Raw genomic sequence first — 415,013 nt, 5'->3', positions numbered from 1 at the left:
CATTGCCCCAAATCCTAAAAAACGTTCCAATATTTGCCAGCCTGAGATGCATTGTTTGTTTTTTAAGGATAGAAAAACGTTTCTGGCAACTTTTTCTAGTAACGGTTAAAAGAAATATGTAGGTGGATGAATATGCATTTGTAAAGATATTGAAGACGTATGCAAGCACTTTTTTTTGCAAGTAAAGGTTCTTCCCATTTCTTTTGGTCAGGTGATTATAAGTGTGTTTTGTCTAAATGAGTTTCTAAAAGTATTTTGAATGTCAATGCAATGTACCAAAATTTCCTTTTTTTCTTTGTTCTCCTTTAGGATGTAATGATCTATATTATGATTTCACTACAAGAAATGAAATTAGTCACTCTGGGTTTTAGTCTTGACAAATTAGAAGATTTTAAAATTCACTTTAAATATTTATAATCTCTGTTGTGGTTAATCCAATGTTTTGAGCTGAACTTCCTCATGTTTGAAGTTATTTTGGAAAAAGTTAATAAGTAAATCATTAGGTCCTCCTTTAGTTATTCCTCTGTTCTAATTTGTTCTGAGACATCTTACCTAAGAATGACCAACTAATTTATTGATGGTGCAAAAGAAGAGTTAAACAGCGAGGATGCTCTCATTTTGGGACTGTTGAGGATCATGCAGCAAAGCGCTCAAATCCATTGGAAGAATAAAAGATGTCAGGTCTTTGAGGTTTTATGGACTTGGATCATTTGCAGTCCTGCTGCTCTGACGACGCGCCAGGAGCCTCACAGGAAAGCCTTCACGTAAGAATGATGTAAGATTATTCATGATCCTCATCTCTCCAGACCCCGGAGCTGCTCCACTCCCACCGCGCAGACAGTGGGCTCGTCCTCATCATGGGGCACCTGCGGTCCGCCAGCAGAGCCTGTGGCGGCGCGTGATCGCTACACATCTGGAGACAACGCAGGACTTCCAGAGCTGCGGGATTCTGCGTTTCCTCCTTTCCTGGATCCAGTCATGCATCGGCCCGGGTTGATGGGCGGCGGCAGGACAACTCGGACCTTGGTGTCTGCGTGCTTGGTGTCTGCCTGTGAGGCGGCTCGCAGCTGCGGGGACGTCCAGTGCGGCGACAACCAGCAGTGCTGCGCGTCCAACCGCACCGGCTCCAGCGGCGGCTCCGCGGAGTACTGCTGCAAGCTCCCCATCCACGTGTTCTTTGACAACGTCGGCTGGATCACGCGGAAGCTGTCGGGCATCCTGATCCTGTTGCTGCTCTTTGCCATGGGATACTTCATCCAGCGGATCATCTGCCCCCGGCCCCGCCGGGACCAGAACCACGAGCACTGCGAGGAGCCCTCCCTCTCCCACGGCCACGCGTCCGCGTCTCAGGACTCCCTGCTGGAGCGCTACCCCGAATACACCGTCGGGGGGTTCACCTCGCCCAATCTGCCCGCCTATGACGAGGTGAAATACCTGCCCACGTACGAGGAGAGCATGCAGGAGATGCACAGGGACCGCTCGGATGACAACTTGCTGTCGGAGACCGAGAGGCGCAGTGAGGACGCAAGGAGAGCCGCGGGACCGAGGTCCCCAGGGCAGAGACGGGATCTGCTGGGACTGCAACAAAGCCCAAGGACGTGCCGGAACTCCGTTTGATGGAAACCCTATGACACTGACTCTTCCATAGGAGTATAGGCTCCTCATGCAAAGGGATCCATGGGAGGATCAAACTCTCTTTTTGAATGTAAGAAGAAAAGAGGAGGCTGAGAAAATGCCCTCAACAATGGGGCTCTGCTGGCCTTCTGTATGCAAATGACCTAAAAAGGGATTAATGGAAGACATGCGCTCAGGGCTGCATGGTTGCAGCTCATTTGGCTGTGGCGCAATCGCATTAAGTTTTCCTGCAGCATCTCACTTTTAGTGACACCATGAAACATTTCTCCCATCAAACCCCTGCGCTTCTCTTTTCCTTGATGCTCATTTTTCAGCTGGACCTGAAAATTCTCTTTTCCCTCTTCAGTCCTCCCCCCTTATTTGCATCCCAAAGAGACATCATTTCTTCTTGGAAACCATATGAATGTTAGGGATGTAACGATTAATAAATTGAGAAATCGATTTCTATTCCTATGATCCAACCAGATCGATCTGTCCAAAGCAAGTTGTTAATCGAACTGATCTATGCCGTAAGATCAATTCAAAACAAAATAAATTGATTATATTGATATCAGGAAACGACCAATTGCCATCACAGCGGACAATACGCATCCCCACAGTCCATCATTCCAGTCCGATGTGTGGAAACACTTTGAATTTAGCAAAGACATGTGACCACACAGTGTGGTAGAATGTTCTAATGTTCCCTTTGGATTATTTGGATGTGGAAAAACAACAGCGGGCTGAACTTTATGAAACTAAAAGGTGAATTGATTTAACATGTATTCTGGTTTACTTGTTTGTAAACATATTTAATTTACACTTGATTATCTTGCAAGAAATACAAGGAATCTGGAAGACTTCACCTGCAGTGCAGGTTCTGCACTTATCAGTATCCAGGTATTTATCTGAGTCATACTGGTTGTGGCTAAAGATGTCCTGGATCGATTTTTGGTCAGTGAACTAATATTAACTATGAATTGGATCAGCAACCAGAAATTATATATATCAAACCATTGTTAGAATGAATTTTTACACCTCTAATAATTGACACAGGAACAGGATAAAGGGACCTCAACTGTTGTTTTTCCAGAGACACTTTCAGAAATCTCTGGAAAATACTGCATTATAAATGATCCGCATTTACATTAACTACATTTCAAAGATTTTTTATTAAAAACGTTTGCTAAAAGAGCCACAACAGGAGAAAAAAATGCCTAAATTTGAAAGGAAAATGCAAAACCCAGGCCTGATGTCTTTGGGCTGCATCTTGTTCAGGAAAATAGTGACTGATGTGATCCATAGCGCCTATAAAAAAAAAGTGGCATTGCAGTGATAACATGTCAGACAGGATCGCACTGCTGCCCCAAGCAGAACTAATACTTCACAGCTTAGAGGAAACACAGGACAAGAGAAACAGCAGGAAACACAGACAGGAGGCAGCTGCTTCTTTGTTCTGGCAGAGTGACCTGAGGATTTAGACTGAGATGACCTAGAAATCTACTCCAGCATTGATCATAAGAGGTAGCTGCCATTAAACAAGGCTTATTTTTAGAAGTTGTAATCCAACACCCTACCGGCGCATGAATCATTTACATCAAGCTAAATGGCATTTTACTTTGAGCACAATGGGTAAGAGTTGATGCAGGAATCTTGAAAACGGTTCACTCCTTTTGCAGCACTGCTTTTGCTTCGTGTAAATTATGTTAATTTTATAAGCCATAAGAAAAGTAAAATGCAAATGAAATTGTTAAGAGTTGAACATTTTCTCCCCATATCAAAAGAAATGATCAATTAAAAAACACACAGCCAAACAATTGAATTAATCAGATTGACTAAAAGTATATTTTTGTCAAAAGTTTTATGTGAGACAAGGCTACACTGAGACCTTGAGCTCCTCTAATGCCCCTGACACTAAGGGCTGGAGTGTGACTCTTGCGGCTTGTGAAACCCAATACTGCCAGACTGTGACGGCAGAACCGATACCGATCACTGATGGCTTTCTCTCCCAGAGGGAAACTTGTGGGAGGGTGGAGTTTGCCTTTAAAAGCCTTAGATCCATAGTTAAAACCCACTGATGGTCCATATGAGGTTCAGAGAGAGACTGCGAGATGCACAGGGCAACAAAAGAAAGCAATTCAAACTATCAAGGCCTCCCTGCTGTTATTGCTCACTGAGCAGCAGCTTCCATGTTGAGGCAGATTACAGACAGACATCCCATCAGGAGATGCTAAAGATTATATATATATTTTTTGGTCATTTTTCATTTTCATTAAATGCAGCTCTTATTAAAACACCCTCAAACTATATGAAGACAGAGATAGCCAAACTGCAGATAAGATAAAAACACAGGGCCAAGTAGAGTACAAATAAAGAAAATGGATTTTGGCTTCCCATAATCCAGTTATTCTCCAGCCTGGACAAAAGGACAGAAAAAGGTCATGTCTTCAAAACACAATTCTTCTAGAGTCCACAGTAAACTTCTTCTCTGTGCCTGTGTGTGAGCACCAACACTGAATTCAAATGTCTGATTAAATAAAAGAACAGTATTTTCTTATTTGCGTGTTGTTTGTGCTGAAAAACTGTGCTGTACAGTTAGCACTGTCGCCTCACAGCGAGAATGCCCCGGTGTGAATCCCGGTTGGATCTTTTCTGGGTGGAGTTTGCATGTTCTCTCAGGCTTCCTCCCACAGTCCAAAAAGTTATTTCAAAGGTTGACTGATGACTCTAAATAGTAAGTGAGTGTGTGGCCCTGTGATGGACTGGAGAACCGTCCAGGATGGATCCTGCATTCGTCCCGAAGGAGCTGGGATAGTCTCCAGCAACCCTGTGACCCTGAACCGGACAAAGAACAAACTGAAGATACATGAACCGGGGCTTTGTAGCTATGACTTTGCTTTCTGTTAATTATTAGCATAACATTTTTTAAAAGTTAATCATTTTAGGATGTTGAAAAACTAAATTGGCATAAAAGTAGCTAACATAAAAAGTCTTTAACCCTTATTAGTCTTGGGCCTTTTCGACCCTTTTTAAATTATAATTTGCTCTAATAAGTTATCTTTAAAACTGTTTTTTTGTGAAAATATTTGACATCCATGTTTTTAGCATCATCCCAGCTTTACAGACACATTTGATCAAATTACACAACGAACCCCAAACTGTCCAAAAAAAACTAAATTCCATGTGGTAAATGTAGTCATTTTGCTGCAAAAAACACAAAAATTGAGATCAAACATTTTTTATGTTTTATAACAAACAAACAAAAAAATCAACCACATAGAGACAAATTAAAAATGTATAAAAGCAAAGACAAGGTCAAAACAATGTGAAAATTGTCTAAAAAAAACAGGTAAAGCTCTGCTGATATATGAAAAGCTGTTCACCTCTCAACATATCCCTTCAGGGGTTGCCACAGCGAATCAGCTTTCACTGATTCACACAGGTGGTTTGGCTGATAGTTTTTACCCCGGATGCCCTTTCTGACACAAGCCTGTACTTTATCTGGGCTGGGGACCGGCACAGGGGGGACCCAGACTTGGGCCCCTTGTGGCTACAAGCTTATTTAAAGTGTCACAATTGTGTCATAACTCGTTATTTTTGTTTTAAGCCAAAAACTTCAAAGAATTTTTTTTTTAAACCTTCATGTTAAGATTCGAATGAAAACAAAGCTAATGAAGGGGTCGGTTTCATTTCTGCATGTTTGTACACAGGCAAACCCAGCAATGTGTTCAGGAACAACTAAGGGTTAAAGATGACCAGCAAAAGGTGCTGGGTAGAGTCAACAAACACAGAACTTTATTGGTTATAGATGGAAAAGTGGAAGCTCCACTCTGCTCAAGATGATTACTGTCTTAAAACTTTAGCTGATGGAGTGAGTGAAATACAAGAAAAGACCGTCTTAAAAGCCAAAAAATTTTCAGATTTCTGAGTGGAAAAGAAAGCAACTCCAGAACACATTTACTGTTTAACCTATTGTTCCAGATCACAGCCTAGAAGATGTTCTGATGGTCCTGAGAATGAAGTTCTCCCTTTTGGACAAGAAGAAATGGCAGGTAGGCTAGGATGACAGATGGCCTGGTCCTCTGCCAACCAGGGGGTGGAGCTGCAAGGCACAGGTTTCACTTCTCCCCTCAGCATTGAAGGAAATGTGTTGAAGATTTGAAGAAAAATATTGAATTCAAAAAGATTTTTGGGAAAAAAGGTTTGTTAGTACTTTTTTTCCTGGTGTTTCCTTTTAGGTGATCCTGTACATGTATCAATATACTTAAACCTTTACAAATGAGAAAAACACAACATGTAACACAACGGAAAATTCTTGACTGTTTATATCAAGTTTATAGAAAAATCCAGCATAAACATACTTCATATATAACTACTGGAAAACATCAGATTGATACACTTGTTCCAGCCTCCCATTCACAGGTATGTCTGAGTGGAATGTGCCATCATGAGCAGAGCGACACAGCAAAAAGATACTGGGGGGAGGGGGGGTGTTTACAGCAGGCTGTGGCGGACAAATTGGACACAGACATATTTGCAATCATGACGTTTTTTGCCTAGTTAGGTGTAAATTGATCTTGGATTGGGGCAGAGCCGAAACGGAGCATGTGGAAATAAGACTAAAGCAGCACATCGCAGGGTGGTATGACCCAGCAAATGTCATCAGACTGCACACTTAAGGGAGGCGACTGAGTCAGGTGTTTGAGCCAGTATTACTAGAACAAAGCCAAGTTATAACAAGAGCAATTCAGCTAATATGGAAGCTCGTAATCTTACAGACATTTTTCAATAATATAGTAGTTGTATAAAACTCTGAAGGATGGGCCGTATGCCTGAAAAAGTCTTTTAAGAAGGATTTTGAGATACTTTGTGTTAAGTATCAGATGTGTTTTCATCTCTCACTTAAATGGGTTTCAGGACACGGGAGGTCACAAGGATTCGTGTCGGGCAGCAGTCACATGCTCCTCATGGACCTCTTTACATCTCAGCATCTTTTGTTTCAAGAAGTTGTAATTTATGGTGGACGTGGTACTTCAGGAAAATATTTCATATAACTCTTAGGTATGTACATGTAAAGCCACCAAAACTGACAGTCAACGGTATGAGGCTCCATTGCTCCTCACAGAGGCATTTGCAGCCTTCTCCCTCTCTTTAGACAGCTCCATTTCTATCTTCGCCCGGATATTCTCCCAATTCACATCAACCTGGTGAAAAGACGAAATGAAGGTGATATAAAGACTGAGCAAAACACCGGTCAAACTAAGCTCATAGATAAGCCAGAACAGAAACAGTGGAAACACAACAACCAATCATTTCAAAGTAGGTTCCAATAAATGCTAGATTCGCTCCAGTAACCCCAGGTACACAATTAATCGTGAGTCACTAAATTACATTTAAGGTTTTGGAGAGCTGTGAGGACTTGGAGAGGCTAAAAGTAGCTGTTTGTCTGCAAATCTGCTCAGCTCTTAGGCAGCTCAAGCAGAAAAAGTCTTTCAAAGTAAAATGCAAGCAAAAAGTGTTAATAATTAAGAATGAATAGATGACTGGGTCGTTTATTTTCCCATGAGAAATTAGCAATTTTTTGCGGATTTTTTGGTCAAATAACATGGAAGGAAGTGGAACCTCATCCACCCAAATTGGAGTGTATTTTAGGGTGCTTATGGCCTTTTAAAGTCTAAACTCCTCCTCTTACTCAACAGCAAACAGAAAAATGGGCTTTGTTCGAACTGCAGGCAAATCAGATTGTTTTTCAGCTGGGATATTTGGCTAGACGCTTGTCTGTGTTATTCACAAATGGTTGCTGTAGTAACAAGTAACAATGTATGCTTCAGTGACTACATAAGCTGCGTTTCGAATGGTGAATGTTTTTTTCTGGGGGATGGGGTATGGGCTCTTTTCCTGCAGCTTTTCCAAGTTCACTGCAGGAACTGCGGGTCTGTCTGGGTTGACAGACCATACCTTAAAGGATTTCTTATTTTTTTAAATAAAACTTGTTAATGTAGTCAAGTGGAGCTTTAAACCACAGTGAAACGCTAAAAAGACAAGAGAACAGGGTTTTTGAAATTCTTTGGTATAAGTCCCGTGGCAGTTCAGTTCAATTGTCAGATGTTGCAAAAATAACCAAGAAAACCCCAATATCCGGTAGAAGCAGTCCCACATTTTCAGCAAGGGGAGTATAACTAGTAGTATGTTCAATTTATGATAAAGGTCCGTATGTAGATTGATTGAAAAAAAGATTGGCACTTTTAAATTGTTGATATTAAATCACTGGAGTTTTTCCTTAACAGTTTTATGCAGAGAAGAAAAATCACAACATGCTGGATGTAAAGTGTTCCCTTGTTTATCGCAAAATCCACAGAGTAGCATTATAGTAATTTTAAGGCTGTAAAACTCCTCACTACACACTTTATACACTGCGCTCAGACAAACATTTTCACAATTTTCTCTCTTGCTTAAAACTCTCTAAGTTTAAAATGTTACAGTATTTCAGAATGAAAACAAAGATCAAGCATTTATGTAAATTAGAAAGGTGAACGCATTCTTCAAAGGAGACACAACACGATCTGGACGCATTGCACTGTTAAAAAAAAGCATAGAAAATTGTAAACTATCTGTGAAATATAGAGATTGGAAAAGGTGAACTGCGATACAGCTGGGGATCACTGTACACATAAAAATAACTTTTTTTTAATACATCGTCCATGTTTCCTCTTAGCTAGATTCAGATGGTCTGCATGGTTTGAAAGAACAGCAACCTCATTAAGCAGCTGACGCAGCAAATGCAGTTTTGGCCAACACACTTGGCAGCAAAAGTACAAGCCAACTTTGGACTCACAGTTCCAACCTGTTCTGACCTACACTGAATTTACTGCTCAGAGAAACCCCAGTTCATCTGTGCCCACAGTGTAGCTGCAGAGAGTTGCTGCTTTCTATATACAGTGGTTTCCTCAAAATGTCAAGTGGTTTTATTTTGTCTTGTGTTCTCTCATCGATGTATTATTATCCACTTACATGAGTGTGTGAGCTTTACGTCAATCAGCTATTTTTACAATTTTTGCCATAACCAGTTGAAATCCCACCAAAACATACCCCTTCAGAGTAATGCAGGAATCTCTTATTGGTCTCCTTTTTGCCAAATTTCTGTAGGAACTTTTCTCTGTGGGCCAGCACGGTGTCCACATGGGTTTTGTGTTTGACTGCCAGCTCCAGCGCCCTGGACAGAGGAGGACATTTGAACGCAACTTTCTCAAACTAAACTTTAAAACTCCTAAACGTTTACAAGATACAGATGTGTCTTTTACAAAAGCAGCCATTTCCCGGGCACACGCAAACAGAGCCGTACCTCTCCCAGTTGAAAAGGTCGATGTTCACTTGTATGGCCTGGTAGATGAGACCAGCTTGTAGGAGAGCTGACTCAGCTTCCTGGACCTGACCACTGAACAGCAGCATGTGGGCCAAAGCCGATTCCTTAGAAGGCTGCTCTTTGATCATGCTGATGTACTCGACTCTTGGTAACTGGAAATAGAGGGAGGGGAAAGTGTGTAAGAATTCATTTTATTGATAAAAGTTCCACCTTTGCTCAGTTTAACACCATATAAGTAACAAATCATATGAAAACAGCTTTTCATAGCCAAACAGTAATAAGGAAATTGGAAAAATTAACTAAATTACATAAAACAAGTCTGAATTGAAGTGATTTAAGACTTTTGGTTGGTAGTGATTTCCCATCTTTATTTCAGAATCATCTCAATGTTCACTCATTTAGATGTGTGTTGCCTTAAAAATTTGGCACATTCAAAATGTGTGGTTTTTTAAAAACATATTTCCCTGCTTAAACACATCTAAATGGGCCCATGATAAATAACTGCTCCCCTTAAGGGACCCAATTAATCAATGCTGTTCCCTCTTTAATAGATTAAAAGGTCATTTTCATTTAATCAAACATTTTACATTTTTTATTGAAAAATGTTGCTTATCAACTAATTAAAAATGACAAAAGGACACTTCTTCCTGCATCTTTCATCCAGGGGCTTACAAGAAGTTCTGACCTCCACCTATAGGGGGCAATAGCTGCAAAATGACAAGTCTGTTCAAAAGCCATAAAAGAACAAGTCATGTCATAAATGAGTAGATTGCCCAAGATTGTCTAAATAAGTAAAAATGAAAAGAAACAATAAAATGTCAACTTTCTTCGCTAACTTAGTTGCTGCAAACATTTTGAACAGCTCTGATTCTGTCTTTGGTCTCTCTGCTGCTAGAATCTTCACTTTGCTTAAATTAAAAAGGTAGATTTTGAAACACATACATACATATTCCCCCTATACATATTTAGCAAAAAGAGAACAGTAAAATTAGGTTGTTTTAAATACTGTGTTCTTTTTTTTATAAAATAAGAATATTTACTGAAACTTTTAAAGAAGAGCTCATTTTCATTAAAACTTTTTTTCATGAATATGTTGCTAATCTTTATCCAAAAAGTTTTATGCTGCTGAAGAGTTGATGGATTTCAAATAAATGGAATTTGGAAAATGGTTTGAAGTTATAGTCAAAGACAAATCTCTTACCTCTCCAATGGCCCCATAGGCCATTTCTGCTGTGGTCAGTTCCCTGTTTGCCATTGCCATACTAGCAAGACATGCCCATAAAGACTGGTCCTAAAGTAGCAATAAGCAGAATGATAAATAGAAATATACTTTTTTTTTCCTTCTTTCAAATTTAAAACAGCAAAAATAGAAACAATTGTAGGAGAAAAAAAAGGTTTCTGTCTCTTCGTTGCTCCACGACGAAGATTTAAAGTTACCTATGAAAGTCAATTCTCTAAACCTTCATTTTAAGAAAATCAAAAAAAAGTTGTTATTGTGTAAAGTACTTCTGTGCAGTCTTAGCGGTTAGCTTCCTGATCTCATCCAGTGATTCATTTTCCTCCTCTATGTCCTGGACATCCGTCCCAGGATTCCATAGTTACATGTGTGTGGAATGTTTATCAAAAACTCACTTTGCACTTTCGGCTCACAGTCACACCATGGAAAAGCTCTCTGTTTAGTGTGTTTGGACACCACTATTAAATAAAAATGCATTTTCCGTTTTCAGAAAAGCATCAGAACATATCAAGTCGAGGCAGTCAAGTACATTTCAGAACCAAGATTCACATTTCATTGGGTAAATTTGAACATATTGCAGAATAAAGAAAAGCAGATGAATTCATTTGTTATGAAAAAATACAATCATTTAAGGTAGTCATTGTCAATGTTATTTTATTTTGACATGTGTTGCAGACTTTCTTCAAAAAAACCTAAATATTCTCGTAGATTAGGGATTTGTTGTGTGTTTTTGTATAAACAACCTGTGTAAACCAGGTTGTTGTAAATATTTCAACCGAATTTTATTTTGTGTGTAAAAAAACAAAGGGGAAAGCGGACCATGTAGATGCAAAAGTGTCTCAGATATGGATTAATGTATGGCACCATTTTTTTTTTTTACTTCAGTAACTGGTCAACAGCTTTGTGATAGACTGGCGAACTGCCCAGGGTGTGCCCCGCATTCGCCCTTCAGTAGCTCCAGTAACCCAAAAAAAGGAATGAAATGGATTTGGTCAATAAAGGAATGAACTGGTCAAATGAGAGTGCTCAAAGGTCTTCCAACACTGATGACAAACAGCTCTAATCACAACCTGCAGGAAACAGCAACGACAAACCCTGTCTGGGGTCATAAATTTGATACAACTTTGACCACAAAACACATTTTTAAAATAAAAAAAAACGCTGTTTCTGTTCCATTATCTCTGCTAGACAACACGCTTCCCCAGCTGCTAGTTATGTTTGTGGCTGTTGCTTAAAACTCTTCCATGCATCAGCTTCTATATGCTGGGAAGTAGCTGTAAATAACAAGCGGGATTCTGGGAAAAGCCACAGTGTCACCAAGCTTTTACCAGAAGTTGAAAGAGGAGGGGCCAAGGGAAAAAAATACTCAGTGTAAAAAAAAAGAAGAAAAAATCAGTTGAAACAGGTAACTTTTTTTATTTATACTGTTTCTACAACATTGTCAATTTATTCAGAATTGAAGTGCCACCTCTTGTTAAGCAAAGAGCGTTGATCTTTGTCCTCAGTGTGAAGGAGTGCGTACGTTTAGATGGTCTTACAGCAAGGTCACACAGTGAGGTCTGGGGGTGGGGGGTTAATCCGGTAAATGCTGTCACGAGGCTAATTACAGGCTAATTAAAGCCTGCTGTTGTGGTTCTATAAACCTGTCGACTACCTTCTCATGGCTCGGTTAGCCTGTTTCACATACATCCAAGCAGATGTCTGAGACGCACAAAATGCAAGACTTGTTCTATAAAATAGGAGAAATGGGCTACTCACTTTGACTAACCGGCACAAACACAGTGCATCCTCCCAGCGTGCAGAGCTGCAGTATTCATGCAGCAGTGCAATGTATGGCGGCACACTGCTGTACACCAGTGAACCGTCGCCCTGGCGCAATGTCACTTTGGTGCCTGAAAAGTTCAGAATGCGGGGCGCACTGTTGAACTCACTGCACAGAGACACACAGAAAACATACACAGATGTGAAATGTTGAAACATGAAACCTTCACCTCACTTTTGGGTCACAGAAACACAGTTTTCAGGCTGCTTTTTCCTGAATTAGAAGTCAGAAGAGGTCAAATTATATTTGTATACAATCTGCTTCATTGGATTTGAAGGAAAGGAAATTAGTCTTTAGCAATCCCTGATTCTTTAAATCCTTTTAATACTAATAAATATACTAAACTTAGGTAGCTGAACGATCTAAAAACAATCTTACAATTATACGTGTTTAGTATTTTAAACCATAGAAAAAGTCTAGGGTTTAAATCCTAGAGCAGCAGAGGTGCCGAGGTAGAATAGTCAACCTTTGATTGACAGATTGCAGGTTTGATTTCTTCCCTGCCTGCTCATGTGTTGAAGTATCCTTGGGCAAAACACTGAACCCCAGATTGCTCCTAGTGGTTAAACTTTGGCACCAGTGTTGGGCAGCGGAGCCGCCATCAGTGTGTAAATGCGTGAATATTCCTCAATGCTTTATAAGTATACACCAAGTACCTTTACCGAAAAATGAGAAGGACATGGTATTGTAGAATTGTCTAGTAAAACTATGTATCATATTTTAAAGACTTAGTTATTGCAAAAACATAAAGGCACCAACTAAAGTTTTACTAATAACTGGCTAACAAAAGATATAACATCATGTTAAAATATAATATCATGTTTTGAATGTCTTTACTGAAAAAGTAACCAAATTATAGTTATTTAATAAGTAGAGGTATGCAGATAATCAGTATTATATTTGACTTTAAATTTACAATAGCAAGTGATGAAATTATTAAAAGTTTACTTGAAAATTATTTTTTTTTTATATTTGAAAGCTGGTTTAAAAACTAAAGTACTCTCAGATTTTGATCCATCATGCAGTATCACCTGACACACACCTGGTTTCACATGGCTTTATTCCTTTTTCAAAAACAAAAAAATTCTAGCAATGATGGCAGATTCTGACGAATGCAGTACAAACATAATCAAACACAATGGAAACCTGATCATCGAGGCAGTAACAGATCATCCTGGCAAAGAACATCCTGGCATGTCTTCCAGTAAGACTACTTAGAGAAGTTATAAGAGATTTTGGATAAAAAGGATTTAGGCTGTGCAGAGGAATAAAGTCGATTGTATCAAACATTGACCCTCAAGGTTTTTTAAAATTGAACAGCATTTTTTTTTCATCTATCTGTATTTTCTTGTATGTCTTGCAATTAACTCCTGTATCTGGTAAAGATCTCTGGTAGTAAGAAATGAAAACTGGCTGAGGACTTTTGCATTTTACTTCATAACATTCATTACACGTGTTCATACATACAGGAAGAGATTTTTGGCTCCAAAAAAATATAAAATTTGATGAAGGTTTTGTGATTTACTATACATGCAGTGAATATTATTACCATCATTTTTTTTAGCTTCTTAACATGAATAAAATATTATTGGTAATAGTTAAAAATTCATAAGTTAAAACATGTTTTTCAAAAACTATTAAACATGTTTCTAAAAGTAATAACTAACAACCTAATTAGCTCTTTCTAGTGAATAATTGATGCTTTTCAAAGCAGCCTTAAAAATCAAGCAAAGCTTATAACATTTAAAAGTGCTTTAAGTGTCAAGTTGGGAATTTATTAATATACACAAGTATTAGTATTTTACATTTAGAAAAAAAAAGATTAAAACTTTATTAACATAACTAGCAGTGAGCCCTTAAAGAACAATTACAATGTAAGTAAGAAGGAATCATCCATTAACAAAAAAACAGTTACACCACACCCACCTGTTACATTTAATATAGATTTACCTGCTGTCTCGTATGTGCAGCGTTTTAGGTAGAAGTTCCTTATCCGTGAAGACAACACTTGGGTAACACCACACAGTCAGCTGATTGTCTTGAATTCCACAAAGGATGTTCGCAGCATCATTCCATGCTATATTGTCCACCATAGTGCCTATAAAAAAATGTAAAGACATCCGTATTTAAAAACGGAGACTACCACTACAGATTTTTCCAGGTGGAATCCTTTGCCCCCCCCTTATGACTCACCGATTTTGCAGATTTTGGTTTCTCGCCCAAAATGACGCACAGAGGCCAAGTAAAGGTCGCGGTTTTTATCTATCAGTGCAATTTTCCTGTCAGTGGCTGGGCCACACTGATCCAGAGCTATTTCCACCACCTCCAGCTGCACACAAAAAAAAAGAGAGAGACACACACACAAAAGTAACAAGGTAAGAAGGACGTGAGGAGAAAATGATGGAGTGTGGACAAACAGTCAGGAAAAGAAATAAAGGGAGAAACCGTTTGCAGAGTAAGCCGACAACCTGCCAAGTTTTAGTGTGTGTACGAAAAACAGAGAGACAAGGTATGGCAATGTGTGTTAGTGAACCTGTGTGTGTTTTTGACTTGTGCTCGCTGGCTTTGGTACAATACCTTAAAGCTTTTGAGTCTTGGCAGACAAAGATTGCTGACAAACACCAACTTGCTGCTACCTCTACATCTTTTTCGCGCTGCTATAATTCCATGTCACTTGCTTTTTGTACACTGAAAACCTTTTATACATTTTTCTGAATGTGTCTGTTATCTTTCTTCAGCTGTGAACTTCCTGCAAACATGATTTAATATTCCTTTGAATTACAACATTTTACTTTTGACCCTCGTGCTGGGATTTAGTTGCCCCAAGATCGAAAAAAAGTGTATATTACTAAAACAAAAACACAATTATCACTTTCAACTGTTGTTTTTGGAATTTTTACAAATACCTGTAAGAAAAACAAAACAAAGAAAATAAAAATGAGTAAAAATGTTTCACTGACTTTAACATACATACAAACATACATTTTTGATGTACATAAAAATAAATAATATCAAAATTATAATAAAATAAAAAAACAAGAAAAATATCCAACTTTGACTGACCTCCCTATTTTAATCAGCATATAAATGTCAGCAATGAATGCATATTGTACATCCCAGCGATAGTTTCATAACACAAGCTAAATTAAGTTAGCTGTGTCACTTTGTGATATTATCAAATTAATATTTTCCATTACAACTGAAAATGCAGCTGTTTGGGTCTCTATATCATAACTGCAGTAATAATGCTCCTGCAAGGGGATTTGGGTTCAAAATACAGAGCAGCTAATGTAATGAAAAGTATGGAGGGGTGTTGGAACAGAGTACAGAAGGTTTGAAAGTTGTTGAGTAGAATAGAATAGAATAGAACTTTATAGATCCCACAAAGGTGAAATCACCTTCCATAGCCTTATTGAAAATCAGTAGATGGATAATAAATAATAGTAAGAATACACTTAAATGGATGAATTAACAGAGATAAATATTTAAAAAAAACTAAATGTAATCTTTTACTTTATTTGGTTTAAAGGCAAATTTCACAAAATATCATGTTTCTTACAATGAATCGTAAATAATTGACTGGAACTGTAGAGGCAAACCAGATTTGAAACACTTTTAAAAAATGACAGTTGAGCAATACTTTTAAAATATATAGCTTAAAAAAATCGTGATCTAACCTGCATAATATTTCTGCATAATTAAAAACATGAAAAGAAACAGTTTAGAAACTCTTCTTTAGGTAATTCGGAGACAGTTATGGTAAAAAGGAAATAATGACTACTAGCCTTGTGAGTTAAGGGATTCCCATCTCCGACAGCTTTCCCAGTCAGGACATCAAAGAATAGGATGACTGGTACAGAGAAAAATAAGAAAAATTACACAAGTCATGCGTGGTTTTAATGGTGGAAAATATATATTGTGCATTTCACCTTTTTCATCTCTGTTGTCCCGAATGGCGATCGTGTCATCACAAAGTGAGATGACTTGAGCGTTGAGACTGTCAGCTCTCATATCCAGGAACTTAGGCGAGGATATCAGACGACCCTCATAGGAGAATACATACAAGCCTGCTCCATCCACAAGTAAGAAATGTCTGAAAAGTCGAAGAAAGACAACACGACGGACATGAAAATATATATCCATGTGTGAGTGAATCAGCCTGAGGAGGAGTAAAGCAGATTAACAAGGGAGTTGAAACAGACTGGAATAAAAGAAAAAATCAAAAGAAAATAAAGCCAATTAACCAACACATGCAGGTACTTAAAGTATTACATCAACACACTTTAACTTAGTAAGTGAGACCCATCAAAGAGAGCTGCTATAACAAAATAGCCAAAGATCAATTTAGTTCTAATCTGAGTACCAGGAATGGCACCGGAGTATTGCACAAGAGCTACTCCATATTAACCTAATTTCCCCCAGTGGTTTCACTTTCAGCCTTCTTGTATGACAGGGGCTAAGGCAGAGCACGCCCCATATGGGGGGAGTGTGGTGTGTGAGTGTGAGTGTAGTCGATGCTCGATGAGAGGCCGGTGGAGAGAGTAATGAAGCATTAGAGAAACTGACAGATGACCCAACAGCCTGCTTTGTCTCCTGTTGCACTGCTCCTGCAGCTGAAGGACTCACTTCTCTGCCTGCAGGATGAGGCTGACTGTTCCCTCCTTCAGGTCAAAGATGAGAGGAGTATTCCAGTTTCTTGAGCTAGTTCAAATAAACAGTAAAATTACACAGTTGAAAGTCTGTTAATGAAAAGGACATTTATAAGCTGACACGTTACAGATGGAGAACAGGCAGGGGTGAGAATTCTAAAAGATGCAGATCTAAAGACTTAAAGCATCACATTTTTTTAAAGCCAAAAGTTTAACATCAAGTAAACACTGGTGTAAACAGAGACACATTCTCATGTAAAGATTAAGAATTTTTCGGTGTTTAGTCTTGCAGTCAAAAGTGAAATTATTAAGCTAATTAGGAACATTGCTTATGTGAATTTTAGAAAAGTCATCTGACTGTGTTTTTTTCTTCTCTACTGTTGATTCAGTCACTAATTCTGTGGATTTTTAGGGTAGTGCATCACAGGATAAAGCAGCAACCCTTTGAGCTTCCAGAAGGAAGCCAATCTCAAAGCAAAAGTACCAAGAACCAGATGTAGTTTCTGGAGAAACACCTACATAGCATGTTTATTGTACATGAAAAAGTCTGTCCTCATTCATTCCTATTAAGCTAAAATTCTCTAATCCCACAGTTTGTCACCTGGAAGAAAGATATTCAAAATCCTCCTTTCATTTAATGTCTATGATCGATAAAGTGTCCCCCGTGTGCTGGAGTGTGTGGAACAGGTAAGACAGGACCCCCCTGAACGTCTCACGTGGTTTCATCTGTGTTCAGGGAAGTTGGTTGGTGCTACCTATTGCTTCTTTTGTTTCTCATTTTTGTAGGGAAGTTAGGCAGACTTTTGCTTACTTGATCAGTTTTACTGAAAGTCTATATATTTCCATTTCTTTGGCTCAACCATGGTCCTTACCTCTCCTACACCCCTTTTTGTATTTATTCAGTAATAAAAGGCCTAAAACCGAATCCATTGTCAATTTTACGTTAATATACCCTGTAGCCATAGACTACAGGTGTCAGGCCTTGAGGGGCCAGCGTCCTACTTGTTTTCTAACTAAGCCTGATTACACCTAAAGGTTGGGTCTGTAAAAAAACAAGCAGGATGTAGGCCCTCTAGGCCTACAGTCTGACACAGCTGCCCTAAACCAATCATCTTGTGGACATTAACCCCGATTTAAACATTTTAAATATTTTAAAGATGTTGGAAACAAATCAATTTCTCTAAAAGCAAAGTAAATAAGTTAAGCGATTTATTTAAATAATATTGGTAATAGTGTGGACAGGGTTGACTGACCTGTAAACGTAGCACTGCAGAGAAGTAGCAACCACCAGATGAGCAAACGCTAGTGAGGCTTTGATGACGGGATCCCTGAAGTCCAATATGTCGACTGCATCATTCATCACATTTGTCACCTTGGAGAAAAGAACAGGAAATTAAAGCAAAAGCTGGGAGATGTGCAAAATTGGAAAGAAAAAGGAACACGATATTGTACTGACAAAGAAATGGTTTTATTTGAACATTTGTGTCATAAATGAAGCTGATGCCAGCCTCATAAACAAATATCTACATACAGTTAGGAGGAAAAACAGCTGGCATTTTAGAAGCTGTAAGTTTGGTAAACTGCAGTCAGAAAAAGCTGATTTCTCTTCTTTTTCTGGTACTTACTTGTGTTTAATAACTTGCACAGATAAATACTTCATTTTAACTCATGTAAATGAATGAAGAGGCTTTTTCCAGCACCAAATGAAAGGTGAGGCTATTTTTACAGCTTTACAAATCTTCCTCTTCTGCTCCCTCCAGCAGTCCAATTTTACATGCAACACAACCAGGAATAAGGAAAAAAAAAAAACATTGGACCGCAAGGTGGTAAATTTAGCTGGCTGATTCACAAACCACTGGCAGATGTCCTCTTTTTAAACAGACTTTAAGCAGGAAAAGGGGGAGGAGGGAGACAGAAAACCGCCTGCGAGGCTGAAAATAAATGGCTGATGAACCAACTTTGTTTGGTTTACACAAACTACTGTAGGTAGAGAAGTCTGCAGCGCATAAATAGACATGTACACGAGTGCAACTCTGGTTGATGTGTGTGGATCTGAAAGTATACAAGTGAACGTGTATGTATGCTTGGTGTTAACTGCATTAAAAAGCTACCTTGTGGTTGGTGTGAGTTTAAACAGTAGAGAATGATGGAGGAAGGGAGACAGCTGAACAGACTGAGCATTGTCATTGCAGGGCTTGCATTCCACTAAATTGAGAGAGCCCTGCTCAAATAAATGGCTGGAAGCTTTTATTGCTCAGCATAAAAGCAGTTCCTCACCTATGTCAATGGCTCAGGTATGCAAACATAATTACATTAACTCCGGTAATTAGAAGTATTAATTACAGATACGTTTATTGTTAAAATCTGCAGCTTCAGTCGTAGGGAAGCCAAAACCGATTTTGCAGTATTTCTTTTTTAAATGCACCGTTTACTTTCATGAACTTTTTTTTACTTTAAAGGTTATTTTGAGAAAAATGTCAATCTTGAAAAAATGTGTAGATTTATTATTAAAAATTAGATTAAATAAATAGGAGGTTTATTTATATTTTCAAGTTTTTAGGGTTGATTTTTTTTTACCTGCATGCTTCTCCTCTTGGTCAGAGTGATGACAAAGTTCTTCCACTCCCAGCACTGCTCCAGTACATGGGCAAAGATGACATGTCCGTTTCCGCAGGCCCCTGCCAGTTGGGTGCTGTCTGCAGACCAGGCTAAGCTGAACAAACTGCCTGTGTGAGGCTTCTCCACTGCGTAAGACCACTGGGTAGATGGGTGACAGAAAGTCAAAGTCAAAGTCAGCTTTATTGTCAAGTATGCTGCATCCATAAGACATACAGCACGAAAGGTGGGGAACTCTGTAATGAGTCTTGAAATCTTTGTTATCAGTCCACTAATCAAAGTGCAATTTGGAGAGAAAAAAATCTTGAAAAGAACTGTCAAAAGTAGAAGTTTCATAACTGACTTGAGTTAGAATTTATGTAAGCATACATTTAATATGAAGTCGGCAAAAGACGAGCATCTGATCAGGGCGCTCATGAACTGTAAGGAGTCCATTGGTTGAATTAGTATACACACACAGTGCCTTACTCAATTGAAAGATATGTGGAAATCATGGAGAAAAGGAGAACTTCTTTTTTTAAATATCTACCCAAAACAGAAACAGGGCTATTCTAAAAACAGCCAATGCCCAAGAAAAGCTTACAAGGCAAAAAGACACACAAAAATATTCAAAAAGAGTCAGTCAAGTTGCTGAAATTCAGTCAAGACATCTCCACCTCTTTAAGACTTAAAATAAAAAACTGTTTTTTGTGATATTTCTAGATTTTCATCTTTTATTCACTTCTTGAGTGAAAAAAAACTTTTTTCAAAAGTGTATGTTTTGCTCACTCTGAACACATTGAGTCCATCTGAGCTCTTTTTTTTTTTTGCACCGACTTCCGTTGGGCTTGAAATCCTCCCCCCCTGTAATCTTCAACAGAAATGAATGCATTCACACTATAAACTGCTGATGGAGGGAGAAAAGTGCTAATGTTAACGTTAGCCCTGCCTGGCTGGCTTGCTTGCGATGGACAGACAAGTGTGATGCAGCTGGCCAAGTGCTGCGGTGAACCTTGGAGCAAAGGCCTCAGTGTCTTTGGAGCCTCATACACATGCAGCTGCGGGATGTGAGGTGTATCGTTATTTCCTCCTCACTGCCTCCGAGGGTGCTCGAGGTAACAGTCGGCAGGCTGCATGTTACGGGCCCGATGCTTTGATCCCCTGTGCCTGCTTTCCCCGTCTGTGTGCCTCAAACACACGCCACTCAGCTGGTTTTGGTCAGCTCCCTCCCAGCAGTTAATGTCATATCAGGACCCAAAATAGCTGTGAGGAAAAAGACCTCTCCCATTTAGACAAGGAGTAGTTTGTTAAAATTAAAATAATATCTACTTAGCTCCCCCTCTCCTTCTTCTCTCTGACTTCTGCAAATTTAACCTTCTCCATGTATAAATGTCAGCAGGAATTACTTTCTTTATACAAATATATTTATTACAGTAAGGCTTCTTTCTATCGGTCTAAACCTTACGGAGGTGTTATTGAATGAGGTCCACTGCCAAGCAGCTTGGGCTAGCGTTTACAATAACAAAAAAGCTCATTTACTCTTCTGCTAACATCTTGAAATGGTCCGGTCTGTGTTAGAGCACCCCAGGGAAAAAGGAAGAAGAGTGAAGTGAGAGGGATGGATGGATGGAGGGTCAGAGATGGAGCTGGATGTATACAGCAGACGAGAATGAGGAGGACACACGATACCAGGCCGAGGAGCCCTGCTGGATCCGTCCTTACCTAATGCTTTTAACACATTTAGCCTTTTAACTCTTTATAGAACTTTAAAGTAAAAAATAATTGTATGACTGAGCTTGGGGGGGGGGGGTGCTATCTGAACTTGCAGACATCATAACACAAAACTGGAAGAAATGCTTAGTTGCATCGGAAATATGCTTTTCTGTCATCTTGCAGAATTACCTGGAAATACTTTTAATTAGGTATTTTTTAAAATATCGAAAATAAAAAACTCTCGGTCTCCCTTAACTATTAAGAACAGAATTATTGAGAATCCTATAGATGAGCTCTAAGGAGTTATCCTGCTGGAACGTGTTGGAAACAACTCCTCAGGGAGTTCCCTTAAAGCATCATGACAAGATGCTCTAATCATCTCAACCCATTTCTTTGGCTTCCTTTTAGGTGTGTTTACATGTGCTTAAGTAACCTGTTTTTTCTAGGGAAACCTGAGCCCATTTCATGCAGCTGTTCCATTCCACTTCTGAGGCTTCTTTGTTACGCCTTGCTGTGTTGCTTGAAATGGCTTGTTCCGGAACAGGCGCAGTGTTTTGCTGTATCTCTGATTTCCATATAAATTATTTAGAAGTAAAAGGGAAAAAAAAAGCTTTTTAAAAGGAAAAAAAAACACTTAAAGATCCACTGTGAAGAAAAGCAGGTTTTTTCACATGGTCCTGTGTCCTTTTTCGGATGATGGAGGACATAATTAAAGACAATTAAGCGTAAAATTCCATTTCTGAGTATTTCTTTATTTGCATCGTAGTGAAACCAGGTGCAGACGAAAAACTGCAGTTAAAAAAGAGAGCTTATGGGTAGACCACAGGCTCCTCCGCTTCTGTCTGATGCATCCACTTGCAGACAAATAGATCCAGATACGTCTTTATTGTCCTCGTCCTAGCTGGCCTCTGGCTCAAAACTGTACGGCTGGATAGCTTCACTACTGCTCACCGTTTCTGCTGCACCGCTAATGTTAGTTTGGGGGTGTGAGGGGCTTTAAGCTAGTGAGAGAGCAGGTAAACAGAGATCTCTCAGGCAAAGGGAAGGGAAGGGGTGGCAGGGTTGCTTAACACCAATGGTCCCACCCACAACTTAGAGGCGAATTTCTAATGAACTATTGCTGCTCTGCAGAACACATGTCCTAGAAAATGACACAGGTTTCTGGATTTTGGTCAAAACAGCATAATCATAAAAGACCACCGGTAATGCAAATATCTGAAAGATTTTTAAAACAAATTTAAAATTTCCCACCTCTTCATTTTAAAGAGTTTTCTTCACAAATAAGTTTAAAACGTACAACAACCTTTTTTTTAATGTGCAGTACCACATAGGCCTCAAAGATACCTTTGCTTTTGTAATTTTTGTTAACAGCAGTGCAGAGTACGAATGTGTCATTAAACTGGGAACTGTTTTTTTCCTTTCCTTTTTTATGCCGTAAAACCATATTCCAGACAAAGAAGAACAGGAGAGAGAGGAGAGGAGGTGAGAATTGACTGTTACAAGTATAGAAGAGATGGAAGGGACACCGAATAAAAGAGAGGAGTCGAAGGGAGGTGAATCAGCTATTGGCAGTTGAGTTGGCAACCGGTTTTACTGTGGTGTAAAGGGATGGAAATCCATTTGATACTTGAGATCTCAAGTCGACAAGGCTGGAAAGAGATTTAAAGCGAATGCAGACCTAGATTGTGTAAAAAGAAATAAAAAGCATTAAGACGTGCACAATAGGCACATAACCGCAAAAACGAAGCTGCAGAAATGGAATGTGAAGGTTAAGCTTCAGCTTCCATGTAGTTGAAGTCCACTCTGGTCACTAAACATGGTGCATCTATAATAGGTAGCTTTGTTGGCCCAGAGAAGGTGGCAGACATGACGTGTAGTTCTTAGCTGAGGTCTCAATGAGTTTATACCAGTACATTATAATATGATTAAATACATGTAGTGATGCAATTTAAAAGGCAGCTTTACACTTTTAGTTGTTTTTAGGAAAATGCAGGACGGCAACATTTGCATCCTGCAGGTTTCCATATTTACACGTAAATACAAAGACATCATACAGGAACGCAAATCCTTTTAGTGCAAAAGAAATACTGAAAAAAATTTACTCTTGACTGTGTTTAAGGTCAACATCTTCATTTCGACCAACAAATGATCTTTGCAGATATACCAACCACTCTTTGGAATACAGTCCTCACACATTTGCACATGTTCACACTAAAAAAACCTATGCCTACAAATGTATATGCGTTAAGTTTTCAGACTAAACAAAAAAAAAACTAAGAGAATCTATTGATGCACAGCCTCCTGAGGAAGTGGGTTTGCTCTACCCCCTCCCCTCTTCTACCTCCCCGTTCACTTCGTATGTTTCCTGACATATGTTGACCATTAAGACTGACAGGTGTTATGGGCCGACCCCTTCTCTCCCTGCTGCCCAGCAGCCACAGCCATTGCGGGAACTCCTGCCTAAAAGGTTGTGGTGACGAAGAGTTTGCTTCAAGGCATGGATACCCATGCACTGACAGCCTCACAACACTAAAATTGTTACTAAAAAGCATTTTCTTTAAACAGAAGCCTCTTTTGTTCACTGCTGGGTTTCCGCAAACTCTCAACACCGACCCTAGCCCTGTTACTTAAGGCGTTTAAACACGGACCATGCAAAAAGGTGGTCTGATTTCCTTTCTGCACTTATGCTACTGCTGACCTAATTTACCTAACATGGGGTTTCTTTCTCATAGCTGATATTTAAAGGTGCACGACCACCTATTCCCTCTTCAAATGTCAGTTATGTCATGTATGACAGAAATGATCAAGTGTTAACATGTTAACATCCACCCACTCATTCATCCATTCATTCATTTTCTGCACTCACTTATTCCTGTTCAGGGTCACCGGTTTGCTGGAGCTTACTCAACTACCAACAGACGAGGGCGGGGTACACACTCGACAGTTTGCCAGTCCATTTCAGGGTTAAAGAGAGACAAACAACCATACACACTCACACCTCTGGACAAATAAGAACCCCCAATCAAGATGAAGCATCAAACTTTACTTCACTATTTTTAGAATGTTGTTGTTTGCAATCCTTTAAGTGACATCTATAGACATATACTGTAAATTGTGCACAGACAATCTTGGATTGGATTGATTGGATTTTCTTCAATCACCCATTGGACTAAGAACATCTCAAAATGAAGGCTGAAGCAGGATGGGGATATTACCTTGAGTTTGCTCCACCCACATCCAACACCTGACAAGAATGGTTTACTGAGCAAGACAAAGGTAAGGCAATAGTGTTGTTGAGTCCATCCCATAGACGTCCATACATGAGATGGATCATGTCCAAGATCACTCACTAGATTCTTAACAGCAAAAATTAAGCATGAGATGGGAAAGGCACATTGACCAAAGTTTGCTCCAACCATCTAAACAAAGTTCCCAGACTGGCTACTGGGAAGGACAAAGTAACGTTTGAAAGTTTTAAGATGATAAGAGAGTTGCTCCTTTTTGCAAGCTGCCCTCAGTGGTCTAAGGTAGAACAGCAACATTTGATTTTTATGGTATAAATTCTAAAAATGGAAGGTAACAGCTTGATTGACCCATGGGTCCACCCACCTGCCAATCAACAGATAAACAGAATCACAAAAGGTTTCAATCTTAAAGCAGCTCTGAAAAGCATGAGTATGGTTCACATCTAAACAACCTTGATTCCAACACATTTTTTGTATTGCCTATTGTTTGCTCTTAATAGACGGGATAAAAACCAAGACCAATATGTATCCACATGAATTCCATTTACAATTCTATTACAAATATTGATTACAAGAAGACAAGTTTTCTATTTCAACCTAATTTAAAACAAACCTGTATAAAAAAGAAAAAATTCTGCCAAATTTGACATAAAAGGCATTCTTAAGTTCAGAGAAAAGAGCCATTGTACTAAACCTTGTCCCGAACTGCCTGATTTGAAAATGTGCACAGCTCCTATTAGCTGGGCTTTAGTGAAATAGGGTTGGGCAGGGGTGGTGCTTGTTCCAAGGAAAGGGTTAATGACACGTGTATGGACTAATGGCTCCCTGTGGAGCTATCTGCTGATTCAGCCCTGTTACTTCACTAGCATTAAATATGTCTGCCCTGACCTCTGTCTGCTCCCCCTAGCCCTAATGCAAGTCAACAGCCTGCTAATAAGAAGTGGGGCATAAGGTTTCCAGACTTTTAGTCCACTTCCAGCCCTTCATCTTGGACACTTCTGACACAGTCGAGCAAACATCTTGAGAACCTTTAGCAGTCATTAGTGTTAATGGATCGGTGGAGTGGAGGGGATCAGGAATCTTTGATTTTGCTGGAGATCAGTGTTTCTTACTGCCACAACATAATTTGGCCAAGATTTAAATACAACATCTGAATACATGCTAGATATAAATACATGGAATATTATACAGTCGTTTCACGCAACACTGTCATAGAAAATATGTTGTCATACCAGCCACTACTGTCTGCGAATAATGCTCTAAGACATCTTTTAACACTTCTGTGAAAGGTCTCTCATCAAAGAACAGCTACAAAGAAATTTAAATCTATATAACCTTTGTTTCTCTTCAAACAAAATAGACTACAAGTGAAATTAGTCTAACGTTTATGATGATCAAACTTCTGAAAAACATTCAGCTCAACTTAGACTATAACAGAAGTTTTTAATATAGTATTTAAATTCAAATGGAAAATGTAAACATTCAGGTTTTATCTAATTTTTTACAAAACACTTGTTGCTATAAAAGCGCCACATTCTTCAAATCAAGAACTTATCTGTTTCTTTTAACCTTGTGCTAGTGAGCTGGTGGGAGCCGTTCTGTGTCCAGGGTTAACAGTCTTACATAAATCAGAACAGATGGCAGACTTTCTGCAAAGCCAGCTGGCTTCAGTTTGCTTGAGTGTCTGTGTGCAGTGCAGGACCTGGTGGTACAGGTACAGAGAGTAACTCCCTTCAGCTAATAAACTCAACATGTCTAAGCGTAATGGACAATGGACTAAAAGACAAAAGAAACCAACATCTAAAAAAAAAAAATAGTTGAAAATGTTTCACAACGCTCTAATGAACAAAAAAACTTTGCTTTGAATGAGAGATCATCAATCTCTCAGCAGCTTAGGGGTCCTTGTAAACGTCAGCTTGCAGTGACCCCCATCCTTGGGGGGATGGGCTGACTTTTAGGATAAGGACAAGCTGGGCCCCTGTCCAGCGCTAGTGAAACCCATGACTAAAAACTCTGAGAACTGCGCCAATGAAGGCAATCCAAAACGTGTGACAATTACTAGAGTTTATGGGGTTATGGGGAACATGAATAAATGTAGGTGTAATATTGGCATTTGGGTTCAGCAGAATGAGCAGAGATGATGTATGGCATTGCTTTTGAAACTATACATGCTTGATGTAATAATGATGTAAACAACACACAAATAAAAACATATTTTAACAGAGGATACAATTCAAGTACTTCTATTGGTAAACGTAATAAAGCAGTCCATTCAAATTTTTGTTGAATAGATTCAACATTTTCCAAAGAACACATTGGTTTCCAAAACATAGAAAAAATAACATTACCAGTAAATGGTATGCTTTAAAAACAACATTTTTCCGATCAGAGAGAATACTTTTAGGCAATCGTCTTTTTTCTTTTTGGAACACTAAACAAAACAATAATTTTAAATAATCTGATTAATGAATCTCCACAAATGTTATTCTGTTTAACAATGCTGAATATGTTGATATGGTCTTTGAAAGGAGAGCAGTCTACATTACATTGACCAGAAATATCTCTGAGCTCATCTCTGATGGCCAAACAGAACATTGCTCTGTAAGGTTCATTATTTTTTTCACCTACTTTAGGGAAACATTTACAGTCTTTTATGTTTCAAATATGAAAAGGATCATTCAAGCATGTATTATCAAAAGTTGCAAAAGGGTGGTATCAGTACCCAAACCAGAATGTTTGCGCTGCTTTTTTGGAAACTTTGAAATAGATATAGATTTTTTGAAGTTTGAGAAAACATAAAACAGTGAGCCGTTGTCTATCCTTGATTGAAAAGACTTTGAAAATGTTTTTTGATGGATCCTTCTTTTACATTTAATCTTGACACCTTCACCTGTCTGTATTGAAAAGCCACTTGGCTCAGTTGAAAAGATATAGAGACCTGGCTTGAGATGAATACAGAGTGGTAAAAGTTAGAGCTTTGGCAGTGTAAAGGGAAATAGAAAGAGGGGGTTGGTTGGAGGTGTGAGGGGGAAGACAAACTAGAGGATAGCAGGAGTGAGAGAGGGGAAAAAAAAGAGAAAGAGTAATGATCTACACATGGTTCCATGCTACAGCCTCAACATAGTAACCATAGACACATGCTAGGGCGTCCTGGGACTCATCAGCAGGACACAGCTGTGAGCTGGACAGAAGAATTCTATTAGCACCAGTTATGCACTTGCAAACACACACACACACTCACATACACCACGCAGACAGGTAATCTGGGCATTTGAATGTGTTTCAGAAAGCCACAACAAATGAGACCTGTATGACACAGCTGACATGACATGAATGGTAGGTCAAGAGCATATGGAACTGATTTAAAGGCCTGTGCTGTGTAGAAAGCTTCAAAACGTTACTAAAAGGCACATTCACAGAAGGCCTGTTTGGTCTAGACTAGAGATAGGTTTCTTGGTTAGGTGGATTTGCCTGGGAAGATGCCAAAACTCATCTGAAAGGTGGTTACAGATCAATCAAGCACACCCAAAACAAGGGTCTAGATTTTTTTTCCAGGCATAACCCTTGTATTGTTCACCTCACTGTCAATGAAGATGGACTATCCAATGCCACAAAGAACGGAAATACATTGACCGAAAACAGTAAGGGCGCTTTCACTCTAGAATAGTGCAGTAAACTTGGTTTGATTTTGAAAAAAATCACACATTTGGTGCTTATTAAAAGGTCATTAAACAGGTGAACAAAACACATGCAAATTGGTGGTTCTATTGCTTTTTTAAATGTTTTGTTGTATTATTTAGTTATTCATAAATTCTATGTTATTTATCTGAAGTGCTTTGACAGACAGCATTAGACAACAATTTGAGCATTTCATAAAAAATATATGGATGAAAACATGGATTTAGGGTTTTTTCCTTACCTAGTGTATCAATATGCACTTTACCTGGTAGGCCTATGAAGATAAAATGTAGTACTTCCTAACATAAAATAAAGTTTAATTTTATAAAGTTTGTCCAAATAAATTGAGAATTTTAAAGAAAAATAAGCCAGGGAGGTCTAGCAGAACAGAAGCAACAGATGAGTATAAAGATAAGGACAGTAAACAAGTCTCCAGCATGACTAATTTTATCAAGTGTAAAGCATTCTTTAAATTGACTCTAGCTCTTCATCCTTAACAGAGCGAGCAGCCTTTCCCCATCAGCACTGAGTCACCAGATGGTCACCATCGTGTTGTTCCCTATATGATTGGATTTGTATTGAAAAGCATAGAATAAAATGTGGGAAGTGGTCTGCAATCTGACCATAATCATGGCAATATCCATCCCAATTGATACACAGAAATGTCAGATGTTACTTAGATGAAGCTCTCACAACTTCAACCTGTAGGTCAACCCTACAGTTTTGGTAGATAGAGAGTTTTCACTGCCTTAGTCAAATCAAATGGTAAACTAGAGCTTGGTTGACATGCCATCATGTTAAACAGCTAGAAATGTCCCTAAACAACAAGGATCCATCCCTATGTAAATGGTTTAGTAACCTGAAATGTGGAACCACGTGTCTTTATATTAACAAAAGCAATTCAGTTGGACCCATGTTTAACTCTGACATGGATGTATACTAAACAGCTGAAATCAGAAGTCCAATGAACAGTACAGCACTATGTATCAGTACCTGACATTCACACAATCACATTCCACAGCTAAAACTCAAAAAGGCTTAAAAGAATATGGACCGTGGCTGCACCCTGTTGTTGTATTGCAGTTTGCGTTCCTTTTTACCCTAAATTCACCAGGGAATGTAATACTGTATCTTTTCACATTCAATTTCGTGTCTAGGAGGGGAAGTTGTGGGTGAAGAAGACTGATAAAACAAAGTCTGACAACGGAGGATCATCATCGTTGCAGCTCAAAAAATGGAACAAATAAACATGTTCATCAAAGGAACCAAATTTTACTTAGACTTATCTTTTTTTAAATGAGACCAACAGCTATCATCCTGTGCTTTAGATGGCACTTTAACATCGCTGTTTCAATCTTTGGAGTGAGTTATCATTCCAAACTTCAGCCAAACTTCCACTACTCTTAGTTATATTGAAATCCTTAGTTGCCCATAGGGGCCCCCCTTAAAAAAATCCTCATTACTATGATGGACTTTCTAATCCTTTTTTTTTATTTTTTTTTTATTTCAATTAAAATGAAAATAAACACAAAACATTATGCTTGAAAAGGAGTGGGTAGAAGAACCATCCTGTATGATCCCACCCCTTTTTACAACACCTTATGTTGTGCATATTTCTATTTTCAGTCTTCTTTTCTCAAAACCTTCACATTACCTTCTGTACAGCACCTATGCAGAAGTGACATTTGCTTATTTGTTTTTTTGTTGTTATTGATCATTTCTGGCCTTGTAAAGAAGAATCAGCAGCACCTGTACGGGTGCATCTGGCTATACCTTAAGGAAGACTCTGTCATGCAAATCATACTCAAGTACTTTCAGGCAGGAGGTGAATGTTAGCGATTTAGGAAAAGTTGCCTCTCATACAACTGCGAGATAACTCAGTTGACTTGGGTGTGCACTACATGCTTTACAAGTATGATAGGTATGGTGTCTTTTCACACTTGCAGACTTTGACCTTGGGGCACAACTCATTTTTCTGTCTTAGTGAGACTTTTTTGTCTGATCCTAAAAAATATTGTTGTTTTTACTAATTCAAACCTGTAATACAACTAGAGAAGAACTTGAAAACAAATTCATTCACATTATCAACTAAACCGATCACTATTGTACACACTTTTCGCAGTCAGTTTAGCCTGAGACTCTTGTTCAATTCTATCTCTGCACAATCCCTCAAGTTGTGTTCATGCAAAAACCATCACTTCTCGCCTTGTGCTCATGCAGAAGTCAAACAGGAAGTGTCCTCCAAAGAAGAGGTTGGTTTGAAAGGGTTGTTGGTCCTTTGGGCGGTGCCAAAATCAAACGCTTTCAAATCGTTCTCTCTTTGGGCCTTGTTGCCTTATCCTCAACTCAGTCCCAGTTCTCTGGCAGCCTTTTATGAACTTGGGCTTGGCAGTAAAGTTAAAGTTATACCCAAGATATGCACATGCTCAGGTTTCTCTCATTTGTCTCAGCAATGAGAGACCCCTATTTGCTCCCTGCCTTTATCACTAAGTATCACACTTATCCCTGATACTACTTAATCCCCCCTTTTTCTCTTTCTACTTTTTCTCTGCAAATGAGACATGTTTGTCTAACTTGTGGAGGTAGTGATTTAATGCTGCAGAGAATGATGACTCTGCCAGAGAGGCTAAGCAGGGCAGTGCCTCACTGTCATGCTCTTGCTCCAGTGGTGAGGGAAGGAGATGAGCACATTGACAAATTAAAAAACAAACAAAAGTCTGTCAAAGTCCAAAGCAAAGTGAATGAGGGAGGAAGGGAGAGACGGAGAGAGAGTAAGAGAGAGCTGAAGGGAAAGAAACCACCGTCTTTTATTGAGACCAACCCTCCAAGCCTCAATTCTTAGGCCAACTTTAAAGGATATATTGGACAGTTCCACACTACCCCACCCCCATCTCCCCATCAGCTCTCTTTTCTTGGCTCTTTCTGAGCTTTCCTTCTTTTTGGTTTCCAACAAGGAAAGCCTTTGGCCAAACTCTAAAAAGGTGCAAAACTAATACCATGTCAACAAGTGCTTTTGACTCACACCTATTTTTGCAGATGGGCACCCCAGTGATATCTCACAAAGAAAGAGGTTGAACTAAAAAAAATGGGACAATAACTCTGGTGATGGATCTCAAGACACACTATTCAGCTAAAATTAGTTTAGCAACACAAAAAAGTCAAACTTCAGAATATAAAGGAGAAATATTCATCCTTAGGTTCTCGTGGGGAAACCAATTAGCTCTTTAGAATGATAAATTAGGCCAGTATATCAATATTGCATTAACAGTCTTTTGGTATTCACACAATCGAGGCCCTGCTTCATCATCATTGAAAGCTTATTAGAATGTGTCGGTTCAATTATTCCCTTGATAACAAAAGTAAATCGAGGCAGAGGAGAAATCTGATGACTGACCCAAGTTGCTCTTTTCAGAACTGCTTCTACTAGCTCACAATGTACAGTGAGGGCCTTCTGTTCCTACTGCAGCTAAAGAACAGAGTGGAAGAGTGGAGAGAAATAGCAAGCAAAAACACAGATTTGAAAGGGCAGGGAGGGGTAAAGTAAGGAGTTGGAGAAGGGGGGGGGGGGGGGTAAAGAGAGAGAAAGAGAGATGCAGCCCTACCCAGTTGCCTGGGGAGAAAACTGCTCTGCTGCTGACTCAGGACTCTCTTTGTTTGACAATGCACCCTTGCTCTTGCACTCACTCTGACAAATTTGCACTCCCAAAGTTGCTCTTTTCCCTCCCCTTCAAATAATCAGTCACTAACTTTTGTAATGTGCACGTGGTCTTTCTATGTCAGGCCCCCTGCCAGTAATTTTACTCCTTAAATTTTTTTTTCCTTTGTACTTCAGCTGTTTGTTTAACTTTGCGTAACTGGTTGTGCATCTGTGTTGCTGTCTATCCAGCTGTCTTACTGTGATATTGGTTCATGACCAAAATCCCAAATTTCAGGATGATTAATTTATTTTCCAGCAGTTATAATATCCAGGTGGAAGAACAGTGGTCCAGGTAGTTTGTAGGCAACGACAAAAGGAAAGCTTTGGATGATTAGAAGTTCAAGAAATATGGAAATACTATCAGATTCATGAGAGAGAAAGAACCGGCTGGCAGCCAGAAAGATGGCAGACAAAATAGACTAGATTTAAGATCAGATGAGAAATATGAAAAATCTGGTGAATCGGGTTAAACTTGGACCTATTACTAAAGGCGAAATTGCTGAACAAGGTCCTAAAGAGAACCTTGGCTTTATCCAGAAAAGGGAGTTAAAGAATACCCAGGAGAAGCAACAAAGGAAAAGAAATCCAAGAGAGGGAGCTGATAAGCTCGGCAGACATGGCGGGGGAAGCAAAAGAAGGAAGGATGAGGAAGGAATATACACTAATTCCCAGAATGATAGAATTATATATGTAAAAAAGACAATGTCTGTGCATGTTGCAGTGAATTGGAAAATAGTGTGGCTTGACTGCCAGCACAAGCAAAAAAAATGACTTGAAATGAGACTATGCAGCCAGAAAAAAACTTTTATTAAATAACTTTAATGTAAAAAATTCAACATTTGAACTTTAATTACATTGTTTTTTTTCTTTTATCTTAGTTTCAGTGATCAACTTGTTTACCTGCATGGGACATGGTCCTGCAGAGGGCTTTCCCTTTCAGGATCAATAACTTTTTATGTTGTCTGAAGAGTATAAAAGCTAAAAATGATAAGATCTTTAATCAAACATTGAAATAAACCCCTACAAAACCAAGCAAAAACTGCATATGCATATAGGTGTGGGTGTACGGTGAAGAGAGAAAAAAAAAAGAGAGTGCAGAAGAGAAGAGGAGGAGACAAAGAAGCGAGAGGGTGCTTGCCTAGCACAATGAGTCCTACTTGTTAGCCAGTGATAGTGTCAGGAATCGTGACAGAGTCCAGACGCTAGACACCAGCTGCAGCCCCTCATAAATAGACTGCTGTCTCGCTGGCGCATTTGCACGGCAATGGTTGCACACACTTGCAAACGCATACAGGCATGTGGGCACATGCATATACTATGGCAGCCACATAGACAGACACTGACTTATTGTGTCTCCCAAATCTTGTAAAAGGGACAGAGAACCTCTTTGTGTCTCATGTACCGTTCAAACTCTTGTAAAAAGGAAAAGTCTACATCCAAGCTTAACTAATTGGAAAAAAAAATGATTGCGCATCAATATGGCAAACGAAAAGAAATTGTTATTGAAAGAACTCTGTTAAAATCAGTGCGTTGACTTGTTTCTGTCACAAACAAACACTTTTTCTTGGAATTCTGCCTCCGAGTTAGTTTTCATGTGTGTACACATGTTAACCCACCCGCTGGAAGAAATAGTGTGAGGTGGGGGGAGGGGGGTGCCGTTGGGGCAAGCTAACGCCCTACATCTGCCCCAGAGCACGAAGGAGTAAAGTTGAAGTTTAGGGTAGACGAGGGTGAGGAGAGCCGGGCTGGACGCGAGGTGAAAGGGTTAAATGAGCGAGACAGATCCTGCTGAGCCAGCAGCAATGCGTTGAAGTGCAAGGTTTCATTGTAGCAGATACAGAACAAAACTCCTTCCCATTAGTCACGCCAGTGACTGAAAAGACTCTTCACACGGCTTAACCCTTGCTGCACCATTAACAAACCGCAGCACCAACACAGGTAGAACACATGTTAACTGTCAGCAGCCATTATGCTTGTCTCTTTTTGTTGGTGTTTTTTAATTCAAACACTAAAGGTCATGGGAGCAATTATGCTAAAGAGTGCATACAAATGTGAATGGTTCCATTTAAGGAGTGAAATGATTTTTTTAAAAAAAATAGAATTTTGCACAAAGACAAAAAAACCTCTTAGATGGAGTGACCTTTGAAGGGATTTTCTTTTCTCGACGGTTCTGTCTTTCTTTTCTTTCTTCTTTCTTCCCCCTCCTCCGCGCGAACAAGCCTCCCACATGACGCCGCACAACACACTCTGTGAGGGTTTTAGGAGGAAAAGGAGGCTGGCATACCCTCCTCCTGCCAGAGTCGAGCGAAACCACATTCATCGTAATTATTATCATCATCACATCGCCTTAACCAAGACACGCCACAGCAGGGCAAGTGGTGCAATGATGAAACAATGGAACTGGCAAACCACAAAAACAAACTCCAATTATATCAAAGAGGACTAGAACTGTCACAAAAACAGGAGGTAACGGGCTAAATTCATTCCAGGATCTTACCATTAAAAAAAGGGTTTAAATTTCTTCATCTAATGCTACGTACACACTCGACATGTGACCCAAATTCGATAACACAAGTATGTTCACATTGAACAAGGAGGGAGGGGCTTCTTCTTCTTCTACTGTTTACCAGCTTATGTCCGCCACCTACAGCTAGAAGAGGCTTGCTGCAAAATGTCAAAGCCGTAGAAATCTCGCAAATCTTGCTCCAGGTTTTTTTCTTTCACTGCTCTATTCCGATATTTGAAAGACTTGGTGTCGTATAATCCAGTTCGGTCACAAACCGCAATTATTCATTTCTCCTCCGTGATCAATTTTCAAATGGTTGGCTCTTCAATAAATTAGAAGGACACCCTCCACACATCACTGCCAAACCGAGTCACTGATTGATTGAAATTCCACCTGGTTTAACGTTTTGTGACATTTAATGGACGTGCCTTTTCTACATAGAGTCTAAAATCAAATCTAAACACTTGTGTAGTAATGCGTGAAAGCGAGAGTTTTGAAAGCGGAAGCCCAAAACCATTCAATTCAATTCAATTTTATTTGTATAGACCAAAATCACGGCAGTCGTCTCAATGGGCTTCATACCGGTAATTGTAAAGTAAACATAAAATCAGAACAAGCACATACGTGCGTTTGCATCAACTTTTCATTGGAAGTGGTCGCTTGATTGCGCGTTGTTGAGGGCGGTGTGAACGTAGCTTTAGAAGACTGAAATAATTAATGTCTTAAAAAGCTCACAACCCGCCGTATATGACTTGGTTTTGACCTGTTTTAAACCCTTTTCATTTAGTGCACCAGTAAAAAGGAAAAAAAGACATTTGAACCTAATTAAATCAAAAAGGAGCAGGAAACTTCTACTGTTTAGAACACAGAAAGTCAGCCTTTGTTGTATGTTTCCATTACCACAATTTGACGTAGCAACACATGCTGACATGTTAAATCAAGGAGGCACTAAACGTCCCATGAAGGAACAGGTAATATTGTTCCTGGCCAAACATTCAGGAATAATAAAGCCCAATTACCATTCATCATTTCCTCATTTCCCCTCCACGTTACTGGAGTTCCCATCAGCACCACGTATCAAGAATATGTGGCCGGCAGCCTAATGCAATTTACACAGACAAATGATGTATAGAAAGCATAAAACATGTAAATAAAGCAGCACAATGTGTGCTAGAAAAACATACCACGTGCCACTGATGCAGTTTAACTCAGAAAACAAGGCATACCACAAAGCATAAAAGTTACACTCGCGCGCGAGAGAAAACAAACTAAATCTAAAGTACTGAGTGAATGCTGATGAGTGAAGGATGCATGACTTCAATGTCGTCCCGCTGCATGACTTCAAAAAGACCATCCGCAACAGCTGCTTCTATTACCGCAGCATCTAAGAGACGTTCAAATTTCTCAGCAGGGCACAATAATGCTCAATTACAGACACGCAAATCTGTTTATTGTAGCATGAACATGGATGATGCGATCCACATGTTTCATAAATGCTTAAGTTCAGACTCTAAAGAGGATAGTTGTTCATTGGACATCGTAAATCTAGTCGGAATGCTCACAACAAATCGTTGGTGAAGTTTGCAAACACCCACTTTTAATACATTTCCCTGCATATTTCACTTTATTTAACTTTATCCTGGTTTTTGCAGATGTGAAAGATCCAACATCCATGTTTCAGTGCCTGAAACAATACCGCCTTAAGAACTTTCTTTAGAATGAAGTTAACAGTTTAATTTAGTTAGCCAAAAAGAAGACATTTACCAGAAACTGCAACCTCTGCCAATGTGACGGAATGGAAATGCTAACTAATACCTCAAACAAATGTACTAAACAAATAAGTCATTAACATTTATTAGTGTCACACACACACAATGAACAAACATTGTGTTTGTTTCCATGCTAATATTGTTTCTTAAAGCTTATAGGGTTTATAGTCATCCTTCTGAAATGTCCAGTCTTGTATAATTGGTAAAAACAACAAATCCAGACAGGAAGTTGCTCATTCTTTGTCTAAACAACATCAAACCAACCACTGGCTTGCACATTCCCACAGCACTTATTTTGCCACTGTTGCCACTGTGCAAAAGTGAAATAAGAACAACTCTGTCGAAAAATGGGGCACAGAGATGCAACAAACAAACTACGTCAGTGGATAATTACATATTTTAGTACTGAAAATCAAGTTGCTAATATAAGGAATTTGGTCTGTTTTTCTTCTCTAAATTTAAAGCAGCTTTTGTAAAGCAACAATCTTCACTTTGCCTCTTGACAATGCCTTTGTCAAGTGTTATTTCTTGTTTTACGCCGTTTAGGACAAGTTCTATATTAGTTTAAGAAAGACTTTACTCACTCCCGTCTTGTCACAGAGCCGTAGGGTGTTGAAGGAGCCCACAGCAAACATTTCACCATCTGGAGCCCAGGACAAAGAGGTGACGGGGTAGTCATGAGGGCTTGATGAGTGAAGCAGACGCCCAAAGCTGTCCCATACCTTTTCGAGGGAGGGCACAGTTAAAAAAAATGTATCAATAACTCCCTTTAAAACCCTAAGTTCAATTTGCTCATTTTAAAAAAACATCTGACTTGAAAACAAAATACAGCAACATAGATGTCATAAATAAAACTTTAATGTCTTCATAAAACTTGGGGGGAAAAAAATCACATAATGAACTGTAATATAAACTATTTTTTAATGTTTGTTAATGATATTATGAAATAATTATGCGCCTTGTTTTGAACCAAAGTACAGTAAATGGTGTAAAGCACATGTTTTCTAAATCTCTCTGGATATAAGATTTCAGCTGCTTACCAGTTTTCGACCTCTTTTGTTGTATTTTTGACGGTGCTGCCAGCAGTGGAGCAGCTCTACAAAAACATTTGTCCCTGACTGATGAAATTACACCATTGGTCAGGGGGTCAAGTATTGGAGTCTACCCAATGGCTTTATACTCTTCTCAACTGTTTTAGCATGACTTCTGTCAGCACACAAACCCAAACGGGCCCCCAACATTGATAGGAACTACATTTTTTTATTGTTTTATTGCCACATGAAACAGTGGCATTAGATTTGTCCATGCAAAGATTAACACATTTTTTAAACCTTTGATAGAAAATAAAAAAAATCATAAAAAGTTAAATATTTTCGCATTAAACGTCAAACTTTTTACAAAAAATGTTGATTGTTTTATCAACAACTAAACACGCTGCTTCCAAATAGAGTTGTCCACAAACCACTAACCTTATATTTACAATCTTCACCACCAGACAGAATGAGACTGTTGACAGAGTTCCAGTCCACCTTCAGAACAAGTCCGTCATGAGCCTTCCACTACAGAGACATGGAGGGGGAGGCAGAGTTAATGCAGCACATCATAACACAAAACATCGCTTTACCTTCACTTTTGATGGAGAAACTGACTTGAGAAGCATTTTTTTTGGTCCAAGTTCCAATTTTCATGATTTCATAGGTATCAAGCTCACTGAGAAGTCAACTCACCATTCTATGTTGTTTCTGCGACTTCTTTTACACACCAATGTCTTGTTATTATCCAAGTAAACACAATGCACTACAGGTTTTCATCACAGCTTACACGGTACTTTGAAAGAGCTGCAAAAATAAAGGGGATTTTTTTTTCCGTTTCTTTTTGTTTTCCTCCTCCACTGGTGATTTCCATCATTACGTTGGTCTCCCAAGTGGGTCTGAAGGAGAGGTGATGAAGGTGGACATTTGAGAATGAAGGTTGTGTTTGCTTGTAGCGCTACACATTTGTCTAGAAATGGCTAAAAGAAGGTAAAGCACCCATTAAACCCTTCTCTGTTTATCCAAGGTCCCAGGTGAAGTCCAGCTTTGGGAATAAGAATAAATAAATGAATATATGTCGAAGGAAAACACTCACTGGTGTACGATGTCAGATACAGAGTAATACGCCTGCAGTGAGTACGTTCACTGGGGAGGCTGACGTTTTGGAAACGGATTTGGAATGGTTTGGGAAGATTTTCCAGGTGAACTTAAGCTGTGGCAGCTTTGCTTCAGTTCCATCAAAACCTTCGTGGGACAGGGGAACAGCTGAATGTCAGTTATGTCACATAGGACACAATAATAGATGTCTTGAAAGAATTGGAGCTAAATTACGTTATATAATGTACTACCCTTTGGTACAATGTATAATAGAGGGAAAACATCTTCGCTAAACAATTTCTTCTTAAGGTTTTCTTTTTTTTGTGCCTTTTATTGGGTCAATTCTCTTCTCTCTAGTAGTTTCAATGAGATATGGGCAGATTTCTAGATGAATATCAGACAACTCCTGTTGCCAGAGTAGAATTAAATATGATAGCTTGCTGTTCAACTGCTATGTTTTTGAGAAGCATTTAGTCAATGATTTAAGAGGGATTTTCCAAACATTTAACTGTGCCTTTCTTTATACATTTCAACTTCTTTATACATCAGTTTGAATGTTTATTGGGTCAGGATCTTCTGGAATATTCACATGACAGTTTGCCAGTCAATCGCAGGGCCACACAGAACATGACAACCACAACCACTCACAATTACACTTATGGGACAATGTAAAGCCTCCAGTTAACCTATAAAGCATGTCTTTTGCACTGTAGGAGGAAGCAGGAGGCTGGAGAACACGCAAACTCCACATATAAAGATCCTAAGTGCGATTCCAGGGCCTTATCCTTCACACCCATGGCGAGGAGAGTGACTCCCCTTTCCTTAGTTCTTTGATTATAGCTCATGAAATTCCAATTCCACACTTTTGTATTGGTTCAAAATGGATATGGGAGCCAAATATCACAAATTCTGCTAAGTTAACCCCGAACTTGTCTACCAGAGGACGTTTTGCTTGTCTGTGAATTCAGATGACACATTCATTTTGAAGCAGACAGTTCATTTTATGAGAGTTAATCTTTCAATGAATGAAAATGTATAATTAGTTATACCTACACCTCTAGAAGCTTGCAGGACATGGATTGGTATCTGAAAAAAAGGTTAATCTCAGCTAATGGTGACAGTCACGTCTTTTTTAAAATCACCCCCCAAAAAACGTCTTCACCTTTAAATAAACAGTAATTTTTGTGCAGCGTGTGATCCGATGATTTTGGAATCTACACTAATTGAGAAATCGTTCCAAGAGACAACCCTGACTATGAATATGTAATCCTTTTTCCCCACAGCTACTTTGACTTGTGCATTGCAGCGTGTGCTGGTCAATTTAAAAGTGCTGTCAGAAAACCTCTGTTTTGGTTGGCACACAGAAGCTACCGCCATCTGTACCTAATCACGATCAGTAACAGGAAGTCAAGGGGCTTTGGTGAGTTAAAAGACAATCTTTCAGCACTACTGGGTTAATCATCTCTTTGGGTGTAGTGGCCAAACATGTATTGCAAGTGCAAGACCACAGAATTTTTTATTAATTTTTTTTTATTCATTGCATATTTTTAAATACTGTTTTCTTAAGTAAATGTTAAAAAAAACTTGAAATAATTGCAAGTATTCAACAGGTAGATTGCAACAAATAAAAATGTTGCGATTCAGAAATAAATAAATAAAACACATTTGGAAATGGTGTGTTTTCTAATCACATGTGGTTGGGTGAGTTCCTACATAAAGACACAGACTATATATGTTTGCATCCATCATTGGAGCTAAAGGAAAGAATCAACTTTCAAGTTTTAATTGAAACACAATAAACACGTTTCACTTTTTAAAAATATGACTGAAAAGGATGAAACAGCTTTTTTGCCTTGTTCTTTAGAGACTTTTTCAGTTAAAAGTGGCGGATTTTCCGTATTTTTTTTTATATCTTTAATTTAGCACCGACATTTCTAAAAAATTAAAATGAGTGAGGTCTTTTTTTTCTTCTAAAATATGCCATAGAATTTTTGTTTTGAATTAATTTATTCTTTGTATTTTTCTTTATCTGACAGAATGAAACAAGTTTTCTTTTTACTATATTGAACTTAACACCACCAGAACACTGCTTACATGGAGAAGAAGAGCCACTCAGGCTTGCTACTCACAGAAAAGCAAGTGTTGCCATCATTCTGGGAAGGTTTACAACAACTAAAAAAAAAAAAAGGAAATCTTTTGGTCTGCTTATCAGGTGCTTGATGAAACTTGCTTTCCGGTACATGTTCTCCGTCTTCTGGTTGTGGTGTGCTCACCTGTGTGCACTCACGTGTCTGCATAAGTGAGTGTGTGTCTGAGTGTGAAACCTGCTGGGGTGCTGTGGGGAATTGTGTGGTGGTGGGGCCTAGTGCGATTGTTGTGTGACATTCTGCGCACACACAAAGAAGCTGCTTTGAGTCATTTGCTGATGAAAATAGGACTAATCGTTCATCAGTCTACAGTACTTTTATACAGACTCAAGGTAATTTCCAAAATATTTAAGAAAAGATCAAAACAGGTCCTTTTTTTGTGTGAAATTGTGTTTTTTGATAAGTTGTTTACAGACTGACTTCTAGAGATTACTTTGTGTTCCAGATCAGTGTACTGGAGGTAACGCATAAATACACATTTTTTGGGTGTGTTTGGCCACTCTAACTTCTGTTTTCTGATCAAATAAAAATGCGTAACCTTAAGTTTCACTTCTAGAATTAGACCACTGTTATTGCTAACATTGACAGACCAGATATGAGAACAATAGTGTAAGGATGACGTGAGATGTTCTTTGTATTGATATTTATAATATTGCAAAACATGAGTGGTGAAAAATAGTACAATTTTTTACATTGTTAGAATGACTACAAATAGCCTTAAGGATGCTAAAAGGTGCAATTCATATTACTGCATGTACTAGAAGCGCATAAATAATAGTAGAAAAGCAGATTTCTCTACTCTTGACCTGAATTGTAATTGATTACTTGCAGTTTTAAAAATAAAGTTGCTTTGTTTCGTGTTTGACTGCACAGCAGCAATGGACTTTTTGTACCTGCATGACTTTGGCACTTGGCTGGAGAGGCTTGATGGTTAGCTGCACCCCTGAAGTGTAAAGTATTCTGTCTGAGTCTGGACCCCAAGCCACAGAATATACAGGAGACCCTTGAAGATGAACAGAAATACAGACAAACACAACCGTATGTTAATCAAAAACCTAATCTAGATCTAGAATATAAAAGGGGGATTCCAGCTGAAATCTAGAACAAAACCAGTTTAGAGAAAGCAGTTCATGTGGTTTTAGTTATATGTGCAGCTTTGAGACTTTGTGATATGTTTGGAAGAAATCAGGTGTTTTAAGAAAAATACTCTCCTCTTTGTCACAGACGACCTAGAAGTTGGTGTGAACAACTGCAGCAGAACTAATCCCTCCACTCAGAAGATATCACATTCCTTCTGAGACCTGAGATTCAGCCTGGAACAGCACTCAGCTTGAAGTAAAACCAGAGGAGAAAATCATAGTGGAGCATGAGCAGCCATACACGTTTGCCAAAAAGTTTGTGCGAGGGCTTGTTCTTGTTTGGGTGTGCAATTAAAACTACCCTGGGAGAACCAACATGCTGCATCTCACAGAGTTTAGTGCATATAAGAGTTCATTCTTGGTTTTAGGGTCAGGGTTTGGGATCGGGTAAGGCATTCAGCTGCAATAGTCACATTTAGGAGGAGAAGTCAGTCAGGCGCTGCATTATGTCAATTGTGTCGCGGTGAAGACAGTAGTGCAAGGATGTGTGTGTTTGAGTTGATTTGTGGCTACACACGTGTGAAGAGGAGGGAGCCTGACATTTTAACCTCACTCCAGGTGCATGTGGTTTCTCACAAATGCCAACTGGTCACATGCTCTAAATCTGACAAAGGCGATGAGAGGGGTTGACACAAGTTCCTACTTCTCGCTCCTTTCCAACCTCTTCTTGGAGCTCAGACGTGATATGGGTCATATGCTAACCAAAAAGAAACAATGTGCTCATGCAGTTTGCATGTGCCAGTATGTGTGCAGACGCAGGTTTACCTCAACATTTCTTATACATAGCATTTTTTCTAACACAAAATAAGCCAAAATTGGGTGCTGCTTTCGGTTTTTAACAGGATGCAAACAAAACAAAAAAGTACACGTAAAAACTGGATGTAATTTTAAACAGGCTGTTTTTTTTTTCTAAAAGCAGAGAGAATGTCAAAGTTCAAATCAGCAACTGGCACCACTGAGGAGGGGCTTAAAAAATGAAGTCTCTAACAAACGGCAGCACCTGCAGTGATCTGGGCGCCTTGTGCTAGATTTGATGTTTTAATGAAAAGCAATGCTTCTAAATCTAGGTGTTATGCAAATCTGGTATTTTCTGACCATCAAGCAGCTCATTTCTTAAGTATTAACCAAAGGAAAAAAGTCTCTACCGGTACTTGTAGCACTTTTTTCTTTTTGACTGTTTTTTTTTTTTGCTAGGTTATTAAAAAACATCTTATTCTATTTCTTAGTGGTGTTTCACTTCTTTAAAATTCTATCTTTTTTTAATAATATATCTCATAATAATACATTTAATGGGAAGCACCTTATAAGTCACATCAGGGGGCTCTACACATAAAAGCAAGATTACTCAATAGAAGATAGTGTTTTTCAAAGGATCACACATGTTATAATCTTGGTGAAACCGCTTCTGTTAGAAGGTTGGTTTAAACAGATGGGATTTGAGTTGAGATTTAAAACCAGGGAGAGAGTCGATGATCCTGATATTTGGGGGGGAGGGAGTTTTAAAGTTTAGGAGCACATTAGCTGAATGCTCTGCCCCCTCTCCCCATGCTGCAGAGACAGATAAAAGAAACAGTCAGGTGAAGGGAGGACGAAGGTGAGGGTACAACAATGTTGAGGAGATTGAGGTCAAAGATGGTCTTTACAGGTGAACAGCGGGAGTTTGTTGTCAAATCTGAATTTGGAACAGGGTGTAATTATACAAGCGTTTGAGTTCTGGACCGGTAAAAGCTTGTTGAGGGGTTTGTGGGTTAGAGGAGAGAACTTCGGTCGTTGATGCAGCTGGTGATGGAGCTGAGGACCAGGATGAAGGCTACTGATATTACACAGATAAAAATCTGCAGACCAGGTGATATTGTTGATGGGATTACTAAATGAAAGTGTATAGCCCAGAATGACACACACGCACACACAACTTTTACTTGAAAGACGGAGACAACTATGGAGTTATTACAGTATTCTTTAACACATTTCTTTTAATATGGAAATTATATTAAGATTATAGGAGAAAAACAAGAACTGAATTGAACAGAAACACCCAAATGTGTGATGAATTCAAAAATATTACCTGTGTGCAAGTTTAGAAGAGAGGAGGGGCAATTTCAAAAAGTTTTGAAAGAAAAAAAACTACAATTTCATTAGAAATGAGAAAGCAACATTTAATAATAAAAACAATAAAATTGATGAAAAAACATGTTTTGTTCTTTCCTACTAAGCCTTTTCTCCTTAAAGTAAGATCAAAACATGCACACACACCCTTCAAAGTCTTTTTCTTTGACCAATAGTTTCAATCTGCAAACTTCTGTTGTTGATGTAGAGGCATTAATTGGATTTTTTTAATGCTATCATTATATTTTTGGAAAAAAATTAGTAAGAAAGTGCATTTGAGTATTAATGTTAAAGAACAGGGGGTACCAAAATTTCTCTAAAGAAGTAGACATAAAAAGTCACCCCTTATCAGTTCTAATTGTTTGAGATCCAACAGGAATAAAATGAGAAAGTCGGGCTTTGCCCTATTTCTAAAGATACTTTCACACTTTCATGCTGCCGAAATTCTGGAAAATGTGTGGACAATTACGTTTGGACATTGTCCAAAAAAAGGATATTCAAGTGTGTACTCAATAGCATTTTCTGGACGGGCACGTTCACATCTGGAAAGAATATGTAGTGATGGAAATCAATGCATTCATTTGCCAAGAAAAGTAGATAAGGATCAGAGGAAGGCTGTTTGTGTCTGTGATATAACCTCTGGAGTTCTGATGACATGGTTGTCCAGGTAGACTACAGTATGCAGCAGCATATGCTGTGGACAGAATCTCTAAAATATCTACACATCTTTCATCTGCATCCGTAAATTTAAAAAAAAAACTTCCTTTTTTCTTCTTCATATAGTATTTGCATTGAGTTTAGTATTAGCAAAATCCTAAGGAAAATTGCCACTTTGTAAATAGGCTTTTGCAAGGTATTCAGCAAGGTGTTGGTATTTCTGGCACATCAAAAGTCAGGCGTCACATTTTTCTGACACCTTAGTTGACTCTAGAATACTTGGACCTACAAAGCAGGTCATAGAGTAATCAGTAAAGAACTCAGGGCCCTTGGCTGCAAAACAATCCCAAACACGGTTCCTCCAATCCTTCCACCAGTGTGCTGGACAGTTAATTAATGTCTTTCTGTTGCCCTGCTTCATGTGGCGTTCAGCAAATGTGGCAATGAGTATTGCTGTTCCGGAAATCTTCAAATTTGTCTAAATGAGAGTTTTGCAAACTCAAGCTTTGATACAGCGCTCCTTTTACAGAGAAGAAGCTTTCTTCTGGCAACCATTACATATGCGCCATATTGGTTCAGTCTTTTCCAGCTTGTGCTGTAATTAACTTTTTGTACTTGATATTTCTTTTCTTTTTATTTCCACAATAATTAATTGTGAAACATAATGACTCGGCTTTTAAATTTCAGTTAAATGTTTTAAAGTCCAACTCTGATCATCTTTTGATCTATTTTAAAAGTGTTCCCAGTGGTCTTTTAATTGCAGTTTTTAGCCAAAATCACAAAACCACAAATGTTTTCTGGGGCACAGTTTTATCGAAGAGGCAGCGGATCATTAGAAATTCAACTCTAGGCTTTCAGCGGGACCGTTGGTGCAGAGTTCATCCATCTGTTTACACTCTCCCACTATCTTACAGCCCTTGACAACCTTAACCTGACATTATCCGTGTAACAAAAATGGCGAGCAATATGGGAGCTGTCCAGCCGTACAGTTTTGATGCCAGCTCGGATGAGGAAAACAAAGACGTACATGAATCTATCTGTCTGCAAGTGGAGGGATCAAAATGGATCGCCCAGCTTATTTTCTACATCACAAATACGCTCTCTTTGAAACTGCATTTTTTCATCTGCTCTTGATTCACAACTGTTTGAATAAAGAAACACTCTAAAGTACAATTTTAAGCTTAGGTTTCTTTATATGTGGCCTCCATCATGAGAAAAATGCCTAAAGAACATGTTAAAAACACCAAAAACACATATTTCATGGGAGTGGGTCTTTAAACATCCAAAATGTTTTCTACTGTCATTCTAATAAGATATACCTAACTGCGATCTCTTCAGGTGGTATGGTAAAAAAGTTCTCCAAGTTTCTGGGTGACATTTTGCTTTTTATGAACAATCAGCTTTTGCAACTGGTCATCTTCACAAGATTTTAAATGGCTGGGATTTTGCAGACACAACACTTAGTTATGTCTTGAGTTTGTTGTCTTTTCTATTTGATCTTTCATAGGTTGATCAAGCAAAAGGAACAAAAATAAAAAGAAACCTGTATAAAAGGTCAGCTAAAAGAAACGGTCAGATTTCAAGTATGAGGGAAGTCCAAGAAAATGTGGGATAAGAAAGACGAGCTGACTTTTAGGCAGTTCTTCAGCATTTTAGTTGTTTTTACATGATCTAAGAGCTGTATTTCGAGTTTAATTCTGCAAAGTGCATAAAATTAAGTGGATAATAGGCTGTAAAACTAAGACAAAACAATTAGCCTTACCTTGGTTGGCTAAAGTTGAGCGCAGCATCCCAACTTTTGACCAGATCTTGATTAGCCCATCTTCTCCAGCTAAGAACCATAGAAAGCAGCATTACTTTAAAAAATATTAATGTGTATTGAATATGTTTCTTTGTCTAAAATTGACCAAATATTTATTATACTGCAGCTGTGTATGCGTTAGCGACATCCAAACCTGTAACAAGAGCAGTTCCATCGTAGTTCCATCTTCCTGCTAAGACTGCACCTTTGTGAGCGTCAACACTCTTCTCAATGCGCCCCATCTTGGAAACCAGGTGGAACTTTCCTTAAAAACAACCAAAAAAAAGAGTTGACTTTATTGTGACACTATTCTTCAGTCCACGTTTGCCCTGATGCAGACGAGTACGATCTAATGACTCTGTCCAAAACTGATTAATGCAGTGTTGCACCAATACATCTTTAAATGGGAGAACAAAATGAATTAAGTCAACATATTAAACAGATGAGCAACATACATTTGTCAAAACAATGTTTTAAAAGCACACATTTGAAAAAGAAAAAAGGAAAAACTGCAGATCCAAAATAGTTACTTGCAATTAATAGATGAATAAAGAAAATCTTTACTTTAAAAATACTTCAAATGAATTAAATTGAAAATTCCAGATATGTAACCAGGGCTGCAGGACTGTAGCATGAAAACGTTTCTTATAGATATTTGAGAAAATGCTAAAGATCAATAACAGACTGATCCTTTTGCTAAATGTGTCAGGGCTCACAGTAGTTCAAAAAATGATTGTCATGCATTTCCCTTCTCATATTTCATGTAGTATTTATGGCAACAGCTATTTGTCTAGCTTGTGTAAACTATACTAAAGAAAGCAAGAGAAAGAAAGTTGCAAAAGGGAATCGCAACGAGTCTCTGGCATGCCAAAGTAAATTGCTGCATCCGTTTTGCAATTCAACACTGCCATTAGAGTTGTGACCACATATTGCCTACCACAGCAGTCCAATCATGCTCTTATGTGTTCATATCTACCGTAACATGCATGACACACCTTGGCACTGTCTGGATTGTTGCCTTTAGTGACAAACCAAGTCATCCAAAGGCAAATGAAACAGTATGGTATCCTCAAACTAAGGAATACAGAAATTAACCATTGTGTATTTACCCAAAAAGTATGAAAATTACTATCATTTGCTCAAAGTAGGCAACATCAAAACATCTATGTTGCATCATGAATGACACTACACTAATTTTTGCACTAGTTGCGCTGGAAACAATTTATTAAGTAATGAGTGCAACTGCGGATTCTCACATCTTTATAAAAGTTGAAATGTTGAAATAAATGACTTCTATGGGGTTCCTGAGGAAAACTGTTGGTAAGAAGACAACTGACTGCTACTAATTATATAGTTGGTAACATTTTTAGGGACATAATCTAACAAAGCCCTACGACAACCTGTCCAGGATGTCCCCTGTCTTGGCCCACGAGTGGCCAGGATAGGCTCCAGCAGCCACATGACCCAGAAAGGGACAAAGCAGATTTAGAAGATGAATGAGTGAGTGAATGAATGAATGAATGAATGAATGAATGAATGAATGAATGAATGAATGAATGAATGAATGAATGAATGATCTAACAAAAAGAGCATCTAGGAGAGGCAGGGCTCACGAACCAGTAGAACTGGGATTAAAAACAATCTGAATTTCAGAATATCCTTGCAATAAAGTTATTAAGTATTTGAATATCTCATCATCCAGCAAACACAAAATCATTTCTGTAAAAAAGATAAAAATAAGATAATGATTGCTAGATGCCCGGGATCTTTGGGTTCATTGGTCGAATTACAGAACAGGTATGATTCATGAAGGAACAAATGTAAAAACCGATATATAGGAACATATGCTGTCAAAAAATGAAAAGGGAAAACTGTTCACAGCAGTTTGGGTTTCAAAAGCAACATTTTTTCGTGTAGACAAATTATTATTTACACCTGACGAATTCAAATTCAACATCCATAATGATGGAAGCAGCAGAGATTTCTGCAAAAAAAAAAAGTTCACGTCTCTAAAAAAATTATATTTCAGGCAGAGCAACTTTTTCTTCTACCCACAAAACTTCTTTAGCATAAAAAGTCTTGCATCTTTCAGGAACATAATTCTAATCAACATGCAGTTTCGTCATAAAAGCATGGGCACTGAAAAAAAACATTTTTTGGTTTTGGCCAATCATCATTGAAACGCATCTGGCACATTGCGAAACGGCAAATGGAATTTTTATGCAGTGAAGTCCAAGTTTAATATCAGATAAAAATGCATTTTATTTTCATGGATTGAAGTTTAAAAAAAAGAGTCACAGCATGGCTGGTTACTTAAAACTTTTTACTATCCTGCAGTATTTTGTAAAATAAATAAATATATTTAAAAACGGCTGATTGAGTCTTTCACAACTTGATATGGACATACTGTTCATTTGCTTTTTAAGATGCAGAGTGGGTTTTATAAAATACTTGCCATCAGTGCTGGTGAGGACAAAGATTTCAGCTTGGGTTTGTCTCTTCCCACCAACAGTTTTGGGGAACCAGTGCATGTCCAGGGGGTAGATGTCCTCTGACAGCTTGACGACCACATTGGTTTCATTGTTCACCAGGTTCCACTTGAGGATCTGATGATCATCACTGCATGAGTACAGCTCATCGGCTGTGGTCCAACCTAAACAACTTACAAGATCCTTATGTGAGCTGGTGTTAAGAAAAATAATAAAAAAAAGGACAAATATTACAAATTCAGCTGATTGCATGTTTTCTACATAGATACCTAGAATCTGGAGAACCTGCCCCCAACCCCTTTATTTATTTTATTTTTTGTTTGTTTTGTTTTGTCTTCATTTTTTTCAGTAGAAAATGCAAATGACAAGGTTTATCATTGCTGCAGTGGTTCTTATCAGCAGAAATTTATTTTAGTTTGCAGAAATGTAGGACAGAAAATAATTTAAAAACAATCTTAAATTGAAGAACAGCAATAATACTATTAAAACGGGAACGTGAAATGTCACAGTTTTCAAAATATTTTGCCATTCAGCTCAAATCAAAGGCAATAAGTTATAAAACAAGAGGGATCACGATGCAATTAAAGGATATGTTTTGGTTCCTTCTGCAGCGTAGTTTTTAGTCTCATTGTTCTTGTCTCTCTGTTGAATCCTAAACAAACAAAACACACGTATGTCAGTTTTGAATCAACTCTTAAGTCAAGCTTAACATTAGAGGAAAATCCAACAAAGAGAGAAAATGCACCAACACCAAACAAGCGTCTAGTTGCTATGTTACCAGGCAGCCACTGTAGCTAACTAACTAAAATCATTACCTTTTAAAATCGCACGGGGGGCATTCTGATGACCGCACTTCTTTTATGTGCCTCTTATCAATGTGTGAAAGTCATTTGATATAGTTCGAATATTCGATACAAATGAACCAGGTCAAGCAGCGTTGATGAAGAAGCGTTTTGTTTTCATGACGTATGGAAGCTAACTTTTTAGCCATGAAATCTCGGATGAGTGAACGGTTGACAGCCAAGTCATCGCGAGAGTTGTAACAATTTGCAACCTCAGCGTGTACTTATAGAGGGTTTACTTTTTGAGTGACTAATACAAATTCATTCAGAAAATGATCTTTAAAGTAGGCTTGCGTTATTACTGAATAATGTGTTGATGATCTCGGTCACTTCCAAAAAATAATATAAACGTTTCCATGGGGCGGGACTTTATTTTACAGTAACCGAATGATTCGACAGTACTGAAAACACAACTCTTTTCTTAAAAGATATCCTTACTCAAAAAATGAAAATCGTAAGTGATGTCTTTTTATGAAATTGTCATTTATCGCTTTGTTACTGTTGCGCCTTTCTTATCACTGGTGGAGCGAGGCGGAGTTGGCTTCGTCCCCTTTTTTGAATTTTGTGTTTTTTTCACACTACCATTTGAAAGGTCCATGATGCTTTGCGAGAGTTTATAACGAATTTGGTTCGACGGCGCAGTTTAGGCGCCATTTACAAGACAAGTTTTTCGAGAAAGGAAGCGGCTCCGGGTGATACGGCACACGATTTTGTGGACTATTTTAGTGTATTTTTTGCTAGACCTTGGATTAACCTATTCTTCTTGAAAGGTTTGGACTGGATCGAAACAGAAAATCAGCGAAGGACTTTTTTTTCATTTGTGGAAGGTACATGAAGAAAAAATAGAAAAAAAATATTTACTGGGTTCCGTCTATTTGCTGAAATTCATAGCGGTCGTTGAAATTGAGACAAACCTTTAAGTAAGCCACAAATCCAACTATGTTTTAAAATAAAGTAAAAGGAAAAAATATAGCATTGGCAGGACATTGATAGTGTTACTACTACTTATTGACTTTTTTTTAGCGTTTTTTAATAATTGCAACAATAATGGATTCTTAACTTAAGCCCCTATAGCATTACTGTTTATATGTTTATTACAACCTATACCAGTTAAAGGTGGTAATATGTCGGTCTGCTCTGTGATGCTAAGTTTGACATAATGATTAGTTAGCACCCCCCCTCCCCCCTGCTAACCTAACTATTAGCCGAGGGAAAAAAAATCGTAGTAACTTTTAATGCGACATAGTCATCCGGTAACAAAACGATTACGAAAACATTCTTAAATCATGCTGCATGTACTGTAGGTTTGGTTAGTTATTCGAATACATTAACAAATCGCGTTAGATGGCCAACTTCAAATTATCATTCCGCCCTGAACATTAGAATTCAGGGACTGAAAGCTAGTTTGCAAGTTCGACTGTTATCTGTTGAGCTGCGCTTTCAGTAGTGGTCATCATAGAAAACTAGCAATTCAAGGCTCGACACGAATTTCTCTCCCTCTTTTTCTTTCTTTCTTTTTTTTTTTTTCAAATGGGTGACGTAAACTTTATTTTCCTTTTCGTTGTTACCCACCGTTAAACGTTAACGGTTAAGGCCAAAAAGCATTTTTCCAAAGTTTTGTAGTTGGCTAGTTTGTAACATTTTTTTACGGGGATTTGTTTTAAAAGCTAACCTTTTTTTGATCCTAGTAGTGTTAAGATGAATAAAAATCGCTGTAACACACTTTTCCATGTTTTTGTTTTTAGCAACTATTTAAACTTTTGGAAGGAAAAAACAAATAATAAACACAATGGTATATTATTAGGAAGGGCGGCAGTAAGATTTGACTGGTAATGGCAAACTCCTGACACATTAGTTGTGTGTGACTGACCGTAAAGTGGAGTTGAGAGATTGACAGACACAAAAACCACTCATGTGTCCCCCCCCCCCCCCCCCATTTATTTTTTTATTTTTTTACCAATGACCCCTTTAGATTTCAAATCATGCCATCCAAAACCGCAAAGAGCTCAACCGCCTCTACCAAGCCAAGAGGAAAAGGGTCGCAGGATGTGTCTGAGGGTGATCTGGATGTACCCCCTCAAGAAACTAACTCCAATGGCCAAGAGGAGGCACCACCGACAACTGGCAAGTAACAAAGGCTGTTTTGGTGTCTGTGAATCTAAATAAGTTGTTCAGTCAATGGCTCTGCGTGTATTGCAGTATTGCTAGAGGCCAACTGGCACAGCTGTAAAGCTCCTTCCCCTCCTCTATCTTAAATTGAAAAGAGTAGCTGGGATGGCTGAGACGTTTTCTAAAGTGCAACATAGAAATGAAATCACTCCAGGATGATTTTCATATCGTCGAATGCATTTCTTCGCCCGATCTTGACGGCAAACGAGGTAATTTGCTTCGAAATGGTGTGTTTTTGTTGTGACGTAAAAACGGGATTTGTATTCATCATGCCTGCAACTTTTTTTTTTTTTTTTTGAACAGCGCGTGTGCTGCTCTCAAGATGCAATTGTTGAAGTTCATTGGTACATGAATCTGTTTAATAATTTTTTTTCCGCTAAATGTCTAGCTGCTATACTTTATTTTTGAAACACCGTCAATTCTTTTGTATATATGAGAACACAAAAGATTTTGAACCGATTCTTGAAGATCGTTGTAGATCTTCATGCAGAAAAGTTTTTCCTGTCTGTATTTCATTTAGCTGGGTGTAGTAACGACGTCGCTGATATAAACGCACTTCATTTATCCTGGAGGTGTCCGTGGCGCATCAAACCGGAGAGAGACTGCGTTTGTGAGCACTGATGTGTGCTCGTTCATGTCCGATCCGAGGCTTGACTCTTGCTTTCTGAACAAAGGGGGAAAAAAACGACGCCTGTCAACTTTCCCCGGAGTCGCTTGTCTGTCTGTGCGACTTGCCGACTGTGTTTTTGTTTGTTTGTTTTTGTTCTCCCCCCACCCCTCCCCCATGGGCCACTGTCCCGTCCCTATTACCCCCCCCCCCCCCCCCACTCCCCACCTGAAGCGATTCGCACAGAAAAACTGAAAAGTGCCCTTTTCTGTGCCACAGATTCGGCAGAAGGGGAGGCTGCCGAGGCGGTCGATAATCGAAGTTTGGAGGAGATTCTCGGTAGCATCCCTCCACCCCCGCCCCCAGCAATGACCAATGAGCCGGGCGCTCCCCGCCTGATGATAACACATTTAGTGAACCGCAACTTTAAGTCGTACGCAGGCGAGCAGATTCTGGGGCCTTTTCACAAGGTACGACCAAAACTTGATTCTAATCTACCATGTGTCCTGAATATATTTAACTATGTACTTAGATTACATTTAGTGCAGTGACGTGCGGTGAGGTTAATGGCTGGTGAGGCACTGACGTCATCAGTCAGATTTACAAACATATGAACCATACTGATTAATTTATTCTCCATTTGATTGACAACAGTTAAGGTGTTTTGTTTAAAATATCATTTCAACATGTTTTTTTTCATATACAAAACGCAGCATAGAAAAAAGCACAAACATTATTATCGTCTTACCTTTACTTGTAACTAAAGTCCATACGCCGCTCTTTCGGAAGAAAATGACTTGCCGCTTGCTATCACTTATTCTATTATTTTTTTAGCGTCATAATCTCAAGGCTCACCGGCGCCCCCTAACGTGAGGCACGGGAACTTCTGGCCTCACCCAGCGGCTTTTTCGCCGGCGTTTAGCGCTCAGCACAAGAAACACGTCCCTCACATACAGTTATTTATAAAAACAAACACTGTACATCATATACATCTGCTAAATTATGCAAACTCAGCTCATACAGTACAAGTGATTGAACCGACATACAGAGAGACAGCAGTACCGTCTGACTGCATAGGTATTGCGCAATCCAAGGTGAGGCTCAGCGGGCTGGTGCCTCATCGCACGTCACTTCTTAGTATCTGAACGGCAAATGCGGAAATTCAGCGATTTTGAAAAGAAAAAACACCCAAAATTGGTACATTTAAATGGAAAATGACTGCAAAGCACAAATTACTGATTAAATATAATAGTTGAATTTATTTTTTCTCTTTTCTTCCCATGACAGGTGAGGCACAGCCTCACCTGCCTCTCCTGACTGCACGTCACTGATTTAGTGTAACTGTTACTATCCAAGTCTTATTCATTTGATACTATTTTTTTTCTTGTCTGAAATCTTAGGTCACCTTTCTAATAAATGTGTCTTATTGAAATCTATAAAAAAATAAGATTATTAGTAAAAATGTTTAGAGAGAAAAATCCTTAAAAAAAGAGGAAGAAGTCACACTCCTCCATTTTGATTTAGTGTTTCTCTCAGTTTCTGAAAATCTACTGGTGTAATCACATTTAATGAAACTTTTTAAATGTTTTTTTCTTTAAAAAAAATCTTTTTCAGTCGCCTCATGTCCATGCAAGTTTCATATTGCTAAATTTAAGTGTTTAAATCTATATTAGACTTGTGTGTGGTGTCATCGCTGTTACTGACAGCTGTTGTTGAATCTTAATCTCTTGTATGTTTCATATGGATGATGCATTCATTTTTATTTATTTATTTTTGTCTCCTAATTTCTTCCCAGCGCTTTTCCTGCATCATTGGTCCAAATGGAAGCGGCAAGTCTAATGTGATAGACTCCATGCTCTTTGTGTTTGGATACAGAGCTCAAAAGATAAGATCAAAAAAGCTTTCAGTGTTGATTCACAGCTCTGATAAACACAAAGATGTGCAAAGCTGTACTGTGGAGGTGCATTTTCAAAAGATCATTGATAAGGTATACAGATATTTATAAACACTTTTTTTTTTTACACACAAATACAAACTTCACTAAAATGATCAGTTTGTTGTTCAAACAAACAAAAAAAAAATCACCAGAAATATTTTAGTTGGGCAAAAATGAATTTTTAAAATGTATTTGTTCTTTGTCGTTTCTAATGCAGTAATATTGCTGCTCAATTCTTCTTCTAGTGACCAAGTGTAAACTTAAATCAGTTGTGAAAGTTACTGGAACTCCCACACGTGCCACATTTGAGTCATTTTGCCCTAAAATTGATCTGATGGCAATGAAGGGAAAGAGATAAACAAATGCATTTATTGCCTCTGCTTTTTTTCATGGTGGCAAAAAAAAAAAAAAAGCAGTAGTGTTTGCTTTAGGTAGGATGTAATAACAGGCTGCTGTAACCACCAACTGTGAGCTACATTTTCCCCCCAATTAGAAAATTTTTTATAAATTAAATTAGCCATAGGGACTGTGAATTTGATCACACTGCTGAAGCTAAAATGTTGTGTATTTTTTAATAAACATTGATTTGTCTTAAAATTGGCACAAACTGAGAAATCTGTCAGTTTTGTATTTACAATCATTCCTTAAAACTACAGGGTTTTTTCTTTCAGCGATGTGCACACGGCCTTAAATAAATAGCCTTTTTTCTTCTTTCAACTAAACATTTTTACCCAATCCGTTTATCTTTTGTAGTTACAAGTTTAGGAAGCTTACGATGCAATACACTCCAATACACATTTAGTGTTTTATCTTATCCTTTGCCTTTATAGATGTAGTGCATTCTCATAAACAATATTTTATGTGTGTGTTTTTCTATGTAGGCCTTGTTAATAAGTGAATCTGTCAGTGTTGGAACAGTTTGACGTGTTGGGCTGTTTCAGCCTCTCCTGAACTGTTCTGTTCTAAGCTGCTGTGTCTTCTGCCCCTCCCCCCCCCCCGAGCCAGGAAGGAGATGACTACGAAGTCATCCCCAACAGCAAATTCTACGTTTCCAGGACTGCCAACAAAGACGGTTCCTCAGCCTACCATATCAATGGCAAGAAAGCCACATTTAAAGAAGTGGGGGCATTACTACGAAGTCACGGTATTGACCTCGACCACAACAGGTTTCTGATTTTACAGGTAATTATTTAGTGTTTTTCTTGTATTCTTTCCTTTTTTCCTCTTATCCTGCAAGTCCAAAAAACTTTATTTTTTTTTGAATAATCATGCCATTCTGTCATTTATCTTTTTTTATTATTATTTTTTTATTTTTTTTAGTGCAATTCTCAGGTTCTTTTTTGCTTAAATGTTTCTCATGTACCTGTAGGCCATGTCTGGAAATGTCATGGAATATGCTGTGGTGTCATAGAAAAGAACTGGGGAGGGGTTGCCCTCTGCAAGACCTTAGAATGCTGTAGCAGCGCATCATGGTTTGAAACAGTCAGAAAAAAGTGCGAACCATTATTTGCTGCTTTAGAATTTTAAGGAAAAAATGCAAAAAATTGAAATTCTCCCACATAAACCTGAATGTCAGTTGCTAAACTATTTGCTAGCTTAACAGAGTTTTTTTATATTTTTAATATTTTTTTTATTTTAATTTTTTTATTTTTGTGGATCCACTAATGGCGATGAGGTGGACCCTTCCTTTTTCAATATACCTGCTACGCTGTAGCAGCACGTAAATATTGGCGTGTGAAAAAAGCCCCCAACCCCAATATTAGCAGTGCTGCTTCAGTGTGACGGGATCAAACATCCTCTGTTGCCAGGACTTTAACTATCTGTCTTGGTTCACGTTTTGTTCTATTACTGTAATTCATGGTATACTATGGTCCTACATTATTCTTGGTTAAAAAGATTTACGGTAACCAAGTTTAAATCGTCTCACCTGTCATAATTTTCTTCTTAATATTTTAATTTTCTTTTTCATTTAATTGTATTTTTTACCTACCATAAAATAAAAAATAAAATATTGAAAAACTTTTCCAAGAAAAAAATGTAATCTCACTTTATAATCAATTATTTCACATCTTTTTTTTTTTTTTTTAATAAAAAGTGTTGTGTTTTTTCTTTTTTCCTCTAAATCTGCCCGTCTATATTCCTTCTCCTTACACAACCCTGTTTTTGGCATGGCTCCATGACTATGGGAAGAGTCTTGAGCTTGGCTTCAAGGTCACTTTTCCAGACCTTTAGCAAAAGGGGAAGCGGTGTCATTTGTGCTCCAATCAGGACAGAAGGATGTGGGGTTAGATCTCCCTTCTTCCTTGAGCTTATTTGTTTCATCAACATACAGTAATGTCTGATCTACTTTTTACCCTGCATATAAATCAACCCTGGGTTAAGCAAGTGTGTTATATGACAAAAATCAGGTCAGTGATGAGTGTTTGAATTGAACTAGATGTTTTCTCTTGTTGTTTTTGAATTGTTTGCCAGATTACTTAAAGTAGTTTCGTAAAATCTGTGTGAAATCAGAATTGTTCATTTACCATCAAACTTTGACTTTATTAGATTAATTTAAGTAAAAGAAAATACGTTCCACTGTAGTTAAAGGAACTGAAACATGTTTACTGCTACAAAAAATTGTTTCAGAAATATAGCAAAACGGCTTTTTTTTCACAAGAACAATGGCTTTTGAATATGTGTGTGTGTGTGTGATGAGTGCAGGTTTTTGAATACATTTTGGACAGGTAAGCATCATAAGTATATATTTAATTCTTCCAATATTATTTTTCCATCACTCTAAATTTATTTATTTATTTTTCTTCCCTTTCCTGAGTGGAAAAAATGAATTTTGTAGTTTGTTCTGGGGTTTTTTTCTGTGTGGTGTTGCTTTGGGATATCAATGCAACACCAGTTACAATTCAGAATATTTGCCTCATAATTGAGGCAAAGGATAAATATATTTAAAACAAGAAACGACCGAAAGTTAGAATAACTTAGTATTTCTTTTCTCTGTGAGTCAGTTCTGTAGTTCCGCCCTTGCCAATAAGCTTGTCTGGACTGTACACAGGGTGAGGTGGAGCAGATTGCAATGATGAAGCCCAAAGGTCAGACGGAGCACGATGAAGGCATGCTGGAGTATCTAGAGGACATCATCGGTTCTTGTCGTCTCAAGAAGCCCATCCAGGTTCTGGCTCGCCGCATTGAGCTCCTCAATGAACAGAGAGGAGAAAAGGTAACTCAACATCTTTCACAATTGAGAAAACCAATGTTTGTTTTTGTTGTGTCTGAACATGAAGTTATTTAAATCCTTTTTTATGAAAGAATTTGTGTCTCGGGACTGTTTTCATATTTTATTTTGTGCATTTGGGATATTTTTAGGATGACGGTTAAAAGCTGTACAGTGATGGGCTTTTCTAGATTGCGAGCAATTGGCATTTGTCTTGCTAATAAATCTTATATATACAGTTTGTCAATGTTTATAGTCATTTGAATAAATGTTCATGGAATTTTATCAATAAATTCAACCATCTTTTCCTGTTCCCGACCATCTAAAGACACAGTGATGTAGAAATGTTGCTTTTTTTTTTCACTCTCCCAGCTAAACAGAGTAAAGTTAGTGGAAAAGGAGAAAAATGCTTTGGAGGGAGAGAAGAACAAAGCTGTGGAGTTCCTGAAACTGGAGAATGACATCTTCAAACACAAGAGTCAGCTCTACCAGTATTATGTGTAGGTGGACCAGCAGAAGTGTCTCCTGTTATCTGTTTGACCTCTGGAGTTTTGATTTATTTATTTACCTGCTTACTTTCCTTCAAGCCACGACCTGCAGCAGCGTGTGGTGGATAAAGAGCAGGAGAAGCAGAAGATCCTGGAGGAAACTAAAGAGCTCACAGAAAAAAATGCAAAGATATCGCAAGAAATGGAGAAAATGAACGAAGAGCTAAAAAATGTAGAGAAGTAAGTTTTTCTTCCTGTTTATTCTATCATGTTCTTTTTTTTTAGATGCTGTAGTTTAATTATTTATTGACTGAAAGACATTTCTTTAACTGGCAGAGCATGTTTAAAAATAAAACAATCATGTACTCAAATTTGCTTTTTCTAAAAGATAAAGAGAAAATATTTAAATTATTTTTTGTGACACTTTCAGGATTTCATAGTAACTCATTCATAACTCAAGTAATCTCTGTAAACAAAGTGCAGTTCCCCCATGAAAAACGTCTCTCCTCTTCCAGAAAACAAAATAAAATCAACAAGTACATCGAGGCGCAGAAAGAGCAGTTCACCCAGCTGGACCTGCAGGACGTTGAAGTGCGTGAGAAGATCAAACACTCCAAGAACAAGAAGAAGACACTGCAGAAGCAGCTGGAAAAAGAACAGAAGAAGGTGTGTTGGCCTTTATGTTGTATTCCAAAAATACTCTCCAGTTCAATTGCTTCTTTTAACCCAGTGTTGGTCTTTGCTATCCTGCAGTAGATAAATCATGTCATGCTGATGATGTCACATGGGCATAGACATGTGATCTAGAAGGAAAGATTTCTCTCAAGTTTTCCCTCACCTTTATTTCCAGTTTTGCTTTTATAAATACAAAAAACCTCTGGTCCTATACAGTGGTGTTATATCCACATTATTTTGATATTAAAATGGAGGAAAGTGTGTTGGAATTCTATTTTTTTTTTCTTTCTTTCATATTTATAGATCCAAATTTGAACTCTGTTTGACTTTTATTTATCTAAATTTCACAGGATTGCTCCCTCTTCTATATTTTTTTGGTTGGTTGTTTGTTAATTTTCAAAAACATTTAAAGAAAAATCTGCCTGGATCCATCTGAAGGATAAGATTAGTTATAACTTTATTAATCCCAACAACATGAGGAATGTTCTGTTTACAACCACAAACATAGTTGTAAAAGAAAGATAATTTGGCATTTAGAAAAAATGTTTGCTTCTTACGGTAGACGTTTGTAATGTTTCACTGGCTCCAAATATCAATAAAAAAATCTTTCTTATAACAGGAGTGCCATTCTGTTTAATGGTTATAAGTAAATAAAAAATGAAAAAAGGATTTGAATTATGAAATGATTTTTAAGACCCTGTGTCTGAATGGCTAATGGCAGCAGCTCAAGTATTGGCCATCTTAAATATACATGTATTTTCATGTTCCCTTGTTTATGTTGACGACTAGTCTGAAATTGTTCTAAGGATGCCCATATGAGGAAAAACCAAACCTTTTTGTAAGACTGAAACTGATGTCAGGACGGCCTAGTTGTTCTGTTCCAGCCACTAGGGGGCTGTAAAGGAACGCTGCTCAATTACCGGACATGTTTCACTGCATGCATGAAGTGTTTTACTGCTCCTTCATAGATAGAACAAGGACTGATATACTTTCTTTTTTTCTTTTTAAGTTTTGATAAAAAGGCTCTGTTAGTTTAGATTCTGTCAAATGTGCAGATGCTCTGCTGGTGTGTTTAAAGTGTTTAAAGTGTTCTTTCCACACTGGAGTCTGTTCTGAAAAACTATGGAGGACAAAAGGAGAGCAGGGTGCAGGTCTGTGTGGATCTGTGATAGTCAACTATGGCTGTTCTCTGTAAACCTTCCATGTTCACATTTCACCCAAATTTAACCTCACAAATTCAGAGATTATACTATTTGTTTTTCTTTATAAGACAGAACAGTATTAGCCAAAGCTTTACATCTGAAGACTTTAGAGAGCTGGTTTACTTTGGGGTTCTAATCCATTTTTTATTTATTTTTCAGTTTTCAGTTACAGCCAAAATTGTATCTTACATTTTAAGATACTTTATCTTCTGAGTTTTTTTTGTACCACTAGACATTTGTAATTATTTGACCCAACTCCCCTGAAATACGACATTTTCTCTGCAGACTGAAAGAAAGTTCTTCACACATCTAGCATCAATGTTGTGAATGGTTTTGTGTTTTTCAGTTTTAAACTTAAACACATTTTCTGTCTTATATTGTGTAGTTGGAAGAAGTACAAAGTATACCAAGCAGCAGTGAGAAGGCCATCTCTGAGGCAACAGCCCGCAAGGAAGACCTGGAGAAACAGAAAGTAAAAGAAGAAGACAAACTCAAGGAAGTGATGGAAAGCTTGAAGGAGGAAACGAGTGGATTACAGCAGGACAAAGAGGTCTGCACATGCAAGCATCTTCAAGTTATTGTTTTGCATTTCTTTATATAATAGTTCTTTTTTTTTGAACATTTCTTCTCCTTTTTTGCACATCTCAGAAAAAAGAGAAAGAGCTGATGGAACTAAGTAAGGCTGTGAATGAGACCCGTTCTCGCATGGACCTCGCTCAGTCGGAGCTCGATATCTACCTCAGCCGTCACAAGACCGCTCTGGCACAGCTCAACACGGCCAAGCAGACGCTTCAGACCACCTCGGACACGCTCAAGGAGCGCCGCGCTGCCATCAAAGACCTGGAAGTTCAAATTCCAGAGAAGGTGCAGGAGCTCAAAAAGGTCAGAGGAAACATTTGTTTAGTCTCTTTTTATTTTACCTTTGGGGCCTGTTTACCAGCTTACTGCCCCTGATGCTGCGGGTGTGTGAACCTCGGCTACATTTGTACTCCGTAGGATCAAGAAGAGTTGGAGAAGCTGACGAAGATGGATAACGAAACCAGAGAAGTTGTCAAAGAGTTACGGGAGAAGGTGGATGAAGCCAAGACTTCCCTTTCCTCCAACCGTAGTCGAGGAAAAGTCCTGGATGCCCTGATGCAGCTGAAGAAGACCGGCAGAATTCCTGGCATCTATGGGAGATTGGTAAAAGCACCGTTTTAATAATAGTACAGGCAGGAAATCTCTGAAACAGTTGCTTAAGTTCTATACTTGTACCTGTAGGGAGACCTTGGAGCCATAGATGAGAAGTATGATGTGGCAATTTCCTCTTGTTGTGGTGCTCTGGACAATATTGTGGTGGACACCATTGACACGGCTCAGAAATGTGTCACCTTCCTCAAAGAGCAGAACATTGGAGTCGCCACTTTCATCGGTCTGGACAAGGTAAAATGTTGACTTTCTTAAAGTCATAATAAAAAATGAGTTTTTGAATCACTAAACCAAGAATTCTGGAGCTTTTCAAATCCCTCACGGTGTCCTCGCCGCTGTTCCTCACCGCTCAGTACAGATGAAGACGTGGGAGAAAAACATGGCCCCCATCCGCACCCCTGAAGACAGCCCCCGGCTGTTCGACATGGTCCGAGTGAACGACGACAGCGTGCGGCCGGCGTTCTACTTTGCTTTAAGGGACACCCTAGTGGCTCAAGACATGGAGCAGGCCACACGCATGGCTTTCCAAAAAGAGAAGCGGTGGAGAGTGGTCACCCTGAAAGGACAGATCATCGAGATGGCTGGTTAGTGGCTAAACCTTTTTCTGCTTATTCGTCTTTGGTTTTTAGGCATCCTCTCTTGTCAAATGGACCTTTGCTTTTGAATGACAGGAACAATGACAGGAGGAGGAAGGATAATGAAAGGCAGAATGGGCTCCTCTATTAGCACCGACTTCTCCCAAGCAGAGGTACATTTAAAATACTCCATGGGCCTCCTTTAGCATTTATTTGTACATTTTTTTTCAGAAAAGATGACTCAGATTTCAACCTTACCAGAGATATGTGAATCAATTTAAATACAAGTCTGCTGCATCCTTTCTACTATCTAGTTTACTTTTATTTCCATTCCATGACTTCAGCTTGACCGGATGGAGAGCAAACTAAATGAAAAAGTCTCCAAACTGCACGGCTGCCAAGAGAAAAAGCTGCAGGTGGAGGAGAGCGTCCAGCGTCTGCAACCACAGCTCAGAGAGATGAAGAACACCTTTGAAAAATACACCAACAGCATCACTGTACGCCGCTTTTTGTTTAAATAATCTATGCTATCTCAGTCCTTTAGATAAACTGCATCTCTGCTTCCTATATGTATTCACAGAAATCAGACATAACTGATGAAAACATCTTTTTGGTAGAAATATTATTAAGGGGGAAGTTTAAATGATTTGGCTTTGTTTTTGTTTTCAGAGTCTCGCCGACCAGGAGACCCACTTGGTGCTTCAGATTAAAGAGCTCGAAGCCAACGTGCTGGCAGCTGCTCCAGACAAGAACAAACAAAAACAGATGGAAAAGAGCCTGGAAAACTTCAAGAAAGGTAGAAACTTCTCCATGTTTGAACTGCTTATCATATCGTTGTTTATCTGTTGTTAAAAGGAATTGTGGATTCAAATACCTTGAATAATTGCCCGTATCAGATGTTTAATCTTACAGAGGGATGTAGTATCTGCTTGAAAGGTTGCTATTGAATGTCAGATTACTGATGCTCCTAATATTGATGCATTCCTTCACTGCATGTTGATGTCGTTTCTCAGACTACGAGTCAGCATCCAGTAAAGCAGGGAAGGTGGAAAATGAGGTAAAAAGGCTCCACAACCTGATTGTGGACATTAACAGCCACAAGCTAAAAGCTCAGCAGGACAAACTGGACAAGATCAACAAGGAGCTGGATGAATGCTCCTCCATCATAACGAAAGCCAAAGTGGCTATAAAGACCGCTGATCGGTGAGTTCTGGAAGTTGTGGTTTTGATCCGCCTTAAAGCCCAGAGAACGTCGATTCTGAATCCAGAGCTGATGTGTTAAATGAAAAAGAAACAGGCTTGTTTACCTGCTGTAAACAAAAGGTTAACGCATCAACTTGTCACTTAAAGTGAGCTAGAAAGTAGAAAGAATGCACATTATTGTTAAAGAGTCTCTTTGTGTTTCAATTTCTAGTGTGGTACTTTTCTTTTGTCTAACTCGATAAAATGAGTGAAAGTGAAGTGTGGAATACGCTGGTTGTGTGTTAATGCACGCTGAAGCTGAAGCCTACTCTTCACTTTGAAGTTCTTCCTAAAGCGTGCTGAGCCTGAACACATCCCCTGGTTTCCGCTTCCTGAAGTGTTTCTCGTTGTGTTTTCTTCATAGCAACCTGAAAAAGTGTGAGGAGAGTGTGGCTCATTTGCAGAGCGAGCTGGAGGAGAATGAGAAGTTGATGACGGACCTCACTGAGCAACTGAAGAAAGTGGAAGATGAGGCTGGGGAGATCATGAAAGCGTGCCAGGAGGCTGAGGTCAGTGCAGATCATTCCCTTTATCCAGGATTTTTTTATGCTTCTGTCTTCTTGAAGACATTCCCATGTTTTTTATTGAGATATTTGGGATTTCTTGTTAGTTGGGACTAAATCTTTACCTGATGTGGGGGGCAATACAAATGTTTATTCAGTGTTTCTCTTTATTCACACATTATCTAACTGTATCTTTACATAGGCTGCACTACCTGAGGTACAGGAGCAGTATCAGAAGGTGTCAAAGGAAATAAAGATCCTGCAGCAGCAGGAGCACGCACTGCAGGAGGAGTCCCTCAATGTGAGGCTCTCTATCGAGCAGATTGACGCCACCATAACCAAACACAACGGCAAGATCAAGCACTGGCAGGACGAGGTGAGTGACGGGACGCACTTAGAAAGGTACTCATTTGGAATCTAAAGATATAAGCAGCAAGTCCCAAATATTTAGCTTTTTTTGTCTTATGGAAGCACACAGCAATCCGTGTTTATGCACTTTCACTTTTCAGGATAATGACCTTAGTTAGTTTTGATTGTTTTGGCCTGTGAGGCTGTGAGAAAGTCAGACTTTTTTAGAGATTTGGTTTTGCTCCAGAAAAGCTGCCAGCATCACATCTATGGGCTTTCACTGACTTTGAACTGCTTCAAATGAAGCAGCACGCTGGGGTCGGCCATTTCTGCATCCACAGCCTCCAGGAGAGGTTGCTTCAGTGAAACGGCTTTCATTAGTTCTGATTCCAAAGCTGAAAGCTTCATTCTGACGAGTCATTGTCCAAGCGGCCAGCTTTCAGTGATCACAGTGAGCCTCAGTCAGACCTTAAGAGTTCACCCACAGTCACAAACACCTGCTGCTTTGTCTTTACGTGGACCGTTTCCTTCTTGACATGTTCCTAAAACGGGAAATTTGATTTTCCAACAGGCTTCCAAGTTGTCCCTACATGTCATTGAAGGCCAGCCAAATGAGAAACTCCCCGTCCTCGCTGCTGCTGAGCTTAAAGCCATCTCAGATCCCAACGCCATCGTGAACAAGATGAGCACGTTGGAGATCCAGTGCAGTCATCTGAAGCCCAACCTGGGAGCCATCTCAGAGTACAAGAAGAAGGTAAACACAAATGACAGGAAATGTGACAAATACAGGAACGCAGTCATGATTTGTTCTTTTGAAGGTCAAAGGTCACTTCAGCTCAGGCCTATACAGATATTAAATGGTGATGGTTATCAACTGACTGAGGAGGACCCAACTATGTTTCCCTTCAGAAACAGTACCAAGTCCAAAATAAAGATCCGTGTTGTGACGTCTCCTTATTTGTACCATTACTCTAAATGTTTTAAGACTGTAACTCCCTCACTACTGACTTTATACATTTATCTCTTTAAACTTTCAAAGTTATTCAAATGAAGTCCATCATGGTAGAAAAAAACACAGATCTGCTCACGATTAAATATTTGTGGATTTGATAAGATGCACACACTATTCCACAGAGACACGGCACATAGATTGATTGACAGGATCTACAGCCAATCAGGACACAGAAAACAGTGCAGTTTAAAAAAAAAACATGCACAATTGCACTGAAGTCTGCAAGACTGTAAAAGGTGAACCACTATATATTAACTTTAAAGAGAAAAACAAATGATACAGCTGCGAGACATGAATCTTTTTAAGCTTCCTATCATCCATTATAGTAATCATAACTTTCTTCTCCAACAAAATATTGTCGCAAATTAATATTGGGAGATAAAACAATTGGAAACATGGTAGAGGCCATGATTTGTGGAATAGTTGGTTCAAATTGAACAAAGTAGGAAACCGCGTGTCCTTTTTGTTTTGAGTTTGGAAGCGTTAAACGGCGCGCTGTCCCTTCATTTGTTTAGACGCAGGTGTTCAGTGGATTTCTGAAACCAGAATTTCCGGTTCCCCCCGTCTGTAAGCTAAAGTGAAATGCTGGAGGGATGTAAGGATGAGCAGCGTTGGTGTGGTGTTTGCAGGAGGAGCTGTACCTGCAGCGTGTGGCCCAGCTGGACGAGATCACAGCGGAGAGGGACACCTTCAAATGCAGCTACGAGGACCTGCGGAAACGGCGACTCAACGAGTTCATGACCGGCTTCAACATGATCACCAACAAGTTAAAGGAGAACTACCAAATGCTGACACTTGGTGGCGATGCAGAGCTGGAGCTCGTGGACAGCTTAGATCCCTTCTCTGAAGGCATCATGTTCAGGTATGGACTGAAGTTCTCCACTGATCGCCTCTGTAGATGCTTGTTCTGCACATGAGGAAACCTTTGGTGTTCCTGCTTTTCCCCTCCAGTGTTCGTCCTCCAAAGAAAAGCTGGAAAAAGATCTTCAACCTTTCAGGAGGAGAAAAGACCCTCAGCTCTTTGGCTCTCGTGTTCGCTCTTCATCACTATAAGCCGACGCCTCTCTACTTTATGGACGAGATCGATGCTGCTCTGGACTTCAAGAACGTCTCCATCGTGGCTTGTTACATTTATGTAAGTATGGACCTAAAACAAGTCATTTCAAATCTTTTGTATGTTTTAGAGTTAGGATTTTATTAGGTCATGTGACCTGAAGTCCTTTTTCTGTCCTCTAGGAACAAACCAAGAACGCTCAGTTCATCATTATCTCCTTGAGGAACAACATGTTTGAGATTGCCGATCGCCTCATTGGCATCTACAAAACCCACAACACCACCAAGAGCGTGGGCATCAACCCCAAAACCATCGCTTTTAGAGAGCACGACGCCGTCAGTGCTTGAAGCTCAAAGCCAATGAAAATGTTTTATACTGTTCTTTTATTGAAATGCTGCTATTCTTCCTCTGTACTAATAAAGCTTTTGATGACGTGTTTATACCTTTGAGACAATAGCATCTGCTGACTTCATATTGTCGACTGAATAGAAGGATCTGCATGACAATATTTAAGTAAACAAACCAATGATCTGCACCTTTCAAGAGAAACGGATTATCTGATGTTCTAAATGTTTTGTCAGAATTGTGAAATTCATATTTATTTAAAATACAGATACAATTAAAGCTTTTCCTTTACTATAACTAGCCATTTAGTTTGTAATGAATAAAGATTAAAAAAGACTTTTAGAATGGTGTAAAAAAATTTAAATTTTGACTAATCAGAATGCAAGACACGCAAATGTTTCCTGGACAGTCTCGATCAGTCGATCACAGAATGATCAAACTCCACAGGACAAGCAGAGTTAGGAGGCTGATCTACGAGAGGTGCATCCATAACCCTTGTGCTATCCTAGGCACTTTAACATTGGGAGTTGGGTCATCTAGACCCACTAGACAGTGCTCTGAACCTTTTTTCAATGATTTGTGATCTTCACTGGTTTCCATGGATTACATGAAATCTTTCCACCTTTGTCATGGTAGAGAGAACACGTCAATGTAAGGGTGAGGTCATCTAAGACAGCACCAGGGGTTAAACTGCTTTCTGAGAAGAGAAAAATGTCGACAAACTACAATGAAAGAATTATTTAGGGGGAAAACCATTAGAGAATGTAGGGGGTACCATGAGGAATGAATGGACTGCTGCTTCTAGATTCTTCTGTACTTTACATTCTTAACTGGGGGCTTTGACCGATTTTAGTCATCAAATGTCAACAAAAAACTACATGATCACCTATGAATTCCCCTTTGATTTTATTTCTCAAACCTTTATTTAAAAAAAAAGCAGAACACTTCCAAAGACGAGCACAACACCTTTCAGTTACACAAAAACTTGAAGCTACGTGAGCTGTGAATAAAGAACACAGCCCAAAAAGGCTACATGTTTAAATTCTTGTCACTTTTTTCAAATTTCTTCTTGATCAATACGCTTTGGAGTGATAGTTTCCCATAATTCATAGGGTGAAAACACGGTGCCTTGAGTATTTTGAACCATCCCTCAGACCCACAATAACTTTACGTGACCGCTGGTTCTTAAACATCCATCCATCTTCAGAACCCGCTGAATCTCTTTCAGGGTCGCGGGGTTGAGCTACTGTCGGGTGAAGGCGGGGTCCACCCTGGACATGTCGCCCGTCTGTTGCAGGGCCACACACTCTAGGGACACTTTAGAGTCACCAATGAACCTATGAAGCCTGTTTTGGGACATGGGAAGAAGCGGCCAGTAAAAACCCACACGTACAGGGAGAGCCTGCAAACTCCACACAAAAAGGACCCCACCCGGATTTGAACCAGGGCCTTCTCACTGTGAAGCACGAGTGCTAACCACTGCTCCACTGTACCCAGTTAGTTTAGTTACTGTCCCGACTACTGTTGGGCTAAGGCGGGGTACATCCTGGGCAGGTCGCCAGTCCGTCGCAGGGCATGCAATCACTTTAACCGTCTTTAAAACCTTAAAAAGATTCTTTTTTTTCTGCATTCCAACAATAATGGAGAACACGTCTTCATCTTTCAGGAAGAAGGTGTTTCAAAAAAAGCAGCCATGACCTGAAAGACCTGATCCCTCAGTAAAGAAAGCTGTGAGCTCCACCCATGCAGAGTGACCCCCGTGGTCGTCCACGCCCACATTACCCCCTCCTCGACAGATGCGAGGAAATCCCCAGTCTGGCTGTGGACCAACTGACCAAAGTGAGGCCAGCCGGCTCTTCCGAGCGGGTTCAACCACACCGCCGTCAGCAGCAGCGTCACCAGGAACGCAGAAACGGCCAGCAGCTGGTCGGGCCACGACACCCTCGCAGCTGCGGCGCTCCCATCTGCAGCCGCCGCCTCTGCACTGCCGCGTCTGGTGCAGCAGCAGACGGCGGGGACGGGCGCTTCCTCCAGAGCCCCGATGGTCAGCGGGGGCCAGTGCTGCTGCAGGTAGTCGGCCGCGCGCGGCGTGACCGAGAGCTTGATGGCGTGCGGCAGCGGCGCTTTGAGGAACTTGTCCACTCTCTCTCGGAACAAGTGCACCTTCTCCAAGAAGGCCAGCGGGGATTCCTCCTCCTCTTCCACCGACGAACCCAGAGACATGAGCTCCAGCTGCTCCTCCTGCGGGACACAAAGTTGGTGGATTCCGCCGCGTGGCAAAAATTCGGTCACTGAATTCGGGGCAAAGCCACCCACCTGCAGCTCCTTGACCCTCTGGATCAGGGGGTCATACGCCTGGGACACCTCAGCAGCAGCTTTGTCCAGAACCTCCAGGTAAGCCTCTTTCTTTTTGGCCATTACCAACGCCAGGGAGTGAAAAAACTGGGTCACGTCGTCCCGGTCCTGTCTCAGCAAACCCTCGCATCGGGTTTTTTCCTGCTCCAGCTGCTCCCCCAGCTCACAAACCTTAAAATTCACACAACCGCACGTTCAAACTGTCTCTATTCTAGCTTTTGTTATGAAAAAATCCAAAATGCTGATGAATTTCTGACTGACAGGTTCGCGCGGGAGCCTGTCAGTCAGAAATTCATCAGCATTTTGGATTATTTCAAGCTTTTTCCCCAAAATGTTGAATGTTTTGGATACATTTTGCCATAATCTTGCAGATCTAACCACTCCGCCATGAAAGCCCCGCCCACCTCAGCCCATCTGTGCTCGGAGAGCTCGGCCAGCTGCTGGGGAGTGGCCTTCTCCCTGGCGAAAGCGGCCTGCAGGTCGTCTATGGGGTGGCCGTGGTGCTGCCCGACGGTCAGACACAGCCCGCAGATCAGCTGGCGATCCTGGATGCAGTACATGTTGAGGGGCTGTCTGGGGTGCTCCTGGCAGGACGGGGGGCGTGGCTCCTCATCTCGCTGGTACTTATAGCCCCCAAAACAGAAAAAGAACGTTAAAATTGAAACGTCCCACCGAGGCACAAAACTCCTCCACACCTTTTCAATGATGGCCCGCAGGGAGACGTTGCTGGGCAGGGCGTCCACGCCCGCCGGGGGCAGCTCCACCACGCTGCGACAGTTGGGGCATTTGATTGGTAGGCGGAGCGGGCGCCATATGGAATAGTTGGTGGACACCTGCAGCAGGTTCTCCAGGCAAGGTTGGCAGAAGGTGTGCGAGCACGGGAGGACCCGCGGGTCGGAGAACAACTGGTAGCACACCGAGCAGGTCAGGTCCTCCTCCAGGCTGTCCATGACAGAGACGGGAGGCCTGGATTAGGACTGCAGGCCTGGAAGGGAAGTCTGGAAAGTCAGGAGAACGGAAAGAAAACAGCGCATCGCACAACGGAAATAAAGCATCAAAGCAAACATATGATTAATTCTTTTATTTTGAAGCACCATGACACTTTTTATGTCATCGGATTATCTGAAAATAAAATAAAAATAAAGTATTTTAGACCATCAAGAAGGGTAATGCAATAAAGACTTTTTAGTCCCTTTACTTGTAAAAATTGAAACTCATTCAACCAAAAATTTTTAAATAATTCTGGTTGATTTCTTACTGACCACTATCAAGCAGGAGCCACAAGGTCTTACTTCATTCACCCTTTGGAAAAATAAGACACAGGTTTGTATTTATGTTGTCATTATGATAAATAGAAAAGAACACAAAACACAGAGGAAATAGCCGTTTCTTTGAGTTAACTTTAAACAGAGGTTCCCAATACTTTCTTTCAAAATAAAAGCCTCCATGTACTATAAGGATCATCTCAATGCAGCTAATTTAGTCGTAGGTAGTGTCATGTCAGCAGTAAATTATTTATTCCAGTACTGCTTACTGACCTCCAATTGATTTTTTTTTAATATGTGGCGCTCAAAAATCTGTCCATACGTTAGTTTGACTTGTGATACGTACTGTCCTTCAACTGTTTATCAATGAGTTGAACTAGAGGCTCTAGAGCTGCTGGTTCTAAACCACTGATCTAGACTTTCTAAAATGCCTTCAGTCCAATTTCAATAAAACAACATACAAACTACAGGGAATTGTTTTTCATTTTGGGCTGGACAGTTAAAATCTCCAGGAAATTCCTAAAATAAAGGAATATATTTATTTTAATCTAAACAAGCGCAATCTGAGAAATATAAATGATGAAGACCCAAATGAGAAGGTAAAAAGAGCAGCGAGAAAAATATGTATTGAAATGTAAATCTTATCATAACCCATTCGATTAATTTGTCAGCCATTATCAGTCATTACTCAAAGAGAAATAATTAAAAAAAAAAACATTGACTAGATGGAGCTCAATCCTTCAAAAGGGAAATGTGAGAGCTCTACTATTTATTTGCTAAATGAAATTGAATGTCTTGTTTCTAAAGGTTTGGCCTCTGAGCTTTTCTGCTGGCTCTCATCATCGTGTTGTGTGGGGATCAGGAGGACCGTCTCTGCTCCTGTTACAGCCGCCAGAGCAGGAACAATAGCGGCCTCGATGCCAGCTGCCACCCCGTCCCAGCACCTCAGTCCGGACAGTCTGCTCAACATGATCCGTGCGTGGAAACTGGGACAAAGTTGGCGCCGCGGTTCAAATGGACGTGAACACGTCGTGCCTAGCTTTACTTTTAGCTCATTTTAAAAACACTAGTCTAGCATCAGGAATGTTTGTGCTCGCAATTACCAAAACAAGTTCAAATCCTTTTAACTTAGCACTGCTAGCAAAGCTATCATGTTACTTCAGTGTCAGCTCGGAAATGTTTTTTGTCTTGTTCGCCTGTTAGATGTGATGGCGTAAACAATGTTTTCGTAAGGAAATTATTTGTTTCAGACTCACCGTCACTTCAGAAGGAAAGTGTCCGTCTGAGCTTCCCTTTTCCTGTTCCTACCGGTGCTGCCTTCAGGGACACTTAGAATAAATCCCTCCTAAATACAAGCTGCGGATAGAGACACGGAAGCACGCGTAATTTTAGCAGCACAAACCTATGCAAAAATTATTTAAAATACGAAATATACTAAAAATATTTCTGATTTTGGGTACATCTTACTTTTGGAAGTACAAACAACAGAAGATAAACAATTTTTTGACAGTTTCCAAATGCACCACGAAACTGCGCATGCGAACAAACTGTCTCTCTGGCCAATCAGCAGGCGCCGTCACCGATTTGAACCGAACTTCAGACGCAGGCGCCTCTCCACCAACAGAGCACACACACGCAGTCACTCAGGGTTTCACCATTTATTTTCTTGAAGATAACCCATCCTGCAGCCTTTCCCAAAAAACTTGTTCTCAGGCAAAGCCGCATTTTATTTTTTTCCTTCAATAGTTTTAGATTTGAAACCACGTTTGCTAACAAGGAATGCTGCAAAACCAAATGAAAAAAAAGGAAGGAAAAAAAACTATGTTTAAACAGAAGGATCGTGAGCACAATGTGTAATCATCACTACAGTGTATCAAGGTAACAAAAACTGAAAAGGGGGGGGTAAGCTTGTACACCTAGCTGGTAAGAGGAAGAAAGAGGGGGACTGCAGGGTACTCATGTTACAGCAAATTTGTTTGCCAGTTTATATATTATTTAGGGAAACCCACAAAGAACAACTCCAGTCTGCATTTGGGACACCACAAGAAAAAGGACTTTTGAGTCCCTCTTTAATTGATATACATTAGCAGATTAATTCCTGCTGCTCCTGAAATAAAGTTAATGTTCTCTCAAGTATCACGAAAAGGGATCGATGGATCTGTCTAGAAAAATCAAAAGCCGGGGTTGCGCCGCATAATCCGGAGAACGTTTGCAGGTAAACCCCAGAAAGATTTCAGGCCTCACTTTGCAGAATGATGTGCAAAACCATACAGATTATTTTGCAAACTGGACACTAGCATAGACTAAGGGAAGGGTAAACATGTAACATCTAAGCACAGTTTTACTTAAAAATGAAAAATTACACTGTTACCACAGTCTAAGGAAACTAAAATACCCTAAAAAGAACTGTGCTATAGTTTAGTACATGCAAAGGTTATGATTAACAATCCTATGTGACAAGGCTGTTGTTCTATTCTCCCTCGGTGATAATCAAAGCTATGGCAACAATACTGCAAGCTGTGATTTTTGCTGTAAAACTTAAATGATAAAAAGAGGAAGTTACAGGAGGAACAGATCGTTTGGTTGATTAGGGTTTATGGTGTCAGAATTTCAGAGCCCAAAGTCCGGTGCTTCAGGTTCTGGTGGAGAGGTGTAATACAATCGTCATCAAGTCACTGTTACAGAAGCAGTGAAACTAAAAGCTGAAACGGAAAATATAAACATAAAGGAAACACACTGGAGGCAGAAAGAAAAGCCCAAAAGCATCTTAATTCAATGCACTGCTGCTCCACATTGCCTTTAACATTGTCCAGTGTCAGTGAATACTAACTTAAAAGTTCACCAAAAGAAAAAAAAAATAAAGTCCTTAGATGACGATTTTTTTTGTTTTCCATGTCCAAAGTTCTTCCTTTCAGGGACTTGAGGATCAGTCTCACACAAAGGCAGAATTTCTTTCCTGAATCCTTTGCTAAACTTATTGTTGCGTTTTTCAATTGTTTCTCTTCGGATCTTTTTGTATCTTTTCCCGTCTCTGCATGCGTTCTCACCCAGCCTTGCACACTCCCACTCACGCACACACAAGTCAGCCGTCCCACTCTCGCTCTCACATGCGACACGCGCAGCCGGACTCCTGGCCATGCCCACCAGGGGGGAGAGGATGGCGCCCCGTCGGCCGGGGCGTCTTTGTTGGAGGAGATGAACCTGGCTCCTCAGCACTGAGTCCAGACAGTCATACACAATGGGTCCATACACACACATGTCTAATAGCGTGGCCGATTGGGGGAGGGGCACATTGAGGCTGGTGCCGTCTCAAGTCGGAGGACCGCAGAGTTGCGATGGTTTGAGGTTCATCTCAGTCCTTATTGACAGTATTTTCTTTCTGTGTTTTGTCGTTATGTTTCAAGATCTCTTGATAGCTTTTTTGTGAATGTCCATGGTTCTCCCTGGTTAGACATCGACTTTTTTTTGTTGTCATTTGAGGAAGTTTTCCGAAGACGACCGCTCCAATAACACAGAAGTTATGTCGGCATGTCTCTCAACGCATTCGATGTGGATGTTTTGCTTATTTTTTGTTTTCAACATGTAGCCACTCATTCTCACTCGCACCCACTCGCCATCTCAAACTTCATTTGGGCCGGTTCCCCTGGAATGCCAAATGAAATCTGTATATTTTCCTTTCAGATAAGATGCAGCCATGGATCCCACGAGCCAAGCACAATGGATCGAATTTCTCACACTCGCTCTCTCTCGCTCTTTCTCTCCTAATTTATTTATGTTGAACAGAGTGCTGCATCGTGAACAAAACTCCAGAATACCCCAGATGACGTCTAGAACTGGAATCCCTCGGCTGGCACGTTGGCAGAGTTAAAGCCGTAAGTCCCGCCCTGGATGGTCTCTGGGACCAGGCTGGTGTCTTCATCGATCTGAAAGGAGAGTCCAGGGGTTGAAATGTGTCGCATAAGAAGCCAGAGATCAAACCAAGTGGTGCTGTAGGTCTACTATAAACAAAATCATTCACAAATTCACAAATCATTGAAGAAAAAAGGTTCAGTGCACTGTCTAGTGGGTCTAGATGACCCAACTCCCAATGTTAAAGTGCCTAGGATAGCACAAGGGTTATGGACCCACACCAATGAAAATCATATTGCAGGTGGGGTTTTTTAACGCAATCTTGTGGCATTTTTCACGCGATGGAGAATAAATATATATAAAAAATGTGATTTTTGCTGCACCGGTAATGTTAGGTTAGTGGGTGTGAGGGGCTGTGAGCTAGTGGGAGCGCATATAAACAGATACATTTTGGGAAATAGAGGCAGAGGCAAATTTGTGGTGAACTATTGTCGCTCTGCAAAAACTTTGTCCAACAAACAGGTTTTTAGATTTTGGTTAAAAACGTCCAAATCATAATTAGGAGACCACTGGGAACGCTCTAGAAAAAAGATCATAGGATGATCAGAGTGGGAAAACATGCAGTGTGTTGACAGTCAACTCTAAACTAAAAAGTTCCAACATAAAACACATTTACAGCCATTTCTTCAGTTTGGTTCAACTTACATCATCAGATGAGAAGTACTGATCAATAATTTCGTAAGCCAATTTGTAGATATCTTCATTTTCGTGATTTTGAAGTTGCTCCACTTTTTCCAAACCTGTGATTAAAAAAAAAGACAAAAAATATTTGCAGCACACAGAAGCTGTTGAGTGGAAAGGGATGAAACCTCAGTGTTAGACGTTGAAACCCACCTCCACATTCCTCAATGAGGTTAGCAATAGTTTCTGCCTCGTCGTCAGCCATCTTTAGGATATTGCTGAGACCATCAAGGACGACCTGCACCACCTGAGCGTCCTTCACTGTGAGCAGGTTGCAGAAGGGAGGAATCACCTGTTTCTCAATGAGGTGAGCCACCTATGATTGTAGAAAGAGAGCATTAATAATGCATTCAAGTAAAAAATACAAATGACTAGGCAAAAAATCAGAGTACCTGTGCTTTTATTTATGCAAAAACAAAACAAATCACAGTTGGCATTTTCCCAGTAAAAACTGGCATATAGATACCAGATTAAGTAGTCCAAGTAAACTAAAGCTGAGGTTCTCACCTGATCTTTTCTGCCACTTATTGTCAGGTTACTGATGGCCCACGCTGCTTCTTTCTGGGTGCCAAAGTCGCCCTACAAAAAAGAAAAACTATCAGCAACACACTCTGAATTTTTACAATATGTATTTCATTTAGAAATCATGCAAACCTTGTCAAGCAGGTGGATGATCATGGGGACCAGCTTGGCATCTATGACTGCCTGCACCTGCTGCTGGTTCCCTGCTGTAATGTTGGACAGGAACCACACTGCCTCCTACAGGGCAGAACATGCAGCAACCAGAGAGCGTGTTTAGGGATCACACATGTGCCTCCACGTTTTGTTTAAAAAAGCAACACAAGAAAAAACAGTTTTTTTCTGACTACAGCGAGGCAACAGAAACAGTTTGTTCTTAAACTGGATCAGAATCCAGACGTCAGCAGAGCGGCGCCGACATCTGGTCGAGACAAAGGTGTTGTGGGTGGGGCGAGGGTGATTTGAGGCTCTAATCATCGACCAGCCACAGAGCAGGCCTCTTTTTCTGAATGGCTGGTCTCAGATGCACCCCGATATCAACACTTATTCAGCACCCTGCTTTCCACCACCCCCATGATATTACACAGTCACGCAAACAATCGACCCCCCACCATCACCCCTACCACCCCCAACCCAAGTAATCCCCTACAACTCTCCGATGCCTTCTTTAACCATCTTCATCCTCGCGATCATCCACGGTGAGACTTTGTTGTTTTCTATGAAACCCCCCTCCAATCTTTCACCCAGCATTCACACACTAACACCACGTCTCTGATTTCATCACTTCCAGACAGCGTGTGCAGCAGTTTAAGACACTCAGAGCTGCAGCAGACGTTACCTTGTTGATTTTCTCTTTTGGGTGGGTGAGGAGTGCTGGGAAGTGGCTGAGGGCGTCACAGTTGAGCACTACCTGCGTCTGCTCGTCTGTGCCGGTCACTATGTTCCCAACGGCCCTGAGGGCAGCAGTCTGGATGAGGTGGAAATGACACAACCATCAACATGAACTCATCAATTCTAGAAAACTGCACAAGTTTAGATGTGAAAGCAGCAGCAGTGCTCAATAACACAAGTGATCATCCTCAGAAGAAATGTGACAATTTTAAAGACAAAATTACACAAACACCATTATAGTTTGTTTATAAGATAGCAGTTTTAACTACGCAGTGTTTTGTGTTTTTTAATAAAAGTTGGAAAGTTGGTGTTAAGTTTTTTAGTGGTGGTGTAAAAAGCCAGAGTAAAGCCGAGTCTTTGTTTAAAAGCAAAGACACCTTCCCAAATGAATAAGTAATATATGACAGCAGCAACGACAGTCTCTTCTTCCCACCTGAACTTTGACCTCTTGGTGACTCAGTAGAGGTACCAGATGAGGGACAATGCCTGAGTCGATGACCATTTGGATCTGCTCATTTCCAGCATCAGTCAGGTAAGACAAAGCCCACACGGTGTCCACCAAGATCTAGAAGCGGTAAAGAAAAGAAATAAAGGAAACGTTTTTTAAAACCATGTTTAGGCAAATGCTGTCACCTCCAAACCAGTGAGGACAGAACAGCACAGCCTGTTATACTTACACTGACATCAGTGTGATGAATCAGCACACAGAGAGCTGGCAGGATCTGAGAAAATAAAAACACATTACAAAGTGTAGGGATGGATAAAGACAGTGAATAACAGATTATATTTAAAGTCCTCACATCTCCAGAAAAATCTATTCTTATCCTGTACTACGGCCTGCAGTTTCAACACCCTACTCATCCTTTAAACACCATTTTCTCTGCTTTCACTGGTTCAGACGGATGAGACATCAAAGCGTAATCCCTTTGCAACGCTCATTCTCAAATTCAGGACACAATCTAGAAGGGCTGGAATTGAGAGAAAAGAAGACTCCCACCTACAATTACCTTATGGCAAAGGAAGACCAAAAACAGCTGAATGTAGTTATTCATATTTCCTTTCTTCTTTTCAGTGATCAATTATGATTAAATGATGAAGATACAACTGAATTCTCTAATAATCCAGCCGTGAATAGGGAGTTAACATAGATAACGGTGTTCATTACAGAAGTAACCTTGAGGCATGTTCAAATAGGTTTGCAAGTCCAGATGTCTTTGGTCTTTTGCAGTATGATCTGATGATTCTACAGTTGATCATTTTAAAAAGACTTTTCTGCAGATATTCAGCTGCAGACAATCGTCGACAAGCCTGATTCAAACTACAGTGTAAAGGTTTAACCACAAGTTTACCGGAGCTTTTGTGCACTATGACAGCGCGTGTCATCTCTGTGAGGGAGGGGTTTGTTCGTCTACACATTTAATTCAATTCAATTTTATTTATATAGCCCAATATTACAACAATAGTCATCTCAATGGGCCTCATACCAGCAATTGTATAATAAACATGAATCATTAAGAACATAAAGTCATACAATTCAATAGGTAATGGCTAAACTAAACTAAACTGGGCATCCCTACACATAGACCTTCGCAGTAAGTAAAAACTAAACTGATTCCGAAAAAAAGAAAAAACCTCAGGGGAGCCCACATGAAGGAGGGATCCTCCCCCAGGATGTACAGGCGATGTACCAGAATTCCTAGAAAAGAATTAGCTTATCTAACGTTACAACTACATTTTAAGAGGTTTAAGATGCCCTCTGATGAAATTGTTGTGAATCAGAAGTAGCTTAAAAAAAGGCTTTTTGAAAAAGCATATTTGTGACTTAGAAAATATGCTGGACGGACCATTAAATCCCTGCTCTGCTCCATTCTGATGCCTCTGCTCCATTCTGATGCACTCATTTCTAGATGCATGTGTGTCAGTTTTCCTCGTCTGAGCTGACATCTGGCTCAAAACTGTACGGCTGGACGGCTCCAATATTACTCACCATTTTTATTGCAACACTAATATTAGGTTGGGGTTGTGAGGGGCTGTAAGCTAGCAGGAGAGCATGTAAACAAAGAGCTCTCAGCAACGGGTAGGGAAAGGGGGGTGGGGTTGCCCCCCCACAACAGTCCCACCCACAGCTAAGAGCCAAATTTCTAACTGCTGCTCTGGAGAAACTATGTCCTACAAAACAACACTGTGTTGTTGTTTTTTTCTAACAATGGCATCATAATAATTAAAATACCACTGGGAATGCTTTTACAATAGCTCAAACGATGATCGGAGAGGAACTTTACTGTTAGAACTACATTGTAATGGAACAGCTCAACATCTCATCACCTGTGAAGTGATATGGAGAAAAAAGGATGGCTTCTTCAACGCACAAACTGGTACAGCTAAAACCTGTCATTTTAATCTTACTCAACCATCTCCCTTTTTAAAAGAACAGATCTATTTCTAATTGTTGCGGTCTGTATGGGCTGTTAAAAAGAAACATGTTTTCAGCAATAGTTGGATATAAAAATTGCGACTCTAAAATAACACCATGACACACAGATCCCATTACGCTTCATCTCTTTGTGGGTGCTTACCTCCTGGATTGTTTCCATGGGTGGTGGAGGGTCCTTGTGACGGCAAAGGTTGACCATGACCCAGGTGACATTGCGGAGGAAGGTAATGGGGATGGAGGGGCTGATGAATGACAGCAGGGGCTTAACCACACCAAGGCTGATCACATAGTCTCGGCACTGAGGACCATCCCCTGCACAGAACGGGTTAACAAAGCATGGGAAATTTGGATTAAACACTCGTATTAGACACTCGTCAGATCAGATTAGGCGGTTACTCACCGATGATATTACCCAGGGCCCAGACAGCCTGTTCACAGACATTCTGGTGAGGAGAGTGGAGCAGCCTCAAGAACAGCGGAACAGCATCTGAACAAAACACCAGGAACGAAAATGTGAGCAAAGGCTCCAACAAATGTGCAACTCAAGAAGAGGCTCAAACTTTCTTATCAGAGCATCTACATCTCAAAAGAAGTGGTCATTCAACAAAAAACAGCTATTTATACTCAGCCTGTGTATCTACCAAGAAAATTCATTTTAAACAAACAAAAGATCTGACTAAACTAAATAAGTATTGCGTCTTTAAAAACAGTGGCACTTACTGGACTGAACCACAGCCTGGGTCTGCTCTGAGGTGCCAGATGCTATGTTGGTTAAAGCCCAGGCAGCTTCAAACTGGAGAGATGGACTAAAAAACACAAATAAGACACCAGGATTTATCAGAATTGTGACTGCACAAGTGAGTGGGAGAGGGCAGGGGTAAATTACAGTAAGAGCATGGCGATGAGTCACCATTACTGCAAGGTACTGAGGAGAAAAAAAGGCTTCATTTACATAACAGCAATATGATTAAAATGCAGAGTGGGCTAAACCTCACTTATTGGAATAACTTAATGCACCAAGCTAGACCATTAAAACATGTTACTTTGAATCAGCACAAATGCCTAAAAACAGTTATATTCTAATGCAAACAAACAGAACTACAGCTTGCTTACTTGTCATCTCTGTCCAGGCAGTGGACCAGTATAGGCAGGATCCCAGACTTAATGAGGTCATCTATGGGAGGATTACGGTCACTGGACAACAACTTCCTATAAAAAAAATTATAACATGAAATCAGCCTTAAAGGAAATTTGATTGTTCCAGACCAACTAATAATAAACTATGGACACAATGTAATGACACATATGTTAGTCCTAGCATCAGATATTGCCATCTGTCTCCACAGCTAAAACTCAAACCCAAGTATTAACTTTAAAAGTGACTACAAAGGATTCACAAATACACAGAACTGTTGAAGAATAAACATTGCTCATTATTTTTAAGTAGTTTTGCTGCACTACACAATTTCTAGAGGCTAGCATGACGCACTTGCATTAAATATAACGTCCATTAATCAAGAGGGTGACATGCTGTAAGTCAGGAAGAGAAAAATATTCTGCCTTGGAATTTCATCAGCAACATACTTTGGCAAAAGGAAATCAAGTGCAAGCAAAAGGCCCTCTGCATTGGTTTGCTACTGCAGAGGCTTGTAAACACATCTGTGAGCCACATGTAGGTTGTGGAAACAAAATGCCTTTTTCTACAGCAGAAATGCAGCATTAGGTGTATTACAGCATTGATGCAATGAAATATCAAGTCTTTAGGACAATGACGTATATTGCAACTATGGATGTTTTCAAATGAGTCCACCATTTGCTCCACAGAGCAAAAAATACTAAGACTTTTGTTTTGGTTAAAGTACAAACAAAAACTACAAACTAAAGTGTGTTTACCTAGCAGCCTGAACAGCACTCAGCTGGACACCCTGGTTGTCACTAGTGGCATTCTATATATCAAAGGAAACAAGATGATTAGTCAGTGAAACTGAATAAATACGTGCTTTATAAAACTGGTAATAAGGACAACAAAATTCCGTTAGCAAGACCATAAATTCCAAAGGAGAAATTAAATAGTGACTTACTTGTACTATTGCTTCAAGAGAGGTGTTTTGCTGCAAAAGAAAGTTTCCTGGAGTTATTGCATTTGAATTATGTTTCATATTTGGTGCATAAAGCTCTTAAAACACAGAAACCTTGCTCAAATAGTCTTATGATTCAAAAACAAACTAACCAGAGCAGAAAATGAGCTTGGTTACTTAACCCGAAAATGTGTTGAGAATCAGTCAGGAGGTTAAGACACGAGGCCAGTATTTAGCATGGCAATGTGCCTTCTGGCAACTTAACATGATAACTCCATAAGTAGTTCAGACTGTTTCTGAATAGGAACCTAATTGGGAGTTAGCCTGGCTGATGGCAGAGAAAAAGAAAAAAACCCACCAGATTCCTTCGATTTAGTCCAAATTGTCAACACTGAGGACAATTAGCAGTCGATTTGGAGATAAATAACAAAATAAAATAAAATTATTGGGTAAAAAGAAAGTTTATATTTGTGACTCCATTTGATGGTTGTGGGAAATTATTAAACTGCCAGTTGTATCTTTTATATCTATAATAAAACTGTGCTATATACCAGATATCATTATGTAGGTTTGAAAACGAGCACTCAAAATGGCCTGGTTGGAACTGGTGACGACAACAGAAGCTCCTCAGGCAAGAAAACAAATGAAATCCTTTACAGTTGGAATGTGTTTTTTTAAACAGTCAAACTCCGGTCTATTAAGCATTTACACTGAATCTTTTACAAACTGAATGGCCATTACAAATCACCAACACACACATTTGTATTTCACTGTTTGTGAATACTCATAAAAATAAATCGATTTCTTATAAGTATGCACACAAAGAATTGTAGAACTAGTTTAGCTGCCAAGTAACTCCAGATGCCATTCAGAGATCGTCTTGTCATTGCTGATGCACTATGATACAAGTATCACCCTGTGAATTGAGCTTTATACACCTGGCTGTTAAAAGGAACCAGATTTTTTTCTCTAGACTGAACACTTCAATGCATGTTTTATCCAACAGTCTAAATTTTCTGTCATCTGAATCCAGATCAAACACACTTAGTTCAGCTTTAAGACATTTTCTAGATTTTCATCTGTCACCCATCTATTGTCTTTATAGCGCCTCTAAAATATCTAGAAATGCTTCATTCTTTGTGCCTGTAAGTATCTTGAGCAACAACTGAAGCTTTTGTGCACATTGATCAAGAAAAATGAGTACATAGCAAGACAAACTGCACACTTTGAAACAATCTTGCCCCACCTAGTCAGTACAAAATAAAGCAGCATCCTAAATGCAAAAGTCTAAACCTAACCTGCTCAGCATCTGAAGACTTTCCAAAAATGTACAAAATCTCAGTACAAATTCAGTCTATACCATATCTGACAAGCTGTCATCCCTGTTGCTAATAGTAGTATTGCAATTCAAACATGCAATATATGGTTTTTCTGAATAATGGTGTAAAAAAGGAATATTTGAAAGATAAACTCACTGATCTGAAATCTCCATCAAGATCAGAGTCCTCACAGAGGTCCTCGTGGGGAACATTTCTCCTCTTCAGCAGATGCTCGTCCCTTTTGTTCTGTAATGAAAAAGTTAGTGAGCTCACTTCACTAATCATCCATTTATGTTACTGCAAAGTATATATAAAATATAGCTGAATATTCAATTCTGAGAGCATTCTGCAATATTAATTAAATAATGGCTTAAGTAAAGAGTTTATTTACCTTTCGAAGTTCCACGACAACCTCAGTCCTTTGTCTTCTCATCGTCTGCAAGGAAAATATTAAATTTAGTTAAATTAGGAAATTTCAACCTTCCAAACAAATTTAGAGAAATAAATGAGAATATCAGGGTACTGTGTATATTCGGGTATTGATGATGCAGGTCGTCTGGGCATTAAGTCTACAGCATCTATAAAGCAGAGGTCTGCAACTACAAATGAGTATCACAAGTCTGACTAAATGTAACTCAGCTTTAAGAACTACAGTACCTGACCGATACATCATTTTTACATTTTCAGGTTTCATTGTTCTTTTTTGACATATTTGTATCATATGCAAAAAGAAAAAAAAGTAAAATGGCAAAAATGGGAACTGCATTTTTAGGAAATGGTAGTATAGCAAGCTTTTTCAATAAAAAAGAAAAAGCAGGTTAATAGTTACAACAAAACAACATGACTGGAAGAAGACCTTAAGGATCACTTTTAGGGTTTTCCTATACAAGATTATTCATCTACCCATTACTTTATTCGATTTCTAGTCAAGCAAAACCTGTTGCAAATATTAAAACCATAGTTTGTTAGGATCCTCACTATGACCAGTTATGTCTCAATTGTGTCCACACAGTCAGTTGTTTTATTAGTGATAACACTGACCAAAAATAGTAAACATATTAATGTCATATGACAGAGATGACTTAAAATAGAACTATGAATGAGAGAAGTGATCTGGTAACCCACTAAAAACATCTTGAAAATCGCACGCACTTCCTCCCTCAGCTACCAGCTTAGTAATTACATCAAGCCAAATTTATTTCAGAAGCGGATATGTCTACAGGTTGCAGTGCATGATGTGACATTAGATGTGTTTCTATTCACGGTAAAGGTGCAGCTTTACTGTCCCACGTGGCCGCCGCCCTCTGAAACAATTCTACGTCAGATGCACACAGTGGAGGCAAAGTAAATGCAAATTGACAATGTTTGTTGACTCAATTCCTCGTGAACCTTTGCATGCATTAGAAGTTATTTACATTAAGTATTGAACCTTGGTGTTGATGCTTAAAGTTTATCATTGGAGAAACGAATTTCACGCGCGGTTCTCGAGTTGAAAGTCGAATAATTAACGTAACAATCATCGACGCCCCCCTCGCAACATATATGTACCTTCTCAAACAGGATGCGTGGTTTCCTGCGTCTGCAACCCCACCTGAAACCGATATCAATACTAGCTGGAATGCATTAACAGCTACGCGTTGACCTGACTGTAAATCACCTGGTAACTTATTGATCCGACATGATGAACCAACGTCCAGCTTTGATCTATGAATCATGTAGTAAACGTGTTAAGGGGAGACTGCTCTCCTGAGAATACGTCCTATTAACGCATAAAATAGAACTATATTACTATTGGTGTGGACTTGAGCCTAATATAAGTGGTCATGTTAGAAGCTTACTTGTTTCCGCCATTGTTTTTGATTATAAAGACGGGGGATGGGTGGAACTGCAGCCAACAGCACCGCCGCGCTAACCTAGCACGCAGTTGGGCTAACTGCAATGTTAGAAGTACGAACATCTGTCGTTGTTTTAGCTTAACTTAACACCACATTCTCAGAAGATAACGTAAAAGTACTTTGTAAATAATTGTATGCAAGCTGTTAACATTTCTGACCGAGCGAGACCGAACTGGGGGATGATATGCATCAGTGGAGTTAGCATGTTCCCGGAGGCCTTGCTAGCTGGTGGCTAGCAGAGCTGATCCAGCGGAGGCTTTTCTGACATGTTTTACACCCAACACGGTTTCGGGATAAAACGAAACCAGTTCGAAATTGACCCAACGATTCCAGCCTCCAATAAACACTGATTTCTGAAGGCCCTCGCCAGTTTCTGGCAGCAAAGTTGCCCGTGGTGTAAATTAGAAACGACGTCACAACGGAGCCGAGGGGCAAGGCTGAGCGCGGCGGCTGTGCAGACGAAAGCGAGGACACCGATCTTCGCAACTTTTACCTCCAAATCTCGGCCCTTGTTCTTGAAATTCTTTAGTCGCTGGTTGTCCAGTTTCTCGTTGTCGGCCATGTTAGTAGTTCTGATTACGTTAAATATTACTGGACAGAGTTTTAGCCGGTAAGCTATCTGTTTCTGGTTCCCTTTTCGCAGTCTTTCGTTAGTGGACTATTTTTTGCTGCTCGGTCCGCGGTGCATACTGGGAATGCCGGTGGTAGAGGGCAGCCTCGCTCTGGCGTAAGGGAAGGGTGGGGAAATCCCCCTCACTCTCATTGGTTTCACCGCTCACGTCTGTGTGCAGAAGACACCGCATTATACCGACTCACGTCTGCTCATGTTTAGGAAGGCAGACGTTTGATTCGTGATCACCTAAACTTAAATATGTCATTTCACTAAAACCCTATCCATGTCGCATCATTTCTTAAGGAGTTTTCATTAGGGAATTGTAAAATTCTAAATTCTTTTTATTATAATAAAATTATATATATATTAGATATATATATATTATATATTATACTATGTACTATTATACTATATTATATAATATATATATATATATATATATATATATATATATATATATATATATATATATATATATATATATATATATATATATATATATATATATATATATATAATGAATTAGTTTATGCTATTTCTCATAAGGCAGTCAAAATCTGAATAAAAAAAGGGAATAGGATTGCTCAATTTTGGCATAGTATTAAGAAGTAAGGCATTCTAGATCGGAGAACTGTCTTTTTTCTCTACAATACAATGCTAAAAATGTAATTCCCAGTTTCACACCATGTTGCCATTATATTCGATATTACAACTACAAAATTATCAGTAGTATCACGATTTTTATTGAATACCATTTTAAAAATAGAGCATCATGGAAAAGTCTATTCATTTGGATAATTAGATCTAAAAATTGAATATAGTGTACTGTTTAATTGATTTCTAATATTTATTTATTTTTACATAAATTTGGGTTCCACCTCATTAAAACCACGAAAACAAACTTTTAGTAAATCTGAATACTGTGGTGAAATCTGTCCAAATTCTGCGGGGCACGGATGTTTTAAACTATTTTAATCTGGACAATGTTTTCAATGGAATCATGGAAATGACTATACTTTTCCATAATATTTTATGAATATTTATATTTAACACCTTAAACCCAAAATCTTCATAAAAATTACATTTATTTGAAGTTCCAATATTAAAAAAAACATCAACATGAGAGATTTACTTTATTCATTTGGGAACTAATAAATCTGCTGTAACCTTTGTGCTATCTGAGTCACTTTAACATTGGGAGTTGGGTCATCTAGACCCCACAAGACAGTGCGCTGAACATTTTTTCTTCAATGATTTCACTGGTGTCCATGGATTACATGAAATCCTATTCACCTTAATCCACCTTTGTCATGGTAGGAAGAACACGTCAATGTAAGGATCGGGTCATCTGGACCCCACAGGAAAGCACAAGGGTTAAGTTCTCACTGATTTGGTACAAGTCATTAAATCAATATCATTTTGTTTCAGAAGACAAACACATTTTGAATAAAAATATATATATCATATATCTATCTATCTATATATATAGATAGATAGATATATAGATATCTATTTATATATCTATATATAAATGTATATCCTCAAAACCCAAAAGCTTTCCCTTAATGCTCTTGGTTTCTTATTTTCTTATTCCCAGCAGATCTTCTGCTTGTTCCATGATTTCTGGGAAGCCGCCCTTCTCCCTAACCTCTTTGAGCTCATAGATGCATCCGCTTTGCTGTCTGCAAATACGCAGCATAAGAAGACAAAAGTAAATCCAGCATGAACAAAAGAGATATCAGCTGCAACAAAAAAAGACTTTTTTTGCTGATGTGAACTTCAAGCCTTTTGCTTTCATCGTTAACTTGATGTGCTCTTGAGTCTGCCTCAGTGGAGTCTTCATCAAATACACCATTCTCCTGAAACCCTCCTCAAGCCCCATCCCAGTGACGGCTGAGCAGGGCTGAATGAACCACGCCCTTCCAGCACACACCCTTCTCAGGTCCAGTTTCAGGCTGAGGGCTTCTGGACTCCAGCAACCAGGGAGATCCTGTTTGTTGGCCAGAATTACAAGAGGAACTTCTTTAAGACTTTTGTGTCTCAGAACCTAAAAGGTAAAAAGAATAATAATAAAATTATTAAAATCAACAAAATCAAGATTTTTATTTTGTTCCCTTTTTTTGATGAATAGTTTGTAGATTTTTTTTTTTAACTTGTTTCGGAATAATTGTTTTTTAGTATTGCATTCACTGCTTCAGAAACAATAAAAATGCATATATACATAGGAACACTTGTATTTTTTTTCTGATCAAGGTTAGACATGAACTGAAATACCCGATGGAGTTCCTTGCAGGCCTCATCCTGCCTCTTCTCATCCCAGCTGTCCACCACAAACATCAAGCCAGCGGTGTCAGGATAGTAATGCTTCCAGTGGGGCCTCATCTTCCTCTGACCCCCAACATCCCACACTGTCAGTTCTGGACTGCTCCTGTCGGTTTCCAGGGTTTCCACATTAAAACCCACCGTCCGTACAGTTACCACGCTCTCGTTGTATTTCAGTTTGTAGAGCAGTGTTGTCTTCCCTGAGCCGTCCAGACCCAGCATCAAGACCTGCGCTTGTTTCTTGGGTTTGGATCCACGCGTACCCATGTTCCAGTGGAGCACAAGTTCCCTTTCAGAAAAGTTTCTTTATCCTCTTGAGTTTGTATGAAGGCTTGTGTGTCTGTGCTTTGTGAGCTTATATTGAGACTGGTGCCTTAAGAAGACCATGTGACCCCTCCCCTCTGTGACCAAATTCATGCTGTCACGGCTTTCAGGAAAGCTATTTTTACCCACAGTGACAGTGCATACATGCAGCTCACAACCAGAGAACAGAATGTAGAATCACGTCCCACGTGCCCAAAGTCCTCCAACACTGCCGCAAACAGGAAGTTCAGTTGAAACAATGGGAAGATCAAATTCCCTCCTGGCTGAATGTCTATCAGCACTAACCTCACAGCTTTGCTTCGGTGTCCCCAGCTGATGGAGAAAGGTGGTTTGATCCAAGGACTGGCACACTTTTATAGATGATAAATATTGGAAGAAAGTTGCACAATCAGTAAATCAACTATTAACATTCAATACATTATTTTACTTTTAGTTTGTACACGTAATTTGTGATGTGTTCAATTTTTGAAAACAATTCTGTAAGCTGATAAGAAATTTACTAGTGTACGAAGCAGCCTCCAAGAGAGAGGTGGCCACTTTGGTGACATGGTGTAAGGACAACAACCTCACCCTCAACACAGACAAGACATAGGAAATGATAGTGGACATGAGGAAGTAGAGGAACCCTCATCAGCTGCTGCTTATCCGGGGTCTGGAAGTGGAGAGGGTGAGCAGCTTTAAATACCTGGGGGTCCACCCCAGCCAGGACCTCACCTGGACAGTTAACACCACACAGCTGATGAAGAAAGCTCATAAGCGGCTGTACATCCTGAGGAGGCTAAGGAAGTTCGGCATGTCCACAAAGATCCTCAGCAACTTCTACAGTCCATCTTGACCAGCTGCATCACAGTGTGGTACGGCAGCTCTACTGCCATGGACTGCAAATGCCTGCAGAGAGTGGTAAAGACTGCGACTAAGATCACCAGGACGCCTTTGCCCTCGCTTCAGAGCATCTACAAACGCAGGATCCACAGGAGAACTTCCTCCATCATCAAGGACCCCACCCAACTGCAACGAGATCTGTGCACTCTCCTCCCCTCGGGACGGAGGTACACGAGTGTGAAGTGCAGGACTACAGGACTCAGGAACTCGTTCTTTCCCTCTGCCATCAGACTCCTTAACAGCTGACAGGAGTCTGGAACAACAAACAGCCCCTTTGCGCATACTCATTGTTTATTTTTTCAATTCTTACATCTTAATATTTAACAACATCCATGCGTACCACACTGTTTAGCTCATGAAAGTCTCTTTTGAACAGTTATTCTCAGCTGAATGTGCAAAACAGCTGATTTGTACACTGTACTGCATAGTTATATTTTATATCTGGTGTGAATGTTTCAGATATCCTGTAAATATCCTATCCTATCTTTTGTTTAACCTTTAACCTTATGGCATTCAGAGCGAACAGCAAAGAAAGGATCTCATTGTACAGGGAAATTCATTTCCTTACTGTACATATGACAATAAACCCCTTTGAATCCTTTGAATAACCCCCCCCCACACACACACATAACAGTTATTTTGTGGTCTTCAAATTTAAAATGTTCAATTTATTAAACTTTTAGCAGTGTATTAAAGTCATCAAAACAAATAACAAAGGCAAGAAACATTCAGTGAGGTACATCATGACATGATCCTGAAAAAAAAGCACAGACAGTTTCATCTGGAATTCATGTATTTACATCTCTGCAGTTAGCTTAGGATCAGGGACAGCTGTAATAACCTGCATGTTTGGGTGGAGCTGGTAGTCACGTGATGACGGTATTTACATTCATCTTTATGTTTCATACCTCATGAAACAGTCACTCAACACATAATATCTGAATGAAGGTACAAGATATGGGGCGTGCATCCTCCACTGCACTGCCCTGCACGATCAAATGCATTTCACCGAAAACTCACAAAATAGTTTTGGCAGAAAAAAAATTAAAAATAAGGCAACATCATGTAATTTCACCAGAATAAGACAAAATAAAACACAAATGCAGTTTTTAATGTACTGTAAAAATTAAAATGGATTGTTTTTGTCCAAAGAAAAATGTAATCAACCAGAATGGATCATTTCATTTAAGTAAATTAATTAGTAAATTAATTTAAAAAAGTTAGTTTGAAGAACTTCTAATGTTAAAAATATAAAACATATTTTATTTAAAAAATGCATAACAAAATTTTTAAAATGTTGTTCTGGGTGGTCACTTTCCTAGCCTTTAAACAAGTAATCTGTTAAAAAAAAAAGAAAATTATAAATTGTGTATTAAGTTTGTTTTTTAAATGACTACCTTATGACTTTCTTCATATTGGAAAATAATGTAATTTAAGCTTCTACAAACTACATACAGCAGGTTCTCAAACTCAATGTAATTTCATTGAAAGGCCACAACACTGCTTGAGTGATACAAAAACTAAAAAGGGGTGTTTTCTATATCATTTAACATAAAATACATCATTAAGATTTTAAAATGAAATAAATCCCTTTACGATTTAGGAAATGGTGCAAACTGACTCTTTCTTCCTAATGAGACACACGCCAGGACTTCCGCTTTTTTAATTGTAACAAGTTTAAAATACAAACATGTTTATTCAAACTAGTTTTATGCTACAAATCCAAGCAATTCCTTAATATATCTTAACGCTCTGCTCTTAATTACCGGTACGTACCTAGAATCAACCCCTACAAAAAAGGAGCATAACATCAAGGACTCTTAGATTTTGACATTGACATAAATTAGGTGAGTTGACCCAAACAAGAAAACCAGGACACGGAGTTTGAGACCCGTAAGCCTCAGTTATTAGATAAAACAATAAAACGTATAACAGAGGTCTTGAAAGAGTTTCTAGGTGAAGCAGCCTAGCTTTGAAAAACTAAAAAGTTTTAAATAAAGTGAGATTCGAAAGAAGAAATTATTAGCAGTCCTGTAAAAAAGCTCAAATTTAACAAAAAGAGAGAAACACCTGTTCTTACAATTAGATTTTCTTTATGCAAGTATTCTTGTATGAGCTCTCCAGAGAAACAAATCTCATATTTGCCGTTGATCACATAAGGCTAAATAATGACATGATTCACAATGTGGAAACAGAGTCGCCACTGCCTCTGACGAAAATGAATGATGGGATATTATAGTTGAAACCAGAAGTTTACATACACAACATAAAACCACACAACTGAACACACAACATGAAATAAAAGTAAACTTTTCCTGTTTTAGGTCAATTACAATTTGCTAAATGATAGAATAATGAGACTACGGTTTTCAAACTAATTTGTTTTACTTTGATCAAAGTCAAAAGTTGACATACATTCCATTAGTATTTGGTTCTATTGCCTTTAAACTGCAGTACTTTGGTCAAACATCTCAGATATTCTTCCACAAGCTTCTGACAAGATTTGGTAGGAATTGTGGCCCATTCCTCCAGACAGAACTGGTGTAACTGAGCTGAGTTTGTAGGTCACCTTGCATTTACACGCCTTTTCAGCCCTGACCATAAATGTTCAAAAGGGTTTAGATCCGGGCTCTGCGATGGCCACTCCAAAACATTGACTTTGTTATCTTTAAGCCACTTCGGGTCATTGTCCATTTGGAAGATCCATTTGCGCCCAAGCTTCAACTTTCTGGCTGATGTCTTCAGATGTTGCTTTCCACATAATTCTCTTTCCTCATGATGCCATCTATTTCGTGAAGTGCACCAGTCCCTCCAGCAGCAAAACAATCCCACAACATGATGCTACTACCACCCCCATGTTTTACAGTTGGGATGGGGTTGCGAGGCCTGCAGGCTTCCCCCTTTTTCCTTCAAACATAACGATGGTCATTGTGGCCAAACAGTTTCATTTTGGTATGGTCAGCCCACAGGAAATGTCTCCAAAAATTAAAGTCTTTAACCTTGCATATGTGAACTTTTGACTTTAATAAAAGTAATAAAAACTTTTCTAAAAAAAAGATATTCTCATAAATCTGACATTCAGCAAATAGAAATAACTTTTTTGCCCATTGTAATTGACCTTAAACAGGAAAGGTTTCCTTTTATTTAAAAAAAAAGCATGTGTGTTTTTATGCCATGTATGTAAACTTCTGGTTTCAACTGTACATGTACAAATTGACAGAAAAGGATTTAACAATGTAGCTTAAACCTCTCAGTCCCGGTTTGCTTTAGAGTGAAAGAATTGTGTACATTTATTTCTAAGAGAATACTGTCTTTATTTTACCTCCACTCGTTCCAGTGCACACTTACACAGTTAAAAGTGTAGTTGTTTGATGCACTCACAGGTTTGTGACACTTGTAGGGTAAAAGATTAGAAAGAGAAAAAGTGTTTTATGTGAGGTTTCAAGGGCTATCTGCAGTAAATACCTACGATATAAATAGTTCTTGTTCAAAAAGCAGCTTTAAATCTTCCACCGTAAATGAATTCAAACCATCATATATACATGCCGTGGGCGGGAGGAACTACTTTTTTTCACCACTTTTGCCTTTAAACTTCACCACCATTACGGTGATGTTGTCAGGGCAACCTCGATAGAAAGACTGGAGAACAATGCTCTTGGCGCCAAAGTGCGGCTCATCTAGTCTATCCTTGATGAAGCGAACTGCCTCCTCATTGCTGAAAGTATCCCAGAGGCCGTCTGATGCCAGGATCATGAACTGAGGCTGCAGCTTGTCCAGGTCAAAGGACATAACGTCTGGGTCAGAAACGACCACGTTCAGATTCTTCAGCGGGTAATCGCCCAGGGAACGAGACATAGCCAGGATGCCCTGGACGCGCCATGAGCCATTGAAACTGATGAATCCACCTGCAGAGGAAACAGAAAGACGGGATAAGAAACAGAAGGAGAGGAGTGAGTCTAAGATAGAGAGTAAATAATAATTTTCCTTCATTTTGAGACATAATGAAATAAAAATACAACATACGTCACAACAAAAACTATCAAATACAATCAGGCATCAATTAACCGGCTCCTATCTCAACAAGAACAAAAGATACATCTTTATAAAAAATGTCACGTATTATGACGTGTATTGCATATATAAAGTAAGTATTCATGAAAGGAACTTCACTATTTATGCAGAAATATAGCTTTTTTTCTTCTTTATCAAAACTATTTCACAAACATATTTATTTAAGTGATGTTTTACGAATTAAAAAAAAAAAAAATCGATGTTTCTGAAACACCAAACTCATATGAGCCTTTATGAACCAATGTTTTAAATGAAGTGAAAGAGTTGTTATGCGTTTCTGAATAAACTAATGGAATACACAGCAATAAATGGTAAATGGAAGAGGTGTTACTATTAATCATTTAATCGATTGGTTAATTAATTGATTTTTACCACTTTCATAAAAGACTCAAAGTGCTTTACAGTAAGTCCATACATTCTCACACTGGTGGCATCTCCACCGCCTTACACTGGTGCCAACCTATAATCACCAGGAGCAATGTGGGGTTTAGTGTCTTGCCCATGGACACTGACACATGGGTGGGCAGGACAGGAACTGAACCCGCAATCTTTCCGATCAGAGGTCGACCAAATCTACCTCTGCATCAAATACATTTTGGTACAATGTGCTTGACAGTTTTTAACTATAGTGAAAAGGTTTAGGACTGTGAAAAAAAAAATCCTTGTAGTGGGTGGTGGCAGCGTCATGATGGGGATAGTTTCATAATATCAAGTTAGATTTAGCTTAAATATTTCTTTGGTGGATAATGCTTAATAGCAAAGTTGGACAGTGGCTTTGTGTTTCGTTTTATAACATTTTTGATTTCTATGAATTACTTTTGCCGTCCGAAATGTCCTCTTTTCTTTTTTACAGAAGCCGGAAAAGGCGCTATGGGACATCGCTGATTGGATGATGATGTTTGTCCATTAATTCAACCGAAATTTATTTGAGATGAAGCGATATTGCATATCATTATCCAATCAGTGATGTCCCATAGTACCTAGCTCTTCCGGTTTCTCATTGTTTAATTTTTTAAAATTTCATTTTGTTTTCTGGAAATTACTTTTTGTTTTTTCTTAAATATTGTTTTGGTTTTTTATGTTTTAAAAAAAAAACATTTGCTTTGCTTTATAATTGTCGTTAGGATCTCTAACTCATTTTTGCTTCGAATGATTTGTTGATATGATTTGCACTTCAGGGCCACCGTAGAGTTGAGACTTAAAGGTAGTCTAAGGCAAATGTGACAAAAACACATTTATGGTAAAACTTCCAAAATTAAAATGACAATATTAAAGTCCATAACTTCTCGTTCTCTGCTTTTGTGTAGATCTGTCTCATCACAAAATGCTCAGAAAACGTCTATCCATGTAATTGTAAGTGAAAATTTGGAATTAGCATTTGTATTCACACAGCAACATGTTGGAAAAGGGACAAACTAATTTTTCTTTGTTTGTAGGAGAATTTAGGACAGAAGATGAAGGTTTTCACTGCAAAAGCATTGCCAGTACCACATTTGCTCAATAGGTGGTGATGTTGAGCTTCCATTCAAATGAGTAATTTGGCAATCTGCTTTCAACCTCCTCAGCAGAGCAGGTTTGCAGTATGGGCTGGAGTGAAATTTGTGACACAAGCTTCAAAGCATGTGCATTTCCTGGTTCCATTGGATAACTCTGCTGTAGAAGCTGACCGTCAGTGAATTATGAAGACAGCTCAGGAAACACAAAGTAAGAAGAAAGGATAACTATTATGAGCTTTGATCACAAGAAAAAATATTTTTGCCCTTTCATAACATAGGTCTGTTATTCTCTTATGTTTTAGCTTTGTTCTTCAGCTCAGTAAAAGATGAAAAGCATAAAAAAAGGAAACTCAATCAGCATTGTAGGAGCTTTCTCACCGGCTTTCTTGATCCTCTTGCGTTCCTTGAGCTGGTACGGTTTATGGTCATGCGATAGAGGAATGGCTTTCCCATTTTTATCACACAAAACTCCACGAGAGTCTCCGACGTTAGCCACAGTCAGCTCTTTATCAGAGAGCAGAGCCACCAGACATGTAGTGCCTGAAACAGAGAAGATATATGCGAAAACCAGAGAGGGAAACACATGAGAATCATGTGGATTTAAGGACGGTTGAACGATCAAACTGTATTAATAATAATAGGGAAAAAAAATATTTTGAATGTTGTCTTGTGGAACTATAAAAGTTTGCCATATTTTCATCTGTCTATGCTAAATCTTCTTCCTCTTTTGGCTTCTCCCATCAGGGGTCGCCACAACGAACAAGTTGCATGGTAAACTTGGCAACGTTTTACACTGGATGCCCTTCCTGACGCAACCTTCTCAAACCAGGCTTGGGACCGGCACAGAGGTAGAGAAGAGAACAGGGAGCAGCCCAGAGTTGAACCCTGGTTTCATGGATGGAAGGCGCCGCAAACCAGCACGAGCTAAACCGGCTCCCTATGCAGCTATGACAAATAATTATTTATAAGTGAATCATATTAGAGTTTAGACAAAATGTAGTAGTGTGAACCGATTTTTCTAAAAGACTTAAGTTTTTTAAAAATGAAAACACAAGAAACTTTAATAAAAAGTTAAAGTCCCACTCTGATCATCTTTTGATCTTTTTTAAGTTTTCCCAGTGGTCTTTTAATTGTGATCATGCCGTTTTTAGCCACAAAAAACATCACAAAACCTGTGTTGTTTTGTAGGACAGTTTCTAAAGCAGTAGTTCATTAGAAAATCGCCTCTGAGTTGGGGGCGTGACTGTTGGTGCACAGTAAGCCAATCCCTATTTCCTGTTATCGTTCTGTTTACACTCTCTCCCACTAGCTTACAGCCCCTCACAACCTAACATTGCCGATGCAACAGAAATGGCGAGGAATATTGGAGCTATCCAGCTGTACAGTTTAGAGCCAGATACCAGCTCAGATGGAGAAAAAGAAAAAAGGATGGATCTATTTGTCTGCAAGTCGATGCATCAGAATGGAGCAGAGCAGGAAGCTTGTGACTCACCTAGGGTATTTTTTACTTCACAAATGAGCTATTTTGTCAAAGAACATTTTTTATTTGCTCCTGATTCCCAACAATTTAAATGAAGAAATACACAGAAATGCAATTTTAAGCTTAATTATCTTATCTTTATGTCCTCCATCATAAGAAAAATGCTAGAAAAGGATGTTAAAAACACCAGAGACACTAATTTCCTTATGCTTTCTCCTGCACTCGTCTGTAAATGCTGGAGATTGTGACAATGAGGCAGAAATGCAGCAAATCTTATCATTTATATTTCTAAAATACTTTATGAAATACAAGGAAAAATGGGGTAAATCCCAGGAATCTACTGCATATTATACAAGTCCTAGTAAAGTTAAGGAGAAAAAAATCCCAGCTCTGTCCGTAAGGCCATCTGCTCTTACACAGTAAGGAAAATGATGGAGAGTGGGAGGGGGATTTACTGTGGAAAGCAGGGGGACCACCACCACCTGAGGATGGACCACCCATACTGAGAGGGAGGGAGTGCATGCATAAAGATGGAAGCAGAGGCACATCAGACTCACCCAGAATTCATAAACAAAAGAATTCACGGGAGACAGAGGACAGGCGTGAAGCAAATGCTGTAAAAAAACAAACAAACAAATGCTCGCGCACATTTCAAAATGTGCTTTAAAGCTCCACGTCTGGTTATGACGCTGAAGTATTTTGCCGAAAGAGTGAAATCCATCAGCTCAGCTATGTTTTGCTGTACCTAAAAGTCAGCATTTGAGCAGAAAGGGCTGCTGAGGATGCAGATAAAATGAAATGTGAGAGCACAGAAAAAAGAAGAGAGCTGGGGGAGGATCAGAGTTAGAGAAAGTAGAAGAAAAAAGATGTTATGAAAGTTGTATTTTAGCATGTATTTACAGCTTCAAGTAGCAAAAACAACAACAAAAAAATACCACAAATTAAGTAACGGAGTTAGGTAGAAAAGCTGAAAGGGTGACTACCACAACTGTAAGGCACGCCAAAGCAAATGAGTTGTAAATGAGTTACTGAATCCTTTCATAGATCTGTTTCTTTTAGCCTCATAATTGCACGCACCACTAATCCCGATGCCTTCCCAGCCCTGTGCCGCACTGTCCAGCTAATTATCCTTATCTAGTTTCCATGGTGATGGAAATGATGGACTGAGGTGCTTTGAGAGCACATCCTTCCCCAATTAGCTTGACCATGCCAAACATAAATTCAGCATCCTTTTTGAAAAAAGCAGCACAGTTTTAAATTTGCCATGTTTGTGTTAATTATTGGTTTGTCCGAGCCAGGCAAACATCCAATTAGTTTAGGATTTCAGTTTATCAGCCATCTAGTTAGGATCTGTGCACTCACACTCAGGCTTTACTTAAGATTTCCCTGCACTGCAAATTCTGACACCGTGTGGAGTCATGTGTATCACTTTAAAACGCTTGGTAAAATCCCTGCATCCTGAAGGGAGCATGTCACTGGAAAACATTTGGACCACTTATTTACCATTTTGTATGATAAACATAATACTTTAGTAGGGTTTTGTTTTGTACTTGTGCTTCAATTTGATTCTTCATTCCCTTTACTGAAGAAAAACAGACACCTCTGTATCGTCAAAAACTGTATACGCCCAAATTGAAAAAATATATCGAATATGAATTATATCAGAAACCACAAATAATAAATGAATCAAATTGTTGTTAAAATAAAACGTTCCACCCCTAGTTCTTCCTTCTACTCCTCTTCAGTCATCTTGTTGAATTGGTTTATTTAGGTTTATATTCTTCAAAAAGTTTGACCCAAAAAAGTTGTTGCTTCACATTTTTGCTACTTGGGATGCTGCCTACTACGGCAATGAGGATTTAGACACTTTGGCTAGATAATAAAATCAAATACAGTTTCTGCAATTTTCCTTTACAACCTCAACAGAGATGTGCTACTTATTCCCCCTCATGGAGAGAAATATTGTCATGTTTGCATCAAAAATGTTTGTTACTATGCACTGACATGCAGGCACATTAAAGGTAAAAATACTTCTCCTAATTTTATTCTATTTTTCTATTTTTTTTTTTTCTTCATACCTGAATTACCTTATCGACCTACTGGAGAATTCTGTTAAACACAGAGCCTGTTTGGATTCTAAAGCAGACAATAAAAAAGAGAATTTTTAAAATCTGCAATCAGACCATTCTTGTAGCTTTTATTAAGGTATGTAAGTCTCTGTGTTTTTCTTAAATTGATGGGGTTTGTTGATGAACAAGGATGAATAAACAGCACAATAAACCCACTGTTGTCCAGGAAACAGAGCTGAATCAAATGCATCTGTGTATTGTGCTAGAATCTGCTCTACAAGCCAGCTCATTTTAGACTCTTGTTGAAAGATGGGTGCAATGTATAATGTGACAGTTAAATCAAATTCTGGGACGAGGACTCAAAACTGCAGCCGCAGCAGACATCCCCTTAAAAGCTGGTAGGAAAGGAAAAATACCGTCTGAGGCCCAAACTGGACAATTCACTGAAACAGTGGTGGATTTTCACTCCAGATTGTTGTGATGTCCACATGAAGAAGATGAAATACTGAGGGAGTGTTTTTGGAACATGAATGCATTAAGCAGTTTAGAAGATGGATCAGGAGGATGTCCTCTGTTGGAACTTGAAGAACACTTAGGACCAAGAAACCGATGCTTCACCTAAGAGGGCATGAAGGCGGAGGAAGCTGAAGTTAAAAGAGGATGTAAAATATAAGAAAACTAAAGATCTGAAATCAAGGTGTTTGGCTCAAAATGTTCCTATAAGGATGACTATTACACAGTGTATAGATCTCTCTGAATCACTGACTATTTGAGGACTGGACCAAGGGAATGTGACGTCACCTATAGAAAATGACTTGCTACAGGTCCCAACTAAATTAAGTCATTTCAGTTGGTATTTTTTGCGATACAGACGTCGCCATGTTGGAACCAGATGAGGTCAGTAAATGGTAAATACTTAATAAATACTTATATCGTGCTTTACTACCTTCTTAAAAGGCCCAAAGCGGTTTACGGTCACAGTCCCATTCACCCATACACACACACATTCACACAATGATCCGCTGCCGAACACTAGTGCCAACTTGTAACCACTAGGAGCAATGAGGGGTTCAGTGTCTTGCCCAGGGACACTTGGACACACAGGCGGGCAAGGCGGGAACCAAACCTGCAACCTTCTGATCAGAGCTGTTGAGAAATAAACAGCTGTTACTAACGTCAAAACTTTTGATTCTCCAAAGCCCGGTTTCAAGTGTCAGGGCTGTGGACTTCCAACAAGCTCACTTCTGATTGGTGAAAGTGGTTGCCATAGAAATGTTGACTTAGACTGACTAGGACCAATCACTGCTTGCTGATGTCAACTGGTTCCGACATAGCAATGCCTGTATCACAAAAAAATGGCTACTGAATTGACTTCCTTTTGTTGAAGCTGGAAGAAAGTTATTTTCTCTGGGTGACGTCACACTCACTCGGTCCAGGTCTAGTCTACAGTCAATGGTACCGAGTCTGGTCCAACTGGAGATTTTCTTACCTTGGATCTTATAATGGGATTTACAGAAGGTCAATCTGGTTCTAAGACCATTCTTGGTTTATAAACTGGTTTATAACAATGTGAATAGTTGTGCGTCTTGCTTGGTTAGATCTTTTAAGTGCCTTCTTTGTGTGGAACCCTAAAATCCCATTGTAGCTTTATAAACTATCGTAGCTAAATTTTAACTCTGTTTCCTGTAAAGCTGTGAGTGCTGTAGCGTGTAAAAGTAAAACGATTTGCAAATAATTAGGGGGCACAAACCCAACAACTTGCATGTTGAAAGAAGACCTTTCAAATTTTTTCTCCATTCATTTTGACTTTCAAGATGTACATAGATGGAGATCATAAACAATAGTGTATGGAAAAACTCTAAAATTGGTGAAGAATAAACAAACAAATAGATATAGGTTAGTAATTTTAGATGCTTGTCTTTTTCTGCTATAAATACATTTCTCTTGTGTTTCCCACATCCACTGGGACCGTGGCTTTAATGGGGCCACACCAGAAAAGAACGAGCTTTACAAAGGAACTTCAAAGTTCTTGAGGTGAGAGAAAGCATTCACAATCGTACATTGATATGAGATTATAATCTTGTCCTTCCTGTTCAGTAACCAGATAAGGCGGCTGCTGCAAAACAAAAAGGTTTGATGACGAGTTCCCATATGCTCTTGGCCTGACCTTATTTCTTATATGAACAGAAATCTGTTTATGAATGTGCCCTGCTTCTCCCTGCACTGCCCTGAGCTCCTCCCACCCACCACCTCCATACGAAAGGTTTAGATCATTCACAACCAACAGCTCTTTGTGTCCATATTGGGGTTTTGCCTCATTTCCTTTCATTTTAGCAATCCCAGCAGGCTCTACTTCCTCTTCGCTTCAAAACTCCTACTCAAAAAAGAAAGCACAAAGTTCCTTTTACGCACATGTTCCCCCCAGCTGACCCTTCCCTGGACACTCACGATCCATCACTCGCTCATTCCCCACTTCCCATCACAGGTAATTACTACAAGCCTTGTAAAGATCAACGTGTATTTGAACAGCTGAATAAGCAAAGTCTTTGGACTGCTGACACTCACAATTCAATGATTATCAGGCAAGCTAAATGAAGAATCAAATATTGGACTAAATACGAAGTTACAACCATTCAAAAAGTTGCTAATGGATATTAAAACCCATCCAGATGCTTTTCTGCTTTCTAATTTTGTATTCTAAGCTGACATTTCTGCAGATGTGATCTCTTCAAGGTAATCAACCGATGCAGCATCTCAGTAAAGCTCAAGTGTGGGATCATGCAAGCACCAGAACACACCTGCTTCGTTGTAAGTGGCAGAAAGTTTTTCAAGCATTTCTCTGTCCAACGTCAGGATCTGCTGCTCCAGAATGGTGGGATAGGAAAAGCTGGCCTCCTCCTTTTTCTCATCTTTCTCCTTGTCTTTCTCTCGGTCTCGCTCTTTCCCCCGTTCATAGGTCAGTAGCTGCTGGCGCAGAGCTTCAGGCAGGTGAGCTTTCGCAAAGTCAGCAGCAGCCTAATAATGGAGAGAAGAGGGGGAAAAAAAGGAAAAATCAGACAACAGCAGAGAAAAACAAGACTCCTTATCTTTCAGAGGATCTAAGCCATTATCCAAATGATGCTCATCTTTGATAATAATTAAAAAAAAATAGGACTTTCTGTCACTGTTGTTTTAAAACAAGAGTTTTCTATCTGCAATAAGAATTAAAAGAACATATTTCAAAAATAGTTTTTTAAATGAAACTCCTTTCTCAGAAGTAAAACTTCAGTGCTGTCGTATTTCATATTGTCAGCTAAGCTAAGATAAAATATATTTTAAGTGCTCATATTTTTGAAGAACTCATTTCAACTATAGTCCTAATGCAAAGTGTGGATCTAGTGTTTCTGGCATATTTATTTTATACATGTTTGACCTTAACAGAACAATAAAAAGCCCCATGATGATCCCCCGTGTCTAATAAGCCACTGAAAGTATGAGGAGTGTCAGAGAATCATAAGAAACAAAAACAAAAATCTATTTTTCTCTTCGTTTTTTAAAATCTAAATAGACTTGGATGTATGTCTTTGGGTTGAGGTTGCAACCACAGAGATTTGAGCATGTAACAGCCTGATCTCATGATAAAATGCCCAAATAAGTATACATTAGCGCACTGCAAGTGGTAGAAAAAAAGAGCTCCTACAGCAAATGTCCTTTTGTCCTTCCTCCCTCGTTAAAGAGGATAACTCAAAAAGAAACAGATAAGGACAGATAAAGCGCATCCCAAAACACCATGGCAGCTCCGTGGGATTCAGACGATCTATGAAAACTGTAACCTCACCTTTACCCATTTTCTCCAAAAGATATCACCATGCTAATGTTTTCCCGCATGTTATCGGCCTGTTTGGAGCAACTCGTCTGTCAAGGCTGGGCACTCACAGACGACCAGCCAGTAGAAGGTCATGAAGTACAAATGTCTGATAACTTACTGCTGACACACCACTGATCTGTATCCTACAGAGATCACTTTTCTCACATCTAATATTCAAAGAAAAATGAGCAATTCCAGGCCACAGAAGAGAATATGATCATTTCAGGAGCGTCAACAGAGACCCACATATGAACCCAATGTCTCTGGTGTCCTAATCTGCAGTTCCATCTCAAGATCACATTGCACTGGAAAATGGCTGTAAAGAACTCACATCTTGAGTGTCATAAAACGAAGAGAAATTCCTTCAGTTTCTTCAGGGACATGTCCATTTCACCTCACATGACCAAGACAACCAATCAGCAAAACAATTCATCCAGTAGTTTTTAATCATCCTGCCTGCTGCTTACCCTGAATGTTAAAACTAAGACAAGATTAAAGGATTAAAGAAAGGAAGGAGGGTTGGATAACAAGAAGATTTTGGAATGAAGACTCAGATGAGGACACAAATCACGGGATAATATAAAAAAGGTGTAAAAAAATAAATAAAGGAAGATATATAAACCAGAAACGCATGGGGAAAAAAACTGCATATATGATGAGAGGCTCTATTTTATGATTTACTGGAATCAGATAGAACGGGTCATCTATGCAAACTTTATTTGCTGCCAGCATAAAAACAGAAATGTAAAGGCTTACACTGAAACTCCCACTCCGATCCTCTTTTGATCTATTTAGATCTATTCCCAGTAGTCTTTTAATTATGATTATGCCATTTTTAGCTAAAATTTGAAAAACTTGAGTTGTTTTCTAGGACATCTGCAGAACGGTAGAAGTTCATCAGAAATTTGCCTCTGAGTTGTAGGCTGGTCCGCTGGGACTCCTTGCTGTTGAGAGCTCTCTGTTTACATGCTGTCCCACTACCTTATAGTTCCTCACATCCCCGGCCTAATATTACCGGTCCAACAGAAATAGGGAGCAATATTGGCGCTAAATGTAGAGTTTTGAGCCAATTGAAAAATTCCACTAGATTCCCACTAAAGGCATCAAAATTGTGAATTAACACATGTGGAATTATATACATAACAATAAAAGTGTGAAACAACTGAAAATATGTCATATTGTAGGTTCTTCAAAGTAGTCACCTTTTGCTTTTATTACTGTTTTGCACACTTCTGCACAATATCTAAATCGAAAATAAAAATAAATCTCATAAAATCTCAAAAATAAATCTCATATAAATGTAATAAATCTTAAAAATAAATCTCACAAATCAACAGCCTAAACAAAGAAGGCTTTTCTGAGAGTAATGAGAGCGTCTACTGAGCTCAGCGTCATATCAGACCTGACTTGCTCAAACATGCAGGTTCACACACCATTTTCAACATCTTGCACACGCGCGCGCACACACACACACACACACACACACACACTCAATGGGGTCACCTACACTGTTTGTAGTCTCTGCACTGTAACCCAAACACTCCCTCCCCCAGCAAAAGGCACACAGAAACACAGTTCTCTAGAAATAGTCTGCCCTTCTGAATATTCCCATCCATCACAAGTTGAAGCAGGCAGAAAAGAAAAAAACCATTTGAGGATTTGTTTAGATACACCCTAAGGGAGACACAGAACCGAAGTTTATATATATATAAATATAAAAAAATACTTTCTCTTCACTTGACACAGTGCTGTGGGGTAAGATAGGTCATGGGAAAATAGCATATAAACAAAAAAAAAGCAGGCAGATCTGGAGAAGATAAAAAAAAGATGGGGCTTGAGAGGAGTTCCTGCACCATTTCATTAGCATCACTCAAGTGACCGGCCGTGGTGCAGTGGTAGGGCGGTCCACTCATGATCGTAAGATTGCAGGTTCGATTCCCGCCTTGCACGCCCATGTGCCGAAGTGTCCTTGGGCAAGACACTGAACCCCACCTTGCCTCTGGTGGGAGGTTGGCGCCAGTGTTTGGCAGCGGAGCCGCCATCAGTGTGTGAATGTGTGTGTGCATGGGTGAATGGGACTGTGACTGTAAAGCGCTTTGGTCCTTCGTAAGAAGGTAGAAAGCGCTATATAAGTATACGCCATTTACCATTTACCAAGCACATCATTAAAAAAGGAGAGAAAAAACAATTAATGTTGAAGAAACCATCACGACAATAAAACCCAGAAAAAGCAATAATAGTGATGGAAAACATTGAGACAGAAATGCCATTTGTGGTCTTATTATTCCAGACAAGTTTCATATAGATGTAAACAGATACTTTAAACCGGTATATTTTCCACAAATTAACTGGTTGCTGCTTTACTGCTGATACAGTCAAAATATTTACATTACTGACGTGCAAAATCCGGCATAAAAAGTTGCAAAAATTACGCTTTGCCAGGACTGATTAAAACTTCTAAAACTTTTTTTTTAATGTCAGAAATATAAGAAAGCGTTGCTTTACAGCTGATAAATTGTCTCCACAAAAGCATCAGGGATTCTTGTGACATGTTTGCTCGGGTTGCATCTATCGATCTATTTTAAAAGCATTCCGAGTGTTTTTTTTTTTAAAATTAGGATTATGCTGCGTTTGACCAAAGTCAAAAAATGTGTGAGGTTTTCTAGGGTATCATAAAGTGGCTCAGTGGTCTTGTGGTTAGAGCGTCCGCCCTGTAAGGAAGGTTGTGGGTTCAAACCCAGGCTGAGCCTTTAAAAATAGGACCCAATGTCTCCCTGCTTGACACTCAGCTGGGTTGGATTGGGGGGTTAAGCAACCAAATGGTTCCCGAGCGCAGCTGTGTCTGCAGCTCACCGCTCCTCCAGGAGATGGGCCGAATGCGGACAACAAATTTTGCACACCTAGGTGTGTGACAAATAGAGCGGCAGGAGTTCAATAGAAATTCACTTCGGAGAATGAAGCAGAGCTTGTGGCCTGCTGTAGTAACTTGTTTGTCACACTTGTACGCTTTTTCAAACAGCATTTTTGCATCTGTTCCTGATTCAAAATAATTTAAATAAAGAAACGCCCTGGAATGCAATATTAAGCCTAATTTTTTAATATATGTCCACCATCATGAGAAAAGATGTTAAAAACAGCATTTTCATAGGAGTGGGTCTTTCCCTATGAAAAAGATTGGTGAGTTCAGTCAACCACATTGATGCATAAACTGATCAAATTGTAGATATTGTAACGGAAAAAGGCTTAATTTTGCAGGAGAACAAGTCTGTTTTTATATTTTGAAAGATCTGTTGCAAGTTTAAACTTTCTAAACTTAAAAATGGACTTTATGTGAATATCGACAACAGGTTCTAAATGAAGACCATACTCTTTACAGGATCTTAATTATGTTTCCTGTGCTGCTGAACATATCTTGGATTATGCACTGATAGTGGGAAGATGAAGACAAGATGTGGAGCATTCATTACTGACCATAGAGTTTTTTTCGTGCTGGTAGAAGGATGTTATCTTCATGGTGTGTTGCTTTGTAGTTCTACTAATAACAAAGGCTCACCTAATGGCAAGCGGAACCAAGAGTCTTGATACTGAGCCATTTCTGTCCAGATCTCCCAGTAGAGTTTGAATGAAAGCGCAGTAAAAGTTGATAAAAGCCGACTGGAGAGAAAACGTCAACACAATCACAGTATGATCTGATGAAAAAGTGTCGAGACTCCATCCGGGCACACAGTGCCTACATCCCTGCCTCCATCTGTGCAAACCTCTTGGCCTTTATGTCAGTGGAATAATCTTAAAATACCTGAAAGGAGCTGACATGCTAAAATATTCTAAAATGTGATCTCTCACGTCTTATTCTGAGTCTGGCCTAAGGTCATGCAAAAAGCGTTCTTCCCATATAATAATTCAAATAAGGTTTACACAATAGAAGTGAGGGGAAAGGTTTATAAGTGACTCATTCTGCTCTTTAAAGTCCCACTGCAATCATCTTTGAACCCATTGTAAAGGCGTTCCCAGTGGTCTTTTAATTTTGATTATGCCATTTTAGACAAAGTCAAAATATCTAAACCTTTTTTTTTAATATGGTTTCTGCAGAGTGGCAGAAGTTCATTAGAAAAATTTCCTTGAGTTGCTTCTGTTAACATGGAGTAAGCCTTCCCTGACTTCCCAAGATCCTTTTGTTTACTCTCTCTCTTGCTAGCCCCTCACAACCCCACACTAACATCTCCAGTGCAACAAAAATAGCGAGCAATATTGGAACTATCTAGCCATAGAGTTTGGGGTCAGATGCCAGCTCGGACAAAGAACATGAAGATGTACACGGATCTATTTGTCTACACTGGATGCATCAGATTTAAGGGGGGAAGGTAACCTGTAGTCCGCCAAATGCAGCGCAAGCGTCACACCTACAGGCTTTTTTGATCTGCTCCTGAACCACAATGATTTGAATAAACATTCTCAGAAACGCAATTTTACAGAAAAAAACATGTAGTAAAAGTTATAAAATGCCAACATGTGTACAGTGTAATGACAAACCCAAATAAATAACAAAGGAACCTTAAAACAGAAATAAGTGATGCTGCAAATATATTATCGTGTAGATTACAATGAATGTAGAGTTAACCAGAAACGTTGAGGTAAATTGAGATAAATCTTAAAGTCATTTTAATGCTGATCTTCATGACAAAAGAATGGATTAATATGACTTAGACAGAACAGCTAAAAACCAGGCTATTTAAAATACTCTTTGATTTTAAAGGTAAAGTCCCATCAGTCTTCTCTCATCTCTGAGTAGTCTTCTCCGCATTTCCCCTGTGGGAGCGGTGAGCTTCAGTCACAGCCCGGGAACCATTTGATGGTTAACCCCCCACCCCCCCACCCCACCCACTCCAATTCTCATTCTTTATTATAGAAATGTATCAATGCTCCAGAACAGTTCAACCATTTAACACACCTTAAGGTGATTAAAATTGTGCTACTCTTTGACGAGGAATGACAGTCTTCCTCTTCCCTTTGTTTCCATCAATTTAAAAACCCTTTATAATAAACGTACGGTCATAACGGTGTTTTGAGCACTTATTTCTATAAACTGTTATTTTTATATTTTTAAGAAAAAGTCTAATAGAAGAACATTGAACACACTAAAAATCCTCAATGTCAAAGCTGCTTTGATAAGGGGGCAAGACAAAAACGTCTGAAGTATATGGAGACTTCAAATAAAAGATGGAAAACTTCTTTAACAAAAAATATTAAATTGGATAAAGATGGCTCATTTAAAGGACCGGAAATGAAACTGTGGCAAATGCCAGCAAGTCCATTAAGTGTCACTTAACTTTCGCATTTTTCTCGTTGACCATAAATAGAGGCACAGTGCAACACAGGTTTGATAAGAACATCTGGTAACCATGGTTACAGCAGCTGAAAGTACCAGCTGGCTAGACATCTGTCCCCTCAGTGACCGTCTCCTTGCAAGGTTCCCAAAATTTCCAGTAATACAAGTAACTTCACTTGAAAAAATAGAGCACAGATTGCATCTCAAAGTTTTTCTAGAAACAAACTGATGTCACCACAGAGGCAACAACATCCAGGCCATGCTAAATCCACAAAAGACTTGTGAGCAGAGACAGGTTCTGCTCACCAAGTGATGAGAACTCTTTCAGCGGTGATTTGCAATCAGGAATTGATTGCATCAGAGAGTCATTAGCCACCATCTCCATCTGTAACACACACACACACACACGCACATCTCAGGGAAGGATCCCAGTGACAGCCGCGTCCATTAGAGGAGGTGAAAACTCATTAAACCCAAACACTCCACGTTTAGGAAAGCTGCCTGGGTTCTGCAGCTCCTCGTCAGTGTCCATGACCTGGTTGCTGCCTCAATAGAGTGTTTAGGTTCAAGAAAAGGCTCCCAATCATTTCACAGACTCGTTTGTTGCAGAAATTGACACATAACTGAAGCAAGGACCATTTTAACATAGCTCTGTAAAACACATTTGCACTTTAAATGTTACTTTAAGTCTTCATTTCAACCTGTTAGAGGATTATATGTAAGGAAAACATCGAATGAAGGTAAGAAGGATTAAGCATGTCCTTCCAAAGTCAATTGAACTTGTTTGAAAAATTTTAGGACTATTTTAATGGTTTCTAAACGTTTTAATGGTCTTGGGCCTTCTTATCTCAGTGTTCATCTTTTGAGATCAGAGCCCGTTGACTTTTTTAAGAAGAGGCTCACAACCCACCTTTTTAATTTTGCTTTTACCTGCCTATTTATTCATTTCTATTCGTTTTAATATATATTATTTTATTTATTTATTTTATTGCATGTATTTAACTTTTATTTTCCATTTTATGTATTTAATATTAACCTCTATCTTATTACAGTGGATTATCCCAGTGATGATTGATTATTGAAAACGCTTTTCAGACAACCTATTAACTTTTTTTTATATATTCTATGGAACCTATGATCATCTTTTTCCTTTTTTTGATGTTTGTCATATTGTTTTTATATATTTTTTTGTTTATATATTTTTTTCTATTTCTCATACATAATTATTTCGGATTTTTAAGTGTTGGATTTTAGATATTTTCTATAAAATGGGTTCCTTTTTCATAACTTTTTAATCGAATAACTTAACAGTTTTGTACTAGTCCATGTTTTTTCAATGCCTTCATACACTCCTCTGTCTTAGCTCATCTGTATGTTCGACAAAAGTCTATTTCACAAGTATATTACACAAGTAAACAGAGTACAGCACATATAACTCAGTGGCAGGGCTTTAAGACACACAATACTTAAAAACAGAAATGGAATGAGAAAGGGGTCATTTGGTGTTGTGAAATAAATATAGCACGGGCCCAGGATAGGTTCTCATCCTACACCTTTACTGAGCTCGGAAAGCAGCATTGCCCACACAGAATGCCTCAATTTTCCCTCTGCTGCAAGAAATCTAATTATATCTGTGTCTAAATATCACACTCTCTTCATACATTACCAAGCTGGAAGGTCCTCCCAAGTTTTTGTTTTTGTAGAAAACTACTCAGGGATCAAAACAGCTAAAAGAAGACATGTTTGCAAGTTAATGTTTCTTCTGAACAGGCAAAGTGCTTATTTGTTTTACCACAAAAACTGCATCTGGGCATTGTTCATATTAGGTCTTCCTCCTTTTTTTTTTTCTTTTTCGGCTGATTAAACGGGACCAACATTAAAGCTTCTAACTGACTGCAAACTGCTAAAACTCCTCTGAGGCCTCTTGTAAAAGCTAATTAACCCCACAGGAGATCTGTATCAACTGTTCAGCGTTCCAGCAAAACATAAAGTATTAAGAACAAAGTACAAGGACTAACTGCCATGCTTAACATAAACCCTACACATTTACAAAAAAGTGTCGTGCTTTTCAGAGTTAGGACAGAGGCCCGAACAACTGGAAGTTTTCATGAAAAAAGAGACAGAATTACTAAGATAGTATTTCTGGAACCAAAGGGTTAGAATAAGCACTGCTCAGATTTCCAAAAGCTCATGAATTTCCGCGCCCCAGAAAGAGAGGAGAGCAGAAGAGAAAATATGAAGAGAGAATGGTTCAAATCTCAGAAGGCATGTCCTTTGGAACTGCATTTAGACCTAACAGCTACCTGCTCTATTTATACACACCTTTGCACAACTCCTGGTGTCCGGATTTATCTCTAAGATTAACTTGACTTCACCTTCTCCTGCTTTCGAGGATAAAAAAGACCTCAGAGGAGCTCACTCATTTCACACTAATCAGAAGATTTTTTTTTCTTCCTGTCCTTTTTTTAAATATGAAGTGAGAGGAGGACAAGTCATCCAGCCAGTGTATCTTCCTCAGCCTCTGTGCATCCTGTCCTTTTAGGCGTACATTATCCTCAGAATGTGGCTCTTCTACTTCTCTGGTTCACACTGGCCCGGCAACGCGTCTTCAAGCAACCACTTCCAATAAAAAATTTTTGTAAAAACGCATTTCATGGTTCCACATTCAATTTATTATGGGATTCCTAAACAACACAGATTACGCTTACCAGAGATTCAGATAAAGAAGAGTGTTTCATTGATGTGTAGAATTTCAAAAGTCTTTAGTGAGCAAACATATTACTTCATATTTTCCTATTTCATAAAAACCCCAACAAAAACTGTCTTTTCATGTCATAAGATGCATGCAGGTGATGATAATCATCAGGAGGGGAAAAGCAGTCAGTCTGGAGGAGTCATGGACGTGAGCTTGCAAAGAAAGAAAAACCAAAGCTGCGTTCAAATGTAAAGTGAAACTTTATTAAAGCTATTTAAAGAGTAAAGACTTTCAGCGAGTACAAATGTTTGCAGTGGAAAGTGTTTTAGGCCACTCTACCCAGGAGAGGATGTCCTATCAAGTTCACCTCAAGGTCAAACAAAAAAAACGCCCAGATGGTAACAAATACCTCACAAAAGTCTGCAGGGCTCAACAAGCACCGGTAGGCTAAATGTTAACATCCATGACAGGAGGAGGCATGCAGAACTGTATCAGAAAAAAACTTTAATGATCTCCTGCTGAAATGCAAAGTAAACCTTTTAATGTTATCCAACATCAATCAGGTGACAGGAGTATAATATTATGGGTATTTTTGCAGCCACACAACCCTAGCACCTTAAACCCACTGAGGCGGTCATTCATTGTTCAGGATACCAGATAAAATTTTAAGGGAAATTCAAGACCATCTGTCCAGCAGCTAAAGCTTGGTCAAAAGTAGGCCATGCAGGAAAATGATCCAAAAGCAGCACAGCCACATATCTGCACCAAAGAGGCAGAAAAAAAGATTCCTACCATCTATAAAAAAAAAAAGATGGTAGGCCGACGTTCTTCCGCAATAATGTGAGAGATTGATAAAATTATGTGGGAGAGAATTACTTCAAGTTTAGCTTGAAAAATCCATCTGTTCTTGTCCGTCTGTTCGTCCAGCCATCCAAATGAGGTGTTGCAGTTTTTAAAAATATTTTTGAAATAATATTTCTCTGCAGCTCCTGCTTTAAGAAGGGTTTGACAGCGTTATTCATTTGTATTTGTGTGTGTGTGTGTCTCTGAAGCGTTATTGAAATTCAAAAGAAACGACAAGTGATAAGGTGTAAAATGACAGCAGAAAAAAAACTTCTCTTGTGAAAAGTGTTGAGCTTAGTTTCATCAAAATGTTGAAAGCATCTGCGATTTAACTTAAATTTACCCCAGTGCTCTAAACAGAGAAGACTGAAGGGGGATTGAATATAAAGATGGCAAGTAGTTATATTTGTCATCCATGTTTTTTTTCTTTTTGTCAGGCAAATAAAGAAAAGTTTACCATGACATTATTCGACTGCTGGCCTGCAGTTTTTTTTTAAAGAAGGTTTTGCGTCTGTCATGTCATGTAACTATCAGTGTGTCCATCTGTTTTTCTGACAAAAAGAAAAAAAAAACTACATATAGCGGGTAGAAGATTTCCACAATAAGAGTGTTATTCTCCTCTTTTCAAATGTGGGGCACAAAACGCCTAAAGGGAAACGAAAACCAAAGTAAATGTCAGCTACGCCTCTCTTTCCCTTTGACACACACATGCACCTAAATCTCAAACCGTCTCAGGGCTATAATTTTCCACTGTTCCCACACAAAGATTACACACATACACACTTGGCGAGTGTTCTTATTTGTATTCCTGCTATCTGGAGCCTGTGTTTTTTTTTTCAGCAGTCACTGATATATCAGTTGCATAAATATTCATACACTGTCAGGGTGGCAGGCATCATCAGCCCCCTGTTTACTGGTGAATGAAACTGAATAAAAAATAAAACCATGCATATTCAAACATGTATCCATCTTTTGATGTATGGCATCTCCCATATGGATGTGCAGTATATAAACACCAAATTTCTGAAAGACTTTCCTGACATTGTGTTTAGGTCATCAATAATGAAATGTATTTGCACTTTGCAGTCACTTTTTTAAACACCACATGAATAATAAGGAATCCAACTGCAAAATATATTACACACAACACAGATTTCAGGGTTATAACCTTTTTCTGCCTTGTTTCAAGTCACAGCTAGTTCACACTGGAAAATAAAAAGGCTATGCACCAGGGGCGATATAGTTTTCCATCCCTAAGGTGTCTGTCTAATCTCTGTGCTGTTCCAAAAAAAAAGCGACACAGCAGAAAAAAAATAAGAGCAAAACCTGCAACACAGATAAGAAAAACCTTCAGCGTGGGTTGCCAACTTAGCAGGGAGAATAAAATATTTTCACTAAAAACATGGCTGCTTGGTGGTTCAACACAAATGACTGTCATACGCAAGTATGGATGCAAAACAAAGGAGGATTTTACAATCATTGTTTGTGCTGGTATAAAAAAAGGAATAAAAACTAATAATGGACTGATAAAAACACAAGCAAAAGCATTATTTGAATGTCTACCAGAATGACTTTCAAAAACACCATGATAGATGGTCATCCCTCCCTCTATCTCTACCGGGAAGAATAAATTCTGTGAAAATGATTATATTGCCAAAATTTTTGTTCCTTTTCCAAACCATACCAATATTTATCCCTAAATCCTTCTTTAAAGAACTGGATAGATTAACATCAATATTCATCTGGAATAAAAAAATACCACGTATCAGAAAGGAGTTTTTGGAGAGACGAAGGGAGGAGGGCGGTCTAGCTATGCCTAACTACATGTATTTTTATTGGGCAGCTAATCTTTACAAACTTATCTTCTGGGGTATGTCAAAGAAGAATGAGAACATCCCACTCTGGGCAATTATGGAACAGGACTCATACATATCAGGCTCTCTGGCCTCTGTTGTTTCCTCACCACTACCCCTGGACAAAAAACTAATCCCCAATAATCCTGTTATTTTAGGATCACTTAAGATATGGCAACAATTCAGAATTCACTTTAAACACAAACAAGGTTTACTTTCAGCTCCGATAGTTACAAATGTACTTTTCCCTCCCTCCTTCATTGATTCCACATTTCAGGTCTGGGCAAATAAAGGGATTGACACTCTGAAAAAACTTTTTAACGAGGGACATTTTTTGTCCTTTGAACAACTACAGGAAAAATTTAACTTGCCCTCGTCTGACTTCTTTGGATACCTACAGGTGCGTAGTTTTGTTAAAAAACACTTTTCCCCGTCTCTTCAGACTCCTCCAGGTAGCTGGATAGATGAATGTCTGACTCTAGATCCCTCAAAAAAAGGGGTAATTTCTTACTTATATCATATGTTTAACACGGCTGCAGCGCCCTCTTTAGAGATTATGAAAAAACAATGGCAAAAGGAATTGGGATTGGAGATAACTGGAACACAGTGGCAGCAGATAACTAAGTTTATCCACAAATCCTCAATCTGTATAAGACATGGTTTGATACAATTTAAAGTTGTACATAGGCTTCACATATCAAACAGTAAACTGGCACGGATCTTCCCAGGGACAGACGACACGTGTCCAAGATGCAGGTGTGAAACGGGAACCCTCACACACATGTTCTGGGGGTGCAAGAGCCTCCAGGCCTTCTGGGGGGTGATTTTCGACTCCCTAGCAAAAGCATGGAATATAAAGATCCTCCCGAACCCACTTACAGCACTATTTGGAGTCACTCCTCAAAACTGCAAGGTTACTACAATACAAGCTTCAGCTCTGGCATACTCTACGCTTTTGGCTCAACGTCGCATCCTTATATCCTGGAAAAACTCAAGACCCCCTTCACACAAGCAATGGGTGGAGGACATACACTCCTGTCTTAAATTGGAACACCTTCGATATGCTATAAAGGGTTCAACACAGAACTTTTTCAAATCCTGGAAACCTTTCTTGGACCATGTGAAAAAATTTGAATAAGGAAGGCAATTTTATAGCTGACGAGCACTCTTTTTTTTTTTTTTTTTTTTTTTTTTTTTCTGGACAATCGTATATTTTTACAGAAAACTCAGTGATATTTTATTTTTCCCCTTGTTTTGTTAGTTTTTGGGAGGGTTTTTTTTTTTATTTTGGGTGGGAATTGTGATTGTTGTATTTTGATTTGAGAAAATCTAAAAATAAAAGAGTTAAAAACACCATGATGCCGAAAGTATTTGCTCGTCTGCTTTTGCTCGCCTTTGAACTTATGTGACATTCCATGAGCCTACGTAGGGTTTATTATGATATTAGTCCATCTGTTTTTAAAAAAAATTTTATGTAACAGCTTCAAATTCTCTGGGAACACTTCCATGAGGTTTATGAGTGTATTTATTGGACTGTTTGATCAACATCTGTTAGGTCAGGCACTGAAGTTGGAAGGTCCTGTTACCCTAATTTTTCCCAAAGGTTTTTAGTCAGATCAAAGTCAAAATTGTGTGTGGCACCTATGTTCTTTTGGACCTTGCTTTGTGCACTAATGTGCAGCCATGTTGGAAAAGGAACGGGTCATTCCCAAAATGTTCTTTCATACTTGGGAGCATGAATTGCCCAAAACCTCTTGGTATGCTGAAATATTAAGATTTCCTCATGGTGAAAGTACAAGACCAAGCTAGTCTCCTAAAAAAAACAACCCACACCATAATAACTCCTCCAGCAAACCTTACACTTGGTAGAACAAAGTCAGACAAGTTCTGTTATGTCAAAACTGGACTAGTCTGTCGAGTTACCAGATGGAAAACTGTTTTTCCCCGCTTTAGAGTCCAGTGGTTGTTAGCTTTACATGCACCAATATACATAAGCCTTGCATTGCAAGGACACATTGAGTTTAGAAGACGGTGGTGATCAATTCTGCAAAAATGTTGGCGATCTCTGCACACCATGAACCTTAAAATACACTGAATTTCCAGTTTATGTGTCATAACACTTTGTGGATGAGTTGCTGTTGTTGCTGTCCCAGTGACTTCCACAGACCATTGACTGGAATATTGTTGGAATATTGTTTATTGTGAAACAACAAAACTGGAATTTACTAAGCTCCAAAGAGCTACCAATTTTTTCACTTATGTTTATAGATGCTTTGTGCGTGCCTTAGTGCATGAGCATTGATTGCTAACAGAAACCCACATGCCTCCTATCAGTCAACAGCTTTGAAAACTGACAAACTGAAAATTTGCTAAATAACATAATAAGCAGTTTCTGCTTTTTAGTGCTTTTTGTCCTTCTGGTTATTTTTTTACAACTCAACACTAAAAGCAGATTTGCTGTCTGTGAAAAGTGGTCTACAAAAACAAAATGTTTGTAAAGTTAAACTTAAAATCTATTGATCTGCCACAAATTCATGTATCCACATACATCCAAACACAAGGGGTGTCATACACAGTCAGATTAAAAAGGGCTTTGAAAAATCAAATTGTCAACAAACGTGGTGGAAAGACAATTGAAAATCAGTAACTGTGCATTTTCGTGTTGACTTGTTTTCATTCTTGCAGATTTGCAGTTCATTGCAGGCCTACTTTGTCCCGTCTTCTCTAGTGTTGCAGCATTCAGCTTCTCAAAACTGAAACATAACACACACTTAACAACACAGTTCCACACCATTCAGTTCCAGTAAAACTTTGTTCTTTACCATGTCACTCTCTTCAGCTTTGATTGAAGGCGTAATGAATATTAATGAGGCTGTCAAATAGGCTAAACTTAAAAACGCATTTCGGTCTCGTCCTTGTCCTTCATGCTATGCTTTTTCTACTCTTATAAAAGCATACAATCGGAGGATGACAAGTGAAAATAAGAGAGATTGGATACAGCGAGTAGAAGCATAGTTGAATGTAAAGAGAAGAAAGAAACAGAGATGTAAAAGGCAAATGTGACAGACAAGAGTTTGGAGGATTGAGTTGGAGGGAAATCGGAAAAAAAAAAAAAAATCAACCCTTAAATAGTAGTGCAGTGCCTCAGTTTAGTCAGTGTCTCCCCTGTTGGCCAACAGGAAATAGAGATCAAGGAAGGAAGAAAACAGAACACACACACAGCTTTTCTTTTCTCCTATAATGGTTTTGCAACTTGAAAGGATTTCAATGTAAATGTTTTATTGTGAAATGCCATTATTCAGCTTTAAAAACAATCACAGAAACAGATTGATGACAGAAACCTTGCATGGCTGTTTTATTGACTGAGGGTTTTGTTAAAGATTCCTGTTTTTTTAAAGCAATGACTTTGTATTTTTCAGAACTAATGTTACCTATTAAACAGCACCTCAATACCATCAAAATGAACAATGAACAGAGAATTTTATATTATAAAAAACACAACACGTTGCTAATAATACAGTTTGAGTGAAATCAGTTAATGGACACATCACACTATCATGACCAAGCCAAGATAATGGGATGTAGGAAAAATATGATATTACTGATATTGAAAGTAGGTAGCCACAGTGGGAAATGGCTTTCTAAGAGAGTTTATTTAAAAAAGAGAGATATTAAAAAACAAGAGACCCCTAAATCCATAGAGAAGAAGATGCACCTTGTTGATGGCAGCAGAAATTAACTCTAGGCTTTTATTGACATCCCCAACACCATCCAGTGATTTATTTTCTAATAACCAAAACATCCAAAGAGTTCATCTACATCAGTTGAAGAGCTGCAAGTGCCAAATTTCTACTGTCACCTAAAGACATTCATTTAAAAAAACTGTCCAACATAACAAAACTATTAATGCTTTTATTATAAATTAGTCAAAGTAAAATACAATAAAAATAACTAAAGTAAAAGATTAATTATGAAATAATCAAGGTTTTACATATATATTAGCCAACATGTTGTTGATGCACATATAATGCTAAGCAATTGCATAGGGAAGTATTTATTGATGCTTTTCAATGCGTTAAAATAAGGTTGAATTATAAACATTAGTTAACTGCCAATTGATGCATTTAATAATGAACTTAGTAATGCAAGGTAATGCATACAAGTGTACGATAACAACTTATTCAATAGTTAATTAATGCTTAATTATACATTAACTAACATTAATAAATGGACACTTTTTATGAAGTGTTAAGATAGAAAGACTGGGTTATTAGAACAAAGTATAAACATCAAATTTCTTCAGAAATATTATAATGAGTACTTGGTTTTGTAGATTATTTGAAAAGGCTTTTTCCTACTTTTTTCAAATGGTAGCTCATTTACAAGACACATGCAGGGACATTTCACAACACTTGTGGACTAAGAAGCAAAGCAGAGTTCGTGGGTAGTGCCCTTGCCGAATGTTCCCTGACAAGCCCATCAGTTTATTTCACCACAGACTGGGTTTAGTCCGTTGTCCTTTACAGGAAATTTAGCAATATGTTCATTTAACATACAATTGCCTCAGTAGGTTTGTGCAAGAACCAGACAGAACCGCGACAGCCTGGTACCTCTTTCTCCTCATGCTGGTCACTCATGGTATGCTGATAATCAAACAACAACAGCAAACCCAAACTGATCCCATAGGTGTTCAATGGGGTGATAGTTGGGGGCATGCCATTTCACCCACTTCATTTGTAAAGTCTGGACCTATTCTCAGACAAACCCCATTTTGTGGGAGTCTGTGTAATCTGGAAGTAAAGGAGAGGTGCCCACACCATCACACTACCTCCACCGTGCAGCAATCAACACCAAGTCCTCCGTGTCTCTACACTTTGACCTAATAATCACACTGTTGTTTGCAGCATCTGGATTTATCAGTACACATCCCACAACTGCAAGTTATTTACAAATGTAGCACAAATTCAAAAATACATTAAAAAAACAATCCCCAAATGAATAATCTATCAAGAACAAATGTTCTTGTTTTTTCCCCAAAGTTTTAGGTTATGGTAGAATGATGCTGACATCCTCACTAAAGAGAAATGTAAAAAGACTATTTTTGCTGTTTTATTATAGTCCTAACAAAACCTTAGCGTTTCCATGTAATATCATGAAGCAGCAAAACAAACCCCTACCATTACATCAGTAATATTTTCTTTACTGATAAAATTGCTAGTAGACGCTTTTTTATGTACTCCTTACCTATAAATTGTGATTGTACTGCAGTAGTGTCTTCTAAAAGCCTCTTAGCCATAGCTGCAGTGGAGTCTGAATGCCAACGGCTTTGACGTCCTGAGTCCACAGCCTCCTTCCTGTGCCCATTCATTCATGATTGCTCTCATCTCCATACAGCTGCTTCCTTGGCATAATGACTCTTTCAGTTAAATGGGGTTACAGGGATGAGGTATGAACCAACAGCTGGGATACGGTGCACAGTAACTGCTCCATGTTCCACCAGCACATCGTATCTGTGCAGCACCAAAAATCAGCAGTCCTGTATTTGGAGCTCTGAAAATTAAGAAACTGGACTCCTGCTGTTCTTTTTGCATGAAATATGTTTGATGTATGTTTCTTTACTTCTGATTATCCTTCACCTCTCGACTTAACTCAAGCACATACCTGGAATGCATTGTAATAACCACTTTCACATGACTACAGCTTCTTATACGCTTAATCCATGTCTTCTTCTTTCTTCCTCTCAAGATTTATCCACTTTTCAGGTTGAAACTCTGGAGACAGTAGCTGGATTTATCCCATTAGTCACACTTAGTTTTCTTTATCCCAGTTTGACTGGTGACGAGAACAGAAAGAACCAGTGAACACAGCAAATCCTTCTGAGGTCTTTCATGGTTGTGCAGGTTTGTGGTTATCCTATTACTGCAAAAATGACTGTTGATGATTAAATAAGCAGTCCTGGCTAAAACGAGACATTTATTAATCCATTCAGCAGCTTTCTCTTTATTTTTGTCAGTTCAAAGTCTATGCACTGTATGTCTTGTGTGTCACAGGGCTGAACAGAAAAGCACAAGCATGACAAGCCTGCTGGCATTCAAAAAAATCAATACTCACCTACTCTATCTGCTCCTCTCATAAAGCCTGCTGACAGAACTCGAAGACTTTGTGTTCATCCATCTATGCATCACACTGAGGAAGAACTGACCGCTAAAGCAGAACATTGACTACATTCATTGGACTCTCACGGTAAGAACTGATAAGTGCAAACAAGTTCAGACGAGCAGGTTTAGGCTCTACAAGAATTATTGGAATTTGGAAGAAAAAAATTGGGTTATTGCTTTTGTTCTGCTTTGTTTGTATGTTGGTCACACTGAAATCTTCTAGATTTCCAGCCTATAGCTTAAATGACCACCCTTAGCAGCAACAACTGCAACCATGCATTTGCAATAACGACTTTACCAGTGCTGTGAGGGGACTTTGGCCCATTTAAAGTTTTGTAACACGAACCCTCTTTTTAAAGGTCAAGAAACAGCATTTACACCTGGATTAGATCAGGAATTTAATAAAGCTACTCTAAAATTTTCACTTTGCCCTTCCTAAAACATTTACAGGTGGACTTGTGTGCTTTAGCTCTTGAAAATGAACAGATAAAGGCAATTCTCCTTCAGGAGTTTTACATATTTGTAGTTCAATTGACCACAAGTCAAGAAGCAGCTAAACAAACCCCCACCATTACACTACCACCACTGTATGCAACTGTTGGTATGTTCTTTTTCTCAAATCTTTACCATTGTCATATGTTATTTGAGACAAAGCTTCCTAAAATTTTAATTTAGTCTTTTAATCCACATAGTATTTTCCTCCAAAGGTTTTGGGTTCACCAAGATGTTTTTCTGTTAGAACTGAGATTACCCTTTTGGTTCTGGTTTCATCTTGGAGCTCTGCTGTGCAGGTCATTTTAGTTCCACCTCTTTCTCATGGTGGAATCGTTAAAACTGACCTAACGTAGGAACGTGAAGTTCTCTGGGTGTTGTTATGGGGTCTTTTGTGACCTCTTGGATGCGTCACTGCACTTTTAGGGTAACTTTGGTCAACCAGTCAATCCTGGGAAGTTTCCCCACTGTTCCATGTTTTTTCCCATTCATGGAAAATGGCTCTATATTGTGGTGGACTAGAGTTCTAAAGTTTAAGAAATTCAGATTGATAGACTTGAATCAGATTTACCTCCAAATTTAATTTAGATTGCAAGATAATGTCTAGCAATTTAGAGTAACCTTCAACTTAACTTCACTTTGTCAGGCAGCTCCTATTTAGTTTATTACTAGATTGATAAATTAAGTAATAACCTTTATGTAAAAACTCTATTTTGTGCCTATCTGTGGTATCTCTAGGGTTTTTTCATATCTTGATGATCTGTAACATTAAATTTGACAAAAGTGTAAACAAATGAGAAATCAGGAGAATTTTTTTTTACACCACTGCTCATAAAAGAACTAAAAGCCAGAGCACACAAGACAAGATTGTAAGCAAGTCTAACCATAAAATCTCTCAGTTTTGCTCAATACTCTTGCACCCTTTGCTCGTCCATCAAACAGTCTTCCTTAAATGTGTTCAGCAAATGTGTTAGCTAAACATATTCAAAGGGGGGCGTTCGAATGCCAAAGTCCAGAAGCAACACAAGGTGAATAAACTTCTAGTGAAGTTTTGTGCTTTTTTCCTTTAACTTCTGGTTGCTCTTGACATTTAGGGATGACTGTGGGGGGCAGAGCCAGCAGGCCACGGCACGCTAAAATCAGCAGTTTCCAAAGCAGGTGCAAAAGCATCATGGAACAGAACAGCTTCACTGCAGCTTACTCAACATTTCCAGCCTTGAATACCACAGTCCCCCAAAGGGACCGGCTGCTAAGTATAGAAGCCCCCAGGAACCTCCTCTCTCCTCTGTGTGTGTTTGCAGGAAAGTATAAACCATCCAAATCCTGATGGATGATTATGTATTCTGTGGTATAAACAGCACGACGACATGGAAGCTTCGTATGCACTGATTAATCTTAAGTGAGCTCTTGATAATTCAGCACTTGAGAATCGACACATCCATCTCAGCACAATAACATTTATTCTCAACCACAACGTCAAATAAATAGACAGACGTGTTTGCCTATGAAGCGGCAGGAATTCTTTACTACCAAGTCAAAAGCTGTTGTGATTTTCTGACAGGACTTGAAGGGTTGATTGACACGAAAGAGGGAAAAAAAGGGATCTAGTTTATTATGTACATTCATGCTTCAAAAAAATAATCCCTGGGTATTTTTTTATGAAGATATGAAATCTCCCCCCACTGCTATCCTGTCAGAACCCTCAATTTATAATAAAGTATGAACGCAATGTAAAAATTGTACTTCCTAAAAACTCAATGGGCTTTAAAGATGCACTTCAATCATCTTTTCATCCCTTTTCAAAGTGTTCCAAGTAGGTTTTTAAATGTTATTTATCAAAAAACTTGTGTTGTTTTCTCAGACATAGTTTCTGCAGAGCAGCAGTAGTTTTTTCGAAATTTGCCTGAGTTGTGTTCTAACACAAAAACACTTAAAAACATCAAAAACGTGATTTTCTTTGTTTGACTTCCGAGGAAGCACATAAGAAAATGAGGAGGGTGTACAAAGATTTGGTGAGATTACGCCATGAGAAGTCACACAAAAAAAGACTCAAGGTTTTTTTGTTGTTGAAATATTTGAAAAATCTCTAGCATCAATAATGTAGTCCATTTTTTTATTTTTTATTTCCTTAACTCATTCACGTTTTTTCTTTAGTCATATTTTCTCTACTCTCAACATTTTCCTCTAAACTTCTTAACATTTTTTTCCATTTTCCTCTGGACATTTGAAAATGTATTCATGAATCAAACTTTTATCACAGGCCAGCTGCTTGAGCACAAAGGTGAACTGCATTTATCGATAATATCATCTGGAAAGTCCTTACAGGAGTAAATACTCAATCTAAACTCATCCTCCAAAACCCAAAAAAGGGATGCTGAATTAAAAAGTCATAATATTTGCAAGATGTAGCGCTACAGAGCACATGGCACCCCACACTAACTTAACTAAACAACATTGTGCGTGTGCATTTGCACAAAGGTGTTATAAATAAAAGTCATCGACTCTCCTCTGGAGTAAAGGCAGCAGACTCTTTAATATTTCACAGCAGTGATAAATAAGTCAGACTGGAGAGAGATAAGGTGACTGTGTGGGTGAGGTTGAGTGGGGGAGAGGAGAATGAGCAGGAGAAAGACAGAGAGGGAAAAAGGGAAACAAATATAGCAAAGTGGGGTAAGTTGCATGGTGCTTTTGGAGCAAAAGGTCAGAGAAGACATGGAGCACAGAGCAGTAGGCAGACGAGGAAAATTCTGACACTTCGCGCAAATAAAAAGAGAAAATATCTGTTCCAGTTATTCATGTTGATAGGGTAAAGTTAAGAAAAGAAATTATAAAAATGAAAAAGTGAAAATAGTTTTTGAAATGCTGTACAGTTTAGGTCAAGATCAAGATCATGGGCTGCAACCGCTGACACTTGAAGAGCCATTCAGGTTGATTTCTTCCTGACTATAACCCGGTAGGAGCCACAAAGTCTTACTTCACCTTTTAGAAAATTAAGACACTGCTTTGTTTTTATCATGCTGCTATTATTATGAAAAATATAAATAAACTATAGAGATTATTGTATAATTAAAACAAACATAAAGAAATAATAGCCGTTTTCTTTAAGGTAACTTTTGTCAAAGGTTCCCATTACTTCCTTTCAAAATAAAAGTCTCCATGTATTGTATGGGATCATCTCGATGCAGCCAATTTAGTAGAAGGCAGTGTAATGTCAGCAGTGAAAAAAAGATGCACAATTTGTTTTACTATAAAGAAATTCGTAAAACAGAACTAACTAAGTCACCCTTACATTTTTTTCTGACTATAAGGCACTCTTAAAATCCTTGAAATTTTCAGCAATCTGCTTTATAATCCGATGTGCCATATGAATGAAATCGGAATGTCCTTACTGATCTCCAATTAAATTTCTGTGGTACACGGTGCTCCGAAATCTGTCAAATGTTTAAGTACAACTAAACGATGAAACTGGTAAACTAGATTGTTGGAGCAATATGGGAACAATTGTCAAAAGCCTCCTGCTTCAACTGTTTGTCAATGAGTTACATAAAATTTGACTTATTTCACCGTTTTGTTTTCGCGTGATGCACCTTGCAGTTAAAAAAAGGCATTGCTTTTTAAAAATAAGCCTCAGGTTGCCGACCCCTGATCTAGAATCACCCAAAGAAAGAACCTCACTCTTCATACTTCCTCAAATGGAAGACAATCGATGTAAAAAAAAAAAGAAAGTGGAAATTATTTAAAAAAAAAAAGAGTAAGGAAGAGAGAAAGTAAGGGAAGGGATTGGAATAGGAAGGGAAAAAAAGAGAGAGAAACCACATGTAGAGAAAAGTCAAAGACCAACAAGTGAGAAAGAGAGGATAGAAAACAGTTGATTGAAGGTAGAAGAACGTCAGCTTTCCTGGAAGAAGAACAGGCCTGTGGTGATGGAGCTTTCAGTCTGCCAGGCTTGTGTTTAAAAGCTGATAAAGATCCGCTGGCGTTTCATACTGTTATGCTCTCTTTAGCCGGAATTTATTGGCTTTCTTTTAGATGCAGACTAACAGGTCTGGAACATTTAAACTGTCAACAAACTGTTGGTTCTCATTATTTATCCATTTTTAAAAACTGCAAACTCTTAACAGCAACTTTGAATACCTACTTCAATGAAAATGGTCTTTTTAATGTTTCTAACATTTTCTTTTGTCATTTTTCTGATGAAGGATGTATCTAAACAAAATTCAGCTTAAAATTGCATTAAGCTCAATAAAAATTCCTTGAAATTGTTGTAAATCAGGAGCAGACGAAGAAATACCTTTGAAAAAAGCTTGTAGCAGTGCCGTCCGTAGGTGCTACAATCGACAAGCCACAAGCTCCCTGCTCCACTCCATTCCGATGCATCCACTTGCAGACAAATAGATTCGTGTGCATCTTTTCCTCATCTGAGCTGGAATCTGGCTCAAAACTGTACGGATGGATAGCTCAGATAGTGTTTGGCATTTTCGTTACACCACTAGTCTTAGATTGGGGGTGAGGGGCTGTTAGCTAGCGAGAGAGAGAAAAACAAAAGGGATGATGGGAAGTGTGAGAAGGCTTATACCATGCAGAAGGTCCTGCTCACAACTCAGAGCAAATTTCTAATGTAATGCTACCCTGCAGAAACTATGTCCTAGAAAACGACAGACTTTTTTGATTTGGGCTAAAACGACATAATTACGATTAAAAGACGACTGGGAACTCTTTCAAAATAGCTCAGAAAATGTACTTTTAATGTATCTTCACTTTGTGCCAGAAGCATTTCTATTTCTCTGCTGCTTTGCCGGATTTCTCGTCTAAGCACCACTCTCTGCCTGTCCTTTCTCCCTCAGTGACTGAGGGCACTTTTCATCCCCGCAATAATGTTCCTCCCCTCCCACCCTCAATAAAGCTTCTGACCTCTTTTGAGGAGCATTAGTACAGCTGTGAACCCTGCTGTGAAATGAGATGAAATCAAAAGAGGGCCACATTTTATGTATGGGCATAAAATGCAAGTGTCCCTAAAATAAGTTCAACAATCATAAAATAAACACCTACTTTGAATTAAACGCATGCAGAAGACCAAGACAAAGCAGATGGAAAAAGTTAAAAAATAAAAGCCTAAATCTCTCCACTAAGATTAAAGAAAATCGATCTTGCAAGACTTCTTCTCCTCAAATACCCAGAACCGAGCTCCTCTCACAAAAAGGGCTGGCATGTCATATGAACCCTGAGCAGTTTTCATTAACTCACACTCCTGTACAAAAATTCAAACACTTCCCTTAATTATCTGTTTCCGAACTTGTCTTTCAAGCAGAGCCACAGCAGCAGTCCATGCACCGCCATGAGTGGACAGAAGACCTTTCACCCTCGAACAGTGTTCACACAGTACAGCTGATCAAACCTTGTAATAAAAGCAGATCTGATTACTAAAAGCGCTTAAGATGAAAAATAAGGATGTTGTTCTATAGCAAAAGAGGCAGCACCACTTTTTACTGTAGGTTTTCCTCCAAACAGTTTTATCCACTTTCTTTGACAGACTTTTATTGTTAGTTATTAAATGAGTTAAATGATTAGAGTTTCTCCTAAACTGTAGACGTAAAGTCCCACCCCAATTATCTTTGGATCTATTGTAAAAGTGTTCCAGATTTTTATTTTTATTTTTTTGGATTATGCCGTTTTCAGACAAAATTGTAAAAAACCTGTGTCGTTTTTTTTAGGTCAAAGTTTCTGCTGGGCAACTGTAGTTCATCAGAAATCAGAATCATGTTTATTGTCATATGCACAGCTTGCACTGTCAGACAGAGTTCGCCTCTGTTGCTGAAAGCTCTGTTTTTTTACACTCACCCGCTATAGCTTACAGCCCCTCACACCATCAACATAACATCACCACTGCAAAAAAATGACGAGCAATATTGGAGCTATCATGCTGTTCATTATTCACAGTTTTGAGCCAGCTCAGATGATGAAAATGAAGGCATACATGGATCTAGTCAGCTACTAGTGAATGCATCAAAAAGAAATATGTTATTTTAATGGCATTATTTTTCCGTCTGCTCCCGATTTACAATCTGTATAAAGAAATGTTTAGAAATTCCATTTAAAGCTGAATTTTCTTTATTTCTGTCCTCCATTATTAGTAAAAAGCCTCAAGAACATGTTAAAAACACACACACGAAAACATTTTCATCTGAGTGAGTCTTTAAAATAACAATTGTATGACACGGTTCATTTTAAAACACTTCTAAACAGTAATAGTAGTAGTTGTTGAAGTAGTTCAAGTGGTTCCCTTCTGAGGCAAGTTTACCTCAGGAGGCCTTAACATAAAACTCTGGCAGCCTGCAGAAAACCACATTCCCAGAGTTATGCTGTAGGAAGGCTAACACCCAAAACTGCACATCGGGCTTCAAAATTAGATAGAATCGGCTTCAGCTTCAGCCTGGACGTTTTTTCACTGCAGTCACTGAACTTCCTTCTTTATCTTTGAACAATGAGAGTTCCCCCTCTGATAAACTCCATGTCTTCATTCCCTCTCAATCGCCTAAAAACTTTAATCTGCAATTTACAGAAGAGCCAGGTGGTCGACTCTTACTCAGTTAGTCCAACATAATCTTTTTTCGGGAAGAGTCTTGACAAAATGAGGAGTTGAAGACAAGGGTGACTTTTGAAAAAGGCCAAATCTCAAGCTGCTGTCATGGCAGAAGTCCACATTCTGGCATACGACTCGAGAATGCCTACAAAGTCTGCATGCACTCAAACACACACAAGTGATCTGTTTGCCCTCTAATTTAAAGCACAAATTAATAGCATTCTGCAGAACTGGATACTAATTCTTATCCCATGAGCTTTTGTTGCAGGATAACGTGATGCAGGATTGTTTCACAGCACTGGATTTTTTTTTTCTGTTTAAAGTACTTCTTAAGAATAGAAACCATGTGCTAAAACATAAACCTTCATATGAGCTGCATTCTTTGTGTCTAGATGGATCCACGTCTGGAAGGCTGTGGTGCACATATGTGCAGCAGACCTGCTTTGGTCAGCTCCAAACGCACACATGAGAAATGTGTGCAGAAATATTAAAAGAACCTCCATCAAAATAGAAAAGCCGCAGTGAGACTGAAACAACGCCTCTGGAGTTGCATTAAGGGAAGCCTTCGAAATCCCTTCACCGGGCATCTTAAACCCTTTTGGTATCAAATATAAATGATTTATTTTTGCTCTTTCTAACGCACAGGATCATGCGGTTAGAGCTAAGAGAGGAACCACAACGAAAACTTTAGACAAACATTGTTTTTAGTTTTCATACACATAAAACACTCAAGTTGTCAACTGAACAACTGGGACTTGCTGCCTTATTTCAACCAACATTCCTCTCCTGTTCCTCTGTGCCAAGACAACAGGCAAACCCAACCTGACTCATCTATTTTCTCAATCACACACAGTTGAGGGGCTGGCGCTCACACAGGCTTACATCCATGGAGCCAAATTCAAATGATAGACAAGCATTCTCTTATTTAAGCATTTTATGTAACACGCAGCCTACGTGCAGAATGCCCCACTTACCCAACAAAGTGTCGATTAGACAGAGCAGCCTCCTCAACTCCAGTCATGTGATTCGATTTAGAGACCGTTAATCAGCTATAGACTGAAAAGCACTGCACAATCCGAATGGTGGATTTGAAGCTGAGTTTGTAAATTCTGACCATTTCACACTCGATTTTAGGGCCCCATCTTGCTCACACATTTGTGGCCTGTGTAAGGGGAAAAATAAAAATATAATCAAAAGAGCAATTATGTTGCAGAGTGAGTGCAGGAACTTGCAGGCAGTAGGGAGATTGTATGAAGCCAGGCTGAAAATTAATAATTTTGTTGCCTATTCAAACATTGCCAAATTCCTGAAGAATGAAAAAAGAGAGAATGACAAAGAGGGTTCTAAATTATTTAACAGTTAGTTTCAGAAGATGACATTCCAGCTCTGCAAAAAGAAAGGGCTCTAATTTGGTACCAATTGTTTTAGGTGCACACAAGAAACATTATAAATACGAACAAACCTTATGTGTGATTAGTCCTGTTTATTTTCAAAAGGTTCATATTTCATGACAAAAAAGAACCTAAAATTCATAAATGCACTGAAGAAAAAAAAAGCAAACAAGCCTTCATTAAAAAATAGGAGGATAATGGAAAAAAGGGGAATGAAGCTGTTATCTAGTTAACTTTAACGTTTTTCCCACCTTGAATCCCCCAAAGTTAGGGAAAGTTCAATGTTTTTGCACACTGAAAGAAAGACTGTCATTGCACCTGTAAACATTTTTTTAAATCATTAACAATACAAGTAGTTCCCTCTCAGCCGAAGGACTACAAAGTAAAAGCATTAAGCCACACTTCATAAAATGGCCAAAAATTACAGACTTTTACATTTCCTCAACTACAACCCATAATAGTTGCAATTTTAACATTATGCAGTTATATATTTTTATTTGTCAGCATCCCCTCTTTCATTTATATCTAAAATACTATCTTTTTTTCTATAATCTTAGTGAAACTCCTACCTCATGACAGAGACAGGTGGCCTATAATCAGTCTGTGACCGGAGGAGGAAAAACATTCTGCAGCCTTTTATTTATAGGAGCAGATAAAGAAAACAAATATGCCATAAACACAGCGATCCACAGTCAGGATAGCCATCCATTCTCACCACAGACTGGCATTTTAGTGTCTGTAAAGACGGCTAAGGTTAAACCCAAAGAGATCCTACTAAGTTCAACTTTCTTCTCATGGACTTTCTTTTTAAAGGATTTATGAATCCCTCTTGATTTACAGCAAAAATAGGAACCTTTTGGAATCCTAGGCTTTAATACAACACATGCAGCATTACGTTCATGTAATCTAATGAAAAACAGGCTTATACCTGAAAGGTTACTGCTTTAAAAAAACCCAGGAAGAAAAAAAAAGGTTTTGTTTTTAAAACCTTATGTTTGGTCAAACATTCCCTTTCCCTTCCATAAAAATGCAAACATGCCATGTACACAAAATGCAAACTTAACAAACTCAGACCACCTTGAAATAAACATAAAAAGGACAGAGGGGTTGCAGAATCCCTTTAATTTATGCTGTTTTTGATGATGGATATTAATGAGCATTTTCCTAACATGCATTTCCAGGATCTTGGTTACTCAGTGACATCGTGTCTCCTTAAAAGAAAAACTAAACTGCTTTCCTCATCTACTTTTGACTAAAAGGCCGTCATTTAAGGAGAAATGGGTCCTCCTGCAAGCCGGCAACACACCATATAAATATTCAGAGACTCTCAGAAACACATTGGTGTCCTTGGAACTCTCTTTCCAAATTGTGCAACATTACACGATGCAGTCTGTTGCTGGGTCTTCTTATCTTAGAGCACGCTCACAAAGACTGCAAATCCTTTTTTTGTTTTGTTTAGGAATAAACTTTACAATAAATTATATCAATATATCAAACCAGGTGAAGAGGGTGTGCCGGTTGTAGACAGACAGGAGCAGCCCACAGGATTTTAGTCTTGTATGTGCATGTTTTCTTTGAGGTTTGCTGCCCAAAATTACATAAAGCAGTTCATTATGATAAAAAAAGGAGACAGAAAAAAACCCACGCAACGCCAAAGGGGAAGAATAGCCCCGCACATGCAGCTGGTTGAGAGCTTCTTCAATAAATCTCCTAAGGAAATTGAGAAAAAAATCAAATCAAAACGGCAGCACATGAAGCCCCAGTGTGAGAGTGAGATGAGGAAAGGTGAAGTGCAGACCGCTCTATAAACCAGTGGTTCCTTTTGCTGTGACACAGAAGAAGAGCCCAGAGTTGTGATTTACATACAAGTTATGCCAAAAATTATGTCACTTAACTCTATTTACAATTTTACTCAAGCACAATGAAGCCTTTTGAGACTGATGCTCATCCTAAACACAGCCTTTTGAAAAGTACTTCCTGCATGCATGTTTACTGGAGATGGGGTTTTTTTTGCAAATAAAAGGATTTCTTGTCTTTATAGCACTAGATTTGTTCTTTCAGAACATGGTTGGGTCCAGAGAGGAGCTGACAAAAACACAAATGTTTATTATGGTTTTTTTCCCTCTTAATCTGGATAAAACTATTAAATTAATCAAAATGTATTGAGGAAATGAAGATAATTTGCAGTTAGAGTCCAGTTTTTGTTCTCCAGCCACCACAGCTCTGATTAACTGGCACACTCACACCCCATGGATTCTTTCTGTTTCCACATCGGGGTGCAAGGCGACATATACATGTCTACGTGCTGATGCAGCCTTGGAATGTCTTTGTGGCCCAAATGAGCTGATTGTGTGGGTGGAGAGAAAAACAAAAGCATTTGACACACAACTAACAAGCCAGCTGAGGCAGCCAGTATTCCTGGTGTTGCCTCAGGGCCCGACAGCATCCCTCAGCTTTAGTAAACAGCTTCTAGATGAAAGAGGGAAAAATAAATTTAAAAAATAAATCACCAAACATGGCGCTTCCAAAGACTGCTGTATGGCAAACACTTCAAAAGAAGGCGTAGGAATGAAAACAGCCGGAATTTCTGCCTATGGACAAGCAAGGATGAAACAGACTCATTAATACAACTTAAATTGCGCTCCCATTCATTTTCGGCTTTTCCTGTCAGATGCACAGACATACAACTCAACTCCTCTTTTTTTTTAACACTTAGGTCTCACATGAATAAAAGCTTTGGCACAGCTAACAGGTCGGCCAAGTTGGCTAATTTCTAAAAATAAGCTCCGCAGAGGAAGCAAGCATGCAGGGAGGGGGGGGGGGGGGGGGGGGGGGGGCTAACTGAAGACCGCTTTTGGTCAAATGCTGCAGCACTCTCAAATGCCACCTAAACTTTGATTTCCCCAAAATAACAACTGCTTCAATGCATGTGGTTGCCTGTGTTTTTAGAATCGTATTAATCAGCCTTAAACTGCAGCAGATGAACTCTCACTGTCAGGCCACGATGGTCCTCTGAAAAGGAAAACTTTTGTTTGACTTCCAGCTGTAAAAACAACAGTAAAGATTTTATTTTTGAGACAAAATACAACATTGATCCTTATAACCCAAAGATTATACTGATTTGATTAATGTAATCTTAGAAAAACAACACAAAAAAGACTAAAAGCATAAATGCAGGTGAGCCGTTTGCTTAAAAGCACTTTAACAGACAAATCTTTAAGACCCATTCTGATGAAAATGCTGATTTTAACATGTTCTTATGGCCTTTTTCGGATGATGAACGGCATATAATAAGAAATATAGGCCCAAAATTCCATTTCTGATTATTTCTTCAAATCATTCTGAAACGAGCAGAAGAAAAAATGTGACAGAGAAATGTGTCAGAGAGAAACTTCTAAAGAAGTTCTGTTGGCAAAAGCTCTTTCATTTTATATGCACAATATGCACATCCATCTTTGCAAAAGTTCAGATGTTTGTTTTGAAACACAGACACGCTGCCGAGGCCGGCTCTATGCAACTGGCCGGCTGGCCGGCTCTATGCTGATCTCATGAAATGGGCGGCACCCACAAAGAGCGTAAGTTGGAAAAAAAAAATCAGGAAAATAATTAATATTTAATAAAAAAAATTGTTCTTTAGTGTGACAAAAGTTAACATATCATATATACATGAATATAGTTTACTATAAAAGGCTAAGGAATGGGCCCTTTAAGATAATCATTAAGATTCCTTTTAAAAACTGTCTTTATTACCGTAATTGCTCCAGTCTCTGGGTGCTGCCGTCTGAAAGGATGAAGAACCCAATGAGGAGTTTGATATAGAGACTGTGGACAGAATCAGTTTTGCAGAGCGGCTGTTGTACACGGGGGGAAAAAGTGGCTCAAATAAGGAGGAGAAAAAGCAAGGAGTTTTGTAAATTAACAGTATCCAGTGAATTTTTACATTGAGTGAATAAGGAAGTTCCATTTAGTGAAGAGTAGAGGGCACAGTGGGGGGTTTTGAAGGGAGCATTGGTCATGAACCGAATGGCAGAATGGTACATTTCTTCAGCAAATGCTCATTAGCTGATCTATAGAGGACATCGCCTTTGAATATGAATTTCCTGGCAACCTTCCAGTCTTTGTTAAGACCTTGAAATCTTAAACATGCAAGGTGAGACTAGCAGAGGTAGGGATGTGCTTTGTATTAACCTGTGTGTGTTTTAGGCTGTAGCTGCTTAGACATCCTCTACTGGAGTGACTATATTGACTGAATCTTTCTATCTTGCATCCTTTTCACTGTAGACTAATGGATTACCCATTACTTGGAAATTGCATTATTTATACCTTAACACAGAATAATGGACAGCAATCTTTTCCCTTGCCGTCTTTCTCATTTATTATTATTGTTTGCTTCCTACTGTGGTCAGCAGCTCAAACCTTCCTGACCAACAAACTGTTTTTGCAGAGATGCTGCTGAAAATCAAGAGGATCTGCCAGCTACTTGCTTTAAACTATCAGTTTAAATCAAGAGTTATGTCCCAAGTTTTCCGTTATTACACAAAATAAACAAACAAACATGGAAGCTTAAAAAAATGAATCAATATTTAATCTGATCAAGTTGAATCCTAAATCAAATCAAATAATAACCTTGAGAATCTAAATCAAATTGTTTCAGTTGTTGGCAGTGATGTGTAGTCCTTCTTGAAATGCTAAAGAGAGCACTTTGTTTTTCACTTGGCTTTATGCATGGCTCGGTGTATCTGCAGATAGCAAGGCTTAACAGCTGTAATCTTGTTTGTAGGCTATGCCTATTTCTCTAAACTTCCCAAGGATGAGACGAGAAAAAGGCTGTTTTACTTTCCAGACTGTAGACTGATGGAAAAACCATTTTCTTAGCCTTCACTTTATCTTTTATAAATTTCTGTAGAAATGTACTGTAAATGACCTTCATGAAGTGCCTTGTTAATATCATTTCTTCAATAGCATATATTTAAAAAAACAAACTAGAATCATCAATTAAAGAGCTGCTGTGATTCATCAAATACACAATCTTGAGCCTAAGTCTGCATAAAATGTAGTTTCAAGACCTTTCATTAATAAATGCCTATTCTGGGATGTTTATTCCTACATTGCTTCAGATTAAATATTCAACCAGTGTCTCAGATAAACACCTATTGAACAGTGCCGGTGACGTCTTCCAGATTCCTTGTATTTCTTGTAAGATAATCATATGTAAATTAAATATGTGTACAAACAAACAAGTAAACAAGAATTGATGGCAAATCCATTCTCATTTTGTTGTTTTTCCACATCAAAATAATCCAAAGGAAACATTAGAACATTCTACCACACTGTGTGGTCACATGTCTTTGCTAAATTCAAAGTGTTTCCACACATCAGACTGGAATGATGGAGTGATAATCTGTTGCTGTCATCAAGTGTGTGTTGTCCACTGTGATGTCACATGGTCATTTTTACATTATAAGAAACCCACCATGCCTCAATCCAAATGGTATTTCCTAATGTTGATATAACCCATTAATTGCATTTTGAAATGATTTTATGATGGTTTAGGTCGTTTCGATTATCAACTTTAAAGTGGAGAACCTACATCTTTATTATCAAGTTGTAACAGAAAACCCCCAGAGTTGACCTAAAAAGTGAACATTTCTGCAAAAGTCCAACTCAGATCTTTTGTAATTCAGGGTTTTTAGGTGCAGATGACCTTGAAGGATCTCATGCATTTGTGGTTGAGTAACCTTTGACAGATTGCAGGGTCAAACGAAACAAAAGTCATCTTTTCACCAATCTGTTGCATTTTTTTTTTCAAACCTCATGACTCTGTTCAAAGAGGTCAAAAGATGAGAGGACACCAGGAGGAAAATCACAACATAGGACTTAGACACAGCAGGGACACACCAACTTTTGACCTCTCCTGCAGACTCACCTCTCCTCCATGGCCGTCAAAAATCCCAAAGATAGACGGGTGGCTCTTGTTGACGATGTCGGTGAGCACCTCGAACCTGTCTTCCATGTGGTCCCGCCGGCCTTGGATGGAGTACACCGCCACATTGTTACTCTTGAACTCCCACGTTTTGGAGAACTCTGCGTCCGGGACATCCAGCCCGCCGAAGCGCTCGTTCTGCATCATCTCCACCACCTTCCCCTTGACCATTTTGACCGCGTCCCTACTGGACTTGACGATGGTCTTCACTTCATCCGTGTGGAAGAAGTAACTCCACAGAGCCAAGCTGATGCACAGCAGGAACAGGGTCTCCGGTCTGAGCAAAAAATAACGCATGATCCGACCTAACAGCGACAGCAGGGTCATCGTATCTTCTATCATCTATTTGTCTCCGTGCACGAACTCGCGGCAGGTTGACGGTCGATTATCCAGCCGAAGATTTCACTCCATCATTCATTCCACGCAGGGAGACATTCAGATAAAACTGGCCGAATGGCAGGGGACACTTCACCGCATTTTGGAGACGAGACGCACCGAGCAGCCGGGTGTATTTATTTACAGACCGGGGAAACCCAACGCGGAGCTCCGGCTGGTGTGCAGCAGCCCCGCTGCAGGCAGCGAGGCACTGACCTACCAACCAACAGCTGAAGGTCCAAGACTCCAGCGGACGCCCCTCTACATTTACGACTAAACCCGCGTTTCAGCCTTCACTGTAGTAGACCAGTATGGGAAGAAGCTCAACGACCAGTTCAGTCACTTATGCCAACCCTGAAAAATAGCGCCTGAGCTGCGTTCACGCTCCCGGTGGCCAGACTGACTGAGAATATGTGCTGCTGCCTTTCTTTCTAAAGGTTGGTGCTGCCTTCAGGTACACCTCGTTCAAACACATCGCCGACAGAAACACACCAAATTAATGTTTTTGTTTATTTTTGAAAACTCTGCACAATCGGAGAGAAAAGCGTTGCTATTTATCCTCTGTTAAGAATTAAGTGACCACTGTTCAAACTACAAAAAAACAAAACAGAACAAAAACTTCATAAAAACAAACAAATTAGGAAGAGGCGTAAAGAGACAGGATATATATATATATATATATATATATATATATATATATATATATATATATATATATATATATATATATATATATATATATATATATATATATATATATATATATATATATATATATATATATATATATAACTATATATAACCACTTAACAGGACTGACAGAACGTGTAGTTAGTGCTAATGCATTACGGTTAAAAAGATGTTACCCAAAGCACAGTACATTCAACAAACATGACAGATGTCACAAAAAAACAGTGGAAAACATGCATTAAGTTGTTGCAATGGTAAAATGGGACTTATAAATAAAGCAAAATGTGTGTCAAATCAAGCTGTCAAACATATTCAAACAAGAGAGAAAATTAATCAGAAAATTAACAACACGCCATTTGGAAATAAAAACGTGTAATATGATATGTTTGTATTCAAGACAGCATAAACAAATTTCAGCTCGGCCATCAGGTGCAGTAATAATAATTGTAATTATGAAATATATTCAGGCACACCAAGACAGCTACTGGGGTCTTAAAAGTCTGTGTGACGCACGAGCGGTCCCTCGGTCCACGGCTGGCAAAACGTGGACGACGTTTCTTCACGGTTTGAGGTTAACTTTCAATCATTACTCCTTTTCTGCGTCTTGTCGGCATTTTTTGGTCAAATATAACTTTGGGAAAAAGTACAATACGTGCTATTGAATGTTTGTGAGAAACTACGCTAAGTAGTGTGTTTCTAAAACGGTCGGTTTAGCACACGTTGCTAACTCTGTTTTTTTTAGCGTTGCTGTCTGCTGACAGCACGAAAAATACGTTTGTGAAACCTTTCGTCAGAGTAGCCTACTTATAGAACATTGTTAATTATCTAACTTTTATGTCAAACTCTCAGTTATCAGCACTTTAAATGTTATTTTCAGGGAGGAACCTGTGTTGTTCTTGCCCCTAATGGTTCACCAATCTACAGAAATCATTGTTTTAAACTGAGCTGCAAGGCGGATTACCACCATGGAGTACATGCAAGCTCCTGCTAGCAGCAGCCAGGGGAACATGTGAGTCAAAACATCATCTCATTCTTTCAGTTTGGTTTAAAATTGATGCATAAAAAGTTTCTTGGAAATTGAGAAAACATCTGAGGGGATGTAAAATTTCTCATGTATACATGAGAAATTTTACAATTTATACATGATGTATTGCTAGGCGGTCTGGTTAAAAAAGAATTTGGAAATTTATTTTTGGTAGATTAGTAGTCAAGTTACTTTTAAGCTGTCCAAATATTGGACATTTTTGTTGTCACTTGTAAAAGGAAAAAAATGTTTTAGTTCAAAATAAGAGTAGTACCTCATATCTGAAATCTACTCATCTAAAGGTCGGTCATGCATGAGAGCAGTTTAGGTGTGACTTGTTTTTAATCTGTTCATGACACGTTTTGTCATTTGAGTTTACTGTGACCACATTCTTATTGGAAACTGACACTCCTCGAGAACAGCTTAAAGACCCACTCTGATGTAAACTGTGTTTTTAACATGTTCTTGTGGTGTTTTTGTGATTATTTAGGACACGTCAAGAAAAATCCTCTTAAAATTGAATTTCTGAGCATTTCTTTAATCAAATAGTTGCTAATCGGGAGCAGCTCGAAAAAGAGCTTATTTGTGACATTGAAAATATGCCGGGCTAGCCACAAGCTCTCTGCTCTGCGCAATTCGGATGTATCCACATGCAGACAAACAGATCCACGTACGTCTTCTTTTCCTCATCTCAGCTGGCATCTGGCTCAAAACTGTACGTCTGGATAGCTCTAACATTGCTCGCCATTTTTGTTGCACCGGCAATGCTAGGGTGGGGTTGTGGGAGCGTGTATCAGATGGATGATAGAAAGTAGGGGCAGGCTTACCCTGTACCAAAAGCTCCGCCCACAACTGAGAGATGAATTTACTGCCGCTCTGCATAAACATTCCTAGAAAACAAGTTTGTTTTTTTTTGGCTAAAAACAATATGATCCTAGATAAAAGACCACTGGTGCTTTTAGAATAGATCTAAAAATGATCATAGTGGGATTTTATAAAGTGCTTTTGTTCTAGGGCTTTGTTTTAGGACGGTACTTTTTTTTTCTTGCCCTCAGAATTTGCCACTTGAAAGCCATTTTGAATGATTTATCTGATTTAGTATTTCTGTTTTTTTTTTCGCAGCCTCTGTTGTACCTGTGGTGTTCCCATTCCTCCAAACCCAGCCAACATGTGTGTAGCCTGTTTGCGGACTCAGGTGGACATCTCAGAGGGAATCCCCAAGCAGGTCACAGTACACTTCTGCAAGCAGTGTGAACGGTTTGTCAAACATTTGCTTAAAACTTCCCAGTTTTTTGTTTTTCTTTAAAGATGGCCCACGCTCTGAGTTTTCTTCTTTGAAATGTTGAGGTATCTGTTGTTTCATGCAGGTACTTGCAGCCACCAGGTACATGGATGCAGTGCGCCCTGGAGTCCAGGGAGTTACTGGCCCTTTGTCTGAAAAAACTGAAGAGCTCAATGACTAGAGTATGCTTGATATTTGTTTTTTTTATTTTAAACGTACAACATAAGGGTTTTATTTCAAATCTTAAAACTGTTTTGATTTATTAAAGAAAGTGATGTTAGTAGATTGTAATCTTTTCCGGGAACCAGCAAATTCAAACCTGATCCTACGTTCACACCAGGCTCAAAAATGTGGGTTCAAGCAGCCACTTTAAAAAAAAAAAAGTCTATGCAAATGCACATAAATGTGCATTTCAGGCTTCTGCGTACCAATCGCATCGCCATTGAACACATGTTGAACTAGTTGAACTTTGACCATAGAGGGGCTCAGACTTGGTAGTGACACATGGGTAGCGTCCTTTTCAAAACACGGAAGGAGAAATTAATCATTTTGGTTTGTGTCCGGCTGGAATTCTATGACACCAACTCTTTCTAATATCGGAATAGAGCTGTGAAAGAAAAAGCCTGGAGGAAGATTTGCACCGCTTTGACATTTTGCAGCAAGCCTCCTCTGTGAGTAAATGCATTGGGTAGCGACAGTCCAATTCTGAACACCATCCAATAAAAGTGCGTTCAAGATGCCTGTTTTAGCGCCTTCGTGAACCCGCATCACATGCCTGGTGTACGTAGCATTACGCTTCCATGCCAGTGATTTAAGGAAACAACAAACTAATAAATTCTCATCTGAGAATAGTTGAATCTTTATATTAGGGCTGTTGTTTAGATGATCTGTGAGATGGATTATGGCTATTTGTGATGATGTGTAAATTGATGCCATTTTGTGGCTCTTCATCATACTCAGGTGCGTCTCATCGATGCTGGTTTTCTGTGGACAGAGCCTCACTCCAAGAGGATTAAAATGAAGCTGACTGTCCAGAAAGAGGTGAGGAAACTGAATGGAAGCGTGAGAAAGTGACCTTCAAACTGATAAGTAATTCCAGAAAGATCTGCCTCCTTTTGGGTTAAAAGCAACAAACTGTTGAATATAAAAACAAACGGATATTTTTTTGGATTAAAAATTACATTTAGAATATGTTTGATGCATGTATGCTGCACATGTGATTAGAAACTGTCAGAAACGAAGGCAAAATGGAGAAATGGATCTGTTTGTTCTTGAAAGGGTTTTTGAAAACAGCCAGTCTTACAAGTTGCTGTCATCTCATCCCCTTGACCTTTAGTGAGAACCTGAGCCTAGATGCATCTTTGTGCCAACTCTTTTGTTCACCAATGAATCGCACTCTGTAAACCATCAACTACTCTTTTCTTCTAAATCTCTTTTGGTTATTGAGCACTTCTGAACAGTTGTTTTTTTAAATCATTGGCTTGCGGCGTCATATGTTGCCGTCTCCTCTCCAGGTGATGAACGGCGCCATCCTGCAGCAGGTTTTTGTGGTGGAGTTTGTCATCCAGTCCCAGATGTGTGACGACTGCCACCGCGTGGAGGCCAAAGACTTCTGGAAAGCCGTGGTTCAAGTCAGGCAAAAGGCAGGTGTTTGTGGTCCGCTGTGGGTCGTATTTATGTGCAGAGTCCTTTGTTTGGCCAGTGTGTTCGTATTTTAACAGTTAACTAAGGTTTAACTTTTGTCAGATTTGCTATTTGTCCCAGTCAGTAAGACAGCTGGAAAATGTTTGTAGTTTTCTTTGTTTTGTGGCACAATTAATCCATTTGTTTATACTATTTCTTCAGTCATTTAAAAGGCTCCATACCTGCAAAGCACCAACATTTGTCAGGGTTGCTTCAGTGTTGTGATGCACTGAAGTGTAAATAAAAAGCCACGTCTGTACTTCTTTCTTAAAGAGGTTGAGCTATTTTTTCACAAAGGTTTAAAGTGTTTTTTCTTTTCCTTTTAGACTGTTCATAAGAAGACCTTCTACTATTTAGAGCAGTTGATCCTAAAGCATAAACTCCACCTGAATGCCCTCAACATCAAAGAAATTCATGGTATGTAAATGGTAAATATTTGACTTTTCTCATGGAAAAGGCCATTCTTTCCTGATTAGGTTTGCGTCGAACTAGTGAGATTGAGAGCAGAGCAAACATTGTAATTGCTTTTTCCTGTATGTAAGCCATGCTTGCACATCACTGGCCCCAGTTCCTTCATGCAGCTGTCGTCCTGCAGGCCCCATTGGAGAAAATACTGGGAATCTGATCAGAATGTAGTCATCAGAGCGGGCACTCATGTCATATTTGTTTCACACCTTTTTTAAAGTTTGAAGTGCTGCTAACACACGCAACACTATGAAGAATAGCTCTCTGGGTTTGGACAGAAATGTGACTGGAATTTTTGGCTTTGTAACAATTTAAACCATCTTCAAACCTCGGCAGAAGTTAAAAACTTGAAACATGTGGCTGCCATATTTTATTTAACTCCTTTCCTCTGCTTTTGTGTGTGTGTGTGTGTGTTTTGCGTCTTGCATCCATATTTCCTCTGAAAATGGTGTAAAACTGTGAAGATCGTCTGGGTTTAATCGGTTGGTGTGCTCATGTTTTTTTTCATAGAGGGCATCGATTTTTACTACGGGTCCAAGCAGCACGCGCAGAAGATGGTTGACTTCCTGCAGTGCACAGTTCCCTGCAGGTGAGCAGCGCTTCATGCTGGACTTAAGAAAACATTTGACCTCCTTCAGATTTGCAGCTTCACATGCATTTCAGTCCACAAAGCCTTTATTTATACGCACTTGTCAGTATGGGAATTTGGTTTTTCTTTTTTGTAGGCAGATTAAGTAGGATTTTTTGCTGGGTCCCCAATGTTTACACTTAAGTTTTTTAAAGTTGTGATAACTGAGAATATGTAAATGATGTGGACTTAAACCATGAAACTGATGGCTTTGCTTCTTTTTCACTGACATAGAACACTTTTTAGTGCTCCAAAGACGGTGTATTGATCTTAAGTGTTGTCTTTTCACTCTTTAAGGTGTAAAACGTCCCAGCGCCTCATCTCCCACGACATCCACTCAAACACCTACAATTATAAGAGCACCTTCTCTGTAGAAATCGTTCCTGTGTGCAAGGTTGGTGGGGTTTTTTTTGTGGCATTTTCACTTTAGTTTTAATCGTGCTGATATTAACCAGGACTATCGTGGCCTTTAAAGATGGACTGTTAATGACATCTGCTTATACCTAGATGAAATATGTCTGTTTGGCTTTCAGGACAACGTTGTGTGCTTGTCACCACGGCTGGCACAGAGCCTGGGGAACATGGGTCAAGTCTGCGTGTGTGTCCGTGTCACCAGCACCATCCATCTCATTGATCCCAGAACTCTGCAGAGTGAGTATTTCCACCGACAAGATACTGATGAGTCTAGCTGAGAGTACTGCCCACTTCAGCATCAAGTCAGCCGGCTGTGACTGAATGCAGCTTCTGACATCAATTCTTGCTGTGGGAGACTCAGAGTAAAGCTCAAAAGTAATTTGGGTATTTCAGTTCTGCTTTCAAAAATAAGCACCATCTGGAGTGTATTAATTTGCCACATGAGACAAATTCCTGGTATTTCTTTTAGTTTTTACCTACTTTAATTCACTAATTACACCACAGAGCCCACTGGGATCGCCCCACTTAAATAGGAAATATAGCTGTTGCTCATAAAATGAAAGAAAAAAAAATGTACCTGTAGAACTGATGCCTGATTCTGGAGGTGCTTCTAGTCACCACTAGAGGGAGCTGCAACCTCCATTTAGTGTCCGTTATGTGGTTTTGACTTTAGGTCAAATTACTATAACAATATTACGCAGTTTGTTTTTCCTACTGCTATTTCCATTTCTCCCAAGGTTGAATGCAAATTCTAACTGGAGCTACAGCGAGTAATTATTTTAAACCTTAGATAAACTGGACTTCTTTCCAGTTTTTTAGGCTCTTTAAATTCAAATTTATTTTTTAAATAAAAGCTTGTATGATGGTGAATACTGGATTTAACATGACGTACCAGATGTTTGTTTTGTTTAATTTAATGGTCTGCTCCGATGTAGCCCCTGTGAGACCCTCTGCACCATATTCTGATGTCTTTCAGCAGTAAACCTGTTTCCAAGTGTTGGCTCTCCATGTTAAAGAATGTTTTGGATCTGGCTAAGAAGCTAAAACAACTTCCAGCCTGTTCAGTTGATCCCACGCCATTTTAAAATGAGCTCGTTTCCTGTTTTGCATGTGCTTGCAGTTCATCTGCAGTTTACATTTTTCATCTCAGATGAATGTGGTGGCGTGACCGTCAGATGAAAGAAAACACTTTGAACTCAGTCAAGGCGTTGATTCCACCGCGGCTGTTGGAGTGCTCTGCACATCGTGTGTTCATTTTTGGAAAAGTCTTAAAGTCTCACTCTGATCATCTTTTGATCAATGGTAAAAGCTCCCCCAGTGGTCTGTTAATTAGGATTGTTCCGTTTTTAGCCAAAATAAAAAAAAATAAAAAACCTGTGACCATTGGAGCAGGGAGCTTGCGGCCCATACGGCATCACAAATACGCTCTTTTTGTAAAAGTTACTTCTTTTTATCTGCTCCTGATTTACAGCAATTTGAGTAAAGAAATGTGCAAAAATGCAATTTTGAGCTTAATTTTTCTATATATGTCCCCTATCTTCAGAAAAACACAATTTTCATCAGTGGATCTTTAAAAGTTTTTTTGTTTTGTTTTACACAGTTGCTGAGGTGGATGGAAACACTTACTGGAGATACCCCTTCAACAGTCTCTGTAACCCGCGGCAACTTGAAGAGTTCATTGTGATGGACATGGACATTATCAGAGACCAGAAGCTGGGTGCTGGTGCTGGAGTGAGGTCCAACAAGGTAAGTCTGGATGGACAGAACAGCTTTTCTGTTGGATCCAGTGGATAACACACCACTACCTGCAAACACAAGGAACCCATTCGAGATTGTTTGTTTTGACCAATTGAATCTCACACTTGTTTTGATTTACCTGAATAGATAAACCAACCAAAAAAGGTGAAAAGTGTGGTGTGTTGTCTGTAGACATGACCTTTTCTATTCCCTGTGTGTTGTAGCACACCCTGGCTGAGGTGTGGGTCCAGAAGACGTCAGAGATGGACACGAGTCAGCAGTATCACTGCCGTACCTTCCTGGGCCACCTGTTAAACATCGGAGACCTGGTTTTGGGGTGAGTCTTTATTCCTGATGGGAAGATACGTTTGTTTCGAAGCTTAATTGTAATCTTTAATAGTAAATAAGTCAGTTTATTGCTGCTTTATCACTTGGTCAGCAGCTTCTTGTGATCTTATCTGTCTAAGCTTCTTGGTAGAGATTATACCCTTTTACCTTTTTAAAGCAGGGCCAAACCCTGGTAATGGCAGAGCTACTGTTCTGTTTCTTCTCCAGCCATCCTTACCGTTCCGTCTGCTGATTTCCTAAATAAGCGGGCGTTAGGTTATAGGAACCTGGAGTCGCCTGATCCACTCAATCTGTCAGCTGTGAGGAAGGCAGGGATGGGTGAAAACAAGCAGAGGTGGTAGAACCTGAGGACCAGGGTTGGGCTTTCCTGCTCTTTTTATCTATCAATGAAGAATTCTAACTACCTAGAGCATAAAATATATATATATATATATATATATATATATATATATATATATATATATATATATATATATATATATATATATATATATATATATATATATATATATATATATATATATATATATATATATATATATATATATATATATATATATATATATATATATATATTACATATTTTGACGCCTTCCCATTGTTGACCTATCAGATGGAGTCCTTTTATGTTAGATGTTTGTCCCCCGTGTCGACGAGGGTCATTTGTAGGAATAATTTTTAAACTGTTGCAATGAAATGGGAATGATGTTTTTGTTTATTTTTCTATTTGTTTATTTACTGCAAATTATATCGTTATCGCAATATTGATCATTAATATCGCAAGTTTTCCTCATATCGCGCAGCCCTAGTTCATACTAAGTCACGTTTAAGTTGTGGGCCTCTATCTTTTTTCTTTATTGTTCATTTATGTTTTGGCCACAGCTATAGGTCTTAACTTTTTCTCCTTTTTGAAAAAGACTTGGATTTTAAGTTATGTTGACTTATTTAATAACACTTGCAGTAAAATGGAAATGTAGGAGACACCAACCTATTTTATTCCTGGGCATCTATATAAACTTTTTGTAATCATTCATCATAGTTTTGGCAAGTTCTATGGTAAATATATTTTCTTCTTTTTGAATAAAACTTGCACGTTAATTTAAGTTGTGTTGAATTATTTGAATAAAACTCACACTGAAACCAAAATGTATTGGTATTTTTGCTTTTCTATTTTTCCATTTATCGCAAGTCATACCGTCATCGCAGTTTCAAACACTGATATCGCATATCGCAGATTTTTCTAATATCGTGCAGGTTTAATATATATATATATATATACATACACACTGTATTTTATCCCACGAAGGGAAATTCTTTCTCCACATTTGACCCATCCCCTTGGGGAGCGGTGAGCTGCAGCCGAAACCGCGCTCGGGAGGCAGTAGTGTTAAGGGTCTTGCCTAAGGACCCTCACTGGGTGATGTTAACTGCTCGCCATTGATATGGTAATTGCCCCCAGTACCATTGCTCATTCCCCTCCAGGAATCGAACCCTGGTTTCCTGCATGGTAGCTTCCCACCTTACCAACCGAGCTACCCAGCCGCTTTAAGACACCATTTTTAAGGTCCTGTTGCAGCTTTAAGTGTTGAATAGATGGATGTGAGTTCAGAGTAATTTGGTTGACAGCAGAAATCATAGTCCTAAATTCTGAAGTTGTACAACAGCCCCAAACCATCATACTACCACCATTACAGTTGACAGTTTTTATTCTGAAAGGCATTTCTTTTTACACCAGATGTAATGAGACAAACAAAATCTTTAGTCCTCAGTTTTTTCCCTAAATATATTGGGAAACTTTAAAATGTTTTCTAGCAAAACTACTTCAAGACCCTTGATCCAAAAACTTCTGTTGTCTTTGTCCAGTGTTTACATTTGTTTGGTTACAAAGATGCAGATAAATAGAAAACCGCGTTTCCCACCACTGGATCTGTGAATTTAAATTTAAAAGGGTGTGGAGATGCCTTGGATAAGAACTTTTTTCTTTAAATAACTTATAAAAACCACCAGAGAGTTTAGGGAAACCTGTATAACTGTCTGTGCTGTTGTAAATCTAAGTTGCTTTTAATAAGTTGTTTAATTTGTCCTCCTTTCAGATATGATTTTGCCAATTCAAACATCAACGATGAATTCCTGAACAAGATGAACCCTCAGCATGTTCCTGATGTGGTGAGACTGCTGCATCACTCTGAGCATCCTCAACATAAAAACTCTGATTCCAGTTTTCAAATGCTGAAACAAGCGTTCTGTCTGTGGATTTAATAACACTCTTGGAGTAACGTTGCTCTGCCCAGAACTATACATTGTAAATCCCATATTGAGAGAAAAAACTATCTGCCAAATACTTGTCTCAAAGTTTTTGTACCAGAGGGCCAAATTAAGAACTTGACATTAGACTGGGGGCCAATTTTGGTGAAAAAAGAAAGGATAAACAGAAAAGGTTGTTTTTATGACCAAGTGTTATTTGTACAACTAACCAGGCCCTCCAGATGTTTTCCCAGTTGCAGTCGGAGGTTGCTGCCCAGACCTTCTACTCATCTTGTAATTTTATCATTTGACAGACTTCCTTTTGCTCTGGACAAACAATGTCAGCTACTTTCAGCATACATTCTTTTTAAAACTCCCCGTCACTTAAGGGTTTGCTACGCCGGACCATTTCCAAAGTCACAACGTAGCTTCTGTCACAGCTTCACCGGATTTGGCTATTTTTGTAAACATCTGCTGTGCAGCATAGCTTCGTTGTAGCTGTTGGAGCTTATTGTTGCTCCCTGATGGTAAATTTGTCATAGTTTTTATGATTTGTAACATAGTGACGATTTATATTGAATTCTTTAAGCATTGCATTTACCTGCTTGCAAATAAGGCACATGGCGTTATCCAGCCCATGAGGTACGACAAAGTAAGCAGTTGTCCACTAAGCTTGAAAGCGTCTTTTCTTCTCGCCAACACATTTTTCCTCAGAGGAATCTGCTCTGGCTCTCTTTTGAGGGCCACAAAAAATCTTCTGTGGGCCGCCGTTGGCCCCCGGGCCGCACTTTGAGAACCCCTGTTCTAGCGCTTCACTGTATATTAAACCTTCTCTCGTTTCTTTGTGTTTGACTTGTGAAGGTGTTGATTAAGAAGAGCTATGATCGCAGCAGGAGAGTGAGGCGCAGAAACTGGAAACTGCAGGAGATGAGCAGAGACCGGGAAGGCACAGACACAGATGATGAGAGGTGAGATCATCAATTAAAGTTCATCTGAAATGCTAAATCGAATAAAAGACAGCAAATCTTTGAATTGATGCATAATCTCTAGATGGTTTTTCTTTTTTTATATTTCGTAAACACCTGGTAGGACAAAGTAAATGCCTTTTTTTGTTGAAATAGTTTAACGAATTACATAGAAAAACAGTTTTCCGTTGCAATGAGGTTATTTTTCCTCTATTACATCACATCATTTATTGGTTTTTCATTCTATAGGCAATACCAGGACTTCCTGGAAGACTTGGAGGAAGATGAGGCTCTAAGAAGGAATGTTAACATCTACAGAGGTGCGCATCTTCTGCGGAATAATATTGTGCATTTTTGTGCCCTAATAAAAGCAAAGTATACTTTTTTGTGAAAGACTTCATTTGCAGACAGCGTACTGACAGGATTCTAATCTTTCAGATGTAGCAAAAATCCCAGTAGAGAGCGACACTGACGACGACGGAGCGCCACGCATCTCTTTGGTGGAGATGCTGGAAGAGCTCAGCTTGTCGGATGCCACAGGAGGAGAGGGCGACGGCATGATGACAGACTAGCCTCTCTGCAGTCGCAGATTTATCAGCACCTGCTGATGGCATAGTGACAAAATGAAAAAATTAAACTGAATTTAAAGTCTGGATAAGCATTTATCAGAACAAACATGTTTACTAATCCACAGAATATCTGACTGCAGTTTACTAACTTCTAACATTTAAGCTTTGAATCATTGTTTTATGGTTGGAAATGCATAATTACAGAGAAATCTAAGTCTTTTTGATCCGAAAATATATTTCAGCACTTTTACAGAATATATTCATCTTTGTACCAACAAAGTACAGTTTCGGTGGAGCTCATCTGTCAATAAATACTTTATGCCTCAGTATTTGGAATTTGAGTGTTTTGAATATTGTTCCTGCATTTTTTTCTCTGTCCACTAGAGGTCTCTTCTTTATGGAAAATGGAAAGATTACTTTATGCAAATAATCCATATCCAATAATGGTGTCAGTTGACCACTGTAGGTAATGTGTGTATTTCTTTGGGCTGCAGTGGATTATCTGCTGAAGGTCTGTCGGTCTTGATCCAATATTCCTTCTAGGAGAGGCAGTACCATAGTAATTTTTTTTTTTTTTTTTTTTACAGTTGACAAATTCAAGTTACAGTTGAAACCAGAAGTTTACATACACCACATAAACACACGTGCTTTGTTTTCTCACTGTCAGACATGAAATTAAAGTAAAATGTCCCTGTTTTTATGTCAAATACAATTAACATTATTTTTATTAGCTATATGTCAGAATAATGAGACTAGGGTTTTTAGACAAGTTTTTATTTGATCAAAGTCAAAAGTTGACATACATTCCATTAGTATTTGGTTCTATTGCCTTTAAACTGCAGTACTTGGGTCAAAGATCTCAGATATTCTTCCACAAGCTTCTGACAAGATTTGGTAGGAATTGTGGCCCATTCCTCCAGACAGAACTGGTGTAACTGAGCTGAGTTTGTAGGTCACCTTGCATTTACACGCCTTTTCAGCTCTGACCATAAATGTTCAAAAGCGTTTAGATCCGGGCTCTGCGATGGCCACTCCAAAACATTGACTTTGTTATCTTTAAGCCACTTCGGGTCATTGTCCATTTGGAAGATCCATTTGTGCCCAAGCTTCAACTTTCTGGCTGATGTCTTCAGATGTTGCTTTCCACATAATTCTCTTTCCTCATGATGCCATCTATTTCGTGAAGTGCACCAGTCCCTCCAGCAGCAAAACAAGCCCACAACATGATGCTACTACCACCCCCATGTTTTACAGTTGGGATGGGGTTGCGAGGCCTGCAGGCTTCCCCCTTTTGCCTCCAAACATAACGATGCTCATTGTGGGCAAACAGTTCCATTTTGGTTTAGTCTTTATCCTTGTGTGCATTAGCAAATTTTGAACGAGCTTTTCTATGTTTCTTTTGGAGTAATAGCTTCTTCCTGGCATAGTAGCCTTTCAGCCCATGTCTGTATAGTACTTGTTTCCCTGTTGATTATGACGCATTCTTACCATCTTTAGCCAGCATCTTCACAACATATTTTTCCTTCGTGCTTGAGTTGTTCTGGACTTTTTGGACCAAAGTACGTTCATCTCTGGGACACAGAACCCGACTCCTTGCTGAATGATACGAGTCACAATGGCTGGACGTTCCTATGATGTTTATACTTGCGTACAATTGTCTGAACAGATGTACGTGGCAGCTTCAGGCATCTGGAAATTGCACCCAAGGTTGAACCAGACTTATGCAAATCCACACTTGTCTTCCTAACATCTTGAACAATTTTTTTTGACTGTCCCATCATTTTTTACAAACATGCGTGTTTCAAATGTGTACTAATGAGTATCCACAGGTGTGTTTCTAATTAACTCAAATGCTGTCAATAAAGGTATCAGAAGCGTCCAAAGAGATGACATCATCATATGGGGTTTCCCTAAATTTTTAAAGGCATAGTGATCTCAGCTTATGTGGACTTTTCACTTTGGTAAAAACATTGTCTAAAAAAACTAGTCTCATTATTCTGACATTTAGCAAATAGAAATGATTATAATGTAATTGACCTAAAACGAGAAAAGTTTACTTTTATTTCCTGTCTGACGGTGAGAAAAAAAAAGCAAATGTGTGTTTTATGTGGTGTATGTAAACCTCTGGTTTCAACTGTAGGCTGTAAATCGCAATACGTATTCTCTTAGAATTGTAACCACTTGAATTTCTGCTCTACCACATGTGAGAATCTCATTGGAAACAAATTTTAGAATGCATTAAACGGATAAATGATCAGTCTGCAAAAAACAGCGGTATGAAAGCATTTTGTACTGATGATACCCTTGTAATTGTTATTAGCCTTTAATAGCTTTCGCAAAAAAAAAAAAAAAGTTCCTTTTTTTGTCAATGTCCTGTAAATAACTTTTGTGTAAACTAGCCCCCCACTGGAATGTGTGGGTCGCAGGATGTGTAGGTTTTTGTGACACGTCCAGGAGAGCAGTCTCAGTTTCCGCAAACCTGAGCTGGTTCCTTGTAACTGGATCTACCTGGGAAGGTGAATGAAGCGAAACCATGCTGTAACACTGTTTGTGTCCCAGCAGGAGGAGTGTGTGTGTGGAAGTTGTTTTGGTCTTACTCCTTTCATTCTGCAAGTTCAGAATGATTCCTTTCATTCTGAACTCGCAGAGGTTTTTCCAAAAAATTCCAGAAGACGGATGCTGCAACTGCCCCTTTAAGGGCTTTCATTTTTAATCTTTGTCATTCAAGCACAAACGGGAAAAAGAAAAAGACTAAAATCTGTTTGACATTTGAAAGCAGTTGTCACGCTTTGAAAACAGCAGTTCCTTCATGCGTAGCTGCTGCGCCATTCCGACACAGTCTGTGTTTACACATCAATAATGCAGAGCTAGTCAGCAACTCTTATATTAAGGAGATAAGATTTCTTACCGGTTTGTGATTGTTCCATAAACAAAAAAAATGTTAAGGCTGGTAAACCACTGAAGTGCAGGAACCTTTCTAAAGTCCAAGCAGATCAGACAGATAACATATTTTCTAAATTAAAAAGACAGCTCATTTAAATCCATAAAATCATTGAGAAGCAGAAGTAATAGTAATTTATTATCAATAATAGAGTTAATGCATTTTATTTGGTGTGTTTTCTACTAGTAAACCATGAATTAGGGGAGGCGCTGGAATGAATAACTCCATCTGTTGATCACAATTCAGGTTCTTTCTCATTTAATTTATTTCTTAGTGTTTGGCACCCCAATTAAATCAAGTGACAGCATGTGGCAGGAGTTTAAATGTGCAGCAGATGCTCCAAGGGAACACCAAAGCTACAGCCTCCTTTTGCATTAAACCCATTAAAGATATTGCTTTAGGTTTAGATCAGTAAGTACAAAAACACATCTGCTTCTCAGTCATTCCTAAGGGACTGGCTCCATGGCAAATATCACATTCAACCTCCACCTTTAGGGGGTAGAACCTGCAACAACAACAAAAAAAAACTGGGCTAAAGGCCAGAAGTAAAATATGTACAAAGCGTAAAACTATTGGAGATCATGCCACAGGTTAAAAAAGCGGAAAAGATACACTCTGTTAACCTTACTAGTTAAAACGTAGTCGCTATGCATTTTGACTCACTTTTTCTTCCATCTAAATGGTCTCAGTGCTCAGGTCTTAAGTGTACAAGGAAAAAAGGTTATGTTTCTATTTTAAACAAATAAAAAAACAATTTCATATATTAATTCATTATGTTTGTTTTTAAAGTCCCTCTTCAATCATTTATTTTAATCTATTGCAAAAGTATTCCCAGTGGTCTTTTGATTATAATTATGCCATTTTAAGCCCAAATCAAAATGGTTTTCCAGGATATAGTTTCTGCAGAGCGGCAAGAGTTCACCTGAAATTTTCCGCTAAGTTGTGGGTGAGGCGTAAGCCTTCCTTCATTTCCCATGATCCCTTTGTTTACTCTCTCTCCTGCTAACTCACAGCCCCTCACAACCGGTGCAACAAAAATAGCAAACACTATTGGAGCTATCCAGCTGCACAGTTTGGAGCCAGATGCCAGCTTGGATGAGGAAAACAAAGACGTACATGGATCTATTTGTCTGTCAGTGGAAGTATCAGAATAGAGCGGAACATAATGGGAGCTCATAACCCTCCTTTTGATTTTCTTCATATATCTCCATCATGAGGAAAATGCTACGAGAGCATATTAAACAACATGCTTTACATTGGAGTGGGTCTTAAATAGATAGATGACTTTATTAATCCCACAATGGGGAAATTTCATTTCTGTGGCAGCAACACGACATTCAGAAATAATCTATATAATATAACATCAATAAAGGACATCACAAATGACATTTATATTAGATAATTAAAAATATTACTAAAATTATTATGAGAAATTATTATCAAAAATGAGATTCTTATTAAATAAAGAAATAAATATTAAATAAATACAGCTGCAAAAGTGTAAAAAACATGCGGTCTGCAAAACATGTAAACTGTAAAAAAAAAAAAAAAACATTACAAATTTTTTCAAAATACAGAAATAACTAATGAAGTTCACACCAAAAACAAAAACAAACAACTGTTCAGGAACAAAAAAAAACAATTTAAAATTGAAAAACAACAACTACAACAAAAGGAAATGAATCAATGACCAAACACAAAAACACCCCTGGGACCGTGGAGTGACACTTTGACACGGTGTTGTACAGTCTGATGGCTGTGGGGAGGAATGACCTGCGGTAGCGCTCCTTCTTACACTGAGGGTGCAACAGTCTTGTGCTGAAGGAGCTGGTCAGCGCCTCTACAGTTTGGTGCAGGGGGTGGGAGGGGTTATCCATGATGGATGTCAGCTTAGCTAACATCCTCCTGTCCGCCACCTCCTCGATGGAGGAGGCTATTAGTAAAGGAGAGCTATTTTGGGCAAAATATATTTTGTCTTTGTTGTTTCGTTAATTCAATTTCAATTCAGTTTAGTTTTATTTATATAGCCCAATATTACAACAATGGTCGTCTCAATGGGCTTCATACCGGTAATTGTATAAGAAGATTAAATCAGTCATAAAATATAATAAGTTTTGTTAAACTAACATAAACTAAGTTAAACTGTCCATCCCTGCCTTTAGACCCTCCTTCTTGGTAAGAAAAACTTGTAAAAATGGATCCCAGGAAATAAAGGAGAAACCTCAGGGATGTCCACATGAAGGAGGGATCCTCTCCAAGGACGGACAGGCGATGTACCACAACTCCTAGAGATAACTTACTTACATTGTTTTTATATTTACTTTTTTCCTTATGTTTTTTTTTCTTTCTTTTTTTTTTTTACTTCTGACAATTAAATGTGTTTTTTTTCCCTGATAATTCAGTCATAGTGATAGCCCCCCTGTGGACCCCCTTCCGCCGTCCCCAGTGAGAATTTTCTGGAAGCGCCTCTGCAGAGAAGAACCTGTCCGGAGCTGTGCGCTCACCATCCCACATCAGAGGTCCTGCGGCGCTGCTGCTGCGTCACGCGGGATGCGGCAAAGACAGAAGTTTGGAGATGCTGCGCAAATCAGCGGCCCGCGCGTAGCGCCAAACGGCGCCAAGACCCGTCCTGGCTGCTGCGTCCGTGATGATGATGCGCTAAGGTGTTTCCTTGCGGCCTCTGCGTCACACACTAGCGGCGCGGCAGGTGAACGTAAGCCGGTGGGTGTGGTGCCATTCAGTCTTCCAAGTGTATATATATGAGTGAAAAACCAGAGAGGCGACTTTCCGTTTACACCAAGCAGCGGAGCAGCAGAGGGGCGCGGGCTTTGGCTCCTCCTGACACTCTCCCTCCAATAGAAATTGTAGGGATCCCACGTCGTTAGCTGCAGAGGTGAGTCTGTCTGTGGATTGCAGCGATGATCGGAGGGCTCATTCATCCCCTTCAACATTTACGGACGCGCAATTTAACATTTATTGCAGCTAGTTAAAATATTTGATAAAATCTGCTAATTTAGCTATGAAAGAGCAAAAAATTATTTGGACATCTGAACTTGAAAGTTAAGAGTCTAATAATGTCCTAAATCTACTTTTATTTTTAATTGCGTCTCACAAAACCTTTTATGGATGAGTGTGCGTGTGGGTGGGTGTGTGTGTGCGCGTGTGTGTGTGGATGCACCTTAATTTGAATGCACCTGGTAGCTCCGCCCACACACGTTGTCACGTTTGCAGCCACGTTCCTCCAATATAGAATGTAGAAGGAAAAGGGGGGAAATTACTACTTTATGGCAACGTCCACTTTGTTCTTCACATTAGAAGAACTTAGAACTGAAACATTATAATCATTGGTGTAAAAATGTCTTACAGATGTGGAATAATACAACTCATAACAAACAGAATTTGCCCTGTGGGACCCAGGGGTCTAATTTTATTGGTGTTTTTCTTCTTACACACCTGAATAAAACACAATGCTTCTATAACTTGTTACCTTAGGGTAAGGCTCGAAGCTGCTAATGAGCTTCTGAATTCCCCATTCACTCCTTATTAATTCACGCAAGTAAAAGTGCAATGGGTTTCATTAATATTTCAAGAATTATTTAGTTTTTTCATTTATGTAGATTAATAAAGATTCAGAGTAAATAAAATAGGCACTTTAGGGGAAAGTATTGTTATATTTTGTATATTTACTTAAAGTAAAACAACATTTAAAAAAATGAAACAGATTTTTTTGTAATTTTCAAGAACATAAAGTGTTTTCCACAGCAGCACAGCAGATTTTTATAATTTTGGATCTTGCATGTGTGTTTTTTGTTTTTGTTACATCTGCTACTTTTTGCTTTGTGCCTAACAACATCTCTCTTTTACCTCAGCATCCAGGATGTACTTCAAAAACTTCAGAGAATACCTGTCTTGGCTCTACTTCCAATACCTGCTCATTACTGGAATCTACGTCCTGGAACCCTGGGAAAAGTCCATCTTCAACTCCATCCTTTTCTCCGCCATCGCCATGGTGGTCTACACCTCCTACGTCTTCATACCCATCCACTTGCGTCTGGCGCTGGAATTTTTCCACGAGATCTTTGGGGGTCAGCCTGAGAGCACCATGACGCTCATGAACTAGACTGAAAGGAGGAAATGAGGGGAAAAAAGAGACAAAGAATAACGTGAGCCATAAATACTTTCTCCAGCTTCCACTTTACATTGAGCCACTCTACAACTGTTCACAATATCTCATTAGACTAAAAGCAGAAGGAATCTTCTGGAATCAACTAGAGAAACAAGCCTTACTGTCTTCTTTTATACCCCACACCTCCAGGCCTTAACCTACGGTATTAAACACACATTTGTACCTTATTTTAACACTGAATGTCACATTTCTGGTGAAACAAAACTGTGCATTTTTTGTTTTCTTCACCATATGTCCTGTGTGAGTGCATACTAACTACAGATTTTGCATGATGGGGTCATACGTGTGTCGTATTTATGCATGTTTTCCTCCACAAGCATTAGAGGAACATTCCAGCATCTTTCTTTTGTTGAGGGTCTACACAATGCATGAGTGCATGGAGCAGAGCATGATTTCTGGTTAAAAGCCATTTGACATGTTAGAAATGAGTTCAATGTCCCATAAGTACATGGGTAAGTACAGTTTGAATTGTCCTCCCTAGTTTTGGACAGGAAGCACTGCTTTTTCCCCTTTTTTACGTTGCCTTTTTGCACTGTTGTGCTAACTGACAGGGTACAGAGTATGATGTTGAGTGCCTGATCATAAAAGAGAGTTGTTTGAAAGCCCAAGCTATGCAAATGAATCAAACTAAAGCTTTGTTGCACAATTTGTTCCAAACTCACAGATATTTTTTCTACAGGTTAGACTAAGCAATCACACAAATGTGTGCCGAGCTCTGCGTTTTTTTCAAATTTGTTTTACCACTTGATATGTCAGGGAGGTGAGTTCAAAAGTTTGCACGAGCAAATATTGATACAGCAAACTTTTACGGTACAGGCTCAGCTTTATTGATGACGTAACTTCACTCAACTATCGTTTGTTGTATGATGGTAAATGTCAAGCCTGTGTTCTTCCAAATGAAAAGCAAAACCAGACTGAGTTAGTGTCTTCCACAACTGCATTCTGATGTAGAGAGAAAACCAAGAAAAGATGGAGTATCTGGTAACTGTGATGAGCGTTGCACATGTGTTTTGTATGCTTAACTTTTTGGTTAATTATTAGTGTGTTGGATCAAGGATTCACTGATACAATTTCATTTATAAGAACATCTTTTATGTACACTGGCTGGTCAAGTTGTCATTTACCAAACATTTTTATTGTATAAATGTGTGTTTGTTCTCTTAATGCCATACAGGAAGTTGTTTAATATTTATATTGTCCTTTTTCTTTGTTGCACTAGCAGCAGATGTCACCAGCAATAAGAATGAAGAGCTCCTAAATGTTTTTTTTATCATATGCATCAAGTGAATGCTTTGTTCATTCACAATAGTGTCACATTGCAGCAACGATCACAGAATAAAGGCACCTGATGATACAGAGATAACCGCCCTTTGTTTTTATTTTCTTGGCTACCTGGTACTAAAAGGCACTAAAGTATGGTTCCAGGAACGTCTTCAGTAAAGCAAATAAGTGTGTTTGAATGTAAAAGAAATGGGTGCCACATTTCTGGCGGCAGGCACAACCACATAAAGGGACAGTATGTAATAAAAGGTAGACATAAAAGCAGCTATCTCCAGTCAGAGTGAGAATGGATGTCTGGAGGGTTTGCTTTTCTTACTGGACACACCTGCCAGTGCTCACAAAGCTTTAGAGGCCTCCCCTAAGCCTCTTATCCTTTGATCAGGTAAAATTTAACCCAGAAACTTTTACAAAAGGGTGGGGTGCTGGAATTCCAGCCGGCATAATCTGATTCACTTTTCTGCAATATGAAGGTGGATCAGATGTGATGGTGAAACTGTGGTACAGGCGCTGGTAAGGGGGCGAGGTGGCTTGTTTTTTTTTGTAACTGTAACTGAACACCTCCACTTGGTATTTTTCCAGGATGTTGGAGCATACCGGTAATCGCCGCAACACACTGTCAATCCACTTTTTTTGCAAGACCTCCCAGAAAAACCAATTTTTCCTATTTTGCCTTTTCTCTTCATGTGACTTGTCACACATAAGCAGCACCATTCGGTGAGGATCAGGTGTTATTTATGCCTAAAGTTTTGTCTGCTCACACTCGACGTCTCTTAATTGAAGAAGTTTTTTTTTTCTACTAACAAGGTTTAAACAATGTCTTCCTCAAACTGAAATGCTCCAGATACCCAGGCACCCAGACAGGGCAGGTTTTTTGTTTTTGCTCTGTTTACCTGTCTTCTGACTGTTTAAAAAAAAAATAGGGGATGGGAGAAGGGGGAAATCTTATTAGCAGTGGTGTCTGCAGGCTGACACTGAGAAAAACACACTCATGCTAGTACTATAGCCAGCAGCACAAGGAAACCCCTGAAAGTGATCAATTATTAATACTATTAGCAGCACCCACTGTAACTCCTCCAGCAGATTTACAACCTTTGTTTAACTTTAAATAAGTCTCTTATAACTCGTTTAGCTTCTCTCTCTCTACAGGTTTGTGCACTTGTAAGAATACAAACGCTTATTCTCTGTAATAGCCTAAATCCACAAAAGACATAAACACAAATATTTCTGCTTTTCTGTCTTTAGTTTCACGTTTAACATCCCTCACGTCTAACTCACACTCTGACCTTGTAGTCTGACACTCAAAACACTGCTTTGAATATGTCATTAATATATTGTCACATACCACAAACATGGCAACTGCCTCTTATTTGACCTCACAAGAAAAACAAAAGATAATGTTGCTAAAAACATGACTTGTATTGAACTAATCCAGACGCTGATAATTGCTTTTTTGCTACCTGAAGGTCAAAACATCCCAAGATGTGTCTCCATTCATTTTCTCACAAAAAGTGTTTTTTTCTGTACCAACAAGACTTTGTGTTTTTTACACCAAACATATGCCGGGAACAATAAACTATACGTCATCTTTAAAGAAATTTAAACCATGTGCTACTTTTAAAAGATTGCAATGAAGTAGAGCATTATTTAAAATTATTTTTATTTTTTGTAAATCTTTTTTTCTTTACAGCAGGATGTCTCAATATTCATGTAGAACAACTGCTCTAAATCACATATCTCAATTCATTATAAATATAATGAAGTATTTAGAAATGTATAATCTAATCATCGTGAGCATCTGAAATATGTTATGAAACATTTTAACTATTTAAAAAAAAAAAAAAACATTGTCTCTGCCCATGATGGCAGAAAGAACTTCTGTTTAAATTGGCCTTTTTTATTATTTCCAAGGGCACTTTATTCTTGCTACGTACATAGTTCAGGGCAGAATCCATATATTAAAACACCTAATTTCACTAAGCAGTTTTCAATGTGAATAAATAATTGTCTTATGATTCGTTGTGTCTACAGGTTATAGGAAAACAACAAAAACTGTGTGCAACTTCGTAATGTATTTTCTCTCAAAAGATTTGTTTAAGAAGGATCATTGTTTGTACAACAGGGGTGTGTTTGTGTGTCTATTGTCTTTACGTTTCAGGATAGGGGTGGGGGAAACCAAGTATATCATCTGTACATTGACTTGTACGTCCTTCCAACTAGTTTTTGGAAAATTTTCATACATACAAATGTTTTTTTTTTCCAGTCAGCTTGCAACATTGCTGAGGGATGTATTGTCTGGTTAAACATTGTGTATTACACAACAGGTTACACACAAGGGACGGGTAGTTACATTACAGTACATTTACATTAGTTACTCTGATCACGTGTGTTTTCAGGATAGCAAGTTTGCATTTTGGTGGCTGTAACAGGTCAACATGTTGCTTTTTTGAACCGGTCTTGTGCTGATTTGATCCAATTACAGCTCTGTTGGATAGAAAGGTAGAAGAGCTGAAACCACACCTCTAATTTAACAGTATTTGACATATGAATCAGTCAATATTAACATAGGAGTGGTTAAAAAGATATCCTGAGTCCACTTAGACCTCAAACTGAAAACATTAAGCGTATTTGACTTGGGGAAACAATTGTTGAACAACAGTTAAGCTTATTATAAAGCTTCACAGTGCCAAACAGATTTGAGAAATCGATCTGTAATCATCATCACAAACATTTTGAGCTCATTCGAACTGAGGAGTAACACATCATTTTGGACCCACAGCAGGTTTAGGACGTGTGGAAAAACATCCGAATGGTAATTGAAGAAGTCTGCCACCATGTGGCCATGCAGAGTCACTGCAATTCTCCTAATGTGTGAGTCTTGGCACATTTTTTCACACCAGTGGAAGTCAAAAGCTCTGAGAGGAAGAAGCTTTGAACAGAAAAGTTTTAGTTCAGTTAAGACGATCTGTTTCAGTTTCCCGGAATGAGGAGCTCGGTATTCATGGAAATGAGAGAATTCCATCAAACGTGTGCAAGCTGCTGTGAAGGAATGTTTGACTGAGTCCCAAGAATTTTCTGTGTGCAACTCACTACCTACAAAGCAACACAATCTTTCCTGTTTTTGCTCCCAGTGAACAATAAACTGAGCTAATCTTTTATAGTTCACACAGTGCGTTAAGGGATTTCAGCGCAGACACTCCATGGAGAAAATCATTAGCTCAGGAGTACAGATGCAAGAGTATTTTTTAATAATAGATATAGTAGACCAGAGGTTGATCAGGCTGACAAAGATGAGCCACAAACCTACAAAATCAATCCTCATCATCACATATACACAAATAAATCACACAGGGTCCCTTTTAAAATAACTCCAGACAACGATGGATTGAGATTGTGAGAATTCAAACCAGGAGCTGTTCTGCTGCCACAGAACATATAAACTTCCACTCAGTTGCCACGGCGATTCTTATTTGTGTTCAGATTGTCAGACAAATCTAAATCCCTTCAGGACACCCAGTATTAATAACAATTTAATCCTGAGAGAAACAAGCATGAACTTGGGAAAACTATAGCCAAATTTTTATGGATTTTAGTTTTTGCAAATTGCACTGAAACAACACTGAAACAACAGCAGTATAAATTTCATGCTGACAAATCTCTTATACGTTTTTGCCCTTTTATTTGCAAAGCCTTTCCATTTTTTTCCTAACGTGCCTTCATGTTAGTCTATTAGGGTAACTTTAGCTTTTTGAGGAGCAAGTTTTGTTACCTTTGGATAAAAGCAAGTATAAAATTTCACCACATTTTTGGTGTTAGTGGCAATTTTAGCCCCCCACCGGCTCGTCTGGTCTAAAATTTAGCTGAAATTTGGGCTTCCCAGATACATTCATCTTATGCTTTGCGAGCAAATATGTCCCACTGAAGATGAGCTAATAAAGAATCAAATTTTTAATATTGTTCCTCTAAGTTAAAGATTTAACTTGATAAAATGTAATCACAAGTCACTGAGCTCTGAAACACCTCACATCTTTCATAAATGTTTTAGAGGGAGAAACTGTGAGGATTGGTGATTTTATAAATAGTTGCCTTAATTTATAGTCACGCTTTGCATGTTCTGGCAGGATTTGTAACCCCCCACCTCTCAGTCACAGTCACACTAGATTTCATTTGTTCATTTTCCACAGCTGGTTCAGCTTTAGTCAATTAACCCTCATTCTCAGTTCCCCCTTCAGAGTCTGATTTTCTTCTATTTGTTTCTCCCAGCTTCTAGTCAGATCACTGTCTTGGTTTTAGTTTAACTTAAAAAAAAATGTTTAGAGTATCTACTGACAATCGATCCAGCTGTATTGGGTCCTGCGCAAACATTTTTGACCTTCACAGAGTGAAAATGCCTATTTTTCCAGTGATCAAAGTGCACGAGGTACGGTTAAAGCAGAAGGCTTTTTTGAGGAAGTGCAGCAGGGGTTGTTGCATTCGTGCATGTTTCTGAGATCAACAGTAGTTTTGTCTCTCACACGTTCCTGACAGGATCCTTGCTAAATGGTGATTACAGGATTCACACTGATGACCAAAATGTATAGTAATTAGTTGGTTTTCTAGATATAAGTCTCTGTCTCAGCCTCTATAACTTGCTCTTTGCACATTCATGGTGGCTTCAAGAGCTCCTTTAAATGAATAGGGTTAACGTAAGGTAATACACCTCCATCCAGCCAAGTCATCTTTGGTCTTCTCTCCGCTCGACTGCTCCGGCTAAATAAGTTAACTCTTCTCTGTCCTTGAGTCTGGATGGAGACTGATGGTAGTGCCGGTGCCAGTGTTGGATGAATGGACAGGTGAGCAGGGCTTGGGTCCTCTGTGACCAGCTGAGGATTGTAAACTGACCGCTACTGCTGTTGTGTGGTCTGAATGGAGCTAAGAAATGACGCTCAAGTCAGACATGAAGAACCCCAAAGGAACCTCTTTCAAGTTTCTGCTGTGTGTCTCAAAGTCCGTCACTTAATGGAGGAGGAAGTGAGGGACGCTAGAGTGCTGGAAAATGAGCACAAGGGAATGTATAAGAATACACATTAAGAGAAAAGAAAAATTGCTTAAATAAACCCTTGCCTTTCTTCTCATCCTCACCCCTTTTGTTTCCCCATATTTCCTTTCCCGTCCACATGCTCACTCACTGCTGGTCACTGATCTCCCTGTGGACTTGAGGTCTTTAGCAAGTGAGGCATGTCTCCCCCTCAAGCATGCTTTGTCACTGACAAGTCAAGAGTTTCAATAGACAGCTACAAGAAAATCACTTTTCCACAAAACCACGACGCTATCTTGTTACCCCGTAAGAATGATTCATTGTCCAGCCACACTTGTATTTGACAGATGGATCAGCCAGAAACCCAGAGAACTTCAGAGATCCTGCATGCACTGCAGCAGATATAAATGCGATCAGCTGAACTTTCTGATGGCGATCTAAAAAGTTTACCCCTCTTGTCCTCAAAGCACTCACTTCCTGAAATTCAGCTCAGACAGCAGAGCTGTCGTCCAAGAAACTTTTAGGGTTCTACTTGCTGCAGAACAGGACTTGAATTAGGAACACGTTTCAGCTTTTCAGCAGGAAAGGCTTGAAAAAACCCAATGCCCCATGTCACAGACTCCTCTTTGCTTTCCTTTGTCTCCCCATTAAAACCCTGGTAGAAGGAATGCCTCCCATATCGGGTGACCCATTGCCCATCGGCCTTTGCTCCTTGCCTAGCTTACAGCGAGGAGGTGCTGCAGCCGGGTGTTGTATCCCATGTCACAAAAGAACCTTTCTGCACAAAAGGGGTACAGAGAATGGGCCACAGTACAGTGGTTCTCCTTGGGTCAGTTCCAGCCCCCCATCTCCCAGTCGTAGGATTTCAGACCTCCTCCTGTGGGTCCGGCAAACACCCTCATTGGTCCAAATGTTTTTCTAACCAAGTCAGGTAGAGATATCAGGGACACCCGAAGCGCCTGCCGCTGCCTTTTATGACCACGTAAAGAGGATAAATGAACGTACTACCTATGCATATCCCGGTAAGTGAATCAATCACTTATTAACAAATAAAAAGCTATTGCTTGTTGCTCTTGTGTTTAAAAACTGAACTTGACAGTTCTTCATTCAAGCCAGTCAACTGCATATCTAAATTTATATGGAGACACTCGTTAAATCTACGGAGAAACATTTATTTTAATAAGAATGGACACAACAACTTATTGACAAGTATAAGTTAAGTTTAGTGGCCTAGTGGTTGAGTGTCCACCCTGAAACTGAGAGGTCATGGGGTAAAATCTAGACATACCAAAGACTCTGGGGCCAAATGCTTCCCTGCTTGACCGTCAGCATTACAGGGTTGGATTGGGGGGGTTAAAACCTCAAATGTTTCCCGAGGGTGATTGTGAGTGCAGCTTTCTGCTCGACCCAAGGGATGTGTCAAATGCAGAGCAGTCATTTCGCACAACGGATGGAACTTCAAAACCGTTTTGAAAACATAAAAAGCTACTATGTACATAATTATTGGTGGATAGTGAGGCATCACGGAAGGAAGGAGCACTGTCCTTTAAGGATGAGAGGGTGTCCTGCACCTGGGCCCACCAGAGGATTGTTGGCGATGACTCAAAGTCAAGTAGCCTGTCTGCCAATCGCTTTGTTAAGAGTTCAAATTTCTGTTCCAGGATAAACAGTCTCTGTTTCCTTTGGCAGGACACTTAACCCCACACTGCCCCCAATTGAAAAAAATAATCAGTAAATCACTTTGGATAAAAGGATCCACTAAATACTGTGTAATGTAGCCTCTTTGGGTCCTGTGGAGAATTAAGGCTGCAGCCAATCACAGTCTCTGCAGAAAGATAACAGACTGTGGCCTTGTCCCTGGTGTTTCTAACAAGAATTTGAAAGATACAGGGATGATGGATTCATGGAGGCGGTGTGTAAGTTCATCGTCTTCATCAGCTAAAACAGTAAAGGTTGCATCTGCTGCATCTTTGGATGTGGAAGCTGATGCACCCAGAAAAGACAAAGAAGATCCCAGAAGCACCACAGAGAATGGCAGGGATCCTCCACAGCTTCTAGTTTCAAATGTGAAATTTTGACTTTTATTTGATGTTTCTTTTCAGATCCAAGTCAACCATGAGGAGTATTTCCTGCCAGTCAGCTCTTGTAGCTCTAGTTGTGTTTGCTCTCACTGTGATAGGTTCCACTGAGGCCAAAGCAACACAGAAACCAAAGTACCAGTACACAAAGAAGCCCATTCCTCATGTCACAGCGCAAAATCCAGTCACCACAAACATCCCCAAGACCCTCAAGATCATGCCCACTCCCAAGCCTGTGCAGCCACAGCCGCAGCCCATTACGGAGAGGTCCATCTATTCAAGCCACTCCTTCCCACACTCCCACAGCGAGCGCACCGAACCCCCTGGTGTTGGACCAGAGAATTACACGCTGGATTATAATGAGTGCTACTTCAATTTTTGCGAATGCTGTCCCCCTGAAAGGGGCCCCAGGGGTCCAAAGGGAGACAGAGGTTTGGAAGGTATCATGTTTACTGACATTAAGCACCCATTGCAAAAAAAGTTCCTGTATTTGATCAATGCTTCTTTTTTGTCTCTCTAGGGCCACCAGGGGAAAGAGGCCCCGCAGGAGCTCCAGGTTTACCAGGACAGCCAGGTTTCAGTGGTCCTATGGGCTTTAAAGGAGACAAAGGTGAATATTATCTGGTCAATATACAATTAAAAGAAAATACCCCAAATTATTGTATCACAGTAAGGCTGAAAATAAAAAATATCCAATTTTATTTCAAATAAATGTTTGTAGGGGATAAAGGCGACAGAGGCTATGGTGGGACTACCGGATCACCTGGGATTCCAGGGAAACCAGGACAAAAAGGTAAGTTCTGTGTATTCTTTGTTTGGTTTTACTTTTTGAACATTGCTATTTGAAGTCAAGTTTTAACACAGGTATTCTGGTACAGGTGATGTTGGCTACAAAGGTGAAAAGGGTGAAAATGGGTTACAAGGTGTCAAAGGTGAACGCGGTGAGAAAGGAGAACTGGGCCATAATGGGACAGCTGGTGAGAAAGGAGAACCAGGACCAGAGGGGCCAGTTGGACCACCAGGAGGGGCTCTTCAGGAGGGTCCAAAGGGAGAAAAGGGGGATAAAGGGGAGTGTGGAATATTTGGAGAGAGGGGACCAAAAGGAGAGCGCGGGGAACCTGGGGCTCCCGGTGTTCCAGGTGGCATGGGGATTCCAGGTCTGAATGGCAAACATGGGGCTCCTGGCCCTGTAGGCCTGAGAGGAGATCAAGGGCCTCCTGGACCTCCAGGAGAACCAGGGATAAGAGGGCCTTCTGGACCAGAAGGGATAAGAGGGATGCCTGGGCCAAAAGGGGATAGAGGTTACACTGGGATGAGAGGTGAGAGGGGATTTCGTGGATTTAAAGGAGCAAAAGGATGGAGTCTTCCTCAAAAACAATCTGCATTTAGCGTTGGAATCTCGCCAAGAAAATCCTTCCCTCCTTCTGGGTTTCCAATCCGCTTTGACAAAATATTCTACAACGAACAGGAGCACTTCAATGTTTCTTCCAATCGCTTTACATGCATCCACCCTGGAGTCTATGTCTTTTCCTTCCACATCACAGTGCGTAATCAACCACTGCGAGCCTCACTGGTGGTTAACGGGTCACGGAGGGTGAGGACGCGGGACTCGTTGTACGGACAGGACATTGACCAAGCGTCCAGTCTGGTGCTTCTGCGTCTGGCAGCAGGGGATCAAGTGTGGATGGAGACACTCAGAGACTGGAATGGGATGTACGCCAGCAACGAGGACGACAGCATCTTCTCTGGGTTTCTGCTTTACTCTGACAAACCCTGATACCTATACACAGAAAAACTGCTTTCCCACTGAACTGCTCCACAAAACCCCCCAAAACTTGTGAGAGTGCTGAGCCACACAAACTTTGATGTATTTCTTCTTTCTCAATTTGTATCTTTGTATCTTTTAAACAAAAGAAAGACTATTTGAGGACTCCACCACATTGAGATGTCAAGTCCTGGTGGACTTTGGGCCTAAAACAATAAAAATAAATTTCCATTCAATACCTCAAAGTTAACAAAATAGCCTCAAAGGATGCAATGACTTTATGAAAAGTGGTGAAAAAAGACAGTAACAAAAGAATTTGATGTAATCTGCAATAACACAACACTCAAAATATTTTAGGTAATTTGATTTCACACATAAAAAACTCATTTTTGTGGTATTTATGCAATTTTGTGTACAGTATGTGTTTTCTGCTGACCCAAATTTTGGCCTACTTTAATAATAATAGTTTTATTGAAACCTTGTGATGCTTGTAACAAAAGGAAATAAGGTTATATTACAACTTTTATCTTCATTAATCTTTTTTCTTAGTTGTATGTCAGAGAGAACCTTCCTTCCTCAAACAGTGTCTACTCATGAAACTGCGCAACATTTTTTTTTAAAAAGTACAATAGCACACATTAGCCATCCCCAAATCAATAAATTATGCACGAAAAAACTTTGTAAACTTTATTTGAAAATAGGTGACAAAGCAGAATTTAGTCTTTTTAATTAGTTTGGTTAATTGGCTTAATTAGTTAAAGAAAACCTAAGTTTGGGATGATTTACAGTACCGTACAAAAGTTATAAAGACAGAATCCAAAATAAACACATAAATGTAGAAAGAAATTTATGGAATTAACAAAAAAAAAGGCAAAATACAACACAGTGAGAAGTTCTTCCATGTGAATAAAAAGCTTCTTTCATTCTTTAACTTGTTCTTCTGGGTCTTGTTTTCCTTTTTCTTGCTCAAACCTTATCTGGTCACCAGTAAGAGGAAGTGATGCGGCAGTGAAACAACAAATTTGTCGAATTTCCAGAGAATGTCACTGTGAACTATCGCTACTGTTGTAATATTGTTACTGTTGTAAATCTTGTTATAATAAGTGTAGCTTTCGGCAGTGGAGAAATGGTCTATATTATCCTGTGTCATGTTATGGTATTCATGTTTCTAATACATAATGAGTATTCCTGTTCAAAAAAAACTGTGTAAATGAATTGTTGTCACTGACAATAAAGTCCAGTGGTTCATTTAACTGACTCCATGCTTTATTTATCAATACAATAGTGAGAGTTGCTTTCAGGCTTTTTCAGACTTCGTTAGTCCAGACTAGGGTTGTGCCGATGGACGATATCATCGTCCATCGTGATGGGTGACTGACATCCCGATGGAGAGACCACCATCGTGATGCCACGCCCCCGCCACGTTGCGCGTCGACACCATAAGCCGCGGTTACATGTACAAAATATCCTGATGGGATCAATGGTCGGATTAGAATCCAACCGTGTACATGGGCCCAGAAAAATGTTTTCAGAATATAAAAACGTTCACTAAGGTCACAATTTCGGTCGGAATAAATCATTCGCACACGCGCAGTATTCGCACATGCGCAGTTTGAAAACCGGAAGAGGATACAACTTCCGCCGAGCGGCTTTTTTTCCAAACTTTATTGAAGGTAACAATTCAATACAAAACGATAACAGCGGCGAGCAGCTATATACATTGACATGTCAGCTCGGTAAAATACGAGACGATCTTCTAAACGTGCTTTTAATAATGTTACGGTTATTATGAAACACCTGTTCGCTCATCATTTGAATTTTAATCCGTGTGGTCAGTGCTTTTTCTGAACGTAGCCAGGATTAGCAGTATGCTAACACGGGCTAACAACATTAGCTTTGGGTGGCGCTGCACGTAAACGTGTAAGAATAACATCAGCCTTTATTTAGTCGGGACACGACTGGAAACACAAATCCACGTGATTGATTGAATGTTTTCTAAGGACTGAGCGACATTTCTGCTTTGAAGCTCAAACCGCTGTGTGTGCTGACGATCCGAACTGTGCTCAGACACACGTTTAGACCCGGTTCTGAGTTTGATAGCTCGTACCCCTAGAGCTGCGGGACGGATCGCAGTCTTAAATCTCCCACACATACCGCTCATGTACCCCCCCCCCCCCCCTTCCCATCAAACATAAAGCTGTAAATCCGCCCTCCGCCGGTCCACTTCACTAGTTAAGTGCGGGAGCGGACCACTTCTTTTCTATTTTGCTTGTTACTTTTAAAGTCACTTCCCTCAGTTTATACTGGATCATCGCGGATTAACCATTAGTTGGGAAATAAAATGAAAAAAGCAAAATAACGAATAGCTGTTATATAAAAACGAAAAATTTAAAAATACCCCCCCCCCCCCCCCCGACGATGTCATCGTCCATCCCGATGGTTGACAGCAAACATCGTCAACGGCCAAATTAGGGGACATCGCCCAACCCTAGTCCAGACTTGGTAGTAAAACATTCATAAAAGTTGCTAATGTGAGAAAGCCAAGGCGGCAATAATAGCTTAAAATCTTTATGTTGTGGTATAAATTCTCCTTAGATAATTTGATCTGGAGAGACCTTAGCTGTATGACAATCAAACATAAGGCTGCGTTGGAAAACGGACTTGATGGTTTCAAAGGATTCAGAGTAGGCTCTAAAGGTGGATTACACTGTACTGATTTGAGCTGAGAATTGATTGCAGAAGTTCTTGAGAAGTCATTGGGGTCTCAGGTGGCAGCTGGGATCTTGGATGATGATGCCGAAGTCTCATCTCTATTCTTTTAGGGTCAGAGACAGGATGATGTGAGATATTGTACTGCTGGACAACTCTTCTTTCCCAAACCAAGAAAACTTCATATTGACTTTACCTGGCAGGTCTCCAAAACTGCTGGGTTTACTCCGCCTCACCAGATCCAGCTGTGGTACCTTGACTCTGCAGCTGTACTGCCCCAGAGCCTTTGTTACCAGGTCGTAGTTTTTGGATTTGGCCATTCCCAGTTGTTCGTTGTTCTTATAGAAATAGTAATGGACCGGAGGGGCAGGAGCTCGGGCGTTGTACAGAACATGGCAGATGAGCTTCATCTTTTTGGCTCCGTACAATTTGATGTCTGCATGGATCTCCAACAAAGGCTGTGACAGAACCTCTGAGAAAAAAACAGCAAAAGTAAAATGAATAAATTGGAAAGAACTTGCCATCACACTCTGTAGTTGCTTTAGCCAAGAACTGGTTTAAATTTTATTTTAGTGCTAATAGACATTCATGCAGTTGATCGATTGATATCAGTGCCACTTTATGAGCTCACCTAAGATGTGGACTGGTGTGTTAACTGAGGTCACAGAGTATGTGCGTCTTCTCACATCCCAGGAGACCCGGCAAGAGTACATCCCTGAATCCCCAAGGGTCACATTACTTAAGTAAAAGCTTACGTTTTGGCCGATTTGTCTCATCACTTCAATTCCATCTTTGTAAAGGATTGTCTCATGAATGGGAGGGAAACCTCTGAGGCGACACGACAGCTTTAAGGTGTCCCCAACAAGAGTGGAACGAGAGGGGGGTTTGAGGATGGCCCAACCTCCTGAGCAGAGATTGGGAGAAAAGAATCAAACAAATGATATTTTCCAAAAATAAACAACCAGCAAATCTTACCATCCACTTCAATCTCCACAGGTACACTTTGCAAAGTTCTTATGATTCCTATCATGGTCTTTCTTGCACCTTGACAAGAAAATTTTCCACTCGCTTTTATTTTTGCATTCCACAGCTTGAAGTTCTCCCCGGTCTCTGGCAGCTTCTCAGAACCCCTGAACCACTCGACACTCCAGTTGGACCCATGGATATCGGGAATGCTGCATCTGAGGTGCAGACTCTCCCCAGTGAAGATCCTGGAGTTGTCTGAGACTAACTCAACGATAGCTCGAAATGATGTGACCATGGGAACTGAGAAGGAAAAGCAAGAGAGCAATCATCAGGAAGTAAAACAAAAGCAGGTTCTATTCATGACGTAAATGTTAATTTCACTACAAACTGTGGTCTGTGGCGTTTATATAACTGACGCTTCACAGCACACAGAACACACAGAAGTGTGAGAGGATTTGGGACATACCATTACACATCACGAGTTGTGGCAGCAAAGCAAGTACTAAAAAATAATAATAATCAAGCACAGAGTATTAATAATTATATTAATATTACCTAAAAATACATTTAATTTGATTAAAAAATAGGTCAAGTTAGGAAAACTCACCGAGGAGAACAATGCAAGTGTCCATGTTGCTCCTTTTGTGAGGGAAAGAAACTGATTCTTTTAAACTTAAAAAATAGAGAAGTGAAAGCTTCTATTCTGGGTGACAGATGTAAAATCCCCTTTTTTGCAAAAAATGCTGTCTAATCAAATCTAGTTCTTTTATGTAAATGATGTGCAGAAAGACCTGAACATCATTATGTATCTTTATAAAAACTACGCCCCTGTTAGCAAATTCTAGCACTGGACTTTTCTGTACTGAGATTTCTCAGGCTGTATGGAAAGGCTACAATAGACCAGCGGTCCCCAACCTTTATTGCACCACGGACCGGTTTGATGTCTGGCAAAATTCTCACGAACCGGTATGTTATATGTGGCGGACACAGGCTGCAGCAACGCTGCAATAAAGCAGTGTTTTTCAACCAGTGTGCCGCGGCACACTAGTGTGCCGTGGGAGATGGTCAAGTGTGCTGTGGGAAATTGCCCTCATTAATTGATCTAAAAACATTTCCCATCTCCAGGAAATCAGCTCTTTGTTCATCCAAACAGGCCCTGATAAAACACTGAGTAGTTAGGAATATGAACGATCATAAAATACTTTTTTCTTTGTGTTTATTTGATTCTATTAAAGACATTTTTATAAGAATGACGTTAACGCGATTTAGCTGCAGCTATAACTGTTATCTGAAAAGTCCCGCAGCTTTTACTGTCTTCACGACTCCACCAATCATTCTTGAAGGCTTAATCACATGTCATCAGTCTGACCAATCAGAGGTGTTTAAAGTATTCACTTCCTTGTTCCAATTTAGCTCATTACTCACTCAGTTCCAACAAAAACACCAGCTAAAGCTCGTCTTTAGCGGTGTAGCTTTCCACAGAATCCGGTATCAGACCGTGGAACAAGTGAACAAAACCATGAAGCCCAGAGACGCGAGTTTTTCTGCCGAATTCTGGCAGTTTTCACACTACATCTCCCATGATGCATTGGCTTAAAGGGACAGCGCCTCAGCGTACAATGAGTCGTCCTTGTTACATGTCTTGAAACCAAAACGAACATACAGTTTGTATGTAACTTAAGTTTTATTACATCTTTTAGAAAAAACATCTGCAACTTCCTGCTTTTTCTATCTTTTTCTATATCTTATCACAAATTGTGGCGGGGGGGGGGGGGGGGGGGGCTGTAGATCAATACAGACTATGAGTTTCTGCTTTTTTTTTTTTTTGGGATGCTGGTGTGCCGCAGGATTTTTGTCAAGGTTAAAGTGTGCCGTGGCTCAAAAAAGGTTGAAAAACACTGCAATAAAGGAAGAGATACGTAATAAGACGTACTCTGCACTTTCATTTTGACACATTAAACATTGTACATCGCACAGGTGTCATCATCCTCTCCCTTTCCCACACTCATGGTGCTAAAAAGAAGTAAACACAACAGGAAGAAATAACTAAGGGTGAAACACCATAACAGCCAGATGAAAGGACCCGTAGGCAAAAAGAAACACCCGTGCTAAACACTATTTTGACCAAAGCAGGAAAAGGGGATTGATTTAATTCCCTGTGATGCCAGCTCTGACAGTAACCCCTGCAGCCTGCGGAACTCCGACAGCAGACCAAATGAGCAAATCACCGACACTACAGTACAACAATTTCAGAAAAACAAAGACAGGTTGTCTTTTTGAATCTACCAACTTGAAGGGTGGTAGGTTGTCTCAGGCTTTGCAGAAATGCTGCAATAGGCAGGGAGGACCCATTTTCATGAGCATCTTCAATGTTGGGTTCAATCTCAGTGAAAGAGCATTTGACTGCAGGTCAAGCGGTCACCAGTTCAACTCTGGGTGCCCCCTCATTGTGAAACGAGAGCATTTCCAGTATCAAATCACAGTTGACGTATTTTCAGACCACTGAACCAATGCACTACATACTTCAAGGAGTTTTTTGAAAAAGCCTCTGACCAGTTACATGAATAAGACAAAATCAGGTGTACCCGCTTTCCACTGACAACTTATATTCAAAGATTCGCATAATAATTCAGCTCAACCAAAGACCAGAATTCTTTTTAAATCTACTAACTAGAAGTGACATAGCATGCCCCTAATGTGTAGTACTCCGAGATAGGGGGTGAGGTCCCTTTTTAGGCAAAGTCTTTGTTGTGGGGGTATAGCTCAGTGGTAGAGCATTTGACTGCAGATCAAGAGGTCCCCAGTTTAACTCTGGGTGCCCCCTGCTCACTTTAAACCTCAAGATTAAAATGCTAACATCTCCATTAAAATTGTAAAATTTCCCTCAATCAATACACCACTTCAAAGACTTATTAGAACAAGCCACTCCACATTCAGACAAATTCATGTGTACATGTTTGCCATTCAATCTATTAATTCGCAATTTCAAATAAAATTTAAAGAAAACAAAGACTAGATGTCTTTTTGAATTCCCCAATTTGAAGTGTGGTAGGTTGTCTCAGTCTTTGCAGAAATGCTGCAATAGGCAGGGAGGACCCATTTTCATGAGCATCTTCTATGTTGGGTTCAATCTCAGTGAAAGAGCATTTGACTGCAGGTCAAGCAGTCCCCAGTTCAACACTGGATGCCCCCTCATTGTGAAACGTGAGCATTTCCAGTATCAAATCACAGTTGACGTATTTTTAGACCACTGAATCAATGCACTACATACTTCAAGGAGTTTTTTTGAAAGAAAGCCTCTGACCAGTTACATGAATAAGACAAAATCAGGTGTACCCGCTTTCCACTGACAACTTATATTCAAAGATTCGCATAATAATTCAGCTCAACCAAAGACCAGAATTCTTTTTAAATCTACTAACTAGAAGTGACATAGCATGCCCCTAATGTGTAGTACTCCGAGATAGGGGGTGAGGTCCCTTTTTAGGCAAAGTCTTTGTTTTGGGGGTATAGCTCAGTGGTAGAGCATTTGACTGCAGATCAAGAGGTCCCCAGTTCAACTCTGGGTGCCCCCTGCTCACTTTAAACCCCAGGATTAAAATGCTAACATCTCCATTAAAATTGTAAAATTTCCCTCAATCAATACACCACTTCAAAGACTTATTAGAACAAGCCACTCCACATTCAGACAAATAAATCAAACACATGTGTACATGTTAGCCATTCAATCTATAAATTCGCAATTTCAAATAAAATTTAAGGAAAACAAAGACTAGATCTCTTTTTGAATCCCCCAATTTGAAGTGTGGTTGGTTGTCTCAGTCTTTGCAGAAATGCTGCAATAGGCAGGGAGGACCCATTTTCATGAGCATCTTCTATGTTGGGTTCAATCTCAGTGAAAGAGCATTTGACTATAGGTCAAGCGGTTTTTAGTTCGACTCTGGGTGTCCCCTCATTGTGAAACGTGAGCATTTCCAGCATCAAATCACAGTTGACGTATTTTCAGACCACTGAACCAATGCACTACATACTTCAAGGAGTTTTTTGAAAGAAAGCCTCTGACCAGTTACATGAATAAGACAAAATCAGGTGTACCCGCTTTCCACTGACAACTTATATTCAAAGATTCGTATAATAATTCAGCTCAACCAAAGACCAGAATTCTTTTTAAATCTACTAACTCGAAGTGACATAGCATGCCCCTAATGTGTAGTACTCCGAGATAGGGGGTGAGGTCCCTTTTTTGGCATAGCTTCTTTTGTGGGGGTATAGCTCAGTGGTAGAGCATTTGACTGCAGACCAAAAGGTCCCCAGTTCAACTCTGGGTGCCCCCTGCTCACGTTAAACCTCAGGATTAAAATGCTAACATCTCCATTAAAATTGTAAAATTTCCATGAAAGAAAAAACCACTTCAAAGACCTATTATTAGAACAAGCCAGTCCACATTCAGACAAATAAATCAAACACATGTGTACATGTTTGCCATTCAATCTATAAATTCACAATTTCAAATGAAATTTAAAGAAAACAAAGACTACATGTCTTTTTGAATCCCCCAATTTGAAGTGTGGTAGGTTGTCTCAGCCTTTGCAGAAATGCTGCAATAGGCAGGGAGGACCCATTTTCATGAGCATCTTCTATGTTGGGTTCAATCTCAGTGAAAGAGCATTTGACTGCAGGTCAAGCAGTCCCCAGTTCAACACTGGATGCCCCCTCATTGTGAAACGTGAGCATTTCCAGTATCAAATCACAGTTGACGGACTTTCAGACCACTGAACCAATGCACTACATACTTCAAGGAGTTTTTTGAAAGAAAGCCTCTGACCAGTTACATGAATAAGACAAAATCAGGTGTACCCGTTTTCCACTGACAACTTATATTCAAAGATTTGCATAATAATTCAGTTCAACCAAAGACCAGAATTCCTTTTAAATCTACTAACTCGAAGTGACATAGCATGCCCCTAATGTGTAGTACTCCAAGATAGGGGGTGAGGTCCCTTTTTAGGCAAAGGTTTTGTTGTGGTGGTATAGCTCAGTGGTAGAGCATTTGACTGCAGATCAAGAGGTCCCCAGTTCAACTCTGGGTGCCCCCTGCTCACTTTAAACCTCAGGATTAAAATGCTAACATCTCCATTAAAATTGTAAAATTTCCCTCAATCAATATACCACTTCAAAGACTTATTATTAGAACAAGCCACTCCACATTCAGACAAATTCATGTGTACATGTTTGCCACTCAATCTATACATTCGCAATTTCAAATAAAATTTAAAGAAAACAAAGACTACATGTCTTTTTGAATCCCCCAATTTGAAGTGTGGTAGGTTGTCTCAGCCTTTGCAGAAATGCTGCAATAGGCAGGGAGGACCCATTTTCATGAGCATCTTCTATGTTGGGTTCAATCTCAGTGAAAGAGCATTTGACTGCAGGTCAAGCAGTCCCCAGTTCAACACTGGATGCCCCCTCATTGTGAAACGTGAGCATTTCCAGTATCAAATCACAGTTGACGTATTTTCAGACCACTGAACCAATGCACTACATACTTCAAGGAGTTTTTTGAAAGAAAGCCTCTGACCAGTTACATGAATAAGACAAAATCAGGTGTACCCGCTTTCCACTGACAACTTATATTAAAAGATTCGCATAATAATTCAGCTCAACCAAAGACCAGAATTCTTTTTAAATTTACTAACTCGAAGTGACATAGCATGCCCCTAAAGTGTAGTACTCTGAGATAGGGGGTGAGGTCCCTTTTTAGGCAAAGGTTTTTATTGTGGGGGTATAGCTCAGTGGTAGAGCATTTGAGTGCAGATCAAGAGGTCCCCAGTTCAACTCTGGGTGCCCCCTGCTCACTTTGAACCTCAGGATTAAAATGCTAACATCTCCATTAAAACTGTAAAATTTCCCTCAATCAATATACCACTTCAAAGACTTATTATTAGAACAAGCCACTCCACATTCAGACAAATTCATGTGTACATGTTTGCCACTCAATCTATACATTCGCAATTTCAAATAAAATTTAAAGAAAACAAAGACTACATGTCTTTTTGAATCCCCCAATTTGAAGTGTGGTAGGTTGTCTCAGCCTTTGCAGAAATGCTGCAATAGGCAGGGAGGACCCATTTTCATGAGCATCTTCTATGTTGGGTTCAATCTCAGTGAAAGAGCATTTGACTGCAGGTCAAGCAGTCCCCAGTTCAACACTGGATGCCCCCTCATTGTGAAACGTGAGCATTTCCAGTATCAAATCACAGTTGACGGACTTTCAGACCACTGAACCAATGCACTACATACTTCAAGGAGTTTTTTGAAAGAAAGCCTCTGACCAGTTACATGAATAAGACAAAATCAGGTGTACCCGTTTTCCACTGACAACTTATATTCAAAGATTTGCATAATAATTCAGTTCAACCAAAGACCAGAATTCCTTTTAAATCTACTAACTCGAAGTGACATAGCATGCCCCTAATGTGTAGTACTCCAAGATAGGGGGTGAGGTCCCTTTTTTGGCATAGCTTTTATTGTGGGGGTATAGCTCAGTGGTAGAGCATTTGACTGCAGATCAAGAGGTCCCCAGTTCAACTCTGGGTGCCCCCTGCTCACTTTGAACCTCAGGATTAAAATGCTAACATCTCCATTAAAATTGTAAAATTTCCCTCAATCAATATACCACTTCAAAGACTTATTATTAGAACAAGCCACTCCACATTCAGACAAATTCATGTGTACATGTTTGCCACTCAATCTATACATTCGCAATTTCAAATAAAATTTAAAGAAAACAAAGACTACATGTCTTTTTGAATCCCCCAATTTGAAGTGTGGTAGGTTGTCTCAGCCTTTGCAGAAATGCTGCAATAGGCAGGGAGGACCCATTTTCATGAGCATCTTCTATGTTGGGTTCAATCTCAGTGAAAGAGCATTTGACTGCAGGTCAAGCAGTCCCCAGTTCAACACTGGATGCCCCCTCATTGTGAAACGTGAGCATTTCCAGTATCAAATCACAGTTGACGTATTTTCAGACCACTGAACCAATGCACTACATACTTCAAGGAGTTTTTTGAAAGAAAGCCTCTGACCAGTTACATGAATAAGACAAAATCAGGTGTACCCGCTTTCCACTGACAACTTATATTAAAAGATTCGCATAATAATTCAGCTCAACCAAAGACCAGAATTCTTTTTAAATTTACTAACTCGAAGTGACATAGCATGCCCCTAAAGTGTAGTACTCTGAGATAGGGGGTGAGGTCCCTTTTTAGGCAAAGGTTTTTATTGTGGGGGTATAGCTCAGTGGTAGAGCATTTGAGTGCAGATCAAGAGGTCCCCAGTTCAACTCTGGGTGCCCCCTGCTCACTTTGAACCTCAGGATTAAAATGCTAACATCTCCATTAAAATTGTAAAATTTCCCTCAATCAATATACCACTTCAAAGACTTATTATTAGAACAAGCCACTCCACATTCAGACAAATTCATGTGTACATGTTTGCCACTCAATCTATACATTCGCAATTTCAAATAAAATTTAAAGAAAACAAAGACTACATGTCTTTTTGAATCCCCCAATTTGAAGTGTGGTAGGTTGTCTCAGCCTTTGCAGAAATGCTGCAATAGGCAGGGAGGACCCATTTTCATGAGCATCTTCTATGTTGGGTTCAATCTCAGTGAAAGAGCATTTGACTGCAGGTCAAGCAGTCCCCAGTTCAACACTGGATGCCCCCTCATTGTGAAACGTGAGCATTTCCAGTATCAAATCACAGTTGACGGACTTTCAGACCACTGAACCAATGCACTACATACTTCAAGGAGTTTTTTGAAAGAAAGCCTCTGACCAGTTACATGAATAAGACAAAATCAGGTGTACCCGTTTTCCACTGACAACTTATATTCAAAGATTTGCATAATAATTCAGTTCAACCAAAGACCAGAATTCCTTTTAAATCTACTAACTCGAAGTGACATAGCATGCCCCTAATGTGTAGTACTCCAAGATAGGGGGTGAGGTCCCTTTTTTGGCATAGCTTTTATTGTGGGGGTATAGCTCAGTGGTAGAGCATTTGACTGCAGATCAAGAGGTCCCCAGTTCAACTCTGGGTGCCCCCTGCTCACTTTGAACCTCAGGATTAAAATGCTAACATCTCCATTAAAATTGTAAAATTTCCCTCAATCAATATACCACTTCAAAGACTTATTATTAGAACAAGCCACTCCACATTCAGACAAATTCATGTGTACATGTTTGCCACTCAATCTATACATTCGCAATTTCAAATAAAATTTAAAGAAAACAAAGACTACATGTCTTTTTGAATCCCCCAATTTGAAGTGTGGTAGGTTGTCTCAGCCTTTGCAGAAATGCTGCAATAGGCAGGGAGGACCCATTTTCATGAGCATCTTCTATGTTGGGTTCAATCTCAGTGAAAGAGCATTTGACTGCAGGTCAAGCAGTCCCCAGTTCAACACTGGATGCCCCCTCATTGTGAAACGTGAGCATTTCCAGTATCAAATCACAGTTGACGGACTTTCAGACCACTGAACCAATGCACTACATACTTCAAGGAGTTTTTTGAAAGAAAGCCTCTGACCAGTTACATGAATAAGACAAAATCAGGTGTACCCGTTTTCCACTGACAACTTATATTCAAAGATTTGCATAATAATTCAGTTCAACCAAAGACCAGAATTCCTTTTAAATCTACTAACTCGAAGTGACATAGCATGCCCCTAATGTGTAGTACTCCAAGATAGGGGGTGAGGTCCCTTTTTTGGCATAGCTTTTATTGTGGGGGTATAGCTCAGTGGTAGAGCATTTGACTGCAGATCAAGAGGTCCCCAGTTCAACTCTGGGTGCCCCCTGCTCACTTTAAACCTCAGGATTAAAATGCTAACATCTCCATTAAAATTGTAAAATTTCCATGAAAGAAAAAACCACTTCAAAGACCTATTATTAGAACAAGCCACTCCACATTCAGACAAATAAATCAAACACATGTGTACATGTTTGCCATTCAATCTATACATTCGCAATTTCAAATGAAATTTAAAGAAAACAAAGACTACATGTCTTTGTGAATCCCCCAATTTGAAGTGTGTTAGGTTGACTAAGGTTTTGCAGAAATGCTTCAATAGGCAGGGAGGACCCATTTTCAGGAGCATCTTCTATGTTGGGTTCAATCTCAGTGAAAGAGCATTTGACTGCAGGTCAAGCGGTCCCCAGTTCAACACTGGGTGTCCCCTCATTGTGAAACGTGAGCATTTCCAGCATCAAATCACAGTTGACGTAGTTTCAGACCACTGAACCAATGCACTACATACTTTAAGGAGTTTTTTGAAAGAAAGCCTCTGACCAGTTACATGAATAAGACAAAATCAGGTGTACCCGCTTTCCACTGACAACTTATATTCAAAGATTTGCATAATAATTCAGTTCAACCAAAGACCAGAATTCCTTTTAAATCTACTAACTCGAAGTGACATAGCATGCCCCTAATGTGTAGTACAGTGATCCCTTGCTATATCACGGTTTACTTTTCACGGTTTCGCTACTTCACGGATTTGGATTGTGCATTGTGTTCTGCATTCTGATTGGCTAAAAAGTCACTCAGCGAGTAGCTCAAGAATGGGACCCTTTGATGAGCCGTTCATTACAGTTCTCCAACATAATCGATGGGGGCATGTCGGTGTATAAGGATCTTATAGCAAAGAAGAAAAAAGAGCGACAACAACTGCTTATCACTATGTTCCTCTCCCGAACAAACACACCTGCAGCTGCACCGCGGGCTTCAGAAGGAAAAAACGCTGCACAGGATGCAGCGGCTCAGTATGAAGAGCAGTGAAAAAGAAGACCGGTGTCACTATCTGTCCCACTGTACTTTTTTATTTTTTTCATAATCATTTTAAATTTTCCTCCGTTTAATCCACTCGGGTCGCGGTGGGCGGGGCTAATCTCCGAAATTTAAAGCCTTCTGTTCTTATCGATGATTGAAATTATTATTTGACAGCACACTACAGAAGTTATTTGTTGAAAAAACGTTTCTAAAGTACTTTTATTTGTTAAAAAAACAATTGATTTAGCCTGTTAAATGGTTTGTTCTTTCTTTTCAATGTATAATAGTGAATTTCATTGTATAATAATTGTAAAAAAATAAAGGTTTCTACTTCACGGGTTTTGCTTATCACGGGTTCTATTTGGAACGTAACCCCCGCGATAATCAAGGGATCACTGTACTCCAAGATAGGGGGTGAGGTCCCTTTTTTGGCATAGCTTTTTTTGTGGGGGTATAGCTCAGTGGTAGAGCATTTGACTGCAGATCAAGAGGTCCCCAGTTCAACTCTGGGTGCCCCCTGCTCACTTTAAACCTCAGGATGAAAATGCTAACATCTCAATTAAAATTGTAAAATTTCCCTCAATCAATACACCACTTCAAAGACCTATTATTAGAACTAGCCACTCAACAGTCAGACAAATAAATCAAACACATGTGTACATGTTTGCCATTCAATCTATTAATTCGCAATTTCAAATAAAATTTAAAGAAAACAAAGACTACATGTCTTTGTGAATCCCCCAATTTGAAGTGTGGTAGGTTGACTCAGGTTTTGCAGAAATGCTTCAATAGGCAGGGAGGACCCATTTTCAGGAGCATCTTCTATGTTGGGTTCAATCTCAGTGAAAGAGCATTTGACTGCAGGTCAAGCGGTCCCCAGTTCAACACTGGGTGTCCCCTCATTGTGAAACGTGAGCATTTCCAGCATCAAATCACAGTTGACGTAGTTTCAGACCACTGAACCAATGCACTACATACTTCAAGGAGTTTTTTGAAAGAAAGCCTCTGACCAGTTACATGAATAAGACAAAATCAGGTGTACCCGCTTTCCACTGACAACTTATATTAAAAGATTCGCATAATAATTCAGCTCAACCAAAGACCAGAATTCTTTTTAAATCTACTAACTCGAAGTGACATAGCATGCCCCTAGAGTGTAGTACTCTGAGATAGGGGGTGAGGTCCCTTTTTAGGCAAAGGTTTTTATTGTGGGGGTATAGCTCAGTGGTAGAGCATTTGAGTGCAGATCAAGAGGTCCCCAGTTCAACTCTGGGTGCCCCCTGCTCACTTTGAACCTCAGAATTAAAATGCTAACATCTCCATTAAAATTGTAAAATTTCCCTCAATCAATATACCACTTCAAAGACTTATTATTAGAACAAGCCACTCCACATTCAGACAAATTCATGTGTACATGTTTGCCACTCAATCTATACATTCGCAATTTCAAATAAAATTTAAAGAAAACAAAGACTACATGTCTTTTTGAATCCCCCAATTTGAAGTGTGGTAGGTTGTCTCAGCCTTTGCAGAAATGCTGCAATAGGCAGGGAGGACCCATTTTCATGAGCATCTTCTATGTTGGGTTCAATCTCAGTGAAAGAGCATTTGACTGCAGGTCAAGCAGTCCCCAGTTCAACACTGGATGCCCCCTCATTGTGAAACGTGAGCATTTCCAGTATCAAATCACAGTTGACGGACTTTCAGACCACTGAACCAATGCACTACATACTTCAAGGAGTTTTTTGAAAGAAAGCCTCTGACCAGTTACATGAATAAGACAAAATCAGGTGTACCCGTTTTCCACTGACAACTTATATTCAAAGATTTGCATAATAATTCAGTTCAACCAAAGACCAGAATTCCTTTTAAATCTACTAACTCGAAGTGACATAGCATGCCCCTAATGTGTAGTACTCCAAGATAGGGGGTGAGGTCCCTTTTTAGGCAAAGGTTTTGTTGTGGTGGTATAGCTCAGTGGTAGAGCATTTGACTGCAGATCAAGAGGTCCCCAGTTCAACTCTGGGTGCCCCCTGCTCACTTTAAACCTCAGGATTAAAATGCTAACATCTCCATTAAAATTGTAAAATTTCCCTCAATCAATATACCACTTCAAAGACTTATTATTAGAACAAGCCACTCCACATTCAGACAAATTCATGTGTACATGTTTGCCACTCAATCTATACATTCGCAATTTCAAATAAAATTTAAAGAAAACAAAGACTACATGTCTTTTTGAATCCCCCAATTTGAAGTGTGGTAGGTTGTCTCAGCCTTTGCAGAAATGCTGCAATAGGCAGGGAGGACCCATTTTCATGAGCATCTTCTATGTTGGGTTCAATCTCAGTGAAAGAGCATTTGACTGCAGGTCAAGCAGTCCCCAGTTCAACACTGGATGCCCCCTCATTGTGAAACGTGAGCATTTCCAGTATCAAATCACAGTTGACGTATTTTCAGACCACTGAACCAATGCACTACATACTTCAAGGAGTTTTTTGAAAGAAAGCCTCTGACCAGTTACATGAATAAGACAAAATCAGGTGTACCCGCTTTCCACTGACAACTTATATTAAAAGATTCGCATAATAATTCAGCTCAACCAAAGACCAGAATTCTTTTTAAATTTACTAACTCGAAGTGACATAGCATGCCCCTAAAGTGTAGTACTCTGAGATAGGGGGTGAGGTCCCTTTTTAGGCAAAGGTTTTTATTGTGGGGGTATAGCTCAGTGGTAGAGCATTTGAGTGCAGATCAAGAGGTCCCCAGTTCAACTCTGGGTGCCCCCTGCTCACTTTGAACCTCAGGATTAAAATGCTAACATCTCCATTAAAATTGTAAAATTTCCCTCAATCAATATACCACTTCAAAGACTTATTATTAGAACAAGCCACTCCACATTCAGACAAATTCATGTGTACATGTTTGCCACTCAATCTATACATTCGCAATTTCAAATAAAATTTAAAGAAAACAAAGACTACATGTCTTTTTGAATCCCCCAATTTGAAGTGTGGTAGGTTGTCTCAGCCTTTGCAGAAATGCTGCAATAGGCAGGGAGGACCCATTTTCATGAGCATCTTCTATGTTGGGTTCAATCTCAGTGAAAGAGCATTTGACTGCAGGTCAAGCAGTCCCCAGTTCAACACTGGATGCCCCCTCATTGTGAAACGTGAGCATTTCCAGTATCAAATCACAGTTGACGGACTTTCAGACCACTGAACCAATGCACTACATACTTCAAGGAGTTTTTTGAAAGAAAGCCTCTGACCAGTTACATGAATAAGACAAAATCAGGTGTACCCGTTTTCCACTGACAACTTATATTCAAAGATTTGCATAATAATTCAGTTCAACCAAAGACCAGAATTCCTTTTAAATCTACTAACTCGAAGTGACATAGCATGCCCCTAATGTGTAGTACTCCAAGATAGGGGGTGAGGTCCCTTTTTTGGCATAGCTTTTATTGTGGGGGTATAGCTCAGTGGTAGAGCATTTGACTGCAGATCAAGAGGTCCCCAGTTCAACTCTGGGTGCCCCCTGCTCACTTTGAACCTCAGGATTAAAATGCTAACATCTCCATTAAAATTGTAAAATTTCCCTCAATCAATATACCACTTCAAAGACTTATTATTAGAACAAGCCACTCCACATTCAGACAAATTCATGTGTACATGTTTGCCACTCAATCTATACATTCGCAATTTCAAATAAAATTTAAAGAAAACAAAGACTACATGTCTTTTTGAATCCCCCAATTTGAAGTGTGGTAGGTTGTCTCAGCCTTTGCAGAAATGCTGCAATAGGCAGGGAGGACCCATTTTCATGAGCATCTTCTATGTTGGGTTCAATCTCAGTGAAAGAGCATTTGACTGCAGGTCAAGCAGTCCCCAGTTCAACACTGGATGCCCCCTCATTGTGAAACGTGAGCATTTCCAGTATCAAATCACAGTTGACGGACTTTCAGACCACTGAACCAATGCACTACATACTTCAAGGAGTTTTTTGAAAGAAAGCCTCTGACCAGTTACATGAATAAGACAAAATCAGGTGTACCCGTTTTCCACTGACAACTTATATTCAAAGATTTGCATAATAATTCAGTTCAACCAAAGACCAGAATTCCTTTTAAATCTACTAACTCGAAGTGACATAGCATGCCCCTAATGTGTAGTACTCCAAGATAGGGGGTGAGGTCCCTTTTTTGGCATAGCTTTTATTGTGGGGGTATAGCTCAGTGGTAGAGCATTTGACTGCAGATCAAGAGGTCCCCAGTTCAACTCTGGGTGCCCCCTGCTCACTTTAAACCTCAGGATTAAAATGCTAACATCTCCATTAAAATTGTAAAATTTCCATGAAAGAAAAAACCACTTCAAAGACCTATTATTAGAACAAGCCACTCCACATTCAGACAAATAAATCAAACACATGTGTACATGTTTGCCATTCAATCTATACATTCGCAATTTCAAATGAAATTTAAAGAAAACAAAGACTACATGTCTTTGTGAATCCCCCAATTTGAAGTGTGTTAGGTTGACTAAGGTTTTGCAGAAATGCTTCAATAGGCAGGGAGGACCCATTTTCAGGAGCATCTTCTATGTTGGGTTCAATCTCAGTGAAAGAGCATTTGACTGCAGGTCAAGCGGTCCCCAGTTCAACACTGGGTGTCCCCTCATTGTGAAACGTGAGCATTTCCAGCATCAAATCACAGTTGACGTAGTTTCAGACCACTGAACCAATGCACTACATACTTTAAGGAGTTTTTTGAAAGAAAGCCTCTGACCAGTTACATGAATAAGACAAAATCAGGTGTACCCGCTTTCCACTGACAACTTATATTCAAAGATTTGCATAATAATTCAGTTCAACCAAAGACCAGAATTCCTTTTAAATCTACTAACTCGAAGTGACATAGCATGCCCCTAATGTGTAGTACAGTGATCCCTTGCTATATCACGGTTTACTTTTCACGGTTTCGCTACTTCACGGATTTGGATTGTGCATTGTGTTCTGCATTCTGATTGGCTAAAAAGTCACTCAGCGAGTAGCTCAAGAATGGGACCCTTTGATGAGCCGTTCATTACAGTTCTCCAACATAATCGATGGGGGCATGTCGGTGTATAAGGATCTTATAGCAAAGAAGAAAAAAGAGCGACAACAACTGCTTATCACTATGTTCCTCTCCCGAACAAACACACCTGCAGCTGCACCGCGGGCTTCAGAAGGAAAAAACGCTGCACAGGATGCAGCGGCTCAGTATGAAGAGCAGTGAAAAAGAAGACCGGTGTCACTATCTGTCCCACTGTACTTTTTTATTTTTTTCATAATCATTTTAAATTTTCCTCCGTTTAATCCACTCGGGTCGCGGTGGGCGGGGCTAATCTCCGCAATTTAAAGCCTTCTGTTCTTATCGATGATTGAAATTATTATTTGACAGCACACTACAGAAGTTATTTGTTGAAAAAACGTTTCTAAAGTACTTTTATTTGTTAAAAAAACAATTGATTTAGCCTGTTAAATGGTTTGTTCTTTCTTTTCAATGTATAATAGTGAATTTCATTGTATAATAATTGTAAAAAAATAAAGGTTTCTACTTCACGGGTTTTGCTTATCACGGGTTCTATTTGGAACGTAACCCCCGCGATAATCAAGGGATCACTGTACTCCAAGATAGGGGGTGAGGTCCCTTTTTTGGCATAGCTTTTTTTGTGGGGGTATAGCTCAGTGGTAGAGCATTTGACTGCAGATCAAGAGGTCCCCAGTTCAACTCTGGGTGCCCCCTGCTCACTTTAAACCTCAGGATGAAAATGCTAACATCTCAATTAAAATTGTAAAATTTCCCTCAATCAATACACCACTTCAAAGACCTATTATTAGAACTAGCCACTCAACAGTCAGACAAATAAATCAAACACATGTGTACATGTTTGCCATTCAATCTATTAATTCGCAATTTCAAATAAAATTTAAAGAAAACAAAGACTACATGTCTTTGTGAATCCCCCAATTTGAAGTGTGGTAGGTTGACTCAGGTTTTGCAGAAATGCTTCAATAGGCAGGGAGGACCCATTTTCAGGAGCATCTTCTATGTTGGGTTCAATCTCAGTGAAAGAGCATTTGACTGCAGGTCAAGCGGTCCCCAGTTCAACACTGGGTGTCCCCTCATTGTGAAACGTGAGCATTTCCAGCATCAAATCACAGTTGACGTATTTTCAGACCACTGAACCAATGCACTACATACTTTAAGGAGTTTTTTGAAAGAAAGCCTCTGACCAGTTACATGAATAAGACAAAATTAGGTGTACCCGCTTTCCACTGACAACTTATATTCAAAGATTTGCATAATAATTCAGTTCAACCAAAGACCAGAATTCCTTTTAAATCTACTAACTCGAAGTGACATAGCATGCCCCTAATGTGTAGTACTCCAAGATAGGGGGTGAGGTCCCTTTTTTGGCATAGCTTTTTTTGTGGGGGTATAGCTCAGTGGTAGAGCATTTGACTGCAGATCAAGAGGTCCCCAGTTCAACTCTGGGTGCCCCCTGCTCACTTTAAACCTCAGGATGAAAATGCTAACATCTCCATTAAAATTGTAAAATTTCCCTCAATCAATACACCACTTCAAAGACCCATTATTAGAACAAGCCACTCCACATTCAGACAAATAAATCAAACACATGTGTACATGTTTGCCATTCAATCTATACATTTGCAATTTCAAATAAAATTTAAAGAAAACAAAGACTACATGTCTTTTTGAATCCCCCAATTTGAAGTGTGGTAGGTTGTCTCAGCCTTTGCAGAAATGCTGCAATAGGCAGGGAGGACCCATTTTCATGAGCATCTTCTATGTTGGGTTCAATCTCAGTGAAAGACCATTTGACTGCAGGTCAAGCAGTCCCCAGTTCAACACTGGATGCCCCCTCATTGTGAAACGTGAGCATTTCCAGTATCAAATCACAGTTGACGGACTTTCAGACCACTGAACCAATGCACTACATACTTCAAGGAGTTTTTTGAAAGAAAGCCTCTGACCAGTTACATGAATAAGACAAAATCAGGTGTACCCGCTTTCCACTGACAACTTATATTCAAAGATTCGCATAATAATTCAGCTCAACCAAAGACCAGAATTCTTTTTAAATCTACTAACTCGAAGTGACATAGAATGCCCCTAATGTGTAGTACTCCGAGATAGGGGGTGAGGTCCCTTTTTAGGCAAAGTCTTTGTTGTGGGGGTATAGCTCAGTGGTAGAGCATTTGACTGCAGATCAAGAGGTCCCCAGTTCAACTCTGGGTGCCCCCTGCTCACTTTAAACCTCAGGATTAAAATGCTAACATCTCCATTAGAATTTTAAAATTTCCCTGAAAGAAAAAAACACTTCAAAGACCCATTATTAGAACAAGCCACTCCACATTCAGACAAATAAATCAAACACATGTGTACATGTTTGCCATTCAATCTATACATTCGCAATTTCAAATAAAATTTAAAGAAAACAAAGACTACATGTCTTTTTGAATCCCCCAATTTGAAGTGTGGTAGGTTGTCTCAGCCTTTGCAGAAATGCTTCAATAGGCAGGGAGGACCCATTTTCATGAGCATCTTCTATGTTGGGTTCAATCTCAGTGAAAGAGCATTTGACTGCAGGTCAAGCAGTCCCCAGTTCAACACTGGATGCCCCCTCATTGTGAAACGTGAGCATTTCCAGTATCAAATCACAGTTGACGGACTTTCAGACCACTGAACCAATGCACTACATACTTCAAGGAGTTTTTTGAAAGAAAGCCTCTGACCAGTTATATGAATAAGACAAAATCAGGTGTACCCGCTTTCCACTGACAACTTATATTCAAAGATTCGCATAATAATTCAGCTCAACCAAAGACCAGAATTCTTTTTAAATCTACTAACTCGAAGTGACATAGCATGCCCCTAATGCAGGGGTCGGGAACCTATGGCTCGCGAGCCATATATGGCTCTTTTGATGGTCACATGTGGCTCGCAGACAAATCTTTAATTATAGTAATTTTTTTTTCATTAGACCAGTCCTTCTCGGGCGCGATGCGATGCCAGAGGCGAGCAGTAGTAGCAGTGCTTAGAGAGAGAAATCTGCGCCAGCGCTATCAGTTACTATTATCTATTATTTCACAGAGTTTGTACCAGCTGGAAACCTGTGAATTGCCGTGCCTAAAACTACGCGCTCCCGTCTCTGAGAAAGAGCGCGCAGATGCGGGGACGGGATGTGTGAGGAAGAAAGCAGAGGGTGGGGGTGAGGGGTTGTGGGGACAGGCAGCAGGTGAATCGCGCAGGGATTGTAAAAACGTAAAACCCGCTTCCCGTCACTCACTGCAGCGTGTGAGTGTGTTTGGCTCCAGGTCTGCAGGTGAGCAGTCTTTGTCACATCTACAGAACATTCAGACCTACGATGACGTTTAAAGTCTCAACGCCTGAACGAAGCAGAAACTCACCACGTATCAACCAGACTAGACCATCAGCAAAACTACCACGAGAAATACTCATCATTTATTAGCAACAGAATAACAATGTTATTAAAAAGAATCCACAGACTTATTGTACTTTAAAAATGTTGAAATTAAATCAAATGCACACATTCATTTGTATATTTAGTTTTAAACAAATTGTCGCGGACTGAGTTGGGTGGCTGTTGGGCCGCGTTAAAAGTTCTGGAGTTCATTGAACGCGTCAAGCAGAGATCTGATTGGCCCTCAGTTCTGTCGCTCAGCCTGTTGTTAGGTAGTTTGGACCAATGGGGTTCAGCTATGGGCCGAATAAGGGAAATGGGAGGGGCTGGAGCGGGAGCAGGGGAATATAAAGTTGGGAGAAGCGCTCTCGTGTCGGCGGGAGAGATTCAGGAGTTGCTGAATTAATTGTACGGCGTTTGTTGCGGTCTACAGTAATCGGAATAAAGAACTTTAAAAGAGGTTAAGTCTCCGTGCCTTAGTGTGGGGAAGGGACACTACATTATTGTATGGCTCTTTCGAAATTACATTTCAAAATATGTGGCATTTGTGGCTCTCTTGGCCAAAAAGGTTCCCGACCCCTGCCCTAATGTGTAGTACTCCGAGGTAGGGAGTGAGGTCCCTTTTTAGGCAAAGGTTTTGTTGTGGGGGTATAGCTCAGTGGTAGAGCATTTGACTGCAGATCAAGAGGTCCCCAGTTCAACTCTGGGTGCCCCCTGCTCACTTTAAACCTCATGATTAAAATGCTAACATCTCCATTAAAATTGTAAAATTTCCCTCAATCAATATACCACTTCAAAGACTTATTATTAGAACAAGCCACTCCACATTCAGACAAATTCATGTGTACATGTTTGCCACTCAATCTATACATTCGCAATTTCAAATAAAATTTAAAGAAAACAAAGACTACATGTCTTTTTGAATCCCCCAATTTGAAGTGTGGTAGGTTGTCTCAGCCTTTGCAGAAATGCTGCAATAGGCAGGGAGGACCCATTTTCATGAGCATCTTCTATGTTGGGTTCAATCTCAGTGAAAGAGCATTTGACTGCAGGTCAAGCAGTCCCCAGTTCAACACTGGATGCCCCCTCATTGTGAAACGTGAGCATTTCCAGTATCAAATCACAGTTGACGGACTTTCAGACCACTGAACCAATGCACTACATACTTCAAGGAGTTTTTTGAAAGAAAGCCTCTGACCAGTTATATGAATAAGACAAAATCAGGTGTACCCGCTTTCCACTGACAACTTATATTCAAAGATTCGCATAATAATTCAGCTCAACCAAAGACCAGAATTCTTTTTAAATCTACTAACTCGAAGTGACATAGCATGCCCCTAATGTGTAGTACTCCGAGATAGGGGGTGAGGTCCCTTTTTAGGCAAAGGTTTTGTTGTGGGGGTATAGCTCAGTGGTAGAGCATTTGAGTGCAGATCAAGAGGTCCCCAGTTCAACTCTGGGTGCCCCCTGCTCACTTTAAACCTCAGGATGAAAATGCTAACATCTCCATTAAAATTGTAAAATTTCCCTGAAAGAAAAAACCACTTCAAAGACCCAATATTAGAACAAGCCACTCCACATTCAGACAAATAAATCAAGCACATGTGTACATGTTTGCCATTCAATCTATACATTTGCAATTTCAAATGAAATTTAAAGAAAACAAAGACTACATGTCTTTGTGAATCCCCCAATTTGAAGTGTGTTAGGTTGACTAAGGTTTTGCAGAAATGCTTCAATAGGCAGGGAGGACCCATTTTCAGGAGCATCTTCTATGTTGGGTTCAATCTCAGTGAAAGAGCATTTGACTGCAGGTCAAGCGGTCCCCAGTTCAACACTGGGTGTCCCCTCATTGTGAAACGTGAGCATTTCCAGCATCAAATCACAGTTGACGTATTTTCAGACCACTGAACCAATGCACTACATACTTTAAGGAGTTTTTTGAAAGAAAGCCTCTGACCAGTTACATGAATAAGACAAAATCAGGTGTACCCGCTTTCCACTGACAACTTATATTCAAAGATTTGCATAATAATTCAGTTCAACCAAAGACCAGAATTCCTTTTAAATCTACTAACTCGAAGTGACATAGCATGCCCCTAATGTGTAGTACTCCAAGATAGGGGGTGAGGTCCCTTTTTTGGCATAGCTTTTTTTGTGGGGGTATAGCTCAGTGGTAGAGCATTTGACTGCAGATCAAGAGGTCCCCAGTTCAACTCTGGGTGCCCCCTGCTCACTTTAAACCTCAGGATGAAAATGCTAACATCTCAATTAAAATTGTAAAATTTCCCTCAATCAATACACCACTTCAAAGACCTATTATTAGAACTAGCCACTCAACAGTCAGACAAATAAATCAAACACATGTGTAAATGTTTGCCATTCAATCTATTAATTCGCAATTTCAAATAAAATTTAAAGAAAACAAAGACTACATGTCTTTGTGAATCCCCCAATTTGAAGTGTGGTAGGTTGACTCAGGTTTTGCAGAAATGCTTCAATAGGCAGGGAGGACCCATTTTCAGGAGCATCTTCTATGTTGGGTTCAATCTCAGTGAAAGAGCATTTGACTGCAGGTCAAGCGGTCCCCAGTTCAACACTGGGTGCCCCCTCATTGTGAAACGTGAGCATTTCCAGCATCAAATCACAGTTGACGTATTTTCAGACCACTGAACCAATGCACTACATACTTTAAGGAGTTTTTTGAAAGAAAGCCTCTGACCAGTTACATGAATAAGACAAAATCAGGTGTACCCGCTTTCCACTGACAACTTATATTCAAAGATTTGCATAATAATTCAGTTCAACCAAAGACAAGAATTCCTTTTAAATCTACTAACTCGAAGTGACATAGCATGCCCCTAATGTGTAGTACTCCAAGATAGGGGGTGAGGTCCCTTTTTTGGCATAGCTTTTTTTGTGGGGGTATAGCTCAGTGGTAGAGCATTTGACTGCAGATCAAGAGGTCCCCAGTTCAACTCTGGGTGCCCCCTGCTCACTTTAAACCTCAGGATGAAAATGCTAACATCTCCATTAAAATTGTAAAATTTCCCTCAATCAATACACCACTTCAAAGACCCATTATTAGAACAAGCCACTCCACATTCAGACAAATAAATCAAACACATGTGTACATGTTTGCCATTCAATCTATACATTCGCAATTTCAAATAAAATTTAAAGAAAACAAAGACTACATGTCTTTTTGAATCCCCCAATTTGAAGTGTGGTAGGTTGTCTCAGCCTTTGCAGAAATGCTGCAATAGGCAGGGAGGACCCATTTTCATGAGCATCTTCTATGTTGGGTTCAATCTCAGTGAAAGAGCATTTGACTGCAGGTCAAGCAGTCCCCAGTTCAACACTGGATGCCCCCTCATTGTGAAACGTGAGCATTTCCAGTATCAAATCACAGTTGACGGACTTTCAGACCACTGAAGCAATGCACTACATACTTCAAGGAGTTTTTTGAAAGAAAGCCTCTGACCAGTTATATGAATAAGACAAAATCAGGTGTACCCGCTTTCCACTGACAACTTATATTCAAAGATTCGCATAATAATTCAGCTCAACCAAAGACCAGAATTCTTTTTAAATCTACTAACTCGAAGTGACATAGCATGCCCCTAATGCAGGGGTCGGGAACCCATGGCTCGCGAGCCATATATGGCTCTTTTGATGGTCACATGTGGCTCGCAGACAAATCTTTAATTATAGTAATTTTTTTTTCATTAGACCAGTCCTTCTCGGGCGCGATGCGATGCCAGAGGCGAGCAGTAGTAGCAGTGCTTAGAGAGAGAAATCTGCGCCAGCGCTATCAGTTACTATTATCTATTATTTCACAGAGTTTGTACCAGCTGGAAACCTGTGAATTGCCGTGCCTAAAACTACGCGCTCCCGTCTCTGAGAAAGAGCGCGCAGATGCGGGGACGGGATGTGTGAGGAAGAAAGCAGAGGGTGGGGGTGAGGGGTTGTGGGGACAGGCAGCAGGTGAATCGCGCAGGGATTGTAAAAACGTAAAACCCGCTTCCCGTCACTCACTGCAGCGTGTGAGTGTGTTTGGCTCCAGGTCTGCAGGTGAGCAGTCTTTGTCACATCTACAGAACATTCAGACCTACGATGACGTTTAAAGTCTCAACGCCTGAACGAAGCAGAAACTCACCACGTATCAACCAGACTAGACCATCAGCAAAACTACCACGAGAAATACTCATCATTTATTAGCAACAGAATAACAATGTTATTAAAAAGAATCCACAGACTTATTGTACTTTAAAAATGTTGAAATTAAATCAAATGCACACATTCATTTGTATATTTAGTTTTAAACAAATTGTCGCGGACTGAGTTGGGTGGCTGTTGGGCCGCGTTAAAAGTTCTGGAGTTCATTGAACGCGTCAAGCAGAGATCTGATTGGCCCTCAGTTCTGTCGCTCAGCCTGTTGTTAGGTAGTTTGGACCAATGGGGTTCAGCTATGGGCCGAATAAGGGAAATGGGAGGGGCTGGAGCGGGAGCAGGGGAATATAAAGTTGGGAGAAGCGCTCTCGTGTCGGCGGGAGAGATTCAGGAGTTGCTGAATTAATTGTACGGCGTTTGTTGCGGTCTACAGTAATCGGAATAAAGAACTTTAAAAGAGGTTAAGTCTCCGTGCCTTAGTGTGGGGAAGGGACACTACATTATTGTATGGCTCTTTCGAAATTACATTTCAAAATATGTGGCATTTGTGGCTCTCTTGGCCAAAAAGGTTCCCGACCCCTGCCCTAATGTGTAGTACTCCGAGGTAGGGAGTGAGGTCCCTTTTTAGGCAAAGGTTTTGTTGTGGGGGTATAGCTCAGTGGTAGAGCATTTGACTGCAGATCAAGAGGTCCCCAGTTCAACTCTGGGTGCCCCCTGCTCACTTTAAACCTCATGATTAAAATGCTAACATCTCCATTAAAATTGTAAAATTTCCCTCAATCAATATACCACTTCAAAGACTTATTATTAGAACAAGCCACTCCACATTCAGACAAATTCATGTGTACATGTTTGCCACTCAATCTATACATTCGCAATTTCAAATAAAATTTAAAGAAAACAAAGACTACATGTCTTTTTGAATCCCCCAATTTGAAGTGTGGTAGGTTGTCTCAGCCTTTGCAGAAATGCTGCAATAGGCAGGGAGGACCCATTTTCATGAGCATCTTCTATGTTGGGTTCAATCTCAGTGAAAGAGCATTTGACTGCAGGTCAAGCAGTCCCCAGTTCAACACTGGATGCCCCCTCATTGTGAAACGTGAGCATTTCCAGTATCAAATCACAGTTGACGGACTTTCAGACCACTGAACCAATGCACTACATACTTCAAGGAGTTTTTTGAAAGAAAGCCTCTGACCAGTTATATGAATAAGACAAAATCAGGTGTACCCGCTTTCCACTGACAACTTATATTCAAAGATTCGCATAATAATTCAGCTCAACCAAAGACCAGAATTCTTTTTAAATCTACTAACTCGAAGTGACATAGCATGCCCCTAATGTGTAGTACTCCGAGATAGGGGGTGAGGTCCCTTTTTAGGCAAAGGTTTTGTTGTGGGGGTATAGCTCAGTGGTAGAGCATTTGAGTGCAGATCAAGAGGTCCCCAGTTCAACTCTGGGTGCCCCCTGCTCACTTTAAACCTCAGGATGAAAATGCTAACATCTCCATTAAAATTGTAAAATTTCCCTGAAAGAAAAAACCACTTCAAAGACCCAATATTAGAACAAGCCACTCCACATTCAGACAAATAAATCAAGCACATGTGTACATGTTTGCCATTCAATCTATACATTTGCAATTTCAAATGAAATTTAAAGAAAACAAAGACTACATGTCTTTGTGAATCCCCCAATTTGAAGTGTGTTAGGTTGACTAAGGTTTTGCAGAAATGCTTCAATAGGCAGGGAGGACCCATTTTCAGGAGCATCTTCTATGTTGGGTTCAATCTCAGTGAAAGAGCATTTGACTGCAGGTCAAGCGGTCCCCAGTTCAACACTGGGTGTCCCCTCATTGTGAAACGTGAGCATTTCCAGCATCAAATCACAGTTGACGTATTTTCAGACCACTGAACCAATGCACTACATACTTTAAGGAGTTTTTTGAAAGAAAGCCTCTGACCAGTTACATGAATAAGACAAAATCAGGTGTACCCGCTTTCCACTGACAACTTATATTCAAAGATTTGCATAATAATTCAGTTCAACCAAAGACCAGAATTCCTTTTAAATCTACTAACTCGAAGTGACATAGCATGCCCCTAATGTGTAGTACTCCAAGATAGGGGGTGAGGTCCCTTTTTTGGCATAGCTTTTTTTGTGGGGGTATAGCTCAGTGGTAGAGCATTTGACTGCAGATCAAGAGGTCCCCAGTTCAACTCTGGGTGCCCCCTGCTCACTTTAAACCTCAGGATGAAAATGCTAACATCTCAATTAAAATTGTAAAATTTCCCTCAATCAATACACCACTTCAAAGACCTATTATTAGAACTAGCCACTCAACAGTCAGACAAATAAATCAAACACATGTGTAAATGTTTGCCATTCAATCTATTAATTCGCAATTTCAAATAAAATTTAAAGAAAACAAAGACTACATGTCTTTGTGAATCCCCCAATTTGAAGTGTGGTAGGTTGACTCAGGTTTTGCAGAAATGCTTCAATAGGCAGGGAGGACCCATTTTCAGGAGCATCTTCTATGTTGGGTTCAATCTCAGTGAAAGAGCATTTGACTGCAGGTCAAGCGGTCCCCAGTTCAACACTGGGTGCCCCCTCATTGTGAAACGTGAGCATTTCCAGCATCAAATCACAGTTGACGTATTTTCAGACCACTGAACCAATGCACTACATACTTTAAGGAGTTTTTTGAAAGAAAGCCTCTGACCAGTTACATGAATAAGACAAAATCAGGTGTACCCGCTTTCCACTGACAACTTATATTCAAAGATTTGCATAATAATTCAGTTCAACCAAAGACAAGAATTCCTTTTAAATCTACTAACTCGAAGTGACATAGCATGCCCCTAATGTGTAGTACTCCAAGATAGGGGGTGAGGTCCCTTTTTTGGCATAGCTTTTTTTGTGGGGGTATAGCTCAGTGGTAGAGCATTTGACTGCAGATCAAGAGGTCCCCAGTTCAACTCTGGGTGCCCCCTGCTCACTTTAAACCTCAGGATGAAAATGCTAACATCTCCATTAAAATTGTAAAATTTCCCTCAATCAATACACCACTTCAAAGACCCATTATTAGAACAAGCCACTCCACATTCAGACAAATAAATCAAACACATGTGTACATGTTTGCCATTCAATCTATACATTCGCAATTTCAAATAAAATTTAAAGAAAACAAAGACTACATGTCTTTTTGAATCCCCCAATTTGAAGTGTGGTAGGTTGTCTCAGCCTTTGCAGAAATGCTGCAATAGGCAGGGAGGACCCATTTTCATGAGCATCTTCTATGTTGGGTTCAATCTCAGTGAAAGAGCATTTGACTGCAGGTCAAGCAGTCCCCAGTTCAACACTGGATGCCCCCTCATTGTGAAACGTGAGCATTTCCAGTATCAAATCACAGTTGACGGACTTTCAGACCACTGAAGCAATGCACTACATACTTCAAGGAGTTTTTTGAAAGAAAGCCTCTGACCAGTTATATGAATAAGACAAAATCAGGTGTACCCGCTTTCCACTGACAACTTATATTCAAAGATTCGCATAATAATTCAGCTCAACCAAAGACCAGAATTCTTTTTAAATCTACTAACTCGAAGTGACATAGCATGCCCCTAATGCAGGGGTCGGGAACCCATGGCTCGCGAGCCATATATGGCTCTTTTGATGGTCACATGTGGCTCGCAGACAAATCTTTAATTATAGTAATTTTTTTTTCATTAGACCAGTCCTTCTCGGGCGCGATGCGATGCCAGAGGCGAGCAGTAGTAGCAGTGCTTAGAGAGAGAAATCTGCGCCAGCGCTATCAGTTACTATTATCTATTATTTCACAGAGTTTGTACCAGCTGGAAACCTGTGAATTGCCGTGCCTAAAACTACGCGCTCCCGTCTCTGAGAAAGAGCGCGCAGATGCGGGGACGGGATGTGTGAGGAAGAAAGCAGAGGGTGGGGGTGAGGGGTTGTGGGGACAGGCAGCAGGTGAATCGCGCAGGGATTGTAAAAACGTAAAACCCGCTTCCCGTCACTCACTGCAGCGTGTGAGTGTGTTTGGCTCCAGGTCTGCAGGTGAGCAGTCTTTGTCACATCTACAGAACATTCAGACCTACGATGACGTTTAAAGTCTCAACGCCTGAACGAAGCAGAAACTCACCACGTATCAACCAGACTAGACCATCAGCAAAACTACCACGAGAAATACTCATCATTTATTAGCAACAGAATAACAATGTTATTAAAAAGAATCCACAGACTTATTGTACTTTAAAAATGTTGAAATTAAATCAAATGCACACATTCATTTGTATATTTAGTTTTAAACAAATTGTCGCGGACTGAGTTGGGTGGCTGTTGGGCCGCGTTAAAAGTTCTGGAGTTCATTGAACGCGTCAAGCAGAGATCTGATTGGCCCTCAGTTCTGTCGCTCAGCCTGTTGTTAGGTAGTTTGGACCAATGGGGTTCAGCTATGGGCCGAATAAGGGAAATGGGAGGGGCTGGAGCGGGAGCAGGGGAATATAAAGTTGGGAGAAGCGCTCTCGTGTCGGCGGGAGAGATTCAGGAGTTGCTGAATTAATTGTACGGCGTTTGTTGCGGTCTACAGTAATCGGAATAAAGAACTTTAAAAGAGGTTAAGTCTCCGTGCCTTAGTGTGGGGAAGGGACACTACATTATTGTATGGCTCTTTCGAAATTACATTTCAAAATATGTGGCATTTGTGGCTCTCTTGGCCAAAAAGGTTCCCGACCCCTGCCCTAATGTGTAGTACTCCGAGGTAGGGAGTGAGGTCCCTTTTTAGGCAAAGGTTTTGTTGTGGGGGTATAGCTCAGTGGTAGAGCATTTGACTGCAGATCAAGAGGTCCCCAGTTCAACTCTGGGTGCCCCCTGCTCACTTTAAACCTCATGATTAAAATGCTAACATCTCCATTAAAATTGTAAAATTTCCCTCAATCAATATACCACTTCAAAGACTTATTATTAGAACAAGCCACTCCACATTCAGACAAATTCATGTGTACATGTTTGCCACTCAATCTATACATTCGCAATTTCAAATAAAATTTAAAGAAAACAAAGACTACATGTCTTTTTGAATCCCCCAATTTGAAGTGTGGTAGGTTGTCTCAGCCTTTGCAGAAATGCTGCAATAGGCAGGGAGGACCCATTTTCATGAGCATCTTCTATGTTGGGTTCAATCTCAGTGAAAGAGCATTTGACTGCAGGTCAAGCAGTCCCCAGTTCAACACTGGATGCCCCCTCATTGTGAAACGTGAGCATTTCCAGTATCAAATCACAGTTGACGGACTTTCAGACCACTGAACCAATGCACTACATACTTCAAGGAGTTTTTTGAAAGAAAGCCTCTGACCAGTTATATGAATAAGACAAAATCAGGTGTACCCGCTTTCCACTGACAACTTATATTCAAAGATTCGCATAATAATTCAGCTCAACCAAAGACCAGAATTCTTTTTAAATCTACTAACTCGAAGTGACATAGCATGCCCCTAATGTGTAGTACTCCGAGATAGGGGGTGAGGTCCCTTTTTAGGCAAAGGTTTTGTTGTGGGGGTATAGCTCAGTGGTAGAGCATTTGAGTGCAGATCAAGAGGTCCCCAGTTCAACTCTGGGTGCCCCCTGCTCACTTTAAACCTCAGGATTAAAATGCTAACATCTCCATTAAAATTGTAAAATTTCCCTCAATCAATATACCACTTCAAAGACTTATTATTAGAACAAGCCACTCCACATTCAGACAAATTCATGTGTACATGTTTGCCACTCAATCTATACATTCGCAATTTCAAATAAAATTTAAAGAAAACAAAGACTACATGTCTTTTTGAATCCCCCAATTTGAAGTGTGGTAGGTTGTCTCAGCCTTTGCAGAAATGCTGCAATAGGCAGGGAGGACCCATTTTCATGAGCATCTTCTATGTTGGGTTCAATCTCAGTGAAAGAGCATTTGACTGCAGGTCATGCAGTCCCCAGTTCAACACTGGATGCCCCCTCATTGTGAAACGTGAGCATTTCCAGTATCAAATCACAGTTGACGTATTTTCAGACCACTGAACCAATGCACTACATACTTCAAGGAGTTTTTTGAAAGAAAGCCTCTGACCAGTTACATGAATATGACAAAATCAGGTGTACCCGCTTTCCACTGACAATTTATATTAAAAGATTCGCATAATAATTCAGCTCAACCAAAGACCAGAATTCTTTTTAAATCTACTAACTCGAAGTGACATAGCATGCCCCTAAAGTGTAGTACTCCGAGATAGGGGGTGAGGTCCCTTTTTAGGCAAAGGTTTTGTTGTGGGGGTATAGCTCAGTGGTAGAGCATTTGACTGCAGATCAAGAGGTCCCCAGTTCAACTCTGGGTGCCCCCTGCTCACTTTAAACCTCAGGATTAAAATGCTAACATCTCCATTAAAATTGTAAAATTTCCCTCAATCAATATACCACTTCAAAGACTTATTATTAGAACAAGCCACTCCACATTCAGACAAATTCATGTGTACATGTTTGCCACTCAATCTATACATTCGCAATTTCAAATAAAATTTAAAGAAAACAAAGACTACATGTCTTTTTGAATCCCCCAATTTGAAGTGTGGTAGGTTGTCTCAGCCTTTGCAGAAATGCTGCAATAGGCAGGGAGGACCCATTTTCATGAGCATCTTCTATGTTGGGTTCAATCTCAGTGAAAGAGCATTTGACTGCAGGTCAAGCAGTCCCCAGTTCAACACTGGATGCCCCCTCATTGTGAAACGTGAGCATTTCCAGTATCAAATCACAGTTGACGTATTTTCAGACCACTGAACCAATGCACTACATACTTCAAGGAGTTTTTTGAAAGAAAGCCTCTGACCAGTTACATGAATAAGACAAAATCAGGTGTACCCGCTTTCCACTGACAACTTATATTAAAAGATTCGCATAATAATTCAGCTCAACCAAAGACCAGAATTCTTTTTAAATCTACTAACTCGAAGTGACATAGCATGCCCCTAAAGTGTAGTACTCCGAGATAGGGGGTGAGGTCCCTTTTTAGGCAAAGTTTTTTTTGTGGGGGTATAGCTCAGTGGTAGAGCATTTGAGTGCAGATCAAGAGGTCCCCAGTTCAACTCTGGGTGCCCCCTGCTTACTTTAAACCTCAGGATTAAAATGCTAACATCTCCATTTAAATTGTAAAATTTCCCTCAATCAATATACCACTTCAAAGACTTATTATTAGAACAAGCCACTCCACATTCAGACAAATTCATGTGTACATGTTTGCCATTCAATCTATACATTTGCAATTTCAAATAAAATTTAAAGAAAACAAAGACTACATGTCTTTTTGAATCCCCCAATTTGAAGTGTGGTAGGTTGTCTCAGCCTTTGCAGAAATGCTTCAATAGGCAGGGACGACCCATTTTCATGAGCATCTTCTATGTTGGGTTCAATCTCAGTGAAAGAGCATTTGACTGCAGGTCAAGCAGTCCCCAGTTCAACACTGGATGCCCCCTCATTGTGAAACGTGAGCATTTCCAGTATCAAATCACAGTTGACGGACTTTCAGACCACTGAACCAATGCACTACATACTTCAAGGAGTTTTTTGAAAGAAAGCCTCTGACCAGTTATATGAATAAGACAAAATCAGGTGTACCCGCTTTCCACTGACAACTTATATTCAAAGATTCGCATAATAATTCAGCTCAACCAAAGACCAGAATTCTTTTTAAATCTACTAACTCGAAGTGACATAGCATGCCCCTAATGTGTAGTACTCCGAGATAGGGGGTGAGGTCCCTTTTTAGGCAAAGGTTTTGTTGTGGGGGTATAGCTCAGTGGTAGAGCATTTGACTGCAGATCAAGAGGTCCCCAGTTCAACTCTGGGTTCCCCCTGCTCACTTTAAACCTCAGGATTAAAATGCTAACATCTCCATTAAAATTGTAAAATTTCCCTGAAAGAAAAATCCACTTCAGAGACCCATTATTAGAACAAGCCACTCAACATTCAGACAAATAAATCAAATACATGTGTACATGTTTGACATTCAATCTATACATTCGCAATTTAAAGAAAACAAAGACTACATGTCTTTTTGAATCCCCCAATTTGTAGTGTGGTAGGTTGTCTCAGCCTTTGCAGAAATGCTGCAATAGGCAGGGAGGACCCATTTTCATGAGCATCTTCTATGTTGGGTTCAATCTCAGTGAAAGAGCATTTGACTGCAGGTCAAGCAGTCCCCAGTTCAACACTGGATGCCCCCTCATTGTGAAACGTGAGCATTTCCAGTATCAAATCATAGTTGACGGACTTTCAGACCACTGAACCAATGCACTACATACTTCAAGGAGTTTTTTGAAAGAAAGCCTCTGACCAGTTATATGAATAAGACAAAATCAGGTGTACCCGCTTTCCACTGACAACTTATATTCAAAGATTCGCATAATAATTCAGCTCAACCAAAGACCAGAATTCTTTTTAAATCTACTAACTCGAAGTGACATAGCATGCCCCTAATGTGTAGTACTCCGAGATAGGGGGTGAGGTCCCTATTTTGGCATAGCTTTTGTTGTGGGGGTATAGCTCAGTGGTAGAGCATTTGACTGCAGCTCAAGAGGTCCCCAGTTCAACTCTGGGTGCCCCCTGCTCACTTTAAACCTCAGGATTAAAATGCTAACATCTACATTAAAATTGTAAAATTTCCCTGAAAGAAAAAACCCACTTCAAAGACTTATTATTAGAACAAGCCACTCCACAATCAGACAAATAAATCAAACACATGTGTACATGTTTGCCATTCAATCTATACATTCGCAATTTCAAATAAAATTTAAAGAAAACAAAGACTACATGTCTTTTTGAATCCCCCAATTTGAAGTATGGTAGGTTGTCTCAGCCTTTGCAGAAATTCTGCAATAGGCAGGGACGACCCATTTTCATGAGCATCTTCTATGTTGGGTTCAATCTCAGTGAAAGAGCATTTGACTGCAGGTCAAGCAGTCCCCAGTTCAACACTGGATGCCCCCTCATTGTGAAACGTAAGCATTTCCAGTATCAAATCACAGTTGACGGACTTTCAGACCACTGAACCAATGCACTACATACTTCAAGGAGTTTTTTGAAAGAAAGCCTCTGACCAGTTATATGAATAAGACAAAATCAGGTGTACCCGCTTTCCACTGACAACTTATATTCAAAGATTCGCATAATAATTCAGCTCAACCAAAGACCAGAATTCTTTTTAAATCTACTAACTCGAAGTGACATAGCATGCCCCTAATGTGTAGTACTCCGAGATAGGGGGTGAGGTCCCTTTTTAGGCAAAGGTTTTGTTGTGGGGGTATAGCTCAGTGGTAGAGCATTTGAGTGCAGATCAAGAGGTCCCCAGTTCAACTCTGGGTGCCCCCTGCTCACTTTAAACCTCAGGATTAAAATGCTAACATCTCCATTAAAATTGTAAAATTTCCCTCAATCAATATACCACTTCAAAGACTTATTATTAGAACAAGCCACTCCACATTCAGACAAATTCATGTGTACATGTTTGCCACTCAATCTATACATTCGCAATTTCAAATAAAATTTAAAGAAAACAAAGACTACATGTCTTTTTGAATCCCCCAATTTGAAGTGTGGTAGGTTGTCTCAGCCTTTGCAGAAATGCTGCAATAGGCAGGGAGGACCCATTTTCATGAGCATCTTCTATGTTGGGTTCAATCTCAGTGAAAGAGCATTTGACTGCAGGTCAAGCAGTCCCCAGTTCAACACTGGATGCCCCCTCATTGTGAAACGTGAGCATTTTCAGTATCAAATCACAGTTGACGTATTTTCAGACCACTGAACCAATGCACTACATACTTCAAGGAGTTTTTTGAAAGAAAGCCTCTGACCAGTTACATGAATATGACAAAATCAGGTGTACCCGCTTTCCACTGACAATTTATATTAAAAGATTCGCATAATAATTCAGCTCAACCAAAGACCAGAATTCTTTTTAAATCTACTAACTCGAAGTGACATAGCATGCCCCTAAAGTGTAGTACTCCGAGATAGGGGGTGAGGTCCCTTTTTAGGCAAAGGTTTTTTTGTGGGGGTATAGCTCAGTGGTAGAGCATTTGACTGCAGATCAAGAGGTCCCCAGTTCAACTCTGGGTGCCCCCTGCTCACTTTAAACCTCAGGATTAAAATGCTAACATCTCCATTAAAATTGTAAAATTTCCCTGAAAGAAAAAACCACTTCAAAGACCCATTATTAGAACAAGCCACTCCACATTCAGACAAATAAATCAAACACATGTGTACATGTTTGCCATTCAATCTATACATTCAAAATTTCAAATAAAATTTAAAGAAAACAAAGACTACATGTCTTTTTGAATCCCCCAATTTGAAGTGTGGTAGGTTGTCTCAGCCTTTGCAGAAATGCTGCAATAGGCAGGGAGGACCCATTTTCATGAGCATCTTCTATGTTGGGTTCAATCTCAGTGAAAGAGCATTTGACTGCAGGTCAAGCAGTCCCCAGTTCAACACTGGATGCCCCATCATTGTGAAACGTGAGCATTTCCAGTATCAAATCACAGTTGACGTATTTTCAGAGCACTGAACCAATGCACTACATACTTCAAGGAGTTTTTTGAAAGAAAGCCTCTGACCAGTTATATGAATAAGACAAAATCAGGTGTACCCGCTTTCCACTGACAACTTATATTCAAAGATTTGCATAATAATTCAGCTCAACCAAAGACCAGAATTCTTTTTAAATCTACTAACTCGAAGTGACATAGCATGCCCCTAAAGTGTAGTACTCCGAGATAGGGGGTGAGGTCCCTTTTTAGGCAAAGGTTTTGTTGTGGTGGTATAGCTCAGTGGTAGAGCATTTGACTGCAGATCAAGAGGTCCCCAGTTCAACTCTGGGTGCCCCCTGCTCACTTTAAACCTCAGGATTAAAATGCTAACATCTCCATTAAAATTGTAAAATTTCCCTCAATCAATATACCACTTCAAAGACTTATTATTAGAACAAGCCACTCCACATTCAGACAAATTCATGTGTACATGTTTGCCACTCAATCTATACATTCGCAATTTCAAATAAAATTTAAAGAAAACAAAGACTACATGTCTTTTTGAATCCCCCAATTTGAAGTGTGGTAGGTTGTCTCAGCCTTTGCAGAAATGCTGCAATAGGCAGGGAGGACCCATTTTCATGAGCATCTTCTATGTTGGGTTCAATCTCAGTGAAAGAGCATTTGACTGCAGGTCAAGCAGTCCCCAGTTCAACACTGGATGCCCCCTCATTGTGAAACGTGAGCATTTCCAGTATCAAATCACAGTTGACGTATTTTCAGACCACTGAACCAATGCACTACATACTTCAAGGAGTTTTTTGAAAGAAAGCCTCTGACCAGTTACATGAATAAGACAAAATCAGGTGTACCCGCTTTCCACTGACAACTTATATTAAAAGATTCGCATAATAATTCAGCTCAACCAAAGACCAGAATTCTTTTTAAATCTTCTAACTCGAAGTGACATAGCATGCCCCTAAAGTGTAGTACTCCGAGATAGGGGGTGAGGTCCCTTTTTAGGCAAAGTTTTTTTTGTGGGGGTATAGCTCAGTGGTAGAGCATTTGAGTGCAGATCAAGAGGTCCCCAGTTCAACTCTGGGTGCCCCCTGCTCACTTTAAACCTCAGGATTAAAATGCTAACATCTCCATTAAAATTGTAAAATTTCCCTCAATCAATATACCACTTCAAAGACTTATTATTAGAACAAGCCACTCCACATTCAGACAAATTCATGTGTACATGTTTGCCACTCAATCTATACATTCGCAATTTCAAATAAAATTTAAAGAAAACAAAGACTACATGTCTTTTTTAATCCCCCAATTTGAAGTTTGGTAGGTTGTCTCAGCCTTTGCAGAAATGCTGCAATAGGCAGGGAGGACCCATTTTCATGAGCATCTTCTATGTTGGGTTCAATCTCAGTGAAAGAGCATTTGACTGCAGGTCAAGCAGTCCCCAGTTCAACACTGGATGCCCCCTCATTGTGAAACGTAAGCATTTCCAGTATCAAATCACAGTTGACGGACTTTCAGACCACTGAACCAATGCACTACATACTTCAAGGAGTTTTTTGAAAGAAAGCCTCTGACCAGTTATATGAATAAGACAAAATCAGGTGTACCCGCTTTCCACTGACAACTTATATTCAAAGATTCGCATAATAATTCAGCTCAACCAAAGACCAGAATTCTTTTTAAATCTACTAACTCGAAGTGACATAGCATGCCCCTAATGTGTAGTACTCCGAGATAGGGGGTGAGGTCCCTTTTTAGGCAAAGGTTTTGTTGTGGGGGTATAGCTCAGTGGTAGAGCATTTGACTGCAGATCAAGAGGTCCCCAGTTCAACTCTGGGTGCCCCCTGCTCACTTTAAACCTCAGGATTAAAATGCTAACATCTCCATTAAAATTGTAAAATTTCCCTGAAAGAAAAAAACACTTCAAAGACCCATTATTAGAACAAGCCACTCCACATTCAGACAAATAAATCAAACACATGTGTACATGTTTGCCATTCAATCTATACATTCGCAATTTCAAATAAAATTTAAAGAAAACAAAGACTACATGTCTTTTTGAATCCCCCAATTTGAAGTGTGGTAGGTTGTCTCAGCCTTTGCAGAAATGCTGCAATAGGCAGGGAGGACCCATTTTCATGAGCATCTTCTATGTTGGGTTCAATCTCAGTGAAAGAGCATTTGACTGCAGGTCAAGCAGTCCCCAGTTCAACACTGGATGCCCCATCATTGTGAAACGTGAGCATTTCCAGTATCAAATCACAGTTGACGTATTTTCAGAGCACTGAACCAATGCACTACATACTTCAAGGAGTTTTTTGAAAGAAAGCCTCTGACCAGTTATATGAATAAGACAAAATCAGGTGTACCCACTTTCCACTGACAACTTATATTCAAAGATTTGCATAATAATTCAGCTCAACCAAAGACCAGAATTCTTTTTAAATCTACTAACTCGAAGTGACATAGCATGCCCCTAAAGTGTAGTACTCCGAGATAGGGGGTGAGGTCCCTTTTTAGGCAAAGGTTTTGTTGTGGTGGTATAGCTCAGTGGTAGAGCATTTGACTGCAGATCAAGAGGTCCCCAGTTCAACTCTGGGTGCCCCCTGCTCACTTTAAACCTCAGGATTAAAATGCTAACATCTCCATTAAAATTGTAAAATTTCCCTCAATCAATATACCACTTCAAAGACTTATTATTAGAACAAGCCACTCCACATTCAGACAAATTCATGTGTACATGTTTGCCACTCAATCTATACATTCGCAATTTCAAATAAAATTTAAAGAAAACAAAGACTACATGTCTTTTTGAATCCCCCAATTTGAAGTGTGGTAGGTTGTCTCAGCCTTTGCAGAAATGCTGCAATAGGCAGGGAGGACCCATTTTCATGAGCATCCTCTATGTTGGGTTCAATCTCAGTGAAAGAGCATTTGACTGCAGGTTAAGCAGTCCCCAGTTCAACACTGGATGCCCCCTCATTGTGAAACGTGAGCATTTCCAGTATCAAATCACAGTTGACGTATTTTCAGACCACTGAACCAATGCACTACATACTTCAAGGAGTTTTTTGAAAGAAAGCCTCTGACCAGTTACATGAATAAGACAAAATCAGGTGTACCCGCTTTCCACTGACAACTTATATTAAAAGATTCGCATAATAATTCAGCTCAACCAAAGACCAGAATTCTTTTTAAATCTACTAACTCGAAGTGACATAGCATGCCCCTAAAGTGTAGTACTCCGAGATAGGGGGTGAGGTCCCTTTTTAGGCAAAGTTTTTTTTGTGGGGGTATAGCTCAGTGGTAGAGCATTTGAGTGCAGATCAAGAGGTCCCCAGTTCAACTCTGGGTGCCCCCTGCTCACTTTAAACCTCAGGATTAAAATGCTAACATCTCCATTAAAATTGTAAAATTTCCCTCAATCAATATACCACTTCAAAGACTTATTATTAGAACAAGCCACTCCACATTCAGACAAATTCATGTGTACATGTTTGCCACTCAATCTATACATTCGCAATTTCAAATAAAATTTAAAGAAAACAAAGACTACATGTCTTTTTTAATCCCCCAATTTGAAGTTTGGTAGGTTGTCTCAGCCTTTGCAGAAATTCTGCAATAGGCAGGGAGGACCCATTTTCATGAGCATCTTCTATGTTGGGTTCAATCTCAGTGAAAGAGCATTTGACTGCAGGTCAAGCAGTCCCCAGTTCAACACTGGATGCCCCCTCATTGTGAAACGTAAGCATTTCCAGTATCAAATCACAGTTGACGGACTTTCAGACCACTGAACCAATGCACTACATACTTCAAGGAGTTTTTTGAAAGAAAGCCTCTGACCAGTTATATGAATAAGACAAAATCAGGTGTACCCGCTTTCCACTGACAACTTATATTCAAAGATTCGCATAATAATTCAGCTCAACCAAAGACCAGAATTCTTTTTAAATCTACTAACTCGAAGTGACATAGCATGCCCCTAATGTGTAGTACTCCGAGATAGGGGGTGAGGTCACTTTTTAGGCAAAGGTTTTGTTGTGGGGGTATAGCTCAGTGGTAGAGCATTTGACTGCAGATCAAGAGGTCCCCAGTTCAACTCTGGGTGCCCCCTGCTCACTTTAAACCTCAGGATTAAAATGCTAACATCTCCATTAAAATTGTAAAATTTCCCTGAAAGAAAAATCCACTTCAAAGACCCATTATTAGAACAAGCCACTCCACATTCAGACAAATAAATCAAATACATGTGTACATGTTTGCCATTCAATCTATACATTTGCAATTTAAAGAAAACAAAGATTACATGTCTTTTTGAATCCCCCAATTTGAAGTGTGGTAGGTTGTCTCAGCCTTTGCAGAAATGCTGCAATAGGCAGGGAGGACCCATTTTCATGAGCATCTTCTATGTTGGGTTCAATCTCAGTGAAAGAGCATTTGACTGCAGGTCAAGCAGTCCCCAGTTCAACACTGGATGCCCCCTCATTGTGAAACGTGAGCATTTCCAGTATCAAATCATAGTTGACGGACTTTCAGACCACTGAACCAATGCACTACATACTTCAAGGAGTTTTTTGAAAGAAAGCCTCTGACCAGTTATATGAATAAGACAAAATCAGGTGTACCCGCTTTCCACTGACAACTTATATTCAAAGATTCGCATAATAATTCAGCTCAACCAAAGACCAGAATTCTTTTTAAATCTACTAACTCGAAGTGACATAGCATGCCCCTAATGTGTAGTACTCCGAGATAGGGGGTGAGGTCCCTATTTTGGCATAGCCTTTGTTGTGGGGGTATAGCTCAGTGGTAGAGCATTTGACTGCAGCTCAAGAGGTCCCCAGTTCAACTCTGGGTGCCCCCTGCTCACTTTAAACCTCAGGATTAAAATACTAACATCTCCATTAAAATTGTAAAATTTCCCTGAAAGAAAAAACCCACTTCAAAGACCCATTATTAGAACAAGCCACTCCACAATCGAACAAATAAATCAAACACATGTGTACATGTTTGCCATTCAATCTATACATTCGCAATTTCAAATAAAATTTAAAGAAAACAAAGACTACATGTCTTTTTGAATCCCCCAATTTGAAGTGTGGTAGGTTGTCTCAGCCTTTGCAGAAATGCTGCAATAGGCAGGGAGGACCCATTTTCATGAGCATCTTCTATGTTGGGTTCAATCTCAGTGAAAGAGCATTTGACTGCAGGTCAAGCAGTCCCCAGTTCAACACTGGATGCCCCCTCATTGTGAAACGTGAGCATTTCCAGTATCAAATCACAGTTGACGTATTTTCAGACCACTGAACCAATGCACTACATACTTCAAGGAGTTTTTTGAAAGAAAGCCTCTGACCAGTTACATGAATAAGACAAAATCAGGTGTACCCGCTTTCCACTGACAACTTATATTCAAAGATTCGCATAATAATTCAGCTCAACCAAAGACCAGAATTCTTTTTAAATCTACTAACTCGAAGTGACATAGCATGCCCCTAATGTGTAGTACTCCGAGATAGGGGGTGAGGTCTCTTTTTAGGCAAAGGTTTTGTTGTGGGGGTATAGCTCAGTGGTAGAGCATTTGACTGCAGATCAAGAGGTCCCCAGTTCAACTCTGGGTGCCCCCTGCTCACTTTAAACCTCAGGATTAAAATGCTAACATCTCCATTAAAATTGTAAAATTTCCCTGAAAGAAAAAACCACTTCAAAGACCCATTATTAGAACAAGCCACTCCACATTCAGACAAATAAATCAAACACATGTGTACATGTTTGCCATTCAATCTATACATTCGTAATTTAAAGAAAACAAAGACTACATGTCTTTTTGAATCCCCCAATTTGAAGTGTGGTAGGTTGTCTCAGCCTTTGCAGAAATGCTGCAATAGGCAGGGAGGACCCATTTTCATGAGCATCTTCTATGTTGGGTTCAATCTCAGTGAAAGAGCATTTGACTGCAGGTCAAGCAGTCCCCAGTTCAACACTGGATGCCCCCTCATTGTGAAACGTGAGCATTTCCAGTATCAAATCACAGTTGACGGACTTTCAGACCACTGAACCAATGCACTACATACCTCAAGGAGTTTTTTGAAAGAAAGCCTCTGACCAGTTATATGAATAAGACAAAATCAGGTGTACCCGCTTTCCACTGACAACTTATATTCAAAGATTCGCATAATAATTCAGCTCAACCAAAGACCAGAATTCTTTTTAAATCTACTAACTCGAAGTGACATAGCATGCCCCTAATGTGTAGTACTCCGAGATAGGGGGTGAGGTCTCTTTTTAGGCAAAGGTTTTGTTGTGGGGGTATAGCTCAGTGGTAGAGCATTTGACTGCAGATCAAGCAGTCCCCAGTTCAACTCTGGGTGCCCCCTGCTCACTTTAAACCTCAGGATTAAAATGCTAACATCTCCATTAAAATTGTAAAAATTTCCCTGAAAGAAAAAACCACTTCAAAGACCCATTATTAGAACAAGCCACTCCACATTCAGACAAATAAATCAAGCACATGTGTACATGTTTGCCATTCAATCTATACATTCACAATTTCAAATAAAATCTAAAGAAAACAAAGACAACATGTCTTTTTGAATCCCCCAATTTGAAGTGTGGTAGGTTGTCTCAGCCTTTGCAGAAATGCTGCAATAGGCAGGGAGGACCCATATTCATGAGCATCTTCTATGTTGGGTTCAATCTCAGTGAAAGAGCATTTGACTGCAGGTCAAGCAGTCCCCAGTTCAACACTGGATGCCCCCTCATTGTGAAACGTGAGCATTTCCAGTATCAAATCACAGTTGACGGACTTTCAGACCACTGAACCAATGCACTACATACTTCAAGGAGTTTTTTGAAAGAAAGCCTCTGACCAGTTATATGAATAAGACAAAATCAGGTGTACCCGCTTTCCACTGACAACTTATATTCAAAGATTCGCATAATAATTCAGCTCAACCAAAGACCAGAATTCTTTTTAAATCTACTAACTCGAAGTGACATAGCATGCCCCTAATGTGTAGTACTCCGAGATAGGGGGTGAGGTCCCTTTTTAGGCAAAGGTTTTGTTGTGGGGGTATAGCTCAGTGGTAGAGCATTTGACTGCAGATCAAGAGGTCCCCAGTTCAACTCTGGGTGCCCCCTGCTCACTTTAAACCTCAGGATTAAAATACTAACATCTCCATTAATATTGTAAAATATCCCTGAAAGAAAAAAACCACTTCAAAGACCCATTATTAGAACAAGCCACTCCACATTCAGACAAATAAATCAAGCACATGTGTACATGTTTGCCATTCAATCTATACATTCGCAATTTCAAATAAAATTTAAAGAAAACAAAGACTACATGTCTTTTTGAATCCCCCAATTTGAAGTGTGGTAGGTTGTCTCAGCCTTTGCAGAAATGCTGCAATAGGCAGGGAGGACCCATATTCATGAGCATCTTCTATGTTGGGTTCAATCTCAGTGAAAGAGCATTTGACTGCAGGTCAAGCAGTCCCCAGTTCAACACTGGATGCCCCCTCATTGTGAAACGTGAGCATTTCCAGTATCAAATCACAGTTGACGGACTTTCAGACCACTGAACCAATGCACTACATACTTCAAGGAGTTTTTTGAAAGAAAGCCTCTGACCAGTTATATGAATAAGACAAAATCAGGTGTACCCGCTTTCCACTGACAACTTATATTCAAAGATTCGCATAATAATTCAGCTCAACCAAAGACCAGAATTCTTTTTAAATCTACTAACTCGAAGTGACATAGCATGCCCCTAATGTGTAGTACTCCGAGATAGGGGGTGAGGTCCCTTTTTAGGCAAAGGTTTTGTTGTGGGGGTATAGCTCAGTGGTAGAGCATTTGACTGCAGATCAAGAGGTCCCCAGTTCAACTCTGGGTGCCCCCTGCTCACTTTAAACCTCAGGATTAAAATGCTAACATCTCCATTAAAATTGTAAAATTTCCCTCAATCAATATACCACTTCAAAGACTTATTATTAGAACAAACCACTCCACATTCAGACAAATTCATGTGTACATGTTTGCCACTCAATCTATACATTCGCAATTTCAAATAAAATTTAAAGAAAACAAAGACTACATGTCTTTTTGAATCCCCCAATTTGAAGTGTGGTAGGTTGTCTCAGCCTTTGCAGAAATGCTGCAATAGGCAGGGAGGACCCATATTCATGAGCATCTTCTATGTTGGGTTCAATCTCAGTGAAAGAGCATTTGACTGCAGGTCAAGCAGTCCCCAGTTCAACACTGGATGCCCCCTCATTGTGAAACGTGAGCATTTCCAGTAACAAATCACAGTTGACGGACTTTCAGACCACTGAACCAATGCACTACATACTTCAAGGAGTTTTTTGAAAGAAAGCCTCTGACCAGTTATATGAATAAGACAAAATCAGGTGTACCCGCTTTCCACTGACAACTTATATTCAAAGATTCGCATAATAATTCAGCTCAACCAAAGACCAGAATTCTTTTTAAATCTACTAACTCGAAGTGACATAGCATGCCCCTAATGTGTAGTACTCCGAGATAGGGGGTGAGGTCCCTTTTTAGGCAAAGGTTTTTGTTGTGGGGGTATAGCTCAGTGGTAGAGCATTTGACTGCAGATCAAGAGGTCCCCAGTTCAACTCTGGGTGCCCCCTGCTCACTTTAAACCTCAGGATTAAAATGCTAACATCTCCATTAAAATTGTAAAATTTCCCTGAAAGAAAAAACCACTTCAAAGACCCATTATTAGAACAAGCCACTCCACATTCAGGCAAACAAATCAAACACATGTGTACATGTTTGCCATTCAATCTATACATTTGCAATTTCAAATAAAATTTAAAGAAAACAAAAACTACATGTCTTTTTGAATCCCCCAATTTGAAGTGTGGTAGGTTGTCTCAGCCTTTGCAGAAATTCTGCAATAGGCAGGGAGGACCCATTTTCATGAGCATCTTCTATGTTGGGTTCAATCTCAGTGAAAGAGCATTTGACTGCAGGTCAAGCAGTCCCCAGTTCAACACTGGATGCCCCCTCATTGTGAAACGTGAGCATTTCCAGTATCAAATCACAGTTGACGGACTTTCAGACCACTGAACCAATGCACTACATACTTCAAGGAGTTTTTTGAAAGAAAGCCTCTGACCAGTTATATGAATAAGACAAAATCAGGTGTACCCGCTTTCCACTGACAACTTATATTCAAAGATTCGCATAATAATTCAGCTCAACCAAAGACCAGAATTCTTTTTAAATCTACTAACTCGAAGTGACATAGCATGCCCCTAATGTGTAGTACTCCGAGATAGGGGGTGAGGTCCCTTTTTAGGCAAAGGTTTTGTTGTGGGGGTATAGCTCAGTGGTAGAGCATTTGACTGCAGATCAAGAGGTCCCCAGTTCAACTCTGGGTGCCCCCTGCTCACTTTAAACCTCAGCATTAAAATGCTAACATCTCCATTAAAATTGTAAAATTTCCCTGAAAGAAAAAAACACTTCAAAGACCCATTATTAGAACAAGCCACTCCACATTCAGACAAATAAATCAAGCACATGTGTACATGTTTGCCATTCAATCTATACATTCGCAATTTCAAATAAAATTTAAAGAAAACAAAAACTACATGTCTTTTTGAATCCCCCAATTTGAAGTGTGGTAGGTTGTCTCAGCCTTTGCAGAAATTCTGCAATAGGCAGGGAGGACCCATTTTCATGAGCATCTTCTATGTTGGGTTCAATCTCAGTGAAAGAGCATTTGACTGCAGGTCAAGCAGTCCCCAGTTCAACACTGGATGCCCCCTCATTGTGAAACGTGAGCATTTCCAGTATCAAATCACAGTTGACGGACTTTCAGACCACTGAACCAATGCACTACATACTTCAAGGAGTTTTTTGAAAGAAAGCCTCTGACCAGTTATATGAATAAGACAAAATCAGGTGTACCCGCTTTCCACTGACAACTTATATTCAAAGATTCGCATAATAATTCAGCTCAACCAAAGACCAGAATTCTTTTTAAATCTACTAACTCGAAGTGACATAGCATGCCCCTAATGTGTAGTACTCCGAGATAGGGGGTGAGGTCCCTTTTTAGGCAAAGGTTTTGTCGTGGGGGTATAGCTCAGTGGTAGAGCATTTGACTGCAGATCAAGAGGTCCCCAGTTCAACTCTGGGTGCCCCCTGCTCACCTTAAACCTCAGGATTAAAATGCTAACATCTCCATTAAAATTGTAAAATTTCCCTGAAAGAAAAAAACCACTTCAAAGACCCATTATTAGAACAAGCCACTCCACATTCAGACAAATAAAGCAAACACATGTGTACATGTTTGCCATTCAATCTATACATTCGCAATTTAAAGAAAACAAAGACTACATGTCTTTTTGAATCCCCCAATTTGAAGTGTGGTAGGTTGTCTCAGCCTTTGCAGAAATGCTGCAATAGGCAGGGAGGACCCATTTTCATGAGCATCTTCTATGTTGGGTTCAATCTCAGTGAAAGAGCATTTGACTGCAGGTCAAGCAGTCCCCAGTTCAACACTGGATGCCCCCTCATTGTGAAACGTGAGCATTTCCAGTATCAAATCACAGTTGACGGACTTTCAGACCACTGAACCAATGCACTACATACTTCAAGGAGTTTTTTGAAAGAAAGCCTCTGACCAGTTATATGAATAATACAAAATCAGGTGTACCCGCTTTCCACTGACAACTTATATTCAAAGATTCGCATAATAATTCAGCTCAACCAAAGACCAGAATTCTTTTTAAATCTACTAACTCGAAGTGACATAGCATGCCCCTAATGTGTAGTACTCCGAGATAGGGGGTGAGGTCCCTTTTTAGGCAAAGGTTTTGTTGTGGGGGTATAGCTCAGTGGTAGAGCATTTGAGTGCAGATCAAGAGGTCCCCAGTTCAACTCTGGGTGCCCCCTGCTCACTTTAAACCTCAGGATTAAAATGCTAACATCTCCATTAAAATTGTAGAATTTCCCTGAAAGAAAAAAACACTTCAAAGCCCCATTATTAGAACAAGCCACTCCACATTCAGACAAATAAATCAAGCACATGTGTACATGTTTGCCATTCAATCTATACATTCGCAATTTCAAATAAAATTTAAAGAAAACAAAAACTACATGTCTTTTTGAATCCCCCAATTTGAAGTGTGGTAGGTTGTCTCAGCCTTTGCAGAAATGCTGCAATAGGCAGGGAGGACCCATATTCATGAGCATCTTCTATGTTGGGTTCAATCTCAGTGAAAGAGCATTTGACTGCAGGTCAAGCAGTCCCCAGTTCAACACTGGATGCCCCCTCATTGTGAAACGTGAGCATTTCCAGTATCAAATCACAGTTGACGGACTTTCAGACCACTGAACCAATGCACTACATACTTCAAGGAGTTTTTTGAAAGAAAGCCTCTGACCAGTTATATGAATAAGACAAAATCAGGTGTACCCGCTTTCCACTGACAACTTATATTCAAAGATTCGCATAATAATTCAGCTCAACCAAAGACCAGAATTCTTTTTAAATCTACTAACTCGAAGTGACATAGCATGCCCCTAATGTGTAGTACTCCGAGATAGGGGGTGAGGTCCCTTTTTAGGCAAAGGTTTTGTTGTGGGGGTATAGCTCAGTGGTAGAGCATTTGACTGCAGATCAAGAGGTCCCCAGTTCAACTCTGGGTGCCCCCTGCTCACTTTAAACCTCAGGATTAAAATGCTAACATCTCCATTAAAATTGTAAAATTTCCCTGAAAGAAAAATCCACTTCAAAGACCCATTATTAGAACAAGCCACTCCACATTCAGACAAATTCATGTGTACATGTTTGCCACTCAATCTATACATTCGCAATTTCAAATAAAATTTAAAGAAAACAAAGACTACATGTCTTTTTGAATCCCCCAATTTGAAGTGTGGTAGGTTGTCTCAGCCTTTGCAGAAATGCTGCAATAGGCAGGGAGGACCCATTTTCATGAGCATCTTCTATGTTGGGTTCAATCTCAGTGAAAGAGCATTTGACTGCAGGTCAAGCAGTCCCCAGTTCAACACTGGATGCCCCCTCATTGTGAAACGTGAGCATTTCCAGTAACAAATCACAGTTGACGGACTTTCAGACCACTGAACCAATGCACTACATACTTCAAGGAGTTTTTTGAAAGAAAGCCTCTGACCAGTTATATGAATAAGACAAAATCAGGTGTACCCGCTTTCCACTGACAACTTATATTCAAAGATTCGCATAATAATTCAGCTCAACCAAAGACCAGAATTCTTTTTAAATCTACTAACTCGAAGTGACATAGCATGCCCCTAATGTGTAGTACTCCGAGATAGGGGGTGAGGTCCCTTTTTAGGCAAAGGTTTTTGTTGTGGGGGTATAGCTCAGTGGTAGAGCATTTGACTGCAGATCAAGAGGTCCCCAGTTCAACTCTGGGTGCCCCCTGCTCACTTTAAACCCCAGGATTAAAATGCTAACATCTCCATTAAAATTGTAAAATTTCCCTGAAAGAAAAAACCACTTCAAAGACCCATTATTAGAACAAGCCACTCCACATTCAGGCAAATAAATCAAACACATGTGTACATGTTTGCCATTCAATCTATACATTTGCAATTTCAAATAAAATTTAAAGAAAACAAAAACTACATGTCTTTTTGAATCCCCCAATTTGAAGTGTGGTAGGTTGTCTCAGCCTTTGCAGAAATTCTGCAATAGGCAGGGAGGACCCATTTTCATGAGCATCTTCTATGTTGGGTTCAATCTCAGTGAAAGAGCATTTGACTGCAGGTCAAGCAGTCCCCAGTTCAACACTGGATGCCCCCTCATTGTGAAACGTGAGCATTTCCAGTATCAAATCACAGTTGACGGACTTTCAGACCACTGAACCAATGCACTACATACTTCAAGGAGTTTTTTGAAAGAAAGCCTCTGACCAGTTACATGAATAAGACAAAATCAGGTGTACCCGCTTTCCACTGACAACTTATATTCAAAGATTCGCATAATAATTCAGCTCAACCAAAGACCAGAATTCTTTTTAAATCTACTAACTCGAAGTGACATAGCATGCCCCTAATGTGTAGTACTCCGAGATAGGGGGTGAGGTCCCTTTTTAGGCAAAGGTTTTGTCGTGGGGGTATAGCTCAGTGGTAGAGCATTTGACTGCAGATCAAGAGGTCCCCAGTTCAACTCTGGGTGCCCCCTGCTCACCTTAAACCTCAGGATTAAAATGCTAACATCTCCATTAAAATTGTAAAATTTCCCTGAAAGAAAAAAACCACTTCAAAGACCCATTATTAGAACAAGCCACTCCACATTCAGACAAATAAAGCAAACACATGTGTACATGTTTGCCATTCAATCTATACATTCGCAATTTAAAGAAAACAAAGACTACATGTCTTTTTGAATCCCCCAATTTGAAGTGTGGTAGGTTGTCTCAGCCTTTGCAGAAATGCTGCAATAGGCAGGGAGGACCCATTTTCATGAGCATCTTCTATGTTGGGTTCAATCTCAGTGAAAGAGCATTTGACTGCAGGTCAAGCAGTCCCCAGTTCAACACTGGATGCCCCCTCATTGTGAAACGTGAGCATTTCCAGTATCAAATCACAGTTGACGGACTTTCAGACCACTGAACCAATGCACTACATACTTCAAGGAGTTTTTTGAAAGAAAGCCTCTGACCAGTTATATGAATAAGACAAAATCAGGTGTACCCACTTTCCACTGACAACTTATATTCAAAGATTCGCATAATAATTCAGCTCAACCAAAGACCAGAATTCTTTTTAAATCTACTAACTCGAAGTGACATAGCATGCCCCTAATGTGTAGTACTCCGAGATAGGGGGTGAGGTCCCTTTTTAGGCAAAGGTTTTGTTGTGGGGGTATAGCTCAGTGGTAGAGCATTTGACTGCAGATCAAGAGGTCCCCAGTTCAACTCTGGGTGCCCCCTGCTCACTTTAAACCTCAGGATTAAAATGCTAACATCTCCATTAAAATTGTAAAATTTCCCTGAAAGAAAAAAACACTTCAAAGACCCATTATTAGAACAAGCCACTCCACATTCAGACAAATAAATCAAGCACATGTGTACATGTTTGCCATTCAATCTATACATTCGCAATTTCAAATAAAATTTAAAGAAAACAAAAACTACATGTCTTTTTGCATCCCCCAATTTGAAGTGTGGTAGGTTGTCTCAGCCTTTGCAGAAATGCTGCAATAGGCAGGGAGGACCCATATTCATGAGCATCTTCTATGTTGGGTTCAATCTCAGTGAAAGAGCATTTGACTGCAGGTCAAGCAGTCCCCAGTTCAACACTGGATGCCCCCTCATTGTGAAACGTGAGCATTTCCAGTATCAAATCACAGTTGACGGACTTTCAGACCACTGAACCAATGCACTACATACTTCAAGGAGTTTTTTGAAAGAAAGCCTCTGACCAGTTATATGAATAAGACAAAATTAGGTGTACCCGCTTTCCACTGACAACTTATATTCAAAGATTCGCATAATAATTCAGCTCAACCAAAGACCAGAATTCTTTTTAAATCTACTAACTCGAAGTGACATAGCATGCCCCTAATGTGTAGTACTCCGAGATAGGGGGTGAGGTCCCTTTTTAGGCAAAGGTTTTGTCGTGGGGGTATAGCTCAGTGGTAGAGCATTTGAGTGCAGATCAAGAGGTCCCCAGTTCAACTCTGGGTGCCCCCTGCTCACCTTAAACCTCAGGATTAAAATGCTAACATCTCCATTAAAATTGTAAAATTTCCCTGAAAGAAAAAAACCACTTCAAAGACCCATTATTAGAACAAGCCACTCCACATTCAGACAAATAAAGCAAACACATGTGTACATGTTTGCCATTCAATCTATACATTCGCAATTTAAAGAAAACAAAGACTACATGTCTTTTTGAATCCCCCAATTTGAAGTGTGGTAGGTTGTCTCAGCCTTTGCAGAAATGCTGCAATAGGCAGGGAGGACCCATTTTCATGAGCATCTTCTATGTTGGGTTCAATCTCAGTGAAAGAGCATTTGACTGCAGGTCAAGCAGTCCCCAGTTCAACACTGGATGCCCCCTCATTGTGAAACGTGAGCATTTCCAGTATCAAATCACAGTTGACGGACTTTCAGACCACTGAACCAATGCACTACATACCTCAAGGAGTTTTTTGAAAGAAAGCCTCTGACCAGTTATATGAATAAGACAAAATCAGGTGTACCCGCTTTCCACTGACAACTTATATTCAAAGATTCGCATAATAATTCAGCTCAACCAAAGACCAGAATTCTTTTTAAATCTACTAACTCGAAGTGACATAGCATGCCCCTAATGTGTAGTACTCCGAGATAGGGGGTGAGGTCCCTTTTTAGGCAAAGGTTTTGTTGTGGGGGTATAGCTCAGTGGTAGAGCATTTGACTGCAGATCAAGAGGTCCCCAGTTCAACTCTGGGTGCCCCCTGCTCACTTTAAACCTCAGGATTAAAATGCTAACATCTCCATTAATATTGTAAAATATCCCTGAAAGAGAAAAACACTTCAAAGACTTATTATTAGAACAAGCCACTCCACATTCAGACAAATAAATCAAGCACATGTGTACATGTTTGCCATTCAATCTATACATTCGCAATTTCAAATAAAATTTAAAGAAAACAAAGACTACATGTCTTTTTGAATCCCCCAATTTGAAGTGTGGTAGGTTGTCTCAGCCTTTGCAGAAATGCTGCAATAGGCAGGGAGGACCCATTTTCATGAGCATCTTCTATGTTGGGTTCAATCTCAGTGAAAGAGCATTTGACTGCAGGTCAAGCAGTCCCCAGTTCAACACTGGATGCCCCCTCATTGTGAAACGTGAGCATTTCCAGTATCAAATCACAGTTGACGTATTTTCAGACCACTGAACCAATGCACTACATACTTCAAGGAATTTTTGAAAGAAAGCCTCTGACCAGTTACATGAATAAGACAAAATCAGGTGTACCCGCTTTCCACTGACAACTTATGTTAAAAGATTCGCATAATAATTCAGCTCAACCAAAGACCAGAATTCTTTTTAAATCTACTAACTCGAAGTGACATAGCATGCCCCTAAAGTGTAGTACTCCGAGATAGGGGGTGAGGTCCCTTTTTAGGCAAAGTTTTTTTTGTGGGGGTATAGCTCAGTGGTAGAGCATTTGAGTGCAGATCAAGAGGTCCCCAGTTCAACTCTGGGTGCCCCCTGCTCACTTTAAACCTCAGGATTAAAATGCTAACATATCCATTAAAATTGTAAAATTTCCCTCAATCAATATACCACTTCAAAGACTTATTATTAGAACAAGCCACTCCACATTCAGACAAATTCATGTGTACATGTTTGCCATTCAATCTATACATTTGCAATTTCAAATAAAATTTAAAGAAAACAAAGACTACATGTCTTTTTGAATCCCCCAATTTGAAGTGTGGTAGGTTGTCTCAGCCTTTGCAGAAATGCTGCAATAGGCAGGGAGGACCCATATTCATGAGCATCTTCTATGTTGGGTTCAATCTCAGTGAAAGAGCATTTGACTGCAGGTCAAGCAGTCCCCAGTTCAACACTGGATGCCCCCTCATTGTGAAACGTGAGCATTTCCAGTATCAAATCACAGTTGACGGACTTTCAGACCACTGAACCAATGCACTACATACTTCAAGGAGTTTTTTGAAAGAAAGCCTCTGACCAGTTATATGAATAAGACAAAATCAGGTGTACCCGCTTTCCACTGACAACTTATATTCAAAGATTCGCATAATAATTCAGCTCAACCAAAGACCAGAATTCTTTTTAAATCTACTAACTCGAAGTGACATAGCATGCCCCTAATGTGTAGTACTCCGAGATAGGGGGTGAGGTCCCTTTTTAGGCAAAGGTTTTGTTGTGGGGGTATAGCTCAGTGGTAGAGCATTTGACTGCAGATCAAGAGGTCCCCAGTTCAACTCTGGGTGCCCCCTGCTCACTTTAAACCTCAGGATTAAAATGCTAACATCTCCATTAAAATTGTAAAATTTCCCTGAAAGAAAAAAACACTTCAAAGACCCATTATTAGAACAAGCCACTCCACATTCAGACAAATAAATCAAACACATGTGTACATGTTTCCCATTTAATCTATACATTCGCAATTTAAAGAAAACAAAGACTACATGTCTTTTTGAATCCCCCAATTTGAAGTGTGGTAGGTTGTCTCAGCCTTTGCAGAAATGCTGCAATAGGCAGGGAGGACCCATATTCATGAGCATCTTCTATGTTGGGTTCAATCTCAGTGAAAGAGCATTTGACTGCAGGTCAAGCAGTCCCCAGTTCAACACTGGATGCCCCCTCATTGTGAAACGTGAGCATTTCCAGTATCAAATCACAGTTGACGGACTTTCAGACCACTGAACCAATGCACTACATACTTCAAGGAGTTTTTTGAAAGAAAGCCTCTGACCAGTTATATGAATAAGACAAAATCAGGTGTACCCGCTTTCCACTGACAACTTATATTCAAAGATTCGCATAATAATTCAGCTCAACCAAAGACCAGAATTATTTTTAAATCTACTAACTCGAAGTGACATAGCATGCCCCTAATGTGTAGTACTCCGAGATAGGGGGTGAGGTCCCTTTTTAGGCAAAGGTTTTGTTGTGGGGGTATAGCTCAGTGGTAGAGCATTTGAGTGCAGATCAAGAGGTCCCCAGTTCAACTCTGGGTGCCCCCTGCTCACTTTAAACCTCAGGATTAAAATGCTAACATCTCCATTAAAATTGTAAAATTTCCCTCAATCAATATACCACTTCAAAGACTTATTATTAGAACAAGCCACTCCACATTCAGACAAATTCATGTGTACATGTTTGCCACTCAATCTATACATTCGCAATTTCAAATAAAATTTAAAGAAAACAAAGACTACATGTCTTTTTGAATCCCCCAATTTGAAGTGTGGTAGGTTGTCTCAGCCTTTGCAGAAATGCTGCAATAGGCAGGGAGGACCCATTTTCATGAGCATCTTCTATGTTGGGTTCAATCTCAGTGAAAGAGCATTTGACTGCAGGTCAAGCAGTCCCCAGTTCAACACTGGATGCCCCCTCATTGTGAAACGTGAGCATTTCCAGTATCAAATCACAGTTGACGTATTTTCAGACCACTGAACCAATGCACTACATACTTCAAGGAGTTTTTTGAAAGAAAGCCTCTGACCAGTTACATGAATAAGACAAAATCAGGTGTACCCGCTTTCCACTGACAACTTATATTAAAAGATTTGCATAATAATTCAGCTCAACCAAAGACCAGAATTCTTTTTAAATCTACTAACTCGAAGTGACATAGCATGCCCCTAATGTGTAGTACTCTGAGATAGGGCGTGAGGTCCCTTTTTAGGCAAAGGTTTTGTTGTGGGGGTATAGCTCAGTGGTAGAGCATTTGACTGCAGATCAAGAGGTCCCCAGTTCAACTCTGGGTGCCCCCTGCTTACTTTAAACCTCAGGATTAAAATGCTAACATCTCCATTAAAATTGTAAAATTTCCCTGAAAGAAAAAAACACTTCAAAGACCCATTATTAGAACAAGCCACTCCACATTCAGACAAATAAATCAAACACATGTGTACATGTTTGCCATTCAATCTATACATTCGCAATTTAAAGAAAACAAAGACTACATGTCTTTTTGAATCCCCCAATTTGAAGTTTGGTAGGTTGTCTCAGCCTTTGCAGAAATGCTGCAATAGGCAGGGAGGACCCATTTTCATGAGCATCTTCTATGTTGGGTTCAATCTCAGTGAAAGAGCATTTGACTGCAGGTCAAGCAGTCCCCAGTTCAACACTGGATGCCCCCTCATTGTGAAACGTGAGCATTTCCAGTATCAAATCACAGTTGACGTATTTTCAGACCACTGAACCAATGCACTACATACTTCAAGGAGTTTTTTGAAAGAAAGCCTCTGACCAGTTACATGAATAAGACAAAATCAGGTGTACCCGCTTTCCACTGACAACTTATATTCAAAGATTCGCATAATAATTCAGCTCAACCAAAGACCAGAATTCTTTTTAAATCTACTAACTCGAAGTGACATAGCATGCCCCTAATGTGTAGTACTCCGAGATAGGGGGTGAGGTCCCTTTTTAGGCAAAGGTTTTGTCGTGGGGGTAAAGCTCAGTGGTAGAGCATTTGACTGCAGATCAAGAGGTCCCCAGTTCAACTCTGGGTGCCCCCTGCTCACCTTAAACCTCAGGATTAAAATGCTAACATCTCCATTAAAATTGTAAAATTTCCCTGAAAGAAAAAAACCACTTCAAAGACCCATTATTAGAACAAGCCACTCCACATTCAGACAAATAAAGCAAACACATGTGTACCTGTTTGCCATTCAATCTATACATTCGCAATTTAAAGAAAACAAAGACTACATGTCTTTTTGAATCCCCCAATTTGAAGTGTGGTAGGTTGTCTCAGCCTTTGCAGAAATGCTGCAATAGGCAGGGAGGACCCATTTTCATGAGCATCTTCTATGTTGGGTTCAATCTCAGTGAAAGAGCATTTGACTGCAGGTCAAGCAGTCCCCAGTTCAACACTGGATGCCCCCTCATTGTGAAACGTGAGCATTTCCAGTATCAAATCACAGTTGACGGACTTTCAGACCACTGAACCAATGCACTACATACTTCAAGGAGTTTTTTGAAAGAAAGCCTCTGACCAGTTATATGAATAAGACAAAATCAGGTGTACCCGCTTTCCACTGACAACTTATATTCAAAGATTCGCATAATAATTCAGCTCAACCAAAGACCAGAATTCTTTTTAAATCTACTAACTCGAAGTGACATAGCATGCCCCTAAAGTGTAGTACTCCGAGATAGGGGGTGAGGTCCCTTTTTAGGCAAAGTTTTTTTTGTGGGGGTATAGCTCAGTGGTAGAGCATTTGACTGCAGATCAAGAGGTCCCCAGTTCAACTCTGGGTGCCCCCTGCTCACTTTAAACCTCAGGATTAAAATGCTAACATCTCCATTAAAATTGTAAAATTTCCCTGAAAGAAAAAAACACTTCAAAGACCCATTATTAGAACAAGCCACTCCACATTCAGACAAATAAATCAAGCACATGTGTACATGTTTGCCATTCAATCTATACATTCGCAATTTCAAATAAAATTTAAAGAAAACAAAAACTACATGTCTTTTTGAATCCCCCAATTTGAAGTGTGGTAGGTTGTCTCAGCCTTTGCAGAAATGCTGCAATAGGCAGGGAGGACCCATATTCATGAGCATCTTCTATGTTGGGTTCAATCTCAGTGAAAGAGCATTTGACTGCAGGTCAAGCAGTCCCCAGTTCAACACTGGATGCCCCCTCATTGTGAAACGTGAGCATTTCCAGTATCAAATCACAGTTGACGGACTTTCAGACCACTGAACCAATGCACTACATACTTCAAGGAGTTTTTTGAAAGAAAGCCTCTGACCAGTTATATGAATAAGACAAAATCAGGTGTACCCGCTTTCCACTGACAACTTATATTCAAAGATTCGCATAATAATTCAGCTCAACCAAAGACCAGAATTCTTTTTAAATCTACTAACTCGAAGTGACATAGCATGCCCCTAATGTGTAGTACTCCGAGATAGGGGGTGAGGTCCCTTTTTAGGCAAAGGTTTTGTCGTGGGGGTATAGCTCAGTGGTAGAGCATTTGACTGCAGATCAAGAGGTCCCCAGTTCAACTCTGGGTGCCCCCTGCTCACTTTAAACCTCAGGATTAAAATGCTAACATCTCCATTAAAATTGTAAAATTTCCCTGAAAGAAAAAAACCACTTCAAAGACCCATTATTAGAACAAGCCACTCCACATTCAGACAAATAAAGCAAACACATGTGTACATGTTTGCCATTCAATCTATACATTCGCAATTTAAAGAAAACAAAGACTACATGTCTTTTTGAATCCCCCAATTTGAAGTGTGGTAGGTTGTCTCAGCCTTTGCAGAAATGCTGCAATAGGCAGGGAGGACCCATTTTCATGAGCATCTTCTATGTTGGGTTCAATCTCAGTGAAAGAGCATTTGACTGCAGGTCAAGCAGTCCCCAGTTCAACACTGGATGCCCCCTCATTGTGAAACGTGAGCATTTCCAGTATCAAATCACAGTTGACGGACTTTCAGACCACTGAACCAATGCACTACATACTTCAAGGAGTTTTTTGAAAGAAAGCCTCTGACCAGTTATATGAATAAGACAAAATCAGGTGTACCCGCTTTCCACTGACAACTTATATTCAAAGATTCGCATAATAATTCAGCTCAACCAAAGACCAGAATTCTTTTTAAATCTACTAACTCGAAGTGACATAGCATGCCCCTAATGTGTAGTACTCCGAGATAGGTGGTGAGGTCCCTTTTTAGGCAAAGGTTTTGTTGTGGGGGTATAGCTCAGTGGTAGAGCATTTGACTGCAGATCAAGAGGTCCCCAGTTCAACTCTGGGTGCCCCCTGCTCACTTTAAACCTCAGGATTAAAATGCTAACATCTCCATTAAAATTGTAGAATTTCCCTGAAAGAAAAAAACACTTCAAAGACCCATTATTAGAACAAGCCACTCCACATTCAGACAAATAAATCAAGCACATGTGTACATGTTTGCCATTCAATCTATACATTCGCAATTTCAAATAAAATTTAAAGAAAACAAAAACTACATGTCTTTTTGAATCCCCCAATTTGAAGTGTGGTAGGTTGTCTCAGCCTTTGCAGAAATGCTGCAATAGGCAGGGAGGACCCATATTCATGAGCATCTTCTATGTTGGGTTCAATCTCAGTGAAAGAGCATTTGACTGCAGGTCAAGCAGTCCCCAGTTCAACACTGGATGCCCCCTCATTGTGAAACGTGAGCATTTCCAGTATCAAATCACAGTTGACGGACTTTCAGACCACTGAACCAATGCACTACATACTTCAAGGAGTTTTTTGAAAGAAAGCCTCTGACCAGTTATATGAATAAGACAAAATCAGGTGTACCCGCTTTCCACTGACAACTTATATTCAAAGATTCGCATAATAATTCAGCTCAACCAAAGACCAGAATTCTTTTTAAATCTACTAACTCGAAGTGACATAGCATGCCCCTAATGTGTAGTACTCCGAGATAGGGGGTGAGGTCCCTTTTTAGGCAAAGGTTTTGTTGTGGGGGTATAGCTCAGTGGTAGAGCATTTGACTGCAGATCAAGAGGTCCCCAGTTCAACTCTGGGTGCCCCCTGCTCACTTTAAACCTCAGGATTAAAATGCTTCAATCTCAGTGAAAGAGCATTTGACTGCAGGTCAAGCAGTCCCCAGTTCAACACTGGATGCCCCCTCATTGTGAAACGTGAGCATTTCCAGTATCAAATCACAGTTGACGGACTTTCAGACCACTGAACCAATGCACTACATACTTCAAGGAGTTTTTTGAAAGAAAGCCTCTGACCAGTTATATGAATAAGACAAAATCAGGTGTACCCGCTTTCCACTGACAACTTATATTCAAAGATTCGCATAATAATTCAGCTCAACCAAAGACCAGAATTCTTTTTAAATCTACTAACTCGAAGTGACATAGCATGCCCCTAATGTGTAGTACTCCGAGATAGGGGGTGAGGTCCCTTTTTAGGCAAAGGTTTTGTTGTGGGGGTATAGCTCAGTGGTAGAGCATTTGAGTGCAGATCAAGAGGTCCCCAGTTCAACTCTGGGTGCCCCCTGCTCACTTTAAACCTCAGGATTAAAATGCTAACATCTCCATTAAAATTGTAAAATTTCCCTGAAAGAAAAATCCACTTCAAAGACCCATTATTAGAACAAGCCACTCCACATTCAGACAAATAAATCAAACACATGTGTACATGTTTGCCATTCAATCTATACATTCGCAATTTAAAGAAAACAAAGACTACATGTCTTTTTGAATCCCCCAATTTGAAGTGTGGTAGGTTGTCTCAGCCTTTGCAGAAATGCTGCAATAGGCAGGGAGGACCCATTTTCATGAGCATCTTCTATGTTGGGTTCAATCTCAGTGAAAGAGCATTTGACTGCAGGTCAAGCAGTCCCCAGTTCAACACTGGATGCCCCCTCATTGTGAAACGTGAGCATTTCCAGTATCAAATCACAGTTGACGGACTTTCAGACCACTGAACCAATGCACTACATACTTCAAGGAGTTTTTTGAAAGAAAGCCTCTGACCAGTTATATGAATAAGACAAAATCAGGTGTACCCGCTTTCCACTGACAACTTATATTCAAAGATTCGCATAATAATTCAGCTCAACCAAAGACCAGAATTCTTTTTAAATCTACTAACTCGAAGTGACATAGCATGCCCCTAATGTGTAGTACTCCGAGATAGGGGGTGAGGTCTCTTTTTAGGCAAAGGTTTTGTTGTGGGGGTATAGCTCAGTGGTAGAGCATTTGACTGCAGATCAAGAGGTCCCCAGTTCAACTCTGGGTGCCCCCTGCTCACTTTAAACCTCAGGATTAAAATGCTAACATCTCCATTAAAATTGTAAAATTTCCCTGAAAGAAAAATCCACTTCAAAGACCCATTATGGGAACAAGCCACTCCACATTCAGACAAATTCATGTGTACATGTTTGCCACTCAATCTATACATTCGCAATTTCAAATAAAATTTAAAGAAAACAAAGACTACATGTCTTTTTGAATCCCCCAATTTGAAGTGTGGTAGGTTGTCTCAGCCTTTGCAGAAATTCTGCAATAGGCAGGGAGGACCCATTTTCATGAGCATCTTCTATGTTGGGTTCAATCTCAGTGAAAGAGCATTTGACTGCAGGTCAAGCAGTCCCCAGTTCAACACTGGATGCCCCCTCATTGTGAAACGTGAGCATTTCCAGTATCAAATCACAGTTGACGGACTTTCAGACCACTGAACCAATGCACTACATACTTCAAGGAGTTTTTTGAAAGAAAGCCTCTGACCAGTTATATGAATAAGACAAAATCAGGTGTACCCGCTTTCCACTGACAACTTATATTCAAAGATTCGCATAATAATTCAGCTCAACCAAAGACCAGAATTCTTTTTAAATCTACTAACTCGAAGTGACATAGCATGCCCCTAATGTGTAGTACTCCGAGATAGGGGGTGAGGTCCCTTTTTAGGCAAAGGTTTTGTTGTGGGGGTATAGCTCAGTGGTAGAGCATTTGACTGCAGATCAAGAGGTCCCCAGTTCAACTCTGGGTGCCCCCTGCTCACTTTAAACCTCAGGATTAAAATGCTAACATCTCCATTAAAATTGTAAAATTTCCCTGAAAGAAAAAAACACTTCAAAGACCCATTATTAGAACAAGCCACTCCACATTCAGACAAATAAATCAAGCACATGTGTGCATGTTCGCTATTCAATCTATACATTCGCAATTTCAAATAAAATTTAAAGAAAACAAAAACTACATGTCTTTTTGAATCCCCCAATTTGAAGTGTGGTAGGTTGTCTCAGCCTTTGCAGAAATGCTGCAATAGGCAGGGAGGACCCATATTCATGAGCATCTTCTATGTTGGGTTCAATCTCAGTGAAAGAGCATTTGACTGCAGGTCAAGCAGTCCCCAGTTCAACACTGGATGCCCCCTCATTGTGAAACGTGAGCATTTCCAGTATCAAATCACAGTTGACGGACTTTCAGACCACTGAACCAATGCACTACATACTTCAAGGAGTTTTTTGAAAGAAAGCCTCTGACCAGTTATATGAATAAGACAAAATCAGGTGTACCCGCTTTCCACTGACAACTTATATTCAAAGATTCGCATAATAATTCAGCTCAACCAAAGACCAGAATTCTTTTTAAATCTACTAACTCGAAGTGACATAGCATGCCCCTAATGTGTAGTACTCCGAGATAGGGGGTGAGGTCCCTTTTTAGGCAAAGGTTTTGTCGTGGGGGTATAGCTCAGTGGTAGAGCATTTGACTGCAGATCAAGAGGTCCCCAGTTCAACTCTGGGTGCCCCCTGCTCACCTTAAACCTCAGGATTAAAATGCTAACATCTCCATTAAAATTGTAAAATTTCCCTGAAAGAAAAAAACCACTTCAAAGACCCATTATTAGAACAAGCCACTCCACATTCAGACAAATAAAGCAAACACATGTGTACATGTTTGCCATTCAATCTATACATTCGCAATTTAAAGAAAACAAAGACTACATGTCTTTTTGAATCCCCCAATTTGAAGTGTGGTAGGTTGTCTCAGCCTTTGCAGAAATGCTGCAATAGGCAGGGAGGACCCATTTTCATGAGCATCTTCTATGTTGGGTTCAATCTCAGTGAAAGAGCATTTGACTGCAGGTCAAGCAGTCCCCAGTTCAACACTGGATGCCCCCTCATTGTGAAACGTGAGCATTTCCAGTATCAAATCACAGTTGACGGACTTTCAGACCACTGAACCAATGCACTACATACTTCAAGGAGTTTTTTGAAAGAAAGCCTCTGACCAGTTATATGAATAAGACAAAATCAGGTGTACCCGCTTTCCACTGACAACTTATATTCAAAGATTCGCATAATAATTCAGCTCAACCAAAGACCAGAATTCTTTTTAAATCTACTAACTCGAAGTGACATAGCATGCCCCTAATGTGTAGTACTCCGAGATAGGGGGTGAGGTCCCTTTTTAGGCAAAGGTTTTGTTGTGGGGGTATAGCTCAGTGGTAGAGCATTTGAGTGCAGATCAAGAGGTCCCCAGTTCAACTCTGGGTGCCCCCTGCTCACTTTAAACCTCAGGATTAAAATGCTAACATCTCCATTAAAATTGTAAAATTTCCCTGAAAGAAAAATCCACTTCAAAGACCCATTATTAGAACAAGCCACTCCACATTCAGACAAATAAATCAAACACATGTGTACATGTTTGCCATTCAATCTATACATTCGCAATTTAAAGAAAACAAAGACTACATGTCTTTTTGAATCCCCCAATTTGAAGTGTGGTAGGTTGTCTCAGCCTTTGCAGAAATGCTGCAATAGGCAGGGAGGACCCATTTTCATGAGCATCTTCTATGTTGGGTTCAATCTCAGTGAAAGAGCATTTGACTGCAGGTCAAGCAGTCCCCAGTTCAACACTGGATGCCCCCTCATTGTGAAACGTGAGCATTTCCAGTATCAAATCACAGTTGACGGACTTTCAGACCACTGAACCAATGCACTACATACTTCAAGGAGTTTTTTGAAAGAAAGCCTCTGACCAGTTATATGAATAAGACAAAATCAGGTGTACCCGCTTTCCACTGACAACTTATATTCAAAGATTCGCATAATAATTCAGCTCAACCAAAGACCAGAATTCTTTTTAAATCTACTAACTCGAAGTGACATAGCATGCCCCTAATGTGTAGTACTCCGAGATAGGGGGTGAGGTCTCTTTTTAGGCAAAGGTTTTGTTGTGGGGGTATAGCTCAGTGGTAGAGCATTTGACTGCAGATCAAGAGGTCCCCAGTTCAACTCTGGGTGCCCCCTGCTCACTTTAAACCTCAGGATTAAAATGCTAACATCTCCATTAAAATTGTAAAATTTCCCTGAAAGAAAAATCCACTTCAAAGACCCATTATTAGAACAAGCCACTCCACATTCAGACAAATTCATGTGTACATGTTTGCCACTCAATCTATACATTCGCAATTTCAAATAAAATTTAAAGAAAACAAAGACTACATGTCTTTTTGAATCCCCCAATTTGAAGTGTGGTAGGTTGTCTCAGCCTTTGCAGAAATTCTGCAATAGGCAGGGAGGACCCATTTTCATGAGCATCTTCTATGTTGGGTTCAATCTCAGTGAAAGAGCATTTGACTGCAGGTCAAGCAGTCCCCAGTTCAACACTGGATGCCCCCTCATTGTGAAACGTGAGCATTTCCAGTATCAAATCACAGTTGACGGACTTTCAGACCACTGAACCAATGCACTACATACTTCAAGGAGTTTTTTGAAAGAAAGCCTCTGACCAGTTATATGAATAAGACAAAATCAGGTGTACCCGCTTTCCACTGACAACTTATATTCAAAGATTCGCATAATAATTCAGCTCAACCAAAGACCAGAATTCTTTTTAAATCTACTAACTCGAAGTGACATAGCATGCCCCTAATGTGTAGTACTCCGAGATAGGGGGTGAGGTCCCTTTTTAGGCAAAGGTTTTGTCGTGGGGGTATAGCTCAGTGGTAGAGCATTTGACTGCAGATCAAGAGGTCCCCAGTTCAACTCTGGGTGCCCCCTGCTCACCTTAAACCTCAGGATTAAAATGCTAACATCTCCATTAAAATTGTAAAATTTCCCTGAAAGAAAAAAACCACTTCAAAGACCCATTATTAGAACAAGCCACTCCACATTCAGACAAATAAAGCAAACACATGTGTACATGTTTGCCATTCAATCTATACATTCGCAATTTAAAGAAAACAAAGACTACATGTCTTTTTGAATCCCCCAATTTGAAGTGTGGTAGGTTGTCTCAGCCTTTGCAGAAATGCTGCAATAGGCAGGGAGGACCCATTTTCATGAGCATCTTCTATGTTGGGTTCAATCTCAGTGAAAGAGCATTTGACTGCAGGTCAAGCAGTCCCCAGTTCAACACTGGATGCCCCCTCATTGTGAAACGTGAGCATTTCCAGTATCAAATCACAGTTGACGGACTTTCAGACCACTGAACCAATGCACTACATACCTCAAGGAGTTTTTTGAAAGAAAGCCTCTGACCAGTTATATGAATAAGACAAAATCAGGTGTACCCGCTTTCCACTGACAACTTATATTCAAAGATTCGCATAATAATTCAGCTCAACCAAAGACCAGAATTCTTTTTAAATCTACTAACTCGAAGTGACATAGCATGCCCCTAATGTGTAGTACTCCGAGATAGGGGGTGAGGTCCCTTTTTAGGCAAAGGTTTTGTTGTGGGGGTATAGCTCAGTGGTAGAGCATTTGACTGCAGATCAAGAGGTCCCCAGTTCAACTCTGGGTGCCCCCTGCTCACTTTAAACCTCAGGATTAAAATGCTAACATCTCCATTAAAATTGTAAAATTTCCCTGAAAGAAAAATCCACTTCAAAGACCCATTATTAGAACAAGCCACTCCACATTCAGACAAATAAATCAAACACATGTGTACATGTTTGCCATTCAATCTATACATTCGCAATTTCAAATAAAATTTAAAGAAAACAAAGACTACATGTCTTTTTGAATCCCCCAATTTGAAGTGTGGTAGGTTGTCTCAGCCTTTGCAGAAATGCTGCAATAGGCAGGGAGGACCCATTTTCATGAGCATCTTCTATGTTGGGTTCAATCTCAGTGAAAGAGCATTTGACTGCAGGGCAAGCAGTCCCCAGTTCAACACTGGATGCCCCCTCATTGTGAAACGTGAGCATTTCCAGTATCAAATCACAGTTGACGTATTTTCAGACCACTGAACCAATGCACTACATACTTCAAGGAGTTTTTTGAAAGAAAGCCTCTGACCAGTTACATGAATAAGACAAAATCAGGTGTACCCGCTTTCCACTGACAACTTATATTAAAAGATTCGCATAATAATTCAGCTCAACCAAAGACAAGAATTCTTTTTAAATCTACTAACTCGAAGTGACATAGCATGCCCCTAATGTGTAGTACTCTGAGATAGGGCGTGAGGTCCCTTTTTAGGCAAAGGTTTTGTTGTGGGGGTATAGCTCAGTGGTAGAGCATTTGACTGCAGATCAAGAGGTCCCCAGTTCAACTCTGGGTGCCCCCTGCTTACTTTAAACCTCAGGATTAAAATGCTAACATCTCCATTAAAATTGTAAAATTTCCCTGAAAGAAAAAAACACTTCAAAGACCCATTATTAGAACAAGCCACTCCACATTCAGACAAATAAATCAAACACATGTGTACATGTTTGCCATTCAATCTATACATTCGCAATTTAAAGAAAACAAAGACTACATGTCTTTTTGAATCCCCCAATTTGAAGTTTGGTAGGTTGTCTCAGCCTTTGCAGAAATGCTGCAATAGGCAGGGAGGACCCATTTTCATGAGCATCTTCTATGTTGGGTTCAATCTCAGTGAAAGAGCATTTGACTGCAGGTCAAGCAGTCCCCAGTTCAACACTGGATGCCCCCTCATTGTGAAACGTGAGCATTTCCAGTATCAAATCACAGTTGACGTATTTTCAGACCACTGAACCAATGCACTACATACTTCAAGGAGTTTTTTGAAAGAAAGCCTCTGACCAGTTACATGAATAAGACAAAATCAGGTGTACCCGCTTTCCACTGACAACTTATATTCAAAGATTCGCATAATAATTCAGCTCAACCAAAGACCAGAATTCTTTTTAAATCTACTAACTCGAAGTGACATAGCATGCCCCTAATGTGTAGTACTCCGAGATAGGGGGTGAGGTCCCTTTTTAGGCAAAGGTTTTGTCGTGGGGGTATAGCTCAGTGGTAGAGCATTTGACTGCAGATCAAGAGGTCCCCAGTTCAACTCTGGGTGCCCCCTGCTCACCTTAAACCTCAGGATTAAAATGCTAACATCTCCATTAAAATTGTAAAATTTCCCTGAAAGAAAAAAACCACTTCAAAGACCCATTATTAGAACAAGCCACTCCACATTCAGACAAATAAAGCAAACACATGTGTACATGTTTGCCATTCAATCTATACATTCGCAATTTAAAGAAAACAAAGACTACATGTCTTTTTGAATCCCCCAATTTGAAGTGTGGTAGGTTGTCTCAGCCTTTGCAGAAATGCTGCAATAGGCAGGGAGGACCCATTTTCATGAGCATCTTCTATGTTGGGTTCAATCTCAGTGAAAGAGCATTTGACTGCAGGTCAAGCAGTCCCCAGTTCAACACTGGATGCCCCCTCATTGTAAAACGTGAGCATTTCCAGTATCAAATCACAGTTGACGGACTTTCAGACCACTGAACCAATGCACTACATACTTCAAGGAGTTTTTTGAAAGAAAGCCTCTGACCAGTTATATGAATAAGACAAAATCAGGTGTACCCACTTTCCACTGACAACTTATATTCAAAGATTCGCATAATAATTCAGCTCAACCAAAGACCAGAATTCTTTTTAAATCTACTAACTCGAAGTGACATAGCATGCCCCTAATGTGTAGTACTCCGAGATAGGGGGTGAGGTCCCTTTTTAGGCAAAGGTTTTGTTGTGGGGGTATAGCTCAGTGGTAGAGCATTTGACTGCAGATCAAGAGGTCCCCAGTTCAACTCTGGGTGCCCCCTGCTCACTTTAAACCTCAGGATTAAAATGCTAACATCTCCATTAAAATTGTAAAATTTACCTCAATCAATATACCACTTCAAAGACTTATTATTAGAACAAGCCACTCCACATTCAGACAAATAAATCAAACACATGTGTACATGTTTGCCATTCAATCTATACATTCGCAATTTAAAGAAAACAAAAACTACATGTCTTTTTGCATCCCCCAATTTGAAGTGTGGTAGGTTGTCTCAGCCTTTGCAGAAATGCTGCAATAGGCAGGGAGGACCCATTTTCATGAGCATCTTCTATGTTGGGTTCAATCTCAGTGAAAGAGCATTTGACTGCAGGTCAAGCAGTCCCCAGTTCAACACTGGATGCCCCCTCATTGTGAAACGTGAGCATTTCCAGTATCAAATCACAGTTGACAGACTTTCAGACCACTGAACCAATGCACTACATACTTCAAGGAGTTTTTTGAAAGAAAGCCTCTGACCAGTTATATGAATAAGACAAAATCAGGTGTACCCGCTTTCCACTGACAAATTATATTCAAAGATTCGCATAATAATTCAGCTCAACCAAAGACCAGAATTCTTTTTAAATCTACTAACTCGAAGTGACATAGCATGCCCCTAATGTGTAGTACTCCGAGATAGGGGGTGAGGTCCCTTTTTAGGCAAAGGTTTTTGTTGTGGGGGTATAGCTCAGTGGTAGAGCATTTGACTGCAGATCAAGAGGTCCCCAGTTCAACTCTGGGTGCCCCCTGCTCACTTTAAACCTCAGGATTAAAATGCTAACATATCCATTAAAATTTCCCTGAAAGAAAAAACCACTTCAAAGACCCATTATGAGAACAAGCCACTCCACATTCAGACAAATAAATCAAGCACATGTGTACATGTTTGCCATTCAATCTATACATTCGCAATTTCAAATAAAATTTAAAGAAAACAAAAACTACATGTCTTTTTGAATCCCCCAATTTGAAGTGTGGTAGGTTGTCTCAGCCTTTGCAGAAATTCTGCAATAGGCAGGGAGGACCCATTTTCATGAGCATCTTCTATGTTGGGTTCAATCTCAGTGAAAGAGCATTTGACTGCAGGTCAAGCAGTCCCCAGTTCAACACTGGATGCCCCCTCATTGTGAAACGTGAGCATTTCCAGTATCAAATCACAGTTGACGGACTTTCAGACCACTGAACCAATGCACTACATACTTCAAGGAGTTTTTTGAAAGAAAGCCTCTGACCAGTTATATGAATAAGACAAAATCAGGTGTACCCGCTTTCCACTGACAACTTATATTCAAAGATTCGCATAATAATTCAGCTCAACCAAAGACCAGAATTCTTTTTAAATCTACTAACTCGAAGTGACATAGCATGCCCCTAATGTGTAGTACTCCGAGATAGGGGGTGAGGTCCCTTTTTAGGCAAAGGTTTTGTTGTGGGGGTATAGCTCAGTGGTAGAGCATTTGACTGCAGATCAAGAGGTCCCCAGTTCAACTCTGGGTGCCCCCTGCTCACTTTAAACCTCAGGATGAAAATGCTAACATCTCCATTAAAATTGTAAAATTTCCCTGAAAGAAAAAAACCACTTCAAAGACCCATTATTAGAACAAGCCACTCCACATTCAGACAAATAAATCAAACACATGTGTACATGTTTGCCATTCAATCTATACATTTGCAATTTCAAATAAAATTTAAAGAAAACAAAAACTACATGTCTTTTTGAATCCCCCAATTGAAGTGTGGTAGGTTGTCTCAGCCTTTGCAGAAATTCTGCAATAGGCAGGGAGGACCCATTTTCATGAGCATCTTCTATGTTGGGTTCAATCTCAGTGAAAGAGCATTTGACTGCAGGTCAAGCAGTCCCCAGTTCAACACTGGATGCCCCCTCATTGTGAAACGTGAGCATTTCCAGTATCAAATCACAGTTGACGGACTTTCAGACCACTGAACCAATGCACTACATACTTCAAGGAGTTTTTTGAAAGAAAGCCTCTGACCAGTTATATGAATAAGACAAAATCAGGTGTACCCGCTTTCCACTGACAACTTATATTCAAAGATTCGCATAATAATTCAGCTCAACCAAAGACCAGAATTCTTTTTAAATCTACTAACTCGAAGTGACATAGCATGCCCCTAATGTGTAGTACTCCGAGATAGGGGGTGAGGTCCCTTTTTAGGCAAAGGTTTTGTTGTGGGGGTATAGCTCAGTGGTAGAGCATTTGACTGCAGATCAAGAGGTCCCCAGTTCAACTCTGGGTGCCCCCTGCTCACTTTAAACCTCAGGATTAAAATGCTAACATCTCCATTAAAATTGTAAAATTTCCCTGAAAGAAAAAAACCACTTCAAAGACCCATTATTAGAACAAGCCACTCCACATTCAGACAAATAAATCAAGCACATGTGTACATGTTTGCCATTCAATCTATACATTCGCAATATCAAATAAAATTTAAAGAAAACAAAAACTACATGTCTTTTTGAATCCCCCAATTTGAAGTGTGGTAGGTTGTCTCAGCCTTTGCAGAAATGCTGCAATAGGCAGGGAGGACCCATTTTCATGAGCATCTTCTATGTTGGGTTCAATCTCAGTGAAAGAGCATTTGACTCCAGGGCAAGCAGTCCCCAGTTCAACACTGGATGCCCCCTCATTGTGAAACGTGAGCATTTCCAGTATCAAATCACAGTTGACGGACTTTCAGACCACTGAACCAATGCACTACATACTTCAAGGAGTTTTTTGAAAGAAAGCCTCTGACCAGTTATATGAATAAGACAAAATCAGGTGTACCCGCTTTCCACTGACAACTTATATTCAAAGATTCGCATAATAATTCAGCTCAACCAAAGACCAGAATTCTTTTTAAATCTACTAACTCGAAGTGACATAGCATGCCCCTAATGTGTAGTACTCCGAGATAGGGGGTGAGGTCCCTTTTTAGGCAAAGGTTTTGTTGTGGGGGTATAGCTCAGTGGTAGAGCATTTGACTGCAGATCAAGAGGTCCCCAGTTCAACTCTGGGTGCCCCCTGCTCACTTTAAACCTCAGGATTAAAATGCTAACATCTCCATTAAAATTGTAAAATTTCCCTGAAAGAAAAATCCACTTCAAAGACCCATTATTAGAACAAGCCACTCCACATTCAGACAAATAAAACAAACACATGTGTACATGTTTGCCATTCAATCTATACATTCGCAATTTAAAGAAAACAAAGACTACATGTCTTTTTGAATCCCCCAATTTGAAGTGTGGTAGGTTGTCTCAGCCTTTGCAGAAATGCTGCAATAGGCAGGGAGGACCCATTTTCATGAGCATCTTCTATGTTGGGTTCAATCTCAGTGAAAGAGCATTTGACTGCAGGTCAAGCAGTCCCCAGTTCAACACTGGATGCCCCCTCATTGTGAAACGTGAGCATTTCCAGTATCAAATCACAGTTGACGGACTTTCAGACCACTGAACCAATGCACTACATACTTCAAGGAGTTTTTTGAAAGAAAGCCTCTGACCAGTTATATGAATAAGACAAAATCAGGTGTACCCGCTTTCCACTGACAACTTATATTCAAAGATTCGCATAATAATTCAGCTCAACCAAAGACCAGAATTCTTTTTAAATCTACTAACTCGAAGTGACATAGCATGCCCCTAATGTGTAGTACTCCGAGATAGGGGGTGAGGTCCCTTTTTAAGCAAAGGTTTTGTTGTGGGGGTATAGCTCAGTGGTAGAGCATTTGACTGCAGATCAAGAGGTCCCCAGTTCAACTCTGGGTGCCCCCTGCTCTCTTTAAACCTCAGGATTAAAATGCTAACATCTCCATTAAAATTGTAAAATTTCCCTGAAAGAAAAATCCACTTCAAAGACCCATTATTAGAACAAGCCACTCCACATTCAGACAAATAAATCAAACACATGTGTACATGTTTGCCATTCAATCTATACATTCGCAATTTCAAATAAAATTTAAAGAAAACAAAGACTACATGTCTTTTTGAATCCCCCAATTTGAAGTGTGGTAGGTTCTCTCAGCCTTTGCAGAAATGCTGCAATAGGCAGGGAGGACCCATTTTCATGAGCATCTTCTATGTTGGGTTCAATCTCAGTGAAAGAGCATTTGACTGCAGGTCAAGCAGTCCCCAGTTCAACACTGGATGCCCCCTCATTGTGAAACGTGAGCATTTCCAGTATCAAATCACAGTTGACGTATTTTCAGACCACTGAACCAATGCACTACATACTTCAAGGAGTTTTTTGAAAGAAAGCCTCTGACCAGTTACATGAATAAGACAAAATCAGGTGTACCCGCTTTCCACTGACAACTTATATTAAAAGATTTGCATAATAATTCAGCTCAACCAAAGACCAGAATTCTTTTTAAATCTACTAACTCGAAGTGACATAGCATGCCCCTAAAGTGTAGTACTCCGAGATAGGGGGTGAGGTCCCTTTTTAGGCAAAGGTTTTGTTGTGGGGGTATAGCTCAGTGGTAGAGCATTTGACTGCAGATCAAGAGGTCCCCAGTTCAACTCTGGGTGCCCCCTGATCACTTTAAACCTCAGGATTAAAATGCTAACATCTCCATTAAAATTGTAAAATTTCCCTCAATCAATATACCACTTCAAAGACTTATTATTAGAACAAGCCACTCCACATTCAGACAAATTCATGTGTACATGTTTGCCACTCAATCTATACATTCGCAATTTCAAATAAAATTTAAAGAAAACAAAGACTACATGTCTTTTTGAATCCCCCAATTTGAAGTGTGGTAGGTTGTCTCAGCCTTTGCAGAAATGCTGCAATAGGCAGGGAGGACCCATTTTCATGAGCATCTTCTATGTTGGGTTCAATCTCAGTGAAAGAGCATTTGACTGCAGGTCAAGCAGTCCCCAGTTCAACACTGGATGCCCCCTCATTGTGAAACGTGAGCATTTCCAGTATCAAATCACAGTTGACGTATTTTCAGACCACTGAACCAATGCACTACATACTTCAAGGAGTTTTTTGAAAGAAAGCCTCTGACCAGTTACATGAATAAGACAAAATCAGGTGTACCCGCTTTCCACTGACAACTTATATTAAAAGATTTGCATAATAATTCAGCTCAACCAAAGACCAGAATTCTTTTTAAATCTACTAACTCGAAGTGACATAGCATGCCCCTAATGTGTAGTACTCTGAGATAGGGGGTGAGGTCCCTTTTTAGGCAAAGGTTTTGTTGTGGGGGTATAGCTCAGTGGTAGAGCATTTGAGTGCAGATCAAGAGGTCCCCAGTTCAACTCTGGGTGCCCCCTGCTTACTTTAAACCTCAGGATTAAAATGCTAACATCTCCATTAAAATTGTAAAATTTCCCTGAAAGAAAAAACCACTTCAAAGACCCATTATTAGAACAAGCCACTCCACATTCAGACAAATAAATCAAACACATGTGTACATGTTTGCCATTCAATCTATACATTCGCAATTTCAAATAAAATTTAAAGAAAACAAAGACTACATGTCTTTTTGAATCCCCCAATTTGAAGTGTGGTAGGTTGTCTCAGCCTTTGCAGAAATGCTGCAATAGGCAGGGAGGACCCATTTTCATGAGCATCTTCTATGTTGGGTTCAATCTCAGTGAAAGAGCATTTGACTGCAGGTCAAGCAGTCCCCAGTTCAACACTGGATGCCCCCTCATTGTGAAACGTGAGCATTTCCAGTATCAAATCACAGTTGACGTATTTTCAGACCACTGAACCAATGCACTACATACTTCAAGGAGTTTTTTGAAAGAAAGCCTCTGACCAGTTACATGAATAAGACAAAATCAGGTGTACCCGCTTTCCACTGACAACTTATATTAAAAGATTTGCATAATAATTCAGCTCAACCAAAGACCAGAATTCTTTTTAAATCTACTAACTCGAAGTGACATAGCATGCCCCTAATGTGTAGTACTCCGAGATAGGGGGTGAGGTCCCTTTTTAGGCAAAGGTTTTGTCGTGGGGGTATAGCTCAGTGGTAGAGCATTTGACTGCAGATCAAGAGGTCCCCAGTTCAACTCTGGGTGCCCCCTGCTCACCTTAAACCTCAGGATTAAAATGCTAACATCTCCATTAAAATTGTAAAATTTCCCTGAAAGAAAAAAACCACTTCAAAGACCCATTATTAGAACAAGCCACTCCACATTCAGACAAATAAAGCAAACACATGTGTACATGTTTGCCATTCAATCTATACATTCGCAATTTAAAGAAAACAAAGACTACATGTCTTTTTGAATCCACCAATTTGAAGTGTGGTAGGTTGTCTCAGCCTTTGCAGAAATGCTGCAATAGGCAGGGAGGACCCATTTTCATGAGCATCTTCTATGTTGGGTTCAATCTCAGTGAAAGAGCATTTGACTGCAGGTCAAGCAGTCCCCAGTTCAACACTGGATGCCCCCTCATTGTGAAACGTGAGCATTTCCAGTATCAAATCACAGTTGACGGACTTTCAGACCACTGAACCAATGCACTACATACTTCAAGGAGTTTTTTGAAAGAAAGCCTCTGACCAGTTATATGAATAAGACAAAATCAGGTGTACCCGCTTTCCACTGACAACTTATATTCAAAGATTCGCATAATAATTCAGCTCAACCAAAGACCAGAATTCTTTTTAAATCTACTAACTCGAAGTGACATAGCATGCCCCTAATGTGTAGTACTCCGAGATAGGGGGTGAGGTCCCTTTTTAGGCAAAGGTTTTGTTGTGGGGGTATAGCTCAGTGGTAGAGCATTTGACTGCAGATCAAGAGGTCCCCAGTTCAACTCTGGGTGCCCCCTGCTCACTTTAAACCTCAGGATGAAAATGCTAACATCTCCATTAAAATTTTAAAATTTCCCTGAAAGAAAAAAACCACTTCAAAGACCCATTATTAGAACAAGCCACTCCACATTCAGACAAATAAATCAAACACATGTGTACATGTTTGCCATTCAATCTATACATTTGCAATTTCAAATAAAATTTAAAGAAAACAAAAACTACATGTCTTTTTGAATCCCCCAATTGAAGTGTGGTAGGTTGTCTCAGCCTTTGCAGAAATTCTGCAATAGGCAGGGAGGACCCATTTTCATGAGCATCTTCTATGTTGGGTTCAATCTCAGTGAAAGAGCATTTGACTGCAGGTCAAGCAGTCCCCAGTTCAACACTGGATGCCCCCTCATTGTGAAACGTGAGCATTTCCAGTATCAAATCACAGTTGACGGACTTTCAGACCACTGAACCAATGCACTACATACTTCAAGGAGTTTTTTGAAAGAAAGCCTCTGACCAGTTATATGAATAAGACAAAATCAGGTGTACCCGCTTTCCACTGACAACTTATATTCAAAGATTCGCATAATAATTCAGCTCAACCAAAGACCAGAATTCTTTTTAAATCTACTAACTCGAAGTGACATAGCATGCCCCTAATGTGTAGTACTCCGAGATAGGGGGTGAGGTCCCTTTTTAGGCAAAGGTTTTGTTGTGGGGGTATAGCTCAGTGGTAGAGCATTTGACTGCAGATCAAGAGGTCCCCAGTTCAACTCTGGGTGCCCCCTGCTCACTTTAAACCTCAGGATTAAAATGCTAACATCTCCATTAAAATTGTAAAATTTCCCTGAAAGAAAAAAACCACTTCAAAGACCCATTATTAGAACAAGCCACTCCACATTCAGACAAATAAATCAAGCACATGTGTACATGTTTGCCATTCAATCTATACATTCGCAATTTCAAATAAAATTTAAAGAAAACAAAAACTACATGTCTTTTTGAATCCCCCAATTTGAAGTGTGGTAGGTTGTCTCAGCCTTTGCAGAAATGCTGCAATAGGCAGGGAGGACCCATTTTCATGAGCATCTTCTATGTTGGGTTCAATCTCAGTGAAAGAGCATTTGACTCCAGGGCAAGCAGTCCCCAGTTCAACACTGGATGCCCCCTCATTGTGAAACGTGAGCATTTCCAGTATCAAATCACAGTTGACGGACTTTCAGACCACTGAACCAATGCACTACATACTTCAAGGAGTTTTTTGAAAGAAAGCCTCTGACCAGTTATATGAATAAGACAAAATCAGGTGTACCCGCTTTCCACTGACAACTTATATTCAAAGATTCGCATAATAATTCAGCTCAACCAAAGACCAGAATTCTTTTTAAATCTACTAACTCGAAGTGACATAGCATGCCCCTAATGTGTAGTACTCCGAGATAGGGGGTGAGGTCCCTTTTTAGGCAAAGGTTTTGTTGTGGGGGTATAGCTCAGTGGTAGAGCATTTGACTGCAGATCAAGAGGTCCCCAGTTCAACTCTGGGTGCCCCCTGCTCACTTTAAACCTCAGGATTAAAATGCTAACATCTCCATTAAAATTGTAAAATTTCCCTGAAAGAAAAATCCACTTCAAAGACCCATTATTAGAACAAGCCACTCCACATTCAGACAAATAAATCAAACACATGTGTACATGTTTGCCATTCAATCTATACATTCGCAATTTAAAGAAAACAAAGACTACATGTCTTTTTGAATCCCCCAATTTGAAGTGTGGTAGGTTGTCTCAGCCTTTGCAGAAATGCTGCAATAGGCAGGGAGGACCCATTTTCATGAGCATCTTCTATGTTGGGTTCAATCTCAGTGAAAGAGCATTTGACTGCAGGTCAAGCAGTCCCCAGTTCAACACTGGATGCCCCCTCATTGTGAAACGTGAGCATTTCCAGTATCAAATCACAGTTGACGTATTTTCAGACCACTGAACCAATGCACTACATACTTCAAGGAGTTTTTTGAAAGAAAGCCTCTGACCAGTTACATGAATAAGACAAAATCAGGTGTACCCGCTTTCCACTGACAACTTATATTCAAAGATTCGCATAATAATTCAGCTCAACCAAAGACCAGAATTCTTTTTAAATCTACTAACTCGAAGTGACATAGCATGCCCCTAATGTGTAGTACTCCGAGATAGGGGGTGAGGTCCCTTTTTAGGCAAAGGTTTTGTTGTGGGGGTATAGCTCAGTGGTAGAGCATTTGACTGCAGATCAAGAGGTCCCCAGTTCAACTCTGGGTGCCCCCTGCTCACTTTAAACCTCAGGATTAAAATGCTAACATCTCCATTAAAATTGTAAAATTTCCCTGAAAGAAAAATCCACTTCAAAGACCCATTATTAGAACAAGCCACTCCACATTCAGACAAATAAATCAAACACATGTGTACATGTTTGCCATTCAATCTATACATTCGCAATTTCAAATAAAATTTAAAGAAAACAAAGACTACATGTCTTTTTGAATCCCCCAATTTGAAGTGTGGTAGGTTCTCTCAGCCTTTGCAGAAATGCTGCAATAGGCAGGGAGGACCCATTTTCATGAGCATCTTCTATGTTGGGTTCAATCTCAGTGAAAGAGCATTTGACTGCAGGTCAAGCAGTCCCCAGTTCAACACTGGATGCCCCCTCATTGTGAAACGTGAGCATTTCCAGTATCAAATCACAGTTGACGTATTTTCAGACCACTGAACCAATGCACTACATACTTCAAGGAGTTTTTTGAAAGAAAGCCTCTGACCAGTTACATGAATAAGACAAAATCAGGTGTACCCGCTTTCCACTGACAACTTATATTAAAAGATTCGCATAATAATTCAGCTCAACCAAAGACCAGAATTCTTTTTAAATCTACTAACTCGAAGTGACATAGCATGCCCCTAAAGTGTAGTACTCCGAGATAGGGGGTGAGGTCCCTTTTTAGGCAAAGTTTTTTTTGTGGGCGTATAGCTCAGTGGTAGAGCATTTGACTGCAGATCAAGAGGTCCCCAGTTCAACTCTGGGTGCCCCCTGCTCACTTTAAACCTCAGGATTAAAATGCTAACATCTCCATTAAAATTGTAAAATTTCCCTGAAAGAAAAATCCACTTCAAAGACCCATTATTAGAACAAGCCACTCCACATTCAGACAAATAAATCAAACACATGTGTACATGTTTGCCATTCAATCTATACATTCGCAATTTAAAGAAAACAAAGACTACATGTCTTTTTGAATCCCCCAATTTGAAGTGTGGTAGGTTGTCTCAGCCTTTGCAGAAATGCTGCAATAGGCAGGGAGGACCCATTTTCATGAGCATCTTCTATGTTGGGTTCAATCTCAGTGAAAGAGCATTTGACTGCAGGTCAAGCAGTCCCCAGTTCAACACTGGATGCCCCCTCATTGTGAAACGTGAGCATTTCCAGTATCAAATCACAGTTGACGGACTTTCAGACCACTGAACCAATGCACTACATACTTCAAGGAGTTTTTTGAAAGAAAGCCTCTGACCAGTTATATGAATAAGACAAAATCAGGTGTACCCGCTTTCCACTGACAACTTATATTCAAAGATTCGCATAATAATTCAGCTCAACCAAAGACCAGAATTCTTTTTAAATCTACTAACTCGAAGTGACATAGCATGCCCCTAATGTGTAGTACTCCGAGATAGGGGGTGAGGTCCCTTTTTTGGCATAACTTTTGTTGTGGGGGTATAGCTCAGTGGTAGAGCATTTGACTGCAGATCAAGAGGTCCCCAGTTCAACTCTGGGTGCCCCCTGCTCACTTTAAACCTCAGGATTAAAATGCTAACATATCCATTAAAATTTCCCTGAAAGAAAAAAACACTTCAAAGACCCATTATTAGAACAAGCCACTCCACATTCAGACAAATAAATCAAGCACATGTGTACATGTTTGCCATTCAATCTATACATTCGCAATTTCAAATAAAATTTAAAGAAAACAAAAACTACATGTCTTTTTGAATCCCCCAATTTGAAGTGTGGTAGGTTGTCTCAGCCTTTGCAGAAATTCTGCAATAGGCAGGGAGGACCCATTTTCATGAGCATCTTCTATGTTGGGTTCAATCTCAGTGAAAGAGCATTTGACTGCAGGTCAAGCAGTCCCCAGTTCAACACTGGATGCCCCCTCATTGTGAAACGTGAGCATTTCCAGTATCAAATCACAGTTGACGGACTTTCAGACCACTGAACCAATGCACTACATACTTCAAGGAGTTTTTTGAAAGAAAGCCTCTGACCAGTTATATGAATAAGACAAAATCAGGTGTACCCGCTTTCCACTGACAACTTATATTCAAAGATTCGCATAATAATTCAGCTCAACCAAAGACCAGAATTCTTTTTAAATCTACTAACTCGAAGTGACATAGCATGCCCCTAATGTGTAGTACTCCGAGATAGGGGGTGAGGTCCCTTTTTAGGCAAAGGTTTTGTTGTGGGGGTATAGCTCAGTGGTAGAGCATTTGACTGCAGATCAAGAGGTCCCCAGTTCAACTCTGGGTGCCCCCTGCTCACTTTAAACCTCAGGATTAAAATGCTAACATCTCCATTAAAATTGTAAAATTTCCCTGAAAGAAATAAACACTTCAAAGACCCATTATTAGAACAAGCCACTCCACATTCAGACAAATAAATCAAGCACATGTGTACATGTTTGCCATTCAATCTATACATTCGCAATTTCAAATAAAATTTAAAGAAAACAAAAACTACATGTCTTTTTGAATCCCCCAATTTGAAGTGTGGTAGGTTGTCTCAGCCTTTGCAGAAATGCTGCAATAGGCAGGGAGGACCCATTTTCATGAGCATCTTCTATGTTGGGTTCAATCTCAGTGAAAGAGCATTTGACTGCAGGTCAAGCAGTCCCCAGTTCAACACTGGATGCCCCCTCATTGTGAAACGTGAGCATTTCCAGTATCAAATCACAGTTGACGGACTTTCAGACCACTGAACCAATGCACTACATACTTCAAGGAGTTTTTTGAAAGAAAGCCTCTGACCAGTTATATGAATAAGACAAAATCAGGTGTACCCGCTTTCCACTGACAACTTATATTCAAAGATTCGCATAATAATTCAGCTCAACCAAAGACCAGAATTCTTTTTAAATCTACTAACTCGAAGTGACATAGCATGCCCCTAATGTGTAGTACTCCGAGATAGGGGGTGAGGTCCCTTTTTAGGCAAAGGTTTTGTCGTGGGGGTATAGCTCAGTGGTAGAGCATTTGACTGCAGATCAAGAGGTCCCCAGTTCAACTCTGGGTGCCCCCTGCTCACTTTAAACCTCAGGATGAAAATGCTAACATCTCCATTAAAATTGTAAAATTTCCCTGAAAGAAAAAAACCACTTCAAAGACCCATTATTAGAACAAGCCACTCCACATTCAGACAAATAAATCAAACACATGTGTACATGTTTGCCATTCAATCTATACATTTGCAATTTCAAATAAAATTTAAAGAAAACAAAGACTACATGTCTTTTTGAATCCCCCAATTGAAGTGTGGTAGGTTGTCTCAGCCTTTGCAGAAATTCTGCAATAGGCAGGGAGGACCCATTTTCATGAGCATCTTCTATGTTGGGTTCAATCTCAGTGAAAGAGCATTTGACTGCAGGTCAAGCAGTCCCCAGTTCAACACTGGATGCCCCCTCATTGTGAAACGTGAGCATTTCCAGTATCAAATCACAGTTGACGGACTTTCAGACCACTGAACCAATGCACTACATACTTCAAGGAGTTTTTTGAAAGAAAGCCTCTGACCAGTTATATGAATAAGACAAAATCAGGTGTACCCGCTTTCCACTGACAACTTATATTCAAAGATTCGCATAATAATTCAGCTCAACCAAAGACCAGAATTCTTTTTAAATCTACTAACTCGAAGTGACATAGCATGCCCCTAATGTGTAGTACTCCGAGATAGGGGGTGAGGTCCCTTTTTAGGCAAAGGTTTTGTTGTGGGGGTATAGCTCAGTGGTAGAGCATTTGACTGCAGATCAAGAGGTCCCCAGTTCAACTCTGGGTGCCCCCTGCTCACTTTAAACCTCAGGATTAAAATGCTAACATCTCCATTAAAATTGTAAAATTTCCCTGAAAGAAAAAAACCACTTCAAAGACCCATTATTAGAACAAGCCACTCCACATTCAGACAAATAAATCAAACACATGTGTACATGTTTGCCATTCAATCTATACATTCGCAATTTAAAGAAAACAAAGACTACATGTCTTTTTGAATCCCCCAATTTGAAGTGTGGTAGGTTGTCTCAGCCTTTGCAGAAATGCTGCAATAGGCAGGGAGGACCCATTTTCATGAGCATCTTCTATGTTGGGTTCAATCTCAGTGAAAGAGCATTTGACTGCAGGTCAAGCAGTCCCCAGTTCAACACTGGATGCCCCCTCATTGTGAAACGTGAGCATTTCCAGTATCAAATCACAGTTGACGGACTTTCAGACCACTGAACCAATGCACTACATACTTCAAGGAGTTTTTTGAAAGAAAGCCTCTGACCAGTTATATGAATAAGACAAAATCAGGTGTACCCGCTTTCCACTGACAACTTATATTCAAAGATTTGCATAATAATTCAGCTCAACCAAAGACCAGAATTCTTTTTAAATCTACTAACTCGAAGTGACATAGCATGCCCCTAAAGTGTAGTACTCCGAGATAGGGGGTGAGGTCCCTTTTTAGGCAAAGTTTTTTTTGTGGGGGTATAGCTCAGTGGTAGAGCATTTGACTGCAGATCAAGAGGTCCCCAGTTCAACTCTGGGTGCCCCCTGATCACTTTAAACCTCAGGATTAAAATGCTAACATCTCCATTAAAATTGTAAAATTTCCCTCAATCAATATACCACTTCAAAGACTTATTATTAGAACAAGCCACTCCACATTCAGACAAATTCATGTGTACATGTTTGCCACTCAATCTATACATTCGCAATTTCAAATAAAATTTAAAGAAAACAAAGACTACATGTCTTTTTGAATCCCCCAATTTGAAGTGTGGTAGGTTGTCTCAGCCTTTGCAGAAATGCTGCAATAGGCAGGGAGGACCCATTTTCATGAGCATCTTCTATGTTGGGTTGAATCTCAGTGAAAGAGCATTTGACTGCAGGTCAAGCAGTCCCCAGTTCAACACTGGATGCCCCCTCATTGTGAAACGTGAGCATTTCCAGTATCAAATCACAGTTGACGTATTTTCAGACCACTGAACCAATGCACTACATACTTCAAGGAGTTTTTTGAAAGAAAGCCTCTGACCAGTTACATGAATAAGACAAAATCAGGTGTACCCGCTTTCCACTGACAACTTATATTCAAAGATTCGCATAATAATTCAGCTCAACCAAAGACCAGAATTCTTTTTAAATCTACTAACTCGAAGTGACATAGCATGCCCCTAATGTGTAGTACTCCGAGATAGGGGGTGAGGTCCCTTTTTAGGCAAAGGTTTTGTCGTGGGGGTATAGCTCAGTGGTAGAGCATTTGACTGCAGATCAAGAGGTCCCCAGTTCAACTCTGGGTGCCCCCTGCTCACCTTAAACCTCAGGATTAAAATGCTAACATCTCCATTAAAATTGTAAAATTTCCCTGAAAGAAAAAAACCACTTCAAAGACCCATTATTAGAACAAGCCACTCCACATTCAGACAAATAAAGCAAACACATGTGTACATGTTTGCCATTCAATCTATACATTCGCAATTTAAAGAAAACAAAGACTACATGTCTTTTTGAATCCCCCAATTTGAAGTGTGGTAGGTTGTCTCAGCCTTTGCAGAAATGCTGCAATAGGCAGGGAGGACCCATTTTCATGAGCATCTTCTATGTTGGGTTCAATCTCAGTGAAAGAGCATTTGACTGCAGGTCAAGCAGTCCCCAGTTCAACACTGGATGCCCCCTCATTGTGAAACGTGAGCATTTCCAGTATCAAATCACAGTTGACGTATTTTCAGACCACTGAACCAATGCACTACATACTTCAAGGAGTTTTTTGAAAGAAAGCCTCTGACCAGTTATATGAATAAGACAAAATCAGGTGTACCCGCTTTCCACTGACAACTTATATTCAAAGATTCGCATAATAATTCAGCTCAACCAAAGACCAGAATTCTTTTTAAATCTACTAACTCGAAGTGACATAGCATGCCCCTAATGTGTAGTACTCTGAGATAGGGGGTGAGGTCCCTTTTTAGGCAAAGGTTTTGTTGTGGGGGTATAGCTCAGTGGTAGAGCATTTGAGTGCAGATCAAGAGGTCCCCAGTTCAACTCTGGGTGCCCCCTGCTTACTTTAAACCTCAGGATTAAAATGCTAACATCTCCATTAAAATTGTAAAATTTCCCTGAAAGAAAAAACCACTTCAAAGACCCATTATTAGAACAAGCCACTCCACATTCAGACAAATAAATCAAACACATGTGTACATGTTTGCCATTCAATCTATACATTCGCAATTTCAAATAAAATTTAAAGAAAACAAAGACTACATGTCTATTTGAATCCCCCAATTTGAAGTGTGGTAGGTTGTCTCAGCCTTTGCAGAAATGCTGCAATAGGCAGGGAGGACCCATTTTCATGAGCATCTTCTATGTTGGGTTCAATCTCAGTGAAAGAGCATTTGACTGCAGGTCAAGCAGTCCCCAGTTCAACACTGGATGCCCCCTCATTGTGAAACGTGAGCATTTCCAGTATCAAATCACAGTTGACGTATTTTCAGACCACTGAACCAATGCACTACATACTTCAAGGAGTTTTTTGAAAGAAAGCCTCTGACCAGTTACATGAATAAGACAAAATCAGGTGTACCCGCTTTCCACTGACAACTTATATTCAAAAATTCGCATAATAATTCAGCTCAACCAAAGACCAGAATTCTTTTTAAATCTACTAACTCGAAGTGACATAGCATGCCCCTAATGTGTAGTACTCCGAGATAGGGGGTGAGGTCCCTTTTTAGGCAAAGGTTTTGTCGTGGGGGTATAGCTCAGTGGTAGAGCATTTGACTGCAGATCAAGAGGTCCCCAGTTCAACTCTGGGTGCCCCCTGCTCACCTTAAACCTCAGGATTAAAATGCTAACATCTCCATTAAAATTGTAAAATTTCCCTGAAAGAAAAAAACCACTTCAAAGACCCATTATTAGAACAAGCCACTCCACATTCAGACAAATAAAGCAAACACATGTGTACATGTTTGCCATTCAATCTATACATTCGCAATTTAAAGAAAACAAAGACTACATGTCTTTTTGAATCCCCCAATTTGAAGTGTGGTAGGTTGTCTCAGCCTTTGCAGAAATGCTGCAATAGGCAGGGAGGACCCATTTTCATGAGCATCTTCTATGTTGGGTTCAATCTCAGTGAAAGAGCATTTGACTGCAGGTCAAGCAGTCCCCAGTTCAACACTGGATGCCCCCTCATTGTGAAACGTGAGCATTTCCAGTATCAAATCACAGTTGACGTATTTTCAGACCACTGAACCAATGCACTACATACTTCAAGGAGTTTTTTGAAAGAAAGCCTCTGACCAGTTACATGAATAAGACAAAATCAGGTGTACCCGCTTTCCACTGACAACTTATATTAAAAGATTCGCATAATAATTCAGCTCAACCAAAGACCAGAATTCTTTTTAAATCTACTAACTCGAAGTGACATAGCATGCCCCTAAAGTGTAGTACTCCGAGATAGGGGGTGAGGTCCCTTTTTAGGCAAAGTTTTTTTTGTGGGGGTATAGCTCAGTGGTAGAGCATTTGACTGCAGATCAAGAGGTCCCCAGTTCAACTCTGGGTGCCCCCTGCTCACTTTAAACCTCAGGATTAAAATGCTAACATCTCCATTAAAATTGTAAAATTTCCCTCAATCAATATACCACTTCAAAGACTTATTATTAGAACAAGCCACTCCACATTCAGACAAATAAATCAAACACATGTGTACATGTTTGCCATTCAATCTATACATTCGCAATTTAAAGAAAACAAAGACTACATGTCTTTTTGAATCCCCCAATTTGAAGTGTGGTAGGTTGTCTCAGCCTTTGCAGAAATGCTGCAATAGGCAGGGAGGACCCATTTTCATGAGCATCTTCTATGTTGGGTTCAATCTCAGTGAAAGAGCATTTGACTGCAGGTCAAGCAGTCCCCAGTTCAACACTGGATGCCCCCTCATTGTGAAACGTGAGCATTTCCAGTATCAAATCACAGTTGACGGACTTTCAGACCACTGAACCAATGCACTACATACTTCAAGGAGTTTTTTGAAAGAAAGCCTCTGACCAGTTATATGAATAAGACAAAATCAGGTGTACCCGCTTTCCACTGACAACTTATATTCAAAGATTCGCATAATAATTCAGCTCAACCAAAGACCAGAATTCTTTTTAAATCTACTAACTCGAAGTGACATAGCAAGCCCCTAATGTGTAGTACTCCGAGATAGGGGGTGAGGTCCCTTTTTAGGCAAAGGTTTTGTTGTGGGGGTATAGCTCAGTGGTAGAGCATTTGAGTGCAGATCAAGAGGTCCCCAGTTCAACTCTGGGTGCCCCCTGCTCACTTTAAACCTCAGGATGAAAATGCTAACATCTCCATTAAAATTGTAAAATTTCCCTGAAAGAAAAAAACCACTTCAAAGACCCATTATTAGAACAAGCCACTCCACATTCAGACAAATAAATCAAACACATGTGTACATGTTTGCCATTCAATCTATACATTTGCAATTTCAAATAAAATTTAAAGAAAACAAAGACTACATGTCTTTTTGAATCCCCCAATTTGAAGTGTGGTAGGTTGTCTCAGCCTTTGCAGAAATTCTGCAATAGGCAGGGAGGACCCATTTTCATGAGCATCTTCTATGTTGGGTTCAATCTCAGTGAAAGAGCATTTGACTGCAGGTCAAGCAGTCCCCAGTTCAACACTGGATGCCCCCTCATTGTGAAACGTGAGCATTTCCAGTATCAAATCACAGTTGACGGACTTTCAGACCACTGAACCAATGCACTACATACTTCAAGGAGTTTTTTGAAAGAAAGCCTCTGACCAGTTATATGAATAAGACAAAATCAGGTGTACCCGCTTTCCACTGACAACTTATATTCAAAGATTCGCATAATAATTCAGCTCAACCAAAGACCAGAATTCTTTTTAAATCTACTAACTCGAAGTGACATAGCATGCCCCTAATGTGTAGTACTCCGAGATAGGGGGTGAGGTCCCTTTTTAGGCAAAGGTTTTGTTGTGGGGGTATAGCTCAGTGGTAGAGCATTTGACTGCAGATCAAGAGGTCCCCAGTTCAACTCTGGGTGCCCCCTGCTCACTTTAAACCTCAGGATTAAAATGCTAACATCTCCATTAAAATTGTAAAATTTCCCTGAAAGAAAAAAACACTTCAAAGACCCATTATTAGAACAAGCCACTCCACATTCAGACAAATAAATCAAGCACATGTGTACATGTTTGCCATTCAATCTATACATTCGCAATTTCAAATAAAATTTAAAGAAAACAAAAACTACATGTCTTTTTGAATCCCCCAATTGAAGTGTGGTAGGTTGTCTCAGCCTTTGCAGAAATGCTGCAATAGGCAGGGAGGACCCATTTTCATGAGCATCTTCTATGTTGGGTTCAATCTCAGTGAAAGAGCATTTGACTGCAGGTCAAGCAGTCCCCAGTTCAACACTGGATGCCCCCTCATTGTGAAACGTGAGCATTTCCAGTATCAAATCACAGTTGACGGACTTTCAGACCACTGAACCAATGCACTACATACTTCAAGGAGTTTTTTGAAAGAAAGCCTCTGACCAGTTATATGAATAAGACAAAATCAGGTGTACCCGCTTTCCACTGACAACTTATATTCAAAGATTCGCATAATAATTCAGCTCAACCAAAGACCAGAATTCTTTTTAAATCTACTAACTCGAAGTGACATAGCATGCCCCTAATGTGTAGTACTCCGAGATAGGGGGTGAGGTCCCTTTTTAGGCAAAGGTTTTGTTGTGGGGGTATAGCTCAGTGGTAGAGCATTTGAGTGCAGATCAAGAGGTCCCCAGTTCAACTCTGGGTGCCCCCTGCTCACTTTAAACCTCAGGATGAAAATGCTAACATCTCCATTAAAATTGTAAAATTTCCCTGAAAGAAAAAAACCACTTCAAAGACCCATTATTAGAACAAGCCACTCCACATTCAGACAAATAAATCAAACACATGTGTACATGTTTGCCATTCAATCTATACATTTGCAATTTCAAATAAAATTTAAAGAAAACAAAAACTACATGTCTTTTTGAATCCCCCAATTGAAGTGTGGTAGGTTGTCTCAGCCTTTGCAGAAATTCTGCAATAGGCAGGGAGGACCCATTTTCATGAGCATCTTCTATGTTGGGTTCAATCTCAGTGAAAGAGCATTTGACTGCAGGTCAAGCAGTCCCCAGTTCAACACTGGATGCCCCCTCATTGTGAAACGTGAGCATTTCCAGTATCAAATCACAGTTGACGGACTTTCAGACCACTGAACCAATGCACTACATACTTCAAGGAGTTTTTTGAAAGAAAGCCTCTGACCAGTTATATGAATAAGACAAAATCAGGTGTACCCGCTTTCCACTGACAACTTATATTCAAAGATTCGCATAATAATTCAGCTCAACCAAAGACCAGAATTCTTTTTAAATCTACTAACTCGAAGTGACATAGCATGCCCCTAATGTGTAGTACTCCGAGATAGGGGGTGAGGTCCCTTTTTAGGCAAAGGTTTTGTCGTGGGGGTATAGCTCAGTGGTAGAGCATTTGACTGCAGATCAAGAGGTCCCCAGTTCAACTCTGGGTGCCCCCTGCTCACTTTAAACCTCAGGATTAAAATGCTAACATCTCCATTAAAATTGTAAAATTTCCCTGAAAGAAAAAAACACTTCAAAGACCCATTATTAGAACAAGCCACTCCACATTCAGACAAATAAATCAAGCACATGTGTACATGTTTGCCATTCAATCTATACATTCGCAATTTCAAATAAAATTTAAAGAAAACAAAAACTACATGTCTTTTTGAATCCCCCAATTTGAAGTGTGGTAGGTTGTCTCAGCCTTTGCAGAAATGCTGCAATAGGCAGGGAGGACCCATTTTCATGAGCATCTTCTATGTTGGGTTCAATCTCAGTGAAAGAGCATTTGACTCCAGGGCAAGCAGTCCCCAGTTCAACACTGGATGCCCCCTCATTGTGAAACGTGAGCATTTCCAGTATCAAATCACAGTTGACGGACTTTCAGACCACTGAACCAATGCACTACATACTTCAAGGAGTTTTTTGAAAGAAAGCCTCTGACCAGTTATATGAATAAGACAAAATCAGGTGTACCCGCTTTCCACTGACAACTTATATTCAAAGATTCGCATAATAATTCAGCTCAACCAAAGACCAGAATTCTTTTTAAATCTACTAACTCGAAGTGACATAGCATGCCCCTAATGTGTAGTACTCCGAGATAGGGGGTGAGGTCCCTTTTTAGGCAAAGGTTTTGTTGTGGGGGTATAGCTCAGTGGTAGAGCATTTGACTGCAGATCAAGAGGTCCCCAGTTCAACTCTGGGTGCCCCCTGCTCACTTTAAACCTCAGGATTAAAATGCTAACATTTCCATTAAAATTGTAAAATTTCCCTGAAAGAAAAATCCACTTCAAAGACCCATTATTAGAACAAGCCACTCCACATTCAGACAAATAAATCAAACACATGTGTACATGTTTGCCATTCAATCTATACATTCGCAATTTAAAGAAAACAAAGACTACATGTCTTTTTGAATCCCCCAATTTGAAGTGTGGTAGGTTGTCTCAGCCTTTGCAGAAATGCTGCAATAGGCAGGGAGGACCCATTTTCATGAGCATCTTCTATGTTGGGTTCAATCTCAGTGAAAGAGCATTTGACTGCAGGTCAAGCAGTCCCCAGTTCAACACTGGATGCCCCCTCATTGTGAAACGTGAGCATTTCCAGTATCAAATCACAGTTGACGGACTTTCAGACCACTGAACCAATGCACTACATACTTCAAGGAGTTTTTTGAAAGAAAGCCTCTGACCAGTTATATGAATAAGACAAAATCAGGTGTACCCGCTTTCCACTGACAACTTATATTCAAAGATTTGCATAATAATTCAGCTCAACCAAAGACCAGAATTCTTTTTAAATCTACTAACTCGAAGTGACATAGCATGCCCCTAAAGTGTAGTACTCCGAGATAGGGGGTGAGGTCCCTTTTTAGGCAAAGTTTTTTTTGTGGGGGTATAGCTCAGTGGTAGAGCATTTGACTGCAGATCAAGAGGTCCCCAGTTCAACTCTGGGTGCCCCCTGATCACTTTAAACCTCAGGATTAAAATGCTAACATCTCCATTAAAATTGTAAAATTTCCCTCAATCAATATACCACTTCAAAGACTTATTATTAGAACAAGCCACTCCACATTCAGACAAATTCATGTGTACATGTTTGCCATTCAATCTATACATTCGCAATTTAAAGAAAACAAAGACTACATGTCTTTTTGAATCCCCCAATTTGAAGTGTGGTAGCTTGTCTCAGCCTTTGCAGAAATGCTGCAATAGGCAGGGAGGACCCATTTTCATGAGCATCTTCTATGTTGGGTTCAATCTCAGTGAAAGAGCATTTGACTGCAGGTCAAGCAGTCCCCAGTTCAACACTGGATGCCCCCTCATTGTGAAACGTGAGCATTTCCAGTATCAAATCACAGTTGACGTATTTTCAGACCACTGAACCAATGCACTACATACTTCAAGGAGTTTTTTGAAAGAAAGCCTCTGACCAGTTACATGAATAAGACAAAATCAGGTGTACCCGCTTTCCACTGACAACTTATATTAAAAGATTTGCATAATAATTCAGCTCAACCAAAGACCAGAATTCTTTTTAAATCTACTAACTCGAAGTGACATAGCATGCCCCTAATGTGTAGTACTCTGAGATAGGGGGTGAGGTCCCTTTTTAGGCAAAGGTTTTGTTGTGGGAGTATAGCTCAGTGGTAGAGCATTTGACTGCAGATCAAGAGGTCCCCAGTTAAACTCTGGGTGCCCCCTGCTTACTTTAAACCTCAGGATTAAAATGCTAACATCTCCATTAAAATTGTAAAATTTCCCTGAAAGAAAAAACCACTTCAAAGACCCATTATTAGAACAAGCCACTCCACATTCAGACAAATAAATCAAACACATGTGTACATGTTTGCCATTCAATCTATACATTCGCAATTTCAAATAAAATTTAAAGAAAACAAAGACTACATGTCTTTTTGAATCCCCCAATTTGAAGTGTGGTAGGTTGTCTCAGCCTTTGCAGAAATGCTGCAATAGGCAGGGAGGACCCATTTTCATGAGCATCTTCTATGTTGGGTTCAATCTCAGTGAAAGAGCATTTGACTGCAGGTCAAGCAGTCCCCAGTTCAACACTGGATGCCCCCTCATTGTGAAACGTGAGCATTTCCAGTATCAAATCACAGTTGACGTATTTTCAGACCACTGAACCAATGCACTACATATTTCGAGGAGTTTTTTGAAAGAAAGCCTCTGACCAGTTACATGAATAAGACAAAATCAGGTGTACCCGCTTTCCACTGACAACTTATATTAAAAGATTCGCATAATAATTCAGCTCAACCAAAGACCAGAATTCTTTTTAAATCTACTAACTCGAAGTGACATAGCATGCCCCTAATGTGTAGTACTCCGAGATAGGGGGTGAGGTCCCTTTTTAGGCAAAGGTTTTGTCGTGGGGGTATAGCTCAGTGGTAGAGCATTTGACTGCAGATCAAGAGGTCCCCAGTTCAACTCTGGGTGCCCCCTGCTCACCTTAAACCTCAGGATTAAAATGCTAACATCTCCATTAAAATTGTAAAATTTCCCTGAAAGAAAAAAACCACTTCAAAGACCCATTATTAGAACAAGCCACTCCACATTCAGACAAATAAAGCAAACACATGTGTACATGTTTGCCATTCAATCTATACATTCGCAATTTCAAATAAAATTTAAAGAAAACAAAGACTACATGTCTTTTTGAATCCCCCAATTTGAAGTGTGGTAGGTTGTCTCAGCCTTTGCAGAAATGCTGCAATAGGCAGGGAGGACCCATTTTCATGAGCATCTTCTATGTTGGGTTCAATCTCAGTGAAAGAGCATTTGACTGCAGGTCAAGCAGTCCCCAGTTCAACACTGGATGCCCCCTCATTGTGAAACGTGAGCATTTCCAGTATCAAATCACAGTTGACGTATTTTCAGACCACTGAACCAATGCACTACATATTTCGAGGAGTTTTTTGAAAGAAAGCCTCTGACCAGTTACATGAATAAGACAAAATCAGGTGTACCCGCTTTCCACTGACAACTTATATTAAAAGATTCGCATAATAATTCAGCTCAACCAAAGACCAGAATTCTTTTTAAATCTACTAACTCGAAGTGACATAGCATGCCCCTAATGTGTAGTACTCCGAGATAGGGGGTGAGGTCCCTTTTTAGGCAAAGGTTTTGTTGTGGGGGTATAGCTCAGTGGTAGAGCATTTGACTGCAGATCAAGAGGTCCCCAGTTCAACTCTGGGTGCCCCCTGCTCACCTTAAACCTCAGGATTAAAATGCTAACATCTCCATTAAAATTGTAAAATTTCCCTGAAAGAAAAAAACCACTTCAAAGACCCATTATTAGAACAAGCCACTCCACATTCAGACAAATAAAGCAAACACTTGTGTACATGTTTGCCATTCAATCTATACATTCGCAATTTAAAGAAAACAAAGACTACATGTCTTTTTGAATCCCCCAATTTGAAGTGTGGTAGGTTGTCTCAGCCTTTGCAGAAATGCTGCAATAGGCAGGGAGGACCCATTTTCATGAGCATCTTCTATGTTGGGTTCAATCTCAGTGAAAGAGCATTTGACTGCAGGTCAAGCAGTCCCCAGTTCAACACTGGATGCCCCCTCATTGTGAAACGTGAGCATTTCCAGTATCAAATCACAGTTGACGTATTTTCAGACCACTGAACCAATGCACTACATACTTCAAGGAGTTTTTTGAAAGAAAGCCTCTGACCAGTTACATGAATAAGACAAAATCAGGTGTACCCGCTTTCCACTGACAACTTATATTAAAAGATTCGCATAATAATTCAGCTCAACCAAAGACCAGAATTCTTTTTAAATCTACTAACTCGAAGTGACATAGCATGCCCCTAAAGTGTAGTACTCCGAGATAGGGGGTGAGGTCCCTTTTTAGGCAAAGTTTTTTTTGTGGGGGTATAGCTCAGTGGTAGAGCATTTGACTGCAGATCAAGAGGTCCCCAGTTCAACTCTGGGTGCCCCCTGCTCACTTTAAACCTCAGGATTAAAATGCTAACATCTCCATTAAAATTGTAAAATTTCCCTCAATCAATATACCACTTCAAAGACTTATTATTAGAACAAGCCACTCCACATTCAGACAAATAAATCAAACACATGTGTACATGTTTGCCATTCAATCTATACATTCGCAATTTAAAGAAAACAAAGACTACATGTCTTTTTGAATCCCCCAATTTGAAGTGTGGTAGGTTGTCTCAGCCTTTGCAGAAATGCTGCAATAGGCAGGGAGGACCCATTTTCATGAGCATCTTCTATGTTGGGTTCAATCTCAGTGAAAGGGCATTTGACTGCAGGTCAAGCAGTCCCCAGTTCAACACTGGATGCCCCCTCATTGTGAAACGTGAGCATTTCCAGTATCAAATCACAGTTGACGGACTTTCAGACCACTGAACCAATGCACTACATACTTCAAGGAGTTTTTTGAAAGAAAGCCTCTGACCAGTTATATGAATAAGACAAAATCAGGTGTACCCGCTTTCCACTGACAACTTATATTCAAAGATTCGCATAATAATTCAGCTCAACCAAAGACCAGAATTCTTTTTAAATCTACTAACTCGAAGTGACATAGCATGCCCCTAATGTGTAGTACTCCGAGATAGGGGGTGAGGTCCCTTTTTAGGCAAAGGTTTTGTTGTGGGGGTATAGCTCAGTGGTAGAGCATTTGACTGCAGATCAAGAGGTCCCCAGTTCAACTCTGGGTGCCCCCTGCTCACTTTAAACCTCAGGATTAAAATGCTAACATATCCATTAAAATTTCCCTGAAAGAAAAAAACACTTCAAAGACCCATTATTAGAACAAGCCACTCCACATTCAGACAAATAAATCAAGCACATGTGTACATGTTTGCCATTCAATCTATACATTCGCAATTTCAAATAAAATTTAAAGAAAACAAAAACTACATGTCTTTTTGAATCCCCCAATTTGAAGTGTGGTAGGTTGTCTCAGCCTTTGCAGAAATTCTGCAATAGGCAGGGAGGACCCATTTTCATGAGCATCTTCTATGTTGGGTTCAATCTCAGTGAAAGAGCATTTGACTGCAGGTCAAGCAGTCCCCAGTTCAACACTGGATGCCCCCTCATTGTGAAACGTGAGCATTTCCAGTATCAAATCACAGTTGACGGACTTTCAGACCACTGAACCAATGCACTACATACTTCAAGGAGTTTTTTGAAAGAAAGCCTCTGACCAGTTATATGAATAAGACAAAATCAGGTGTACCCGCTTTCCACTGACAACTTATATTCAAAGATTCGCATAATAATTCAGCTCAACCAAAGACCAGAATTCTTTTTAAATCTACTAACTCGAAGTGACATAGCATGCCCCTAATGTGTAGTACTCCGAGATAGGGGGTGAGGTCCCTTTTTAGGCAAAGGTTATGTTGTGGGGGTATAGCTCAGTGGTAGAGCATTTGACTGCAGATCAAGAGGTCCCCAGTTCAACTCTGGGTGCCCCCTGCTCACTTTAAACCTCAGGATGAAAATGCTAACATCTCCATTAAAATTGTAAAATTTCCCTGAAAGAAAAAAACCACTTCAAAGACCCATTATTAGAACAAGCCACTCCACATTCAGACAAATAAGTCAAACACATGTGTACATGTTTGCCATTCAATCTATACATTTGCAATTTAAAGAAAACAAAGACTACATGTCTTTTTGAATCCCCCAATTTGAAGTGTGGTAGGTTGTCTCAGCCTTTGCAGAAATGCTGCAATAGGCAGGGAGGACCCATTTTCATGAGCATCTTCTATGTTGGGTTCAATCTCAGTGAAAGAGCATTTGACTGCAGGTCAAGCAGTCCCCAGTTCAACACTGGATGCCCCCTCATTGTGAAACGTGAGCATTTCCAGTATAAAATCACAGTTGACGTATTTTCAGACCACTGAACCAATGCACTACATATTTCAAGGAGTTTTTTGAAAGAAAGCCTCTGACCAGTTACATGAATAAGACAAAATCAGGTGTACCCGCTTTCCACTGACAACTTATATTAAAAGATTCGCATAATAATTCAGCTCAACCAAAGACCAGAATTCTTTTTAAATCTACTAACTCGAAGTGACATAGCATGCCCCTAATGTGTAGTACTCCGAGATAGGGGGTGAGGTCCCTTTTTAGGCAAAGGTTTTGTTGTGGGGGTATAGTTCAGTGGTAGAGCATTTGACTGCAGATCAAGAGGTCCCCAGTTCAACTCTGGGTGCCCCCTGCTCACTTTAAACCTCAGGATTAAAATGCTAACATCTCCATTAAAATTGAACAAGCCACTCCACATTCAGACAAATTCATGTGTACATGTTTGCCACTCAATCTATACATTCGCAATTTCAAATAAAATGTAAAGAAAACAAAGACTACATGTCTTTTTGAATCCCCCAATTTGAAGTGTGGTAGGTTGTCTCAGCCTTTGCAGAAATGCTGCAATAGGCAGGGAGGACCCATTTTCATGAGCATCTTCTATGTTGGGTTCAATCTCAGTGAAAGAGCATTTGACTGCAGGTCAAGCAGTCCCCAGTTCAACACTGGATGCCCCCTCATTGTGAAACGTGAGCATTTCCAGTATCAAATCACAGTTGACGGACTTTCAGACCACTGAACCAATGCACTACATACTTCAAGGAGTTTTTTGAAAGAAAGCCTCTGACCAGTTATATGAATAAGACAAAATCAGGTGTACCCGCTTTCCACTGACAACTTATATTCAAAGATTCGCATAATAATTCAGCTCAACCAAAGACCAGAATTCTTTTTAAATCTACTAACTCGAAGTGACATAGCATGCCCCTAATGTGTAGTACTCCGAGATAGGGGGTGAGGTCCCTTTTTAGGCAAAGGTTATGTTGTAGGGGTATAGCTCAGTGGTAGAGCATTTGACTGCAGATCAAGAGGTCCCCAGTTCAACTCTGGGTGCCCCCTGCTCACTTTAAACCTCAGGATGAAAATGCTAACATCTCCATTAAAATTGTAAAATTTCCCTGAAAGAAAAAAACCACTTCAAAGACCCATTATTAGAACAAGCCACTCCACATTCAGACAAATAAGTCAAACACATGTGTACATGTTTGCCATTCAATCTATACATTTGCAATTTAAAGAAAACAAAGACTACATGTCTTTTTGAATCCCCCAATTTGAAGTGTGGTAGGTTGTCTCAGCCTTTGCAGAAATGCTGCAATAGGCAGGGAGGACCCATTTTCATGAGCATCTTCTATGTTGGGTTCAATCTCAGTGAAAGAGCATTTGACTGCAGGTCAAGCAGTCCCCAGTTCAACACTGGATGCCCCCTCATTGTGAAACGTGAGCATTTCCAGTATAAAATCACAGTTGACGTATTTTCAGACCACTGAACCAATGCACTACATATTTCAAGGAGTTTTTTGAAAGAAAGCCTCTGACCAGTTACATGAATAAGACAAAATCAGGTGTACCCGCTTTCCACTGACAACTTATATTAAAAGATTCGCATAATAATTCAGCTCAACCAAAGACCAGAATTCTTTTTAAATCTACTAACTCGAAGTGACATAGCATGCCCCTAATGTGTAGTACTCCGAGATAGGGGGTGAGGTCCCTTTTTAGGCAAAGGTTTTGTTGTGGGGGTATAGTTCAGTGGTAGAGCATTTGACTGCAGATCAAGAGGTCCCCAGTTCAACTCTGGGTGCCCCCTGCTCACTTTAAACCTCAGGATTAAAATGCTAACATCTCCATTAAAATTGAACAAGCCACTCCACATTCAGACAAATTCATGTGTACATGTTTGCCACTCAATCTATACATTCGCAATTTCAAATAAAATGTAAAGAAAACAAAGACTACATGTCTTTTTGAATCCCCCAATTTGAAGTGTGGTAGGTTGTCTCAGCCTTTGCAGAAATGCTGCAATAGGCAGGGAGGACCCATTTTCATGAGCATCTTCTATGTTGGGTTCAATCTCAGTGAAAGAGCATTTGACTGCAGGTCAAGCAGTCCCCAGTTCAACTCTGGGTGCCCCCTGCTCACTTTAAACCTCAGGATTAAAATGCTAACATCTCCATTAAAATTGAACAAGCCACTCCACATTCAGACAAATTCATGTGTACATGTTTGCCACTCAATCTATACATTCGCAATTTCAAATAAAATTTAAAGAAAACAAAGACTACATGTCTTTTTGAATCCCCCAATTTGAAGTGTGGTATGTTGTCTCAGCCTTTGCAGAAATGCTGCAATAGGCAGGGAGGACCCATTTTCATGAGCATCTTCTATGTTGGGTTCAATCTCAGTGAAAGAGCATTTGACTGCAGGTCAAGCAGTCCCCAGTTCAACACTGGATGCCCCCTCATTGTGAAACGTGAGCATTTCCAGTATCAAATCACAGTTGACGTATTTTCAGACCACTGAACCAATGCACTACATATTTCAAGGAGTTTTTTGAAAGAAAGCCTCTGACCAGTTACATGAATAAGACAAAATCAGGTGTACCCGCTTTCCACTGACAACTTATATTAAAAGATTCGCATAATAATTCAGCTCAACCAAAGACCAGAATTCTTTTTAAATCTACTAACTCGAAGTGACATAGCATGCCCCTAATGTGTAGTACTCCGAGATAGGGGGTGAGGTCCCTTTTTAGGCAAAGGTTTTGTTGTGGGGGTATAGCTCAGTGGTAGAGCATTTGACTGCAGATCAAGAGGTCCCCAGTTCAACTCTGGGTGCCCCCTGCTCACTTTAAACCTCAGGATTAAAATGCTAACATATCCATTAAAATTGTAAAATTTCCCTCAATCAATATACCACTTCAAAGACTTTTTATTAGAACAAGCCACTCCACATTCAGACAAATTCATGTGTACATGTTTGCCACTCAATCTATACATTCGCAATTTCAAATAAAATTTAAAGAAAACAAAGACTACATGTCTTTTTGAATCCCCCAATTTGAAGTGTGGTAGCTTGTCTCAGCCTTTGCAGAAATGCTGCAATAGGCAGGGAGGACCCATTTTCATGAGCATCTTCTATGTTGGGTTCAATCTCAGTGAAAGAGCATTTGACTGCAGGTCAAGCAGTCCCCAGTTCAACACTGGATGCCCCCTCATTGTGAAACGTGAGCATTTCCAGTATCAAATCACAGTTGACGTATTTTCAGACCACTGAACCAATGCACTACATACTTCAAGGAGTTTTTTGAAAGAAAGCCTCTGACCAGTTATATGAATAAGACAAAATCAGGTGTACCCGCTTTCCACTGACAACTTATATTAAAAGATTCGCATAATAATTCAGCTCAACCAAAGACCAGAATTCTTTTTAAATCTACTAACTCGAAGTGACATAGCATGCCCCTAAAGTGTAGTACTCCGAGATAGGGGGTGAGGTCCCTTTTTAGGCAAAGTTTTTTTTGTGGGGGTATAGCTCAGTGGTAGAGCATTTGACTGCAGGTCAAGAGGTCCCCAGTTCAACTCTGGGTGCCCCCTGCTCACTTTAAACCTCAGGATTAAAATGCTAACATCTCCATTAAAATTGTAAAATTTCCCTCAATCAATATACCACTTCAAAGACTTATTATTAGAACAAGCCACTCCACATTCAGACAAATTCATGTGTACATGTTTGCCACTCAATCTATACATTCGCAATTTCAAATAAAATTTAAAGAAAACAAAGACTACATGTCTTTTTGAATCCCCCAATTTGAAGTGTGGTAGCTTGTCTCAGCCTTTGCAGAAATGCTGCAATAGGCAGGGAGGACCCATTTTCATGAGCATCTTCTATGTTGGGTTCAATCTCAGTGAAAGAGCATTTGACTGCAGGTCAAGCAGTCCCCAGTTCAACACTGGATGCCCCCTCATTGTGAAACGTAAGCATTTCCAGTATCAAATCACAGTTGACGGACTTTCAGACCACTGAACCAATGCACTACATACTTCAAGGAGTTTTTTGAAAGAAAGCCTCTGACCAGTTATATGAATAAGACAAAATCAGGTGTACCCGCTTTCCACTGACAACTTATATTCAAAGATTCGCATAATAATTCAGCTCAACCAAAGACCAGAATTCTTTTTAAATCTACTAACTCGAAGTGACATAGCATGCCCCTAATGTGTAGTACTCCGAGATAGGGGGTGAGGTCCCTTTTTTGGCATAGGTTTTGTTGTGGGGGTATAGCTCAGTGGTAGAGCATTTGACTGCAGATCAAGAGGTCCCCAGTTCAACTCTGGGTGCCCCCTGCTTACTTTAAACCTCAGGATTAAAATGCTAACATCTCCATTAAAATTGTAAAATTTCCCTGAAAGAAAAAACCACTTCAAAGACCAATTATTAGAACAAGCCACTCCACATTCAGACAAATAAATCAAACACATGTGTACATGTTTGCCATTCAATCTATACATTTGCAATTTCAATTAAAATTTAAAGAAAACATAGACTACATGTCTTTTTGAATCCCCCAATTTGAAGTGTGGTAGGTTGTCTCAGCCTTTGCAGAAATGCTGCAATAGGCAGGGAGGACCCATATTCATGAGCATCTTCTATGTTGGGTTCAATCTCAGTGAAAGAGCATTTGACTGCAGGTCAAGCAGTCCCCAGTTCAACACTGGATGCCCCCTCATTGTGAAACGTGAGCATTTCCAGTATCAAATCACAGTTGACGGACTTTCAGACCACTGAACCAATGCACTACATACTTCAAGGAGTTTTTTGAAAGAAAGCCTCTGACCAGTTATATGAATAAGACAAAATCAGGTGTACCCGCTTTCCACTGACAACTTATATTCAAAGATTCGCATAATAATTCAGCTCAACCAAAGACCAGAATTCTTTTTAAATCTACTAACTCGAAGTGACATAGCATGCCCCTAATGTGTAGTACTCCGAGATAGGGGGTGAGGTCCCTTTTTAGGCATAGCTTTTGTTGTGGGGGTATAGCTCAGTGGTAGAGCATTTGACTGCAGATCAAGAGGTCCCCAGTTCAACTCTGGGTGCCCCCTGCTCACTTTAAACCTCAGGATTGAAATGCTAACATCTCCATTAAAATTGTAAAATTTCCCTGAAAGAAAAAACCACTTCAAAGACTTAATATTCGAGCAAGCCACTCCACATTCAGACAAATTCATGTGTACATGTTTGACATTCAATCTATACATTCGCAATTTCAAATAAAATCTAAAGAAAACAAAGACTACATGTCTCTTTGAATCCCCCAATTTGAAGTGTGGTAGGTTGTCTCAGCCTTTGCAGAAATGCTTCAATAGGCAGGGAGGACCCATTTTCATGAGCATCTTCTATGTTGGGTTCAATCTCAGTGAAAGAGCATTTGACTGCAGGTCAAGCAGTGCCCAGGTCAACACTGGATGCCCCCTCATTGTGAAACGTGAGCATTTCCAGTATCGAATCACAGTTGATGTATTTTCAGACCACTGAACCAATGCACTACATACTTCAAGGAGTTTTTTGAAAGAAAGCCTCTGACCAGTTACATGAATAAGACAAAATCAGGTGTACCCGCTTTCCACTGACAACTTATATTCAAAGATTCGCATAATAATTCAGTTCAACCAAAGACCACAATTCCTTTTAAATCTACTAACTCGAAGTGACATAGCATGCCCCTAATGTGTAGTACTCCAAGTTAGGGGGGTGAGGTCCCTTTTTTGGCACAGATTTTGTTGTGGGGGTATAGCTCAGCGGTAGAGCATTTGACTGCAGATCAAGAGGTCCCCAGCTCAACTCTCGGTGCCCCCTGCTCATTTTAAACCTCAGGATTAAAATACTAACATCTCCATTAAAATTGTAAAATTTCCCTCAATCAATACACCACTTCAAAGACTTTATATTAGAGCAAGCCACTCCACATTCAGACAAATTCATGTGTACATGTTTGACATTCAATCTATACATTCGCAATTTCAAATAAAATTTAAAGAAAACAAAGACTACATGTCTCTTTGAATCCCCCAATTTGAAGTGTGGTAGGTTGTCTCAGCCTTTGCAGAAATGCTTCAATAGGCAGGGAGGACCCATTTTCATGAGCATCTTCTATTTTGGGTTCAATCTCAGTGAAAGAGCATTTGACTGCAGGTCAAGCAGTGCCCAGGTCAACACTGGATGCCCCCTCATTGTGAAACGTGAGCATTTCCAGTATCGAATCACAGTTGATGTATTTTCAGACCACTGAACCAATGCACTACATACTTCAAGGAGTTTTTTGAAAGAAAGCCTCTGACCAGTTACATGAATAAGACAAAATCAGGTGTACCCGCTTTCCACCAACAACTTATATTCAAAGATTCGCATAGTAATTCAGCTCAACCAAAGACCAGAATTCTTTTTAAATCTACTAACTCGAAGTGACATAGCATGCCCCTAATGTGTAGTACTCCAAGATAGGGGGTGAGGTCCCTTCTTAGGCACAGCTTTTCTTGTGGGGGTATAGCTCAGTGGTAGAGCATTTGACTGCAGATCAAGAGGTCCCCAGTTCAACTCTGGGTGCCCCCTGCTCACTTTAAACCTCAGGATTAAAATGCTAACACCTCCATTAATATTGTAAAATTTCCCTCAAACAATACACCACTTCAAAGACCAATTATTAGAACTTGCCACTCAACATTCAGACAAATAAAACAAATTCATGTTGTACATGTTTGCTATTCAATCTATGAAGTCGCAATTTCAAATGAAATTTAAAGAAAACAAAGACTAGATGTATTTTTGAATCCACCAATTTGAAGTGTGGTAGGTTTTGTCAGGCTTTGCAGAAATGCTGCAATAGGCAGGGAGGACCCATTTTCATGAACATCTTCTATGTTGGGTTCAATCTCAGTGAAAGGGCATTTGACTGCAGGTCAAGCAGTCCCCAGTTCAACACTGGATGCACCCTCATTGTGAAACGTGAGCATTTCCAGTATCAAATCACAGTTGACGTATTTTCAGACCACTGAACCAATGCACTACATACTTCAAGGAGTTTTTTGAAAGAAAGCCTCTGACCAGTTACATGAATAAGACAAAATCAGGTGTACCCGCTTTCCACTGACAACTTATATTCAAAGATTCGCATAATAATTCAGTTCAACCAAAGACCAGTATTATTTTTAAATCTACTAACTCGAAGTGACATAGCATGCCCCTAATGCAGAGGTGGGCACTGAGGGCCGCATTCCTGCATGTTTTCCAGCATACCCTGCTCTGGCATGTTCTAATTGGCTGGACACACCGGAAGCAGGTAATCAGCCATGAGTAGGGCAAGATTATTGGCTGGACACACCTGAACCAGGTAATCAGCCATGAGTAGGGCAAGACTATCTGGAAATCTTGCAGACACACCGGCCCTCGAGGCCTGGAATTGCCCACCCCTGCCCTAATGTATAGTACTCGAAGATAGGGGGGTGAGGTCCCTTTTTTGGCACAGCTTTTGTTGTGGGGGTATAGCTCAGTGGTAGAGCATTTGACTGCAGATCAAGAGGTCCCTAGTTCAACTCTGGGTGCTCCCTCATTGTGATACATGAGCATTTCCAGTATCAAATCACAGTTGACGTATTTTCAGACCACTGAACCAATGCACTACATACTTCAAGGAGTTTTTTGAAAGAAAGCCTCTGACCAGTTACATGAATAAGACAAAATCAGGTGTACCCGCTTTCCACTGACAACTTCTTTTCAAAGATTCGCATAATAATTCAGTTCAACCAAAGACCACAATTCCTTTTAAATCTACTAACTCGAAGTGACATAGCATGCCCCTAATGTATAGTACTCGAAGATAGGGGGGTGAGGTCCCTTTTTTGGCACAGCTTTTGTTGTGGGGGTATAGCTCAGTGGTAGAGCATTTGACTGCAGATCAAGAGGTCCCTGGTTCAACTCTGGGTGCTTCCTCATTGTGATACTTGAGCACTTCCAGTATCAAATCAGTTTACTTATTTTCAGACCACTGAACCAATGCACTACATACTTCAAGGAGTTTTTTGAAAGAAAGCCTCTGACCAGTTACATGAATAAGACAAAATCAGGTGTACCCGCTTTCCACTGACAACTTATATTCAAAGATTCGCATAATAATTCAGTTCAACCAAAGATCAGTATTATTTTTAAATATACTAACTCGAAGTGACATAGCATGCCCCTAATGCAGAGGTGGGCACTGAGGGCCGCATTCCTGCATGTTTTCCAGCATACCCTGCTCTGGCATGTTCTAATTGGCTGGACACACCGGAAGCAGGTAATCAGCCATGAGTAGGGCAAGATTATTGGCTGGACACACCTGAACCAGGTAATCAGCCATGAGTAGGGCAAGACTATCTGGAAATCATGCAGACACACCGGCCCTCGAGGCCTGGAATTGCCCACCCCTGCCCTAATGTATAGTACTCGAAGATAGGGGGATGAGGTTCCTTTTTTGGCACAGCTTTTGTTGTGGGGGTATAGCTCAGTGGTAGAGCATTTGACTGCAGATCAAGAGGTCCCTAGTTCAACACTGGGTGCTCCCTCATTGTGATACATGAGCATTTCCAGTATCAAATCACAGTTGACATATTTTCAGACCACTGAACCAATGCACTACATACTTCAAGGAGTTTTTTGAAAGAAAGCCTCTGACCAGTTACATGAATAAGACAAAATCAGGTGTACCCGCTTTCCACTGACAACTTCTTTTCAAAGATTCGCATAATAATTCAGTTCAACCAAAGACCACAATTCCTTTTAAATCTACTAACTCGAAGTGACATAGCATGCCCCTAATGTGTAGTACTCCAAGTTAGGGGGGTGAGGTCCCTTTTTTGGCACAGATTTTGTTGTGGGGGTATAGCTCAGCGGTAGAGCATTTGACTGCAGATCAAGAGGTCTCCAGTTCAACTCTGGGTGCCCCCTGCTCACTTTAAACCTTAGGATTAAAATGCTAACATCTCCTTTAAAATTGTAAAATTTCCCTCAATCAATACACCACTTCAAAGACTTATTATTAGAGCAAGCCACTCCACATTCAGACAAATTCATGTGTACATGTTTGACATTCAATCTATACATTCGCAATTTCAAATAAAATTTAAAGAAAACAAAGACTAGATGTCTTTTTGAATCCCCCAATTTGAAGTGTGGTAGGTTGTCTCAGCCTTTGCAGAAATGCTGCAATAGGCAGGGAGGACCCATTTTCATGAGTTTCTTCTATGTTGGGTTCAATCTCAGTAAAAGAGCATTTGACTGCAGGTCAAGCAGTCCCCAGTTCAACACTGGATGCCCCCTCATTGTGAAACGTGAGCATTTCCAGTATCAAATCACAGTTGACGTATTTTCAGACCACTGAACCAATGCACTACATACTTCAAGGAGTTTTTTGAAAGAAAGCATCTGACCAGTTACATGAATAAGACAAAATCAGGTGTACCCGCTTTCCACTGACAACTTATATTCAAAGATTCGCATAATAATTCAGTTCAACCAAAGACCAGAATTCCTTTTAAATCTACTAACTCGAAGTGACATAGCATGCCCCTAATGTGTAGTACTCCAAGATAGGGGGGTGAGGTCCCTTCTTAGGCACAGCTTTTGTTGTGGGGGTATAGCTCAGTGGTAGAGCATTTGACTGCAGATCAAGAGGTCCCCAGTTCAACTCTGGGTGCCCCCTGCTCACTTTAAAACTCAGGATTAAAATGCTAACATCTCCATTAAAATTGTAAAATTTCCCTCAATGAATACACCACTTCAAAGACCTATAATTAGAAGAAGCCACTCCACATTCAGACAAATAAATCAAACACATGTGTACATGTTAGCCATTCAATCTATACATTTGCAATTTCAAATAAAATTTAAAGAAAACAAAGACTAAATGTCTTTTTGAATCCCCCAATTTGAAGTGTGATAGGTTGTTTCAGTCTTTGCAGAAATGCTGCAATAGGCAGGGAGGACCCATTTTCATGAGCATCTTCTATGTTGGGTTCAATCTCAGTGAAAGAGCATTTGACTGCAGGTCAAGCGGTCCCCAGTTCAACACTGGATGCCCCCTCATTGTGAAACGTGAGCATTTCCAGTATCAAATCACAGTTGACGTATTTTCAGACCACTGAACCAATGCACTACATACTTCAAGGAGTTTTTTGAAAGAAAGCCTCTGACCAGTTACATGAATAAGACAAAATCAGGTGTACCCGCTTTCCACTGACAACTTATATTCAAAGATTCGCATAATAATTCAGTTCAACCAAAGACCACAATTCCTTTTAAATCTACTAACTCGAAGTGACGTAGCATGCCCCTAATGTGTAGTACTCCAAGTTAGGGGGGTGAGGTCCCTTTTTTGGCACAGATTTTGTTGTGGGGGTATAGCTCAGCGGTAGAGCATTTGACTGCAGATCAAGAGGTCCCCAGCTCAACTCTGGGTGCCCCCTGCTCATTTTAAACCTCAGGATTAAAATGCTAACATCTCCATTAAAATTGTAAAATTTCCCTCAATCAATACACCACTTCAAAGACTTAATATTAGAGCAAGCCACTCCACATTCAGAAAAATTCATGTGTACATGTTTGACATTCAATCTATACATTCGCAATTTCAAATAAAATTTAAAGAAAACAAAGACTACATGTCTCTTTGAATCCCCCAATTTGAAGTGTGGTAGGTTGTCTCAGCCTTTGCAGAAATGCTTCAATAGGCAGGGAGGACCCATTTTCATGAGCATCTTCTATGTTGGGTTCAATCTCAGTGAAAGAGCATTTGACTGCAGGTCAAGCAGTGCCCAGGTCAACACTGGATGCCCCCTCATTGTGAAACGTGAGCATTTCCAGTATCAAATCACAGTTGACGTATTTTCAGACCACTGAACCAATGCACTACATACTTCAAGGAGTTTTTTGAAAGAAAGCCTCTGACCAGTCACATGAATAAGACAAAATCAGGTGTACCCGCTTTCCACTGACAACTTATATTCAAAGATTCGCATAATAATTCAGTTCAACCAAAGACCAGAATTCCTTTTAAATCTACTAACTCGAAGTGACATAGCATGCCCCTAATGTGTAGTACTCCAAGTTAGGGGGGTGAGGTCCCTTTTTTTGCACAGATTTTGTTGTGGGGGTATAGCTCAGCGGTAGAGCATTTGACTGCAGATCAAGAGGTCCCCAGCTCAACTCTGGGTGCCCCCTGCTCATTTTAAACCTCAGGATTAAAATGCTAACATCTCCATTAAAATTGTAAAATTTCCCTCAATCAATACACCACTTCAAAGACTTAATATTAGAGCAAGCCACTCCACATTCAGAAAAATTCATGTGTACATGTTTGACATTCAATCTATACATTCGCAATTTCAAATAAAATTTAAAGAAAACAAAGACTACATGTCTTTTTGAATCCCCCAATTTGAAGTGTGGTAGGTTGTCTCAGCCTTTGCAGAAATGCTGCAATAGGCAGGGAGGACCCATTTTCATGAGCATCTTCTATGTTGGGTTCAATCTCAGTGAAAGAGCATTTGACTGCAGGTCAAGCAGTCCCCAGTTCAACACTGGATGCCCCCTCATTGTGAAACATGAGCATTTCCAGTATCAAATCACAGTTGACGGATTTTCAGACCACTGAACCAATGCACTACATACTTCAAGGAGTTTTTTGAAAGAAAGCCTCTGACCAGTTACATGAATAAGACAAAATCAGGTGTACCCGCTTTCCACTGACAACTTCTTTTCAAAGATTCGCATAATAATTCAGCTCAACCAAAGACCAGAATTCTTTTTAAATCTACTAACTCGAAGTGACATAGCATGCCCCTAATGTGTAGTACACCGAGATAGGGGGTGAGGTCCCTTTTTAGGCAAAGTTTTTGTTGTGGGGGTATAGCTCAGTGGTAGAGCATTTAACTGCAGATCAAGAGGTCCCCAGTTCAACTCTGGGTGCCCCCTGCTCACTTTAAACCTCAGGATTAAAATGCTAACATGTCCATTAAAATTGTAAAATTTCCCTCAATCAATACACCACTTCAAAGACTTATTATTGGAACAAGCCACTCCACATTCAGACAAATTCATGTGTACATGTTTGCCATTCAATGTATACATTCGCAATTTCAAATAAAATTTAAAGAAAACAAAGACTACATGTCTCTTTGAATCCCCCAATTTGAAGTGTGGTAGGTTGTCTCAGCCTTTGCAGAAATGCTGCAATAGGCAGGGAGGACCCATTTTCATGAGCATCTTCTATGTTGAGTTCAATCTCAGTGAAAGAGCATTTGACTGCAGGTCAAGCAGTCCCCAGTTCAACACTGGATGCCCCCTCATTGTGAAACGTGAGCATTTCCAGTATCAAATCACAGTTGACGGACTTTCAGACCACTGAACCAATGCACTACATACTTCAAGGAGTTTTTTGAAAGAAAGCCTCTGACCAGTTACATGAATAAGACAAAATCAGGTGTACCCGCTTTCCACTGACAACTTATATTCAAAGATTCGCATAATAATTCAGTTCAACCAAAGACCACAATTCCTTTTAAATCTACTAACTCGAAGTGACATAGCATGCCCCTAATGTGTAGTACTCCAAGTTAGGGGGGTGAGGTCCCTTTTTTGGCACAGATTTTGTTGTGGGGGTATAGCTCAGCGGTAGAGCATTTGACTGCAGATCAAGAGGTCCCCAGCTCAACTCTGGGTGCCCCCTGCTCATTTTAAACCTCAGGATTAAAATACTAACATCTCCATTAAAATTGTAAAATTTCCCTCAATCAATACACCACTTCAAAGACTTTATATTAGAGCAAGCCACTCCACATTCAGACAAATTCATGTGTACATGTTTGACATTCAATCTATACATTCGCAATTTCAAATAAAATTTAAAGAAAACAAAGACTACATGTCTCTTTGAATCCCCCAATTTGAAGTGTGGTAGGTTGTCTCAGCCTTTGCAGAAATGCTTCAATAGGCAGGGAGGACCCATTTTCATGAGCATCTTCTATTTTGGGTTCAATCTCAGTGAAAGAGCATTTGACTGCAGGTCAAGCAGTGCCCAGGTCAACACTGGATGCCCCCTCATTGTGAAACGTGAGCATTTCCAGTATCGAATCACAGTTGATGTATTTTCAGACCACTGAACCAATGCACTACATACTTCAAGGAGTTTTTTGAAAGAAAGCCTCTGACCAGTTACATGAATAAGACAAAATCAGGTGTACCCGCTTTCCACCAACAACTTATATTCAAAGATTCGCATAGTAATTCAGCTCAACCAAAGACCAGAATTCTTTTTAAATCTACTAACTCGAAGTGACATAGCATGCCCCTAATGTGTAGTACTCCAAGATAGGGGGTGAGGTCCCTTCTTAGGCACAGCTTTTCTTGTGGGGGTATAGCTCAGTGGTAGAGCATTTGACTGCAGATCAAGAGGTCCCCAGTTCAACTCTGGGTGCCCCCTGCTCACTTTAAACCTCAGGATTAAAATGCTAACACCTCCATTAATATTGTAAAATTTCCCTCAAACAATACACCACTTCAAAGACCAATTATTAGAACTTGCCACTCAACATTCAGACAAATAAAACAAATTCATGTTGTACATGTTTGCTATTCAATCTATGAAGTCGCAATTTCAAATGAAATTTAAAGAAAACAAAGACTAGATGTATTTTTGAATCCACCAATTTGAAGTGTGGTAGGTTTTGTCAGGCTTTGCAGAAATGCTGCAATAGGCAGGGAGGACCCATTTTCATGAACATCTTCTATGTTGGGTTCAATCTCAGTGAAAGGGCATTTGACTGCAGGTCAAGCAGTCCCCAGTTCAACACTGGATGCACCCTCATTGTGAAACGTGAGCATTTCCAGTATCAAATCACAGTTGACGTATTTTCAGACCACTGAACCAATGCACTACATACTTCAAGGAGTTTTTTGAAAGAAAGCCTCTGACCAGTTACATGAATAAGACAAAATCAGGTGTACCCGCTTTCCACTGACAACTTATATTCAAAGATTCGCATAATAATTCAGTTCAACCAAAGACCAGTATTATTTTTAAATCTACTAACTCGAAGTGACATAGCATGCCCCTAATGCAGAGGTGGGCACTGAGGGCCGCATTCCTGCATGTTTTCCAGCATACCCTGCTCTGGCATGTTCTAATTGGCTGGACACACCGGAAGCAGGTAATCAGCCATGAGTAGGGCAAGATTATTGGCTGGACACACCTGAACCAGGTAATCAGCCATGAGTAGGGCAAGACTATCTGGAAATCTTGCAGACACACCGGCCCTCGAGGCCTGGAATTGCCCACCCCTGCCCTAATGTATAGTACTCGAAGATAGGGGGGTGAGGTCCCTTTTTTGGCACAGCTTTTGTTGTGGGGGTATAGCTCAGTGGTAGAGCATTTGACTGCAGATCAAGAGGTCCCTAGTTCAACTCTGGGTGCTCCCTCATTGTGAAACGTGAGCATTTCCAGTATCAAATCACAGTTGACGTATTTTCAGACCACTGAACCAATGCACTACATACTTCAAGGAGTTTTTTGAAAGAAAGCCTCTGACCAGTTACATGAATAAGACAAAATCAGGTGTACCCGCTTTCCACTGACAACTTCTTTTCAAAGATTCGCATAATAATTCAGTTCAACCAAAGACCACAATTCCTTTTAAATCTACTAACTCGAAGTGACATAGCATGCCCCTAATGTATAGTACTCGAAGATAGGGGGGTGAGGTCCCTTTTTTGGCACAGCTTTTGTTGTGGGGGTATAGCTCAGTGGTAGAGCATTTGACTGCAGATCAAGAGGTCCCTAGTTCAACTCTGGGTGCTTCCTCATTGTGATACTTGAGCACTTCCAGTATCAAATCAGTTTACTTATTTTCAGACCACTGAACCAATGCACTACATACTTCAAGGAGTTTTTTGAAAGAAAGCCTCTGACCAGTTACATGAATAAGACAAAATCAGGTGTACCCGCTTTCCACTGACAACTTATATTCAAAGATTCGCATAATAATTCAGTTCAACCAAAGATCAGTATTATTTTTAAATATACTAACTCGAAGTGACATAGCATGCCCCTAATGCAGAGGTGGGCACTGAGGGCCGCATTCCTGCATGTTTTCCAGCATACCCTGCTCTGGCATGTTCTAATTGGCTGGACACACCGGAAGCAGGTAATCAGCCATGAGTAGGGCAAGATTATTGGCTGGACACACCTGAACCAGGTAATCAGCCATGAGTAGGGCAAGACTATCTGGAAATCATGCAGACACACCGGCCCTCGAGGCCTGGAATTGCCCACCCCTGCCCTAATGTATAGTACTCGAAGATAGGGGGATGAGGTTCCTTTTTTGGCACAGCTTTTGTTGTGGGGGTATAGCTCAGTGGTAGAGCATTTGACTGCAGATCAAGAGGTCCCTAGTTCAACACTGGGTGCTCCCTCATTGTGATACATGAGCATTTCCAGTATCAAATCACAGTTGACATATTTTCAGACCACTGAACCAATGCACTACATACTTCAAGGAGTTTTTTGAAAGAAAGCCTCTGACCAGTTACATGAATAAGACAAAATCAGGTGTACCCGCTTTCCACTGACAACTTCTTTTCAAAGATTCGCATAATAATTCAGTTCAACCAAAGACCACAATTCCTTTTAAATCTACTAACTCGAAGTGACATAGCATGCCCCTAATGTGTAGTACTCCAAGTTAGGGGGGTGAGGTCCCTTTTTTGGCACAGATTTTGTTGTGGGGGTATAGCTCAGCGGTAGAGCATTTGACTGCAGATCAAGAGGTCTCCAGTTCAACTCTGGGTGCCCCCTGCTCACTTTAAACCTTAGGATTAAAATGCTAACATCTCCATTAAAATTGTAAAATTTCCCTCAATCAATACACCACTTCAAAGACTTATTATTAGAGCAAGCCACTCCACATTCAGACAAATTCATGTGTACATGTTTGACATTCAATCTATACATTCGCAATTTCAAATAAAATTTAAAGAAAACAAAGACTAGATGTCTTTTTGAATCCCCCAATTTGAAGTGTGGTAGGTTGTCTCAGCCTTTGCAGAAATGCTGCAATAGGCAGGGAGGACCCATTTTCATGAGTTTCTTCTATGTTGGGTTCAATCTCAGTAAAAGAGCATTTGACTGCAGGTCAAGCAGTCCCCAGTTCAACACTGGATGCCCCCTCATTGTGAAACGTGAGCATTTCCAGTATCAAATCACAGTTGACGTATTTTCAGACCACTGAACCAATGCACTACATACTTCAAGGAGTTTTTTGAAAGAAAGCATCTGACCAGTTACATGAATAAGACAAAATCAGGTGTACCCGCTTTCCACTGACAACTTATATTCAAAGATTCGCATAATAATTCAGTTCAACCAAAGACCAGAATTCCTTTTAAATCTACTAACTCGAAGTGACATAGCATGCCCCTAATGTGTAGTACTCCAAGATAGGGGGGTGAGGTCCCTTCTTAGGCACAGCTTTTGTTGTGGGGGTATAGCTCAGTGGTAGAGCATTTGACTGCAGATCAAGAGGTCCCCAGTTCAACTCTGGGTGCCCCCTGCTCACTTTAAAACTCAGGATTAAAATGCTAACATCTCCATTAAAATTGTAAAATTTCCCTCAATGAATACACCACTTCAAAGACCTATAATTAGAAGAAGCCACTCCACATTCAGACAAATAAATCAAACACATGTGTACATGTTAGCCATTCAATCTATACATTTGCAATTTCAAATAAAATTTAAAGAAAACAAAGACTAAATGTCTTTTTGAATCCCCCAATTTGAAGTGTGATAGGTTGTTTCAGTCTTTGCAGAAATGCTGCAATAGGCAGGGAGGACCCATTTTCATGAGCATCTTCTATGTTGGGTTCAATCTCAGTGAAAGAGCATTTGACTGCAGGTCAAGCGGTCCCCAGTTCAACACTGGATGCCCCCTCATTGTGAAACGTGAGCATTTCCAGTATCAAATCACAGTTGACGTATTTTCAGACCACTGAACCAATGCACTACATACTTCAAGGAGTTTTTTGAAAGAAAGCCTCTGACCAGTTACATGAATAAGACAAAATCAGGTGTACCCGCTTTCCACTGACAACTTATATTCAAAGATTTGCATAATAATTCAGCTCAACCAAAGACCAGAATTCTTTTTGAATCTACAAACTCGAAGTGACATAGCATGCCCCTAATGTGTAGAACTCTGAGATAGGGGGTGAGGTCCCTTTTTTGGCACAGCTATGTGCTATCTAAGAAAGCCTCTGAACATTCAGACAAATCACACAAAATTATTCTGTGTTTAATCTATACATTTTAAATATCAAATCAAGAGGTCCCCAGTTCAGCTTTTACATCTTTTCTTGTAGGTCCAGCATTTACACCATGTACACCTCAGAATAATACCTGCATGATTGAAAAACAATACAAAACACATTTAACCCTTCTGCCATCATAGGCTACGTTCACACTGCAGGGCTTAATGCTCAATTCGGATTTTTTGAAAAAATCTGAATTGTTTGCTAGACCGTTCACATTTCCAAGTAAATCCGAACTTTTGTGATCTCCAGTGTGACCGTGACACGACCCAAACGAGACCCGCATGCGCAGAAGCCAGAAGAATACTCAACGGTGAACGACGTCACTTGTTTGCGGAGCGGATGTCAACAACAGTGTTGTCAAAGCGGAGCTCTTTTTGCAATATTAAATTTATTTTCACGAAGGAGCAGCACAATTACAATCTTCTCATTTTAAGAAGGCAATGGAGTCTGGATCGTCTGTACCCACTGTTGTGGAATGGAAATGTGTATGTGTTGGAGCCGCTCGCCCGCGTGTGTGCAAGCGCGTGCCGCGATAGAGAATAGGGGGGGGGGGGGGGAGTGTGTGCGCGCATTCATGTTGTGTGTTACGGAGGACGGTAATAAAAGAAGGTTTCCCCCAAAATAAATGCTATGGACTCTTTATTAACCCGTTCTGGAGAATCTAAGGATCAGAACAGGGAGGAGGATCGCCTCGGGTCCCCCTTGAGCACGGTCAAAGGGGAGAAAGAAAAAAAAGTTATCGCGGTAAAGGTTCAACACCACGCTCTGCCATTTTATCTGGAAATTTTTTCAAAAACCGCCCAGTTGCAATAAGAGCCCTGGAGTTTGGCCTGAAAAGAGCGATCAGCCCAAATATTTATCCAATCGGGGATCTCGCTTCCCTTCCACTGACTGATCTCAGCAGCATCGTCCACCATGGTTGATGTTTACGTTCTCGTTCCCGCCTACTTTAACGCAAAATGATGACGTTTGTTGCGTGTCGATGACGTACAGTTCGGAATCAAGTCGCCTGGCCGGTCAGACGGCGGTCGCAATTCAAAAGAACGGCTACAATTCGGAATCAGGACGGCAAACCCACGGGGCCTGGGTCCCAATTGAAAAGATCGGATCTGTGTCATTCAGACTGTCATGAAAAGGTCGGAATTGGGCCGCTTAGGGGGAAAAAATTCGGAATTGGGTCGTTTCAGCCTGCAGTGTGAACGTAGCCTTAGATTGACGTGTTCTCCATACCATGACAAAGGTGGATAAAGGTGGAAAGATTTCATGTAATCCATGGACACCAGTTTTAGATCACAAATCATTGAAGAAAAAAGGTTCAGAGCACTGTCTGGTGGGTCTAGATGACCCAACTCCCAACATCAAAGTGCCTAGGATAGCACAAGGGTTAAGTATTCTTAAACCTTGAAAGATCAAAACTAAAACATGTATTTCATTTTGTTTTGCTTACAATGACTTTATTTTCTTTATAAGAAAAAGGTTAAAAATTGTTCATCAAATAAAACAGAAAGATTTTTTTAAACACAAGAAAACTTCATATTCCAGATGGAAGTAATTAAAAAAACAGGAAGTAAAACGAAGTGTGGAGTTTCTTTTTTAATTTAATTTTATTAATCAGTGCACACCCAGAGATGCAGACATACCAATACTGCCCCAATAAGTTACAATTAAATAAAAAGCATGGAGTTAACCTCTCAAAGAAATCATGTAACAAAGAATTTCCTGATAAACACCTTCTGTAGTCAGTGCAACAGACATCTTTCAAGCTAGATTACGTTTGCATAAACACTCTCCTTACACAGAAAATAAACAGCGGTCACAGACTGGAAATATGAAGAAAACACTTTAAATCTGAAAACAATAATAAAATTTAGCTTGTGACAAAAGGCAAAAAAAGGGTGCCTTTGTGTTTTTCAAAACTTTTTTTAAAGTATCTCGTACACTACTAGGGTGTCAAAGGAGCTTTAAAATGCTGCGAAAAAGAAAAGTGCATCAAACGGAAATCTCATCTTCATGAGAGGAGTGGTCAGCTTATGTCAGCAGAAAAACATCAGCACTTATATTTTCCTACATTGTTGAATTGTTCTTGGAAAGCAAAGATGCAAGAAACTGCTTCATCAGTGTCCACTTCAAAGAACGTTCTACTGTAAATATTACAGGGTTAATGACATGTTTACTGTCACCGAATAGAAAAATAAAATGACTTCTGTACATCTAACTTGTGACTGGTGGAGAGGTCAGGCGTGACAGCAGCTCCGTCACAGGATTTGTCTAAATAGATTTATTATTTGGAACGAAGCACACATGCCCTCCCTCATGCACTAACACTTCACATCCATACACTCCTTCCACCCAAGAGTATTTTATTTTTTTAAGAGGAAATTTGCTTCACCATAATTTAGATTTTTCAATCATCCTGAAGAATTATTGCCTTCTACTTTACTGAATATTTGGGAGGCAGTTCAATTAAAGATCTGGTTCCGAATGTTGGAGGATTGCTATAAACCATTAAAAAAAAAAGAAAAATGTAACAACAACGCAGTCTGTGAGGTTCTGAAGATGAACTTCCAAAACAGATCTGTTCTGGAGGAGCTTAGAGTTAAAAGAGGATGTGAAGGGGATGCTTTTTTTTCTTTTCTGGATGACATATTGACTTTTCTTTAAAAAAAAAAAATCTTTACCGAGTCTAATGAACTCCAGCTCATGAAGCCATTCATAAGAAAACAAAACATATTCGATTTCTAGCACACATTTTAGATGTGAAACAGCAGAATAGAGATGGTCAGTTAAGTTCATCGTCCTCTTTTAACCCTAAGGAAGCAAGTCAGTGCTCTAAAAGAAAGCTGCCTTCAAGGCATTAAAAGCAACAGACTAAAAGAAGACGTTGGATGATCAGCCATGACTGAATGCCTCCAAGGGGGGGGGGGGTTAAAGAACAGGGGAGTAAAGCTTCCACAGGAGTGGGTTTGGAAGTGGTCATCTTAACCAGCAAACACTTGAGGTTGCAGCGGCGGGGGCAACAGCTCATTCTCAACGTTCTCAGAGTCAATGGCTGAAGGCGCTGCGGGCGCTGGCTCACTTGCCGCGGTTCCAGCGGGGGCTGGCGTGCCCGCTGGAAAGCTCTCCAAAGCGCTCTGCACCTTCTGCTCCACTTCATTAGTCCAGTCGATCAGGTCATTTTCCAGCTGCCGAGCCCCCTTTCTGACGTGCTCCTCCCGTTTGTCCAGCACAGAGAGGTCGGCCTGGTTGTGGACCTGAGTGAGAGCGGTGCTCCCCGAGGAGGAGGAGGAGGCGCCACGGGTCTGCAGCCAGTTGGGGGATGCCTGGCCCGACATGTAGAGTTCGAACTCCTCAGAGCTCAGATTCAGAGACTGGGCATCCAGCTTCTCGATAAATGCTACAGCACAGCACTGGGGAGAGTCATTAGGAGAGTCACTGATGGGAACATTCTAAAAATATTATAAAAGAATAATAATTAAAAATTAGAAATCAAAAACTTTTATTTCTAAAAATAAAGATCCTGGGCTGAAATCCCCTTCAGCAGAAGCAGCTACTTCTTCTTTTCTTAAAACTGTTGCATTTGTGCTTCTATTAAAAACAGTAAATATTTTCACCTATATCTTTGGAAATGTGTTTTTATTGGAACATTTTACCACACACTGTGGTGATCTTTTAACCGGAATTGCGAAAAAAAACCAAACTCAGGTTTGACAAATGTCCTTTAATTTCTAAGCTGCTTCTACTTTTGTGAGGATTTCTCTTATATTTAAGATATATTTAAATAATTTTTAATAATAAGCAGTTGAAATGTAACCACGGTGGCCTTTGGGTCAATGTTCCAGTCTGTTGTGAAGAACTGAAAACTTGTTTTTTCACATCTCACGCGTTGGATTCGCCACTTCCCATTCATCTACTTCCCTTTTTTCAAACCTCCTGTGAGAACTTTTGATTTTCTGTGGTCACTAATCCCATTTTGCTGTGGCACAGAAGTGAGAAACAAAGCTACAAAATGTTTTGCATGTTATAAGCTCACATTTTAGTGTGCTAAAAGTCTCACCTTATAAAATAAAATAAATATTTAAAAAAATATGAGATTGTGAATATGTAAAAGTTTGAATTGCTGTGCAAACTGTCTATCCATTTGTTTTTTTCATTTTACTTTTGTTTGTCTTAGCTCAAACTGCTTTTTGTTCTCTTTAAGTAAAAATGCCAATCAACTATAATGAAGTAAATCAAAAAATCTAGACTCTCATTAATATAAACATGTTTTAGCTGTATGTAGCTATATCCCATGTATTCTTTCAGGCCATGCCTTACAAGCAAGTGAAATTCACATCTAACTTAAAAACTGTTGCTTTACTCACTAGGTTAGTGAAGTAATACCCGTCCTCTCCGCTCATGAGTCTGCTGGGGTTGCAGAAACGGGTGATGTACTGGATGTTGGACTGCAGCCGTGGGGGGTTTGCTTTCAGGACAATGTAAATGAGCGTGGGCAGGAAGTCGTCTGCAGACGCCGCCTCTTTCTTGCTCACTTTGATGGCATTAAAGATGTGCTTACTGCAGCGCGTAATGCAGGCCAGCTTTTCTTTGGGCACCCACTTGGAATCCATTTCAATCACATCTGGAATGAGTGCAATAATTAGTGCAGCTCATTGTTGATGAGGTGAGAATGTTTTTTTCTGTGGTATTTCTACCACAAACTCACCAGTGATGGCTTTTACTACACGGTCAGATACTTCAGGGATGTCCTCATCCACAGGAACACAGAGCATCTCGATGGTGACCCAGTGCAATGATCTGTAACAGCACTCAACCAGTTCAGTCAGACTAATCTGAGCTTCCTATTTTTATCTACAAGATAGGAAATTGTTGTCAAACCTGATTCTCTTCTGAATGGCCAGGTCTTTCTTCTCATCGTCTGTGCTTTCAGGACAGAAGACTGCTTTGTAAAGACGAGTCATCATGTACTTCTCCACTTCGTCCATAACACTCTCTACGTGATCCGAGGAACCTGGCAGAGAAAGGAGGCGGTTAAACTGGGACGCAGCGTCTATTTGGGTGTGATTCTTTCTGAGGCCAAACAGGAGGTAGTGCCTTTGAACTGGGCCTGAAGGCGATCCGAGAGGTTCTGGTAGAAATCCTGAACACATTCTGATAGCTCATCAGCTCCCATATCCTAAAACAAAAAAAGAACATTCGAATTCAGGCAATAATAACAATCATCGTATTATTTGAATTAGCCAAAATAATCGACATATTGTTTCTCAGTATTGATGTTTTAAAGTAATCTGGGTGAAAAAAACTATTCATGTGGCAATAGTAAGGTGTCTTTTTAGTTTTAGAAGTTATATCTAAGGATTTTAAGACCTTTTTAAAAACACTTAAAGTCTCACTTTAGACCATATATACAAATAAAATAGAACACACAGCTAGAGTCTGCAGTTTCTGGCTCTACACATGTGATTCAATCACAATGAGCACCATTGAAGTTTCAATGTGTTTTGGCAAACTGTAGTTTGCTTTATTAAGATTTTCATGCTTTATTAAGATTCTCATGCATGCTGGAAATGTTTTTTTTTTTAGTAACAGGAAGTCACATCACGTTGAGGAGAAATTATTTAATACCCAATCTTTAATTTATGTAATATTTTAAGGCGTCATTTTATTCATATGAATTGAATTTAAGATCTTTTAAGACTTTTTAAGGATCTGAGGCCTTCCCGAATAAATTGTGGTCACTCTGGCTACGTTCACACTGCAGGGCTTAATGCTCAATTTGGATTTTTTGAAAAAATCCGAATTGTTTGCTAGACCGTTCACATTTCCAAGTAAATCCGAACTTTTGTGATCTCCAGTGTGACCGTGACACGACCCAAACGAGACCCGCATGCGCAGAAGCCAGAAGAATACTCAACGGTGAACGACGTCACTTGTTTGCGGAGCAGATGTCAACAGTGTTGTCAAAAGCGGAGCTCTTTTTGTAATATTAAATTTATTTTCACGAAGGAGCAGCACAATTACAATCTTCTCATTTTAAGAAGGCAATGGAGTCTGGATCGTCTGTACCCACTGTTGTGGAATGGAAATGTGTATGTGTTGGAGCCGCTCGCCCGCGTGTGTGCAAGCGCGTGCCGCGATAGAGAATAGGGGGGGGGGGGCAGTGTGTGCGCGCATTCATGTTGTGTGTTACGGAGGACGGTAATAAAAGAAGGTTTCCCCCAAAATAAATGCTATGGACTCTTTATTAACCCGTTCTGGAGAATATAAGGATCAGAACAGGGAGGAGGATCGCCTCGGGTCCCCCGCGCTTGAGCACGGTCAAAGGGGAGAAAGAAAAAAAAGTTATCGCGGTAAAGGTTCAACACCACGCTCTGCCATTTTATCTGGAAATTTTTTCAAAAACCGCCCAGTTGCAATAAGAGCCCTGGAGTTTGGCCTGAAAAGAGCGATCAGCCCAAATATTTATCCAATCGGGGATCTCGCTTCCCTTCCACTGACTGATCTCAGCAGCATCGTCCACCATGGTTGATGTTTACGTTCTCGTTCCCGCCTACTTTAACGCAAAATGATGACGTTTGTTGCGTGTCGATGACGTACAGGCCGGTCCAGGGCTCGACATAGCCATTTGTCCGCTGGCCCGGTCCTGTTTTTCGAGCAGTGCGGACCACAAGACTTTACTTTTCACTTGCCCGCTCGGGCCACTAAAATATCTAACGGTTTATATATTCCTCACCTTTTTCAATAAAGTAAATTTTGCGAAAACGTGTAGATTTACCTCGTCTTCATAATTTAGTTTTTCTGCTAGTCCTGTGTTCAGACTTTAAGGGTTTCTATGGGAAACCTTTGATCACTTCTCCTTCTCTCCCGCCTGCGCGCGCGCAGCTTTCACTGCCGAGCACCACGCGGCACGCGCTCACTACTTTTTTTTTTTCAAACTTTATTGAATGTAACAATTCAATACAAAACAATGTTAAACAGCAACAACGAAGGCACAAGCCAGTGGGTTATTATTACATTTGATTATAAATCCGACACCGTCACTGAAGAGAGACTGAAGCATGTCAGAGATGTGGAAGACATGGCAGGAATAGATAGGAATATGTTGGATGGAGTAGTGGGTATAATTAGTAGTATGGACAGCAAGATATTTAATGAATGCATTGAAGATGAAACTGTATCCACTAAGCTTTAAGCTGAATGTCATAGAATCAAAGGCAACTCCAAATACCTGAATCTCAGACTCAAATGCAGTAGAATGTTAAACTACTTAATTTAGTTTTTCTTTACAACACTGTAAGCAGTAAGTATTTCTAGTTAGCTGAATGATCTCAGTTAGACCTCCACAATATGAGGAAAACTCGCGATATGCAATATCAGAGATTAAAATTGCGATAACGATATAATTTGCGGTATATAAACAAACAGCAAAATAACCAAATAACCATTCCCAGTTTAAAAATTATACTCCAAATGACCCTCGTTGACATAGGTTACAAACATCTAACATAACAGGGCTCCATCTGATTGGTCAACAATGTGAAGGCGTCCATCCGATTGGTCAAATGCATTGAGGGATTTATTTGATTCGTTAAATGGTTCAAGCTGCCATTAGATTGTTTTAACAGATTTAAGGTTTATGATTTATTGCGATATTTGCCGTTAGAAGCACCATGAAAACTTCTGAACTAGTGTTACCTACTACACTGCAGTGCTCTCTTCAAAACATCTGAAACAGACTAGAGCAGATTTAAGTTTGATATGGTCTATTTTCAGTCATTGAAAAGTGTAGAAAAATAAGTGATGTCACCAGAATGCACCAAATTGCACCATATTAAAAGTTTCCGGGGGGGCATGCCCCCGGACCCCCCTAAAGTTGCAAGCACCTGAGGAGCGGCGGGTCCCGCTATGCGCGGTGTCGGGCCAGTAACTTTCAGGCAGGGCCAGTAAGTTTCAGAAACTACTGGCCCTGTGGGCCAGTGCAAATTTCTGGGCTATGTCAACCCCTGCGGTCAGACGGCGGTCGCAATTGAAAAGAACGGCTACAATTCGGAATCAGGACGGCAAACCCACGGGGCCTGGGTCCCAATTGAAAAGATCGGATCTGTGTCATTCAGACTGTCATGAAAAGGTCGGAATTGGGCCGCTTAGGGGGAAAAAATTCGGAATTGGGTCGTTTCAGCCTGCAGTGTGAACGTAGCCTCTGTGCAACACAACTTGGAAATGAAATCTAAATTAAAAAATTCTGAACATATCCCTTACATCCTAAATTGGGATTCCTAACATTATTCCCCAGAATGTTGTTGGTAAATAAGGAAAACTTGGCCAGAAGTGAATAATATTAAGAGAAATAAAGTTGTGATTAACGGTGAAAACAGCAGATTAAAAATAAATAAATAAATAAACTTTGTAGAACTTCTCACACTAGCTTAATGTTTCTCTTTCAAAACCAAAGAGAAAGACTCTTGAGAGTTTAGGAAGACAGGAAGGAGCAGAAAACCCCCCAAAGAAATTAGGCAAATGTGTGAGTTAACAGAAAATATTAGCAATGTCTGCATTTGGAAAATACAAGATTGTTACTAAATAAATGAGGTGAACAGAAGCAGTTATAGTTTTAAAGCAGTCAATACGTCCTCCCTGTTGCTCATTTCACTTCACTATCAACCTTTCAGGCTAAAACGATTGAAAGCTTGGATGTGAGCAGCTTACCTGCTTATACACCATGCCCTCAGTAAAGGCCCGACACTGTTTGAAGATTTCTCGGCCGGACTTTAGGGGCTTGAGAAAATCAATGAACTCTTGTGTTGCGCGCTCATCTTCCAAGCAGGAGTGTCTCCTTGTTGAGGAGCTGGGACTTGGGCCTGAATGAGCATCAAAAGGAGCAGCGTCTGGTGGAAACATTACATATTAATTTTAAGCCACACATGTGCTGCCTTCATATCTGTGCTGCCTTCTAGAATCACTTTTAAAATGAACTCATCAAGCTTTTTTTTTTTTACACAAGATGTACCTTTTTTTGGTGGTGTTTTTGTGGAAGGAGTAAAAAACTTTGTAACTGTGTGGACTTTGCTAGACTTTTCCTTATTTTTTCTTTCTTCAAATTTGTTAAAGGGAGTGACTGCAGCCTGTGGCTGGCTCTTTTGTTGTCTATTTGCATATGCTTCTTCCTCTTCTCTTTGGAGTCTGTAAAAAACAAAAGAAAAAGAATTCAAGCTTTTGTATCAATAGGCTGAAAAACAGATCTGAGCCAACATCATAAAGAAAAAAAGCAAGCACAAAGTTGTAGTTTGTAGTTTAAAATTTGAGCTATTTAGAAAAGTAGACACTGATATTTTAATATATTTTAGTAACAAAAATGTTTTTCGTCAGCTTTAAATGTAGCAATTCAACATTTAAACTACAAACTTTGCATCTTTGTTTAAACATCAAATAACCTTTATTTATAAAGCACTGTTTACATGTCTGTGCTTTACATTGTACACATTTATACTTTAAATCATATGTTCTGTGCAAATAGATTGTTTCTCCTAAAAAAACTTGGAATAAAAATGTAAAACATTTATTAGAATTTCAGTGGAATCATAAGTCAACAAAAATCTAATTTAATAGTACTGTCAAATGTGACAGGAGGCCAACACACCTCTCTGCTAGAGCCCAGTCCTCTTGAATCTGCCTCTGCTTCTCCTCTCGCCAGCACTTGGAGCAAAAGCCTTGCCAGGCTGCGTTGCCATAAAACCCGCATCCTTTTTTGCAGAGCAGCTCCGATTGGTCCAAGTGGATCCCGCGTCTCTGGATTGACATCCTTCAAGTTATAGCACATATGCTGGAAGATCGAGGGACATATATATTTGAATCTGCTGCAACAACAAGGCTTCAAAAACATCTGCTTTACTGAAACCACTAATCAAACGTAATCTAATTATCACTATAACAACACACGACTTCTTAGCTTGCTTCAAGCTTATACCTCGAAAGTATTATTATGATACTTAAATTAAACAACAGTAAATGTGACGCCAGTTTTCCATTTAACAAACATACCATGATGAATGCTAACATGATCATGTACCAATTCTCACGTTACCTTTAAATATGTTGTTTTCTAAACAAAGACGGTCATATCCTACTATCATCGATCGGTTTTTATAAAGTTATAACTTAGAATTTGCGATGTAAAGTACTTGTCATCCATCATAACTCTAATCAACAAGCGAAGCTAATCAACAACTGCGACTCGTCTCGAGCAAATCTAGCAAAGCAAGCTTCAAGCTAAATAATTTGCCATATTGGCGTTCAAATTACTCATGTTGGTAGAATGAAGGTACTGATAGTTATAACTTAACGTGTATTTACATTTAGATCAATCAGCTATGAGGTAATGTTATCCTCCTTTCCTCCTCCGTCACTTGTTGGTTTTGTTTACATTAGCTACGGCAGCTAGCTTCGTCCTAAAGCCATTTTGTCTGTCAGTACTTCCTTCTTCGCTCAACTGTCTGTTCTAACAGACACAGTGCACAGACGCTTCAGTTAGTGTCGCCATCTACTGGAGATTATCTAAAACTGCAGCCTCCATCTTGGATGAGTCACCACCTCCTGGTTTATACTTCACTGCAAAAAACACATTTTTTTTTGCCATAATTAACTAGCATTTAGTATGGCTGAAATTTGTGTTGATTAAAAAAAGGATTAAAAAAAATTCTAATAAACAAAACAAAAGGAATGCAGACATCGCCAGAAGAGCAAGTTACTTGAAAAAGCTGGGGAAAATTCAAGGAACCTGGGTAAAAGACAGTCACATTTATGCCAAACTCTGTGACTCCCCTGAGCAGTCCAAGGAGGAGAAATGAGGAGATGAACTCTACTTTCCATGGCTTCTAAAAAGACAACACTTTTTCTTCAACAGTCACCTGCAACCACAACTCTCAGAGAGATCTGAATGGTGAGCAAACTGACCTTAAAATATTCAGTGATAATGACAACAACCTTCAAGACATCGACCCTGATTTATTCTTTTCCACTGTTAATATGGACTGCAAATATCACAGCATAGATGAGTTCAAAAACTCTTTTAACCAAGAAGAAAAGCTGTCAATTATTCACTTTAACAGCAGAAGCATCTATACCAACCTTTGAATACATCAAGGACTATCTACAGAATATGGGGCATTGCTTTGATATCATAACCATACCTGAAACTTGGTTCAGCCGCGACAAGGACACTGACTTTGAATTGGAAAACTATGAATTTAACTATGTGAACGAAGTAAACAAGAAAGGTGGAGGAGTCGCAATATATGTGAAAAAAACGAAGTTTACAGTAATTGATAAATTGTCTGTTGCAGTGGATGGAGTACTGGAATGTCTTACAATTGAAATATGTAACAAACGATTCAGGGAAAAATGTCATTATAAGCTGTGTTTATAGGTCTCCAGGGTCAAGCCTAGAAGTGTTCAGTGACTGGATGGAAAAGATGTTTACCTCTCTAAATAACAAAATATTATTCATCTGTGGAGACTTCAATATTGATCTGATAAACGCCAGCAAACATAATGCCACCGACGACTTTATCAGCAGAATGTATGCTATGAGTTTATATCCAACCATAACAAGACCCAGCAGAATCACTACTCAAAGTGCTACTCTTGTTTATAACATATTCACAAATAATATAGAATACACTCATATGAGTGGACTAATGATATGTGACATAACTGATAATTTACCAGTTTCTGCACTATTTGCCATCAATGTCAACACAAAGAAAACGCTAAAAGAATCAGTTTACACAAGGTTAAGAAATGAAGAAACCATGAATGCTCTAAAGAATGACTTATCCACACAAAACTTGAAATCTGTGTACACACAGAAAGATGTGGATATCGCTTATAAGTGTTTTTAGAAATATTTAGCTCACTTTACAATAAGAACTGTCCAATTAACAAACTCAAAGAGATAAGTTGTGGTGTCCCACAAGGATCAATCCTGGTCCTGCTGCCATGCAATATTTACATAAATTATATATTTAATGTTTCAAAGCTTTTGAAACTCATATTATTTGCTGATGACACAAACATATTCTATTGTACAAATAGTCACAGGGGACGTATCAATGTGGTAAACACAGAGTTAAAATAAATAAAATTATGGATGGATTACAACAAATTATCTTTGAACCTAGATAAAACCAAAGTGATGTTTTTTGGTAACTACAACGCTAATAAAGAGCTCTCAATTGAAATAAACAATGTCTTAATTGAAAGTATCACAGAAATCAAATTAAAAAATAAAATTCTAAGGAGTTTTTCTCGATGACAAACTAAGTTGGAAGCCACACATCAAACATATACAAACTAAAGTCTCAAAAAGTATTTCAATCATAAATAAATCTAAATATATATATTAAAATACAACAGTAGATATTTATTGTACTGTTCCTTCATACTCCCATATTTCACCTACTCTATAGAAATTTGGGGGAATAATTAGAAGAGCTTACTACATCCTCTCTATTTACTTCAAAAACGAGCCGTCAGAGTTGTACATCAAGCCGGATATCTTGATCATACAAACAATTTATTTGATCAATCTAGACTTTTAAAACTGCATGACCTTGTGGGTTTTTACACTGTGCAACTTTTATACAGAGCCAGTGGGAAATCAATACCATTCAACATCCAAAAACAGTTTTTAGAAAATGAAGGAGGTTACAAACTGAGGGGATGTAGGAACTTCAAGATCAAATTCATAAGAACCACAAAGAAAAGTTTCCTTGTGTCGGTGTGTGGCACTAAACTTTGGAATGGGTTAAGTAATGAACTCAAACAATGTTCAAATATCCAAATATTCAATAATAGGATATAAAGAAACTCTGATTTCAGGATCTGAAGACACGAGGAGTTAAGGATCAACAGGTGTTTGAATAATTCCAAATACATGTGTGAACTTGATTCTGGTGAAATAATCAAAGCTCTTTTAATTACAACCAATGAATATTACATTGTAGTGTGCATTAATGATTACTGAAAGGTTTTAATTACAATAAATAAGCTATCGATTTTGTTTACTTGATTTGCAATGTGTAACAATAATTAATGGTATAATGTGATAATGTGTTCTAATTATAATCAATAATTATTACGTATCAGTACTGTTACTGTTTATGAAATTATGAATGAATGTTTTCTGATGTTAATCAATTATTACAAGGCACTGGATGGTGTTACTTGAAGAGAATCTTATCTGATCAGAACTGGATTTCAAAAACTGTAAAACTATAAAATTAATGAACTCAGTAGGGGTGGAATTATATAAGCTTGCGTTTTCCCACTCCTTTTCAAACATTAAATTAAGCTCTACTTAACTTTAGTGAAGCATTTCATCATATCTGTAATGAGTTTGATAAATATGTGTAAATTCTATATTGCTTTGACTACAATGCTTGAAATAAATCAATAAATCAAATCAAATCAAAACAAGTTTGATGGTTTAGTTATTTCTTACTTTTCGGTCTCTTTCTGAGAAGCCAACCTGGTAAAATAACTTTTATAGTGTTTTAACGGAATCAAACATGGTTGGTATGGTATTTTAATAAAGATAATGCATTTTATATTCAATAAACTAAGCAAATACACTCTCTCAAACTCTTCAAAGAATCTTAAAAACCAAAACGTGTTCCTTCTAAGGGGACCATCACCTCTTGAATCGGTCTTGAATGATGGAGTCCATAAAGGAGTAACACAAGTGTGTTAAGCTGACAAAAAACGCAGTCTAAGTTGACTCTGTCTTTAGCACACACACTTTCACACTGCACTGTGTCTGTATGCTACATTCAGTAGGACCCCGAACAGACATCACCACAAAAAAAGAACAGAGTGGAATCAACGAAATATAGGATGGATCCAAGAAATCTCACCTCTTCAGTCCAGCTGCCAAGGCCTCCTGAGGAAACAGACTGTGGATGACAATGTGACCTCTTTATTGAAAACCTTAAACCTCGACGAGAAAAATCTGGATCATAACTGCTAGAATCTGGTTAAAATTAATGATAGTTTCCATGTTATGACCTTTAAAAAATGAATCTTACTTCTCATCTGATGTTTTTTACATGTCGCTAGTTGTGAATTTCCTTTTTTCATTTCGAGAGCACCTTCCACCTGCATCCAAGGAGGCCCAAAGTGATCTACACAAGGTCAAACCAATACAACAACACAAAGATGAGACATTAAGGAATAAAAACAGTTAAACACAAATTAGAAAAAAAACATTATAAAAGAATATTGGTTTGTAAAGGTGTACTACATTGCACACATGCAGTAATCAGTTTTGTACCAGAAGCTATAAATGAAAAGCACGTTCATGTGCTACAAGCATGGACACATATATGATGTATACTGGCTACGGTCAAAAGAAAAATTTAGTTGTTATATGCTTTTGTAATTTTTAAACAATATTCCATAATCTACTTTAATGCAGCTTAGTTATCAAAAGAAAATTTAAGACAAAACTATTTCATGTAATTATAAAATTAAGCACTTTCATTTTCCAAATATGAATAAATTAAACACATATGATTTCATTTGGAAGGTGCATGAAATACATATGGTCATTTTTTGATATTTATATACATAAAAAGCACCACAGGAACAACCCAGGGCTGGTGTGTTCCCAGAACTCATTTCCTGCTTGCAAAAACGAGAAAAGATGTATCAAACAATCAACTTTACTGTCAGTAAACAAAACGTTCAGAAGGAGACAAGTTTGAGTATATTTGGATCTTTTGTGAAGTACTATCATATCAAGTTTGTCAAATAAGAGTTAAGTTAGTCTGTAGTATTATTACATATAGACAGATGAAGCCAATGGCGGGCTCACACCAGGCGGAGACACGGAAAGATGAGCTGGGAATGCGTGGGGTGTCGGTGCGCATTTTACGCGCCAGCTCAAAGCGGAAATTCTGGCCGCAGCTGGATCTCCTGAGACCTGGGCCATGGCAGGTAGGATGTTTTTCTATACCACTTTAGCTTAAGCAGTCATTAAAAGTTATGAAACTGAACGAAGAGTCGGTGGTTTCTGAGTTCGTCTGTGCGCAAAGCGCTGCATTTTAGTTTCATTTTGGAGACTTCCGGCTTGTTGTAGTTTGTTCATAGTTTTCTTTGATATGTAAAAAGAGGGGTAAAGTAGCGACGAAAGACTTTGTTCAGCCCCTGACACGATGTTATTCAAACCTTTTTTTTCTTCTTGGTCATCATTCAGACTAGAAACCGCTGCTCTCAAAGCGGAAACTGAGCTTGCATAACGTGTATTTCTATAACATACATATACACAAACATACACAAACTTGAAAATGACCATTGTATATGTACATGTACCAACTTTATTTTTTGTCTCAAAGACAACAACTTCGTTTCTTTCTTGGGACAAAAACCTGGAGCTTGAAACATTGATGCCTCAAGATTTGATTTACAGAGTTCAGTTTCTCTGGTTTTATAGCCAATAATCTGGCAGTGAGATGCAAAACGGCGTGAAAGCTTGAAAGCATTTACTTTCGCCTTTAGAGGTAATTATACAAAAGGATATTGGACATCCAGCCAGGGGCGCAACTACCTAATTTCATAGGGGTATGCGGCCAAAATACCCCCCCCCCCCCCCTCACACACACACAGAGACATAAATGCACATAATAAAACGTCCCATCCTCCTCACCTAAAGATATCTAAGCACCCACACAAAACCTTTATTGTTTAAATGCATACATCTCATTACTTCTTTTCTGATTGGAAATGACCCAGCAGAACATTTTTGTGAGCCATTTTCAACAGTGTGTTGCCTCAATGATTCCCCAAATCTGTGTGGTGGAGGCCATTCAGAAGGATCTTCTGAGTAATGCCTTGCCCCAGCCCTCTCCTCTGTACCTCTCTGTTCTTTTACCTCTTCATCATCAGCTGATCGTCTCTCTTGCTCTCTATCATCATCATCATCATCTGAACCTCTCTCCTCATTCTTCTCTGTTGGGACTGACATGTCAGGTATGTCTGCACTTGTTTTCCCAAAATAAGTGAACAGGTGGTCAGCAGAAATTTAAACCAGAATGAGCATCTTGGTTTTTGTGACTTCAATAGTTTAATTTTTCCTACCTTAAGTCATCTCTGCTCTCTTTTCTATCAGATCACCAAACTCATGTCTGTCTCCTTCAGCTCTTGTCTGTGTTCTTCTCCACTAAATCCTATAGCCAAGCAAGAAATATTTCATGTTTTTAATAAATTAAACATCTTGCTAATGCATGTTTTTTTAAATGAATAATACTATTTGAAAATGACTGACTTGATATGAACTGGCTTTGCCCTGAGCATCCACCATAAGACCGACCTGTTTCTTTCCTCCTTCTGTCCTGATTCTTTCTCTATTCTCGTCTTTCTCTCCATCCTCTCATCTGTATGTGTGTTAGGAAGATTTTCAAAGAATACAGTGACTAAACTATATGAAAAAATAAAAACATTTTTAAATTTAAATTATATTTGTGTTGGATATCAGTTAGTGGTGTAGTTACTGGTAGCTTTAACCTGAATGTTTCCAAGCCTGTTTTTATCACGGCTATGACGTACCTGCTGTCTCTCAACCATTTAGAGAAACTTTTCTTCATTCTCACCACATCTTTGTTCCTATTGCGTTTTCTGTTTTGAGCCCCAGATTGTTTTTTCTTTTGCTTTTCCATTTAACCCTGTAATCCGATGATCACTCAATTCAAATAAAAACAATCAACAGAGCGCGCTCCAGCACGTTCTCGCGTGCATGTGCTGGATTGCAAGACCTGAGGGAGGGAGGAGCGCCTGCGGTGGGGGCGCCCAATCAGTTACGATGTGCTTCTGTTACTGATCATATCATGTAAATATATGTGCACAAACAGCTGTGAAATTAAAAAATACGCTCTTTAAATAATTTTCACAATTTCGTGTTGGCGCCCCCTTTGGCTGGCGCCCCTATGCGACACATTCGCTGCATACCCACTTTTTGCGCCCCTGCATCCAGCAGGAACAGTGTTTTTGCAGGAGAACAACAACAAAAAACACAACAATTTGTTATATATTTTTTAAAATTTGTTTTTATTCAAACTTATATGTATTGAATAGCATAAACCTATATATAGCACTTTTCTATCTTGATTTAGAACTCAAAGTGCTCTACACCACCTATGCTCACACATTCACATACTGAAGGTGGCGCTGGCCGCTCTGCTAATAAACACCGGCACCAACCCATAACCACCAGGAGCAATGTGCGGTTCAGTGTCTTCTTGCCCAAGGACACTTTGCAACCACTTTCACACATGGTGAAGGGCTAAATGGAAAGCAAACGTGGGATCATCAGATCAGAGGTTGAACGTTCTGACTCCAGGCCACGGCCCCTGTTTCTCTAGTCACACTGCTACAAAGTTTTGCTGTGGTACAATAAGTTTGTAAAAGTTTTGTATTTTTTCTGTATTTTCTAGAGGAGCTTTTTAAAGTGAGGTTAAAGTTTGTGGACAAAGTGTCCAAGCCCGTCTTGACTCAGCTGCTTGACATGCTTCTTCAAGACAAAGTTTTGAATGATGAGGAGAGAGAGTCAATATGCGAAGAAAAGTCAAGAGCAGACATGGCCCGCAGTCTCATCGACACCGTGAGGAAAAAAGGCTCCACCGCCAGCAAGATGATGATTAATCACTTTGAACAAAAGGATCCAATTCTTTTCTCTGAACTGGGTCTGTCCTGTCCGGAGCCAGCTCAGACAAGTAGGAATTCAAAACATGTTTCTAGCAAAAGAAATCCATCTGAATAATGACATGTAAACATACAAAAAAAGTTTTTTAAGCTTCTTAAAAAGTGAATTTGTGCTTTCAAGATTCACATTCACAGAGAGATGAGCCAGCAACAACTGTCCTTACCGCAGAGGATTTCTGGAAGAAGACACAAAATGATCCAAATGTCAGTGGTGCCTCCTAACAAATTCATTTTTGGCTTTATTTAAAATATAAATAGTTTTTCTAATTTCATTTTCAAACTATTTTAGGTTTATCCTGTGACCAAAGCTTCTTACAAGAGTCGCGTAGCTCTGATGATCACGAACATTAAGTTTTCTAATGAGAAATTGAACCGAGCAGGAGCTGAAAAAGATGAGGAGAATATGGACAGACTGCTTTCAAAGCTCGGCTATGAAGTGGTGAAACACAAAAGCCTCACTGGAAAGGTACTTTAATTAAAGAGTTAAAATGACTTTGCTGTAAAGCGGCCAATGGCAACATTTTTTTTGTTGACAGGCAATTAATGAAGCTTTCATTGAGTTTACCAAACACCCCAAACTAAAGGAGACAGACAGCGTGATCGTGGTTCTCATGTCCCACGGGAAGCTGGGAGCTGTTCTTGGTGTTGAATGGAAACATGACGACGAAAATCCAGACGAGTTTCCTGTCAACAGCATTTATGAACACTTGGGCCCAGAAAAATGCCCAGCATTGTTGGATAAACCCAAAATCATCATCATCCAGGCCTGCAGAGGAGGTGATTTCTGACAGAAAATGGATACAGTATATAAGCAGTTGTGGGTTTTTTCTAATCAATAAAATATGTCAAACCTTTTAGATCAAACGGGATCTGTGTGCATCAGTGATAGTGGAAACCAAGCTGAAGAGTTCCTACATCCAGCTGCTGCAGGAGATTTACTGGAGGACAACTTGAGATTTGTGCACAAAGAGAAAGATTTTATTTCACTTCTTTCCTGCACTCCCGGTCAGTTCAGCTACTGTACATCGGAAACTCCCATTTAAAAAAAAATGTAGGCTGTATAAAAATTTAACACTTGCTTTTTTATTTGCACGTTTTCTCTACAGATACTAAGGCTTTCAGGTGCCGAGCTCGTGGGTCCCACCTTATCCAGTATATTGTTGAAATATTCAACACGGATGCAGATACACTGTACATTCAGGAGCTCTTCAGAAAAGTAAGATATAATGATAAAAACTGCTCTCAACTGGACATTTTATCAGTTATAAAAACTTTCATGTGCACATGAATGAAAATATTATTAATGCATCGACATACCAGCAGCTCTGTGTCTTTAAAGCCAAGCATCTGAGCGGAGAAATTAGGGATTTAAGTCATTTTTAAGGTTTACTCCAGTACTCTTCAAATGATTTTCTATCACTAGAATATTTTTGAATGTAAAACAAAACTCGTTTCTCTTGCGGAGAAAAGAGAAAACTGGGGGGGGGAGGGGGGGTCCGTAAAATGTGATATTTTTATTTTAAAAAAAAAGCTTTTTCATTGTAAGATCACAACTTTTTGAAGCAAAATGTACTTTATTCTCCTAAATTGCCTAGATTTTTACATAATTGTATGACTTTATTGCAAAATCTTGCCTTTTTTTTGGACAAATTTAAATAATTTTCATTATTTTACTACTTTATTATAATATATTTGTTTATTTCTTTATTTTATGGTGGCCCTAACACTCCTTTAAACATTTCCTCTTACTTTCGTTTAGTTTTTGAAACTAAAGCTGGGGGATGTTCTGAATATGTCCAGTATTTAAAACACTCAAACCACATTTTCATTTTCCTCTACTTGCACACATTTCAAGGAACAAAAGCAGACGTTACAACTTTTCCCTCTGTTTTTTCATTGCACAGGTGATGCTCCGCTTTGAAAGCTTTGCATTCAAACACAACAGACAGATGGCGACCATCGAGAGATGCACGCTGCTAAAGCAATTCTACTTCTATCCAGGCCTTGGAGACACAAACCATTCATGATGCAAAGTTTACAACAACACCTCTAATTATGCTTTAAAATTCTTGACCTGCAAAAACTGAATCTTAAGAAATTAAAAAAGCCCTTGTTTCAAGAAGAAATTCTTGTTTTCTGTCTTGCAAATAAAATAATCCCATCAAGAAAGTTTTTTATTCACAAAATAATCTTAGTTTGAGAAAACGTGGTTAGAAGTTTTTCTTAAAAAAGATTTCTTGGTAAGACCAATTTTCTTTACTCCATTAGCAGAAATGTTTTGCAAAAATCTACCAATGAGGTAAGAATTGTTTAGATTTATTTCTAAGGGGCCTGTTTTTGCAGTGTGCCAAAAAACAAAAAGCCTATGAAGATGAAATGAAATGTCTTTGTAATCTTTCATTTTTAAAAATCTTTATTAATAAAATTATAGATATCATTCATGCTCAGAAAGGAAAAACCTTTCCAAATCGCTCTCAAAGTGCTGTGGCTCGACCTTAGAACTGACAGACTGTGTTGCAGGCTACAACTTTACCAAAAACATGCACACATGAGCTGAAAAATAACTGTTTCTTTTAAATAAAATTTATCTTATTATAGGGATCTTGCTTGAGCTCTGTGGTAACGTATTCCTGGAGTTTGTGATCTAGGTTTTGACCAATAAAAAGAAGAAAAAAATAATTCAAGTAGTTTGATTGAGTGGGCTAAGAATCCTGAAGGGGATTTGGATCTTTAAAAAGAGAGATGTTGGTCAGAAAAAAAGAAGCAGATGGTGGTTAACTCCCTGCTGAGAGGGAGAGAAAATCTACCAACAAACTGAAGAAAAAAACAAGAACTCAGCTGTGTAAATGAACTGAGGTTTTTTAGAAATAACTCTGAAATATGAAAAAGTAGGACATGATGTGCTTAAGAATTGCAAACTTGATAAAGTAAAAAAAAAGCATTATGTGCAATGGCCCAAGGGTCTGCAACCTGAGGCTCCGGACTCCTATTGCCCTTTATTGAATAGAGGGCAATAGGAGAAACATAAATCATAAATAAGAGAAACATAAATCCGCATGTTCTCTCTCATTTTTGAGTTTTCTAGGATGGAAACAAAGTAAACTTTCACTACAGTCTTGAATTATTTTTAGCAATTTTTGGATGTTTGAATGCAAATAAAATAATTTGCCTTGTGCTTAAACAAATGAGAACAATTTTTTTATTAGTACAAGAGTTTGTTTTTCTTTTTCTGGTCTCCTTACTGTTCAGAGTCAAAACTGAAATATGGTGATTTAAATTGAGTTTTCTCCACCATCAAATCAGTGATAAATATTATGCAGAACAAGCTTTCTTTTTGACAGCAATGTATTGCAAATATTTGAAATCTGCATCTGCACAGTTATTTGTTTCCTGGAACAGCTTCCTTAGTAACCAGTTCAAAGTTTCACAATGTGTTTAATCACACTCCCGCATTTAATTAATTTTTATGAAAGATTTACAAATAAAACCCCAAACTCTGATTTTTTTTTTTAGACAGACTTTACTTTGAAAAAGAAAACAAAAAGAAAAAAAATCCAATGCAACAGATCTGTTATCACAGTACAACACAAAGGCAACAAGTTGAGTAGGCAACATGGTAACAGGGCTGAAGTGAGTCCACTTCGGATGTGTCCCCCAAAAGCGGATCCACAAGCCTTTACAGGGCTACTCTAACTCACCTTAAGAGACCCCAAATAACTCTAAGAACTGACAAGGAGCAAACTTTATTGAAAAAATGCGTACTTTTTAAAGCTTAGGACTTATCATCAAAACATTAATTTAAAAAAAAACAAAAAAAACAGAAGTGGGTTTTTAGATTAGGATTACTTGTCCAACCAGATTAGACTCTGTTTGACTGGAACACACTGGCAGTGTTAAAGAGCTCGGTGGCAGTTTACAATACAAAGACACAGGTGGTTAAACTAGGACTGATTTCATCCGAAGACTCATCCACAGCATTCAGACACGTGGCCACAGAACACTCTCTTTCACAAACATGCATGTGTGCATGCACTCGTTCGCACTCACTGGGAAAACGGCTGGAAAATGCTGCTCAACTGATAAGGCTTAATGAAAAGTGGTACAGCAGCACAGCTTCCATCATTTTTAGGGGGTAAGCAAAGCAAATTTGGCAAAGAGCATAAAAAAAACACAAAACTACATCAGTACAACTGGGTTCTTTTTGTTGTGTTCCCTTTGCAACATAGTACAAAACGCCATTTTACAGTGAATAAAAACATGCAGGGCTTCGGCAGGGAGGACATCAGAGGGAGTAAAAAGTAAAAAGACTACAAAAGTTCAAATAAATAAATAAATCTGTGGATAAGGTGGTTGTGAAAAACACTTTCGATTAGTGACCTGTCACTTTGCCTGTACAACACACAAAAAAGAAAACACTTGAAAAGCCAATCAGGTGTCATATTTTCACGTTGGAATGTTTCACGGCGGCATTACAGATTATTTTGTAGCTTTTTTCGCTCAAGAAAACATCGTATCTTTGACAACACTCAACACTCAGAGAACAGTTTGCAGCACCACACGTTTACAAAGTAGCAACCCATGCGAGAACAACCCTGGCCCTGTACACTGTGTGTAAAATGCATCATTATGTGATGCGGTTTGTGCTAAACTTGGAATAGATTGCATTTGTTGAAGGAGAAATGTGCTGTGTTGTGTATGTTTGTGTGTGTTTCCACGTGCCTGCGCTTGACCTCTAGGCCAGCGTTCCCCCAACTATGGAAGCAATGACAATTCCAAGAATCACACAGCATATAATGATCATAATTTTCTTCTACAGAGTTGCAGCAGTAAAATGAAAATAAGGGAGAAAAAGATCCTCCAGCGCAGCAAATAAAAGGCAAAAGAGAACATGTTAGACACAGAATTTAACCTTCACTTTTTCACATACGATATACTAAAGTGTTATTTCAGTTATTCAAAATTAGTTTTTCACTCCAAAAAAACTATTATAAAAAAGCGTAATTTTTCAAAGCACAAGTAAGCGTTCCATGTCAGTAAAACACATAAACACGACATTGCAAAAATAAAAAGCTGCAAAACATGCAACTTATGAAAACAGACTGCAGTATCAAAGCAATTTAGTTGATTAAAAAAAATACAAAAAGTATGCTTTTTGCCTAACTGTAGAATAACTTTTACATTTTAATTGCAATAAAACTATTTTTTAAATTTCACAAATTGACTAATGATGTAAAGAATTTAGTGCTTCTTGGGGAAAAAATGAATGAAAATATTGTCAAACTTTACTCCTGTCCATATTTTTTTAATGAAATGTCATTAATGGGCAAGTTTCTTTAGTGGCCATCAGTTTTAAAAGATATTTTTTGGACAACACTTTTTGCTCTCACTGAACTGGAACAGAGTGGGAAGCGAACACGATGCAAGTTAAAAAAGGAGCAGGAAAACTGTGAAGAGAGGCGGCAAAACAAAGAAAACTGAGAACAAATTCAAACAACTGCAACTTTTAAACAGCCACACCTCTGTCAGTCTGCCCCAGGGCAGCTGAGGCTGCACCAGTAGCTACTATTACCAAGTATTAATAAGGAGTGAATGAATAATGGACATTAAAAATGCTTTGAGCATCTGGAAAAGCGCAGAAAATCCAACACATTCTTATTATTAGGTTATAATTTATCTATTTTAGTTTTACTTTTTGACATTTCATTATGAACATATTAAGGAAAAAGAAGGCCAAATTTGCATTTAATACATGTATTTTTGGGGGTATGAGCAGAACCTCAAGAAAAATAAAGCAGATGATTGTGTAGAGATTTTAGGGCATGGTTTAAAACTTAGCAGTCTTGTGAAAACTTTGGTGAAGTGGTCCACAGTAAACCAAATTTGACATCCATTTTACATATGCCAAAGTTTAGCGCTATCTGACATTTACTGTCTATTAAAAAAAATGGATCAGATCCATATGTGATCAAAAAAAACAAAATTCTAGTTTTCAGTTACAGATGTGGCCTGTATGATGGGGTGCACACTTTCAAATGTGCACAATAGAACATGCAAAAGAGAAAAATATACAAGCCATGCCAGAATATATATAAAAAATACACCACTGTCACATATATAATACAATCAGAAGTCTATGTACAACATTTGAGTGCTCATGCAGCATCCTGGTGGAAAAATGTGGAGCCATATCATTTGAACAGTTAATGGTGTGTTTGTTTGGCAATCACTATTCGGAAGCTTCGCTCCCCCTCTTGTATGCTGGGCAAAGATTTGTCAGGATCCTAACTGAGTCCCACTGCGAGGGAAATAATGAGGATGATCAGACACACGGCAACACAGCCTCCTATCAGGAGCACCTTCTGCATGGGGAACAAGGAGAGCTGAGTGTCACAAATAATGAGTCAGGAGATGCAGCAAAGACTGACAGAACAGGAAGAAAAGGGAAGGGGAAAAAAAGACTAAATACGTTTGAAAGAAAGAAAAGAGAAATGCAGACAAAGAGAAAGAAAAGTAAAAGAAGGATATAGGAAGAAAAGACAATTTAGGATGAAAAATAAAATGTAAAGAAAAACAGTGAGATATAAATGTATGAAAGAAAAAAAAACGAAGAAAACAATTGAAAGAAAAAGTATTAAGAAAGTAACTGAAGTGCAATAACAGTCATAATCCAGAGGTGGCACAGTTGTTCCACTAATCAGAATGTGATTTAGGATTCTAAAAATGGAATATATAAAATTTACATTGATAAATTTAGCTCATTCCAAACTGAAGAAGAGTTTTTTTTTTTTTTGTTCATTGGTTTGAATTACTTTGCAGCCAAACCACGGCTCCTTCAGAGTTAAGAGACGCTTCTGCAATGCCGGAGCTGTTCCAAAAGAGTTTAGATGTTTGTGCTTCTGTTGATCCACTTAACGGCTCCTGGCTGCAGCTTCATCTGGAACATTCATACTGTTGTACTGAGAGGTTGGCAGTCGCTAGAAACACAAAGACAAGCCACAACACTCCAAATGCAGAAGACATTACAACTGAGCGTGCACACAGACAAAAACCAGGAATGCACTCAACTTTATCCATGCAGCACATGCACTGCTTTAATCCGCATAAGTGACTCACCCTTCTGGCTTTACTCTGGTATTTAACTGCCTTTTTAGTGTCTGATACTGCTCTCTCCACATAGTCTACTGAGTGCTCCACATTGTACTCTATGCGGTCTATCATTTCCCCCTAGGAGAGGTTTGTTACAGAAGAGGTGTGGGAGACAAGAAGATAGGGAAAAAAAAGAAGAAGAAGGAAGCAAGATGTGTGGGAAGGAAGAGGAGTAGATATAGATAGACATGAGGTGAGGGACAAGAGAGGAGTAAAAAAAAGAGAAGAAGGAGGAGACAAAAGAAGGAAGAAATAATTATGTCACCCGTTTGCTTGTTTTTTGGAATTTTTTGCATTGTGGGATGCGGTCTTTCGCCTCCTCCACATAATCCAGGGCCTCCACAACACACCGCTCAATGCAGTTTACCAGATCGCCCTGCACAAAGAAAAGGAGGAGTCAGAGCTGCACAGCAAAAAGATCACACACTGATTTTAGATGTGTATACAACTGGAACACACATTCATCAAGTAACCTTATGTTTGGCACAATTAGACTCACAATCATTCAGCTATGCAGCTTTCATTGATTCATCAAAGTCAGTTTTAAATCAGAATTAGTGATTGTGGGTAAATTACCTTGCTGAATTAGAAGGGCGGCAGCATTCCGTGTTTCTAGAGCTTAGTCATTGGAGTGCAGATACAGGATTGAGCAATGTTGGAAAATACAAAAGACGGGAAAACACATAGAGGTGGGGACAGAGAGAGCAAAGCTGAGAAGAGCAAAATTACCAATTTCATTCAAGAAAAAACATAAACAAAACCCCACACAAATTGATAAAAAACATTTAAAAAAAATAAGGGAATTAAGTTTAATACTGTTCAATTTTCTCTGCATCGGGTTGGTGGCTGGAGTTCAGGTTCACTCTTTGACACGGACTTTCTTCGGAATTTTTAGGCTCAGGTTTAATTTCCTTTATTTCAGACTAAGTCACGTGTGCTTTCATACCTAAAGCTCTGTTCTGCGGGCCTCCACACAGGAGCACAAGAATATCAGGATCTACATCAGTGGCTCCATTACTTCTAAGCTTAATGGGAAACCAGTAGACATTGACAGTCGAGGAGAAGTTTCTGCACAGATAAACTGACATTCCTTGAATGCCGAAGCCTGTAAAGTTCAAGGTCTGTTTATAATTAAATTAAACTGTACCCCCCAACTCATCATCACAGCCTGACAGTTCTGCATGAAATTGTGTTTAAAGGCAGAGACCTACAGTCCAAGCAAATAAATCAACATTCTAATTAACTTATTTCTGAGCCAAAAAGGGTCTTGCCCTCAGAGTTTGTTCACCAAATGAGATATTTTGCAGAGAAAATACCAGATGGAGATAAAAAACACAACCTCCTTCCAAATCTATTGGCAGATACTGGTCTATAATTATTTGTATACACTTGTCATATATGCCAGTTGAAAAAAAGAGAAGGCAGTCAGCGGCGGTTTAAGGCAAAGTTATTAGTTTTAAAGGGTGTAGAAGATTCCGCTAGCTTAATGAGGCACTGGAAAGATATATTTCTGCATTCCTTCGTTTCGCAACAGATTTCTGTATATAGAAGGTTGTAATTATTATTACGTGTGCATGGCAAGAATCTAAAAACGTTGCAGACTGCTCTCATTTGCATGCATTTGGCCCAGCCCCAGAGGCCACAGCTGTAGGAGGTGAGGCAGAGAGGATCAGTGTTTTCACCTGGCTCTCCACCAGCATGGCCATGTCCATAAACATGTCGTGAAGCTCTCTGATGCTGTTTTCCAGCTTGATAATCTCATTGTGTCGCGTCTCGATCTCATTCATTGCTTGCTGGGTGATGTTGTCCATGATAATCTGAGAAGACGCGACAGAACAAGAAGGATTATTAGATGGTAAAGCAGATTTCCACTTGCTCCATGGCTGCATTCATTGTGAGGCTTACCCCCGAGGTAAAGATAGCTGGGTTGTCGCTCTCCAACATGCTCTCCAGCTCTTCATTTGTTGTATTTCTCCCAGCTAAAAGAAATAAACAGATGTTAGTATTCTTCTGATAAGAAAAACAAAAACACAAATCAACAAAAGTGTCAGTTGGATTATAATCACATCAAGTATAACTGAAAATTGACCATAACCCTAACCCAGTGGTCTTTTAATGAGGATCAATATTTCTTGCGTATTATTCAGGTTTTTTTTAACTTGTCCTGTCCAACAGCTAAGCAAACGGATGAGAGCTGAAGCCCTTTGTGTTGGACATATTTTACTTTTACAACAGGGGTTATGAATCTTATGATACACCAGATGTATGTTTAAATAAACCTCTTTTGTAATTTCAGCTAAACTTTATTCATGTCAATTATATTTGTAAATATTTTTTGTTGGACCAGAGAGAGAGGGGGATGACAGATAAGGGGGGGTAGAGGGGTGATTATAGTAGCGAAGGTAAGATCATGAGGCGTCACAAAGCAATAAGTTGCTGGAGCTTTATAATCACAACTGACAGGTCAAGACACATGAAAAATCTAAAATGGGCAGGGCCTGTCCACACACACACACTCAAACGTTACAAACACACCTGTTGGCTCCAAAAGTGTTCATACACAAACAAGTCTACATGGACATACTACCACTAACATTCACACATGCCTACTTATGTATTCAGACTAACATGTGAAACATTTCATTCAGTCATGCAAACTGTGCAAAGGTGAGATAGCACCTGTGCTCGAGTGAGTGTTTATCTTCTTCTGGGGTGGATGATGGAATGTAAAAAGAAGGAGGGAGAGAACCCAGCCACCCCACCACCAAGGCCCCCACCGGGACCCCCCAACACCCGCACAGTACAGCAGATAGAGAAAGACCGCCTGCTGGGCAACCACACCCGCCACCCTGGGCAGGGCCAGTGGGACCGCCACAGCAGCCCCCAACGCCAGAGAGCAGGGGGGCGCAGGGGGTAGAGAGCGCAAGCTCCAGCCCGACCCGTAGAGCAGCCTCCCCACCACGCCCACGGGGGCACTCCAAGCCCCAGACAGGCGGCCCACCACCACCCAGGAGTCCTGAGCATCCCCCCGCCCCAGCCCCAGGGAAGGACCCCCGCCCCCCAGGCCATGGTTAGTCCAGGAGAGAGCAAGGCAGGGAGCGCCCCCCCCCTGCCCAAGAGGAGCAAAAGTCCTCAAGGGGTGTTATAAATGTGGCCTGACCAGGCTCTCCCGAAGTTGGAAAATATGAAGAAGGCCGGCGCCCAGGGTCCAGGACCAGAACCCACACCACCGGGACACGGACACCCCATGGCTCAGATGTGATATGATCCCTGGCTCCCGGTCTTGCCAGAGAGCTCAGGGATCCCTCTCCCTGCGTCAAGAGAGGGCCGCCGGGCCCAGGAAGCCAGCACCCCGGGGACAGGGCCGCCGTGACAGAGGGCCCCGGTTCCTTCCACCCGGGATGGGGAGGGGGACAGAAGATCAGAAGTCCCTCCCCCTTTTGTGATGTATGTGTGTTAGTGAGCGTGTGTGAGTGCGTGTATGGGTGTGTGTGTTGGAGGGTGTATTTTGTGATGTAAAGGTAAATGGCGTATACTTATTTGGCGCCTTTCTACCTACAAGGCCCAAAGCGCTTTACAGTCACAGACCCATTCACCCAGTCACACACACATTCACACACTGGTGGTGGCTCCGCTGCTAAACACTGGCGCCAACCTACCACCAGAGGCAAGGTGGGGTTTAGAGTCTTGCCCAAGGACACTTCGACACATAGGTGTGCAAGGTGGGAATCGAACCTGCAATCTTACGATCAGGGGGTGTGTGTACTAAAGGGTGTGGTTAAAATTGGCGGGGAGGGCACTGAGAGGACATCTTGTGCTTGCAAACAGTGATGTCCAAGCACCCTCCCCACCAAGGGGCCCTAAAATGTCTAAGGTGCAGTTAAAACTGGGGGGTAGGACATTAAGGACATTTACTGCTGGCTGGCAGTGATGTCCAAGCACCCTCCCCTACCAAGGGTCCTAGATGTCTAAAGTGCAATTAAAACCAAGAGGGGGGGCACGTTCCATGCGGCAACCAAGGGAGGGGGGCCACTGCCAAGTAGCTCCTCCCCCCAAGGTGCATCGCTGGCCGACCCCCACCACCCTCACCCTAATAAATGGTTATAATGGCTATAACAAAAGCCATTACATGGCCTTTGTGTGGAAAAGATGACATTTTTAAAGCTGAATGCAAAAAATTCCTTTTTAGCTGCTTTAATTTATTTTTTCTCCTGATTTGTATGTAAATGTAAGCTGTTATTATCAGCTGTAGTTAAATAATAGGAAGAAAAGAGAACTTTAAAATCTTAATGTATTGTAATACTTGTGTTACTTTACCTCCTCTGTCCCACACTTAACCCAAGTATCATTAACCTTTAATGTTAGAACAAGGATTTATGAATACGATGAAGTTGTTCATATTTGAATGCTTTAAAAAGAAACATTTTGGAACAAATGCAGGTCAAACGCTGCATTTTCCTGAGAAGGGGTTTTGTATGAAAGTCAGACGCCTCATGTGCAGGTTAATTTGTAACTTGAAACATCATCTTTCATTTTCATCGTTAACTGCCAGAAGTGCTGGAACCTGTCAGTAAAGTGGCATGCTGACATGTCTTCCTGCTGATAATGGTGCTCTTTATCCATCTTTATCTACCCCAACTGGGGTGTCCTACTTCCTAAACACTTCCCTCACAATCACTGCTGACCAATAGCAGAGTGGGAGCTTTGCTGCAGCTGTTTCTTTTGGGGTCCATTACTGCTCCACTGCAGGGCGAAGTTATCACCTTCAGTCTTACATGTGCATGTCTTAAACCCTCAGTAGGGACTCATAGTGCTTGCTCTTCCTCCCACATGTGTTAATGGCCTTTAAAGTCATGATAGGTTTTTGATTTATAGTTGTAATTATGCTAAAAAAAAAAAAAAACAACAACAACACATTAACTCCACCATAGCAGTTATGGATGTATGTTCTAATGATTGAAGCACTGATCATAAATTGAAAATTCAAGCTTTTCTTATTATCAAATTGTTTCAATTCTTAGGCATAAATACATCCAAATAGACTTTAGACAGCCATCATTTTGTGGTAGAAAAACTACCAGAATTTTAAACTAAAGAGAAAAGTTATCACATCGCAAGACATAATTAAAAAACAAAACAAAAAACAGAAAAAATCTGCTTTGAATACTCCCCCCTCCTAATTCTGTGTTTAACAGTCTGACAGGGAGAAAAAACACATCAGGACACTTGATGTGAGTTTAAATAAAACGATTTAAAACAGATTTGGATCAAAGAGGAAAAAAAACTGCCACTTTGGTTGAATTAATTTAGCTTTCTATGCTATTCCTGGTGAAACAAATGCAATCACAAAAAAACTGAGTTATTATAAACTAAATTGTTGCTTAATCTACTTTGACAAGCCACAGCTTAAACAAATTCACATGGTTTGTTGTTTGATTCCCATTAACATCACTAAAAGTGAAAGAAAGGTTTCTCTATCAAAAGACTTGTTATTTTTTTCTTAATTTAGATTTTAATTTCAAAGACTTTTGCCACATTTCTGTATTTTTTTAAATATTATTTTGTATGCTTTTAACATTTTTGCTCTCTTATATTTGTAATGCTTAAACATACTTTTTCAGTACTTTACAGCAGTGGAATCTAAAGTCGTTTAAAAAAAAAGCATTGCGGAAAAAGATTGACTTCACTTAAAAAAAAGGGAATATTTTATAAAAAAATAAATAAATACAAATAAAAACAACTTCTTTGGAAATATTGTTTTTCTTGAGTTAGCATGGTGATGAGGTGCAGTAGCGAGCACCCTCAATCTGTCATATTGGATGATTTAAGACCATCCACGACCAGACTCTTGGGGGAAATTGCAATAGTTTGTTTAAAGAAATAAGTTGACATTTTGAGAAATGTGCTTATTAGCAAAGCTGGAAGAAATAAGGGCAAAACAACAAACTTGCTACGCCAAGGCTTTTGCTTCTGCAGTCGGTGTCAGTGTGATGTTCAGAGAGCTTCAGATGTGCTGGTGGACTGATTTGGAAGTTTTATAAAAAGATGAGTTACCTTCCTTACAGCTGAGTCGTAGTCTCACAGCGAACAGTAAGTGTCCCTGCAAAGGCTGTGTCTTTGTCAAATACAGCTCCACTTTCCCACCACTGGACCCCCAACAGCTATGTCTCGAGTGACGGCTGCAAAATCTGCTTTCATGAACCAATTAGAGTGTGAGAATGTGTGTGTGCACGTACAATCCAAAGTATGTGGTTGGTGTGAGCCTCAGTGGACAAGAACGTGAGGTGATGGGTTGAAAAAAAAACACCTGGGAGTCAGACCCAATGATTACCTTCATGACTAGAATAAGGATTAAGCTGCTCTCTAACATTTCCCACTGAGATAGGGTCCTCTTCTTTTTACATATGCGGAGCATGCTGCTGATTATCCAAACTTTATGTCTCTGTCAAAGTGGAGAATTTCATTAAGGTGCGATTAAGGGGTCATCCTTTTTATTACCGTGACTAAAAAGCTACTCAACTTCTATAATGACATTTTGCAATTAGGAAAACTAGACATGAACACACACACACACACACACACATTTGTGTGTGTAGGGATTTTTTTACACCATGACAGGCTCAGAGGGAAGCACTTCTTTGTTACTATGGAGACCCAAACCCTGAAAAGCCTAATAAGAAGTCTCACTACACTTTAAGTGTTTTATGGGCTATAAAATAGCTCAAACGATGTTGCTTCCAGAGTATTATTTTATTTCCACTGTTATGTAAGAGTTGAAGTGAGGTCTTAGTGCACCGGAGTGAAAAGATGTGCAAATCTCCATGCAAAAGGGGCAAAAGCGCACAAACTCCTGCGCATTGCATTTTCACTGCATTTAGAAATGGTTGTGGAGTATGTCATCACCAAATATGAAGTTTGGTAATGATAAACAGTACAGGTGAGACCTCCCTTTTTTTAGGATCTTTCGGCACAGTTCCAAATTTAGCAGAAATGAAAACCATCTTTCTTTATTTTTGAACATGATTACACACACTTGTATAGAGACCAATAGGGTTTGGCTCAGACTAGTTGCCTAACATATATAAATGTAGATTAACCGTGATTTATCTAGGTATTCTTAATGAATTTCCTTATTTGATTATCAGTCTTTCTTGGAATAGAAACCTAAAACCATGATACCTCCACTGGGGATAACACCATTGATGTCTAATTTCCCCTTGGGGATTATTAAAGTAGCTCAAGTTTAAGTCTCTCCAGGCAAGTGTGAACATTTTGGGAAGTTCTAGCAATTTCTATTTGACAGTACTCAAGATCACAGCTTTAGTGATTTGTAGAGAGGATTCACTCAGGCAATTGAGAGGACTCACTTTCCCCTTTGGTGGAGAATTTCCTGTGTGATGGACCCCTCCTCATTTACCTTGCTGCTTCTGGGAGAACCGTTAAAGGCAGTGATGCGTCCAGTGTGACCACATTCCCTTTATAGAAGGACTTACTGTCCTACGACTGCAGCTTATAGTGTCCGGACTAGGGCCGGGCTATATGGCCAAAGAATAAAGTCTCCGATTTCTCATACCAAATTTGATTTCCGATTTTAATTAATTTTTTCTCTCCCTACTTTTACTTTCTTTTAAATAACTATTTTATTTTAACATCTCCTTTGGAAGTAATCCTGAACACAAAGTGTAACTAAATACAAGCTGTAAAACTGTTTGTAAAACAATGGTGTTTTGTGAGCTGCTGGTACCTTGAGCATCTCGTAAAGAGAAACATTTCACGTACTTGACAGATTCTCTGTTTCAGGTGTTGAAACAAAATTTGTCGTGCTACCACTTTTGATAGCAACAACCTTCAAGACGATTTTGCAGCGTGTGGTTTGTTGCTCCAAGTCTGAAGTCACAAAATCGAACCAGGTCCACAGAACTGTTTTGGGAGCAAGCTCCTCTTTGCTAGTTGCCATTTAAATGTCTGTGCATAGCGAGAAATGGGCCGGCTGATCGGACTCTGAACAATGGAAGTTTAAGAAAGTAAAGTATTGGGAAATAAAACTCAAATTTTGAAAAGCACTTTGACAAAATTAAAAATCGAACAAAGTGCAGTACATCAAAAGCTAAACACAATAAAAACTGTTATAGAGAAGCTCAGCATTTTATGATCTATAAATTACTTCCCAGGTTGGAATAATAATAATAATAATAATAATACTAATATTTATCATCATCATCGTCATCATAATAATAATAATGACACTCAAAGCGCTTACAATGTGTGTCCATTATTCATTCACTGCCAGTACGAGCCTTTGGCCATTTTAAAATGGTTGCTGCATTGGCTCCCTGTGCATTTCAGGATTGTTGTTATAGTTCTTTTATTGCTTTATACGTGTTTTTATGGCCTTAGGCATTCATATTTATCTGATAGGATCTTAAAGTATGAACCCTCGCGGACCCTGAGCTGCTCAGATACAGGCCTTCTAGTTATTCCAAAAGTCAGAACTAAAACATCCGGGGAGACGCCATTCAGTTTTACAGACCATGCTTGTGGAAAAGTCTCCCAGAGAGCCTCAGGGCCGCAGAGACTGTTCATGATTTTAAAGGCTAAATACCTACCTTTTTAATCTGGCTTTTAGTTGAAATTTAGGAATTCATTTGATATTTTGTTTATTTTATGTTCTCTTTTTTACTAATTTGATATATTTTTATTTATTCATGTTTAGTGATTTATATTTGTCTAATAAGGTTTGTGTATTTACTTATCTGGTAATTTATCTGTTTTGCCTTTTATTTATTTTATTCCTTTTACATTTTATTTGTAACTCTAGTGTTTTCCACAGATGGACCCTTTACATCAGTGATTGACCCTTCTCAGTGAATGGAGTCGCTACAATGGGACCTCCGAGGTCTGGCTCTTTTTCTTAGACCTGGGTTTTTTTTTGGTAGTGTATTCTGTGAACTTTGTGAAATTTGATTATGTTTTTATGCATAGCACTTTGTGTAACACGAGTTGGAAAAGTGCTATACAAATAAAATTTGATTTGATTTGATTCAATAAATAAAACTAAACTTGTGCAGGAAGATGAAACAATTTTTGGATCAAATTTTGATTTATCTAAGTGGATGAATCAGGATAATCTAGAGTGGCTATGGAGAAACTCTTTCTTTATCCTCTTTTTTTTAAACTTTTTATTAATCAGGTTCAAAAACATAAAGGAAAATGGAAGAAGCAGCATCGAGTATCACTCTGACAGACCACAGGAGGTTTCCCTCTGCATTACACTCTTATTGATTCCCACACCAACCAGACGAAGGTGTTGGAACAGCAGAGACACAGCTGTCTATGCAATGAAGACTTGTAAACATTTCCTTTCAAATCAATATTAGTTCCTTTCTTGCTGGATTCTCATAGTCTTCCCTTTCCTCTTGTGCACTTTTAAAATCTTCTTTACAGAAATCAACAGGGGTCTCCTTTGACTCCACAGGACGATAAATCAAACCCCAAACTAATCTGGATGAGCTGAGAGGAGAAATGAGTCCGTGGGGTTTGTTATAAACTCTGCTCTCCTTATGACAGGGTTGGTTCCAGTGAACATGTGCAGGGCGGAGCTCACACATCCCAAACAGCAGCATGTGTCCACTCTAACTGACAGATGGCCAGAGGAAATTACATCTGTGCCAAGCCCCGTGCAGCATAACTGCCCGAGCTCTTCTCTGCTATTACAACGGAATGAGTCACCGCGTTCATCCCTGCATGCATGTGTTTGCTTTGTATATAAGGTGACTCTATCGCAGTGACTGTTAGGGGCAGCTGGCGCGGCGCGGTCTGCCAGGATGACGTGGCGGGGGCCAAGTCAGAAGTCTGTTCCAGGAGCCTGGAGCTAATACCTGTCAAGTCACATTACACAGACAGTGTGAGGAGCTTTAGATCGGAGCTGTGCTAACCTGGCATGTGCATGCATGTGGCTGTGGGAGTTGAGTTACATGTTGTGGAATATGGTTTGAGTGCAAAAGCCCTTGTTTTGGGGACACAAGACAGAGCAAATTCAGAATAACACATAGATAAAATAAACTGAAACATCTTTTAGAAAACCGGGTGTTTATGACAATGTCGGACATTGTTAAACAAACCCTATGTGTGGGTTTTTGTGGGTTGAACTGGTGCCATTAGACATTGTCTCTGGCGGGAAATTCTGCTGCCAGAGTGAGACTATGCATGGTTGTTATGACTTTGACATGGATGGTGTTTGTCAAAGTATAATTAAATGATGATTTTTTTAAAGTTGTTTTGATGTTCTTTTGTGTGTTTTTTTTTTCTGTGTAATGACAATATTTTTAATGGAAAGAATGAATGTGTAGATGTTGATTTTAGCAGTGAAATAATCATTTGGAGCCTTTCTGGTGCAGCTTTGCTGTCAAGCAGGCGTATTCTACCCTTTAGGCTGCGTGAGACCACTGAGTTTTCAACAAATCTGACAAACCAGAAGCGTTAAGAAAAGAGCACAGAAAGAGAGAGGAGCTTGTTTTGTTTCCTGAGGTGCATCACAGTGACAGATCGCTAATGTTGCTTCTGTGGCACTTTGTTTTTGAACACCAGTTTACAGTTTTTCTTGCCATTTGATCAATTGCTTTGTTTACCAAACAGTTTATTGATATGCATCCATCTTCAAATTTATTAATAAAGTTTACAGAACGAGTTTCCTATAAAGCTATTTGTTTTATTATCTTGAGATAATTCAACTTTTTCTGTTTGTTTTTATTGTAACAGATGATTTTTCATTTGATAATCTAATTTTTTGTGAAGCTTAGGTGACCAGTTATTTGAAAACGGCTTTCATTACGAATCAAAATCAGTTGTTAAATAAGTAATTTGAAAAATCAATCAATTTGTTATTCAGGTTTTATTGTGAATGTGAATTAAATCAATTTGTGGATTTGTGACACCCGTAAGAGAGTCCAAGATTTGTTGATGGTCTTTCAAAAATCTTTAAAGCTAAACAGGAACCAAAAACAACGCCTGATAAGGTGTGTGGCGGGACAGCAGCAGTCCAGTCTCCCACATTTACTCACTGATCTCCAGCTGCCTCTGAATGCGTCCCTTGCAGCGCTCCCTGTAGTCTGACTGGGTGGTATTGTATTCTGACATCACCTCCACAAATTTGCGGGACAGAGTGGAGTGCTACAATGAAAAACAGAAAAAGACTTGACCCCTTGACCTGTGTCCAGCAGCAGCACTTGAGGCTTAATGAAGAGCCACTCTTAGTGCTCAGTAATCAATAAAAAAGGGATTGTGCCTCTGTCTTAAGAATAGATGCATCCTGAATGTATTATAAACAAGAAGGAAATGTATTGAATCTGTTCATTGCAATGAAAAATTAAATCATAAAAAACAAAAACACTTTAATTATCATAAATTATAAAAACATGTAGCATGGAGCTCGAACAAAGCAAGCACATAGATGCCCCCTGCTGCTCAGACTTCACCTGTGTTTTGCGTATCCTCAGGTCAGCTGATGACCTGTTCTGCCCCTCCTCTTGTTCAATGGTTTGCTGGATACCTAAACACAAAAAGAACAAGAGACATATTTTTTCTTAAGAGTGTTAAGTTTAGAAAGAAACACCAGCAATGGAGTCAAATGAAAAACCTTTAGTGTCTTCATCAGACGTTTAAATCCATTTTAAGCCAAGAAGCAAGGTTCTGGACGAGTCCAAACAGAGGCACAGATGGGCTGATGATGAATCTTACATTAATGCTGTCATCTGAGTAAAAACCTGACATTTTAGGCTTTTACTAAAAAGGCTTTGCTGTCACAAACATTCAAACTTTATGTTAATAGTACTTCTGTGTCAAATCAACATTGTTACTTTTATTTAGTGCAACATAAATAGTATAGGTGATGAGTTTTTAAATTTCTAAAATCTTTGTTGCCACAAAATAACACTAGATTCTTCATCTTGCAATGGTTTTGGAAAAATAGTAAGTAACGCATATTTTTTATCTGCAAAAATATGCAGCTGATAATTCTTAGCTCTGAAATTATACCTCAATATCCAGACAAAATAAATCCGGCTCAGCTTGTGCTCATCTCCACTGAAAACATGTCAAAGGTCAGATGAATGAAAACGAAATGACAGTTTTCGAGGGGTCAGAGGGGTCACTAATTTTCCACAGGAAATGGTGTTTGGCTGTGGGATAACTGTGGTCACATAAACCATTTGAAATGCAGGTTTTTCAAAAACTGTCATTGAAAGCATTGAAAAAGAGCACAAAAAGGAAATAAAACAGACATGCCTCTCCTATTGATTTCAATGATGACTTTTTCTAAAGTGCGAGTGCTGATGACATTTCTTACAATGTGCGACAGGATTGGCTAAAGCTCAGGTGTCATTCTCCTTTTCTTAAAGCAGCTTAATCGTAAAAACATCATTGCACAGAAAAAAAACAGAACTGAAAATTGAGAGGCAAAAAAAAACATTTTTAATAGAAACCCTTTTTCTAATTTTTTCTTTTGTCCAAGAACTATTGAAAACTAGACCATAATTAAGAGACCAATGTTAACATTCTTAAATGTTAAAAGCTTCTGTAGATGCTTGTGCTTTAAAAAATAAAGGTGAACATATCAAACAATTATTTTTAAATGAGTAAAAAATTAATTAAAAGAAATGGTTGCGTGCCCTTTAAGGTTTAATTACAGGGAAACTTAAGAATCAATTTAAAAAGAAAGTTTCAAATATCAAACTACAAGAAATTTTAACATTCAAAATAGCTCTTTTTGTTACATTTATGTTGTTTCAAAAGTGTTAAAAAAAGTTAACTAAAGACAAAATTTTCAACAAGGTTAGTCCTTTTTCAGGTGCTTAAGACATCTTTTTGCCTTTTTTTCCTTAGTCTGAGATGAGGAGACGTATAGAGGAAGCAAAGAATTGCGATCCATAAAAACACAGAATAATCTCTCTAAAAAACTGTATAAGAAGGTCAACAAAACGATAAACTTATAGCTGCATAAGAGAGAAATGTAGGGCTCAAAATCCATAGCAATGTAAACACGTCCTTCTCCTATAACAAAAGCTAACATTTTTCCCTCAAATGTCAGTCAACAGGAGTGGAGTGAGGTGTGAGGGATTCATAGCTGTTCAGACCCTGGCTCCTGAAAATATGTTCATGGATCAGTATTTCACAAGGTGGCTTAAGGGCAGCAAAATGTGATATGTTAAAGTTTTTCTTTTTTTCCTCCCTTAGATGTTTAGATTCAAGTCATTGACTTCACATCAGGTTTATCTTAAAGTGAAAGAATTCCAGATTGCATATTGAATAAATAGTCATTGTAAATCTGATTTTTGTTTAAAAATTTTGCCGGTTGGGGTGATGTGTAGCCGTGTACTTGTGTATTTGTATAGATGTGCTTAATATATAAGACTTGCAAACAGTTGTGTGGATGCCATGTGATGGTGTGTATGTGTGTATGTATGGGTATGAGCATCAACACATGTAATGATGTAATTTACATATGATACTCATCTTATCCCATGACCTTGTATCATCAGCTGCCCCCCCCCTTCTCCACACACAACCCCTGTCCTGTCTGAGCGGCTAAAACTCAATAAAGTTCCAACCCCCGATTGTAAAAGCAAAACTTGTCCATTAAGAGGCACTCAGCTGTAATCTGTGTGCTCATTTGCTAGGCAGGACAAAAAAGAGGAGAAAATTTGAAAACAGATTAAAACTCGAAAGTACACATTGTAAACTTGAAGGAAATATAGAAAATTTGAAAATAAAAACAGTAAACTGTGGCGTACAGTGGTGACAATGCTCTTCTAAAGTTTGGTACATCGTAGGGTGGATGACTCGTTGAGGCACCAACAGTAGATTGTTTTGGAGGGGAAATGACGTCACCATCAATTCTATCACCTGATGTCAATCATGTTTTGTTGCGAATGGGCTTAAAGCCCCGTCCCAATATAAAGCTAAAATCAGCAGGGAGAAACGAAAAAACAAAAGTTAAAAATACTAAACAGCAGCTGTTACAAAAAAACATTAGCTTTCATTCAGTAACAATGTTGGTTTTTTTTATTTCTAGTTTTAAATTTACAATACACATTTTTACAATTTTCAATGTTTCTTTCAATTTTTTTACATTTACTTTAGAGTTTAAAACTTTTTTTTAATTTTTATTTTTTATTTTTTCTAAATTTGCAATTTCTGTTTTCAAACGTACAATCACGTTTTTCTTTCCATATGTACTTTCTGACAGTTTTTTTCCCCTGTATTTGTTAGTCTAGCGATTAAGGGCAAGTGTTTGTCATTTATTTTTTATAGTTAAGGAAAGTTTTTTAAATCTTTGGTGCACATTTTTACTTGCATCGGTATTCTCTTGTTCTGACATCTGTACACCAGTGCTACACTGGCCTTGATCAGTGTGTAAATTAGACCTTTTCCCACACCAACTATGCTTGCATGTCGTAGACTCAACAAGCATCCTTCAAATCCAGCTGTGGTTCTCTTCAAGGGAGCCAAAGCGATGAGCCGCAATAACCACTTCTTCACATTTTTACCAACCCCGGCCACCATCCACCTCCATACAACCCAGGCCCTCAGCCTCATTTCCTTTCACTGTGCCCAGAAAAATCACAGTGCCGGGCTTTTCTCCAGCTGATCGGAACACATTCAGCCCAGCTTTTATGTCCAGTTTTGATTTACTTGCCAAGGAAAGTCCTTCACTGCCCAGTGACTTTTGTTTTGGTGATAATCCATCATTCCGCTTAGTCAATTTGCCCAGAGTGAATCTGTTTCTGGAATCACTTTTGCTTTCAAATATGTGAAAATAAAAACAAACTCATATTTAGGTATATCTATATTTTTTTGTAGAAACAGATTGTTCATATAACCAGCCTTAGACGGATGCATCTTTAGTTTAAAATTTGCACTTTAGAAGACATGATATTTATTTAAAGACGCAACCCCATGAAAACTGTGTTTCTAGTGTTTTTAACATGTTCTTGTAACATTTTTTTTCATAATGGAGCACATACATAAAGGACATTAATTTCAACATATGTGTTTTTCTTTATTCAAATCGTTGAATCAGGAGCAGAGAAAAAACGTTGTGGGAAAAAGCTTGCAGTTGTGACGTACAAGTTACTATGGCAAACCACAAGCTCCCTGCTCTGCTCCATTTTGATGCATCCACCTGTAGATAATTAGATCCATGTACTTAACATCTGGCATCCCACAACTCAAAGGTGAATTTCTAATGAACTACTACCGCTCTGCAGAAACTATGTCCTAGAAAAGAACACAGCTTTTTAGATTTTGGCTCAGAACGGCATCATAATTAAGACCACTGGGAACATAGATTAAAAGGTGATCGGAGTATGTCTTTAACTTTAATTCTAGCTAACTAGTTTTTTATTATTATTTTTATAAAGGCTCCTGAATGCTCCTTCATACTTTCCCCTCAGAAAATCCAAACAGAGACCATGCATTTGAACAGTTGAGTAACAAAAATGTGTGGAAAAATCTAAAAAATGATTAAAATCCTTCAGAGACGTAGTTCATCTACATGAACTGTTTTGCAAATTTAGGCAAGATAGCATGTAAGCTGTATCTCCTGCGGGTTGAGGTGCATCATCTCCAGTTTCCTATCTTTATTTGTTTCAAAGAAAACTGCTTTACACGATTTATTCCTAGAGACAAGATTATTAGTTATAATACTCACTGACCTGGTGTAAGGATGAATATTAAATATTTCACTTATAGATCAGTCCTTGATAATAAATTACACAATGATGGCTTGTGACCTCAAGGCAGACAATGTATATTTAGTACTTATGAAAGTCTTCAAATACTCTGACTTATCCTAATGCATTCTGTTGTGTTAATAATTGAAAAATACTGATAACTATGTCACCAAAACCCCAATGACGCAGCAAAGGAATTTCCTGCCTGAACTGGTACTTGCAAAGATTTAAAATCTTGTTTTCAGACAGTAAACATATACATTTTTCTCAGGTTTTAAGATGTTTAAATTTTGATCTAAACCTTTCCAATATTTTCTGAAAATCACCACAGTTGAGAATTATTTGATTCATGAAGAGCTTGGATATATAAAATAGGGAAATTATTATCAAAATGAGTCAAAATCCTTTTGCTCCATAATCTTGGCAATAGAAAACTTTGATTCAAGACTCAAAAAAACCTCAATTTTCACTGTAATTTTTTTATTCATTTTAAGGATGTTATTTTAAAGTTCAGTAAATGTAAATGTAAATTTTAACATGTTAGTCTGACAGTAATTGTCACTAATTTTTAATAAAAACTTGGGTTTGTGTTTCAAGAATAAGAGCTTAGATGTAAATGCGGATTCATTCAGATGGACCAACTTGTACTAATATTGTCTTTTCATTTAGTTCTAAATTGAGTCATTTCCACTTATTACATTAGCTTTTTGTCACTGTAATCAAAATAAATGTCAATTAGATACATAAAAACTGAAAAAAATTACTACTTGCTTAGAAATAGCAAAAAATGTACTTATTATTGGGCTGTATAACATTCCGTTTTAAGGAATTCTATTTAACATTTAATTTTTTGTAGATTATTTTTCCTTTTTTATGCTTTTGTGGAACTCCTTGCTTCTAAATTGTGATATTTCAAGATTACTTTGCAAGTAAAAATGACTTGCTACATGTAGTACCCGGACAGGTTATTTAACTACCTTCTTGATTTTTTTCTCAAGATTAAAGTTATTTTCCTAATTTTAGGCCATCTCTTTTTAGAGTGTAAATAACCGTTTTGCAGAAGCTGGGTGCTGTCTTCCCCACAGTTGTCAGAAACCTTTTTGGGGTTTCACAGTGTTACATTCATTACCCAGGTCAGACAAACCTTTATAGTAAAGTTTCTTCAAAGAAAAAGCACAGAATCAAAAATGTCAAAAACTATTCATTTTTTCTAAATAATACTTAGAAATTAAGGCTAATATCTTCACTAACGTACAGGTATTCAGTAAGAATTTGTTATGTTTTCTATGCATTTAAATAGGGATGCGTTTTAATGCATTTATCTTTGCACCATCTGTTTCCAGCCTTTGAATAACATCTCTAAAGTGAACCATTACTGACCATTTAAACTGTTTATTTTTTATGCTTGTATCTGTGTTTCTGAGTGCAATTTCACAAAGATAACAATTTAAAGCAAGTACTAAATCTGTCTGAGTTTGCCATCATGGTAGCACTGCAAAGCACTGAAACTCATGCATGCTAAATTCATAAAGTAGGGGAGTTAGAAGGAAATGTCAGAATAGGATTACACACTAAATTGAAATGCATGGAGAATGACAAGCAAGGACTCTCCAAACACATGATGAGGGCCTAATCTGGAACTAGTGCTTGTAAACTGTTTGTTGGTGTAACATTAGTGTGACTGTTTTCATTAGCATAAATAAAAATAAGAGGGTGTTCATGAATCAGAGCCATCATCCTCTCTGTGGAGAGTGAAACTTTATATGAGAATAAACTGAGGTGTCTGTCAGCTGCTGAAGGCTATGCGATCTGCTGTCTGAGTCCTGCTTCTCTATTCCTGCAAAAGACACAACCCTGCTGGATGATCATTTTTATGACACCGTTTTGCATGCAGGACAGAAACACATGCTCACATTACTGAACCTTTCTACTTACAGAGGATTGTAGAGGTGAGAACAAACACATGTCATTGAAACCAGCTATAGCTATAGCCTCACATTCATAATGCTGTTTTTTATTTTTATTTTTTAACAATTTTTCATCTTTGCATGACTTATCCCAAATAATGTATCTCCCACGTTTTGAACCAGTCACTGTACATTCAAACAAAATAAATGTTTTTTTTTTTTTTTTTTACAATGATGCCTCTTGTCCATCTTCTGGGAAGTGCCTGTGTCATTTTTAATCAACAAGCCATTGGCTGATCGAATAAAAGTAGATTTAAGTCAAATTTTACTCAAATTATGAATAACATTAGGCAGCACTGTGCACAAATAACAACATTTGTATTACTAGCTGAAAGTACTGTAAGGTAAATTATACTTTAACACTGTTTAAGTTTACCTTCTTGTTGCCTGTTTTTTGCCTTCTGACTTTAATTATAAAGCGATCACAGTTGTTTGTCCTTATCCCTTAGATTTATTCATTGTGTTCTATGTTATGTATTTATGTGCTGCAGTGTGGTCTTAACAATTGATAGAATATAAGTAAAAATTCACTCCAGTCATTCATCACAGTAAATGTATCTGACTGGGAGGTTAAAATGAAATATCAGATTTTGTCTGTGAAGTAAGAAGAACCAGAACCAGAATAGAGTTAATCAAATAAGTTGTTTGCATATTACATCATAGCATTTTATTTCAGTTCACATTAATTAGGGAACAGGTGATTGACGGCTCCACAGGAGAACAAAGGGAATTGTACTCACTCTTTAATTTAGAGCGCACTTTGTTGGCCAGCTTTTTGATTTCTGCCATGAGATCCTCGAGTTCAACCTTGGTTTCTGTAGAAAGAAGAGGAAAGCAGATGAAACACATTCAAACCTACCGTAAGTCTGAAAGAGTTTCACAGGGATGGAATCCACACCAACTCATGTGGATTGGCAGTCTCATTTAGGACCAACAATTCATTCAATCTAGTCCACCCAGAACACTTACCGGTAGTTCTTTTTTTTCAAGGAGTGACAGCTTTTTTCCCTTAAATAACAGCTTAAAAACATACAGATTTTGCTGCATGATGCAAAGATGAAAGTTGGTGAGGAGAAAAGAGGCAGTGAAAGTCCAAAAACTTGTGTTATGCTTACAGTGACATGAAATAAAAAAGACAGAAAACATGATCTAATGGTGGAGTTGGACCGGCTTGCTGCTTCGTCGTCCAACCCGTCTTTTTTTTTTTTTGCTTTCTTACATTTGTCAGATTTGGCTTCTACTTGGACGAGTCTTGTGTTTACTGGACAAGCCTAAAATCTGACAGCCTTTGAGCCACAATCACAGGCTAATCTTTATGTGTTTCCGGGTTCCATCGCAATAGTCAAGGTCCAGACGGATTGTCTAAGAATACCCGCTGTGGTCTCTTCAGCTGCTCAAAAAAATGTAGCAGCCTGCTAGATGCAGTTAAGGAGGAAATAAAAAGACAGCAAAAGCAAAGGATTAGGGAAGGAAAACTCCACTGGTGTGCCCACAGGCTAAAAAGAAACAGAGCCAAGCTGTCATCCATCGTAGATAGCACCTCCCACCCCCTGAATGACACAGTGAGGGTCCTAAGAAGCTCCATAAGCGACAAGTTCTTACACCCACTATGCAGAAAGCAGCATTCCTCCAGGTCTTTTGTGTCATCTACTTTAAGACTGAACATGCATCATCAAGCTGAGGAAAAACGTTGAGTTACATGTGGAAATGTGCAGCAGCAAGTGAAACATCATACAGAAAAAATTGTTTTCCATAATATACATTTTAATTGTTTTAAATGTATACCAATGCAGATGGCTATTCATCAAATGGCATCATCACATACCACAGACTTGTAAAACTGCTGTTTTTGACCTGCGTAATATAGCTAAGATCAGAAAAATATTATTTAAAAGTGATGCTGAAAAACTCATCCGTGTGATTGTCACATCCATGCTGAATTACTGTAACTGTGTTCAAGCAGCAAGCCCTAAACGTTCTTTAAAAACTCTACAGCTTGTTCAAAATGCAGCAGCAAGATTGTTAGCAGGAACTAGCAGAAGAGAACACATTAGCTTCCTGTGTTAGTTTCTCTTCCCTGGCTCCCAGTTGAATCTAGAATTGAGTTCAAAATCCTCCTGCTAATCTATAAAGCCTTACATGGTATGTCCTCACCCTATATTAAAGATCTCATAGTGCCTTACCAACCAAACAGAACACTTTGCTCACAAAATGCAAGACTACTTGTTGTTCCCAGAATTAGTAAAAGTACGGTTGGAGGTAGAGCCTTTAGCCAGCAAGCCCCTGTTTTATGGAATAAGCTCCCAGCTCATGTAAGAGCGGCCGACACAGTTTCCACATTCAAAGTTAGGCTTAAAACATTCCTCCTTATTGCTTTATTGCTATCTTACCTACTGTAATGAAGTTTGGGGGAATAATAACAATTTTCATTGCATCCATTATACATATTTCTCCATGGATCTAAGCAGAGGGAAGATGGTTTCATAAACTGGGCCAGGGCGGCCCATTCCTCTTGCTTAGATTTATATCATATTGTGTTAAAATTGATATGCTAAAAATGTAGATTTTCTATTATTGTCTTTATTATTACCATCTGCTATATGTGCCATAGTGCATGCAACTTACTACTAACATGTTTGAATTAAATTTAGTAACAATAACAATTAGCTGCTAGTATGCTGCTAGAAGTTAGAAGCTGGAGAAACTATGGTACACTGGGGTTCTTTCCTCTGTTCTCATCTGCTTCTCCTCTTGTCTCTTCTTGATCATTTATTTATCATTTAGTTCTCCATGCCTCTGTTTGGTGCAGTGCAATACATGTATTGTCCTTTGAGTGAATCCAGATTCCAGGTAGCTCGTCCGTGCTCCTGTACTTGACTGTGGTCCTTACCTCTGGCTCGTCTGTGCCCCTGTACCTGACCATGTACTTTGTCTCTGACTCATCTCTACTCCTGCTCCTACACTTTGCCGTGGAACCGACTTCTGGTTTATCTCGTGCCCCCAGCCGTCCCCCAACTCCATCTGGATGAAGCCCATCTGCTGGACTATTTAAACATGTAGTTGTAAAGTTAGATAAGCCAATTTTTCTCTAAGAGTTCTGGTACATTGCCTGTCCATCCTGGGAGAGGATTCCTCTTTCATGTAGACATTCCGGAAGTTTTTTCTTTTTTTTCCTGGAATCTGTTTTTTGTGAGTTTTTCCTTACTGAGAAGGAGGGTCTAGGGCAGGGATGCCCAGTTTAGTTTTGTCTGTTTAGTTTTCGTTAGCAATCAGCTATTGTATATTTTAACTGATTTTATGTATTGTACAATTAGTGAAGCCCACTGAGACAACTGTGTTGTAATATTGGGCTTTGTAAAACAAATTGAATTGAATTAAATCTAACACATTCATATTAATTATTTTGGGGTTTTCAAGTCTTCCAAAAGAATAAAACAGCAAGGGTTAAACCAAACTGAAACATTTTGAATAATTCTTGAAATGTCCAGTTATTGAAGAAATCAAATAATGAAGTGTAACATTAATCCGTGAGATACATGATCTTGTTCAGAAAAAAAAAGATTATTTTAAAAACACGTTGTCTTTAAGGGGAAATATATCTAAAAGAATGCTTTTATTTTTCCCCGCCTACACACAACTTAATTTTTTTTTGCTTAAGCTCTAGACCAAACCTTGCAGGAACACGGATGAGTGACCAAATGACAATGATAATAAAAGAAAAGCCACCGCTTAGTGACTAAAATTGAATGAGCCACCATTTTGGGCTTTTCTCGTGTCTCTGTGCAACTTCGTGCACTCTGCTCTTCTCCCTGCCTCCTACACAAACCACCTCTCCGCTCACTCAGGAGTGCTGAGGTGACCACAGGTGACAGGTGAGCTCAGCAGACTCCAGCAGTATTCAGCCAAACTCTGCTGACTTCCCTGCAGGCTACTGAGGTGTTCAAAAACAGACTCTGGAGCTTAAAACATGCAAACACGCTGTGGTGGACAACAGTGGATTAAGATGACCTACATGGGAGCGACAACAAACACATGGCGGAAGTTACAAAAACTGAAAGCCCCGTAAAACCTGAGGGATAAAAAACCCCCAAACATTTAAATGAACCATAAACATACAGATTTCCGTGATCATAAGATTGCTGTAGTGTCAACCTTTAATCAAAAGTTCATTAAGATGTGAATATTGTAATTTTAGCATTGACATTTATCGTTTTTGCACTGTCATACTAGTGAGAAACAACATCTCGTCTCACCTGTGTATTTCTCTGCAAATACTATGTGTGAAATGACAATAAATTAATCTTGAATCTTGTAATAGAAAGAATCCACGTCAGAGAGTTTTAAAGGATTAATAAACAGGTTTTAAAGAAAATGTACCAAATTTGTTTACATTAAATGGGAGTGGTTTTTGAATCAAATTGTGTATGGCTATAAATCAAATGTAGGTTTTTATAAATTGCTATGTTGATTTCCTCTAAATGGTTGAAGAAGAATCAAACAGGCCAAGGTAAAAAACAAAACAAAACAAAAACCTTCATTTTTTGCAGCTTTGTTGTACTGTTATTTTCTGTCTTTGGCACGAAAAATCTTCATGTAATAAAGGAGTTTTGTGGTACAATTTTTGGCCAGGTGCAAACTAAGAGTCAAAATCAAAAATCATTGCAAAGAAAAATCAAACACACTGTTGTCAGGTTAACCTTTTGAGTCAAACCCAACTGCCTGCAGTTCTTCTTTAATTTGTTTGCTTTCGCTTATTTCCTGCCTCTTTAGGCTTGTATGAATCACGAGGATGAATTAGAAGCAGAGGTACGCATTGCATCTGAAGCCAATACAGACAGAGCCTAATGGATAATTTGATAACGCAGTATGACAAGCAACTCAATCACTTTTACATGTTCAGTTATTAAAACATATTACGCACATGTTTTTTTTGTTTTAATGAAAGAAGTTTTGAAATATGAGAACAACATCATGACCTTGTTTAAAGTTGCATGACAAAGCTACATAAAGTTTTCTTCTTCTAGGTAGTTTGAGAAATATTTGCCTGCACACAGCCAGATGGCACACTGACAAACTTTATTACACTTTATAATATTCACAGAGAAATTAAATGCATAACATGAGCTTTATTCAAACGCCTATACCTCTCCAAGCAACATCCCACAATAAACCCCCTGATCAGCTCATTTGATAGTGTAAAAGAGATGGAGAATTATTACATGCTTTGAATCTGCTTAACAGAATTTTCATATCAGTACATGTAAGTCTTTGCTATCTGCATCTCAATATTACAAGGCTTAGCTTATATATAGAGAATAAGCAGCAATCTTCATAATGTTGTTCTTGACTACTGTTTTTGGCCACTTTAGCTATTTGTTTCAGTTAGTTCGTATACAAAAGTACAATAGCAACAAAGCCTTGTACCTTGTCACATTTCAGCTACAGTGTTAGATGTCCTCAGTAAATTATATCCTTGAGATTTAGAAAAAGTTGCAAAAATATTGATAGTTTGATGGTTTTGCCCAATGCTGTGGATCATGTTTAATTCATTACCCATCTTTCTGAAGCTCATCGCATTGCTCTTATTCTTGCCTAAAAGGATTTAATTGTGAAAAAAGTCACCAAACACAGTTTGTCACCCCTTTTTCCCACAATGTACATGAGACGTTACATTCTGTTTTGTTCACACAGACTATTCTCCTTTTAAAATGTAGGTGTTATTTGTAAATAAAGGAAAGGTGCCATTTTATTGTATAATCCGGAAAAAAGGAGGCTGCACACCAATCACAAGCATAAGCTCAGCACTGAGCCTCACTCAGTGTGAAGTATTGTTTGTGCCACTCTGCCTTCTTTACCGAGTGTTATATCCAGTTCTGATCCTCTGCTTTCCTGACCCTGTACTACATTTGACTCCGTTTTCCTGCCCCCTGGCCTGAATCCCGCCTGGATCCTGACTTCTCTTGTTTCTCCTTTGATGCTCCAGTGCTCGTTGTTGATCCCTGCCTGCCTGACCCTGATTTAGCTTTGTGGGCGTTTAGCTGAGCCAATGAACCTGCTGCATTTTTGAACCAGCTGTCTGCCTGTTCTTGTGACACAGACAGGATAAAGTGTAATAAAACAAAAATAAGCATATAAAAACTGCCAAAAAATGTGCAGCATTTGTGCAGTAAAATCATCAGGCAACCAATGACGAACAACAAATAGTCACTAATCACATGTGCAATATACATAACTAACCCAAAGGACCCTAAACACACTCACAAATGAAGAACTAAAAATTCAATAAACTGAGGCAGTGCTGCATGTGAGTAAAGCATTCACTGTATTTCCATATCTTTGTGTGAAAATTATTTTTTCCCTGCAATCTAGCTGCGAGTGATCACATTCATGCTGTGTACTCTGAGAGCAGCAGGGTCACAGACTGATCTGAGGTGGTGGGAAGATGCCTTCTGGACAAAAAAAAAAGCCACTCAGTAAGCAGTGCTTTGTCTCTGTGTATAAAAAATAAAACCTGTTTTACAATACGTTTCCATATGGTCACTACTGGTTCTCACTAATACTACTAGTCACCACAGCAAGTTATGAGAAGGAAAAAGAGAATGGAACAGCACGGCACAGCAGATAAACTCAAGTGTTTCTGTCCTGTTTAGAATAACTTTAAAAAAAAAGTTTAATTGACATGATTAGAAAAAATATGTTGATGATTATAGGAGAGAATACACACTTCAAATTATATCCCTGTCAATTTATGAGTGATTTCTGGTATTGTGATTTTGGAACAAAATCTATAACAAGATGAAACTTCTTTAACCTCTTAAAACCGGCCATCCACATGCGTGAACATCACATTTCGGGTTATATTACCACAGTAGTTCATTCAGCTTAACTGGGGCCCTGTAACTATATGTGTAGAGGGTTAGCTCAACTCAAATAATAGCTCGGGTCTGAAAAGGTTAAAGCTGGCTGGAGTCATTGTTAGTGTTAAATGGCTGCAAATTCAGATATGTTGAGAGGCAGCTGGGTTTTTACAAACTGTAAAACTGAAAATTGCCTGGGTTGTTTGTTTTGAGAAGTTAAATTCATATAGTTCTCAGATTGGTTACTTTAAATAGCTGTCTTAAGAGGACCATCTTCAGATTTGTGTGTACCTGTTGCTATGTTTCTTTAATTGACCTTCAGGTTCTAATTTGTTCTGGTTCATCTGCAAGCACAACTGTGCGCCTGAAGTGCAATGGTTCACAGGGAGAGGCGCGAGATTATTCAAAGGTCAAACCCCCATTTCTGTGAAACCATGGCAACCCTGGCTGACCTGTATCAGAAAGGCAGCTGCAAGCATCAGATAATAGAATAAAACTTAGCAGACAGAGCTTCAGGGACAAAGGTGTGGATTTATGTGGTGGCATGTCTTTTATGGAGCCATGTTAGAATTCATTCTTGCGGAAAAACAGACTAGGGCAACGTGATAGATCAAGGATCTATTCATCTCCATTATTAGATATGTGAAAAGTGGAAGAGTGCCAACAAAGATGAATAAGTAGAGGGGAGAGTGAGAGGGAGGCAAATCAGAGGGCAAAACTGAGGAGTCAATTGAGCTGTGGCTTCACACTCCATCCCTCTCCATCTCAAATGGAATCGTCAGGTCATGCTTGTTGCCATCATTAAGACTGTGTTGCTATGGCGATATGTGTAGTTGATCCTCTCAGCAGCTTGAGAATGTTTCAAAGTGACAGAGACGAGAGCTGGAGAGATGCTACAAAGCAGGGAGAAATGTGGAGGGTAGAGGAGAGACAGTGTGAGAAAGTGACAAATATAAATGTCATTTATTGTAACAAATGCTTTAAGGTTGATCACTGGCTTCTTCACTGACAGTGTTAAACTTGAGAAGCGGAAACTAATTTCAACATTTTGAGTTTGCTACATTCAGATGAGGATTGTTCATCTTTAAATTTCCCGCATATATCTTTAGCTTACTCTAGTAAATTATCATGCATGACTTCACATGGTGAGTCCTGGTGTCACGACTTCTGTAGCGCTGGGCTCATCATCAATCAAAGGTCTATGTTTAATGATACAGATTCTGTTCTTGAAAGTTACAACTTAGTAATATTTTCTTGTGATAAAATGCAGCAGGAATTTGAGCAACTGAAAAGAGAAAAACCTTCAACTGACAGAATTAGGAGCAAACAATGGCAGCAGCAGCAGCAGCAAGAAGAGCAACAAACACCTCCAGGTGGGCAAACAGGTCAGCCTTTTCTGTCTGAAAGCATGGGGGCTTTAAAAGAAGATTTTTAAGCTGCACAAACTCAGGATGGTAGTTATTTGTCAGACGCTGATTCTCCAAGTTGTCCCACTTAAAAAGATGAGAGAGGTCTGTAATGTTCACCATAGATACACTTCAACCGTGAGAGACAGAATGTGAACATTCAATCAAGGAAATCCCTTTGTGTGATTTTTAAAGAATTTCTTTGTATGATTGTTTGTAAACATGGTAGAATCCTGTTCCTCATATACCTGTTGCTTCTTCCTTAAGTTCTTTTGTCCTCCACTCGTTAACTGTGTTAAAAGCACCTGTTTGAACTGGTTATCTGTATACAAAGACATCTGTCCACACCCTTAAACTGTCAGACTGCAACCTCTCCACCAAGACGAAAGAGCTGTCGAAGGACACCAGAGATCAGATTATTCATCCCAACCAGATGGAATGAAAGAATCTACAATAATCATCAAGCAGCTTGATGAGAAGAGATCAACTGTTGGAGCAGTTATTTGAAAATGAAATAATACAAGACAATCTCCCTCAACCTGGAGCAGGAGCTCACCTGGTGGGGTACAAATGATCTTAAGCAGAGTTGGGAAATAGTGCAGAAATACACGGGGGAACTGGTCAATGACCTGAAGAGATCTGGGACCAAAGTAACAAAGGTAACTTTTACTTTACTAATACACTACGTAGCAGCAGAGCTCCAAAGGTCCCCCTGCTTAAACCAGAACATGTCCAGAGCTGTCTAAAGTTTACAGAAACCCTCTGGATGATCCAGAGCTCAGTTACATTCTTTTGGAAATCATGGTTTTAGATTTTGTTTTTTGAAATAAGATATTCTAACAGAAAAAAAAGTATATTACACATCCATCTCCTCAAAAGAAACAAACAAATTGGCACATTTTAAAGAACCAAGCAGAGAAAAAATGTCTCTTCCCCCTTTTATGCAGATTGTATAGTAAGGGAAAAAAACACTGCGCTTCTTGAGGCATATGTAAATAAATACTAAGATCGTTCATTACATATGGAAACCTAGGACAAAAACAATCAGTTGGCCACCATCCCACACTGGTGTTCTTAAACATTACCCCTTAAGCCTAAATGAAACAAAATAGGAAGTAAAGAAAAACAACAATAAAAAGATAGGTATGACATTTAAGAAGGCACAAAACTGGTTTCAAATTTAGGTCCTTATACTTGACTAGGCCATGAGTCCTTTACAATTGGGTTAAAGATTTCCTTCAGGCTTCAAAATAATTGCTGCTGTGCGCTCCAACAGAAAAAAAAAGAACGAAGGAAAAAAAAATTGTACTCATTTTAAAGTAGAGCTGCTGTCTGAAAGACAACTTCCTCCAAATTTTGGTTGACCACCTTTAACCGAAAATAAAGTAAATAACCACTTTGGTTTAGTTGAACGTTCTCTTGTGTCTCAGATTATATACCTTTCTTTAATCTAGATTAAAGGGCCTATATGATATTATTGAGCCTTTTATAGTGAACGATGTGTCTTCATTATTCATTCACTCCTTCGATCATTGGTTGACCTGCTCAATCACCTGAGCCACTGCCGCCCCATGATCACACTATAATATATTAGTTTTTTTCCCAGAGCATTTCTCCAACGTGGAGGTAAGACGACTGGATCTATGAGGCACCGGCTTTTGCCCCTTGTGGGTGCCGCCCAATTCATGACGTCAACTTCAGTCGACCTCGGCAGCGTGTCTGCGTCTTGCCCACAAAAACAAACAACATCCAAACTTTTGCAAAGACGTATGTGCATCTTGTGCATATAAAATGAAAGCCTGTGCTGGCAGAGCAGACTCTTCGTGGCAGGGGCTGTTCATGACTTGTCTACGTCAGTTCATGAGGACACAGTCGTTTTCGGGGAGTGGGAGGGGCTGGTGCTTTTCTGTGTGCTGCCTAATTCTATCCATCGGGGAGTCTGGTTGTCCTCAATCTCCTTGGGTCTACATTTCCCTAAAACTGACATGCATCTTGGCTTACAATGCCATTCTGGACTTTAACTGCTGTTCAAAGGAGGTTTGGTGGTCTCGACTTACCATCAGCGTCAAAGAATGGGCTGCAACTTGTCCAGATTGTGTCCAAACGAAGTCCTTTTCATTTCTGATGGTGAACTTCATTCCTTCTGTAGGTTTTCCAAATCTATTGCTTGGCTCAAGGGTTCAGTCAGCCTTTCTTTCAGGTTCCACCTTTAGTGAGTAGTAAAGAAGTCTTTCCCTTATGTGCTTTAAGGAACCTCATCCTGGTCCTCTTCAGAATACACTGCACACTTCAATAGGTTTGGCACCTTTTCAGATGGTTTATGGTTATCTTCTTCTGTTCTTTGTCTCCTCAGAAGGTGAGGTGATGGTATTCCTGGATCTTGCCTCTGCTTGGCGGCTGTCGTCTGTGGCATGGTGTCCCCTAGAAGTTACTCTGGACTGTATCAGCTTACAAGGCGAACGCAGAAGGTTTCCTTCTCCTTTCTATCAGTTGAGGCACAGGGTTTGGTTGGCAACTCCTGATTTTCTTATTTGTGTTGAAAGGAGAACCTAGGGACCACATTCCATTGACCCTTTTCCCATCTCCAAAGTTGACAGCCTGGTGGCTGTTTGTCCGTGACTTCTCCAGCCGCTGCATCTGTGGGGTAAGCAATACCAGCAGGACTGGGAGGATTAAGGTTCTGAACAGTGGGATATTTTATTTTAAAATCCTCCAACTTTTTTTCCCAACTAAATCAATTTCATTGATGCAAGAGACAGACTTGCATCTTGTTTAATAAATAATAATAATAATGATAATCTATCTATCTATCTATCTATCTATCTATCTATCTATCTATCTATCTATCTATCTATCTATCTATCTATCTATCTATCTATCTATCTATCTATCTATCTATCTATCTATCTATCTATCTATCTATCTATCTATCTATCTATCTATCTATCTATCTATCTATCTATCTATCTATCTATCTATCTATCTATCTATCTATCTATCTATCCATCCATCCATCCATCCATCCATCCATCCATCCATCCATCCATCCATCCATCCATCCATCCATCCATCCATCCATCCATCCATCCATCCATCCATCCATCCATCCATCCATCCATCCATCCATCCATCCATCCATCCATCTATCTATCTATCTATCTATCTATCTATCTATCTATAGTGAACAAAGAGGATATCAAAGGCTAAGTTCACACTGCAGGCTGAAACGACCCAATTCCGATTTTTTTGCCCCTATGCGACCTGTATCTGATCTTTCCATGACAGTCTGAACGACACAGATCCGTTCTTTTCAAATGTGACCCAGGCCACTTGGGTATGTGGTCTTGAATCTGATACGTATCCGATCTTTTAAAATGCTACCTCGGTCTGAACGTCTAGGCCAAATGTTTCCGATCCGTACGTCATTAATACGCTACAAATGTCATCATTCTGCGTTGAAGTAGGCGGGAACGAGAGCATAAACATCAACCATGGTGGACGATGCTGCTGAGACAAGTCAGTGGAAGGGAAGCTCGGTCACCGATTTGATTCATATTTGGGGTGACAGCTCTATTCAGGCCAAACTTCAGGGTTCTTATCACAACCGGGCGGTTTTTGAAAAAATTTCCAGTGAAATGGGCGAGCGTGGTGTTGAATCTTTCCCGTGATTACTCCCCCCCCCTTTCCGACTGTGGATCCTCCTTCGGGGTTCACTTCCTGGTTCTGACCCCTAAGATTCTCCAGAGCGAGTTAATGAAGAGTCAATAGCAGTTCTGCTGGGGGACACCTTCTTTTATTATCGTTCTCATTCCTCCCTAACACACAACATGAATGCGCGCCCCCACTGCCCCTCTCACTGGTTATTTCATGCTTTGTGGGATGTTTCTAATGGAGGATATATATATATATATATATAAAATGAAGCATAAAATCCCATTTCTGAATATGTCTTTATGTACACTGTAGTGAATCAGGAGCAGATGAAAAAAAATGCTGTTTGAAAAAGCTTGTAGCTGTGACATAGAAACTACAATTGGGGGCCACAAACTCCCTGCTGCAGTGCTCTATTCCAATGCATCTAGTTGCAGACAAATAGATCTATGTACGTCTTTGTTTTCCTCATCTGAGCTGACATCTGGCTAAAAACTGTACGACTGGACAGCTCCAATATTGCTCTCCATTTTTGTTTCACCAATATTGTTAGCTTGAGGTTGTGAGGGGCTGTAAGCTAACTGGAGAAAGTTTAAAAGGGATGATGGGAAAGGAGGGCAGGCTTACTCCACTGCCCATAACTCAGAGGGGAATTTCTGATGATTTCCTGCAATTCTGCTGAAATTATGTACTAGAAAACATAAGGTTGTTATTTTGGCTAAAAACGGCATAAACATAATTAAAAGACCACTGAGAACGCTTTAAAGTTGAAAACGATAATTGGAGTTGGAGTTCAAAAAGATAATACCTGTTCTGATAAACTAATTTTGAGAGAAAAAGCTTACAAACAATAATGCAGTAACATGTTACAGACAGATCCAGATTTTCGGTTCAAAAATGTGAACCCAACTCGTAAATACAAAAAGTTGCAGTTTTTCAAACAACCTCCAGAGGGAGCATTACTCCTTTAACTACCATGTGAAAGACAACCACATCTGCAGTAAAATAAACATGTGTACAGCCTTAAAACAAAAAAATGTTTTAATGTTTACAGCTTAATCTGGTGTTGACCACTATTTTTTAATTTTATTTTAGAGCTTAGCCTCTTGCATAATTAGTAGGGTTATTTTTTGGGATCTGGGTGGCTAAAAAGAAATTTTACCATATTTTGGGCAAAGGGTAAAAAAATAAAGCACAATAATGAACTTTCGTTCGGCAGCAGTCATTTATTTTCAACCTCATACTCAATTTAATCTAGTGGAAATAGGTTTGTCAACATAATAGAGAAAGATGACAAAGCATTGGAGCTCTGATTTAACTGGCTTTCAGCTAACAGAGGCAGCTGTGCAAGATAGAACCATGCTGTCTTGCAGAGAGCCCGGTTGGTGGGAACGTGCTCCTCCAATCTATCAGCTCTTTTACAGCATCTGACAGATACTGATATTAACTTGAAGGTGTCATTAGGAAAGGATGACCGGAGCTTCTCACTGCCTCACAGAGCGCTTCTGACTGACACTCACTAAGAACAGTGGAGGTCAGTCAAACTATTCTGGGCTCATTGTTTAAATCTACTGACAGCTCAGCTGTGTGTTAAAAAAAAAAAGGAAACACAATGTGAGTGAGTCAGAGGTCAGGTAAAAGTTATTCTTCATTCTCAGATTTAGGCTAGTGAGTGGCAAGACTGACCTCTCACATACCCCACAAGTCCCCAACAGTTCCAACAGCTTCATTTGAAAAAGACAACTTTACAGAGAATAACTTTTAAAAGAATAACAGAAATGTGTATGTTAGGCGTTCAGACATATGTAAACATAAAAATGCTGACTACAAAAAAAAAATAGTACCCCAACGACATTAAAAATATCATTTGACATCTGACGTCTAAATTAGTTGTGATCCAATGATCTCCATGGATGTTTTGATTAACCATCACATTATTGACGGGAGTTTTGTGAACAGGGCTGAAGAAAAAAAAACATTGGGAGAAAGAACTGTCAGACAGTATAATAAATAAGAACAACTATTAAAATCTGATGAAAATTAGTTTAAAAGACAGGGAAAAAAGCTCAGAGTGGAAAGCCCTGTGTCTGTGTGAAAATGTAAATTGAGCAAAGGTGACAGAAAACAGGTAATTTAAGTATTGGTCAAATTGAGTAAAAATAATAATACTTTTCCAGACCATTATTTCCTTTAATTCTATAAGAATGTTGATTTAAGCACAATTCAGAAAACATAGCCAACAGATTTCAATAGCAAACAAACAATTTACAAACAACGGTTTTCTTTTGCCAAAGTTACTTTTTTAAATTAACTATTTGTGAAAATATTACAAATATTAATCTAGTTTTTATCTGACAAGTTTAGCTAATAGTTTTTTCAGATGTTAATTTCAAATCGATGTTAAATTTGTGGCTTTTTATGCTTCCTTTGATGATGTGGTTTTACCTCACATCAAACAAATATCAATGTTTTCATAAAATGTTATAAGTAAAAATCCAAATTAATTAGATAAAAAGTAGTTTTTGGTCCATTTTCTCGCAATTTAGAACATTAAAATATTTCATCTTGCTTAAATAAAGACACAACATTTCTAACTAAATGCAGAAAGTCAAATAATGGTACTGTTGTGACTGGGGGTCAGTGCAGAAACTGTCCTGTTTGCTAAAAGCATTTGTCATCACAGAAAGAGTGTGGAAATGTAAAGATCGTGACACTATCTTTAATGCCTTTAGAAATAAAGAGATATGTTAAAATTCAAAGTTTGTTGCTCAAAAAACAAACTTCCTGTCTTACAAAAATAAGCAAACAGCTAAAAGAGTGGCATGTAGTGGAATCACTGAAAGTATGGTTTCTCTAATAAATCTGTCTGTCTGTACTAGAATCAACGTAAACATGAATTTTTTTACCTCAGCGTCTTTTGTAAACACTTTCTGATTTGTAAATTTTGTCGAGAAACTGCTGCTATATAGCAGAGGTTAATGTATTTTAGGGAGAAAATCTGTGTTGTGGAACCATTTGGCTTTTATCTTGTTATGTTGCACAGTTGTTGTAAGCTGTCGGGATTCACTTTTTTGATAAGATACCAATGTGAAGAGCTCCCAAGTGGCCAGCCAGGGCTTTTCTGACAGGAAAAAAATGTGTCCATACTCCTTTAGTAGCTTACATGGGTCTCTGTTGGTTGCCAAGCAACTGTTCCTGTCCCATCAGTAATCTAGCACATAGATAATAGTGTTTAGTCTATTTTTCACGTTTTTGCAACATATTTTAGTAACAAAATAAAACAAAATATTAAAAATTTCAGAAAAAAAGGCTTATTTTCTTGTTTTTATTAATCTAACTTATCTGATGTTTCAGCTGCTTCAAGCAAATTAGCAATTATTTTCATTTAACAAAACATTGTCCATAACTGGAAAAGACTGAGAAAATATCAAAACTTTCAGCAGGAGCCAGACCCAATTTTTATGTGGACTTATGTATTTTATTAACATGAAGTCCGTAGAAACATGAAAACCACATCGGTTTATGTTGCCATCACAACTAAATGAAAGCTAATCATGAACACTGGGGTCAACTCTTTCCTTCATTAACCTTTAAGCCTACATTAGTTCTCTTCTAGCAGGATTTATTGTCTGAGGCGGAAACCGCACATCATATTTAGTTTTTCACATTCACCACACAAAAGCTCCCATAATTATAATAACATGACTACATCAGTCTGGGAGCGATAAGCATCTGCTGCTTTGTCCTCGCTAACTTTGGGTCAATTCCTATCATTTCACTTTTCAACTCACATGCATTTGCCCTTATTTTCTTCATCTCTGACTGGCTTTCTGCCTCTCCCTGTAAATGTATTACTGCTCCTTTGTGTGCTCTACTTATTGATTGTCTAGAGTCCAGATGCTGGTTTTTAAAGAGACACAATCTGAGCAGATATTTCAAACATTGATAACAGTCTGGGACACTGTAAGAGGATGGGCAACGACACATAATCAGATTTTATCTCAAGGAAGTTCTCATTCCCCCAACGATTCATTAGGGCTGCAACTAATGAGTCTGAAAGTACCACGTTTTTCCCCCTATCATCTAAACAGTTTTATGATACAGCAAAGAGAATCTCACATGAATAAGAAAAAAAAGCCTGTCTGAACAAAGTTTCACCGTCAAGATAATTGATTATGACGGTAAATTCATGCAGCTTGTGATGGAATTTCAGATTTGTTTGCAGCTTTCATGTGTGTGCAGTTTGGGGAAACTGAGAGTGAGACTGTTAGATGATGAGACCTTTGAAGCTGTTAGGGGGAGTTCATGTTCACGCTGGATTATTTAAATATTTCATGGGGATGGAGATGCAAACTAGTGTTTGTAAGTAAGAGTCTTTTTCGTTTTGTCAAACAAGTGGAGGGAGAGTGATGCTGCTTACCTTCACGTGTTTTGACCGCTGGCCTGCAGTCTTCCTCAGAGGGTTTCATGCCCGTCATGGAGTGTCACCATCAGCTGCTTGTGATGGGCGTGGCCCGTCGGACAAACCTGTCAGGTCTATCTGAGTAACCGCTTCGAGATGCAGAGACTTAGATGCTATCACCCACTTGGGATGCTGCTTTCAGAGGAACACAACTATGGCAGAGGGGGTGTGGCCATTGAACAAAGCTGACAGCTGATAGAGACACGGTAGAGGACGGTTGTGAAAGCTTCTGAGAAAGACTGGAAGCCAGCGATCAAAACATGTAGAATTAAACTACATCTTTATCCTTACATTTGTTAGTAAAAAAAAATAAAAAAATAATGCAGATAAACAGACTAAGGTTTTTCTAAACCAGTGTTTGCTTTAAGTTTGCACCTTTCCACAAGAAAATTGAGGATCTCATTCACAACCAACAAATGGTTTCCCTTTGAATTACATAAGAGTGGTTTGCAATTCTTTCATTTCGTAATGGTGCCACAACTTTGTAACTTCCAATAATCCCTTAATACCAGTCAGTTTTATCTAACGTCATGATACGGATTCTTATATTTACTATCTATGTTCTGTAAACACGACTGGGTCAGAATTTTGATTAGAATGTCAGGAATAACACTGAAGAGCTTCTGTTTTTTATTCATCATATCTATAAATCTGTTTTGTCTCATATGATTGTTGCCTGTGGACCTATTACTTAAAAAAAATAATTGAAGTTTGAGGCAATGTTTTTGTACCTGCTCTCTGCAGAAAGGGAAAAATTTTCTCAACTTGGATGTCACATCAACTGACTGGTAGGTTATTAGCCTCTTCTTCCTCTCTGGGAATGTCCTTTTCCTCATTCAATAGTACGTAAGACAGCCTCAGTCTTAGTTTAAAATAGGAAAATACCGTGACTTTAATGCTTTCTTCTTACAAATAAAATTACAATCTAAATCCAAGTCCAAATGCTGGAGACCATAACTGAGATGCTACTTAAGATTTAGGGAGACGGAAGGTAATTGAGGTGATTTATCTTCAACTGGAAGAGTTATCTTCCTGGCTTTGTCCTCCATTATCTCTCCATGTGTACTTAGCCTTTGGCATGAATGTCACATCACATTGACCTCTCTTTTATACGGATACTATTTTATGCCGTGTAAAAGCCCTATCTTCACAGGTCAGACAGTCCGAACGAGATGTGAGCCACGAGGAAATTAAATGCGATAACAGAGAAAAGCAAAGACAGAGACAGCTGAGAAGTAACAAAGGGAGCTGGGGAGCCTGCACACTTTTAAATTCTGGTAAGGAAGATTTGGCCAACAAAGATCCAACGGTGGAAGAAGATTTAGCCAAAACAAAAAGACTAGAAATAGCAACACTGGCAAGATACAATTAAAGACAGCATCTGCAGGGCTGCTAGTTAAGGATCTGAGGCAGAAGAGATGTAAGAGTAAAAACTCTGAGATAAGATAAATGCTGACAAAACACTTACATTTAATTGTAAAAGAAGCTATGTTTACTGTTTTTTTTTTTATTTCTAACAGGCTCACTCTCTACACCTATGTTCTCGAATCCCCTCCATTGCAGCCAAGCAAGAATAAAGGTGTCAACACAAATAAAAACGTAAAATATTGACCAAATAACCAACACCTTGATTCACAAATAGTTATATGTGTAAAAACTCTACCCACGTAATGTCTATTACAGTGTTAAGATTATTTATACCTCAGAAAACAAACGTTTGCAAATGTTTCTGCAAAGTCAAAGAGGAAGTGCTTCACTCAGAGATGTTGGTTTGTGCAGACCTGTGAAAAGTAAAACAGACAGCTTATCTCCAATGGTTTTAATGGAGAAGAGGAGGTTGCATTAAAAGCACTTGGATCAATCTTTTTTATTATCATAGTGTGCTGTCACTGCTCGGGTTTCCTCTCAGAGTTCAAACACTTAATGGGCCTAAGTACCTTTATTTTCTGCAGTCAGAAGCTTGCCTTCAAAGTGAAACTATGGTGGGTCTCAAACTTGTAAAGCCGTTAAACGGAAAACTTGTTTTCCTTTATGTAGGCTTTAGAGGATCTGAACACCTTCATAAGGACTGCATTAAAGACCCACTCCAATGAAAAGGATGTTTTTAACATGTTCTTGTAGCATTTTTCTCATGAAGGAGAACACATATAGAAATTAATATAAGATTAAAATAGCATTTCTGAGAATTTCTTTATTCAAATCAGCAGAAGGTAAAAAATTTCAGCTCAAAGGGGAATTTCTGATAAACTACACTAAAAAAATAAACTATGGCTGTTAATACTTTTACTAAAGTGCATTTTGTTATTTTCTTAAACTCTTTTGATTTTTTACGCATTTTAAAAATGCTTGCATGAATATTACTGAATACATTTTATATTTTGCATTACTCACTACTAATTTAGGCATGCGATTATGCAACACTCTTGATTAGAATATTTATCCTCGTGGGATTCCGTACCTCATACAATATAAGCATGCTTTACAATTACGGTACTCAATGTGGTTGAAACCAGGCTTTTAAGTATATCTACAGAAAAGTTTTTTAGTGTAATGCCACGTCGCACAAACGTTGTTCTAGAAAAGCACATAGTTTGATTTTTAAATTTTGGCTAAAACAGCACAATCATATTTAAAAGACCGCTGGGAACACTTTTACAACAGATCAAAATATGAATGGAGAGAGACTTTAAAGTCATTTTGAAAAAACTATAATTAACTTATTTTCTCAGTTGAATAATGTATTTTTTCTAATATGACAATTCAATTAATATCAAATCAATTTTATTTATATAGCTCAATATTAGAACACAGTTGTCTCAACTGGCTTCACATCAGTAATTGCACAAAAACAGACTGAGCCATTGCAATTGCCTCTGACTTTAAATGCAAACACTGAAACACAGGTGACCTTCAAAGGTATCCTCCATATCAGATTACAGCCCTCTTTTTGATCAATGGTATTGATTTTTTAAAAATGTGAATAAAGTGGACGGATATCTGATGAAGAAAGCTAAACTAAGAAAACAGTATCTTTCTAATTTCTCTGTATTCACTTTCTTAATGCTTCATTTTGATCATGCAGGGTGGATTACTATCACAGTCTTCTGTTTGTTGGACAGCTGCTGTTGTTCATGGTTCCAAACCTGACTGCAAGTTCAATGGAGATCATTTTGAACTACTGCTGCAAGTTTATAAATCCCTCATTGGTGTGGGGCCTGTGTAGTTTCACAAATAGTACAGAGCTCTGAGATCTACAGGAAGCAATCAGCTGATTAAAATACAGTACCAGCCAAAGATACCAATAAATATGATCAGAAAGATGAAATCTACCACGTATCCTCTGGATCCATTTCCTACAGACCTCCTTAAACTGAACATTTCTGTAATCAGCGGGGCTATCAAGGGGACAGGTCGCCAGCCTGTGGTCGCTCCACCAGATCCCGGCCCAGCAACTCGCTATGCCCGGCGGTGGAACACATTTGCTTGCTATGCCTGCGGCTGGCTGACTGCAGACAGAGTGCCAGCCACCCAGGGCAATTATAAAATAGATACTTAATTTTGATTCTTGTTTTTATTTTCCCCCTCTTGAACTAATGTGGGTCAAAGAGACAGGGAAGTAGCAGGTTTTTGTAGCGGGAGTGGAGCAAATACCGGCAGGGACTGAATGATCTCATGAATGTGATTACCTATGCTTTTGTAGAGCTTTTTAAAATAAACAAATCCGATCTCTAAACATCACAGCAAGAATGATCATTCTGACAAATAAAATGACTGAGTAATAAGTGTCAATTTCTCAACACAAGTCTAGGGGATGTTGGCTTCTTGAAACCATTGGGTACTTCCTTTGGGAACATGAGAGGGGAGGGGTTGAGGTGTCCATTGTATTTACAGTCTATGATCAGACCACAAGACCTTGTTACTTAAGTTAGAGTTATTGTCTCTGTCTTTTATTTTATTTTTTTACATTTCTTTATAAGTAATGGCTTCTTCCCTCCAAGCTACAGATGATAATCAAGTTATTGAACAGTTTGGAATGAATCCTACACTCTCTTGACCTGGCTAAGTGGTTGGAGTGTTAATCTCTAGCCATACCGGTGTTCAGACAAGACAACACCAAACCTAGCAGTAAGTGTACTTCCATTTATTACAGACTTAGCCCAGAGGTCAAGTCAGCTCCCAAATCAGTTAACATCCGAGAAAAGGAACCTTACTGCCCTTACTGTGAAGAAACAGAGGATTACCGAGGAGGCTGTGATACATTTGTCAAGAAAAAACTCATAATAGATGCTGGTGATGTAGACAGAATCAATCTGATGACAATTACGTGTAGAAGAAACCCTGTAACACTTGTGGTGAACAATGTTCATGATAAAGCAATGGAGCAGAACCCCAGATCTGAGGCCTGCTGAGGTGGGGGGATGCTGGCCCTTGCTTTCACCCTATACTGAACTCCCAACACGACCAGCTGGTGGACCACCTAAAGTTCTTTTTGGGGTGCCCCAGTAACACCTCTGGGGGGGATTGGTGAGGGAATTTTCAACACCCTCTTGTTCTTAGTGGGAAGGCTCTTGTGATGGTCTCTGTGGTTTAGTCCGAGTGGTTGGCATCTTAATAGGATCTTCTGAGCACAAGAACATAACTTATCTCTTTTTGCCAACCCTTCACTAAACCTGACTTTACAAGGTGTTTTGCTTAGGCAGTAGCCATTAGTGTAAACATTAGGCACCATTTCATCAGGCTATATACCTTTAGACTGGTTCTTGTTCAACTTATTTGGAGGGATGGAGAATCTGAGCATCCACTTGATGTCTATGAATGCCACATGCCCCCTTTTGGGACTATCTGCTGTCTGTGCTTAGCTATTTACATTTTACAGTGACATGTTTGAGTCCATGAAAATGGTCATGAAGATGTTTAGAATTCTGTTACCTCACCATTTTATGTAGACAATTTCCTCCTATCACATCCTTTTACACAACTGGCAAAGCAACTTATTAACAAAATGAGGAAGCTTTTGGCTGCTGGACGATTTGAGATAAGGCAGTGGGGCTCGGAACATTTCTGAGGTAGTTTTTCATCTGCCAACAATTGCACAATGAGTTCCAGTTGAACTTTGACTAAGCAAACCCAAAAGAGACAACACTTGGTCTATGTTGATATTACACCACGGACACAAAGACCTCCCTGTTTCATACATAGATCTACCTCCACCCAATTTATTTAAAAGGTATAAGTTTTATCAAGCTGATGTGACACAGGGCAGAACAGTGGAACAGTGGTGTGTGCTCATGCCTCACAGCAAAAAGATCCTGGTTCAAATCCTGGATTAGACATTTCGATGTGGATTTTGCATGTTGTCCCTGTGCATGCATGCGTTTTCTCTGGGCACTCTGTCATCCTCCCAAAGTCCAAAAACATGCTTCATATGTTGATTGATGAATCTAAAATTGTCCCTACGCGTGACTGTGTAGGGGTGTGTGATAAGTGTGGCCCTGCGAAAGACTGGAGATGTGTCCAGGGTGTATCCAAAACACATGAGTGGCCAGGTTAAGCTCTGGCAACCCTGCAACCCTGTGAGGGATACTGCGGGTCAAGAAAATGGATGGACTATGACCTATTGGGTTTTATTACACTAAATACCACCTGAGTAAAGATATTTGTGCAAGCTATGCGACAGAGGAAGAGAATATAAGCAAATCCACTGTCTTGTGCTGTTATCATGTGCTAATCATGTATTAATTAATATGTGCCAGCAAGTAGGCAGGAATTAGCAGAAAGATGGTCGGCAGAGAATCAGTAAACACATGAACAAAAGAGGAGAGAAGGTAGTGGGCTCATGAAGTTGTCCATGTAGGTGGTGGCTGAAGAGAAATGATATGATTTTGAAACCAATGAAAAGAGTTGAAAAACAAGAGATTTCAAGCATCGTGATGCCTCATATTGAGTTTTGGAGGACTTAACAAAAACAACAAAATGACAAATCCTATTGGAGGAGAAATTCTCTACTAAGCCTTTATTATCCTGAGAGCACGATGTCTGGAGAGAAAATAAGTGATGCTGTAGCCACCTACACTGTCAGCATCACAAACAAGTCGCAACACCTCTTTTGGCAAAACATGACTCCTTATGTGAAAAAGCAAATAAGAGCAGCATTTAAGATGGAATCTTGCAAGAGAAAGCTTGTGCTAAAAGAGGGAGAAGAAACAAGGGATGGATCACGGAGAGAAGAAGCAGTTGTGAAGCTGCAGAAGAAACAGAGGAGATTTGTGTCACCATTGGGGAGGGTATCACTGAGTTTATCAGAGAAGTCTCTCATAATACACCAAGTAAGACAGGATTTATGTGAGGATAAAACACCCAAACACAAGTTGAGTGGAGCTGTAAATGCAATAGAGTAGTGAGAAAAGCAGAAACCTTAGCCACTTCAGCCACAACCACTTCAGAAATGTTATGATAAAACATCAGCTCTTCAGGTCAGGGCTGGCAGTCGAGTCAGAAATAAAAGATGCTCTTTTGAAGAGAGTCAAGTGGTTGATGACTAATATAAATTATTTTTTTAAAGATGGGAAAGTGAACATCTAAGCAAAAAAAGTCACCACAATAAAATAGTATGGCACAAGTACAAGGTAGCGGCTGAGTAGCTCGGTTGGTAAGGTGAGAGGCTACCATGCAGGAATCCAGGGTTCGGTTCCCGGAGGGGAAGAAACAATGGTGGGGGGAAGAAACAATGGTACTGGGGGCAATTACCGTATCAATAGCGAGCAGTTAACATTACTCAGTGAGGGTCCTTAGGCAAGACCCTTAACGCTACCACCTCCCGAGCGCAGTTCAGCTGCAGCTCACCGCTCCCCCAGGGGATCGGTCAAAATATATATATATATATAAAAATAAAAGTTGGTAAAAATGAAAGCCACAATTGAATCTCTTCTATATGAACTTCCAGCTGAATGTAAGACCTCCTAAGAAGTTTAGTGTCAAAGTCAAGATGTTCATTTCCTCTTAGACTCTTCTGGATCCCCTTTTTAAATCTCACTTCATAAAAGAACACAATTTTCTGAATGGACAGAAAAGTATGCACCTGCTATAACACAACCATATTATCAACCTCAAAATGTAAATAGTCTTTCCAGACCATTTACTTAAAGACCCACTCCAATGAAAATGGTGTTTTTGGTGATTTTAACATGTCGTAGTATTTTCTCAGAATGGAGTAAAAATGTAAAGAAAATGATTATTAAAAATGTGTTTCTGCATATTTCTTTACACAAATTGTGGTAAATCAGAGTAGTTGGAAAAAATGACGTTTAAAAAAGATTATAGTAGTTACATACAAACTATAATCAAAAAGCCACAATCTCCCTGCTGATTTACATTTCAATGCATCCACTTTCAGACAAAAAGATCCAACTATGTCTCAATTTTCCTCATCTGAGCTGGCGTCTGTCTCAAAACTTCCACTGGATAGCTGATATTACTTGCCATTTTTGTTGCAGCGCTAATGTTAGATTGGACTTATAAGGGGCTGTAAGCTAGTAGGAGAGAGAAAGAGATGATGGAAAATTAGTGCAGGCTGCGACAGACTGGCGACCAGTCCAGGGTATCCCTTGCCTACGCCCAAGTGGCCGGGATAGGCTCCAGCAAACCCCGTGACCCCAAAAGGGAATAAACAGTTAAGAAGATGAATGAATGTATCAACGTCAAGTATAACACTTCTTACTCGCTTTTTGATCGGGTGGAATCGTGCTGCAGGGTGGTTACAGACAAGAATACGACTAGAAGGTACGCTGATAAGTGTTTATGACATATAGATTTTCGGGAAAACACTAAGAAGCAATGTGTTTCACGCTAAAAAGTGTTTCGATGAGTCTGAATTCATATATCACATTTTAGTTGTTGCTGTGTCTCATTGTTGTTATGTTATGGCATTGTTTGGATAGAATTCAGTTAAAGAACTACAAGGTAGCTTTTAGGATGATGTCCCAGCAGCACCTGTCAGGCGCGTGCCGCGTAACGAGACACAGAAAAGCATGTAAGAACCATTTTCAGTGGTGTTAAAATACACGTTCTAACAAATAAACAGTTGGACCTTTTTTTCCTCTGATAACACAACAATCTTTGCTTTATATTTGTCCGCGACACTTTTGTTGCTACACTCCTAATCTGTTTAGATCTCATGGTCACTGGCTACGGTGGCCATTTGGTTCAGTTGCTCCATTCCGGGGACGGATTGTAAACAGACTGAGGAATCTCAGAGCGAATCGAAGATCAGTCTGTTTGGAAACGAACCGAGACCGCATCGAAAAATGGGTAAAGAGAGCGGTTCCTGGTCCCGGACCAGGGTCTGCTTGGGTGTATTCAGACTGTTAGAACATTCATCTGAGCTGCAGGCTGGTGTGGAGTCACATGCACAGCAGGCTTGTATCTCAAAGGTGACATCTTGCCTCTTTGCTGCTCTGATCCGAGTGTTACAGCAACGCTCGGGGGAGTTCAAACTGATGTTCTGAGACAGCAAGCAGATCAATGCTTTTTGGGTTAGGTAGGAGGCCTTGGATCAGGTGGAGGAAAAGGGATCAGTGGTGTTTCTGATGTGATTAACAGAAATGTCGTGAAAGTGGAGATCAAAATCAGTGCACGGACATAAATGAGGGTGGAAAAGGTGTCAAAGGATGGCAATGGGAAGACTAGAAAAGTAGATTTCAGAGTATCTAGTCTATAATGAAATAAATCAAAGCGCGAAAAGCCAAAAGAGGCAATTAGAATGTTGAAATTAGAAATATTTCAGAGTGTGGAGAAGGCATGACAAAAGAGAAATGGAGCAAAAAAGGCAGGAGAACAGGAGAAGACAATTTCACAGTGAAAGCTTACATTCCAGAGAAGCAGTGGAGACTGTAAGGATCAGAGGGTTCAAAGAAATCAAACAGTTTTCATTGACATCCACAAGTATATTTAACCATTATTTCTTTTCAACAACTTTTTTTTTTTAATCTTTGCTCAGGAGAATCTACCATGACCATCAAACTTCTTTTATGTCAAACAATAAAAGATCTGACAACGTGTTTTATTTTGTTTCGGATTTTCATGAAGAGTTTTTGTGGCTCATAAAAACAGTTTTGTCCTTCAATAGTGATTGCTGCATAAAAACACATTATGGGATATTATCACCTATATTTTTCAAAGTTTAGCCTCGTTGTCTGTTCTCTTATATTCTAATAAACACCAAACATAGAGGTTCTTAACCATAAACTAGATCTGAATATGTTTATGCCTTATACATGGGACAAAAAATATACCAACACCCTGAATTTTATGCCAGTTCTGCAAAATGACAATTTTTTTTTGGCCAATTTTGAGAAATATATTTGACAAAAAATCAATAACACTCTGTCAGAAACTCCTAACAGGCTTAAATCTTAAATCATTCTACAAAGAAATATGTTTTTACAAAAACATATCAGACCACGCAGTCAAGCAGTAATAATAAATGAATCGGTTTGTTCAAAAGGGGCCCACGTCCAACAGGTTTGTTTTTCCAGGAAATTATTTTAATTGCATATCTTTAAGGGAGGCTACACCAAATGATTAATACTTTACCCAGATTTAGCACCAGTTTACAAATGCGATAATATGAAGCACCTCACTTTTATCATTTCAGAGGACAAGCAAACTAAAGTCTCTGGACTTGGGCCCTTCTTAAATTAAACAGGGGCCCAAGTCCAGGAATTTTGCACTTAATGCATTGAAAATGTCAAGCATAGTCAATACATTACAACGGACTTGGGACTTTTTGGCATATAATCAGGTAGCTTTTCCCTTGAAGACCATGGAACATATAATATCTCTATTTTGAAAAATTGTGGATTTGGGCCACTTTTGAACTAACCCATTCAGTTGTTGGTTATGTAAAGTTTGTACCTACTAAGCACCAATAGCATCAAGCATGGTGTACTTATAATCCCACAGATGGTGACTAAATTATTCAAAATCCTCAATCATTTAAATAGGGTTTCAAAATTTTGTATAAAATGAAAAGGATTCTTTTCATAGTCCACAGCATTGAGGCAATTCTACTGATAACTCAGAGCTAAATTATTCATTTTGTTCAGTTCAATTCTGGTTCAATTTAGTCAATTCTGGGCACTCATTAAAAAGAACAAAATTATTTTTTAAGTTTAAAGCATTGTCACAAAGTACAATATCATCATGATGTATTCAAGATGATTTCATTTAGAATTGGTGGTCAAACTCAAAAATAGACAGTAATGACATCTAAAAAATAAATAGACAAAAAGCCTTACTTTCATCTGGATTTGGTGAGGCGAGGATGGCACTATGCTTCCTCTTCACCTCTTCAACTTTTTCTGCCAGAGACTCGATGAAACTGCGGATCTCTTCCACCTGTTAGAAGAGAAACCCAGAGGTGCTTTAGACGCTTGCAGAACCCCTGCAGGAAACACCTGAGATTAGCCGGACTAATGCAAACATCTGATGAAGAAAGGACATAAAACCTGCTTCGTCTGCTAAAGCGAACGTGTGACTGCTGAAGCAGGTCACAGAAGATGCTGAAGTGTGTTAAAACTAAAGGAAATTTAAAAGCATGAAGTCATTATTATTTCAACCTTTGTATTATAAACAGCTTACATTACAATAAATAACCCAAATAAGATGAACACTGTTAAAAGTCTAAATATTGTCACAAACCCGAGTGTGTGAAATTTGTTCTCACCTAACCCATCACCTGGTTTAACCATCTAATCCAACTTGACGTCAAGCAGTGGAGCAGTGGGTTTCATTTCTAAGGCTTTATTGGTACCAAACCATGGTTTGGAACCAAACATATCCTAGTCTCTGGGTTAACACTATACTATAGGTTATCAAGCAGAAGATAATCAATGCAAACAGCATATATTGACTGCAGAGGCAGTTGACTTCAATGGCAAATGCTAAATAGGCATTTTTAGACTTTTACCTGTTTTTGTGACTTTGCAACACATCTTCTTTTATTGTTTGTGACATCCAAGGAAATAAGAAAATGAGTCATACTCCAGCCTTAGTAAAGATAACAGTTTCCTTTTGAAATGCCTCCTTTTTACCCAAAAGAAGATTGGATGTTAATTTTTTCCTGATGTTTTACTTTGCTACTTAGAAAAAACATGATATAAAAGCAGCATTTTCTTGAACACCTTATAGAAAAACTCAGCTCTTAATGTTACTCACTTCATTTTTACTTTGACCTCTGCATCATCTGCCAAAAAGTTTGGATCTGACATTCTAACCAATCACCTGCCTCATCACCAGCTGTGCCACCTCAGGATCCTGCCAACAGCTGGATGAGCAGCAGGTCACATCTGTCAGCGACTTCATCAATCTGAGCTTTCAGCTCAGGCTGACGTCGTGCTCATCATTTTCTCCTGCTTTTTTGCACCTGCTCAGCACAGACTCTCCATTTACTGTCCACCTCTCCGTTTTAACTCAAATCTGTCATACTCTTGTGCTTTCCTCCCCAAAGCACATCCCATCATTCAAAAATTATCTTCTTAATTAATTTATAAATGAATCTTTGTTTTTTTTAAATAAGATAATTGGCTTTGGAAGATCACTTTGTGGAAAACAAATGTTGGAGGTGAGATTTACGTGAACATTTTTGCGCACAAGTTAATAAGTTAGAAAGGTGATAGAGAAAAATAGAAGAAACAGCAAAAGTAATCACTTATTTTTTAAATTCAATTTTCAATTAGTAGCCAGTTTGAAGATTGTTTTTGCATGAGAGCCTATCAGTGTTTGAGGACAAAGCAACAGACCTAACCCTTTAAATCTAAACTCCTCAGTGAAGCAGTCAAATCCACCAGCTGCTATTGCAGAGCGGAAAGAAATGTTTTCCAGCTTTCATTTGATTTGTGTCATTCCAGGGTGGAAGTCACATTTAGAACTAAATATAGAGAAACTGAGGAGCTTGAGGACACAGTGAGACTTCTTCTTGCTTCTGCCGATTTTATTATTGCGTCACCAAATAAAAAATGCTGGAAGCACAAGGCGAACCCTGTGAGACAATATGAGAGGAACAGGCTGATGTAATGATGCATACCCACACAAATAAGTAAAGATAAGGCCCAGATGCTTCGGTTACAGTTATGAAACTGATTTCCAGCTCAATAAAATGTGGTGGTTGAGTTCATTCAAAGATTATATTTTTCTTAAACATATTTTTTATCAGAAATTTAAGAATAAAACCTTTAAAAAAACAACGAAAACACAAATTTGTAGATAAATATTTTTCATTTTATGTACACATTTGTCATCGTGTTTGTTGTTAATGTAATATCCTACTTTGTGGGACATTGATGTGACAGAAGTGTAAGTGAAGCCCCAAATACAGCAACGAATGCATTTAGTAGCACATTGTAAAACATTTTTTTACAAATAGTAATGTAGTAATGTGTGTAGTAGTAATGTGTATTAGAAAGTAAAAGAAGCTTTAATTTGTGCTGAACACCATTTAACTTTGACAGCAGACTTTTGCTGCAGTTTGTCCCTTTTAGTTTCTATTAGTCTTGCATTTTTATATAACAGTTGGAGCTTTCTCCAAAACATTTTACTAGTCCCAACAGGGTTAAGGCCTGGACTCACTTTTGTGGCACTTTCAATATGAAAAACTCCTGGTGCAGTCATCATCTCTGGATATATCAGTGCAATAGGAGAAGAAAAAACTAATTTCATAGGTAGCTGAGCTCATTTTTAGAAAAAAATCCCATCCTTCAACTATTCTGCTCGTTTATCTGCTTCTTTGAGCTGACCAAATAGTTTTAATTTATAACCATTTCTAATTTATAACCTGAAAGCCTGATTGTGCTTCAGTTGGAGCAAAACAATATGTTCCAAGCATATATTATTCAATTCTAATGAAAAACATTTGGTTTCATTAAATCAAGTCAATCAGTATTTATATTGTAGTTTTTATACAACAAAGCTCCAAATAAATAAAAATAAATAAATAACCAGACCATAACCCCTCTAAACAGACATGAACCCTTTGAACCCATGCAGGCAAACATTGGGGATTAGGCTGAAAAGAAAATGAAGTCATGTGACAGGTTAAATCTAGATCACATTTTATTGGCACAATTATTTTGACAACAACACAGTTCAATGTGGCTTTAATTCTGTGGTCTACAAAAAAGTTTCATGTTGATTTAAAATGACAAGCGATGGTTTCATGGCCACTTCAATATTTTCTGTATTATTGAGCTCATGTGGACCAAAAAAACATGAATGTTGCTAAAAAATAAACTTAAAATCCGAAACTAAAGTGTTCAAGGTTAATGCAACAAGCTGAGATGAGAGCAGCTATTTTCTTGTTGGCTGTTGTTCATCTTTAATCTTGTCTTCCACCTTCCACATATTGCTCTCGTTTCAAAATCTGTCTCTTTCAGCGAGCTTTCAGCTTGTAGCTTTTGTCTTCACTCTCAGGCTTTAAGTGTTTCTACACCTTTTAGGCAAACTCTGCACTATTCCAGCACATTCCTTCGATGAGGCGCACTGAAATCACAAGCATACAGAAACTGGTGTGTGTGAGACTTTGAGGTGTGAAGGATTGTCAGAAAAGAAATGAGAGCAACTCAATGTGAGAAAAGAAGTGCCAGGATGATCCCCAAGAAATGAGAAAAAAAATCTATTTATTGCTTTGTATGCTTTAACCTGAAATACCCCTTTATCCTTAAAAGGTACGATGTAGTTATTTATCAAACATCCTATGCATAGTGCATAGAATTGTGTTATTTATGGTTATATAGAACTGCAGTGATGGCTTAAAATTTTTATATACATAATAAATGTGTAATTCTGATCAAAATAAAAAAACAAATTCATTTTCAGTGTTTGCATGAGAATTGGATTTGTTGTTCCACAAGAAACTATTTGGATGCCAGAACATCCCAAAGCTGACATGGAAACATGAACTGCCAGAACATGTGTTGAAACTTTTATGTTTATGCATAAAGGAACTTCAACTTGTTTTAAATAGTAGAATATCAGAATGTGCTGCTTTTTTAAGATGTTCTGGAAACCACAGGAGGAGAGCACAACCAACAATCCCAGACTACTGGTAACTCTATTCCAAGTAGGTGGATCAGCTTTAAATAGAAAAAAAAAAGTTTTTGTTGCTAAATAAATATCCTGTTTCCTTAAGCTATGTTCACATCGTCATTAATAGTTGTGGTTTGTGTCCGGCCAGAATTCTATGACACCAAGTCTTTCATATATCGGAATAGGGTTGTGAAAGAAAAAGCTTGAGCAAGATTCACGAGAATTACACTGCTTTGAGATTTCACACCAAGCCTCTTCCAAAGGTGGAGGACATGTGCTATTGTGAACTCCATATGCTTAGCACACATTCCAGAATGCACATCTAGCGTGTTCATAAGGCCGGTGTGACCACAGTGATTTGGTTTGAACCAACCCTTTTGGGGAAATGAGTTTACCTTTAGATGATGTCACAGAAAGCCTTTTTAACATTTCACTGGTTCAGACAGAAACTCTGGTTTAGATTGTAGAAACAAATTGAATGTCCACTCCTTTTCCCTTGACATTAGTTTTAATTCAGTGTGCTTGGAAAGACAATTGTGATAGAGTGATTATTATCTTGAATTCAAAGCTGATGGTCAAGCCAGCTAAAAGTGTGACCAATGAAATAGCTTCTACAAGAAAATGATAAATATATTGGTCCCCTGCATTATAAACACTCTACAGAACAAGCCATCCGTATATTGAACAGTTCTGCATACAGTCACGTGTCTTGTCAAACAAACTTGTATTACATGATAAATCATGCAGTTTGTCACAAAAAATGTATTTTCCACAGAAAAGGGAATGGTTTCCCCTCCTTAACAGTGCTTCGTTATTTTCCCCCAATTTTCCTGGATTTTTTTTATTCAAATGGAATTCAACATGGAATGGAGGACAAAATATCCCATTGACTTCTATTGGAAATTGTGTTTAGCATAACAGCAAATGCACAGCTGGACTTCAAAAGCCAGGCAGCCTTTTACTTAATTATCAAAAACCATTTTAAACACTGCTAATCCCAAACACTACATGCCAGCATGTGTTTCCTATGGACATGCGGATTTTAATTGATGCACCTGCAGCTCCATGAGTGATGGTTTAGTCTCTTTGGTGATTTGTTTGTTGTCTTTGAAAATTCTCATATCAAGGTACCGATGGTTAGACCTGCTCCATAACTAAAAAACGGTGCTACGTGGCATTCAACAGCAAAGAATCAGCCTTTGAAGCACCACTTTATGTAGCGTTTCAAAGACATCAAAGATAAAGCTCTTTTTTACAAAACAAAATCATATACAAAGGAATTTTACTGGCAAATGCAAAATAAAGACAGACAAGTGATTGCCGCAGATAGATAACCTCCTTAAAGTCTTATTAAATCTGAATAACTATACATTTTTTGCTTTTTAACTTGCTATAGATTAGCTCCAAAAAAACCTTTCAAACGACACTTCACTTCACACCAAACGATGCCACAAATCTAGCTGGCGTAGGTCCAAATGACTGATTCACAGCAGGCTTCCATCTCTCAGGAGACACCAACTGCAAGTACACTAAAGCGAGGTCTCCCTCTAAAAGCCCTAATGCCGTTTAGTTTGTTTGTTTCTCCGTTTGCACACATAGCTTACAGGAAAATGCACCCTTATAAACAGATGCACTGGCACACAGGCTTTCTGCATGGAATGTATGCAAAGCATCAAATGCATTAATGCGTCTGACTATTCAGAGCTGCACAAGGAGAATGGTGGTGTGTGGTATGCTGAATCAGTAGGCCTTTCCAAATGAAATCAAACACACAGCGATCAATGATGTCACATTCACAAGAACAGCAGGAGTTATAAATCATATCACTGTGCTCTAGAGAGGAGGGTTAGTGTTCCATTTATCACAACCCCCCCCCCAAAGGGAGTCTGATTATTTTAAATATCAGAGCAGAATATCCAATAAGATTATTTTGTTGTGATTGACCAGAGGTGTCATTCATAATGGACACTTCGTTACTAATTAAAATAGAAAAAAATAATAATACATATATAAACATATATGTACCTGCTCAAAGAATTCGTCCATAAAGCCTTTGTCCATGCCCACAGCGACTTCATCCTCCTCCTCTGTCGTCTCCTTCCCCTGAGAAAAGACAAAGGTGCACATGACTTCAGGGCAAATGCAAAAGGTTTAATCATAAATAAGCAAAACCCACGGTGAAATGATTTCTGCATCTGACAACATTGGACTGGATCATGTACAGCTTAAATTAATTCAATCTGAAATGAAACAGGATCAAGACTCAGCCCACCTTTTCAGCCTTCAGCTGATGAGTAACAAGGAGCACCTAATGACACTCCTAATTAGAACCACAGCTTGAGAGATTAGCAAGTTATTATTTAATTACAGCCTGGGGGCAGACAGAGTCTTGAGTTCCCCTTTAACACACAGACAGGTTTGGGTGGGTACTTTATCTCAGGCATCATAGAAATTCATATCAATGCAACGTGTCTATGAAGACTCTCATTCATCCAGGTTGGTTCCATTGTAGTAGGGGCTGTTTTATTTAAAAACCAAGTCCAGATGACAGCCCCTAAACCTACTACAATATCAATGCAACATTTACCAGCCCGACTATTTTTTCTGGGTCACATGGCTCACAACATGTCAACAGAAGGGCCTGTGCCAAAGTCAGCAGACATATTTTGCATGACCCAAAGTAAAAATAATTACCCATGAGGGAAAGTTTCACTGTGGTGTAGGGAATGTTCAAAATTGCCCATGAATGAGTTTACCACAAGGTTATTCTGTTATCTGAATGAACATTCATATGTAAATTGAAAGGTTTTTAATTGAAAAAGCCCCCCAAAAAACAGTTTCCTCAATAAAGATTTTGTTGGGTGCCATGCATTTACAAAGGCACAGAAAATATATCAAACGAACAAATCCAACACGCTCCCTGAAAAACACCAAAGCTGTCTTGTTTAAATCAGCTTGAAGTGTCCTTCAAACTGAAGCTTATTTTGTGTTGAAATTGAATTGAAAAGAAAAAATAAATAAATTGAAAAGTTGAACTGAGTATCTTTGAATGATTTGTAGGCAACAAAAATGATAATTCACATCTGCAAGATCTTAGAGATTTGCAGTAAATAAATCATACATAGATAAAAGCAATAAAAGAAATCAAAATTCATAAGTATCAAGCCAAGGATTCATTTTGAAATAAATAATTTCTAATCGCATATAAGCTATTACACTGCATTAGCAGGGGACTCATGTGGATAAATCTTATTCATCAAGCTGCTGTCAGAATAATTCAGTTTCCCATAAGAGGCTTATGAGATCCATTTGCTTATCAATGTTGTTCTGACAGGGAGCAGTTTTCATCTTCAACAACCCAAAGTGCCTCATCAGGCTTGGAAAGAACATGCAGTGCAGCGGGGACAAAGTCTTGAGCTGCACCTCCAGTTTCTGATCAATTCTTGAGCTCAAAGAAACTCCCAGGCCTTTTATTTTATCAAGTCCTACTTCAAGTCTTGTCTGTCTAATATATAGACTTTTGTGACAGAGTATAGAGAGGTATTAGATTAAAAATGCGCCTATAATGACCCTACGACTCAAAGATTTGCTTCAGAGAGGCAGGCTGCAGAGTCCCTTACACTCAAAAACACTTTAAACCATTAAGTCCAGTCACAGATCCATCTGAGCGCTGCATTTAGAGGCAGTCAGATAAACATCGTTCAGATAAAGATGCTAATGATGACTGCATTATGAGGTAGAGCAGACAGAGGCTTTAGCTTTAACCAAAGAAGAAATATTTAATGGAGAGAGGCCACTGCAGTGTTGGAGGTCTGTTTGGGGTTTACTTAGACAATAATTCACCAAAATAAAGACACACATGTAAACTTGTTCTTCCAACACTTTAATGTGCAAGCTGATTTTTGATTGAGAGTCTCAGACGGTAGAAGATAAGCATTCCAAGTGGTCTTTTATGATTATGATTATGCCATTTTTAGGCAATATTAAAAATATATATTGTGTTGTTTTCAAGGTCATAGTTTCTGCAGAGCGGCAGTAGTTCATCAGAAATTACCTCTCATTTGTGGGCAGGACTGTTAATGTGGAGTGAGCCCGCCCCTATTTCCCTTCATCCCTCCGTTTATACACTCTCCCACTAGCTTACAGCCTCTCACAACCCCAACCTCACATTACCGGTGAAACAAATATGGGGAGTAATATTGGTGCTATTCAGCCACACAGATTTGAGACAGATACTTCTCAGACTAAGAAAATGAAGACGTACATGGATCTAGTCATCTACAAGTGGATGCATCAGCAGGGAGCTTGTGGCTTGCCGTAGCAGCTTCAACATTACACCTACAAGTTTTTCCCAATGCCATTTTTTCATCAGTTCCTGATTCACAATGATTTAAATAAAGAAATACTCAGAAATGCAATTTTAAGCTTAATTTTCTTTATGTCATCCATCATAAGAAAAAGGCCATAAGAGCATGTTAAAAACACCCATAACACAATTTTCATTGGAGTGGGTCTTTGAACAAATGCAAGACATAGACGGTTGAATAAATCTTTCTAAAACAGTTAACTATAACCAAACCCTGGAAAGAAAACTCATGAACAGGTTAGCTAAAAACTCAAATATTTTGGCACAACCAGGTTGACTGAGGTTTAAACCTCACTCAAATTGAAAGGTGTGATCATCGAAATGCAAACCAGAGCTTTTAAAGTCACAATAGTAATAACATAAGTGATTACAGATACCCATAGAGAATGACCTCTTGTTCAGAAGGTAAGCTATTTAAACCTGCAGCTTATAGCACTTTTTTTAAAATCAAAAAGTAACACAAGGACACTTTCCAGAAGATTTTGCTATTTCAAATATGTGGTTTATTTTTAAGACTGTGCAATCATAATAGAGCAAAGTCTACGTGCCATGTCACCATGGAAACAAATACAGATAGTTAATGATGGATACAAATTCATAATTACATTTTAAGGCTTGGTCCTGATTTGCTGGCAAACCACTGATACTTTTAAAGCTCCAGCTTAGAGAGCACAAATGAGAAAATTGGTTCATCTATTAGCAGTTTTCACAGAAAACACTCAGCAAACAACAATCATTTCAGCTGGATAAAACGTGGAGCCAATGTGACTCATTTAAATACGATTACAGGATGGTGTTATGCCTTAATGCGTGTTTGGAGCATTGCGTTCAAAAGTTTTTACTTGCACCTGAAATGTTGCTAATTCAGAAGGGTAAAAAGCATTTATAGTTTACACTTTCATAAAAAAAGAATTTGAGAATTAATCATTTCATCAATTCATTTCTTTCACAGAGAAAGTTTGAAATAAAGCATAAACTGATGCTGCATTGACTTAATCAGTCAGCCATAATAATTCGTATAATATTTGATAAAAGCTGTACCGGATCAGCCTAAAATGACAAAAGAATGAGTGACAATGTTTTTTTCTTTATTTCCACATGATAGTAGTGCCACAATAAATGACTGCAAACGCAGCTGTTGTGTCCTTTAGGTCTGTTCGTGGGTATCCAGAAATGATGACATTGGATTTTTGTCAAAATGTTTAATTTATTTATTTTTTAAACATGCATTGGCCGAGATAGATGCCAGATATTTCAGTTTTAATTTCTATTTTCATTTTTACCACTGAACACCAAGTAAAAACATCTCCTATTTGTATTCGGACTAAACAAATGCCCAAATCAGATGTTCAAGCAAAACAAATCAAATAATTTGATTTCAAAAAACTAAATGTGATATTACTATAAAATTTAGCCCAGTACAGAAATAAACAGAGGAAAATCTGCAGAGAGAAATCAACGTAATAAGATTCTTTATACACTGCACCCCTAGTAACAACTCAAAAAGTGAAAATATAGGGTAGCTTTCCTGAAAAGTCATTTCTTAAATTGTCCCTCGTGAAGTGTAAAAGGTGCTTTGCTGAAAAAGTGGAGCAGGAATAGAGGAAACACAAAGAAATAAAAGATCAACTGAGGAAGAAGAACGAGTGCAAAAAAAAGTAAAGGTAGTAACTTATTTCGATCCTTATTCTGCAACTTTTGTTATGAAAGACGTTTTGTGCACCATGTGTGAATAATTTAGAAACAAAAATGTGTTGATTCATGTCTGTTATCTGGGTTATGTTCATTCTTGAAGCCTAAATAAAGTAACTCGCTCTTCTTATTTTGTTCTTAGACTTCAAGATCTTTATGGTGAGTTTAAAAAATACTCTGGCATTAGAAGCAGGAGCACAGAGAATATGGTAGAAGCGGCAGCAGCAGGAGGCAGAGGAGAGAGCTGAGCAGGGAATCGGAGCAGGCTTTCAGCCACAGCAGTGTGCAGCCATCTCAGAGGGTTGCAGAAGCTCCCGCAGAGCGTGGAGGACTTTGGACTGGTTTCACTTTGAGTGGTCAGGAACTGAGAAAACTACAATGCCATCCTCCACCTCCAACTCAGATCTGGAGCTGAGCTGAGCCAAAAAATAAGAAGCTCCTCTAGGATTTCACCACAAAAACTCTTACTTGACTGTCTGCATGCAACAGATGCTCCAAGAGAAAAACACCAACATATATTAATATCGCTGTTGACTTCCTGGAGATACACAGCAGATGGTAAACAGGCAGAAAAAAAGAGCTCTATGTAAGCACGAGTCTATAATCTGTCAGTGCATTCTGTCTCTGGGTGAAGTATCATAAGTCATGTGCTACAGACCAGTGGCCTGGATTTCCTTTTTTATTAGATTATAGAGTTGCTCTTTTCACAACAACAAAAACCTCATTTGAATAAAAGTGATAAGAGATAAAACAGACATGACACTTTACTAATCCTTTTTTTTTTTTAAAGAAAAGAAAAGTAAAATGTTTTTTTTTTTTTAACTCGGATCCTACATTGAGATATTTTCTTGTATATCCTTAACTGGGAACTTTCTCTAAATGACCTTAGCATAAAAGTGGCAAAAACTTAAAAGCTAGTGACGAAGGGCCACCCAGACAGACATCAGTATCCACCAAGGATGTACTTTACTGTTTGAAGGAAAAGCCCACAGCTTGTAACTGCTAAACTGTATATAATTTCATAGCAATCCTCACCAAAGGGAGACAGATGAAGAGCACAGGAAAATTTCTGAACTAGAAATTACACCAAAAAAGGTTCTCACCTACAGTGTTGTTGATTTGTTTTATAAAAAAAAAAAGGACTAAAAGTCTTTCATGGAGTAAAAATACTAAACTGAGGCAGGTTCATTATTTGGTCAGTATTTAGCCAGGACAAGTATGAACAACTGGCAAACACATGGCAATGGCAGAGGTGAAACATTTTATATGTGGGGGCGCAAGGGGGTTAAAGACTTTGGAAAGGTGGCAAACGAAAAATTTAATTTAAAAGAATTGTTTTTGTTTTATTTTTTGGAATCCTTAATGAAGCGTGTATTGATGATTTCCTCAATTTTCTCAATAATGACACTTATAGTGGCTATGAACGAGTTCCTTCACTACTCACTATTATATTTCTACTCATTAGTATTATTTGTATTTCAACCGGCTAACTAAAATATAATTGTTTAAAGCAGCGAGATTGGAATTAAAATAAGTAAAAATGTTTCAACCACCTTTTTTTCCTGCCTGTAAATCAGTCACTTTTAGCTTTTTTTTTAATTAATAATTTGGGCCAAAAAGCTTAATTTTCTGTGATTTTAAACACTATTATTTAATTTTTTGTTGCTATTAAGCGTGTCTCCTGTTTCTTTCCGCCCATCTGCCCTGTTGTTCTAGGATAACAAGTGTATTAAATTAACTTCCTTTCCTCATTTTAAGATACACAGGCCTTGAAGTCTCCATTTTGTCTGTAGCTTTTTGCATTTTTAAAATAGATTGTCTTATCGATTAAGTTAAACTGAATCAGAATCAGAATTCTTTAATGTCATTGTATACAAGAGGCTTGTTACAACAAAAGTGACATACATATTAGAATAAAAATAGATAATAGAAAATATGTGGAACTATGGATATTTACATTTTTACAACTTACATACAATGAAGGGCACATAACTTTTTTTATTGCACTTCCAGACTGTTAAATATTGCACATAAAAAAGTCCAGATGTTCAATTTTTCTTGCTGTGTTGTCACTTTACCAAAAAAATTAACTTTATTATTAGCAGTTTTTAAATTATATCGACTCTTCTCTAAACGGGAAATGCTCCATTTGCCACTTCAGATATTTTGATCTACTTCCATAGGAGACATGACGCATTAAAATTCTCAAATAGTTATGAAAAAAGTCATCTGTAATATATTAAAATTTGGGGAATAATGTGCAACACTGCAAATTGAGTCTAAATATTTATTCTTGAAAAGATAAGGTTTATTTAAGGTTTCCATTTATTAAAAAATAATTAAATCGGTGGGTGACCATATATATAAATTGTAACCATGTTGGCCACTTACAGGCATGGATACAGTGAAGAAAAAAAACAGATGTAAAGAGCTGATGATGAGCCATTTTCACATAGGAAATCTCACAACAACAACACATCATACGGTCATATGGAACAGTTTTTCTTAGACATGTTGTCTTCCCTTTTGTAAATGATATTTCTACAGGGAAATTCCACACGTTTGCTAATTGATTCCATTTGAAGAACACAGGCGTTTGTGGTTATGCAGGGAGCCGTGCCAAAACTAAACAACTCGAGGCAAGAAAAGCTGTTAATAACAAAACAGCCACAAATGATCAAGTAAATGATCAAGTAAACCAGGTTCATGGTTCATGTAGTATTAGCAATAAGTATGTGAAAAAAGCTCAATGTGTCCACATAAATATTCCCATCCACATGAATGAGACTAAGCATCTTTAGCTCATGTACACTATAGACATCAACTGTTAATAATTTAGACCTAAAAAAAGCAATATGTTAAAATACAAGTATGCTTACACACATGGAATCACTCAGTTAACAAAACTGTTAACATTGTGGTATCCTATGGGGTTCAGATGACCCGATCCTTACATTGACGTGTTATCCCTAATATTGACACAGGTGGATAAAGGTGGAGAGGATATGTAATCCATGGACACCAGTGAAGATCACAAATCATCGGAAAAATAAAGGTTTAGCCCACTGTCTTGTGGGGTCTAGATGACCCCACTCCCAATGTTAAAGTGCCTAGGATAGATAAAGGGTTAGAAAAACAAAAATGTGTTGGAATTTTTCATTAGAGCCCTAATGAAGACTTTCTGGATAAGCTTCAGTCAGTAATGTATTTTCTGAATTTCTCTAGCAGGATGTTATGCTGGAAGTTAGCTGCTGGTATCTGTTTACGATATTTTTAATAACTGATTACTTTTGTCTCAGTTTTGTTATCTTTGCTGTGTTTAGGGTTGCAAAATTGAAAATGAAAAAAAAAAGAGATACTATGATGTTCAGTGAGTCTGTGTTCAGATTGGGAAAACCCTTTGTTTCTAGATCAGGTCTCCTTAATTTGTTCTGGATCGAGGCCTGAACCTTGAGTTTGGTCTGTATTTAGACTGGCATCAAGTGGACCATTCTGTTACGGACCAAAGCTCGTAAACAAAACCACATAACTAAAAATGTCATTAGTCATTGGCCAAGAACTATAAGGGTGGGTCAAAACAACAAGAGAAAGACGGACATGCTGCATTTACAATCCTTATCAGGACAGGTAACTCATTAAACCTTTATTTCGATTCCCAGTTTTAAACGTCAGGAACAATACTAAATACTTCTTACTTTGGTATGGCGGAAGCATGCTGCTAGGTGGTTTCTGGTAAGGCGACGTGCTGTGTGTGAGGATCCTAGCAACTGCAGTGACGAGGAGACGTCGGGTATGAAAGTACGCTGCTATGTGTTTATAGATTGTTAAGTAAAACAGTGTGAGAAGGGTTAAAAGTTGTTTTAATGAGCCTGCATTCATCCGACCACATTTCAATGAGTTGCTGTGTCTCATGGTTGTGGTGTTTCAACATTGTTTTTAGGAGAATTCTGTTAGGGAAACTACAAGGTAGCTTTTAGTGTGACATCACGGGCGCGTGCCGCGTAGAGACAGAAAAGCCTGTAAGAAGCGTTTTCAGCTCTGTAATAAAAACATTCTAACAAGTAATCAGTTGGACCTTTTTTCCTCTTTGATAAAACAACAATCATTGCTTTATGTTTGTCTGCGGCTCATCTGTTCCTACATTCCCACTTTGTTTTCGTCGGCTACAGTGGCAGTTTTGGTTTAGTTGTTCCGCTCCGAGGACGGATTGTATTCAGACGGAGGCGTGTCAGAGCGAACCGAAGATCAGTCCGGTTGGAAACGAACCGAGACCACCTCGAAAGTTGGGTCCCAGAGCCTTTCCTGGTCCCGGACCAGGGTCCGCTTGGGTGTAATCAGACTGAAAATTTGTTCCGGTTTTCGGGGGAAATGAACTTTGGTTCACTTTAAGCTAACCAACTGTGTCCAGTCTTAATACACCCTAAGTGTGGGTTATATAGTTTGCTTTTAAGGCATATTAGCAAATGGTTGATAAACCTTTAGTAAAGGAATCTATGCGCCGAGATGCAGTAATTGTGGGTCGATTTTATGGTCTTGACATGCTTAAGCAAAAAAACAGAAATTCAGTGTCTCCTTGCAGCATCAAGAGTTGGAGATTTAAAATCAAGAATGACTCTTGAGTGCAGCCACCACTGCAGACGAATGTTTCCTCAAGGGATGGGTCAAACCCACAGAACAAATTTCAAACACTTGGGAAAAGTGTGACAGCTATCAACACCAAATTCAGCAGCCAGTTTAAATATAACATCGCTTCAGCCTATCTCGGTTTAAAAAAGAACCAAACATTAATACTTGTTTGTTAATCTTCTGAAACGGAACATTTTGATAAAACTGGACTATGAATCAATTTGACGATTTCATTTGCACCGTTTTAGAAAGGCCATTATTTTTCAGTATCTGTTTGCTGAATGTCCAATTCTGCAGTGCATTAAGACAGCTTCATGAATAGATAAAATAGATTTTAATTTATAATCCGCATTGCTTGTTTGATGCCTTCCTGTTGTGGGTTTAGTATCAACAGACCACAGACAGTGAAAAGCTTAAGAAAGAAAAGAACTAAAAAAGAAAAACATCTGCGTTTCTGTTTCAGCAACAGCTTCATTTTCGTAGGAACCTGGCAACCGCTGCCACATTTTCAAAGAAACCCCATAATTGCATGGCAACAAAGTCTCTTGGTCATTTTAGCTGTTCCAAATGCCTCTTTTTTAAACTTGTGTTACTAAAGATCGCAGAGAAAATAAAAACCTAAGCAATAAATAAAATAAATACATACACTTTTTAAAATAAATATGGACATATAAATGACAAACTAATTAAAATAATTAGTAATATAAAATATTAGTTTTTTTTCAAAAACTGTAACATTTTTGTGATTTCTTTTTTTTGAATATTTAAGACATTAAACATAAATCATGTACATAAATCTAAAAGAAGTGAATTTAACCAAGACTACTCAATAACCTCCCTAGAGGAACCTTCAATCAAAAGCTTTTGAACCTCAACCTACAGCAATTTCAGAAAAAGAGGCCAGACTAGATTTCATGATGCTCCAAAAGACAACTCTCAAACTAGTCCTCCTTTAGATAAATATTAAACAGCACACATCCACACAGCTCCACTGATAAAAATAGTCATGGCCGTGCTTTACTTTGCTTCCATACTCATACATTTGGGACATTCACCCCAAACTGTCAATATGCACACTGTAGCAGCTGCCAGCAATGTCAGCTAAAGAAATGAAAACTGCTCATCAGTTAAGTCTAAAGTTTATTGAAAACAGTACAACAGGGTAACATTTTGTCTGCATTAGAAACATACATATTGCAAGATACTTTTTCTAAATAATAAAAATAGATCAGACTATTGACATAGGATGAGCAATCTATATATGAATTTGATACATTGCTTATCTTTCTTAAACTAAAACATTTTACTTTCCTTGACATCTGTGTGTCACACTGTCACATAAATAAATCTGAAATGTTCTTCCTCTTCCCTGCAGATGTCCTTGACTTCTTTGTCTCTGCAGGAGTTGAGAGTGTGCGTTATAAAGCACTGTCTGGTCTAAAAGTGTCTGCAATAAGTCAAAATAACAACGTGATAGATGAATTAATAATATAGACGAAACATTTTTAAAGTAAATCCTTCATTTTCCTGCTGATTTGGCTAAATGTTATTTCCTATTCCCTTTGAAAGTGGTAGTTTTATTATTATCTTATTATTTTCTTATTGCAAAAGAATCTGCAAAATTGCACATAACTTTTGTCGTGTTTTCAGATAAAGAAAGAAAATAAGTTGCACAAAAATACAGATGCAAACACAGAATCGGCATCTAATGTGACTGATGGGTTAACTGAGAAAGTGACTGACAGTGAATAATAGAGGGACACTATGTGGTGCTACTGAGACAGGATAATTACACAACCAGGGTACACTGGCTGCTCAGGAAGTGATAGACTGAGCCAAGAGAAGACCATCCAACTGTAAAACTCACTCCATTCTCGTCACATCACTGTTTTCTTCAGTATTTCTTACAACGCCATTGATGGAGGATATCAATAAATCCATGTCATACTGAGCTCAGACTAATTAGATAGACAGCATAATAATTATTAGAGTCGAGATTATTAATCATGGTGAACTGTCAAAAGAAATCCTAAATTAATTGACATTAATCACACTTATTTAAGCTTTTCATGCCTCAATTTCTGCATATGATTATGACGGGAACATAATTTTTGTTTGCTTTTTGGACGTCACAATAAGACATTTTAAAACGTCTGCAATGTACTCTCAAAACAATCCCCCCAAAGTAGATTGATAAAAAATTTAATTAAAAAGGAAAAAGAATTAACAGCGGATGACCACTTTCTTTATAAATGTTTCACCCCAACTTTAAAGTAATACCCCCTCAAATGAAAAATATACTGATATACATAGCAGCCAAAGTGATCATTGAGATGCTTGGCTACAAGTTCCATTCCACACAGAAGAAGCAGTACCCTCCATGGAAACAGGGACAGGAGAAAAGATTAGGTGGCAGGTAGAGCTACTGGAACTGCAGAAAGGTGTGATGAAGAAAGGAGTTTGTGAAAAAAACACAACCGTGTCTGATAAAAGAAGAACCTAAGATGTTAGTTATTGATACAGACACTATGAACTTTATTGAACTAATAAAGACACTTTATTGATCCCAAGCTGGTAAATGTAGTTGTTGCAGCGACATTGTGCAGGCTCAGCTAACAAAACAAAACAAACAAACAGTTATAAAAATCAGGAAAACAATTAGTCTGGTCCAAACAGCTTTTAGAAGACAAACATCAAATGAGTTTTATCTATGTCACAAGGATGATGTATTATATATCCAATGGAGTGAGGCAGGAATAATCTGAGGCGGTTGGTGTGACAGCGAAGCTGACTTAGCCTCTTAGAAAAGAGGCTGTCTGTCAAATAGAGGATGGATCTCAGGATTATCCATGATGGATACGAGTTTATTCAAAGTCTTCCTCTCCATCACTGCTTCAGCAGTGTCCATTTTGCACCCAAATATAGAGCCAACCTTCCTGATCAGTTTGTTCAGTCTCTTTGTGTCGTTGGCAGCTATGCCACCACCGAGAAGAACAGAGTGCTGGCCACAACAGACTGGAAGAAAATTTCGAGCATCTTGCTGCACGAATTGAAGGACCTTAGTTTCCTCAGGAAATAGAATCTGCTGCAGACCTTCTTGTACACAGCTGTGCTGTAAGTCTTCCAGGTATTTGTACTCCTTCACCTCTGCCACAATCCTGCCCGAGAGGCTGAGGGGAACCTTGTCGGTTCCTACTGAAGTCAATCACCATCTCTTTGGTCTTGTCCACATTGAGCAGCAGTGGACTTAGTCCAACCCACCTCACAAATTCATACACCAGTTGCCTGTATTCTTCCTCCTGCGCAACATTTATACAGCCAACAACCACAGAGTTATCAGAGAACTGAAGATGACATGACTCTGAGTCGTACTGGAAGTCACTCATGTACAAGGTTAATAGAAAAGCAGCACAGCACTCTGTGGGGGTCACACACCACATCAGACAGGACACTGCCCAACCAGACAAACGTTCAATGAAAATATAACAACATTGTAATAGGAGTGCCAAGGCTGAAAACTGAACAGACACATATGGGAGGAAGAACATCACATTGTCAGGATTTGGCTCCGCCTCCTCCCACAGCTCTTCTTCTCATTTCTTTACATCTTACCATTCATAAATAGGTATTACTTCTGTCTTTGATCTCTGTCTGAATTAATAATATACTACAATATAATATACTACAATATAATGTAAACATAATAATAATAATAATGGATTAGATTTATCTGCGTTTTTCCAGATGCTCAAAGCGCTTACAATGTGTCCATTATTCATTCACTCCTCATGTATACTTGGTGATGGTAGAGAGGTGGCTGCCAGTTCACGCCTACTGTCCCTCTGACCATCACCGGGACGTTCATACCCATTCACACACCATTGGAGCCACACTGGAGGCAAGGAGGGTGAAGTGTCTTGCCCAAGGACACAACAACAGTTGACTGGGGTGAGCGGGGATCGAACCGCCGACCCTTCGATCATTGGACGGTCTGCTCAACCTCCTGAGCCACTGCCGCCCGTCTGGACTTAGACAAAGAAACAAAACACAGATCAGTCTGAGGTTAACAACTGTGTTTCTCCAATACGAACTCCAGTTTCCCCGAGTTAAGCAGATGCACAAAAGAAAATAATCCGGGTGTGAGACAGGGCAAGCCACCACCGCAGCAGTCAAAGTGTGTGCATGTGCAACAATTTCCATTTCCTAACAATCCTCCTCAATTTCCTCCCACTTTAATTATCTTTTTTTTTCTTTCTCATTCTCTCCGTCTGTCATTCTCTCGCCTCCTTCCTCTAAAATTCAGCTTCACTGCAAAATCATTACAGCGACAGGCCCACACAACACGGACTCACTTTGTCTTATTCTCCCTCTGAAGATGTCTTCGCCCGTCCTCTCAACATCGAATTTCTTCCTCATAAACACTTCAGTGTTTTATACAAACATTTCATTCAGCTGCATACATTCCCAGAAATATACTTCTCATATTATCGGCTCTGTCCCTCCCCTTTGCCTTGTCTCCCTCCTCCCTGTGCCTTTTCACATCACTCTGACCTTTAACATTTTAATCATCAAAGCAATGCCATTCAAGAACAAACGAATACAAATTTACGAACTGCCACCAAACGAAAGGTTAAATAATGACTTTTAATGCAATATTTACAATGGCCTTGTGCAAATCAATAATCAATTTCAGGTCAACATTTAAATGTCTGCAGCTACTGCCCATCCACACACATCCCTTTGTGCCACAAATGCTTGCATGAGATAAGTGACCTTTCAAGCCAACTCTTCAAATGCTTGCTCACATTCTGGCTTGATAGCTCATAATTAGGTGATGGGTGTGGATGCAAATATGAAACGTAGAGGTTGCAGGGGTTTAAACACAAACTTGTTTATCAGGGCCGCACTTGTTAGCGGCAGATGTGCTGGGAAAGCTCTGTCAAAACTTTGAATAGCGTTTGAGGGCACATGACGTGAGAATGAAGTAAGGGCCATGTTGAAAACTAATGGGGGGAAAAAAGGAGATTTTCCATTGAAAATTGTTTTTCGGTATTTTGTTACATGCTGTCTTATCTTTACGCTTAAAATTGCATTTTTGAGTTTATCTTTATCCAAATCGTGGTAAATCAGGAGTAGACGCAAAAATACTAGTTGTAAAAATCTGTGACAGTGACGTAGGAGGTACAATCGGCGGGTCACAAGCTCCCTACTCCACTCCATTCCGATGGTTCCAGATGTAGACGACTAGATCTATGTACCGGTACATCTTTGTTTTCCTCGTCTGAGCTGACATATAGAACTATACGTCTGGATATATCCAGCCGTATAGTGGATAGCTCCAATGTTGCTCACCATGTTTGTTTCCCCAGTTATGTTAGCTTGGGTTGTGACAGGCTGGAGTAGGAGAGTGTGTAAACACAGGGATGATGGGGAATGAGGAACGGCTTTCTTCGCACCAACAGTACCGCCCACAACTAAGCGTTTCTGATGAACTCCTGCCACTCTAAAGAAACTATATCCTTGGCTAAAAATAACATAATAATAAAGAAAAGACGACTGGGAACATTTTTTCAATAAATTAAAAAGATGATTGGAGTGGGACTTTAAGTTACAAAACGCTCTCCTGTTCAAAGGTGAGCTGCATGTTGGGCTCTAGTGCCTAAAACAAGTCCCGCCTACTTTAAGTGATGTGTTTAAGCAACACTATTTTCTTCTTTTTTGCAATAGAGTTTTCAAAATTCATAAACAAAGAAATAGATTCAGAGCTATAAAAATAAAGTACAAAGGGCTAATCCCATAATATATATTGATAGTTTTATTTAATAAAAATGTCAGTTTCAAAATATCAAGGTCTCCTCTGGCAACTGGAAGCTCCTCTAAATCAACAATGACGTTTTGTAAGTCATCGATCCGCTGAATTCTCCCCAGCAGAAGCCAGCCTTCACATTTCAACAGACACACTTCAAAAATAAATATCAGCAGTGAGCAGCCACCAGGTCTCATTTCAACTGTCACCTAATTTGCAAAGACAGGCAAGTCCCTGTTGAAATGCCAGCTCAGCCACACTCATTTTACGGCTCATTAATGCAATTATGCAGCATCTACACCATGTGTACAGGAATAATATGTATGAGAGCGAACGTGGGTTTATAATGAGAAGTGATAACAATACAATTTATAGTGCTCACTGATTTACCTCGTGGAAATCCATTTGAGCATCTCAGCCAAAAAAAAACACAATTAATCCAAGAATTTAAGAACCAAGATATAATAAAATAACAGAGAGAAAGAATAAAAGAAAATATATGGATTTTATTTCTTTGAGAGAAAAAACCTCAAGAAATAAAAGGGTAAAAAGAGAGCAGCAAAAAAGAAAATGTGCACTAACATCCAAGAGTCAATCCTTCACATCCATCCCATTAGTTAATATCTCACTATAATGACAAACAAGCAGTGACAATGAGAACCTCAAGCGTGCACACACATACAGACACAAAGGGCCGCTTGAACCAGCATTGCCACTGACTAACAAGGCTGCAAAGAGGACAGGAGGGATAAAGGGAGAGGAGAAATGTAAGGAGGACAGAGAGCCATCAGATCAGCAGCGGTGAAAGATAAACAACAGAGGAATCCCGCAATAAAAGAGGGAACAAAGAAAAGAAATGGTTATTACGGAAGGGAAAGAGATTGTCCGTGAAATGAGCCAACAAGTGTCACAATTTCAGGTTAAATGCACAGCTTAAAGCTGGCTTAAGCAAATGGTCTAGCGCCGCAAAATGATCCCATTAGAAACATAGGAGCCTCTGTGAAGTGTGAAATCTGAAATAATCTCATCAGTTTGATTCCCTTTGGGTTTCAGAGCTTGAGGATGTCTGATGGACACATCATATCTGCGCCATATGCCACTAAGTCAGAGCTGGACCAGCAGGAGAGATGGCACAAAGTAAAGCGCTGGGAGAAATTAAAGCATTAAACCTGGCAGCCATTAACATTTCACAAATAAGCTTTGTTGGAGAGAGGAGCATGAGAAAGGTGTTTGGCTCATAAAGTTCCTTTATTGAACCTGAAGCCTCAAATATTGGGGGGGATTAATATCCTGCCAAAATAACACGGGATTTGAAATTAACAAACAAAAAGACAGATCAGAAGGAGAATAAAGAGAGCTCAGATATCTGACTTTGCTGCTACGTTTCAAAATTGATGATTGATGCCTTCGTCACGTCTTTGATTTGCTCTAAAGCTGTTAGATAAGATAGCTGTTTTTGTCATTAAAAAAACAAAATGATTTCCAGCCAAAGCCATTTACACATTTAGTCTTTTTTCCACTAAGGTTTTACAAATGAAGGGAATTTTGTCAAGGATACATGCGAATCCTGGGATTTGAACCTGAACTACAGCGCAATGCATAAAATATATTACATTTGATTATTTTAATGCATGCACCAGTTTATCAAAAGTAATTAACAACTAGTTATGAATGTCAGTACAATGTCAGAAGTGCAGCTATGATGCAGTAAGTGGGTTTGAACCTGGTATCTTCCAATATGAAGCAGATATTTTAACCACTATGGCAGCATGTTTCATGGTTTCTCACAGAGATGTAAAACAGTGAACTGATCACGTCTGATAACACCCAAAGAATTCCCAATAGAGTCTGAAGTCTGGACTGCAATATTGAATAAAGTTTGCTCCGCCCACCCCAACAGCGTGCTAAAAATGAATGGGTCCACCCGCCTGTCAATCAAAAGAATGCACTAATTATGAACATATTTGAACTCTTGCAAAGTCAACACAGATTATTTACATAAAATCTTCTACCAACGCGCACAACAGAAATGAAAGCAAAAAACATCGACAAGACTTTTGAAACCAGACTAAATAAGTCAATGTTTGGCATAAAATTAGACTTTTCAACGTGGGACTCAATGGGAAATTGCTCCTATTCATTGATTTTTTTTCCTGCAACATCTTAGATATATGATCCACACAGACATTACAATTATTTCTATTAAATTACTGAACAATGCTAACAAATCTTAAAGTTTGAAACGTAAACCAACCAATACTGACGGCATTTAAAATTAGTAGTGAGCTAAAACCCGAGGTCTCTACATTACCCATGAGCTTTCTAAATTCTTTAGAGTTTCTCCTGTTTGACAGAGTTTCTGATACTCTTTCCACTCATCAATCCACAGAGCTCTTACAGCACAAAACCCCAGAGTGGTATGATGTGGTTGCAGAATCATGTCTGCTTAGCGGGAATCCTAAATCAAATTTCCAGGATGAATCCAAGAGGAGATCATGACAGGAACTAGTTAAACTCTCTCTACACCATTAGATAAGGAGGTCAGTGCTTCCTTTAAAATGCCCTTTAATACAGGAAACATGGAGCTGTACTCTTTAATGGAAAGGAACACAAATTCATTGGTGTTTTAACCAGTTCTACTAAACAGGATTCCTAATAATAATAAATATGAGGACGTTAAGATGAATGTGGACAACCTGATTTAAAATATTTTACAGTTATAATTTTATTACCCCTAGTTCAACTAGTTTCATTATTTTATTGCTATTTCCGGTCAGTTAATTGTTCAAAGAATCACTTAACTAAAAAGATCATTTTTTATGCCTATAGATAATTTGGAAAAACAAAGATGATATATAATATACATAATACTTAAAAATGAGAAAATATTGAAGATTTTTTTATTTTTAAAGAGTTGTAGTTAAATACCCACATGCAATTTGTCTCTTTTGAACTCTTACATGTTTCTTCTATAAAATTACAAGCAAAAAACAACTATATTAAAATGCGTTTTGTTGGTTCTCTTACATAACATGTCAGCCTGTCTCATCACCTTCATGCCTCTACATCAAGTGAAACTTTTTTCTAAAGGCGTAGACAAAGGATATTGAGTCTGTCCTTCTTATTAGGAAGGGGATTTGGGCTGATATGAGTAATTCCTGAAGAGACTGTCCACATTCCCATATCTCATTCAATGTTACTTTAACTGCAATGCCAAAATTAAAACAGAAAAAAATAGGAAAAGCAAAAGGCACAAACAGCCCAACAATCTAACCAGCAATCCCTGTGATAAGAAAAGTAAAGGATGCTGTGTTGGATTTCAAACCTTTAAATGTCACTCTGGTCTTAGAGTCGTGGTCAAAAATACAGGCAGTGATGCAATTCTGTCATAACATGCAACAATTCACTCAGAAGTGCAAATGTTTGGTCTTTGTGTGTTTATTGTTTTTTTTTTTTACTGGAACAACATAAAAAAAGTCAAAATTCACACAAAAATCCAAAATGGACTGGTCCAAAATACTGGCATCCTTAAATTGACATTTGATAGCACACCCTTGTAATAAAATAAATGAAACCAATAACATCCTATAACAACAAGTGAGTTTCTTACTCTTCTTATACCAAACTGCTCCAGGACATTCCGATTAGAATTGGATGTCTTCCCTCAACAACTGTTTTGAGATCTTTCCATAGCTGTTCAATGAGGTTGGGATCTGGATCCATTTCAGGACCCCTCAGTGCTTTGTTTTGGAACTAGGCCTGCACGATAAATTGTAAAATTTATTGTTATTACCATAGCAAGCTGTGCAATAAGTATATCGCAAAAGTCTGCAAAAATTTCAATAAATGGTAGTAACCTTAAATATGCTAAAACAATCTTATGACAGCTTGAAGTATTTAACGAATCAAATAAATTCCTTTATGCGTTTGACCAATCGGATGGACTCCTTTACATCATTTACCAATCGGATGGAGCCCTTTACATCATTTACCAATCGGATGGAGCCCTTTTATGTCAGATGCTTGCCTCCTGTGTCGTTTGGTGTATAATTTAAGTAATATTGACTATTATTTCAATTAAACTGTTGCAGTGAAATAGAAATGATCTATTTGGTTGTTTTTCTATTTGTTTATGAATCGCAAGTTATGTCGTGATCGCAATGTTGATCACTAATATCACAAATCACAAGTTTTCCTTATACCGTGCAGGCCTATAAATTGGAACTATTACTGAGAGATTGAGGAATGTTTCAGGTCATTGTCTCAGAAGGAGACTCATAACCTCTGTGGAGAAGCAGCTACTGGACGGTGTCTACCAAGTTATTCCCTATAAAATCTTTGGTAATCATCAGGGTTCAGGAGACTATGTCAGTCATAGTGGGTGAGGTGAGTCAGTGGGTACCAATGAACCTCCACAGTGTTTGACTGTAGGCACTGTGCTTGTTTCTGTAAACAGTGCCTTGATGTTGTCGACTTTTGTCCCCTGTCCACAGAATATCCTCCCAGAAGGTTTGTGGTTTTGTCACACGTTTTGCTCGTCTGTAGTTGTACTTTTCTGTCACTGTGTCAGCAGTGGTGTCCTCCTGGATCTCCTGACACTACTGTACCCTGTGTCTGCAGATGAGCTTGCACTTGGTTGGAAGGTAACTGGGGTTCTTTTTTCACCTTTCAAACAATCTTTTATTGCAATGTTTCAATAATTTTGCCCTTCTTTCCACATTCAGGAGGGTTGGCTACATAAGGGGCTGTAAACCTCTAAATGATATTTCTCACAGTGGACACAGGTGCAACAAGATTTTTTGAGATGGACTTGTAGCTCAAGATGGCCAATTTTTTCCATTTTTTCCGCTCTTAAATCCACCGGACACCTCATTCACTTTCTATCTTTGCTCTATTCTCAGCAGGACACACAACACAAAGGTTGAATTCTCCTTTTCTCCATTTTATTTACCGGTAGTTGCAATTGTGATTTCTGAATTCCCCACACCTGCCACAGGTGTGTCTAAAAACAAACCTCAGAAATTATTCCACACTATTTTAACAAGGTGCCAATCATTTTTATCAAGTTCATTCTATAGTTGTGTGTGTGATTTTTTTCCTGTTTTTCCTGACAAACAAACCCCAAAACATTTGCAATTGGAACTATTGACAGTTAGTCTTATTTTAAAGATTTTTATTCTTGTAACAATAAACATACATTTATCTGTTAACCGTGACACATGTCTGCTCCTTTTCTGTCCTATTTCTTGGGCTGCAACAGATAATCTACTGCATGTAAAAAAAAAAAAAAAAAATCTTACAGAGGGGAGGGAAGGAGGTGCAGGTGAGGTCAACTACACACTTGTTCAGATTTTTTTATAGAATCTCAGAGATCTCCCACTCTTGGATTTAGCCGTCCAGATCCACAGTACCGCCTGCCCCTCTGAGCTCTAAATAGACAACAATATTAATCGAGCGTTGATGGGAAATAACTGCCTGTGACTTGCAATTTGCCTCAATTTCGTTTGGTCCCGACTGCCTGAAATAGGTCTGCCTAGAGTCGCTCCAGCTGTAATATTTCAGACATGAAAGATACGATCAATAATGATGAAAGAAAATGCAATCAGCAGCTGGCATATCTCTGCTGTCGACCCCACACCGCAAGCCTGAAAATAACCTCTCCTGGTGATGCTGCCTGCGAAGATTTGCTCCAATTCTCTGTCTTTCTTAATTTTACAACCACAGCTCATCTTCTTGAGGATAAGCCTGTCTGGAACACACTAGCAAGCACAATTTGCAAGGCTGAGCCACCATTCCCTGAGGCCAATTCCTACTTGATATTCTTTGAAAACGGAGGAGCTGTAAATTGTTTCCTCTCTTTGGCTCAACTGCCAATTATCCAGATTTGGCAATGGTCACTTATGAGGCCACATGCATGGAGGACACATTCAGCTATGGACCTTTTTTAAAACTTCATTCGTAGGGGATTTTTTAAATGAGAAATCAATAATTATTGATCTTGATTAGAATCATTGCAATGGTTATGATCCAAAACCAAATGTGCCATGGAGGTCTACAGCCAGCAGAGGAAAATGTCCACAAAAACACGCTTGATTTTTATGTTCAGAGTGCACAGACGGAAAACTTAAAGCTGCGAATGTGTTCTGTCAGACTGAAGCTGAATAAAGCCAGCACATATGTTAGTAACAGACTAAACAGTGTGCGCACTGTGGGCGGTTAAAGGTCTGTGGACCTCCTGTAAAGGGCGGACATTTAAGCGAAATGGGCGCAATGGGGCCACTTTACCACTCCAATCACACACCCACAGTGGGAAAGATTGAATCAAACACACAAATAAATTCGCTGTGGGTTAAAAGAAAGGAAAAACATTTAGGTTTACTTCTAAATATTTAGAATTATTGGTAAAAAATGATTGGAAACTCTTTTCAAAGATTGCGTAATGTGACAGATTTAACGATATTTTCGATTGGTTCCAAAATGATTCATGATTAAGACTTTAAGGTTTAGTAAAGTATGGAAATTAACTTTTTTAGTGAAATTTGAGTTTTATTGAACGAGGATGAAAACCCGCATCAGACCCCACAACTGTTGCTCCAAAGAAAGCAGCCGAGCAGCCTCCACACCGCATCCATCCGCGGCTCCCACTTACGTGTCGAAGTTCCTGCATGCGATCCTTCATGGTTCCGTGTTTGTCCCGTGGTTCTGAAGGCTGAGGTGATGCTGATGCTGATGCGACCGAGGCGAGACGCGCTGATTTCCACGCTGTGTGTGTGGATGGTGGAGCCACTTTACATATCCGAGTGACGCGCACGGAAAGGTGAGGCGAGGCCTTTCGCCGTTAACCCATTACACGCCCGCAACATTAACGCCCGCGCGGAGTTCTCTCCCGCTTCGGAACCGGCCGAGAGCCCGTCCGCGTCTCAGACTAAAAGCCTCTGGAGCGAGCGGTCCATTTAAACCGGGCTGGTCCCGATTATCGATTGAGCAGGTTTGATAACGCCCAAGTGGTTTACAGTGAGCTCAGGCAAACAGCGACCTCTGCCGACACACACTGGAACTGACCAAAATCTAATGGTTAGAAATGTCAAAAATACAGACTCCCTCTTATTTTAACTTGCAAAAATGAAAATTATTTTTATCATCAAATATTTTCACAAGAAAACACGTAAACCTAATCATAAGAGTCATTGCAGGGTATTGTATATGTTTCCTTAATTCTCAATAGGAGAATGTTGCAAAAGAAAACAATACAGACCCAATAAACTGGTAAGGAGGGTCAGTTATGTCCTGTTAAGGTGTCAGAACGTTATAAGTCGCAGTAAGTGAGCGTATATTTTTAAAACTTCATTTTCCTCATGCAGTGGGACCTCCTGTGTGTGGCTACTGTCTTCGATACCAGTTCCTCACATCAGCATCAATCCAGATTTCCACTTTGGTTCTATTCCCATTTAGTTTTATTCATGTGTCCGTCAGTGTTGGGTAAATTACTTGATTACTTTACTTAAGTGGATGAAATTGTAATTAATTTACTCATTCCTCAATTTAAAATGTCACTACTCGTTACTTTACTTTTTTCCCACTCACATAAAATTATTAAGGAAATAAAGCACGCACAAACAAGATACCCTTGTAAAATCCACTAAATAAAACCCTAAAGGCTACACAAGGGTTTTATTTAGCACCACCTCGTTAACTTCAACACGAGCATGAAAAAATGTACATTGAATAGGAGCCTACATAGTGTATAGATATAGGTTGCTCATTGACACTAGGGCAATGGAAAGCATTTCATCTCCAGGACATAACTTGCAGTTAACTGAAAACATTTTTGCCTTTGTTTTTAACAAATTGGAAATGATTTAAAAATTTGTCGAATGCCTCTACGTCCACGTTCATATTTGTGATCTCTTTGTCTCACTTTTACCAATCGCCAACTCTGCATTAGCGCGCATGTGTGCCTATTTGCACTAGTAACTCTTAAGGGTATCCGTTTTGTTTCATTTACACAAAAGACAATATCTTAGCCAACTGTTTACACAAATTATTTGGTTTTATTAGTCATCCATGGCTTCACTGCACCAAAAAGTAAGTCATGGAGTATTGAGGGTTTCTGTAGTCTAGTAATTGTAATTTGGCTTCTAATTGTTTTAAGCCTATTGTACAAAAAGTGCTTTATAAATAAAGCACTTTTTGTACAAGTGCTTTATAAATAAAGTTTGATTTCATCGATGTCTGTGTGTTGTTTCAAAATCTATCAAACTTTTCTCTGTTCTGAATTGCAGCTGGTGACATTTGAGCTCTGCTTTTTCTTAGTGAAGAAATCAAGTGGGTCTCATCCTCAAGTAAGCAGTCAAAATATCTTCATCTTTTTTGGTTTATCAATTTAAAAGACAAAAATGGTTTGAGTCTATGAAACTAAAAGAAGAATTGAATATTTCATAATTATTATTATAAACCCTTTTGATTTCACAGCTCAGTTTTGACACGTACACCTGTTAAATCCAAACAGAGTTAAATCTCACCCAATTTGGGAGAAACAAATTGCCAATCACTTGAACAAATAAGAAGCTGATTGGCTATAACAGCATCTCATGTTTGCACCTCATCCACTTGACTCAACAGAGTAGAAAAGTGCAATCAGGCTCCAGCGTTGACCGTGCGTGTGCTGGTTCAGACCAGAGATGATGACGGCATGAGCTGCATGAGTCAGAGCTAGAAGTGAGGTCTCCGCTGACGACCGGTGTACTTTGTATCCGCTCGAACCTCCCTGCAGGTCCAACAACACAGAGCAGGCTGTCAGCCACATAAAGGTGGAGCTTTCACATGTTTCTGTTACACAAACATCTACCGTGTAAAGGTTCAAAATGCTCTACTGATCATACCTTCCCTGTCTTCTTCTTCTCTCCTTTTTCTCCAAGATCCAATCTCGTCCCTTCTTCACTGATTTTCCTTTCATATTTTTAAATCGACACCTTCACAAAAACAAAAATAAATAAATAAATTGCAGGCAGTTAGAATCCTTCACCTGTTACCAAACTGAACGCCTGAACCACAGAATGTGAAAGGGAGGAAAATCTGCCTGAGAGTTCTGAACTCAGTCAGAACAACGGCCCTTTTTCTATTCTTTTGGTCTGGCTTCATCAGAAACACGTACGACTGAACGTGCTTCGACTGACGCCCGGACCTGGGGGGTGTTTTTCGGAACGCATGCTTTACATCTGTCAGAAGAACAAAAAAAATCTGCATTCAGCTTCAGTTTTTGTCCAAGTCCAAGTTTAGGAAAAGCTCCTCTTCAACCTACATTTATAGATAGATATGGAAATCAGCCACACAAAAATATGTAGAAAAAACAAAAGTAGTGTTCCCTCATTTACCACGGGAGTTACATTCTAGAACAAACAACCTCGTGATAGGTGAAATCCTCAACATGGTATAGATGTTTTAAGGCTGTAAATCCCCTCAGTACACATATGCACTTTTTTCAGATATTTTCAAACTTTTATCTCTTGTTTAAACTCTAAAAGTTCAAACCTTCAAAGAAATATGAGTCCAGATAAAAATGAGCAAAATTGCACTGAAAAAAAAAAATCAGCAAAACAGTAAGATGGTGAACGGTGAAGCGCAACATTGCTGTACATTCATCTAACATTTGGATAGCTGAAAACTGAGGATTGTTGAGCAAACAACTGTACGATAAAAAGGTCATGAATCTTTTCATTTGAACTCTAGATGACGTCATGCTGCATGTCAGAGTTAAACACACATTCAACAATAAGAATCCTGTAAACAAACCGCATGTGGAGCAGCTTTAAACCATAACATCAGACTGAGAAGAGTAGCTCTACCTCTGTCCTGAATACTGAACTTGGTTTGAAACAGCTCGGTCAGACGTTTCTGAGCCCAGACCCTGAAACCAACAGAAAAAAAACAAATGTTTGTGCTGCACTGCAGCCTTAATGAAGATCAGTATTTGACGGCAAACAAACATCTGTCCTTACTTTAGGAAGAACTCCTGTCATACCGGCAAACAGACACAAGAAGAACCTAAAGGTAAACCACAAGACTGAGTTCAATATCATAAAGAGTATTGAATGATGTTCATTTTACAGATTAATCAAAGAAAATTCAAGGCACCCAGGAGTGGCAGAATGTGTCAAAATAAAAGCCCCAACTTGAGTGGGGTACTAACTTTTTAGCCTTGCTGCTGTTGGGGTAATCCACCACCATGCCGCCACTGAAACCTGCTTTCATGGCCTGCGTTGTAATCAGCTCCAGCTGTGGAGGAGCCAGGAGCAAAGCTAAAGGTGAACAAATAGCCCAATCCTACAAAATATAGAAATGAATCTGAAAAATCAAGCAGGAATGCCTGATTTTTTCTACCTGCTCTGAATTCTCTGGATAAAGCTGAAAAACGGCACGAGAGCCTCTAGCCTGATAAAGAGAGAAGACAGGATTAAGGACATGCAATTTCTGTTTGAGGAAGTCAATAAGACTGAAAAGACCTCACCAAAGAAGAGTATAGTGTGCTGAAGAAAGTGAAGAGCCTCTTGGGTGGACTGTGGGACTTTTTGTCTGCGTTACAGAGCCACTGCAGCGCAGAGATGCTGATGGGGAAAAAGCCTTTGAAACACACTGACAACCTTTGATTCTAGTAAAAACCTTTCACCACGCTCAGTCACCTGATGCAACCGTCAAAGGTGCCTGCTCGAAAAGGCATCCCATGGCCCATGTCCCCCAGCACAAGATCTCCTTCCACTTCTCTGTCCAACGCGACGTCTGCCGTGAGACAGATTGGACTGTGTCAGCAATAACACAAAGACAATAAACATGCCTTTGATAACCTTACTGTACAGAACAAAACAACATCATCAACTCAATAAACATGAAGTTCAGGGCAAAAATATCAGACAAACCTAACATAGCAGTGCTGATGTCGATTCCAACCCAGTAGTGTCCTTCCTCTGACAGATAGTCCCCACTGAGACCAGATCCACACCTGAAAGTCAGTCAGGGCGATTACTTCCTGCCTTAAAGGTGAACGTCGGCACTTTTTACAAAGGTAGGATTAATCCTTCACTCTATTTTATGTCTTCTTTATCAAAGAATACACAGAACCACCCTTTGCTAAAGGACCGTTCATTCAATACCACGATGCTTTGCAATCACAAGATTTAAAATAAAGAAATAACAGATGGTGGATGCAGCCAAGTGTCATGCAAATGTTTCATTTGTTGAGCTGCCTTTTTTTTTCCAGATGTGACATCAGTAAAGTACAACGGAGTTTTAGGGCCACCAAAAAAGTGGAAGTGCAGAGCAGCAGGTGAACGCCGCGCAGCAGCAGAGCAGACCGACTAAACTTAGTTTGACAGGTGAGCTAAATGTTTATTGATAACGTTCCAAATGTTTGGAAGCTCGTTTGTTTGATTTACAATTTATTAAAGTTTTATTTATCGATGGTTGGTTTGCAGCACGATGAAGCCATCATCGGTATCCCTGCAGGCAGCTGTCCACTTGAATCCTTTCTTCCTCCACCAAAGACCAGATCTCTTCGTTTGTGTGGTGCTTCCGCCTGAGGAGGAGCACTTTTTGGCATTTTCAACGTTCTAATGCTAATATTACAGACTATTTTCATTCCTCTTTATTGTTTTTTGTTGAAACTGGAGGCTTCAACTGCAGGAGGGGGCGTATGTAACACTGTTTACTTCCGCATTGGTGCTCGGATGACAGGTTGATGACGTAAGGTGACAAATGAACTTCAGGGTGTGTGAATGAAAAGGAGAATAAAGGCTGCAGCAGTCTTCTATACCCAAACGTGTCTCTGAGCTCCTTATTTTACATATGAAAGTCCCCCTTTACTGACACTGAACCCCGGAAAGCCGCTACACTGACAATAATCTGATTTTGAGGCGCAAAAAGGTTCAGAATCTCTTTGTTTATCTAAACCTATCTGGAAATAAAGCTTCACAAAAGGCTCCACATATTTCATCTTCAAGCTTGGCTCCAATAAATGGAAAACTTTGGCGTTTTCTCCTTGTTAATCTGAGTTTTTTCTCAGAAATTTACGAGTTTTTATCTCCTAAATTTACGAGATAAAATCTCGCAATTTTACTTTTTTTTTTTTTGTGGCCCTAAAACTCAGTCGTAGTAAAGAAAACATTCTCCTGAAGAAAAATAATGAAGGATCCATTCAGGATCAAATAAGAAGCCAGAAAAACATTAATAGTTAGGCGGGGATTTTAATACTTTGTATAAATTGCTCAATGCAGAACAGATGTGGTTAAAAAAAAAAAAAAAAAAACTGAAAAAAACAGAGCTCCTCCCTAACGGTGGAGGCTGCTGTCCCACTGCTATAAATCAATATTCTGATACAATATAAGATCTTTGCAGATAAATGGAGCACAAATGAGTGAATAACTGCTGTTAACTTTTAAAGCTCAACACTGGTCAAGATGCACACCTAAATGGAACAGAATAGAATAGATTAGAATAGAATTTCCTTTCATACCAGTCCTGATAAAAAAAACACTCATTTTTGATAAGTATTTCTGCCAATGGTTTCATATTTCTATTAAAACTCTATTTGAATTCATTTATTTTTTATTACTGGCTTACCCGACATCTAACAAGAAGGACGGCTGTCCCTCTGGCAGGTTCAGAAGCTCCACAGCCCTCTCTGACATCTGGGTCTGAATCTCAATCATGCGGGAGCTGTCGACAAAAAGACAGTAACCTCTCAGAATCTGGCTGTTTCGGTTTTTCACAGCAGAGTTGGCACGCCAAACCCAAAATGTTACATTCAAACACAGATGAGTGTTTTGAGCAGATTTGTGGTGCAGCGTAATCATTATTGTTTTAATTATTATTATTATTATTTACAATTGTTATTTGTATTATTGTTAAAAAAGGTGTTTTTATGAGACATTAAGCATATTAAGGGACAACAATTTAATGAAATTTCAGAAATGCATGTTGAAATACTGAGATATAGATGCATAAAACACAGCATTAAACGTTTATACTCACTTCTGCGAGTATTTCTTTGCTTCCTCCTCATTGTAGAACTACAGGGATGACAACAAACAAACAGCACAGGTAAACGATTCAATACACAGTAGTTTGGCCTTTGTATGTGCCGTTCAAGTGTTGCTTCAATACATAAAATGAGGCTAATCAATTTACAAAGACTGTAAATGATGTCATTTTAGAAAACCTTCAGAAAGATGCTGGTTTTCTGCTCAAGGCCATAAAAAGATCTAAAAACAAAATGTAACAACATTTGGTTTTGGTTCAACTTGTCTTTGTTTCAGCAACAGTCTTGGAGTCGGGCTGTTTCACTTTAAAAATGGTGCTACATTTATAAAGATAATGCATTTGTGAGATGAGCACAAAAAGTTCATCCTAATAAATATTGGTCAGTAACTCCTAAAATACTTAAAGCACCACTCCCATCTTTTGATCTATTCTCAAAGTGTTCCCAGAGCTCTTTTAATTATGATTATGCAAAATAAATGAAAAACTTGTTTTCCTAGATAAGAACATAGTTTCTGCAGAGCAGCAGGAGTTCATCAGAAATTTTCCTCTGAGGGGACTGCTGCGTATCCTGTCTTCCCTTTGTTTTCACACTCTGCTGCTAGCTTACAGCAACCTCACAACCTCAATCTAACAATACCGGAGCAACAAAAATGGCGAGCAGTGTTGGAATTCTCTTGGTGTATAGTTTTTAGCCAGATGCCAGCTCAGACGAGGAAAACAGAAACATACATGGATCTATTTTTCTGTAAGTGAATGCATCAGAATGGAGCAGAACAGGGAGATTGTAGCTTCTTTGTCACAGCTACAAGCTTTTTCCAACGGCATCATTTTGTCTGCTCCTGATTCACAATAATTTGAATAAAGAAACACCCAAAAATGCAATTTGTTTTAACATATATCTTCCATCATTCTGGTTACAAGAACATGTTAAAAACACCAAAAACGTGGTTTTCATCAGAGTGGGTCTTTCAATTGTTGTAGCTTCTGTTTTGAAATTCTGGTACAGTGCTGTGGATGAATGAAATGTTCTGCAATATAAGTCTCATTTTTTGCCTTTTGGATAATTTAGTATAAGTGTGGAGAAGAAATTAGCTGGATAGGTGCACCAAGAACAGTGAGAACTTTTGGTGGAGGCGGTATGATGGTGTGGGCCCGTGTCTCCCGCACTGAAAAAACTAGCTTCAATCTCAACACACAGAGATGTTTACATCATCAATACATTTTTCCACACAAGTACAAGAGCAAACTATTCTTTGAAATGACAGCGCTTGCCTCCACCGAGTGAGGTTTATCACTACATCCAGAATATATTTCGTTTTGCTTCTAAAAACTTGTGCTGCTTATCCCACAAATCCACGTTACTTCCATTTATGGTTACGTCCAAATCGGTTTAAAATGGAAGATACCATCTTATCAAGCTTATACCCAAAACGCAATGTTACATCAAATAGTACCTAATCTATCTAATCTATTACCCTGATTTCTCAGGTTAGATTCACACACACAGACTAGTACAGCTAACTGACCACATCTGGAGGAGCCATGTGCTCGGGTCGTCGACAGCTGGAAGCCATCGTCCTTCAATGAGGAAGAATGCTAGTTAGAAAAAAAACAAAGTAACTAAATAAAACGTCAAAAACAAAAACAGTCTTGGAAGCAAACTATCAGTTCTTCTAAACACACGTGAAGCGAACGGCGGTCACGTGACCATCTTCTTCGTTGATCCTAAAGCCAGAAAAATAGCGCTTATCGCCACCTACCGTTCACTCTGAATATCGTTTTAGTTTTCATTCATTCAGTTAATTACATTTGATCACAACAGAAAAACAAGGAAATGTAGCAAAGATTGTAGAACAACAACTTAAAAACACTAAGAAACACACAAGAAACAATGATGTTATCATTTTTTAAGTATATATGTTATTTTCAGTGTATTTTATATATACATACATATATATATATATATATATATATATATATATATATATATATATATATATATATATATATATATATATATATATATATATATATATATATATATATATATATATATATATATATATATATATATATATATATATATATATATATATATATATATAGATAGATAGATAGATAGATATAGATATATATATATATGTATAGATATAGATAGATAGATAGATAGATAGATATAGATATATAGATAAGATTTAAAATTACAGCATTTTCCTGCGTACTTCAAACTTCTGACGGTCTCAGAGCCAAATGGAAAAATATGTTGGTGTCCCTCTGTTAATGAAATCAAAACCCACAACAGTCACTGAAGAAAAAACCCAAAACTTATTAAATCAAAAGCTTTTCTGAGATTAAATCAAAATTGCTAATAACAAGTGAAAATAATTTAAACTTGGAAACCTTAAAAACACACTTTGATTGTATTTGTTAAAGCTTTACGATCCTGCTCCAAAGTGTTCTCCTGTATTTTGGGAGTTCTAACCGCTCATTCATGGCACATCTTCTAAAAGACATACATTATCCTCAGCAGCCCTTAATGGGGTCTACCTTTTAAAAGTGACAATTCTCAACCACCATGGAGACAGAAATAACTGACAACATTGTGTCACTAGATCCATCCAGGAAGGGCCGTATTTCTAAATTGTATGACATTATGTTGGACCTTAAACATCCTTCAGTTTAAGATGAATTGGGAAGAACATATAGGTCTCCCTATATATATATATATATATATATATATATATATATATATATATATATATATATATATATATATATATATATATATATATATATATATATATATATATATATATATATATATATATATATATATACATATATATATTTGAGTTTCTTCTCTTAAACTGGTAAACCCATCTTCATTTTGTGCTTGATACCAGTTAATCCAGTTTAAGGTGGTACACCGAGTCCATAGTTCTAGGGTTAGGCTCGCTTCTATACCCCACAGTTAGCCCACTGTATTAGATGTAATCTTAAAGAGGCCTCTCTTTACCATATGTTCTTTTCATGTCCTCATTTGAATGTATATAGGATGGCAATTTTTGACAGTGTCGCGTTTATTTAACACCAAATTGAAACCAACTCCATTAATAGCATATTTTGGGATCATGGAGACAGAGCTGTCTTAGGTACTGCTGGAGACAGATACATGAGGAGAACATGTAAACGTCTATACTTTGACATTTTTGTTCCTCTCTTTGGGTTAATGCCAACAAAACTCCTAAAGATTATGAAACAAATGAATTTCAAATAATAAAACCATGACTATATTTTCAAACATAAGTGTTTTTGCTATTGAGTTGAAACTATCACAGATATGACACATTTATTTTACATTTTATCAGGTTTGTCAGAAAAGGTACCAGTGGGAAACACTGATAACTGAAATTTCTTGACTTGTGTGCCTGTTAAAATACTAAAAAATTATAAAAATTAAAGAATATTTAAATTTATATTATTATTTAAATTAATATCAATAATCTTTAATGTAAAAAAAGATCATTTTAATGCTAGTTTTCTTTTCTTTTTTCTCATTAGTTAAGAATTTCAAATGTTTAAAACAATGTTGACTTGTATTCAGAAATGTACTTTATTCTTGAATTGCATTGTTGTAAATTTTATATTTTTGAATTGTACTCTGCAAATGTTTAATAAAAATAAATTAATAAAAAAAGTTATCTTTTCTTTCGTTTTCAAACAAATGCATTTAGAAATCCGAGGCTCATTGAATGCGGTCCAATGGTCCCTCCTTCCTATTCTGTAAATTGATTGGTCAGCCAAGGGAGCACTTCCTGTCAATCTTAAATCCTATTGGCTAGTTTCCCCGGTGACAAACCGGAAATAGTTTTCGTGTTTTTACTGTTTAACAGCCCGGTTTGGATAAAATGGCAGGGGTCAGCTACAGGCTTGGCCGTCTGACAGCTCTCAGAATGCGCAACAGTCGTCCGGTGGGTGCTGGCGGAACTTCCGGCTGTTTTCTAACGAGATGCCACCGCGGTTTCTGTTCACGTTCAGAAGAAGAGAAAAGAAGAACAGATCAGACGCTCTCAAAAAGGAATACAACTCGACAAATTCCTGATGAACTCTGGGGCTGTAGGAAAACCAAATGTCAACAGGAAGATGGAATTATACTGTTTGACACTTCTTTTGATTTGACCTCATTTGATTTAGAGAGATGTGCAGAACACCGACAGAGTCCTGCACCCCTGCACGCCCCTGGGGTGCTTCTCGAGAAGAGATATAAATTCCTCTGGAGCAGCAGAGGATCAATTTCAGCCCCCCCAGAGACCCTCCTGCCCCCTCATCAGCTCAGAGGTTTTTGCACTGTCGTCCTCATTCTGGCAGATCAGGGAACAAACAGGCCGAGACTTCTGAAGCCTCAGCTAGATGCATTTAAAGCATCTCAAACCAGAGGCCACAGCTCCCAGTCAGACGAAGTTCTTCTGCACAGGAGCAGGACGGCTTATTATGACATCCTCAGAGTGTCTCCCTCTGCTACACAGTCTCAGGTCAAGGCGGCATACTACAAGCAGTCCTTCATCTACCACCCTGACAAGAACCCGGGGAACAAGGAGGCGAGCCTGCGGTTCTCTGAAATCAGTGAGGCCTACACAGTTCTGGGCAGCATCAGCCTGAGGAAGAAGTATGACCGGGGCATCTTAAGCCAGTCGGACATCCAAAGTGCAGGAAGACCTTCATCTAAGGAGCCAGCAAGTAAACCCCCAGGCTCCCAGCACCAGCAGGCGCATCAGAGAGCCCGGCGATTTTCCCAAACCAGTGGAAAACCCATGTTTGACTTTGATGCCTTTTACCAAGCTCATTATGGGGAGCAGCTTCAGAGAGAAAGGAATCTAAGGCAATATAAGAAGCACATGGAAGAGATGCAGGAGAAGAGGAGGAGCCACTGGAGGGATCAGAAATTAATGGAAGTGGCTTTTACAATGATTTTGACCATGGCGGGGATAATCTTTATCAGTCTCAGGAAGCCCTGAAGTGGAATCGGCAGACGCGCCAGTCTGCTCCTGCGATCCCTGTTATCGTTTCAAACATGAATGATGAACAGCAGGAAGACTGTTGAAGTGCTGTTTTTTTTTTTTTTTTGTTTCTGCTAAATATATTCACTTTTTCATGAAACATGGGGTCAGTTTCATGAATGTAGAAACATTTTGCCCGTGAGGTTTATTTTGATTTTCTTTTTTTCTGGAATGAATGTCTCCAGACTAAACTTTGAAATTGTGCCTCATCACTCAATCAGAAAGCAACATTTTATAAAATGAAAAAAAAAAAAACAATTACAGACACTACAGGAGAATGCTTGAAAAGTATTGGCCCCCTGACCTGTTCAGCGTGTACTCCGCCTCCGGTGGCCCCATGACCCTGAAAAGGGCATAGCGGGTTTGGAAAATGAATGAATGGATATTGTCCTACACTAGTGAGAACAAGACAGGTGAATTTTGGATGGTTTTGGTTAGTTTTTAAGCAATTTAAATTCTTAAAATCCCTGCTTCTAGTGTCAAAAATTTGCACGTTCCTTGTTTCTTTTATGCTGTACAGTTACATTACTGAAAGGGAATGAGCAAAATGTCACGTTGCTGAAAAATCTACACAACTGTTTAACTCCTACCAGCTATTGAAACTACTACTCATATGTAATGATCCCAAAGGAAATGTCTTTATCACAGCAGCTCCATTAAGACAAAAGGAAATAAAATATTAACAGCAGAATGACTATATGCATAGGTACAAAATAAACAAACAAACTCTGTTCAACTATGTCTTGATTGTTGCTAAAAAGGTTCTACTTTTGTGAGATAGGAAATTTTTGAGGGAAATAAAGTGAAAAACCCAGACATTGGTGTTCTTTGTTTTGTCATGAATCAGTGCAGCTCTTACATCATATTTGATGGGTAGCAGCATTTTTGTTGTCACCATGACGCAACTAAGAATCTATGGAAGCATATGTGTCTCATTTCAAAATAAAAGTCTATACTGGAAATGTTTTTTCATTTTCAAAATAAAGCTGCATTTGTTGACTCACAAATAAAATGAAAAATCAATTCCATAAGAGTCTACATATCAAACTCAAAGTTAGCCTGTTTATTTCATTGCCTAAAGCTTCTCCTAAAAATGCTTTCCATCCAGATTCTGAATTTCTTTGACCCTTCTGGAGCTAAAATGTTGTAGTGTGTGGTTTGCTTCCTCTTGACCTGTTGGGTTGAAAATGTATACCTATATAGTACTCTTGATTTATATCCCAAGTTCAAGCTGTATCTTTTAACTGCCTGGCAAAAAAGACATATAAGCCCTACATTTCTTTCAGGAAAAAAAAAGATTTTTAAATTTTAGCCTTGGCAATAAAATTGTGCTTCAGATCTAAATGTGAAAAATTCAAAATGAAAATAACCATCCAATAACTGCAGACCTGGAGATCAGTCAACAACAAGTTGTGGACCAAAAAACTAATCGTGACAGGAGAACAGATGGTAAAAAAAGGAAGAGAGAAACTCAAAGAAAAGCACCTAAAATGTTCCAAATGTGTATCCTAAGAGTGGAAGTTGTGGCTTGAAATAATGATGTCACACGTACAGAAGATTGGTTTGTGTCAAAATATCACTTGAGGGATTACAAAAGTAGATTAGATGGATAATAACATTGGAAAGGAAGAATTCCCTCATTGATTCACAAAATCAATCTAACATTTTCATTCTGAATGTTCCAGTCTTAGCAGTAACTTTATTTCCCTGTTGTCTAATTTTTTTATTAATAATGAATAGTTGTTTGTTTTCCAACTGAAGAACCTGCCCTGTAGGGGGCATCTGAATATAGAAAAACCCTCCTTAAGTTTCGTAAGGGAGCCTGAAGGGTTCAGAATTCTCACTTTGCATTTAGATGCATTTCCCTGCGGGACTGGATTTGTCCAGACAGAAGCAGGGACAGTTGTTTCTTCACATTTTATTCACAGAAATATAAAGTAGTATGTCAAGTACATCACTTTGTACAAAATTGCACAGACTCTTCAAAACCCAGTCAGACCACAGAAAGTTGAACTGTAAGAGAATTAGGAAAATAAAGGTAGACATGAAAGATCTGTGATATGTAGGGTAAGTTTCCTCGCCACAGACACTGTTCCACTGTGGACATTTTCATCAAGGGGTTTTACATAAATAATATTCAATAGGAAAAATGTCATCTACAGCAGTTAAATTATAGGTTTCAAAAGTAGGGTTCAAATTGGCACATAAACGGCTCCATTCGCTCCTCTGAAGCTACATGGCCATGCTTGAAAAGACAGTGATATGTTTATTTCAACAAAGCAAATAAAAGAGGGGAAAAAGTTAAGTACCATAACCAAAAAAAAAAAAAAAAAACAACCCAGAAAACCTACCATGAAGCTATTGTTTCATTTATTTCCACTTTGGGGTAAAATATCTACATAAGCATTTTTTTTCTTAAATTAAAAAAACAATAATACAAATTTTCCCCTACTAGTCAATTGGTTGCCAAGCAACAATAAAAAAAACAATGCTCAGGCGTAAAACCTTTTGTAGTGTCACAATTAATTTTTACTATCCTAAACATGAATCTGATGAACTGTTTAATTTTAAAGTTGTTAGAAACCAAAATAAAAAGTTATTCACAATTTTTTACAGTTTATTCTCAACTGTGTTTAAAAGCCTTAATTAGTTGAGTAAAAGGTAGTGTTTCTATTAAAAAAAGTGATACATAAAGCTGAACAAACACAAAACCAGGACTCTCTGCTACTGAAAGCCTTTTTGCCACTGAAGTCGATCTTAAACTAGCAGTGTGGATTCTTAAAAAAAAAAAACATCAAAAGAAAAAAATAAACTTTTCATAAAGGAAACCAAGTAAAATCTAAAATCAAAAGAATGACTTTAATTTCTTTCTAAATGAAATTACAACTTTTAATACTTAAAAAATGCAGAAAGAAATTAATATGGATTAAAGATAACATGACATATTTCCATTCAAGCATGGCCATTGTTTGCTTTTTGAACTGTATATGCCCACAAATTCACCTGCAGGCCACACAAGACAGCACACATCACTTTCATAATAAAAAAAAGACATGTTCTGAGTCCCTCTGATAAATGCTGGATTTGGTATAATAATATGTTCAAGGCATTTCTTTAAAGTAATCTATATTATCAGCATCTCTAATCTACAGGTTTTCAATATAATGCAGGTGACTACAGGACCATAACAAGAAGGAGGAACCCAGAAAAACATCTTTTTTTTATTAATGCAGCACACTCTTTATTAAAAAATATCTGAACTCTAAAACACCAGCAAAAAGCTGCGTCAGACACATCTGCAACACATGACCTTGTGTGCATATGTAATGGTATCAATAAAACCTTCCAAAGCATGGATGTGCTGTATGAAGAGATATGCATATTTTGTATATCTTAAGCAAAAAATGACAAGATTTCATTTTTAGCCTTTCTGTGATGATATGAGATGCCAGCGTCGCCATTCTTGTCTGCTACATCCTTGTTTTGCAGCAGCTCGTGTGTCTAAAGTAACTGTCAGGCACTGAGACCCTTTAGGTTAAAAGTGTTTGGGGGAAAATTATCTCCGAGCTGTATTGATGTGGTTGAAGAGAGCCAGAGCGGGACTTTTTAGGGGAAACCCACAGGGACAGTGAGGATATCCGGAACAAACTCAAAGCAGCTTTACAAACATTGAGGAGATGCTCTCAAAAGCTTGTAGGAGCTCACTGGGGAGGGAGCTTCTCTGTTGGGTCAGTTCAAACTCGGCCCTCCCAAAGGGGGGTGACACGGGCTCTGCTTTTGGGGAACTGGGGGTAAGGCTGAGCAGGAAGGGGTCAGAGGAGGGGAATCAAGGCCAGCTGGGTTCACTGGACAACTTCCCTTTTCCTTAGAAGTCGTATATTTCTTCCACTGACTTCCTTTGTGGCTAATTTTCATAAGGAAAACAGAAGCAAACTGAAAAAAGTTTAGTGTAAACACCGCCTAGAATTTTTTCTTCACTTCAACTGGAAATCGCCTGAAAACTAAAACAGAAAATGGTAAGTGATCCGGTGATGTGAACCACTTCCCCTCAAACACAAGATGCCCCATGTCATCTCCCTCAGTCACAGAACAAATGACTCATCCCTGATAGGGGCTGTTTAGTAGAAAGAGTACTGGTTCTCCACGGCCCGGGCCCTCCGAGTCCCATCTGCATCATGGTAGTCCTCAGATGATCCACTAGAGGCATCCAGCAGCCGTTCCGAGCTGTTACTCCGGCTCTGCAGGCCCCCTCCTACTCCTCCTCCGGTACCAGGGTCACTTCGGGAGAGGGAAGGAAGAGCAATTGGTGAGGAAGAGGTGCTTGACGACAGGGGGCCATCAGAGGGAGGCCCTGCAGGCGCTGTCATTCCAGAGGTGTGAAGAGCGGGCTGAGCTGTATCTGCTCTGCAGGCTGCTTCCCTGGGAGGGGTGAGGACTGGTGGCACGGTCACATCTGTAGCAGCTGGTGAGAAGAGGCAAGGAAGCAGCATTAATGCAATCTATTAATCTGTGCTGCTGATCTTATTCAACTTGTTTCCACTGGAGAGTTGAAAATAAAAGGCTCGTTCATGCAGCACTGGTAAACACAGGCCCGGCCGGCCTTCTTTATTATCCTTTCTCTTGGTGGGCAATAACACCAACAACACTGGGGCCAAAGACACGTCTGAGCAGTGTATCAATGAGGCCTTTTCCCCCCAGAATCAAACCTTTGCTCTATCTACAGGCGAGTCAGTGCATGAGTGTGTGTACATTTGGCATCTGGGAAAACAGAGGACCTCTTTGTCCCCATCTGAGCGGGATGGAGCTGGAGGCGCAGACTGCATGCAAAGCAGCCGCGGCATAATCACCTCCCTCACTCCCCTGCACAGGAGGGTATTTATCCTGTGCCAGAGGAGCAGAGGACAGCAGCAGAAGTAACATGGAGGACAGGGAGGGAGGGGGCAGTAAGTTTTAGCTGTGCTTTCTCAGTCTGTAAAGGCAAAGCTTGGCTTTTACAGCACTCATCAGGATTCAAGAAAATATTCCAAAATTTTTACACCTACCTACAATTATTTAGAGCTCAGCAAGTGCAACCTGTTTGAGATTTTTATTTTTAATAACTTCATAAGGAGCATGAGGTGCTCCAGCAACCTCGTGACCCCAAAAGTGAATTAGCAGTTTTACAAAATGGATGAATGGAAGTGTTCATTGTTCTCTTGTGGGACTTTCACTCTATCTGATCTAAATGTTTTTCCTTTTGCAGCACATTTGAACAAATATGAATTTATATGTTGGAATGTAAACAAAACAGGCGACCAGGCGGGTGCTGAGTACCTGCAGTGGAGCTTCGTTGCACCTGCACATAGGAGCGTAACGTAATGTCGGCTGAGCCGCCAGATTCCAGCGGGATGGGGTGGGTGTGGAAGTGTCTCAGCATGTCCGACACAGTGTGGAACCACAGGTGATGCACGTGGCACTGCCCGTTCTCATTAACAGACAAGCGCAAATGCTGGAGGGAGGAGGAAGGAAAACAGGTGATTAACAATATAGATGAAGGGATTTAACCTGAAGAAAGAAAAAAAGACACACAAGAAACCAAAAACAAAAAAAGTGAGAGGTCTGAAACACCCAAGCTAAGACAGAGGTCAGGGCTTTAAACGAGGAGTGACAGAATGCCAAGGCTGACACCAGAGGAAGAAGTGGCAGCTGACACTTAATCAAGACTGCCGGCCGGCCGGACGTGACGTTCAAGGATCATGTTACACTGGAGAAAACAGAGTAATAACATTTCAGCAGCTTTCACTGAAAAAAATACAACTTTCAGACAAAAAAACAACTAATTTCCTTTACATTTTACAATTCACTGATTGTTATGCAGCTGTTAGATTTGATGTCAAAGATACAGATGTTGCAAAAGATACCGTAAACCTTTGGCACCAGTAAAGAAATGATTCTTTCCCACTAATGAAGCCTCACATACTGAAGACGTGTAGTATTAAGACAAGTAAACATTAAATTATCATAAGTCATCTTAATATAAAGTTAACAACTTTTTGCAAAGTATGGGGTTAAATATTGTTGAGAAACAAGCTAATAACCATCACCACAGGTTTCATCAGTGTCTTTAAAAACTATTTTTGGCTGTAACAATAACTTTTAAATCACTGCTTTTTTTAACTACACAGGTTAAATACTTACTTTGGCTTTACCCTGGAAGTTGAAGGTGAGAACGTACTCGCCGGGTCGCGTTTCGCTCTGGCGAATCACAAAGAGCCCGTGGCTTATGGCCCCGCCAGTGAGCACCAGCTGGGCCGCTCGCACGCGAGACAGCGTACCGTGGAACCATGGGTAGCCCACTAAGCTGGCATCCCTCTCAGACTCTTTTGCTCCTTCACCACCTGTGTCATGTAACACACATCGTCACTTTATTTTTCCTTCTTCTCTCTTTTAATTTATTTTTTAATGTCTAAAGTTGCACTCCAATCATCTTTTGATGAGTTTAAAAGCGTTCCCAGTGGTCTTTTAATTATGATTATGCTGTTTTTAGGCAAAATTAAAATAAAATAAAAACAGAACGGCAGTAAGTCATTAGAAATTCGCCTCTGAGTTGTGGGCGGGACTGTTGAAGGGGAGACTATCCCCTTCCCGTCATCTATCTGTTTATGTGCTTTCCTGCTAGCTTACAGCCCTTCATAACCCTAATATAATATTACAGGTGCAAAAAATATGACGAGAAACATTAGTGCTATCCAGCCGTACAATTTTGCCAGATGCCAGCTCAGATGAGGAAAACAAAGACATAGACAGATCTAATTGTCTGCAAGTGGATGCATCAAAATGGGGCAGAGCAGGGAGCTTGTAGCCTGCTGTAGTAACGTGTATGTCACATTTGCAAGTTACAACAACAAATGCAATGCAATAAGATTAACTTTCTTTACATATGTCCTTCTTCACAAGACAAATGGCACAAGAAAATGTTAAAAACAAGATTTAGATTGGAGTGGGTCTTTAAAAAAATAAAAGCTTCTGTTACCTGCAGAGGCATTCTGAGCCTCTGGAGACTGAAGGAAGCGCTCTAACGGCATGTGGGAAGGGTGCTGGGTAAAAGACGGTTCCCTGCAACGGACTGAGGGGGCGCTGTAGTGCTCTGCTGCTGTAGAACAAGGCCTCTCTGGAGCCCGGTACACTCCTACATATGCAGGTATTTATCAACAGGTTTCTCAGGATTGGAGCTTGTAAACAAATGGTAAGATGCTCACCTTCTGACAGCAGCTCACAGCTGCACGAGGCCACCATGGAGCAGTCTTTGGAGACCTGACCGTGGGGACAGGACGCCAGCTCAATGTCGTCACCACTGTCACTGTACACAAGTTGGCCGGTCAGGACAGCCACAAGAGCCATTACACATGTGCAAACAAACATCCCCGCACCCTAACAGACATCTCTACGCCCATCCACATCCTACAAGCAAGCACACAAATATTCTGTCTGTTTATGTGCCGAGCTGCACCCACAAGGGTCCACAAATCCAAAAAAGTGAGGGCTCTCAGGAGCACAATCACCCATGTTTGTGCTCAAGCAGCCTGTCAACAAACCAAACTAATTGGATGATTAATGACTCTGTGTGCTTCCCCTCCTTTCACCCGTCCTATCCCTCTATCCCTCCCTCTCTCCATTCATCCGTCCCATTCCGTCTCCTGCCAGTAGCAAATATTTATCCGGGGGTTTACCTGGGGTCTATGCAGTCCTGGATGTCAGCAACCCATGAGTTCTTCTGTAAGGAGTCGATGGTTTCTAGAATGTATTCTCCCCCATTTTCCACCTGTAGAAGCAGAAAGCACCCCCGTAACACACTGAGCTCTGTTCACCCAGGGAAACTCCAACGTTAATCCTTTTCCAAGATCCTGTTTACAAGCTCTCCTTTCATGTTTTCTTCCATCTTTTCAGCATTTCGCTGTCTGCCTGCCTGTATACATGCGTGATGGTGCGGATCATTACCTTAAGAACAAAAGTGTTGTCCTTGTCGGGCATTTCCAGCGGCATGGTGGTCCTCACCTCCACAATGGCTGACAGAGGGATGCTGACTTTGGGTTTTGAGGACTGAAACCAGCACATAAACAGACTCATGAGAGCACATATACATATACTGCAGTGTTGTCGGTTTAACTTGATCTCGAAAATATCCCGTAAAAAAAGTTTTCTAACAAGACCACAGCCTTTGCAGACCACATTCATTTGAAAACGGTATACAAACCTTATAAGCATGCTGTTTGAGGGCCTGTATACACTGAAAAATGTAAACAGGAACTGCAAATATGTAAACTGGAAAGCTTACTTCTGCAGAAGAAACTGTCGTTGGAGGGAGAATTCCTTTTAGTGGGGTTGGATTTTTGTTTGTATTTGTTTTAATGTGTTAAATGCAATAAAAACATTTAAAAAAATGATAAGATTGCAAACTTATATACAAAAAACATGAACTCTTTTTGAATTAAAATATATGTCTTTTTATTTTCATGGCCAATTATCCTTCAACATGACCCGAGTCACCTCAACTGCATGAACCAGGATTCAAATTTCAGACAGCAATATTTTTAAAACTACACAACAAACAGTACGTCGGCCCCTGGATGGCAGTTCATCTTCATTCCAATCTGTTATCAGCAACATCTAAATAAACAGCTCCTAATGATCCACAGTTGAATTACATCCTGTGTTGCGATGTACAGGAAGCATCTGTAAAACCTAAAACCCAAGGCATTGAAACTTCAGTCAAAAGTCTCTAATGCTTAAATCGCTAGCAAAAATATGTAATTACACACAGCAGAGGCTCTTCATCTTTACACCTGATAGTTAAAGCTATTACTAGTGACGCTTTTGCTGCAATGAACTCTGACAAACAATGGGACCAACTTCAAAAGTAGACTAAACCATCCGGACAAACTCAAAGCTCTGCTGAACCAAGTAATTATTCCTGCTCTGAAACAAACAAGCAAAAACAGGAACGGTTTACAGAAGGTCATCTTCTGAGGCCAACCCGTTCTCCAAAAATGAGTGGGCCTTCTCATCAGTCAAACCCAGACCATAATCTAAAGACATGCAGTGTTTTGAGCTGGACTCATTTCTTTCTGTGCATGTCAGAGGAGGCCGAGGGAAGCTGACTGATGTCTCGCAGAGGCTTATCAGCTGATCTGTCTGGAGTAACACTGTCCTCCTCTTGATCCGCCTGCTGGCTGCCGTCCACGCCCCCAGTTCCTTTCTTTGGATCAGATGTCATAAATCACTTCCTGTATTAAACTATTCCACCACTTCCCATACCTCCATGCTGCACATCCAGTCTGAAAGGAGTCTGAACAAATAGTCGATGCTGCTACAAATACATTAAAGCTTCTGTCTGTAGTTTGTCCCACTTGAACTGCTCTACTAAGCAGACACAAAATATTAATTTTAAGTACAATTCATGGACATCTAATAAAAGAATATTTACTTTCCCTTAAATAATTCCACATATTTATTCAGATTTTAAACATGAGACTTTGTCCTCTCCACAAAGTTCAGCCAAATTAATAAATAAATGATTAAAAACAGGAAACTAAAAAAAGTCTAAAAATGTTGTTTTAGTCAAAGATGTTGTAATAGCATTGAATACCATTAAACAGGTTAAAAAAGGTATTTTGTTCTTTCTTGTAACTTAAATTAATAATTCAAGTTAAAAAAATCATTTTATTTGTAATATCTTATAATGATCTGTAAGATGATCCTATTCACGCTCCATGATTTAATCTGCTTTCGACATCAAAAGTGATTTTTTTTAACCTTTTTGTCAGATCAAAAAATAAAAACCATAAATAACTAAAACTTTAAAAAGATATTTTCACAACTTGATTTATAACCTATAGATTAGAGTCATCTCTGAGGCGCCTGCTGCTGCTCCATAGAGGAAGCAGGAAGTGTTGTGTGATCCCTCAGAACAAACCAGAACCAGGAGCAAGTGTCAGTCAGATTCCATCTTTAGCAAAAAAAGTAGTCTGTTGAACTATAATTAGTCTATACTAAAAGTGAGGCAGTATACTTAAAGTTTACTTTTTACATACTGTATATATTGTAAGCTTAAAATATTTCAATTTAGTCTGAAAGAGTATTCCGTTAGTATACTTCCTACACTACACGTACATGTACTATACTAGTTTATTTACTATTCTTATACTTATACCATACTAGTTATATTAGTTTAAGCAGCAGTCTCAGGCTGGAACAGAAATGTTTTAAAATGCATTAGCAGAAAAATACTTTAAGTTTTAGAATGGTACTTAGACCAATGTAAAACAACAAAACAAAAAAATAAAAAAACCTGTAAAGCCTGGCTGATGTTCAAAAATAAAAAAGTCAAATTGATCGAAAAAATGTAAAAAGTCCTTAAAAAAGTCACTTTTCCTCCCCTTTTAGGCCATTCAGCACAATGTGCAACAGAAATGTTTATTAATCTACTTTTTACTTTGTCTTTACTTTGTTGCTGTTAAGGGAAGAATACAAATGAATGCCAAAATCCAATCATCTCAACAGAAAAATGTCCTAAAAATTTGAAATTCGTGAGAAAAGGAGAAACAGAGGCCAAGTCAAAAACAGGATTTTGCAGCTGCTCCACAATTGCAAACTTGTTTTGTTCATAACCAAGTAAAATCACGACACTCAACTGTCAGATGAATTTGCTTCACATCTGTAACATTTTTTTCAACAAAAAAATAAAAGAGTTTGGTTAACATCTGCATCAGCGGTAAACATACATTGTAGGGGGGGGGGGGGGCAGGGGTCTACATGCTTCAGAGAATGGGAACAGGACAGTGGCGCTTAAGCAGTTCAGTGTGCAGAGCAGGCCTGCGGAGATGTGTGCATTTCATTATCCTGTCATCAAGGCTGCAGTCTCCCCTCTGAAGTTTATACTAATCTGAGCCATGTCTGTGACTGATAATAGTTGTGCTTTGTGCAGATGTTGATGGTACATTAAAGATGAAAGTGCTGAAGCACACTTATCGAGCTTAATTTCTTCATCTTGTTCTCATTGACTTTCCGGTGACTCACAAAACGTTTTGGTTCCTGTTCTCGCTTTGTGTCAGCAGGATTGCACACAAAAAAGGGGAGCTAAATATATCACTTTGGACCACATTTAGCTTTGATTATGCCATAAATCTGAGTGTGGGGGGTGTTTGGCAATAAATGTCACAAAATAAACTTTCCAAAGATCTTGATATTTTTTTTTATCCAAAGAATTTCAATGGAGTGAAGGTCTGGACTCACTAAACGTTTAAGTGGTCTTGGACCACGGTTCATCTATAAAGTGTCCTTCCAGGCTTTGGTAATGTGTTGAAGAGCTCCTAACATATTACAGAGTTAGCAGTATTCCTTTGCTTTTGTGATTTTGTGATGTTTCTGAATGCAGGATCCTTCTTCTAACATGTTTTCAGAATGAGAAGCTCCACAATTATCTGACAAAAATGTCTCCAAGAGCAATTTGTCATCAGCTAAACAAATGATTGACTCCTTGGATCTGAGGCTTTTACCCATTTGTTTTGTTAAGGGATTTGCAATCTATAACATTGAAAGGGCCAAATGGGCCAGTTTCTTAGCTTGTGTTGGAATTTCTTCACTACTCACTACATAGTGAACTGTGTAATGTGTTTGCCATTTAGTAGTGCTGTAGGAATCTACAATTCCAAAATCCAGTGCCTTAGAAAATTCCCAGAAGTCTCTGCAAATAAATCAGTGTGCATTGATGCTCACTAGATTGGCAAACATAGACCACAATGCATTCTGTTTGAACGATTTTTCATGAGAAAAATAGTCCGTGTTCATCATCAGAATGCAGGGGATTCATAAATAGTCTTCATAAAATGCTCATATTTATTAGGCAATTACTTCAGGAAATCTGTGACATCATATTTGCCTTTTAAAAAGAAGTAGTGAGCATGGTGTCCAAATTGCTTTTAACATCCAGGGCTTTAGATAGTCCCACACTACATAGTTTTTAAGTGGGTAGGCAGTAGTCCCAATTTCACTGTTAACAATGAAATACACTTTATGTTTTTGTGGCCAACTACATTTATATAATGTAGTTTTTACATAAAAAAACTGAATTATAGTTTTAAATAAAGTGATAAAGTGATATGTTTTTCTATATATGACAATTTTACCTTATTTTGCTTTTGCAGCACATAAAATTCCTATCTAAAAATAAAATACTCCCCGTGTCAAATAAGATCCTTCCTGCTGCAACAGATTTACTTGAAATAAAAATCCAAGAAAGCAAAGTCAAACATTGGTAAAAAGGATGTGCTTTAAGCCTTTTCTAGTAATAAACCTGCAGATTCAACTTTTTACCATCATTTTGCTCAGTTTTCTGACATGTTAAAAATCTGCCAACCAAATTCTAACTAATTAACTACAACTTACAAACCCATTATCTATGTAAATTGTTAGCATTGAAAGCCAAAGGGCAACAATGGAGCCTCAGGTTGCCGAGCCCTGATTTAGTTTAGTTGTTTTTTTTAACATTAACAGAAAAAAGGGAGTTTAAAGATCAATTTACCCGTTTTTAGAAAATAATAAAAGAATGATTCTCCTTTCTTGGAACACGCTTTTTTTTTTTGGTCTTTTGCCACCTCTGTCTCCTCTCCAACGCCTGTCTCCCACCTGAAATCTCTCCTCTCCCCTCTTTCACAGCCTAATCCACATTTCCCAACAGCCACGACTAAAGGACAGTGGCAGATTTACCCACACTCTGCTGCACAACCTCCCAGCCTACGTAAGGTCAGGTGCAACGATCTGGAAATCCCATATAGACAAATGTGAAAGGTGCATCCATGCATGAGAATGTGCAGGTTGAGCTGTGTTACTCATCAGCACAGGTTCAAGGGAATCAGCTGATACATAATTTCACTACGGATGTTTCTTCTTCTGTACTTAAAGTCATACTTAAAAATACAGTAATTTTCTCAGAAGCAGATGAGACATGGTTGAGTCATGTGAGCACAACTTTTGTTTTAAGTGACTTTGTTTTTACTTTCTAGCAGTTAGCAGTTTCTAATCAAAAGAACCAACCAAACTTTCACATAAGTTAAATTTGTTTTTAGATTAAATCAGGCAAAACAGAAAATAAGAATAATTCTAGGGTTGTTCAGATTAAAATAGGAAAAATCCATCTAAGTCGCTATATCCCTGTCAGGGTCATGGTTGCTGGAGCCCGCCCCAACTGCTGTTGGGTGAAGGTGGGTTCACCCTGGACAGGTCACCAGCCTATCACACAATCACACACACTCAATTTCGAGTAATCAATCCACCTAAGAAGCATGTTTCTGGACTGTGGGAGGAAGCTGGAGTATCTGGAATAAACCAATGCATGCACGAGGACAACATGCAAACTCCACACAGAAAGGTCTGAGCTAGGATTTAAACCAGGGCGTCTCACTGTGAGAAGCGCGAGATCGCTAACCACCAACCATGCAACCCTATGTGAAAAAGTAATTGTCAGAATTCATTGTGTTGTGAGATATTACAAGATTTAACTAATAAATTAAAAGCACAAAAATCTTCTTTCTCTTTCGGCTTTTCCCATCAGGGGTCGCCACAGCGAATCATCCTTTTCCACCTCACTCTATCATGGACATCTTCTACCCTAACATTAGCCAACTTCATGTCCTCTGTTAAGACATCCATGTATCTCCTCTTTGGCCGTCCTCTTGCCCTCCTGCCAGGCAGCTCCATCTCCAACATCCTTCTACCAATATATCCACTATCCCTCCTCTGAACATGTCCAAACCATCTCAGTCTGGCTTCTCTGACTTTGTCGCTAACACAGGCAACATGAGCCGTCCCTCTGATGTACTCGTTCCTTATCCTGTCTAACCTGGTCACTCCTAAGGAGAACCTCAACATCTTCATCTCCGCTACCTCCATCTCAGCCTCTTGTCTCTGTCTCACTGCTACCGTCTCTAACCCATAGAGCAGAGCTGGTCTCACCACTGTCTTGTACACCTTTCCTTTGAGTCTTGCTGGCACTCTTCTGTCACACAACACTCCTGACACTTTCCTCCAACCGCTCCAACCTGCCTGCACTCGCCTCTTCACCTCTTTTCCACACTCCCCATCACACTGAACTGTTGACCCCAAGTACTTAAACTCCTGCACCTTCTTCACCTCAGCCCCCTGTAACCTAACGCTTCTACCTTGATCCCTCTCGTTCAGACACATGTATTCTGTCTTACTACGACTGACCTTCATGCCTCTTCTTTCCAGAGCAAACCTCCACCTCTCTAGCTGTTCCTCCACCTGCTCTCTACTCTCACTGCAAATTACAATGTCATCCGCAAACATCATTGTCCAGGGAGATTCCTGTCTTACCTCATCTGTCAGCCTGTCCATCAGCATAGCAAACAAAAAAGGACTCAAAGCTGATCCTTGGTGTAGTCCCACCTCCACCTTGAACTCCTCTGTCTGACCTACAGCACATCTCACCACCGTCATACTTCTCTCATACATGTCCTGAACTACTCTGACATACTTCTCTGCCACTCCAGACGACCTCATACAGTACCACAGCTCCTCCCTCGGCACCCTGTCATACGCCTTCTCTAAATCTACGAACACACAATGCAGCTCCTTCTGACCTTCTCTGTACTTTTCCATCAACATTCTCAAAGCAAAAATGGCATCAGTGGTGCTCTTACGGGGCATGAAACCATACTGCTGCTCACAGATCTCCACCTTCTTCCTAAGCCTGGCTTCCACTACTCTTTCCCACAGCTTCATTGTGTGGCTCATCAACTTTATTCCTCTATAGTTGCTGCAGTTCTGCGTGTCACCCTTGTTCTTAAAGATCGGAACCAGAACGCTTCTCCTCCATTCCTCAGGCATCTTCTCACTCTCTAAAATCCTATTGAACAACCTTGTTAGAAATTCCACTGCTGTCTCTCCTAGGCACTTCCATACCTCCACAGGAACGTCATCAGGACCAACGGCCTTTCCGCTCTTCATCCTTTTCAGAGCCTTCCTAACCTCATCCTTTCCAATCTCTGCTACTTCCTGCTCCACAACAACCACATCTTCCTCCCTTCTTTCCCTGTCATTTTCCACGTTCATCAGCTCCTCAAAATACTCCTTCCATCTTTTCTGTACACTCTCCTGGGTTGTTAGCACCTTTCCATCTCTGTCCTTAATCACCCTTATCTGTTGCACGTCCTTCCCATCTCTGTCTCTCTGTCTGGCTAGCCTGTACAAGTCCTTCTCTCCTTCCTTTGTGTCTAACCTGTCATATAGGTCATCGTAAGCCTTCTGTTTGGCCTTTGCCACCTCTCTCTTCACTCTACGCTGCGCTTCCTTGTACTCCTGTCTACCTTCCTCAGTCCTTTCTACATCCCACTTCCTTTTAGCCAACCTCTTCCTCTGGACGCATTCCTGTACTTCCTCATTCCACCACCAAGTCTCTTTACCGTCTTTCCTCTTTCCAGATGACACACCTAGCACCTTCCTACCTGTTTCCCTGATAATTTCTGCTGTAGTTTCCCAGTCATCTGGAAGCTCATCCTGACCACCCAGACCCTGTCTCAACTTCTGCCTAAATTCCTCACAAGTTTCTTCATTCTGTAGCTTCCACCACTTGGTCTTCTTTTCTGTTTTCCCTCTCTTCTTCTTCCTGACCTCCAGAGTCATCTTACACACCACCATGCGGTGCTGTCTGGCTACACTCTCTCCTACCACCACTTTGCAGTCAATAACCTCTCTCAAATGACCTCGTCTACATAGGATGTAGTCCACCTGGGTACTCCTACCTCCACTTCTGTATGTCACTCTATGTTCCTCTCTCTTCTGGAAGTAAGTGTTGACTACAGCCATTTCCATCCTCTTCGCAAAGTCCACCACCATCTGTCCCTCCAGATTCCTTTCCTTCACACCAAACCTGCCCATCACCTCCTCATCACCTCTATTGCCCTCACCAACATGCCCATTAAAGTCTGCTCCAATAACAACTCTCTCTCCTCTGGGGATACTCTCGATGACCTCATCCAACTCACTCCAGAATCTCTCCTTCACTTCTAACTCACAGCCAACCTGTGGCGCATACCCACTGACTACATTCACCATCACCCCTTCGATTTCTAACTTTAAGCTCATCATCCTGTCTGAGACTCTTTTCACCTCTAGAACACTGTTTACAAACTCCCCCTTCAGAATCACTCCTACCCCGTTTCTCTTCCTATCAACACCATAATAGAACAGTTTGTATCCTCCTCCAATACTACGTGCCTTGCTGCCCTTCCACCTTGTCTCCTGCACACACAGTACATCTACCTTCCTTCTCTCCATCATGTCTGCCAGCTCTCTGCCTTTCCCTGTCATTGTGCCAACGTTAAGAGTCCCTATTCTCAAACCTATGTTCCTGCCTTTTCCCTTCTCTCTCTGGCCACGGGCCCTTCTGCCTCCCCTCTTTCTTCGACCAACAGTAGTCAAATTTCCACCGACACCCTGTAGGTTAACAGCATCGGTGGCGGTCGTTGTTAACCCGGGCCTCGACCGATCCGGTATGTCTAAAGTGTTGTGGATGATTCGCATGGTTATTTTGGCAATTTTTACGCCGGATGCCCTTCCTGACGCAACCCTCTCTATTTATCCGGGCTTGGGACCGGCACAGAGGCAACTGGCTTGCAACCCCTGTGGCTAGATTAAAAAGCACAAAAGCACAAAAATACCCCCACAAAAACCACAGTTCTTTTTGTTTGGTTTTCAGGGCCTTTAAATACCTTAGGTGGCACGTAAAACTCCAGCATGAACTTGTCACCTCCTTCTTCCCTCTTGGTCTTCCTCAGCAGCAAGCGACATTTCTGCCACTGTGCAGCCCCCATACAGTTTGTGTCATCTGCCACCATGTACCTCAGAACCCCCTCCCTCTGGATTTCCAGGAGCTCTGCCTTGTGGCCCTGGGAGCCTCTGGGAAGCCGCAGCTTTTGGGACCACCTCTCTCCCCCTGCCGCCTCCCCACCTCCCCCATTTGCTTTCCTGGCCCCGGAAGGAGCCTCTGGTTCGGGGGAGGCGCGTCTGTGCCACATCTCCTTCACCCCGTCCACCACACAGAGGCTCATGTTCCTCAGGGAAAAGCCTTTTTTGAAGCGAGCCTTTGGGTGACTAACCGACACATCCTCCGAGCTGCGGGACTGTCCCAGAGCGGACACCTTGTGAGTCGTTTGGCGGCCTCGGGAGGCGGCGGTGCCAATGCCTCCCCCGTCTATCCCTCCCCCTCCACTGTCCATGCTGTCCAAGGATTCAGTTGAAGCCCCAGCGTCTTTACGCTTCTGATAAAGGTCGTGACCGTAGGACAGCGGGCAACCCTGGATTCCCAGAAAAGGAACAATGCTGTACTTGGGGGCTGCGTTGGAGACGTCCTCCCCCGGAGAGGATGCTTTGCTCTCTCTTGCCTGGGTTAGCGCTGCAGAGAAACACTCCAAAAAGTGATGGGCAAAGTGCTGCGAGAAGCTGGTGTCTGCTCCGGGGGAGTCGTAGCAGGGGTTTTCTAACAGAAAGCGCTGGAACTTGTTGGCAAAGTCTGCAGCAGAGGCTCGAGCGTGGAGCTCGCAGAACTCTCGCCAGTCTGGCAGTGGGCACGAGGAGGAGAGCTCCGGGCTACCAGGCTGCACCGCTCCGTTCATCACTGGGCCATCCCAACCCAACGAGGAGAGGCTGCGGGGGAGCAAGAGGAGGAGAGTGTTAGCATGCACAACTGCAGGAGCATACATCACTGCAACTGCTTGGCTTTAGATCACACGACAGCTGTGACACAGTCTGCATGTGTGAGGCTGTAGAGACAGAGAAGATGTGTGAATGAAGCAGACTGTGAACCAGCTTGTGTGTCATTATTTATATATCTCCATATGACAAAATCTGCTTGCTCTTCTGTCACATGTTTATAAATAAAATCCGGAAAAGTATTAAGATGTGTACAGCTTTCTCATGTTAAAGACCCACTCCAATGACGATTGTGTTTTTGGTGTTTCTAACATGTTCAGGTGGCATCTCATGATGAAGGACATACATGTAAATGAAGAAAAGTAGGATTACAACTGCTTTTCGGAGTATTTCTTTATTCAAATGTTTGTGAATCAGGAGTAGGCAAAAAAATGCAGTTTGAAAAAGCTTGCAACAGTGACGTAGAAGCTACAATCAGGAAGCCACAAGCTTCCTGCTCCGCTCCATTCCAATTCATCCGCTTGCAGACAAATAGATCCAAGTACGTCTTTGTTTTCCTTGTCCACTTGGCTCAAAACTGTACAGCTGGATAGGTTCCACCGGTAATGTTAGCTTGGGGTTGTGAGGGGCTGTAAGCTGGCGGGAGAGAATGTAACGCTGGGGTGGGGTTACTCTGCACCAAAAGTCCCGCCCACAACTCAGAGTTAAATTTCTGATGCTGGACTGCAGAAACTAGCATAATTATAATTAAAAACACTTACATTAGATAAAAAGATGATTGAAGTGGGACTTTAACCTCTCCATTCAACAAAAATGGAACTGCAAAGCTTATATTTAGATTAATTTTTTTCCTGATGTTTTAATTTCATTGTGGGGCAATGTTTTTTTGGTGACACAAAACACACAACAAAAACAATAATGCTGAGTACTGATGTCAAATTCTTAAACCGAATTGATTTGATTTACTGAGAAATAATTTGATTTAATTTACAGTTTGATATCGGCTAATTTTTAAATGAAAACTGTCTTTGTATGTATTTAGTTTATTCACAAAAAATGTAAAAAACGTTTTCACACAAGTGTTTTAAACACTATAACTCTTACTTTTTGCATTACAAGCCAAGAAAACAGTTGGGTTTTTGCCTTAAAAAAAATACAAAACAAATGAACTGACGTATCTTACGACTAAAGATCAATTTGAATTAATTATTATCATTTTTTAGTATGTGGATTTTCTTTGAAGGTGAAAAAGGGCTGTTGGCAGCCAGAGGAAGCGCTCCTGAAAGCTCCTGAAGGTTTAGTGAGACATTCAGTGGAGTGAGGCTGCTCAGCAGAAGACTGACGTCAGGTTTTAGCATTGTGTCACTTTGGTTAATACTCCTCTGTGCAAGTTATGGCAAAAAATGCAAAAGGAAATGGCTCAGACAGCTGAGTTTACACAGTTCTAAACACGTGCAGTTGATAACTTTTTGATGTGATATTAGATTATCTTCCTTTTCTGCAAGAGAGTTCACTCAAAACAGGCTTACTAATAAATAATACAACATCACGCTGCTTAATTTTTGTCATTTATTGTCTTGAACACATTAATTCTTCTCACGGACTCATCCCTCCACTGCTCCCAACCATGATTCACGTTCCTCCTTCACAGTCCCCAGCTCTGCCAAACCACATCACATCACTGAGAAAACTTTTCGCTACAGTGAGGACCTAACAAAGACTCACAATGACATTGTGTCAGCAGCAACAGCCAATGACAGTCTCCCCGTCTGCCTCTGCACATCAGTGACTAACGCAGCATTGGTGAACACTGCCAAACAATCAGGCGCATGTTGCTCTGGTTATAGCAGCAAATCGCGCAGATAAGAAGATGCCGCTTAAGCCGGGTAAAACGAGCTTTGGGTCGGCTATGAAAGCTCTGAGAGGCTTTTTTTTCTTTTTGTACCCACTGGGCTTCTAAAGAACTTCAACAAATCAAATCTAACCATTATTGCCCTCCTGAAGCGTGTCATCTATACCTCGGAGCTTGGATTCTCTGGGCCGCTAGAGGTTTTGAAGCAGGTTAATTGTGGTTTTCTGGAGTGTCAGAATAGGGTCAGTAAGAATGAAAGCTGCTTAGTCAAAAGCTGAAAAAAAGTAGAAGACATGCTTTACGAGAATGATCTGTCTGCTTTCTATTTCATCAGTCTGAAACAATATGATCAGAGGAAGTGTGTATTAAAACTGCCTGCTTTTAGTGTAAAAATGCTTAAAACTGCAGAAAATACCCCTCACCTTAAGAAAAATAGAGGAAGAAAGGAAGGGGGCAAGGTTAAAAAATATTAAATTAAAAAGTGACAACAAAGCAAACGTTTTTCTTCTTATCTGCGTCAGTGAATCCTTGGAAACCAGAGTTCCGACTGTCAAAATTCCACTTATTTTTCCTTCCACACTCCAACATCTAAAGGATGCTTGAACCATTTAGCTTTTTATTTCTGTGTAAATGCGACCTTTAGCTTCATTAAATTTGCTTTAGATAGATGAGATGTGAACAAAACTAACAGAAAAATTACAACAACTTAATTCTATACATATTATTCTTGGGAGTAACCCCAAAGAAAAAAAAGTAAATTTTAAACAAACACAGTGGCCACAGCTTTTGGTTAGAAAAAAAAAAAAGACTTATTGGACCATAAATTGCATTACAAGCAAAGGGGCAAGAAAGTATCTATAAACAGTCACCAATTGTGCAACTTTAATTTTCATCACAGGCATACCTCCACTTTGGGAGAGAAAAAAAACAAATGGGGAGAAGATGGAATCTGCAACAGATAAGCAGCTTAGTGTGAAGAAATCCACTGTGGGAGCAATTATTAGAAAATATAAGACCACAGATGAGCTCCCTCAATCTAGGGTTCCACAAAAGATCTCACTCTGTGGGGTCAAAGGGATCACAAGAACAGTGAGCAGAAATCCCAGAACACTTAGTGAATGACCTGCAGAGAGCTGGGACCAAAGTAACAAAGGCTACCATCAGTAACAACCTACGCCGCCAGGGACGCAGATCCTGCAGTGCCAGACGTGTCCCCCTGTACATGTGCAGACCTGTCTAATGTTTGCTAGAGCATTTGGATGATCCAGAGGGGGATTGAAAGAACGTTATAGCGTAATGAAACCAAAGTAGAACTTTGTGGTACAAACTCAACTCGTCATTTTGGAGGGGAAAGAGTTGCATTCAAAGAGCACAATACCTACTGTATACCATGGAGGTGGAATCATCATGCTTTGGGGCTGCTTGTCTACAAAAGGGACCAGGATGACTAATCCTTGTAAAGGAAAGAATAAATGTTGCCATTTATCATGAGATTTTGATGGAAACTTCCTTCCATCAACAAAGGCACTGAAAATAAAACATGGCTGGCTTTAAAACCATTATTTCAAGGTGCCAGAGTGGCCTAGACAGTATTCAGATCTTCACCCCATTGAGAATCAACGGAGGGTGTAGGAGCAAACTCCTCCGCCTCCACACCCAGCACCTCTCCAGCATCTTTGCACGCTTCACGATGAAAACAATTAGCTTCTTTGGTTCTTTCATTCCTTCAATTATTTGTGTTTGCACCACTGATGTACAGTGGGATTTAAAGGGTTACAAATCATACAGGAAAGTCAAAAGACTAACATCTGCATCCAATCACGCCGAACAAACAAACAAACACACCCCGTGTTCACTTGGCTATCAATGAACAAAAGTAATACATCCACTGAGTTCTTCATTAAACGTATGCAAGGCGATATTAACCAGATAAATTCAAAACATTCCCAAGTTGAAGCAACAGTTGGTGGCTGACTGACTTTTTTGCGCCAAAAAAAATCTGGTAATAGAGAAGCAAAACCTAGTGAAAGCTAAGAAGAAGAAGAAAAGATAATTCTATCTGACGGTGTTCAATTAAAAAACAAGCAAGTATTTGGTTTTTGGATTTATTTTTTGCTGTCACTATAATGTGGAAAATTAGTTGTTCAAGGGTGTTCATTTAAAAAAGTTTTCATTCAAGACTCGTATCACTGATTCACTAAAATAAAAAATATATACCTTTTCCACGTTCTCCTATATTGGACTCTGAGGCGGAATTGTAAAGGAAAAATGTTCAAAAATGGAAGCACCTTGAAAACTAGTCCACAGCAGCATCCTACATTCTCACATACCTCTTTCTTTATTCATGAATCCATCACCTTATTCACTCGATCCATTCATTCCCTCAAGGCAAATGAGATTTGTAATCTGAACTTCCAATCACCAAGTGTTTTTGGAATGATTACCTTACGCCTCTTGTCAGTGAGTGGAAGTGATGGTGTTGCTGGCAAAAAAAAAAAAAAGTCAATTCCTTTAAAGCTATTTAAAAACCTGCATTTGTCCAGCTTTCCACCCATTCAGCAGAAAAACAGCCACTTACAATGCGCTGCATTTCTAAAACTCCTGCCCTTCCGCAACAATGAGAACCTGCCCCCCCCCCACCCCCCTAAAGATACTGACCTGCCCACACTCTCCCTCCCGCACACACCGCTGAAAACACACGTGCTCAAACAACGAATCAGCATGAAACTCAAGCCGTCAGGCTGGAGGAAGTGGCCGGCATGATGGTTTTTGTGAGGCTCAGCAGACTGTTGGGAAAAAAAAAATCACACAGGGACTTCAAAAATTACAAAGACGGCAGAAACAAGAAAAACACATGTGATGGAGGAGAACAGAAGGGAGAAGGATGTTGGGTTCCTGCTGAACACCAGGTTTCTGGTGCTCTAAAATCCTTGAGCGTTGGCGTCTGACTCTACCTGCTAATGTGCATCATGTGTTTTCATTTTTGAAAGATCTGGACTGACGATTCACCAATAAAGAACATTCACTTTTTCTATGCAGCCAAATAGGTTATAAGTTGTTTCCATCACAACAAAACCTTAATTCTAAGATTTCACACTGAGGCTGCTCATGTTCCTCAAACTTCAAGAGTCACCAGCCTGAACGGCCATTAACGTTCACATTCATGCGGTCGTAACCTAATTTTAAAAAAAGGGGGGGGGGGGGTTGCCCAGTGATGATGCATGCTTCCCCACTGTGTATTACAGTTTCATTTCTCACTGACAGACACAGCAGAGCATGGAATGAGGGGTCACCACAAGCGACAAGCCCTTTGGTGACAGACAAGGAGATGACACAGCAACTGTTGCTTTTGTCTTTTTAAGGGCAATTGGAAAATTGTTGGGTTAAAACAATCCATCAAAAATTCCCTTTCAAATGGTAAGGGAGGGCTATTTTTCCACTCCTCTTGTAGTTTGGTTTGATTTCACACACTGCTTAGAGTAGGCCAAAGACTGAACACAAACCACAAGGAAAAGTCCAGCAGTTCAAACACCTGCTGGTTTTAGCATATTATAAACAGGGAAAGTAATGGGGGGAAAAAGATGAGATACCCAACAACTTTTTCATATTTTGGTTTTCTCAGCACTTTGGTGTGTAGCCTAATTTATTTGCATGCACGTTATAGCGAAGCACAATGTGGTTGATCTGTAAGATTCCCGGTCATGCTACGTTCACACCGGCTTACGCAACGCAAGTGACCACTTCCAATGGAAAGTCTATGTAAACTTGCAAAGGCGCATTTCGGGCCCAAGCGTTCAAAACTCTGGTATTTACGTGTCGCCACACAGGTTTTTAAGTCTGTTTTTGGGCTCAAAAGAAAAAAGCCTGGCGCGAGATTTGAACCACTTCAACATTTCACACAAAGCCTCTTCCAACTGTGCACTAGTATGGGGTAGCAACAGTCCACTGAGAAAATAGTAAGCTAAAAGTTCAGATGGGCTTTTACAGCTGCCAAACTTAGCCATTTAAACTGTTAATTTAGTCACTTTTGGAGACAAACAAAAGGGGCAACGTTCACCTATTCAGAGCCCAATTATCAGTAACAAGCACATTGATGCCTCACTTATACTTTTTTTTTCTTTCTAAAACAGCACTTTTGATGAGTTTTCTCATTTTGATTGAAAACCTTTTGGAAAAAGTGCTGATGAATGTTAGCAATTCTTCTGAACCTGGAGCTCCTTTTTTTCCATCAGTGGCATGTTTTTGCTCCACAAGCCAGCTGGTAAAACAATCAGTAAGCATGCGGAGGTGGAGGAGACAAGGGAAGCATAAAGAACAGGAGACAGACTTCAGGACACTGGTTTGCAGAGGCACCGTGTAGAGTTCCACAGTTAAAAGCTCCTTTCCAACAGTGATGAATAAAAAACAAGAGGAGAAAAAAGATAAATACAGTAGCAGAAAATCAAAAAATGTTCATCTCCATCTGTCAGGCCTCAGAAACCTTTCCTTTCCTGTGTCTCCTGCCTATCTGTTGTAAAAATCTACCACTCCTGTACCCCTCCTTCTGCTGATTATTCACCCAAGGGGACAAGGCAGATATCTCTGTCAGATGGTTGGAAGTTCTGTCTGTAACAGTAAACTGAAGGGGGGCGGGAGGGACAGTAATCTGCTGGGGGAAGTGATCAGCTTCGCCTGCAAAAACATTGTACGGGATCCTCCCCTTTATCCAAGTTCCTGGGCCCTGATAGGAGTTAATGATTTTTTGAGAAGAAAATGACAGATGAGGGAAGATTATTAGAGTATGGTAGAGTTATGCAGAAAAGATGCCCAAAACGGCACACTTTACGGGATAAACAGTGTTCCTGCAGTCGCAGAAGCACCCATATCATCCATGCTGCGAGTGGTGCCTGCAGCACTGCCTCTGATTGGACCATGAAGATGATTGGTGATGCTGTGCTCCCACCCCAGGGAGTTGGGGCCTTGCTGCGATTTCTAAGATTAGCCCGCTCCACAGCACGAGAGCCAGCTACAGCAGTGCTTGGTACAGTACAGCAATGTGCATAAACAGCATCCTGAAATTCATGTTCACCTTCAGAGCACCTTTAACCAGCCACACCTGAAAAACCTAGGAAAGACATCCAAGCAAGCTCCACATAGCAGGTTCAAGAATTAAACCAGAAACCTCTTACAGTGCTCATCATCACACTACAACTAAGGGTCAAATCCCTTGACTGTATGGACTATGCAAGTGTGACATCACCCATAGAAAATGACTTGCTTTTGGTTCCAGCGAGATGAAGTCAATTCAGCCGCATTAGGGACTCCACCATGCTGGAGCCAGAAATTGTCAGTAAGCAGTGACTGGTCCAAGTTGGTGTGAGTCAATGTTTCTATGGCAACCACTCTCACCATTCAGAAGTGAGTTTGATGGAAGGCCACACCCCTATTCCTTTTAAAAGCGGGATTGGGAAAATTTGTCAATCAAATATTTTGAGTGTGAGCGCACAGACTTTTATTGATGCATCTTGAATAACTTGCGATAAAAAGATGAGGATTAGCAAGAACATGTTAAAAATATGACGAGGAGAAAAAATAGTTATTATGAAGATATAAGACTAAGTATAGCTGTTTATTTTTCAATAGAAATCTATGGGATTTCGGCGTTTTGGGATAAGCAGGTACTTCCTATTTGGAACGTTTGGAACATGGAGGGGGCACTTACTCCAGTTCTCATTTACAGTCAGTGGTCAAATCTGATAACACTAGTTTGTCTAAACCTTCAAGCATTGACCTGATAAAGCTTTAAAGATGGCAGCTTTGACCCATTCTGATGACAGATCTACCTTTTGGCACATCCAGAATTTATCCAACTAAGGGCAAACACAGTGTTTTGTCCTTCCATGTTTATTGTAGCATCAGATTCATCTTTTTTCCGTTGTACATATTGCATCTAAAATGAGTTCCCACTTCATTATCCAAATGTGTCCAGTGAAATAAAGACTCGGATAGGTCCTCAGACTGTAACATGTTAAAGTAGTTTACATAAATGACCTTTTGCATTTAATGAATGCAGCTTTATAAAGTGAACACACTGCGGGCAGTTTTAAGAAACATTTCAATTACTTTAATAATAATAGTGATGAAGATAGTCTCATTTTAATGAACCACTTTTACCTGAATTGTTTTTTTCTTTTCTTAAGATATTATTTAAGCTAAAAATATAAACTTATAGGGTAATAATGGGTGCATGCAACCAACAATCCTGTAACATGTTCTGGCATACTTTTATGCTGCTCTTTTCAATTTTTAGAAATCACATTTAATCCATTTTTGGATTTCTCTACTGTTAAATCTTTATGTCCAGATTCTACAAAGTGTCGGATGTTTCCCTCACAGAGCATAACAACAACATCAGGTCCAGAGCCAAGAACAAAGGACAATAGTCCAGAGATGAATGCCAGAAACAGCTTCCTGCATGTGTTCAGCAGGAATCTTGTGTTCGACCAAATTGGAAAACTGAATCACACTGTAGTTTTTAATTATTGTATAGCCTGGGTCATTATCATAGCAAAAACTCTACTGAATATTTGGTAAAAATGATTTCCAACTTTCTGTGCAATAAAATATTTGCAACAGAAATCTGATTAGTCAAAGGTCGGTTTCATAAAGTTGATTCTCTTCTAAAAATCATGATTGTTTAACCATATTCCTCAACTCTCTGTGCTGTTTAATTCTTTTTATTTATTTTGTATTTATATGATAAAGTTTTAGGGAGTAAATAAATGGTTGAATATTTCTAATTTGACCCTGAAACATCCCACAAACACTTGTTTTTGGGTCAGGGCAGAAGGGTTGAATTCAGTTTAAACAGAAGTAAAGTGAAATTTTCCCACCAATGTAGTCAAAACAGAGATCCAGGTGTAAGTAGGAGTATCAGTGATGGAAGAAAACAAGAACTCACAAAAAAAAAGTGATGGACCCAGAAGAAAAAGCAAAGGGGCAGATAAAGACAAAAAAAATTCCAGCCCTGAAAGATTGGAAAAAGGGGAGAGAATGCAATCAGAAGAGCAAAACGAAGGGTCAGCTGTGACAGACTCCAAATTCCCCTTCTTTAAGATCCAGAGAAGCTGACCTTTAACCTGAGCTCTGATAACCTCACTTCTCCTTGACAAACTTAAATTTTTATCCAGGCGTGTGTGCAGGAGCAAGATGGTGTGCAGTTGTGTTTTTTGCATTCGAGGGTGCCTTGCCATGAGGAACTTAGCGGTTTTGTGTCAAAAAGTGTTCTGTGAGTAGGAATATTGTTTCTGCAAGAGTGGGGTTGTCTGGAGAGGGTTGAATTTGTGTTCAGATGTGTAAGTAGTGGGTTTGTAGACAGGACTGGGTCTGTGAGCAGGAGTGCATCTATGTGCAGGGGTGACTTTATAAGCACAAGAGTGCATTAATGTGAGTTCGTAATGCAAAGAGTTTATGTGTGGAAGAGTGAGTTTGAAAGAAAAAGTGTGTCTTTGTGCAGGTTTTTTATTTGTTCAGAAGTGAAGTGTGTCCACGTGTGTGGGAGTGAGTTTGCGTGTAGAAGTGTGTTTGTGTGCACAAAATGTAGAAACAGACAGATAAAAAAAAGAAACAGAAACAGACAGATACAATTCTGGATAAGAATCCAGACCCAAAGAGGAAATATGAAACTGTTGAGCATCAAATTGCTAAAGTGCACCCCCATGTACTTATGAGGAGGAGTGACCACTCACGTCTGATGATGCAGGTAGCCGATGTTACACACATTTGTTTAGTGGCTTCTCAGCAGGACAGAGTCTTCTCACTCTGTCCTCTGACAATATAAATGTTGAGTGAGCTCGGCATCCGTATGGCAGCCAACGATAAAGGACGGAGCGCGTGGGAGATGAACGCTTCACCACTGACTTCCATTTCCTGTCTCTCACCCACCAAGTCTGACTAATTCCACAGACAAGCATGTGCCTCTCGCAACCACACACGCGCAGGATAAATACTCGACAACCTGAAATCTGTCACCTATTACGATATGTTGACAAAAAAGCCACTTTTTGTTTTTCAGGAAAAGATTCTCCTCCATGTTTTTCCTCAAGCAGAATTCTTCTTAACAAGTCTTCAAGATTTTTTTAACAGACATTCGTATTTTGAACTCATTTATTTAATATATTGATTTTTTTAGATAATATTTACAGTAAAATATAATATTTACTGGAAAACATTTGCAATCAAACTTAATTTTTTTTCTTTCCTTTTTACTTTACAAACCATAGTCAACTATTTACTATGGGAAAAAGTCTGTAGAAAAACCCTGATCTTTTTGTTGTAAAAGTAACTTTTTAATAAAGAAATACATATTTTTATGACATATTTGCATGGAGCAATATGCAATATTTTTTTTGTCAAATTACAAACATTTCTGCCTCTGCATCAAACTAAATCATAAACTGAATGGCAAAGACTGGATCTTTCTGATGCAGTTTTCTTTTTTCTTTTAGCAAAAACTTCCAATTATCAAATCTAAACCCCCAGAAAAGAGATTCTTTGCTGAGTTTTTTCGTTATTTCAACATCGGGCTGTAATCTCCACATGTTGCCTGTGTTGTGTTTAGTTTGAAAATAAAAGCAGCTGTCTGTCAAAAAAACTTACATTCAGAGTCAGATGTTAGTTAATAAATGATCTTAATGTAGAGGTGAAACAGTGTGTATATCACATAAAAGCGTTCCTAGTGGTCTTTTAATTATGATCATGCCGTTTTTAGCCAAAATAAAAAAAAACTGTGCTGTTTTCTAGGACATAGTTTTTGCAGGGCGGTAGTTCATTATAAATTCACCTCTTCGTTGTGGGCGGGACTTTTGCCGTGGAGTAAGCCTGCCCCGACTTCCCATTATCCTATGGTTTTCACTCTCTCGCTAGCTTACAGCCCCTCACAACCCCATCGGTGCAACAACAATTACAAGCAACATTGGGGCTGTCTACAGTTCTGAGCCAGATGCCAGCTCAGACGGGGAAACAAGGATCTATTTGTCTCCAAGTGGATGCATCAGAATGGAGCAGAGCAGGGAGTTTGTTGCCTGCCATTTACAGGTTCTATGTCACACTTGTAAGTTTTTTCATTTGCTCCTGCATTCACAAAAAGAGATACTCAGAAATGCTGTTTTAGGCTTAATTTTCTTAATTCGTGTTCTCCATTATCCAAAAAAAGCACAAGAATATTTTAAAAACACAGTTTTCATCTGAGTGGTTCTTTAAAGATGAATTGTTTTCATAAAAGGGTAATTATGGGGGCGTTTCTTCATGGAGCATGTCTGGACTTTACATTTTAGCCAAAGCTTCACTTTCAATAAAAGTCATCAAACTATTAAATGTCTGATTTTGGAGCACTTACATATGCCAAGAAAGCGTCCATTCTAATTCATCACATTGTCACAGCATGATGTCAGACATGCCAGCATCACAAATCAATGAGTGAAAAGGCGTTTCTGTGCGAGCTTCTGTTCAAATCGGACTTGTTAGGCTTCATGTTACCTGTCTGTTCAAGCAGCTCATAAAAAGATACGTGAGAGAAAGTCAATAGAGGGCCTGTGACAGGCCTGCTGCAGTCCCAGGGAGTCTATTTAAAGGCAGCAGTGGAGCGTGGTGCAGGCTGCGCGCTGGACTTCATGAATGGCCTCCTGCTGAATGGCTGACAGACCCAGAAGGCAGCGATGAATGGGAGCCTGCGCGCGTGAGCTGTCACGGATTCTGGATCATCTTGAGCGCACCTCTGAGGGGGCCGCAGACAGATCCCACCTTTATTGCGTCTATTTAGCGGATTTTATGTCTTAGGGGGAAGAAGAAGAGGAATAAGCCTCCTCCGCATCTCCACCCCTCAAGCAGAGACGCAGACTATCCCTCTCTTCCATCACGGGCTGGATGTGGCCACTGCGTTTCGGTGAGACTTACCGCGCGGACGTGAGAGAGGGGCTTATCCCCCAGAACGCAATGTGTCTGCAGCCAGAGGTTGTTGTTATTGTCCTGCAGCTAAAAGAAAAAAAAAAGAAGAACCGACGCTGCAGCGTTTCTGCTCGCAGCATCAGCGCAGACGCAGGTTCTGCTCACAAACGCCAGGATGATCAGGCGCGTAAAGAAAAGCGCAGCGGCACTCACCTCAACAGAGGACGCGGTCCATTCTGTCCCAGAGGAGAGCAGACTCCGGCTTTCTGCACAGCAGGTCCTCACTTTTCAGCGTCAGCCATGGTTAGATCCTCCACCTGCTCTCATTTGTCTGGTTTATAGAAGCGCGCAGGCAGCCAGCTCTTCCTCCATCTCTGCTGCGGAACACTGGGCACTGCTGCCGCCGCTCCACAGACCTATTTAACCACACTGAGCTGCAGGAAGGCCCATTTCCGTTTGAGTTTTTCAAAATAAAGGTAGGGAATTCCAAAATGTAGACTTCCTTTTCGCTTTTGGTGAGGGGAGGGGAGAAAAACAACAACACCGCCTTGGGGTGGGCACTGCGTGACAGACACGCAGATCAATGTATCTTAATAATAATAATAATAATAATAATAATAATAATAATAATAATAATAATAATAATAATACTCTACAGTGGAAAAGATATATTTGGTTAAACAGGGAAAGTAAAATATCAGGTTAAATGGATGTTGAATATTACATGGAGTTTTTTTTTGGTCATATGCTCATATGAATTAAATTAAATTGTATTCAGATTTTTCAAAGATAATATAAAAAAATAATTTTTAAAGTATCATATACCTGGACTATATGTTACTTTTATAAATTAAGAGCATAATGTTGTTTATCGAAATTTGTCTCCTGTTAAAAATGTTTCTTCTCAACATTGTATGGCTTTTAATTTGAAGGTGAACTGAAAGGCCAGTACTGAAACAGCTTGCTTCACTTGTGAATGTGTGTGTGCGTGCGTGTGTCTGTGTCCAAGTGTGTAACATGTGTGTATGTATGTGTTTGTGTGTATACCTCTGTCCTTAAAGGAGCCACGCCCGTTTGTTGTTATCATCCCACTGGCAAAAATCCTGGATGTATTGTGTTTCAGTGTGTGCAGGCCTGGGCGCTCAACAAATGAATCCATATTCAAAACAAAAGCACGGTCCAGCCTAGCAGCAGATGCACTACACCAGCTGCTCAAGATAAACAACACAACAAAGCAAAACAAAAAAAAAAGGCCAAAAAAACGTAAATCCTGGCTAAAGCAGACAGTCTTCCATCAGTGTTTTGTGAATGGCGGAAACTGACAAAATTAGATTCAAATATTCTCTACATCATGATGGAGAGGTAACCCCCACAAGGTCAGCTTGACAATAATAGCTGCTCTACAAAACGTGTGTGTGTGTGGGTGTGTGTGTGGGTGTGTGTGTGGGTGTGTGTGTGTGTGTGTGTGGGTGTGTGTGTGGGTGTGTGTGTGTGTGTGTGTATGTGTGCACACCTGACATTCTGAAGAAAGAGAGAAAATACATTCCTATCTGATCTAAGAACACCAAAAAAGAGGAAAGAGAATTCAAAAATAAAAGTGAACAACCTGATATACTTATGTTTATATTAATTCATTATCTTAATCCAATGTGTTTACAGTTTGCGAGAGAACTATTTAAATATCTGGTGCATATTTGACTTAGTTCCCCAAAATGCGCAACAACAACAACAAAAAAAAAAGATGAATGACCAAAAATGTTGGTCAAAACTCCTAATTTCATGTTATTACAAAATGGTTTTGTCCCATTTTTGTGCAATAAAGCATTTTTGAGCCACTGTTTATGAAAAAATACTAGCTGTTGGGTCGTTTCCGACTTTTCATATGGTTTGGTGATGCTTCCTTCAGAGTCAGCGGCACAGGGAGCTTAGTATATTATAATCCTCTCTGAGAGGATTGAATCTGTGGGGCTAAGTACTGAAATAATAACAGCAGACAGTAGTAAGAGAGGATGAGCCATGTCAGTGGTTAGTATGTCTCAGAAAATAAAATTAAAGGGTGTGTTTATGCTTTTTTATTTTTATAGAAATAATGTAGCTGCTCATCAGCTGTAAAAATACATTAAAAAATATTTACTAAAGATTTACTGCAGTTAGTGAGAGTTAATCTCCGATTCTTAAACCTGTCAGTGCAAGAAAATTAAACAAGATCTTCAGACCTGCAACCCTGAGTGTAACAGCAGAAAGCAAACAGTGAGATCGATTGTTGCTAAGTCTAATGAATTACTGATAAATCATTTACCACAACTTCTACTTAATGTTCCACGTGCTTCTGTGGTGACTTTCAAAAAACTCTTCATGAGCTGAACAATGAACACATTAGGTTAAGTAAAAGCATTGGCACTTTTGAGATGTGGAAAACCCTTCAAAGAAACAGATAACAATGGGAACAATGGGGGGTGGTGTCATCATGATTTGGGCTTCTTTTTTTGTTGCTACATTTAGACCAGAAAATCAAAACTGAAGAGAATACTTCAAAAGACATTTTTTATCACGTAATCGGTAAAAAGAAAAGAAAAAATGTGGAATGATACCCCACTTCCCCAAGCAGTTCTCTTTGAACACAGAAGTGATATTTCAAAAGGGTTTAGTCATATCTTCAGTTCTGCTGAAACAGTAGAAAAAATTTCCGCCAATTAATAAAAAAAAACATCCATCTAAAGTATGAATTTGTTCTGATTTTAGCAGAAATGGTGATTTTCTTTTTACGGGAAACGTTCTCTTGCACTTTCACGGCAACATCATGTATGAAAGATTGTATGTATTTCATTTAAACCTACTTGCTTGTCTTATTTAGGGACGTTTGTTCAGGGATCCGTGTATATAGTAAAATTCAACAGCAGTCTCACATGTTCAGCTAACTCTCATGTCAGATCTTTTTACAATAAAGCTAAAAGATCACAATCCTCCTGTAAAGAACTATTACCCTTTAATTAATCACATCACTGAAAAAAACACCTTTGTGCCAGTATTCTATATTTAAACCAACACTGAGGCAAAAAGTGGCTTCAGAGAAAACAAAGTGAGTAAGGGGCACTCTCTTTGTCTTCCTCCGGAGGTTTATTGATCCTAAAACACTTCCTGCCGGAAGGACGAATTGACGAGAACCTGAGGGGGCAGTGTCCTCCTCAGCGTCCTCCCCATCTGCAGCTCCCTTTCTTTCTCACATCCCATCTGCTTCAGTCTGTCCTCGTCTTCCTCGGTCCAAGGTGTAGTTTATCGCTCTGCGTCCTGATAAATTCTCCCCTTTTGCTCCAGCTCCTCATTGGGCTCATTGATCAACAGGTCAGAAGGAGCACATTTAAACTCCAGGGAGCACATGAGGAGGCTAAAAGAAGAGGGAGGCTTTTGAGCTGATTCTCGGTGAAAGTGTCCTGAGTGGTTGGGATGGAGATTGGCCTCCTGGGGCTGTTTAGGTTCCATGGGTTTTAATAAGAAACTTCCTCTGCTTTGTTCTATCTGGGAGGGAAAAAAACGTCCTGGGATACGCAGAAAATCTTTTTAAATACGTTTTTTTGGGGGAATGAAGAGAGAAGCACTGGTGCATCCTGCTTTTTAAAACGCAACTGTCATTTACGAAAACTTCCCCTTATAAATCTGCACCTATATCAACATCAGGGAACATCCTTTCACAGCAAGAATCTCAAATTTTGTCCAGCTTATCATGCATTTACATGTGCATAACAAACTGGGCCGGTTTTTGACGTCTTCAACCCAAAAACTATTTCTGTAACCAGAGGAAGGGAGCCAAGGTATACCGACCCTCAGGGCCCTTCCCCCAATCTGTGCGTCAAAAGAGGAACCAGGTGGGAGTCGCTACAGCTCAGACCATGGCTCACGTGGGTCTCAGGGTCTACTCACACCAAAGTCCAGCCCCCAAAGCACAACTCTTCTAGTAGCTGTAATTGCTCTGGAGCTGTCCCTGGGCACTGGCCCTTCGACTCCAGAGTTTGTAGTGTGGGTACGAGTCATGACAAACCTGGCAGCAAATAGAAAAAACAGACTTTCCTTCCAACTGTGTATATGTTAACTGTGTCTGGGCACTGACAGTAAAAAGATTAATGGCCCTCTCAGATCATATTTTGATCTGTTGTAAAAGTGTTCCCAGTGCCATTTTTAGACAAAATAACAAAAAATTGTTTCTGCAGAGCGCCATTAGTTAATTAGAAATTCACTTCTGAGACACTCCACTGTTTGCGCGGAGTAACTCCACCCCCTCTTCCCATCACCCAGCTGTTTAAACTCTCTACCGCTAGCTTACAACCCTCCACAACCATTACGTTACTGGCGCAACAAAAATGGCGAGCAATCTCGGCGTTATCCAGCCGTACAGTTTTGAGCCAGATTTCAGCTTAGACGAGGAGAACAAGAACGTACGTGGATCTGTTTGTCTTCAACTGGATGCATTAGAATGGGGCAGAGCGGGGGGCTTGTGTCCTTCCATCTGTGACTTCAGTTGTTCGCCCGCTCCTGATTCACAATGATTTGAATAAACAACAGTCAGAAACGACATTTTAAGTTTAATTTTCTTTATAAATGTCCTCCATCATAAGAAAAATTCCACAACAACATGTAAAAACTTCAAAAACATAATTTTCGTTGGAGTGGGTCTTTAAATCATTGGAACCTGGAAAGCCTGTGGTGCTGTTAGCATGGCCCAACTGGTTGGCTGTGAGTACACACTTAGTGGGAGCTCCAGCCCCAACTCTATCCCATTAGTAACTCCCTTTGGTAAAAAAAAATAAGACTAGTAGAACAGTGCTTTCACTATATGTACAGACAGACTAAAGACTGGTCTAAGCCCCTGCTGGGTGTAACCACTTTGAGGTAGCCCTTTCACCTGCGCTAACCCTAGTGAGTTGCCAAGAAATTAGCAGTCCTGATCCTCAGACGACCTTTTGCTGGGACGCTGGGGAGCGCATGCGTGCGTTTCTTTTGTGACCTTCTACGTGTGTCTGTGAGTCTCCTGCTGAGCTGGCAGGAGGTGATATACGATGTGATGAAGTCAGCCCGGCCTCGCCAGGGTCCGGCTCAAGATAACTCAGCAGATCATGCCATCGATGGTGCTGTAAACAACAGGAAGAAAGAACATCAAGGAAGGAGAACACACACCATTGTGTGCTGCACAGAGTTAGGGAAACACGCCGTGATCCATCAGCAAACACGAAGCTTTGTCAACGTACACCATCAATATTTAAAATACACTTTTAATATAACTTAAAGTTTTGCAAGGTTCTTTCAAATGTTTACGCGTACACATCAAGAAAAACTCCCAACAATATCAGTGGATGCTATGGAGTAAACCAGCAGAAGAGAATAGTTTACTTCAAATAATACACATTTCCCTCATCTCTCAGACTGTTTTGGATCTGCAGACATTTCATTTATTCTCGCCTTTTGACCAATTTCAAGGAGTTACATGGCAAATTGGCTAACCTCAGTAAAATTTTCAAATCAACACTGATGAAAAAACTCTGGTAAACAAAAGGAAACGTCTTTTTCTACTAAATCCTTTAATAACCCTTGTGCTATCTTAGATGACCCCACCCTTACATTGACGTGTTCTCCCTACCATGACAAAGGTGGATAAAGGTGGAAAGATTTCATGTAATCCATGGACACCAGTGAAGATCACAAATCATTGAAGAAAAAAGGTTCAGCGCATTGTCTAGTGGGTCTAGATGACCCAACTTCCAACATTTAAGTGCCTAGGATAGCACAAGGGTTAAAAGAAGCAGTAAACCTTGATGCCTTCTGTTTCAGATCCAACTGAAAATGCAAATTCCTAATACAACGGATCAATAGATCATAAACTACTTCCAGTATACTGTCCAAAAGAATTTCTTAAGTAATCCCATTGAATTATGTATTGTGTACCATTTTGTCTGGTGGGATCCTGGAAATGCACAGATTTCTATATCACTTCATTTGCTTTTTAGATTCAGTGTAAAATTTAAAACAAAAACTGGGTCTGATTTGTCGAATCATGGATTAACAAAGACAAGATTTGAAAAGTTTAAAAACTTTGCTTCCTTCATCCCAGTCATGCTGTTTCCATGGTAATTTGTCTTAACCAGATTGTTTATAAAGG

At 39.4% G+C, this 415,013-nt stretch overlaps 17 protein-coding genes, 2 long non-coding RNA genes and 134 other non-coding genes across 166 annotated transcripts; 143 read left to right on the top strand and 10 right to left on the bottom strand.

Annotated features, from left to right (window-relative positions):
• Window positions 1-200: 200 nt before the first annotated feature.
• c15h3orf80 (chromosome 15 C3orf80 homolog) lies at window positions 201-4,167 on the top strand. Its single transcript, XM_020708232.3, has one exon. The coding sequence runs from the start codon at window positions 979-981 to the stop codon at window positions 1,615-1,617; it is 639 nt and encodes a 212-aa protein (XP_020563891.1). The 5' UTR covers window positions 201-978; the 3' UTR covers window positions 1,618-4,167.
• A 1,754-nt stretch (window positions 4,168-5,921) lies between these two features.
• Window positions 5,922-49,367, bottom strand: ift80 (intraflagellar transport 80 homolog (Chlamydomonas)). The gene is made up of 20 exons (XM_078929421.1): window positions 49,172-49,367; window positions 48,951-49,008; window positions 48,323-48,546; window positions 46,022-46,132; window positions 45,829-45,897; window positions 41,058-41,167; window positions 37,358-37,447; window positions 36,473-36,610; window positions 19,263-19,442; window positions 17,939-18,057; window positions 16,663-16,737; window positions 15,966-16,129; window positions 15,822-15,886; window positions 14,230-14,365; window positions 13,987-14,134; window positions 11,973-12,144; window positions 10,179-10,268; window positions 8,957-9,129; window positions 8,704-8,827; window positions 5,922-6,818 (listed from the first exon to the last, which is right to left on the bottom strand). The coding sequence occupies exons 2-20, from the start codon at window positions 48,983-48,985 to the stop codon at window positions 6,708-6,710; spliced, it is 2,334 nt and encodes a 777-aa protein (XP_078785547.1). The 5' UTR covers window positions 48,986-49,008; window positions 49,172-49,367; the 3' UTR covers window positions 5,922-6,707.
• An 84-nt stretch (window positions 49,368-49,451) lies between these two features.
• Window positions 49,452-65,861, top strand: smc4 (structural maintenance of chromosomes 4). Of its 3 annotated transcripts, XM_023961331.2 has the most exons (26): window positions 49,452-49,652; window positions 49,791-49,890; window positions 49,969-50,025; window positions 51,171-51,322; window positions 52,254-52,444; window positions 53,770-53,961; window positions 54,916-55,092; window positions 56,960-57,124; window positions 57,491-57,618; window positions 57,706-57,846; window positions 58,122-58,272; window positions 59,869-60,033; window positions 60,132-60,365; window positions 60,480-60,665; window positions 60,744-60,905; window positions 61,030-61,255; window positions 61,343-61,419; window positions 61,591-61,743; window positions 61,916-62,042; window positions 62,260-62,449; window positions 62,853-62,997; window positions 63,194-63,367; window positions 63,911-64,093; window positions 64,981-65,213; window positions 65,303-65,486; window positions 65,588-65,861. In XM_023961331.2, exons 4-26 carry the CDS (start codon window positions 51,181-51,183, stop codon window positions 65,750-65,752), a joined length of 3,891 nt encoding a protein of 1,296 aa, XP_023817099.1. In that variant the 5' UTR covers window positions 49,452-49,652; window positions 49,791-49,890; window positions 49,969-50,025; window positions 51,171-51,180; the 3' UTR covers window positions 65,753-65,861. The 3 variants fall into 3 exon arrangements, with proteins under 3 accessions (XP_023817099.1, XP_078785546.1, XP_023817100.1); XM_078929420.1 differs by lacking the exon at window positions 49,452-49,652 and having other exon boundaries at window positions 49,885-50,025; XM_023961332.2 differs by lacking the exons at window positions 49,452-49,652; window positions 49,791-49,890; window positions 49,969-50,025; window positions 51,171-51,322 and adding an exon at window positions 51,339-51,576.
• Window positions 55,600-55,702, top strand: mir16 (microRNA mir-16). The gene has a single exon (NR_107155.1). It is a non-coding gene; the product is annotated as a microRNA mir-16 (primary transcript).
• Window positions 65,862-66,639: 778 nt separating the features above from the next.
• trim59 (tripartite motif containing 59) lies at window positions 66,640-70,727 on the bottom strand. 2 transcript variants are annotated; one of them, XM_004075631.4, is made up of 5 exons: window positions 70,627-70,727; window positions 68,801-69,090; window positions 68,510-68,728; window positions 68,067-68,276; window positions 66,640-67,991 (listed from the first exon to the last, which is right to left on the bottom strand). In XM_004075631.4, the coding sequence occupies exons 2-5, from the start codon at window positions 69,053-69,055 to the stop codon at window positions 67,413-67,415; spliced, it is 1,263 nt and encodes a 420-aa protein (XP_004075679.1). In that variant the 5' UTR covers window positions 69,056-69,090; window positions 70,627-70,727; the 3' UTR covers window positions 66,640-67,412. The 2 variants fall into 2 exon arrangements, with proteins under 2 accessions (XP_004075679.1, XP_078785548.1); XM_078929422.1 differs by having other exon boundaries at window positions 68,801-69,103; window positions 70,627-70,644.
• Window positions 70,728-71,013: 286 nt separating this feature from the next.
• On the bottom strand, window positions 71,014-83,935 carry kpna4 (karyopherin alpha 4 (importin alpha 3)). Its single transcript, XM_004075368.5, has 17 exons — window positions 83,590-83,935; window positions 81,593-81,637; window positions 81,358-81,447; window positions 79,886-79,915; window positions 79,698-79,750; window positions 78,918-79,013; window positions 78,525-78,610; window positions 78,205-78,291; window positions 77,947-78,116; window positions 76,048-76,092; window positions 75,804-75,935; window positions 75,318-75,446; window positions 74,615-74,719; window positions 74,468-74,539; window positions 74,114-74,276; window positions 73,925-74,019; window positions 71,014-73,293 (listed from the first exon to the last, which is right to left on the bottom strand). Exons 1-17 carry the CDS (start codon window positions 83,656-83,658, stop codon window positions 73,198-73,200), a joined length of 1,563 nt encoding a protein of 520 aa, XP_004075416.1. The 5' UTR covers window positions 83,659-83,935; the 3' UTR covers window positions 71,014-73,197.
• Window positions 83,936-85,310: 1,375 nt separating this feature from the next.
• On the bottom strand, window positions 85,311-86,416 carry LOC101157962 (ADP-ribosylation factor-like protein 14). The gene is made up of 2 exons (XM_011482500.4): window positions 85,984-86,416; window positions 85,311-85,756 (listed from the first exon to the last, which is right to left on the bottom strand). The coding sequence occupies exons 1-2, from the start codon at window positions 86,296-86,298 to the stop codon at window positions 85,448-85,450; spliced, it is 624 nt and encodes a 207-aa protein (XP_011480802.1). The 5' UTR covers window positions 86,299-86,416; the 3' UTR covers window positions 85,311-85,447.
• A 1,455-nt stretch (window positions 86,417-87,871) lies between these two features.
• On the bottom strand, window positions 87,872-132,211 carry ppm1lb (protein phosphatase, Mg2+/Mn2+ dependent, 1Lb). Its single transcript, XM_011482721.4, has 4 exons — window positions 131,465-132,211; window positions 99,152-99,368; window positions 93,183-93,344; window positions 87,872-91,142 (listed from the first exon to the last, which is right to left on the bottom strand). The coding sequence occupies exons 1-4, from the start codon at window positions 131,861-131,863 to the stop codon at window positions 90,799-90,801; spliced, it is 1,122 nt and encodes a 373-aa protein (XP_011481023.2). The 5' UTR covers window positions 131,864-132,211; the 3' UTR covers window positions 87,872-90,798.
• nmd3 (NMD3 ribosome export adaptor) lies at window positions 132,197-144,274 on the top strand. 2 transcript variants are annotated; one of them, XM_011482502.4, is made up of 17 exons: window positions 132,197-132,333; window positions 133,054-133,157; window positions 133,511-133,595; window positions 134,733-134,867; window positions 134,978-135,074; window positions 135,853-135,933; window positions 136,407-136,535; window positions 136,902-136,992; window positions 137,551-137,629; window positions 137,966-138,062; window positions 138,202-138,319; window positions 139,683-139,828; window positions 140,044-140,156; window positions 142,261-142,333; window positions 143,273-143,379; window positions 143,626-143,696; window positions 143,815-144,274. In XM_011482502.4, the coding sequence occupies exons 3-17, from the start codon at window positions 133,552-133,554 to the stop codon at window positions 143,946-143,948; spliced, it is 1,515 nt and encodes a 504-aa protein (XP_011480804.1). In that variant the 5' UTR covers window positions 132,197-132,333; window positions 133,054-133,157; window positions 133,511-133,551; the 3' UTR covers window positions 143,949-144,274. The 2 variants fall into 2 exon arrangements, with proteins under 2 accessions (XP_011480804.1, XP_004075417.1); XM_004075369.5 differs by lacking the exon at window positions 132,197-132,333 and having other exon boundaries at window positions 133,464-133,595.
• A 5,369-nt stretch (window positions 144,275-149,643) lies between these two features.
• Window positions 149,644-151,151, top strand: sptssb (serine palmitoyltransferase, small subunit B). Its single transcript, XM_020708234.3, has 2 exons — window positions 149,644-149,779; window positions 150,756-151,151. The coding sequence occupies exon 2, from the start codon at window positions 150,764-150,766 to the stop codon at window positions 151,004-151,006; it is 243 nt and encodes an 80-aa protein (XP_020563893.1). The 5' UTR covers window positions 149,644-149,779; window positions 150,756-150,763; the 3' UTR covers window positions 151,007-151,151.
• Window positions 151,152-156,490: 5,339 nt separating this feature from the next.
• On the top strand, window positions 156,491-161,738 carry otol1b (otolin 1b). The gene is given in 6 exon segments (XM_078929629.1): window positions 156,491-156,770; window positions 159,470-159,885; window positions 159,966-160,055; window positions 160,167-160,238; window positions 160,324-161,159; window positions 161,161-161,738. Coding segments are annotated over 5 exon segments (1,527 nt in total). The 5' UTR covers window positions 156,491-156,770; window positions 159,470-159,482; the 3' UTR covers window positions 161,287-161,738.
• A 145-nt stretch (window positions 161,739-161,883) lies between these two features.
• LOC101158714 (high affinity immunoglobulin epsilon receptor subunit alpha) lies at window positions 161,884-166,488 on the bottom strand. The gene is made up of 6 exons (XM_011482503.4): window positions 165,493-166,488; window positions 165,352-165,387; window positions 164,895-165,185; window positions 164,551-164,823; window positions 164,116-164,391; window positions 161,884-164,025 (listed from the first exon to the last, which is right to left on the bottom strand). The coding sequence occupies exons 1-6, from the start codon at window positions 165,515-165,517 to the stop codon at window positions 164,021-164,023; spliced, it is 906 nt and encodes a 301-aa protein (XP_011480805.1). The 5' UTR covers window positions 165,518-166,488; the 3' UTR covers window positions 161,884-164,020.
• Window positions 166,489-167,637: 1,149 nt separating this feature from the next.
• trnac-gca (transfer RNA cysteine (anticodon GCA)) lies at window positions 167,638-167,709 on the top strand. Its single transcript has one exon. It is a non-coding gene; the product is annotated as a tRNA-Cys (tRNA).
• Window positions 167,710-168,388: 679 nt separating this feature from the next.
• On the top strand, window positions 168,389-168,460 carry trnac-gca (transfer RNA cysteine (anticodon GCA)). Its single transcript has one exon. It is a non-coding gene; the product is annotated as a tRNA-Cys (tRNA).
• Window positions 168,461-169,147: 687 nt separating this feature from the next.
• trnac-gca (transfer RNA cysteine (anticodon GCA)) lies at window positions 169,148-169,219 on the top strand. The gene has a single exon. It is a non-coding gene; the product is annotated as a tRNA-Cys (tRNA).
• A 690-nt stretch (window positions 169,220-169,909) lies between these two features.
• trnac-gca (transfer RNA cysteine (anticodon GCA)) lies at window positions 169,910-169,981 on the top strand. Its single transcript has one exon. It is a non-coding gene; the product is annotated as a tRNA-Cys (tRNA).
• A 682-nt stretch (window positions 169,982-170,663) lies between these two features.
• Window positions 170,664-170,735, top strand: trnac-gca (transfer RNA cysteine (anticodon GCA)). The gene has a single exon. It is a non-coding gene; the product is annotated as a tRNA-Cys (tRNA).
• Window positions 170,736-171,416: 681 nt separating this feature from the next.
• On the top strand, window positions 171,417-171,488 carry trnac-gca (transfer RNA cysteine (anticodon GCA)). Its single transcript has one exon. It is a non-coding gene; the product is annotated as a tRNA-Cys (tRNA).
• A 682-nt stretch (window positions 171,489-172,170) lies between these two features.
• On the top strand, window positions 172,171-172,242 carry trnac-gca (transfer RNA cysteine (anticodon GCA)). The gene has a single exon. It is a non-coding gene; the product is annotated as a tRNA-Cys (tRNA).
• Window positions 172,243-172,923: 681 nt separating this feature from the next.
• trnac-gca (transfer RNA cysteine (anticodon GCA)) lies at window positions 172,924-172,995 on the top strand. Its single transcript has one exon. It is a non-coding gene; the product is annotated as a tRNA-Cys (tRNA).
• A 681-nt stretch (window positions 172,996-173,676) lies between these two features.
• On the top strand, window positions 173,677-173,748 carry trnac-gca (transfer RNA cysteine (anticodon GCA)). The gene has a single exon. It is a non-coding gene; the product is annotated as a tRNA-Cys (tRNA).
• A 1,418-nt stretch (window positions 173,749-175,166) lies between these two features.
• Window positions 175,167-175,238, top strand: trnac-gca (transfer RNA cysteine (anticodon GCA)). Its single transcript has one exon. It is a non-coding gene; the product is annotated as a tRNA-Cys (tRNA).
• A 691-nt stretch (window positions 175,239-175,929) lies between these two features.
• trnac-gca (transfer RNA cysteine (anticodon GCA)) lies at window positions 175,930-176,001 on the top strand. Its single transcript has one exon. It is a non-coding gene; the product is annotated as a tRNA-Cys (tRNA).
• Window positions 176,002-176,682: 681 nt separating this feature from the next.
• On the top strand, window positions 176,683-176,754 carry trnac-gca (transfer RNA cysteine (anticodon GCA)). Its single transcript has one exon. It is a non-coding gene; the product is annotated as a tRNA-Cys (tRNA).
• A 682-nt stretch (window positions 176,755-177,436) lies between these two features.
• trnac-gca (transfer RNA cysteine (anticodon GCA)) lies at window positions 177,437-177,508 on the top strand. Its single transcript has one exon. It is a non-coding gene; the product is annotated as a tRNA-Cys (tRNA).
• A 681-nt stretch (window positions 177,509-178,189) lies between these two features.
• On the top strand, window positions 178,190-178,261 carry trnac-gca (transfer RNA cysteine (anticodon GCA)). Its single transcript has one exon. It is a non-coding gene; the product is annotated as a tRNA-Cys (tRNA).
• A 681-nt stretch (window positions 178,262-178,942) lies between these two features.
• trnac-gca (transfer RNA cysteine (anticodon GCA)) lies at window positions 178,943-179,014 on the top strand. Its single transcript has one exon. It is a non-coding gene; the product is annotated as a tRNA-Cys (tRNA).
• A 1,418-nt stretch (window positions 179,015-180,432) lies between these two features.
• trnac-gca (transfer RNA cysteine (anticodon GCA)) lies at window positions 180,433-180,504 on the top strand. The gene has a single exon. It is a non-coding gene; the product is annotated as a tRNA-Cys (tRNA).
• A 690-nt stretch (window positions 180,505-181,194) lies between these two features.
• On the top strand, window positions 181,195-181,266 carry trnac-gca (transfer RNA cysteine (anticodon GCA)). Its single transcript has one exon. It is a non-coding gene; the product is annotated as a tRNA-Cys (tRNA).
• Window positions 181,267-181,956: 690 nt separating this feature from the next.
• trnac-gca (transfer RNA cysteine (anticodon GCA)) lies at window positions 181,957-182,028 on the top strand. The gene has a single exon. It is a non-coding gene; the product is annotated as a tRNA-Cys (tRNA).
• Window positions 182,029-183,852: 1,824 nt separating this feature from the next.
• trnac-gca (transfer RNA cysteine (anticodon GCA)) lies at window positions 183,853-183,924 on the top strand. Its single transcript has one exon. It is a non-coding gene; the product is annotated as a tRNA-Cys (tRNA).
• A 681-nt stretch (window positions 183,925-184,605) lies between these two features.
• Window positions 184,606-184,677, top strand: trnac-gca (transfer RNA cysteine (anticodon GCA)). Its single transcript has one exon. It is a non-coding gene; the product is annotated as a tRNA-Cys (tRNA).
• A 690-nt stretch (window positions 184,678-185,367) lies between these two features.
• trnac-gca (transfer RNA cysteine (anticodon GCA)) lies at window positions 185,368-185,439 on the top strand. The gene has a single exon. It is a non-coding gene; the product is annotated as a tRNA-Cys (tRNA).
• Window positions 185,440-186,129: 690 nt separating this feature from the next.
• Window positions 186,130-186,201, top strand: trnac-gca (transfer RNA cysteine (anticodon GCA)). The gene has a single exon. It is a non-coding gene; the product is annotated as a tRNA-Cys (tRNA).
• Window positions 186,202-188,025: 1,824 nt separating this feature from the next.
• Window positions 188,026-188,097, top strand: trnac-gca (transfer RNA cysteine (anticodon GCA)). Its single transcript has one exon. It is a non-coding gene; the product is annotated as a tRNA-Cys (tRNA).
• Window positions 188,098-188,778: 681 nt separating this feature from the next.
• On the top strand, window positions 188,779-188,850 carry trnac-gca (transfer RNA cysteine (anticodon GCA)). Its single transcript has one exon. It is a non-coding gene; the product is annotated as a tRNA-Cys (tRNA).
• A 690-nt stretch (window positions 188,851-189,540) lies between these two features.
• trnac-gca (transfer RNA cysteine (anticodon GCA)) lies at window positions 189,541-189,612 on the top strand. The gene has a single exon. It is a non-coding gene; the product is annotated as a tRNA-Cys (tRNA).
• A 690-nt stretch (window positions 189,613-190,302) lies between these two features.
• trnac-gca (transfer RNA cysteine (anticodon GCA)) lies at window positions 190,303-190,374 on the top strand. Its single transcript has one exon. It is a non-coding gene; the product is annotated as a tRNA-Cys (tRNA).
• Window positions 190,375-192,198: 1,824 nt separating this feature from the next.
• On the top strand, window positions 192,199-192,270 carry trnac-gca (transfer RNA cysteine (anticodon GCA)). Its single transcript has one exon. It is a non-coding gene; the product is annotated as a tRNA-Cys (tRNA).
• Window positions 192,271-192,951: 681 nt separating this feature from the next.
• On the top strand, window positions 192,952-193,023 carry trnac-gca (transfer RNA cysteine (anticodon GCA)). Its single transcript has one exon. It is a non-coding gene; the product is annotated as a tRNA-Cys (tRNA).
• Window positions 193,024-193,704: 681 nt separating this feature from the next.
• On the top strand, window positions 193,705-193,776 carry trnac-gca (transfer RNA cysteine (anticodon GCA)). Its single transcript has one exon. It is a non-coding gene; the product is annotated as a tRNA-Cys (tRNA).
• Window positions 193,777-194,457: 681 nt separating this feature from the next.
• On the top strand, window positions 194,458-194,529 carry trnac-gca (transfer RNA cysteine (anticodon GCA)). The gene has a single exon. It is a non-coding gene; the product is annotated as a tRNA-Cys (tRNA).
• Window positions 194,530-195,210: 681 nt separating this feature from the next.
• trnac-gca (transfer RNA cysteine (anticodon GCA)) lies at window positions 195,211-195,282 on the top strand. Its single transcript has one exon. It is a non-coding gene; the product is annotated as a tRNA-Cys (tRNA).
• Window positions 195,283-195,960: 678 nt separating this feature from the next.
• trnac-gca (transfer RNA cysteine (anticodon GCA)) lies at window positions 195,961-196,032 on the top strand. Its single transcript has one exon. It is a non-coding gene; the product is annotated as a tRNA-Cys (tRNA).
• A 691-nt stretch (window positions 196,033-196,723) lies between these two features.
• On the top strand, window positions 196,724-196,795 carry trnac-gca (transfer RNA cysteine (anticodon GCA)). The gene has a single exon. It is a non-coding gene; the product is annotated as a tRNA-Cys (tRNA).
• A 681-nt stretch (window positions 196,796-197,476) lies between these two features.
• Window positions 197,477-197,548, top strand: trnac-gca (transfer RNA cysteine (anticodon GCA)). The gene has a single exon. It is a non-coding gene; the product is annotated as a tRNA-Cys (tRNA).
• A 690-nt stretch (window positions 197,549-198,238) lies between these two features.
• trnac-gca (transfer RNA cysteine (anticodon GCA)) lies at window positions 198,239-198,310 on the top strand. The gene has a single exon. It is a non-coding gene; the product is annotated as a tRNA-Cys (tRNA).
• Window positions 198,311-198,991: 681 nt separating this feature from the next.
• On the top strand, window positions 198,992-199,063 carry trnac-gca (transfer RNA cysteine (anticodon GCA)). Its single transcript has one exon. It is a non-coding gene; the product is annotated as a tRNA-Cys (tRNA).
• A 681-nt stretch (window positions 199,064-199,744) lies between these two features.
• On the top strand, window positions 199,745-199,816 carry trnac-gca (transfer RNA cysteine (anticodon GCA)). Its single transcript has one exon. It is a non-coding gene; the product is annotated as a tRNA-Cys (tRNA).
• Window positions 199,817-200,506: 690 nt separating this feature from the next.
• On the top strand, window positions 200,507-200,578 carry trnac-gca (transfer RNA cysteine (anticodon GCA)). Its single transcript has one exon. It is a non-coding gene; the product is annotated as a tRNA-Cys (tRNA).
• Window positions 200,579-201,259: 681 nt separating this feature from the next.
• trnac-gca (transfer RNA cysteine (anticodon GCA)) lies at window positions 201,260-201,331 on the top strand. Its single transcript has one exon. It is a non-coding gene; the product is annotated as a tRNA-Cys (tRNA).
• A 681-nt stretch (window positions 201,332-202,012) lies between these two features.
• Window positions 202,013-202,084, top strand: trnac-gca (transfer RNA cysteine (anticodon GCA)). Its single transcript has one exon. It is a non-coding gene; the product is annotated as a tRNA-Cys (tRNA).
• A 678-nt stretch (window positions 202,085-202,762) lies between these two features.
• On the top strand, window positions 202,763-202,834 carry trnac-gca (transfer RNA cysteine (anticodon GCA)). Its single transcript has one exon. It is a non-coding gene; the product is annotated as a tRNA-Cys (tRNA).
• A 691-nt stretch (window positions 202,835-203,525) lies between these two features.
• On the top strand, window positions 203,526-203,597 carry trnac-gca (transfer RNA cysteine (anticodon GCA)). Its single transcript has one exon. It is a non-coding gene; the product is annotated as a tRNA-Cys (tRNA).
• Window positions 203,598-204,275: 678 nt separating this feature from the next.
• trnac-gca (transfer RNA cysteine (anticodon GCA)) lies at window positions 204,276-204,347 on the top strand. Its single transcript has one exon. It is a non-coding gene; the product is annotated as a tRNA-Cys (tRNA).
• Window positions 204,348-205,038: 691 nt separating this feature from the next.
• trnac-gca (transfer RNA cysteine (anticodon GCA)) lies at window positions 205,039-205,110 on the top strand. Its single transcript has one exon. It is a non-coding gene; the product is annotated as a tRNA-Cys (tRNA).
• Window positions 205,111-205,801: 691 nt separating this feature from the next.
• trnac-gca (transfer RNA cysteine (anticodon GCA)) lies at window positions 205,802-205,873 on the top strand. Its single transcript has one exon. It is a non-coding gene; the product is annotated as a tRNA-Cys (tRNA).
• A 682-nt stretch (window positions 205,874-206,555) lies between these two features.
• On the top strand, window positions 206,556-206,627 carry trnac-gca (transfer RNA cysteine (anticodon GCA)). The gene has a single exon. It is a non-coding gene; the product is annotated as a tRNA-Cys (tRNA).
• Window positions 206,628-207,317: 690 nt separating this feature from the next.
• On the top strand, window positions 207,318-207,389 carry trnac-gca (transfer RNA cysteine (anticodon GCA)). The gene has a single exon. It is a non-coding gene; the product is annotated as a tRNA-Cys (tRNA).
• Window positions 207,390-208,079: 690 nt separating this feature from the next.
• On the top strand, window positions 208,080-208,151 carry trnac-gca (transfer RNA cysteine (anticodon GCA)). The gene has a single exon. It is a non-coding gene; the product is annotated as a tRNA-Cys (tRNA).
• Window positions 208,152-208,830: 679 nt separating this feature from the next.
• Window positions 208,831-208,902, top strand: trnac-gca (transfer RNA cysteine (anticodon GCA)). Its single transcript has one exon. It is a non-coding gene; the product is annotated as a tRNA-Cys (tRNA).
• Window positions 208,903-209,592: 690 nt separating this feature from the next.
• On the top strand, window positions 209,593-209,664 carry trnac-gca (transfer RNA cysteine (anticodon GCA)). Its single transcript has one exon. It is a non-coding gene; the product is annotated as a tRNA-Cys (tRNA).
• Window positions 209,665-210,346: 682 nt separating this feature from the next.
• On the top strand, window positions 210,347-210,418 carry trnac-gca (transfer RNA cysteine (anticodon GCA)). The gene has a single exon. It is a non-coding gene; the product is annotated as a tRNA-Cys (tRNA).
• Window positions 210,419-211,108: 690 nt separating this feature from the next.
• Window positions 211,109-211,180, top strand: trnac-gca (transfer RNA cysteine (anticodon GCA)). Its single transcript has one exon. It is a non-coding gene; the product is annotated as a tRNA-Cys (tRNA).
• A 679-nt stretch (window positions 211,181-211,859) lies between these two features.
• trnac-gca (transfer RNA cysteine (anticodon GCA)) lies at window positions 211,860-211,931 on the top strand. The gene has a single exon. It is a non-coding gene; the product is annotated as a tRNA-Cys (tRNA).
• Window positions 211,932-212,621: 690 nt separating this feature from the next.
• Window positions 212,622-212,693, top strand: trnac-gca (transfer RNA cysteine (anticodon GCA)). The gene has a single exon. It is a non-coding gene; the product is annotated as a tRNA-Cys (tRNA).
• A 679-nt stretch (window positions 212,694-213,372) lies between these two features.
• On the top strand, window positions 213,373-213,444 carry trnac-gca (transfer RNA cysteine (anticodon GCA)). The gene has a single exon. It is a non-coding gene; the product is annotated as a tRNA-Cys (tRNA).
• Window positions 213,445-214,133: 689 nt separating this feature from the next.
• On the top strand, window positions 214,134-214,205 carry trnac-gca (transfer RNA cysteine (anticodon GCA)). The gene has a single exon. It is a non-coding gene; the product is annotated as a tRNA-Cys (tRNA).
• A 681-nt stretch (window positions 214,206-214,886) lies between these two features.
• trnac-gca (transfer RNA cysteine (anticodon GCA)) lies at window positions 214,887-214,958 on the top strand. The gene has a single exon. It is a non-coding gene; the product is annotated as a tRNA-Cys (tRNA).
• Window positions 214,959-215,636: 678 nt separating this feature from the next.
• Window positions 215,637-215,708, top strand: trnac-gca (transfer RNA cysteine (anticodon GCA)). The gene has a single exon. It is a non-coding gene; the product is annotated as a tRNA-Cys (tRNA).
• Window positions 215,709-216,389: 681 nt separating this feature from the next.
• trnac-gca (transfer RNA cysteine (anticodon GCA)) lies at window positions 216,390-216,461 on the top strand. Its single transcript has one exon. It is a non-coding gene; the product is annotated as a tRNA-Cys (tRNA).
• A 678-nt stretch (window positions 216,462-217,139) lies between these two features.
• Window positions 217,140-217,211, top strand: trnac-gca (transfer RNA cysteine (anticodon GCA)). The gene has a single exon. It is a non-coding gene; the product is annotated as a tRNA-Cys (tRNA).
• A 679-nt stretch (window positions 217,212-217,890) lies between these two features.
• trnac-gca (transfer RNA cysteine (anticodon GCA)) lies at window positions 217,891-217,962 on the top strand. Its single transcript has one exon. It is a non-coding gene; the product is annotated as a tRNA-Cys (tRNA).
• Window positions 217,963-218,652: 690 nt separating this feature from the next.
• Window positions 218,653-218,724, top strand: trnac-gca (transfer RNA cysteine (anticodon GCA)). The gene has a single exon. It is a non-coding gene; the product is annotated as a tRNA-Cys (tRNA).
• A 679-nt stretch (window positions 218,725-219,403) lies between these two features.
• On the top strand, window positions 219,404-219,475 carry trnac-gca (transfer RNA cysteine (anticodon GCA)). Its single transcript has one exon. It is a non-coding gene; the product is annotated as a tRNA-Cys (tRNA).
• A 690-nt stretch (window positions 219,476-220,165) lies between these two features.
• On the top strand, window positions 220,166-220,237 carry trnac-gca (transfer RNA cysteine (anticodon GCA)). Its single transcript has one exon. It is a non-coding gene; the product is annotated as a tRNA-Cys (tRNA).
• Window positions 220,238-220,643: 406 nt separating this feature from the next.
• Window positions 220,644-220,715, top strand: trnac-gca (transfer RNA cysteine (anticodon GCA)). Its single transcript has one exon. It is a non-coding gene; the product is annotated as a tRNA-Cys (tRNA).
• A 678-nt stretch (window positions 220,716-221,393) lies between these two features.
• trnac-gca (transfer RNA cysteine (anticodon GCA)) lies at window positions 221,394-221,465 on the top strand. Its single transcript has one exon. It is a non-coding gene; the product is annotated as a tRNA-Cys (tRNA).
• Window positions 221,466-222,146: 681 nt separating this feature from the next.
• On the top strand, window positions 222,147-222,218 carry trnac-gca (transfer RNA cysteine (anticodon GCA)). The gene has a single exon. It is a non-coding gene; the product is annotated as a tRNA-Cys (tRNA).
• A 690-nt stretch (window positions 222,219-222,908) lies between these two features.
• On the top strand, window positions 222,909-222,980 carry trnac-gca (transfer RNA cysteine (anticodon GCA)). Its single transcript has one exon. It is a non-coding gene; the product is annotated as a tRNA-Cys (tRNA).
• Window positions 222,981-223,659: 679 nt separating this feature from the next.
• trnac-gca (transfer RNA cysteine (anticodon GCA)) lies at window positions 223,660-223,731 on the top strand. Its single transcript has one exon. It is a non-coding gene; the product is annotated as a tRNA-Cys (tRNA).
• Window positions 223,732-224,409: 678 nt separating this feature from the next.
• trnac-gca (transfer RNA cysteine (anticodon GCA)) lies at window positions 224,410-224,481 on the top strand. Its single transcript has one exon. It is a non-coding gene; the product is annotated as a tRNA-Cys (tRNA).
• A 681-nt stretch (window positions 224,482-225,162) lies between these two features.
• On the top strand, window positions 225,163-225,234 carry trnac-gca (transfer RNA cysteine (anticodon GCA)). Its single transcript has one exon. It is a non-coding gene; the product is annotated as a tRNA-Cys (tRNA).
• Window positions 225,235-225,913: 679 nt separating this feature from the next.
• trnac-gca (transfer RNA cysteine (anticodon GCA)) lies at window positions 225,914-225,985 on the top strand. The gene has a single exon. It is a non-coding gene; the product is annotated as a tRNA-Cys (tRNA).
• A 690-nt stretch (window positions 225,986-226,675) lies between these two features.
• On the top strand, window positions 226,676-226,747 carry trnac-gca (transfer RNA cysteine (anticodon GCA)). The gene has a single exon. It is a non-coding gene; the product is annotated as a tRNA-Cys (tRNA).
• Window positions 226,748-227,425: 678 nt separating this feature from the next.
• Window positions 227,426-227,497, top strand: trnac-gca (transfer RNA cysteine (anticodon GCA)). Its single transcript has one exon. It is a non-coding gene; the product is annotated as a tRNA-Cys (tRNA).
• A 679-nt stretch (window positions 227,498-228,176) lies between these two features.
• trnac-gca (transfer RNA cysteine (anticodon GCA)) lies at window positions 228,177-228,248 on the top strand. The gene has a single exon. It is a non-coding gene; the product is annotated as a tRNA-Cys (tRNA).
• Window positions 228,249-228,927: 679 nt separating this feature from the next.
• On the top strand, window positions 228,928-228,999 carry trnac-gca (transfer RNA cysteine (anticodon GCA)). Its single transcript has one exon. It is a non-coding gene; the product is annotated as a tRNA-Cys (tRNA).
• Window positions 229,000-229,681: 682 nt separating this feature from the next.
• Window positions 229,682-229,753, top strand: trnac-gca (transfer RNA cysteine (anticodon GCA)). Its single transcript has one exon. It is a non-coding gene; the product is annotated as a tRNA-Cys (tRNA).
• Window positions 229,754-230,443: 690 nt separating this feature from the next.
• On the top strand, window positions 230,444-230,515 carry trnac-gca (transfer RNA cysteine (anticodon GCA)). The gene has a single exon. It is a non-coding gene; the product is annotated as a tRNA-Cys (tRNA).
• Window positions 230,516-231,206: 691 nt separating this feature from the next.
• On the top strand, window positions 231,207-231,278 carry trnac-gca (transfer RNA cysteine (anticodon GCA)). Its single transcript has one exon. It is a non-coding gene; the product is annotated as a tRNA-Cys (tRNA).
• Window positions 231,279-231,956: 678 nt separating this feature from the next.
• trnac-gca (transfer RNA cysteine (anticodon GCA)) lies at window positions 231,957-232,028 on the top strand. Its single transcript has one exon. It is a non-coding gene; the product is annotated as a tRNA-Cys (tRNA).
• A 690-nt stretch (window positions 232,029-232,718) lies between these two features.
• Window positions 232,719-232,790, top strand: trnac-gca (transfer RNA cysteine (anticodon GCA)). Its single transcript has one exon. It is a non-coding gene; the product is annotated as a tRNA-Cys (tRNA).
• Window positions 232,791-233,471: 681 nt separating this feature from the next.
• trnac-gca (transfer RNA cysteine (anticodon GCA)) lies at window positions 233,472-233,543 on the top strand. Its single transcript has one exon. It is a non-coding gene; the product is annotated as a tRNA-Cys (tRNA).
• Window positions 233,544-234,233: 690 nt separating this feature from the next.
• Window positions 234,234-234,305, top strand: trnac-gca (transfer RNA cysteine (anticodon GCA)). Its single transcript has one exon. It is a non-coding gene; the product is annotated as a tRNA-Cys (tRNA).
• Window positions 234,306-234,984: 679 nt separating this feature from the next.
• On the top strand, window positions 234,985-235,056 carry trnac-gca (transfer RNA cysteine (anticodon GCA)). Its single transcript has one exon. It is a non-coding gene; the product is annotated as a tRNA-Cys (tRNA).
• A 690-nt stretch (window positions 235,057-235,746) lies between these two features.
• trnac-gca (transfer RNA cysteine (anticodon GCA)) lies at window positions 235,747-235,818 on the top strand. The gene has a single exon. It is a non-coding gene; the product is annotated as a tRNA-Cys (tRNA).
• Window positions 235,819-236,509: 691 nt separating this feature from the next.
• Window positions 236,510-236,581, top strand: trnac-gca (transfer RNA cysteine (anticodon GCA)). Its single transcript has one exon. It is a non-coding gene; the product is annotated as a tRNA-Cys (tRNA).
• Window positions 236,582-237,259: 678 nt separating this feature from the next.
• trnac-gca (transfer RNA cysteine (anticodon GCA)) lies at window positions 237,260-237,331 on the top strand. The gene has a single exon. It is a non-coding gene; the product is annotated as a tRNA-Cys (tRNA).
• A 690-nt stretch (window positions 237,332-238,021) lies between these two features.
• On the top strand, window positions 238,022-238,093 carry trnac-gca (transfer RNA cysteine (anticodon GCA)). Its single transcript has one exon. It is a non-coding gene; the product is annotated as a tRNA-Cys (tRNA).
• Window positions 238,094-238,771: 678 nt separating this feature from the next.
• Window positions 238,772-238,843, top strand: trnac-gca (transfer RNA cysteine (anticodon GCA)). Its single transcript has one exon. It is a non-coding gene; the product is annotated as a tRNA-Cys (tRNA).
• A 682-nt stretch (window positions 238,844-239,525) lies between these two features.
• trnac-gca (transfer RNA cysteine (anticodon GCA)) lies at window positions 239,526-239,597 on the top strand. The gene has a single exon. It is a non-coding gene; the product is annotated as a tRNA-Cys (tRNA).
• A 690-nt stretch (window positions 239,598-240,287) lies between these two features.
• On the top strand, window positions 240,288-240,359 carry trnac-gca (transfer RNA cysteine (anticodon GCA)). The gene has a single exon. It is a non-coding gene; the product is annotated as a tRNA-Cys (tRNA).
• A 690-nt stretch (window positions 240,360-241,049) lies between these two features.
• On the top strand, window positions 241,050-241,121 carry trnac-gca (transfer RNA cysteine (anticodon GCA)). Its single transcript has one exon. It is a non-coding gene; the product is annotated as a tRNA-Cys (tRNA).
• A 679-nt stretch (window positions 241,122-241,800) lies between these two features.
• On the top strand, window positions 241,801-241,872 carry trnac-gca (transfer RNA cysteine (anticodon GCA)). The gene has a single exon. It is a non-coding gene; the product is annotated as a tRNA-Cys (tRNA).
• Window positions 241,873-242,553: 681 nt separating this feature from the next.
• Window positions 242,554-242,625, top strand: trnac-gca (transfer RNA cysteine (anticodon GCA)). Its single transcript has one exon. It is a non-coding gene; the product is annotated as a tRNA-Cys (tRNA).
• Window positions 242,626-243,304: 679 nt separating this feature from the next.
• On the top strand, window positions 243,305-243,376 carry trnac-gca (transfer RNA cysteine (anticodon GCA)). Its single transcript has one exon. It is a non-coding gene; the product is annotated as a tRNA-Cys (tRNA).
• A 690-nt stretch (window positions 243,377-244,066) lies between these two features.
• trnac-gca (transfer RNA cysteine (anticodon GCA)) lies at window positions 244,067-244,138 on the top strand. Its single transcript has one exon. It is a non-coding gene; the product is annotated as a tRNA-Cys (tRNA).
• A 679-nt stretch (window positions 244,139-244,817) lies between these two features.
• Window positions 244,818-244,889, top strand: trnac-gca (transfer RNA cysteine (anticodon GCA)). The gene has a single exon. It is a non-coding gene; the product is annotated as a tRNA-Cys (tRNA).
• Window positions 244,890-245,567: 678 nt separating this feature from the next.
• Window positions 245,568-245,639, top strand: trnac-gca (transfer RNA cysteine (anticodon GCA)). The gene has a single exon. It is a non-coding gene; the product is annotated as a tRNA-Cys (tRNA).
• A 691-nt stretch (window positions 245,640-246,330) lies between these two features.
• On the top strand, window positions 246,331-246,402 carry trnac-gca (transfer RNA cysteine (anticodon GCA)). The gene has a single exon. It is a non-coding gene; the product is annotated as a tRNA-Cys (tRNA).
• Window positions 246,403-247,091: 689 nt separating this feature from the next.
• On the top strand, window positions 247,092-247,163 carry trnac-gca (transfer RNA cysteine (anticodon GCA)). The gene has a single exon. It is a non-coding gene; the product is annotated as a tRNA-Cys (tRNA).
• A 690-nt stretch (window positions 247,164-247,853) lies between these two features.
• trnac-gca (transfer RNA cysteine (anticodon GCA)) lies at window positions 247,854-247,925 on the top strand. The gene has a single exon. It is a non-coding gene; the product is annotated as a tRNA-Cys (tRNA).
• A 690-nt stretch (window positions 247,926-248,615) lies between these two features.
• On the top strand, window positions 248,616-248,687 carry trnac-gca (transfer RNA cysteine (anticodon GCA)). Its single transcript has one exon. It is a non-coding gene; the product is annotated as a tRNA-Cys (tRNA).
• A 678-nt stretch (window positions 248,688-249,365) lies between these two features.
• On the top strand, window positions 249,366-249,437 carry trnac-gca (transfer RNA cysteine (anticodon GCA)). Its single transcript has one exon. It is a non-coding gene; the product is annotated as a tRNA-Cys (tRNA).
• Window positions 249,438-250,106: 669 nt separating this feature from the next.
• Window positions 250,107-250,178, top strand: trnac-gca (transfer RNA cysteine (anticodon GCA)). The gene has a single exon. It is a non-coding gene; the product is annotated as a tRNA-Cys (tRNA).
• A 690-nt stretch (window positions 250,179-250,868) lies between these two features.
• Window positions 250,869-250,940, top strand: trnac-gca (transfer RNA cysteine (anticodon GCA)). The gene has a single exon. It is a non-coding gene; the product is annotated as a tRNA-Cys (tRNA).
• Window positions 250,941-251,631: 691 nt separating this feature from the next.
• On the top strand, window positions 251,632-251,703 carry trnac-gca (transfer RNA cysteine (anticodon GCA)). Its single transcript has one exon. It is a non-coding gene; the product is annotated as a tRNA-Cys (tRNA).
• Window positions 251,704-252,382: 679 nt separating this feature from the next.
• trnac-gca (transfer RNA cysteine (anticodon GCA)) lies at window positions 252,383-252,454 on the top strand. The gene has a single exon. It is a non-coding gene; the product is annotated as a tRNA-Cys (tRNA).
• A 678-nt stretch (window positions 252,455-253,132) lies between these two features.
• Window positions 253,133-253,204, top strand: trnac-gca (transfer RNA cysteine (anticodon GCA)). The gene has a single exon. It is a non-coding gene; the product is annotated as a tRNA-Cys (tRNA).
• A 682-nt stretch (window positions 253,205-253,886) lies between these two features.
• trnac-gca (transfer RNA cysteine (anticodon GCA)) lies at window positions 253,887-253,958 on the top strand. The gene has a single exon. It is a non-coding gene; the product is annotated as a tRNA-Cys (tRNA).
• A 679-nt stretch (window positions 253,959-254,637) lies between these two features.
• trnac-gca (transfer RNA cysteine (anticodon GCA)) lies at window positions 254,638-254,709 on the top strand. Its single transcript has one exon. It is a non-coding gene; the product is annotated as a tRNA-Cys (tRNA).
• Window positions 254,710-255,344: 635 nt separating this feature from the next.
• trnac-gca (transfer RNA cysteine (anticodon GCA)) lies at window positions 255,345-255,416 on the top strand. The gene has a single exon. It is a non-coding gene; the product is annotated as a tRNA-Cys (tRNA).
• Window positions 255,417-256,095: 679 nt separating this feature from the next.
• Window positions 256,096-256,167, top strand: trnac-gca (transfer RNA cysteine (anticodon GCA)). The gene has a single exon. It is a non-coding gene; the product is annotated as a tRNA-Cys (tRNA).
• Window positions 256,168-257,128: 961 nt separating this feature from the next.
• trnac-gca (transfer RNA cysteine (anticodon GCA)) lies at window positions 257,129-257,200 on the top strand. Its single transcript has one exon. It is a non-coding gene; the product is annotated as a tRNA-Cys (tRNA).
• Window positions 257,201-257,881: 681 nt separating this feature from the next.
• Window positions 257,882-257,953, top strand: trnac-gca (transfer RNA cysteine (anticodon GCA)). Its single transcript has one exon. It is a non-coding gene; the product is annotated as a tRNA-Cys (tRNA).
• A 681-nt stretch (window positions 257,954-258,634) lies between these two features.
• trnac-gca (transfer RNA cysteine (anticodon GCA)) lies at window positions 258,635-258,706 on the top strand. The gene has a single exon. It is a non-coding gene; the product is annotated as a tRNA-Cys (tRNA).
• A 690-nt stretch (window positions 258,707-259,396) lies between these two features.
• On the top strand, window positions 259,397-259,468 carry trnac-gca (transfer RNA cysteine (anticodon GCA)). The gene has a single exon. It is a non-coding gene; the product is annotated as a tRNA-Cys (tRNA).
• A 682-nt stretch (window positions 259,469-260,150) lies between these two features.
• On the top strand, window positions 260,151-260,222 carry trnac-gca (transfer RNA cysteine (anticodon GCA)). The gene has a single exon. It is a non-coding gene; the product is annotated as a tRNA-Cys (tRNA).
• Window positions 260,223-260,903: 681 nt separating this feature from the next.
• trnac-gca (transfer RNA cysteine (anticodon GCA)) lies at window positions 260,904-260,975 on the top strand. Its single transcript has one exon. It is a non-coding gene; the product is annotated as a tRNA-Cys (tRNA).
• Window positions 260,976-261,898: 923 nt separating this feature from the next.
• On the top strand, window positions 261,899-261,970 carry trnac-gca (transfer RNA cysteine (anticodon GCA)). Its single transcript has one exon. It is a non-coding gene; the product is annotated as a tRNA-Cys (tRNA).
• A 310-nt stretch (window positions 261,971-262,280) lies between these two features.
• trnac-gca (transfer RNA cysteine (anticodon GCA)) lies at window positions 262,281-262,352 on the top strand. Its single transcript has one exon. It is a non-coding gene; the product is annotated as a tRNA-Cys (tRNA).
• A 539-nt stretch (window positions 262,353-262,891) lies between these two features.
• Window positions 262,892-262,963, top strand: trnac-gca (transfer RNA cysteine (anticodon GCA)). Its single transcript has one exon. It is a non-coding gene; the product is annotated as a tRNA-Cys (tRNA).
• Window positions 262,964-263,273: 310 nt separating this feature from the next.
• Window positions 263,274-263,345, top strand: trnac-gca (transfer RNA cysteine (anticodon GCA)). The gene has a single exon. It is a non-coding gene; the product is annotated as a tRNA-Cys (tRNA).
• A 682-nt stretch (window positions 263,346-264,027) lies between these two features.
• On the top strand, window positions 264,028-264,099 carry trnac-gca (transfer RNA cysteine (anticodon GCA)). Its single transcript has one exon. It is a non-coding gene; the product is annotated as a tRNA-Cys (tRNA).
• A 691-nt stretch (window positions 264,100-264,790) lies between these two features.
• trnac-gca (transfer RNA cysteine (anticodon GCA)) lies at window positions 264,791-264,862 on the top strand. The gene has a single exon. It is a non-coding gene; the product is annotated as a tRNA-Cys (tRNA).
• Window positions 264,863-265,544: 682 nt separating this feature from the next.
• On the top strand, window positions 265,545-265,616 carry trnac-gca (transfer RNA cysteine (anticodon GCA)). The gene has a single exon. It is a non-coding gene; the product is annotated as a tRNA-Cys (tRNA).
• Window positions 265,617-266,297: 681 nt separating this feature from the next.
• Window positions 266,298-266,369, top strand: trnac-gca (transfer RNA cysteine (anticodon GCA)). The gene has a single exon. It is a non-coding gene; the product is annotated as a tRNA-Cys (tRNA).
• A 682-nt stretch (window positions 266,370-267,051) lies between these two features.
• On the top strand, window positions 267,052-267,123 carry trnac-gca (transfer RNA cysteine (anticodon GCA)). Its single transcript has one exon. It is a non-coding gene; the product is annotated as a tRNA-Cys (tRNA).
• A 681-nt stretch (window positions 267,124-267,804) lies between these two features.
• trnac-gca (transfer RNA cysteine (anticodon GCA)) lies at window positions 267,805-267,876 on the top strand. The gene has a single exon. It is a non-coding gene; the product is annotated as a tRNA-Cys (tRNA).
• Window positions 267,877-268,799: 923 nt separating this feature from the next.
• Window positions 268,800-268,871, top strand: trnac-gca (transfer RNA cysteine (anticodon GCA)). Its single transcript has one exon. It is a non-coding gene; the product is annotated as a tRNA-Cys (tRNA).
• Window positions 268,872-269,181: 310 nt separating this feature from the next.
• Window positions 269,182-269,253, top strand: trnac-gca (transfer RNA cysteine (anticodon GCA)). Its single transcript has one exon. It is a non-coding gene; the product is annotated as a tRNA-Cys (tRNA).
• Window positions 269,254-269,792: 539 nt separating this feature from the next.
• On the top strand, window positions 269,793-269,864 carry trnac-gca (transfer RNA cysteine (anticodon GCA)). The gene has a single exon. It is a non-coding gene; the product is annotated as a tRNA-Cys (tRNA).
• Window positions 269,865-270,174: 310 nt separating this feature from the next.
• On the top strand, window positions 270,175-270,246 carry trnac-gca (transfer RNA cysteine (anticodon GCA)). Its single transcript has one exon. It is a non-coding gene; the product is annotated as a tRNA-Cys (tRNA).
• A 682-nt stretch (window positions 270,247-270,928) lies between these two features.
• trnac-gca (transfer RNA cysteine (anticodon GCA)) lies at window positions 270,929-271,000 on the top strand. The gene has a single exon. It is a non-coding gene; the product is annotated as a tRNA-Cys (tRNA).
• Window positions 271,001-273,345: 2,345 nt separating this feature from the next.
• Window positions 273,346-282,255, bottom strand: LOC101174364 (rab5 GDP/GTP exchange factor). 2 transcript variants are annotated; one of them, XM_004075371.5, is made up of 9 exons: window positions 282,108-282,255; window positions 281,395-281,577; window positions 280,765-280,937; window positions 280,464-280,642; window positions 276,852-276,933; window positions 276,636-276,768; window positions 276,463-276,554; window positions 276,122-276,378; window positions 273,346-275,167 (listed from the first exon to the last, which is right to left on the bottom strand). In XM_004075371.5, the coding sequence occupies exons 2-9, from the start codon at window positions 281,553-281,555 to the stop codon at window positions 274,739-274,741; spliced, it is 1,506 nt and encodes a 501-aa protein (XP_004075419.1). In that variant the 5' UTR covers window positions 281,556-281,577; window positions 282,108-282,255; the 3' UTR covers window positions 273,346-274,738. The 2 variants fall into 2 exon arrangements, with proteins under 2 accessions (XP_004075419.1, XP_078785754.1); XM_078929628.1 differs by having other exon boundaries at window positions 281,839-282,225.
• Window positions 282,256-286,614: 4,359 nt separating this feature from the next.
• LOC101174762 (caspase a) lies at window positions 286,615-291,677 on the top strand. The gene is made up of 8 exons (XM_004075373.5): window positions 286,615-286,748; window positions 289,241-289,519; window positions 289,630-289,712; window positions 289,798-289,974; window positions 290,045-290,285; window positions 290,367-290,513; window positions 290,615-290,724; window positions 291,413-291,677. The coding sequence occupies exons 1-8, from the start codon at window positions 286,742-286,744 to the stop codon at window positions 291,533-291,535; spliced, it is 1,167 nt and encodes a 388-aa protein (XP_004075421.1). The 5' UTR covers window positions 286,615-286,741; the 3' UTR covers window positions 291,536-291,677.
• Window positions 291,678-293,008: 1,331 nt separating this feature from the next.
• stx1a (syntaxin 1A (brain)) lies at window positions 293,009-368,310 on the bottom strand. Of its 3 annotated transcripts, XM_020708237.2 has the most exons (11): window positions 367,944-368,280; window positions 346,830-346,907; window positions 341,021-341,120; window positions 315,090-315,164; window positions 308,129-308,202; window positions 307,715-307,823; window positions 298,560-298,633; window positions 298,337-298,471; window positions 296,920-297,030; window positions 296,622-296,732; window positions 294,029-294,318 (listed from the first exon to the last, which is right to left on the bottom strand). In XM_020708237.2, the coding sequence occupies exons 1-11, from the start codon at window positions 367,971-367,973 to the stop codon at window positions 294,241-294,243; spliced, it is 975 nt and encodes a 324-aa protein (XP_020563896.1). In that variant the 5' UTR covers window positions 367,974-368,280; the 3' UTR covers window positions 294,029-294,240. The 3 variants fall into 3 exon arrangements, with proteins under 3 accessions (XP_011480807.1, XP_020563897.1, XP_020563896.1); XM_011482505.3 differs by lacking the exon at window positions 296,920-297,030 and having other exon boundaries at window positions 293,009-294,318; window positions 367,944-368,310; XM_020708238.2 differs by lacking the exon at window positions 296,622-296,732 and having other exon boundaries at window positions 293,009-295,867.
• On the top strand, window positions 322,500-351,142 carry LOC144981527 (uncharacterized). Of its 3 annotated transcripts, XR_013647144.1 has the most exons (5): window positions 322,500-322,579; window positions 324,966-325,080; window positions 325,156-325,256; window positions 331,879-332,002; window positions 332,246-332,327. It is a non-coding gene; the product is annotated as an uncharacterized LOC144981527 (long non-coding RNA). The 3 variants fall into 3 exon arrangements; XR_013647143.1 differs by lacking the exons at window positions 331,879-332,002; window positions 332,246-332,327 and adding an exon at window positions 351,005-351,142; XR_013647145.1 differs by lacking the exons at window positions 331,879-332,002; window positions 332,246-332,327 and adding an exon at window positions 351,005-351,142 and having other exon boundaries at window positions 322,503-322,591.
• A 1,015-nt stretch (window positions 368,311-369,325) lies between the features above and the next one.
• On the bottom strand, window positions 369,326-376,070 carry bud23 (BUD23 rRNA methyltransferase and ribosome maturation factor). Its single transcript, XM_004075375.5, has 12 exons — window positions 375,853-376,070; window positions 374,318-374,355; window positions 373,907-374,002; window positions 372,208-372,290; window positions 371,974-372,070; window positions 371,802-371,898; window positions 371,675-371,725; window positions 371,484-371,569; window positions 371,293-371,338; window positions 371,140-371,201; window positions 370,177-370,266; window positions 369,326-370,061 (listed from the first exon to the last, which is right to left on the bottom strand). Exons 1-12 carry the CDS (start codon window positions 375,898-375,900, stop codon window positions 370,007-370,009), a joined length of 849 nt encoding a protein of 282 aa, XP_004075423.1. The 5' UTR covers window positions 375,901-376,070; the 3' UTR covers window positions 369,326-370,006.
• LOC144981526 (uncharacterized) lies at window positions 372,226-373,105 on the top strand. The gene is made up of 3 exons (XR_013647142.1): window positions 372,226-372,353; window positions 372,549-372,663; window positions 372,763-373,105. It is a non-coding gene; the product is annotated as an uncharacterized LOC144981526 (long non-coding RNA).
• A 2,112-nt stretch (window positions 376,071-378,182) lies between the features above and the next one.
• On the top strand, window positions 378,183-380,199 carry dnajc30b (DnaJ (Hsp40) homolog, subfamily C, member 30b). The gene has a single exon (XM_023961924.2). It carries the CDS (start codon window positions 378,235-378,237, stop codon window positions 379,339-379,341), a length of 1,107 nt encoding a protein of 368 aa, XP_023817692.1. The 5' UTR covers window positions 378,183-378,234; the 3' UTR covers window positions 379,342-380,199.
• Window positions 380,200-381,286: 1,087 nt separating this feature from the next.
• sh2b2 (SH2B adaptor protein 2) lies at window positions 381,287-409,300 on the bottom strand. Of its 5 annotated transcripts, XM_078929626.1 has the most exons (11): window positions 409,079-409,215; window positions 408,875-408,952; window positions 401,600-401,727; window positions 396,150-397,083; window positions 387,361-387,462; window positions 387,093-387,184; window positions 386,622-386,722; window positions 386,396-386,551; window positions 385,561-385,760; window positions 384,697-384,871; window positions 381,287-383,845 (listed from the first exon to the last, which is right to left on the bottom strand). In XM_078929626.1, the coding sequence occupies exons 3-11, from the start codon at window positions 401,662-401,664 to the stop codon at window positions 383,502-383,504; spliced, it is 2,169 nt and encodes a 722-aa protein (XP_078785752.1). In that variant the 5' UTR covers window positions 401,665-401,727; window positions 408,875-408,952; window positions 409,079-409,215; the 3' UTR covers window positions 381,287-383,501. The 5 variants fall into 5 exon arrangements, with proteins under 5 accessions (XP_078785752.1, XP_020563899.2, XP_023817477.1 ...); XM_020708240.3 differs by lacking the exon at window positions 408,875-408,952 and having other exon boundaries at window positions 409,079-409,300; XM_023961709.2 differs by lacking the exon at window positions 401,600-401,727 and having other exon boundaries at window positions 409,079-409,259.
• Between the last annotated feature and the right edge of the window lie 5,713 nt (window positions 409,301-415,013).

The sequence above is a fragment of the Oryzias latipes genome, chromosome 13, assembly GCF_053564925.1.
Source record: "Oryzias latipes strain Hd-rR chromosome 13, Olatipes_Hd-rR_3.1".
NCBI lineage: Eukaryota > Metazoa > Chordata > Actinopteri > Beloniformes > Adrianichthyidae > Oryzias > Oryzias latipes.
The sequence above is the reverse complement of the archived record's forward strand: the minus strand, read 5'-3'. Positions and strand labels throughout refer to the sequence as shown.

Excerpts from the sequence above, each read along its gene's own strand:
- dnajc30b (XM_023961924.2), top strand. The coding sequence starts at position 378,235 with ATGGCAGGGGTCAGCTACAGGCTTGGCCGTCTGACAGCTCTCAGAATG.
- stx1a (XM_020708237.2), bottom strand. The coding sequence starts at position 367,973 with ATGAAGGATCGCATGCAGGAACTTCGACAC. Across the intron at positions 297,031-298,336 it reads CCATGCTGGTGGAGAGCCAG|GGCGATCTGGTAAACTGCAT; the intron begins GTGAAAACACTG and ends TTCTTTGTGCAG. Across the intron at positions 296,733-296,919 it reads TCCAAAAAACAAGCAAACGG|GGGGAAATGATAGACCGCAT; the intron begins GTGACATAATTA and ends AACCTCTCCTAG.
- LOC101158714 (XM_011482503.4), bottom strand. The coding sequence starts at position 165,517 with ATGGACACTTGCATTGTTCTCCTCG. Across the intron at positions 165,388-165,492 it reads CACTTGCATTGTTCTCCTCG|TACTTGCTTTGCTGCCACAA; the intron begins GTGAGTTTTCCT and ends ATTATTTTTTAG. Across the intron at positions 164,392-164,550 it reads CACACCAGTCCACATCTTAG|AGGTTCTGTCACAGCCTTTG; the intron begins GTGAGCTCATAA and ends TTTTTTTCTCAG.
- ift80 (XM_078929421.1), bottom strand. The coding sequence starts at position 48,985 with ATGAGACTAAAAACTACGCTGCAGAAGGAACCAAA. Across the intron at positions 45,898-46,021 it reads TGGAACTGCTCTTGTTACAG|CTGGAGAAGATGGGCTAATC; the intron begins GTTTGGATGTCG and ends TATGGTTCTTAG. Across the intron at positions 8,828-8,956 it reads GACCTTTTCAACTGGGAGAG|GGCGCTGGAGCTGGCAGTCA; the intron begins GTACGGCTCTGT and ends TCCTCTGTCCAG.
- LOC101174364 (XM_004075371.5), bottom strand. The coding sequence starts at position 281,555 with ATGTCAATCCAGAGACGCGGGATCCACTTGGACCAATCGGAGCTGCTC. Across the intron at positions 276,769-276,851 it reads CCTTCAGGCCCAGTTCAAAG|GTTCCTCGGATCACGTAGAG; the intron begins GCACTACCTCCT and ends TTTCTCTGCCAG. Across the intron at positions 276,555-276,635 it reads GCCATTCAGAAGAGAATCAG|ATCATTGCACTGGGTCACCA; the intron begins GTTTGACAACAA and ends GTGCTGTTACAG.
- nmd3 (XM_011482502.4), top strand. The coding sequence starts at position 133,552 with ATGGAGTACATGCAAGCTCCTGCTAGCAGCAGCCAGGGGAACAT. Across the intron at positions 135,075-135,852 it reads TGAAGAGCTCAATGACTAGA|GTGCGTCTCATCGATGCTGG; the intron begins GTATGCTTGATA and ends CATCATACTCAG. Across the intron at positions 139,829-140,043 it reads CTGGAGTGAGGTCCAACAAG|CACACCCTGGCTGAGGTGTG; the intron begins GTAAGTCTGGAT and ends TGTGTGTTGTAG.
- smc4 (XM_023961331.2), top strand. The coding sequence starts at position 51,181 with ATGCCATCCAAAACCGCAAAGAGCTCAACCGCCTCTACCAAGCCAAGA. Across the intron at positions 51,323-52,253 it reads GGAGGCACCACCGACAACTG|ATTCGGCAGAAGGGGAGGCT; the intron begins GCAAGTAACAAA and ends TCTGTGCCACAG. Across the intron at positions 61,256-61,342 it reads ACAGATCATCGAGATGGCTG|GAACAATGACAGGAGGAGGA; the intron begins GTTAGTGGCTAA and ends TTTGAATGACAG.
- LOC101157962 (XM_011482500.4), bottom strand. The coding sequence starts at position 86,298 with ATGGGTACGCGTGGATCCAAACCCAAGAAACAAGCGCAGGTCTTGATG. Across the intron at positions 85,757-85,983 it reads CCTGCAAGGAACTCCATCGG|GTTCTGAGACACAAAAGTCT; the intron begins GTATTTCAGTTC and ends TTTACCTTTTAG.
- sptssb (XM_020708234.3), top strand. The coding sequence starts at position 150,764 with ATGTACTTCAAAAACTTCAGAGAATACCTGTCTTGGCTCTACTTCCAA.
- sh2b2 (XM_020708240.3), bottom strand. The coding sequence starts at position 401,664 with ATGCTGATTCGTTGTTTGAGCACGTGTGTTTTCAGCGGTGTGTGCGGG. Across the intron at positions 397,084-401,599 it reads GGGAGGGAGAGTGTGGGCAG|CCTCTCCTCGTTGGGTTGGG; the intron begins GTCAGTATCTTT and ends GCTCCCCCGCAG. Across the intron at positions 386,552-386,621 it reads CTGTGAGCTGCTGTCAGAAG|GAGTGTACCGGGCTCCAGAG; the intron begins GTGAGCATCTTA and ends CTGCATATGTAG.
- ppm1lb (XM_011482721.4), bottom strand. The coding sequence starts at position 131,863 with ATGATAGAAGATACGATGACCCTGCTGTCGCTGTTAGGTCGGATCATG. Across the intron at positions 93,345-99,151 it reads TGCCACTTACAACGAAGCAG|GCACTACATGTCTGGTGGCT; the intron begins GTGTGTTCTGGT and ends TCTCTGTTTCAG. Across the intron at positions 91,143-93,182 it reads CAAGAGGATCAAGAAAGCCG|GTGGATTCATCAGTTTCAAT; the intron begins GTGAGAAAGCTC and ends TTTCCTCTGCAG.
- c15h3orf80 (XM_020708232.3), top strand. The coding sequence starts at position 979 with ATGCATCGGCCCGGGTTGATGGGCGGCGGCAGGACAACTCGGACCTTG.
- trim59 (XM_004075631.4), bottom strand. The coding sequence starts at position 69,055 with ATGGACAGCCTGGAGGAGGACCTGACCTGCTCGGTGTGCTACCAGTTG. Across the intron at positions 68,729-68,800 it reads TGCGGGCCATCATTGAAAAG|TACCAGCGAGATGAGGAGCC; the intron begins GTGTGGAGGAGT and ends GGGGGCTATAAG. Across the intron at positions 67,992-68,066 it reads AGAGGGTCAAGGAGCTGCAG|GAGGAGCAGCTGGAGCTCAT; the intron begins GTGGGTGGCTTT and ends TGTGTCCCGCAG.
- kpna4 (XM_004075368.5), bottom strand. The coding sequence starts at position 83,658 with ATGGCCGACAACGAGAAACTGGACAACCAGCGACTAAAGAATTTCAAG. Across the intron at positions 79,916-81,357 it reads TTGATGGAGATTTCAGATCA|CAAAACACCTCTCTTGAAGC; the intron begins GTGAGTTTATCT and ends TTTCTTTTGCAG. Across the intron at positions 74,020-74,113 it reads CCTCATTGAGGAATGTGGAG|GTTTGGAAAAAGTGGAGCAA; the intron begins GTGGGTTTCAAC and ends TTTTAATCACAG.
- LOC101174762 (XM_004075373.5), top strand. Across the intron at positions 289,713-289,797 it reads AGACACAAAATGATCCAAAT|GTTTATCCTGTGACCAAAGC; the intron begins GTCAGTGGTGCC and ends AAACTATTTTAG. Across the intron at positions 290,514-290,614 it reads ACTTCTTTCCTGCACTCCCG|ATACTAAGGCTTTCAGGTGC; the intron begins GTCAGTTCAGCT and ends TTTTCTCTACAG.
- bud23 (XM_004075375.5), bottom strand. The coding sequence starts at position 375,900 with ATGGCTTCCAGCTGTCGACGACCCGAGCACATGGCTCCTCCAGATGTG. Across the intron at positions 374,003-374,317 it reads GCAAAGAAATACTCGCAGAA|CTCCCGCATGATTGAGATTC; the intron begins GTGAGTATAAAC and ends TTTTGTCGACAG. Across the intron at positions 371,202-371,292 it reads TGACAGGAGTTCTTCCTAAA|GGTCTGGGCTCAGAAACGTC; the intron begins GTAAGGACAGAT and ends TGTTGGTTTCAG.